We start from the raw sequence: 576,716 nt of genomic DNA, 5'->3' as shown, positions 1-576,716 counted from the left end.
TGAAATATTCCTTTGCTATCTCTGATTTTCTTGAAGAGATCTCTAGTCTTTCCCATTCTGTTGTTTTCCTCTATTTCTTTGCATTGATTGCTGAGGAAGGCTTTCTTTTCTCTTGCTATTCTTTGGAACTCTGCATTCAGATGTTTATATCTTTCCTTTTCTCCTTTGCTTTTCGCTTCTCTTCTTTTCACAGCTATTTGTAAGGCCTCCCCAGACAGCCATTTTGCTTTTTTGCATTTTTTTTCTATGGGGATGGTCTTGATCCCTGTCTCCTGTACAATGTCACGAACCTCATTCCATAGTTCATCAGGCACTCTATCTATCAGATCTAGTCCCTTAAATCTATTTCTTACTTCCACTGTATAATCATAAGGGATTTGATTTAGGTCATACCTGAATGGTCTAGTGGTTTTCCCTACTTTCTTCAATTTGAGTCTGAATTTGGCAATAAGGAGTTCATGGTCTGAGCCACAGTCAGCTCCTGGTCTTGTTTTTGCTGACTGTATGGAGCTTCTCCATCTTTGGCTACAAAGAATATAATCAATCTGATTTCAGTGTTGACCATCTGGTGATGTCCATGTATATATATATACACACATATATATGTGTGTTATGAATATATATACACATATATATGTGTGTGTATGTATATATATATATATATATATACATCTATATATCACAATTCCTTTCTTCATTTGTTCATCAATGGACACTTCAGTTTTTCCATATCTTGGCTATTGTAAATAATGTTGCAATAAATATGGTGGTACAGATATCTTTTTGAGTTAGTGTTTTTATTACCTTCAGATAAATACCCAGAAGTAGAATTTTTGGATTGTGTGAAATTCTATTTTTAAACTTTTGAGGAACCTCCTTACTGCTGTTCACAGTGACTGCACTAATTTACAATCCCACTGTCAGTGTATGAGGGTTGCATTTTCTCTATATCCTCGCTATGGTTGTTATTTTTTTTCTTTTTGATAAAAGTCCTTTGACAGATGTGAGGTGATGATTCACTGTGGTTTTTACTTGCATTTCTCTGATGATTAGTGATGTAGAACATCTTTTCATGCACTGTTGACCATCTGTATGTGTTCTTTGGAAAAATGTCCATTCAGATATTCTGCCCATTTTTAAAACAGTTCTTTCAGTTGAGTTATTTGTGTATTTTGGAAATTAGCCCCTTATCAGATACATAATTTGCAAAATTTTTTCTCTCATTCATTGGGTTGCCGTTTTCACTTTTAATGCTTTCTTTTGCTGTGCAGAAGCTTTTTAGTTTGATGTTTATTTTTGCTTGTTTTGCTTTCAGTATTGGTGTCAAATTAAAAAAAAAAAAAAGTTACCAAGACCTGTGTCAAAGAGCTTACCCCCTATATTTTCTTCTAAGTGTATCATGGTTTCAGGTCTTACTTTCAACTTTATAACCCATTTTGAGTTAATATCTGTGTATTGCATAAGACAGTCGTCCAGTTTTATTCTTTTGCATGTGGCTATTCAGCTTTCTCAACACCATTTATTGAACAGACTTTCTCTGTTGCACAGTCTTGACTCTTTTTTCTTAAATTAGTTGACCATGTGTGTGAAGGTTTATTTCTGGGCTCTCTAATTTATTCCATTGCTCTATGTATCTGTTTTTATGCCATACCATACTGTTCTAATCACTATAGCTTTGTGAAATATTTTGAAATCAGAAAGCATGATACTTTCAGCTTTGATCTTTCTCAAGATTAATTTGGCTGTTTGAGATATTTTATAGTTCCATACAAATTTTAGCATTGTTTGTTTTATTAATGTCTCTGTGAAAAATTCTATTGGAATTTTGTTAGAGATTGCATCAAATCTGCACATTGCTTTTGGTAGTATTGACATTTTAGCAATATTATTTCTTCAAATCCATGAGCATGAAAATATATATTTTTATTTATTTGTGTCTTTTTCATTTTTTCTTGAATATATTTTAGTTTTCGACGTACATGTTTTTCATCCCCTTGGTTAAATTTATTCTTAGATATTTTATTATTTTTAATGCAACTCTAAGAGGAGTTGTTTTCTTCACTTCTCTTTCTAAAAGTTTATTATTAGCAGCATCTCTTTTATTCAAAGCAATATAAAAATCTCTTCCAATCAAATTATTTAGAGAGATATTTCCAATAATATCACTTTATATTTTTAATAAAAATCAAAATAGTATGTACTAGTAAGCATAATTCAATCACAAAAGTTTTACATAGTCTTATTTTTTAAACTATTTAACATTTTCAAAATATATACATTATTTTTTGTTGCAGAGAACTGGGACAAAGTGAGTAACAAAATACTTTTAGCCATAAAATATATATTACATTAAAACAGAAGTCCATTAAGGAAGTGGAATGTAAAAATCACTTAAAATAAAAGCAAAGGACCAAGTAAATTTTCCAGCTGTTAAGGAAGAGCTTACAATGTACTTTTAAAATAGGTGTTCGTGAGTATGAAATCATTATGATTCTTAGATCATAGTATACATTTATAAAAGAGTTTTAACAGATTTATATTAAAATCTCAATTTTTATAGTACAGTGGAAAGCATATCTTTGTATTTTAAAAATCTAATCATATATTTTAGAGGTCAGCATAAAGGGTGCAAAAGGAAACACATCAACATATTCTCAAAATTCTATGAGGCCATGCTCAAACAAAAACAAAGTTTGAATACCACTACTAGAGGTAGTGTCTGACTTAGTACAGCTATATAAATGATGCAAATAATATGAATCCTGAAAGTAGATTTGCTGCTACTGCTGCTAAGTCACTTCAGTCATGTCCAACTCTGTGCGACCCCATAGACACCAGCCCACCAGGCTCCCCCGTCCCTGGGATTCTCCAGGCAACACTGGAGTGGGTTGCCATTTCCTTCTCCAATGCATGAAAGTAAAAAGTGAAAGTGAAGATGCTCAGTCATATCCGACTTTTAGCGACCTCATGGACTGCAGCTTACCAGGCTCCTCCGTCCATGAGATTTTCCAGGCAAAAGTACTGGAGTGGGGTGCCATTGCCTTCTCTGAAAGTAGATCTAGGACTGCATATTGAATTTTTTCTATTATCAATGAATATAATGAGATAATTTCCAGTCTTTCCAGCTGTTCTGTGTTTTGCAGACAAAGGCTGAGAAAATCCAGGAAACGTGTATAAAAGCCTAAGCTCCCAATTCACAGAGATAATCTTGAAGTTTTCTTCTTCAGTTCTTACATGGGAAATTTACCAAACATTGTAATTAATGTGCTTCACAGCTGAATAAATTCTCTCCCAAGACATTCAATTTACACATTGAAGATCAATTTCCTCAGCAATCCAATATTTTAACCTTTAGTCATGAACATGAGAAATGTATACAAGGTATTAGTTTTGATGATACAAAGAAATGCTGGTACAACAAGTATTTATCTTCCTCAAAAGATTTCTCTTAAATTAAATTAGATAATTTAAAATAATGTGTAAAATTTATAAACAGTGAATTACTAACTTTGAGTTATATGTATAAATTATTTGAAAATGTGGTATTTTAAGCATAATTCAATTCTTAACATAATTTTTATTTATAAATATTATAAAAAGTTCCTCTTAAACATTTTATAAGTTAGCACCTTAATAGCCTACTCATCTATCTTCCCACAGCTAATCTTTTCATCCACCCACCCATTCTATATAAAGGGAATCACAAGCTGGATAATATCACTTCTCTACTGAAAACATGTTAATAGTTTCTAATAAACCTCAGATCCCTGACTGAGACCTGAAGAACCTGCATGGTCTGGTTTGTCTTAGCTCTTCAACTTCCCCTGTTCCAGGCAGCTGCTGCTGCTGCTGCGTCGCTTCAGTTGTGTCCGACTCTGTGCGACCCCATAGACGGCAGCCAACCAGGCTTCCCGTCCCTGGGATTCTCCAGGCAGCAGGCTTGCTTTTTTTTCAGCACAGATAACAAACATGCCAGAATCCTGAACACCTTCTGCTACACTAAATCAGTCTCCCTCATCACTGCCTACACTTGCTCCTTACCTTGCTACTTCCAGCTTTATAGCTTTATCTCTAATTTAATCTCAAGAACACTTTTCTAGGAAGGTCTCTTTGAGAATCTCTTTTGTGATGCTATTGTTTCCTCTGTCATTTTAAGCCAAGACACACATTAGGTTGTTCATTTGTTTTTATCTGTGTCTCTTGATGGACCAGATCAACCTGCTTCTTATCTCTTGTATATGCAGAGTCTCAGCATACTATTTGACGGTATGTGGTTAAGTGAGCACTGGTGAGTGAATAGAAGCACCTTGTGAATTACTGAGCCCCACAGGCATGGATTTCCCTGGTCGCTCAGATGGAAAAGCGTCTGCCTACAATGTGGGATACCTGGGTTCGATCCCTGGGTCGGGAAGATCCCTTGGAGAAGGAAATGGCAACCCACTCAAGTACTCTTGCCTGGAGAATCCCATGGATGGAGAAGCCTGGTGGGCTACAGTCCATTGGGTAGCAAAGAGTCGGACACGACTGAGCAACTTCACTTTCACTTTCACAGGCATGGAAAGTGTACACCACCTAGACTAGATTACACACATAACACCCTCATGCACACAGAATTATTAATGTCAGACAACTAACTGAAAGACCCAATATGAAACATGATGACCAAAATATGTAAAAATTAACCTTTGATGGGAGACTTTTTCTATATTTACACTTATATAAACATTTATGTTGATGTATGGCAAAACCAATACAATATAAACTAATTAGCCTCCAATTAAAATAAATACATTTAAATTAAAAAAAAAATTAGGCATCAAAGCTTCGTTGACTATATGTACTTCCCACAGGAATTCTCAGCAGTCTTTAATACCTTCACTATTACCCATATAAACTAAGTTATGCTTGAGGCACATGTATGCTTTTCTCTGTGCGTGTGTGTGTGTGTGTGTGTATACTTCCCAGGCAGCACTAGTGGTAAAGAATCTGCCTGCCAATGTTAGGAGACATAAGAGACTCAGGTTTGATCCCTGAGTTGGGAAGATCCCCTGGAGGAGAGCATGGAAATCTAGCCTGGAGAATCCATGGACAGAGGAGCCTGGTGGGCTATGGTTCATAGGGTCGCAAAGAGTCAGACACAACTGAAGCAACTTAGCACAGCACTTATGTATGTGTGTGTGTGTGTGTATACATATATATATATATACACACACACATTTCACCAATTATCACCCATCATCCTGGTCAGGTTAGTTTTCTTCCAGCACTCCATAAAAGAGTTCTTTTTTCCTTAGAGATTTTTTTTTTTTAAGTTTTATTTCCTACAGAACCAAAATCCAAAGTTTTGGCAAGACTGGTATTAATGGCATTAACACTTTTTGGTACCCCATTTTCCACATTATGTTTAAATATAGAAAACTTTAAATGCAAAAATCTAAAGAAATATAAACCATTTTAATCTTTCTCCACAATTAAACCATTCTCCACAATTAACTCCCTTAAAATTTGCAAATGAGCAAAAGTGAACTAATTTAGAAAGTATTTTTCTGCAAATTTTTAAAAGGAGAAAATGATAGTTGACAAACCATGGTGTTTATTACAAGAATAATTCTTTTTTCTCAAAGATTTCCAAATTAGAGGGATACCAATAGATCTTGAAACTAATAGCTACTGTGCACACAAATTCTTTCATGAGTGATTAAATAAAAGATCAAGAAAATCAGTAGTTCTTTCATTAGAACAAAGTATATTAAAAAATATAGCAAGGGAAGATGATTATCCACAAAATACTTCTTAAAAGTTACCAAAAAATATAAAACTAGTTGAAGCATAAAAGGTCAAACTATTTGGACTTGACTCACAACTATATTCTCTTTATTCTTCTCTCCACTTTAAGATCAAAAAACACTATTTTAAGTACTTTTCTAAGCTAGAGAAATTTATAAAAACCCAACCACGACACTCTTGTATCCTTTGTTCTTTAAAGATATATTTTAATAAAAGAATTATCTATATTTTATATAATGTTAACATTTAATTTTTGAGTGAGACTAGTTAATATAATTTGCTAATTTATATTTAAATGATAATATAAAACTAAAGGTCTTATAAATGCATCTTTTTAGTGTTTGGATAAATTTGATGTCATTAATTCTGTTTTTTTTATTATTATATTAATTCTAGTATTTTTCAGTCATACGAAATTAGTACAAAATTCCACTGGGTTTGTTTTTTCTCTTCCACACTTTCCCAGGCTCCTCTAGATCTGCCTGACTTGCCTGTCCTTAGGAGTTGGGAGTCCAGTGTAAGCCCATTATGATCACAATGTGGAAGGAGGGTGGGGGGGCTTCCTGAGGGCAGAGGGTTTTGTCATTACTGGCTCCCAGCATCCTGAGCACTTTCTGGCACCAAAATGCAGTCAGTAAACTTATGAACAAATAAATGGAATTGACAGTAAATTATCTTGCATATCTCCAAAGGATTTCAAGCCTCTTTTGTTAACTTTCCCAAATATATCACAAATTCCTCTTCAGACATGCCAACACTTAACACGTTTGGATCTGCATGCCTGGGCCTTTTTCCTCCAAGCTCTGGTCCTGCCAATTGAGCACTAATTCCAGATGAATGAAATTCTCTGGGTCAACGTGCCCTGTTGACCCGCTAGGCTTCACAAGTATGAATAGTTGAAAGAGTAGCACTTTGTTTACACTTAATATTCTTTAAAGCAGTGGAATAAACATCAGTGATACTCACATTTTAATACAAATAAAGGTATAAACGAGAAAATAAATCTTAAGGGATGCATTTTGCCCTTTTGCCATTAATCACAGAATTTTGTGATTAATGTCAAAAGTTTTTACACAATATTGAAGTGGTTTGATTTTAATAAAGTAGTTCCACTTTTGCACCTGTAATTTATAGAACACTCTTTACGTGAACCCTTCCTCAGGACCACTGACCCTGCCTCTCAGCTCCAAGGTAAGCCCTCCTTTTCCGGCTGCAGGGAGTGTCCGCAGAGGTCAGGGCCGATGACCACCCCGCCCTTCTGGCCCCTTTCCCCTCAGAAGCCTGTAATTATTAGCTTACTCTCCTTACCCCACTTCATCACACTCTTCCTGCTAATTCCTTGTACCTACATCTGTACATCTTCTGTGCGTGGATGATTTTTTCTTCTCAGTTTATGATTTTACATTTTTAAAAAACAGAATTAATGGGTTTTTGAAAATTTGATCTCCTTGTATTAAAAAGGAGGAAAAGATGAAAATGAATAACAGACTACAAAATGATTTTCATGCATGTAGATAACTATAAAGTAATTTTCCTTCAAATTATTGGGCTGGACAAACTACTTGTTAAGGATTTACTGGAACATCCTACAGAAACCTGAATGAATATTTTGGCCAACCCAACCTCTTTTTTATTTTTTTAAAGTTGTTTTAATAGATAAACTTCATTGTTCTACCTCCAACACTATGTTTTGGCACATTCTTTCTGGTCTCTGAACCTTGGTGCTACAAAAAATTTACTTTGAGGAAAATTAAATAAGAAAGATTCCTAATGAACCAGCCCAATCACCTCAGCAGCTTTTATTTTTTAACTTTTTTTTCCCCCTAGCTTTGTTACAGAAGCCAAAAAAAGTGTTTGAAGCAAGGAATTTCATGACCTTATATTGTATAACAACCTTATCGTTACATTGTGCTTTTAGTTTGCACTCTTGGACAATATGATATCAAAAAGGACTGATTTACTGATTTAACTTCTAAGGTGCATAATGATAAAGCACCTTAGAAATTCGTAGAGCAAGAACGCATAATATTCTTTTTCCACTTGGGGAGAAAATTGCATGTATGATTTCTTTTCAATATTTGAAATATTTTCATTCCATATCTACAAAATATGAGCACTAGTTTTGCAAATGCTTGCTTCAAAATCCTCAATCATTATTTACTTAAAGATAGCTCTAAATATATAAAAATTTTAGGGACCATGATTATTCAGGGCAAGAGTTCACACAAGTATTTACTTGATTCTACTCTCTCTCTTTCTCTCTCTCTATCTTTTTCTTTCTCTCTCTCTCATCAAAGCCAGGGCATGTCAGGTTTGACATGGCAGTTGTCCAGAGGGATTTGCTCCCAATTATTTTGATCTAATGCTCTTTGTCTCTGTGATGACAAAGAAATAGCATGTTTTTCATCAAAGGCAGGAAATGCATTATTCTTTCTTTGATCTCTAAAGGGGAATTCTTGAGTAGAAAGGTGAGAGGATAGCCCTTAAGACTTTTAAATGCTCTAATCTGAAAATAAATAAACTAATCTTATGTGAAAAGTTAGACACTTCTAAAAGCCCAACTCCAAAATAATAGGCCCTGATTTTATATTAACCTTTAAATCACAATGACCCCTCCTCTTTTGAACAACTCTGTATCTCTGAGTCCCAAATTGAGGATACTTTAATCATTTGGAAGCCTGATGCCATATTTTTAGCTTGAAAATAAATAAATAAGACCCTGAAACACAATTTTGTATCTTAAAGAGTTATCTATATGGTCAAGTCTTTTCTCCTCATCTTTGCTCATGGTATGTTTGAACAACCCTGACTGAACCAACATCATCTATATCTTCTCTCCTCTTTTTCAAGTCCCCTTCAGTTCTGAACATCATACTCACTTCTCCAGTTGGCTCACTGGAGGCCTGGTATCCAGTTATCTTATTGTCCTTTCTCAATATGTGTGTATATGTGTGTGTCTGAAAGGATATCTGTGTGTCTCTCCCTCTTTTGAGACATGTGAATATTAACAAGAATTCATTTATTTAGTGCACTCTCCTCCTCTCAACTCAATTTCATCACCACATAAAAATTAGGTATGATCTGGGGATTTCCCTGGCAGTCTAGTGGTTAGGACTCCAAGCTCCCAATGCAGGGAGCATGGGCTGAGTCCCTGTTTGGGGAACTACAATTCCACATGATGCACAGTGTGGCCAAAAAGCAAAAATTAGGTACAACTTTCACTCTATACTTCAAAGAGACGTTCAGAAAACCACACAAAAAAATAATTTTATCAAAAGATGTTTGATTCTTTATTTCATACACAAAATATTAATTTGAGGTAGATAACTATGCCTCAACATATTAGCTAAAGCTATAAAGCTTCTAGAAGAAAATCTAGGAGAATATTTTCATGACTTTGATTTGACACAGGTTTCTTAGAACACACCAAAATAAAATATAAAAGACAAATTCAAGAGACTGAACTTCATCTAGGTTTAGACTTCTACATATTTTAAAAAATCATTAGAAAATTAATAGGCAAGATCAACTCATGAACTGTTAATAAAAAACATATATTTAACAAAGGACTTGTGCCCAAAAGACATAAATAACTTTTTCAATTTAAAAATAAAAATTGAACAATATAATGAAAATGGACAAAATATGTGAACAGAAGATAAGTAAATGGAAAATGGACATAAAAAAGGTGCTGAACATTACTGGCCCATAGGAAAATGAGATATGCCTTCATACCATCTATTTAAAAGACTGATTAAACAGTGGTACAGATATGAAGCAACTGGAATTCTCATACGTTGCTTGTTTGAGAGCAGTAAAACCCAAAAGTTCCATTCAAAAATGTAAACCTGCCCAAAGAACTGAAAACATAAGTCCACAAAACATTGTAATATGTTCATGGCATTTTTATTTATAATAGTCCAAAGAAAAAATGACCCAAATGTTCAACATCAGGAGATTAATATGATATTGAACAAAATGATAAAGGCCAAAAATAGATTCTGTGTTAAAGCAGAAGTTTTGCCAGGGGTGACACAGGAGAAGGACAAGAGGGCTCTGGGTGGAGCAAAGGGAGACCTCAGAGCACAGTGCATATCCGGCAACCTTTCTGCTTGCCCCTGGGAGCTCTGGAGTCAAGACTGACCACTGGTGCCTCTGCTTAGAGAAGAAACAGCTGGACCCTCATGCCACCAACTTGGGCAGTAATTGCCTGGGCGCTACTTCCCAGGTGGTGCTAGTAGTAAAGAACCCTCCTGGCAATGTAGGAGACATAAATGATGCAGGTTCAATCGCTGGGTCAGGAAGATCCCCTGGAGGAGGGCATGGTAACCACTCCAGTATTCTTGCCTGGAGAATTCTATGGACAGTGGAACCTGGCAGGCTACAGTATATGGGGTCGCAAAGAGTTGGACACAACTGAAGCGACTGAGCACACACATTCTCCAAGAAGGGCTTGTCCTGAAGCTACTGCCACCTGATGTAGCACATAAGCTATTGCCAAAAATGATGTGCCTTGGCTCAAAAGTTGAGGCAGACCCTGCAAAAGGGCCACAGCTAGAAGTCTCCTTGAGCACACTCCTGGCACCAACAAGGAGTATTTCCTGGAGAAGCATTTGCATAGGCCAGCTCCATACGACCACCCTGTGAGGTTTGAATTGTGCACATTTCAAAACTAACCTATAGTACAAGACGCGATGATGGCGGTTGTCTTTAGGGAACAGAAAGACATGAGTTAGTGGTTATGCAGAGTTATAAGAGTGCTTTCTGTGGGGCTAGCCATGTCCTATTTCTTAACCAAAGTGCAGGTTACCTAGGTACTTTTATTTTATGACATTTCATCACTTACAGTGTGTAGACTTTTGGTATATATTTTGTTTGCACTGGGATAACCCAGAGGGATGGTATGGGAAGGGAGGTGGGAGGGGGGTTCAGGATGGGGAACATGTGAACACCCATGGCGGATGCATGCTGATGTATGGCAAAACCAATAAAATATTGTAAAGTAAAAAAAAATAAATAATAAAAAAATAAACAAAGAAAAGTAATTTCAATAATTTTAGTAATGAGTGCATAAGATGGATGACATTTTGGGGAATGAGTGAAAGGTGGAAAAATTTAGAATATACACACACATGCATATATATATATATATTAAAAACATAACACCCAGCAAACAGCTTCTATAGTGCTGTATTGAAAGAAAAGGGCTTCTCTGGTGGCACAGTGGATAAGAATCTGCCTGCCAATGAAGGGGACATGGGTTAGATCCCTGGACCAGAAAGATTCCACATGCTACGGTGCTACAACTACTGAAGCCTGTGTGTCTAGAGTCTGTGCTTCACTACAGAGAAGCCCCCGCAATGAGAAGCTGTGCACCATAACTAGAGAGGACCCCCTACTCTCTACAACTAGAGAAAATCCTGCATGCAGTAATGAAGACCGGCACAGCCAAAAATTAACAAATGAATAAATAAAAATAAAAAACAACTTAAAAAAGATAAGACACATATGAAAGTACAAGTGATTATAATATCAAGATACTTATTATTGAAGGATCAGCTTAGAAGTCTAATGAACTGTTTCAGACAAAATCTGATAAAATGTGTAATTTAATGGACTTTGAAAACTAAAAATAACCCATAAATCTAACGTAAATTCTTGCAATGTATTCACTTTTCCTAGAGCAATTTCGTTCTTCTTCTTCAAATTTCTACTTTCAAAACTGATATATGACAAGTTATTAATTGTTCAGTTCAGTTCAGTTCAGTTGCTCAGTCGTGTCCGATTCTTTGCAACCCCATGAATCGCAGCACGCCAGGCCTCCCTGTCCATTACCAACTCCCAGAGTTCACCCAGACTCACGTCCATCAAGTCAGTGATGCCATCCAGCCATCTCATCCTCTGTCGTCCCCTTCTCCTCCTGCCCCCAATCCCTCCCAGCATCAGAGTCTTTTCCAATGAGTCAACTCTTCGCATAAGGTAGCCAAAATACTGGAGTTTCAGCTTTAGCATCATTCCTTCCAAAGAAATCCCAGGGCTGATCTCCTTCAGAATGGACTGGTTGGATCTCCTTAAAGTCCAAGGGACTCTCAAGAGTCTTCTCCAACACCACAGTTCAAAAGCAGCAATTCTTAGTCACTCAGCCTTCTTCACAGTCCAACTCTCACATCCATACATGACCACAGGAAAAACCATAACCTTGACTAGACAGACCTTTGTTGGCAAAGTAATGTCTCTGCTTTTGAATATGCTATCTAGGTTGGTCATAACTTTCCTTCCAAGGAGTAAGCATCTTTTAATTTCATGGCTGCAGTCACCATCTGTAGTGATTTTGGAGCCCCAAAAAATAAAATCTGACACTGTTTCCACTGTTTCCCCATCTATTTCCCATGAAGTGATGGGACCAGATGCGATGATCTTCATTTTCTGAATGTTGAGCTTTAAGCCAACTTTTTCACTCTCCACTTTCACTTTCATCAAGAGGTTTTTGAGTTCCTCTTCACTTTCTGCCATAAGGGTGGTGTCATCTGCATATCTGAGGTTATCGATATTTCTCCCAACAATCTTGATTCCAGCTTGTATATAGTTAATATTTATTGAATTAAATCCATCAAGGTAGGCAGACACTAGAAATTTCATTTGTTATTATTTCTTCTATCACTGGGAACCATAATAGGCAAAAATTCTTGCTTGTCTTATTTTCAACACATATACAATACTTAGGCAAATATATGTGTTGAAAAAGCTACCATATATTAGGCTCTATTCCAGTTCCAAGGAATAAAAAGATGAACACAGCTCTTACATAAGGAAATAAAATAGCAGCTAGGAAAATACCCTCTTGTAATCAACCATATAATAATATACAAGTAATAAAAAAAGAGGTGGAAGCATGAAGAACAAAGGTATTACATTTCTGCCTTTAATGTTAAGGGACAGTCTCTGCTACTAAAACCTCAAGAAGTTTTCCATAATGTATAAATAAGAGTTTGTACAGAAAACAAGGAAAGGATGGATGTGTTCAGTAGGAGGAAAACATAACTAAAGACAGAGAAGGGTGAAGGAGAAGTCTTGTGATACTCTCATAATGGTTGGAGAGTGTAAATGGGTGTAATTTAGCCCAGGATCTAGAGGAGGAAGAGCAAAGCAGACTGGTGGACAGAAGCTGGAAAATGAAGTTGGGGAATGTACAATGGTGCATTAGGATGAATGGAGGAGACCAGGACAGTAACATAAAGCCAGGCTTTGAAGACAGAAAATGGGGCTTCAGAGAAGGGAAGCTTATAAAGGCAGAGAAGTCAGTCAAGAGACAGGGAGAGGATTATTCAGACATTAAAAAAAAATGGTAACATTTGCAGCAACATGGATGGATGTAGAGATGATCACACCAAGTGAAGTAAGCCAGGCAGAGAAAGACAAATGCCATATTGATATCATATATGTGTAGAATCTTTATAAATGATACAAATAAGCTTATTTACAGAACAGAAGTAGACTCACAGACATAGAAAGAAAACTTATGATTACCAAAGGGGAAAAAGAGTAGGAGGGATAAATTAGAAATTTTGGATTAACAGATATGCACCACTATACATAAGATAGGTAAACAACAAGGGCCTACGGTATAGCACAGGGAACTATATTCAGTGTCTTGTAATAACCTATAATGGAGACGTTTCTGAAAAAGAATAAATATAAATATATATAAACTAAATCTATATATATGTCTATATATAACTAAATCCTTATATATATAACTAAGTATATGTGTGTGTGTGTGTGTGTATATATATATATATATATATATATATATATATATATATCGGAGAAGGCAATGGCACCCCACTCCAGTACTCTTGCCTGGAAAATCCCATGGACGGAGGAGCCTGGTGGGCTGCAGTCCACGGGGTCGCTAAGAGTCGGACACGACTGAGCGACTTCCCTTTCACTTTTCACTTTCCTGCATTGGAGAAGGAAATGGCAACCCACTCCAGTGTTCTTGCCTGGAGAATCCCAGGGACGGTGGAGCCTGGTGGGCTGCCGTCTATGGGGTCGCACAGAGTCGGACACGACTGAAGCGACTCAGCAGCAGCAGCAGCAGCATATGTATATATAACCCAAATCACACTTGCTGTACACCTGAAACATTGTAAACCAGCTACATCTCAACTTTTAAAGAGAGAGAGAGACAAGGATAGAAAAGCAGATAGAGAAGTAGAGGGGATTACTGGTGTGTTAATTCAGAAATCCAGGGAAGAGGAGGCTTCAGGAAGATGATGGCCACCTGGGTGAGAAGTTTTGCAGAGTCAGGCAGGATGAACTCCAAGGAGGAAATCTTGGCTCCCACAGATCTCAGGGATGCTCACAGAGAGGGAAGGCAAACCAGAATGCATGGGACCAGGAAAAAGGAGAGAGGAGGGGCAGCTGGACGCTTGTGCTGTTGATTGATTCTAAAATTAATGTATTTTGCATTTGAGAGTGGGAAGAAACGGATGAAGCATCATTTGAAAAGACAAAAAGAAGGAAATCATTTGTTTTTAAAAACTAGAAAGGCAAAAGCACAGTTGTAAGCTGAGTGGAATAAGCCTATAGGGAAGGAATAATTGAAGACTGAAGAATCGAGGGCAGGGGACTATTAGAGAGAAACATTCTTTTTATTCCCTGACTCTGAGCTTGGATGCACAGAAGGAAGAATGAGCGTGTAGGTGATTGAACTTAGAAGAAGAGGGACTGATTTAACAAGTGAACTTGGTCAAGGACTGTGAGGGTCCCTGCAGCAGAGAAGGCTACACTCAAATTCTGTAGAAACAGCTCAGTTCTAGAGTCACAGGAATAAGATATCCTGTGAGGTTTCCCTGGTAGCTCAGTCATAAAGAATCCGCCTGCAATACAGGAGACGTGGGTTCGATCCCTGGGTCAGGAATTTGCCCTGGAGGAGGAAATGCAACCCACTGCAGTATTCTTGCCTGGGAAAGCCCATGGACAGAGGAGCCTGGTGGGCTATAGTCCATGGGGTTGCAAAAGGGTTGGACATGACTTAGCAACTAAACAACCACAACAAACAAAACCATTTGGTGCTGGAATTTGACTGGTGGTCCAAGTTGGAATCTTGCCTCAAAAGCCCCTACACTGACTGCTGCTGCTGCTGCTAAGTCGCTTCAGTCGTGTCCGACTCTTAGCGACCCCATGAACTGCCGCCCACCAGGCTCCTCCGTCCATGGGATTTTCCACCTACACTGACTGGACAAGTACATATCCCACTTCTAACCATTTCCTCTCCCTGTCTGTCCCTCCCCCCACCCACAGGACAGATAAGAGACACTCTGTGTCTAATGCTGCCTGAGAGCAGTGCACCCAGGACCCTGGCTCTTTCAGGAGAGAAGTCCTGACACCTTAACCCCAACACCCTGTACCATCCTTTCCTTTTCCCTGGACCATCTAGGTTTAACAATGTTGATGGTGAGTCAGGCTTCATATATTAACACTTATGATAAAAACAAGACGAATATGATCATCACAACAACCACCTGCAAAGTTGGGACCTTAAGGCACAGAGAGAGAAGCACCTTGACTTGAACCACATTTCACAGGCAGTTCATGCTGCTGAGTGGTTCAAACCCAGGCAGTGAGAGCTCTGAAAACACCAGCCCCTCCCTTAATCCCAGCAAGAATGGGTTGAGAGACTGGCCTGAGAATACAGCATTCATGTTTTCAGATATTATTCTCTGTGCAAAGTTGAGCTAAAGGATTTGGAGACTTAGGCCTGAGTTTTCAAAGACCTCCAGTGGGTTTGAGTTTTGAGCATTTGCAACTAAATAGTTCATGATTAATTCCAAAACAATCCAAACTGTTCTCCAAAGGAAATTAAGTGAACTGGAGCTGTGCTGGACACTTTCAAATACTACTGAGCTCTTTTCACCTCCGTCAGAAATCCCTCCATTGTACACAGGATTTTTTGCCTTAAACTATCTAAATATGAAGAAGTAACACATACGAGTGCAAACAAATTTATCATTTAAGTTAGTCTCTGTAAATTTCAAGCATCCAGAGAAAGTCAAAAGTTTACTTAATTTTTAATGTATTTTCAAATGCTGTGAAAAACATGAAATAATGCTATTGCAGCAACATGGATGGGCCTAGAGATTATCAGACTAAGTGAAGTAAGTCAGACAGAAAAAGACAAATATCATCTGATATCGCTTATATATGGAATCTAAAAAATAATAATACAAAGGAACTTATCTACAAAACAGAAACAGGCACACAGAAATAGAAAACAAAATTGCAGTTACCAAAAAAGGAGAAGGAGGGGGAGGAATAAATTAGGAGTTTGGATGAATATATATATTCTACTATATATAAAATCGATTTAAAAAAAGGACATACTGTTCAGCACAGAGAACTGCATTTAGTATCTTGTAATAAGCTATAATGGAGAAGAATTTGGAAAAGAATGCATATATAAGAAAGATACATGTGTGTATATAACTGAATGATTTTGCTGTATATCTGAAATGAGCACAACATTGTAAATCAATTGTAGTTTAAAAAAAACACATCAACAAAATGTGTATATTTTATCACTGTAAAAGTTTAGCAATCTCAAATCAAAGGAGGGTAGATAAAAATGAAATCTCTTTTATCAAGAAGAAACTCTCCATAAATATATATATATAAATAATCACAAGTTTTCATTGTAATGTACAGAGAAATGGCTGCACTATACATGCTCTATGAAAGGGTTGTCAGTATTTCATTGATGACACATCTAGGAGTGGTCAGTAAAGGAATCATACTTCATGCAAAATTATATACAATGACTTGCATCATCGAATAATTTGTAATAATAGCTAAATCCTAAAAGTTTGCTTCTTTTTTGTAAGTTAATTGGTTATTGGTAGACTAAATAAGATACATCCTGGGTTCTCTAGAATTTGAGGTAGGAGGACTTGGAGATAAGAGAAGCTTCAGACAAAATAATGAGTGGATAACATGATAGAGTAGCTCCTGTTCCAGAAGGCGCATAATAGATCGGCTGCCTTCCAAGTCTCTGGGGGTCCACATTGCATCTGCAGCAGAAGTTTAATGCCAAGTTCTGTTTAGATCAATGACTTTCAAACTGAAAGCATCAGGCTCACCTGGGAAATTTGTTTAAAATTCAACTGCTTGTCCAATATCCTAAAAGTTTCTATATCAACAAAACTAAAGTAGGACACAGAAATCTGTGTTTACATCACTTCTGGTGATTTTGTTACTAATGGTTCAGGCACCACCCTTTGAAAAGTGTGTAAAGTTTTGATCATCTACTCAGGATAAGAAAATATCAGAGTTTAAAACTCTAAGTTTAGCTTTTTCTTATCTGCATTATTGCAGTAAAGTGCTAATCCAATCAAATTTGACAAGGGATCAGATAGAATTTGAATGATCTCTTAGTAATGAGCTTTTAGCCTAAATACACACTGGATCTTGAGATATTGACAATCAAGTACAGTTATATAATTTACAAAGAAACTAAGTATATTTCAGTGAATTGAAGGTAAGAACTCAAAATTTCATCCTGATAGGGTGAATAAGCAAAATTATTTTGGTCATTCAACAGTTTGGCCTATGGGTAGTAAAACGCTTATGTTAATAGATCACTGTTACCTCGTGGCTTCCTGCTGCCTGTACCCTGATTTCCAAAGCTTTCCACTGCAGCATCTCATATCTTGGGTTACTCTGCAGACATTGCTTCAGTCTCCCCTTCCACCCTAACTCTTTCCCTTCCTCCTTCCCCTGGTTTCCTGGCTACTTTCCACTCAGCAGTCTCTCTTCAGATTATACCTTAAAAACTCCTTTACTAGACTTTTCTAATACATTTGGAACTAAGTTAGCTTCCTCTCTTTGTGTGTCATCCTTAAGTACTTAGCAATTTCACTATTAAAACAATCAGCTTTTTTTTTTTTATATTAAACCACAGAAGCTGTTTGTATATTTTGAAGATTAATCCTTTGAGGCAACATCTGCAATTTTTTTTTTCATTCTGTTGATTCTCTTTTTGTTTATTATTTCCTTTGCTGTGCAAAAGCTTTTGAGTTTCATTAGATCTCATTTGTTTATTTTTATTTTCATTATCCTAGGAGGTGGATCAAATAAAGGACTGCTGTGATCTATGTCAAATTGTTCTGCCTATGTTTTCCTCTAAGAGTTTTATAGTGACTGGCCTTACATTTAGGCCTTTAATAAATAGATAATCTTCAAGGACCTACTATATAGCTCAGGGAACTCTATTCAACATTCTGTAATAATCTATACAGGAAAACAATCTGAAAATGAATTGCGATTACTTCTTTATTTTCTCCAATAGTCAGTATAAACTGAGGTCAGGAGTCAAGATTCTCTTTCTCACTGCCTACCACTGCCATTATGAAGCCTGTTTATTTAATTCTTTCTAAAAATGAAGGTTTAGAGTACCTTTTGGGTAAATACAGGCAAAAGCAAATTCATATGTCTTCAATTATCTCCCTAAAAACTTAGGTTACCAGGAAGTATAACAGAAGTGCCTGGGGTTTAAATGAGGCCTGTAATCTGGGTTACTCAGTTGAGTAACTCCTAAGAGTAAATCAGCAATTTCACTTAGCTGGTGGAAAAGATATAAAGGTCCAATGTTCTCAGGAAGCTTTGAGCATTTGAAATTTTGTATAATTTTTTTTTCTTTAAATGGTTCTTATAAAACAAACTAAAAAAACAAACACAATCACACTAAATTCCTTATAGAAAATGAAAGTGCTGCAGAAAAGGTAATAGGTGATTGTCGTTTTGCCAATAAATATATTGACATTCTGACTTTCATTCAACCTTTCAAACATTCTCTACAAAGAGCTGCAGATTTGGAGATGAGCCAATCTGTTTTAAAAGAAGAAAATTTATGCCAACAATAAAGTTCCCGTGACTGAACACTTGAAATAAGAATTATAAAGTGACATCAATAGGGCAAGGACGTTCTTTTAGGCAATGAACTTAGAGAAATTTCTGTTTCTATAACAAGCCATAATGCTTACATAACTCAACTAGAATGCTTTTATAATGGTTTAACTCTGCTCAATGTTATGTGGCAGCCTGGATGGGAGGGGAGTTTGGTGAAAAATGGATATATGTATATTTATGCCTAGGGCTTCCCTGGTGGCTCAGATGGTAAAGCGTCTGCCTGCTGTGCGGGAGACGGACGGGTTCAATCCCTGGGTTGGGAAGATCCCCTGGAGAAGGAAATGGCAACCCACTCCAGTACTCTTGCCTGGAAAATTCCATGGACTGAGGAGCCTAGTAGGCTATAGTCCATGGGGTCGCAAAGAGTCGGACACGACTGAGCGACTTCCCTTTATATGTATGGCTGTTCTCCTAAAACTATCACAACATTGTTAATCAGCTATACCACAATACAAAATAAAAATCTTTTTTAAAAATCTACAAAATAATCAACTTTAACAAATGTAAAAATATCTAGAATATGTTGAACATTAAGTTTCCTATTTAGTGAAATAGGATAGGCTTTCCAACAGAAAGAGGGGTAGGAAAGGGTAAAAGGTGTGATGAGGAAACTTTAAAAAAAATTAGTCCATCTGGTTCATAAATTTTCCTTCAGTTATACTTATTAATCACTGTCTGATACAAATGATTTTTGTCTTTAATTAAACATAGTATATTCACTTTCTAGGTTTTTCTTATTAATAGTGTTAGCATTTGACATTCATTTTTGTGTGATTTAGAACCTAGGTTTATGATGTAGTGGAATTACATTTATATAGATTTTTTAATGTACTAGTTATAATAGCAGACATATTAAAAAGAGTGACTCATATAGCAATCATGTAAATGCTCCATCATGAATATAATGCAAGAGCCATGCAATTTTTCTTGTGATTTCATTTTATAATATGCCTTTATTATTTTGATATGTTTAAGGCATAGCTTCTGAGTGGTTCCTGTAATAGATTGGTTTGTGCTAATGATTTGGTCTTTTTTTTTTTTCTAATGAAATTGCTCCTTGAAATGGGAAAATGTGGTTTATTTTGAGAATGATCCTGTTTAATGTTTTAGCCTAAGAAAGACTTGAGTGAAATTAACTGTTCTATGGTTCATGAATTATTTCTGGCATCTGTTACCATCTCTCATAAAGAAAGGGTGAAGGGAAAACAAACTGTATAACCCCACTGGTGATCACTATCAAAACAATGCTAAAATGGCATTGCTAAAATAAAAATATTTATCTATTTCTCATCCTGTTGTTACATCCCAATTTGTCATCATAAACACTGAAAAGTTGAGTGACAGACTTACACTGATGAAGTCTGGACACCAAATGACAATATAATACCTTACATTTCTAAGACATTTGGTCTCAGAATATCTAAGCACTTTGAATATTTTAAAGGATTTTGGTTGACACTGCTAGGACAATAAGAGATGGAAAATGACTACAATTATGTGTTATATTTAAGAAGTGGCTTTCATAATAGCAAAAAACTGCTTGTATAGTAGTGAAGGGCAGAACAGAATTTGGTGTCATAGTTTTCACTTTGAATAGTAGAAGCTGCACTGGAGGGTGTTCTCTTACTGCTAATGGTCAGGTCTTTCCACAACCATGATTTATTTTACTAGAAGCTGGAACAGGTGTGGTCTCTTTTTGCCAAAGTCTTCCTGAAGTTCATACCTTACTTGGGCTTCAGGTTTCAGATCTGTTTAACAAGACTGCTGAATGCCGTGCAACCCAAGAACTTCTATCTTATTACACGAACAGAAGACTGACTTACTATGAAAGCCTTCATCTGAAAATCCAGTTTCTCATTTTGAATTTGGCAAAATTAATGTACATGATCTCCAGGATGTTAGTATGAAGTCTCATCTTAGGAAAATTGTCTTCATGGCAAGTTTTAACAAAATGAATATTAAAGTGGATGCATATGCTGGACAATTTTATTTCCATAAATAAATGTCAGCTTTGGCTGAGGACCAAATACAGTACTTTTCAAGAGCTGGAATAATTATTATCAAAGTGAACAGCAAGAAAAGAAGGAGGTCAAAAGCAAGTGTGTTTTTGTTGCTTAGGATACAAAAATTTTGCCATGAACTCTCTAAAAAAATAAATATAAGTAGGGCAAAGGGAAAAAAAAATGAAGAGTTTCCAGACTCCAATTAAACATAGGGATTTCACCTTAGGTCAAATACCATTTACTGACTTTATGAAAGAAGCCTTATAATTGCCTTATTTCCTTTGAAAAATATACGGCATTGTGCCAGCAGGTACTTGGTGGTGCTATTCGCGTGGCCAGTTCATCCAAGGTGCTGTTGCTTGTCCCTGCAGCTGAAGGTCTAGTGCATTTTTTAAGTTCCCAGGAAAGCAATTGTCACAGGTCAGTCTGCGGCTCCTGATGGCTATAAATGGCTCTGTGTAATGAGAATAGGTAGATCAACATAGCTCAGGCTCTGAAGTGAAACTTCATCTTATTTCTGGCACCGCAAGTACAAACCTGATCCTTATCTGTCTAAGAAAAAACATTCCTCCTTAAAGGCCGGCATCACTCTTGACAATTTCCACATACCTCTAGAAAATTATGAAAGACCCATTGTATCAAAACCCGGGGTAAACAGGATATTTCAGGCCTGTTAGTGTGATCGAGTTAATCCGTACATTTCACTTTGTTTTAGCAGTATCTGAGGAAAAAAAAGAACTCTTCAACACTCTTTATACTTTTCAGATTCCACCCTGACTTGAGCAGACAAAACTATGAAATAGGAATAAAAAGAAAAATAAGAAGACAATATCATTAAAAGACAGAGTCTATTTTTGTGTATCCAAAAGTCTTAGACTAAGAGTCTAGGGATTTTGTTTTTCATGGGCTCGGTGCCGCTACTGATGGTGCGCCCTTGGCTGTGGTCCTGGGTAAAGATACACAGCCACTCTTGGGCTTCCATTGACCAGAAAGTGTTTGAGCCCCACTTCCATTCTAAACTGCCCAGTAAAATGTTTTTTTGTAAAAAAACAAAACATTGTTTGTTTTCCACTTTCTCCATTTTCTCAGTATAGAAAATTTTCAATATTAGCATCTCCAGATGATACTAGAAATCTAGAGGACTGATACGCATGCATAGTGGAATACAATGAACTCTGAAGTTAAAAAGCCTTATTTAATACTGCACCTCAACAAGGTATCTACCTTCCCCAAGTACATTCCCCAGATGGAAAATAAAAATGTATGCACCTTTGAAATAACATTCTCAGGACTACAGGAGGTGAATTAACAACCTGCTTTCTATTTCACATACTCTGTCATGAATGATGAAGCAAACATCCCTCGACCTGCCATCAACTGAAGAAATAGGACATTTCTAGCGCCTCTGAAGTGACCCTGTGCCCCTCATGAACACCCTTCCATTACAAGGGTGGCTGCTACTGTGAATTGTTTTGTTTAAGACCTCACTTTTGGTTATTTTCTTACTATATGAATCTCTAACAAATTTTTAAGTTCTGTATATATGGTGAATTGATATAAGTGATATTAAAGTGTATTCCCTGCAACTTACATTATCCATTCTATTCAGTTGTTAAGATTTCCTTTGGCTAACCCTGTGATATAATGATAATAATGATTCTAATTCCTTGTTGATAGTCCAGTTTAGGCAGCTACGAACAGTGTCATTTTTTAATGTCTTTTATTTATTTTTTGGTCCCATGGCATGTGGAATCTTAGTTCTCTAACCAAGGATTGAACCTGCATCCTCTGCATTGGAAGGATGGAGTCTTAACTGTTCGACCACCAGGGAAGTCCCTGAACAATGTTGTTTTGAAAACACACTCAAGCGTTTCCTTGTCCCATACCTACCAGGGTTTGTCTATCGATGGTCTTATGAATGGATCTGCTGGATCGTTGAGCAGGTGCATTTCAGTTCTGTAAGACTTCACCCTGCTTCCCAAAGCAGGAGTGGAAATATAAACTCCCACTGGCTTCTGTAGAAAGTTAATCATTTGTTCATCCAAAAGGAAAAGAAACTTCCTTCTGGCATTCTTGGAGGTAATTTTTAAATAACTTTTCAATTCTTTCCAGGACATCAGATAATTATTTTTTTTTTCTTTTTTTTAGTTTAGCTTCTCTTGGAGAAAATGCTGGGTATACAGAATGACAGAGAATAGCATTGATTTTATGTAATTTTAACTTTTTTAGAATAGAGTTGAAAATCATATTCCTTGGTAACAGTCCAATAGTCTGGTCATTTATAATATGGATGTGCTTCCAGCACAGTAAAGCGTTGAAGTGGCAAGTGGGGAGGTGGTTGGTGCAGAAGAGAGAGCAGGTGCTCACGGTAACCTATTCAAATAAAGTTTCCTAGATTGTGCATTCTAATATCCAAATGACATTGAAGGTTGCACCTTTAAAATACAGATTTAATAAGCACAAAATACAGAATTCATTTCTAAATGTTGATGGTCATAGCTTATACTAGGGGAGATTAAGCCCAGAGTAAAAAAGAGAGAGGGGCATCCTTCACAGATACACATATATGAATAGAACAGCATTTGGAAAGAATAAACTGTCAGCCATGTCTTCCATGGGGCTTCCCAGGTGGCGCCAGTGGTAAAGAACTCGCCTGCCTGTGCAGGAGATGTGGGTTCAATTCCTGGGTCGGGAAAATCCCCTGGAGGAAGGCATGTCAATCCAGTCCACTATCCTTACCTGGAGAGTCCCACGGACAGAGGAGCCTGGCTGGCTACAATCCACAGAGTTGCAAAGAGTCAGACACAACTGAAACGACTTAGCATATACACATGCATGCCTTCTGTTTCGAAACTGTACTCAGTGGGTCGAGGAAGACTTCCAGGTTCTTTGTGGTACAGTCTTAAAGCACATTTGCAATGGAATGAAATGGAAGATGGCATTTCATTATCATCCAGTTCTCATGGGAGAAGAGAATTCTCTGACATGTTTCAAGGATATAAAGATCCTGCCCTTTATCCGAGTCCTCCCCTGCCCCAGCTGGATGGAAGGAATGTACACATGAGAGAGAAGTAAAATTTCAGTCTGTGCATGATCACTCACCTTGGCAAACTCAGAAGGTGTCTGAGATTTCATTATCCTAGTCTAGAGTGTAAAAGTGTCCCAAAGCAAAAGAATATTTACAGATGATAACAAGAAGCCTTAGTATGAAAAACATGACCCTTAATCTAAAATAAGTGTTAGTTAGATATGTTCTTGTGTAATCTAACATCTAGACCCTTTACTGGAGAGGCAGTACAGGGGAGGGGTCAAGAGATATAAACTGGTACAGCCACTATGGAGCACAGTATGGAGGTTCCTTAAAAAACTAAAAACAGAGCTACCTTATGGTCCTGCAATCCCACTGCTGGGCACATATTTGGAGAAAACTCTTAAGTTGAAAAAGTGCTTGCATTACAATGTTCATTGCAACACATTTTACAGTAGCCAGGACATGAAAGCAACCTGTGTTAATTGACAAAGGAATGGATAAAGAAGATATGGTACATTTATACAATGAAATATTACTCAGCCATAAAAAAGAATGAAATAATGCCATTTGCATCAACACAGATGTATTTAGAGACTGTCACACTAAGTGAAATATGTCATAAAGAGACCAATAAGCATCATATGATATCATTTATATATAGAATATTGAAAATGATATAACTGAACCTACATACAAAACAGAAATAGATTCACAGACACAGAAAACAAAAAGAAAGGGGAGTGAAGAGGGATAAGTTAGGAGTATGGAATTAACATATACACACTACTATATATAAAATAGATAACCAATAAGGGCTTACTGTATAGCACAGGGAATTATAGTCAATATCTTATAATAACTCATAATAGAAAAGAATCTGAAAAAGAATATATACATAACTGAATCACTTTGCTGTATACCTGAAACTATATTTTAATAAAAAATAAATAAAAAGAAACCATCAGAAAAAAATAAATGAGCATTGATCCCTCTGGGGACTACTATCCCCCTTTTCAACACATAGAAGTGTTTATTAGAGGTAAATGCTTAGGCCACAGACCACAGACTTCTGGGTCTGCTAGTCACCAAATGGATCTTTAAAGGCAAATACAAGAGCTTCCGGTGCCTCAGTTTTCTCATTTGTAAGATGAGAACAAGAATATTAGCCACATCCTAGGAGTCACGTGGGGATTAAGTTATACCTAAAGCAGTTGGAAAAGTGCCTGACATACATGGCAAGTTTTCAGAAATGGGTTATCCTTACTGTCCTCACCAGCATCATCACTCGCTACAGAGCCACTTTCACAAACGTCAGGTTTGTGGACAGCAGTGGTGCAGAACTTCCGATTATACCTCATTGTTGACACTCAGCACAAGCTTATTTATCACATCACCCTCAAAGCATGGAAGGAACCAGAAGCATGATAATTGTGCACTTCAATCAGACTTTACTTTGACAATCAGTTCAAACAATCAATGTTTTCATTCCTAAAACATATAAATAGCTGAAGAGAAAAAGGACTGAAATCAGAAAACTGTTTACACCAATTTCAAAAACTTACAGCTTTCTGCTTACACTGTGACTCTGCACGACAGATGCACAAAGAAAATATGTCAGCCAAGAACATTTAAAATTGTATATTATATTTATTCTTAGAAAATGGATTTAAGCTATAAATCAAAAGTTTATTTCTTACACCACACATTTATGTTTATATTTATGCAATTATGTCATTATGCAACTTGCAAATGACAGGAGGTAGATGGTTACATTTCAAAAGCCATTTTTAATTCTAACTGAATTGAGTTTATAAATTGTCCAAATGGAAGCTGATCTTTGTCTTTACTTGTTTTATGTTTGCTTCCTCATTTTGTTCCTTTTTTATTATTTCTCTAATAAATATCTGCAACACTTCCACCTTGTTTTCTAGTGAGGAGGGAAATGTTATTAAGTCACCCAGGGCAAAACAGAATAACTCAGCATATGAAGAAACTCCTCACCCCAGGACAGACAGGAAATGTAGCTTGCAAAAGCCACACACACACACAAAATTCAGTCTTTCCCAATTACTCCAATTATTTTGAATGCAATTTGAACTTAATTTAAATAATATATTTTCTGTTTTTTAATGTCTACTGGGGGAGCCAGAGTCTACGTAATAGACTCAGTCCACCATCTCAAAGTAACCCAAAGAGAGTTACTTCCACCTTCTGAAGCCATGTGGCCATTCATCCACTCCCGTGTGGCATGTGTTCTCTATACTTTGTGCTTCAGCTGTTTGAGCTGCTGTTTACTCTTCCCTATAAAGCCCCACGGCAGCAAGTACAGGGACGTGGGAATGGTAGACAGTATCCTTGTACTTGTCAAAAACTTAGGATGTCCAAGAAGCATTACATGTGTTTCGTAACTTTGTATGAATATTATTTATATTATATAGATGTGAAAACTGAGGCCCAGAAAAACGAAGGTAGTTTACATTCTTCTCTGATTTCAGAGTCCAAACTCTTTTGATGAAGGTAGAGACTGAAATCACTTTTTAGTATCTTTCTTGTTATCTTGTTTTATTTATTTACTTATTTTTTCTTTTCTTTTTTTTTTGGCTGTGTTGCTCAGTGTTCCCTGATTTTGGTTCCCCGACAAAAGATCAAACCTATGCCCTCTGCAGTTGAAGCATGGTGTCTTAACCACTGAGCCTTCAGGGAAGTTCTTTGATTCATTTTCTAATCTCTCCCACAGAGCAGAACATGTATCTTCACTCATAGAAATTCTCAATAAATGACAGAAAATAAATATTTCTTGCAAATGCTCTATATTACAGACGATATTTTTCATCTATCTTTTCTGAAAAGTTGTTTTTATAACTGGCTATACTATGCTGAAATATACACACAAACACACTATTGCACACACAATAAAAAGAAAAGCTGTCCAGACTCCAAAATGAGAAAGTTTAAAGCACATTAGCAATGCTTGTATATTTGAGAATGTCAAAGTGAAATTTAAACATGTCTTTTCACATGTTTCATACGTAAACAAATAAATATGCCATATTCCTTTAGAGTATGATTTTTTATTCTCTCAAATACACTGGGCTCAGTTGGGTTGTATGTATCAGTGAATTTAATTAGTTAATATGGGTTAATTTCACAGCCACTGTGTGGTCTAGTCTACTCAAAAGTAATAAAAGACTTTCTAAATATATTTGTTGTCATTGGACACCAGACTCTAACATATTTATTTTACCAAGTAGTTAATTGTGTGGGTTTAAAAATATATAGTAATATTAGTCAGTCATAAAAAGGAATGAATTTGAGTCAGTTCTACTGAGGTGGATGAACCTAGAACCTATTATACCGATTGAAGCAAATCAGAAAGAGAAAAACAAATATCGTATGTTAACACATATGTATGGAACCTATAAAAATGATACTGATGAACCTATTTGCAGGGCAGGAATGGAGCCACAGATGTAGAGCCGCAGAATAGACTCATGGACACAGCAGGAGGAGGAGGTAAGATGAAACGAGAAAGTAGCATTGACATATGTATACTACAATGTGTAAAACTGATAGATAGTGGGAAGCTGCTGTATAGCACGGGGAGCCCAGCTTGGCACTCTGTGACAACACAGAGGGGTGCAATTGACATGGGAGGGAGGTTGAGGAGGGCGGGGTGATATATATACATATATACATGTGTATAATTATGGCCAATTCCCATTGTTATACAGCAGAAACCAACACGACATTGTAAAGCAATTTTTCTTCACTTAAAAAAATTTTTTTATTCACAGGGGAAAAAAAAAACACAGTAAAAACTCATTTTAATAAAACAAGTCTACAGCTAGAGCAAATATCTCAAATGTGTTGTAATATGTCACATGCTAGCTGACACTGTGAACTGCTTGTGGAGAGGCCTGCATGGTAAGTGTGGACAATGACAATGGCCAGGAAGGAACGAGGCCCTTGATGCAACAGTCTTCAAGAAGCTGGAGGCTGGCCGCAGCCAGGAGAGGAGGCGGGAGAACTCTGGTTGTGCCTTCAGATGAGGTTGCGGCCCCTGCCAATGTTGTAACTAGATGTCACAGGAGACCCTGAAGCAGAGAATCCAGCCAAGATGTATACAGACACCTGACTTGTAGAGATTGTGAGGTCGCTTTATGCCAGGAAGTCTTGGTATATATATTTTTTAAGTAACAAAAGATAACTAATGCATTTAATAACATCAAATAGCTGAATGAAAAGGAACAAAAGTAAATTTCTTCTTTCAAACAATGACTTGTAAAGCTATTGAGTTAGTCAAAATTTTGTTCAGGTTTTTCCATAAAATATGACAAAAAACCCAAACAAACTTTTGACCAACCCATTATTTGCAAAACGTACACACACACACAACACAGGGTAGTGGTTAAAAGCATAAATTCTGGAGCCAAAATTCAGGGTTTAGCCCATTAACTAAACAATATATCTTTAAGAAAGATGTTGAATTAAAAGATTTTTATTTAAAAGTCTGTTTAAACAAGGTCTTTTTGATCAGGGAACTATATTCAATATCCTGTGATAAAGCATAATGTAAAAAAATACAAAAAAGAACGTGTGTGTGTATATATATATAACTAATTCACTTTACTGTATGCAGAACTTAATAAAACACTGCAAATTAACTATTCTTCAATTTAAAAAAAATAAATTAAAAACATTTTCTGCTCAACTTGATTCAGAGCTTGACTGTACCATCCAGAGCATCTGAGCATGGGGCTGGTTGTTTGAAGCACCCACTAACAGATATTAGAGAGACCTTTCTACAGAATCAGTGAAGCCCACGAAGGAAGAGAGAAATCTCATGAGGAAAACGAATTTAGAATGTACATGCAGCAAATGCAGCAAGTCTCTTTCAAAAAGTGATTTTTTGTGGTCTCTCCACACAGGAACAGGTAGAATCCTGTCCATGGAAGGTCTATCTGTTGTATGCTGACATTTTCACCTGATTTTGTTTCAATGTTTGAAAAAAAAAGCGTGCCTTTCAATCGCTTTTCCCCTTTCACTCTCATTGTTTCTTGCTTCTCATGGAGCAGGCAAGATTTGTCCAGCCCAGAAATCAGCACAGGTGATAAAGGAGACCTACCAAACGATGGAAATCTGCAAGAACGGGGCTCTTGCAGATGCTTGTCGGAGCCTGTGGGTGTGTGCATTTCAAGTCCCAAGCCTAATGAGAATGTTCCTCCCCAGTGGGATCAGAAATACCCAGGAAGAAAATTTCTCATGCATGTTGCCAGAATATTAACTCAACTCCCACAATGCTTTCCTCTGAAATGAATTCTAATTTGCTTCAGAAAATAAACCTAGTGCTTCCATGGAAGCAGACTTCTCACTGCCTGATGACACTGTCAGGCAAAACCCAAGTGATGTTCAAAAATTAGGAGCCCAGAGATAAACTATGAACATTTGGCTCTTGGAAGAAACAGCTTCCAAACAAATAGAGGGAACTTTTGTTAGACTGTCCCATTGGTTGCCTTCTGCAGGAATCATTTTTTTTTTTTTTTAATTTACGTCTAGTTGATTTACAATGTTGTGTTAATTTCAGGTGTACAGTAAAGTGACTCAGTTATACATATACATATATTCACTCTAGGGTATTTTTAGATGCTTTTTGTCATTGATTTTTGAAGCAACAACTACTTATTGCAACAACTCCTTATTTCTAGGTCCAGAGAAATTCTGCATCTTCTACACATACACAGAGAAAACCAGGCTTCCAGGCCATCTACTGACAGATGTGTGTGTAGTGAGCACAAAAACAGCAAATGACTCCCATCATTAGGACTAAAGTCAGAGCCAACCTCAAGGAAATCGGAGTCAACAAAAAGGACCTGAGGACACTGATTATTTCAGCCTGCCTTTTCAGTGTGTTCTGGGGCTGGGGGGAAGAAATGTATTAGATGAAAATACTAAAAGAACTTTTGTAGGAAAATGCTTATATTCTTTAGTGTGTTGATATGAGGATTGAGAAGAAGAGAGAAAAGGGGACTATTAGCAATTGCCCATGAGGTTAATGCAAAATGGAAAGTAACAAATTATAGTCAATTTTACATCGTTTGTAATTTGAGGGGCAAGTAAGCCAAAATAACAGTAGTGTTAGAGAACAGGATCGACTTGATTAGGGAAGCTGAGATACATTAAAGAGCCATCTCCCCATTCAAATATCTTCCACCCATTGGCAGGGTACCAGAACTGCCCCAGATCTAGTCATGTCTTTGGTTAAATCACTCTGGTTCCCATTTAAAGAAGAATTTTATTTTAGGCAGCTTAGTACTTCTCATCCAATTATTCCATGAAAGTCCTGGAGAAATGGAATCAAGGATAGGCCAGGTACGGTTTACATCAGTGTAATCACCTGGTCCAGGTAAAGTGGACCCTGAGGGAGAGTTCTGCTGGAATCCTTCAGTACTGGATTCCTGTTAACTACAAAAGAACTTACTTTAATTAATTAAAAATCTCTTTCTTTATAATTCTTTTTAAAAAGCTAATTAAAAAAAACCTCAAAACTAACTTGTTTTTATATCACTTCTCCTATGTGTAATGAGTAGTGGATTAACCAAGATATTTTTAGCAGAAATAAAACAAGCTGAAAAGGGGAAAAAAAGTATAAAAATATATGAAGTGAAACATTTATTGCTGCAAAGATAAGTGACAGCAATTACACTTTCCAAAAACTACTACTGCTGCATAACTCTTTCCAAAGCTGATTTTCAACCATTTTGGAAATGATGCCTTTCTTTAAGACTCCTATGAAAGGTAACTGACACTTTAGGTTCTCCAGAAGGACCAGTTGGGAGCAGAACACACCCAAATAGGATAGTTAACTTGCCAAAAAGTTGAAAGACCTCTGCCTGCAAAATGGGACATGGCATGCATTGTTCAGTCTGTTTGCAGGGTAATGGAGTTTTAATCCCAAAAATGTCCTTTGAGTGGAACAAGGTCACTGAAGAGTAAAATCAGTGAGGTTTGTCTCAGCATGTGAGTATGGGGTATCTGATTGAAAATGATGTTTCCTTCACACTATTGCATCCACTGTTTGTACTGTAGTTATCTAAAGCCCAACTTTACAATAAACTCGGAAGATTCCTGGGCTACTTTCACATTTCCTGTGTTAGTAAATGGTCTCTTCACCTCCCTGTTTCACAGACATACCTGTAAGTAACTGCTCTTAAAATGGGTAAAGCAAAAAGAAAACAACCCTTTTTAGCAATGACCCAGGTCAGGAGGCTTCCTGGTTTTTATTGCCACTTCAAAGCCAAACCAGATAAAGCAGCTTAAGGTACTACTTTGACATTGAATGGAATTTGAGACAGCTGTCTGAGTAGCACGAGTTTTGAGATCATAGGAATTTTGCTTGAAAATCTTGCTTCTCACCCATATATGGCAGAGCCTGTGGAGCTCTCTGCTCACTTGAGCCAAGAATCCCTCTTCTATCCCCTGACCCACCAGACTTATGACCGCCAGTGCCTCTGATGGGTTCATCTCTCATTTTAGAAAGTCACGAGAGAGCTGTGAGCTGTGACTCTCAGTTTACGTTGTTGATGCTTCCTTTCCAGTATGCTCCAAACAGCAGCAGGGATCATGAACGGAGCCCTGGATCAGAATGTTGCAAAGCCCTGGGTCAGAATGTTGCAAATACATTTCTTGTCCCCTGTAGACACACTTGACTCGGGCATCCTGAGTTGGTTTTCCGATTGCAGCGTGTCTAGAGTCTCAGGAAGTGCCTATGCCACCCTCAGAGGATTGATGCTTGTTTGAAGGAGCACATTTGCATCCCTGACCTCTCCGCCCATCTCTAATGCCACACAGGAGTCCACTTGGAGACATATTTAGCAGGAAATATACTCTTTGCTTCATGCCACTCTGTCATATTCAGTGTTTCAAGGCTGATTTGACTCAGAAATGTCTAATCCTAGATATGAGCTGAGCAGATGATTTTCAGATCCGATGAGTGATAGCAGAGGTTTAAAGGGAAAATGTTGATTTCTAAAGAAAATAGGAAACTTGTCAGAGTTATTCATATTCTACTTAGAAAATGACCCAGGCTGAAAATGAAAGTGACGTGTGAAATCTAATATCTGCTGGAGTTCCTGGTTGCATCTGCAATGCAGTATAAGATTTTCTGTTCCTCTGTTCAGCTTCAATAATAAATCTGAGGTCCAAGAATCATCCTCTGAGGAAGAAGCAAGAGATCAGCTGAATCAAGAACATCAGACAGAAACAGGAAGTGGAAAGAAATGTATTGATCTTCTTTTGTTGAATGTTTACAACACAATAATACCAAGTTTAAAAAATAACTAAGGGCTTAATAAGAAAGTATCAGTTCAGTTCAGTTCAGTCACTCAGTCGTGTCCAACTCTTTGCAACCCTGTGAATCGCAGCACGCCAGGCCTCCCTGTCCATCACCAACTCCCAGAGTTCACTCAGACTCACATCCATCGAGTCAGTGATGCCATCCAGCCATCTCATCCTCTGCCGTCCCCTTCTCCTCCTACTCCCAATACCTCCCAGCATAGAGTCTTTCCAATGAGTCAACTCTTTGCATGAGGTGGCCAAAGTACTGGAGTTTAGCTTCAGCATCATTCCTTCCAAAGAAATCCCAGGGCTGATCTCCTTCAGATGGACTGGTTGGATCTCCTTGCAGTCCAAGGGACTCTCAAGAGTCTTCTCCAACACCACAGTTCAAAAGCATCAATTCTTCGGCGCTCAGCCTTCTTCACAGTCCAACTCTCACATCCATACATGACCACAGGAAAAACCATAGCCTTGACTAGACGGACCTTTGTTGGCAAGGTAATGTTTCTGCTTCTGAATTTGCTATCTAGGTTGGTCATAACTTTCCTTCCAAGGAGTAAGCATCTTTTAATTTCATGGCTGCAGTCACCATCTGCAGTGATTTTGGAGCCCAAAAAAATAAAGTCTGACACTCTTTCCACTGTTTCCCCATCTATTTCCCATGAAGTGATGGGACCAGATGCCATGATCTTTGTTTTCTGAATGTTGAGCTTTAAGCCAACTTTTTCACTCTCCACTTTCACTTTCATCAAGAGGCTTTTTAGTTCCTCTTCACTTTCTGCCATAAGGGTGGTGTCATCTGCATATCTGAGGTTAGTGATATTTTTCCCGGCAATCTTGATTCCAGCTTGTGCTTCTTCCAGTCCAGCGTTTCTCATGATGTACTCTGCATAGAAGTTAAACAAACAGGGTGACAGTATACACCCTTGACATACTCCTTTTCCTATTTGTAACCAGTCTGTTGTTCCATGTCCAGTTCTAACTGTTGCTTCCTGACCCGCAAACAGATTTCTCAAGAGGCAGGTCAGGTGGTCTGGTATTCCCATCTCTTTCTGAATTTTCCACAGTCTATTGTGATCCACACAGTCAAAGGCTTTGGCATAGTCAATAAAGCAGAAATAGATGTTTTTCTGGAACTCTCTTGCTTTTTCTATGATCCAGCGGATGTGGGCAATTTGATCTCTGGTTCCTCTGCCTTTTCTAAAACCAGCTTGAACATCAGGAAGTTCACAGTTCAAGTATTGCTGAAGCCTGGCTTGGAGAATTTTGAGCATTACTTTACCTACATGTGAGATGAGTGCAATTGTGTGGTAGTCTGAGCATTCTTTGGCATTGCCTTTCTTTGGGATTGGAATGAAAACTGACCTTTTCCAGTTCTGTGGCCACTGCTGAGTTTTCCAATTTGCTGGCATATCGAGTGCAGCACTTTCACAGCATCATCTTTCAGGATTTGAAATAGCTCCACTGGAATTCCATCACCTCCACTAGCTTTGTTTGTAGTGATGCTTTATAAGGCCCACTTGACGTCACGTTCCAGGATGTCTGGCTCTAAGTGGATGATCACACCATCGTGATTCTCTTGGTCATGAAGATCTTTTTGTACAGGTCCGCTGTGTATTCTTGCCACCTCTTCTTAATCTCTTCTGCTTCTGTTAGGTCCATACCATTTCTGTCTTTATAGAGCCCATCTTTGCATGAAATGTCCCCTTGGTATCTCTGATTTTCTTGAAGAGATCTCTAGTCTTTCCCATTCTGTTGTTTTCCTCTATTTCTTTGCATTGATTGCTGAGGAAGGCTTTCTTATCTCTTCTTGCTATTCTTTGGAACTCTGCATTCAGATGTTTATATCTTTCCTTTTCTCCTTTGCTTTTTGCTTCTCTTCTTTTCACAGCTATTTGTAAGGCCTCCCCAGAGAACCATTTTGCTTTTTTGCATTTCTTTTCCATGGGGATGGTCTTGAACCCTGTCTCCTGAACAATGTCACAAACCTCATTCCATAGTTCATCAGGCACTCTATCTATGAGATCTAGGCCCTTAAATCTATTTCTCACTTCCACTGTATAATCATAAGGGATTTGATTTAGGTCATACCTGAATGGTCTAGTGGTTTTCCCTACTTTCTTCAATTTAAGTCTGAATTTGGTAATAAGGAGTTCAAGATCTGAGCCACAGTCAGCTCCTGGTCTTGTTTTTGTTAACTGTATAGAGCTTCTCCATCTTTGGCTGCAAAGAATATAATCAATCTGATTTCGGTGTTGACTATCTGGTGACTTCCATGTGTAGAGTCTTCTCTTGTGTTGTTGGAAGAGGGTGTTTGTTATGACCCAGTGCATTTTCTTAGCAAAACTCTATTAGTCTTTGCCCTGCTTCATTCCGTATTCCAAGGCCAAATTTGCCTGTTACTCCAGGTGTTTCTTGACTTCCTACTTTTGCATTCCAGTCCCCTATAATGAAAAGGACATCTTTTTTGGGTGTTAGTTCTAAAAGGTCTTGTAGGTCTTCATAGACCTGTTCAACTTCAGCTTCTTCAGCGTTACTGGTTGGGGCATAGACTTGGATTACTGTGATATTGAATGGTTTGCCTTGGAAATGAACAGAGATCATTCTGTCATTTTTGAGACTGCATCCAAGTACTGCATTTCAGACTCTTTTGTTAACCATGATGGCTACTCCATTTCTTCTGAGGGATTCCTGCCTGCAGTAGTAGGTATAATGGTCATCTGAGTTAAATTCACCCATTCCAGTCCATTTTAGTTCGCTGATTCCTAGAATGTCGACATTCACTCTTGCCATCTCTTGTTTGACCACTTCCAATTTGCCTTGATTCATGGATTTGATATTCGAGGTTCCTATGTAATATTGCTCTTTACAGCATCGGACCTTGCTTCTATCACCAGTCACATCCACAGCTGGGTATTGTTTTTGCTTTGGCTCCATCCCTTCATTCTTTCTAGAGTTATTTCTCCACTGATCTGCAGTAGAATATTGGGCACCTACTGACCTGGGGAGTTCCTCTTTCAGTATCCTATAGAGAAACCCAAGTAAGATGGTAGGTGTTGCAAGAGGGCATCAGAGGGCAGACACACTGAAACCATACTCACAGAAAACTAGTCAGTCTAATCACACTAGGACCACAGCCTTGTCTAACTTAGTGAAACTAAGCCATGCCCGTGGGGCAACCCAAGATGGGCGGGTCATGGTGGAGAGATCTGACAGAATGTGGTCCACTGGATAAGGGAATGGCAAACCACTTCAGTATTCTTGCCTTGAGAACCCCATGAACAGTATGATAAGAAAGCATATAATATCCAAATGCCCAAACACTAGGGTGTCACTATCATAATAATGTTTGTCGTTACTTATTTTTTTGTGTATTTTTATGGACATAGACCATTTTTAGGGCTTTGCTCATAGCTCAGCTGGTAAAGAATCTGCCTGCAATGCAGGAGACCCCAGTTTGATTACTGATCAGGAAGATTCCCTGGAGAAAGGATAGGCTACTCATCTAGTATTCTTGGGCTTTCCAGGTGGCTCAGACGGTAAAGAATCTGCCTGTAATACGGTAGACCTGGGTTCGATCCCTGGGTTGGGAACAGCCCCTGGAGAAGGGCACGGCAACCCACTCAAGTATTCTTGCCTGGAGAATCCCCATTGACAGAGGAGCCTGGCGGGCTACAGTCCATGGGGTAGCAAAGAGTTGGACACAACTGAGCGACTCAGCACAGCATAGACCATTTTTATAGTCTTTAACTGAATTTGTTACAATACTGCTTCTGTTTCAAGTTATGGTTATCTCTCAGACCAGGGATTGAACCTGCACCCCCTGCATTGGTAGGTGAAGTCTTACCACTGGACCACCAGTGAAGTCCCTTGCCATTATTTTTTAAACTGTTGTTTCTACAACTGTTCTTGGTCACATTTAAATATGATCCTGCATTTTCCGTCAATTTTCTCATATGGGAAATCATCCATAATGATGTTTTCAATTGATCTGATGTCAACAAAGTTATAAGTTAACACCTGTGGCACCCTTCCAATTGAAGATTTGTTTTCCTGTGTTCAGGGGAATATTTTTTAAGAAAGTTTGGTGCATATTAATAGTCTTCCCAATAACCACATCTTGACATAAACTAAATATTTGCAAATGTCCCAGAAATTCAGAGGCATCACTTTGTTTTTGTTTTTTTCTCCATCATGTTTTCATGGGCTCCAGCACTTCCTGTCTCAACTTGTGCCAGGAAAAGTAACTACCAAAATAAGACAAAAAGCTATTTCTGTCCTATGGTTTAAGAATTCAGCAGAAAATCAAGAGGTATTAGCAAATTCGTAGGCTCTCCAAACTGGAAAACATAAATATAGCCAAATGTTACACATGTAATAACCACTTTCTATGAAGTTTGGCCATAAGCACCATTCAATCAAAAGGAAAAATCAGTATTGAAAAAGTAGGGATGATGAGCCCTACAATGACAAATTTATTAGGCAAGTTGGCTTGGTCACTTGCCAAAGTTACCATAGAACCAAAAGGGTAATAACGGTGTTCCTCTACCCCCAATACACTGAAGATGGTCCACATAAGACATTAACCATGAATTAACTACTATTAATCATATATTTTATTATTATTTAATGATCAATTGATATTGGAAAATAAATCTATCCTTTAGCTAATACATAAAGCCTAATTTAACCATTTAATTATTTTCATTTAAACTATGACAGACATTTCACCAACATATATTTTCCTTTAGAACTTGATATATTTAAGCAATAATTTTATATTCTTATTTTTTCATAACTTGAAAGTATTTAAAATATACTCCTTTCAGAAAGATAAGCATGTTTCCCAGTATTCACTTACGTCTTCCACACTTAGATTTCCCTACCCAGCATCAAGGATGAAAATGGTGATAGAAGTGAAGCATTGTGGGCAAATCCCATTTTTAAAGTGTTGTCCTGTTATCAAAGCATGAACATCAGTCCTACTGAAACAAAAACACATCATCCTTCACAGTTCATGTGCCTCAAAAAAAAAAAAAAAAAAAAAGAATACAAAATTCAATGGGTTTTTGATAGAAAGGGATATTTAAATTCACACTTGTACTGTTCATAAAAGTAGACCAATGCAGTTTTGCAACTCCAAAAGCTGCCTTTTCCTGCTGAGAAATATCTACTTTAACTAGAACTGGGGAAAAAAAATATGTAACAGAAAATACAGGATCCTGTTACCATATACACCATCAGACTCTCAGTAGGTCAGTTGGTTGTCCTGTTAATAATCATCAGTCGACTGGAACCAACTCCTACTTACAACTCTCATCAACATGAGTCAGATGACTGAGAATCTTAGAATCAAGCATTTCTTCTGGTTTCTGACTATACAGCTCCTGATCACATTCTTCTTTGACCTGTCCTTTGAAATGCAGCTCTCTGTACTGGTTCAGAGGACAAACAATGGCCATGAAGTATGACAGGGGGTACTGGGGAAAGGGAGCCATTGCACCCAGATAAGCCCCCAGTCTGCTGCAGTGGCTGACATACCACCACTTAGAACCCTGTCCTTCCATGTCTTGCACTCATGCTTTTTGGGCAGTTCCAGCAAATTAAACAGAGTCGCACAAAGCCAAATCACACCCATTTTCCTTCCAAGAGAGACCTAGAACTCTCTCAGGAATTAGAACTCTCTCAGGAACTAGACATGTTGAGAACTCAGGGAAATTGCTCCTGGATGGAGCTGAAGGTACAGAGAGGCGAGGCTTCTGCAGATAGAGCAGTGAACCTTTGAGGGCAGAGTCTCCCTGTGATGGTCAGCCATTCCTCCTCCTTAAATTCCCCTTACAGTTTATGCTTTCCTCCTCCAGGCTCCACCCTGACCTGCCTGCCCTCACCTGCAATTGCTCCTCCCGCTGCTTTATGAGTCACAGTAGATGCAGCTGAGTCCACTTTGGAACATTCCCCAGGAAAACAACATCTGACAACGTGATATCAGTGAATTACTATTTCTCTTCCTGGCATTACTACCCATATTTGGACTCTCTAGGCATGGCAGAGTCATTTTTCTTATATTAAGAACATAGCAAAATATTTCATGTAGTACAATTATTCTGTGGTTAGATCGTTCCTTTGTTAGAAAAATCTATGTGCAGAAAATGATATATATGATAGACCACTTTGAAAATTTAGGGACTGTGAGAGACGATTAGCAGGTTTTTCCCCAAGCTCATCATGCAAAGTGAAGGAGAAGAAAAATGAAAATTAAAAAAAGCTCTTGGATGAAGAATTTAACATCCTAGTTGGAAATTCTATAAAGCTCAAGACACACTGAATGATGTTTAACAGGCCCCTACCTACCTCCTCAAAGAAAAGGAAAAAAGAACAGAGGGATAAAGAAAACATGCACTTGAAGTGTGATGCAATCCTTAACACCCCTCGGAAAGGCCCTCCATTCTTTCTCCTGACATAGCTAAGCTTGAGAGACAGCTACTCCCTATCTCCTCCTCCAGGCTAAGCCTGTCCACTGCTGCAGGGATGGGCAACTGGTTTCTCAGTCTAGAACCTGAAAGGAACCTATAGCTTCTGAAACCGACTGCTCTTTTATCACAGCTGGGGAAACGATGTTCCAGAACATGTCACACAGTTTCTGCCGTAATTTATGTGAGTTCAGGAGCACTTAGGCTCATCTAGAATATTATTTCTGTATTGTGGTTGACCAGAGGGTGAAGAACACTCACTCCTTCCAAGCATGTTGCATTCTTCTTTAATCTGGTTTTAACAGAAGTGCTTCCCAACCAAAAACTCATCAGATTTCAAATCAAAATATACCAGACCAAGAGGGCTTGGATTTGGCATCAGGGAAGGACCTGGTGATCAGGTCCTTGAGATTGTGGAAATCAAGACGATCACATTTATGCATGGACAGGGGTTACCACAGTTATAGGCAGCCATGAAGCAATCTTAGCCCTTTCCACTTCATGTGGCAAGCTTTACATCCATCACTTGAAGCTGCTCAACATCTGTGAAATAAAATGTCCTTGATTCATTGGCTATTTTCCACATTGAGTCCCACCTTCCCAAGGGAAGACCAGAAAACTCATATCTTTGGGTTCCCTGGCAGCACAGTACTTAGGTCCTGCTGATCAGACTTGCCCAGGTGACACTTGGATTCATGCAGGAGATACTGAGGGAAGTGTTGGTTGTCTAACCAGTGATTTTGGGGAGATTCTGCTCCTCAGGATCTGCAAGTGCACAGCTGCTGGCATTCATAGGTTCTCACAGACACAACAGCAGTGTTTCCATTTGGGAAGTCTCTGTATTGTGGCTGGAAACAGCCTTGTCTGTAGTTTTGAAATCTGGCTCTCTGGTCAACCTGGCAGTAACCTCTAATAGAACATTTTTCTGCTTAGATTATTCCAAACAAGCTCTGTTGTTTAGACTAACAGGCACTGACCAACACATAATCCTATAAAATTTTAATTCCTCATTAGCTAAAGTTCCTTTTCTTTTGGTTCAGCATGTAAGCCCTTTCACATCTGTCCCTCTGGATTCTGGTTTTAGCTTTTGTGTTTATGATGACAAGATATCCTATTCCTGCCTTCATATAATTAACAAAGCTGTGATAAGACCTGTATAGCATGAGCCAATGGACATCCTGGTTTCCCACTTGGATGTTATAGCCTGAGACATGATGACAGTCAAAGCCCTATCATGTATGTGGGTGCTCTAAACTAACTCACAAATAGACATGTGTAGCCAAAATATCTAGGGTTATATTTGGGGGGGAGGGTTGTTTTAAAATGCACCTCCAAGTGATCCCAATGGTCACAACCTTCTCTCACAATCCCTTTATTTTCCTGGGGGCTGGACCTTTATTCTCAACAGCACACAACCAAGTGAGAAGCAATCACTTCTGCCATGAGATTATAAAAGTCTGCAATTTCTTTTTTTATTATTATAAAAGCAAACTTATTGTATTTGAACAACTTAACTGGAGAGAAGGGCTTCCCTGTTAACTCAGTGGTAAAGAGCAATCTGTAGATTCAATGCAATCCCTATCAAGCTACCAATGGTATTTTTCACAGAGCTAGAACAAATAATTTCACAATTTGTATGAAAATACAAAAAACCTCGAATAGCCAAAGCAATCTTGAGAAAGAAGAATGGAACTAGAGGAATCAACCTGCCTGACTTTGGACTCTACGGCAAAGCCACAGTCATCAAGACAGTATGGTACTGGCACAAAGACAGAAATATAGATCAATGGAACAAAATAGAAAGCCCAGAGATAAATCCACGCACATATGGACACCTTATCTTTGACAAAGGAGGCAAGAATATACAATGGAGAAAAGACAATCTCTTTAACAAGTGGCACTGGGAAAACTGGTCAACCACTTGTAAAAGAATGAAACTAGAACACTTTCTAACACCATACACAAAAATAAACTCAAAATGGATTAAAGATCTAAATGTAAGACCAGAAAATATAAAACTCTTAGAGGAGAACATCGGCAAAACACTCTTCAACATAAATCACAGCAGGATCCTCTATGACCCACCTCCCAGAGTATTGGAAATAAAAGCAAAAATAAACAAATGGGACCTAATTAAAATTAAAAGCTTCTGCACAACAAATGAAACTATAAGCAAGGTGAAAAGACAGCCTTCAGAATGGGAGAAAATAATAGCAAATGAAGCAAATGACAAACAACTAATCTCAAAAATATACAAGCAACTCCTGCAGCTCAATTCCAGAAAAATAAACGACCCAATCAAAAAATGGGCCAAAGAACTAAATAAACATTTCTCCAAAGAAGACATACAGATGGCTAACAACACATGAAAAGATGTTCAACATCACTCATTATCAGAGAAATGCAGATCAAAACCACAATGAGGTACGATTTCACACCAGTCAGAATGGCTGCGATCCAAAAGTCTACAAGCAATAAATGCTGGAGAAGGTGTGGAGAAAAGGGAACCCTCTTACACTGTTGGTGGGAATGCAAACTAGTACAGCCACTATGGAGAACAGTGTGGAGATTCCTTAAAAAACTGGAAATAGAACTGCCTTGATGAAAGTGAAAGTGGAGAGTGAAAAAGTTGGCTTAAAGCTCAACATTCAGAAAATGAAGATCATGGCATCTGGTCCCATCACTTCATGGGAAATAGATGGGGAATCAGTGGAAACAGTGTCAGACTTTATTTTTCTGGGCTCCAAAATCACTACAGATGGTGACTGCAGCCATGAAATTAAAAGACGCTTACTCCTTGGAAGGAAAGTTATGACCAACCTAGATAGCATATTCAAAAGCAGAGACATTACTTTGCCAACAAAGGTCCATCTAGTCAAGGCTATGGTTTTTCCTGTGGTCATGTATGGATGTGAGAGTTGGACTGTGAAGAAGGCTGAGCGCCGAAGAATTGATGCTTTTGAACTGTGGTGTTGGAGAAGACTCTTGAGAGTCCCTTGGACTGCAAGGAGATCCAACCAGTCCATTCTGAAGGAGATCAGCCCTGGGATTTCTTTGGAAGGAATGATGCTAAATCTGAAACTCCAGTACTTTGGCCACCTCATGCGAAGAGTTGACTCATTGGAAAAGACTCTGATGCTGGGAGGGATTGGGGGCAAGAGGAGAAGGGGATGACAGAGGATGAGATGGCTGGATGGCATCACTGACTCAGTGGATGTGAATCTGAGTGAACTCCGGGAGTTGGTGATGGACAGGGAGGCCTGGCGTGCTGCGATTCATGGGGTTGCAAAGAGTCGGACATGACTGAGTGACTGATCTGATCTGATCTACGCCCCAGCAGTCTCACTGCTGGACATACACACCGAGGAAACCAGAACTGAAAGAGACACATGTACCCCGGTGTTCATCGCAGCACTGTTTATAATAGCCAGGACGTGGAAGCAACCTAGATGTCCATCAGCAGATGAATGGATAAGAAAGCTGTGGTACATATACACAGTGGAGTATTACTCAGCCATTAAAAAGAATACATTTGAATCAGTTCTAATGAGGTGGGTGAAACTGGAGCCTATTATACAGAGTGAAGTAAGCCAGAAAGAAAAATACCAATACAGTGTACTAACGCATATATATGGAATTTAGAAAGATGGTATTGATAACCCTGTATGTGAGACAGCAAAAGAGACACAGGTGTATAGAACAGTCTTAACAGTCTTTTGGACTCTGTGGGAGAGGGAGAGGGAGAGGGTGGGACGATTTAGGGGAATGGCACTGAAACATGTATATTATCATATATGAAACGAATCACCAGTCTGGGTTTGACACAGGAAGCTTGGAGCTGGTGCACTGGGATGACTCGGAGGGATGGTATGGGGAGGGAGGTGGGAGGGGGGCTCAGGATGGGGAACACACGTATGCCCGTGGCGGATTCATGTTGATGTGTGGCAGAACCAATACAATATTGTAAAGTAAAAAAAAAAATAAATAAAAAATAAAAATTAAAAAAAATAAAAAAGAATCCACTTGCCAATGCATGAGAGGCAGGTTCAATCCCTGGATCACGAAGATCCCCTGGAGAAGGAAATGGCAGCCCACTTCAGTATTCTTTCTTGGGAAACCCCATGAACAGAAGAACCTGGCAGGCTACAGTCCATGGGGTCGCAGAGAGTTGGGCACAAATTAGTGACTAAACGGGCTTCCCTGATAGCTCAGTTGGTAAAGAATCTGCCTGCAATGCAAGAAACCCTGGTTCGATTCCTGGGTTGGGAAGATCCCCTGGAGAAGGAAGAGGCTACACTCAAGTATTCTTGGGCTTCCCTGGTGGCTCAGCTGGTAAAGAATCTGCCTGCAATGTGTGAGACCTGGGTTCGATCCTTGGGTTGGGAGGATCCCCTGGAGAAGGAAAAGGCTCCCAGTCCAGTATTCTGGCCTGGAGAATTCCATAAATTGTATAGTCTATGGGTTCCCAAAGAGCTGGACATGACTGAGCAACTCTCACTTTCACTTAGTGACTAAAAAACAACAGTAAACTGGAGAAAAGGGGTAGGTGAATAAGTATTAAACCCAAAGGGAAAAAAATTATACATCAAAAAATTTTTAATGGCAAAATATACTAAAAGAAGTTTATTTCTTTTCTTTTTTTTTTTCATTCCAAATGGATTTATTGAGTGTCTCCTAGGTGCCAGGCACTGTTTCAGACATGAGAAATACAGCAGCAAACCAAAGTCTGTGCCCACAGTGAAAAGAAGTTTATTTCTAAAGAAGCTGTCTGAAAGGAAAACAATATTTATTATGACATGACATATTGACTTTACTCTTTATAATTATAGATCAGTAATTTGAATGTTTGTCTAATCCAGTCTTTTAAATATTATTTTTATTACTTTTGGCCGTGTGGCTTGGCTTGGGAAACCTTAGTTCCCTGAACAGGGATCGATTAAATTTAGTAGGTTTCATGGATGTGCTAATCACAAGTTTAAAAAAAAATCAGGAGAAAGGATGTCAGATGGTTTAAACAACATGTAATTGAAATACTGGATGCACTCTGGCTTGCATACCAATGGGTAACAAACGCTCTCCTGAAGTTTACAGCACATAGCAAAGTGAGAAAGTGTAACTTCTGAGTTAAGACTACTATAAAAGTCTGCCACTTCTGTCTTGCTTGTCCTCTCCCAGTCTCTTTACACTTGCTTGTACTGCTGAAAGAAACTACTGTGTTGCAAGCTGCAAGTGAAAAGGCCACTTAACAAGGAACGTAGCATGTCTCCCAGGTGGTACTGGTGGTAAAGAACTGGACTGCCAATTCTCTTGTATCTCAGGATACACAAGAGACACTGGTTTGATCCTTGGGTCAGGAAGATTCCCCCAGAGGAGGGCATGCAAACCAAATTTGGTGTTCTTGCCTGGAGAATCCCATGGACAGAGGACCCTGGCAGGCTAGGGTCACAAAGAGTTGGACACGACTGAAGTGACTGAGCATGCACACACACGTGCACATAGTCGCTTTATAATATTGTGTGTGTTTCAAGTGTACAGCAAAGTGATTCAGTTATACATATACTCAGTGTGAAATGCAAATCTCTTTTCCTTTCCATGAAACATTTAGCAAACTCTACATTATCCTTTAACACATTTGGAGTTACATTTGAGTTTTGAGGAGAAATATAATAAACACCTGGTTAGAGTCACTTAGAACTAGCAAACTTGGATTAAAATAAACCACAAGCCTCCCTTTCATTGGGGAGTGAGTATTCCAGAAACTAGGTGTCTAAGAGGTAAAAATGGGAAAGAACAATCCATAAAAGTTAATCCTTTTTACCCATATTTTAAACTTTTTAATCTTGTATCAGAGTATAGCAGATTAACAATGTTGTGATAGTTTCAGGTGAAGAGTGAAGGGACTCAGCCATTTAAATACATCTATCCATTCCCCCCCAAACTCCCCTACCATCCAGGATGCCACATAACACTGAGCAGAGTTCCTTGTGCTACACATTAGGCCTTGTTGGTTATCCATTTTAAATATAGCAAATGTCATCCATTGCAAAATAAAGTCTACATGTTGGTCATGACAGTATGATCAGAGCATTTTAGTGGCCGGAGGAGCAACATGCATGGTTTTGTGCTTTCAGGAGGAATTAGGAGGAAATCAGGCATCCATTAGCAGACAGCCTGCTTCCACTTGAAAAGGATCAATCATCCTGTAACTTACCCAGTTATATTTTAATAAACAACAATTACTTCACCCGGCAGGGAGACCCTCACAGTTTCATACCAGGAGATCAATGCTCTACAGAGGTAGTAAATCTGGGATGATCTCAGAAAAACAACAGGGGGATAGCAAATACTTTGAAAACTAGTCACATGAATTATAAATTCTGTTCTCACAGACTTCCCAATAAAATGCTCATGAGTTCAAGAGCACACCTAGCTTATTTCTCAGTGTCTTGAAGGAGAATAGCCAGTTAATCCTAATAGGCATCCAGGAATACCTCACTTGTCTCGTGAATGGCGATTCTGCCATACTTTTTACCAGCCCATTTCAGACTCAAGTATATCTGATGAAATTCTCAAATACATTTTATTATATTGGGTTAGTCAAAAAGTTCAACTGGGATTTTTTTTCCATTGCATGTTAAGATACGATTATGACTGACTGGTGGTTTTATGCAGCAGAAACCAACACAACGCTGTAAAGCAACTTTCCTCCAATTAAAAAAAAGTAAAAGTGTATGATGTAAAAAAAAATTTAACATTCCAGAATGAACTTTTTGGCCAAAACAATATGCCCCCTTAGTAACTGGATACCTTACCATGCAAGAAGACGCAGCATTGATCCCAGGACTGTTCACTTTGCCAGAAAAACCAGTCTGGGCCTCTTTCCAACTCCATCATTCTGCAAATCTCTCCTAAAACGCAAATATCCCCTTTTGTTCTAACCTGTTTCTACCTGGTTTTTTGTTAATTCTATGTTCTTAGCTTCCAAGTTGTCTTGATCCTTCTGTCTGTTGCCTGCTGATTGCTGGCGTGGCTGCAGATACCCTAATGGCTCAGAGGGATGAAGTGAATATAAGGTTTATGTGAATAGCACCAAATTCCATAGAACCAGATGGAGACTTCAGTGTCTGAGGAAAGTCACAGCTTTAGGAAGCAAAAGGCTCAGTGATGACATGGTCAAAAACATGCTGGGCCTGAGTACACATCCAGATGCGTAAGTCACCCCAGACTAAACTCCAGGGAAAGTGTGGAGCCTTGGAGGAGCAGGAGGCTGTGCCCCAGAGGATCGCTGAGGGTCTACATGCAGTCACAGAAGGGAAAGATCATCGCTCTGAGCACCAAAATCAGAATATCCGCCACACTCCCTCCAACAAAAAAAGTCCATCTTTTTCTTTTTGGCTGTGCTGACTGGCTTGCAGGATCTTAGTTTTCTGACCAGGGATCTAAGTCATGCTCCCTGCAGTGGAAGCACAAAATCCTAACCACTGGGCCTCCAGGGGAGTCCCCAGGCTGCCTTTCTTTGATGCCCTGGCCATTTGGCAGTGTTCTCCAATTTTTTATTCTTCCTACTCAGATTCTAAGTTCCCCTTCTACCAGGACTTCCTCAACTGACTCACAGGATAAACTTTATCCCAATCAAAAGCCGGAGGCATCCGTGGTGAAAGTGCATCCCTGGCTAAGCCCAGCATTCTCATGACCCCAGTGACCTCTGCTCCTCTCCCAGAGCCACTGTAAGAGTTGGGGTCTCACAGTGTTAGCCTCTGTCTCCTCACAGCCCACTGGGCAGCCAGCCCCAGTCCATCTCTCCCAGCGGTCCTTCCTGACCCTCAACCTGCACCAAGCCCTCACCCCCCACCTAACCCCTAGGACATTCCATCATGGATCACACTGTGGTGACACTGAGTCCAGAATGCTGAGGAAGCTCAAGAAATGCTGGTTCAACTAAATCCATCTTCCTGGTCTAACTAACACTCCAGCATTTCTGTGGCAAGTGCCCCAAACCCTAGAATGGTTCACTAAACCAGAGCTCCCATCCTGGCCCTGCCCTCGTGTTCTGAGGCTGGTCACCCCTCTCTTGCTCCTATCAGTGGTGGATGTTGTCACAGACTCCATCTCTACTGTGGTCTCCATGAGATCCCTCCTAGTTATTTATAATACACTCCTCTTCCAATTCACCTTGACTTTCCTACATGCTTCTGTCCAAACTGAGCTCTGTTACCTTCAGGGTGTTCGTAAACTTTTCCAGTATGTTGCAACACAAAGAACATAGAAACTCTTTCAATTTCCTATATTTCAAGTCCCTCCACCCTTGCCACACACACCTGTAAGCATCTTTACTTTCAAGCCCATCCTTTACAAACGTTTAGTTGTTCATCTTTTTTTTTTTTTTTTCATTTAGGAACTCACATTTAATCTTGTGTAGTTGTCAAATTACATGTAAACACAGTATTCTTTATAATCATCACCATATGACCTATCATGGTCATGGACTTCAGATGACTTCTTGGCTTTTTCTAGCTTTCACTCCAAGCCTTTTAATCTTTCAAATGTTTTTTTCTCTCTTCTCAATTCAATAGAGATAGTTAATTCGCAATTGACAATCTCTAGGTTCAGCCATGTTGCTGCAAATGACACTATTCCATTCTTTTTATATGGCTGAGTGCATATATGTACCACAACTTCTGTATCCATTCATCTGTTGATAGACATCTAGGTTGCTTCCATGCCCTGGCTACTGTAAACAGTGCTTCAGTGAACACTGGGTGGATGTATCCTTTCAGACCATGCTTTTCTCTGGATATATGCCCAGAAGTAGGATTAAAAGGTCATACGGTAGCTCTATTTTTAGTTTTTAAATCGTCCATCTTTTACTGAGGACATAAGCCCTTAAAAATGGTGAGTGAGGTTGAGGGCAGGGACCATGGCTTGTTCATATGTTCACCTAATGATAAAATAAGGCTTAGAGCATAGTACTGATACATATTTCTTAATCTTTCTTTCCCATTAAGATAGAGGGGAAAATAAAGAGGACAAAGAGCCAAGAGAATAAATAGTTTAAAGTTATTTATTTAGTATTAGTATAGGCCAATCACTAAGCTGAATGGTTTTCCTATATAATACGTAGATACTATGAAATTCCTATTTTAACAAATGAAACACTACAGGTTGGGGCTGTTATTAAACCAGTGCTCAGGCAGAAGGGTTGGGATTGAACCCAGGCACCTCATCACCAGTTATATTAACCACTTTTTATTAAATGCTTCCGAAAGTGCTGCACTCAATATGGCAGCAAATTTGGAAAACTCAGCAGTGGCCACAGGACTGGAAAAGGTCAGTTTTCATTCCAATCCCAAAGAAAGGCAATGCCAAAGAATACTCAAACTACCGCACAATTGCACTCATCTCACATGCTAATAAAGTAATGCTCAAAATTCTCCAAGCCAGGCTTTAGTAATACATGAATCGTGAACTTCCAGATGTTCAAGCTGGTTTTAGAAAAGGCAGAGGAACCAGAGACCAAATTGCCAACATCCGCTGGATCATAGAAAAAGCAAGAGAGTTCCAGAAAAACATCTATTTCTGCTTTATTGACTATGCCAAAGCCTTTGACTCTGTGGATCACAATAAACTGTGGAAAATTCTGAAAGAGATGGGAATATCAGACCACCTGACCTGCCTCTTGAGAAATTTGTATGCAGGTCAGGAAGCAACAGTTAGAACTGGACATCAAACAACAGACTGATTACAAATAGGAAAAGGAGTATGTCAAGGCTGTATATTGTCACCCTGCTTATTTAACTTATATGCAGAGTACATCATGAGAAACGCTGGACTGGAAGAAACACAAGCTGGAATCAAGATTGCCGGGAGAAATATCAATAACCTCAGATATACAGATGACACCATCCTTATGGCAGAAAGTGAAGAGGAACTAAAAAGCCTAGATGAAAGTGAAAGAGGAGAGTGAAAAAGTTGGCTTAAAGCTCAACATTCAGAGAACGAAGATCATGGCATCTGGTCCCATCACTTCATGGGAAATAGATGGGGAAACGATGGAAACAGTGTCAGACTTCATTTTTTTGGGCTCCAAAATCACTGCAGATGGTGACTTCAGCCATGAAATTAAAAGACGCTTACTCCTTGGAAGGAAAGTTATGACCAACCTAGATAGCATATTCAAAAGCAGAGACATTACTTTGCCAACAAAGGTCCATCTAGTCAAGGCTATGGTTTTTCCTGTGGTCATGTATGGATGTGAGAGTTGGACTGTGAAGAAGGCTGAGCGCCGAAGAATTGATGCTTTTGAACTGTGGTGTTGGAGAAGACTCTTGAGAGTCCCTTGGACTCCAAGAAGATCCAACTAGTCCATTCTGAAGGAGATCAGCCCTGGGATTTCTTTGGAAGGAATGATGCTAAAGCTGAAACTCCAGTACTTTGGCCACCTTATGTGAAGAGTTGACTCATTGGAAAAGACTCTGATGCTGGGAGGGATTGGGGGCAGGAGGAGAAGAGGACGACAGAGGATGAGATGGCTGGATGGCATCACTGACTCGATGAACGTGAGTCTGAGTGAACTCCAGGAGTTGGTGATGGACAGGGAGGCCTGGCGTGCTGCAATTCATGGGTCGCAAAGAGTCGGACACTACTGAGCGACTGAACTGAACTGAACTGAAGAGAATGTAGGATGGAAGCACGTTATGTGCATGACATGCAACGCTTCAAGCAGGAGTAAGAGGGAAGAAACCAGAAGAAAATGAGACTGGCAGGCCCTGTTAATTGTGGAAAGCCCTCGTTGTCAAAAGAGTAGAATAAAGTAAAGCTGAAGACATGATTTGGCTCCAAATGGCCTTGAAGATATGAAATCAACTCTTTTTAGTCATAAAAAAAGAATGAAATAATACCATTTGCAACAACATGGATGGACCTTGAGATTATCATACTAAGTGAAATAAGTCAGAAAAAGAAAACAAATTCCATATGATATCACTTATATACGAAACCTAAAATATGACACAGATGAACTTATATATGAAACAGAAACAGATTCACAGACATAAAAAACAAACTTATGGTTACCAAAGGGGGTGGAAGAGGGATAAATTAGGAGCTTTGGATTAACATATATACACAACTATATTAACCAACAAGGAGACCTACTGTACAGCACAAAGAATTATACTCAATATTTTTAATAAACTATAAGGGAAATAATCTGAAAAAATATATGTTGTGTATAACTGAATTATTGTGCTATACACCTGAAACTAACATGACATTGTAAACTGACTATACTTCAATTGAAATAAAATAGAAATGAAGTCTATTTTATTGGCAGTGAAGGTATTATGAAATATTAATCCAAAAATTTCATTAAATGTACTTCATATCTGTCATATTCAAAGTTGAGTTGTGATAAGTATCATAAAGAGAGAGCAGATTAAAAGATCCCAAATCCTAAGAACTAGGAGCTTATAGGGAAGATATACCTTAATCACAAATATCTATAATAGAAGATAGAAAATTATTATTGTAAAAATAAATGTTACAGGACTTCAGAAAAAGTAGAGATTTTTGAAGATAAGAGGGCAATTTTATGAACAGTGGCAGTTCATAGACAGTAAAAAGGAAAATAGACCTGGTGTTGGGAGGAAGCTCATTCTGAGTGGAGGAAACAGCCCAGCAGAAGTGCTGAGGTGGGAAGCAGGGGCAAAACTTGAGAGTTGAGTTTGCCCGGAATGCTTAGTCTACAAGGGTGAATGGCACCCTCAGCGAGGCAAGCCCAGGCCTCCACCACCTCTGCAGACGCCCTGGAAGCCTCAGACAATGCGATGCACTCTATGTGTATCCACTGAAAATCATACTCTCATAGCTGATTGAAAAGACTAATCTGACAGGCTGTGTGGTGTGAAAGGACAATGTGACCATTTGGCAGAAGGTGTTCATGAATAATACCACAAATAACCAAAAAGAACTTACTATATAGCACAGGGAAACCTATTCAATATTCTCTAATGGCCTATATGGGGAAAAAAATAATCTGAAAAAGAGTGGATATATGTATAATTGAACTTCGTTGTACACCTAGAAGTAACACAACATTGCAAGTCAACTACACTCTAATATAAAATAAAAATTGAGTTAAAAAGTACAATTGATGGAGCGTAACAACTAAAGGGGTCTATCAAGCAAAAAAAGAGGGGAACACAAGGGTGGAACATTAACATCATTCCAGTGGAGTGATGTCATCAAAGAACACTTTAGGAAGATCAAACTGGAGGAAGGTACAAAGTGACCAATGAAAACAGCAAGAGAATGATGAAGCTATGCTAATCGGTGCAGGACTCAACAGAGTTCTGAATGGATGGTGACAAGAGGAAAAGAATTGGGGATCTAAAACATATTTCAAAACAGGAATGAACAAGAATTGATGTTAGGATAAGTATCATGAACGGATATCACAGAATCAAAATCAAATCTGAGGTTTAAAGCTGGAGGAATTTGTGATCCACTAACAACAGTAAGGAATTTACTATAAGAAAAATGTTGTTTTAAAGTGGGGGGGAGGGGAAATAAACTCAAATTTGGACAGGTTGAGCTGCATAAGGCAGCTTTATGCAACAATTAACCCCAATCAAACCTTCCTAAAGTTACTGCTACACCCATACACTTTGTTTTTCAAGATTGTACTTCGTAAGACACACAGAGCCTTCCATTTCAGATTTGCAGTTTCTCAGAAACTCTCCAGACATTTGATACTTCTAAATACTTCAAGTAACCATTAGCTTATGTTTTTCATCTTGTTGCATACTACTGTAGCAGAAGTAGAGAGATCAAAGAATAATATCGGTCTAACTTTTCTATGCTTTAACTTTTTGGTTCTATAGGAACCAGAAATTATAGTCACAGCTGAAATGGATCCTCCGACATTCCACAATGTCCTATTTGGCCATTGGTATGAAGAGCCAGCAATAAAGAATCTAAAAACATCTTTGGCCATATGAAAGTTACATACTTCAAGAAAAGCTGTCAGATGACTTTGATCTTACTGCTTTAGTAATATGAACCAGCACAGACAGTCATATAAAGGGCAGGCCAATTAAGGTTGTTTAATGAATAAACCAAATAAAACTATCAAATACCAGATTAAAAGAAAAATAATCAGAGAGAAGGATACAGAGTCAAATGTAAGTGGGGAAAAATTTTCTTGCAGTTTAAAAAAAAAAAAAAAAAAACAGTTAATCCAATTCTTAAGCCATAATTAAATGGCCTGAAAAGTTTAAAGATAGTCTATGCCCTGAACTACAAAAGAAACCATACTTAAACACATGAAGATTGATGCTGTCCAAAAAAATACCCTGCTTGTAGAAATTATAAAGAACCAAACATCTTAGCTATGTTATGACTTTAATTGTAGGAAAAGTAAAAAACAGTAAAAGAGAAGCTAGATACATCTGTGTTCAGATGATCAAGGAATAAATATATTAGGGGTTGGGGTTAGTGTCAGGGTTATTTTTTCTCACAGTATAACCTGTCTTCTGGCTCTTACCAATCACATCTTATATCTGAAGACGCATTAATCTAGGCATGATATTTTCTCATAAATAAGGTTAGCAATGCTTTTCTCATTAATAAAGACTTGAAAATTGTATGCTTCAGAGTTTAGAAAAGATATTTGTCCAATGCACTATAATCTTTAAGTTAAAAACAATCAAGATAGTATATACTAAATTGGTGAGTTCTATACATTTATTAACAATTAAAACGATACAGTTAAATAACAGAACAGACATAAACAATCAGTGAATTTGGGTAAAAATAGTTTATTATTAGAAATAATATTTTTTCAACCAATAAAACTACTTTGCCTGAGTAAAATAAATGAATCCCCATATTAAGGTCATTCAGGGTGTGTGTGAAAACGATTCCTGAACTAAATATTTGAAATCTTATTAGGCAAGAGGATTAGCTTAAGTTGGGTATAACAATTTAGACTCTGCAGAAGAAACTAGGAAACTTAACCACGGTCTCATTCGTTTGAGAAATTGCTTCAGAATCTGCCTAAGGGTTGAAACAGACTCCACTGAAATGCACTGGAGAACTGGGTCCCCAGACAGACCCTTCTCAGATTACACAGAGCAATTGCTGTAGGCTTGACCACAAAAAAGACCATGTGCTCTGAAACGCTCCATGCAGGACAACCTGCTGGCATTCCTGCTAGATTAAACAATATGTCCTTGCAACTCACCAGATGGATTTTTTGATAACATCAAACCCCCAATCCAAAAACTTTCAGCAGCCAGACATTCAGTTCAAAATCTCCCCTGATTGTTGCCAACACAGCAGCTGCCAGGAGCCCAAACCTGACCAACAGAGTGTTTTCCATCTTCCCATTAAAAGGAGGGTGAGGAAAGGACATCTTCTCTGTCCACAACTGTCTGATTTGATTTGGATTTGGAGGAAAGATGGGGGAAGGGAAAGGGGAAAGGAACAAAATATTTTGGCTACGCTAGGAAAATGGGAAAGTCCCTTTAACGGCCTTCTGATTTCTGAATGGTTTCCTGTCTTTGTTTGGGGTAAGAGAGAAGCCAGGATATATGAAATCTTATTTTTAGTTTAATTCTTTGGAAAGGATTGTATCTCACCAACTTCAATGAGTTCAGAGAAAGGAAAAAGAGTAAATAAACAGCTTACAAGCAGGCTGTCCTTCTTAGAAGAAATAAACTGGACTTTTCTAAAACAAGAAGTAAAATAGAAAACATTAAAATAAATCTAGGCAAAAATAAGATTCAGCTTAAGCCACAACTACCCAAATCATCTGGATGGGTGTATGACAATGGGATTGGCTTTTATAGTCTCTCTTGATTTATTAAGGAGGGACTGGAATCATTGGGGTGATTAGAATATGCTTCAGAAGTATTCTAGGGTCAAAACCTCTAGCTCAATGATTTGGCTATAGCTGAAAAGCTGGATGATGAATGGATACAAAAGTTTCAGTATATATATATATATATATATATATATATATATATATATATATGGAATATTACTCAGCCATAAAAAGGAAATGATTTGAGTCAGTTGAAGTGAGATGGGTAAAGTTAGAACCTGCTATACAGAGTGAAGTAAGTCAGAAAGAGAGAAACAAATACATTAATGCATATATATATGGAATCTAGAAAAATGGATGAACCTGTTTGCAGGCAGGAATAGAGACACAGAGATAGAAAACAGACTGTAGATACAATGGGGGAAGGAAAGGTAGGGCAAGTTCAAAGAGTAGCACTGAAATGTATACATTACCACATGTAAAATAGATAGCTAGAGGGAAATTGCTGTATAACACAGGGAGCTCAATCCAGTGCTCTGTGCCACCCTAGAGGGGTGGGATGGGGTGGAGGATGGGAGGGAGGGAACATATGTATACTTATGGCTGATTTACATTGTTGTATGGCAGAAGCCAACCCATTGCATAGCATTTATCCTCTAATTAAGAAAACAAAAAAGAAGCTGGATGAACACTGTGAGGAGCACAAAAAAGTTTATGCCTCCCATAGCTACCATGCTAGCATGGCCTTAGCATAGGAATTCCTCCCAGAAACCTTCAAGCACTGCAGTTCTGCAGACAGATTTGCCAGGACACAAGTCATGGCTCAAGAGCTCTAAAGAGAACTCAGCAGTGTGGGATTAAGCTGGTTCAGCAGAAGTTTAGCAGATGAGTAGCTTACCATTGTGCTGGATGTGAGGAGATCTCCTTTTCTGGTAATTGCTGTCCTTTAATGACTAGGGAAGAAATGATTGTTCCCTTATAGTTCAGTTGGTAAAGAATCTGCCTGCAATGCAGGAGACCCTGGTTCGACTCCTGGGTCAGGAAGATCCACTGGAGAAGGGACAGGCTACTCATTCCAGTATTCTGGCCTGAAGAATTCCATGGACTGTACAGTCCATGGGGTCACAGAGTTAGACACAACTGAGTGACTTTCACTAATGACTAGGACTTTTAATGATGGAGTGGAATGGAATCAGTACTCTAAGTAATAGATCCACAACATTTTGTGGGAACTGAGATAAAAATCAATGCATTCATTATGTCATGAAGAGATGGAATCTTGAACTGTAGGAATAAGACTAAATTGGCAAATATCCAGGAGGATTAAGGAGAAATAGCAATCTAGATGAGAAAACATGTTCAGAGGTATAGACAGTTCTAAGAAGGTCCGTTCAAAATTCTGACAGTTAAATATACAGAGAACACTTCATGGTACGTGGATGGACCTAGAGATGATCAGACTAAGTGAAGTCGGCCAGTACACATTATTATACTGTGTATTGTAGATACACGGTACTATATATAAAATAAACAACAAGGATCTACTGTATAGCACAGGGAACTATACTCAATATCTTAAAATAATCTATAAGGGAAAATAATCTAAAAAAGTACATATTTTGAATCACTGTGCTGTACACCTGAAGCATTGTAAATTAACTATACTTCAATTTAAAAACAAAAAAACAAACAGAAAGAAAGAAAACATTCTATGTTGGTAAGTGAGATTGCAAACCATGTAGCAAATTCTTCCATCTCCATTTGCACAGCATCTGTGCTGTGACTTTAGAAGGGGTGGATTCTATTTCTTTACCCATTAGATATGGGCTTTACTATGTGACTTGCTTTGGCCACTGGGAGGTTATCGAATATGGCACAATCAGCCCCTTTTTGAAAGGCCAAATGACTGCATATAGACAAGCCCAGGTGAAGCTAAGAGAAAAATTCAGACTCAGAACAGTGAGCTAAGAAATGATTGTTCTTTTAAGACCCCAAGTTTTGGGCCTGGTTGCCTACACTGCAAATGTTGATAGCTGAGATGCCACAGAAGAGCCAATATTCTTAAATGTGGGGAAAACAAAAAAAAAGTGTCACTCTGCAAATGATAACTACCACACACCGCAAAGGGAGAGAGTACAAAATCTCATCAAATAGGGTCAAGTCTAGGATCTTGGAATCATGCTTTTTCTCTGTAGTTCCACCATGATCCTCTCTTATTGCTTGATATTCTATAAACTCAAGTCAAGATGTAATGTTTCTCACCATCAACCCCTGCCCATACATATAAAATAGGTCAAGAGGAAGATGTTAGAATATTTAAGTGCGTACATGACACATAAATGAAGGAAATAGTAGATGCTGCAAGTGGTCAAAAGGCTCAGACTCTCATACCTGTCTCTTTCTTTCTCTGAGCCACTTTGTCCTCAGCTGGCTACTCAGTAAATTCAGGTTCTTTCCCCAGTGAGATAACCCAGACCTTCATTCTCATGGGTCAGAGTGAAGAGGTCCTGCCTTCATGCTATAATGCTCTACTAATTTTTATCGTTGGACCTTCTCATGGTACACCCTCTGTTCTGGACTCAGTCCCTCCTGCTCCATTTACATACCAACCACACATGTTGGTAACAGGAAGCAAGACCTGTTGGGGTACAAATCAGAGCAGGAAGTGAGTTGTGGAGAACTCAGCCAGTCCATCTTCTCCATTGCCATAAATTTGGGACTCCTCCTTTGGATCCTAGATAAGGGATCAGGAAACTTTTCCTTAAAAGACAAGATAGTAAACATTTTAGACTACAAGACAAAATTAAGGATAAAACATGGATATTTATATAATCATTTAAACTGATGCCACTGTATAGTACAGGGAAATATACTCAGTAATTTATAATAACCTATAAGAGTGTGTATATATATATATATATATATATATATATCTGAATCACTTTGCAGTACAGCAGAAACTAGCACAACATTGTAAGTCAACTATACTTCAATAAAATAAATTAATAAAATTAAAACATACAAACCAATCTGAGCTCACGAGCTGTAAAGTACATATATAAGTAAAACTCAAAGACAAGCCAGTGATCAAATTGGGCTGCCAGGGGCATAAATTGCTGACCCTCAGTCTGGGTGATGCCAGGTATTTTTGGCACATGGAATTATTTTGGCATTGGTGACCAAGTCAAGACTTCAATCAATGAATGGAACAATTAGAACCACTCCCAGTGCTGGTATGTGAGCCTCTATCAGTAAACTTAACCTGGTTTAACATTAAGCTTCTCTCTTGACCTAATAGGCACAGAACCTGTCCCATACATCACCCCTAGGCTCTTGTTATATAAATTGACAATGCTGCACAACCCTTAGGCGTGCAAGCCTTGTCGTTCTCGATTTATTCTCTAAAGACTTCCACAGCTACCCCAGGGCACTGATTCTAGCTCTAGAGCTAAAGATTTCAAGGTGGTTTTAGGGAAATAATGTCGTTGGGAGAATCTCCCTTCCCCTTTCATGTTGACTGCTTTAGGCGATGTTATTCTAGGCTTGAGGGGCAAGACAGGAAGCATCTAAACAGGGAGGAAGGGCAACTTCCTGCGGCAAAACCACTTTCGCTATTTGAGCAGAAAAGGGATCCACTAAGAGCTATTAGCTTCTCACTCTTCCTGGTAGGCTTGGCATCAGCATTGCAAACCACAAGCTCAAGGGCCCCAGATTCACTGGAGTAAAAGTTCCACTTGAGACAAAGCTACTGCTCCCAGGGCAGACCTGTCCACAAACACCCAAACTCTCGGAAGAGCCAGACCTCTGTGCTGCGGTCTGAACTCCTGCACGAGCATCCGGAAAGGATATCCTTACCCACTCCTTACCCCACACACCACTGCCAGAGGATCCTGTTACTCTGAGTCACGGGCTTGGAGAAATAGATTGGCAAAGTCTAGGCACCCCACCCCACTCTAGTACTCTTGCCTGGAAATTCCTATGGACAGAGGAGCCTGGTAGGCTGCAGTCCATGGGGTCGCTAAGAGTCGGACACGACTGAGCGACTTCCTTTTCACTTTTCATTTTCATACATTGGAGAAGGAAATGGCAACCCACTCCAGTGTTCTTGCCTGGAGAATCTGAGGGACGGGGAGCCTGGTGGGCTTCCGTCTATGGGGTCGCACAGAGTCGGACACGACTGAAGCGACTTAGCAGCAGCAGCCGCCGCAGGGTGTCTCTTGGGCATGTGCACATGCTCAGTCACGCAGTCGTGACCTACTCTCTGCAGCCCCATGGACTGTAGTCTGCCAGGCTCCTCTCTATATGGGATTTCTCAGGCAAGAATACTGGAGTGGGTAGCCATTTCCTACACCACGGGATCTTCCTGACCCAGAGATCGAGCCTGCATATCCTTTGTCTCCTGCATTGCAGATGGATTCTTTACCTGCTAACCCATCAGAGAAGCCCTCCTGCATTAGCAGGCAGATTCTTTTCCACTGCACCACCCGTGTCCTGTACCCTCCGTTATTAAAGAAACATTAGAAAAGCTGTTGTCTGGGTTCTGGAGACTAAAGCTGCCCAATGGTGCTAAAAAGATAAATAAAATAACCCATTTCAAATATGACCTGCTCAGAGAAATGGCAGGCAATGGCAACCCACTCCAGTACTCTTGCCTGGAAAATCCCATGGGCAGAGGAGGCTGGTAGGCTGCAGTCCATGGGGTTGTACAGAGTCGGACACGACTGAAGCGACTTAGCAGCAGCAGCAGCAGCAGCAGAGCGTTCAGCAAAGATGTGGGAGCACCAGTATTCTTGTAGAGAATACTTTCTGGGGAGAAAACCTTACCAGAAGAGCAAGCCTTATTAGACACACTGCAGAGCCACAGGTGCAAGTGATCAAACACCAGACACAGGGGAGGAAAGTGCAGGATTCTGTAAAAGTAAGACCACAGGACAGCTGAAAATGAGCAATACAAGTCCCATGTTTTAAAAGTAGAAGATAAGACATGCTGGAGCAGGTAGAGAGAAAGGACGTCTCCTACACTGTTAGTGGGAATATAAGTTGGGGCAGAGAACAGTGTGTAAGTTTCTCAGAAAACTAAAAATAGAACTACCGTATCATCCAGTAATCCCATGTCTGGGCATATATCAGGCTAAAATCATAATTCAAAAAAATACATGCAACCCAAAGTTCAATGCTGCATTATTTACAGTAGCCAAGACATGGTATCAACATAAGTGTCCATCAGCAGAAAATATGCATACACACACACACACACACACACATATACCTGCATTAGAATATTACTCAGTCACAAAAAGGATGAAATAATGCCATTTTCAGCAACATGGATGGACCTGGAAATTGTCATATTAACTGAAGTAAGTCAGACAGAGAGAGACAAATATGATATTACATATGTGGAATTTTAAAATATTATACAAATGAATTTATTTACAAAACAAAAATAGACTCATGTATACACGTGTTCCCCATCCTGAACCCTCCTCCCTCCTCCCTCCCCGTACCATCCCTCTGTGTCGTCCCAGTGCACCAGCCCCAAGCAATATTATAAAGTTAAAAAATAAAATAAAATAAATTTTAAAAAAAAGAAAGGAAAAAAAAATAACTTTCTATATGGGAAAAAAAGAATAGACTCATGGACTTTGGGGAAAAAAAAAAACTTATGGTTATCAAAGGTAAAAGGTGGGGAGATAAACTGGGAGTTTGGGATAGATATGTACACACTGCTATATTTAAAATAGATAACTAACAAGGACCTACCGTGTAGCACAGGGAGCTCTCTTCAGTGTTATGTAACAGAGTATAAGGGAAAAGGATATGAATAAATATATACACACACATATATGTATCAATATGTATAACTGAATCACTTTGCTATATCCCTGAAACTACATAGCATTGCAAATCAACTATTAGTACAATAAAATAAGTAAATAAATATACAAATTCTTGGCTTCAGTTAAAAAAGAAAAAAAAGGTAGAAGAGACAGACTTAGAAGACAGAGCAGCTGAGAGTTTAAAAGAAAATTAGTAGAAAATTGATGTCAAAGATCTCAGGTGAAGGGAGAGATTTAAAAAAAAGAACATTGGAGTAGGTGTTAAAATAGTTCAGAGGTCAATATCTATATCTATATTGCAGAAGTCAGCAATTAGGGGACTACAAGTGACCTCCACTGGAAAATAAAATTGCAGGAGAAGTCAGATTGTAGCTGGTTGGGAAGAGAAAATGAAACGGACAATGCATTCAAATATAGGCACTTCCCTGACAGAGAGCAGAGCAAGAAAACAAAACATTCAGTTCAGTTCAGTCACTCAGTCATGTCTGACTCTTTGCGACCCCATGAATCGCAGCACACCAGGCCTCCCTGTCCATCACCAACTCCCGGAGTTCACTCAGACTCATGTCCATCGAGTCAGTGATGCTATCGAGCCATCTCATCCTCTGTCATCCCCTTCTCCTCCTGCCCCCAATCTCTCTCAGCATCAGACTCTTTTCCAAAAAGTCAACTCTTCACATGAGGTGGCCAAAGTACTGGAGTTTCAGATTTAGCATCATTCCTTCCAAAGAACACCCAGGACTGGTCTCCTTTGGAATGGACTGGTTGGATCTCCTTGCAGTCCAAGGGACTCTCAAGAGTCTTCTCCAACATCACGGTTCAAAAGCATCAATTCTTTGGCGCTCAGCTTTCTTCACAGTTCAACTCTCACATCCATACATGACCACTGGAAAAACCATAGCTTTGACTAGATGGACCTTTGTTGACAAAGTAATGTCTCTGCTTTTCAATATGCTATCTAGATTGGTCATAACTTTCATTCCAAGGAATAATCATCTTTTAAACATTAGAGATGGACAAAGACCCCAGGCAGAGCTCTTTGTGTTTAATGTGGAAAAATCTAATCAAGTGTAGATGTTTTTCCTTTGTGAAGAAGAAGAGTGACCTTCTCATTTTCTCAGGGCAGAATGGAGGGCAAGCTTTGCAGGCAAAGGGTGTCAGTGTGGCCACACGCAGGTATTTCCCAGCCACGCTGAGATCCAGCCTCGGGCTGAGATGCTTCCAAATGTCCTTCTGGATCCTCACAAGTAATGATCATAGTAATACAGATGCTAAGGTTACATCAGGAAGGTGGCATGAAGATGAGGAAGCAGGTGATTTGAACTCGTGGTGGGGGTTCTTTTAAATCATGGACCAAATATGTAAACTGGGCTTGTAAGAAAGTGATCCAAGAAGGTCACTAGGTAATAAGGCAGTTTCGAGAGCCTGAAAACTTTTATGAAAAAAATGTGAATCAATGAAAGTTTTCCATCAAAATACCTATGAATGGGGGCAGAGAGAAAACTATTTGTTAGGAAGAAGAGAGTGAAGGGAGAGAGGAGGATACAGGCAGATCAGATTAACACTGAAGCTTGAGCGTTGAGTATTTGAAACATGAACATTTGAATGAAAGGGCCCTGATTCTTTCCTGAAGCAAGGACACTTGTTCCACACCCTGAAATAACGAAACACTTTCTGCAAGGTCAGGGTCTTAATAAAGAAGGAAAGGATTATCTAATGTCCAAATATATGTGGCTCCAGGTGCTGAGCCTGCAGCAAGCAGAGCAGAGTGAATTGTGATACACTGCAAGGCCTGCTGGGAGAGGGGACAGCCTGTAATTATCGTGGGCCACTAAAAAACCTTTGTGATTTCTAAATATATGTAAAATGTTAACCTGTAAAAGTAAACTTCTTCAAAATCATGCATTTATTCCCACAGTTAGCGCTTACTGATGTTTTTCTAAATACCAGGAACTGTGATAAGCATTTGGCATAGAATTATGAACAAAAAGGTATACATTACCATTCCTAGTGGAGTTGCCAGATGAGTTGGGAGAGCAGGATAACCACACAGTGACGTCAGTGTGACATCACACAACAGCAAGTGCCCAAAGGGGAACAGCCCTGCTTACCCAGGAGGACCCTCTCAAGGCAGAGGCTGGGGGGGCAGCCAAGTCTCGCCCTGAAAGTCTTGTTTGTACCATGTCAGCAAGATGAGTTCAGGAGATGAAGGATCTGAAGGACTAAGTGTGTGGTGCTGGTCAAAAAACCCAAAAAATTCCCTGGTGAGTTTCAGTAACAGAAAGAGGGCCAGAGGGTGGAGGGAAAGATGAAGATCAATCCATAAAAAAGCTCCTGAGGGACAGGAAGGTCAGACTGCATCGTAAACTGGTCTTAGAGCCATAAAATTGAAAAAGCTTTCACCTCCCCGGAAAGTTAACAATCCGTGAGTGGTTTTAACAGGAAAAGGACATAATCAGATTTTGTTTAACAAATCAATCTGGCTGTCAAATGCACTGAAGGGGAAAAGGAAACAGTTATCTCAACAGAGGGGACTGTCACTCAGATCAAGAAAACAACATGAAGATGGAGAAGTGTAGATGATTTAAGAGTTGTGTCAGCCCAGAGACTGGAAATTTAAGGTGGGAAGAGGGAGTTGGGAATGCTAGTTTCTTCCCCAGCTTCTACCTCTCAGGACTGGATAATAATAGGTAATAATATAATATTATTATTATATATTAACATGGTTAATACTAGTAAAATCAAATTATTATAAAGTTAATAATATAGGATAAACATTAATATGTGATAATTAATATAATGATATTGAGCACAGAAAGAGATGTGAAACCCTGAGGTAAAACCAGATTTTAGGGGAAAATATCATAATTTTTTAAGGCATGTTGAGCTTGAATTTCCTAAAAATGAGACATTTAGAAAACAATTGACTCCAGTAGCCCACAGATATATCTCTGGGAGTCATTAGTGGCATAGAGGTATGTGGAACCGTGAGCATGGACACAATTTATGTGTGGGAAGAGAATAGAGGGTGAAAAAAGAAAAGACCAGGAAGGAAGCCTTAAAGTATAATGTACAAAGATCAGAGGAAGGAGGAAGTCGCCTTCCTAAAGGGATTCTTCCAGAGAGAGAAAGCTGGACCTGTGTCCAGGAAGCCCAGGAAAGGGTGTTTCTAGAAGCAAGGGCTGCCTGGTATGTGCAGGTGCCCTCCGAGGTCAGAGAAGATCCACACTGAAAATATCCACCGTGTCTAGGGAACTGCCTGCCTGGGGATTTTTACAGAGATGCTTTTAACAGGGGGATGGAGCCAAACTCAGAGTGCAAGGTGTGTGAAGATTGAAAAACAGAGACACAGACTGGAGACAGGCTGTTTTAAGAAGTTGAGGAAGGAAGGCCAAGGAAGAAATATGGACACTGTTGGTGGGAATGCAAACTAGTACAGCCACTATGGAGAACAGTGTGGAGATTCCTTAAAAAACTGGAAATAGAACTGCCTTATGATCCAGCAATCCCACTGCTGGGCATACACACTGAGGAAACCAGAAGGGAAAGAGACACGTGTACCCCAATGTTCATCGCAGCACTGTTTATAATAGCCAGGACATGGAAGCAACCTAGATGTCCATCAGCAGATGAATGGATAAGAAAGCTATGGTACATATACACAATGGAGTATTACTCAGCCATTAAAAAGAATACATTTGAATCAGTTCTAATGAGGTGGATGAAACTGGAGCCTATTATACAGAGTGAAGTAAGCCAGAAGGACAAACACCAATACAGTATACTAATGCATATATATGGAATTTAGAAAGATGGTAACGATAACCCTGTATACGAAACAGCAAAAGAGACACTGATGTATAGAACAGGCTTATGGACTCTGTGGGAGAGGGAGAGGGTGGGAAGATTTGGGAGAATGGCATTGAAACGTGTGAAATGCCATGTATGAAACGAGATGCCAGTCCAGGTTCAATGCACGATGCTGGATGCTTGGGGCTGGTGCACTGGGACGACCCAGAGGGATGGTATGGGGAGGGAGGAGGGAGGAGGGTTCAGGATGGGGAACACATGTATAATTTTTTTTAAATTAAAATTGAATAGAAAAAAAAATAAAAGAAATATGGAATGGTTCTTGGCCTGCCCTAGAGGACTCTCATCTGATGCCTTTTTTAGTTCTGTAGAGTTCAAAAGTTAAATTTAATAGAGCACTTAAAACTAGATGATCTCACACAAAACTCCCACTGTCCTTGACATGTCCACTCATTGCACCACCAGGTTTATGGCACTCCCCCATCTACCGAAAGAAACCCTGAGGGTGGAGGACTTACATGACTTGCCCAACTTGACATCTGGATGGGAGTGAGCCAAGACTGAAACCCAGGGCTGCTGACGCCCCGTCCTGTGTCCTTTGCAGAACCCTAACCATAACTGTAACAAAGTGAATGTGTTAGTCACTTAGTCGTGTCTGACTCTTTGGGACCCGTGGACCGGAGCCACCAGGCTCCTCTGTCCATGGGGATACTCCAGGCAAGAATACCGGAGTAGGTTTCCATTCCCTCCTCCAGGGAATCGTGCTGACCCAGGGATCGAACACACGTCTCCTACATTGTAGGCAGATTCTTTACTTCTGAGCCACCAGGAAAGCCCTAACCAAACCATAACCTTAACCCCAATTCCATGCTGCTTCCCAGGAAGCCCTCAAGATCATCAGGGCTTGTGATGCAATTCTGGAGTGACCAGCGGCCCCACCTCAAACTCTCTCTGTGTGACTCCGGCCCTTGACTGGGCAGGTAGAAACAGAACCCCTGCTTCTGCAGCTTCTGGGGCTGACGTGTCCCTACCCCCACCCCCATCCCCGCCCCGCATTGATGTGTTCAAAAGAAAGCAGCATGGGTCCCCGGAGAGATTTCCCTCAGAAGCAGTGTCTGCAGATGGGCAAATACACAGTCAGTCATGACTCATGACCTGATGAGCGTCAGAAACCATCAGGAATTCAATAAGGAGTAAAGCTATCGGCCAGGTTCACATTTTACGCTCACCGTGGCTGCCCTCCAAATGTCTGGTCTCCAGGATGGAAACATCTTTCCTTAATTCTGTTATGGTTCTCAGTTCAGGGGCTGCTAGTGTTTCAGAGATCAATATAGCTCAACACAAAAACTATTTTCTGCCTTTGTCAGGGAAACTGGGTTACTGTACTGTCTTTGCTGTTGTAGAAACAACAGAATAGTATTTGTAACTGATATATCCTTGGAAAATTATTTGGACAGTTTTTCTATTAACTTTCTGTTATTTGTGGCTTCGGGTAAATCAGTTTTTTTTTTTTTTTTTTTTTTCTTGCAAGCTTTCTTTCTTCAGACAGAGTTGAGGACAACAAGATGCTGGCTAAAAGAAACAAAATAATGTATATACCCAGGAAGACATCATGTATGATTATGTATTTTTAAGGCAATAAAAAGAAAAATGTTTTTATTTCATATGACATTGGTATTAATTTTCCTCTGAAATACTTTCTCATAAAATAATGTATGACCTTGTCATAATATGTTCTTCTTCCATGATCTTTAAGGAAGCATTTAGGAAAATAAATACAATCCTTAAAAACTAGACAAATTGTTATTTAACACATCTAAGAGTCAACATGCCTCCTGCTTCTTTGTGAGTTTCTTGAGCTTGAGGCAAACATCAGGATGACCACGGTCATGGTTCATGTTCCTGGGCAGCAGATTCTGAGTGAAAGGTAGAAGTCAGGATGTAGGAGGGACATGAGGACAGGCCATTGTGATTGACACCTGTTAGACTCCAGGGAAGTAAAAAGGAGGGGCCGAAGGAGGTGGTGGGACCCTACAGTTCCAGCAAAGTCTTCCATCAGCCCCTGAGGAGCGCTAAGGCTCAGATGGCCCCTCTTGGATCTCCCCACAGGGCAGGAGGATTCAGAAGTTTATAGCCCATGTCTGCTGGTCATTGCACTGAACTGCCTGGGACAGGACATGACCTTGAGCCCTTCAGCTATAACAGTTAGCTCTACCTACCTCCCTACCCCATGTGTACACTTACATTTCACTTGTCTTTTCTTACAGTGGACAATGCTGCCAAAATTATAGAAAGAGATAACAAGTATATGTTGATTGGTGACAATAAGGGGGGAAAAAAAAGCATATTAAGTTCAGACAGCTCCTTTGCCACCAACAGCACTGCTCCTCCACTTTCAGGAACATAACCTGGCTGACACATGGGCAGGTCGCCCTCAGCAAATGTGAATGTCCTCTGGTCGCTCCTAGTTGCTGTTGCACTTTGATTCCATTTCACTAATTCATAGAGTAAGATTCATACCATTAAAAAAAAAAAACACTCAGAGTTTAATTTAGGGTTAAAATTCTCACCTTCCCAGAATATTATTCCCTTCATATGAGCCACCTGCAGGAGAGAAGAAAAATGAGTGAACTTCATTTTTCTTTATTCTAGGCTGGCTTCTCCCCATCTCCAGCCCCAGGATGTCTGTTGCTTCCGACTTCTGCTGTTTTCGGGGGAAGGGGCAGGAACACAGGAGAATTCAGGAGCAACTTAGTTAGCAAGGAGAAGAGTTAAAGTAATGGGAAGTTGTACTTGCCTGAGCACTGAGCTGTTATTGATTTCTTCTCAGCATCACAAGTGGTTAACCCTTCAGAAGACCTAGGTGGTGGCAAGCCAGCTCTCTCTCCACACGGGCTACATCTGGTCTACAGAGCTTTTCTGGTGTAGATGGAAGTGCAGCTTCTGAGCACTCAGCAAGCCCCACTTCCCCTCATCCCCCCACTCCCACCATCCTCTGCAGCCTCAGGTATGTCCTGACTAATCCTGTGAAGCCTTCCCACTAGGCTTGAGATGAGGGAGACATGTTTCCTTCCCATGGGAATTTATAGGACCCAGTGTTCTCCAAAGAAAGACTTGGTTTCCAACATCCCCAGGCTTTCAGCTCCAACTTCACATCCTCTAAATCAACGAAGGGTCAGAGGTCCCAAGCCAGGTGTCTTCACCTCTTTCTCAAGTCTTGTATGGGTGGACCAGCATATCACTTTGGAAAGTAGTGGTACCTTCCTTGCCATGATGGTCTTGTTGGTGAGCTTTATGCCTCATTCAACAATGTGGCCATAATAATCCCACTTTAACAAGCTGTTCTACACATTATACATTTGAAAGGTAGGAACAGAAGCCATACATATTAATCAGTCATGCTCTTATGACACAAAAGAAACATGTTCCATTACTCACACAAGACTCTGAGACCTGAGCTGAACTCCCTTGTACACCATGGTTGCTGGCATCTGTAATGATACAGTCAAACTTTTCTTTACCGATTTAGGTCTTTGAACTAACTCACAGAACTGCTTGTCAAACCCAACTCACAGGAATCAAAGATGTTATTTGGTATCAAGCTTTACTAAGTAATTCCAAGGATGCAGGCAAGCACATAGTTCAGACAAAACAGCAAGGCACCTGAGCCATCGATGGCAGATCCCTAGACTCTGGATCAGAATAGATACATTCTACAACTGGGCTTGCTCATACAGCTAGAACATTTAAAATATGCACAGACTCCAGGGAGTGAATCACCTACATTTCTCAGAAGGCAGATCTTGGATTTTACTTTTCTAGGACATCCTTACCTAAGGGCATCCTATGAATAGCACCTCAGAGTTAAGGGTTTTTCTTCCTATCAAATAACATTAGCCTATGACCCAGAGGTCAAGTTGACTAAGAGATCAGAGAGTATCACCCACCTCTTTTTCTTTCTCCCAGCTGCACTCCCACCACAAATAAAAGGAGTGAGAGGACTTCAGATTACTCTTTACTCCAAGGTAAAGTGAAAGAAAGAAAGTGAAGTCGCTCAGTCGTGCCCAACTCTTTCCGACCTCATGGACAGTAGCCTGCACCAAGCTCCTCCATCCATGGGATTTTCAAGGCAAGGGTACTGGAGCGGGTACCATTTGTCCAAGGTACTTAATGTTAAATGTACAAATGGGACAAAAAGAGTAGGTTTACCTCAAGGGCATAATTTATAACCAAGTGTAATGCAGATATTCAAGGGGATTACATAAATATAAGCGACTCATAGCATGTGGTGGTGACGAGGGGAGAATGGAGTCATTCATCATAGGCAAGATGAGGTACCATTGCCACAAACATGGGATGGGAGGTTGGGATCTTGAAATGGCAAATGCTCACCACATCCTCAGAAAAGAATTGGAGGAAATGCCAAAATAGATCAAGGTTAAGACTAATGGGTTTTTAAATTATACTGTGGGTCAACTGTGCACCACTGGAGCTCACCACTTACTGGGTTTCTGAGAAGTTTGGAAAAAAAATGTTGCTGAGTCAAATAAACTTAAAAAGATCTCTTTGGCAGAAAAGGTAAAGAGTAACTTCACCTTAAAAGGTAAAGAATAAAAAGAGTCAACCAGGAAACCTACATTTTCCTGAGGCTCTACCCTGAGCTTTCTCTGACATCTGTGCTTTAGAATTTCTACTGCCTTTTACTATCTCCCTAGTCTTCCCTCTATAGTTCAATATATTTTGAAGGCATGGTCTACTCCTGGAGACACTGTAGGCTTTTCGAGAGGATTTTTGAAATGGTTTTATGAATATACATGAAATCATTATTCTGATGTTAGAGCTGTGCACTGCCTCTCACCTCTGAATATTTTTGAAAAGAATAAGAATCAGGGTCTTATTCTGCCATGCTTTCTCTTTCTCATTTACCTCAAAGCAATCACAGATGCATTTCTTGGAAATGGTAGTGATGCTCTTTTAAGAAAATTTTATAACTCAAAGTCAAAGATGCATATTTGAAAGATAAAAATCTGATTAAGAATAAAATCTTACTCAAAGTAAATTCTATGAAAATACCTAATGGAAAAGTCAGGTAACTCATGTTCTAAAAGATTTGCTTCCTGCTGTATAATCTGTAAAGAAGTTACAAAGAAAGACATGAAAAAATCCGACCCAGTGAAAAATACCAGAGAGGAAAGGTGGTGAGTGAGTTTCAGTAAAAGTAAACTTAACTTGGAATTCTAATTCTATGTCAGATGAATGGATAAAGAGGATGTGGTACATATACACAATGGCATATTACTCAGCCATAAAAAAAAAAAAAAGAAATCCTGGCATTTACAGCAACATGGATAGACCTAGAGATTATCATACTAAGTGAAATAAGTCAGAAAGAGAAAGACAAATATCATATGACATCACTTATAGGTAAAATCTTAAAAGATAATATGAGTGAATCAGAACTTGGCCTAGAGAGAAAACAAACTTATGGTCCCAAAGAGGAAAGGGGAAGGGGGATAACTTAGGAGTTTGGGGTTAACATATACACTGTACTGTATATAAAACAGATAACCAACCAGGACCTACTGTACAGCAAAGGGAAATATACTCAGTGTCTTGTAATAATCTATAAAGGAAAATAATCTGAAAAAGAATATTTATATAGTTATTCAGTATTGTTCAAGGCCATTCCAGTGTGAACATCAAGCAGCAAATTGTTCTTCAAATCCCAGACACATCTTGCTGTAGATTTCAGTAAAGATGTTAAACTATATCTATATCTGTATATATATATATGCATTTTTTTTTAGTTTGCTACAGGTATGTAAAAAAAATGTTCGAGCAAGAAAGATGCTGGGAGATGAAACCTTTTGTATCCTTTCGCCAGTCTGCTTTCCTCCACTTTGCAGATGCAGATGAAAAATCCATTGTAAACTCAGGATTCTTCATAAATGCAGAATCAGAAAAGTGAAGATTGTTTGTATATGGTGAATATTCATTAGAAATAGACATAAACTTCCTAACAGTCTTCTAAGGTGTTCTGTTTTTTTCTTTTTCAATGCATTGTGTCACTCAATCTTCACAAAAAACAAACTAGTTAGGGGGAGTCATCTCCATGGCATTATGAGAACACAGATGCACAGAGGTTAGTGCATTTGACCAGGGTGACGCAAGGTTGGATGATGGAGTCAGAATTTGAAACCAAGGGAGCACTATAAGGTTATTCCCTGCTTTGCTATCTCTTCAGTAATACATGGGAAAGGCAATGGCACCCTACTCCAGTACTCTTGCCTGGAAAATTCCATGGACAGAGGAGCCTGGTAGGCTGCAGTCCGTGGGGTCGCTAAGAGTTGGACAAGACTGACGGACTTCACTTTCACTTTTCGCTTTCATACATTGGAGAAGGAAATGGCAACCCACTCCAGTGTTCTTGCCTGGAGAATCCCAGTGACGGTGGATCCTGATGGGCTGTCGTCTATGGGGTCGCACAGAGTCGGACACGACTGAAGCAACTTAGCAGCAGCAGCAATACATGCCAGGATCCAGGTAACGCCCTGGAGGTACCATAATATTCAGCCTTGTTTGTTATGAATCCTCCTCTAATTTCATCCTCCCTGCCACATGCTGAGTTTTTCCAGGTACCCTTTGGACCCTCCCCCAGAGTGTGACTCATAACATTCCACAGACTGTATGGAGGGCTCTGTGGATGAGGAGTCAACAACGTCCATCTATCTCTACAACCATGCTACAAAATCATCAGTAGGGTCTGACTTCAGTTGCTCAGACTTGTGTGCAGTGTGTCCCCTTGAGGTGCACTCTAACAGCACTGCTGTCTCACTCCCCTGCTTCCCAAGTCCCACGTGTGACCTGCGGGTCTCAAACCTCTGCTGTTGGCTTCAGTGTAGTTAACCTTATGGGTCTTGATTTGATGGCACAGTTTTGCTTCCCCTATTTTCCATGCATCTTACATACCCAATGCCTCCACAATTGTCAGGGAATTTTCCCAATGGGTAACTAGTATGGGAAGCCTCATCTAAGGTCTTTTTTGGGGAACCCCAGCCAAGACACCGGACTTCCCATACAGAACACATTCTGAAATGAACTTTCCTTGACTGGCTTGAAGCAAGCTCATTTGACCAGGATTGCTTTGTTTCCAGCTAGAAACAGTTTGTCTATGTTGCTTTTGCAGACATCAGTTGTGTATTGGCTTTATCGTTCAACTTGCAATTTTGGTATTTCTCCATCCTGTGAACTCCAGTAATCTCCAGTAAACTCCAGAACATCCGGTAATCTCCATATTACTGTCTGCTGTGAACTTGTACTCATATAAAAATGTACAGATCCTTCTTAGCACCTACCAAATATTTTATGACGCTTTTTAATATTCACCATAACCTGTAGTTAAGCAAGATAATGATTATTGTCCCCATTTTGACATGAAGCAGCAGCAACTGGGAAGGGAAGCTATCCAGGCAGTCATTAAGAGGTTATGTGGATGAACCCTGGATCCAGGTCCTCAGTCTCCTTCACTTCTGAGACTATGTCTTCACTCCCTAGAAGTCATCAGGATCATTTTTACATGTTCTTAAAACCTCTTAACTCTGCTACTTTCTACACTCAGAAAAACTGATCTTACATGGATCATCAGAGCAATCTGGGACCTTTAATTTCATGCACATGTGGTGAATAATTGCATTCAAATGGTAAATCTCTTCCTGTCAGTCAGTTGTACTCTGGATGCACCAATAGGTAACTTACCATGGTTACATCATCTGCAGCAAAATCCAAAACACCCCACAGCATGCATAGGAAGGTGTCTGAAAAGGAAAGTATCTATCTGATCCAAAAAACAGAATTCGGAGTGTCAAAAAATGTTTCTATTATTCACCTTCTGCACTAAATCAGGTTATTTTGACCTCACACTTCAGAGTTATTTTATTCCTGGATTTATCTCAGAAATTATCAAGCAGAGACATGAGGGACAAAATCCATATATTTTGATGATAAAATATAAAACTTTTAAAATATACTTATCTTGGCCCTTATAATACTATAGTATGTTTATTCCTCTTTCTCATTCTTTGCCTGAAAGTGTTTATTTATGATCCAGATTTAAAATAGTGTATTTGATAAAAAATCATTAATTATCTTACATTGATAGGAAAGAAAGACAAAACATACAGGAATATATTGACTCTTCCCAGTATTTTAAAGCATTTAATCTCAGTTTTCCGTTGGAGATTTTAATTCAATTGGGCATATTCTAAAATTTGTGTTTCTGTGATACATTTCTTTTAAATTGAAGTGTAGTTGATTTAAATACATTTCTTTTTTGGTTTATGAGGGATAGGGGAAGGAATTTTTAGAGGTCAAGTTGCCTCTTCTTTCTGCACAGAAAACTTTCCTTTGCCAGCAAGAAGAGTGTTGATTGAATTAAGACCACTATTGTCTTTACTGGGGAAAAAAGTCCACATCTGTTCTGTTGTAAATGAGAACTTGACAAAACTACTTATTTCTTCTTCTTATAGCAATCTTTTGAATACACTTAGCATTCAGTAAGGGCTTCCTTGGTGGCTCAGACAGTAAAGAATCTGCCTTCAATGCAGGAGATCCGGGTTCAATCCCTGGGTCAGGATAATCTCCTGGAGAATGGAATGGCTACCCTCTCCAGTATTCTTACTCAGAGCATTCCATTAAAACAGTAAACTTAATTTAAATCAACAAATACTTATTGAATGTCTACATACCCTTCTAGACTCTGAAGTTATATTGGAGAACAAAACAAATCCAGACTCATGGAATTTTTATTTTGGTGAAGAAATACAGACTATGGCAACAGATGGTTAAAAAGATGTTGCAGAGAGTTTAATGTCAAGTAATAGCACAAAGTAAGGTGGTGGGGGTGGAGCTGAATTGGATGCAGGAGTCAGAGAAAATCTTACACGTGTAAACACAAAGGAAGGAGTAAACCCATCTATTCAATAATAGAAGAAAGAATATTTCAGACAGAAGGAGAGGCAGTGAAAAAGTTCTGAGGCAGAAACACACCCAGCATATTTAAGGAAAAACAGGGAATAAAGAAGGGTTTCATGCAGCATCCAGGTGCCCATGATCTGTGGTGTAAACTCCGGCTACTACTTACAGGATAAAAGAGGAAGCTACAAGGTGATAAGCTGAGGCATGACTCAGTCTGACTCAAGTTTTTGAATGAAAGCTTTTCTAAAATTTTGACTGCTGTGAAAGGGAAAATGTCTCTTTAGAAAGCCATTGCAATGTTTCTTAGGAGAGATGGAGGAGCAGGATGCCAGGGCTGAGAAGTGATTTGCTGCTGGGTATATTTTCATGGAAGAGATAATGTGGCTTCCTGGTGGATTGGATGGATTTAAAAATGAATAAAGAATAATCTAAATTGTTTGGCCCAAGAAATCTGTACAACAGGCTTTTTCCCTTTGAGAAACAGGAAATCCATAGAAATTGTGGGCTAGGTGAAGGATAGTTTGATGAGCTACGTCTAGATCCTAGTGGAAAATGTCTCCTAAATAGTGAGACGAAGGTGTTAGTTTATAAGAAAGTCAGGGCTGGAAATAAACATCCAAATTATTAGCACACAGAGGATTGGACAAGACCACAAAAAAGATTGTGAGCTAGAGAAAACAAACGGGAACTCAGAACTGCATGGACTTTGTTCATGAACATGTTCTGAAGCAACAGTTTCAAAGATAGGAATTTCCTACGAATTGGAAGGACTGATGCTGAAGCTTAAGCTCCAGTGCTTTGGCCACCTAATGTGAAGAGCTGACTCACTGGAAAAGACCCTGATGCTGGGAAAGATTGTGGGCAGGAGGAGAAGGGGGTGAAAGAGGATGAGCTGGTTGGATAGCATCACCAACTCAATGGACCTGAGTTTGAGAAAATTCCAAGGGATAGTGAAGGACAGGGAAGCCTGGTATGCTGCAGTCCACGGGGTCACAAGGAGTCAGACACAACTTAGCAACTGAACAATAACATGGATTCAAATATGCTATTCTTATAGAATTGGTACCAGACAAATTAAACCTGGCATCATCCTTTCATAAAGGATCTCTTTTTCCCACATGTGGCTAAAAGGCAAGGGGTTAAAAATTCTAAGTTCTGGGGATATCTGTTTATGGAAGATTTTCTCACAAATTAATGTTTGATTGTGATAATGTCAGTCAAAGAATGGTAAACGGTGAAAAGAATTATATGTACAAAAGCACATAATTACTTCCAATAATCCTTCCTTAATTAATAATTACCCCAAAATATCTCCTGTCTTTGTAATTCATCCACCTAACCCATGGTTTCACTTAAAGGCTTTCTTTAGTTATAAGTAAATTGAATAAATCTACTTATAAGCCCTATAGATCGGTGTGGTTGTGTCTTTAATGCATTCCCATTTTAATGTGAACTCCTGAAACACTCTTAACTTTGTTCAAAACCATTGATTTTGTAGAAACAAAGCTGTGACAAAACACACACAGGACTTGGGATACCCAATAGCTTAGGATGGTTCTCTCTGGTCTAAGAGAGAGACAGGGAGAGAGAGACAGAGTGGGGAGAGAGGGACTTTTTAAATAACATTAAAGCAGTGTTAGGCCCATTATATAACACTAGAATTTTACCACTGTACTAACTTCAATATATTATTTTGTATGTGTGTACATTCAGTTACTGCTCAGTTGTGTCCGACTCTTTGCAACCCCATGGACTGTTACCCACCAGGCTCCTTTTCTTTGTGGGATTATCCTGGCAAGAATACTGGAGTGGGTTGCCATTTCCTTTTCCAATTATTTTCTATACTTTTACATATTTTACTACATATATGTTGCTATATATTATATTATAATACCATATATCATTATATTATATATAATATACACAATATATTATATAATATATTATATTTATTTTGTATTTTATATAATTTATATAGTATATATTTATATATAATTTATATTTTAATGTATATTTATGTGTGTGTATATATATATACAATCTGTATTTATAAAATAATAAATAATATTTATTATTTAATATAATATATTATAATAATATATAATAATAATAATAAATAATATTTATGAAATACAGATTGTGATATATTTAAAGTAGGCACCATACACAAAAACTGTTTTATAGCAAAACAGTTCTCTGGCACTAACCTGTCACACCAGCAACATTGCAGCATTCTTGAATGTTTGAGTAATTAGATAACAAACCTTTTTTTGGAAGCAAATACTAGCATCACAGAAGTACTAGGAATAAAACATAGAATATATTGATAATAAGCCAGTGTCACAAGACATAATTCCAGATTCATACACATTGTGCAACGATCATTTATATTCCATTCAGCACCAGGATACTTGAAATGATCTGCCAATAACAGCTGCTATGATGGGTGCCTGTGGACCACATAACAACAATATGGCAGATGTGTGTACTCACCACAGCCATCAACACAACAGAAGGAGAGGGAACCTGCTAAAGCTCTCTCTACAAAAAAAAAAAAAAAAAAATATATATATATGTATACATATATATATATATATTGCACTGTTTGCAGGTTAGAGAAGAAAACTCCAAATTCAAGGGACAAAAATGAAATTAGCTGTTTATCTTGCAATTTATAGGCTAAACTAGTAACCAGTCCATTATGCTCCAATAAACTGTTTTGGCATCCTAAAACATAGACATGTATCTCCTTCTGTCTTCTCATTGGCTTTGCATGAATCCATTAGGCTTACAGGCAAGAGAGATCAGTTGTTTCTATAAATGCCATCACCACAGACCCACCTTAAGCTATTCTGAACTTTCCACACAAACACAGACCTGAAAACACACAGGGAGGAGCATTTTATGATAAAAAACAGGGACACATTTATGTTTAACTGTGATTTAGGTAAATTACTCCAAAAAAATAATTCTCTCAAGCATGTTTTGTCCAGCAAATGTGATGGTCAATAAGATAACCTCTTGACAATGACAATGTTTGTTCTTGTTGTCTATTTAGGTTTTCTTAGGTTTATCATTTTGATTTCTTTGGTCCTTCTATAGGTACTTGTGTTCCAAAGAAAAAAAAACAGAACACAGGCTTGGTTGTTCTAGACTTCCATGGGGATGGTTTCCATCAAGACTAACCCTCCCCGTGGCCTGTAGGTCAAACTCACCTTTCTTCTCCTACTGTGGTCAAGTAACTGGCTCAAAATCAAGGGAAGCAGTTGGTGAGGACATCTGAGGATCCTGTTTCCCCGGTGGAAAGCAGACCACAGTTGGGAAGCAGATTGCACCCCGGGCAGGAAGAAGGAACGAAGTGTGAAAACACAAGTGAAAAGGCAGCTGCGAATACTTTCTCCTATAAAACATGCTAACTTTACACTGTAATTGCTAGAAGCTTTCGAAGCCTAAAATACTATGATTTTGATATATACTATACCTAGATTTTTTTTTTTTAATTTAGTTGTCCCTGAAGAAAATACAGAGATGAACACTTTACATTATAATTGGGAGCTGTTTCATGAAATTCTAGTTTTTCCAGCCTATTTTAGTCTGCAAAAACATAAAGAAGTGAAAAACTTTAGAAGTGTCTCCCTTCATTCCAGACATTTTTCACTGATAAAAAATCAGAGAGGACAACTTCCAAGTTAAAATTGGCCAAGACTCTGTGACTGGCAATTGTCGGCTGGTTTTCACTCCCTCCCCTGAGTGGTGTGTCTGGATTTTGAGCAGTAAACCCTTTGAAGTCCACAGGAGCTCGACTCAGAAGGAATTGTGTCTGGTGAGGTTGGTCTTCGCTTTTTCACTTTCCCTCAACCCCCCACGTTCTGTAAAGGTTTAATGTTGAACTAATATATATCCCTGTTTTATCTTCTGCTTTTCTTCATACTGCTATAAGAAGTTGCATCTAAATGGTATAATTCAGAGGAAATGTTAACCTGCATACTTTCCAGAAACAAAAATATTCAACTAAAATGAAAAGCACAATGTCTTAAGAAAATTATGCCCGTGTAAGCATGATAAGCGTCTCAGAGGACTGGAAAGGAAATGTTAAAATATACATACATATGTAAACTTTAGACAAATGATTCAGAAAAGCATTCCAATTAATTCATAAATTACTTGACTTCTCTTTGTCTGTCTGCCTCCCCCTAACTCCACCATCTCACTCTGTTTCTCTGTGTCTCTCTCTGTCTGTCTCTCTCTTGGTCTCTCTTTCTCTATCTCCTCTCTTTCTCTGTCTTTCTCTCTGAGTTATAAGACCTGAAGTAGTGGAATCATTTGGCTTCAGATTTTCCATATTAGTGTCTAGTCTAAAATGGAATTTCTTTTGAAAGCTTAAGCAAAATCTGTCTGGCTGTTTGTGAGTTATGGAAGCATAGAAGAAATATGCTTCTCCAGTTATAAAAAATACTGTTAAGATTTTCTTTCCACTCATGTAAATTAAATGGCACCAAAACCATAAACTTCAGACTTGGAAAGATTTAAATCACAACGAGAAAAGAAAATGTAGCTGAAGTCAGTAAAAATCTAAGTATTTTTATTGTTTAATTTACAGAACAACAAGAAAAGTGTTTTGAGACACCTAGCAAAATATGTCTGTCTACCTGTCTAAAAGGTCACAGAATTATTTTCATAGGGTAGTTACCATGCCCATCTGTATGCATGAGTCCTTTCTCTCTCTCCCCTAAATTCTAGGGAAATTAAGTTTAAAAATTGCAATATTAAAGGTAAGGTTATTAAGAACTTAGAAATCAAGAAATTATTAAATTGATAACCCATGAGTAAAATTAAATATGGAGCTTCCCTGCAAATTAGACAGTAAGGAATCTGCCTGCAATGCAGGAGACCCAGGTTCAATCCCTGGGTCAGGAAGATCCCCTGGAGAAGGTAATGGCAACCTACTCCAGAATTCTTGCCTGGAGAATCCCATGGACAGAAAAGCCTGGCGGGCTGTAGTCCATGGGTCGCAGAGAGTCAGACACGAGTGAGTAACTGACACTTTCACTTTCAAAATTAACTATGAGTGAAACTTTTGTGTATATGTATAAAACATCATTGTCAAAGCACCAGGATGATGTCTTAAGTACAGGTCAAGTTTTCTGTGTCTTAATTTGAGCATATCACATGTTGTCCTGTGTTCCACTCTCACTTCAGATTAATTCAGCCCTGACATACCCTCTCTCATCCCTGGTCCCTCATCCAACCACTTAACCAGTTCTCCTTCCATCCAAAGCTAAGATTTTAAGAAATGCTATGCACCACAGTTTAAAATCGTCTACTTTATTACTCTAGATGAGTCAAGAAACAGCAATGTTCCCATAACTTTCAAAGGGAAGCATCGTCACCTGCAGTTGTCTCCTGTCTGAGATATGAGTGAGAAGGTTGGTACAGTCTTCAATCCCTAGTCCCTGTTTTCAGCAACATGACACTGGCTTTGAATTTGTCATTGCTCTCCTGCATCCTCTTGCGTACTTCACTATAAGTATCTTCCTTATGTCTCATAACATATTTGATATGAGACTCAGAGTCTGTTTTTCTTTCCTTTAGTCTGCCTAACACCTTGAACCACATCATTATTTGTGTAGATCATCATGTTAATACACTGGTCTTTTAGTTTCAACACCTCAGTCAGACTGTATTCCTCTGACTTCACGCTGAACCATGCCCACCTTTGATCCATATTACACTGTCACAGATTAAGATCTCCTCCTTTTCACCAGACTTCCTGTCTTGATTCAGGTTTCTTCCTCCTGTCCTCACTCCATTCTCCACTTTGATTTCTAAACACAACTTTATCTACAGCTCTTTAATGTATAGTTTTCCAGGTTATGACTTCATATAGCCATATAATTGGATTTCACCTCTAAACCTCAGTCTATACATTCCAAATTATCTACTGGTCTGCTGCTGTGAATTAATAATCAGACACTTTTGTCTCCCAGCCCATTCCCTTTTGTTACTATGATGATGACGATGACAGTGGTGATGATGATGATTTGATTTTTCTCTTATTTTTTTAAGTTTATGCACAATGCTTGAATCTCCATCTACTAAGCAGAATTAAAGTATTTCTTAAATCTTTATTATGTAAGAAGAGGAATATGAAATTATTACTTCTGGAGAAAAGAACCAGTTCCAAAACGTCTGCTCTTCATTCTATACCTCTCTGGGTTGTCCAAACAACCTGCCTTTGAGTTGCTTATGAAGTAAATAAAGTAAAATGGAGATCTGATTATGATGTCCACTCTCAGTGATGGTGTTTTTTTCTCAAAAAACAGTATCTTTTCTGTCCTCCCTTTATGTTATAATTCAGGTATATATCTCTTCCCACCCCATCCTTCACCCTCCTGCCAAATCTCAGGACTTAATTTGTTTCCTCCTTTACAATGTCTTTCCCTACTAATCTTAGAGCTCTATGCAGGTTCTGGCCAACTTTCCCAGAATGATCCCCTCACACTGTGGATGGGCTTTACTCACCAGGTATGTGAGTTTCACAGTTGCAAACTCTATGCTATGCTAAGTCACTTCAGTCGTGTCCGACTCTGTGTGACCCCATAGACGGCAGCCCACCAGGCTCCCCTGTCCCTGGGATTCTCCAGGCAAGAACATTGGAGTGGGTTGCCATTTCCTTCTCCAAAGCATGAAAGTGAAAAGTGAAAGTGAAGTCGCTCAGTCATGTCTGACTCTTAGCGACCCCATGGATTGCAGCCTAACAGGCTCCTCCGTCCATGGGATTTTCCAAGCAAGAGTACTGGAGTGGGGTGCCATTACCTTCTCTGGTTGCAAACTCTAACTATCTACAAATAACTTATCTGGTATAACATGATGCTGGATCCCATATGCAATTCTTGATTTTTTATCACAGCGATTTATCAGAAAGAAAGTCAGGTCTGCCACATCCTTGGGTTAAGACACATTGACCAAGTTCAACCCCTTCCTTATAGCCAGATTTCTGTTCACTTTACCCTGGTTTTGCCCATGCTCACCAGCATTAGCAGCGGCAGCCTTGCAGGTGAGATCCCAGCAGACTTATGGACAAACTGACAAAACTAGGACTTAAAGCTCAATTTCTCTGATCCCTCTAGCTTCTCTTGGCTAGATTGCAATTATTTCCAAATCAAAGAGCATTTAGTTTTTGCTCCATGAAGAAATTACTTAAGCTCAAGTAAAGTAGCCAGTAAGCATTTCTGAAATAATATGATGGAACTCAAAAGTTCTCAGTATACTTTATTTTAGCAACACTCCCTAGCTTCATGAGCAAATGTATACATTTATTTTCCCCTTAATTCAGTAATTTCAGTAGAGTTCTCATTTGGGAGAATATATTTTCTCTTATGTTTTACCTGCATGCCTAAATAAATATAACTTTTTCTTTCACCATGTGTTTTTCAAAGTGAACTTCCATTTCAAGTGGTGACCAGCCCAAGTGCCATGATTCCCCAGCAAGGCTCTGAATTCTGGTCCCCAAACCAGACAGGATGCATTCATCACCTGGCCAAGGGGGCCATTCCCTCAAAGGAAACTCCTTGGGCTACTTGAAAGAAAGAGACAAAGAAAGACTCTCACAGACAAGAAAAGAGAATATGTATTTTAAACCGTTCCAAAAATGCTTTCAGACATTGAGTACAAAACACAATGAAAGGACAGTCTCTAAAATTGGACAGAAGAAAAATGTGGATTAAGAAAGCCACATTTTCCATTTTGGCAATCTAAAAGGTTCATCCCCAGTAGAGTATTCGCCATCAAATAAGAACATCAATTTATTCCAGGAAAGTTTACTGAATCTACAACATCAGCAAAATATGGCAGCATTTCTTTACAATGAAAATATTCAGCTGTATAGTTATATTTTCATCACTGTTTAAGCCTGTGTCCTCTTCTACCTCCCATCACAAAATCTAAAACATGATAAGAGAATTTCATTTTTCATCACTGTAGCAGAATCATAGAGATGAGAAGGTCACCTAGCTTTGTTTCCTTTGCTTTTGGTGCTTCATCCACGTTGAGCTGTTTTATTCCTTCCAGTTCCTTATATCTTTACCATCTCTGAATCAATGGATGTGCTGGTCTCTCTATCTCAGGTGTCCAGAGCCAACCTACCAAGCACACCCCATGCCTCTATCCTTTCACTCAGCAAACACTTCAGGAGAGCCTTCTGTATCCCAGCACTGTGGGGATGGAGGTGTGGCACCAGGGAGCTCATAGGATTCACATTCCAGGAAAGGGACAGAGGCCTATAGAGATAAACAAGAGTCATAAGTACCATGATGATTCAGATTTGGGGGCGGAGAGATGATGTACTGGGACAGTGGTGATGATTTGGGAAAACATTGACAGAGAGGTGATGGGGGCAGTCACTTGTGCATTCTAGCAATCACAGTCTCTGAGGCTAGAGCTGGCTGTTAGGTTTGAGGATTTGGGAGGCTGGCAGGATGGGTGGAGAAAGGCACAAGGGAGGAGCATGCAGCAGGGGGTGGGGAGGAACACCCAGAGAAGAAACAAGACCAAGTGGCCTGCAAAGGACCCTGATGGGCGCTCTGAACATTGGGTTGAATGCTTGAGTAAAGCATGTGGCATCAGAGGGCTTTGTGTCAACAAGTGTCATAAACTGACTCCAGGTTTCACCAGGACTCCTGAGGGGCCGGGCGCCATATTGGGGATACACTGCAAGGAGGGGCCAGAGAGGGCTTAGGAGGCTGCATCCATAAAGATGGTGGTCTGGGGTACCAGAGTGGTGGTGCTGGGGGTGATGAGACAGTGCAGGAGTCTGCATATTTTGAAAGTAGAGCAGATGGGACTGATTGAGGGATTGGATATGAGTGCCCAACTTAGGTGTAACATCCTCAAGGAAATCTGACCTCAGACCAGGTTAGGACCTCCTGGTACACCTCCCAGGGGCCCTGACTCTGTCCTTGTAAAGAAAGCCCCTTTTCAGAGTTTGGATCAGTGTATTATATCTTCTGCTGAAACCCCAGCTGTTAAAAAGTGCCTTCCCCATGCTGGATGCCAAAGGAATATTCAATGAAACTATTAAGAGAAGGAAAAATTTACAGCATTTGTATAGTACTTTAGCTCTACTCGTAATGTTCTATTGTGACTTTCTGGCTTGATAAACTCCTATTCACCCATCAAAACCTAATGCAAATATCACTTGAATCCTTCATCTCCCATTTCCCAAAGCAGTTAATTACCACTCCCTTTGTTTTTGTATCTTGTACTATTGGGTGTTTTACAATGGACTTTTGTGGGGTAGTTAAAAAATCCAACAGATGTGCCCTTAGCAAACAAAGATATCTATTAATAACAGCTCAGGGTTTCTGTTTCTACAAAGTAATAAACTCTCCTAACGCGCCCTGCCCCAAGAGTATGTGCTATGTACACAAATGCCAGTATAAGTGACTTGTAAAGATGAGAGCAAAAAAATATCTTGAGTATTTATAATATGTCATGTTCTACTTTAAGTATTTGAACAATCACATTTACTTTTCACAAAACGCTAGTAACTGAAACAACCGTTATCCCATTTTACAAATTGGAGAATTAAGAAATAGGTCCTTGGCCAGTTCACACATGTTGTCAGTGCTGTGGCTGAGACCTGAGTCTTGAGTAGAGACTGTAATGAAACAAGTTCTGTGTGCTGCCTTTCAGCAGACAGAATAGACGCAGGAGATTAAATTTAGGCTAAATCAAGTGTTCAGAAGGAATAGGAACTCAGACCCCAAACCTGAGACCAAAACTGACGATATTGACATGTATCTTCCAGAAATGGGAGAGGTGGGAACTTTCCCATGGGATGTGATAGGAGCAACCAGAATTTTTCACTTTCATTTCCAAGAGCTCTGACATTCTTCAAGAAACACATTTACTGTCGTGTTTATCTCTTGTCATAAAGTTATTTCCTGCAGAATGCGTGTTTCCTGCTCATTTTATGACCTGCTACTCAGAAATTTCTTATCTGATTTAATGAAAGAGATTTATTCAAGTCTTCCTCCTCTCAAGAGGAAGTCCACTCAAACTTGAAAGACAAAGTGACTAGACCATGATGATACAGGTAATTTCAGGGAAGCTGCCTATCTCTGACTCCTGGTCTAGTGCTGCATATCAGACACCACATTTACATTCATAAAACAGAGTCACATACAAGAAAACTCAGGCACAGGGAGAAAGAAAAGAAACGAGGATTTATTATCTTCTCTTAAAATTACAAAAAGCTCGAGATACAGGATGTTACAAATTTCATGCAATGGAAATGCTTCTTCTTATCGATACTGCAAATTCTGTGTTAGCTCCTGGGTGGGCAGTATTCCCACCTAATCATGCTTTTTAATGTGCCTCTGTCCTGCCCATAAATTATTTCATTCAAGTCTGGCATTGCATTGAGAACTTTGAATCATTTGTCTTCCATTGACTATCCCTTTCCTAAGGTGAGGGCTTCTCTGGTAGCTCAGCTGGTAAAGAATCTGCCTGCAATGCAGGAGGCCCTGGTTCAATTCCTGGGGTGGGAAGATCTGCTGGAGAAGGGATAGGCTACCCACTTCAGTATTCTTGGGCTTCCATGGTGGCTCAGACCGTAAAGAATTTGCCTACAATATGGGAGACCTGGGTTCAATCCCTGGGTTGGGAGGATCTCCTGGAGAAGGGAATGGCTACCCACTCCTGTATTCTGGTCTGGAGAATTTCATGGACAGAGGAGCCTGGCAGGCTACAGTCCATGGGGTCGCAAGCTGCAGTCCACAGGGTTGCAAAGAGTCAGACAGGATTGAGTGACTTTCACTTTTTTAAGGTGTGACAGTAATAGCTTTCCATGTAAATGACCTTATAACCCATTATCAAATATTTGGCAAGGACCCTTCCTGAAGTAGACACATAAGAAAACCAGAACTTTTTTTTTTTTTTTTGTAGCCAAGAATGTCCAGAAAGTAGATGCATACTGTAAAAAAATAGTAATGATAATGATAAAGTCAAGCAATAACCAGATTAACTGCCATGGATGCTTAAGTATGAACGTTTTTCAAAAGCAAAGTTGCAAGTTCTGGCAAATTCTTAGAACAAACATATATCACAAGTTATGGACCCTCATTTCCAACCTTTACTTCCTGCACAAGCACTAACCCCCCAATGCCTCTCTCCTGTCATCCTCCTAACTCTCATGTCCACACATATTCTGTGAAATTTCTTCTAATTTTTTTTTCTTTTTTCAATTAATTGACTTGAATTTACATTGCCCTCAACATTAAATCTTTGCCTGAAACAAGCTGAAACCATTTTCTACAAATAGTTATAGGGTGAAGTAACTTTGGCATTAGTTCAGTGTGCTACCATTTCTATGAGAATGTCTTGTCTTATGTCCCTGGTCTGATGATGATACATTGAATGATTAATTTGTTTGTATCCTCAATTAAACTCTGAGATTTTGGCTGCATCTTAGGGTTGTTCATCTCAGTCATAAACTCTTCAGTTGGATGTACCTATTTGTGTCTTCTGGAAGGACTATTTGGGGAATAATTCTGAACATCTATTTTTCTGGACTCTTCAATTCAGTTCAGTTCAGTCATTTAGTCGTGTCCAACTCTTTGCAACCTCATGAATCACAGCACGCCAAGCCTCCCTGTCCATCACCAACTCCCAGAGTTCACTCAGACTCACATCCATCGAGTCAGTGATGCCATCCAGCCATCTCATCCTCTGTCGTTCCCTGCTCCTCCTGTCCCCAATCCCTCCCAGCATCAGAGTCCTTTCCAATGAGTCAGCTCTTCACATGAGCTGGCCAAAGTACTGGAGTTTCAGCTTTAGCATCATTCCTTCCAAAGAAATCCCAGGGCTGATCTCCTTCAGAATGGACTGGTTGGATCTCCTTGTAGTCCAAGGGACTCTCAAGAGTCTTCTCCAACACCACAGTTCAAAAGTAACAATTCTTCGGCGCTCAGCCTTCTTCACAGTCCAACTCTCACATCCATACATGACCACAGGAAAAACCATAGCCTTGACTAAACAGACCTTTGTTGGCAAAGTAATGTCTCTGCTTTTGATTATGCTATCTAGGTTGGTCATAACTTTCCTTCCAAGGAGTAACCATCTTTTAATTTCATGGCTGCAATCACCATCTGCAATGATTTTGGAGCCCAGAAAAATAAAGTCTGACACTGTTTCCACTGTTTCCCCATCTATTTTCCATGAAGTGATGGGACTGGATGCCATGATCTTCATTTTCTGAATGTTGAGCTTTAAGCCAACTTTTTCACTTTCCTCTTTCACTTTCATCAAGAGGGTTTTGACTTCCTCTTCACTTTCTGCCCATAAGGGTGGTGTCATCTGCATATCTGAGGTTATTGATATTTCTCCTGGCAATCTTGATTCCAGCTTATGCTTCTTCCAGCCCAGCGTTTCTCATGATGTACTCTGCATAGAAGTAAAATAAGCAGGGTGACAATATACAGCCTTGACGTACTCCTTTTCCTATTTGGAACCGGTCTGTTGTTCCATGTCCAGTTCTAACTGTTGCTTCCTGACCTGCATATAGGTTTCTCAAGAGGCAGGTCAGGTGGTCTGGTATTCCCATCTCCTGGACTCTTAGCTTCTCTGTAGTCAGGGTTTCCAGACTAGTAGATCAGATTGTTCTCTCTTGCTGCCAACTTATCCCTGGAAGAAAGTGGACTGAGAAGCACTTCTGAGAGGTTACTATGGGCATAATCACTGATGTCCTTTTTAGGCCTAATGCTTCATGGGTTCACCTTGCTACTGCAAAGAAATCCAGAACTGACTCTTAAGGACATGTGCAAATAGCCACTGAACCATGACTCTCTGAGGCTAGCTGCTCTCTTATTCACTGCTCCTTCAAAGGCATACCAGTTCAAAGACATGGCAAATCCAACCAACCTTGATAACAATACTGCCAACGCACATTGCTGCTGCTGCTGCTGCTAAGTCGCTTCAGTGGTGTCCAACTCTGTGCAACCCCATAGATGGCAGCCCACCAGGCTCCTCTGTCCCTGGGATTCTCCAAGCAAGAATATTGGGGTGGGTTGCCATTTTCCTTCTCCAATGCATGAAACTGAAAAGTAAAAGTGAAGTCACTCAGTCGTGCCCGACTCTTAGTGACCCCATGGACTGCAGCCTACCAGGCTCCTCCGCCCATGGGATTTTCCAGACAAGAGTCCTGGAGTGGGGTGCCATTGCCTTCTCCTCCAATACACATTAGTAGCTTTTAAACTTTGAGGAAAATCAGGATCACATGGGGAAGCCTGTTAAATGCACATTCCTGGTACCAAGCACTTGATAACATCAAATCACAGGGTTTGGAGTGATAAGAAGTCTAAAATTTTTTTAAAGTACCACAGATTTTTTGAGATAGGTGGTCTTTGAATTACAACACTGTGAAAATTACTGACCTCTCACCTGTACTGCATGTCATCATGTTTTCCTTAGTTTCACATAATTATTCCTGTGCATTTAGGCAATCAGTAGAGGCTCTATCAGGAGAAAGCATAGTGGTGCTTTCTTTCTCAAGTGATGAGAATATTGGGAAGAATCTACTTTCAGGATACATTCCTCTACTGATGGTCCCATCAGCATATAAACTGGCAGTAACTTGTTTACTGGTATTTACTTCTTCATTTATTAGTTACTGCATAATTGTGCCCCTAATTACCATATCAGAGCAGGTAAAAATTTGAAATGGCATTAATTTGCACATTAGAACCCACAGAATTATCATAATGTAGAACAAGCCACAGATAAAAGTACATAATATACTTGTCAGAAAGAAAAGTAAGTGTAAAATTATGACATTGAAAAATAATAACACATCAATCTGACATTTCCCTCAGATGATAACCTGACCTCAATTGTATTCTCTTTGATTAAAGCTAGATATTTTCTTGAAAGTTTGCTCTCTGCTCTCTCATTTTATCCAAGTTGATAGGTCAAGAGAAAAACAGTAAAGCTAAGAGAAATGGCTCCATCACTGAGATGAATGTCAAATCTTTCAAGAACCTCCAGAATTTACTGAGCCTGCAGGATAGCTTTGTGATCTTTTTGCGTGAAATCCAGTACTATGTCAGCCTCTTAGGGTCTCAATTGCACCTTTCTTGAAAGACCTCAAGATTTATTCCCCCAGCTCTGAATGAGTAAAAATGTGTTTTGTTGAAACTTCCCAAGAAGTAACTGGATTTGCTATGGAATCTTGTATTGTTTATGGGCCTGAGAAACATGTTTGGCACTTAATGATTCCCAGACTATTTCAACTTAAAAAAAAAAAAATAAAAACAAGATGGAGAAAGAAAAAAATGGCAAAGAAGAAATGGTTTAGAAAAAAGCTAAATATTTTAAATGCTAAAAATAAAACTTGTGATTTTTAAACACAAATAAGTGAATGCAAAGGTTTGCCTACATGCCAAGAAAAGTTTTGACTGATAACCTTCTCAAATGAGAAAGTGAAACGTTAGAGAGAGTGATAGAGAATAAGATATCTGGGTGGCCCGCTGAAATTCGATTCTGTTGCTATTAGCTCTGGTTTAATTATCTTCCGCTCCCTTAAATTTTCCTCCAAATGCTAATCCTCCCCATGAAATCTCAGCCTTTGCTTCTGGCTGCCCGTTTGTCAACACTCTGAGAAGGAATGCATTCTGCTTAACATCTAGACAATTAGAAGCAATACATAACACATAGTAATAAAAGGTAGATTTTGAATGGCTACATGTATTGTTTGAAACATATTTTTGTTAGAGAAAAAAAATAACTTTTATGCTTTTCACAATATTATTGGGTGGAGGACCTAAAAGCAGTTTTTTTTTTTTTTTTTTCTTACAAGATGTTACCAATTTAAAATTAGCTTTAGAATACTTATTTATATGATAAAGGTGACAATTTCTGTGAATATAACAATTAAACTTTTTTATTACTGAAATTAGGTTATTGAATACATTTCATGTACATTCTGTTGAATAATTTTATCATCTTAATATGTCCTCAGATGTAAAAAAAAAAAAAGTCATATTTAATTGAAATACTAAAGGTTCCATCTTATTAAATAAGGAAGCTGATGGAATTTTCCCAATTAAATTGTCAAAATTTCTTAAATTAAAAAAATGTTGAAACAACAAAAATTCTGGAATACAGTGTTACAATCCATATGATTTTTATTCCTTATTTGCTCATTGCCAAAATTCAGAGAATTAGACAACTCTAAAAGCACAAGTTACAAGAGCACAGTATTTACTATTTGATAAGTATCTGAAATGCAGAGAAAGAAAAATATATAGGATTTCTCTGAGGCTTTTTATAGCAGCATGTTGTTTATACCAAAATTTGATTTTCATGGCTCCTCCAATTCCTTTTTGTACTCCTCTTTCTTCTGGTGCCCAAAACCCAAGGAGTATCTCCATGGTCTACCTCAGATTCTTCAAGGCTCCCAATCCAATGAATTCTCCAGAATACCCTTACTGGACAATGTGCATGCTTGCGATAACCTCTCCCTCCAGCTCTTCTGGTAATAAATGCCCTGATCAACTAGTTTAAGCCAAAATAAAAATTACTGGCTCTTTTATGGAAAATCCAAGTGGTTGTATAACTTTTTTGCACAGAAGGGTCTAGTACTTTGAGTGATGTCATTAGGAATCTTCGTCTCACATATATCATTTATTTATTTTTTATTGTCAAGCAGGTTCTGCCTATGAAGAGCAAAAAAGTATCCAGAAAGCAGTAAGCTTTGTATGGTGCTTACTATCTACAGTCCTAGAAGGAGAAAAACCCTTTCTCTTTCAGCATACATATAATCATCCCTAAAAGGGCCCTGATTAGTTCTGCTTGGATCATGTGACCAAGCTAGACAGTCCCCAGGTTTACTGGGACAGGACTGTTATTAGTCAGTAAATATCAATTTCCCACTCCTCTGGCAGGGAAGATATCATAACTGATAACACACTGAGTTGCTGGAGTTTATACAAGGAAAGAAAGACCATGCTTTTGTGTCCACCAAGGATTAAATCTACCATATTAAACTTTTTTTTTTTTTAAGGATTCTTAATAGTAAAACTACATTCTGGTAGTGGAATTGATAGGAGTATGATTGGGATGCTGAAAAAATTGTTTACTAAAGGATCCTTCCTTGTGGCTCAGCTGATAAAGAATCCCCCTGCAATGCGGGAGGCCTGGGTTCGATCCCTGGGAACAACCCAGGGGGATTGGTTGTTCCCAATCCCCTAGAGAAGGGAAAGGCTACCCACTCCAGTATTCTGACCTAGAGAATTCCATGGACTATATAGTCCATAGGGTTACAAAGAGCTGGACATGACTGAGCAACTTTCACTTTAAAGGATCCTTCCAGGGTCCACTTGAGAATGGCTTATCTTAACTTGGTTTTTATTTTGTGTTCAAGATGACCTAATCTCCAAGATTTTGCTGTTGCCTAAAAATATATGTGCAGTTAAACCCTTCCAACAGATATATGGAGGTTAATCAATAGGCAAAGGATAAAAAATATGCATATATTACACTTCTAAAACAAATTGTAGCCCATACAGGAAAATGTACTGAGAAGTTTGTCTCCAATTACTTTTTGAAACACTGTGATAAACAAAATCATTCTCAGTTAATGTAGAATCACATTATTGTTTAAATAACCAGGTAAAAAGAAAAAGAAATAGGAAGAACAGATTTTTTCTCAAAATATAATTCTTCAAACCTCAACTTTGACATCCCTGATGAAAGATTATCTTAATTTGTTAAAATTGGATGGAATCTTGGACATAACTCACACAAAATTACCCTCAAGACCTCTTTGAACCTGACATAATTTATACCATGTTTATTTATTAGGATAGCCATCTCTTCACTAAAAATAATATATTCTTGAGAGACATCGTATCTTGCAGACATATGGCATCAGGTATTACCCAATCCTTTTCTTAAAAGACCATGAACTCTGACATTTAACTCTTTAGAATAAAAAAATACTATGTTGTCAACAAATTTGCTCATTGAGCATGCATGTTGACCTTGGGTTGAAAGGTGCTAATATAGCTGAAAACTCTACAGTTGCTCCTGCCATGCCCCACCCTATGGGTGGCCTCAGTTAGCGCTGGCACTCTTCCAAAGCTGCTTCCACTTGCGGAGGGGGACAGTCTCATTCATCTGCAGACCTATAATAACCATGATCAAGCTTTGCAACCAGTAATGCTGGGTACCAACCCCACATATCAACCTACCCACAGTGGTTATTTCCAGGCCTGGAGGAGTCAGCTAGGGGCTAGCCCTGCCCACCAGCATGCCCACAGCAATCAAAGAGGAAACAGAAGTGTACACACATTTCCCACATAAGGGACATCCCTTTTTCTGGTGTCCGGGGTGGGATTACACCACTGGGCCTCATGGGACATCTTCTACTTAAAGTCCCTCTTTAAAGACAGGGGGATATGGCTAAAACACTGAATACATAGAAACAAAGTGTTGTTGGAAAAAGAGATTTAGGAAAATGAGGAGACAAAGGAATATCTTTCAAATGAGAAAATAATACAAAATCTCAAAAGAAGAACTAAACAATAGAGAGATAAGCAATTTACCAAGTAAAGAGTTGAAGTATAAAAATGCCCACTGAATTCCAAAGAAAAATGAATGAACTTGGTGAGAACTTCAACAGAGTTAGAACATATAAAAAAATACAAACCAATTAGGTTGAAGAATGCAAAAACTGAAATGAAAATACCCTGAAGGGATTCAACAGCTAAAATTGAAGACAGTTTAAGGAACCTCTGGGATAAGCTCAAGCTTACAAACATTCACATTATAGGGGTCCCAGAAGGAGAAGAGAGAGAATATGGGGCTAAGAACATATTTAAAGAAATAATGGTCAAAAATTTTCCTAACCCAGCAAAGGAAATAGACAACTAGGTCCAGGAAGCACAGAGATTCCCAAATAAGACAAATCCAAAGAGACTCACACCAAGACACATTATAATTAAAATGTCAAAATTTAAAGGTAGGGAAAATCTTAACAGCAGCAAAAGAAAAACAATTAGTCACAATTAGCAAAAGAAAAACAATTAGTATTAACCCACATTAAGCTGATTTTTCAGCAGAAACTTTACAAGCCAGAGGCACTGGCATAATAAATCCAAAGTACTAAAAGGAGGAAAAAAAATTACAACCAAGAATACTCTACCCTTCAAGATTTTATTCAGAATTTCAGAAGATATACAGTTTCCCACACAAGCAAAAGTTAAAGTTCATCACCACTAAACCGTCCTTACAAGAAATGTTGAAGGGACTACTTTTAATAGAAAAGAAAGGTCACAACTAGAAACAAAAAGTTATGAAAGAAAAAAATCTAACTGGTAAATGAAAATACATATTAAAGGTAGTGGATTAACCATCTATAAAGTCAGAATGAAGATTAAAAATTAAATATAGCAAAATCATCTATAACTAAAACAATTAGCTAAGCAATATATAAAATGAAAAGATGTAAAATATGACATCAAAATTATAAAAATTAGTGGGGAAAAAAGACAGCAGTTAGAGTAAAAATGTGCTTTTAGAATGCACCAGTATGTGATCATCAACATAAAAACATAAAATAGACTGTGATATACATAGATCATTATATATGAATCTAATGGTAAATGCAAATCAGAAACCTATAACAGATACACAAAAAAATAAAGAGAAATGAATACAAACAGAGCATTAAAGTCATCAAATCACAAGGAAAGAGAATAAAAGAAGAACGGAATTGAAAATAACTACAAAAACAAACAGAAATCAATGAACAAATGGCATTAAGTACACACCTATCAATAATTACTTCAAATGTAAATGAAATGAATGTTTCAAGTAAAAGACATAGGATGTATTAATAGATAAAAATGACAGTACCCACATATATGCTACCTACAAAAGACTCAAGATCCAAAGACACACAGATTGATGGTAAAGGGATGGAAAATAATACTCCACACAAATGGAAACAAAAATAAAGCTTGGGTAGAAATATTTCTATCAGACAAAATAGACTTTAAATCAAAGACAATTGCAAGAGATAAAGAAGGGTATTACATAAGGATAAAGAGATCAATCCAAAAAGAGGATACAACACATACATATCTATGAACAAAACATAAAAGCACCTAAATACATAAAGCAAATATTAACAGATATAAAGGCAAATGTTGATAGTACAGTAATGTAAGGAACTTTAACAGCTCATTTATATCAATGGATAGATCATCCAAACAGAAAGTAAACAGAAACACTGTCCTTAAATGATGCCTTAGCCAAATTTATATATATATATATATATATATATATATATATATATATATATATAACATTCTAAGCTAAAACAGCAGAATACACATTCTTTTTAAATGCATATGATGCACATGCAACATTCTCCAGGATAGATCACATGTTAAAGCATGAAAGGTCTCAATAAATTTAATAGCATATTTTCCAAACACAAAGTAATGAGCTAGAAATTAATTAAAAGAATAAAACTGGGGGAATAAACACAAAAATGTGGAGGCTAAGCAGCATGATACTAAACAACCAATAGATCAACAAATAAATTAAAAAGGAAATCAAAACATATATTGCAACAAATTAAAATATAATTACAATGATCCTAAATCTAATGGACACAGCAAAAGTAGTTCTAAGAAGGAAGTTTATAGTGATACAGCTCTAACACACACACACACACACATGAAACGTGAAAAGATGTGGATAAATAATCTAAACTTACATCTAAAGAAACTAGAAAAAGCAATGAAATAAAAAATTAGTAGAAAGAAGAACATAATAAAGATTAGAATGGAAGTAAATGAAGTAAAGAATAAAAAATAGAAAAGATCAATGAAACTAAGAGTTGATTCTTTGAAAAATAAGCCTTTATCCAGACTCATCAATAAAAAAAAAAAAAAAAAAAAAAGACAAGGTTCAAGTAAATAAAATCAGAAAGTAAAGAGGAGATGTTACAACACCACCACAAAATCGAAATCCAAAAGATAAGAAGAGTTTATTTTTGTGTATGGTGTTAGAAAGTGTTCTAGTTTCATTCTTTAAAAAATGATTGACCGGTTTTTCCAGCACCACTTGTTAAAGAGATTGTCTTTAATCCATTGTATATTCTTGCCTCCTTTGTCAAAGATAAGGTATCCATAGGTGCGTGGATTTATCTCTGGGCTTTCTATTTTGTTCCATTGATCTATATTTCTGCCTTTGTGCCAGTACCATACTGTCTTGATGACTGTGGCTTTGTAGTAGAGCCTGAAGTCAGGCAGGTTGATTCCTCCAGTTCCATCCTTCTTTCTCAAGATTGCTTTGGCTATTTGAGGTTTTTTGTATTTCCATACAAATTGTGAAATTATTTGTTCTAGCTCTGTGAAGAATACCATGGTAGCTTGATAGGGATTGCATTGAATCTATAGATTGCTTTGGGTAGTATTCTCATTTTCACTATATTGATTCTTCTGATCCATGAACATGGTATATTTCTCCATCTATTAGTGTCCTCTTTGATTTCTTTCACCAGTGTTTTCTAGTTTTCTATATATAGGTCTTTAGTTTCTTTAGGTAGATTTATTCCTAAGTATTTTATTCTTTTCGTTGCAATGGTGAATGGAATTGTTTCCTTAATTTCTCTTTCTATTTTCTTATTATTACTGTATAGGAATGCAAGGGATCTCTGTGTGTTGATTTTATATCCTGCAACTTTACTATATTCATTGATTGGCTCTAGTAATTTTCTGGTGGAGTCTTTAGGGTGTTCTATGTAGAGGATCATGTCATCTGCAAACAGTCAGAGTTTTACTTCTTCTTTTCCAATTTGGATTCCTTTTATTTCTTTTGCTGCTCTGATTGCTGTGGCCAAAACTTCCAAAACTATGTTGAATAGTAATGGTGAGAGTGGGCACCCTTGTCTTGTTCCTGACTTTAGGGGAAATGCTTTCAATTTTTCACCATTGAGGATACTGTTTGCTGTGGGTTTGTCATATATAGCTTTTATTATGTTGAGGTATGTTCCTTCTATTCCTGCTTTCTGGAGAGTTTTTATCATAAATGGATATTGAATTTTGCCAAAGGCTTTCTCTGCATCTATTGAGATAATCAAAAGGCTTTTATTTTTCAATTTGTTAATGTGGTGTATTACATTCATAGATTTGCGTATATTGAAGAATCCTTGCATCCCTGGGATAAAGCCCACTTGGTCATGGTGTATGATCTTTTTAATGTGTTGTTGGATTCTGATTGCTAGAATTTTGCTAAGGATTTTTGCATCTATGTTCATCAGTGATATTGGCCTGTAGTTCTCTTTTTTTGTGGCATCTTTGTCAGGTTTTGGTATTAGGGTGATAGTGGCCTCATAGAATGAGTTTGGAAGTTTACCTTCCTCTGCAATTTTCTGGAAGAGTTTGAGTAGGATAGGTGTTAGCTCTTCTCTAAATTTTTGGTAGAATTCAGCTGTGAAGCTGTCTGGACCTGGGCTTTTGTTTGCTGGAAGATTTCTGATTACAGTTTCAATTTCCGTGCTTGTGATGGGTCTGTTAAGAGTTTCTATTTCTTCTGGTCGAGTTTTGGAAAGTTGTACTTTTCTATGAATTTTTCCATTTCTTCCCCATTGTCCATTTTATTGGCATATAATTGCTGTTAGTAATCTCTTACAATCCTTTGTAAAAATAGACTCAAAATGGACTAAAGATATAAACGTAAGACCAGAAACTATAAAACTCCTAGAAGAGAACATAGGCAAAACACTCTCCGACATGAGTCACAGCAGGATCCTCTATGACCCAGCTCCCAGAATACTGGGAATAAAAGCAAAAATAAACAAATGGGATCTAATTAAAATTAAAAGCTTCTGCACAACAAAGGAAACTATAAGCCAGGTGAAAAGACAGCCTTCAGAATGGGAGAAAATAATAGCAAATGAAGCAACTGACAAAAAACTAATCTCAAAAATATACAAGCAACTCCTGCAGCTCAATTCCAGAAAAATAAACGACCCAATCAAAAAAAAATGGGCCAAAGAACTAAATAGACATTTCTCCAAAGAAGACATACAGATGGCTAACAAACTCATGAAAATATGCTCAACATCACTCATTATCAGAGAAATGTATATCAAAACCACAATGAGGTACCATTTCACGCCAGTCAGAATGGCTGTGATCCAAAAGTCTACAAGCAATAAATGCTGGAGAGGGTGTGGAGAAAAGGGAACCTTCTTACACTGTTTGTGGGAATGCAAACTAGTACAGACGCTATGGAGAACAGTGTGGAGATTCCTTAAAAAACTGGAAATAGAACTGCCTTATGACCCAGCAATCCCACTGCTGGGCATACACACTGAGGAAACCAGAATTGAAAGAGACACGTGTACCCCAGTGTTCATCGCAGCACTATTTATAATAGCCAGGGCATGGAAGCAACCTAGCTGTCCAGCTGATGAATGGATAAGAAAGCTATGGTACATATACACTATGGAGTATTACTCAGCCATTAAAAAGAAGACATTTGAATCAGTTCTAATGAGGTGGATGAAACTGGAGCCTATTATACAGAGTGAAGTAAGCCAGAAAGAAAAACACCAATACAGTATACAAACGCATATTTATGGAATTTAGAAAGATGGTAACGATGACCCTACATGTGAGACAGCAAAAGAGACACAGATGTATAGAAGTCTTTTGGACTCTGTGGGAGAGGGAGAGGGTGGGATGATTTGGGAGAATGGCATTGAAACATGTATAATATCATATAAGAAACTAATTGGCAGTCCAAGTTCGATGCAGGATACAGGATGCTTGGGGCTGGTGCACTGGGATGACCCAGAGGGATAGTATGGTGAGGAAGGTGGGAGGGTGGTTCAGGATGGCGAACACGTATAAACCCATGGCAGATTCATGTTGATGTATGGCAAAAACTATACAATATTGTAAAATAATTAGCCTTGAATTAAAATAAATAAATTTAAATTTAAAAAAACAAAATATTTGAATACATTATCATGTAGTTATATGTCAACATGTTGGATAACCTAGAAGAAACAGACAAAAACCTAGAAACATACAAACTTTCAATACTGAGTCAATAAAATAGAAAACCTAAACAAACAAATTACTAGTAATTAAACTGAATCAGTAACAATAAAAACAACAACAATAAGCAAAGTCTTCACAGGTGAATTCTACCAAACATTTAAAGAAGGGTTAACATATATATTCTTCAAGTAATTTCAAAATTTGAAGATAAAGAAATGTTTCCATCTTCATTCTACAAGGCCTGTATCACCCTGATATCAAAACCATATAAAAACACTACAAAAAATTTACAGAGCAAAAGTTCATGATAAATTAGCTGGAATAGGATAAAGCTGAAATCAGGATTGCCAGGATAAATATCAGTAACCTCAGATATGCAGATGAGACAACCCTTATGGCAGAAAGTGAAGAGGAACTGAAGAGCCTCTTAATGAAAGTGAAAGAGGAGAGTGAAAAAGTTGGCTTAAAACTCAACATTCAAAAAACTAAGATCATGGCATCCAGTCCCATCACTTCATGACAAATAGATGGGGAAACAATGGAAACAGTGACAGAGGAGGCACCGAAATCACTGTGGATGGTGACTGCGTCCATGAAATTAAAACACACTTGCTCCCTGGAAGAAAAGCTATAACCAATCTAGACATCATACTAAAAAGCAGAGACATTACTTTGCCAACAAAGGTCCATCTAGTCAAAGCTATGGTTTTTCCCATAGTCATGTATGGATGTGAGAGTTGGACCATAAAGAAAGCTGAGCACTGAGGAATTGGTCTTTTTGAGTTGCAGTGTTGGAGAAGAGTCTTGAGAGTCCCTTGGACTGCAAGATCAAACAGTCAATCCTAAAGGAAATCAGTCCTGAATATTCATTGGAAGGACTGATACTGAAGCTGAAACTCCAATACTTTGGCCACCTGATGCAAACAACTGACTCATTGGAAAAGACCCTGATGCTGGGAAAGATTGAAGGTGGGAGGAGAAGGGGAAGACAGAGGATGAGATGGTTGGATGGCATCACTGACTTGATGGACATGAGGTTGAGCAGGCTTCTGGAATTGGTGATGGACTGGGAAGCCTGGCATGCTGCAGTCCATGGAGTCACAAAGAGTCGAACACAACTGAGCTGAACTGAACTGATTCATGATAAGCAAAAATCCTCACAAAATACTAGTAAATGGATTTTTAAAATGCATTATACATTATATTAACACACATATATGGAATTTAGAAAGATGGTAATAATGACCCTTACACGAGACAGCAAAAGAGACACAGATATAAAGAACAGATTTTTGGACTCTGTGGGAGAAGGTGAGGGTGGGATGACTTGAGAGAATAGCACTGAAACATGTATATTACCATATGTGAAACAGATCCTGTCCAAGTTTGATGCAGGAAATAAGGCACTCAAAGCCAGTTCACTGGGACAACCCTGAGGGATGGGATGGGGAAGGAGGAGGGAGGGAGGTTCAAGACAGGGGACAAATGTACACACATGGCTGATTCATGTCAATGTATTGCAAAAACCACTACAATATTGTAAAGTAATTAGCCTCCAATTAAAATAAATAAATTAATTTAAATTAAAAAAACATTAAAAGGATCATACACTGTAATCAAGAGGGAATTTTTTTCCGGGGAGGAGTGTATGTTTTAATATTTGATAATCAGTGAATTCCCTGATGGTCCAGAGGTTAGGATTTGGTTTTTTCACTTCCATAGTCCCAGGTTAAGTCCCTGATCGGGGAAATAAAATCTTGCAAGCTGTGTGGGATGGGCAAAATAAAAGGAAAGATCTGAAAACCAATCAAGGTGACATACCACATTAAGAAAACCAAAGGTAAAAATCATATAACCATCTCAATAGATGCAGAAAGAGCCTTTGAAAAAATTCAAATGACTCATTTGAATCATTAAAAATTGAGTCATTAATATCATTCTCATTAATATTAACATTCATTAATATCATTAAAAATTCTCAACAAAGTGGATAAGGAAAGAACATGTTGCAACATAATAAGGGTCATAAATGATAAACTCACAGCCCACTTCATTCTCAAGAGGGTAAAGCTGAAAACTTTTATTCTAAAATGAGAACAAGATTAGAATATTAGAATACTCACTCATACCACTTTTATTCAACATAGTTTTTAAAGTTATAGCCTCAGAAATCAGACAGGAAAAAGGAAATAAAGCATCCAAATTGGAAAGGAAGAGTAAAAGTGTCACTATTTATAGACTACATGATCTAAATATAGAAAATCCTAAAGACACAACCAAAACAAATCTAATCAATTCAGTCAGTTGCTTAGTCATGTCCAACTCTTTGTGACCCCATAAACTGCAGCACGCCAGGCTTCCCTGTCCATCACCAACTCCCAGAGCTTGCTCAAACTCATGACCATTGAGTTGGTGATGCCATCCAACCATCTCACCCTCTGTTGTCCTCTTCTCCTCCCGCCTTCAATCTTTCCCAGCACCAGGGTTTTTACCAATGATGGTTCCTCCCATCACCTAGCCAAAGTACTGGAACTTCAGCTTCAACATCAGTCCTTCCAATGAATATTCAGGATGAATTTCCATTAAGATTGACTGGTTTGATCTCCTTGTAGTCCAAGGGATTCTCAAGAGTCTTCTCCAACACCGCATTTCAAAAGTATCAATTCTTCAGCACTCAGCTTTCTTTATAGTCCAACTTTCACATCCATACATGACTACTGGAAATACCATAGCTTTGACTAGATGGACATTTGTTGGAAAAGTAATGTCTCTGATTTTTAACATGCTGTCTAGATTGGTCATAGCTTTTCTTCCAAGGCACGAGTCTTTTAATTTCATGGCTGCAGTCACCATCTGCAGTGATTTTGGAGACCAAGAAAATAAAGCCTCTCATTGTTTCCATTGTTTCCCCATATACTTGCATGAAATGATGGGACTGGATGCCATAATCTTAGTTTTTTGAATGTTGAGTTTTAAGTCAGCTTTTTCACTCTCCTCTGTCTCTTTCATCAAGATGCTCTTCAGTTCCTCTTCACTTTCTGCCATAAGGGTGGCATCATGTGCATATCTGAAGTTGTTTATATTTCTCCTGGCAATCTTAATTCCAGCTTGTGCTTCATCCAGACTGGCATTTCACATGATGTACCCTGCATATAAATTAAATAATCAGGGTGATAATATACAGCCTTGACGTACTCCTTTCCCAATTTGGAACGAGTCCATTGTTCCATGTCTGCTTCTAACTGTTGCTTATTGACCTGTGTACAGATTTCTCAGGAGGCAGGCAGGTTGTCTGGTATTCGCATCTCTTTAATATTTTCCACAGTTTGTGATCCACACAAAGGGTATGGTGTAGTCAACAAAGCAAAAGTAGATGTTTTTTTCTGGAACTCTTTTGCTTTTTCCATGATCCAGCAGATGTTGGCAATTTGGTCTCTTGTTCCTCTGCCTTTTCTAAATCCAGCTTGAACATCTGGAAGTTCACGGTTCATGTATTACTGGAGCCTGGCTTGGAGAATTTTGAGTATTACTTTTCTAGTGTGTGAGATAAATGCAATTGTGCCGTAGTTCAAGCATTCTTTGGCATTGCCTTTCTTTGGGATTGGAATGAAAACAGTTCTGTGGCCACTGCTGAGTTTTCCAAATTTGCTACCATGTTGAGTGCAGCACTTTACCAGCAGGATTTTAAATAGCTCAACTGGAGCTCCATCACCTCCACTAACTTGTTCATAGTGATGCTTGCTATGGCCCACTTGGCTTCACATTCCAGGATATCTGGCTGTAGGTGAATGACAACCTCATCGTGGTTATCTGGGTAGTTAAGTACTTTTTTGTATATTTCTTCTGTGTATTCTTGCCACTTTACTTAGTATCTTCTGCTTCTGTTAGGAGTAATAATAGAACTTCTAGCTTTATTAGAAGTAATAAAGAGTTCAATATAGTTGTAAGATATAAAACCAATATACAGACCTTTTTTGCATTTTTATACACTGGTAAAAAAAACCACTGAAAGAGAAATTAAGAAAACAATCTGATTTACAATAGTCCAAAAGAATAAAATACCTAGGAATCAATTTAACCAAGAAGGTGAAAGAAAGCTCAGTACTCTGATATCTATCAGAAACTGGAGGTGAAATAAATTAAATACGACAGAAATAAATTGAAATTTGCACCATGCTCTTAGGTTGGAAGATCCATGAATATAGTTAAAATGTTCATATTACCCAAAGAAATTACAGATGTAATGCCATCTCTATCAAAATATTGACATTTTTCACAGAATTGAAACTAATAATCCTAAAGTTAAGTGGAACCACAAAAAATCCAAAGCAATCTTAAGAAAGACAAACAAATTTGGAGGTATCATGCTCCTGATTTCAAACTACACAACATAGATATAGAGATCAAAACCGTGTGGTCGGTTCAGTTCAGTCACTCACTCGTGTCCGCTCTTTGCAACCCCATGAATTGCAGCATGCCAGACCTCCCTGTCCACAACAAACTCCCAGAGTTTACTCAGACTCAACTCCATCCAGTCAGTGATGCCATCCAGCCATCTCATCCTCTGTCGTCCCCTTCTCCTCCTGCCCCCAATCCCTCCCAGCATCAGAGTCTTTTCCACTGACTCAACTCTTCACCTGAGAGGGCCAAAGTACTAGAGTTTGAGCTTTAGCATCAGTCATTGCAAAGAACACCCAGGACTGATATCCTTTAGAATGGACTGGGTGGATCTCCTTAGAGTCCAAGGGACTCTCAAGAATCTTCTCCAACACCACAGTTGAAAAGCATCAATTCTTCAGTGCTCAGCTTTTGTCACAGTCCAACTCTCACATCCATATATGACCACTGGAAAAACCATAGCCTTGACTAGACACACATTTGTTGGCAAAGTAATGTCTCTGCTTTTGAATATGCTATCTAGGTTGGTCATAACTTTCCTTCCAAGGAGTAAGTGTCTTTTACTTTCATGGCTGGAATCACCATCTGCAGTGATTTTGGAGCCCCCTAAAATAAAGTCTGACACTGTTTCCACTGTTTCCTCATCTATTTCCCATGAAGTGATAGGATCAGATGCCATTATCTAAGTTTTCTGAATGTTGAGCTTTAAGCCAACTTTTTCACTCTCCTCTTTCACTTTCATCAAGAAGCTTTTTAGTTCCTCTTCACTTTCTGCCATAAGGCTGGTGTCATCTGCATATCTGAGGTTATTGATATTTCTCCCAGCAATCTTTATTCCAGCTTGTGTTTCTTCCTGTCCAGTGTTTCTCATGACGTACTCTGCATAGAAGTTAAATAAGCAGGGTGACAATATACAGCCTTGATGGACTCCTTTTCCTATTTGGAACCAGTCTGTTGTTCCATGTCCAGTTCTAACTATTGCTTCCTGACCTGTATATAGGTTTCTCAAGAGGCAGGTCAGGTGGTCTGGTATTCCCATCTCTTTCAGAATTTCCCACAATTTCTTGTGATCCACAGAGTCAAAGGCTTTGGCATAGTCAATAAAGCAGAAATAGATGTTTTTCTGGAACTCTCTTGTTTTTTTCCGTGATCCAGCAGATGTTGGCAATTTGATCTCTGGTTCCTCTGCCTTTTCTAAAACCAGCTTGAAGATCTGGAAGTTCATGGTTCATGTATTGCTGAAGCCTGGCTTGGAGAATTTTGAGCATTACTTTACTAGCATGTGAGATGAGTGAAATTGTGTGGTAGTTTGAGCATTCTTTAGCATTGTCCTTCTTAGGGCTTGGAATGAAAACTGACCTTTTCGAGTCCTGTGGCCACTGCTGAGTTTTCCAAATTTCCTGGCATATTGAGTGCAGCACTTTCACACCATCATCTTTCAGGATTTGGAACAGCTCAACTGGAATTCCATCACCTCCACTAGCTTTGTTCACAGTGATGCTTTCTAAGGCCCACTTGACTTCACATTCCAGGATATCTGGCTCTAGGTCAGTGATCACACCATCATGATTATCTGGGTTGTGAAGATCTTTTTTGTACAGTTCTGTGTATTCTTGCCATCTCTTCTTAATATCTTCTGCTTCTGTTAGGTCCATACCATTTCTGTCCTTTATCAAGCCCATCTTTGCATGAAATTTTCCTTTGGTATCTCTGATTTTCTTGAAGAGATCTCTAGTCTTTCCCATTCTGTTGTTTTCCTCTATTTCTTTGCATTGATCTCTGAAGAAGGCTTTCTTATTTCTGCTTGCTGTTCTTTGGAACTCTCCATTCAGATGTTTATATCTTTCCTTTTCTCATTTGCTTTTCGCTTCTCTTCTTTTCACAGACTTTATTTTTCTGGGCTCCAAAATCACTGCAGATGGTGACTGCAGCCATGAAATTAAAAGACGCTTACTCCTTGGAAGGAAAGTTATGACCAACCTAGATAGCATATTCAAAAGCAGAGACGTTATTTTGCCAACAAAGGTCCGTCTAGTCAAGGCTATGGTTTTTCCTGTGGTCATGTATGGATGTGAGAGTTGGACTGTGAAGAAGGCTGAGTGCCGAAGAATTGATACTTTTGAACTGTGGTGTTGGAGAAGACTCTTGAGAGTCCCTTGGACTGCAAGGAGATCCAACCACTCCATTCTGAAGGAGATCAGCTCTAGGATTTCTTTGGAAGGAATGATGCTAAAGCTGAAACTCCAGTACTTTGGCCACCTCATGGGAAGAGTTGACTCATTGGAAAAGACCCTGATGCTGGGAGGGATTGGGGGCAGGAGGAGAACGGGGCAACAGAGGATGAGATGGCTGGATGGCATCACTGACTCAATGGATGTGAGTCTGAGTGAACTCCGGGAGGTGGTGATGGACAGGGAGGCCTGGCATGCTGCGATTCTGGGGTTGCAAAGAGTCAGACACAACTGAGTGACTGATCTGATCTGATCTGATCTATTCTTTGGAACTCTGCATTCTGATGCTTTTATCTTTCCATTCTCCTTTGCTTTTTGCTTCTCTTCTTTTCACAGCTATTTGTAAGGCCTCCCCAGACAGCCATTTTGCTTTTTTACTTTTCTTTTCCATGGGGATGGTCTTGATCCCTGTTTCCTGTACAATGCCACGCACCTCCATCCATAGTTCATCAGGCACTCTATCTATCAGAGCTAGTCCCTTAAATCTATTTCTCACTTCCACTGTATAACCATAAGGGGTTTGATTTAGGTCATACCTGAATGGTCTAGTGGTTTTCCCTACTTTCTTCAATTTAAGTCTGAATTTGGCAATAAGGAGCTCATGGTCTGAGCCATAGTCAGCTCCTGGTCTTGTTTTTGCTGACTGTATAGAGCTTCTCCATCTTAGGCTGCAAAGAATATAATCAATCTGATTTTGTTGTGACCATCTGGTGATGTTCATGTGTGGAGTCTTCTCTTGTGTTGTTGGAAGAGGGTGTTGGCTATGACCAGTGTGTTCTCTTGGCAAAACTCTATTAGCCTTTGCCATGCTTCATTCCACATTCCAAGGCCAAATTTGCCTGTTACTCCAGGTGTTTCTTGACTTCCTACTTCTGCATTCCAGTCCCCTATAATGAAAAGGACCTCTTTTTTGGGTGTTAGTTCTAAAAGGTCTTGTAGGTCTTCATAAAACCGTTCAACTTCAGTTCCTTCAGCATTACTGGTTGGGACATAGACTTGGATTACTGTGATATTGAATGGTTTGCTTGGAAACGAACAGAGATCATTCTGTCGTTTTTGAGATTGCATCCAAGTACTGCATTTCGGACTCTTTTGTTGAACATGATGGCTACTCCATTTCTTCTAAGGGATTCCTGCCCACAGTAGTAGACATAATGGTGCAAAAAAGACACATAGATCATTGGAACAGAATGGAGTTTAAATATAAATCCATATTTTCATGGTCAATTAATTTACCGTAGAGGAGTCAAAACTATATAATGGGCAAAAAAACAGTCTCTTCAACAAATAATTTTGGGAAAACTGGACATCTACATATGAAAGAATGAAAGGAGACCACTTTCTTTTAACATATTCAAATCTCAAAATGGATTCAAGATTTAAATATAAAACATAAAACCATTAAAAGTCCTCGAAGAAATCACAAGCAGTACAGTTTGACATCACTCCTAAAAACATTTTTTTTTTCGTATCTGTCTCCTCAGCTTATGGCAACAAAAGCAAAAATTTAACAATGGAAGACAATAAGAAAGAATTTGCATAGTGAAGGAAGCCATCAACAAAATCAAAACGTAACCTACTAAATGGGAAAAGATATCTGCAAATGATATGACCAATAACGTGTTAATATCCAGAATATATTCTTAAAAATATATAACTCGATATCCAAAAAATAAATAGTACTGAACAATCTAATTTAAATTGGGCGAAAAACAGAATAGACATTCTTCTATGGAAGACATAGAGATGGCTAACAGACACATGAAAAGATGCTCATGGATAAAGAAGATGTGGTGTATGTATATATGTACACATTTGTAAGAATTCTACTCAGTCATTAAAAAAATGAAATAATGCCATTTGGGACAATATGGATGGAACTACAGGGTATTATGTTAAGTGAAATGTCAGACAGATAAAGTAAATACCATATGAATTGGAATATAATTGAGGAATCTAAAACAAAAACAAAAACAGATAAAGCAGAATCAGACTTACAGATACAGGGAACAAGCTGGTCATTAACAGAAGAGAGAAGAGTAATGGGTTGGGAGAAATAAGTGAAGGGGGTTAGGAGATATAAGCTTGCAGCTATAAAATAAATAAGCCAAGGGATGTAACATACAACATAGGGAATATAATCAATATCATAACATTGTATAATGACAGTTACTAGATTTATCATGATTATCAATTTGCAATTTATATAAATGTCAAACCACTATGTTGCACCTCAGAAACTAATATAATGCTACATGTCAACTACACGTCAATTAAAAAAAAATTAGTTTGCAGCCAGAGTATCATAGAAAGATGCTGGGAATGATGTAGTACCATAACATAGTAAGTAGTATTAGGAATTAGTTATATAATATAGTCAAAACATTTTAAAAGATTATTATATTCATAATTTTCATTAATATAGAATACTAAAGCTTTTCACCAACCTAGATAGCATATTCAAAAGCAGAGTCATTACTTTGCCAACAAAGGTCCATCTAGTCAAGGGTATGGTTTTTCCTGTGGCCATGTACGGATGTGAGAGTTGGACTATGAAGAAGGCTGAGCACCAAAGAATTAATGCTTTTGAACTGCAGTGTTGAAGAAGACTCTTGAGAGTCCCTTGGACTGCAAGGAGATCCACCCCGTCCATTCTGAAGGAGATCAGCCCTGGGATCTCTTTGGAAGAAATGATGTTAAAGTTGAAACCAGTACTGATGCAAAGAGTTGACTCACTGGAAAAGACTCTGATGCTGGGAGGGATTGGGGGCAAGAGGAGAAGAGGACGACAGAGGATGAGATGACTGGATGGCATCATTGACTCGATGGACGTGAGTCTCAGTGAACTCCGGGAGTTGGTGATGGACAGGGAGGCCTGGCGTGCTGCGATTCATGGGGTTGCAAAGAGTCGGATACGACTGAGCAACTGAACTGAACTGAAAGATTTTCAGTACTCAGCAAATCTATGTACTGGTAAACTCTATGTTTATATTTTATTTTTTTAATTTAAATTTATTTATTTTAATTAGAGGCTAATTACTTTACAATATTGAATTGGTTTTGCCATACATCAACATGAATCCACCATGGGTGTACACGTGTTCCCAATCCTGAACCCCCCTCCCACCTCTCTCCCCATACCATCCCTCTGGGTCATCCCAGTGCACCAGCCCCAAGCTTCCTGTATCCTGCATCAAACCTGGACTGGCGATTCATTTCTTATATGATATTATACATGTTTCAATGCCATTCTCCCAAATCATACCCCCCACTCCCTCTCCCAAAGAGTTCAAAAGACTGTTCTATACATCTGTATCTCTTTTGCTGTCTCGCATACAGTTTATATTTTAAAAACTACTTTCTGAAATGTCAGAGCAGCATTAAAATATCCCTAGTTCTTAGACAGACATGCTCTCTGCCAACTTTGCTGTATTTCCATCACGCCTCACCTCTCTTTTTCTCCTTCTCTGTTTTCAATTGTCTGTACACACACACATACACACATATACACATACGGATCTTGTATATGCAAAAATGGATTTCCATTATACTTAGTAAGAAACCTCCTCATACTATGTAGGACTTCAGGCACAATCCATTGAATGGCTTTGCCTTAGACCTGGATCGTGGTGTCACACAGGTTCAACACTCTGTGTGAAGCTTCTCCAGGATGTGTTGTTCTTTAGTATTCCATTTTCTGCATATTTGTCAAAGAGCCCAGGGACAGAATACCATGGCAGCATTCAGTCCTGGATTGTCCATAAAAATATTTGACCATAATATGTAGTGCAGATGAAAGCAAGAAGCCCTGGCAGCTACAGTAAAGCCTGTTGAAATGAGGCAGATCATAATTTTTAAAGAATCTCTGGGACACAGCTTCAAACAATGAGGTTTAGAAGTGGGTAGTTGGAAATTATAGCAACTGTGAAACCTCTTCATTAACCTTCAAGGAAGCTTCATCATTTTGAGCAAAGGCTTCAGGTTGTGGCACTCCTAAAAAGAAAAGTATGAGTATGCTAAGTAAAGAGAATATTATATTATCTCCCATTTTATTATGAGGTTACAGTGTCATGCATTTAACTACATTTATAGATCTTTATTGGAGAAGGCAATGGCACCCCACTCCAGTACTCTTGCCTGGCAAATTCCATGGACAGAGGAGCCTGGTGGGCTGCAGTCCATGGGGTCGCTAGGAGTCGGACACCACTGAACGACCTCACTTTCACTTTTCACTTTTATGCTTTGGAGAAGGAAATGGCAACCCACTCCAGTGTTCTTGCCTGGAGAATCCCAGGGACAGGGGAGCCTGGTGGGCTGCCGTCTATGGAGTTGCACAGAGTTGGACACGACTGAAGTGACTTAGCAGCAGCACAGATCTTTATTACCCATCACATTTCCCTCAAAAGTAAAGTGTAACAACAAATAGTCTAAGGCAAATGTACATTTGGATATGTAGATAATATCTGTATGCATGATAATATCTAATTCAGCAGAAAATAGTGAGGATCGGGTTAGTCTATTTAAGTGAATATTTTAGATAATAAACTTGAGGCTCTTTTAGGTACGAGGAATTTGTGATATTTCTCCTTTTCATAAGCAAATTATTATGTATGTCACCACATTCAAATGAATTTTTATTATAACTTAGATTTTTCTTAATCTGTCGATTGGTGTTAAAATCTATTTAGATATCTAGCAATATTTTTGAATGAATTTTATGTTGTCTACTGCACTCATGTGGAGTAGGAAATGGCAACCCACTCTAGTAATCTTGCCTGGAAAATTCTGTGGACAGAGGAGCCTGGTGGGCTACAGTTGGTGGCGTCGCAAACAGTCAGATACACAAAGGACTGAGCATGCATGCCCTGCACTCATAATGAATTATCCTTCTGTAGCATCAACATTTTCACTATTGTCCTTGTGCCTACTTCTGGCCACCCTCCCCACCTCTTTACTTTCAGCCCTCCTAGTCATTTCGTGGAATGATAAACAATGTCATCCAGCTATTTCAAAGTGTCACTTAAGGAGGCTTTCAAAAAAAAAAAAAAAAAAACAGGCTAGTAATCCCTATAGCAACTGCTCTCAACTTCCCTACACACTGCCTATGAAAACTCCAAAAACATATAAAACTCAGAAAGAGATTCCACGTACCTCAAGGCAGACTGGATGGAGCTGAACACACAACTAAAGGAAGGTGAGAAGGCCCTTCAGCTACCTTTTCAGCTCTGCCCACTGGACCAGCTAAGCAAGATACATGCCAACAGGGAAACAGAGCAGTTACTCTTCAGTTGAATAGATGTCACAGCTTACTCATTTCAGAATCCTCTTCTTGCTCAACTTAATCCTACCCTCTGCCTCAATACCTCAACACATACACATGCACACACACTCATAAATACTATCTTCATTCTTTTAAAGATTAAAGCTTCAAGGAAACACCCAGACAAGGAGAGAGTAAAATGATTTGGAGGAAGAGGGATTGGGTGCTTGGCATCTCTTTGGAGAATGTAACTCCTCAGTTAAAGATTGTAGATGGCAGAAGACTGAATAAACCTCAAAGCATGGGAATTATCATTTTTATATATTCCATTGCTTTGCAACCTAATGACTTTATGACATTTGATTTTAGTGCTCTGAGAACTGGGCTAAAACCTGTGCACAGTGACAGGACAGCACTGGAATAAATCCATGTAACATCAGAGAAACAAGGACAGGCCAGTCAACACAGTTTGTCCCTGGAAAACACGAGGTCTAGAGAGCTCCCCATTCAATTATGACTGAGAAAAAGGAGACCATGTGGTCTTAAAAACACTGCCAAGCAAGGAAAAGCAGCTGAGAAGGCTAAGCAGCTGAGAAGCCAGAAATATTTCTAGGAAAAGAGCAACATTCTCAGGGAAAAAAAAAAAAAGAAACAATAAAAGACAAATGCAAGCCACATATGAAACAGTTTCAAAAATCTTCAAAAATGCTATAGTTTAAAAAAGATCCTCAACCTATTAAAAGCGAAATAGGTTAGATGAGAAAAGATCACAGTAGCAGTAACAAAATGCACATTGAAGCTAATAAACAATGACATTGACAAAGAATAAAAATCAAATCCTAATATGAAAAGCAAAGCTAGACACATTTCTGAATTCCACAGAGGAAAGCAAAACAGTGAGTAAAAATTTATAACTGAAAGACATACAATGACCACCAGAAATTAATAGAAATAACCGGGGAAGAAAGTACAACATGTAAAGCAGGGGCAATGATGAAAGATTTAATGAAATAAAATGTCTATGTGTTAATAAATGGCCAGTATATAGATTAGCAAAGCTTAATAACTGAGTGTAAGAATCATAGAGACTTAAAATATGCTTAGAAAAAATGGTGTTAGGATGAATAAAAAAAAATACTAAATACACCCGTACCTTTTGTTTTAATATAATAAGAATTAGGTTAGCCCTTACTTCTTTAAAACATTAAATGCAGAAAAATAAAAGTAAATTTCTAGTATTTGAGACAAAAAATTACTCATTAAAAACTGCATTTCCTGTCAAACCATCCTCTGTGGGTGCAGGCCACAAGAAAACGGTATTTGCAAGTATGCAAAAGCTCAGAAGATATAACACTAACATGTATGGATGAAAAAATAATAGAAATAATTTAAAACTGTACCTTAACAGCTAGGGATAATCTAACAATTCTTAAATAGATTATCACATTAAAAGGCTGACTCTAAATATTAAATATGTTTCAATGGTATATGTTTAAATTTGAAATATTTGAACTTTTTTCTAAAAACAAGATGTATGACATAAATAATATTTTGATGATAATCTAGGTAGACATCTTTAGAGTGATGATCACAATTTCATGTTACCATGGAACCTGGGACATAAGACAAGTTAGGAATGAGAACCCACCTTTGGACAGAGAGTGTGGGAGGATGCTGAGCTGGGGGTGTGTCTGCTACTCAAAGACACAGAAGCCACCAAGACCCCTCAGAGCATTACCCCATAAAAGGGCCTGAGTACATTTCAAGAGAATCCAGATCTTTATATGTAACACTGCAGTTTTTTAATATACAAAGACAATTCCAATATTGAAAAAAAAGCACTGGAGGTGCCAAGCAAAACATGTGTCTGAGATTTGAGCCACAGCTAACCAGGTCTTAACCTAAACATTCAAAAAAATTAGAATGTTTTAGAATTCCAAAGATAAATAAAGACTAGGGATGGTAGGTGGGAGGTTTGGAGTGTAGAAATGTCTTGCCTTTCTGGGATAAAGGGTGATCCAAAACGAGTATTTGATTAGAATAGTAGGAATATAGCCCAAATATTTGAGGATAAAAATATACTGACAAAATTTGTAACTTTTCAGTAATAGAATAGGATAAAGAAAACAAACCATGGCTAGGTAGCAGTGTCCAGCTGGGCTGACTGAGAATTCAAAAAGACAGTAAAGTTTAAAATAGTGGTTACTGCTTTTTAATACAAATAGTGCTGAAAAGAAGACTAGAGAGGATAATGATATTCAGAAACTAAGTAGAAGATTTCCGTATTGATCCAGGTGTTGAGAGTCTGCCTACCAGTGTAAGGGACATGGGTTTGATCCTTGGGTCTGAGAGGACTCCATACGCCGCAGAGCAACTAAGCCCCTTGCCACAACTACTGAGCAGCCCTCAAGCCACAACTACTGAAGCCGGCTGACTCTACAGCCTGCGTTCTACAGCAAGAGAAGCCCATGCACTGCAACTAGAGAAGAGACTCTGCTCTCTCTAGTGAAAGCCTGCATGCAGCAACAAAGATCCAATGCAGCCAAAAATAATAAAATAAACAAATGAAAATTTTTTTAAAAAGAAAGAAGCTAAGTAGAGTGGCAAGATAAAATGCAATATATAAATCCAAGTAGTTTATTCATTTATTTATTTTGAAATATGATTTAGTGAGCAGAATAAAATAATGTTGAAAAATATAACTATGAATAAAACCATTTTATTAAAGATTCAATTTTTGTAAGTAACTGTAACTTTGAAAAATGTCTTTATAAATATAAGCATTTGAGTAAGTATTAGTCCATAAAGAATATATGAAGACATTTTCTAAAGCACAAATTTTACAGCCCACGTTTCTTACTATTTACATAGGGAAACTGAGTCAAAAAAGCTACCAAAACTTCAAATGGAGGTTATTTAGAAAGTAACAGTGAGAATGTGCTTATTAAAAATATGGGATGTGACAAAAGTTGTAGACAGTGGCAAATGTATACCTGTAGAGGCTTTCATAATTTTAACAAAAGGATAAAAATAAATTACAGATGAAAATAAACATTCAAAGTAAGAAAGAAAACAAAAGTAGACTACATAAAGTTCTGAAGATAAGGAAAAAATGAAATTGAGGATATTAGAATAGATTTTAAAACACAATTTTTAAAAAACCATGAAAAGTAAGGGCCAAACAAATCAAATGATAAGTACAAAGGAAATTCTCACTAAAATAATTAACAAATCAGTTCAGTTCAGTTCAGTCACTCAGTGGTGTCTGACTCTTTGCAACCCCATAAATTGCAGCACGCCAGGCCTCCCTGTCCATCACCAACTCCTGGAGTTCACTCAAACTCACGTCCATTCAGTCCATGATGCCATCCAGCCATCTCATCCTCTGTCATCCCCTTCTCCTCCTGCCCCCAATCCCTCCCAGCATCACAGTCTTTTCCAATGAGTCAACTCTTCGCATGAGGTGGCCAAAGTACAGGAGTTTCAGCTTTAGCATCAGTCCTTCCAAAGAAATCCCAGGCCTGATCTCCTTTAGAATGGACTGGGTGGATCTCCTTGCAGTCCAAGGGACTCTCAAGAGTCTTCTCCAACACCATAGTTCAAAAGCATCAATTCTTCGGTGCTCAGCTTTCTTCACAGTCCAACTCTCACATCCATACATGACCACTGGAAAAACCACAGCCTTGACTAGGTGGACCTTTGCTGGCAAAGTAATGTCTCTGCTTTTGAATATGCTATCTAGGTTGGTCATAACTTTCCTTCCAAGGAGTAAGCATCTTTTAATTTCATGGCTGCAATCACCATCTGCAGTGATTTTGGAGCCTAAAAAAAAAAGTCTGACACTGTTTCCACTGTTTCCCTATCTATTTGCCATGAAGTGATGGGACCAGATGCCATGATCTTCGTTTTCTGAACATTGAGCTTTAAACCAATTTTTTCACTCTCCTCTTTCACCTTCATCAAGAGGCTTTTGAGTTCCTCTTCACTTTCTGCCATAAGGGTGGTGTCATCTGCATATCTGAGGTTATTGATATTTCTCCAGGCAACCTTGATTCCAGCTTGTGATTCTTCCAGTCCAGCGTTTCTCATGATGTACTCTGCATAGAAGTTAAATAAGCAGGGTGACAATATACAGCCTTGACTTACTCCTTTTCTTATTTGGAACCAGTCTGTTGTTCCATGTCCAGTTCTAACTGTTGCTTCCTGACCTGCATATAGGTGTCTCAAGAGGCAGGTCAGGTGGTCTGGTATTCCCATCTCTTTCAGAATTTTCCACAGTCTATTGTGATCCATAGAGTCAAAGGCTTTGGCATAGTCAATAAAGCAGAAATAGATGTTTTTCTGGAACTCTCTTGCTTTTTCCATGATCCAGCAGATGTTGGCAGTTTGATCTCTAGTTCCTCTGCCTTTTCTAAAACCAGCTTGAAGATCTGGAAGTTCACGGTTCACATACTGCTGAAGCCTGGATTGAAGAATTTTGAGCATTACTTTACTAGCGTGTGAGATGAGTGCAATTGTGTGGTAGTTTGAGCATTCTTTGGCATTGCCTTTCTTTGGGTTGGAATGGAAACTGACCTTTTTGAGTCCTGTGGCCACTGCTGAGTTTTCCAAATTTGCTGGCAAATTGAGTGCAGCACTTTCACAGCATCATCTTTCAGGATTTGAAAGAGCTCAACTGGAATTCCATCACCACCACTAGCTTTATTTGTAGTGATGCCTTCTAAGGCCCACTTGACTTCACGTTCCAGGATGTCTGGCTTTAGGTGAGTGATCATACCATCATGATTATCTGGGTCATGAAGATCTTTTTTGTACAGTTCTTCTGTGTATTCTTGCCATCTCTTCTTAATATCTTCTGCTTCTGTTAGGTCCATACCTTTTCTGTCCTTTATCTAGCCCATCATTGCATGAAATCTTCCCTTGGTATCTCTAATTTTCTTGAAGAGATCTCTAGTTTTTCCCATTCTGTTGTTTTCCTCTATTTCTTTGCACTGATCACTGAGGAAGGCTTTCTTGTCTCTTCTTGCTATTCTTTGGAATTCTGCATTCAGATGCTTGTATCTTTCCATTTCTCCTTTGTTTTTCACTTCTCTTCTTTTCACAGCTATTTGTAAGGCCTCCCCAGACAGCCATTTTGCTTTTTGCATTTCTTTACCGTGGGGTGGTCTTGATCCCTGTCTCCGGTACAATGTCACAAACCTCATTCCATAGTTCATCAGGCACTCTATCTATCAGATCTAGTCCCTTAAATCTAGTTCTCACTTCCACTATATAATCATAAGAGATTTGATTTAGGTCATACGTGAATGGTCTAGTGGTTTTCCCTACTTTCTTCAATTTCAGTCTGAATTTGGCAATAAGGAGTTCATGATCTGAGCCACAGTCAGCTCCCAGTTTTGTTTTTGCTGACTGTATAGAGCTTCTCCATCTTTCGCTGCAAAGAATATAATCAATTTGATTTCGGTGTTGACCATCTGGTGATGTCCATGTGTGGAGTCTTCTCTTGTGTTGTTGGAAAGAGGGTGTTTGCTACAACCAGTGTGTTCTCTTGGCAAAACTCTATTAGCCTTTGACATGCTTCATTTTGTATTCCAAGGCCAAATTTGCCTGCTAGTCCAGGTGTTTCTTGACCTCCTACTTTTGCATTCCGGTCCCCTATAATGAAAAGGACATCTTTTTTGGGTGTTAGTTCTAAAAGGTCTTGTAGGTCTTCATAGAACCATTCAACTTCAGCTCCTCAGCATTACTGGTTGGGGCATAGACTTGGATTACTATGATATTGGATGGTTTGCCTTGGAAATGAACAGAGATATCATGTCGTTTTTGAGATTGCATCCAAGTACTGCATTTCAGACTCTTTTGTTGACCATGATGGATACTCTATTTCTTCTGAGGGATTCCTGCACACAGTAGTAGATATAATGGTCATCTGTGTTAAATTCACCCATTCCAGTCCATTTTAGTTCGCTGATTCCTAGAATGTCAATGTTCACTCTTGCCATCTCCTGCTTGACTACTTCCAATTTGCCTTGATTCATGGACCTAACATTCCAGGTTCCTATGCAATACTGCTCTTTACGGCATCAGCCCTTGCTTCTATCACCAGTCACATCCACAACTGGGTTTTGTTTTTGCTTTGGCTCCATCCCTTCCTTCTTTCTGTAGTTATTTCTCCACTGATTTCCAGTAGCATATTGGGCACCTACCGACCTGGGGAGTTCCTCTTTCAGTATTCTATTATTTTGCCTTTTCATACTGATCATGGGGTTCTCAAGGCAAGAATACTGAAGTGGTTTGCCATTCCCTTCTCCAGTGGACCACATTCTGTCAGACCTCTCCACCATGACCCATCCATCTTGGGTGGCCCCACACGGTATGGCTTAGTTTCCTTGAGTTAGACAAGGCTGCGGTCCGTGTGATCAGATTGACTAGTGTTCTGTGACTATGGTTTCAGTGTGTCTGCCCTCTGATGCCCTCTCGCAACACCTACTGTCTTACTTGGGTTTCTCTTACCTTGGACATGGGGTATCCCTTCACGGCTGCTCCAGCAAAGCACAGCCGCTTCTCCTTACCTTGGACGAGGAGTATCTCCTCACCACCGCCCCTCCTGACTTTGACGTGGAGTAGTTCTTCTCGGCCCTCCTGCGCCCGCACAGCCACCGCTCCTTGGACGTGGGGTTGCTCCTCCCGGCCGCCACCCCTGGCCTCAGGCGTGGGGTAGCTCTGTAGTTAAACCCTGAAAAGATAATATTATGCGTAAGTCTGTGCTAATTCACCTGAAACTCTTCAAGAAATGTATGTTTTTCTAAGAAAAAATAAATTACCAAATGGTTACATTTTCCAGCAGCTGAACCTCAGGACAAATAAGAAGTAAACTTGTTTTACAGACAGAACACAAGGGTACATAGCAAAAAAGCTGCCATCCTGCTACACCACTTTCTGCGTGGTGACCTTGGCAAAGTCAGTTCAGTCATTGTCCACTCTTTCTCCACTGATTGAAAACTTGGATAGTGGTCATCACTGGGGTCTCTTTCAGCATCAGAATTCTCTGATTTCTCCTACATGCTAATCCACACAGAAGCAGGAGTGTATGGAAGGATAACAAAACAAAAAAGCAAGCAAAATCTCAAAGCATCATAATTACACTGTGGATCGAACCTCTGGCTCATCATCATTTCACCAGGTATTGGTTTCTATTATTTGGAACAGTGGAGCTTAGGGGAAACATACAAGCCAAAGCATTTAGTTCAATATTTCATTCATTCCCTGGCTTGCCCTTGAATTCTTTCTTCTCTTCCCGTTTCTTAAAATCTTTTCCCAAGTAACAAGATGTCATCCATGGTCTTTTCTTCTGGAACTGTTTGGGTTGGTTTCCTACAGCAAGGTCTCCCTCACATTCATACTTTTGTTTTGTGGTTTCTTTTTATATTATTTTATGAAATATAGCTAAAATGAGCATCTGTGTGCTTTTCTTCCAAAACCTCTACCTCTCACTCTTCCTCTGAAATTTATCTGTAGGTTTTCGTATCATTTGGCAGCTCAATAAGCCCTATAAGTAAATCTGGCCATAATAATTTTTTTCAAAATTATTTTTCCAACTAATTGCCAGCTGCGATAATAGCCATGAAGTGAACCAAACAATTAGAATTCCTTATCAATGTGCCTGTGGAGGATGGGGGAGGGAAATGGGGGGAGAAAGCAGAGGAGGGTTCATCCAAATATATCAAGAACTGACATCTAACTAGTTTATATTTTTCACTCATCCTATGATTTCCACCACTGTTAACAATTAACCATATTGTATGAATGGTTGTGGTTCTCCTTTGTAAATACTGAAGTTAATTTTTCCTTTATCCTTTAAACATTTGTGTTCTGAGAGAAGCTACCTATAACAACATTGGGCTCTCAGATGTGATAGAACTATCCATCTGAAGGCACAATGCCCATACCATGGGTGACATTTACTGGACACTTTGATATACTGTTTCCTCTAATACATATGTTAATATCCTAAGCTTAAAGTTCCACAAGAGCAGGTCAATACCACATCTGTCACAGAATGCTAGGAGAACATCAAAGGACACAGGGTGGGCTCTCAATAAATATTATTGAATGAAGACAGGAGCAAATCATTGCCATTTTGTCTTTACAACACAGAAGAGTAAGTGCTGAAATCCTTATTTAATCCCATACACAAGGACTTGGAGAGGGTGGGTCACTTGCAATCACATGGCTAATAAGTGGTGAGTTAGAGTGTAAACCCAAGTGTGACTGGGTCCCACGCCCTCACCTTTTACTGCCTCAAATCCACCACCAATGCACTGAACTTCTGCCCTTGCTTCAGCGAGGGTGGGACAGGTCACACAGGACAGGTAGCACTTTACAGACATCTATTGTGTATTATTGGAGAAGGCAATGGCATCCCACTCCAGTACTCTTGCCTGGAAAATCCCATGGGTGGAGGAGCCTGATAGGCTGCAGTCCGTGGGGTCGCTAAGAGTCGGACACGACTGAGCGACTTCACTTTGACTTTTCACTGTCATGCATTGGAGGAGGAAATGGCAACCCACTCCAGTGTTCTTGCCTGGAGAATCCCATGGACAGGGGAGCCTGGTGGGCTTCCGTCTATGGGGTCGCACAGAGTCGGACACGACTGAAGCGACTTAGCAGCAGCAGCAGCAGCATTGTGTATTATAAACATGTCTCTCTTTTTTTAATTTTTATTTTATTTTATTTTTTAACTTTGTAAGCATGTCTCAAAATTTCTGGAGCAATCTTGGATGTGTTTGAGCTAGAGAGCTCTGCAGGTCTGAGAAACAGAAAACAGTCACAGGAAGGGTCATTGCACGCAGTTTGTATGGTTCAGACCAAGGCTTCTGACCATATTTTACTATTTATAAGTAGTAGCAAATTCCCTGGACATTCTAAGAATTTTAAGTCATTTCCTGGGCCCTTGCTAAAACCATTTATCTTTTCTACTCAAAAAAGCAATCTAAACACAAACGAGATTGATATTATTAGAGAAATCCTTTGGTATTTTAACTATCCATCATTATAAATCAAACATTAAAAAATTATTTTACATAATTTAAAAATCAATTAGCAATTTGTCTGTTTTCAGAGTAAATACACATGCACAGAAAGAAAACTCCAGTCATGAAAGGTAAAATATGACTGGCGTGGTGGTACTCCGCCCTAATAGACAAGACCACAGCAAATAAAGTCCACATGACTCTTCCTTCATTGTTAGAATTTCTTCAAATGCTATGAAATGAGATAATCAAGATGTGATATAAGGCTAATTATTGCCTTTCTTAAAAAAACAAAAACAAAAACAGGTTATGCAGCCTTTCCACAGACAGAAGCCAATTCTGTCTTTATTACTACTAAGGATTACTAAGGATTTAAAAAGATCCCTCTTCATTTGATGAGAGTTTTTAAGTCATTTATCAAAATTCCAGGGTATATCCAAAAAGATTTCTGTGAAGAATCATTGTTATATTGCTATTGATACTATAAATGTATAAGTATCTTTTCTTCAAAAAAGATCAGAGTATTTATATATATATATATATATATATATATACACATTATATACACACACATATATATACACACATATGACATGGGTTTGGGTGGACTCCAGGAGTTGGTAATGGACAGGAAAGCCTGGCGTGCTACAGTTCATGGGGTCGCAAAGAGTGGGACATGACTGAGTGACTGAACTGAATTGATATAGACATGTATTTTATAGTATAAGGTACCAAACTCTGCCTTAGTAGCACATATAGTTTGTCACTCTGCATTGGTCATTTTTTAATATGTGGTGTAATATACATATGATCCTCCATTAAATGAATTGGATTGATAAAACAAACATTTGAGGGAATTCCCTGGCAGTCTATTGGTTAGGATTCCACAGTTTCATTGCCAAAGGCCTCGGTTCAATCCCTGGTTGGAGAACAAATATCCTCCAAGATTCATGGCACAGTCAAAAAAAATTGAAAATAAATTTAAAAAATAAAAATAAATAAATGTAAATCCCAAAACCAAAATAAAATAAAATTTGACTGTACATCAGAATTACAATTCAATTTCTTTGTTACTCACAATCAAGATCTAAAACCAGGTAATGTATGATCCTGTTTGGATTTTCTCTTATACAATTAATTTTGGTGTTTCATTTACCTGGTTATCTGCCTCTCACTTTCCATATACAACAATGTATGAATATATACTACATATTCATATGAAAATATATATTTCTTGCACATCAATATGAATATTGACAAAATCTAGAGACAACTTTCTTCAATGGGTAATCAAAATTAAAATTAATAATTCTTTTCACTCATCTTTACTTACCCTAAGAGCTATGCTGCCCATAACATCAAATAAGTAAGCACTGGCCCTCAGATCTTTCCTCAGATGCCAAGCAAGTTTGGCTCTTTACTAACTAGCCACACAAACATGAAGCCATAAAAATACCACTCAACCTGTAACTGGAGAGAATATCCTGCCATCCACGCCAGCAGACTCAGACTGGTCCATGCGGACAGGACTGTGATGTGGCTTCACACAAACACCGTCACCAGTTCTCTCTTTTCTTGACCTCAGTCTCTGTTCGGGTCAGTCCTGGCCAAGCCTGTACAGCCAATGACAACCTTCTGGTTCTCTTTATGTCACCAAGCACAGTGTCCAACGCTGCATGTTCTGAAAAAGAGCAAACAAGAGCCAGGATTATTCTATTCCTATGGAACGCTAATTTCCATATACAAATTTGGTAATGACGGATAGAATTGTTCATTATGATCTGGAGGTCCTTTAAGACCAATTAGAATTCACATTTATCTACTTAAATTCAAGCACAGGAAAGAATGAACTATTACCTAAAGAAGGACACCTCATGTGACAAACAGAAGCTTTGATTCTGCTTCTCATTGGCCATCACTGGCCATTTGACCCTCAGGTGACTGCCCTGAGCCTTGTTTTCTTCATCTCTAAAAAGGGGCAGTGCTAGTTTCAAACTCAACACCTACTTCATAAGATTATTTGTGGGGATTAAATGAGAAAATGAGACTAAAGAAAGAACTTAGCAGTACCTGGCACATAGGAATGACTCAAGAAATGTTTTCTAGTATTTTTATGTCTTCCAAGTCAAATGTAAAATAACCTTGATTTCAACAAGTAATTATTGCTGGATATCATTCCAAGCCTGCGACCCTGACTTTCTAGTAGGGAGAAACTGAAAATATACAATGAGCATAATAAAGTAACAAAACTATGGAGATTCAGAAGGTGACTAGAACAAAAGAGACAAAGAAGTAAAAGTAATAGAGTAAGGATGACCAAGAGTCGGTGGCAGGGCTGATTGTAAAGTGATCGAGGAAACCTAAAATAAGATTTGATTTGTTGAGTTTCTGAGTTTAAGCATTATTAAAATTCTACTATTTTTCTCTTTGTAAATAGCATGCATTAAAACAAAAAAGTCATTTTTTTTTCAAAATCAGAAGTCTCTAGATATGTCATCAGGCCTCCCTAAAAATGACTGAGTTGACAATTGCATAATCAATTGTTGACAACAGGTTATATAACCATCTCTAGTGTTATGTATAAATCAATGCTGTCACAGAAAACCTGGCTCTGATTTTATCATGACTTTTCACACATATTTCTCCTTTCCAAAACTAAAGCTGTTTTCTATCAGGACTCTGAGAGCTCTGAGATAGTCACCTGGCAAACAAAGCCCTCCTGCTTTCAAAAATGGAAAAAAAAAAAAAAAATGACCCTCTGCGTGTTCCAAAACATGTTCTATGGAAATCTACATGTTAAACCAAAAAAAAAAAAAAAAAAAAAAAACCGCAGTAGTGTCTGGAACATTTTTCCAATTATTTTATTTCTAAAAAATTATTTTCTCTTGGTGTTCTTTAAACTTTTAATTTGTTCACAATCCTCTCCTGAAATAAACTTAAAAACTTGAGAAAGCTGTACTGACACTTTTTAAAAATACCTTTCTGTGGGGAGGAGAGGGAGGAATCCTTAAGTAACATAAGATAGTTCTTTGAATTCTGAAATCAAACAAGTCACAGAGTCTAACAGAGTTTTATTTTGAAAATGGACATTTGTTTCAGTTGAACCTAGAGAAATGCTAAGAACTATATAATTACATTTCCAGAAGAAAAAATTTCATGGGTCTACTGTACATTTCTTGTTTTTGTTTAATCACTTACCCCCTACTTTGCCTCCTCCTGAAAGCACGAATGATTAAGAGGAATAAAATTTAAACAACTCTCTGCTGGAAACATTAGGCTCTCTTATCAAAGCAAATATTCTAGAATCCTGATCCTTCCATTTACCTTCAGAGAATACCCTCTAGCAATTCCTTTATTTTAAAATAGTTTTTAAGTAAATGCCTGCCTTAATTTTTATTTCATTTTTATTAGTAATATAACTACAATTCAGTTCTGTGGAGTCATATGATAGTAAAAGAAAACGTGACTATCTCAACACACACTAAATTTCCACTGAAACACTTTCCTCTGAATCGCATGTTTGATCCAGAAATAGTGAAGGTTTTATTTATTTGTTTAAGCTCTGACATTTTGAATTTTACTAATATATATTTACTAAGCGTGACTATTATACTACATACTCCAGCAACTTTTCCAATTACTCTTTAATCTTTTCCTGACTTGTTTCTCCTCACCCCAATATAAAGGAGAACTTAGAAGAAATATAAGCATGCATATGTACACACACACACACACACACACACGTCCTACCTTGATTTCCTGACTGACAATTTTGGAGAAAGTAGTGATATATAAGACAAAAAATGAGAGATTGACGTGTTTTGGTCTTAGCAAGAATGGCTCGATACATGCTAGCCAAAGGAAAAAATAGCAAATACAATGTTATGAGGCTTAGTTAATGGATCTGAGTGGCACCAAAGAGTTATTGAATCTGGTAAACAATCTGCCTGCAGTACAGGAAACCCAGGTATGATCCCGGGTCAGGAAGATGCCCTGAAGAAGGAAATGACAACCCATTCCAGTATTCTTGTCTGAAGAATTCCATGGACAAAGAGGCCTGGCAGGCTACAGTCCATGGGATCACAAATTTGGACACAACTGAACGACTGACACTTCTGCTTTCAAAGAGTTATTGAGGTTTCTATAGCTCTGATTTTTGCAACCTTTTGGGGATTTGCTTTGATTCTCTAGAGACCTACATATATCAATTTAAGAATCATTGTTCCTAAACATTCCACACGGCCAATAAAGTCAGAAATATCAGGATAAGTTTCTAGAAGCAAGGTTTCCAAGCAAAATTTTTCTAATCTCCACAGAGATCATTGGTTAAATTTTAACTCTGGCATTTATGAGTAGATTTTATTTCTTTTTGTACACCACTGCAGTAATCTGTAGTTGGCCATTGTGAATGAGTCTTTTCAAACAATGCATTATTGAAAAAAGTCAGATGGTAGCTGGAAGCTTTGTCAGAACAACTGGTCACATGTGAAAATCTTGTTAATTTGATACATATGTAAGAGCAAGTTCATCAGGTAATAAGGGGCCAGATCATTAAGGCAGAGTTCTCTTTCCTAGTCTCACTACAGGCAGACACACTGTACCCATCCCTCAAAAGCAGTATTATTCCCTAATATAATGATTCTCAAGGAACTTTATTAGAGAATTCCACAAATGAGGAGCCAGCCTATCTCTATTTTAATCACAAATCCCTAGCCTGTAGACAAATTCTCATGAAGTTATATGGGATAAAATAATAACATTTTTTATAAGTATGTTCTCACATTCACACGTAAAGCTCTCCAAAAGCTGAATATGGTTCAGTTTCCACAGCGCAGAATCTGTTAATTGGATCTGCTTATGTTTTCCAACTCACAGCATCCTGCAGTGCTAAGTATCTAATATAAACACTCCCCACTGAGACTCCTCATAAACTCTGGAGTTTTTTTTCTTCCTTGAAACCAACTTGTGAATTTAGATGGCCTAACTTCTAAAAATAAACTTGGCTTTTAATTTTTTACTGGTGTACTCCAATCGCATACTTAGAGCTTAATAATGATTATCCTTCTTACAATCTTCCCCAAGAGACTAATGCAATGTTCATGTAAAAAGTCCAAAGAGAGGAGGGCAGAATAATTTAAGATTTGGCAATCTCAGCTATTAACTTCAAATGAGTCCATTTTCTCTCTGTAGTTTTTGTAGTTGTTTTAACTTTAATGTGACTGAAATAAGCATGTATTCAAAGAATGCAAATCTAACATATATATTTTGATGTGTTTCTGCAAGTCCTCAGAGCAGAGATCCTGACTCTCCTTGCTCTCAGCTGTATTTTGAAGAATGTCTGTGCAGAAATCAACATTGGAAGATAGAGACAGCATCTCCCTTTAGGACATAAGACAGGTTTTCTCCCATGCTGGGAAGACTGTCTCTGTCTGGAACAGTAGGCACGCAAGCTTACTATCCAGTGTAAAAAGTTCAAGTTTCTAAACCCCTTCAGCTTCTCCTTTACCACAGCTCACTGAATGTGCAGACATTATCTGACCTTCACATCATCCTGTATGAATTGCAACTTAGGGACCTGGCACAAAATATGCTGATGTGTGTGCAGCTTGCTGTAATGTGAGTAACAAAACCCAGTGTCTCTGATTCAGGAATTTCACAGCAGTAACATTTAAGGTTAAAGATGGATAAAACTGGGATAAAGTCAGCAAGATGGTAGAAGGGCAAGTCCTAGACCTTCCTTCCCCAGAGAGACACTGACTCAAAGACAAAACACAGACCAATTCCTTTCATGAGAGATTCAGGAACTAGTTAAGAGCTCTGTACCCACATCAAAGCTGGTTAAAAGACTCATAGCACTAACCTGCTGCAGTCCCATCCCCGCCTCAACCCGCAGCTCAATGTGGCATGATTGGGAGAATCCCCAGCCCCCAGGTTCTTCTGGGGAGAAACAGAAGCTTGAAACATATGTCCAACATTCAGGAGGGCTGTCTAAGGGACTGGCTTCTGCCTTTCCTGTTCTGGCATTCTTGTGGGACCAGGCATGTTCTGGATGCAGGGATGGGTCTGAGAAGTAAGAGAGGTGGGTGTCATGCTCCTTCTCCAGGGAACCCACAGTATAGCAGACAGAAGCCAGCACAGCTCAGGAAACAAAATAACAATATGTCCTTCACTATCAAAGAATTATTTTAAATTTAAATGGTTGAACTCCTTAATTAAAAGACATAGAATGGTTGAGTGGAGTAGAAACAGTAATAAGATAGAATTGTATGTTGTATTTAGACTGAAAGGCAAACATGGGCTGAAAGTGAAAATATGGGGAAAGTCTATGAAAAGGCTATGTGGTAACCAAACGAGAGTATCGATGGCTATAATCATATCAAACAAAATATTTTTTAAAGCCAAAAACTGCCACAAGAAATAAAGATGTTCATTATATAATTATAAAATGGTAAATTCTTTCTGGCTTACTTCACTCTGTATAATAGGCTCCAGTTTCAAGCCAGAAAGAAAAACACCAATACAGTATACTAACGCATATATATGGAATTTAGAAAGACAGTAACAATAACCCTGTGTATGAGACAGCAAAAGAGACACTGATGTATAGATCAGTCTTATGGACTCTGTGGGAGAGGGAGAGGGTGGGGAGATTTGGGAGAATGGCATTGAAACATGTATAATATCATGTATGAAACGAGTCGCCAGTCCAGGTTTGATGCACGACACTGGATGCTTGGGGCTTGTGCACTGGGACGACCCAGAGGGAGGGTATGGGGAGGGAGGAGGGAGGAGGGTTCAGGATGGGGAACACAGGTATACCTGTGGTGGATTCATTTCGATATTTGGCAAAACTAATACAATATTGTAAAGTTTAAAAATAAAATAAAATTTTTTAAAAAATGTAAAAAAAAATAAAAATAAAAGTTTGGGAGAAAAAAAAAAAAAAAGAATTTTCCCTGACTTGGGAAAAAAAAAAAGGTAAATTCACCAAGAGGATGTATCATTTATAAACATATATTCAGTCAACATCAGGGTACCAATACATGAGGCAAACATCTATGCAACTGAAAAGAGAGATGATAAAACCAAAAGAGAAGGAAATTCCAATGCTTCATTTTCAATAGTGGATAGAAAATCCAGACAGATGATCAATAAGGGAACAGGAACTTGAATGACACTATAGATTACACCATTTAATAGATATATACAGAACATTCCCAACACCAGCAGGATACACTTTCTTCTCAAGCACACACAGAAATATCTCTAGGATAGAAAACATATCAGTCACAGAGCAAGTCTTAAATATATTTAAGAATGTTTTAATTTTTTAAATATTTGTTTTATTTGCCTGTGTCAGGTCTCAGTTGAGGCTTGCAGGCTTGGTTGCTCTGTAGCATGGGAATGTTAGTCCTCAATCAGGGATTGAACCTACATCCCGCACACTGCAAGGTGACTCTTAACCACTCACTGGATCACCAGGAAAGTCACAAATTTAGGAATAGTTAAATCATACCAAGTAACTTTTCTGATCCCAATAGAATAAAAGTAGAAATCAATAGAAGAACAAAAGTGGAAAATTAACAAATGGAAATTGAATAACACAATGATTGAACAACAAATGGATCAAAGAATAAATCATCCAGTATATGAAGAAAAAGTTTGAGACAATCAAAAAAGAAAAAAGAAAATACCTAAGTTTATGGGATATGACAAAAAAATACTAAGAGGAAAGTTTATAGAAGGGAGCATGTACATTAAAAAAAATCTTAAAATAGAAGAACTTAATTTTAAAGAAGAGCAAATAAGGAAAAAGTTAGCAGAATAAGGAGAATAGTAAATATTAGAGTAGAAATGAATAATATCAAGAATGAAAAAAATCAACAAAATTGAGTTAGTGTTTTTAAAAGATCACCATCTAGCTAGACTATAAGGGGGGAAAAAAAGGAAAGAAGACTCAAACAAGATGAGAAATGAAAGAACAGACAATAACATATACCACATAAATAAAAAGGATTATGTATCACAAACTGGGTCACCTAGGAGAAATATAAATGCCTAAAAATTTGCAGCCTACCAAAACTAAATCATGATGACATAGAAAGCATTAATAGAATATTACCTAATCATAAAAACAGAATGAAATAATGCCATTTACAGCAACATGAATGGATCTAGAGATTATCATATTATGTGAAGTAAGTCAGATAGAGAAAGACAAATACCATATGATAGCACAAATGTGGAATTTAAAAAATTATGAAACTGAACCCAATACAAAACAGAAATAGATCCCATAGTCATGGAGTACTTAGATTACTTAATCACACAATAGCATGGTATGATTTATGATTGAGAATTTACTTTTAATTTTGAAAATTATTTTTCCTGATAATAGAAATAATAGAATAAGTGAGGGTCTGAAAGAGCCTTAAAAACTTTTGTTTACATTATTATGTTGGAGGGTCTATTGCAATTATTTTTCAGAGTTTTTGAAAAATAGATGTGTTGCCTATACCTAATTTTTTTTGTTTTTTAAGTGAACTCTTTATGGCAACTCTCTAATGAAAATCTCCAGAGAGCTATGGAGATGTATGACAGCATTGCCAGGATGAAGCATGATATTTCACTTATGAAAATGTGTCTACTGTTAGAGTCTCTGGGCACACAGGCAGCACAGAATCACTGATGAGTCAAAGAAAAGGCAAAGCCAGATTCCTTTCCCTCCACATCCCCACAGCAAAGCAGGAAGGCCAGCAAATCTGCCTTCTGCCTATTCTGTTTCCATAAACTCCTTTCTTCACTGGAAATTTATGTCAATAACTAAGGGAGAGGGCTTCCAAGCACTAGGAAAACAACTCCTGTTTTCATTTAAATGCCAAAATGCATCAGTAACCATTTAAATCAGGACTCCATACTACCAGGATACATCACTGAAAACACCTGCCACTATAAACACATTCTTCAGAGGGTTATGCAAATGGAAGACAACCAAAAAGAAGAAATTCAGGGTGGGGAGATTCCCTGGTGGCCCAGTGCTTAGGATTCTGCGCCTTCACTGCAAAAGGTGAAGATTCAGTCTCTGGATGGAGAGCTAAGATCCTGAAAGGCAAGCAGCAGGGACAACGAAAAGAAGAAGGAGATTCACAGTTACCTAGGGAAATTCAATCTAAAAAGTTAAAACTGTTAGAAACTCTTTGAATCAGAAGTCTTATTTGCAAATTTAAGAAGTCAGTGATTTTAATGTACATCAAAGTCACCTTTGATTTTAAGAATTCTAATTTCCTTTTTAATTTCTAACACACTCTCACATAGGCAAGCTCTGTTCACTCCAAACAATGCTTTTTGTTACCTCACTTTTATATTTTCTTTCTCTTAAGTAGTTCCTCTTACTGGCCACTTGATGATTCAGTGAATCTATTAAATCACTTTTCTAGAATAATTTACACTAAAGAAGTGGCTTCTAAATTAAACACTTGAAATTGTTTTATTTTTTCAATAAGTTTTGTGTCTGCAGAAAGGGATCACGGTGCAGACAAATCTGTATTAGGACAATTAGAAGCAATGGTAACCTTAAGATCTCTTTAACTAGGGTCACTGGAGGTTAGTTCCATTGCTTTCGGTCACTCATCAAGTTCAAGCCTCAAACAAAAGTTTCCAACACGTGCTGGTGCTCAAGGGAAAGGGTGGTGGAGGGTAGACTGGGAGTTTGGGATTGTCAGGTAAACACTGCTGCTGCTAAGTCGCTTCAGTCATGTCCGACTCTGTGTAACCCTATAGACGGCAGCCCACCAGGCTTCCCCGTCCCTAGGATTCTCCAGGCAAGAACACTGGAGTGGGTTGCCATTTCCTTCTCCAATGCATGAAAGTGAAAAGTGAAAGTGAAGTCGCTCAGTCATGTCCGACTCTCAGCAACCCCATGGACTGCAGCCTACCAGGCTCCTCCATCCTACTATCTATAAAACGATAACCAACACGGACCATTTGTATAGCACAGGGAACTCTGCTCAATGTTGTGTAACAACCTAAATGGGAAAAGAATTTGAAAAGGATAAATACACATATATATAAAACTGAGTCACTTTGCTGTACACCTGAAACTAACACAGTGTGGCAGGGAAGCACCTAATCTACTACACTCCACATAAAATAAAAATTTTAAATAAATAAAATTTTAAAAAAGCCCAGAGGAGCATTGTTCTCAGAGCTGGGCCCAGCCTCCACTGGAGGGATGTCTGTCAGCTGGGTCAGGTCATGGGCCCTGGAATACAGGAAAACACTCAGGACAGAGCTCACCCCTCCTCCTCCAGAGCCTCTTCAGCGCCATCTACTGGCAGAACCTAAGAGGGATTTTTGAGGCTTCTGAGGTGGCACAATGGTAAAGACTTGACACGCGAATGCAGAAGCAAGAGAGGTGGGTTCCATCTCTGGCTGCGAAGATCCCCTGAAGTAGGAAATGGCAACCCATTCCAGTATTCTTGCTTGGAAAATTCCATGGACAGAGGAGCTTGGTGGACTCCAGTCCACGGGGTCACAAAGGGTCAGGCAGAGTATGAGTACAAAGGGATTCAGGTGGTGATGTCAGCTATGTCTTCTAGAAGCCCAGCTTTATGGCCTCAAAACGAAGTTTATGGGAGTAGGTTTGGAGCTGCAAGACAGTCCTTACAACCAGCACACTTAAGGAGGCTTTCAACATCACAGAGGATGCAGCAGCTGGAGTCCCAAATAACGGCTCCATTACACAAGTCAAGGGGAGCCTGGCTCTGGCCACTCAAGCTAGAGGGTCCTGATTCACACCATGAATCTGCAGACACAGCCCTGGAGCTGGGACACATGCAGATCACGGCCCAGGAACCAAAAGTGACTACAGAAGAATTTCGCTCTAACCTCTTGGATTGCATTGACATGTGTGTGCTCAGTCATGTCCGATTCTCTGCAACCCCATGGACTGCAGTCTGTCAGGCTCCTCTGTCCATGGGATTTTCCAGACAAGAATACTGGAGTGGGTTGCCATTTCCTTCTCCAGGGGATCCTCCCTACTCAGGGACTGAACCCATGTCTCCTGCATTGGCAGATGGATTCTTTACCACTTGCACCATCTGGATCACATTAAAGTGACTGACATAAGAATTCTTCAGAAATGTCCATCCAAGTGTTCTTTGTCTCCATCCAATCTCATCAGACATTTCTTTCTCTCCTCTGCTTCTTCAACATCCAAAAGGAAAATAGCTCCCCCTAATCCCAGTCCACCAGGCTTTCTTTCCTCCTCTTTCCCACTGTTGTACAATTTTCACGTTAATTACAATGAATTAACTATTAATTCAAATGGGAAATTAAACTGGAGATCAAACTATTCAGTTAAAAGAAATCAATCCTGAATAGTTATTGTAAGGACTGATGCTGAGGCTCCAAAGCTTTAGCCACCTGATGCTAAGAGCCAACTGATTGGTAAAGACCCTGATTCTGGGAAAGATTGAGTGCAGGAGGAGAAGGGGGCGACAGAGGATGAGATGGTTAGATAGCATCACTCACTCAATGGACATGAGTTTGAGCAAACTCTGGGAGATGGGGAAGAACAGGGAAGCCTGGCGTGCTGCAGTCCATGGGTGTGCAAAGAGTCAGACACGACAAGAACTATTAATTCACACTTTTCCCTAGAGTGCATTGTAATTCTTCTTTATGACGGACTGTCAGCACTACTGGCCCCAGCTTGTCACGCCTCTGCTTTCAGGCTCTTTGACTGGAAACCGTATCTCCTGGCTACATTAACACAAGTCTCAGCCTTGTGACTTGCTCTGGTCACAGAAATTTGGGGCCATAAGACACAAGAAGAAACTCGAGAAAGCATTTTCTGACCTGGATTTGCTCTCATCCTGCCCTGACACCATGAAAGCGTGGCCAGGCTGGCTTGCTGCAGGAGGAGAGAGGCTTGGTCCCAATAGCACTGTCATCCCAGCAGGACTTGTGTATTGGTCCACCTGAGAGCAGATAAATAGACCCACCAAGCCCAGCTGAACTCTCTGAGAATAGATTGATGGGTAAATAAATCCTTATTATTATATTAAGTTCCTGAGATTTGAGGTGACTTGGTAATCATGATCATGGCAATAGGTAACTGATATGCTTCTTAACAGAAGAAAGACAGGGCTGGAAATTATAATATTCTCTTTGGTGTGTCGAAGAAACAACAGTCTGTGCACCTTTATTCATTAATATTATCCTCTGTCATACTTCAGTTAAATTAAAGCACACAGATAAAAACAAGCTCAAATGTCAAGTAAGACACAGATGATTAGTGGCCTGTTTACAAGAAAAGATTATCAACTAAGAATTGATTCAGAAGAATTTGATTTTGAAAATTTTCAAATCTTATAGTTAATCCAGGAGTTGGTGATGGACAGGGAGGCCTGGCATGCTGTGGTTCATGGGGTTGCAAAGAGTTGGACACAACTGAGCAGCTGAACTGAACTGAAATCTTTTCATTACAATTTCATGAAAAGTCTCTAAACTTAGCAGAAAATCATTAAGAAGCAATAATGTACCCAGAGTTTCATTTTTAGAAGTTAGGTCAAATTTTGAACATATCTTTTAACTTGTATATGCTCTTATTCAGAATTACTCATTACTCTAAAAGATTTTCTCAGACATATATCAAAGAGAATAATGATGAAGGATTTAAATCAGAAAACTCTTAGACTATATTTTTATTCTGTTCAGTCAGTCTCCAAGAACTTTGGATAACTAAAAATATAATTACTGCAATCTCTCTGAAATCTTTCTTGATCACGTACGTTTTTGGGGAAAATATGGCTCATGCTAGGAAAAAAAAAAAAAAAGGCAACCAGCAACTTGCCATTCCTAACATGAGAGTTTGAGTTTTCAGCAGATTATTCAAGATGAGTATCAGGAAAGGAAACATGTAAGAAAATGGCAACAATCACCAATGTGCTACCTATCCAGGGCTCTATATATCTGGCTTCCCTAGTCCAGGGTATAAAAAAGAAGAAATGAGTAACACAGGCCATATTCATGTGAGGTACAGTGACTCTAAGAGCTCCCCCTTCCTGGTACCACTGTCTCCTTCCTTTCCAGACCTGTCCCCATCCTCTCCATCTGCCATCCATGGCTAGACCTCCACAGTGTATTAAACATCAGCTACACTGAGGACATTTGGACCAGAAGAATTTCCCTGAAGTCATAAGTACAGAAGCCATCCTGGCATTGAACTGAAGGATAAATGATACTGGCTCATAAACAGGGAGACAGATCAATGGAATAAATAGTGCGTCTAGAAATTGATCCAAGAACATCTGGAAAACTACAGATGATAAAGGTTGCATTTCAAATCAGTGAGCAAAGTGTTTAATAAAACTGAGACAACCAGGTAGCTATCTGGAAGAGATTAAAGTTGGACCTATACCTCAAAACTGACCTCAGGTATATCAATGATTTGAATGTATGAAAAGAAATAATAAAAGAGAAGAAAACAGGTGAGAATTTTTAAAAAATTCTAAGAGATCTTTCCAATCTTGATGCATAAAATGAACTAAAGCAAGATTATTTTTTATTTCATTCTGAGAGCATTTATCAAAAGATGACAACAAAGTAAGAAAAAGCATTTGCAGTACGTATCACAGACAAAAGTTAAATTTCTTAATATATAAAAGGTTCCCATGTGGAAGATGCAGAATATAGTATACTTCCATTTCTGTACAAAAGGGGAATTTAACAAACAATTTGTTTGAATATAATTGAAATATATGAGAAATTATTTCAATATATTTCTCTGTAAATATATGAGAAATTATTCATTATGTGTTGTCCAAGGTAAGGAGTGTGAGGGTGAAGAATGGTCAGGATTAGAAAATGGAAGAGAGATTTTTTTTCACTCTGTATGCCCTGAACCGTCAAATTATGAATTCTGGGAATGTATTATTTATTCAAAAATAAATAAATAAAAGTTGAATTAAACTTTTTAATTTATAAAAAAATGATATCCTCATATTTTAATCAGGGTTGTTGATGCTTTCCACACACAGAATATTCCTCAAAATCTCAAAGTTTAACACATGAAAGATTTGTTTCTCGCTCAGTAGAGCCCGGTATGTGTTGGATGGCCCTGATAGATCTGGTATCCATGACATCTGGAGTGAGTGGCCTTCAAGATTGGTTGCAGTGGAAGAGAGGCATAGAAAGCCCAGGACTGAACACATTTCCACAAACAATACATAGGCCAGAGCCGGTCAAGGGGCCCAGAGTGATTGCAGGACAGAAGTGAAAGAAAGTACGTGCATGGAGTTCCCGATGCTCACCACTGTGCTAGCCACTCCTTAGTTAGCTTCTAAATAAAGGTCTTATTAATTATGAAGCCTCATATTTTATGTAACCTCAGTTTTATGTGCTTTTGGTACTCCATGTTAAAAAAATCATATTAACGAAAAATGAGGATCTCAATAAACATTTTTTCCAAGGAAGACATGCAGATGGCCAACAGACACCTGGAAAGATGCTCCAAATAACTACTCATCAGGGAAAGGCAAATCAAAACCACCAGGAGAGATCACCTCATACCTGTCAGAATGGGTATCATCAAAAAGTCTGCAAATACAAATATGGAGAAAAAGGAACCCTGTTACACTGTTGGTGGGGATGTAAATTGGTGTAGCCACTATGGAAAACAGTATAGCGTTTTCTTAAAAAATGGTTACACCTACCATATAACCCAGGTATTTATCCAAAGAATATGAAAACACTAACATGAAAAGATATACGCATGCCTATGTTCCTTGCAGCAGTATTCACAATAGCCACGACAAGAAAACAACCTTAAGTGCTCATGTCCACAATAGAACGTTACTCAGACTGAAGCGACTTAGCAGCAGCAGCAGCAGCCACGGGAAAAAAAAAAAAAAAAGAATGAAATTCTGCCGTTTGCAGCAACATGAGTGGACCTAGAGATTATCATATTAAGTGAGGTAAGTCAGAGAATAACAAATCTAAAAATTGAACAAATGAAACAAAACAAAACTCACAGATACAGAGAACAGGTTGGTGGTTATTAGAGAAGAGGGTTGGAGTGGGCAAAAACAGTAAAAAGGGTCAGTTGCATGGTGACAGGTGGTATTTATAGACTCATGATGGTGACCATTTTGCAGACTATACAAACATTGAATTATGATGTGTACACTGGGAAACAGATGACTCACTGGAAAAGTCCTTGATGCTGGGAAAGATCAAGGGCAGAGAAGAAGAGGGCGTCAGAGGATGAGATGGCTGGATGGCATCACCGATGCAATGGACATGAATTTGGGCAAATTCTGGGAGATGGTGAGGGACAGGGAGGCCTGGCATGCTTCAGTCCATGGGGTTGAGAGTTGAACACAACTGGGTGACTGAACAACAACAACACCTGAAAGTAATAAATGTTATACACAAATTTTATCTCAAGCTTAGTTTAAAAGCACATCCAGAAGCATAAATTTGGAGTTTGGGATTAGCAGATACACACTACTATAAATAAAATAGATAAACAACAAGGAATTACTGTATAGCACAGAGAACTCTACTTGATATTCTCTAATAACCTATATGCGAAAAGAATCTGCAAAAGAATGAATACATGTAATATGCATAACTGGGTCACTTTGCTGAACACTGGAAACTAACAAAACATTTTAAATCAACTATGCTCTAACATAAAATAAAAATTAAATTAATTTTTTAAATCATAAAAATTTAAAAAAGCATATTCATACTTCAAATAAAGATACTCAGATGAGAGCTCTAGGGTTTCTTAGAACACCTGGTATATCCTATTTTAAATACAGAAGAATAAACTTGGACCTAGCATAGCAATGTTAATAAATAGGCAATTGGTCAATCTAAATTTGCACGTGCTTTCAAATGCCTGGGCCCAGTCCTCTTAGGCTGCGCCAGGTCAGATTAAACAAGAGTGGTCCACTCAGACATCAACCAATAGTTTGAAGGCAGATGAGCTCACACTATCCATTTTGTCAGGATGCTTCAGCCAAGTTTTCATATGCACAGCCAAGGAAGGCTACTAAGTGTATTCCTCCTCCACAAAATATAAAGTAAGCCTCAAAGAGAGCCAATGCAACGTTCTGCAGGCTATTTTTAACCTGGAAAGAACTGTTTGTATTGAATCTTGATTTTCATCTCTCAATTCTCCTTTGAATCCATGTTGCCAAGCTGTGCTTTATCACTTTGCAGCAACAGAAATGAAGTTTTCTCCTAAAAAGTGGAAAGCAGTGGAGTAGATGATTTGATTGTTTCTAGGTACCACGAGGTGACAGATAGCCATGATTTAGCAACATACTCAAGCTTATCTCATTTTGCAAAAGTGTTTATGTACCAAAGAGATCCCTGGATTGATGGTGATGAATGCCAGCTGTCCCAAAGAGACTCTCAGGGCTCCAGACAGAAAGCCTTAAAAACTGGGACCTGGACTGAGGGATTATTCCCTAGAAGAAGGGAAGAAAAGAATTTGGGAAGAGATTGATCCACATTTTAGCAGAGAAACCAAAGCTAGTGAGGGTTCTCTTAGCACATCATTTTAATAAGGCATGGCAGTAACTGCAAAAGCAATGTGTGAGCAGGGCATGTTTACCTCTCAAATGTATGTTGTTTTTATTTACCTGGGGTGCAAACGCTGCAAGGCCAGAGTGGTCAGACACCAGCAGAACGTTGAGTCGTGAGCACACCCTACTGGTTTGGTGTGAGACCACAATAAAAGGTAAAGCATTGATCTGAAACTCTTCATTCACCGCTGCAGTGCCCCTCGCGGCCCTTTTTAGATTAAGTCTCTCAGGAAGAGAGCAGTTGGAAAGGATCACGTGACACATCCATTTGTTTTCTAGTCACAGGAGAACAAGCCTCATTATAATGGCGACGTATTCATATTTAAGTAAATTTGTGTTCATCTTGCACGGCTGTAAACACTGCTATTTCCTAATTCAAATATGGCCAACATGATGAGTGTATTCATGCAGGAGAAAAAAAATTCCCCAAATGCGACAGAGCAATTAGGTTTGGATTTCCCCTGTGGAACAAAAATGTCCTCCTCGGGGGGCCTCCATGTGTTGGCACCACCCAGCTGTTGGAAGAATTTGCTGGATGAAAGCAAAATCCGGGGGAGAATGAGGAGAAACAGGTGGAGACATCTGCAGGTGTCTCTGCGGATCCAGGTCAGATTGACTCACTTCACCAGAGTCCTCCACGGACCGCATGTGAAGTCCTCTAACACTCCGTGCAAGTTGATGGCATGAAAAATGTCTTAAAAATAAAAATAGAGGGAAAGGAAATGTATCAGGGAATCCAAAAACTTCAGAAAGGATTAGATCCTGTTGAATATATATATTGTATACATTAATCTGTATTAATATGTGCTTAATATACATATCACTATTATTTTAATGTCATATTAAAATTATGAAATGGGGCATGTTGTATCATGTCCATAATTTAAAACACACATGTCCATGCACACACGCAAATCTTTGACACTTTCTTTCATTTTTCACCCAGCAGTGGTGACCAAGACCACAGGGCTATTTTTGCATAATGATTTTACTAAATCTCAATAGCTGTGCATTGGAATTTCATTATGACTGTATTCTCAGTGTCCAGACAATAAAGGATGAAAAATCTTTCACTAAATTCCTATTAGTAAATGGGGGCAAAGAAAAGAGAGTTTATCTTCTACTTTTATGAAGTTCAACCATTTTGTTTTAGAGATCAGATAACTATTAGATACTATGGCACAAGAGGACTTTCTTCCCAACTTTTATCTGTCAGGCACAAGAAATAATTTTGTGACCAAATATGAAACCTCTTCCAATATAATACAATGAAACTCAGCAAAACTTGTGCAGCTGCAAAACATAATTAATATTTGGCATTATTTGCATCCATTTGTTTTTGGCTCTAAACTAACTCTGAAATTCCAAAAGCATTATTCATTTTACAATGGCAGCATTCCTGAATTTGAGGTTTGCGCTTTTAAAACTTTGACTCATACTATGTTTTTAAAATTGAAATCTGATAGATGATTGTGTAAAAATGGCAGGGGAAAGTCAATGAGCCCAAGCATCGTGACTCTCTAGGGACCTCTGTGAAATCCAATATGCAGCCTGCTACCTGATGAATCTAACAAAGCTGGTTGGAACCATATCTCTGAAAAGCATGGCATGGCCCCCCTGTTACCTACAAAATTAAATTCTAAAATCTTGTCCACACATGCAGAGTCCTCTTCCTCCAGCATCTTCATCTTTACTTGTATTATTTTCTTTTGGACATTCCTAAATTCCAACCTCACTGAATTATTTCTGATTCATACTTTTTAATACATACATGTATATTTATTGAAATAAAGTTGATTTATAATGTTATGTTACTTTCAGGTGTACAGTAAAGGTTCTTTTCCCTTATAGGTTTTACAGGATATTTAATATAGTTCCCTGTACTATACAGAAGGTCCTTGTTGTTTATTTTATATGTAGCAGTATACATATTTTAATCCCAAATTCCTAATTTATCACTTGCACATACCTTTCCCATTTGGTTATCATAAGTTTGATTTCTATGTCTGTAGGTCTATTTCTGTTTTGCATATAGGTTCATTTGTATTATTTTATTTTAGATTCCACATATAAGAGATATCATATGATATCTGTCTTTGACTTACTTCACTTAATATGATAATCTCTATGTACAACCAAGTGGCTGAAAATGGAATTATTTTATTCTTTTTATGGCTGAGTAATATTTCTTTGTATGCACCACATGTTCTCTATCCATTTATCTGTCAATGGACATTTAAATTGCTTTCATTTCCTGGTTATCATAAATACTGCTGCAATGAACATTGGACTGCAAATATTTTTTTGAATTATAGTTTCAAAAAAAACTATAATGGAAACTCTATCTTTAATTTTTTTAAGGAACCTCCATACTGGCTGCACCAATTTACATTCCCACAACAGTGTAGGAGGGTTCCTTTTTCAAATGGACAGCCTTAGAAAAAACGGACAAAGTCTTAGAAAGGAGAATTATTTTCTACTTCTTCAAATTTTTCTCCTGCTTTTCTCTATGTGACTCTGCTGCTGCTGCTGCTAAGTCACTTCAGTCATGTCCGACTCTGTGTGACCTCATAGATGGCAGTCTACCAGTCTCCCCATCCCTGGGATTCTCCAGGCAAGAACACTGGAGTGGGTTGCCATTTCCTTCTCCAATGCATGAAAGTGAAAAGTGAAAGTGAAGTCGCTCAGTCGTGTCCAACTCTTCGTGACCCCATGGACTGCAGCCCACCAGGCCCCTCCATCCATGGGATTTTCCAGGCAAGAGTACTTGAGTAGAGTGCCATTGCCATCCCCGATGTGACTCTAATGCCATTCAAATTCCATTCCAACCGCATCTAATAGTAGAGATGAGGGTGACAGTGATGAGTAGCAGCCAACATTGGTAGGGGCTCATCATGGGCTAAGCATTGAGCTGAGCCCTTCATACCTTGCAGTAGGTTCTTTCTTCCTCTGGACATCCTTGTTGTGGTAGGTTCTGCTGTTCATGAGAAACAGATACAGTAATAATCCATCCAAAGTCTCATACCTTAAATGCAGAAAAGCTCACATGGCAAATGACTTTTGTCTTTGGGAAAGTTTTCTGATTTCTCAGATGTTATAACCCAACTTTATCCAGATATGTCAGGTAGAACTTTTAGGCGGTTTTTGGTGGAAGTTGTGGTCACCAACAATTTTTAGCTGATGAGTCAGAAGCCATTCATTCCCCTGCTTTGGAAGCTCAGAAAGGCCCAGCACTCTGTCTCCTTAGAGGTCTGTCTACCACCAGGCAGGAAAACTCCACTTTCTCCAGAGCCAGATTCCAGGAGCAAGAGTATGTTTACCTTCATGCTGGCGAAGGGCCACCCAAATCTGCTGGGTTCCTGGTTGGATACAATGAAATTTTTTCTTTTCAGTTTAACTAGAATAGCAGTTCTTAGAATGATAACTAAGGCTCTTTCAGGGAATCTGCAAGGTCAAAACAACTCTGTGATAATACTTAGATATTATTTCCCTTTCATCAGTGTTTCAGCATCTACAATGATGGTGCAAAAGCACTGACTAGTAAAACTGTTGGAGCCTTTGCACAAACCCAAGGCGGTGGCGCTAAACTTTCCTGGAGAGTTTTGTGTTCTTGACTGCCAGTGCATTCCCAGGGATAAACAAAAAAAGCTCTACTTAAAAATGACCCTAAGAAAGCCACCAAATTTATTGATTTTGTTACACCTAGACTCTTGAGAACATGTCTTTTTAATGTTCTGTGTGCAAAATGGAATGTTTATATGATGTCCATACCAAAGTACGATGGTTGACTCAAGGTGAGCACTTGTGTGGTTGAGCTACAGCTGAACTAGAAGTTTTTATCATGAATCTTACTTTTACTTGAATTAGGAACTTAAAGACAAATTATGGTCACTCAAATGGGTATTTGGCAGGCACCTTCTTATAAAGGAATGAAATGAACCTGCTACAAAAAAGAAAGCAATCAACAAACAATACGTGGCACAGTTATAAAATTGGAGGTTTCATGCCAGATTTGGAATTTTAGAACTTTGTCTTCTTTATCATATTGGCAGTTTCCCAATATTTATAAATTTTTCTTATAAGATTGGTGGTTATATTTATGACTCTGTGTGTGTTTATTAAAACAAAGTGTATTAAATATTTGGAAGATCTGGATAAGTTGATGTATTCATATGTCATAATAACTACCACTTGATGTTTCAAACTCATGCAGAGAGAGATGATCCTTTCAAAGTGCAAGATAGACCAATGGACCTTATTGGAACAGGATACAAAATGTTCACGGAAATAGTTTCCAATTTCCTCATAATCTTCAATAAACTACCATTTGTTATGTTGTCATATAATATTTTAAAATCCAAAATTATCTGCAAAGGATACTTAGTTACTTTTTTTCCAGTTACATGAGTCAGATGAGGTTTGAGGTCAAATTTTTTTCATGTACTTCAACCCAAACTATGTATCTCAACAAATTGGAACATTATGAGAATCAGATATCTTCTAATAATCCAGACAGTAAAGAAATTTTCAAAAATGTAAAACAAGACCATTTTTGTTTTTAAGAGTAAGGTTATTCTTCATAAATGTTTATGTTTAACCCATTTATTACTACCTTTAAATTAATAAATATTTTAGTTCCCTTTTTAAATTTCTTAACATATGTTCTTATGGAATTTTCAATCAATTTTAAGAGTATAGAAGGCTTTTGAGACCAAAAAGATTATGTAAAATTGAGCTAGGTCTTCGTCTTTAAGAATAAGACAATGAGCCTTCCTAGATTTTCATGCACTGTTCTCAAAAGGATGAAAATATCTGGGAAACATCTAAGTTGATCCATGTATCTTGAATATCTTTATTTCACCAAAAGACACCATTTTGACATTTAATATGGTAACCAATGCTTGCTCCTTGGAAGAAAACCTATGACAAACCTAGACTGCATATTAAAAAGCAGAGACATTATTTTGCTGACAAAGTCCATACAGTCAAAGCTATGGTTTTTTTTGTTGTCATGTGTGGATATGAGAGTTGGACCATAAAGAAGGCTGGGTGCTGAAGAATTGATACTTTCAAACTGTGGTGCTGGAAAAGACTCTTGAGAGCCCCTAGTACTGCAAGAAGATCAAACCAGTCAATTCTAAAGGAAATCAATCCTCAATATTCATTGGAAAGACTGATGCTGAAGCTGAAGCTCCAATACTTCGGCCAACTGATGCAAAGAACAGGCTCATTAGAAAAGACCCTGATGCTGGAAAAGATTTAAGGCAGGAGGAGAAGAGGATGACGGAAGATGACATGGTTGGATGGCATCATTGACTCAATGGACATGGGTTTGAGCAAGCTCCAGGAGATGGTGAAGAACAGGGAAGCCTGGCATGCTGCAGTCCATAGAGTCACAAGGAGTTGGACACAACTGAGTGATTGAACAACAACTCACAAACTAATGCCATTTCTGATGTTCACAGATGGTAAAAGCATCATGTGCTGACCATGACAAAGCATGAATAGTCACCAGAACTTGGGCTTTCTCCTTACAATATTAGCTGATGACACTTGTCACTTACATTCTCCATTAGAATTCAAAATTCAGCAACTGAGTTTTAACTTAATCTAAATAAGAAACATGTAGTACTACACACCAATGCTGAAGTTTTTAAAATAAAGTCAGATATTGAAATAACCAACCAGATGTCATCTCTCTTTGAATCTCATCAGTTCTCTTTATGTGCCTCTTTCAAGATACCTATTTATATATTCTACCATTTTAGTATTGAAAACTTTGTGCATTTATTTTACTCCCTAGTCTTTTAAAGAATTCTGCCACATTACACATCCAACTACAGCAGATCGACTTAAGATATGATGATTGGACAAAGCAAGTCCTCAGAAGCAGGAGAAATCTAACAATGCCAACAGGAAGCTGGACAGGTAGACCTGTATTTCCAGAAATACACAAGGAACGAATGGAAATAAACAGTAAGAAAGAGTTGGATGTCCTGATGGTAAATGAAATATAGCAATGAGCACACAGGAGTAGACATTATCTGGACACATGAAAGTTTTATTTTTAATAACAAACATCTAAAAACTGTTAGGAAAGACTTTTGAATCCATCAAAACTCAGATTGGGACTTAGGTCTTGAAGGAGAAATAAAACGGATGTTCATAATCTTAGAGAGATTTGACTATTCATTAATTATGAATTTAAAAACTCAGGAATAAGAAAACAAGACAATATTCCAGTTACCTGTCTATCAGAATATATGATTAATGAATATTTTCTTTTAGTTTTAGTGAAGAGATGACTTTAGACGTAGGACATTTCATTCTTCCTAAATAAATTCAGGACATGGAAGAGCAACTTCAAAGGTATTATTCTTAAAAGAATTAGAGACAAAATATTTCAAAAGAAGCACACCGTTGGAGGAAAAAAAAGAAGTTTGGATTTTAATCCTAGCTTGCCCACTTTCTAGAAATACAATCTTGAGCAAAACACATAACTTCTCAAAATCTGTTTCCTCATTCCTAAAATAATGGAGAAGGCAATGGAAACCCACTCCAGTACTCTTGACTGCAAAATCCCATGAATGGAAGGGCCTGGTAGGCTGCAATCCATGGGGTCGCAAAGAGTTGGACATGACTGAGCAACTACACTTTCACTTTTCACTTTCATGCATTGGAGAAGGAAATGGCAACCCACTCCAGTGTTCTTGCCTGGAGAATCCCAGGGACGGGGAAGCCCAGTGGGCTGCCGTCTATGAGGTCGCACAGACTGTGACACGACTGAAGCGACTTAGCAGCAGCAGCAGCAGCATTCCTAAAATGAAGGATAATATTTTCCTAATAGGGCAGTTATGATTATGAGATGTTATGTGTAGGAAAGTATAGGACATGTAAGTGTGTTAGTTTATTAATTTTAAGAGTAAGAGGTCATTGATTTTGATCACAGCACAATTTTTAAAAAGCAGCTATTATCACAATTTCTAAGAAAAAAAATCTGCAAGAAATCCCCGAATAAAGAAGACACAAAAGAAAGCAAAACATAAGCATCACTGAAAGTATATTTTATTTATTTTTTTTTTTTTAGGAAAGGGGATGGCCTCTGACATCTCTGAGGTTCTGTGTCTGCATGGATGATTGTATCTAGGTGCAGGTTATTGTTACAGGGAAGGGAATAAGGTACAAGATCTGGAGTCAGACTGAATGAATTTGAATACTAGCTCTGCTTCTTAAAAGCTGTATGAGGTTTTGCAAGGGGTAACTTTTTTTTTTTTTTTTTTTTAATTTTTCAGCACTTTATTTATTTTTTTTATTTGATAAATTTAATGCCTTTTATTGCCATACCTCATTTTACTGTGCTTTGCTTTAGTGAGCTTTATAGATACATGTTTTTTTTTTTTTTTTTTTTTCCTTGTTAATTTTCTGTTTAGTTGATCTATCCATAAGTGTGAGTGGGGTATTAAAGTCTCCCACTATTATTGTGTTATTGTTAATTTCTCCTTTCATACTTGTTAGGATTTGTCTTACATACTGCGGTGCTCCCATGTTGGGTGGATATATATTTATAATTATTATATCTTCTTCTTGGATTGATCCTTTGATCATTATGTAGTGACCTTCTTTGTCTCTTTTCACAGCCTTTGTTTTAAAGTCTAATTTATCTGATACGAGTATTGTGACTCCTGCTTTCTTTTGGTCCCAATTTGCATGGAAAATCTTTTTCCAGCCCTTCACTTTCAGTCTGTATGTGTCCCCTGTTTTGAGGTGGGTCTCTTGTAGACAACATATGTAGGGGTCTTGTTTTTGTATCCATTCAGCCAGTCTTTGTCTTTTGGTTGGGGCATTCAACCCATTTACGTTTAAGGTAATTACTAATAAGTATGATCCCGTTGCCATTTACTTTATTGTTTTAGGTTCGAGTTTATACACCATTTTTGTGTTTCCTGTCTAGAGAATATCCTTTAGTATTTGTTGGAGAGCTGGTTTGGTGGTGCAGAATTCTCTCAGCTTTTGCTTGTCTGAAAAGCTTTTGATTTCTCCTTCATACTTGAATGAGATCCTTGCTGGGTACAATAATCTGGGCTGTAGGTTATTTTCTTTCATCATTTTAAGTATGTCTTGCCATTCCCTCCTGGCTTGAAGAGTTTCTATTGAAAGATCAGCTGTTATCCTTATGGGAATTCCCTTGTGTGTTATTTGTTGTTTTTCCCTTGCTGCTTTTAATATTTGTTCTTTGTGTTTGATCTTTGTTAATTTGATTAATATGTGTCTTGGGGTGTTTCTCCTTGGGTTTATCCTGTTTGGGACTCTCTGGGTTTCTTGGACTTGGGTGATTATTTCCTTCCCCATTTTAGGGAAGTTTTCAACTATTATCTCCTCAAGTATTTTCTCATGGTCTTTCTTTTTGTCTTCTTCTTCTGGAACCCCTATGATTCGAATGTTGTAGCGTTTAATATTGTCCTGGAGGTCTCTGAGATTGTCCTCATTTCTTTTAATTCGTTTTTCTTTTATCCTCTCTGATTCATTTATTTCTACCATTCTATCTTCTAATTCACTAATCCTATCTTCTGCCTCTGTTATTCTACTATTTGTTGGCTCCAGAGTGTTTTTAATTTCATTTATTGCATTATTCATTATATATTGACTCTTTTTTATTTCTTCTAGGTCCTTGTTAAACCTGTCTTGCATCTTCTCAATCCTTGTCTCCAGGCTATTTATCTGTGATTCCATTTTAATTTCAAGATTTTGGATCAATTTCACTATCATTATTTGGAATTCTTTATCAGGTAGATTCCCTATCTCTTCCTCTTTTGTTTGGTTTTGAAAGTATATTTTAAATAGAAATGGAAACAGCTACCATAATGCAAAAATAGCATGGATCTCATTACAAAAAGTTTCAGGGGTTCTACTTACCTTGCAATAAAGATTTCAAAGAGAAGGGAGATGTGAGCAATCAAAATTCAGAGACATGGGTAGGTTTCTGAATGGGAATGGGGCAAAGAAAAAAGTTATTAGTTTACAAGGTGAAGACCAAAGGAGACATAATAATAAAAATAAAGAGAACAGTAAAAACAAATAGTTTTTTTTTTCCCTTGGGTTTTCTGCATAAAGAATTTATGCAAATTTATTGGCAAATTAAAAGTTAAATGTTTTCCGTTATCTCTTGTATTTTTACTTGAAATACTACACAAATTTTGTGTAAATCTTATTTATTTCTCTATAAGTTAAATTCATTTGAAAAGATTTCTTATGTAATGCTGTTCTGAAAGTCAAAGAATTTAGACATACGTTGTGAGGCTATTTATAAAATTTTTATTGCACCACAAAGGCCTGACTAGCGTGGGTGATGTTGTTGAGTTCCTCTTAGCTCATGGAGAGCAGAAAAAAAAAACACCGCAACTCTCATTATGACCGCATAATTAACCTAATCTGAATTGAAGAAGAGAAATTCTTTGTGGTAAGTTAAAATGCTATAATTATCTGTTTTCAAACTTTGTTTTACAAACACCTAGGCATAGGTAAAATCTGTTAAAGGAGTGAACTTTCTGATTCTCAACTTCTATGATTTTATTTTTTTAAATTTTTTATTAAAGAATAGTTGATTTACAATGTTGTTTTTCTTTCAGATGTACAGCAAATTGACTGTTATACATATACATATATATATATTCTTTTAAAAATTATTTTCCAGTATAGTTTATTCTGAGATACTGAATATCTCTGTTTTATACAGTAGGTCCTTGTTGGTATATTTATTTTATATATACTATATATATTATCTATAAAATATATCCATTTTATACATAATAGTGTATATTTGTTAATTCCAAACTCCTAACTTATCCCTTCCCCTTTTTTATGTTTGGTAACAGTGAGTTTGTTTTCTATGTCTGTGAGTCTGTTTCTGCTTTGTAAATAAGTTCATTTATATCATTTTTAGATTTCACATATAAATGATATCATATGGTATTTGTCTTTATTTCACATAGTATGACAATCTCTAGGTCCATCCATGTTGTTGCAAATAATATTATTTCATTCTTCTTATGGCTAATATATATATTTTTATGGCATATATATATATATATATACACCACATCTTCTTTATTCATTCATCTGTTATTCACCAACTGATGGACATTTAGAACACTTTCATGTCCTGGCTATTGTGACTAGTGTGGCAGTGAATATTGGGGTGAGTGTATCTTTTTGAATTACAGTTTTCATCTTTTTTAGATATGTGCCCAGGAGTGGGATTAGGTCCCATTTGTTTATTTTTGCTTTTATTTCTATGGCCTTGGGAAATAAGATTAATGTCAGAGAATGTTTTGCCCTTCTTTTCTTTTAAGAGTTTTATGGTATCTTGTCTTTAAGTTATTTTGATTTATTTTTGTACGTGGTATGAGGGTGTGTTCTAGCTTCATTGATTTACATTCAGCTGTCCAACTTTTCCAGCACGACTTGCTGAGGAGACTGTCTTCTTCCCACTTTGTATCCTTGCCTCCTTTGTTAAAGATTAATTGACCATAGGTACAACTTCCATGTTTTTAAACTCCCAAGTATACATTCTCTTAAACTGATCCCTCTGTGAACACACTTTAGATTGAAGTTCAAGATCTCCTTTCCAATCTCTCTCTGAAGACATCCTATGCCCATCTCAGTTATTACAGACCATAACTCCAGGGTATAAAACTTTCAGGGAAGCCACAAAGAGGTATAAACATACTCTATGTTGGTGTTGAGAAAGGAAATGATGGATGATTGATAAATATTCCTGTAAGTCAGGTAGTTTACAATCCTTTTTTTTTTTTAAACAAAATGGAAGAAAGACCTAACTGGTAGTGATCTATTATCTAATTTGTTTTTAACAATCTGTGTTATTTGGAATGATAACAAGGGAAGACTTCAAATAATTATGTCAAATTCTAATGACAAAGCATCTATTCCTACTTGTTTATCTATGTAATAAGTTTATGAACATGTACATGTAAGCAGACAAGAAAGAATGTGATTAGAATCATGTTTGAACACTATCTAAATCTAACAACAACTAGATATCAATACATAAATTAATTTTTAATTACCTCCTTTCAGAGATCTATTAAGAGAGATATACCAACAAAATTCTTACTATTATATTTAATAATTATTTCTCAGAATTTTAGTATATATGCTGTTTTTATTATATTATTATAATTATAATGAAAACTCAATTCAGAAAAATTCTTTCATCTGAGATTTGCAACTACAGGACTCTTTAATTTTAGATTTCAATTATACATGAGTATGTGTTTGTTTTCTTTTTGGGTAGAAGTGTGAAAGGAAGATCAGTAGAAGGCATTCAAATGTAAATGTACTTCATGTATTTTTAAAAACAGATGATGGTTTACATCAAATTGCTGCAGGGTTTAAACTCAGTAAGATACATTTCAAAAGATGAAGCACTACTTCTAACTTAGTTTTGATCATTTACAATATGTTGGGAGACTTTCAATTGCAATATTTATATTTATGATGAAACCTTCTAAATGGTCAGCTAAACATCTGAAGTTGTCTGCAGTTTACAAAATTCCTTTAGAAATACAATAATAGAAGTCTGAAGCCCAGGGCTCTAGTTTAAATCATAGACTTACAAGAGGCTTGATTGAGACTGATGTTTCTAAAACCTCACAGTGGTCTCTACAGACAAGAAGAAAAAGTAGCGGGGTTTTTTTGAGTTTTTGTTATTTCTTTTTCAGTTCAGTGACCAGGTCTGGTCACTGTCAACTCACAACACAAGATTTATGATTTTGAATGATTCATTGACAGTGACCATAATTTGTTTTTAAAGACTTTCCCTTTGAAATGTACCTTGATCTTGATATATCACTCCAGGTTGATCTCTACAGGAAAATCTGGCACCAAAAGCTGTGATGCTTTTGAGGGGAGCTTTATGTGATGATTAGATTTCAAAGCCACTAAAGCCCGTGATAATCTCCTACATAAGAGTCCTAAACATGACTGTTTGTGAAAACTCCCTTAGTCCTCTAAGGTTTCCCCTTCCCATTTTCTCCAATATCATCAAAAATACGCCCTGATTTTCTTTGAATCAGAAGTTTTAGCACCTTGAAAGCCAGCCCTTCATTTGAAATAATTCCTCCAACCACACTGGGAAATTTGGGGGTAGTAACAACTGCTAAGCACTCAGGCATAATAAAAACTCATCTCTTCTAAACATTTAAAAATCAGTGTCTATAAAAGTCACATCAAGTCTTCAGTAAATTTTTCCATACCATATGAGTATTTCTAGAGCACAGTGAGAAGCACAATATTTTCCCTTTTTAAAACATGACCGTTATTACTTTGTACAAATTGAGTGTTTTGAGACCCAGAAGACCACTGCAGATACAGGCGAGAAAAAAGTCAATGGCTCTTCTGATGGCTTTAGTAAAAGCTGTCAGAATTCTTTACATTTAACATCTGTACGACTAGTAAGAAATGTGTGTGTGTGTGTGTGTGTGTGTGTGTTTATAGATGAGAGCTCCAGCTGCTCATAGATTGAAGGACTCTCCATGGCATCAGCAGATAGGAATGATATTTCATTCACCCTTTGGCCATGGATAAGAGTCAACAAGCTCCACATGATTGTTCTGGGTGTTAAAGTGTGTCTGCTTTGTAATCGTTGTCTGAGACCCAAACCCTTACTTTACAGTGCTTAAATAATTGATTTCACCCAGCCTTCAGTCAGAGCTAGAAAATCCCAAATATTTTCCCATTAAGCCTCAGAGTAGGGCACTGCTTACAATGCTCAAGAGTTTCAAAATTCATGGATTCATGGGAAATCATAGACTTTACAAAGAAATCCATTTTGGCTGGAAAGGAAAGTGAAGGACTCATGCTGATGATTTCATAACATCAAGAACCAGAGCTGCAGGTTGAGTAGGTAAAACAAGAATATTATTAAACTCATGAAAGATGTAAGCTTATGCTGGTCTTCCACAAAGCAGATTATTCCCTATAAATGTCATTGCTATCTTTTAAATAAGTGAACTTACCAAAAAACAGGGGTTCAGTGAAAGCCTACAGTCATCCACATGCTATAAAACATTAGGACAACTAAATCTTAAGATCAAAAACTCCCTAATGAAGAGCTCAAAGATGAAAAATCATTCTGAATCCTTAGTCACCAAAGGAAGTAAGTTTAATGAAAATATATTCAGGATGTCCTGTCTACTGTTCTAACCAATGAAATCCAAATTTTATTCACAGTTGGAATGAAAGGTAGATATATGTTTATTCAAAACAGAAGTACAAACTTACTTTCATTGTTGACATTTGGTTGTTTGACATCCTGAAATAATTTGAAGCATATTGCAAACTGAAGCACAATATGATACAGACCACTGAAGGATAAACATAACAAAGTTAACTGAAGGAAATTTGAATAACTGCTTTGACATACCTGAATTGAGTGGATTACCATACTCAGGCAATAAATTTGGCTGGAAGGATTTTGACTGCAAAACCAAAAGATATGAAACATTTTGGGTTGCACTGATTTCACATTTTAACATCAGATAGTGGAAATATTGACCTAAAGTCACTATTTCCCCGTAGAATAAATGTGTGTATACTGTAGCTGGCCACATGGATGCTAACCTAAGTGCATATGGAGATACATGTAGCAAGTGTGAAGTTGGTGACCGAGATATCAGATGCAAAAATCTCTTGAGCGTACAAAGTGAAAGAAAGTGAAGTCGCTCAGTCGTGTCTGACTCTTTGCGACCCCATAGACTGTAGCCTACCAGGCTCCTCTGTCCATGGGATTTTCCAGGCAATAGTACTAGAGTGGGTTGCCATTTCCTTCTCCAGGGGATCTTCCCAACCCCGGGCTTGAACCCGGATCTCCCGCATTGTAGACAGATGCTTTACTGTCTGAGCCACCACTGGGAAACTGGGTATTAGTGCCTACAAAACGTAAGAAGCACACAAATGTAACAAGGAATTTGATGCATTTTTAACAGATTCCTAGGCTGGTGAATTTAATGGAAAGTGGGCGGGGAAAATGGTTTGCTCTTTCTAACTATACCACAGAAATCTTGACAAGCATGTTTTCATTTTAGTGTTTCTCCTTAAGATCTTTCCACAATCATCAGGAAAATTGTCATGACAGATTTTGAGAAATATGTGTGTATATATATATATATATATATATATATATATATATATATATATCCTGTAATCTGTGGTTATATCTCTGATATGCTCAGTTTTATGCCTGAAAGTGTGTGAGGTGATAAGCTTTAATATGTGTATTGCCAAGTTTACATATTTGTAAGCAAATAGAAAGGCCTTCACAATTTATGAAAGTGCTTCCTCATCAACTGCAGGGTAGCCCTCTGCAAAACGGATGGAGGTGATCCCATGATCCCATGACCCTTTATAGGCGTGGCTGAGAGAGCACCTGGTGGAAGCCTTATTGTGCTATGGATTCCAAATGATAAATCCCTGTGTCATTTTATTGTGTGAATTATATGATGATTACTGTCTTGCTTTTTGACAATTCTTTAATTTAGTGAGAAAAAGATTATGATCTGTGTTTAAGTTAATAGAATTTTTGCATAGGAAGACATGCGTAATGGAAGATAAGAAATATGTGTTTATTTTTAGCAACACTTGGTGAGAAAAGGCAGAAGCCAAATATTCCATTTCAACAAACATTTCAACTCCCTCTGCAAAGAAACCTACTCTGAAGCAGATAGAACATCCATTTCATTTCTTTTCCTAAGGCGATGATTGAGTCTAAGAAGCAGGTCCTGTCTGAGGTGCAGCCTCTTTGGCAGGATTCAAGGGCACAGGTAGCTTGTCTGAATGCCCTTCACATTTATATTTTTCTCAGTCTCTTGGCAGCCATCAGGATCTGTAATAATGCCTTCTCCTACATAATCCTTTAAATTAAGAGCAGCACCCTAAGTTCCCAAAGAGCAAAATGCAAAAATAAAACCCATCAGGCAATACCATACTTTAAGTTGAAAACACAGCATGACAGAACAATAATGAAAAAAACTCTGTCATGGTCTATTAAATCGGGATTTTCACTCTTTAAAAAAAAAAAAATTACATAGATGCTCATCACACCTCAAATGATTGATAGAACCACAGAGCAATGTTGAATCTTTCATTCAAACAAGATTTTTTGATTCCTTCCTTTCAGGGTTTTGGGCATCCCTGGAGACATGTGGACCATCAGGCTATTTTCTAAGCAGGGAGACAGAAGATGAACATGATGTTAGACTGTGATGACTGCTAATAGGAAGGATAAATCAGAAAGGGCCGGTGAGACGGGCTGGGTAGTGTGACAGTTGCAATTTTCCAGGAGGGGTGGGGTCAGGGAGGGACTCTGGGGAAAGTAACTATGGAGTCAGCAGGGAACCTGCTTTGCTCATTTCAAGACCATTATGAAGGCCACTGTTGACACGGATGGTGATTGACAGATTTGGGTTGTTTTATTTAATCTTTAGAAAATCACATTTTTATTTAAAGGGTAGAAGAAACTTTGTTTTCTATTTTAACAATCGTGGCTAAGATGGCAACACTTTTAATTGAAGGAGCTAATAGGAGAAGCTACCGCTTCACCAGAAAATGGCCACAGAGGTGACCATTCTCATATTTTCCCCTTAGACCTCAATAGTCTCCTCAGAAGAACTCAAGGGAAACTGGTGTATTTCACTTTAGAGTGATGTTCACTTTCTAAAAAGAACCATGTCTGCAAACTCTGAAACCCAGTTTAATGAAAGAAAATAATATTCAACTGATTAAAGCTACAAACACGAAGACAGACTTGATGCCAATAAAGTCCTGCAGGCCAGTCTTGGCAATGGTGACCCTTTAATAAGCAAAATGTCAAGGAGCTTTCCATAAGAGAGTAAACAATCCACAGATCTTTTCCTCATAAATGGACAAGTTGTTCTGTCTCCACGTTGTTTGTCATCAGTACATTTTAACAAAGAGGCATTGACTTCTCTTCCTTACTCATCATTCCTCCCCACCCACAAAAAAAAAAAAAAAAAAAAAAGAGGCCACCTCCCAAACCTATTCCTGATAAATACATAAGCTATTCTTGGAAGCAAGAGAAAATTAGCCTTAAAAGGAAAATAAGTGAATTTAACAATGTTGTGCATTAAACTACATGATAAAAGAGAAAGGAATAAATAGAAAATGCCATCTGGAAAGCGAAGCCAGTGACTCACCATTGTTGGATGAAATGACCCCAAATAAGTACTTTTTCATGATGAAATCAGAGTTCTAAGCCTCTAAAACTTCAAAGAGGAAGAGTTTCTAAATGTTACATTGAGGGACCCAAAGATTCTTCTCATTCTTGAACTTTATTTTGTTGTTTACTTTCGGCTGTGTTGAGTCTTCCTTGCTTCGTGTGGGTTTTTCTCTAGTTGCCGCAAGTGGAGACCGCTCTCTAGTCCTGGTGCACACGGGCTTCTCACCGTGGTGGCTTCTCTTGTTGCAGAGGGGTAGGCCTGTAGGGCTTGCAGGCTTCAGAGGTTCCTGCATTCAGACCCAGTAGTTGTGTGAACGCTTAGTTGTCAAACAGCATGTGGAATCTTTCTGGACGAGGCATGCAACCTGTGCCCCCTTCATTGGCAGGTGGATTCTTAACCATTGGATCACAAGAGAAATCTCTGTTCTCATTTTTTTAAATAGAAGTATTATTTAACATATAGGAACTCTACTTAAAAAAAAAAAAAACTAATCTTCTCTCCCTTTCCATTCAGTAGCATGCATTTGTGGTGACATAATCTTGAGATCTACAATGTACAGTGATCTCTGTTCTAAACAAAAAGACTATTTTACCAGATGGTAAGCAGCTCTGACAACTTTTTAAAATTCAAATATGAACATCTAATTTTGCACCTCAGTAAAGAATCAGAATCTCCTATCTCCAAGTATAAACACATTTTAATTGCAGTTCTTAGAGATACCCCAGGCCCCATACTGAGTACCTGCAGCCCAATGCTTTCAAGCTAAGGTTGCCATCTCCAAAATTGTTCCAAAAGTGTTCAGAAAAGAAAAATTGTATGGTTAAAATTACATTACAGGTGCTTCATTATTCCTCACCATATTCAATAACAAGATGGCCTGAACTCCAAATAAATTCTGCTCCGAATCACCAAATCATAAATATTATTTTCAACCTTTGCTGTTAGGCAACTCAAAATATGCTACCATTCCCTTCATTTTGAAGACTTTTCAAGCATATTCTTTTCCCTAAACTGCTGTTTAAGTAGATTGAAAATATTTTCTCTGAACTGAGACTAACATTTCAGAAATCACCTCAGCCCCAAAAGATTTGTTTTTGTTCCATCTAATTATATTGAATATGTGCTTTGTAACTAATTTTGTGTGCGTTGGAGGTTTCTATGTCTAAAATTGGTGGCTTGAAAAGAAATAGGTATCTCTTGGCTGTGCTGTAGATAATTGGGAATGGTACTCTTGACACACAATCATATTCTATATTCACTGGTGGTCTTTTGCTACCTACAGTTTCCCATGTGAATTCTGAGAGGCCTAGAGGTTTGCCATACTTGTAAACTATTAAATTAGCCTAGTTTCGAGGATGTTAGTAGAGGATACACATTCCCTGGCTTGGAGACAAGAGAGAAGCAGAACCAGCAGAGTCAGCAGCCTGGGTGTTAAGTTCAGGCAATTCCCCTCGACCCCCGCATCCCAGTGATTCACTGAGCCCACAGAGGGCTTGCACCGTAGCGGACAAACACAGCCTGGGGAATCCAACACCTGGTCTTTGTCCCTAAGGGATTACACCCAGGGAATGGCTCTGGTGAGCGTGGTCGGAGCCTTGCATGCAGCCCACCTAGTGGGTGTGCCCAAAGCACTCAGGGGCTGATCCTCTCGCCCCACTGGGTGAATTGTTACTGCAAAGACATCCTGATTGATGTGGACTTGTATCCATCCCAAGAAAATCTATTCATTGTCTCTTTCTCTCCCTTCCTCTTTTTCACTCTTGCTCTTGCTCTCTCTTTCACACACACACACACACACAACCACACACACACACATCTTTTACAAGTTAAATTGAAACCCAAACCTTAAATAATGATGCACCCTACCACCTGCTCCCAAGCCAACCAAATTACATCTATGATATTGTAGAGATGGCTTTCTCTTTTTGTTTAGCTCTTTTTTCTTTTGTTTAGCTCTTTGCTTATTAAAAAAAACAAACAAAACAAACAAAAAAAGCAGTTACCTGGATTAGGTACTTTTTCAATGGGGTCAGCTGTACTTTAAGACTGGATTGAGATCATATCATTCTCCATAGGATACCAAAAATGCAAATAGCTACAAACATCTATCACTGTGGAAAATAACCATATTTTAAATGGTTAAAGCTGTGAGAGCTTGAAACAATTGTTTTGTGCTTATACCATTTTGAAAATATTTTTACAAATTAAAAATAAAGGCTTGCATTACTTTAGTATAAAATATATGTATAATTTTCACATTATCAGATCATAAATGTATACGTTTTTCTGTGAAATTTGGGCTGTGGTATCTTTTGACTCTTCTTTTTATATTCCACCTGGGAGTGTCTAATTCCTCATTTGTGCTTTAAAGAGCAACATGTGAAAGAGAACAGCAGTGAATTTAGAAAAACCTAAGTCAGAAACAGCATCCTGTTTTAAAAGATACCTTTTTTCAGTCTCTTCCCCAATTTTTGGTTTATGAATATGTCTTTTCTGGACAGCTTGCCTTTAAAATGAATTAGAAACATGGGACTTACAAAGTGTATTAGTAATAATAAAATTATATGTTAAATGCTAATTTTTAACTTTAATACATGCATAAATGTCTACTACAGGCTTTAGAGACCGAATAATGAATTTAGCCAGGCATAACTCCAGCCAAGCATTTCCCAAAAATGTAAATGTAAAAAAGAAAAAGTTCTGAAAAAATAACCCAGACAAATGTACCCCTTTAACATAAACTATCCAAAAATGTCCTTTTAATCTTAAGAAAGTAAAGGTAGTATCATTAAAGTGAGAAATAAAACCAGAGTGAAAGAAAATACTTTCCAGAACTTTACCCTACCCAGATCATTTTAATTACATTATACCAAGGAACTGCAGTCATAGCATCATCTTTAAGTAGTATTGCCTCCTTCTTTTGTTCACTGAGAATTATTGTCTAGGTGCCCCAAAAGCTTTAGTTACACTATTGGGTCTTGAGGTCGGAGAGAAAAGGAAGACTGAACAGGGTCTCCATATTCCAGAAGCTCAAATTCTAGAGTTAGAAAAAAGCCATTAAACAACTACGACATTGGAGGTGATGTGCTCAGTTGCTCAGTTGTGTCCGACTCACCTGTCAAGTGGTCTCTGCAGTGCACATATGCCTTGGGCTCTAGGGACTTGGACTCCACAAGACTGTTAAATCTGTGCCTTTTGACTCTCCTATATTGTTGGTGGGAAAGTAAATTGATGCAGCCATTTACAGAGAACAGTATCCCTTCAGTTCAGTTCAGTCGCTCAGTGGTGTCCGACTGTTTGCGACCCCATGAATCGCAGCACGCCAGGCCTCCCTGTTCATCACGAACTCCCAGAGTTCACTCAGACTCACGTCCATCAAGTCAGTGATGCCATCCAGCCATCTCATCCTCTGTTGTCCGGTGCTCCTCCTGCCCCCAATCCCTCCCAGCATCAGAGTCTTTTCCAATGAGTCAACCCTTCGCATGAGGTGGCCAAAGTACTGGAGTTTCAGCTTCAGCATCATTCCTTCCAAAGAACACCCACGACCGATCTCCTTTAGAATGGACTGGGTGGATGTCCTTGCAGTCCAAGGGACTTTCAGGAGTCTTCTCCAACACCACAGTTCAAAAGCATCAATTCTTTGGCACTCAGCTTTCTTCACAGTTCAACTCTCACATCCATGCATGACCACTGGAAAAACCATAGCCTTGACTAGACGGACCTTTGTTGGCAAAGTAATGTCTCTGCTTTTGAATGTGCTATCTAGGTTGGTCATAACTTTCCTTCCAAGGAGTAAGTGTCTTTTAATTTCATTGCGGCAATCACCATCTGCAGTGATTTTGGAGCCCCCCAAAATAAAGTCTGACACTGTTTCCACTCTTTCCGCATCTATTTCCCATGAAGTGATGGGACCAGATGCCATGATCTTCATTTTCTGAATGGTGAGCTTTAAGCCAACTTTTTCACTCTCCTCTTTCACTTTCATCAAGAGGCTTTTTAGTTCCTCTTCACTTTCTGCCATAAGGGTGGTGTCATCTGCATATCTGAGGTTATTGATATTTCTCCCAGCAATCTGGATTCCAGCTTGTGCTTCTTCCAGCCCACCATTTCTCATGATGTACTCTGTGTATAAGTTAAATAAGCAGGGTGACAATATACAGCCTTGATGGACTCCTTTTCCTATTTGGAACCGGTCTGTTGTTCTATGTCCTGTTCTAACTATTGCTTCCTGACCTGCATATAGGTTTCTCAAGAGGCAGGTCAGGTGGTATAGTATTCACATCTCTTTCAGAATTTTCCACAGTTTATTTTGATCCACACAGTCAAAGGCTTTGGCATAGTCAATAAAGCAGAAATAGATGTTTTTTCTGGAACTCTCTTGCTTTTTCCATGATCCAGCAGATGTTGACAATTTGATCTCTGGTTCCTCTGCCTTTTCTAAAACCAGCTTGAACAGCAGGAAGTTCACGGTTCACATATTGCTGAAGCCTGGCTTGGAGAATTTTGAGCATTACTTTACCAGCATGTGAGATGAGTGCAATTGTGCAGTAGTTTGAGCATTCTTTGGTATTGCCTTTCTTTGGGATTGGAATGAAAACTTACCTTTTCCAGTCCTGTGGCCACTGCTGAGTTTTCCAAATTTGCTGGCATATTGAGTGCAGCACTTTCACAGCATCATCTTCCAGGATTTGAAATAGCTCAACTGGAATTCCATCACCACCACTAGCTTTTTTCATAGTGATGCTTTCTAAGGATCACTGGACTTCACATTCCAGGATGTCTGGCTCTAGGTGAGTGATCACACCATCGTGATTATCTTGGTCATGAAGATCTTTTTTGTACAGTTCTTTTCTGTATTCTTGCCACCTGTTCTTAATATCTTCTGCTTCTGTTAGGTCCATACCATTTCTGTCCTTTATCGAGCCCATCTTTGCATGAAATGTTCCCTTGGTATCTCTAATTTTCTTGAAGAGATCTCTAGTCTTTCCGATTCTGTTGTTTTCCTCTATTTCGTTGCACTGATCGCTGAGAAAGGCTTTCTTATCTCTTCTTGCTATTCTCTGGAACTCTGCATTCAAGTGGGTATATATTTCCTTTTCTCCTTTGCTTTTCACTTCTCTTCTTTTCACAGCTATTTGTAAGGCCTCCCCAGACAGCCATTTTGCTTTTTTGCATTTCTTTTCCATGGGGATGGTCTTGATCCCTGTCTCCTGTACAATGTCACAAACCTCCGTCCATAGTTCATCAGGCACTCTATCTTTCAGATCTAGTCCCTTAAATCTATTTCTCGAAGTATGGAGGTTCCTTAAAAGCTAAAAATAGAGTTACTATGTGATCCAGCAATTCCACTCCAGAGCATACACCCAGAAAAGACAAAAATTTTAATTTTAAAAGATGTACATGGACATAAGTTCATAGCAGCACTATTTGCAATAGCCCAGACATGGAAAGGGGCTTCCTAGGTGGCTCAGCAGTAAAGAATCCACCTGCAATTCAGGAGACATGGTTTGATCCCTGGGTCAGGAAGATCCCCTGGAGTAGGTGTCAGCAGCCCACTCTAGTATTCTTGTGGGGAAAAATCCCATGGACAGAGGAGCCTGGTGGGCTACAGTCCATGGGGTCAGAAAGACTCAGACATGACTAAGTGAGCATGTACACAAACATGGAAACAACCTGTAATTTTTTATGTCTGAGTAGTATTTCATTGGTTATGTGTAACACATCTTTATCCATTCATCTGCTGATGGATTTTAAGCTGCTTTCACATCTTGGTTATTGTAAATAATGAACATAAGGCACCTGTATCCTTTTTAATCGCAGTTTTCCTCAGATATATTTGCATCCTTCTTTTGTACTCTGGTTTTTGGCCTATGCTTGTATCCTTCATTTCCAACCACTGACTGGTTGCAATTTCAGACTCAGTCACCCTGAGACTTCCCCTCCCAACCCCGTTAGCATTTCTTGTCCCTATTATGGGGAGGCATCATTACTCTCCATCTCAGCTGGCTGGAAAACAATGGAGAGGCTTTGACTCCCCTTCTGTAAAATTTCTAGATCCAACAATTGGATCAATTTGCACTGAGGCTCTTTAAAAGTGCTGGGAAGTGTAATAATGCTCCCCTAGGCAATCCTTTATGTTCCTTTGAGGGAGTGTAAATTCATCCTAATCTCTACAGCAGCCAGCCACCTGGAGGGGAAACTAAAATGCCAACCAATCTTCACCAAGTGTTTTTGCAATATACATCTGCTACTGTCCTTAGCAGCCAGGAAAACTCTGGAGGCCAGTAACCCATTCTCTAGTGTTCCAGAAATTGCTTGAAATGTTTAATCTCAACTTTAAACCCTTTACAATGCTTCTGAGAAGTTGGCTTGAAAATAGCACACATGTGAACAAAAATACCAGCCAATTGATAAACAAACAAAACTGAAGGGCACTCAGAGAAACAGGAAATATTTGGGAGGGAAGTGATAACATGAGTTCTGGCTTCTCCAATAGAAATGAGTTGCTCTGAGTTTCTGTCATGCTGACAGTTTCTTTGAATGGAAAATTGGTTTCTTCCCAATCCCACTAAATATTGAATAAATAGTCAGAAAACATTATTTGAATCTGAATCAAAGGATCCCCATTTCAGAGCATGGATCACTACCCCTTCAATCATTCATCACCATTCCCCTGCCCTGCTGTCATCACTTTGATCATAACCTCTTAGACTGAACAATCATGCTACCCTTTAACTTGTCAATGGCAGAATTTGGGGTGCTTTTGAGATTAGCCTTTTCATAGAGCAATGGTAGGCAGAATTGATATTTGTGCTCTTAATTACTATTTAATTTATGAAAATTACAAAGTCAGGAGTGAAATTTCTCTAGAAGTTTAAAATTCAGCTTGCAAACATTATATTTTACAGGACTGTTAACCTTTAATCAATTAAAAGCTCTAAGTTATTTCAACATGTATTTATAAAATTACCATATTCCATTTCCCCATAAATATGTCTGCCATAGCAAACAAACTTTTGCACACACTTAAAAAGATCTTCAAAATCTAGTAAGTGATTTTATTATTGTTATTCTTGTTGTTCAGTTGCTCAGTTGTGTCCAACTCTGCAGCCCCAAGGACTGTAGCACACCAGGCTTCCCTGTCCTTCACTATCTCCCTGAGTTTGCTCAAACTCATGTCCATTGAGTCAATGATGCCATCCAACAATCTCATTCTCTGTAGCCCACTTAACCTCCTGCCCTCAGTCTTTCCCAGCATCAGGGTCTTTTCCAATAAGTCGACTTTTTGTATCAAAAGACCAAAGTATTGGAGCTTCAGTATCAGTCTTTCCAGTGAATATTCAGGATTGATTTCCTTTAGGATTGACTGGTTTGATTTCCTTGCTGTCCAAGGAACTTTAAATAGTCTTCTCCAGCACCACAGTGCAAAAGCATCAATTCTTCTGCACTCAGTTTTCGCCATGGTCCAACTGTCACATCTATAGATGACTACTGGAAAAACTATAGTTTTGACTATATGGAGTTTTGTCAGCAAAGTGATGTCTCTGCTTTTTAGCATGCTGTCTAGGTTTCTTGTAGCTTTTTTTTCCAAGGAGCAAACATCTTTTAAATTCATGACTGCAGTCACCATCCACAGCAGATTCTTTATAGTCTGAACCACCAGAGTAGCCCAAATGAATTTATAAATATAGTAATTCTTAAGTTCTAATTTTTAATATTAGTTGTAATTTATTTTTAAATGAAATCACAAATACAAATTCATTTTTCAACTACATATTTTAACACTAGATAAAAGATACCTAAGCAAGCATCATAGTACTTATAATACACAACATATACAAATTATCCTCACCAACATAAAATGTAAATATCACAGTTTTGCTTTATTATGTCTCTATACCTAGTTCTAAATCTTTTGGGTTAAAATATTTAATTACTGTCTTCACACACTGGGGCTGCCTCCCCTAATGTTGGGGTCACCTGCTCATCACCCAAAAATGGCACAGTCTAAAAACCTGCCTTTCAGACAACCAAGAAATTCTGTGACTCCCTAGGGCAAGCCTGTATTTCTTGCAAAACAAAACAGTTAACAGTTCTTGTAGCTCTTTTTTTTTTTTTAATACAAATAAGAAAAGACAAGTTACTTTCTAATGGCCTGTTTGGTCAAGATTATGTTGAAAATAGGGAGTGAAGAGCTTTGGGGTTTCCTCCAGAGTATTAGGAGGGGGTCGAACATAAAACAGGATGAAGGGTCCACCTGGCAGCTGCCACCCAGGAAATAGATGGAGATGGGCAGGTAGATTTATGAAGAGGAAAGACCCTGACCATCCCAAGAAATGGTCACATCTAGTCTGTGGACAGTTAGGAAATATTAATGGTAAAATATTAACATTTGTAAAAAATAGCCATTATCTTATCAGAATTTTTAAAAGTGCTTTCAGGTCAACATTTATTGAAAAGTATCACAGTTCATTCAATTTACATTTCAAAAGTCCTGAGATATATTTAGGTCTTAAAGATTAAAATGTCATTTCTTCATAGTCACAATTCTGTAAAATTCTGAGTGTATTCGATTAAATAAGGTAGAAATATTAAGTGCCTTTCCTTCAAGATTTTTATGAAAGTAAAGAAGTTTGCTTCGAAAGCATACAAAATTTAAAAAATATTTCAAAATCAATTTTGTTAAGATAAATTTCAAAGAAGCTGTGGGTGGCCAGACAAGATTTTCCACAGCTTTAGATTTTATGGGTTTTTTTAAAGATAATTTCTTAATTTTAGAGATCCTATGTTTATCATATTTTCCACTTTAATAAAGGCTACAAATAATGATGATAGTTGGTAAATGCAGATTATTTTAAAACTTTTATCAGATAGATCTCTTTTTTTAAAAAATAAGATACAATTAGCGAAAATTAAACATACCACCTTCTCAATTCTCAGAGGTTTTCAAAATTATCAGTGAAAACCTCACATTTTAGTTGTTTTTAAATTAACTTAATAATACAATGGAAAATATAGAGAAGGAACTAATTGATTTGACCAGCTAAAGAGTCATGTACTCTATCAGCTCTAGAGAATGGTTTTAACTTTGTCCCACTAGATGAGTTCAGTCATAATTTTAATTACTTATTATAGAAACAAGTAAATATAATTATTGCTTCTTTTGCCATTGAAATATGTCAAAATTCTTCGATCACAATGTAAAATTCCAGCAAATTTATTATACTTAAGTCATTTATACAATTTTAAATCATCTTAGCTGCTCTCAGGAAACATACGTTTGAAACATAATCAGGATATAAAAGGAAAGTGTCAATTTTACTTAAAGGAAAGGATGAGCATTTCATGGAGATAACACAAAAGAGACAAAAGACCTACCCTCTCGAGATGACCTGGGGACAATTCACACAAAATGAGATAACGTGTTATAAGGCTACTGTGAATAGAACCAAAAAGAATTTCTCCAAAAAATATATATAAATATATATATATATATGTATATTTATATATATGGTGTGTGCCTGCTCAGTTGTGTCAGCCTCTGTGACCCTGTGGACTGTAGCCCTCCAGGCTCCTCTGTCCATGGGATTCTCCAGGGAAGAATACTGGAGTGGGTTGCCATTCCCTTCTCCAATGTTCAGATCAGATCAGATCAGTCACTCAGTTGTGTCCGACTCTTTGCGACCCCATGAATCGCAGCACGCCAGGCCTCCCTGTCCATCACCAACTACCCAAGTTCACCGAGACTCACATCCATCGAGTTAGTGATGCTATCCAGCCATCTCATCCTCTGTCATCCCCTTCTCTTCCTGCCCCCAATCCCTCCCAGCATCAGAGTCTTTTCCAATGAGTCAAGTCTTCGCATGAGGTGGCCAAAGTACTGGAGTTTCAGCTTTAGCATCATTCCTTCCAAAGAAATCCCAGGGCTGATCTCCTTCAGAATGGACTGGTTGGATCTCCTCGCAGTCCAAGGGACTCTCAAGAGTCTTCTCCAACATCACAGTTCAAAAGCATCAATTCTTTGGCGCTCAGCCTTCTTCACAGTCCAACTCTCACATCCATACATGACCACAGTAAAAACCATAGCCTTGACTAGATGGACCTTTGTTGGCAAGTAATGTCTCTGCTTTTGAATGTGCTATCTAGATTGGTCATAACTTTCCTTCCAAGGAGTAAGCGTCTTTTAATTTCATGGCTGCAGTCACCATCTGCAGTGATTTTGGAGCCCAGAAAAATAAAGTCTGACACTGTTTCCACTGTTTCCCCATCTATTTCCCATATATATATATGGATCTACAATATTTAAAACCAGACATCACACTTATATATGGTAAGAAGTATCACATAATAGTCCAGGGATCAGTCTCAAACCTGAGAGCATGTCAGGATGTAAGACCCTACAGAAGTGCTGCAGCTCATCCATTCCCTCACCCCACCACACAAACTACTAATTGGGGTTGAGGAAAGTCCCTGAGACCAGGCCCTCCTGTATTTCATTTTTTTAAAAGTCTTCATTATGTCTTCAGAAACAGCCTCCCAGTAAAACATATAGCACATTCATTCCAAACATTTCCTTCTAAATCTATTTTTTTAATAAAAAGTAGAAGAATTCTATCTGCAATACCAATGAGAACAAAAACTCCCACTGGTCATTGTTTCAAACCTCTGAAAATAAGTCCAGTCAATGAAACACATCAAGCAAGGCTATAGTATGTAGTTTGTATTAAAACCCAGCACAGAGATTCCAAGTAAATGACATTTAATTATGGCAGTCCTGGAAACACTAGCAATAACAGCCATAGAGTTATAATGTATTTACCTGCCACTTAGAACTTTCATGTATTATTTACATTCATGATAAAATTTTAAAATAATAAATTAGCATGCAAAGTCAAATGTTAAATCAATCATGGGCAATTTTGCCTATTCTTGCCAGAGAAAATTCTGAACAAAGTTACCATGTAACTGATATCCAACTTTCTTCCACAATATTTTCAGTGCCCTAATGGAACTCTTTTGGAACCAGATGACCACAGGGAAAATAATGGAAATTGTTTGCATTACAGGCTACTGGTCATTTTCTTGGTTCACAGTTTCAGAATTGAGGATGGAGCCAGAAGTTATGTGGCCTGACCATTTCTCAGGGCCTCAGTATTATTTATCTCATTGAAAATAATTATGAGTTGTTCAATATTAAAGGAGACTGAGAATTAATAGAGCTGTTAAGTGTTTGGAAAGCAGGAAAGTACAATACAAGTGGGTTCTGTCTATCACCCTGGTATGTGGAGCATTCATGTCTTCACTCCCATTAAAATCTCAGACTAAAATGCTTGGGAGAATGCAAAATTTCAAAAATGCACCTCTTCTAGCTTTTCAGACAGCCATTTTCAAGACATATGTATATACTTATATACATATTTACATATTTATTATGCCATATTTAAAACAAATGTAAGTTAGGGACAAGAAGATACAATTTAAAAATTTAAAAGCCTTTATGTATGTATATAACTGATTCACTTTGCTGGACACCTGAAACCAGCACAACATTGTAAATCAACTACACTCCAATAAAATTTAAAAAAAAATCAGATTAGAATTAAAAGCCTATATAGAGAAAATTTCCACTAGAAATGGAACATTAATACCAAAATGGACACAGTAAATTAAAAGTATCGAATATGCACAGACACACACACTTGGCCAGAGCTGAAATATTACTCCCAAAGGGGTGCCCCCATGGTTATTATTGATCCACTGGGGCATAATTTCAGAAGAAAGAGGTAAGAAGAGCAGCCCAACTCCAGACCGACAGCAGCTTGAACCCTGCATCGTGTTTATGAACACCTGCGCCTGCTATCACATGCCCTTCCATTGGAAACTTTCTGCTAAATCTGTAAAATTATTTCACTGTGGCCCCATGCTTGGTCCAGCCGAGCCGACACCTTTGATCTGGGTCCCCAGGGAGCATTTATTCATGTGGGCGGCAGCAACAGCTGTAAACACAGCGCTAATGCTATCAGGGTGTTAAATTTCCCTTTCTTCTCCAACTGAAATCTGTGTTTCTCTGTACTCCACTCCCCATTGATAATACTTGTAACTTTCTGAAGTTTCAGGATAATCTGTCAAAGGTAGTTGCTTTAAAAACTGTGACCATCAAGTTCCATTAGAACAACAACAGAAACCATTTTCTCCCTTCTCTTTGGTAAAGGGAGCTGACTGCAGCTAATAAATCCCAACCCTCAAATTTCTGGTCTTCTGTCCCTGCCCAGTAGCTGTATCTCGTAGTTGTTCATTATCTATGATTGGTGAAGCATGAAGTGAGGCAAAAGGTGAGCCTGACCCCATGCATGCCATGTCCATCCCTCCTAGACAGAACAAAGATAAAGGACCCTAAAGTAGAAAGTGGATGACTGTTTCCATGTAAAGCAGGAGGAAGATTTCCATAAGACCAGTGTCCATGGTCTGACGCTGTACTTTCTAATAAATTTCCCTTTACATCCTAATTGTTTTTCCCCTCTACCATCTTCCATCTTCAAAGTCAAATTTCATCAACTTCTTGCAGTACCTTGCTCCTGGCAACCCTCTTCTCAGCTCTTAGAGCTTCAAAACTAGATTACACAAGAGGCCTCTTACCAGGTTGTTGGGCTTCCTAGGTGGCACTAGTGGTAAAGAACCCACCTGCCAATGCAGGAGACAGAAGAGATGCAAGTTCAGTCCCTGGGTGGGCAAGATTCCCTGGAGGAGGGCATGGCAATCCACTCCAGTGTTCTTGCCTGGAGAATCCCATGGACAGAGGAGACTGTTGGGCTATGGTCCATAGGGTAGAAAAAGAGGTGGACATGACTGAAGTGACTTAGCATGCACGCACACTCTTACCAAGTCATATGCCGTCCTTCCTTCCTTCCTCTACTGTCTACCTATCTTGCAGTGGAAGAAGGGTTTTTGTAATATTTCACTGTTCAAAACTTCTAATTGAATGAGTACCCCTGACCTCGAAACACAGATCTTACCTGTGGGAAAGCAAAGAGGGATTTTAAGGTCCTGATTTGAATTTCTGTCCAGGATTCCTAGACTGGAGGAGACTAGACTTCTTGCCCTTGTCCATCTCCTCCATCTTTGGACAGCCATGCTCTCAAAGTGCCTCCACAAACCACCTGGGAGCTTCTTAGATGAGAAGACTGTTGGCGCTGAATCAGGATCTCCATCTTTAACATCATCCCCTAAGCACAGGAGAGATTGAGAAGCACTGTGTTAGGGAAAAGAGCCCTCATTTCCTTGCTAATCCTGGGCCACTGCTCTGCTGGCTTCTGGATGGCTTCGTCCCCCTCCGGCCTGACACTCTTATTTTGTGAATCAGTTGTCTGGAATCACCCACTTGGTGACTTTCACCAAATTCACTTTTCATCTCAATCCTTGGCCGGAAACCACCAATTTCACATCTCACATGCAGTGGATGAATGTGAAAACTGTTTATATGAGGCACTTAATTACATAAAAATAGGAAAGATTGTTTTCAACAAAAAGTAATGAAATTTATTTAAGACAGAGGGTCTTAGAAGAGTACTGTGGAGAGTGTCTGGGCAAAGGAAGGATCTTCTCAGCAACAGAGAGAAAGACAGATGGGTATTACTAATATCGCTAAGTTACTGCTCTCCACAGGACTCTAGTTACCACTGTTTCTGCTCTTACTTTTTTTCCTTGACAGACATGCCTGGAGGAAGGAGCTCATTTTCATCCTCCTGTACCCAATGGTGTTCTGAGTCCTCCTGACATGTTACCTAAAGTAACCCACCAACTCAGACCCCCAACCCCAGAGCAGATACAGGCCCAACCTGCTGTGACTATCAGAGGTAATACAATTAGACTCCATCTTCTGTTCCTGGGCATAAATACCACCATCATTCCAATTCTAGACTTTTCGTTGTGACTGAAATTCCCTTTCTGAACTTTTCTTAAAATCTACATAGTTTAAAGCCCACAGTCAGGAGATCTCTGTAAGCAACTGTCAGAGGGAAAATCTTTTCATTTTAGTCCTGGAATTGCTGTTGTTCAGTCACCAAGTCATGTCTGACTCTTTGTGACTCCATGGACTGCAGCATGCCAGGCCTCCCTGCCCTTCACCATCTCCTTGAGTTTGGCCAAGTTCATATCCATTGAATTAGTGATGCCATCCAACCAACTTATCCTCTATCATCATACTTCTGCCTTCAATCTTTCCCAGCATCAGGGTCTTTTCCAGCGAGTCAGCTGTTGGACTACTTCTAAATACGATTTGGGACATTTATCACATTTTCCTTGAAAAGTAGACACATCCATTCTAGACGCTAGAATGTGTGTGTTTATTAGGTTCTGTTTGTTCGTTTGCTTGCTTTTTGCTTAGAGACCATGCATACATGTGTGTGCTCAATCACCAAGTTGTGTCTGACTCTGTGACCCTATGGACTGTAGCCCACCAGGCTCCTCTGTCCATGGGATTTTCCAGGCAAGAATACTAGAGTGGGGTGCCATTTCCTCCTCCAGGGGATCTGCCCAACCCAGGGATTGAACCAGCGTCTCCTGAATCTCCTGTGTTGGCAGGTGAATTATTTACTGCTAAACAACACGGGAGGTCTTAGAGACCACGTCTTATACCAATTTTTAATCCCTCAGAGCTGATGGTAATGAAACTTGATCTTCAGTTATTATTCAAAAGCTTTTATATGAGAAAGCAATCTGAACCTTGATATTTCCTAAATCACTAACATTTTCTTGTCTTTTCCAATTGAACCAAAGCATTGTGTTGGAAAGTCACTGCCCTCTATTCCAGAAACATTGTTCATTAAACTTCTGAAAATCTCTACGTACCACATATTCCCTTTAGAGAAAATATACACATGCAGTTCCTTTTCATAGTAATTCTGACTTTAAATTTCAAGATCTTAATCCTAGCATTACATTTGGGAGATGAGCAATATCCTATTAATTTGGAGTTTCACATTTGGGAGTTTACCAAGTTCTACAAGGCAATTTTACATCCTGCCCCAACTATCTTTAATGACCGAGTAAATTCTCAGCCTTGGTGGACAACCAGGAAGTTGGTAAAGGGCTCAGTGATGATGTTCACCCAGCAAAAAAGTGTATTCTTCCTCGTCTCCCACTAAACACACTGGCTTCTTCTGCCACTTCAGAAATCATCAAATTGTGCAGAGGTCAGTTATGGCAAATGTGCATTTGAAAGTTAGTGAAAACATTTCCGGTGCTAATTTTCATATAACAGATTTAGACATTGTAATCTACCAATAAGAATTATATTAATAAACTTTATATACTATTCTTAAGTTTTATATTAACAAGAAATCTTTAAAAAAAAACAGAAATCAACTGCATCAATAATATCTTAAAAGAGGGCATTCAATGTATTATTTGCTTCTACTAAAAAAAAAAAAAAAATGTGTGTGAATTTCAAAGCCGTATGCGCTTCAATGATGGCTCAGATAGTAAAGAAACTGCCTGCAATGTAGGAGACCTCGGTCTGATCCCTGGGTTGGGAAGATACCCTGGAAAAGGGAATGGCTACCTACTCCAGTATTCTTGCCTGGAGAATTCCATGGAAAGAGGAGCCTGGCAGCTACAGTCCACGGGGTCCCAAGGTGCTGGACACAACTAAGCGACTAACACTTTCACTTTAAAAACCATGCACGTCAAGGCAGACAGAAAGATCTCAAGTCTTATTATGACAGAAATTAAATAGAATGAAGATAAATATACACTCATTTCAGGAAAATTTTATAAGGTAGAAAATGCAAAACATGAATCATGAGGCAAGCTTCCCGTTATGTTATGGCTACAAATAATTAATGTTGAACCACAAAGAAAGAGAAGGGTGACTTCCCCCTATTCCCTCCCTCAATCCTAAATCTCTTGAGTATTTGCCTGTTCGCTGATGTAATTTTCCTTTAATATTATGAAATTAATTTTTTTCTATTTAAAACAATTTAACCTACAGTAAGTTTTCTGAATGATACTATTTTGAGAAAGAACATGTCCTTATTGACTTGTTGAAATTATCAAACTTTCATTTGCCAACAATGTAAAAATTAGCATTTAACTTCTAAGGAAAAAGAAGAGTCTAATTATAGACAACCCACAGAAAATGTCCTAAAAGCAGTGCTTAAATACAGTACTAGAAATCATCCAGGTAATCTTACATATTCTAAAATGACAGTCTTTCTGAATAAGAGACTTCGTTATATGTGTTAGACTTTTATAGGAGCAAAAATGAAGATAAATTTTATCCAATTCATTCTCTTCTTAGGTAGGATGCTCCCTCATACTTACTAAGCAAAGAACATCAAGGCAAAGATAGAAATATCTTTTTAACCTCAAAAAATGGTCCTTCTTCTGCAATAAATGAGGAAGAAAGGACAAATTTCAATCTTATTTTTTTTATAAAACTTTCAATTAAATTTTCAGTTTTTGCAAACAACCCATTATGTAAAATTTAGAAAGCAGGAAACCAAAGCATGTAGCAACTCAGTTTTCTCTGCTCCAGGAGGTGATGAATTTCCAAACACGAGGCAGTAGATGATAAAAACCCTGAAAAGTGGAGTTTCTATTTCCCCACATTCTACCTCCCCCAGCAAGCTTAGATATTTATTTTTGTAATTTTCTTGTTGTTGATGGGGAAGGTATGTCCTTTTTCTTTTCCAAACTAAATAACTCCGACATGTGATTCAATAAGGGGCCCTCAGAACCATCCTTTATTCATCAAATCAAGAAACTGTGAAATAGGAAGCGTAAGTGATTTTGTTTAGATTTCAAACAAACTCTTGACTCTTCCCTGGTCAAGAGTGGCAACTAAATTTTTAAATTTTTTTCTAGAAAAATCCCTAAAAGGAAGAAATTCTTGAAATGAGAATTCAGTATGAATATGAGGATGCATTTCTTGAGTAACAGATTTAACATTGACTTGCATAAGAGAAGCCATGTATGAATGTGCTGGGTCACAAAATTAGGCATTGGTGATATTTTCACCAATGTGAAAAACTATTATACAGACTGGGAAACACCAAATATTAGACAAAATTATCCATTGAGCATTTCATTCTGCCAAAAGTGAGGACTATTCTAATATGAGATCATCTCAGAGCAGTGGTTTTATCACCAAAGTAATTTTTTTTTAGTATAGAAAGATAAAAAACAATATTTACATTATCAGAAAAGGACATTAACTTCCTCATATACAATTTGTATATAAATATTAACAACTAATTTATGTCATCTAACATTATTTCCCACTGGACATAAAGTTGGTGTTAACTTAGAATCACCTAGAGTTTGGTGGGGCAAGTCCATATATCCAAGCCTTACCTCGACCCAACTAAGTCATACTCTCCAGAACATGAGCAATTTTCTAAGCTCTCCAAGTGATTCTGAAGCTCTCCAAAGTTGGGGAACCACGACAGTTGAACAAACTATTGAGTAAGATGGTGTACTTTGGGTGTATTCATGGGTAGGGGGTGAAAAAGAAATATGTGTTTTAGTTTTAATTGTTTTTAGAAAATAAGCAGAACTTCCTTTTTTCAGTAATGCTTTAATATATAGTGTCTTAGAAACTGGATGTCAAACATCTTGGTGTTTTAAAACACAGAAAATGCCAGTCAATATAAAAGAATGCCTTTTATTTCAGTTTGAGTTGGGCATGCTTAGAATTTAAAACTAAAACTTCCCGTTCACCATTAAATTAAAAAAAAAAAAGAACAGTAAGACATTAAGTCAATTTAGTCAGACAAAACAGGAACTGTAGCTGTTATGTGAGTAGCTAAGAGGATATGGGCCTCACATACCAGCTCAGGATCCCCATGCAAAGCAAGTTTATAGCACATAATTATCATTACAGCACTGTATTACTTGGTGACACATATGGTATTACCAGAAAGAATTTACTAAAATTCTGAGTCTGAAATTTAAGCCACAGATATGTACTTGATAATAACATTTTGTTTTCATATGGGGAACTGTTTTTAAAAAAATGCATGGATTATGCTATGAATTTTGGAGAAATCAAATTAACATGAATTCGTGTGAAAAACAACGTTTTAAAGTTTGGATTAACCAAGGAAAAAATATGTCTGGTGGAGGAAGAAAATTCATGCTTTAATTTTATGAAAACTGAGTTGATGAGAGAAAATGATTTTACATCTTAAATAACGTGGTCTGTCCACCTCTAAGAGCACAGGAATTTAGACAGTGGGGAAAGTAGTCTTTGAAACTGCTAATAAAGAATCTATTTTTAAATCACATTAATTTATTTTAGAGTAATACTTAGATTATACCCTGTTCAAACTATCAAACTCCCTTGCCACTCTTCAAAATCTGTGGGTCTTGATTTAATACTGAAAACATTCCCCAAGTTACTCTGGTTTATAAATGCCCTGAATGTTATCTCCATCTGTCTTAGATTGGAATCTGTGGAAATGCTCTGTGAGATCCAGAGGGGCATACAGAAATTTTACTAGGAAAGTTTTCAAAGAAACACCTATAATGAAGGGAGGAGGGCAGGCATGGAAGAAGGTAACACAGTACAGACACCTCTGACTGAGACCTCTGACAGATGCATCAGGAGCTGTGCAGCTTCAGCGGTTGAGGCAAGGGGGTCCAGCTCGGTCTGCCCACCAGCCAGCGGGCCAGGCACTGGAGGGCCTCCACCGCCAACCCTTCTCCCCAAGGAGAGTGTAACTGGAGGTGAGGCAGCTCCATAGGGCTGAGCAGAAAGACCTGATTGTGAGAAACCAGCAGCTGATACAGCAGTGAGTGCATTAGACCTGAGCATGGGTCTGAAACAAAGGTGCCTCCATAATGCTGAAGAACGAAAGACAGAAAAAAAAAAAGGACAGAGAGAAAGAATGAGGGAGGGGTGCAGGGTGGGAGGAAGGAAGGAAGCAAGGAAAAGCGGGGAAGAAAGAGAAGAAAAAAGAAAAGAAAGATGGGAATGAGAGGAAGAAAAGGGAAAGAAAGAGGTGAAGGAAAGGCAGGGAAGAAGGGAGGGAAAGGGGAAGAACAAATCTGGGCAGAGCATGATGGTATGACTGCTCCCTACAATCCACCCTGCACCACTCAGACCACTTCTTGGAGGGAGTTAGAGTAAGTCTGCCCCCTGGGGAGGAGCTTTGGCTCCTCTTTGGTCAGAAGAAGCAATGATAGCCCAGGTGCAACAGCTGCTTCTCAGGTCCCATCTGTTACCTCTCAGCCCTCTCTACTCCACCACGCACTCTGAATGTCCCTCCTGCTGGGCTGGTAATTCAGTTGTCCTGCTTGGAGAGTTGACCTAGATCCTCACTCCCAGCGGACCTGAGCCCCTTCCCAGGTCATGGCAGCTCTGTTGTCCATTTATCCCCAAAGTGGACCCCAAACCCAAAGGAGGACTGCTTGGCAGCAAGTATCCTCCACGAACCATGTGTCACAGTGGCGCATTTAGTCTGATCTGAGCACAGCTGTCAGGACAAGAACTTGCAGCCTGTGCACCTTTATAGGTACATCCCCTTGTCTTTTCCCGAAACCGCCTCAACCAGATCTTCCAAATTTCCCTGTTTGATCAGCTCCAACCCCCACGTGTCTATGGATATTCTTACTTTGTCCCACTTTTCTGTTCACACACAGTCGATAAGTAAGGGCACCTCCCAGAACCCTGCCCAGTGGGAGCACTTGCCCTCACCACGCTTTTCAGGGCCATCCTGAATGGGACTGTTGGGAGCTGCATCTTTAGCCATCACTAAAAAACTGAGCAAACTGATGAGTGAACCAAGGCAGCCTCTTCCTCTTCTCTCAGGTGGTTGTAAGGAACCTCAATTCCCACAGGAAGTCAGAGGGGAGGGGTGACAGATGGGATGGTAAGCGGCTTTCCACCACCTGCTGGCATAGCTAACCTGTACCATCTGGTCCTTCCTGTGTCCAGGGCTTGCAGCATCACTTCCATCTGGCAGCAGATCCCTGCCAGACTTACCCGATCTTGGCTTGGTGGTTCAGCAGACACTAGCTCAGGCCACATAAGGCTGGCCACTTGGTGTTCTGTGGTCTATTCTCTACAAGGGACCAATGGTGTTCCAGTTGGTGTTTTCTGAATGATGTATCATTCATTAATGCTTTTTCCATTTCAGAGCTCTTTCCTACCTGGGCCCTGAAGGAGCTGGCAGCCTTCCACCCAACCGGTGTATCAGTTAGAAGAGACTTTCCAAAGGTGGACCATACTGCCTCCAGAATCTGAAAAACATCTACCAAGAGTTATATTTCTTACTGGTGGGAGGTGAACTATGCCAGAGTTTGTCCTTCACTTCAGAAGGGTTGTCCTGAGTTCCTTAGGCCACTAACCCCGCTAAATACCTGGTTGATGTGGTGGCCCCTTAACCCTCATGAGCATCGTCTTCCACCCTACAGGATGCACGTGTCTTAGCACAGCGTACATACTTTGTGCTCCTGTGGCCCTATTACCTTGTGGTCTTCAATACATCAGAGCAATGTGACAATATGACACGCCACAAAGTGTCCTGTCCAGGCCCCCTTTGGACTGTACTAGTAGGACATTCAGCTGGAGATATAACAGACATAGAGCCACACAGTAAACATTTGACCCTAGTAAGTGCAAACAGTTTCTAATCCTCTTTTCTGATACAGATAGAAAGGAAGACATCCATCAGATCAATGACAGTATATTGGAGGGCAGAATTTCTGTTCATCTCTACCAATAAAGGTCCCTCACTCAGCATAACAACTACAGTGAAGGCTCCTGTTGGATTCAGTTTGTAGAATTCTGCTGACATCCACCATATTTCTGTAAAGACCAGACCAGTTAACTTAATGGGAATATGATAGGGACCACCTCGGATTCTGTCTCATACCAAGACACAGGACTGATTTCCAGTCTCAGGCAGAAAGGGCAGTTTCACTGGCTTCTACTGCCCAAGGATCAAGAACCAACTGAGGCTTTTGTCAGTTACCAAGATTGCCCACTGTGATCCCATTTACTTCCTGGCCGCTGTCTGCCACCACACTCCTAGGAGGATTGCAATGACGCTGGGAGGTCTCTGGCTGGTGATATCAATCTAGACCCTTGGGGAAGGATCTCTGAAGGTCCGAGCATCTCTGTCTTCCCATCATACACTTGCATTAGTTAATTTTCACAATTCACTTCAGAGAAGGACTAGGAATTACCACTGAGTACCCTTGCTGCTGAGATGCAGGGTCTATTCTCCTGAGAATCTTGTTTCTCCCTCAGTGACCAGTTCCAGGTCTGAGGACTGGCGCAGGTCCAGGAACTGGGTAAGGAACCATGACTTTTTACTGAGGCACCACCTTCGGTTTCCTGCTGATCCATCGTTGATTATTTTTCATTGTATAAATTCAGAAGTACCCTTGTTGGCTGCCTTTCACTCTTGTCTCTAGGAGGACTGACCATATACCTGTCTGAAATTTGATCCCCCTTGACTGTCCCCTCAACTTTGCAATGGATTGTGATCATCACACATACCTTGCACCACTGCCTGAACTTTATGATCATTTGGAAGCTTATTATTAGTTTTGATGGAAAGGTTGTATGCCAGCACATTCTACTACTGGCCAGCTGAACTTCTAATGATGCTGATGTCATTCTGCAGCAGATTTATTTGTTAAAAAGTGTACCCAAGGAGTCTTGATGCCAATGATACTTCTAGTTTGAAGCAGAATAATATAACCTTTGGAGAAAAAACTCATTGCTCAATATCTGAGAGTTCACAGCCACATTATCTTCCAACCCTAATTAAGTGAAATGCAGGTATATTTCCATTGCTGAAACTGCCATGGAACTTCACAGATAACCATTTCCTCCCACTGAATTTCTTAAAATTCTCAGATGCACTGGAAATTTAGTAAGCTGCCGGAATCTGCATTAAGGCAAGAAACAAGATTTTATGGTGAGAGCTAAGATAGTCCTGAAATAAATACACATATGCAAAGAACAATAATGCCACCAAGCATCACAGCGTGTGAATGAAATGAAATGTGGCATTTTTCTTGGGCCATGCAACTGGGGCATCACAGAAAGTAGAAACCAACGAGGTTATTTAGGTCATTCTTTTTACCATGGAAACTGCTATTAGATTGTTCCAGGTGGGCTATAATCCCTAGTGTTTTCCCAAATTTCAAGTGCACACATGAGCACTAGAGTGGATTGTCTGGTGAAGGCTGCTGAACTCTGAAGTTTCATCTTGGAATGCGGGGGCCTGAAATTAATCAGCTAGGAAGAAGCCAAGCAACTTGTATTACAGAGTTACTTTATATTAATTCCAAATTACTCTGGTAAAAATATAGGCAGAAAAAATATTAGAAGCAGCTTTGATAAGTATTTTCTTTTAGAATCCTGTCTGCTTATTTTTCACTCAGAATTTTTAGGGAAATGAAGAATATGAGAGTTAGGCAGATAATCTAATAAACTTCATTTTACACATAAAATATCTGGGGCCCTAAGGTCTGCCTTAAATCAGATGTGTCTCATGCAGATATTTCATTATTCCCAGTGAGATACACAATTAGAAGCTTTCTTTCTCAAAAAGATGTGAAATTGACATTCTGACAAGATAGAAAATGACATTATTACACTGTATCATGTTGTAATGATTTCTCAGACATCCCAAAGTTATTCACAGTTATAAGGGAATAGAAGACTGAAATGTAATTGAGGTTATATAGTTAGTGGTAAGATTCTAACATTTTGTCCTTTAATATTTGATCTTAAATTTTTATCAGGAAACATTATTTTTAAAAAACATAGTTTTTAAAATGTAGGACCCCATTTTCCTTACTCTTGACTTAGGAGTAAGTATTCCTTAATTAGGCTGACACTGAATTATTAATATATTCTGAAATTTAAAAAAAAATTGTGACCTGGTTTCTTGGGATGTCTGAGATGATGAAAGTGAAAGTGGAGAGTGAAAAAGTTGGCTTAAAGCTCAACATTCAGAAAACAAAGATCATGGCATCCAGTCCCATCACTTCATGGGAAATAGATGGGGAAAGAGTAGAAACAGTGTCAGACTTTATTTTGGAAGGCTCCAAAATCGCTGCAGATGGTGACTGCAGCCATGAAATTAAAAGACGCTTACTCCTTGGAAGGAAAGTTATGACCAACCTAGATAGCATTTTCAAAAGCAGAGATATTACTTTGCCAACAAAAGTCCATCTAGTCAAGGCTATGGTTTTTCCAGTGGTCATGTATGGATGTGAGAGTTGGACTGTGAGGAAGGCTGAGCGCCGAAGAATTGATGCTTTTGAACTGTGGTGTTGGACAAGACTCTTGAGAGTCCCTCCATTCTGAAGGAGATCATCCCTGGGATTTCCTTGGAAGGAATGATGCTAAAGCTGAAACTCCAGTTCTTTGGCCACCTCATGCGAAGAGTTGACTCATTGGAAAAGACTCTGATGCTGGGAGGGATTGGGTGCAGGAGGAGAAGGGGACGACAGAGGATGAGATGGCTGGATGGCATCACTGACTTGATGGACGTGAGTCTGAGTGAACTCCAGGAGTTGGTGATGGACAGGGAGGCCTGGTGTGCTGCGATTCATGGGGTCGCAAAGAGTCAGACACGACTGAGCGACTGAACTGAACTGAAGTCTGGTTTGCAAGAATCCTAAATTTAGTTTCTGTAATCTAACTTAATACTGCATAAAATGTTTTTTAATCATCCCTCAGTTAACTTGGTGAGATTAAAAATCACTCCATAGCCCCAGGTGAACAGTCAGTTAACTCTGAATTGAAATCTCAAGCACAACACATATTGTGTTGTCTGTGTGGAGCCATCATCCTTCCGTCTGGTCTGTAGACACCGTTTTCAATACCTGTGGGTCTGCTGAAAGCATGGCTTCCTTGTAGTTGGGGGATGCTTTCCATCCTCTTGACACCTTTCATTATGGGAAACTGTTGAGTTTCTCATCTGTGACCCCAGGAACCTCAGAGCCCCAGGGAGTTCTCGCAGGCCCCAGTCTTAGACCATGCAGGCTGCCACACTCTGCTCTCTCACAGCTGGAACAGGGCTGGCAGAGGCATCTGTGGGAGACCAGATCCCAACCCCCAGTCTGTAGCCTAGGCATGAGTTCTCAGGTCCACCCACACTATCTGCGGGTCATGTCTCCTTTGCCAACCTGGCAGAGCTGAGCAGCATAGCGTCATGTTTTCTGAGACCACACCAACATCAAAGCCTGCAGTGGTTCCCTTCTCTCTTCTTCCTTCCTCCTCTCCCAGACAGTAAAATTTTATCTCCTGAGGGAATAAAATTTGCCTCTCGTGTTATGATTTGAATTATTTTTCAAATTCGTAGTTTGCGGATAAACTTGTGTTCTGATTCCGTCATACTCTTATTTACAACACAAAAATTTTTCTCTCAAAAGATGGTCTCTTCTGGAAGACCACAACTACTTTGACAAATTTAATTCTGAACTTAGACTGTCCCTCTATCGCCCCAAGGTCAGTTATTTAACTTCTCTGTAACTCAGTTTCCTAACTTGTAGAGATGTGAGGTGGATTCGATGACTGAGACATGAAAGCATTTGAAACAGAGTAGATACATAAATGTACTAACAATAACATTATCTTTATTACTAATATTTTTATCATTGTTGTTACTTTTAATAGACAAAGACTAAGGGAAGAATCTTAGATGTAAAAAAAAAAAAATTGCAGAGAAGAACTGTCTCAATACCTAATAGGTTTATACTGGCACAAAGTTATTCCATTTACTCAGAGTAGCTTTGTGAAGAAGAAAGCTTCTTTAGTCTTAAAGAAAAAAAAGGACAAATTTTAAGAGATTTACTGATGCTGTCCATGTCACTAATATGGAGAAAGAAAAATACGAATTTAATTCCTTGACTTCAAAGCCACTCCTATTATTGAATAATTTATGAGTGGACAATGGAAAAAACCTTCTAAACTGGAAAAGTGAAACTAGATTTTAAATTGAACTTGGTGAAATATTAGATTTTTTGAAAAAATACATCCTGAGACTCTTGCTGTGTAGAGCTTTATGCTAGATGATACGGGTCATACTAAAACTGAGATGCATAACACTTTTTCTTTATCGTCTAGGAGTTTACAACATAAAGAGATAAACAGATAGATGCACAACTAATTACTTTGTAGCATATAAAACACTTTGAATAAACACAATTTGCTGTGGGACCAGATGCTGAATTTCATACTGATTTAGACAAGACCCAAAAGACTTCATGAAAGATATAACATTTGATGAGGACTTTTTAAAAATATATGCAAAAGAGTGCTGGTAAATTTTTAACAATTAGTTCCCCAAAAAATATTCAGTTCAGTTCAGTTCAGTCACTCAGTCGTGTCTGACTCTTTGCGACCCCCTGAATCGCAGCACGCTAGGCCTCCCTGTCCATCACCAACTCCCGGAGTTCACCCAGACTCATGTCCATTGAGTCAGTGATACCATTCAGCCATCTCATCCTCTGTTGTCCCCTTCTCCTCCTGCCCCCAATCCCTCCCATCATCAGAGTCTTTTCCAATGAGTCAACTCTTTGCGTGAGGTGGCCAAAGTACTGGAGTTTCAGCTTTAGCATCATTCCTTCCAGAGAAATCCCAGGGCTGATCTCCTTCAGAATGGACTGGTTGGATCTCTTTGCAGTCCAAGGGACTCTCAAGAGTCTTCTCCAACACCACAGTTCCAAAGCATCAATTCTTCAGCGCTCAGCCTTCTTCACAGTCCAACTCTCACATCCATACATGACCACTGGAAAAACCATAGCCTTGACTAGATGGACCTTTACTGGCAAAGTAATGTCTCTGCTTTTGAATATGCTATCTAGGTTGGTCATAACTTTCCTTCCAAGGAGTAAGTGTCTTTTAATTTCATGGCTGCAGTCACCATCTGCAGTGATTTTGGAGCCCCCCAAAATAAAGTCTGATACTGTTTCCATTGTTTCCCCATCTATTTCCCATGAAGTGATGGAACCGGATGCCATGATCTTCGTTTTCTGAATGTTGAGCTTTAAGCCAACTTTTTCACTCTCCACTTTCACTTTCATCAAGAGGCTTTTTAATTCCTCTTCACTTTCTGCCATAAGGGAGGTGTCATCTGCATATCTGAGGTTATTGATATTTCTCCTGGCAATCTTGATTCCAGCTTGTGCTTCTTCCAGTCCAGCATTTCTCATGATGTACTCTGCAAAGAAGTTAAAGAAGCAGGGTGACAATATACAGCCTTGATGGACTCCTTTTCCTATTTGGAAGCACTCCGTTGTTCCATGTCCAGTTCTAACTGTTGCTTCCTGACCTGCATACAGTTTTCTCAAGAGGCAGATCAGGTGGTCTGGTATTCCCATCTCTTTCAGAATTTCCCACAGTTTCTTGTGATCCACACAGTCAAAGGCTTAATTCATTATATTTATATATATAATATGTATAATTAACTTTATTATTAAAATTAATGATACAGATCTATTAACCCACCATTTGCAAATAATGAAATGGGCAATATTCTTTTGTAATTTCTATTTTGACATACACTCACAAAATACTTTCACTGATTTTTGCCAAACTCTGTGCCTATAGATGACCAATATTGGCATTTAATAAATGAGTGTGATTGCAAATACCCTACACTGTAACTTCAATAGCTTGTCAGTGGTGTTAGCAACTTAACAGTATCAGTAGTAGTTTTTCTATTTCTTCAGTCTTTCATGCTCTTCACTAGGTAAGAACCACTAAAATGACACATTTTTAAGCTTAATCCACATTATTGACATTCTTTCCAGTATTTTTTTAAATCTGGAGATAACCAATAAGATGATCAAAGTCTGATTTGTTGTGCTTGCTGATTTCCATGGTCTGAATATTCTAATATGTCTGATTTCAAGCTATCAGCTACATGAAGATGTTGAAAACAGAGTTGAAAAAAAGATTTATCTTTGTACAACAGTATGTTATTTAAGTAGAATAAAAACACACAAAATGAGAAATGTTAGTAAAATAGTTAGGTAAGTGATGTTTTTACTATGTCTCATAAAATACTTGCAAATTTGCCACTGGACTCCACCACCCTGGCTCCAAGGGGACTCTGGAACCCACTGGATATAATGTTTATAGAATATCTACATGCCTGGATCTTTAACCTAATTTATAGATGAAAAAGAGAGGATCAGAAAAGTAACTTGTCCAAGATTATTCGAAAATGAGGCAGTGGAGATATGCTTTTCCTACATGATGCCATGAGCCAAATTGCTCTCATGTCTGTAACTTACAGAGAGTGGTCTAAATACAAGGCCTTTGGCTCCTCTAAGTAGAAACCCCACATCCGGCACTGTTCAGCCAGCTCTGTGTCAGAAAGTGCACCAGAGCCAGCTTATACAGTGCTTGTTGTTGTGCTGCTGTTGTTTAGTCACTAAGTTGTGTCCAGCTCTTTTGCAAACTCATGGACTCCCTCCAGGTTCCTCTGTCCATGGTATTTCTCAGACAAGAATACTGGAGATGGTAGCCATTTCCTTCTCCAGGGGATCTTCCTGACCTAGGGATTGAACCCGTGTCTCCTACTTGGAAGGCGAATTCTTTACCACTGAGCCACCTGGGAAGCCCACAGTGCTCCATTACTCCCATTTTAAACACACGTGGCTAAGTAAGGCAGTTAATGTCAGGAAAGGGTTTGCATCTGGGAGAACGGTAGTGTATCAGCGCGTGGACCAAAGGTGTGATGTCATAGCTGGGGGTGTGTAGACTGGTTGCCTGCAAGGTATTCCTCACTTTGGGGTGATCCACGTATTGGGCCACTCTGGTGTCCAGGCAGCAGCTCTGTGGTCCTTCGGTGTGGTGGATTTCTGGAGGCTCCCTGCCACTCTACACAGAGCTGAGACTGTGCCAGGGCATGGTTCCCTTGCTTCCAGGGAACTTATCCTGCACGATGGTGGTTGGAGCACTAACCTAGAGATGGGACATCCACACACTGCTTCATAGCTGCTTGATAAGCCTGTGTGTCTGTGTGTGTGTGCCTGTTTTTGTGCCTGAGTGTTTGACTGTGTGTCTGTGTATGCTTGTGTATGCCTCTGTGTGTTCCTGTGTGTGTCTGTGTATGTGTCTGTATGCCTGAGTATGTCCACATGTGCCTGTGTGTCTATGGGTAGTATCTTGTGTGTGCCTGCGTGTATGCACATGTTTGTATACGTGTGTGTGGGTGTTAAGTGTACGTGATAGACGGCATCTGGTCTGAGACTTATGTTCTTTAAAGTCTGGGCCTGGTGGGCAGTAACATCTGACCCTCTTTCTCCTCAATTTTTCCTACAGCTGATACTGTCTCTGAAAAAGAACACAGAACTTGGTCTAAATTGCTTCTTAATAGCAGGCTTTTGAATTTTGATCGGTAGGGAAAGAAGAATTTCACAAAGAGGAAACCGATTCTTCCAGAGTTCAGAGGTGCCTGTGGGCAGCAAAGAAGAAGCCAGCATGCGTTGGGGAAGCTGCATATCCTTGTACGAGAGCCTGTCACCGGTCCTGGGAGTCAAGATCACAGAATGTCCAAGGGGGATTCTCCCAGGCCAGTTCAGTTCAGTTCAGTCACTCAGTCATCTCTGACTCTTTGCAACCCCATGAATTGCAGGACTCCAGGCCTCCCTGTCCATCACCAACTCCCAGAGTTCACTCAGACTCAAGTCCATCGAGTCAGTGATGCCATCCAGCCATCTCATCCTCTGTTGTCCCCTTCTCCTCCTGCCCCCAATCATTCCCAGCATCAGAGTCTTTTCCAATGAGTCAACTCTTCACATGAGGTGGCCAAAGTACTGGAGTTTCAGCTTTAGCATCATTCCTTCCAAAGAACAGCCAGGACTGATCTCCTTTAGAATGGAGTGGTTAGATCTCCTTGCAGTTCGAGGGACTCTCAAGAGTCTTCTCCAACATCACAGTTCAAAAGCATCAATTCTTCAGCACTCGGATTTCTTCACAGTCCAACTCTCACATCCATACATGACCACTGGAAAAACCATAGCCTTGACTAGATGGACCTTTGTTGGCAAAGTAATGTCTCTGCTTTTGAATATGCTATCTAGGTTGGTCATAACTTTCCTTCCAAGGAGTAAGGCCAGGACTAAATGCTCATTTGTAGCAAACCACTTAATTTAGTTCTTTTCAATGTGTGAAAGTATCTGCTTGCTTTCTTTCTTTTTTTTTTTTAAGAGGGAATTCCAGGTGTGTCTCCAAAAGTATTATTTTTCTCTAACACCCTGGCCACTGGAAGGTCACCCCATTGTTTCACTTCTAACTCACCTGTCACTTTGCCTTTCAAAGAACATCCAGGCCAGGGCTCTGCTGTCAACCACTTGGAGCAGCTGCTGTTTTGTCTTCTCCACTGAGCTTCTCAGATGTCAAACATGGTGACTCCTCCCTATAGCCTCAAGTGGGTGAATCTTAAGGGGTCCTTTGTCCTGCACCCATTTGGATCTAATAACCAACCCCTTCCTTCTGCCCAAAGATCAAAAATCATCAGGACAGCTTTCACCTTTTCCTCTCTATTCAGACATTTTTACTTTCATCAGCAAATTTACTCCTCAGTGAAGTAAAGTTCCTTCTCTGAGAGCTTGCTGAGGAAAGAAGGTAGGAAGATTGTGATCAATTTTGAATGCTAAAGAGTTTGGCCTGGACCCTGTGACAGCACAGAGGGCTCTCCAGGGAAGTGAGGTAACCAACCTGGATTTTAGAAACAATTAGGACATTAGCATGATGCCTGCTTTAGATAAATTAGAGGCAGAGTCAGGGTCAAGGGGCTGGTTCAACAGGTCAGAGTGAAAGTGATAGGACCTGAGCCAGTGTCCTAACACTGCATATGGAAGGTAGGGAAATATTTGAGATTCTGGAGTAGACAGTCAAGGGCTCCAGGGTTGATTGGAAGGGGGAAATGATTGCAGTGGCCAAAACAATTCAGGGGTAAAAACAGGGGACAGAGGAGGGAGGTGGGGTCCATCACAGGATGTGGATACCACATGTGTGTGGAAGTGGCCAGTGATATACTGAAAAGGCAGATCTGATAAAAATAGGAACTGAACTGAATGGGAAGAAATTTAAATTATTTAGTGAAGTAGTGTAATCCTCTTCAGTAGAGAGTATATTATCGGTGTCTTAGAAAGACTCTTAAAGGTCACCTTGTCCATCTTCAATATGTATGCAGCTAAAAGAAATGATTATAGGGACACGAGGGTGTGTCCACGATGAAGGAGAAATGCATTTCTTACCATCAGAGTCACTTTTAGACTGAGAAGTCCACCAACAATAATATTAAGGATTGGAAAGTCTTTGCATCTTATTAATATTTTTGATACAGAAGCTTTGAACAAAATGAGCCTGTTAGGATTATAGCTTTAATTATCCTTGTTGTAAATGGAATCATACCATTTCTCTGCTCAGAATTTATGAACTGTGCTCCGTCACCCGTAGCATAATCCCACCATCAGCCAGTCTGATTCCTCCTCCCACAAAGCCCTTTGAAGGGCTGCAGGAGATGCAGGCACAAACCCTGTCTTCAAAGGATTAGCCCATCAAGCAGGTTCTAAGGTCCTCACTTTTCCATCTGGTGGGTTGGTTATACTCAGACTCAAAAACATGCTGAGTGAAAAATAACTAGAAGGAGTAAAGGAGATAAGAAAGCTGCATTTTGGAAAATGAGGGCAAAGAGGTAGATGGTATTGCTGAGCCACAGAAAACAAGAGGGACTTAATTATCACAACTTAAAGAAAAGGAAAGACAGGCTCTGATGTCTCAGGCAGAACCACCACAGTCAGCATCACCACTGGAGGGGCTCTGTTTTCCTAAGCAGCTGAAAGCAACTAAACAGAGAAAGTTGGGAGGTTGAGGGTAGAGGAAAAGTAGTATATAAAGAATGGATAAACAGCAAGGTCCTACTGTAGAGCACAGGGAGCTATGCTCAATATCCTGCAATAAACCATAACAGAAAAGAAAATGGTGTGTGTGTGTATATAAATATATATACACACACAAAAATTGAGTCACTTTGGCATACAGCAGAAATTAACATAGTATTATAAATCAACTATACTTCAACAAGGGCTTCCCTGGTGGCTCAGACAGTAAAGAATCTGCCTGCAATTTGGGAGACCTGGGTTTGATCCCTGGGTTGGGAAGATCCCCTGGAGGAGGGCATAGCAACCCCCTCCAGAATTCTTGCTTGGAGAATCCCCATGGACAGAGAAGCCTGGTGGGTGTAGTCCATGGGGTTGCAAAGAGTCAGATATGACTGAGCAACTAAGCACATACTTCAACAAAGCAAATTAAAAAGATAAAGGACTCAAAAAATAGAAATTCAGCAATCTTTAATCTGAGAAAATTTTAGTTTGGCAAATAATTTTGAAATAAATATATTTTAGTTTTATGATGTCTTTGAGAAGCCACACATTTTTAATCAGGAGAGGTAAAAAGTCAATGACCATAAACAAATGAATGACAATAAATAAACAATAATTATTATCAATAAAGATTGATACTAATTAGTCAGGGATAGTTTTGTTGGTTTCAAATGCTATTTTCTAACAAATCTTTAATTCTGAAAAGTCTAACTCTAAATTCCATGTAATTTATCTCCATGTAACTTTGATTCTGAAACTACCTTGAAAAAAAGAGACCAGAGGAAGATGGATAAAGAATGCCCCTAAAATAATAAATTTGAATGATAGAATTTCTGATCACCTCAACAAGTAGTGTCATATAAGTAATTTCCAGGAATGTATATATTTCTTCCACAAACTTTACCAAATTCATGTTTCTAAGATTATTATGGAGTCTGGGATCCATGCAGCTCCACAATTTTTAAAGACACCAACTCTTTGTAGGGGGCAACATCCCCAACCCTATTTGTGAAGCCAGGTTCCATCCCACAGCCTTTCCAGAATTTTCCCTCTGCTGACACAGGCAGGATGACTTCCTGGGAGTGGCAGGGAAGTGTGGTTCCACACAAGAGGAGATGAGCCTGCCTGGCACCTACAGGGTCTTCATGTGTCTGCTCTGAAGACTCATCTCCATTTCAAGGCTTCCCCCAGGGTGGGTGGGGATCTCCCTCTGCTCAGTCCTGCTTCCTGCTCTTACCCTTAGAATGGGAACCCAAGAACTCTCCTCTGTAAATGTCCTGCATGTCCATCTTTATTGCCAAGGACCAGACCTCTAATATCATTCAATCTAAAACATCTAGCAAATGAATATATTTGCTGGTAGTAGTACCCTGGCAGCAACATTTAATGTAGTTTCCAAAAATGTTCACCAAAAAAAGAGTAGTTTAGTGAGAAAATATCAGGCTTATTTATTTGAAATCATGAAATGGATAGACAGAGTTATAGTTTTGACAAGATTAAGAAACCATCAGAGAGATGGTTAAGACAAGGGTCAAAATTTAGAGTGCATATAAAATATCTTCATTTTTATAGTGAACATTCTTTTTAGAAAAGAGCAAATTAGTTGTTTATTAAAAACAAAACTTTAATATTAAAATATTCTTCAAAAATAACATTGTATAAAAAAGAAGTGTTAGTCACTTAGTCGTGTCTGATTCTTTGAGACTCCATGGACTGTGTAGCCCACCAAGCTCTTCTGTCCATGGAATTCTCCAGGCAAGAGTACTGGACTGGGTAGCCATTACCTTCTCCAGAGGATCTTCCCAACCCAGGGATTGAACCCAGGTCTCCCACATTGCAGACAGATTCTTTACTGTCTGAGCCACCAGAGAAGCCCATATAGAAAAAGAGGACAATGCCAATCCAATTAAAAAAAAAAAAAAAAAGCTATACTTGGCCTTTTGCTTGTGGAAGCAGGATATGAAGTATTGCTGTGCAAAACACCAATCTTGTGTCTGCCATAACTAAACTGTTATCACTGAGAGATGAAACGTGTCCATGTTTCAGCTGAAACCTGCTGCGTTTGCAGATTCAGAATAGCCATCATGACATCATGACGGGGGAGTTCACCTCCAGACGTGAGCTCACCCATCCAGGGCATCATCACTACATGGATCATGGCAATGATTCTGCCAAAGCCTTTCTGCTCTCATGTTTCTCAATTGCAGAACACTGCCCTAAGATGCAGAGAAGTCAATTGATCTGTATTCTTGCAACATATTATTTCACAGAATTTCCTATTTCCTACACTTAACCCCAAAAATATACCATTCAATTTCTCAATTCTGATTCAATATCCAGCAAAATTTTTGCGATGTTCATTGAGATTTTTAAATAACTGTCTTCAGCAAACATGCTGTAAGTAGTGACACATACAGAATCATGTTGTTTGAAACCTAAGAGAGCTCAGCTTTCACTTAATTTCTTTTTATTTTTTAAAACAAGTCCAAAATCTTTATTTTTACACACCTGAAAAACCTTCTGAAGTCTCAAAGTATAAAATGGATGTCTGCTGCTGTTAACTGCGATCTCAGCACAAATACATATATGATTAAAATGTAAATATGCATTTATGGGAATTAAGCAACACTGGAAAAAGAACTTGGGCTCAAAACATAGTTAGCAGTTTGGGCCAATGTTTCCTTCTCACAAATAGTCTTTGGTGTGGATTTTTTTGTTGTTTTTCAGTCACTTACTCATGTCTGACTCTTTGCAACCCCATGGATTGCAGTACACCAGGCCTCCCTGTCCTTCACTATCTCCCCAAGTTTGCTTAAATTCATGTCCACTGAGTTGGTGATGCCATCCAACCATCTCCTCCTCTGTTGCCTTCTTCTTCTACTTTCAATCTTTCCTAGCATCAGGGTCTTTTCCAATGAGTCAGCTCTTCACATCAGATGGTCAAACTATTGAAGCTTTAGCTTCAGCATCAGTCCTTCCAATGAATATTCAGTGTTGATTTCCTTTAGGATTGACTGGTTTGATCTCCTTGTTGTCCAAGAGACTCTCAAGATTTTTCTCCAGCACCACAATTCAAAAGCATCAGTTCTTCAATGCTCAGCCTTCTTTATGGTCCAACTCTCACATCTGTACATGACTACTGGAAAAACCATTGCTTTGACTATACTGCTAATTTAAAACCAAGAATGTACCAACCAAATTTATAAATCATTTTCTGACTTAATCCTCCATAGAATTTATCACCATGTCCCAGATGCATTGATAGGTCCAGGCTTCTAAGAAACAGAAATCAGGGGTTACAAGGAAGGTTACAGGGGTCTGCTCAGTGGCCTGACCTCACAGGAGTTAATCCTCATATTGTAATGACTTTAAGGGAATTTAGAAATTATTTCAAGCTAAACATATTATTTTGACTAGTTTAGACTAACTACAAGGTTTTTTGAGATGCTACTACAAGCATGGTACCGAACATGTTCGATTTACACAAAGGCAAGCCTAAGTCCATTTGCTGCATGCTATTTGAGGAGGCAAAATCTCCTTTTCTCTACCATCCTCTCTCTTGAGGTTTGAAGGTCCTTATTAAAATGCGAATATTTTCTGGGTGGATTTACTTCTCAGAAAAGCCTTGAGGCTAAAGAAAAATAGGTTGCCTGAAATAGCTAAACTGTCTCCCTACTATTTCAAGCAGTGAATTTCATGAGCCTTTCTTCACCCCAAAAAGAAATACGTGGAAGAAAAATACCACAGCAATCATATCATTTATTGGATTGCAATGTGCCAGATATCATGCTAATGCTTTGTGCAACTTATTTATTCCTTATAGTATCCTTCCCACATAAGTATCATTAGAAACTACAGATCTAGGGAACTCTGACAGGTAGAAAGGTAAGTCGTTTTTTAGTCACTTAGTTGTGTCCAACTCTTTGCAACCCCAGAGACTGCAGCATGCCAGGCTTCCCTGTCCTTCACCAACGCCTGAAGCTTGCTCAAATCCATGTCCATGGAGTCAGTGATGCTATCCAACCCTCTCATCCTCTGTCATCCCCTTCTCTTCCTGCCTTCAATCTTTCCCAGCATCAGAGTCAGTTCCTCGCATCAGGTGGCCAAAGTACTGGAGTTTCAGCTTGAGCATCAGTCCTTCCAATGAATGTTCCTTTGATTTCTTTTAGGACTGGTTTGATCTCCTTTCAGTCCAAGGGACTCTCAAGAGTCTTCCCCAACACCAATGTTCCAAAGCATCAGTTCTTCGGTGTTCAGCCTTCTTTATAGCCCAACTCTTACATCCCTACAGGACTACTGGAAAAACCATAGCTTTGACTAGATGGACCTTTGTTGGCAAAGTAATGTCTCTGCTTTCTAAATGTTGTCTAAGTTTGTCATAACTTTTCTTCCAAGGAGGAAGAGTCTTTTCATTTCACAGTTGCAGTCACTATCTGCAGTGATTTTGGAGACAAATAAATAAAATCTCTCACTGTTGCCATTGTTTCCCCATCTATTTGCCATGAAGTGTTGGGACTGGATGCCATGATCTTCATTTTCTGAATGTTGAGCTTTAAGCCGACTTCTTCACTCTCCTCTTTCACCTTCATCAAGAGGCTTTTTAGTTCCTCTTCGCTTTCTGCCATAAGGGTGGTGTCATCTGCATATCTGAGGTTATTGATATTTCTCCCGGTAATCTTGATTCCAGTTTGTGCTTCATCCAACCTAGCATCTCACATGATGTACTCTGCATATAAGTTAAAGAAGCAGGGTGACAATTTACAGCCTTGATGTACTCCTTTCCCAATTTTGAACCAGTTCGTTGTTCCATGTTCTGTTCTAACTGTTGCTTCTTGACCTTCATACAGATTTCTCAGGAGGCAGGTCAGGTTGTCTAGTACTCCTATTTCTTTAAGAATTTTCCACAGTTGGTTGTGATCCACACAGTTAAAGACTTTAGCATAGTCAATAGAGCAGAAGTAGATAGGTAAGTGTTTTGCCTAAAGTCACAGAAGTAGCAGGAAAGACAGTGAATACAGCTCCACTTCTGTGACACTGACCTTGACACAAGCTGCCTCTCAAGATGTGTCTCCATCTTCTCATCATTTTCGCCTGACTCGGAGGGAAAGACATTAAAGTGTTTATCTCCATTGGCCATCTCCACTGTCCATCCTATCCATTTGACCTATACTAGGAAAGCAATACTGCATTTCTTGAATTTTTCTTCCTCACCCCATCATGCTATTCAGCATTCCAACTGATCCTGTGAACAATTTCCTCCTTTCTGCTTTGTTGACCAACATACTCACCTCCACCATCTCTATCTCTCTATCTTTTTAAAGATTTTATTGAAGTATAGCTGATTTACAATGTTGTGTGAATTTCTACTGAATAGCAAAGTGATTCAGTTATATGTATATGTATACATTCTTTTTATTATTCTTTTCCATAATGATTTATCACAGGATATTGAATATAGTTCCCTATGCTGCACAGCAGAAACTTGTTGTTTATCCATCCTACATAAAATAATATGCATCTGCTAATTCCAAACTCCCAATCTGTCCCTCCCCTTGGCAATCACAAGTCTGTTCTCTATGTCTGTGAGTCTATTACTGTTTCATAGATAAATTCATTTGTGTCATATTTAGATTCACATGTAATATCATACAATATTTGTATTTCTCTATAGAATTTGCTTCACTTAATGTGGTAATCTCCAAGTCCATGCATGTTGCTGAAAACGGGATTGTTTCAACATTTTTCAATGGCTGAGTAATATACCATTGTATATATGGACCCATCTTCTTTATCCATTCATCTGTTGTTGGACATTTAGGCTGATTCCATATCTTCTCTATTGTCCCTTATAACCACCTTATTATTTCTGCACTTTTTTTTTAGAATTTCTTGGATCAGTTCAGTTCAGTGGCTCAGTCATGTCCGACTCTTTGTGACCCCATGAATTGCAGCATGCCAGACCTCCCTGTCCATCGCCAACTCCCAGAGTTCACCCAAACTCATGTCCATCGAGTCGGTGATGCCATCCAGCCATCTTATCTTCTGTCGTCCCCTTCTCCTCCTGCCCCCAATCCCTCCCAGCATCAGTGTTTTCCAATGAGTCAACTCTTTGCGTGAGGTGGCGAAAGTATTGAAGTTTCAGCTTTAGCATCAGTCCTTCCAATGAACACCCAGGACTGATCTCCTTCAGAATGGACTGGTTGGATCGCCTTGCAGTCCAAGGGACTCTCAAGAGTCTTCTCCAACACCACAGTTCAAAAGCATCAATAATTTAGCACTCAGCTTTCTTCATAGTCCAACTCTCACATCCATACATGACTACTGGAAAAACCATAGCCTTGACTAGATGGACTTTTGTTGGCAAAGTAATGTCTCTGCTTTTGAATGTGCTATCTAGGTTGGTCATAACTTTCCTTCCAAGGAGTAAGGGTCTTTTAATTTCATGGCTGCAGTACCATCTGCAGTGATTTTGGAGCTCAAAAAAATAAAGTCTGACACTGTTTCTACTCTTTCCCCATCTATTTCCCTTGAAGTGATGGGACCAGGTGCCATGATCTTCATTTTCTGAATGTTGAGCTTTAAGCCAACTTTTTCACTCTCCTCTTCCACTTTCATCAAGAGGCTTTTTAGTTCCTCTTCACTTTCTGCCATAAGGGTGGTGTCATCTGCATATCTGAGGCTATTGATATTTCTCCTGGAAATCTTGATCCCAGCTTGTGCTTCTTCCAGACCAGCATTTCTCATGATGTACACTGCATATAAGTTAAAGAAGCAGAGTGACAATATACAGCCTTGACGTACTCCTTTTCCTATTTGGAACCAGCCTGTTGTTCAATGTCCAGTTCTAACTGTTTCTTCCTGACTTGCATATAGGTTTCTCAAGAGGCAGGTCAGGCGGTCTGGTATTGCCATCTCTTTCAGAATTTCCCACAGTTTCTTGTCATCCACACAGTCAAAGGCTTTGGCATAGTCAATAAAGCAGAAATAGATGTTTTTTTCTGGAATGCTCTGACTTTTTCCATGATCCAGTGGATGTTGGCAATTTGATCTCTGGTTCCTCTGCCTTTTCTAAAACCAGCTTGAACATCAGGAAGTTCACAGTTCATGTATTGCTGAAGCCTGGCTTGGAGAATTTTGAGCATTACTTTACTAGCGTGTGAGATGAGTACAATTATGTGGTAGTTTGAGCATTCTTTGGCATTGCCTTTCTTTGGGATTGGAATGAAAACTGACCTTTTCCAGTCCTGTGGCCACTGCTGAGTTTTCCAAATTTGCTGGCATATTGAGTGCAGCACTTTCACAGCATCATCTTCCAGAATTAGAAATAGCTCAACTAGAATTCCTTCACCTCCACCAGCTTTGTCTAGTGATTTCTTGGATAAATGTTCTAAAAATATAATTTCCATTTTTCATCAAACAATTTAAGTGATTTACAGAGTGGTTTCCAAAAATGGCTACAACAAGGCTCAGAGTTTTTGCTGCTGATTCCTGACTCCTAGTGACTGTGCTGCACTCGGTCAGAAACCAAGTTGTTACCATTTCCTTCATAATAATTGTTTCCTCTTTATTTCCATTGTGATCACCAGATTTGATGGGTTGGAAATTGATTTTTCATCTTAACCTTGCTTTGGCACTCTGCCTCTTGTCTTTCTGCTTTCCAACATATAGAATAACACCACTGCAGAATGTGACCTCCTAGAATAGCACTTTGATCACATATCTGCCTTGTATCTGAACTTGCCAGGCATCCTTGTGGTCTCAGGACAACAGAGAAATTTTTCCACCAATTTCCCAAAACTGTCAAAGTGTGAACTCCCACTCCAAGTCACTATTCACTTCCTTCTTCCTTGTGCAAAGCTCCTCTTCTCAAAGTGCTCCTTCCTGGTTTCCTCCACCCAGCAGGACTGTCCATCCTTCCTGGCTTTGTGTTTGGACCATTATGTGCTCTATGTGGCATCACCTCCTTAGCATCACTCAGGTCCCTCCACCATGACCTCACATGCTATAGAGCTCAGTTTCCTCTGGGCAATCTTGCCTCACTGTTTCACCCAGCAGGCTTCCAACACTGGGCTTTTACAATTTGACATTTTTTTAAATGTCCTGTTACTATTATGGTCATGACTGTGTGTCTTGCCTCTTGTTTTCTTGAGGGCCATGTAGGATCTGGACCATTTCTCTATGTCTGTGCTCCTACCCCACAGTGTAGAATACAACACTTTGCTCATATCTGGGCATGGCTATTTGGTGAAAAGGTAATATATAGCTAGGATTTTATATTAATTCATTAAAGAATTGGCAACCACCCATTAATGGAATCCTGTAACAAGAAAACACAATTTTTAAAAATACTTTTCAGGATACAAATGGTTGGACTTGTTCCCACCTTCCTCACCCCCCACCACATATAATGTGCAATTTATCAGGAGACCTTAGTCTCTGTTAAAGAGCTTACTGGACCATTAATAGAAGGAAACAGGTTCAGATTGCTAGACAATTAAAAGTTTCAATTACCTCGAAGACGACTCCACTCTGGTAGTAAAAATAAAATAAAATGCAAACCTATAAACGTGTTCCATGAAGGCTTCTATGAATACGAGAAACAATGGTTGAAAAATGAAGCATTAGGCCAATTTCTCCAAAGACAGGTTAATGCTCTTACAAATTTTTCCATTTGTTCCTTAAATAATTCTCCATTTCACGATCTGAGCTGTCCAAGTGCTAACATCATGCCTTCCTAACAGTGCCAACTTACTCTTGGCACAGTTACAGCTTAATTTTTGAAAGACTGCATTTTATATGCTCTATTTGTAAGGCAAAGTTAGACAAAATTAGGACATGAAAATTAGCACAATGAGGAAGAATAAGAAGAACAAGAGGTCTGTGCATGCAAAGAGTTGCAACAGATCATAAGTATTGCTTCTCAAAATGAGCTACACTGTACAAAAGAGAATTCTGGATAGGACTCTGCATGAAAAATGAGGACTATTTTCTAGATTGTCAGCTCACTGTGAGCTCATGAGGAGATTTGCTCGTTTTAAATAACTTAGGAGAGTGTTGGAGAACTTGAAATAGAGTCAAACATTACCACAAATAGGACTGTGTCCTATGAGACCATTGGTTGTTTTCAGGCAAATAATTAAATTAATATTATAAAGCAGCGAGACCATTGATGTCTTTGAATGATTTATATTGATTCTGCAAATGACAACTATATCAGATAACTATGAAACTTTAGTAGTAATTGTCATAAGCTAAAAATAAATGTGAAAATAATCATGATTCAATAGTTCACTTTTATTGAAAAAAATCTGGACTTCTGAAAAGATAGAGTACATGTAACTTCTCTATTCCTCTCAGTAAGAAGACATAACAACCCTGAATATTATGTATAAACAACATGTAAGTACTCCTCAAGATGTAGAGAAAAAGGTGAAGTAGACCAGGACCTCAGTGTCCTAGGGGTGACACAGTTGTGAGTGCCCTGGGTCCCCTTTTAGTCTAGAATCCCTCAGACAGGGTCCATAAGATACTGGAGAAGCAGACAACATAAAGTAAGGCCAACAGGGACAGAACAGAGAAGCTTGCTCTCTCACCAAAGGAGTAGGAAAGGGACATCCCAGAGAGACGGAGAACTTCTAGAGCATAATCACTCTGCTCCAGGCAAAACCAGAGGAAAACTAGTCCACCACCATCCCTGTCATCACAGTCCACATGGAGAGCATAGACTCCACCCTCAGCAAACTCTAAAAAGACACCCCCCCTCCTTGTGTTTGAGAAGCAGGGAGTCTGGGCTCCCACCCACCAGCAATAATGGACCTCAACAACAACCCAGTGGTGATGGGACCTCCCTCCACAGGGTAAGTGGATCAGGTAAAGGTAGTCATTAGGTGCCTCCTCCCTCCCAGCAAGGACATTACAAATGGAGCCTCCTGGGAAACTTGATTGCCCACCTCCTCCCAGCAAGAAGGAGCTCCCAGTGGAAGGAGCCCCCAGTGTGAGTGGAAGCAAGTAGAAGACCTCCCATATGCAGTCAACAAGCAGCACTCTCTTCCTTGCTAAAGGGGTGTTATGAGAGGTTTGCTAAAACACATGATTTAAATAAGACCCAGACTCCCAAAACATTATACTAAAATTGTCCAGATTGCAATCAAAAGTCACTCATCTTACCAAGAACCAAGAAGATTTCCACTTGAATGAAGTAAGATAATCGATAGACATTAACACTCAGATGACACGGGTGTTAGAATAATCTGGCAAGGATTCCCAACAGCCATCATAAAAACACTTCCAGAACCAATTATGAACATGCTTGAAACAAATTAAAACAAAACAAACAAACAAACAAAACAACAGCAAGTTTTAACAAAGAAGTAGAAGGTATAAGGAAAAACCAAATTGAAATTTTAAATTGAAATTTACAAAAATCTGAAATAAAATCCCTCATTCGAACAACAGAAATTACCCAGTCTGAGAAACAGAGATCAAATCAACTAAAAAGAAAGAAAATGGCATGGGAGACTATAGCAAAAATTCTAACTTTTATGTCAACTGAGTAACTGGAGCAAAGAAGAAAGAAGACAGGGTTGAAAAAGTAGTTAAGTAAAAAGTGGCTGAAAATTTCCCAAGTCTAACAAAAGACATAAGCTTACAGATTCAAGAAGCTGAACAAACACTAAACATGGTAAGCCCAAAGAAATTCATGCCAAATTGTATCATGTATCATAGGCAAACTTCTGAAAACTAAAGACAAAAAAATATATTAAAACTAGAAAGAAGTCACTCTTTAACCCATAGGGAAAAAAAAAACAATCTGAAGGATAGCAGATTTCTGAATGTGAAAGAATGAAACCAGCAGGAAACAAGCACTGAGAGAGAAGAATTGCCCATAAGAATTCTATATCCAGTGAGAATGTCCTTCAAAGAGAAAGGATAAATCAAGAGATTCTCAGATGAAGGAAAACAAAGAACTAAAACTAAAGTCATCAACAACAGTAGGGTAGTCATCAGACCTATCCTAAAAGAATGCCAAAAGGAAATTCTCTAACCAGCAAAAATGATGAAAGAAGGAATCTTGGAATACCAGGAAATAGGAAAGAGCAACAGAAGGAGTGAAACTATGTCACTCTCTTGAGTTTTCTAAATTGTATTATGTTTAATGGCTGAAGCCAAACATATAACACTGCTTAATGTGGTCTCAGTGTACATAGAAGGAATACTTAAGGCAATTATAAAGTAAAGGGCTATGAAGACAAGTAGCTTTCTACCTTTCACTTGAACTGGACAATATTGATACTAAAAGACTGTGACAAGTTACATATATCTATATATCTATATATATATAAAATAACCTAGTAACCTAGAGGGGAAAAAGTTTTGTGCAACCACTAACAAAAACAAAAACAAAAACAAAAGGACAAAGAAGATACAATCTGTTTGTAGGTCATATATTAAGTTAGCCATAAAATGCATTCCAATATACATTAGGTACAAACAAATACTGTTTGATTCCACTTACATAAGGTACCTGAATAGCTGAATTCACAGAGTCATTGATAGTACATTGGTAGATGTACATTGGTTGATGCCAGGGGTGTGGTGTGGGGAGGGGTAGGATGAGGAGATGGCTGAAATGAAAGTGAAAGTCTCTCAGTCATGTCTGACTCTTTGCAACACCACGGACTATGCAGTCCGTGGAAATCTCTAGGCCAGAATAATGGAGTAGATAGCTGTTCCCTTCTCCAGGGGATCTCCCCAACCCTGGGATCGAACCTAAGTCTCCCGCATTGCAGATGAGTTCTTTACCAGCTGAGCCACAAGGGAGAGATGGGTAGTTAGTGTTTAATGGGGACAGAGTTTCAGTTTAGGAAGGTAAAAAATTCAGGAGATGGATGACGATGAGAGTTGCACGACAATGTGAATATACTTAGTGCCACTGAGCTATACAGTTGAATGTGGTTAAAATAGTACAGTTTATATTATGTGACTTTTACCACAATAAAGCAAAAGCTATACAGAGAATGCACTCGAAAATACTATACTCCACATGTCAGAATCATACTGATGGAGAACAGATTAGTTGTTGCCAGGAGCAGGGCAATGATGGAGGGGAGATGGTGGGGCGATCATGAAAGGGCCACAGGAGAGAGGGCTGGAGGTGATGGAGCAGTAGTCAGGTGGATCTCCACATGTAATATAGTGACATCCAACTAAACACACTTGGTGTCAATGCCAGTTTTTTGAGTTTATAACAAACTCTAATTATATATGATGTAACCATTGGGAGACCCTGGGAGAAATGTGTATGGCATCTGTCTCTCCTATTTTTTGCTACTTCCCGTGCATGTGTAATTATTTCAAAATGAAAAGGATTTTTTAAAGTGCTAAGTTAGACAAGCTAAATCAGAACTAAGTGGCTACAAAAAGAAAGAGAGAAAGAAAGGAAGAAAACATTCTATGTCAATACGCCAGTGTAAAATGTGAGGTTTTGAATGTTAACATCACTGGCAAACATACCTAGAAAACTATGTTTTTCTATTCTTTAAAGCAGCCATTAATTAGAAAATGCCTTCTTGAATAAGCTTTTGATTCCTGTTCCTCTGTAATCTCATCAAGCTCTACTTCCTACCTGTATCCACCAGGATAGTCTAGGTTAAGATGCAGTTATAAGCAACCCCCAAATCTCACTGGCCTGAAGCTACAAACATTTCTCTGTCTTTCATGTACACTGGATTGTTTCATATACACTGGGTTGTCTGGCATCATCCTTCAGATGCATCTTGCTGATGGAGTGTGCAAATGGAGATGCGGGATCTCTAGTGCCACTGGTCACTGTGACAGAGGGAACCCAAGGGGTAAGCCACTTATGGCTGTGGCTGCAGGCAAAGCTTTGGCTTCATTCTGTGTGTAAGCAGTATCACCAGGGTCCATCACTAAGTCCTATGTTAATTGCATCCCCAGTTTGGTTCCATGCTGATTACTGTTGCTGGGCAAACATTGATAGGATAAGTGGGGTCCATCCTTGAATGTGTCTGATATCACTCCCAACCAAACCCTAAAAAGTAGATGAGGAAGGAATGTCTCCAAAGATAAATTCAAGGCACTCTTACCATAAAGAAAGAGGGATTGTTTCTGGGCAGGTAAATAACACACATTCACTATAAAAAATAACTATGGTGAGTATTACATTACAAAGGGATAACTCTTCCAATAGAATAGAAGGCCCTTTATATCTGTAACAAGGAGGTATTTGATTATGCATTTCCTGGCATAGATTTTAGCCTGGTACATAGTAGGTAACCAAGAAATCTTTGCTGAAAGGCTGACTGAGTAAAGTAAGGAAAGGAAAAAGGAAGGAAGGAGATGAAGGGAGGGAAGAAGGGAGGAGGAGGGAGAAAGGAAATATAAAATGAAGAAAAGAAATATAAAAGGAAGGGGAAAATTGACCATTCATGATTGAATTAGACAGAATTGTATTTTTTTTTTCATTTCAATGCCTAATTTTATAAAGCAAAAAATTAAAACAATGTTAGTTGAAAACAGAAAATATAACAATACAATATGTTTAAGATATTTCATTTGAAATTAATCCACTAAACTCACAACAATTGGTGCATTACATCATTGGTTTAAGGCAGCAATTATCAAAGTGCTTTTCATTGAAAAACTGCCTTGAATAAACAAACATCATATTGGCAAGAGGAGCTACTGTAAATACTTTACTGCCTTGCAGTTTACATGCAACAATTGCTCTAACAGCACAAATACAAATACAATTAAAATAACTATGATCATTAATAATTCAAATATACTTTTATAAAATTGGTAACATTCACCAGAGGCTACCTACAAAGGAAATGATGACAGTGAGACAAGTAAAGAAGATAAGCGTATGAATTTAGGCCCTTGAAAAGGGTCTGTGAACAACCTAATATCCTTTGATTCTTTTCTGCTTTACACTAGTCAAAAAGGATTTCATGGTTTGCAAGTAAGAACCCTGCAGGATGCAGCAGAGTTGGTGGGGGGAGGCAGCGGGGCGCAGCTCCCAGGGGACCTGAAACACCTATGTCAGGCACGCGCTCCTTGTTTCACATCCTTGCCTCTCTTTTTTCTTCCTGAGGAAGGAGAGCAAAGGAGGCAAAGACAGGGAAAGTATACCTTCCCGGGCATCATCAGGGGAATCCTTTTGTGTTTACATTCACTTAAACCTCAGCTACCACATTGAAGACAGTTTCCGAACGCTGGCCGCATGATGGAGTGTTGTTTTTATAGCAGCGACATGTCAATGCTGGTGCCACAGAGCAAAATATTTATGCAGCGAGGCTTGTTCGCGGCATTTGTGTGGAAGGAACACCGCCCTTACTGCTTTAAGGGCCATCTCACCAAGGCGGTGAAGGGAATTATACTGTACTTTAAACCAAACTTTACATTTTCAGAGGGGCAAACATATGCATTTGTTTGTTTTAAGGGCAAGCACAAAAGGACTATTTTAAATTAAAGATCCATTTTATCTCAGATCAGTAAAGCACGCTTTAACTTAATGTGGATTTAACTCAAGTTTGCAATTATAGGGTAGTTAGTGTAGAAGCTGTGCCTGACTAGTCCTTCTGCCCCTCTAAACGTGGAGAACAGCAGTCATACCTTACTGGTGGTTTACACTTAATGACACCTAAAGTATCTTAGGAAAATTATTTGTCGTTCTTAAACTGTTTTCTGCATTTCCACCAGTCACTCATGAATTTTATTGGCTGTAATTTCTTTCCCTCCACACTCAGAGAGATCTCACTGACACTGAACTACTTGGAGGCCCCTCCAGTCTCCATCATTGGTGATCATGATGCATAACTTATTGAGAGATGATGGGCAGATGCCAGGGGTCCCCCCAACTCCGGCCAGGCCATTGGAGGGGCATCTCATTTGGATCTGCTTTGAAGGTGCTGTGAGGATACAGCAGATCCATCCCCTCAGGACTAAAGCTCAGCTGGGTTCCTGCCCTGTGGTTGTTGGGAGCTGGACAGCCCTGCCCAAGAGTGCCCCTCCTTGTCCTGCATACCCGAGATTCAGGGTAGTAAATCCTCGGACCCCAGGTCCTAAGTCAGGACAGCTGAGAAAGGCATCTCATGTCTAGGGCTCCTGGAAGTGTGGCTGAGGCTTTGACTGTGACTGCATGCTCCCCTCTGCCCAACACTGCTGTCTCCTGTCCCTCAGAACTGTCGATTCATGTATCAAAAAGGTACTCTGTGTGAATCTCTGTCTCTCTGTTCGCTTCCTGGAATGGGATCGAATGAATCCACTGCCATGGGCAGTCTGATTACATATAGGATCTAACTTTATCAGACTTTTCGTGTCTTGAAAATTTAAAACAAGAAACAAAGCAGGCAGGGGGACTTGGTGATGGAGCAGAGAGAGAGGCATGCAGACACCTGGATTTAGCCATGTTTTAGAAAAATAAGCCAAAGTAATTTGCAAATAAAGAAAAAGAATAACTGGATCCACCAAGAGAGGCAGTGATTGGAGAAGTCATGTAGCCCAGACATAGAAAGTATCTGCCACTTTATGTCCCTGGAATTCCAGGCTAATATTACATGTTTTAACAACAAATACCTATGAGATCCTATAACTACACAACTGCTTCTCTTCACTTGAGTTAGCTTAAATCCATTTTTAATAGATATTTTGCAACCAAAATAGCTTTGAATAAAATGATATCCATAACATAAATTACGAATTTAAATTTTTTGGAAAGCTCAAGGCAAAGAAAATATTCCATACTGTCTTTTGGGGTGAAAAGTTCACTGAACCAAGGATTCAGTGGCAGGTCATTTAAGAAGGACCATCACTCAGGAGAACCAGTCCAGGATGGAAAAGGATGCAGAAGAGGAAAAAAACAAGCAAAGGCACAGTTTTAGCTGAAGCCCCAGATGTAGACAGATCTCAAAAAGAGTTCTGGGCAGGAAGGAAAGTACACTTTAGAGCTCATTCCACCACTGGCTGCAGATGGTGTGTGTGTGTGTGTGTGTGTGTGTGTGTGTGTGTGTGTGCATGTGTGTGTTCTTGCCATGTGGAGGGACTTCCGCTAACACCCTGGCTTTCCATATGTGAAAGTGCAATGACCAAGAGCAAACCTCTAAACATGGCAAGTGTGAAAATGGGAGCTTGAGGATGACAGACGAAACCAGGAAAAGGAATCTGAGGGATTCTAGGTGGGGCATCAAGAGTGAAACTGTTTTTCCAGTGGAACAAAATGCCAGATGCAATTCTCAGAATTTGGAGAGACCACTCTGTTGGCTTTCTAAAAGCATGTCCACAACTGTTGCTATTCTTTGTGTTGCCATGTATATGGAGAGACATTCTGTTCCACAAGCCTCTCGAAAAGCACATCAAAATTATATTCCACAAAGCCACCTAATCCTGTCTGACTCAACCAGTCACCAATTAGGATAAAGTCACCAAGAGGTCAAATACAGTATGTTTCACCTCATAAACCAACTGCAATTAATTGGTATTGGTATTTAAGCTATCCTGAGAAGTAGTACTGAGAAGAATCTTAAGGCCAGATTTAGTGGGGTGGGGGAGTTTTGATCTATTAGCAGTATCTTCCATAGGTTCAAGGTAGTGGAATAATACAGATATTCCCAGTTACTTGTACTACCTGTTGATTTGGGGTGGGTAGTGGGGGGCGGTGTGGAGGAGGAAGTGTTATCCCAGGGCAAGAAAAGCAAGGACAGATATAGAGGCTGGAAAAGTGTTTAGATGTTCAGATGATTTGTCTTCAAACTGCCTGTGTGTTCTTTGGTGGCTCCTGATCTGAATCTAAGTCTTATTCTTTCTGCTCTTAGGTTCTCTAAAAAGCTCTCTTTCTCTTTCAAACTCTCTCCAAACCAAGGCATTTGTCCACATGCAAATCAACTTATTATCATCACTGTTAAACTTCACCGTCTTAACATTCGAAAAAAAAAAAAAAGAAGGAAAATAGAAGGGAAACTTAGTTCTCTCTTTTGAGTCTGAGTATGGCTGAAAGTGGCATACTCGTGAATATGGCTGGAATTGGTAGTGATAGATTTTATTTTCTTGGGCTCCAAAATCATTGCAGGTGGTGACTGCAGTCGTGAAATTAAAAGGCGCTTGCTCCTTGGAAGGAAAGCTATGACAAACCTAGACAGCATATTAGAAAGAAGAGATAACACTTTGCTGACAAAGGTCTGTACAGTCAAAGCTGTGCTTTTTGTAGTAGTCATGTACGAATGTGAGAGTTGGACCATAAAAAAGGCTGAGCACTGAAGAATTGATGCTTTTATACACTGGTCTTAGAGAAGACTCTTGAGATTTCCTTAGACTGCAAGGATATCAAACCAGTCAACCATAAAGGAAAACAGCCCTGAAATATTCATTGCAAGGACTGATGCTGAAGCTGAAGCTCCAATACTTTGGCCACCTGATGCAAAGAGCCAATTCACTGGAAAAGACCCTGATGCTGGAAAAGATTGAAGGCAAAGGAGAACGGAGTGGCAAAGGATGAGATGGTTAGATAGCACCATCAACTCAATGGACATGAATTTGAGCAAACTTCAGGAGATTGTAAAGGACAGAGGAGCCTTGTCCAAGGAGCTGCAGTCCAAGGAGACACACAGAGTTCGACATGACTTAGCTACTGAACAACAACAAAACTCCACAGTGTGACTTCAGGGTTTTTGGTTTTGTTTTGTTTTTCCCAACCAGCTCTCTATTATGTGTCAGGCCCCTGGGGACCACACCCTGGAATAACATGTAGAAATCATTTCTAAAAGCTTTTAATCGAATAAGGGATACATCATGAAAACCAATGCTTGCCTTCAGTTCAGTTCAGTCGCTGAGTCGTGTCCGACTCTTTGCAACCCCATGAATCACAGCACGCCAGGCCTCCCTGTCCATCACCAACTCCCGGAGTTTACTCAGACTCACATCTATCGAGTCAGTGATGCCATCCAGCCATCTCATCCTCTGTTGTCCCCTTCTCCTCCTGCCCCCAATCCCACATCAGCGTCTTTTCCAATGAGTCAACTCTTCACATGAGGTGGCCAAAGTACTGGAGTTTCAGCTTCAGCATCATTCCTTCCAAAGAAATCCCAGGACCGATCTCCTTCAGAATGGACTGGTTGGATCTCCTTGCAGTCCAAAAGACTCTCAAGAGCCTTCTCCAACACCACAGTTCAAAAGCGTCAATTCTTCGGTGCTCAGCTTTCTTGACAGTCCAACTCTCACATCCATACATGACTACTGGAAAAACCATAGCCTTGACTAGACGGACCTTTGTTGGCAAAGTGATGTCTCTGCTTTTCAACATGCTATCTAGGTTGGTCATAACTTTCCTTCCAAGGAGTAAGTGTCTTTTAATTTCATGGCTGCAGTCACCATCTGCAGTGATTTTGGAGCCCAGAAAAATAAAAGTCTGACACTGTTTCCACTGTTTCCCCGTCTATTTGCCATGAAGGGATGGGACCAGATGCCATGATCTTCATTTTCTGAATGTTGAGCTTTAAGCCAACGTTTTCACTCTCCTCTTTCACTTTTATCAAGAGGCTTTTTAGTTCCTCCTCATTTTCTGCCATAAGGGTGGTGTCATCTGCATATGTGAGGTTAGTGATATTTCTCCCAGCAATCTTGATTCCAGCTTGTGCTTCTTCCAGCCCAACGTTTCTCATGATGTACTCTGCTTATAATTTAAATAAGCAGCGTGACAATATACAGCCTTGACGTACTCCTTTTCCTATTTGGAACCAGTCTGTTGGTTCCATGTCCAGTTCTAACTGTTGCTTCCTGGCCTGCATATAGGTTTCTCAAGAGGCAGGTCAGGTGGTCTGGTATTCCCATCTCTTTCAGAACTTTCCAGAGTTTATTGTGATCCACATAGTCAAAGGTTTTGGCCTAGTCAATAAAGCAGAAGTAGATGTTTTTCTGGAACTCTCTTGCTTTTTCGATGATCCAGCAGATGTTGGCAATTTGATCTCTGGTTCTTCTGCCTTTTCTAAAACCAGCTTGAACATCTGGAAGTTCACAGTTCACGTATTGCTGAAGCCTGGCTTGGAGAATTTTGAGCATTACTTTACTAGCGTGTGAGATGAGTGCAATTGTGCGATAATTTGAGCACTCTTTGGCATTGCCTTTCTTTGGGACTGGAATGAAAACTGACCTTTTCCAGTCCTGTGGCCACTGCTGAGTTTTCCAAATTTGCTGGCATATTGAGTGCAGTGCTTTCACAGCTTGCCTTAGGATATACTAAAGGAAAACATGGGATCAGGGAAGTCATGAGCTGTTGCATCCTGGAAAAGTGAAGGACCAGGTAAATCAAAACACATGATTCTTACCCAGAAAAACTTAGTCTGCTTTATTTCACTATAAATCCTTAGTTTTGGAAATGAGTCTTTTTGACATTTTAAAACATTCTAGTTGAAATTTTCTTTTACATATTCTAGTTAAAGCATTCCTTGTTCCAGAAACCAGGAATATATCCATTTTTAAAAAGTAGTAACATGCAATGGCAAAAGTAGTGATTTTTTAAGTGAGCTCTGAGAATATCAAGGTTCTCAGGGAAGCCCACCACTGCGAGCCTGGTGATATGACTGAGCCCTGTGTTTTGCTCCTTTCACATATCCATCTCCCTTTCTCTGAGCATCAGCCAGACTCCTCCCCACCCAGTGGTCTTAATCTCTAGGGCTTTCAGTGACACATCTGCCTTTGACCTTTCTCTTTCCTCCCAACAGATGTGCTCGTACCTGTATCTCCTAAGCATCGGGCCTTGTTCCTCCGTTCAAATTACCCCACTTGTCTACTCCAACATGACTTGAGCCCTACAGCCACTTGGAACAGAGTTATATAAATCAAAATCACATGAAGGCATCTGAAAACCCTAGAATGATGACTCCGTTGTGTTGAATTTTCACCTTCCTATCGACCATAGAGAGCTGAGATGTGGGTAGACCACTCATCATCCAAGGTCAGAAGATGCCCTTTGTAGGGATGCAGGAATGGGAGGCACACCAGTGATTGTACACACCAGCACCCCAGAGCTCCAGGAGAAGATCTGCGGCTCACAGGGAGGAGAGCAAGCCACAGGAACCTAGAATCTTAAGGATGACACTCAGAAAAGACAGCGTTAGGTGTCAGAATAAAGATAGTGATTTGAATCCAGTTAATAACAAGATGATAATACTCTATCATTATGAAAGCACGCTAAGTCGCTTCGGTCATGTCTGACTCTGTGTGACACTATGGGCTCTATCCCACTAGGCTCCTCTGTCCATGGGATTCTCCAGGCAAGAATACTGGAGTGGGTTGCCATGAGCTCCTCCAGGGGATCTTCCTGAGCCAGGGATCAAACCTTCATCTCTTACACCTGCCTTGGCAGGCGGGTTCTTTACCACTACTGCTACCCGGGAAGCCCAACTATCATTACATAACCATATAATTATTGTAATAAATTTAACACATAGATAGTATATAATTATATACTAATCATGATAAGAATAATTGCTCATGTTTACTGTCTGCACAACAGCATTCCAGGCACTAAGCTAAGTGTTTCTCCTGAGTTTTCTTTTTTAATCCTTAAATGAATTGGAAAGCTAAGCATTGTTCTCCTCTTCTTAGTGGAGGACCCTGAGATGAAAGAGGTGAAGTGACCATTCCAAGGTAGCCTGGCTGGTAACGGCTGTTGCTGGCACTAAACATTTCTCTGTGGTCCTAGAGCCCTGATGGGAAATGTCTGTGCCTTTCACAGTAAGTCACTGGAAATATCTTCTTGGAGTGCAGAAGTTACAGCAGGAAGCACGTTTTCAGAACACAACAAAGAGATAGTAATGCTCAGAAGATACCGGAAGTCACTTTTATGGAAATCGGATGGGAGTGAGCAAGACAGGGAACACAATTCCTCCCTGAAAAGTGCATTAAGAAGGTAGCTTTGAATGTGAAATACAGATTTCTGAGCTTAAAAACAACTAACAGAGGCTCTTTCTTGCTTCCAGCCTTTCCTTAAGGGAAATAAAGCAATCCCATTTCTCATTTAGGTACAAAGGAGCAGAGGAAATATTCTTAGAAATACAGTTTTAGCAAATTGACTCCCTATGGTAACATGTAATAATGAACTGCTAGGGAAAAAAGTGAATGTTTTTCCTAATTAGAAAGACTCCTTCCCCATACTAGAACACTGAGAATCAGGGATAAAAAAAGTTAAGCGGCTCTGAAACTTGAAAAATATCCTTTTTAGGTCTTAGAATCTTTTAGGTCTTCCCAAGTGGCACTGGTGGTAAAGAACTTGCCTCCCGATATAGGAGACATAAGAGACACAGGTTCAATCCCTGCGTTGGGAAGATCCTCTGGAGGAGGAAATGGCAACCCACTCCAGTATTCTTGTTTGCAGAATCCCATGGACAGAAGGGCCTGGCAGGCTACAGTCCATAGGGTCGCACAGAGTTGGACACAACAGAAGCATAAACATATTATAGGGAAGAATGTGAGATCTCGTGAGAGACGATGGGAAAAATGTCAAATAGATAAACCTTGGATGCAAAATGTATTTCAAACACATGATCCAATCTGTGCATTTGATGCAGGACAAAATTGAGTTACTTGAGATAAAACACAGAATTGAGAGTGTTTTGTCAAGGAAAGATGAAAAGTGAATATTTTATAGCATTCAATTTAATTACTGTGTGTACTGACATTTTTATTTTGTTTGCAGCTTTTTATGAAGTGCAAATAATACCAAGAAAGAAAACTGCAAAGATTTAATGTATGAAATTTGATGGGATTGAAGGTATGTATGCCCCCATGAAATGATCCCTACAATTAAAGTAATAAACATATTCATCAGCTCCATAAGTTTCCTCCTTTTTTAAAAGATGCATATTTTGGAGCTTTACATTTATTTACGTTGGGCATTTAAACATTTAAAGTCTTATTTATAATATTCTTGATTTATGCTCATATTTTAATTTACTTATTTGATTATTTATTCAATGATACATATTAATTGAGTATTCATTATGGGTCAGACACAGTTCCAAGAAACATTCAGCACCTTTCAGTTCAGTTCAGTCGCTCAGTCGTGTCCAACTCTTTGCGACCCCATGAATCGCAGCACGCCAGGCCTCCCTGTCCGTCACCAACTCCCGGAGTTCACCCAAACTCATGACCATCGAGTCAGTGATGCCATCTAGCCATCTCATCCTCTGTCGTCCCCTTTTCCTCCTGCCCCCAATCTCTCCCAGCATCAGAGTCTTTTTCCAAAGAGTCCTTTAGAAAACAATATTCTACACTGATCTCTTCTTTCTAAACTTCACAATATGTATATTTTGCTATCATGTTCATGTATGTACAAGCAGGGTACATACATATGTGAGCATGCACACATGTGTGCACATGTGTGTGTCTGGTCAGGTTCTCTAAGTGGAATGTTAACAAATCCACAAAATAATGATGCAGTTTTTATTTCTTACTGCTGCTTCTGCAAAATACTGAGATTTCCTTGGCATGAGCAACACAACAATGTGTGAGTGTAACGTTGCCAAGATTTTTGAAGGGAGTTTTTCACAGCCAGTGCCTGTTTTTCATTGTGGTTGAAACCCTCTTTTTCCTCCTTCTCTTTGAGGTTTACAATTCTTCTCTGTTAATCTATGATAGAACTTTTGAATTTTAAATGGTGGGTCTTTAGTATTATTAGCTAGATTAGGTCTATCTGTTGCTACAAAAGCTACACAGATAAAAAATTAATTTCTTATATGACACAGAAGAAGGAAATATCTTCAATAACCTTTAGGCTTTACTTTTGTATTACTGGCAGGTATCTAACTATGCGTGACTGTTATTTCAGTTCAGTCACAGTCATGTCCAACTCTTTGCGACCCCATGGACTTAGTGCAATGGGCTTCTCTGTCCATGGGGATTCTCAAGGCAGGAATACTGGAGTGGGTTGCCACACCCTTCTCCAGGGGATCTTCCTGATTCAGGGATCAAACCCATGTTTCCTTCTGTTCCTGAATTGAAGGCGAATTCTTTACCACTAAGCCACCAAGAAGCCTATCTAACTATAAAGCCATGAAAAGGTTGTATCACCAGATAGTTTAATCAACCTGATTTTTATTAAAATAAGAATAAAATGATATATGTTTGTACGAACTTATGTACAAAGCAGAAATAAAGCCACAAACATACAAAACAAACTTATGTTTACTGAAGGGGAGAAAGAGAGAGGGATAAACTGGGAGATTGGGATTAACAGATATATAAGAAATAGGTAACCAACAAGGACCTACTATACATCACAAGGAAATCTGCTCAGTATTTTGTAATGGCCTATAGAGGAAAAGAATCTCAAAGAGAATGCACATATGTGTATGCGTGCATGCTAAGTCACTTCAGTCATGTCTGACCCTTTGCAACCCCATGGTCTTGTAGCCCCACCAGGTTCCTCTGTCCATGGGATTCTCCAGGCAGGAATACTGGAGTGGCTTACCATTTCCTTTCCATATATATGTATATGGCCCACTTGCTGTACACCTGAAAGTAATGCAACATTAGACATCAACTATACTTCACTTTAGAAAAAATGAAGATGCGAACCCTAAAAGATTATATTAACCCTAAGAAGTATGATAATAAAAATCATCAACTAAACAGGAGACAGCAAAATAAACCTGAAGCGTCATGGGTTCCATACTTGAAGTAAAACATTTTCTAAGAGACCAAAACAGGAAATCCTATGTCAGGGTTAACACTCTGCACACAAGAAACATGTGGATTATGCATTTATTAAAAATTTATTTAAAAATTCACTTCCAATATAGATGGAATATTTGTGCAAAAAAGATCCCTGAAAGAGATTAAACAACTTTAATTTTTGCTTCCTTGATATTGTGCACAATTAAAGCCATAGAAAAAAGGGTTTGGCCTGTGAATAGCTTGAGCTGATAAAATAGTAAAACATACTCTCCCCCAGAAAAAACATTAATTTCATCATTATTATTACCAGTAAATCACACACATGGTTTTGCTATAATTTATTTATAATTGATTTAAAATCTAATTGCTGCTGCTGCTGCTAAGTCACTTCAGTCGTGTCTGACTCTGTGCGACTGCATAGATGGCAGCCTACCAGGCTCCTCCATCCATGGGATTTTCCAGGCAAGAGTACTGGAGTGGGTTGCCATTTCCTTCTCCAATGCATGAAAGTGAAAAGTCAAAGTGAAGTCACTCAGTTGTGTCCGACTCTTAGCTTCCCCATGGACTGCAGCCTACCAGGCTCCTCCAACCATGGGATTTTCCAGGCAAGCATACGGAGTGGGGTGCCATTGCCTTCTCTAATTACCTTCATATTTATCTTAGGAATAAGTTCATCAGAAGACTTAAAGTGTTCACCTAACAACAAAATGTTATAATTAAAATTTTAACAGAAGGAGAAGATATAACTAAATTTTGGTATATCTCTGCACTGGAATATAGTGAAATCATTCCATTAAACTATGAGACTTTAATGGTATGGAGAAAACATTCATCATACAGTATTATTAATACAAGCAAAATTAGGCAGAAATGTATCAACATTATGAGACCGAATTTACGAGGTAACGGAAAAGAATTACACTCAAAGTTAACATTAGGAAAACATTTTGTTAAGAAAATCTAGTCAACACTTCTGAAATTTGCAAAAGTGATAGGTTTTATCAAGGGAGACTGTTCTTGCTGTTGTCACATTCACTTCATATATTGAAAAACGGAACATCGCACGCAATTTTTTTTTGTCAATTTTATGATTAGAGGTTTTGAAGGATCTGTGTGTAATTTTCAAAACAAATATGAAACCAAATCTAACTTGGAAAACATCACATCAAAGACACAACTTACTTAGAAGTGACTGCATAACATAGGGAACTCAGCTCAGTGTTCTGTGATGAACTAGAGGGGTGGGTGGGGGTTGGGAGGTCCAAAAATGAGGGGTATATGTATACCTATGTCTGATTCATGCTACTGTATGGCAGAAACCAATACAGCATTGTAAAGCAGTTATATTCCAATAAAAAAATTTGTTTTAAGTGAGAACCCTATTGAGTTTGACCTCCATATAGGAATTCTTTTTCTATGCTATCTTATTGTAAATCAGAGCTATGTTGCTTGGGCCATATGGTTATTCTCTGAGCACATGGTGAAGGTTACTTTCTTATGTTTTTGGAGGCTGGGAGGGGAAGACCTCCATGTGAGCATTAGGTGATTGCTCTGCTAGAGGTGAGTCCAAAATCCACCTAGAGATTAATGTGCTTAAGCTTTCAATGTCTTTTCTGTCATCTCTCCCATAATTTCACCCAAGAAGGTTCTGTTTTCTTTCTTAGTAATTATCAGTGACATACATATGGTGACTTAATCCGTGAGAATCTCCCTGTAGTTGTGTAAGTCAAATTCACCTTGCACTGAAGCATCCTTGAATTTTAAATGTTAAGTGTAGTCAGGCTGGGAGCCTGTTTCCCATGGGCTCTGATGTGTAGGACAGTTTTCACTGGCACTAAATGCAAGTTAACATCTGTAGTGCTGATAAAAGAGATGATCTCTAAGTTAAACATCCCACCTCCCCCTGTGTGGCCTTTTCCAACAGATCAAGTTTACCACATGCTTTACCCACAGATTCAGGCTTAGTCCCATCACTCTTCTGCAGAAACTTAGAAATTAAAGATCATGATCACGTCGTCTTCCAGTTCCCTGTGTCATGTCACTGATTTCTAATCTTTTTTGGATCAAGTCCTCTGACAGTGCATGTGTGTTTACAGACTGTCTAGGTCAACTTCATGAAGTTCACAGGGAATTTTAAGTGCATTTGCTCTAAGCGCTAAAATGTATAAACAGATGTCTGTAGTACTGGCTTGGAATAGGGACTCTTTCCAATTGAGAACTATGCTGATTTTCTGAGAAAATTCTGTTACTGAATCTTGTTTTCCCACTGATTTACATTGCTATTTCAGAGATGCATATCTAAGTCACTTGTTTTTACAGAAAGATATAATAAAGTGATTCTCAGACTCAAGCATACCTGGGAAACAGGGACTTTCCAATATCACACTATCAAGAAACAATAACTTCTGAAATTAATCTGTTGAGATACAAGATGAAGAAATGTATCATAATGGACAAATTCTCCATGGATTCTTCATAACAAAAACTGAATCTTTCATTTTTTACCTTTATACTTATGAGGAGATCTATCTCAAAGCACATCTGGATATACATCTTTCACAAGGGCTGGAAGGGCAGGTGATTTGGCAATGCTGTTAAACAGCTTGCAATTTGAGACAGCAGAAGACTGAATAGAATCCTTTGAAAAGTACAGGTAAAAGTACAAGTGTGATTAGAAAGAGTGTCAGTGGAGAAAGTACAGGGGAATGCAAGACAGAGTGACTTTTTGACTAGAATCAGTTCAGTTTAGTCACTCAGTCGTGTCCGACTCTTTGCGACCCCATGAATCGCAGCATGCCAGGCCTCCCTGTCCATCACCAACTCCCAGAGCTCACTCAGACTAACGTCCGTTGAGTCAGTGATGCCATCCAGCCATCTCATCCTCTGTCGTCCCCTTTTTCTCCTGCCCCCAATCCCTCCCAGCATCAGAGTCTTTTCCAGTGAGTCAACTCTTCACATGAGGTGGCCAAAGTACTGGAGTTTCAGATTTGGCATCATTCCTTCCAAAGAAATCCCAGGGCTGATCTCCTTCAGAATGGACTGGTTGGATCTCCTCACAGTCCAAGGGACTCTCAAGAGTCTTCTCCAACACCACAGTTCAAACATCAATTCTTCGGCGCTCAGGCTTCTTCACAGTCCAACTCTCACATCCATACATGACCACTGGTAAAACCATAGCCTTGACTAGACGGACCTTTGTTGGCAAAGTAATATTTCTTTTCAATATGCTATCTAGGTTGGTCATAACTTTACTTCCAAGAAGTAAGCATCTTTTAATTTCATGGCTGCAGTCACCATCTGCAGTGATTTTGGAGCCCCCCAAAATAAAGTCTGACACTGTTTCCACTGTTTCCCCATCTATTTCCCTGTATATTAATACACAGAATCTGTCCAATTAACAAAATAAGGATTGAAATAGTAAAGGATTAGGAATAAAACTACCATATGACCCAGCAATCCCACTACTGGGCATATAACCTGAGAAAACAACAATTCAAAAAGACACAGGTACCCCAATATTCATTGTAACATTGTTTACAATAGCCAGGGCAAAGAAATAATCTAGACGTCCATGGACAGATGAATGGATAAAAAATATGTGGTAACAATTATACAATGGAATATTGTTCGACCATAAAAAGGAACGGATTTGAGTTAGCTAGTGAGGTAGATGAACCTAGAACCTATTATACAGAGTGATGCAAGTCAAAAAGAGAAAAACAAATGTTTTAAATCAATTCATTTACATGAAATCTAGAAAATGGTGCCGATGAAACTATTTGCAGGGCAGAAATAGAAACATAGACTTAGAGAACAGATGTGTGGACACAACAAGGGAAGGAAAGGGTGAGGTGAGTGGAGAAAGTAGCATTAACATATATACACTATCACGTGTAAAATAGATAGCTGATGGAAGCTGCTTTACAACACAGGGAGTTCAGCCTGTTGCTCTGTGGAGACCGAGAGGGGTGGGCTATGGTGGGGCAAGGGAGGGTCAAAAGGGAAGTGATATATGTAAACATAAGAAACTAATACAACATTGTAAAGCAATTATACTCCAATGTAAAAAAGAGAAATAGTAAAGGATTGGGAAACACAATTTTATGACTATGACAAAAATGATCACAGTGACACAGATGAAAGGCACATGGAAAGTCTTTGTTTAAAGAAGCAAAAAGGAGAGTATTGGGGTAAAAAAGGTCAAAAGGAGCATGTGCCTAGACTGTGTTCAGGATAGCTGTGTTGTCTATGGCCTTGAGAATGGTTTCCTCATGTAGCTTATTAGTGAGCACTGGGGTAAAATGTAATATTATGGGATCTCAACATAACATTTACTGAGGACCTCTTATATGAGATCAGTATTGGCCACAAATAATACATATTGAGTGAGACCTGTGAATCCTTGAGCTTGGCCCCGATCTGCTAGGGGAAGAAGAAGGCACCCATGATGGGTCACAGGTATCCAGAGGACAAACCGTTACTCCACACCCATCCTGCAGCAGCCACGTCATACCACACCTCACTTGTGCAATCTAGTTCCCAGCAGTGGTCCTCTGATCTCTGCATCACACGGGAGCCAAGGGGGAAATCAAGATTATTAATAAATTGCCTAAGGTCATGTTAGTGGTGATGGATTGACCCCAGAGCCCCAGCAGAACCACCCAACCTCTTGGTGGATAAAGCAAGGTGTGAAGCACGCACTTTTGGAAGCATTAAAAATCTGTGAAGTCATGGCAGGGGAAGTGACACTTGTACTAATTCTGGAAGGATGAACAGGATTTTGCTATAAATGAAAAGAATAAAGGAGTTGAATTTGGAACAAATAGCACCTGTCGAGGTACAGGGCTGAGCAATTCATGGTGACAGAAGCCATGAAAGAGCCGGCAGAGTGGACCATCTGCACCAGTGTCACCATAGAGCTGTGGGAACTTTATTGCACCAGGTGACAGAGGAGATTTTTGAGGCAGGGATGTATTTGTGTTTTATTTAGATGCATTTTTAGAAATAAAAAGTCCATTGTGTTTAGTGAGAAGGGGGCTAGAAAAGGGGCAGCAGTGGTGTGGAGACAGAAATCATGTGCAAGAGGAGATAAATTAAGAAATTGACAGTAAAGCTTGAATGACGATGGAATCTAGGCTGGAGCAGTGGGAATGGGCCCAAAATGAGCTAGTTCACCAGTGAAATTGGTCAGGCTAGGTGGCCAATAGAGGCTTAATGGAGTTAGCGAGGGAAGTGTTCAGGATGCCTCCCAAGGTTACAACGTGGTAGATACCAGTCACTAACTAATGGGAACAGAAAAAGAGGAGGAGTCGTGAGAAAGGAGGTTGGGTAAAATGAATTCCCTCCAAGTGGTACCTACAGAATGTTCAGGTAAACTGTTCATTTGACCTAAGCTTGAACTCAGAAGAGCAGGATGGGAGGTGGGGATTGTGAAATGACCAACCCATGGGCAGTTGAAGTCAGGAAGTGCAGGGGTTGATTCAGGAAAAGTGCATGAAGAACCAAGTTGAGTAAACAGAAATCAGCATGCTGCTGCTAAGTCACTTCAGTTGTGTCTGACTCTGCACGACCCCATAGACGGCAGCCCACCAGGCTCCGCCGTCCCTGGGATTCTCCAGGCAAGAACACTGGAGTGGGTTGCCATTTCCTTCTCCAATGTGTGAAAGTGAAGTCGCTCAGTCATGTCTGACCCTCAGCGACCCAATGGACTGCAGCCTTCCAGGCTCCTCCGTCCATGGGATTTTCCAGGCAAGAGTACTGGAGTGGGGTACCATTGCCTTCTCTGAGAAATCAGCATAGGGGACTGAAATGCAGTGCTCAGAACCTGGAAGAGAACCAAGAACAAAGGCATCCTGGGAAACAAGAAAAGAAGGTGTGTCAAGAAATGGAGTGGTTGGTTGTGTCACAGACATAATCATTTTAATGATACAATATACTTTTAAATGCTATATAATAACTTAACCTACATTTCTTTTTTTTCTAAGGTGGTTGCATCAGCAGAGGGTTTCAGAGTTCTGACTTGTAAAATAGCTAGTGGTTGTAGTTGACCACAGCTCAGTGTACACCCGCACCTGCAGATCTCCAACAAGTACTTCTTCATATGTCAGTGCTTATCAGACTTTAATGAGGATGCAAATCACTGAAGGGCTTATTAAAATACAGGGCCCAAGTCAGTAGATCTACTCTGGGGCCCCAGATCAAATTCTGCATTTCTAACAAAGTCCAGGTGATGCCGATCTTACTCCTGCATGAATCCTTCTTGTGTCATTGTTCTTGTTCTTCAGTCCTGTCCGACTGTGACCCCATGCTGCTGCTGCTGCTGCTAAGTCGCTTCAGTTGTGTCCAACTCTGTGCAACCCCATAGACAGCAGCCTACCAGGCTCCCCTATCCCCTGGGATTCTCCAGGCAAGAACACTGGAGTGGGTTGCCATTTCCTTCTCCAATGCATGAAAATGAAAAGTAAAAGTGAAGTCACTCAGTCGTGTCTGACTCGTAGCTACCCCATGAACTGCAGCCTGGCTCCGTCCATGGGATTTTCCAGGTGAGAGTACTGGAGTGGGTTGCCATTGCCTTCTCTGCTGTGACCCCATAGTAAATCAGATTTTCCTGTCCTTCACTATGAGTTTGTTCAAACTCATGTTCATGAGTCAGGGGTGCAACCATCTCATCCTCTGTCATCCCTTTCTCTTCCTGCCTTCTGTATTTCCCAGCATCAAGGTCTTTTCCAGTGAGTCAGCATTTTGCATCAAGTGGCCAAATTATTGGAGCTTCAACTTCAGCATCAGTCCTTCCAATGAATATTCAGGGTTGATTCCCTTTAAGATTGACTGATTTGATCTTGATGTCCAAGGGACTCTCAAGAGTTTTCTCCAGCACCGCAGTTCAAAAGTATCAACTCTTTAGCACTGTCGTTTTATGGTCCAACTCTCACATCCATACTTGACTACTGGAAAGACCATAGCTTTGACTATACAGACATTTGTCAGCAAAGTGATGTCTCTGCTTTTCAATATGCTGTTTTGTATTAACTAGTATTGAAAACCTAGGCTTCTTTAACAGGAACACCACACCCAGGGCAAAGAATGTTCAGATCTCAGCACTTTTGGTGAATTGCAGCAGTGGGGGGATCAACTTTTGGACAAGTGGTCCACGCACAGAATATAATATGAAGCTGTGACATTTGAAGTTTGGTATGAGCACTATAAACTTCATTTGGGCATTCTTTGGCACTGCCCATTGCTCAAACTACCACACAATTGCACTCATCTCACACTCTAGCAAATTAATATCCAAAATTCTACAAGCCAGGCTTCAACAGTACGTGAACCATGAACTTTCAGATGTTCAAGCTGGTTACAGAAAAGACAGAGGAACCAGAGATCAAATTGCTAACATCAACTGGATAATCAAAAAAGCAAGAGAGTTCCAGAAAAACATCTATTTCTGCTTTATTGACTATGCCAAAGCCTTTGACTGTGTGGACTGCAGTAAACTGTGGTAAATTCTGAAAAGCAATGGGAATACCAGACCATCTGACCTGACTCTTGAGAAATCTATATGCAAGTTAGGAAACAACAGGTAGGGCTGGACATGGAACAACAGACTCGTTCCAAATACGAAAAGGAGTGTGTCAAGGCTGTATATTGTCATCCTGCTTATTTAATTTATATGCAGAGGACATCAAGAGAAACACTGGACTGGATGAAGCACAAGATGGAATCAAGATTGCCGGGAGAAATATCAATAACCTCAGATATGTAGATGACACCTCCATTATGGTCTGAAATGCAGTTCTTGGATGCAATCTCAAAAACGACAGAATGATCTCTGTTTGTTTCCAAGGCAAACCATTCAATATCACAGTAATCCAAGTCTATGCCCCAACCAGTAATGCTGAAGAAGCTGAAGTTGAACGGTTCTATGAAGGCCTACAAGCCTTTTTAGAACTAACACCCAAAAAAGATGTCCTTTTCATTATAGGGGACTGGAATGCAAAAGTAGGAAGTCAAGAAACACCTGGAGTAACAGGCAAATTTGGCCTTGGAATACGGAATGAAGCAAGGCAAAGACAAATAGAGTTTTGCGAAGAAAATGCACTGGTCATAACAAACACCCTCTTCCAACAACACAAGAGAAGACTCTATACATGGACATCACCAGATGGTCAACACCGAAATCAGATTGATTATACTTTTTGCAGCCAAAGATGGAGAAGCTCTATACAGTCAGCAAAAACAAGACCAGGAGCTGATTGTGGCTCAGACCATGAACTCCTTATTGCCAAATTCAGACTGAAATTGAAGAAAGTAGGGAAAACTACTAGACCAGTCAGGTATGACCTAAATCAAATCCCTTATGATTATACAGTGGAAGTGAGAAATAGATTTAAGGGCCTAGATCTGATAGATAGAGTGCCTGGTGAGCTATGGAATGAGGTTTGTGACATTGTACAGGAGACAGGGATCAAGACCATCCCCATGGAAAAGAAATGCAAAAAAGCAAAATGGCTGTCTGGGGAGGCCTTACAAATAGCTGTGAAAAAAGAGAAGCAAAAAGCAAAGGAGAAAAGGAAAGATATAAACATCTGAAAGCAGAGTTCCAAAGAATAGCAAGAAGAGACAAGAAAGCCTTCTTTAGCAATCAATGCAAAGAAATAGAGGAAAACAACAAAATAGGAAAGACTAGAGATCTCTTCAAGAAAATCAGAGATACCAAAGGAAAATTTCATGCAAAGATGGGCTCGATAAAGGACAGAAATGGTATGGACCTAACAGAAGCACAAGATATTAAGAAAAGATGGCAAGAATACACAGAAGAACTGTACAAAAAAGATCTTCATGACCCAGATAATCACGATGGTGTGGTCACTGACCTAGAGCCAGACATCCTGGAATGTGAAGTCAAGTGGGCCTTAGAAAGCATCACTACGAACAAAGCTATTGGAGGTGACAGAATTCCAGTTGAGCTGTTCCAAATCCTGAAAGATGATGCTGTGAAAGTGCTGCATTCAATATGCCAGCAAACTTGGAAAACTCAGCAGTGGCCACAGGACTGGAAAAGGTCAGTTTTCATTCCAATCCCAAAGAAAGGCAATGCCAAAGAATGCTCAAACTACTGCACAATTGCATTCATCTCACACGTTAGTAAAGTAATGCTCAAAATTCTCCAAGCCAGGCTTCAGCAATATGTGAACCATGAACTTCCTGATGTTCAAGCTGGTTTTAGAAAAGGCAGAAGAACCAGAGATCAAATTGGCAACATCTGCTGGATCATGGAAAAAGCAAGAGAGTTCCAGAAAAACATCTATTTCTGCTTTATTGACTATGCCAAAGCCTTTGACTGTGTGGATCACAATAAACTGTGGACAATTCTGAAAGAGACAGGAATACCAGACCACCTGATCTGCCTCTTGAGAAACCTGTATGCAGGTCAGGAAGCAACAGTTAGAACTGGACATGGAACAACAGACTGGTTACAAATAGGAAAAGGAGTACTTCAAGGCTGTATATTGTCACCCTGCTTATTTAACTTTTATGCAGAGTACATCATGAGAAACGCTGGACTGGAAGAAACACAAGCTGGAATCAAGATTTCCGGGAGAAATATCAGTCTCAGGTATGCAGATGACACCACCCTTATGGCAGAAAGTGAAGAGGAACTAAAAAGCCTGTTGATGAAAGTGAAAGAGGAGAGTGAAAAAGTTGGCTTAAAGCTCAACATTCAGAAAACGAAGATCATGGCATCCGGTCCCATCACTTCATGGGAAATAGATAGGGAAACAGTGGAAACAGTGTTAGACTTTATTTTGGGGGGCTCCAAAATCACTGCAGATGGTGACTGCAGCCATGAAATTAAAGGACGCTTACTCCTTGGAAGGAAAGTTATGACCAACCTAGATAGCATATTGAAAAGCAGAGACATTACTTTGCCAACAAAGATTTGTCTAGTCAAGGCTATGGTTTTTCTGTGGTCATGTATGGATGTGAGAGTTGGACTGTGAAGAAGGCTGAGCACCGAAGAATTGATGCTTTTGAACTGTGGTGTTGGAGAAGACTCTTGAGAGTCTCTTGAACTGCAAGGAGATCCAACCAGTCCATTCTGAAGGAGATCACCCTGGGATTTCCGAAACTCCAGTACTTTGGCCACCTCATGCAAAGAGTTGACTCACTGGAAAAGACTCTGATGCTGGGAGGGATTGGGGGCAAGAGGAGAAGGGGACAGCAGAGGATGAGATGGCTGGATGGCATCACTGACTCGATGGACGTGAGTCTGAGTGAACTCCGGGAGTTGGTGATGGAAAGGGAGACCTGGTGTGCTGCGATTCATGCGGTCGAAAAGAGTTGGACACAACTGAGCAACTGATCTGATCTGATTGTATTGAAGACTTGACTTCAAATGTCATCTTTAACTGAATGATCATTTACATCATAAACTGAAGTAATTACATATAGCTCTTCATTCTAGGAACCAGTTTTATAGTTAATTTGTTATGCAAACAAAAAGGAAATCTAGTGGATTTGGGGGAGGGTTGGTTTCTGAGAAATATCAGGAATTTACATCTATACTAATATCAGGGCTCTATCCAGGTACTTAACCACGGTTGCTGCTGCTGCTGCTAAGTCACTTCAGTCGTTCCAACTCTGTGTGACCGCATAGATGCCAGCCCACCAGGCTCCCCCATCCCTGGGATTCTCCAGGCAGGAACACTGGAGTGGATTGCCATTTCCTTCTCCAATGCATGAAATTGAAAAGTGAATGTGAAGTCGCTCAGTTACACCTAATAAAATACCTATGAATTGTCTCAGAAACCAACTGGAAGTATGAAAGCTTTTAAAGTAATTTGAATGTTGGCTTTTAAATTTATTTATTCAAAATTCATTGAACAAGTATTTGATGTGAGAACTTTAGGTGGTTATTGAGGCTACTGATGAATTTAATTCTATGGGGTAACTGACAGCTGCTTATGAACCTTGAGGAGGAAAAGGGACTGGAAGATTCAAGTCAGTCCTCATCAAAGCATCTCAGGATCTCTGAATCCAGAGGGTATCAGCTGTAACTTCCAGGTAAGTGGGCACATTGAAGACTTTACACATCCTTCACCATGTCTGATAGAAACAGCAATTGTCTTCAATGAGGTGTCACCTCACACTGGTCAGAACAGCTATCATGAAAATGTCTACAAACTATAAATGCTGGAGAGGATGTGGAGAAAAGGGAGCCCTCCTCCACTGTTCGTGGGAATTGATACATTAGCTATAGAGAACAGTATGGAAATTACTTAAAGGAGCTACTGTATGATCCTACAATCCCACTCCTGGGCATACATCTGGAGAAAACTCTTAATTCAAAAGGATACATGCACCCCAATGTCAATGGCAACACTATTTACAATAGCCAAGACATGGAAGCACCCAAAGTATCCATTGACAGGCGAATGGATAAAGAAGATGTGGTACATATATACAGTGGAATACTACTAAGCCATAAAATGGAATGGAATACTACCATTTGTGGCAACATGGATTGACCTGAAGATGATCATACTAAGTGAAGTAAGTCAGAGAAAGACAAACATCATATGACATCATTTATAAATGGAATCTTGGAGAAGGAAATGGCAACCTACTCCAGTGTTCTTGCCTGGAGAATCCCAGGGACGGGGGAGCCTGGTAGGCTGCCATCTCTGGGGTCGCACAGAGTCAGACACGACTGAAGCGACTTAGCAGCAGCAGCATATATGGAATCCAAAAAAAAAAAAAAAACCTGATACAAAGAAACTTATTTACAAAGCAGAAATAGACTCACAAAGAAAACAAACAAGGTTATTGAAGGAGATGGGAGGAGGAGAGATAAATTAGGAATTTTGGATTAGCAGATATACACTATTATATATAAAATGGATAAAAAACAGGGGCCTACTATGTAGCAAAGGGGACTGTATTCAATATCCTATAATAACCTATGATGGTAAAGAATCTGAAAAAGAATAGATATGTATACACATACACACACAAACATACATGAATCACTTTGCTGTCACCTGAAACTAATACAACATTGTTATCAACTATACTTCGATACTAAAATGGTTATATAAAAAAAGAAATAGCAATAGTTGGATGGACATACAGGGCTTCATGACCTGTTTTGATTCCAGGATTTGGCTGAGCACCCCTGGTCTAGATTTTCTGAAACAGACATTGGGCTGCAAAGACTCAGACAATGGCAAGTCTTTGATAGAATTCAAGAGTGAAAATGAAGCTTACTTTATAGAGAGAAGAACATAGATTTTGTTTATTTACATGCTAATTTTAAAAGGAAATACAAATGCATGCACAATAGTTGCCTTCTCCCAGGAAGAGAAACCAAATATGAACCTCCTAATTTTCTCCAAAAGTTTTTATACATCTGTGTGTGATATTGAGTAATTAGTCAGTCATGACACGTTCTCACTTCCCTACTCAATCTCCAGCTGCAAAAATTAAGATGAAAAACTCTCCACAAATGTAATCATTACAAAGTGTTGAAGCAGATTTGGATGAAAGACAGTTTAGAAACAAGTCATTCAGATTTATTGCCATGCCAGTCGACTGCAGCAAGACACATGTCTTGTTACAGCAGTTTGTTTGCCTTTATTCCATGATGATGACACAATGCATTGTCAAAGTAGATACACGTTATGCAATACAGGAAGAATTTGATTTAGCAAGTCTCATACATTAAACCACCCAGATATATGATGTCAGTCAAAACTCATTGGTTGAATGATCAAGTGTTTCAGAAGAGTTCTCAAGATATTCACCATAGAATTGGTCAATATACATCTCTTCATCTTATGCTTTTTGTTTCTGGTAAGTTTCTTCTCGAGGTGGTCAAGTCCAGTAGCCTCTCAATCTCCAGGGATTCCAGGAGCTAAGCTGGAAGCAATACCAGCTCCCTCCCTCCTGCTTCTGCTGAAATCCTGGCAAATCATGTTTTCAGATCACAGCTTTAGGACAGACAGCAAGGCATATCAAATACGGCCAATGAATTATTCATGTACTTCCTGCTTTCCTTGTAATAGATTTTTTTTTCCAGATATGTATGACATGTACTTGTTGATCTCTGAATATTCTGAAATTAAGACTACCAGTCTAGAAATTTGGAAGGTAAACCCTACCATACATACTATCATTAAAAAAAAATAGCATCTCCATTAGGATATATTAATTTTATTCCTGCTGCTGCTGCTGCTAAGTCGCTTCAGTTGTGTCCAACTCTGTGTGACCCCATAGACGGCAGCCCACCAGGCTCTGCCATCCCTGGGATTCTCCAAGCAAGAACTCTGGAGTGGATTGCCATTTCCTTCTCTAGTGCATGAAAGTGAAAAGTGAAAGTGAAGTCGCTCAGTCGTGTCCAACTCTAGTGCAGGTTAAATATAGAAAACCAGGAATACATCTTATTCTCTAAATTGTAGAGGGGATTGTGCCTCAAAATTTGTCTACTGTTTACTATTATTATTAAATAGACATTTTAGTTATATCAGAAACTAGGTTATTTCATATAAATGATATTTTATTTACATCTCTCTGTGGTGTCATTGGAAGGGAAAGGTAAGTCGTTCAGTCATGTCTGACTCTTCATGACCCCATGGACTACAGCCTACCAGGCTCCTCCATCCATGGGATTTTCCAGGCAAGAGTACTGGAGTGGGGTGCCATTGCCTTCTCCAAATGTCATTGGAACCAGTTATCTACTAGTTAAGTCTAGCAGGTACTTCTGCACTAAAATTGATCACTTTTTCCCCCTAGAATTTCTTTTGGTTATAGGAAACTTCTATTCTCAAATTATAATTCTATTTGGCAAACAAGTTTTAGAAAACTAAAAATGGAATCAAGGATTTATCCATACCACATTGAGTAAACAGTATTCTGGATGTAATCTATGCATTATGTAAATAAGCACAAAAGAATTAAAGGCATGGAGATTATACAATTAACATAATATTTTATAAAGAAAGAATGAAGAAATGAGAGAGACTGATAGAAAGTTTGGAAAGAAGATAACATAAAGAGCAGATGAAAATTTCCCTAAGTGTCTTAAGTTATAGAAGAGTTCATTAAAAGCTAAATGTTAAACATTTTAAGTAAATGTTTCAATGTTTTGTATTAGTTAAATATTTATTAAACCATAAAATTAATAATAAACAACAATGAGACTACTACTGAAAAGGTAGACGACATTATCTGAGAGCTTACTTTCCCTTCTTAATAGAAAAATGATAGATGCTCACTGAAATAGAAGCAAGTGCTTTGCAAAGGATTCTATGCTTTTAATATGTTTTTAATAACATTTTTTTCACAGCTTTAGAGAGATCATTTAGAAAGATTGTATCTTATATTGATGAAACATTTTCCAAAGAACATATTTCTTGTTCAATTTTAATTTTTTGTCTGTAAGTTGCAAAGTGAAGGTATGTATAAAAGTTTCCTGGAGATATAGCACATATGATACGATCTCCTTGCGAAGAAAATAATACCTACTGGTCTCATTTGCCAAATAGCACTGCATAACAAATACCCTCAAGATTTCAGCAGCTTACAACAAGAATTATTTATTTCTCAGTCAAGTGTGTGTGGGCTGTCTGGAATCTGCAGAACTTGACCCCATGGCAGGAACTGGGTTCAGAACAGCAGCAGGAGTCCACTGTGCTCGCTGGGGCACACTCTTCTCATGGTGATGGCAGCAAAGACAGCAAACTGTCTGTACCAGCATATGGCACCTGTCACAGGTATTATACTTCCATCTTGTAGGTTATAGCAAGCCACAGCAAAGACCACATGCTGATAGACACATACACCTCCAAGGGAGTAGACATCAGCTACTACTACCGGGGACAAAACTGAGACCAGAAATGCCATTTAATTACCTGTATGTTTATCTACGCATTGACATGCATAGATAAACATGGTGGGGAACATGGTGACAAAATTTTGGATTTTTTTTTTTTACTTTATTCTTTGTTCTTTTTGAGGGGGAGGGATTTTATTTCTTAAATACTGCAGTACATAATTTAAAAATTTACTGCAGTCTTAATTATTTAGATTGACTTTATTGAGATATAATTCAAATATTTCACCATTTTGAAGTGTAGAGTTCAGTGGTCACCAGTATCTCATTCAGAGTATTTTCATCACTCCAAAGGGAAAAGCTGTCCTCCTTAGTAGTCACTGCCCTTTTACCCACTTCTACCAGCCACTGGCAAAACACTTGTCAAATTTCTTTCTGTGTAGATTAGTCAATCCCGAACATAGCATATAAATGTAGTCTTACATTTTATGGTCTTTTGTGAATGGCTTTTTCTACCTAGCACCATGTTTTCAGGGTTCATCCATGCTGCAGCATGTATCAATACTTCTTTACTTTTTATTTTTATTGCCTAACATTGTATTGTATAGATACACTGTGCTTTGTTTACTTATTAGTTGATGGACATTTGGGTGGTTTCTTTCTTTTTTTTACTATAATGAAAAATGTTGCTATGAACCATCGTGTGTGGGGATTTTCCATTTTCTTGAGTATATACCTGGGGGTAGAATTACTAATTCATATATTTACTCTGGGTTTAAGGTTTTGAAGAACTGCATCACTATTTTCAAAGTTGCTACAGTAGTTTACAATCTGACCAGCCATGTATAGGGTTCCAGTCTCTCCACATCCTCATCAACACCTACTACTATCTGTCTCTTTGATTCTGGCTGTTTCACTGGGTGTAAAGTAGTTGGCTCATGATATTAGTTTGTATTTCCATAATAACTAATAATGTCGGCTATCTTTTCATGTGTGTATTTGCCCCTTGTGTATCTTCTTTTTTTGAGAAATGGGTGTTCAAGCACTCTGTTCATTTTTCTACTATCTTTTTATTGTTGAGTTATGAGAGTTCTTTATATATTTTAAATATCAATATAAGATCTTAATCAGATATTATAGGCCTCCCTGGTAGCTCAGAGGGTAAAGCATCTGCCTGCAATGTGAGAGACCTGGATTCGATCCCTGAGTTTGCAAAACACCCTGGAAAAGGGAAAGGTAACCCACTCCAGTATTCTGGCCTGGAGAAGTCCATGGACAGAGGAGCTTGGCAGGCTACAGTGCATGGTGTAACAAAGAGTCGGACACAACTGAGCAACTGAACATGCACACAATCAGATACGTGAATGGAAAATATTTTTTCATGTTATATGGTTTGTCTTCTCATTTTCTTAACAGTGTCCTTTGAAGTACAGAAGGTTTTAATTTAATAATGTCATTTTTCTTTTGTCACATGTGTTTTTGGTGTGTATCTGAGACATGACCAATCACCTAATCTAAGGTCATCAGAAATTTCTCCTGTATGTGTTTCTAAGTGTTTCATACTTTTACCTCTTACATTTAGGTCTTTGATTCATTTTTGACTTATTATCTATACATGGTAGGAGTTAAGGGTTCACATTTATTTTTTTGCATATGGATATCCAGGGGTCCTGGCACTATTTGTTGAAAAGAATACCTTGTCCCCATCGAGCTGTCTTGGTAGCATTGTCAAGATCAATTGACCATAAATATTAGAGTTTATTTCTGGACTCTCAGTTATCTGCACGTCTAAAGTATTAGCCTTACCACACTATTTTTATTGTTTCACAGTAAGTTTTGAAATTGGGAACTGTGAGTACTCCAAGTTTGTAGCTCTTTTTCAAGATTTCTTAGCTATTTTGGGTCCTTTGCATTTCCATGAATATTAAGATCAGCTTTCCTGTTTCTTTAAAATGGTAGCTGGGAGTACATATGTATTTCTAAAACAATAAAGTTATTAATCTTAATAGCTATCCTTCCTATGAAACTACTAAGTCTTTTTCTTAAATTGTGTATGCTGCTGCTGCTAAGTCGCTTCAGTCGTATCTGACTCTGTGTGACCCCATAGACTACAGTCCACCAGGCTCCTGTGTCCCTGGGATTCTCCAGGCAAGAATACTGGAGAGGGTTGCCACTTCCTTCTAAATTTTGTATAGATTTATACTAAATAAAATTACTGTAATGGCTTAGAAGTTACAAAGACATTGCATTTAGTGTAAGCAGCTAGGCAAATGCTTTCTGAAGCAGATTACAAAATATAATTAACATTTTAATACACACGGGGGGACATTACTGCAATAGATGAGCACAGGAACAGTGCTCCACAGACAGTGCTAGCATACAAAACAGAAACAGACTCTCAGACACAGAGAACAGACTTGTGGTTGCCAAGGGGGAGGAGGAGTAGGGGAGGGGCAAGGGGGAGGGCTGGATTAGGGGTAGCAAACTATTATATACAGGATGGATAAACAACAAGGTCCAACTGTACAGCACAGGAATTTATATTCAATACCCTGTGATAAACTATAAATGAAAAAGAATATGAAGAAGAATGTATACATATGTATAACTGAGGCACTTTGCTGTATACCTGAAAATAACATAACATTGCAAATCAATTATACTTCAATTTAAAGAAAAAGCTGGAAATGTTGGATTAAATGCAGTTCCACAGGTCACAGCTATCACATTTCACAGTGTGTTGTTAAGTCTAATAACAGTGGTCAAATGGCCAGATAGAGACGTGGTAGACTTTCCAGGACGGCAGCCAAGCTGTATCTCGTCAGCCTCCAGGCAGCTGGGACAAAATTATGATAATAAGTCAATAATACCGAGTAGGTATTTTCACTTTGTCTTTCACGTGGGTGGGCGCAGGGTAGGACTGTCAGGCGGGAAAGTGCTTGAAAGGCTATTGCCTGGAAGAGCCTGGGACCTAAATGGCCTGCCTTGCGATCTACTTCTAAAACACAGGCCCACATCTTGATGTGTGCCATGTTAGGTATGTGGATCCACATGCTAGAGGGGTCTGGGCTCACCCCTTCTAGTATCAGCCACTGAAAATGCAAAGACAGGAGTAGGAAGTTATACTCCCCCATTTCATACCGCCATCTAATCTGTCATCAAGCATTTCATTAATCACACACAACTCCAAGTCACTTGCAACTTAATTTACCACTAATCAGTATCAAGATAACTGAAAAAAAGAAAACTACTGCTCAAAAGCACAGGCGTCCAGAGGCAGGAAAGCCTCACCAGAAATGCTCACTTTTTTGCCTGTCTTTTGAACTGATTTCTCCTTTTGCAAAATAAAAGTAATGGTGACACAAATCTTGCAAACACACACTCAGTTTCTCCCCAAAATAGCTGCATTCTTTTATTTGGTGATTCAATACATTTTTAATTCCAATAGTCACCACATAACCTAGGCACAAGATTCAGCATTGTACAAGCGAAGGATTTGACTGATTTTCTTTTCAAATTGCCAAAGAGTACAATAAGTGAATTGATTAAAGGATATACTTCTGTACATAAAAATATTCATGTATTTATACAAGTGTATGGAACAGAGTTTAAAGATAATCTAACCAGAACATCACAATAAATAGGATGTGTTCCTATAGGACAGCCGAGCATGCTTTGTCAGGAGGTTGTCAAGTCTCTTATTCTCAAGGTGCTTTATGATCTTCTGAGCTGGGCTCACATTTCCCTAAAAAAGGGTTAGAGGTTAGTAACGCCTGGACCTGGATGCCTCTGGGGGTATTCTGCTTTTTTACTTGCATCCCAGTAAGAGGAGTTGAAGACATGATTATTTATTTTCCAAGAGTCTTTGCAACTTACCAAATTCTATCCATTTCCCAATTAATATTTGAAAAAGCAGATTGATCTAAGCTCTAGCACCATACAAGAAGGAAATGCATGTATTTTTGTCAGAGCAACAATATTTTATATCATCTTTGTCCCTCTGGCTATAACAATTCTGTTTAGAAAATTTTACCAAGCTAAAAATAGTTGATCTAGGATGTCATAAAAAAGAATATTAAATACCTTTGGTAAAAATAGATATATTTAACAAGATTAGAAAAGCAAACAGTTATAATGTCAAAAGGAGACTATAAAAAATGTACACAATAAAACAAATAAACCAACTTATAAAGTGAAGATAAGGCCACTCTTCTTCTCAGGTTTGTCTGTTCCAAACCATGCATGGAGGTCTCTTCTTCTAAATGGTAGAAATCTGATTAAGAAATATAGAATATCCAGTCTCTCCTATCAGCATGACAAGTTTAATTCATGGCAACACAGTTCCTTTTTAAAACCCATGTTGGTAGAACTTAGAACACTCTTATACATGTGACTAGAAGAAACAATCCGAGATTTCTGTGATTTTAGCCCCAGAGCACAGGGCTTAGAGTTAAGCAAGGCGACAGAACCAGGGGCTCACAGGCAGTGTTTCCTGTGCTGACATGAACCTAGGCCACATCCAGACAAGAGACACAATGCAGCCGAGGGCACTCATATGGACTTTGCAACTAACTAGAAATCTACAAGGTTCATTCCTTTTCCCGGCGAGGACGTTCCTCTTGTCGTGGGGCCTCATCTCCAAACAGCCGTTGCACAACCCCTAATTCTGCCCGGTGTCTCCTCTCTCAGAACACGCTGTAAATCCTGAAGATGAAAGGGCCCTGGAGCCAACAGCCGGGACTGTGGATGGAGATAAGGCACAAGTTCCGTCGCAGAGGCAGCCCTGAGCCACCGCGAGGCATTATCCCCCAGGGTTCCCCCTGCACACGCAGTCACACTCCTCATGGTGCTCGAGGGCCACGTCTGTGAGTGACTTATGCAGCCCCCGGACGCCTGTCTTGGGTCTCAACTGAAGGACCTGAAAAGGAACAATGGAAACCACCTTTAAAATCAGACCATGTCTGCAACTTGTGATTTCATGGACAGGAATGATTTCAGAACAGAATCTCGGGGCCCAACAATGACTTAACACATTTTAATTTCTACTCCTGAAGGCATTATGAACATATTCCCCCACCCTTCAGAGAAATCACAAGTGATTATCATCTTTTCATGAAAGGAAAGACCTTTTAATACCAACAATTAGGAAGGAGGCTGCTCAGAATAAATAGACTTGTGGTTGCCAAGGGAGAGAGGGACAGGTGAGGGAATAGATTGAGACTTTGGGATTAGCAGATGCAAATTAGAGTATATAGCGTGGATAAACAACAATGTCCTACTATACTGCATAGGGAACTATAATCAATATCTTGTTATAAACCATAATGGAAAAGAATATGAAAAATAATATATATGTAAAACTGAGTCACTTTGCCATACAGCAGAAATTAACACAACATTGGAAATCAACTATACTTCAGTAAAATAAATTAAAAAAAAAAGTCCTTAAATTGAAAGATTCATTATGCCCTCTTTCCCTTACGAATTTAACTGTAATCAGAGGGAATTTCACCTTCTTTAGGTGTTTTGGAAACCACTACTGAACAATTTGTTTTTCTGTTTGTTGTTTTCTTTCATTCATTTATTCACATGCCTAGCAAATATTTATCCTTGGAGCATGGCAGGCAAGTACTGCGATGCTGTGAAAAGAAACCCGACCTGTCTGCAGCTGAGTCTGCTCAATTATGCTGCTCATTAACGTACTTGGCTACACGTCAAGTCCTCTGTAAACTTGATGAGATGGATTAGATGTACTTCGTCGACAACAGCTCCATCACAGTTAACTTTCTGCAGCTGGGTCCTACTGTGTCATGTACAGTTGGCAAGAATAACAAGAATGCCTCTATTAAATGAAGTTATTTGCAATTTGGATGGTTGAGATTTTTAACCAGAAATACAGCAAAACAGACACTGATACTAAACACACCCTTTTCAGACTGTGATGAAAGGATACAGCTATGTATTCTGTACGTGATTCTCTGACATATTTGATAAGAACTAACTACTCAACGTATATTACATTTTAGGTCTTATAACAGAAATCATACAAAGTTTTAGAAATTATGTGGCTTTGGCTTATGAAAAGAGCACAAAATAATGTGAAGTTGTGCAGTTTGCTCTCTGACTCTGACACAGATAACTTTGCAGAGCAACTTCTGAAAGACACCATTCTGGAAATATTCATTAATCCAAAATGGCACAAATCGGGTTTTACAGAGGCTTCCCAGGTTGCTCAGTGGTAAAGAACCTACCTGTTAATGCAGGAGACTCGGGTCTGGGAAGACCCCCTGGAGAAGGAAATGGCAACCCTCTCCAGTATTCTTGCCTGGATAATCCCATGGACAGAGGAGCTTGGCAGGTTATAGTTCATGGGGTTGCAAAGAGTTGGACATGACGTAGTAACTAAACAACAACACAACTGGTTTTATGACTGTTTTGCTTAAATATTTAAAAATGAAAAACAAAGAATCATCCTCCCTTTGGAGTATCTGGTCATATCAAAGGTTAATTAGCTGACAATTTTTGAATGCTTACTGGGTATCAGGTGATCTAATAGTTTTCACATACTTTAACTCACTAGAATTCTATGAAGTAATTTATAATTATTAGCCCTAGTTTACACATGAGTGAACAGAAGCTTAGAGAGAATGAGTGACACAGTCACCATCTGTACTTTTGCCAAATGGGAATGATTACAATGATAGATAATAATTTCACCAAGACCCAGAATATTACTAGTCATATACTCTACTTATTTAGTAACTTTCTTCCCAGAGAGATAAACTGCAAAGGCTTATGATAGCCATGAAAAAGAGTAAACTTTTAAAGTAGATTTTCTATGACATTTACAATTCTAGAGTGAAAATTATTCAGACTATTATTTTCATGTGAAACTTAATCCAGTGAGATTAATACAGTATATGTGTTGGTATTGATCTCCCGCTTTTGATCAATATAAGGTGGCATCAAAACCAACTACTTGTAAGATGCTGGCACTATGCCTTATCATCACTCTCAACAAATGGCTTCTGGATCAGGTCAGGTGGATTGATACATTGCAACATTGGCAGTGTCTTTAATTCCTGTGTCCACTTATATATATTCTCCCAGTTGGCAGGGGGAAGAATGACCATGACTGGTAAGGGTTAGTAAGACCCCCATATACAGTTCTGCCAGTCTATGTTACACCAGGCTACAACCCAACAACCCTTCCTCCCTCTGCAGAGCTTACCCAAGATGCAGTCACCACATAATTGTCCCCTCTCCACCCCATCTTCATCCACCCATGCCTGTGGATATTTACGAAAGCAAAAGAATCTCATAATGTTCCAAGGGTGTTCAGGTCTTGAATGTGGTGCAGGTTTAATTAGTGTTTTCCCTCTTAATTCCCTTTGAAAGCTTGGACTTTGGAAGACACAGAGAGACCTGGAAAATGACTAGCTGGTCTCAGATAATGTTAAAAAGGGTTACTGGTCTTTAGCACAGGGCTTATGATATAGGAAAGAAAAGAAGTAGAAGCATATCTCACAAAGGTGTTGAGGAAGAGACTCAAACTACAATTTTGACTGTGTGAAGAAATAATGCAAGGGAATGCTAAAACTAGAGACTCTGGAGAGAACAGATCAGGCCAGAAAGACCCATCAAGGAACATTGTAGAGTACTACTGTCCCAAATTCTGGGTGGCACAGAGCCTTGGGTGATGGGACACGTTACTAGAGTAAGGCAATTGAGTGATATGATTATCCCCCCCCCAAAAAAAACCACAGATCTACACAAGAAAAGACTATGTATTATGAAAAATGAAACTAGAAGTATAAAGATATAAACAAGATGAACGCCGATTAGGGTGACTAAGAACAGGGGAAAGGAGCGATATGTTTGTCAGAATATCTTACGAATGTTTTTGCCAGAAAGAAAATATCGTATCTATGGGCAAAATTCATTAAATCTTTATTGATTATTTGCCATAATCAAAGAATAAGGCTGGACAAGGTGGAGGGTAGAGAAATAAAGCTGAGTAAAAGTGTTAGTCACTCAGTCGCGTCCAACTCTTCGCAAACCCACAGACTGTAGCCCACCAAGCTCCACTGTCCATGGGTTTTCCAGGCAAGAATACTGGAGTAAGTAGCCATTCCCTTCTCCAGGAGATCTTCCTGACCCAGGGATTAAACCTGGCTCGCCTGCATTGCAGGCGGATTCTCTACACTCTGAGTCACCAGAAAAAGCTGAGTGAGACAATCACCAGTATATATGGAGGGCTTGAAATGTGCCAGACCTCATTCTAGGTATTTGTAAGCATCAGCTCCTTGAGTCCTCATAATGAAGCGTGAAGGCTTACAGCTCACATCACAGATGAGGAAATTGAGGGGCCAGGGATTAAGCAATTAGCTCCAAGTCACACAGCCTTGGATTCCCTGCACTTGAGCCCTGCATTGTAATGGGATCTTTATTCTTAATTCTCAATTTGGGAGAAACAAACACAAAGTAATAACAGTTCTCTAACAGAAATATCTTTAAAGTTGCACACATGCAGGAGGATGAACTACAGTTGTGCTGGGATTGACAGGAAACTAAAAAGCGATTCAAGAAAGTTGTAACATCTAGGTTTGCTGCTGCTGCTAAGTCGCTTCAGTCGTGTCCAACTCTGTGCGACCCTAGAGACGGCAGCCCACCAGGCTCACCTGTCCTTGGGATTCTCCAGGCAAGAACACTGGAGTGGGTTGCCATTTCCTTCTCCAATGCATGAAAGTGAAAAGTGAAAGTGAAGTCACTCAGTTGTGTCCAACTCTTAGCGACCCCATGGACTGCATCCTACCAGGCTCCTCCATCCATAGGATTTTCCAGGCAAGAGTACTGGAGTGGGGTACCATTGCCTTCTCCGAACATCTAGGTTTACACATACATGAAACCCCTGTCTTGCTTTTCTGAAAATTTGTATTTTGGAGACAGGGAAATTAAGAAAACATTTTTTGTTTTTGGCTAAAATGGCTTCAAATAAAGAATATCTGATTTTAGATACAAAAGCAATAAAAATCTAATTTGATAATATTTTATCAAAATATAACATTGTTATATTTTATGATTTTTTAATATAAATTTATTTGTTTTAATTGGAGGCTAATTACTTTACAATATTGTATTGGTCTTGCCATACATCAACATGAATCTGCCATCCGTGTACACGTGTTCCCCATCCTGAACCCCCCTCCCACCTCCCTCCCCACAAAGAACTAAACAGACATTTCTCCAAAGAAGACATACAGATGGCTGGCAAACACATTTTATGATATTTTCAAGTTTGTGAAAACCCAATGAAAATGTTAAAGGAAGTCAAAAGAGGGACTTATTCAGTTATATTTGTAGTGACACAAATAGATACACTTCAGCTTAATATGTAGGCAAGCTGCATAAAAGAGCCGGATGAAAGAGAGAAAAAATAAAACTTCTAAGCTCTGTCTTTGCTTCTGCTTTGTCCACGAAGTAGAATAATCTTTAAACTGAAAACTGGACCAAGGATCATCAAAAAGAATGAAAGCCTTCACTTTAAATAAGTCTGTTGATGTATGGCAAAATCAATACAATATTGTAAAGTAATTTGCCTCTAATTAAAATTAAATTAAAAAAATAAATAAATAAGTCTAGATCTTGATTAATGGTATTAAATAACAATGATTTTAGAAATGTTATATTATGTTTTGAAAAAGTTCATTTATTTAGAAGTAATACTAAATTTACTAGTCTCAGAACACACAAAGTATAAGGCTGAGAAAAAATTAGGGCTCAAGAACTATGAATTACACCAAACAAATAATCTTTTTTTATAGGCTAATTTGATTGCTAAAAAAAAATAGTATCAAAGAAAATTTTATAATTCCAACAAAACATTGAAAAAATTAAGACAGGATTAGGTTGGCTATATCTGTGAGAAATGTGGAATTGGTAATCATATAATTATATCTGTGCACATACACATTAGAGATATTTGTGGGAAATGTACTCCATGATCTTACAACTAGATAAACACGCACAGTTGTGTAAGTGTGGACATACAGGTAGTGCACACAATCAACCCCACTTGCAGGCTGGAGAGAATGAATCAATGCCCTTCTGAAGAGTACTAGTGCAGAAGCTCTGCCCATGGCCTTTCCCCACAGAAGAATTTTACCTGAGACTTTAAAACAGATATTGCACACTCTGTGGCAACTTTCTAGATAACTCTGAAACTAATGGTATTTGAAAAGAAATTTACAAGTATAGGATGGAGGAGGATCCTCTTGATCTGAGGACTGATTCAGCAGCCCCAAAGCCTGACATGGACTCAGCATCTGATAAGCTTGTTTAGAAAAGCTCACAAGACTCCTCTGGCTTTTATAGCTCTTCACAAGTTGGGTCATAAACCCAAGACTTGTTGGCTAAATCATGTCCCCAAATACACTTTCCTTAGTAAGTACCTGCTTTAGAGAGTTCAAAATTGAATAATTTTAGGTGGGGAAAGAGTCACTCCAGTTTATCTCCTACTTTAATCACATCCTTTTACATTATACCAATCAATTCTAATATCAGCCTACCATTGAGGCATTTTGACTTTAACATGTTTTAGAACGAGACCCTGTGGGCCACTCCCCCACTCCATGTCCTCATTTTGTCTTTTGTCTGTAGAAAAACTATTCAAAGAATAAATTTAATAGGAGAAGTGAGAAAATGCAGAAAGTAAACAGTCAAGTAAAACAAAATAATAATAGTTTAGTCATTAATCAAAGTCAAGGACCTTTAGAGTTCTTCCTCAAGGGCTATAGATAGTATCCTGAGCCATATCCTTTGAGCTGTTTTCCAGACACCAGGTAAAAGAACTTAACTATATGCTCCCCATAAGCACAAGCATATAGACTCTAGACCAGTTGGAACCAGAAGGTTAATGATGCTGACTTCTGATGACCTTACCACCAACCAATCTGAAGAAAGTTCATGAGCTGAAACCATTTCCCTTACCCCGTCTTTAAAAACCTTTTCCTGAAGGCCTTCGGGTGTTCAATCCTTTTAAACGATAACTACCTGGACTCCTTGTTTGGCACCTATAATAAACATTGTATTTCCTGCACTACAAGCTGGGTCAAAAGACTGACTTTACTGCTCGGGAGGGCAAGCAACCCAAGTTTGGTTCAGTAATAGAACTGCCATGTGAAGGGTTTTTTCTCAACTAAATTCCCAGTTCTCAGAGTAGCAACAAAGCCATCCCCTGGGCAGAGTGGGACTGGGGTTCCTCCTGAAACAGAAATGGAGGGTGTTTCTGGCACAAGGGTCTCTAGATGCATGTGGAATATGAGAGCAAGCAGTCCTACTTATTTTCCAGACTGCCAGTTTGGGATGTTATCTTCTAAAAACTATCATCTAATAATTGTCAGAGAATAAAACCATTAGGAAAAATCGATCCTAGTTTGCATTTTTGTAGGCTAAGTGTTCTGATGATAGTTACAGCAAGTTAATAATACACCTAGGGTAGAAACAGGGAACTTCTATTCTGGAATTCAGTGCTTTTTTCCTATTTAGTCAACTGCCAACACAATACCAGGGAAGAGCTGGGCAGCCCTGTCACATGAGTGCAGTTTATGATATGACATATTCAGATTACCCAGCAAATGTGGGTTCTGCTGGTGTCTTCATATATAAGAAAAATCATTTCATTTATTAAGTAGATATTTATTTTGTGCCATTCTCTTATTTAGCAGAAAAAATAAAAACAAATGAAGCCATACTGAAATGAAGTTAGGAGGCAGACCTTGGTTTGGTTTTGTAAAAATTAAAGTTTGTAAAACATGTTTTGTAAAGACTAAAGTTGAGCCATCAAAAAGGGATTGCTTCCTAATGTGTGAAAGCTATGTGCTGCTAGAGAGGGTGGCGGGGGGTATAACTGGGGATAATTAATAAGAATTTTAAATGTTTAAGCTCTAACATTACCAAGGCTCTGAAAACCAAAAATTACCAATATTTCCTATTGTATTTTCCTTAATTACATAGGATAAAGATACAGAAAGATGAAGAATCCATGCAGGTTTAACATACTATTTGGGGCCACATGAAAATAGGAAGACACAATATAAAAGATGAATAATAGGAAGACACAATATAAAAGATGAATAATAGGCAGTATAATATGAATATACTCTTGGGATTTTTGTGTTAGCACTGTCCCAAATGGAAAAATAAACATCAAAGATCTATTTCCTCCAAAACAGACCATAATTTACCTCCAACTTGTCTTTAAAATATTTTCCCTTGATATTTTGAAAAGGTGAAAATTTCATCCATTTTTCCCCATCCAGAAGAACATATTGTGCTTTTTCTATGAGGAAAAAGTCCCCTGATCACCCGTGATTATCCATTTGGAGGGCAAGCTGTCCAAATCCTTCATGTCTGGCTTTCTGAGTTCAAGTTTCTAATTTTTTTAAGTAATAAATAAAAACAGTAAGTCTTCTGTAAACCTTGGTTTGGTTTTGTTTGGTTTCCCTGAAGATGACCTCTCCTTTAAAACAACAGGCCTTCTCTGGTGCACTGCTTTATGATATTCTGGGACACGACCCCCAACTTGAAAGACCAGGAAAGGCAAGGACGTCCGTACCTCGTGATACTTCTTGGTGACCTTGCTGGGGACACACTGACACTCGCTGCAGGTGTGCAGGCAGCACGCGCAGTTCCCGCCACAGCGCTTCACCAGGAGGCAGCCAGGCCAGAAGATGGTGTCGGTCCTCTTCAGCTCCTCGCGGACGGACACGGAGAAGTTGCGGGGCGTGCAGCTGTAGAGCCGCACCTCCTCCTTGAGCAGGTTCAGGTCCACCACTGCGGGGCACACAGGGAGCCAAGAGAAGGTGAGCTCTGAGCCTGATGCACTTCACTTAGCTCTTTTTTTCTCACACAGAAATCTATTTCATGAACCATCACCTTAACAATAACCCTAATTATTTAACCAGGTCTTAGGGTGATGCAGCTTGTGGGCTGGACTATTTTATGGCAAACAGAGCTTACTTGTGACCCAGGGATGGTTGAGAGGTAGCATTGTGCAGAATTGATGGAGCCAACAGAAACAGTTAAGAGCTAAACATAGGAAACTTTACAGGAAAAATGGGGCTACATCTTCTAACCTTTGGAAGAAAAGCAAATATGGGACACATTGGAGGGAAGAAAAGAATGTAAAATGAATGCTTTGACGAAAAAATAAATCCATGTTTTAAAAGGATGACAAGCTCATGCAATGAATGAAGAATGAAGTTTAGAAACTTGCTGGCAGAACTTTGCACGAATCATAGAATGTGAAAAGGAATGAAGAAAATGAGTTTTTGAAGACAACTGAGTGGACCAGGAATGAAAAAGGTGACACATTTTAAAAGAGCAGGAGTTGTTGGAAAGCATTGCTTCTGGCATGTTGATTAGCTTATGGACTTGGAAATTTAGTTTAACTAGACACCTTCAGATTTGTAGTCTCCTTTTAATGGATGGAAGTAATGTCTAATTTATAACCATTGCCTCTATTCTTTTAGTAACTTGGTTAACAATGTTGTGCTTTATTCTTTAGAATACCTACTTATGAAGAGGAAAAAAATATCCTTTTATTAATTGTTGCAGTAAATTCTCAAAGAACCATTGCCTTTAACTACAAGATGACATTGCCTCAGTTAAATTGTATCAGAATAACATGTCACATTTAGTATGAACTTATATATAAAATATGAAGTAGTTGATAATTACTAGGATAAGCATTTCTAAAATGATCTTAATTTCTGGTTTAAGGATTTGCTTTTTCACCTAGAAATATTCAAATAAAAGTAATTCCAATAAAACTGAAGTTTTGAATAATATATAATCCATCAGAGTTTTTTCCGTCAGTTCAGTTCAGTTCAGTCACTTAGTCGTGTCCAACTCTTTGCGACCCCATGAACCGCAGCATGCCAGGCCTCCCTGTCCATCACCAGCTCCTGGAGTTTACCCAAACTCATGTCTACTGAGTTGGTGACACCATCTAACCACTTCATCTTTTGTTGTCCCCTTTTCCTCCTGCCTTCAATCTTTCCCAACATCAGGGTCATTTCAAATGAGTCAGCTCTTCGCATCAGGTGGCCAAAATATTGGAGCTTCACCTTCAACTTCAGTCCTTCCAAAGAATACCCAGGACTGATTTCCTTTAGGATGGACTGGTTTGATCTCTTTGCAGTCCAAGGGACTCCCAAGAGTCTTTTACAACACCACAGTTCAAAAGTATCAATTCTTCCATGCTCAGTTTTCTTTATAGTCCAACTCTCATATCCATACATGACTACTGGAAAAACCATAACCTTGACTAGACAGATCTTTGTTGAAAAGTAATGTCTCTGCTTTTGAATATGCTGTCTAGGTTGGTCATGACTTTCCTTCCAAGGAGTAAGCGTCTTTTAACTTCATGGCTGCAGTCACCATCTGCAGTGATTTTGGAGCCCCCCAAAATAAAGTCAGCCACTGTTTTCACTGTTTACCCATCTATTTGCCATGAAGCGACAGGACTGGATGCCATGATCTTCGTTTTCTGAATGTTGAGCTTTAAGCCAACTTTTTCACTCTCCCGTTTCAATTTCATCAAGAGGCTTTTTAGTTCCTCTTCACTTTCTGCCATAAGGGTGGTATCATCTGCACATCTGAGGTTATTGATATTTCTACCAGCAATCTTGATTCCAGCTTGTGCTTCCTCCAGTCCAGCATTTCTCATGATGTACTCTGCATAGAAGTTAAATAAGCAGGGTGACAATATACAACCTTGACGAACTCCTTTTCCTATTTGGAACCAGTATGTTGTTCCATGTCCAGTTCTAACTGTTGCTTTCTGACCTTCATACAGATTTCTCAAGAGGCAGGTCAGGTGGTCTGGTATTCCCATCTCTTTCAGAATTTTCCACAGTTTATTGTGATCCACACAGTCAAAGGCTTTGGCATAGTCAATAAAGCAGAAACAGATGTGTTTCTGGAACTCTCTTGCTTTTTCCATGATCCAGCAGATGTTGGCAATTTGATCTCTGGTTCCTCTGCCTTTTCTAAAACCAGCTTGAACATCTGGAAGTTCACGGTTCACGTATCGCTGAAGCCTGGCTTGGAGATTTGAGCATTACTTTACTAGCATGTGAGATGAGTGCAATTGTGTGGTAGTTTGAGCATTCCTTGGCATTGCCTTTCTTTGGGATTGGAATGAAAACTGACCTTTTCCAGTCCTGTGGCCACTGCTGAGTTTCCAAATTTGCTGACATATTGAGTGCAGCACTTTCACAGCATCTTTCAGGATTTGAAATAGCTCAACTGGAATTCCATCATCTCTACTAGCTTTATTCGTAGTGATACTTCCTCAGGCCCGCTTGACTTCACATTCCAGGATGTCTGGCTCTAGATGAGTGAACACACCATTGTGATTATCTTGGTCATGAAGATCTTTTTTGTATAGTTCTTCTGTGTATTCTTGCCACCTCTTCTTAATAGCTTCTGCTTCTGTTAAGATCCATACCATTTCTGTCCTTTATTGGGCCCATCTTTGCATGAAATGTTCCCTTGGTATCCCTAATTTTCTTGAAGAGATCTCTAGTCTTTCCTATTCTATTGTTTTCCTCTATTTCTTTGCATTGATCGCTGAGGAAGGCTTTCCTATCTCTCCTTGCTATTCTTTGGAACTCTGCATTCAAATGGGTATATCTTTCCTTTTCTCCTTTGCTTTTCGCTTCTCTTCTATTCACAGCTATTTGTAAGGCCTCCTCAGACAGCCATTTTGCTTTTTGCATTTGTTTTATTAAAATTCAGGAACATTATCTAAAATATAAGAGCTATGTTAAATATATATTCATTTTACTGACAACATCATAAATAATATTTTCTGGCCAAAGTTAAGTTCAGATAATAATCCAGTTGTAAAAATTAACTGACTAATATTTGAAAATATTTTTAAAATGACAAGGTAAGTAAGAATCAAATGCTTGCTTTCTTTAGCTATGTTTTACTTGTGTATGTGGTCAAGTTTTTCTAAAATGTCAAAATAAGTCAAGGTAAGTATTTTTAAGAAACACATACAAGATTCTGTATATGCAGTTGTAAATTATAAACACATGTAAACTATACAGTTGACTAAAATTTGTCAAGAACAGGGAAATACCAAGGAAATGGTAATTTAATAGATTCATTTCAGCCTCATTCAACTAAAATTTTTTTTTTTCCAATTCAACAGAAAAATTACTCTTTTATTTGAATATCTAAAGTTTTCCCTTTCATCTGAAAAATGATCCTGTGTAAGTAAAACTTTTAAATATTTAAGAGGAAATGAATTCATTCTTTTAAGTGCCATTAAAGACCAACTTAGTTCTAATAAAATTAATGAGATAATTAGTTTAAGTGATGTCACCTGTTTTATCTGATTTCATTTTGCTGGACTAACAATCTATGTACATACTGCTCTTTAACTGTCAATGCTGTATAGGAGTGTCTTTGAATCTTTTCTCTAGAAGTTAATATCTAGGCAAGAAGCGAGAAAACCTAAAACAGACACACACATACAAAAGCCAGTTGCCAAAGTTTTTAATGCTTATTTAAGATTTATACTTCTTTAGAATGTGAATGAAGCTCTTAGCTTTCAAAGGATATTCATCTACCTCAAAGAGTTTTAAACATACTATTTCATGCAACTAGAAAATGAGACTGTATATGTTCCCTTTAAAATGTTTACTTAACCACAATAAAAGGTTAGATGGATTTCCCAAGTGAACCAAGTTATGATACCTGCTACAATGTGAAAATTTAAACAGACTTTCAACTTAGCTTCCACTCATCTATCATGTTTGACACAAAAGTCAAAAGCCCTTTTTAAGTACTAGTTAAGCCTGACTTAAAAAAAAATGAGTTTTTCTTTTCTGTAGTAGGAAGATATGAATGAATACACTGAATTGGAGGAAGAAAGGGAAAATAAAGAAACGGAAAGACATGAATGCAGTCTACTCTGGGCTAAAGAAGGACTTTAAATTTAGCATATGTTATTTGAAATTTATGATTCCTACTGCTAGGACTTCAAACTCATCTAAGCTTCATTAAAATAAGTCATGTGACTATAATTGGTGTCACGAATTCATCAAATATTGTGTAGAACACCTAAGCAAAAAAAAAAAAAGGGGGGGGGAGAAAAACAGAGAAAGATCATGAATCAACACACACTTTTGTATAACTTTACTATTATGAAGTTTCCCTCTACAAAATATTTGTAAAGTAAACTTAGCCTTCAGATGCTTTATTTTCTTTTTGTGACTACTAAGACGATGCATGCATTAGCTTGTCTTTCTAAAGAATGAAGATGTGAAGCTTGTCATCAATGAACACTGTTTTTCTAATACCTATTTTCTTGTTCAGATTCATAAATATTGCAAGTTTTACTAAAAAGGAGAACACTGGTTAAGGAAAAAAAAAAAACAAAAAAAAACCACGATCACATTTTACTTTGTCAGTGTTCATTCTTTTAAGACATTCAGCCCAGGGAAATTCTATGACTGTATTGCAATCTGAGGGTGGTCTTTCTAAGATGAATGTGGTAACACTGTGATATGTTTATTCTATGGAAAATCTCTTTCGATGTCTAATTAGAAGCTTTTAAACGTTTTACTCCTCGTTCCTTTGTAGAGAGACTCTGGGGAGGGGAGTTGGTTTTGTCTACATAGATGTTATCCCACACCTGCATTTTAGTTTATGTAAAGTTCCAAAAATATACACTGCTTTTCTCACACTTACCGTATGCTTAAAAAGTTAATAGATTTGGCAAACTGCAAAGGGCTTCAATTTGGAAAGTGTTAAATGAATATTTGAAAGATGTGGTTCAATGCTGGGTCTTTTAAATACACCCTAGCCTCTGGCCAAATCTTCACTGAGCACCACATGGAGAGATACAGGCACATGGGCATAGCTGGAGGGGAGATTTGCAGGTTCCCATCCCAAGAACAGCTATCAAAAAACTCGATCTGAGCTCAGAACCCAGCTGACTCCCTCTGCTTCTTACAGATCCACTCGATAATCTACTCCAAATTTGCTAACAAAGGCTGTATTCAGGGGTGTTGCAGCCAGCCTCACAAATCTCCATCTTCCCGTTCCTGAGCAGGAGGGAAGGGAAGTGCGGTTGGTGAGTTATTCATCAAGATCACATCTTATAAATATGTAACAGCTTTCAGGATCTGGACGAGATTTGGCTGCCTCTGGACAAGATTTCCAATATTGCTGAGAGGAAACCAGGGCTGCTGGCCCAGCAGAATATCATGCTGGGCAAGTCTCAACAGGATCTGCTGAGATGGAAGGTCCTGATCAGAAGGGCTGCAGCTCTAAGGAGGAAAGGGTGGGAATAGGGTTTCTTTCTGAAGAACACATCTGATGCAATCTGCCCCTGTGAGTTGCTCAAATTAACTAAATATTCTGCTTTCTATAGACATTCTACAGACTGTTCTTCCATTTTTAAAGACCCTAGGTAGATTTTAAAGTATCTGACAGACTGAAACAGATTTTCTGAGGGTATTTTAATTAGCCAGTTGCATTTTCATTTGTGTCTGACAGGGATGCTTTCCAATGTTAATGTTACTAGGAAAGTTAACGGACCTTAGAGCAAATTCTGTTACCATTATTTCCAATTTCTTGACCATGTGGAATTAAGTTTAATTATCAACACTTTCACTCTTGGAAGGAGATACTCTCATATAGTCAAAAGTGATCATTTCAAACATATTTATACAAAGAAAGAATCATCATGGTGTGAGTTCCTTTAGAGCATTATTTTCTTAAAGTGATTCCTATCTTGGAATCTACTAGGTCTGTTTTCTGGGGAGTCATGGTTATTTTTCATAGTATTTAGAAAAGTTTCTAGGCTTAGGAAATGGAAATGGATATAATTCTGATTCAGGAGACATGCTAGACAAAGATTTTAATAGAGCTTTCCCCTTTTCTAGCCTCAAACATGGCTCAGCAGCTATGATAATTTCTGCTGAATCTCTAATTTAATATACACCAAATATTGTTTGAATAAGCAACAATTCCTGTGAAATGTAACAGAGGACTTCATCAACATGATATTTTTGAATTAAAGAAATAACAGGCATTTTCAGCAAAAGCATCTCTTTAAGTCTCCCATACCCAGTCAGAAGAGCCTCCTTTTATGTGCATTTTCATTTAATATGTAAATATGCTCAAATATTAAGAACATGGAGCATTTAACTTTATCAAGGAAGAATTTTCAACTCTACTCGTTAGACCGTATGGCAGAAGAATCCGAAACATGAGCTGCTAAGAAAATTAGATGAGGTTCTAACCTGAAGAGAGAGCTTACCTCTGGATTTTCTTCCAAACACAAAATTCTTGCCCAGCAGTTGCAAAGAAGTGGGCCTGTAGAGATCTTCTAAGTCTAACTGCCATCTGTCTGGTTCAAGATACCGAATGAGGTCTTCCAAGGTGCTAAAGGCAGTGACGGCGTTATTCAGGAGGTCCAGTGGCAAGGCTGAGGCGGGCAGCGAGGACGGACTCACAGTTTCTGTGAGCTGCTGAAAGCAAAAGGAAGCCAGTGTCAGGTGGACTCTGCTGCAGAAATGACAACACGTGCCTTCTGGACTCAGGCACGGGGTTAGGTAGTGAGACTATGGCTGAAAACACGGGGAAGCGAAACTTTATTTAACCTCAATGACCAGTAATAATTGATACTTTGCAAAGACTTCATGTAGATGAACTTGGACGGAGTTTCTGTGGAAGATTTTCAATGGGGAAGACATCCATTTTTGTTAACACAAACCATGGTGGGTGTGGGTACCTGCTGTTACACAAAACAGATGATGCCTCTGTGGTCCAGTCATGGACTTAACAATGGAAGCCTTAAAAGAGTTTATCATTTTTTCCTTTGTTTTCCACTTTTCATCTGCCTCATTCTGGGAAATCACCTGGTGGGTTTATTAATGATTGTCAGAGGAACTAAAACTTTAATATAAAGTGATTGATCCATGAAGAATATGAATAAATTGTAAGTGAAACACCTTTGACATTGGAGAAGAACTTGTAAATCAAGATAGGAAACATCCAAACCATAAAAGAGAACTTTGATAAATTTGCCTAAAATTTTTAAGTAAGCAGAGTTAAAATACAGACACTGGGAGAATACCTTGGCAAACCACATACCTGCCACAGGATAGAGAAATAAAACAAACTCAATAGAAAATGGGCAAATTCCAGACAAGAAGTTTGAATGGCCACTAGACATCATATACACAAAAGAGATACTATTTCACTTACAGGAGATTGGTGAGCATTTAAAAGAAAGGATTGCCAAGGATGTGAGTGAATTGAAATTTCTCTAGTCTGCCTGCAGAAGTGAGTATTAATTGGTACCACTGCAGTTGATGTAACTGATGTGCACAGGATACTAGAGTTGAAGATGGATACATCCCATGTCCCTATAATTCAGTTTTAAGGTTATAGCCTTTTATTTGTGCACATGAAGTATGTGTGCAGGAATATCAATTCATCAGTGCTGAAAAGGAGCAAATCAAAACAACCTAAAATGCTCAGGTATAGAACCATGGATTAAAATACACCATTTTAAATGACAAGCATCAAAATAAGGCAATAATTTCAGGAAAAGTTCAAAAGTAATATCCCCTTCCCCAGTTTTTAAAGTGGGCTAAGGGTGAGGTGTGGTAGACCAGAACTGAAATCAAAATAGACAAAATAAATACAGGAACAAATGCTCCACCTCACCTTTAAAGTTTATTTATTTACTTACAGGGGAAGGAAGACAAATAGTATGAAATAAAGCATTTACATTGACTGATGTATTACAGTAAAATCCATAATAACAAAAAGTTGGTAACAATCTAGACTTACGATAGTGGAATAGCTAATAACGTTGCACTCATAATCTGAAATAGTGGGACAGACACTAAAAATGAGGTTCTCTAGTAAGATGCAGAAGCAATCTAAGTGTCCATTGACAGATGAATGGATAAAGAAGATGTGGTACACGTATACAGTGGAATATTACTCAGCCATGAAAAGAACAAAATCCAGCAACGTGGATGGACCTAGAGGTTGTCATACTAAGTGAAATAAGTCAGACAGAGAAAGACAAATGCCATATGATATAATTCATACATGAAATCTAAAAATTGATACAAATGAACTTATTTACAAAACAGAAATAGACTTATAGACATAGAAAACAAACTTATAGTTACCAAAGAGGATGAAGGATAAATTAGGAGTTTAGGATTAATAGATACATGTTATTATATATGAACTAGATAAATAATAAGGACCTACTACTATATAGCACAGGAAACTATACTCAATATCCTGCAATAAACCATAACAGAAAAGACTATCTATTGATATATACATTTATGTGTGGTATACATATACATATATATATAATTCACTTTACACTAGAAACTGACATAACAGTGTAAATCAAGCATACTGCAATAAAAATGCAGTCCTCTAGGATTTTTTACTAAGAAATAAATGTCTAAAATGTAGTAAATGATAAGTAATCCAAGCTCTTTAAACTTAGCATTATTTTACCATGATTTCAACCCACATACTTTGAAGCAAAAGAAAACAAAAAATTAAAAATGCCTAAAATGTCAAGAGTATTCATATACAGTTTTAATGAGAACAGGTGATTTTCGTTTCCTTCCTTATAACTGTGTATTTTAAGCATTTTCTATAATAAGTATGGATTCTTTCTGGAGATCAGGTAAAATGATTAACATTTGCTGTAATTAAAAAAAAAAACACTATCATATCAGCTCTTCCTTTTCATCTTCATTACTCAGGTCTCATGCAGAAGCTGAAAACCACGGACTATATTTAGGAGCCTGTAAATCTGTCTCCTTGTCTTCAATCTTCCCTTATCCCTTTTATCCTATGCTGCATAACCCTGGGTTAATCTACCTAAAATAAGCTATCGCCGATCACGGGATGAATCTGGACAAATGCCTAGAGTGATTTCTCATCTGGAGGATAACATCCAAATTCCTTACCCTGTACTCAGGAGCTTCACCACCTGACCCTCACTCACCTTTCCCATCTAATCCTCCACTCATCAAAGACAAGCACATTTTGTCCCAATCAATCTAGTCTTCTTACTGACTGCTGCACATGTCATATTCCTGACCTTGACCTGTACCCTTGCTAATGCTGCTGCCCTGCCCCCATGAGCACAACTCTGTCTTGTGATCTGCACAATAAATCTTGACCATTTATAACCGCCTTCCTTGAAACCCAACTCATCCATGAAAACTCCTCCAGTAACAGAGCCATGGCTGCCCTAAATACAGCAATTGTGTTAATCTGGAAAAGACCCCCTCTCTGGACTATGCTATGGGCACTGGGGTTGAAAAGCAGAAGCTCCACTGTCACTCAGAAAAAAGGACATTCGTTCTCTGGGGCAGACAAGCCTCTGTTGGGACTCGTAGCTTCGTGGGTCCAGAGCTCCTCTTGCCTGTGGTGGTGGTGGTAGTGGGTTTATAAAGGCTGATCAGTAGAAATGAATGTGGCAGTTTTGGTCAACACTGATTTCATTCTTATTTTAAAGATCTACTTTCAAGAATGTCAAAATTCTGGCTAAACTATTAGCACTATGATGTTTTCCATTATTATAACCAACTTTTAAGAGTAAAAACCAAATTTAATATATTTCTCTTTACTACCAGAATTTTTTAATTGTCTAAGAAATGAAAAATTACTTTGGCAGAGTACTATTGTGATTTATGGGGTCGCAAAGAGTCGGACACGACTGAGTGACTGAACTGAACTGATTGTGATTTATATATAAATAAATAATTATCTAATAAAAGTGTTCATTACTAGGTTAACCAATTTGGTTAATATTGATGTAGTTTATAATGTGAAAAAGTTGATGCCATGTTTTTGAAATATTTCAAACTATCAGCCAAAATGTGTATTACTCAAAGAATAACTGAGTTATGACTCATGACTATGATGATACAAATCAATTGCGTCAATCTACATACAGAGAATAAATGTATAGAAAGCTGACACAAAATGTATCAATATATTATTCATTAAAGTGTCAGGTTATGGATGTATATTTTAGGCAGGATATAGAATTATTTATGCTCTGGAGTTGATTTATTTTGCTTCCAAGTCTGTTGGAAATGTAGTGAATTCCTTCAAGAACAATGAAAAGTCCCAACTAAAATCAGTCCTGCTGAGATAAAGTTTAAAGTAGCTATACAGTTAAAGAAAAACAAAATAGTTCTGTAATGTTGAACAAACAGAATATGCACATCCTGAGTTCAATGAGGTATCTGAATATCAATCCCCTCGAGTGACCAAGGGAACCAAACCACCTGACAAATGTTACTGCATGTAGATACTTGTGCTGTGTCCACACTTTTAAAGATATAAATTAAAATAAGATAATGCTTAAAAAAGATAACCACACACACACATATACATGTAGGCACACGGGGAAGTCCCCATCTAAAGAAAAAAAAAAAAGGCGGGGGGAGAATTAACTTACTTCCCCTTGGATTCAAACATTCAATCCCCCGGACAGAAGAGAGGAAGTGGTGCTTTTCTTTTTTAAGGGCTTTCTCATGACTGTCACCCACCCACTGGTTCAAGGAACATTCAGATTGTTCACTTTTGAGGTTCTGCTTTTCTAAGTAGTCCAAAGGGATTTTCAGAGAAAAGGGGGAGCAGCAGAAAAAAAGAAGTTAGAGGGAAAGATATCTTCTACTGTTTTTAGTCTTTCATTTCTCCTTGAACCAAAAACTCCACTTTCCAGTACAAGCTCAGAGCCTTTCTCCCATTTTAAGTGCCTAGCAAATTCTAACAATACCTCTGCTGTATAAAAACACCTAGAGGAGTGGGGTGGGGAGGTAGGTGTAAGGGAGGCTTAAGAGAGAGGGGACGTATGTATACCTATGGCTGAATCATGCTGATGTATAGCAAAAGTCATCACAATATTGTAAAGTAATTATCTTCTAATTAAAAACAAAATTAAAAAAAGACATGATTGAGCAGAGTGGCTTGAATAGTTCCTTTAGCCACTATGGAAACAGACACCTACTTCTAGGCTATGGATCGTGCTGAGACTACCCAGTGGATGACAATGGCCAGAAATGGCAAGCAGAGTTTCCTGGTTTCTGTAATGTACTAGCTAAATCAATATCACTACTTCAATAAGCCAGAAAAGGGCTTTTCTGCTATTAACTGCAGCGTTGCAGCAGTAATGTGGTGGAAAACCTAATCCTATTATTGTTGTTCAGTCGCTAAGTCGTGTCCCACTCTTTGGGACTTCATAGACTATAGCATGCCAGGCTCCCCTGTCCTCCACTATCTCCTGGAGTTCGCTCAAATTCACGTTCATTGAGTCGGTGATGCTGTCTAACCATCTCATCCACTGCTGCCTCCTTCTCCATTTGCCTTCAGTCTTTCCCAATGCAGAACTTAATCCTAGCCTAAACCTTTTCGGGCACAGAACTTTGCAAAGGCAGATCGTGAAAGAGGAGAAAAGAGATCTGAAATCTCTGTGCAATGAATTGTCCTGTCCAACCATTTCTAGAATGTCAGGATCATGTGTCATGATCCTACACAAGGTGAAGTCTTCTCAGGTCCTCAAAGAAGGTCAGTCTGAGTGGTGACATGATGTGAGCAAAGAGCCTGATGAGGAGTTAGGGAGCCTCTGGTGTACCCCTGGAGCTACTATGTCAGGAGAGGGAATTTCCACAAACACTGTAACCCATGAGAGCCTCAGTTTTCCCCTCTGTAAAGCAGGGCTGCTACACCCAGTGCCTTTAAGTTTCTTTTCTGCCTTTAAATTAAGAATCTTATGTCATTGCAGGATACAGGAGAGTCCGTAGTCCCCCCACTCTCGCCAACACCTCCGTCTCTTGTCTTCTTGACGATGACCGTCCTAACAGGTGTGAGGTAATAGTTCACTGTGGCTTTGGTATGCACTTCCCAAATGGTGAGTGATGCTCAGCATCTTTTCATGTACTGTTGGCCATTTGTCTGTCTTCTTTGGAAAAATTCCTATTAAACTTCTCTGCCCATCTTAAAGTTGGATTTTTGTATTGTTTCATTGGTTATTGAGTTTCATGAGTTCTCTACACATTTTGTATATCAACACCTTATCCAGTGTCTGGTATGCACATGTTTTATCCCATTTCACAAGTTGCCTTTTGATTGTGAGTACCTTAATGGCAACCCACTCCAGTATTCTTGTCTGGAAAATCCTATGGATGGAGGAACCTGGTAGGCTACATTCCATGGGGTCGCAAAGAGTTGGACATGACTGAGCGACTTCACTTCACTTTTGATGTGCAGAAGCTTTTTTTTTTTAGTTAAAGTCCTACTTGTTTGATTTTTGCTTTTGTTGTTGTGCTTTTTGTGTCATTTCCAAAATATTCTTGTGAACTGTTAGTGAGTATGTAAATTTGTTTAGCCACTACAGAAAACAGTAGGGAAGGTTAGCAAAAAATGAAAAATTGAACTGCCATTTGATCTAGCAATTCTGGGTTCTGGGTTTGAAAGAAGAAGAAATTTGTAGGAAGAAGTCCTTCACAGAACGGGACATTTGGACACAGACATGCACAAAGGAAAGCCCATTTGAAGGCACTGAGAGAAGGTGCCTGTCTACTAGCCAAGGAAAGAGGCCTCGTAAGAAACCAATCTTGCTGACACCTTGATCTCCAACTTCCAGCTTCCAGAACCGTGAGAAAATGAATTTGAAGTTTAAGCCACCCAGCCTGTGGTACTTTGTAACAGCAGCCCTGGCAGACTAAAACACACTGTCATGGAATTCCCGACTTAATATTGATTACAGCAGCAAACAGAGGTTAATGTTATACCATGTCCATTAAGTCATTTAACAAACATTTATTAAAAAGCCCATCACGTGGGCACTGTGAGCAAAACAGACCAAAATTCTCGCTCTTGGGAAGCTTAACGTTTACATGCCAAGTATTCTGTTTCATAGCAGAGACTTTTTCCCTTTGCCAAAACAAAGCCAAACTGAGAATTTGCTATCAAGAATCACATAAGCAACTCAACAATGTTCAAACAAATCCTGGTGAGTGTGGACCATAAAAAGGGAACCTAGTAGGAAAGAACAAATGAAAAACAAATTTATTTCTACTTTCATTATTGAAACATAACAGATAGCCCATGTGTTTGGATGAGGTAAGGCCCACGTGGATGGGTGTTATAAGCTCAAGACAGCAAGTTAGTTCCTCTGTTGACTTCTACAGGTTCATTTAAAAATCAGCATATTGGTGGTTTTGTATTTTGATGGCTACCTTAGATATCTTTTGCATTAATTATCATCTCTTTTTTTCAGAAAAAGAAAAGCTGACTTCCTATTTGGAATAGTACTATCTGAACTGCTTGTAATTCTACGATAAACACTTATCTCAAAAAAAAACAGAGCTTGTCTTTTTATTAGGATTTCTCTGGCGAGCGCCATCTTAAAAATATAACATTGACAATGAACCTTCCTTGGACAAACACACACACACCAATGTTTACCTTGAGTAGCATAGCAACTGCTGCAAACATTTAAGACCTGCAAAGATTTATGCTGCAGTTTTTCTAGCCAGGCATACAGGACATTTCAAACTGATAAGGAGCCTTCACTTCAATCATACCTGACAGGAGTATTAGGAACGCAGTTTAGGTTTTATTGTTGTAGTAATTAAAACACAAAAGAACAACAAAATAATCATCCAGGTAAGGGAAGAGGAAAAAGCACTCAGCCTTTTGCAGCCTTGTGTTACATCATCCAATCTCAGTTACATCATGTCAAGCTGATATATTGAGCACAGGGCTGCCTTTCAAAGAGCTTAAGAAACAGACAGTGCCTGCAGACAAAAATTTATGCCAGGAATGACTGACGGGAGGTGCTGTAAAGACACAAGAATGCTATGGAACAATTCACTTAAACACACTTCTTCCTCCTGCTCATATCTGAATCCATCCCCAAAGTTATCTGCGTTAGGTTTTTAAATTAGTTTTAAGCTAGCAAAGAAAATCAGATGTTTGCATTCATACTCAAGAACAGATGTTTTAATACTGGGTGAGTGATGCAGATTATATATTTAAGTGATAAATCCTCGGGAAAGTGGCCAGTTGCATTCACGTTGAGTTGTAACACTGAGCGGCTCTTACTCAGAGAGCTTGGCCATGGAATAAACCTTCGTTTGTCTACACAGCCAATCCCAGCGACCATCCAGGCTGAAAAGAGAATCATGTTTATCCTCCAGCACTTAAAAGCTGTCATTTCAAGGCTCAAATCTTGCCTTCCTGGTTTCATGCAAACCCTGAGTTGCAGCCCTGTTCTGCCTGGGCCCAAATATGGAAAAAGAGATGGCTGGCTTTGTTGAAAAGGTAAAAAAAAAAAAGACGAATGTTTATGTTAGAAGCAGTTTCTTACTAAATTAGTGGATGAGACTGTTACTGGCCCCATGTTCCAATCAGTGCAAAAAAACCACCACCTGACTAGACTTGCAATCACAACACCATTATCCCCACTCCTCCTGACCTAAAGTTCCTGGTTTATAGCCACCCCACTTAAAGAGTTTCCACCTCCTGCCAGCACCTCAGGATGGAAGGTCCCCCAGAAACCAGGCCTTCCAAGACAGCTGACTGCAGGCTGGGGAATCAGAACGGGTTTCCACTCCTGAGTTAAAACTGTGGATTAACAGTAACAATCTGGACTGAAAGCTAGGATCCATAGGAAGTTAAATAGCATTTCCACAATGGCATCTGTGGGAAGCCAAAATGAAGGTTTTTTTTTTTTTTTTTCCTACTGCGATCTTAAAAATGATTCCTCTGAATCAAAAAATGTGACAGGCCCTAAAAAGCTGAGACAACATCTAGCAGCTACTAGTGTCTGACAATAAAGTACCATGGGAGTTTCCCCCTAATCTTATTATAGTGAATACTTGTGGATTTGCTTGTTTCCATTCTCAAGAAAGGACTAACAGAACGGAACTTTGGATGAAAAAGGAGGCAAGCTAAGAACTGTTAAAAGAAAAACACTCCTTCCATGCAACCCTTGTGCAACTCAAACGAGAATCCTTAAGGCTCTTTCTTACAGAAATTTCCCTTACAAGTCAATATTTATTCAATGTAATATTTAACAGTCATTAAGGGTAACTTGCAGAATGTTTTGTGGGGACCTAGCTGAGAAATGGCATCTCTATTAGTGGATATTTTCAATCATCTGTTCAATAAACTGAATAGTCAGATAAGACCCTCAACCTCATTCAAATATTGGTGGGAGATCATACTTGGGGCAAAAAAAATTAGTCCAGAGTAATTTATTTTAAAATAGCTTAACAACCATGTGAAAACAGACAGCTAGTGGGAAGCTGCTATATATAGCACAGGGAACTCAACTCAGTGCTCTGTGATGACCTAGAAGGGTGGGAAATGGGGAAGGGAGGTTCAGGAGGGAGGGGTTGTATGTATACATACAGTTGATTACTGTACAATATAGATTAACATAACACTGTAAAGCAAATATATTCCAATAAAATTTTTTTTAAATGACTTGAAAATATAAAAAGTGTGAGCAAGTAGCTTAGACTGGGGACAGTAAGAAGAAGTCCCACTTTGAGGGGAAAATGAGATCATCTAATGGAGGTAATTAGCATGGATGTAAAGTATGAGAAATGTGGTGTTGGAGAAGACTCTTGCGAGTCCCTTGGACTGCAAGGAGATCAAATCAGTCAGTTCTAAAGGAAATCACTCCTGAATATTCATTGGAAGCACTGATGCTGAAACTGAAACTACAATACTTTGGTTACCTGACACTAAAAACTGACTCTTGGAAAAGACCCTGAAGCTGTGAAAGATTGAAGGCAGGAGGCTAAGGGGACGACAGAGGATGAGATAGTTGGATGTCATCACTGACTCGATGGACATGAGTTTGAGCACGCTTCGGGAGTTAGTGATGGACAGGGAAGTCTGGCATGCAGCAGTCCACGTGGTGGCAAAGAGTTGGACACAACTGAGTGACTGAACTGAACTGAAAGTATGAGGGCCAAGAATGTCACCCCCACCCCTGCAGCACATTTTCTGAGTCCATCTTGACACCTGGCTCCATCCATCCTTCTCACCTGGAGAGATGAGCTCCTGGGTTGTGCTTCTGGCTGGGTGCTCCTAGTCACCCACCTCCAGGCTTGGACCTTGCCAAACTTCTACCTGTATTCCTTCCTTGTGTGACCTCATGGGGCTTTGCACATTTCCTGTGACTTACATGCTAACAGCACCTTCCTCTTGGTAGCCTGCACCTGTGGCTACCGTGGAAAAAGGGACAATCGTGTGGAGTTGTCCTCTGCTCCTCTCCTTTGCCTGCATCCTGCTTCCCACCTTATCTTGGCTCTACTATCAGACAAGGGTTAGTATCTCTGATAACATGATTTACAGTAAGAAATACAGGTTTGGTGTTCGTTCTGTTTCTGCAGAGTTCCTAAAACCCTTGCAATTTCTGAGAGCAATAAGTGTGTCTTTTGCTATGTTAATGCGGTGACTCTTGGCAGCACCTAAGAGGGGCTGATTGCCAGGAGAACCAACCAGGTGACTAGGGGTTTGAGTCTCTTGTCACCTCCCTTCCCCTTTGTCCTCCCCTCCTCCCCACCTCCCCCCACCTTCAGGGAAGGGAGAGAAGCAGGAGGGTGAATGTACTGTCAATGGCCAATGGTTTGATCAATCATGACTATGTAATGAAGCCTCCATGAAAACCCCAAAGGGTGGGGTTCAGATAGCTCTGGGTTGGTGAACATGTGGACATTTTGGGAGAGAGGTGAGCTCAGGGCATGGAAGCCCAGAGGCATTTCCTCATACCTCACCCTGAGCTTCTTTCTATCTGGCTTTTCCTGAGTTTTATCCTTTTATAATAAACTGATCATCTAGTAAGCAAAATGTTTCTCTGAGTTCTGTGAGCCATTATAACAAATTAACGGAATCTGAGGAGAGGATCATGGGGACCTCTGATCTCTGGGCAGTCAAGTCAGAGGACTGGTGACATCTGAACTCACTACTGCTTTCCAAAATGGAGGAAGCTGTTGGAACCTCCCAACTGTAGCTGGTCGGTCAGAAGCCCAGGTGACAGTTTCTGAGGTGGGGAGGGAGGCAGTCTTGTGGGACTGAACTCTTACCCGAGGAATCTGAGTCAAGTGGTAGGTAGTACACCCAGCTTGTGTTGGAGCATTGCTTCCAACACAAAGTTGGTCTCAGGACCAACCACCCCAAAGAGGATCTGACCACTTTTCACCACTTCCATGGCTACCACCCTAATATCCAAGTCACCACCTGTAACAGTCTTCTAGCTGGCCTGCCTGTTTTTGCCTTTCCCTTTGTTGACTGAATTTATACAATTTTACCACAAAGGGTCAAGAGAGTATAGTTAAAATACTATTTAAATTTTACTTTTTCTGAAACATGTATCTTCTTTTAAACATTACATTTTTAAAAAAATGGCCTGTTTTGAAAGATGCTACAGATAACCAGTGGAACTCAATGGGAGAGGTCTGTACTGAAATCATAACTTTTGTATAGTTCTTATGCTTCTTGAAATCTGCCACTCACACTCCTGACATCCTTCCTTGTATCAGGGGAAAGGCACCCCTTCCTAGCCCTCCCTCAGAGGGTGGATGGTGTAAACCATGGTCTCTGCTTAAAAGCAGGAGAGCCATTCCCACTAGCCCAAGAAGATGGAGCATTTCCATAGATTACACAGTGACTATGTCATTTATGTGAGTGTCTGTAGGGATCACTGTTTAAGGCCTGGATGATATTACTTTTATTAGAAAATTGTAAAAGAATTGAGTTCAGTTCAGTCAGTTAGTCGTGTCCAACTCTTTGCGACCCCATGAATCGCAGCATGCCAGGCCTCCCTGTCCCTCACCAACTCGTGGAGTTCACTCAGACTCACATCCATTGAGTCAGTGGTGCCATCCAGCCATCTTATCCTCTGTTGTCCCCTTCTCCTCCTGCCCCCAATCCCTCCCAGCAACAGAGTCTTTCCAATCAGTCAACTCTTCGCATGAGCTGGCCAAAGTACTGGAGTTTCAGCTTCAGCATCATTTCTCCCAAAGAAATCCCAGGGCTCATCTTCTTCAGAATGGACTGGTTGGATCTTCTTGCAGTCCAAGGGACTCTCAAGAGTGTTCTCCAACACCACAGTTCAAAAGCATCAATTCTTTGGCGCTCAGCCTTCTTCACAGTCCAACTCTCACATCCATACATGACCACTGGAAGAACCATAGCCTTGACTAGACGGACCTTTGTTGGCAAAGTAATGTCTCTGCTTTTGAATATGCTATCTAGGTTGGTCATAACTTTCCTTCCAAGGAGTAACCGTCTTTTAATTTCATGGCTGCAGTCACCATCTGTAGTGATTTTGGAGCCCAGAAAAATAAAGTCTGACACTGTTTCCCCTGTTTCCCCATCTATTTCCCATGAAGTGATGGGACCAGATGCCATGATCTTCGTTTCTGAATGTTGAGTTTTAAACCAACTTTTTCACTCTCCTCTTTCACTTTCATCAAGAGGCTTTTTAGTTCCTCTTCACTTTCTGCCGTAAGGGTGGTGTCATCTGTGTATCTGAGGTTATTGATATTTCTCCTGGCAATCTTGATTCCAGCTTGTGCTTCTTCCAGCCCAGTGTTTCTCATGATGTACTCTGCATATAAGTTATTTAAGCAGGGTGAAAATATACAGCCTTGACATACCCTTTTCCTATTTGGAACCAGTCTGTTGTTCCATGTCCAGTTCTAACCGTTGCTTCCTGACCTGCATACAGATTTCTCAAGAGGCAGGTCAGGTGGTCTGGTATTCCCATCTCTTTCAGAATTTTCCATAGTTTATTGTGATCCACAGTCAAAGGCTTTGGCATAGTCAATATAACAGAAATAGATGTTTTTATGGAACTGTCTTGCTGTTTCCATGATCCAGTGGATGATGGCAATTTGATCTCTGGTTCCTCTGCCTTTTCTAAAACCAGCTTGAACATCTGGAAGTTCACATTTCATGTATTGCTGAAGCCTGGCTTGGAGAATTTTGGGCATTACTCTACTAGCGTGTGAGATGAGTGCAATTGTGTGGTAGTTTGAGCATTCCTTGGCATTGTCTTTCTTTGGGATTGGAATGAAAACTGACCTTTTCCAGTCCTGTGGCCACTGCTGAGTTTCCCAAATTTGCTGGCATTGAAAGAATTGAGAATTGAGTAAAATAGTATAATTGAAAATTTTAATAAACAATTGAGCTATTGTACAGACTTAAGGAATTATCACATACATTTTTAATTGTACATTTTGTTGGCCCTGTTTTGTCAGTTTTACTCAACATCAATTACTTTTAAAAGTCTAGTTCCTGATTTATGCTGTTTTGTGTTGCATGGAGTGAGTGATTTAGCTATTTAGTCCATGTTCATTGACACCAGGCTCAATATCCTTACAACACTGACAGGACACATCAGAGCCTGCCCTACCCACAGGGAACATCCTTGTTCAAACTTTTTTATATTAAGTCGCTGTTTTAGTGGCATTTAGAGCAACAAGTTCAGTAAATGCAAGTCTGGGTATGTTCATGGCTATGAATAACTCTATGCTGAAAAACTTGAAAAAAGTATAATAATGTTCATAACTAACATCTCTAGTTTCAGTTTTCTGAATTCAAATTGCTTGTCTAAAAAGTCTTGCTATGAAATGAAACAAACAGGAAACCCATGAAAAATGCAAAATTTCACTCATCAGGCCTACTGTGTAACTGAATTTTAACAACAGTATATGACAGTGTATTAAAACAAATTTCTATAAAATAACAAGCCAGCTATGGAGGAAAATACAAAGGACAATTATTTTATGGAGTGTGAGGCCATTTTTCTTGTACATTATCACTCTGTGATACACCTGAGAGTGAGTGTTAGTCACTCAGTCATGTCTGATTCTTTGCACTCCCTTGGACTGTAGCCTGACAGTCTCCTCTGTCCACGGAATTCTCCAGGCAAGAATACTGGAGTGGGTAGCCATTCTCTTCTCCAAGGAATCTTCCCAATCCAGGGATCAAACCTGTGTTTCCCGCACTGTGGGCAGATTCTTTACTACTGAACTACCAGGAAAGCCAATGATACAAAGTCTTCCATGACTGTCCACACCTCCCAACACTTTCAAAAAATAAAGGTAAAAGCAGTTACACATTCTTTCTTTCACACCAGTCACTGCACTAAGATGAAACTGTGTTACATGGAACTCTGTCAAAAAAAATCATGCAAGGTGGGGGAAAAAAGAGAACATTTTTGTGAAAAGTTGCTACTGTTATTCCTAAACACAGCTGAAATATCTTTTCCTTCTGTTGATGTCAGTGAGACATGGCTTTGAAAACGGGCAGATGAAACTAACACTGCCCTGCAAACTGTACTATATGATACAGGTGCTTGGCAGGGGTGATGGAGAAGAATAGCCACTGAGCTCCTGATGGACAAACCATTGTTCCCTGTGTAAGGATTGCAACACTGTTCAAAAACTAAGTGCCTTGAGAGCATGTGTGTATTTCCAATCAGAAAACAAGAGGCCTAATGAACAAAAAGAATTTGAAGACAGAGAAGAATTCATATCCACTGTAGGTAGAGAGTGACAGAGAATACCCTTCCCATAAATTGTATGGAAATAAAGTATAAGAGCATCTCTGGATGACAGTTGGATGATATTTTCAACAAGCCTTAAAAATGCCTGTTTTCTAAGATCTTATAAATTTATGTTCAGAAGTTTATCCTAAGGAAATAATCAGAGGTACAATTCAAGAATATTGATTGCAGCAATATGATTAGAGGAAGTAAAATTAAAATAAAAAATGTTGATAAAAAAGTTTAAAAAATGTTCATAAAGGGAAGATTGTTAAAAATGTGATTATACCATTTGTGTATACAGTGGTCTATTGTACTGTTAATTTTTCAGTGCGGGTAGCACAATGTAGAAATGAGCCCTGACAGCATGGGGCTATGACAGGCCTTGTGAGCTAAGCCGTAAAACAAAAAAGAATTGACATCACAAACAGTCTGAGACTGGAAAACAGCCAGCCTGAGACTTCCTCTGTGTTCCCTAATTTAAGGTTAATAAACCTCTAGAAGTAGCCCCTTCGGTCATCACTCTGACAAGCAGGGCATCTTCTGGATGCATTTCCCTTCTTGAACGGGAGCATCTGGCCTTAAGTAACTGGGTTACTGGACAGCTGTGTCTGCCAAGTGAGAAGGGCTGAGAGTTATTTGGGAAAGGGCAACAGGGACTTCTCCCGGGTGGCTCAGTGGTTAATACATCACTCTTCCAGTATTGGGGGTGGATATTCGATCCCTGATCAGAGAACTAGGATTCTGTATGCAGCCTGACAAGGCCAAAAATATAGAAAAAAAAAATTAAAAAAAGTTATTTTAGAAAATGCAACAATCACATGTATACAAAAGGCAAAACTCTTCCAACCAGAGTCAACTCGCTGGATCATAAAAAAAAACAAAACAAAAACAGTATTTTCTGCATGGAGAAATACCAGACTTTCTAGGATACTCAGAAGAAGCCAAGTGACAATTGAGTTTATTAAAGATCAGGGTACATGATTAGGCATCTTCCCACATGTTTTCTGTCTTGTCCTTATCTTGTCCCCCTACTCTGCCACCCTTTGCCCTAAGTACCCTGTGCTCTGGAATCATCTTTACTCCCTTCATCTCTACCTCCTTCTCTAAAAATTCTCATTCTTTCAGCTAATTTCAACAAGGCTACTGAGGGGGTAATGCTGAAACTAAAACTGTTATGGTATAGAAAAGTAGATACATCCACAACTAATAGGATCTTAATTATTCAAATAAGATAATACATATAGTCATTCAATTATTTTTATTTGCTAATTCTGGCTAATAAAAGCTATGACCAACCTAGACAGCATATTAAAAAGCAGAGACATTACTTTGCCAACAAAGGTCCATCTAGTCAAAGCCATGGTTTTTACAGTAGTCATGTATGGATGTGAGAGTTGGACTATAAAGAAAGCTGAGTGCCAAAGAATTGATGCTTTTGAACTGTAATGTTGGAGAAGACTCTTGAGAGTCCCTTGGACTGCAAGGAGATCAAACCAGTCAATTCTAAAGGAAATCAGTCCTGAATATTCATTGGATGGACTGATGTTGAAGCTGAAGCTCGAATACTTTGGCCACCTGATGCAAAGAAAAGACCCTGATGCTGGGAAAAATTGAAGGCAGGAGGAGAAGGTGACGACAGAGGATGAGATGGTTGGATGGCATCACCGACTCGATGGACATGAGTTTGAGCAAGCTCTGAAAGTTGGTGATGGACAAGGAAGCCTGGTGTGCTGTAATCCATGATTTTGCAAAGAGTCGGACATGACTGAGCGACTGAACTAACTGAACTGAATTTTAGCATCCCAGGTGGGGAGCCATCACAGAGTTTCAAGCAGAGCCATGTTATCATTTGAATATATTTAGAAAGGGTTAGCTCACTGCTGTGCTGAAATCAGACTTCAGGAGAGTACTTAGGAGGTAACTCCAATAATTCAAATGGAAAGCCTGAGGAGGCAGTTGGATATTCAAGAAAGGATCTCAGGTTAGATACAGGGGCTGGATAAATTTCTGAGCCAAAGAAGCCATGCAACCGGCTAAGCTTGCAAGATGAATGAATGTTGATGAGGGAGATATGAGCACCATTACTTCCAAGCCTGGATAAAGAGGTCTTGATTAAAAATGGGAATGACCCTAGTGATACTCCCATAATTCCATGTCCAAGAGAGAAGGAGGAAGCAGTAAAGGGGACTGAGGTGGGAGGAAACTGGAAACAGTGTAATGATCTATGAAGAGGTGGAAACAGTATAGCAGGAGGAGATACAGGGTGAGCTCTGTCCAACACTGATGATGGGTGTGATCAGAGAATCATACACTTGGCTTAGCCATACGTGTACTACATCATTTTATATACAAACTCAAATTGAGCATCCTCAGATTTTGGTACCCAAGGCAGTCCTGGACCAGTCCCATAGGATTCCGAGGGACCTCTGTGTGCATTCATTGGAGACATTGCAGGCATGATTTTGGTAGAGAGGGGTGGGGACACAAAGCTTCACAAGCGTGAGTTTAGGAGAGAATAAAATCAGAGAGACTGGAGAGAGCAAACACAAAGGACAGCTGTGTGGAGTCTCTGAGTGGAGAGCAGAGGGCAGGCGCAGCGGTTGGATGAGAATGTGGGATCAGGAGAAGGAGAAGTAATAGTCTATTTGTATGCTAAGGGACATGTGCCAATAAAAGGTAAAAAAAAAAAAAAAATTAAGACGGTGCAGGAGAGGGAGACAGGGAGCTGGAGCTCTGCTAAGTATATGCAGACAACGGAAATAGGAAGGAGGCAGGCAGGCAGGTCAGGTGTTCCGGGCGAGGTGGGTAAAGAGCAGGATGAGAGCTTGTGATTGCTGGTATTGTCCTTATGAAACAGTAAGCAAAAGCATTATTTGTGAGTTAGGATGGGAAAAAAGATGCTCAAGGTTTGATGAGAGAGAAGGTATCATCCAGTAGAGTTGTGGAGAGTGGGAGGAAGGGCAGGCAAAGAGGTTGTAGAAGGACTGTGCAAGCCCAATATGTGTGAAACTCACATAAGTGCACAGATGATCCTACTAAGACAAGTAAGTTAGGAAGAGAAAGACAAACACCATGTGATAACACTTACCTGTGGAATCTAAAATATGACACAAATGAAACAGAGGGTGTGTGCTCAGTTGTGTCCCACTCTTTGCGACCTCATGGACTGTAGCTTGCCTGGCTCCTCTGTCCGTGGGATTTATCCTGGCAAGAATACTGGAGTGGGTTGCCACTTCCTACTCCAGGGGATCATCCTGACCCAGGAATCGAACCCGCATCTTCCGCATCTCCTGCACTGCAGGCAGAACTTTACCACTGAGTCACCCAAACAGAAACAGACTCATAGACATAGAAAACAGGTTTGTGGTTGCCAAGGGGGAGGAAAGGCAGGGGAGGGATGGAGTGGAAGTTTGGGATTAGCAGATGCAAACTATTACATATAGAATGGATAAACAGAATATTCAATATTCTGTGATGAATCATAATGGAAAAGAATACAAAAAAGAATGTGTATATATATATACACACACACACATATATATACATAACTGAATCATTTTGCTGTATAGCAGAAATTAACACAATTATAAATCAACCATACTTCAATCAAATCTAAAAACAAAATAAAATAAAAAGCATGATCAGTCAGAATGACAGCAGAGTTTCCTCCTGGACTCCACTTAGAGTGGGGGGGTGTCATTTTGTGGTTGGGTATTTCTAGAACATTCTTAAGTCAGGTGCATTTGCCAAATGTCTCAGAGAAGGAGACCCACACATAAGGAGTCAAAGCAGGCAAATGCTGGGGTGACAGGGGCAGAGACCAGCCCAGAGCAAAAACTGAGGACAGAAGGAGACAAAGAAACCGTGAGCTCAGGGAAGAAACTTGCAGGTCCAGAGAAAATCACTGGGTCCTTCAAGGAGCTCTGAACTTCCAGAATGTTTCTGCTGAGAACCTTTAAGAACTTGACTATGATTCAGCAAGAGTCAATGCTAATCTATTGCAGAGATTTCTGAAGACAATCTGATAAAAATTTTTTTTATAAAAAGACATACATTAATTATCAGAAACTCAGCCAGCCAAGTCCTTAACTAAACTGGGCATTTGGCTAACATTAAGTCATCACTGTAAACCCAATGTTATCTCTTATTCAACGTGAAAAAATACTAAAATTAAACTTCTAATTGTAATTATTTTCTAACCAATTAGCTTCAAAAAAGGGTATTTGGCTAAAAGTATGGGTGAGCTTCATAAGGAACCTGAAACTCTGAATATAAGCACTGTAATTTCAGATAAATCAGCTTTAAAGGCATACAGTTAAGTCTAATCACATGAATATTCATGCAATGAATACGATGCCATTATTTTTCCCCACTGTTTCACGAATGGTTACTTTAAAATGATTTATCTTTCTAAATGTCTTTCCTATTCACTGATGTGGAAATACTTTCCGAATTCTGATGATTTTATGCAGAATATATGGAAATAATTACAGAGCAGTGCCAGCAGAACTGTGGTTTTAGATGCTCCGATCAGCTGTGGTTTCAGCTTGTGCTACTGAGACTCACAGTCTAGGAAGTGGTTAGATTTGTTTTGGGGTTGAAAGTACAGAATTATATATTTGTTGACACTGGGCTAACCCCTTTCTCTGATATTCAGAACATGGCATAATCCTGTATCCACTGACTAAGGCAGTTTCTCGGTGAATTTTGGCAATACTTGGGTTTGACTGAGTGGACTGCTGCCTCACGAGAGCATGGATTTCCTGTGCTAGTCAAGCTGGATGATGCTGGTCAGATGTGAGGATTTCCCTTTAACTCAACACAGAGTGTGAACAGAAAAATAGAACCTGAAACAGCTATCCATAAAAGAAAATTTAAAAATGACCATGTTGCATCTGACATGCCTATAAAAAATCCAAGCTACAAGGGCTCAAAAATGAATTTTCTGTTTTTAAATAAAGTATAGTAACAACTGCTGGTGCTGAAGCTGAAGCTCCAATACTTTTGCCACCTGATGTGAAGAACCAACTCACTGGAAAACATCCTGAGGTTGGGAAAGATAGAAAGCAAAAGGAAAAGAGGTGGCAGAAGATGAGCTGGTTAGATAGCATCACCGACTCAGTGGACATGAATTTGAGCAAACTCCAGAAAATGGTGAAGAACAGGGGAGCCTGTCATGTTTCAGTCCATAGGATCACAAAGAGCTGGACACAAATTAGCAACTGAACAATAACAATAACAACAAGAACTTTAGGAAAGGAAAAGCAAAACAGAAGAAACAATGTGAAAAAATGAACCAAAATGAATGAATGAATAAGTGTTATTTAAAATAAGGTTTGGGTTCTAAAGAACTGATTCACACATTAATCGGGGGGACATTTGAAACTCTGGTAAACACAAAGCAATGCCAACACAAATTTTATAGAAGTGAAATACATAAATCCAGTAGCACAAGAGACAACGTGATACATGGACATCACCAGATGGTCAATACTGAAATGAGACTCATTATGTTCTTTGCAGCCAAAGATGGAAAAGCTCTATACAGTCAGCAGAAACAAGACCTGGAATTGGCAGTGGCTTAGATCATCAGCTCCATATTGCAAAATTCAAACTTAAATTCCAGAAAGTTGGGGAAACCACCAGGCCATTGATGTATGACATAAATCAAATCTCATGATTATTCAGTGGAGTTGAGGAATAGACTCAAAGGATTAGATCTAGTAATCAGCGTGCCTTAAGATCTATGGATGGAGGTTTATACTGTTGTACAGGAGACAGCAACAAAAACCACCCCAGAGAAAAAGAAAGGCAAGAAGGCACAAGAATTACAAACAGGTGAGGAAAGAAGAGAAGTGAAAGGCAAGGGAGAGAGAGAAAGATATACCGACCTGAATGCAGAGTTCCAGAAAAGAGCAAAGAGAGATAAGATGGCCTTCTTCAATGAACAATGTAAAGAAATAGAAGAAAACTATAGAATGGAAAGAGTAGAGATCTCTTCAAGAAAACTGGAGCTATCAAGGGAACATTTCAAGCAAGGATGGGCATGATAAATGAAAGAAACTGTAAGGACTTAGCAGAAGTAAAGAGATTAAGAAGAGGAGACAAAAATACACAGACGGACTATTAAAAAAAAAGGTCTTATGACCCAGATAACCATAATGGTGTGGTCACTCACCTAGAGCTAGACATCCTGGAGTGTGAAGTCAAGTGGATCTTAGGAAGCATTACTATGAACAAAGCTAGTGGAGGTGATGGAATTCCAACTGAGCTATTTCAAATCCTGAAAGATGATGCTGCAAAAGTGCTGCAGTCACATGTCAGCAAATTTGGAAAACTCAGCAGTGGTCACAGGACTGAAGAAGGTCAGTTTTCATTCCAGTCACAAAGAAAGGCACAGCGAAAGAATGTTCAAACTACTGTACAATTGTGCTCATTTCACATGCTAGCAAAGTTATGCTCAAAATCCTTCAAGTCAGACTTCAGCAGTACATGAGCCATGAACTTCTAGATGGACAAGCTGGGTTTCAAAGAGGCAGAAGAACCAGGGATCAAATTGCCAACACCTGTTGGATGATAGAGAAAGCAAGGGAATTCCAGAAAAATATCTACTTCTGCTTCATTGATTACAGTAAAGTCTTTGTGTGGATTACAACAAATTGTGGAAAACTCTTTAAAGAGATGGGAGTACCAAACCACCTTACCTGTCTCCTGAGAAACCTGTATATGGGTCAAGAAGCAACAGTTAGACCTGGATATGGAACAGCTGACTGGTTCAAAATTGGGAAAGGAGCATGACAGGGTTGTATACTGTCACTCTGCTTATTTAAATTAGAGGCAGAGCATATCATGCAGAATGCTAGGCTGGATGAATCACAAGCTGGAATCAAGATTACCAGCAGAGATATAAACAACCTCAGACATGCAGATGATACCACTCTACTGGCAGGAAAATGAACAGGAACTAAAGAGCCTCTTGATGAGAGTTAAAGAGTCAATGTATGGCAAAAATCACTACAATGTTGTAAAGTAATTAGCCTCCAATTAAAATAAATAAATAACAACTAAAAGAAAAAAAAAGCTGGCTTGAATCTCCACATTAAAGAACTAAGACCAAGGCATCTGGTTCTATCACTTCATGGTAAATAGATGGTGAAAACAAGGATGCAGTGACAGATTGTATTCTCTTAGGCTCCAAAATCACTGCAGATGTTTATTGCAGCCATGAAATTAAAAGATCCTTGCTCCTTGGAAGAAAAGCTGTGACAAACCTAGACAGCATATTAAAAAGCAGAGATATTACTTTGCCAACAAAGGTCTATCTAGTCAAAGCTATGGTTTTTCCAGTAGTCAGGTATGGATGTGAAGGCTGGACTATAAAGAAAGCTGATCCCTGAAGAATTGATGCTTTTGAACTGTGATGTTGAAGGCTCTTGAGAGTCCTTTGGATTACATGAGATAAAACCAGTCAATCCTAAAGGACATCAACCCTGAATATTCACTGGAGGGACTGATGCTGAGTCTGAAGTTGCAATACTTTGGCCAGCTGATAAAAAGAGCTGACTCATTAGAAAATATTCTGATTCTGGGAAATACTGAAGGCAAAAAGAGAAGAGAGGGCAGAGTGGTTAGATGCTATCACTGACTCAATAGACATGAATTTGAGCACACTCTGGGAGATGGTAAAGGACAAGGAAGCCTGGCGTACTGTAGTTCATGGGGTCACAAAGAGTTGGACACGACTTAGCGACTGAAGATATAGAGCAACATTTAGTCTTATGTAATTCCCAACAGAATTGTTCACAAAGTAATAAAAATGTTAGCATTGGTAACTTTACGTAGATGCACTACAAAGGCAACTCTTAAAACATTAAAACCACATAGAAAAGAATGAAATTTAGTCATTTGAAGTCATATGGATGAATCTAGACTCTGTCACACAGAATCAACTAAGTCAGAAATAGAAGAACAAATATATTTACACACGTATGGGATACAGAAAAATGATATTGATGAACCTCTTTGCAGAGCAGAAATGGAGACACAGTCATAGAGAACAGACATGTGGGCCCAGTGAATGAAGGAAAGGGTGGGATGATTTGAGAGAGCAGCATTGAAATATATACATTGCCATGTGTAAAACATAGCTAGTGGTAAGGTACAGTACAGCATGTGGAGCTCAGCTCCACGCTCTGCAATGACCTAGAGAGGTGGGATGGGGTAGGGGGTGGTAGGAAGGCTCAAGAGGGTGGGGATATATGGATATATATGGCTGATTCACGTTGTGCAGCAGGAACTAACACAACATTGTAAAGTAACTATTTTCTAATAAAAAACAATTATATTCCAATAAAAAATGGTAAAAAACAAAAACAAACAAGCCAGAAAAACTTCCACATACTCATTAGGTGATACATGTAGGTATGGTAGCAACAAGGGCTTGAGAACATCATCTCCATTTGGCCATCAACTGTTAAATCTATTCTTGGACGGCCTGCAAATTTTGATATGCCTAATGAAACCCAACTATTTATTATTCATAGAGATCAAAAGGGATATATGAAAAGTACTTTCACCATGCCTAACATCTATAAATATTTTCTGTCAATCCCAAAGGTTGAGGAAAAAATTCTAGTGTCTTTGCTCATACTCAAAAAAATGTGACACTAAACTGAAATTCTTAATGTTCTCAAAAGTAGAGCACTGGGGATGCATAGGTAGGTAGGAAACTGATGAAATAAGTATTAATTTCTGTATGATTTATACACGGATGAAAGGTTGAAGAAATACAGATTTCACTGGCGCCATAATCCAAATACAGAAAGAAAAATACAATTATATTAAAACAAATTAGAGTAAGAATAAATGGCAATGTCTGTGGGATACCTGAGGAAATTTGAAATTAAATTAATACCTAAAAGTCACACTCCATGCAAAATATTTTGGTTTACTTATTTAACATATATCCCAAAGACATTGTTTTAAAAGTAATAAAACATGTTAATAATGGTCACCTTACACAGATGCAATACAAAGTTGAACATCGCAGAAAGGAAGATTTAAAAACAAAACCCAACATGTCAGAATCAGAAAACCTAAGATGAGCAGGAAAACAAGAGCATGCATGAGCAGAGACATAATTTGAAACCGAAGCATCTTCCAAGCAAAACGTCTCAATTGAGTGACAGTTATTTTATGAAAAATGCTTTATCTTCAGGCAGAAGTGTCATTAATACACAAAGAGTAAACACCACAAAAGGCCCCATTTTGTGTTGTGTGCACAGCTCAGGAAGCCCAGAGACTTGTCTAAACCATGAAACACAGGTTTCCAAAAGCTTTCATCTCTGTTTCCAGTTAGTCACAGAGAACCGATTCACACCCTGCCTTTATGAGTTGGCCCTGGACGGCTTCCCATCTGAGCTCCAGCCTCTTCTTTGGTGTCACTGAAAATGCACAGAGAGCTGGAAGGTGAGCCGGAAGTGATATCCTACCCCTGTGCTGATGGCTGCCGGCACCACACAGTCATGGGGAACAGGCAGGTTCAGGGCTGCTGACTCAGAAACCATTACATGAACTCTTAATTCCTGCACTAGAAGCTGGATGAGTTCTTCAAAAGCCAAGTGCAAAATCAAACAGTGTATCACCACAAACAAGCTGTCTATTTTAATATCACAGACTATAGGGAGGCATTCACTTTATAGTTTCTATTCAAGGCATTTCTGAAAAGTCACCAACAAGCACAAGTTTGTAAAGGAGTAAGTTTTCCATAGGTCAACATTGATGAAAGACCTCAAATCTGGATTTCCAGAAATCCATTTTATGTTTTGCAAGATATCATGGAAAGAGTTCTTCAATATCAACTTTGGAGACTTTGAGAATGAATTATTATATATTTTAGCACCATATGGTATTTTCCCAGAAAGATGAGAAAAATGGTCCAAAGCCATACTCTTCCATCTACAAATAATGCATCTTTTACAATCATGTCAGATTTCTCAAACTCAAGTTGTGGCATGTTCAGTGAGTTGTGGGATTGATTTAGTATATTTAACCAGCATTCTTAAAAAATAAAGAAACAGAAAAGGTATTATAACAATAATTTCATATATTGAGGTTAAGTATTATTTCATCATACAAAAATGTACATACACATATACTTTAAAATGTGATTTTGTGTGTGTACCCAGTGCATGCATACAAGACTAAAAAGTTTAACATATACTGATCTAAGGAGAGAATAGCTTGGCATCAGATCATGCCAGAAAATGTGACCTAAAATAACACATTTGTTGATGACTGCATGCTAGACACTGAGCTAACTGTTTGACATTTAATCTTCAACAAGGCTGTAAGGGAGAAACCTCTCTCATTCTCCTTCGGCAGGTGGGAAAGCTTGCCCAGGGTGATAAAGGCAATTAGTACAGGATCAAGATTTCAAGCCAGATCTGCAACACTCAGATCTGTCATCACAGAAGCCCCTTGCAATAAGTCCCCGGGAAAAAAAATCTCAGCCAAGGTGGTAATCTGGAGTCTAAGGACACGTGAGGAGCACCAGGAAGACAGAGGAATAAACACTCCCGCTAAGACAGATGATTCAAAACTTTGTGTACCATAAAACTTTGTTCTAGCCCAGCATTCATGACTTGTATTCTGTGGGGGTTATGACAATTCACAAGGAAAATAAACCAGAGCTCGTTTTAAGCTGCATATCTTCAGCTTGATTTGTTTACAGCCACAAGGAGACTGACACACTCGTGGGGGGAGAGTAGGAGGGGATAGTTGCTTGTAGTTTACAGACTCAGTCACCCTTTCCCTTAGCACAAGGAGATGGGCAACTCAGAGCACATCTTATGGTAGAAGGTCATATGATACCTTAGAACGTAGAACACTTAGTTTTGAAGTAAGGAGTTAGGTTGGGAGAAGGCAATGGCACCCCACTCCAGTACTGTTGTCCAGAAAATCCCATGGATGGAGGAACTTTGTAGGCTGCAATCCATGGGGTCCCTAAGAGTCAGACACGACTGAGTGACTTCACTTTCACTTTCCACTTTCATGCATTGGAGAAGGAAATGGAAACCCACTCCAGTGTTCTTGCCTGGAGAATCCCATGGATGGAGAAGCCTGGTAGGCTGCAGTCCGTGGGGTCGCACAGAGTCGGACACGACTGAAGCGACTTGGCAGCAAGGAGTTAGGTTAAGTTAAAGAAGGGTTAAAAAACAAAAACAAAAATAAAAGAATGGTACAGGGTGGGAAAGTATAGAAATTCAGAAAGACTAAGTTTTGAAAATAACAGAAGTCAAGCAGTTGTTTAGGATAAAGAGCATCTAGCAAGAAAGAAAGAAAAGAAAGAGGGAGGAAGGAAGAAAGGTAAAAGGAAGGAAGGAAGGGAAAGAGAGAGGGAAGGAGGAAAGCAGGAAGGCGGGAGGGAGAAAGGAAGGAAAGGGTAGCTTGCTCGTCCATTACTTTGGTGAATGTCTAACAATTTTTCATAAGTCATTTAACTTTTTCAATAATATGAAAGCATCTCTTCCTAAATTTTCATGTGAATTTCTCTATAATAAAGGACAGCTCACTGTAGGAAACTCACTCTTTCAAGCTAAGTAACTTGCAGATGCCGTGTTATTCTCTGCAGTGTGAAAAACAGTGAAGCAAAATCACAGGAAATATTACAGATGAGAAAAAAAAATTTTTTCTACAGTGTGCCTGGCATATCATTCCCACTTGACAGACAAACAAAGGCACAGTTACCAGCTATCTTTCTACTGGCCACACACACTTAATTTAAAATTTCCCAGTGACAACTATAAGGCAGTATCAGTATCAAAAGTGAACCAAGGACAGGAGTCCTCATCTCAGCTCACCTTCACTGAACTGACCTCCTGGTGTAGGTGACCTTCCTATCGCACAAAGCACACTGGCCGATGACTCCAAGAGCTCCGAGGGCTCACTGAATGCTAATGGCATCCTCTCTGCTCACCAGAGGTGGTGGTGGTGGGGGGGGAGTTTATGCCTACCAAGAGATGGATGTATCATTACCCAAACTACTGCTATCAGCAGTATTTGTTTCTGCAACACTCCTAATTTAAATATTATATAACCCATTCAAACAGGGCTGTTGCCTCTTTGAAAACATAGATGCTTCCCAAGGATTCCAACCAAAATGAGTTACTATACAAAGGTGCTGTTCAAGCAGATGTGAGAGAGAAAACTGTAACATTTAGGATGGAAAACCTTCCAACATCTTATTAGAATTCTGCCTTGAGATTGCTTTGAAAGCTATCTTTGACTTCTCATTTTTACTTAATGACACCCAAACTGGAAGTGAATATTCAGGCATTATACCTATGATTTCTGAAAGAAATATAACAAGATTTCAAGTAGCACCGTGTGTATGGGCTAAGTTCCTCAGTTGTGTTCAACTCTTGTGAACCCATGGACTGTAGCCTGCCAGGCTCCTCTGTCCATGGGATTCTCCAGGCTAGAATATTGGAGTGGGTTGCTACGACCTCCTCCAATCTTCCCAACTCAGGGATCAAACTCATGTCTCTTGCATCTCTTGCACTGGCAGGTGGATTATTTACCACTAGCTCACCCTGGGAAGCCCTACTTAAAGAAAATTGAGTGAAGTGAAAGTCACTCAGTCATCTCCAACCCTTTGCGACCCCATGGGCAATACAGTCCATGGAATTTTCCAGGCCAGAATACTGGAGTGGGTAGCCTTTCCATTCTCCAAGGGATCTTCCCAACCCAGGGATCAAATCCCAGGTCTCCCTCATTGCAGGTGAATTTTTTACCAGCTGAGCCACAAGGAATGCCTATTTAAAGAAAAGGTCTGGATTTAAATAAAAAGCAGTGAAATTAAAATTAAATGCTTGCAAGATAAACAATAAGGTCCTATTGTATAACAAAGGGAACTATATTCATATCCTGTAAAAAACACAATGTAAAACAATATGAAAAAGTATATCTATAAATATACATATGTATGTATATGTGTACATAAATGAATCATTTTGCTATACACCAGAAACTAATACTGTTGTTCATTCGCTAAGTCATGTCCAGCTCTTTGCAACCCCATAAACCATAGCACTGCAGACTCCTCTGTCCTCTACTATCTCCTGGAGACTAATATGATGTCACAAATCAATTATACTTCAATAAAATACATTAAAAAAAATTCAAATATTAAAGTTTATGTATATCATTGTTAGGACTGTCCTCTTGACTCCTGTATCAACTAATAGATGCACTATCAGGCCCCAGTGAGTCCATGAGCTGGATTCCAGGGAATTCTAAACTTAAAACATAGCTGGAAAAATACCATGCGCTACTATATTTTGCTTCCATAGTAGTTTAACTTTTGCATATTGTACAGTTATATTTACAGTGTAAATCCTCCCACATACCATACCTGTTGGAACCAAATCACACAGATTTTGCATGAGAAGAGACCTAGTAGCACTGAAGTCATCAATCTCTTCTGCAGCGATGAAGGGCTTTTAAAGCAATCAGTTCTGAATCTTGACATCAGTTTAAAGCTGCAGATAATATCTTGAGCGCTCAGCATCCTAAAACTTCATTAATCTCTGTCTCAGGGGCAGCAGAGCCTTATTCACGAATTAATTTATAGTGACTATTTACATTTCACACATTCACTCTGAATCCCACATCAAGGAGGGGTGATTTGTGGTATTATTTTTGGTTTTATAAGATTTATTCTATGATAGACATTCTAGTCTACACTACAGAATTCTGCACCACACTACAGAATTTCAGATCACCTAGCTCAGAATAGGGGAGAAGGCAATGGCACCCCACTCCAGTACTGTTGCCCGGAAAATCCCATGGATGGAGAAGCCTGGTAGGCTGCAGTCCATGGGGTTGATAAGTCGGACACGACTGAGCGACTTCATTTTCACTTTCCACTTTCATGCATCGGAGAAGGAAATGGAAACCCACTCCAGTGTTCTTGCCTGGAGAATCCCATGGACGGAGAAGCCTGGTAGGCTGCAGTCCGTGGGGTCGCACAGAGTCAGACCCGACTGCAGCGACTTAGCAGCAGCAGCAGCAGTAGCAGCTCAGAATAGAAATCCTTCTCATGATCGCAGCTGATAGTCTGAAGCCATTTCATGATGCAAAAGTGTGTGCTCTTTCTTTATTGAGTCATTTAAAAAAACTATGTATTAATCAAACATCCTTTTAACTTTCATTTCCAAAAGTCTTTTTGCATAACACTGTTATTAATACCTTCTACAGTACCGTGTATTTTTATCCCAAAATTTCTTTTCGTGGTTGGTGGGCTGTGTCTGTGTCACTTTCTAGGTTGTGATATGCTTCTGTGTACAGTCATGGGAAATACTACCTTTAGGGAAAACCAGGTGAAGAGATCTTTCTCACAGATGAATGTCAGCTTACAATTATTTCAAAATAGAATGTTCAAATTCTTATTGAACAAAAGTTGATTAGGAGATAACACTATGGTTGAAATTCATGATCTATCATTTTTTTTTTTTTTTTTCTGTTTCTTTCCTCTGAATCTTAGGCAAGCTTCATTCTTTCTGGGTATACTCCCTCACAGGGAAAATGGGAATCTCTTCTCATAGTTATTATAAAGAATAAATGAGAGGACAAATATCAAGAACCCAATATAGTAGCAAATATTAAAGAAATGGTTCATACTACTATTATTTATGTCAGAAGGCTGGAGTGTTTTTAATCAGCTTAATACAAAGTTACAGTTAAAATACAAAATTCCATATATCTTCAGGTCAAATGACTAAACCCCTTACTTAAGCCAAATTGCCATGGCCTCACAGTACAAATAAAGAAGTGAAAACTAGATGCACAAGGGCACTACAACACAGAATCCAAAACGGTGCTTTCAAAGAGTTAATTTACTTAAATTGCTCAAATATGGAATAATGCTACAGCATTCTTGCCAAATAAACTGTGGCAAAGCCAGGGGCAATAGTGAAGGCTTTTTATGGAACAAGGAGTTCTATTGGAAGAGACAACATCACCTGCATGATGCCAGGATCTGGGAAGACCAATTGAAATACACAGCACAAATGCACAACTGTCAATCCGCACTTGTACTGCTACCATTACAGACTTCAGCGGAGTTCCACAAGGTGAGTAAGCAGCATATAAACATTAAATTCACGGCAATCAGTTCCCTGCAGAAGACCAAGGCTAAAAGGGAACCTCCAATGTTAACAAAACACTGCAGCCTGGGTGGATTCGGGAGTTCCTTTTATTACTTTTACCAGTAATGGGCTTAGAATACCACAAAGCATCACTCATCATATTCGAAACAAAAAAAAAGGAGAATATTTCTGTCAGAATGCTTGAGATGACTTCTAAAGACTCTCATCCAAAGGATGTGTCATCTCTTTCCACATCGCCTCACTCAAGCATTGGAAGTCAAGTCTGAGCACGCAGTGTCTTTCTGTCTCTGGAACAATTTGGTGTCTTTCATGTGACTCTTCCTAAAACAACTCATTATCCTTAATGCTATTTCATTAACTTATACCCAGCAGGAAAATGCCTTTTTTTTTCCCCAAGCTCTATCAGAATGTTATTCTTCTGGAAAAAGGCATTTCCTCTCTAGCGGTGCTATGAAATTTATAAGCACAATTTTAGACGCAGTATTAGAACATTTGCACAAGCTGACTTGGAGCTACCCATGTTTATTTCCTCTTCCTATCTTAGGTTTTATTTTAGAGCCTTGGATAATTGCCACTTCAATGCCTTTCTTATTATTCTCTCAAAGGGAAAAAAAAATGTTTTTAAATGGAAACCTTAGCTTTCTTAAGCAAACCTGCTTTAGAAGTACTTAAGATAATTCATATGGTATTTTAAGGCAACAGATGACAGCCTTAATCCAGCTTCTGAATAACTACTTGCAGTGGAGAAACACAGGGCAAGGTACGAGACAGGTATTTCCATAATGGCTTTTACTCACAGTGAAACAAAAGCTGACTTACTTTTTAAAAAATTTATATTATTGGAGTATAGTTGATTTACAGTGTTGTGTTAGTTTCAGGTGTACAACAAAGTGAGTCAGCTTTGCACATAGGCACATTCTTTTCCATATTCTTTTCCAATATGGTTTAATGGTCGACTTATTTGTCTAGAGTGGAAATGACCTAGGCAGACATAGGACCTCTGTCCTGGGGCCAAGACACTGAGCCTTTGGTGAACTCCAGGTAGTCATCCTGCAAACAACTGTGAAATAGCATTCTCTGCATATATTAATACTTAGAAGAATGTTTTCTCTTCCATTCACTTGAAATCTTATCAAGTGTCTACTAGTTTTCAGACATTGTGCACAAAATGCATAATTTCAGACTAAAAATGCTCTGGGTCTTCTTTGGTATTCCAGTCGGCTACATCATTTTGATGCTTCATAGGAGACTGTCGATGAAGTTTAATTTGCCTCCTTATGCTTGTTTTCCAACTTTATTTTTCTGTTTCTTTGTACCAGTGCTAGCCTTCAGTTTCCTTAATGACAAAATCCTGAAAAAGTCTTTGGAGCTGAAAAGATTCTAGGTTACTTACAGGCAACTGTGTAATTTTTCAACTGCAATGGAACTTGATGGATAAATGAAATATGATTAGTGAGATAATGACTCCATGGACTTCTTATTTTTTGGTAATACAGTGTTTACTTTGAAAGTGATTATTAAAGGAACTTACATCTTGTTTGCACTTTAAAGGTAACTATGTGGAAAAAGTATAATAACCCTCAATACTTATTACCACTATAATTTTATAACATTGGTAAATTCTAATTTAGCTCACCAACTTCTCAAAGTTCCCAAGTAGCCATAACATCATTATCAGCAGAAATAACAGTTAGGTGTTTGAATAGCAAAATATTTGTTTCTCAATGACCTTCCTGATATATTTTCCCAAATCAGCCCAGAGGCAGCGTGGCTTTCAGTTCAGTTTAGTTCAGTCACTCAGTCGTGTCCGACTATTTGCGACCCCATGAATTGTAGCACGCCAGGCCTCCCCGTCCATCACCAACTCCCGGAGTTCACTCAGACTCACGTCCATTGAGTCCATGATGCCATCCAGCCATCTCATCCTCTGTCGTCCCCTTCTCCTCCTGCCCCCAATCCCTCTCAGCATCAGGGTCTTTTCCAATGAGTCAACTCTTTGCATGAAGTGGCCAAAGTACTGGAGTTTCAGCTTTAGCATCATTCCTTCCAAAGAACACCCAGGACTGATCTCCTTTAGAATGGACTGGCTGGACCTCCTTGCAGTCCGAGGGACTCTCAAGAGTGTTCTCCAACACCACAGTTCAAAAGCATCAATTCTTCGGCGCTCAGCTTTCTTCACAGTCCAACTCTCACATCCATACATGACCACAGGAAAAACCATAGCCTTGACTAGACGGACCTTTGTTGGCAAAGTAATGTCTCTGCTTTCCTTCCAAGGAGTAAGCGTCTTTTAATTTCATGGCTGCAGTCACCATCTGGCAGTGATTTTGGGGCCCAAAAAAATAAAGTCTGACACTGTTTCCACTGTTTCCCCATCTCTTTCCCATGAAGTAATGGGACCAGATGCCATGATCTTCATTTTCTGAATGTTGAGTTTTAAGCCAACTTTTTCACTCTCCACTTTCACTTTCATCAAGAGGCTTTTTAGTTCCTCTTCACTTTCTGCCATAAAGGTGGTGTCATCTGTATATCTGAGGTTATTGACATTTCTCCCGGCAATCTTGATTCCAGCTTGTGCTTCTTCCAGCCCAGCGTTTCTCATGATGAACTCTACATAGAAGTGAAATAAGCAGGGTGACAGTATACAGCCTTGACGTACTCCTTTTCCTATTTGGAACTAGTCTGTTGTTCCATGTCCAGTTCTAACTGTTGCTTCCTGACCTGCATATAGGTTTTTCTTTTTTTTTGATGATTTAGTGTTTTTTTTTTTATTTTATTTTTAAACTTTACATAATTGTATTAGTTTTGCCAAATATCAAAATGAATCCATCACAGGTATACATGTGCTCCCCATCCTGAACCCTCCTCCCTCCTCCCTCCCCATACCATCCCTCTGGGTCATCCCAGTGCACCAGCCCCAAGCATCCAGTGTCGTGCATCGAACCTGGACTGGCATCTCATTTCATACATGATATTTTACATGTTTCAATGCCATTCTCCCAAATCTTCCCACCCTCTCCCTCTCCCACAGAGTCTATAAGACTGTTCCATGCATATAGGCTTTTCAAGAGGCAGGTCAGGTGGTCTGGTATTCCCATCTCTTGAAGAATTTTCCACAGTTTATTGTGATCCACACAGTCAAAGGCTTTGGCATAGTCAATAAAGCAGAAATAGATGTTTTTCTGGAACTCTCTTGCTTTTTCCATGATCCAGCGGATGTTGGAAATTTGATCTATGGTTCCTCTGCCTTTTCTAAAACCAGCTTGAACATCAGGAAGTTCATGGTTCACATATTGCTGAAGCCTGGCTTGGAGAATTTTGAGCATTATTTTACTAGCGTGTGAGATGAGTGCAATTGTGCGGTGGTTTGAGCATTCCTTGGCATTGCCTTTCTTTGGGATTGGAATGAAAACTGACCTTTTCCAGTCCTGTGGCCACTGCTGAGTTTTCCAAATTTTCTGGCATATTGAGTGCAGCACTTTCAGAGCATCATCTTTCAGGCTTTGAAATAGCTCAACTGGAATTCCATCATCTCCACTAGCTTTGTTCGTAGTGATGCTTTCTAAGGCCCACTTGACTTCACCTTCCAGGATGTCTATTTAAATATCCTCACTTCACTGAGTCATAATCTAAAAATAATCGTTTAAATGAATTATGGGGGTTAAATGATATAAAAATGTCCATCAAGGGCTTCTCTGCTGGCTTAATGGGAAAGAATCCACCTGCCAGTGCAGGAGATACGGGTTCAATCTCTGATCTGGGACGATCCCACATGCCGTGGAACAACTGCACCACAAGTGTTGAGCCTGGGCTCTAGAGTCGGTGAGCAGAAATTACCAAGCCAACATGCAGCAGCTACTGAAGCCCATGCCCTCTATAGCCTGTGCTTCACAACAGGACAATCCACTGCAATGAGAAGCCTGTGCACCATACCCGCTGTTTGCCACAGTAAGTGAAAAGCCCATGCAGCAACAAAGACCCAGCACAGGCAAAAAAAGGTATGTCAAAACCAAAAATGTGCCCATCAAGCATTCAATTAATATTCATTCTCTTCTGCCTGATTCAACTGTTTCCAAGCTGACATTGTTAAGCAATCTCTTTCCAAAATATGTTTAAAATATACTTGACTTTCAAAAATTAACTTCTCCCTCCACAAGGAACTATACTAGATATTTTGTAAGAGCCTATAAGGGAAAAGAAAAAGAATTTTAAAAAGAACACACACATACATACACACATGTATAACTGAATCACTTTGCTGTTTACCTGAAACTAACATGACATTGTAAATCAACTATATGTCAATTAAAAAAAAAATCATAAGACTAATCATACCGACCTTTTAGTTTTGTTCTAAGACTGTCAGAGGAAGAAAAAATATATAAGACACAAAATCAGGTTCATGTGGTTTTAGAGTAATCTTAAATAAATAACAAATATGTTATCTTAGTTAAGGGAATAGGTAAAAATGTAAAAGCTCTAGTCTTAATGTTCGAAGCATTCAAATGCATGAATAGCACTACTCAAATAAATGAATATTTGAGGAATGTTTTTAAGGATAGCATTTTCTCAGATGTGTCGATCATATATAAGTTGTTTGGTATGACTGACAGGTATAGAGAATGAATCATGGTTGGTATCCTAGTGCTTACTACTATGCGTATGTGTATCAGTCGCTCAGTCATGTCAGACTCTGAGACCCCACAGACTATAGCCCACCAGCCTCGTCTATCCAAGGGATTCACCAGGCAAGAGTACTGGAGTGGGTTGCCATTACTTCTAGGCAGGATATTAATCCTGAAACATAGTTCAGGAAATATTAACTAGCTCATCAAGTCCTCTCTGCCTCTGCAACTTTAAAAAACTAAACATAATATTAGCATAATCATGCAAAGCAACCTCTACAGTGGCTTATTTCTGGGCTGGGAGGGTAGCAGTCATTCTACATTTCTTTTACCTTAATATTTATATTCTATTGCTCTTGCTACAAGTTAAGAATGTTGCCTACAGCCGGAAATAGACAGGGTAGCCCATTCTCAAGACTCTGACTTTTAAAGGTATAATGCTTTTCATCCATTTAGAGATAAAAAGTTGCAGATCAGAGAATAACATTTATCTTGTTGGAGGTTTATAAGAACACTGTGACCTGACCTAAGATGGACAGCTGCAAGCACAAAGGATTTTAAGACCAAGAAGTGTGCAACAACCAACCACGCCCCTAACTCACTTGGCCTTTAAAATGCTTTCCTAAAACCGTTTGGGGAGTTTGGGGTTTGTGGGACAACTAATCACCCATCTCCTTTCTTGGCCCTGCAATAGACCTTTCTCTGCTCCAAACTCTGAAGTTTTGGTTTGGTTGGCATCACTGTGCAATGGGGCCACACACTTGAGGATCCTGGTATGGGCAGCAATTCCTTTCTCCAAGGGTTCTTCCTGACCCAGAGATCAAACCCGGGTCTCCTGCATTGTAGGCAGTTTCTTTACCATCTGAGCCACCAGGGAAAGCCTTGAATTAGTAACAGTTCCTAAAAACCAATTACAGAGCACCACACCCTGCATGTACTGTGTCTTCAATATTGTGCAGACTTTGTGAATGTTTTTTTAACTGGATAACTCAGTCTTTAGTAAGAAATTACTATAGGAATAAAAGAAAAGAAATGAAACTATAGTGACTGTAGCTCTGCAGTTCTAAAGGTATTTTTAAATGCATAAGCCTTTAAGGCAAAAAAAAAAAAAAAAAAAGGAAAGGCGCCTACTGAGACAACACTTGAAAGCTACAGGCAGGTGGATGTGTAGTTGTTGCATTGGTGGACCTGCAGGAGGAAAGGCCCAGAAGCCACCTCACCGACACGAAAGAATCACCCAAAGCTGTGGGGTCGGGTGGTGTCAGGTACTTATGGCTGTGGTAATGACGGGAGGCTGCAAAGAGGGGGACAGGTTGGAGATCGTGAAACATCAGACACCCCAAAACTACTTCGGCGCTGGAAGAGGGATTTAACCCAGCTTGAATTTGTTCCCTGAGCATGATTAACACAAGGATTTATGGCCTGAGGAACCCAAGCAGAAAAGGGAGCAGCACTGTTTTTCTGAATGTGCGGTGAGGAGGAGGTTGAATATAAACCTTTATACCTAATGCTGTGACTCAGCTCTGAGTCCAGAGAACTGGCAGCCAGGACTCCTTAGAGAAGAGACAAGGGGAATCTGGGGGTTTTCAAGGAACTGACCCTGCCAGCTCACAGAACAGTAAACACCTTTGTCAGCAAGCCCATCACATGCACAGAATGTCCAGTCAGCTTCAAAGTGGTCAACTCAGATTCTAGTCTGAGCCAAGAATTCAAGTTGGAGGGTTAAATCAAGGCATTTTCAGTTACGCAAGATCACAAAAACTTTCTCTATGATACTCCTTTTTTCTCAGTAAATTCATGGGGCTTTTGCTCCCTTCCCAAATAAGGAAGTAAAGTAAAAGAGAGGAAGACAAAAGATCCGGCAAACAAGGGATCTAATTCAAGACAACAGCAAAGGGAATGCTCAGGACAGTGGTGGAGGCAAAGCCTCAAGGATGATGGCTGGGCAGCAGGTAAAGGGCAGCCAGCCCACAGAGAAGCAGACCGACTGTTCCTGCAGGGATTTCTTCTGGAAGATGAATTTATTAGGAAACTTAATGCATCTGACTACACAGAGAGCAGATTCACAAAATTTGAGGAGTGATTTGGGGATTAATCAGTGATAAATATATAGAAAGATAAGCAAGTCCCCAACCGATATAGCTCTAAGGAAAATAAAACAAAACAGAGGGCAAGAAAGGAGACGCTGTCACAGCATACTTCATGGCTTAGCTGTGAGAAATGATTGCGTGGCTGCCATGATGTACACAATGCATCTGGATCTGGACATAGTTAGGATCCAACAGAGGGTAGGGGGGTGCGGGGGAGGGGACGGGAGGTGTCCACAGGTGTGGAAGCAGGAGGGTGAAAGACTGTGCAGGCCTCACCTTTAGAACATGAAGTCAAGGATGCTCACAAACAGTTCTTAAAACCAAAGAAGCAAGAAGTAGCAACAAACGCCGGTGACCTGAAGGTCAATTCTAAGAGCATCACTTAACACCAGGATCTAAGGCCTGATGATCTGAAGTGGAGCTGATCTAATAATAACAGAAATAAAGTGTGCAGGAAATGTAACACGCTTTGGACTTCCCTGCTGGCACGGTGGATAAGAATTGCCTGCCAATGCAGGGGACACAGGTTCAATTCCTGGTCTGGGAAGATCCCACATGCCACGGAGGGACTAAGCCTGAGTGCCTCAACTACGGAAGTACACATGCCTAGAGCCCGTGCTCTGCAACAAGAGAAAGCACTGCAATGAGGAACCTGCACACTGCAACTAGAGAAGAGCGACCACTCTCTGCAACTTGAGAAAGCCTGCACGTAGCAAGGAAGACTCAGCACAGCCGAAAATAAATAAATAAATACAATATGATGTGCTTGAATCATCCTGAAAACCATCCCCCACTCCACAGTCTGTGCAAAAAGTTGTCTTCCATGAAATTGGTCCCTGGGAGCTGCTGACTTAAAGGAACCAGAAGTGCCTGCCTCCAAAGGACAACAGTTGGGTAGAGAAAAGGGGCATGGGAACGGCCAAGTGTGTAACTAGCCCAAGAAGAGCTGCTTTTTAAAGACAAGCAACTGTAACTCTGACAAAATTAAGATTGCATGTCAAAGCATACAGGAAGAATGAAAGAATGTTTCTTGATGGTCGGGACAGTCTTGTTTAACTGGCAGTGTCTCATCACCCTCATCACACCCGAGAAAAAAACATGTATCCTGGAACGGTGCCTTGGTGCTGGGCCTTCGCCATCTGCAAATTATCAGACAAGCTAGTGTTAACCCAGAAAAGATGGCAGGTGGTCATGCATCGTAGCTCCAGGCATAACAGACACTGACAGTTGACAAACTTGATGGGTTTTAATCGGAAGCTCAGAAAAAGTTGGTACAATAAAAGCAAGTACTACAAACTGAAATCATGAAAAAAAAAATCTCACTGGAATAATTGGAAAAAAATTGAAATATATCCATCTAATTCTAAGGGAAAATCTCACTCTTTTTTGAAATCTGGAAAAATAGAGAACACATGGGCATGTTAGCTATAAAATATGCAAGCAGAGTCTCCAGTCTACCCATAAAATATTCATGCTTGTTTGAATATAAAAAAGTATTTCCCCAACATCTTGTAGTAAAACTGTCTGTATCCTGCTCAGTTTGTGGTTTAGAGCATACTCCTCCCTCTAATTCAGTGTGAGATCGTCTCGGATCAGAATCTCTAAGCACATTTGATGAAAATGCAGATAATTTTATTTTTCTCCAGAAAAAGAGAATCATAAACTCTGACATCTGATAATATACATTTTTAATAAATTCTTGAGAGATATTTATTATATAGTTGCTATCAAATTTATGCTAGATAATTCCCAGGTGTTTATTTGTTTGCTAGTTTGTTTGGTTTTCTTTAAGAGTTGTGATATCCTCTGCTCTCAACAGTGGCCTCTCTTCCTTCTCAAAATCTTTCCCGCTACTTGTAGGACATACTGACACACACAAATACTTGTACAGATATATTTTGTACACGTATTGTACAAATATTGTACAGTATATATTTCTTCTCCAAAGCAAGAGAGGCTCTTAAGAGACAGAGGGCAATACCATATACATCTATGAATTTTCTCATAACAAAATATCTCATCACATATTCTTCAATAAATGCTAAAAGAAAAGAATTATCAGGAACATGGATGGGGATATTGAAGAAAACATATCTATTTTGTCATTTTAAATGGTGACAAACTTACTTCTAGAGAGCAGTTCTCTTCATTGGATTTAGATTGCTGTGTTGACCCTAAGCTTTTAAATCTTTGTGGCTTTTGATGTGAAAATATGAATCAAACTCCAAACTTTCAATTAGTCTAAATTCTAATTTATAACCCACTTGGGTATATTAACTTAAAATGATCTGTCTGCCTTTTACCGTTTCTGCAGTTTTAGCAACTGCCTTTTTCTTTCCAACTACAAATCATTCTATCTGTGAGATTGTTTCTTAGATAGCTCGGAATTAACTGGAACAAAAAACATCAGCAGAAATGGAAGACAGCCCATACTCTTCACGTGAAAGGGAGCTCTGTGTCCAAGGGTTGGAGGGTGGGTGTAAAAATATATTTAACAGCTCTTAGCCAAGTAAGAGTTTAGTCTCTGCAGCAATTGTATAATTTCTTTGATGCAAAAAAACACTGTCACCTCAAGACTCCCTGCATAAATATACAAGTAAGTTGTATATTTTAATAAAAATCAAATCATTCCAATGTGTTTCAGACTCTAGTGTAGACATATTATACTTAAAATACTTCTTGCATTCTTTGCTACAAAAAAAATTCTAAGAACACATTTTTCTCTTAATTCTCTCTTAAGGTAAATAAAATTTAATTTTAAAAGGTTTAAACCTAAATTTTTATTTGTTCACATCAGTTTAATATAATAACATAGGAATGCAATGCAGTTTGTTATGAAGATTTATGATTCTTAAAAATCTTGAATACATTTTGACATTTTCTCTCCTATGGGACTTGGGTTACGATACTGTTATTTATTTATTTATTTATTTTTCCTTCCCCTGAGAAAGTGAACCAATGAATCTGATGCCTTGTTTGAGAGTTAGCTGGAATTTTTCTTAAACTGAACAACATAAAAGCAAATCTGGCCTTCAGGTAAGCCTCTTCTTGACAAGATCATAATAGTGATAAACCTACCGGCATATCCAGAAGGGGTGGAAAACATCTCCTCCCTCCTTTCTTGCCCCCAAGGCCAATATTCACTGAGTGGCTCTGTACCCCTCATCCTGCATAATTAATAACTCCTTTGGTGATCAGTCATGCATTCCTCAATGGCCCCTCAGGCCTCAAGTGTCCTCTGAGCCTGCCTGGTGGAAACCACACACCCTCTGCTCCCAACCCGTCGCCCCTTCACTTCCCACATGTACTTCGCAGGAAAGCTCATTGGGTCAGGAGAGCACATGCTGGGCTGCAAGTGGTTGTCATACTTACACTTTCTCTCACATACATTCATCTCTGGGTATAATTTTACTAGTAAGAATAAAACATGTGTGATATCCAACAGGTGCCAGTTATACATATTAAAAAAGAAAAAGTAACACAGGGAACTAGGTTCAATATACTGTGATAAACCATAATGGAAAAGATTACATAAGAAAAGAATATATCTATATCTATACAGATATGTATAACTGAATCACTCTGCTGTACAGAAGAAATTAACACAACACTATAAATCTACTGTATTTCAATAAAAACGTAAAAAGATTAAACAATAACCTTTGGTAATTTAAGAAAATTAAAATTAAAATCATACTAATAATGGAACAAATTTGGAAGCAACTTAAAGGAAGATGAGTTGCATGGGATTGTATTAAAGAAGGCTTCGATTCATTCATATTCCACCCTCCTCCTCCTTTCCTTTATTTTCAGACAATAAAGGAAAGAAGATCAAAATATATGGAGTCAAGGGGACTTCCCAGGTGGTCCAGTGGTTAAGAATCCGTCTTGCAATGCAGGAGATGTGGGTTTGATAACTGGTCAAGGAACTAAGATCCCATGTGCCATGGGGCAACTAAACCCAGGTGCCACAACTACTAAGCCTAAGCCTGTGAGCCACAACGAGAGTGTGTGTGCCACAACAAAAGATCCTGCAGGATGCAGTGAGGAACACGTGTGCCACAACTAAGACCCAATGGCCAAATAAATAAATAAATAAATTGAAAAATTATATGGAGTCAAGTGGTATGGTAGCAGCTCTAATATCTATTTTTTTGATCTAAACTGATCCAGTCATTAAATTGAAAAGGAGAGCAAATAAACTGTTGAAAATACTGTTACCACTTCTGATCAGAATGCTTAGGTTAAAACTCTTTAAAACATAATATTCAATAAAACCATTTTGAAAGAAAACAGCAGTAGTTTAATCACCCTTCAAAATACTAACCAGATTGGAGAAAAAGAGTCCTCAAAACTCAGAACCATTAAAAAAGTATGGATTACAAGTAATATTATCCTCAAGAAGAATAGCTCTCTTATATAAATAAAACCATTAAAAATACTCAGATCTGGATTTATACATTTTGTTTCAAAAACAGGTATGGTTTTGTGATGTAACTGCCCAACAAATACATATTTTAAAAATAAATACTGTTTCTTGGTTAACAAAAAATATGATACATATTTTACATGAAGGCCAAGATTTTTTAAAAAATAAAACTTTTCACAAAGTTTTTGATATGAAAAAAGATGTTATTTTTCAGCCTTTGTAGGTTTAACATTTTAAAATAATGGTGCTTATACTACAGTACACAAAGTAAAACATACATACTCTATTATAAATTACTCCGAAATTAAACAAGAAATTTTCTTTTCTTTCTAAGAGATCTGAAATGTGCACTGGCTCTCAATGTGTGTGGCCTCCAAACAGAAACAAGCTTGCACTGTTTTATTTCAGTTTTGCTTCATTTCTTCCCAAACAATCTCTCACTGCTAATCTACCGGGCCTTTTTTCCCCTCTCTTCTAGCATAAAGGAAACAAAAATCAAAGACATTATTAACTCCTTATGCACCACTGGGAAGCTGAATATATATCCTTTGCCCTGGTTTTCTTTTCCATTACTTATTAATGGAGCATGACTGGAGAATATACATTTCCACAAATAATTCTTGAAAACTGCATGAAAATTCTAAAATTTTTAATGTGTGTAGTCAATCTGTTAGTACTTTTTAAGCTCTTAACAACTAGCCATATAGTTTCAGGTACATATCTTATGCTAAGTTTTTCCCTAAACTAACACTTAGTCTATAATATCTACTTGAAAGAGCAAAATGTGAAGATGAATTTTATTTATGTCTTAGTCTAAGGTACCTGGGAATCAAGAAAAAGTATTAGAAGTTTAATATTTCAAAGGAAAGAATATCTATATACAATATATGTAAAATATACTAACGACTCCCCTCGTGGCTCAGATGGTAAAAAATCTGCCTACAAGGTGGGAGACCCAGACCAGCATCACTTTGTTCACAATAGTAAGGGATCCCTTGTTTCACTGTATGCTCTCATTCACTAGTGGAGTGAAAGATAGTGGGTGAATCATCTTACAAAGGTAAGCACAATTGTTAATGGAAACACGTGTGACAAAAACTGCTTCTGAGAATTTTAACTAATGCATTAAAACTCTCCTGCTAAGATGTATGGTGATCAGAGCCATGGAATTTTAAAGGCTGACTAGAATCAAATATTCATTCAAGCTCCCAAAAAAGGACTGCAGAGTTCAGTCTTATTTGTTAAATACAAAAGATATTAAAATAAACTTTCTTTATAATTATCCCAGAAAAGTGCTATTATACTCCACAGTTTTCTATGTATGAAAAGATGCAAAATATTCATTCAGATAATTATTAAAAAGCAGGAAAGATGACTATGTACATCAATGCACATGACATCATAAGTAGGCACTAATTTAACTACTTGGGTGTCTAGTCTCCAACCAAAAAAGATGCCAATTCCATTCTTTAAAGAGGGTAAGCATCATGGTCCTTGGCAATAGAACATAACACACCAGGCCAAGGAGAATATTTGGTGTCATTACTCTATTGTTCAGTTTTCTGGTTTATGAGTCATTACTACTGTGCAACATACAGTAAATGAGGCAGCTCCATGGGGTTCAGAGACCCTCCAGGAGCAATGGAGGATGAGGTACCACTGAGCAGCTGCACAGCGACAAACCTCAAGGCACGAAGTTCAGAGCCCACTCGGGACCTGTGCTGAATATCGTCTTTAGTACAAAACCGAGAAGCCATCAGGCCAGTGGCCCCTTGGCTCTACCTTGCACTGATGAGTTTACAGTCAGTGGGACTATGGCCTCTGGGGAGCTGGGGGAGCTAATTATGAAGTTCATCTCTGGCCAAAAAAGGAAGAAAAAAAAAAGTATGAGTGATGATCCAGGGGTTCAGAGGAGCACTTACCCCTGAGCAAATGCCACAGAACTTTAAAGCCTATGCTCCAAAAGGCAATCTTTCCCCCTGAGGCTTTCCTTCACTGATACACAGATAAGACTGATGGATGCTGTCCTGTTGGCAAGGATGCAACGGGGCAGAGGGACAGGCAGGGAGGGGTGCCATTAGCGATGCATGGTGATAATTCAAAACACTCCGTGAAGTTGCAAAGCAAAATTACTTGTCAAAGTTTCACCTAGCAACTTCAGGCAGTTATTGAGAGCAGAATGGGTGTGGCTGCATGGGAAGAGAGATGGGTGCATGCAATTAGGACAAAGGACAAAGGAAGGAATGGCAGATAAACTGTCAGAGAAAACTTAAACCTGAAAGAAAGCTTGTGACACGGTACAATTCATGTACCAATGATCACTCCAGAGAGCAATCTGGCAAGACTGAAATCACCACATCACATAAGGCAATGCAGGAACCACTGTCCTGTTCTCTCATTTCTCTGTCCCTAGCTTGCTGGCTTTCTAAGCAGAAAGCAAACTAGAATAAGGGCTCCTGTGCTGTTTTTCCCAGGCAGCCATCACTGGGCAACTTAGATACAAAGAAAGACACAGCTCAACAGAGCCCAGGAGTTTGTCAACCCCCAGCCCCCAAAGTCCATATTTACAATTCATCCAGCTATTTCAATAATGATCTAAAAATGCACTGAGTTTAATTTTGATGATGCAATCAGTGATTGACACCCTTTCCACCCAGAATCTCGAAATGAAGTTCCTGGTATTAGTCACAGTGAATCTCTGGTAACGAGTCAAATTCAGGGGGCAAGACCCTTTCTGGTCCAGAGGATGGGTGGTACTTACAGCAGATCTTCTATATGTCTTTATCTCATCTCCAGGCTCAGGAATCTGACATACACTTACATATAGAAACACAAGTGTCAGTGAACCTGCTGTTACAAGTTAAGCTGAGGTGACTGTGTTGCATGGTCAACTCAATGCTCAACCACTTACTGAAAAACTGTAACGGGGCTGGGACTAAACGAGGCCTTGTACATTTCCTGTTTTTGTCTTTATATATTTAATTTCCTCCACACAACTGCATGGGCTACACAATCAGAAAACTCATGAGACCATAAAATTAGAAAAAGACAACCATTGGTGTGGGCATACATATGTTTTCACTTTCATGTCTTATTCTGCGGGATGATAATAGGTTGCTATCAACATAATATGAAGATGCTAGCTGATTTAAAATACAAATAACTTATCAGTTTCAAGTTTATTTTTGTTACAGGTTTGGGGTAAATCAAATCTTCTATATGATTCAAGATCTATCATTATGTTTTACAGCAAAATTTGATTGTTTCATATTTAAATATATAAGAATATTAGCTGTGCTAAAACCCAAACTGAAAATATGGACTGCATAACTTTGTGAAAGTGTAGCCATGGCCTCCAAGGCTATTTTAGACTTAAAACAAATATTAAACTCACAAATTCTGTGAAGCAGAGTACTGTGAAAGGATGATAAATTCCCAGTGGCTTCATTCAAGCTAAAAATCACAGTATCAATGCATTTTTAAATAAGTTCATCTTTGTCTACCATTAACACTTTTCTAGATGAAATTATTAAATTTTATTAAAGCTACTGTATATTTAAGATAAAGATACCTTAAATAATCTATATAAGGAGACTGATCGAAAGTTACCATATAAAATTCATAACATATATTTTAGAAATATCTCCCTTATCTTAAATTGCACACAATAAACAATTCTGTTACTAAATAAATAAAATTTTCATTTTCCAGCTTTAATTTAAATTTTTTTCTTTCATTTCAGATGTATCTCAAATAACACTTAATTTCACAATTTAATCAGTGGCTTAAATAGTATTTCCAGAACTGAGTGTGGGTAATCAAAAAGGGAAACTTCTGTTTAATGTTATAATACAAATATATTAAGCAAAATATTGATTCCATATTTTCTAAATTACCTCATGAATTGCTAGTGTGCTAGGTATATTCTTTTATAAACAGTTAGGATATACGTATTAACTAAATCATGTAATTCACACCATACTGTGCTCCCAGTGTGCAATGATTTGCTAAATCTGTCAAAACCATTAATGGTATCAATTTTATACTGTTTTAAGTGGTGATGGTGATCATATTTGAGTAGTATACTAGGGGACATCACATTTGTACTTCTGAATTGCTATTATAAGTAGAATGGGATAAAAATACCCAAAATGATTTCAATACTTTTGTTATAGTGCAATAAATAGATACAAATGTTTACAATAATACATAAAGGGTACAAGAAATTGTGACACAAATGAAAATAGAGTAACAATTATAATCAGAGAAAATAGATTTCTTAAATTCCTGTAAGAATTTTGGAACTTCTCTACTGGGGCACAAAGGACATAAATATTATTTAACCAGGATAAACATTAAGATAAGTAGGAAAATTGAGATTACTGCTTTTAAAATATATATTTTACTAAAACATTGATTTGAAAAGAATATTTAACACGTTTTGTTGTTGTTCAGTTGCTAAATTGTGTGTGACTCTTTTGTGTGCCCATAGGCTGTAGCCCACCAGGCTCCTCTGTGTATGGGGATTTCCCAGGCAAGAACACTGGAGTGGGTTCCTATTTCCCTCTTCAGGAGATCTTTCGAACCCAGGGATTGAACCTGCATCTCCTGGATTGGCAGGTGGCTTCTTTACTATTGAGCCACTAGGGAGTTTGCTGCTGCTGCTGCTGCTGCTGCGTCACTTCAGTCATGTCTGATTCTATGCGACCCCATAGACAGTAGCCCACCAGGCTCTGCTGTCCCTGGGATTCTCCAGGCAAGAACACTGGAGTGGGTTGCCATTTCCTTCTCCAATAGGGAGTTTCAGTTCAGTTCAGTCGCTCAGTCGTGTCCGACTCTTTGCGACCCCATGAATCACAGCACGCCAGGCCATTTTCCAAAAAAAAAAAAAAAAAGATGAAAAATGTCATGGATGTATTTTTAAGGGACCCACCTAAAAAAATCAACGTTTGGTGGGTATGGAAAGAAATAGAAAGAACAATGTCACCTTAATGGGGGAGAAAAAAATAAAACATCATATAAAAGCACTAAGTCTTAAGGCAATACAGACACTAAAGATTTAAAGTGACAACACGGAAGTTATTTGTGATAACTATAGTGACACTTATGAAAAAACATCAAGCCAGAGTAAGTTTTTGGTTCTTGGTTTTCCTTAATCTCGTGTTTAAGAGGGGAAAAATAAATAACCAAGTCTGAAATGCATACGTAGGGGCATCTCTAAGTGGTACTTACTGGCATGACAATGTTGTAGTGGATGCAGAACCCGGGCTCCGAGGGAAAATACTCATCAGATACAAATCTGATCCTGATTTGATTTCCTTTAGAAATCTGCTTTCCTGGCACACTGCCAGACCCACACCAGCGCCCTAAAATGGTTCCATCACTTGGTTCTTCAACCTCTACAAAATCATACCTGCAAGAGACCAGGAGAAAAGAGACATAAAACCATGATCTGTTATTTTAAGAATTCAAGGGAGTGAGTTCATCTCAAATTTAACTGTGTAAATAGAATAAAATATGCCAAAGATGAGACACAACTGAAAAAGCATTTTCAATTAAAGAAAGATGAGTCTTCTATTCTAAGCCCTCCATTCTTATTGGTAAGGAAACTCCAAATTCACTAAACAGCCACGTCAAACTTAGACATTTTGTATGTAGCAATCATATCTGACAATTTATGAATTATTCAGTTTAATTTCCATTTGGATATGGCAGTTTTGCTCTACTCTTAATTTCCATGATTATTGTCCAACACTTCCCGGCAGTAACTCCTTCACCTGGTCAGATTCCTTGCTCCCTATCCTCATCTGTGTCCAAACTTTTCTAGAGCCTCTTCATTATATACATATTCTCCAAATCCCACTCCGTACTACATTGCCTCTGTGAGACCTTTGTGTGTCCTCAGCTCACAGACGTCTTTCTCTTTCTGTCAAACACATATTTTCAACATTTAACTACATATATGCACGTGATACATCTAGTTGGCTAGGCTGTAAAACTCTTGAAGAAACGATTCAATTCTCTTGTGCTTCTAGTTTACACTGCATTACACATGGCATCTTAAACCTAAGCAGTGAATGACTAATACTTCTCTAACCACTGTTACCTTGGGTTTGAAGGTTTCGATCAGTGGTACTCATGGAGAGCAGAGTTGCCTTATAGAATGTTCCAGAAATGTGTAGAGGCATTTTAGGTTGTCTCAGTGATGGTAGATGAGGAGGGCAAGGTCCCTGGACACCCAACACAGGAGAGTCCAGAAAACGGGTATTCACTCCACACCCTCCAGGCCTTTCAAACAGTTCACTGGACATTCACATAAGCAACATTCTTGCTATTGTCCATCTGAGTCTGCAACATAATACTGTCTCACATATAAAAGCAAATATGTTTCAAAGGTTTAGTTTAAACCCAATTTTCTAGACATTCAACTATCAAATAAGTTGAACGAAGTGTCTATGCTTTGGAAAAAGAATTACTATTCTAGAGAATCAAACCACTAACAGGAGCATGACTTATACTCTGCATCATGATGAAAACAATTAGACATACACATTTAGTCTATTACCATAGCTATCGTATACACAATGAGTCTGTTACTTAAAAGATACAAACATCTGACTACTTCATTTTTGTGCAATTAGGCATGTGTATCTATGTACTTAAATGCATTATTTTAATATAAATTACTGCTGTTATGTCAACTTTACATAGCATGTAGGCCTTTATATCTATTTTTAAACAACTGCATATATAAATAGAGGATCACTGTTATGAACTGCATTTCAGAATTCTTAGGACATTGCCAAATTTTTCTTAAGGGAGGTCTGGCGTGGATGAAAACTATTGGTAGATTTTTTTTAGAAAGTCTAAAACCAGTATATACCAGACAACGAAAATTAATATATTTTGCATAGTATAGAATTTACAGAAGAAAAAAATGTTGAAAAAGGACAAAGTGCATAACAAACCAATTATACTTATAAATCCTATTCTAAATAATTAGCCAGAACTCTCTAATGGAAACTATACCTGTTCCAACCTAATTTTTCTTGTCCTTAAATTAGGATAGTGCAACCTGACTCACAGGGATATTTTGAGAAAAGGGAAATGGAACAGTTCCTGAGCAGTGCTGAAAGTGTTGTGCTATACAGCTGCCAGTTAACAGTTTGCCCCACATCCCTACCCAGCACATATTGCCCCTACTCCATACCTATAACCCTGAGAGTTTGAAAGCATAAATGAGAAGAACTCAAATACCAAAGGGAGAGAGCACTTCTGCTCTATCACATGACAAGTCCAGGATATAAACTACAAATGCATAAGCCTCCTTAGGACAACCATCCCAGGAGCCTGCTCTAAGTGTGTGGTGGGAACAATAAGTGGAGCACAGGGGAGGAAGACGGGGGTAAAACAGACTGGGTGGTTATTTCAGACATATCTGGTACAAAAGTTGATAACCAGCATTTTAAATCAAAGAGTAATGTTTATATCAAGATCGTTTCCATGTGGAACAAAGCTGCTATTCACAGAGTATGTTTGCTCTGTGCTTGGGAGGGAAACTAGCTGATAGACGTCACCACCAGGACTAGTTTGCAGAGAGCTGGTTTCAGGCTGGTCAATCATTCTGTGAGTATTTGTGAAGCATGGACTTGGTACAAAGTGTTTGGCTAGACTCTCAGGGTGCAAATATGAAACCACAGCTCCTGTGGGCTCAGGGTCCATTAAACCCTGGCGGGTGCTCTAATGAGAGTGCGTAGGAAACACTGTGGAATGCTGGCAGGGTGAGGGAAACCCTACACGGTGAGATTAGGGTCGGCTTACAAGGGAGCATCTGGGCTGCTGGGGGGAAGAGGTGGGGGAAGGCATTCTAGCAAGAAGCACAATCCTGAGGATGTAACAGAAGAACCCCAGGGCCTGGCTGGTTGTCTGTGAGCACAGGATGGAGCTCAAGCTGAGAGGACAGGTGCAGGTGAGGCCACCTTGGGATTCCAGGGTCGAATGTGAGAATGTTATTTTTTAGACCAGTGTTGAAAGCAGGGAAGCACAGTTTAAAGAGGTTCTATGTTACTTTAAAATATTTAGGTCAACATTTAATTAATTAATCTTTTAGGCACTACCTGTATTTTTTTCATTTTTAATTCAAGTATAGTTAATTTATAACCTAATAATTTCAAGTGTACTTGAAAAGTGATTCAGTTCTACATAAATATATATATATATATATATATATATTCAGATTCTTTTCCATTATAGATTATTACAATATAGTGAGTAGAGTTCCTTGTGCTCTACCGTCAGGTAGTCCTTGAGGTTTATGGGTTTTATGCACAGTCGTGTATATGTTCACCCCAACCTACTGACTTATCTCCCATCACCCCTTCCTGCCCCTTCCCACCCCTGCTCTTTTCCCTTTGGTAACCATAATTCTGTTCTCTATGTCTGTGAGTCTATTTCCATTTTGGAAATAAGCTCATTTATATCTTTTTTTTTTTAAGATTCCACATATACATGAAATCATAAAATAGTTGGGTTTTCCTGCCTGTAAATCACCATTTGGAAAAAGTTGAATTTCACAGAAAAATCTGAATTTCAGGCTTTCTTAAAACAAACTTGAACATCTGGTCTTTGCCAGATGTTCAAGTATTCTTTGCCCTGGTGTGGCTCCTTGTGGGCTCAGGTCTGTAGAACTGGCATCCACTCCAGGAGAGGAGGGGCCTTTCTCTCACTCACAGCCTCGCCCCAGCACCTGTGTGTCAGGCACATAGATTGTTCACTACCTGAGGTCAGGATGGCCTTTACTCCTTCATGGAAATGGAGGCTAGGCCAGGGAACATGCTCTTTCCAGTTTTTAAAAACCCCTGTCTAGTTTCTTTAAAAAACCCTGTCTAGTTTCTATGGTGCTTTTTTTTTTAGTACCCAGATCTTCACTGATCTCCATCACTTGCCCACACGGGCATCTGAGTTTGCAGCCTACAGGGCAGCTATTGGAAGTTTCAGTGAGGGAGCAATATAGACACAGGATCCCAGTACACCTGAGGATGCCAGGAAACCACATCATCTCAAGTGTGGGTGGGCAGGAAGGAAGAACTTTTAACAAAAAGAGCCTGAAAAGGAGCCATCAGGGAAGCAGCAGGAAAACCACTGTGACAAATGACACAGAACCAAGAGAAAAGGGAGGGACAGGGTCCATCCAAGCAGAAGTGGGCAGATCATCTACACCAAAGAGGACCAAAGAGGGTGAAAACCAAGAAGCTCTCCTGGGACCTGGCAATTATGAAGTCGTTTTCAATCAGCTGGCTGGGTGAACGCATAAGACCAAAACACTATTTCAGATCTTTCTTTAAGAAAATTATTTAGTTTTTATCAGCATATAGTTGGCTTACAATGCTGTGTAAATTGCAGGTGTACAGGACAGTGATTCAGTTATACATATAGATTTATTGTTTTTCAGATTCTTTTCCATGGTAGGTTATTATAAGATGGTGAGTATAGTTTTCTATGTTATACAGTAGGTCCTTGTTGATTATCTATATATCAGATCAGATCACTCGCTCAGTCGTGTCTGACTCTTTGCGACCCCATGAATCGCAACACGCCAGGCCTCCCTGTCCATCACCAACTCCCGGAGTTCACTCAGACTCACGTCTATTGAGTCAGTGATGCCATCCAGCCATCTCATCCTCTGTCGTCCCCTTCTCCTCTTGCCCCCAATCCCTCCCAGCATCAGAGTCTTTTCCAATGAGTCAACTCTTCACATGAGGCGGCCAAAGTACTGGAATTTCAGCTTTAGCATCATTCCTTCCAAAGAAATCCCAGGGCTGATCTCCTTCAGAATGGACTGGTTGGATCTCCTTGCAGTCCAAGGGACTCTCAAGAGTCTTCTCCAACATTACAGTTCAAAAGCATCAATTCTTCGGCGCTCAGCCTTCTTCACAGTCCAACTCTCACATCCATACATGATCACAGGAAAAACCATAGCCTTGACTAGACGAACCTTTGTTGGCAAAGTAATGTCTCTGCTTTTGAATATGCTATCTAGGTTGGTCATAACTTTCCTTCCAAGGAGTAAGCGTCTTTTAATTTCATGGTTGCAGTCACCATCTGCAGTGATTTTGGAGCCCAGAAAAATAAAGTCTGACACTGTTTCCACTGTTTCCCCATCTATTTCCCATGAAATGGTGGGACCGGATGCCATGATCTTCGTTTTCTGAATGTTGAGCTTTAAGCCAACTTTTTCACTCTCCACTTTCTTATAGTAGTATGTTAATCAAACCTTCTGAATTATCCTTATTCCAGCCATTTTTAAAATAACTGTCTTTCTAAGGCAACTTCCCTGATGGCTCAGATGGTAAAGAATCTGCCTGCAACATTTGGAAGATCCCCTGCAGAAGGAGATGGCTACCCACTCCAGTATTCTTATCTGGAGAATTCCAAGGACAGAGGAGTCTGGCAGGTTACAGTCCATGGGGCTGCAGAGAACTCAGATGCCACTGAGCAACTAACACTTTCTAACAGAAACATCTCAAGAGATAAGAATATCATTTATAAGGAACTTAAAATTAACAACTCACATAACTATTTTGCTGTACATAATTTCCTTTTGATTTCTGTTAAAAAAGAAACACCACTGGACTTCCCCAATGGCTGAGTGGTTAGAACTCTGTGTTTCCACTGCAGGGATAGGGGTCGGATTCCTGCTCAGGGAATGCCATGTGGCACAGCCAAAAAAAAAAAAAATCACGACATTATATGTGTTAATCTCTTAAGTAAGCCTTTTAAAAGTATGTAAAAAGAGTTTTTAACCACACTAGGAAATATTTAGATTATAAATGTTAAGCATGTATTAAGGAACAAATAAGTCTTAAACTTTGTCTTAGCTAACTTGTACAAAAACCACTGTCAAGTACATTATTACTTGTTTCATGAAGACTTTTTACTGAATTTGATGTCATTCAAAAAAACACATAGCCCTAATCTTTATAACAATTTCTGGATTTGCAGTGAGATAGCTGGCAATTCATTCTCACAAGCTCATACAAGTCTGAGGCATACATTTATCACTGTGTTTTAAAGCTCTACATAGTTTTGCATTCCATGAAGTTAAATGAGATGAACGTCTAAAAAATGCTATGTCCTTTGCCTTAAAAATAGTAGAACTTAAAAGTTTTGCTACAAATTGTTTCGTGGTAGATTAGGCATTTTAGGATTTTTTTTTCAAAAGTGGAATCTATGACAATATAACTATAAATTTCATCCATATATTCTACCATTAATTGTACGAGACAAAACAGTAAATTCTCTTGCTAAAAACAGCATTTTAAAAATTTAAATTATAGTCAAATCATCTAAAACAGAGCCAGTGAAAATCTACCTGGGATGCATCCCCATGTCTCATGGTTTTTTCAAAACAGAAAAACAAAACAAACAAAAAAAATTATTGCCACTTGATTCCGTATTTTTCTCCAAATTGTTTATGAGTATGGTTGTACTTTGGCCACCTCATGTGAAGACTTGACTCATTGGAAAAGACTCTGATGCTGGGAGGGATTGGGGGCAAGAGGAGAAGGGGATGACAGAGGATGAGATAGCTGGATGGCATCACTGACTCGATGGACATGAGTCTCAGTGAACTCCGGGAGTTGGTGATGAACAGGGAGGCCTGGCGTGCTGCAATTTATGGGGTCGCAAAGAGTTGGACACGACTCAGCGACTGATCTGATCTGATCTGATGATTAGAAAAGGACTAATGCAGTCAATCCAACTGTCTTCCACAATAATTTGAAATAATTCTTTTTTCTTATAGAATGCCATGTTTGGAATATGGGCTTCATTGCATAAGCTGGTTGGCTGATACAATACAGCACAGTTCAAAATATTAAGAAGAAAAGGAAAAGAGAAAACAATGATAAAGATTATCTGTGAACCTCAGCCAAATGAACAGAAGGAAAGAAAAACAAACAACGTTTGACCCATAAATGTAAAATTACAAAACAATCATCTCAGGTTCAGAAATCTACACATGCCCAGGTGACTTTTCTGGAGACACGGTAATCCCTATAATACACTCTCAGGTATTAATTTCCAATGTGCACAATTGCTCACATCAGTATTTAAGGGATTTACTAAACCTACATTAAGGGCCAATCAAACATCACTTTCTCAAGGAAACATGATACAGGCACATAGCGCTAAGTGGTTTATAATGATCACTCCCTTTCTCTATCATACCCCTGGGGACCCAGGGAGGATTTATGTCCTTTTATGTTTAACAAACAAGTCTGGTATTGTAGACAAAATTTTCTTTCTCATGTGGGAATTTAAAAACTGTGAAGATAGGAGGGTTGCTGAGGAGTAAACCAAAGAAACAAATTCACTTGTAAACACAATTGTTTGACACCCACCTTCCTTCCACAAAAATAAACCAACCTTGCAAGACAGGCTATTTCTAGTTCATACTAACTAAAACCCTGTCAATTAAATCTGCCCTGAAAATGATCAGACCTGAAGGTGGCATGAAACTCTGCCAACAAGTAAACATGCATCTTAACAAGGCCTTGCTCTGCATGTGTCAACAGGAGCCTGGGCTTGTTGAGAAAGGCAATAAAATTAATAAGACGACAATTACCCAACAGTGCTCACTGGCTTACACTTCAGCTTAACAGAAGACAACCCAGACCCAGAGTAAAAGCTTTAAATCCCCATTTGGACACATCCATGCTTTACCTTATAATGAAAATATGTTTTAATAATTATACATCATACACATATACATTGGTCTCTATATATTAACTCATTTAATCTTCACAAAAATCATAAAAGGTTGATATTTTCATTGTGGCCATTTTATAGATTATAAAATATGGAAAAGCTAAGTACCTGGGCAAAGCCACAGAGCAACTAAGTGTAGAACAAAGGCTTCAGTTTTGACAGTTGAGTTTCAGATCCCATGCTCTCAAGAGCCAAGTCATACAGCCTACTATACTTAAAACACGTCTACTTAACTATACTTGCTCTATTTTGAGAGCTAATGGTGTAGAATTCACATGCCTTTGTTCAGACTGGCCACATGATTTTGTTCAGTGGCTGGAGAAACATCAGTTCAGTTCAGTTGCTCAGTCGTGTCCGACTCTTTGAAACCCCATGAATCACAGCATGCCAGGCCTCCCTGTCCATCACCAACTCCCAGAGTTGGTGATGGAGAAACATCAAGGATCATTCAAATTGAACTGATCAGTCAACTTGAGAATTTGGGCATACCTAGCTATAGATATTTATGTTAACTGACTCAGGGATGTTTATTTCTAAGCACTCAAAATTCTTTATGGAGAATTTTAAACCTACACAGTGAGTCAAACAAAGGAGAACATTTCAGAGAGAGAACAACATAAGATGGAGTAATTCTCAGGAAAATACAAGAGTTCTATATGTAAAACTGGGGATGTTGTACATGTACATGGTGGACTGCACACAGTAGGAAGTGAATAATTTTAAATTATTACTATGTAAAAATACTGGAAATATATAAGCCATAAGTTCAGTCCACAAAGATAGAAAAATTAAAAAAAAACCAAGAGAGTATAAGATGAAAACAGGTAAAGACAAAACTATAAAAGATATATTCAAATATAAAATTAGGATTCAGAAACAAAATCAGAATAAAAGAGATGGTTCTCAGAAAGGGGCGGGGAGGGAGAGAGAGAGATGAGGAGAAAATGGAAAGATACAGAAGGGTCAACAATTTACATACACAGGAATGATAAAATCACAGATAAAAATGGATTTCACATCTGCAAATATGCTTTAGGTAACACTATACCAGTTAAATCTGAAAGGCTAAATGACATGGATGCCTTACTAGGAAAACATAAATTATAAAGCTTGACTAAAAAAACTAGAAAAAGTGAACAGACTAATAACACCAGAAGAAAGTGAAAAGACTGTCAAATCTTTATCAATAAAAAAGATGCAATTGCATGAAGTTTATAGAAGAGTTCTATTTGATTTTAAAGGAATGATAATTTCAATTTTATACAAGAAATCATAAAAAAAATTTTAAGATAGATATTCACTCAATTAATTTAAAAAAGGCTAGCCTAAATTTTATGAATAGAGTTAACAATACTGTATCATATAGTTGGAAGTTGCTAAGAGTGGATCTTAAATGTTCTCACCACAAAAAAGAAGTAGAGTGATCTGACAGTAAGGGGCTGTGAACCAACCCATAGTGGTAACCATATTGCAACATACAAGTATATCAAATGAACATGCTGTAGGTCTTAAACAAACACAATATTACATATTAATTACATCTCAATGAGACTAGAAAAAATAAACATTTATAATAAATGGGAAAAAGTATTATGTCCTAGTTTTTTGAAATGCCAATATCAAACATGAAAAATGAAGATCAATTTCATTCATAAATGGAGGGAAATGCAAAAATTCTAAATAAAATTTAATCAAATATCATCGAACAGTGGATTAAAAGATATAATGCTTCTTAACAGAGTATGAATTTAGTTCATAAACTTGAGGATTAATATAAGAATAACTTTTAGAATATTCAAAGGAGAAAAACTATATGCTCATATTAATAAATATTGAAAAACATAATAAATCAAATAGATAAAAACTGAGTCAACTGTGAAGTGCAGGAAATATTTAAATCATGGTAAAACTGGATAACATAAATTAACTGCAAATAGTACATTAAATAAAACCAAATTCATTCTCATTAAAGTTAAAACAAAGGCAGGACTGGCCAGTCTATTGTTTTTCAGCATTTTGGAAGAAAGATTTAGCTACTTTAATGAGAGGAAAGCAAATAAACATAATAGAAACAGAGGAAAAAATTATCGTTGGTGCTCAGTCGCTCAATTGTGTCTTACTCCTTGCGACCTTTTGGACTGTAATCCATTAGGCTTCTCTGTCTGTGGGTTTCTCCAGGCAAGAATACTGGAGTGGATTGCCATATTCTCTTCCAGGGAATCTTCCCGACCCAGGGATTGAAACCACATCTCCTGCACTGCAGGTGGATTATTGACCACTGAGCCATTGGAGAAGCCCCCAAGATGATGCTTCAATTCAGTTCAGTCGCTCAGTCATGTCCAACTCTTTGTGACCCCATGAGTCACAGCATGCCAGGCCTCCTTATCCATCACCAACTCCCGGAGTTCACTCAAACTGATGTCCATCAAGTCGGTGATGCCATCCAGCCATCTCATCCTCTCTCGTCCCCTTCTCTTCCTGCCTTCCATCCCTCCTAGCATCAGGGTCTTTTCCAATGAGTCAACTCTTCGCATGAGGTGGCTAAAGTATTAGAGTTTCAGCCTCAGCATCAGTTCTTCCAATGAACACCCAGGACTGATCTCCTTCAGAATGGACTAGTTAGATCTCCTTGCAGTCCAAGGGACTCTCAAGAGTCTTCTCCAACACCACAGTTCAAAAGCACCAATTCTTTGGCGCTCAGCTTTCTTCACAGTCCAACTCTCACATCCATACATGACCACTGGAAAAACCATAGCCTTGAATAGACGGACCTTTGTTGGCAAAGTAATATCTCTGCTTTTGAATAAGCTGTCTAGGTTGGTCATAACTTTCCTTCCAAGGAGTAAGTGTCTTTTAATTTCATGGCTGCAATCACCATCTGCAGTGATTTTGGAGCCCCAAAAAACAAAGTCTGACACTGTTTCCCCATCTATTTCCCATGAAGTAATGGGACCAGATGCCATGATCTTCATTTACTGAATGTTGAGCTTTAAGCCAACTTTTTCACTCTCCTCTTTGACTTTCATCAAGAGGCTTTTTAGTTCCTCTTCACTTTCTGCCATAAGGATGGTGTCATCTGCTTAGTTCACAACAAATCCCTTAATGCATGTTGATGTATGGCAAAACCAATACAATATTGTAAAGTAAAAAAAATAAATTAAAAAATTTAAAAAAAAAGAACAGATTTTACTCTATAAACATAGAAACTGGAAATGCTTGGGCATCATCCTGCTATGGGGAGCAGTGGCTTGAGCATGGGGGGAGAGGATGTAAAGAATGACTCCAGGCTGTGAATATCCTGAAGACCTGACAGAGATGGTATGGGTGTGAGAGAAAAACAGGTGTCAAAGATGACTTCAAGGTTTTTGGCTTTTAAAAATCAACCAGAACTAAAATAGAATTTAGTTATCTCAACAAACTTGAGATCAATATACAAGGATCAATAGTATTTCTTACTGATATTATTTAAAAAAAAAAAGAGTAACTGATTAGAGAAAAATGTCAAAAATGTGTAGTAATGTATTTAACCAATAAAATATACTTTATGAATAAAGGCAAATGATATTACTAAGTGACAAAAAGGCATGCATTTACAGTTGTTCAATTGCCCAGTTGTGTCTGACTCTTTGCCACTCCATGGACTACAGCATGCCAGGCTTCCCTGTCCTTCACAATCGACCGAAGTTTACCCAAGTTCATGCCCTTTGCATTGGTGATGCCATCCAGCCATCTCATCCTCTGATGTCCTCTTCTCCTTCTGCCCTCAGTTTTTCCCAGCATTAGGAAAGACTTGCCTTAGGAAGACTTTCATTAGGAAACAGCATTTCCAATGAGCTGGCTGTTCACACCAGGTAACCAAAATACTGAAGCTTCAGCTTCAGCATCAGCTCTTCCATTGAGTAGTCAGGGTTGATTTCCCTTAAGATTGACTGGTTTGATCTCCTTGTTGTCCAGGGGACTTTTAGGAGTCTTCTCTAGCACCACAGTTTGAAGGCATCAATTCTCTGGCATTCTGCCTTCTTTACTGTCCAGCTTTCTCAACCGTACATGACCACTGGGAAGACCTCAACCTCTGTCGGCAGAATAATGTCTCGGGTTTTCAACACACTGCTTAGGTTTGTCATAGCTTTAATGCCAAGAAGCAACCGTCTTCTGATTTCATGGCTGCAGTCACCATCTGCAGTGATTTTAGAGCCCATGAAAAGGAAATCTGTTACTACTTCCAATTTTTTCCCTTCTATTTGCCATGCAGTAATGGGGGAGGATGTCATGATCTTAGTTTTGTTTTGTTTTAGTCTTAAGCCAGCTCTTTCACTGTCCTCCTTCAGCCTCATCAAGAGGCTCTTTAGTTCCTCTTCACTTTCTGTCATTAGAGTGGTATCATCCGCATATCTGTGGTTGTTGACATTTCTCCCACCTATCTTGATTCCAGCTTGTAACTCATTCAGGCATTTGTCATGATGTGCTCAGCATATAGGTAAAACCAACAGGGTGACAGCAGACAGCCCTGTTGCATGACTTTTTCAATATGGAACCAATTAGTTGTTCCATACAGGGTTCTAACTGCTGCTTTTTGACCTGCATATAGGTTTCTTAGGAGACTGGTAAGATGGTCTGTTATTCCTATCTCTTTAAGAACTTTCCACAGTTTGTTATGATCCACACAGTCAAAGGCTTTATTGTAGTCCATGAAACTGAGATAGATGTTTTTTTCTGGAATTCCCTTGCTTTCTCTATGATCCAGTGAATGTTGGCAATTTGATCTCTGGTTCCTCTGTTTTTCTAAACCTAGCTTGGACATCTAGAAGTTCTTGGCTCACATAATGCTGAAGCCTAGCATTAAAAATTTTAAGCATGAACTCACTAGCATGGGAGATGAGTGCATTGTCTTATGGTTAGAACATTGTTTAGTACTACCCTTCTTGGGAATTGGGGTGAGATTGACCTTTTCCAGTACTGTGGCCACTGTTGGGTCTTCCAGATTTGCTGACATACTGAATGTAACACCTTAATGACATCATTCTTTAGTGTTTCCTATAGCTCTACTGGAATTCCATCACATCCACTAGCTTTATTAAGAGCAATGCTTCCTAAGTTCCACTTGACTTCACACTCCAGAATGTCTGGCTCTGGGTAACTGACCACACCATCATAGTAATCCAGTTCATTAAGATCTTTTTTTGTACAGTTCTTCCATGTATTCTTTTCATCTTTTCTTTACCTCTTCAGCATCTACTAGGTCTCTACTGTTTCTGTCCTTTAATGTGCCCATCTTTGAAAGAAATAGTCCCTTGAAATTTCCAATTTTCCTGAAGACATCTCTAGTCTTTCCCCTTCTGTTGTTTTACTCAAGTTTTATGCACTGTTCATTGAAGAAGGCCTTCTTGTCTCTTCTTGCTATTCTTTGGAACTCTATGTTTAGTTGGAGGTACCTTTCCCTTTCTCCCTTGCTTTTTACTTCTCTTCTTTCTTCGGGACTTCCCTGGTGGCTCAAAAAGGTAAAGCGTCTGCCTACATTGCAGGAGACTCGGGTTCAATCCCTGGGTCAGGAAGATCCCCTGGAGAAGGAAATGGCAACCCACTCCAGTACTCTTGCCTGGAGAATCCCATGGACAGAGGAGTCTGGTGGGCTACAGTCCATGGGGTCGCAAAGAGTCAGACACGATTGAGCAAAAGCCTCCCCTCCTTCAGAAACCACTTTGCCTTCTTGCTTTGCTGTTTCTTTGGGATGGTTTTGTTCACTGCCTCCTGTACAATGTTACGGACCTCTGTCCATAGTCCTTCAGGCAGACTGTTACCTAGATCTAACCCCTTGAATCCATTCATTACCTCCTCTGCATATTCATAGGGGATTTGATTTAAGTCATACCTGGCTGGCCTAGTGGTTTCCCCCCTTTCTTTAGTTTAAGCCTGAATTTTGCTAAAAGAAGCTGAGGACCTGAGCCATAGTCAGCTCCAGGTCTTGTTTTTGCTGACTGTATGCAGCTTCTCCATCTTGGCCTACAAAGAATGTAAACAATTTGATTTTGGTATTGACCCTTTGGTGATGGCCATGTGTAAAGTCATCTCTTGTGTTGTTGAAAAAGGGTGTTTGCAATGACCAGTGCATTCTCTTGGCAGAATTCATTTAGCAGTTTCCCTACTTCATTTTGTTCTCCAAGGCGGTACTTGCCTGGCATTTATGTTAACTTTTACCAAAATCCCAAGTCTTTTAAAAAATTTGTGCAAAATAATAATCACAACAACAATGCAAGAAACATGGAATACACACTATTTGCAGGTACTTTATGAATATTAACTGACTCAGTCTCCAACACAATGTTATCTTAGCTCTGATTATTAAAACCAGATTAGAGATGGGGAAACTGAGGGGTACAGAAGTAACAAAACAAGTCACACAGCGAAGAATAATGGGGGGAAGGGACCACGTTCCAGGCTTCAGAGCGCATATTATTAGCCATTGAACATACTGTCTCTAGATAAACAGAAAAGAACGGGCCCATAGAGCGCCAAGAATTCTGATGACAATTCCCCAGATTTTGTTCTTCTAAATGAGGATAATACTGATTAACATTCAAGCTTGTCATGAAAAGTCAATGAGAGAATGTACCTGAAGTAATAAGAATGATGACTAAGGAGTAAACTTCTCAATAAGTGGTATTGTTTTTAATAACTGATCAGCCCTGGGATTTCTTTGGAAGGAATGATGCTAAAGCTGAGAAACTCCAGTACTTTGGCCACCTCATGCGAAGAGTTGACTCATTGGAAAAGACTCTGATGCTGGGAGGGATTTTTTGGGGGCAGGAGGAGAAGGGGATGACAGAGGATGAGATGGCTGGATGGCACCACTGACTCAATGGACGTGAGCCTGAGTGAACTCTGGGAATTGGTGATGGACAGGGAGGCCTGGCATGCTGCGATTCATGGGGTCACAAAGAGTCAGACACGACTGAGGGACTGAACTGAACTGAACTGAACTGATCAGCACAACCACAAATGCAATGACTCCACTCTGTGAAATTGCAGATCCAGAGCTCCTCATCCAGCCCTAAGTTGCAAGGTCACAACCTCTGGCTCCAGGCAGACCTCAGAACCAGCCCCTCTGGGCTTTCTTCTCTCTGTTACAGAAACATCACCTTGTTTCATTGCCCAATTCCTGAAATTATGCCAAGATTCAGGAGCTCACTTTGCTGTGTCAACTGCTGAGAACTCCCTCTGAAGACAAAGCTCCTTTCTATTCTGAGGCCCACTTTTAGTCATCATTACTATCAAATAATTATTCTTACAATAAATCCACAAGAACACATGCACTTGCCTAGTGTGATACTTTGTGGTGTGTGGCTATTTATTAAACAGGTTGTTGTTCATTTGCGAAGTCATATCTGACTCCTTGCAACCCCCTGAACTGCAGTATGCCAGGCTCCTTTGTCCTCCACTATCTCCTACAGTTTGCTCAAATTCACATCCATTGAGTCCATGCTGCTATCATACTTTGCCACCCTCTTCTTTTGCCTTCAATCTTCCCAGCATCAGGGTCTTTTTCAATGAGATGGATATTCGTATCAGGTAGCCAAAGTATTAGAACTTCAGCTTCAGCATCAGGCATTCCAAAGAATATTCAGGGTTGATTTCCTTTAAGACTAACTGGTCTGATCTCCTTGCAGCCTAAGGGACTCTCACGATTATTCTCCAGCATCCCAACTAGAAAGCATCAATTCTTCGATGTTTACCTTCTGTATGGTCCAACTTTCGCATTAGTACTAATTACTGGAAAAAATATAGCTTTGACGATATGGATCTTTGTGGGCAAAGTGATGTATCTGTTTTTTAATACACTATCTAAGTTTATCATAAGCTTTTCTTTCAGAGAGAAGCCATCTCTAAATTTCAAGGCTGCAGTCAGCATTGCAGTGATTTTGGAGCCTTCAAAAATAAAATTTGTTACTGCTTCCACATTTCCCCTTCTGTTTGTCATGAAGTGATGGAGCCAAATGCCATGATTTTAGTTTTTTGAATGTTGAGTTTCAAGCCAGCTTTTTGACTCTCCTCTTTCATTCTCATCAAGAGGTTCTTCAGTTCCTCTTCATTTTCTGCCATTAAAGTTGTATCATCTGTATATCTGAGGCTTTGATATTTTTCCCAGCAATCTTGATTCCAGCTTGTGATTCATCCAACTCCACATTTCACATGATGTATTCTGCATATAAGTTAAATAAGCAGGGTCACAATATACAGCCTTGTCCTTTCCCAATTTGGATCCAGTCAGTTGTTCCAAGCCTGGTTCTAACTGTTGCTTCTTGAGGTTTCTCAGGAGACAGGCAGAGTGGTCTGGTATTCCCATCTCTTTAAGAATTTTTCACAGTTTGTTGTGATCTACATAGTCAAAGGCTTTAGGAAGTCGATGAAGCAGAAGTAGATGTTTTTCTGGAAGTCCCTGGCTTTCTCCATGATCCAAGTGAGTATTGGCAATCTGATCTCTAGTTCCTCTACCCCTATTAAATTCAGCTTGAACATCTGGAAGTTCTCAGTTCACATACTGCTGAAGCCTAGCTTGAAGGACTTTGAGCATAACTTTGCTAACATGTGAAATGAGCACGATTGTATGGTAGTTTGAAGACTCTTTGGTATTGCCCTTCTGTGGGGTTGGTATGAATGAAAACTGATCTTTTCCAGTCCTGGCAACTGCTCAGTTTTCCAAATTTGCCAACATATTGAATGCAGCACTTTAACAGCATCATCTTTTAGGATTTGTAATAGCTTAGCTGCAATTCCATCACCTTCACTAGCTTTGTTCATAGTAATGCTTCCTAAGGCCCACTTGTCTTCACACTCCAGGATGTCTGGCTCCAGGTGAGTAACCACACCATTGTGGTTATCTGGGTCATAAAGACCTTTTTTGTACAGTTCTTTTGTATATTCTGGGCTTCCCTTGTGGCTCAGCTGGTAAAGAATCCACCTGCAATGAGGGAGACCTGGGTTCAATCCTTGGGTTGGCAAGATGCCCTGGAGAAGGGAAAGTCTACCCACTCCAGTATTCTGGCCTGGAGAATTCCATGGACTATACAGTCCATGAGGTTGCAAAGAGTCAGACACGACTGAGCCACTTTCACTTCATGTATTCTTACCATCTATTCTTGATCTCTTCTGTTTCTGTTAGGTCCCTACCATTTCTGTCTTTTATCATGCCCTACCTTGCATGAAATGTTCCTTTAATCTCTCCAATTTTCTTGAAGAGATCTCCAGTCTTTCCCATTCTATTGTCTTCCTCTATTTCTTAACATTGTCCATTTAAGAAGGCCTTCTTATTTCTCTTTGCTATTCTCTGGAACTCTGCATTCAGTTGGGTATATCTTTATCTTTCTCCCTTGCCTTTCCCTTCTCTTGTCATCTCCTGCTTGACCATATCCTATTTACCTTGATTCATGGACCTAACATTTCAAGTTCCTATGCAATATTGTTCTTTATAGCAACTGAACTTTACTTTCACCACCAGACACATCCACAGTGGAGCACTGGTCCCACTTTAGTCCAGCTGCTTCATTCTTACTGGAGTTATTTGTAATTGCCCTCCACTCTTCCCCAGCAGCACACTGGACACCTTCTGACCTGGGGAGCTCATCTTCTGGCGCCATATCTTTTTGTTTTTTCACACTGTCCATAGGGTTCTCCAGGCCAGAATACTGGAGTGGGTTGTCATTTCCTTTTCCAGTGGATTATGTTTGTCAGAAGTCTTCACTATGTACCTGTCCATCTTAGGTAGCCCTGCACAGCATAGCTCATAGCTCTTCATTGAGGCAAGCCCCCTTGCCACGACAAGGCTGTGATCCATGAAGGGGGATAATTAAGTAACAGGTCATATAAATGATTGAGAATATACCTTTATCACATATGCCAACAACTACACCACTGTAGTACTGACAGACAGTAGAATTGAAATTAATGTTCTCCTTAGACTTAAGCAAAAGTTTCTCTCATGGATTATCATCTTGTTTGTTTTTCCTTCTAGTTTTAATACTTAGAGTAAGGACAAAGGAGAATTTGCCTATAGATGTAGGAAGATACATGGAAAAAGTAGGGCTTCCTGTAATGCATTTTAACTCTTGAGTTTCAGGAAACTAGGAATATTGAAATGGCAATGCATGTATCAAGGTTTACTTAAAGGGCATCAAAATTTAAGACAAGAAAGAAAGACTATGAATATACTTTCATCCACCCAACACCAAGGCCATCTCATGCATAGAAACCACAATTAACTATCACCCAAAGGCACCTTAGAGAATGCTCCTTCTGTATTCTGTTTACCTACCAACTAAAAATATTCCTTGAGTAGCTGAGTTCCATCGCCTAACACATTAGCAAAAGGCTATCACACCATTAATCAAGACATTTTTAAGGGACTATAATTGGTTAGGTTGTTTCATTTTTTAATCTTTGCTGTATTGTCATTATAATTGCTTGGACCAAGGAGCAGTAGATATGGGTTTTTCTAAAGCTGAGAGAAATATTTAAGTAGTGTGATAATAAAATTTGGATAGGATTCATGCAATGCTTATCAAAGCATTATCATGACTTCAGGCCTGATTTTAAAATAAAATATTTAAATAGCTGATCAGCAGCATAAGTGATTTTAAAAGACTTATCTGTTTAGACATACAAATTTACCTTTTGATGATAAAGTCTGTAAAAATGACAAAATAAGTTTACTACACCAAAGTGAAATAAAAATATTCTTCCTCTTAAGATACTAGAGAATTTCAAGCATAATCCTGAATATGAGTGCTATTTTTAGAACTCAAGTACTTATTTTGATCATTTATACTCATTAAAAATTATTTCATAATACAATGATTTATGAGAAAAAATCTTAAAAAAATACTTTCAGGGTTTTAAAAAAAATCTGGCCATCAAGTATTGTTTATAATTCAAAGTTTTAAAACCAGTAAGAAGATATCATAGCCTAGTACTTCAAGAAACACAAATAGATGTGCAGACCACTTCAGTCTTGACTCATGAACTGCTTTTTTTAAGGAAATAGCTGTTCAATAATAAATGGCTTCAGACATCAGGTTCCTCTTCGCAAAATGAAGCAGTGAACTAGTTAGTCCAGAAGGCATTGCTTTTTTAAATCTTAGCTTTTTCTTTTTTCTGGCTTAAGATTCAAATTACATTTCCTTCGATGTGTATAGTCATGTCAAAAAAAAAAAAAACAACTTAAACACAGAATATATTAGTAGAGCACACCCACTACCACATTTTTCCAGAACGTCTGATTGTTTTCCAAAATATGTCTATGTGGCACCGTTATCACCAGATACCATCATTTTCTACAGCCAATCTCCATGGAAACCAACTTATAAATATCAGTATATTATGAAGTCAAAAATATATGTATATAGTCCTGGATGGAGGTGCTGAGAGACTGAGCAAATGTGCCAATGATTTGTCTGGTTCTGTGCACAGCCAGCCCTCTCACCAAGCAGCCTAGGAATAGGGGCTTTCAGCCCCCCAGGGAGTGAAGCCCCCTCCCTTCCTCCTAACCAAGGCACTTCCACAAAACCTTTCCAAGTGCTTACTGGTATGAAAACCTAGGGCTCCCCAACTGCAATGCTGTCTAGCAGCACAAAATCCTTTTTCTTTTAAGTTGAGCAGCACAAACCACACCTTAAAAGGTTAGCTTTATGGGAAAAGAATCTAAAAAGGAACATATATATATCGAGTTGCTTTGCCATATACCTGAAACTAACACAACACTGTAAATCAACTATACTCCAATTTTTTTTTTTTTCTTTAAAAAGATCTTCTTTTGGAACACAAAAGCACGTTTTGGAATTCATGTGACATAGGCTCCATCCTACTCTTCTGATAAGAAATAGGCCCCTTATCCCTCCTTCAAGATACCAAGAGTGGCTCCAAGGAGTACCAACAGGATGGGGTCTGGCATAAAGAAGATGCTGAATTAATGGATGCTTTTATTATCAAATGAAAATTTTATTAGATTCCTAGACTTTCTCATTTTTCATTTACCTGTGTTGTCTAAGTCACAAAAGTGGAATTTTACTGCTATTTTGTGCACTTTTCTAACTTTTCTTCAGTGATCACTCTATAGAATACAGGCATATATTTGTGTATGTATATACGCCCATCCATATGTAAATATACACATATACACACATATGCATGTGTGTACTTAGGGTATACATATATAAAGTAGAATAGGTAAAATTCTACTCACAACACTTTCATTTTTATATCACTCCTAAGTACACATGTATCCACTTTAAGGATATTCATTATTAATCTATACTATTAATCTCTTGGAATACTATACAAATATTTATATGTATATATGTGCATCCATACACACACACACACTCCAGAAGCTGAATTAGGTAAAGATGGTACAAGTTTTTTAAGGTTTATTTAGCAATTTAAAAAATTGATTTTCACTTTGAGTTTCTCTAAGATCATCACTTTTACTTCCAATGAAAAAAGATGTATGGGATATATGGGATTATATTTTCCTCAGAACCTGACTATGGAATGAGGCAAAAGAAAAAAAAGGCTGCCATATCTCAAGAAACTAAACAAAACAACAATCTTCATATTTGGGGAAGCATTTCAGATTGCTTGGTGGTTTAATCACTGGTAAGTCCTGCGAAGGCAATTACTTCATATTTTGAGCCTGAAAAGGGAAATGAGAAACAGGAGGCTTTGTGCCCACTTGGCTCCACCCGCCTTCCTGGGCAACATCCCTCGGCTGGGTTTTCTTGGCCCAGGGATTGTTTTATTTTCCTCTTCTCACTTTAAACATGTTCCTCTTGCTCTGTGTTTCTTTCCTTATCCTGGTAAAATTACCCCTTTGAGGGGCTTTAATATCCAAGATTCCTACCACAGGCTTTCACAGGTTCCTGGGCTACCAGAAAATTCAGCTGTTTTCAACAACTGACAGAAGGGGTAGAACAGCTTTTTATTTTATTTTTTAAATTATCTCCTGACTTCTACTCATATATTCAGAAAATCTTATCTACCTACTTATTTCTACTAAGCCTCAATGTTTTCTCTGAAAATGACAGGAATCTATCATTCACTTCTGAACTTTATTAATCTTGTAAGTAAACAAGAAAATAATATTTAAAAAAAGCAGCAGAGTACCAAATCATGTGCCATTTAGGCCAAACCGATATTCAACAGGAGCCACGTATAGCAATTTATGTGTTCTGGTTTCAGTTACAAAGCTGTTGATATTTTCATTTAAACCAGAGTTTAAAATATGAAAAAAAAAAAACACATGTAAAATGTAAATGTCTACTACTGTTTTAGCACAAGATATAAGCTTAGAATATAAGCTCTTAGAAGGCAGGGGCTGCATTTCTTTCCTTCCTTCTTCTTTTTTTTTTTTTTCGAAATCTCCACATCCTCAGCTTCTAACTACTATGTGACACCAAGGCACAAATACTGATGCATTCATTCCATTTCACTGACGCGAGAATCGAAGTGCTTCAAACCACACAGGAAAGTGAAAGATAAGGCAGCACGCAACCTCCCCACACCCCCGCGCTCTGCAGACTTCACTTCAGCGATCTGATGAAACACAGACAACTTTCCCGACTGCTTGTGGGCTTTTGGGCAACTGAGTAATTGTGGGCTGCGCAGGGCGTTAGTCATCCTGAACCTCAACCTGGGTGAGACAGCACAGTTCACCAGATGGCGAGTATGATCCCATTTTTCAGGACAGCAACTCCAGCAATAATATTCCTGTCATAGGTCAAGTACGCACTTTGTATCACCAATTATGACTCATGGGTTCCAGGCACACACGGCGGGACATCTCATGGATCTACTTAGAACCTGCCTAATGGCAACTTTTAAAGTACTGAGCATGGACTCCTTTAAATCAATGAATCCCACACACTCAACACTTTATAAGGCAACTGATTAAGTGCTGCAGGACCAACAGTATTAGCTCTATCATTTCCCTTGGCAAAACTATGTGTAATCTTCACATCTCAGCTGAATGTCATCTTCTCAGAGACTCTGTACAGGCAAAAAGGCTGCAACCTTCCCCAGCAAGGTCCATACTACACACATTACTGCTTTCAATTATATTTTTTGTATACCTGTCTCCTTACTATTCAATGCTTTCTGGAGTTCAGGGGCCCATCTAATAATCTTCTATTCCCAGTATTTACTTTGGTTTTTGATTTATACATAGCAAGGACTAAATGATTGATAAGTAATGGATGGATGGATAGATGGTTGGATGTTTGGACAAATGGATGGATGAGTTTATACATACATATATGGGTATGTGTGTGCTAAGTTGTTTCAATTGTGTCCAACTCTGCGACCCTATGGACCATGGCCTGCTAGGCTTCTCCATCCAGGGAGGTCTCCAGGCAAGAATACTGGGCTGGGCTGTCATGCCCTCCTCCAGGGCGACTTCCCAACCCTTGTCTCTGGCATCTATCTGCATTGACAGGGGGTTTCTTTACCAGTAGCACCAACTGGGAAGCCCCCATATATGCTAACACACATATGTATATGCAAACATAAGTAGTTATGCTTACACAAATGGTCTTAAAATACTCCTATATAACTAATATTCATACTCGTAAACATTTTTTTCTTCTTTCTCTATTTCTGCCTATTCACATGAAATGCAAGTGTAACTCACTTTCTCAACAATAATTGCAAGTGGCTTTTAAAAAATGAGACACTAGACTTTATTCAGAATAATAAATTAGACCCTATTTTTTAGAACTTTATTATAATGTTACTTCTTTCATTTCCTTACATGCTGCTCATTACCATGGTGAGTCCTCTGACTTGCTGTATACACTTTGCACACCAGCTGAATACTAGTTATGAAACTTGCTGTGTTTGAACTCTGCAATCTAGGTATCTCACTGTTTCTTTTTCAAATCTGTCTCCAAGTGGGGAGTCATACATCTCAATCCCAGGAATAGTTACTATACTGAATAAAGGCTTGTAAAGATAGTATTAATTACATATTCTCACATAAGCCTCAAGGCTTATTGTTATTATCAATCATTCTCTTTTAAAACAATATAGAAATATTGCTGATTTACCATGTTGTTTCAGTTTCAGGCAGACATCAAAGTGATTCAATTATACATATGTGTATACATCTATATATTCTTTTTTACATTCTCTTTCATTATAGCTTATTATAAAATATTGAGTATACTTCTCTGTTTATACAGTAGGTCCTTGTCAATTACATATTTTATATAGATAGTATGTATTTCAATCATTCTCTATGACTGAACGTTTTATATCTTTCAGGGCAATAACAGTCAGAACTGTAGCTAAATTTTCTAATCCCCCCCACCTGCTTTGTTAACGGAGATTAATGAATTATAAAGTGGTTCATGACTAATCCTCCCTTATCACAAACAGCCCAGCCCATGAATTGATAGTGCAAATATTTTTGTTCATTTCAAAATATTTTGTCTATTTCCTCTCTCAATATTGAAGTCCCATGATTTCAGGCCCTCATTAACATAATTCCAATTATTCTATTAGTCAGCCCTAATCCATACTTGCTCCTCCTTTGTCTACACAGTGTGAGGCCTGCCCACCTTAAAGGCTGGCCCACAAGCCACACACACTACATACAAATCACCATTGGTGATTTATCTGCTTTTTTGTCAGATAAGAATGTTGGACATTGCATTTTTCATTTACACTTAATGCATTTAATTCTGATTTACAGGTTGGTATCTGGAGAGCTTGCTTTTCTGAAGGCTGGCCTTGAGAAGCTCGTCCTGGCCCAGTGTGTTAGTCAAGCCAGATTTTGGATCATCTTAGCTGAAAGCCACCTTCTGGTGGTGGACTTATGAAGGAGATAAAGCTTTCAGGCCCTTCACAAACAAGGTGTTCAACTGTTGCTACCACACCTATATGTATCACATAATGAGTACATGGGGTTTTTTGATTTGTTTGCTTTTTGTGTTTTTAAACATTATCTTCATTTTACTGGACTATAATTGCTTTAGAATGTTGTGTTAGTTTCTGCTGTACAAAAACGAGAATCAGCTATATGTATATACATATGCCCTCCCTCTTGGACCTCCCTACCACCCACCCTCCACCCTCTACCCCTCTAGGTCATTACTGAGTACCAAGTTGAGCTCTCTGTGCTATACAGCAGCTTCTCACTAGCTATCTATTTTACACATGGTAATCGGACAATTTTTAAGGCCTCTTTTAGTCTGTATCCTCTTTTGTAAAATAAAGATAATCCCTGCCATGATGGATTGCTGAAAGACCAGAACTCATGTGAGTAACCAACCTAGTTCAGGGCTTGCAAACAGTAGGCGCTCCATAAGTGGTGCTATTTGTCATGTGGCTCTGATCTGCTAGGGATCTCTGCCTAGGCCCTCAGCCACCTAAGACCATCAGTAAAGGGGTGTAGTTTGTAAACAGCCAGCAGTAAACAAATCATCTTCCTCTCATCCTTTTCCCCATTTTCCTTCCTCTGTCCTTCTTTTTTTCTTTCCTTCCCTTTTCTTTCTTTCTTTTCTTTACAGACTTCATGGAAAACTTCGAATAGATTTTTAAACCTTCCATCTTATCTCTAAGAAATTCCTCATATTCAACTTCTTAAACTATATAAACAAGAGTCTGCATTTTGCCAAGCGTAAAAGAAGACTGTCACCATTTGGAGAATGAGGTAGAACTATTATAGTTAACGCATTTGGAAGTTCTTAACCTAGATAAATAGTAGGGAAACTATGATTAGAGAGTTTTTGTGGGCAAAATTCTCTAGGATAACATACAGTGCATGCCTCACTTCCACAGAGATTAACCCCGATACCTCAGCGAAAACAGTGCCTACCACAATCCCATGAAATAATTTTAGAAGCAATAAATTATGACTGGTTCCATTTACGCAAATATTTTGATATCATGAACTGACTTGCTTATTCAAATGGACAGAGAGAGATGGAGAGCCACAGATAGAAAGGTCAAGAAGTGGGTGAAGTTTTTGAAGTCAGTGCACGGGGTTTCAGCTGAGAAAGAAGTCGGGGGTTAAGTCAGCTGCCATATGGGGGAACGATCTGTGTTTTTTGGCAGACAGGGAGCACCGTCTACTTGATACTCGAAAATGTATTCAGACAGTGTTCCAAGTGCTGGAAACAGCTATGAGGAGTCACCTTACGGGGAAAATCTTTGAGCAACGAAGTCTCAATATGTACTTCATGCAATGCATAAATCCTTTTCTGATTACCTGACTGTCGCAGCACGTTCATCAGAATTGCCGGTTCTACTACACTTGGGGATTTGTCATGGGCTTGAACCATACAGTTAAGAGTTTAAAACTGACCACAGAACACCTAAGTACCTTAGAGATTTCTGGGTAGTAAAATTTCTGTCCTATTCAATTAAATTTAAAGGAATATGAACTATGTTACAAATGAGCTTATCTACAAAATAGAAACAGACTCACAGACCTAAAGAACAAACTTATGGTGACAAAATGGGAGATGGGGACAGGGAAAATTAGGACAGATGCATACTATTATGCAGAAAATGGATCAACAATAAGGTCCTACTGTATAGTATAGTAAAGTCTATTTAATATCTTTAATATCATTGCAATAAACCATAAAGGAAAAGAATATTAAAAATAATACACACACATGACACATATAACTGAATCACTTTGCAGTACAGCAGAAATTAACAAAGCATTGTAAATAAAATATATTTCAAAAAAATCAATATTTTACTTCAAATAATCATATATCAAACTACAGTTTAACAACTATGAAGTGATTTCCACCCCCCATTAGAACAAAAAAGTTATAGTATTATCTTATACTTTAATATTTTCAAATACCTTTTATAAAACATTGCTTATTTGGATAAAGGTAAAACAAATGTTTGTGTGACCACACTATACATGTGGGTATTCTGAGCAAACACGGATCTTTCAATGTTGGAAGAGACTTGTATCTTCAACTGGGATCCAGTCCTATTTTATTTTATTTTAAGAGTATTCTGATAAAATTGTCTCAGTAATGTAAACAAAGGCATGTGGTTAATAGTAAAGGACAGAGCTAGATCTGAAACATGTCAGGCATTCCAAGCTGGTGTTCTTCCTAGGACCTTAAGCTCTCTCCTGTTCGTAAGTGGCCAACTCATCCTACTGAAAAAATCAGTCATTAGTATGTTACCTGGAGCAAAGTGCAAATTTCTCCATTTGCCAAACTAGCAGTCTCAATACTATGACCACAGAAAAATGCATTTGGAATTTCACCTTGACGCATAAGAAAGAATATACTCTCCTTACCATCTCCTCCATGATTTTACAAATAGTAAGAGAATAGAAACATACAGCTCTGTGTACCAGTAATTTTTTTCTATGGATAGAAATGAAAGAAGGTGTACATTACTGTGGGTAAGAACATCTCTCTGTGTCTACATAAAAAGAAGCAGCTCCCTAGATTAGTAACCATCCAATTGCTCTGAACTGGAGTTCACAGAGTCCATTCCATGGGGCAGGACTCCTGCCTTCTTTCCACTCTGCCCTCCTCTGAATGGATATCTAAGAACACAGAGGTCTCCACAATTGTTCTCAAGTCAGGTGGTGGCTTATACCAGCGATTCCCAAACGTTGTGGCACCAAGGACTGGTTTCAGGGAATTTTTCCATGGATTGATGGTGGTAGTAGGGGTAGGGGAGGAGGAGGAGGAGAATGGTTTCTGGATGATTCTCAAAAGGGGTGCACAGCCTAGATCCCTGGCATGTGCAGTTCACAGAAGGGTTCTCACTCCTACGAGAATCTAATGCCACCGCTGATCTGACAGGAAGCAGAGCTTAGGCAGTAATGCATGTGATGGGGAGCAGCTGGAAATACAGGTGAAGCTTCACTTGCTCGCCCACCACTCACCTCTTGCTGTGCAGTCCAGTTCCTAACAGGGGGTTGGGAACCTCTGGTTTACACAACACACATCTGTCACCAATATTTCATTTCTTCTCATTTGTAGGAAAGTTACAAGTACCATAAACCCTTGCTTTTAAAGCATTGCGCCAAGTTAAGGTGAGGTTCCTTTGATTTCATTTAATGAAATGTGAAAGTAAGGTCCTTTCCATAGCATTTTTCTTTAATTATTCTAATTCAATAAAAGAACATTCTCTCTGATTTCTATGAGAGACTCTACATACCAACAGAAAATCCCTTTCCCTTATTCTTTCTCTGTTTCAGTGAGTGATCAGAGTTGCTTCTGTCTGCACAGAATCAGTCTGCTGGGGCTCACAGCAAGTCTGCCTCATCTGCATGGTGATAAGTATTCATATCTGAATAGTAGTACCACCATAATATTAATATACACACAATATGCATATCATTATATATTAATATATGCACAGTATGCATATTATCATATTCATATACACATGCTATTAACATCCTTATATATTCATACCCATGAACAATCACATCATTATAATATTCATATATATGTACTATTTATATCATTATAATATTCATATACATACACCATTTATATTACTACAATATTCATGTATACATACTATTCACATTGTCATAATATCCATACCTGTGTACTAGTCATATCATTATGATATTCAAACACATTATGCATATCATAATATTTATATACACACTATGCATATCATCATAATATTCATATACATATACTACACATATCACTATAATATTCATGCACACTCTATGCATATCATTATCATATTCATACACACATACAATTCACATCATTATAATATTCATATTCATATACTGTATATCACTGTAATATTCATATACAGACACTATTCATATAACTAGAAATTCATATAAATGTACCATTCATATCATAATATTCAAATACAGACACTATTCATATCATACTTATATACATATACTATTAGTACCACTATAATATTCACTGCAGATGGTGATTACAGCCATGAAATTAAAAGACACTCCTTGGAAGGAAAGTTATGACCAACCTAGACAGCATATTAAAAAGCAGAGATATTACTTTGCCAACAAAGGTCCATCTAGTCAAGGCTATGCTTTTTCCAGTGATCATGTATGGATGTGAGAGTTGGACTGTGAAGAAAGCTGAGTGCCAAAGAAATGATGCTTTTGAACTGTGGTGTTGGAGAAGACTCTTGAGAGTCCCTTGGACTGCAAGGAGATCCAACCAGTCCGTTCTAAAGGAGATCAGTCCTGGGTGTTCATTGGAAGGACTGATGCTGAAGCTGAAACTCCAATACTTTGGCCACCTCATGCGAAGAGTTGACTCTTTGGAAAAGACTCTGATGCTGGGAGGGATTGGGAGCAGGAGGAGAAGGGGATGACAGAGGATGAGATGGCTGGATGGCATCACTGACTCGATGGACATGAATTTGAGTGAACTCCGGGAGTTGGTGATAGACAGGGAGGCCTGGTGTGCTGTGATTCATGGGGTCGCAAAGAGTCGGACACGACTGAGAGACTGAACTGAACTGAACTGAATATTCACATACACGTATCACTCATGTCATATTCACGGACCAGGAGATAAATGGTCACATCATTCCTTCTGCTGAAAACAGAGGTGTCAGCCTAACCAACACAGTGAAGGAGGCTGAGAAGCAGTCCTTAACTTCCCTTTTCTACCTTCATAGGTGAATTGCATGCATGTATGCTAATTCACTTCAGTCACGTCTAACTCTTTGTGACCCTATGGACTCTAGCCTGACAGGCTCCTCTGTCCATGGGATTATTTGGCAAGAATACTGGAGTGGGTTGCCATGCCCTCCTCCAGGGGATCTTCCCCACCCAGGGACTGAATCCAGATCCCTTGTATCTCCTGCATTGTCAGGTGGGTTCTTTACCACTAGTGCTACCTGGGAAGTCCCATATGTGAATTAGGTGCAATGAAATCTTTTAAGCTTAACTTGAGAGGGTTTTGTGATATCTTAATTTAACCTTTATCTGTTAATTGCATAGCAAAACAACAATCATTATGTGAAAGTTATGTGTCTTGATTCATTCTGGCAGAAACCTTAGAGGAGAAATCAAATAATACTTAGAAATAATTCCATCCATCAACTAGAAATAAATCCTCAGTCAGCATCTCTGTCCTACAAAAGCAGAGGACGTGGCCTATTTAAAGACTGACTTCGTTTTTTAAATTAAAAAAAAAAAAAAAACTTAATTGGAGGCTAATTACTTTACAATATTGTTGTAGTTTTTGCCATACATTCACATGAATCAGCCATGGATGTACATGTGTTCCCCATTCTGACCCTCCCACCTACCTCCCTTCCCATCCCATCCCTCAGGGTAATCCCAGTGTACCAGCTCTGAGCACCCTGCCTCATGCATCGAACCTGGACTGGCGATCTATTTCCATATGATAATATACATGTTTCAGTGCTGTTCTCTCAAATCATCCCACTCTTGCCTTCTCCCACAGAGTCCAACAGTAAAGACTGATTTCTTTAAGATGTGGTACATATATACACTGGAATATTACTTAGACATAAAAAGAAATGAAATTGTGCCATTTGTAGAGATGTGGATGGACCTGGAGACTGTTACACAGAGTAAAGTAAGTCAGAAAATATTGTATGTTAATGCATATGTGTGGAATCTAGAAAAATGGTGTCTGCCTGCTAAGTCACTTCAGTCGTGTCCAACTCTTTGTTAACCTATGGACTGTAGTCCGTCAGGGTTCTCTATCCAAAGAATTCTCCAGACAAGAACACTGGAGTGGGTTGCCTTGCCCTTCTCATGGGGATCTTCCCAACTCGAGGATCAAATTCATGTCTCTTACATCTCCTGCATTGGCAGGCGGGTTCTTTGCCATTGGTGCCACCTGGGAAGTTCCAGAAAAATGGTACAGATGAACTTATTTGCAGAGCAGAAATAGAGACAGAGACACAGAGAACAAATGTATGGACACCAAGAGGGAAAGGGAAGGATGGGAGGAATTGAGAGATTGGTACTGATATACATACACTATTGATGTGGTGGTGGTGGTTTAGCTGCTAAGTCATGTCTGACTCTTGATACCCCATAGACTGTAAACTGCCATGCTCCTCTGTCCATTGGATCTTCCAGGCAAGAATACTGGAATGGGTTGCTGTTTCCTTTTCCAGGTTTCCTCCCAACCCAGGGATTGAACCTGGGTCTCCTACACTGCAGATAGATTCTTTACCACTGAGGCTTCAGGAAAGCCCTACACTATTGATACTGTGTATAAAGTAGATAACTAATGAGAGCATACTGTATAGCACTGGGGGTAAAAAAAGAAAGTGCAATCTATTTGTAGGACATATATTAAGTCAACCTTAAAAATGCATTCCAATTCACATCAGGTGCAGACAAATAAAATTTGATTCCACTTATACGAGGTACATAGAACCGTCAAATGCACAGAATCTGAAACTACTTTTGTAGAGGTTAGGGATTGGGGGTGGGGGTGGAGAGGGCAACTGGTGACAGTGTTTAATGGGGACAGAGTTCAGGTTAGGAACGAGAAAAGCTCCGGAGATGGATGATGGTGAGATTTGCGCAACATGGAATTAGTGCCACTGAGCTGTACAGTTAAATATGGTCAATATAGCACGTAATAGCATTTTTTACATATTATGTGACTTTTACCACAGTAAAAACATTTTAAAAAAATTAAAGGTTGACTTCTTTATAACTCAGGCTGTCCACTAAATGGAACTGAGCACAGTCTAGCTCCCTAAGAGTCACAGCTACAGGAACTGAGGAAAGGATGCCATTTGAAAGCTCATAAAGCAATATAATAAGAAGAATTTAATACTGAAGATACAACTACCGAAAAAGCCCAATAAAACATTGAATATGTTAAGAAAAGAAAGACCAGCGCAGAGTATCTAAGACTTGTCCACATAGAAATCTTTTATTATTAATGATTGGTGCTGTATTGCTCTTGCTTGGTTTTTCTTTCGGGGTGAAATGATACAGATGGATTACTAGATAGCTAGCTAGTCACATGGGTATTTCTTTGGTCACAGAAGTTATCCACGTGTAAGTCATTGTGCCACTTGGACAAGCAGGAGGCTTCAGCATTGCCCTGAGGGAAGACACAACAGGAGCTAAAAATAAAGACTAGGCCCAGAGCAGGGTGCTCAGATATCCCCCAAATTCTCATGGAGTGCAGACTCTCAGAATCTTCCAGAATAAATGCAGGAAAGTCAGAGTGGGGCAATCAACAGGGAAGGTGGGAGAAGGAACGCAGGCAAGAGAGGGAGATGCTGGGAGTAGGGAGTGATGAGGTAAGACAGGGAACAGATATAGTGGGCTGGAGACAGTGGCACCGGGTGAGCTGACATGGTTCTGGGAGTTACGGGATCCATTCTTCCTCTGCTGGAATGTTGATTTTGAATATTTCAAAACATAAAATCAAAACATCTCATTAGCCAAGAGCAGAGTCCCTTGATCTCAGACTTGGTCACATCCCCACCCTTCATTTTAAGCCCTCTTGGAAATGATGACTTTTTTCTAAGTTACAAAAGTAATTGCTACAGAGGTCAAAGGATGATGAAACTATAAATTATGCCACTGAGCTCACTATACTCAGAAGAGTGGCTTGAAAGGGCACAGGCAAAGTCTCCACTCTAAAGAAAGCTTCATTCTGTGGCCAGAAGTGCAGGTGAGGAAAACTGTAAGTGTACATTTGAAAGCTGCACTTAACTCATTTTGGGTTTAACACCAAGAGAGGAGATGGTTATTTTTGCACCATCAGCACTTTCTGGTGAAAAAACAAAGTTTTGCTTTCAGGAATCATTTCTCCAGCAATACAAACCACCACTTAATTTCAGGATGGGCAAGTAACCAAAATCTTGCCAAGCATAGTAACACTTTCTCCTGAAGTGAAGTGAAAGTGTTAGTCACTCAGTCGTGTCCAACTCTTGACCCCATGGACTGTAGCCCACCAAGCTTCTTTGTCTGTGGAATTTGCCAGGCAAGAATACTGGAGTGGGTAGGCATTCCCTTCTCCAGGGAATCTTCCCTGCCCAGGGATCAAACCTGGCTCTCCTACATTCCAGGTGGATTTTTTACCGTTTGAGCCAACTGGGAAGCACAGAACCTGTTCTTAGTTCCCCCTAGAGCAACTGGTCCAGGGACAGATACTTGGTTCAAACCAGCCCAATCAAAACTTTTCCAAAGAGGGGTGTGATTCCCAAGGCGGAGGAGTGTGGGGGAGAGATGGAATGGAGTTTGGGGATTAGTAGATGCAAACTATTATATATAGAATGGATAAACAACAAGATCCTACTGTATAGGACAGAGAACTATTGATATATTCAGTATCCTGTGATAAAGTCTAACAGAAAGGAACATGAGAAAGAATGTATACCTACATATAACTAAATCACTTTGCTGTACACCAGAAATTAACACAACATTGTAAATCAACTATACTTCAATAAAATTGAAAGAAAATTATTTCAAAAACTTTTGCAGGAAAAGTTCCAGTCTCATTCAAAGATTGGAAGTGCTAATATCTTGGTGCTTTCCTGATTTGCTCTGAGATTTTATGAAAACAGATTGAGACTGAAGCAAGTCCATGGAGTCAGAGAAAGAGACAGAGTTGGTGGCATCATTCGAAACCTGGATGAAGTTCATCCCTGAAATATTCAAGAACAGATCCAAACATTTCTTTTTCAGTTGGTTACCAGCTAATTACTTGTGGTTACTTGAAAGTAAATAATCTTAAAAGTTACTCTTCTGGTATGAATCCCACTATCTTTCAACTGATGTCATTACCTATTAGGGGAATTTATTCTGTCCTGGCACTCCTGTAGCAGAATTATAGTATTATTCCCAGACTTTACGAAACTCTGGTGTGTATCCTTGCCCCTGACTTATCCCAATGAAAAGTGAGGAAGTCCATCTCTTTTCTAAAACAGAGAGGCCATTCAACATCCTAGATGATTCCACGGTTTGTCTTTAATATAAATTTTTTTATTTTCAGGCTTCTCTGGTGGCTCGGACAGTAAAGAGTCTGCCTGCAATGCAGGAGACTTGTGTTTGAGTCTCTGGGTTGGGAAGATCCCCTGGAGAAGGGAATGGCTACCCACTCCAGTATTCTTGCCTGGAGAATTCCATGGATAGAGGAGCCTGGAAGGCTACAGTCCATGGGGTTGCACAGAATCAGACACCACTGAGTGACTAACACTTTCACTGTCTATTGTCAGCAATTTTGAAATTGGTTGTTTGGTTCCTCCCCAGACTTGTGTCCCTGGGGCAAAAGGGAATGTAGCTTCGAAATACAAAGCATTGATCCCAGTGTAGAGTTCCTTTCTAAAAACTTTTTATTGGAGTATAGTTGATTTACAGTGTTAGTTTCAGGTGTCCCGCAAAGTGAATCAATTATGCGTACACATATATCCACTCTTTTTCTGATTCTTTTCCCATGTAGGTCATTACAGAGTATTGAGTAGAGTTTCCTGTGCTATACAGAAGGTTCTTATTGGTTGTTTTATATATCGCAGTGTGTATATGTCAATCCCAGTCTCCCAGTTCATCCCTCCCCCACTTTCCCCTTTAGTAACCATAGGTTTGTTTTCTATATCTGTGGCTCTATTTCCATTTTATAAATAAGTTCACTTGTAGCACTTTTTTTTAAAATTTCATATAAGCAATATCATATGATATTTGTCTTTCTTTGCACTCACATGCGTGGGCACGCTCCCTATCTCCCCACCCCTCCACTCACATGGAGCTTTCACAAGAAAGGAGGGGTGGGAAGAGAGAAATGTGCTTTCTGTGATAAGACCACACAGAAGATAACGAGGCAAGAGTAGGTCTGAGGAAATCTCAACAAGAGAATTTTGTATTTGAAAATAACACAATTTCTTCAACTGTTTTAAGCGCCTTTATTAAAGTCTCTTCCAACCTATTTTGCATGGCTTTGGCCATATTCACTTCCGGTCCACACTCTGTTCTGCAACAAAACCCTCAACTTCTGAGAGCAAGAGAAGGGAGTCCAAATCCATTGACTGGGGGTTCACAGGTGGACCCTGCCACTAGGACAGTCAAATCCCTGCCTCATCTCCAGGGCATCCCATGGTCCAGGCCAACTCATCATAGGCACATTTTCCCCCATTTTTAACAGTCTAAATCTGTTTGGAGGACTATTCCTCTTTAAAATTCTTCTAATTTTAACCAGCTCTTACTGAGTACCCACTAAGTTCTGGTCAGCTGGTGATGTTTTTAGTCCAGTCTATGGGGTCACATAGAGTCGGACATGACTGAAGTGACTTAGCAGCAGCAGCAGCAGTGATGTTTTAGCTATTCTTTAGGCTGGACACATGCTGTATTCCAATCCTTCTGGATGGTAACTGATTACTTTCTAATCATGACAGGTGGTGGAGGAGACCCTACATTTGCCCTCGTGGTCTCCTCCAGTGAACCCGCCCCGTTTGCCCCAAAAAGCAGTGACCAGTGTAGGCAACCAGGCTGCACATGACTGGCACAGATAAACGTTCAGGAAAGTCTTGGGGACAGATAATAAATGCTCCAAGCAAACCTGGGTCCCTTACCCCTTGCCAGAGGTTGAGGTAGGCACTCCCCATACCATCACCTATGTGTGTGCTACATGCTAAGTTGCTTCAGCTGTGTCTGACTCTTTGCAACCCCATGGACTGTAGCCCATGAGGCTCCTCTGTCCCTGGGTATTCTCCAGGCAAGAATACTGTAGTGGGTTGCCATGCCCTTCTCCAGGGGATCTTCCTGATCCTGGGATTGAGCCCGCATCTCTTATGTCTCCTGCATCGGCAGGTGGGTTCTTTACCACTAGTACCACCTGGGAAGCCTACCATCACCTATAATATTAGACAAAAGTCCTGGGTGTTCATTGGAAGGACTGATGTTGAAGCTGAAACTCCAATACTTTGGCCACCTGATATGAAGAGCTGATTCATCTGAAAAGACCCTGATGCTGGGAAAGACTGAGGGCAGGAGCAGAAGGGGACGAGAGAGGATGAGACGGTTGGATGGCATCACTGACTCAATGGACATGAGTTTGGGGAGGCCTGGTGTGCTGCGGTTCATGGGGTCGCAGGGAGTCAGACACAACTGAGCAACTGAACTGAACTGAACTGAACTTGATCTCACAGCAAGACGCCCACAGGGCCCCTTAAAAAGGCACAGACATTTTTCTCTCACCTAAGTGCTTCTTGCAATCCTGAATAGGACTGGAATGCCGAATTAGAGGTCCATTCTCAGCTAGTCATTCTGAGCCCCAGTTCTGCAGACTCCAACTGGGAATTAGGTATGTATGCAACTGGCTTCATGGGGTGCCTTTGGATGTCTCAGGGCTAAAATCACAGGTCGTTTATACCAAATAGTGACTACTACTTTTTCCTTTCTTTCACAATTTTAAGGGGCTCATGAAAACATTCTGCTTGAAAACTAAATTCTTAGGACACACATTGATGTGTTTCCAAGGTCATGAATGGCTAAATGTATTTTTTTCTTTTATTTCAGTTAAACTAAGAGATAACTTTATTCCTTTTCACAAAATACCACTTTTTCCTTAAAATTTTATCACCTAGAGCTTGCACTGTCATTGTAAAATTAACTTAAGAAATATATCATATGCTTGAAAGTTACATCTATTATGGGGATATATTAAAAAATTAGTTCTGAAAAAAATGAGTTTTTGAAGTCTGCATGGAAAGTTTAATTTGTGCACCCAATTTCTCCATAATAAATTAATAATAATTATTTATAGACTGTGGCTAGTAAAATACACAGCTACAGTCTGAATTAGAAGGGGGTCAACAAAGCAATCTAAATACAATCAGTTATAGTCATAACTGTGCTCTCTATTTACCATCTTCTGAGACTGGCGGCATTTCATTTTAATTGTCTATTTACTTGTCTGTGTCTAAACAGATTATGAGCTCCTTGAGGACACAAGTTACCTCCTCTTCACCTCTGCCCCACACCACTCCCACACACCTTCCACAGGGCTCAGCCAGTGCCTACTGGATTGACAGCAAATAAATGAGCAAACCACAGTGCCACATTGATGCTATTATGAACAGCAGGAAGTGAGGGAAAATGTCCAAAATATTTCTTTTTCATTTTAAAGGAAACTAACCATTTTGATCATCTTAAATTCTAAATATTAAAAAATGTGTTCGTTTAGTAGATTTAGCATTTTTATCATTCACAGTTTTCCACACTGGATGATAGCATTTCTTCCAAAAGAAATTCAGCTGTTTTGGTGGAAAAGAGCCACTATTTTTTAAAACTGAATTGTAGTTGACTGACAATGTTGTGTTAATTTCTGCTATACAGCAAAATGATTCAGTTATACAGAGGCACTGCTGGGCACCCCATTCTCTTCCACACTCTGTCCTTTATGGTCTTTCTCTTTGTAAAATATAATGTACCACCAATCTGTATAAATTGTTTACATCAGATTAACAAACAAAAAAATGTTAAGACTATTCCACCACAAGAGTCCCTTCTTAAGGACACCATGTGTCACTCATATAAGAACCACATATGCATACACAGTACTGAAAGACAAGACCTATTTTGGCAATTTTTACACCAAGTGTGTACACGTGCATGCCCACACACACACACACCAACACCCTCCACCATGTTGCCTGAACATCTTCTCAGGCTAGAAAATCAACAAAACCTAACTTTCTTTTGACTTGCTTTGTTCTCAGTAGTAATGTCAACCCTCAGTAGCATAAAAACACAACTCCCCCCCTCTCTCTCTTTTTAAATAAAAGATGATTTGAGAAGCCAGAAAGGCCATGGGGGTCAAAGTCACACACCTCATCCTGCTACCCTGTTTTAAAGATGCCTCTGAAACAGTGAGTCATATTTTCTGGATTCTCCTATGATCCAGCCTTGAGAGAATATTGACACTGAGGCAGTTTAAATTCTGGAGGTGAATTTTATCCAGGACACATCTATAATTTAGTTCTCCAGTCCTGTCTTGGAGAAGAGTCCATCTGGTCATTTTAAAAAATTCAACTTTGTAGTTGAACCTGAGAATACTATGCCTTGTTAGGAGGGACTTGGTTTTGCTGGAAACAGTGCAACTTCCAGCTCCCTGGTGGACAAAGTCAGGCAGAGAAACTCCCCTTGGTGTGTTACAATAAAAATTGTTGAAGAAATGATGAAAAGAAAATCATTGTTTTTGACGCAGTCCTGAACCATCAAGAAAATAAAATTCTCTGAAGTACAAACAAGAAAAGGAACCAAGATTTCGGGGAGGTGAATACACTCTGGGCCCTGTAGGCATCTGCTGAGCCTCTCTGTGGGCAATGGCAATGGATGACTGGGGTGGGAGGTTAATGGGTCACAAGTAGTCCAGGACCCAAGGCTGGACCCTTGCTCCATCTTTCCCTATCACTCTGAAAAATCTACCCCTTGAGGGGAGACTACAGCTAGATGTCAACAATTAAACTGATGGACAATTTCTCAACAGCCATAGATAGCAGGTGGCATCTTCACACTGTTGAGAAAACATAAGCACACAACCAAAAATCCTATATCCTGTCTGACTGACTTCCAAGAATGAAGGTGAAATAGAGGAATTTCTCAAATACACAAGACTTGAGTATTTACTACCAACTTCATTTAAGAGACTTTTAAAAAGGCAATTCTTAAATAAGTAAACTAATCCTACCACCGAAATTCTGAAATTCAAGAAGCAATTATTGGCACCAAACTTAGGCACATATAATAGCTAAGGAATTATTAATGATACAAAATAACAATAACAAATGTTTTACTGGTGACATTAAAAAATACAAAACTAATATTCTCAGGAACAAACACATACTAATCAGGAGTGGACAATAAGGATGAAACCACCCAGCTAAGTGGTTACAGTAACAGGGCATCACTATTTTATTGTCTTCATTATTTCCAAGGTAAATAACTTTACTGTTCATTACAAGCTGCTGCTGCTGTTTAAATCACTTCAGTAGTGTCCGGCTCTGTGCGACCCCATACATGGCAGCCCACCAGGCTCCCCCGTCCTTGGGATTCTCCAGGCAAGAACACTGGAATGGGTTGCCATCTCCTTCTCCAATGCATGAAAGTGAAAAGTGAAAGTGAAGTCGCTCAGTCGTGTCTGACTCTTAGCGACCCCATGGACTGCAGCCTACCAGGCTCCTACACCCATGGGATTTTCCAGGCAAGAGTACTGGGTTGGGTTGCCATTGCCTTCTCCGGTTCATCACAAGAACTTCCCCCAAAGAACCACTAACTCCTTCAACTGAAAGCACCAGCAGTTACTATCTAGCACTACGGAACTCAAGCCTAAAAATCCCTGCTTTGTTTGCATCAATTTTGAACTATTATGTCCTGATTCTTACCCGACTCTTAATCCAATCTAAGGCTGATAAATCCATTCTGAACCAAACTTCAAATCCTCAACAAAGTCTGGTTTTGTGTTTCCTTCCCAGACCCTGCTGGAGCTTATCAAGAAGATCATCCCTGTGACTATGCTGAGCAATAAGTGCAGTTCTGTGTTACTAGCTTAGCGAACTGAGAGCAGGGAGGCAGGCAGCCAGGGTTCCTGGGAAGTTCAAGTGTTCTCAGGTAATCTTCTATTTGAGAAAGTCAGGTAAACATGAACTAGCCTTCCATATGGAGTTCCATATGCATTTCTAAGGTAACCATTTAACCGCGGAACTTGGTGCACACTTTTAGTATAAATTATTGACAGTAGAAAAGAAAACTGGAATAAGAAGACAAACTAAATGAATGCAAGAAAGGAAAGGGAGAAACAGCAACATAAGGGTAAATGGAATGCACAGAAGAACCAGCAGCACTGAATCTAAAGTCTGCATAATCAGAACCAATGTGCTAAATTAAGTACCTAAGTGATAATAATAAAAAGGTTTTCTTAAATATGCTCATAATTCAATTTTTATATCAGACAAGTCATTCTGTATTAACATCCTTTTTGTAAAATTGGAGTAAAGTAGCTTCACAATACTGTAGTTTAGTTTCTGCTGTATAGTAAAGTGAATCAGCTATACATATATATGCAGCCCCTCTTTTTGGATTTCCTTCCCATTTAGGTCACCACAGAACACTGAGTAGAGCTCCCTGTGCTCTGAGTAGTGCTCCTTAGGTTCTCATTAGTTATCTATCTTATACATAGTAGTGTATATATGTTAATCCCCAATACAAAGCCTTTATAACTGAATTTTTCTTTTTAAAGTTGCTTATGTTCTTCTCACAAGAGACAAACAAAAGACACACACACACACATGCACGCGTGCACAAGGGCACGGGGAAATTCCAAGTAGAAGAATGGAAAGAGTGTCATGCAAATAACCACCACAATTACCTGACACAGTTATATCAATATTAGGCACAGCAGACTTCGAAGTCAAAACAAAACACTAAAAGAAATTAAACAAGGTCAGGTGCCTGAGCCTGCTTGTGCCAACTGGCCCAATTTAATAACATATAAAAACAAGAGTGGACTGTTCTACAGGATGAAACTGATAAATACTTTTATTCTCTATTAGGGGAATTTGACACATATCTTTGGGGAATTGGTATATCAGAAAAAAAACCTCAATCAGGAAAGATACAGATGTTGTGATCAGCACAACTGCCAAAATTGATGTAACGTACATAACATGCACTGTTGTACCCACAATGGAAGACTAGTACATTTGGAAACTTAAAAAAACCTCATGTCAGGGAAGTCAAGTCTTAAATTTCAAATAATCATGGACAGGCCATATTCTTTATCCAAAACACAATTAATTTAGAAATCTACAATAAAAAATACATTTAAAAAGCCTCATGCATTTAACATGAAAAATGAACGATATACTTCTATATGAGCTATAGTTTAAAATAAGAAAATTATGGATGTTATAAAACATCCTCAAATGGACAAAAATAAAAATACCACATTATCAAACTTGGCAGGATGTATGAAACCCAGGATTGAGAAAGCAAAATCATGTTGTGGATATGCAATAAGCAAGCAGTGTGAACAGTCAGAAGCACTCTACAGAATGTCGCCTACAGAACATTCTGGCCAGGATCTTTCAGCAGGACTTAATTATGAAGGCACACACAGACATGAAATTGAGAGACATTCCACAAAACAATTGGGCTGGATTGTTCACAAATATCAATGTCATGAAAACCAAGAAAAGGCATGAAAAGATTTCTGATAACCAACGAGAATCACTGATTGATTGCTGAGTCATAACATGATAAGAGAAAAAGAATATAAAGAAGTGATAACATTTTGGGATCATAGGAAACAAGAGAAAATCAACTATGCATTGGGTAATAGTTTTATATTAATGCTACATTTTTGCATGTGACACTGGTTTTGAAAACACATAGGAAATACCCTAGTTTTTAGGTGACACATGGTGAAGTATAAAATGTCATTATGTCTGGAACTTATTTTTGAAAGTTGAATTAAAAGAATAAAAAACGTTTCTCAAGGGGGAAATGCCTCTTAGAAAAGTAAGAAACAACAACAACAATAAACAAAATACTTCAAATAATATAAGAAAATTTCATCAATATGATACTCAATTTTGTTGTGTAACGACAAAAGTTCTACTTTCAGCAGCCAAAGATGAAACAATGTCAACAATAAAGTAAATAAAAATAGCACTGAATTATAACACATGGCATAAAATAAATCTGTGAGTCTATACTGATACAAATGATTGAAGAAATAAAGAGAAAAAGGAAGGAAAGAAGGCAGGGAAGGAAAAGGCACAATTTTCCTTTACTGAAGAATTCCAAATAATTTATGTATATATTCCCCTCTCCAGGATGTGTAACAGTCACTGTCTGCTGGAACATGGGCTGGTCTTAGTCACATACCAACAAAAACTAGCATATAAAAGGGAAATGTATTTTTTCACCAGGGGAGACGCCTGCCCAACCTAAGTGATCACTACTAACAGCATCAGTGATGAGTGAAATCGGTAGGCTGCGCCCGTCGCTACAACAGGAGAAGAGCATCACCTTTTCTTGGAACCTTTCCTCCAAACCCATAACCTCAGCATATTCATAGGAAATACCTGGAAAGCCTAAATCAAGGACTCTTTTACAAAATACCTGACCACTACTCTTCAAAACTGTCAAGGTCATGAAAGACAAAAAAGGAAAAACTCACAGGTTGGAGGAGACTAAGTAAGGTCTGAAGAATGAATACAACGATCACCCTGGAAAGGATCCTGAGCCAGAAAAAGGTCCCAGAGTGAAAACGCCTGCTGCCATCAGTGTGCAGTTCAGTTAATGGTATTGTACGAATGCTGGCTTCTTAGGTATGCAACTATGCTGTGATGACATAAGATGTAACTGAACGGAAACCTGGGGATATGGAAACTCTCTGGATCATCTTTGTAGAACTGTTTAGTCTAAAGTTACTCCAAATTTTAAATTTTATTTTTAAAGAAGCAAACTATAAAATCAAGAAGCCAGGGCTCTTCTTGTGGTACAGTGGTTAATGAGTCCATTTGCCACAGCAGAGGACACAGGTTCGATTCCCTGGTCTGGGAGATCCTACATGCCACAGAGCAACTAAGCCTGTGCACTGAAACTACTGAAGCCCACGCGCCATACAGCCCAGGCTTCAAAACAAGAGAAGCCACTGCAATGAGAGGCCCGTGCAACACCACCACTGGAGGAGGCCCACACCCAGGAATGAAGAACCAGCACAGTCGAAAATAAAGAAATATAAAAATAAATAAATAAATCTTAAATAAATCCAAGAAGTCAGAGACATCTCCGCGTGTGTTCAATAACATAATAAGAAATAGAAAACAGAGTCTGAAAGAACTGAATGGAAGAAAGAAATCTTTTTCAAAAACCATATCATTTTTTGGATAAATCTAAATTAATTTCCAGAATAATTATTAAACAAAGATCTTAGGAAGTTTGCAAGATGTAAGATTGATACTAAAATGGATTCATTTTGATATTTGGCAAAACTAATACAATTATGTAAAGTTTAAAAATAAAATAAAATTTAAAAAAAATGGATTGCATTACTTTACACCAGCAATACACAATTAGAAACGTAATTTTTAAAAAGGGATTTTAGCAGCCACCTCTAAAGACCATAAGAACCATATTGCATAGAAACCTGGAATATTATGTCCAGTGAAGTGAAAGTCACTCAGTCATGTCCAACTCTTTGCGACTCCGTAGACTATACAGTCCGTGGAATTCTCTAGGCCAGAATACTGGAGTGGGAGCCTTTCCCTTATCCAGGAGATCTTCCCAACCCAGGGATTGAACCCAGGTCTCCTACATTACAAGTGGATTCTTTACCAGCTGAGACACAAGGGAACTGAATGTGGTCAAGTAGGAGATAGCAAGATTGAACATCAGAATCTTGGGAATCAGTGAACTAAGATGGACAGGAATCGGCAAATTTAATTCAAATGACCATTTATTTGACCTTTATAATGACCTTTATTTGAATAAAGGCAAGAATCCTTTAGAAGAAATGGAGTAGCCCTCATAGTCAACAAAAGAGTCCAAAATGCAGTACTTGGGAGTGAATTAAAAAATGACAGAATAATCTTGTTTTATTTCTAAAGCAAACCATTCAACATCACACTAATCCAAGTCTATGCCTCAAGCACTGATGCCGAAGAAGCTAAAGTTGACTGATTCTAAAAGACCTAACAACACCTAGAATCAACACCAAAAAAAAAATGTCCTTTAAATCACAGGGGACTGGATGTCCTTTGAATCATAGTAGGAAGTCAAGAGATACTTGGAGTAACAGGCAAGTTTGGCCTTGAAGTACAAAATGAAGCAGGGCAAAGGCTAACAGAGTTTTGTCAAGAGGACATGCTGATAATAGCAAACACCTTTTTCCAACAGTGCAAGAGACAACTCTACACATGTACACACCAGATGGTCAACACAGAAATCAGACTTATCATGTTCTTTGCAGCCAAAGATGGAGAAGCTCTACACAGTCAGCAAAAACAAGACCTGGAGCTGACTGTGGCTCAGATCATGAGCTTCTTACTGTAAGATTCAGACTTAAATTGAAGAAAGTAGGGAAAACCACTAGACTATTCAGGTATGACCTAAATCAAATCCCATATGATTACACAGAGGAGGTGACAAATAGATTCAGGGGATTAATTATGGTAGACAAAGTGTTTGAAGAACCATGGGCAGAGGTTTACAACATTGTACAGAAGGCAGTATTTAAAACCATCTCAAAGGAAAAAAAAATGCAAGATGGCAAAGACGTTGTCTGAGGAGGCTTTAAAAATAGCAGCGAAGAGAAGAGAAAGGGTAAGATATACCCTACTGAATGCAGAGTTCAAGAGAGGAGCAAAGAGAGATGAGAAGGCCTTCTTCAACAAACAACGCAAAGAAACAGAGGAAGACAATAAAATGGGAAAGACTGGAGATTACTTCAAGAAAATTGGTGATATCAAGGGAATATTTCATGGAAGGATGGGCAAAATAAAGGACAGAAACAGGAAGGACCTAAAAGAAGCAGAAGAGATTAGGAAGAGGTGGCAAGAATACACAGAACTATACAAAAACTGTCTTTATGACCCAGATAATTGCAATGGTGGGGTCACACACCTGAAGCCAGATATCCTAGAGTGTGAAGTCAAGTGGGCCATTGCTGTGAACAGAACTACCGAAGGTGATGAAATTCCAGCTGAGCTATTGTAAATCCTGTAAGATGATGTCGTGCAAGTGCTGCATTCAATATATCAACAAATTTGGAAAACTCAGCAGTGGCCACAGGACTGGAAAATTCAGTTTTCATTCCAATCCCAAAGAAGGGCAAAGCCAAATAATGTTCAAACTACTGTACAAATGTCCTCATTTCATATGCTAGCAAAGTTATGCTCAAAGTCATTCAAGCTAGGCTTCAGCAGTAAGTGAACCAAGTACTTCTAGATGTACAAGTTAGATTTAAAAAAGGCAGAGGAACCAGAGATCAAATTGCCAATATTCAGTTGGATCATGGAAAAAACAAGGGAATTCCAGAAAAACATCTACTTCTGCTTCCTTAACCATTCTGAAGCCTTTGACTGTCTGGATCACAACAAACTGGAAATTCTTAATGAGATGGGAATACCAGACCACATTACCTGTCTCCTGAGAAACCTGCATGCAGGAAGCAACAGTTAGAACTGGACATGAAACAGCTGACTGGTTCTAAATTTGGAAGGAGTATGACAAGGCTGTATACTGTCACCCTGCTCATTTAACTTCTATGCAGAGTATACGATGCTAAATGCCAAGCTGGATGAAGCATAGCCACAATCAAGATTGCTAGCAGAAATATCAACAACCTCAGATATGCAGATAATACCATTCTCAGTTCAGTTCAGTTCAGTTGCTCAGTCGTGTCCGACTCTCTGCGACCCCATGAACCGCAGCACGCCAGGCCTCCCTGTCCATCACCAACTCCCGGAGTTCACTCAGACTCATGTCCATCGAGTCAGATGCCATCCAGCCATCTCATCCTCTGTCGTCCCCTTCTCCTTCTGCCCCCAATCCCTCCCAGCATCAGAGTCTTTTCCAATGAGTCAACTCTTCGCATGAGGTGTCCAAAGTACTGGAGTTTCAGCTTTAGCATCATTCCTTCCAAAGAAATCCCAGGGCTGATCTCCTTCAGAATGGACTGGTTGGATCTCCTCACAGTCCAAGGGACTCTCAAGAGTCTTCTCCAACACCACAGTTCAAAAGCATCAATTCTTCGGCGCTCAGCCTTCTTCACAGTCCAACTCTCACATCCATACATGACCACAGGAAAATCCATAGCCTTGACTAGACGAACCTTTGTTGGCAAAGTAATGTCTCTGCTTTTCAATATGCTATCTAGGTTGGACACAACTCTCCTTCCAAGGAGCAAACGTCTTTTAATTTCATGGCTGCAGTCACCATCTGCAGTGATTTTGGAGCCCCCAAAAATAAAGTGTGACACTGTTTCCACTGTTTCCCCATCTATTTCCCATGAAGTGATGGGACCGGATGCCATGATCTTCGTTTCTAATAGTAGGTTAAAAGTCAAGAGGAATAAAGAGCCTCTTGTTGAGGATGGAAGAGCAGAGTGGAAAATCTGGCTTAAAACTCAACATTCAAAAAATGAAGATTGTGGCATCCTATCCCATCATTTTGTGGCAAATAGAAGGGGAACAAGTGGAAGCAGTGACAGATTCTATATTTTTCAGCTCCAAAATCACTGGGAACAATGACTACAGCCATGAAATTAAAAGATGCTTGCTCTTTGGAAGGAAAGCTATGACAAATCTAGACAGTGTATTAAAAATCAGAGACATCACTTTTCCAACAAAGGTCCATCTAGTCAAATCTATGGCTTTTCCAGTAGTCATGTATGGATGTGAGGGCTGGACCATACAGAAGGTTGCTGCTGCTGCTAAGTCGCTTCAGTCGTGTCCGACTCTGTGCGACCCCATAGACAGCAGCCCACCAGGCTCCTCTGTCCCTGGGGTTCTCCAGGCCAGAACACTGGAGTGGGTTGCCATTTCCTTCTCCAATGCATGAAAGTGAAAAGCGAAAGTGAAGTCGCTCAGTCGTGCCCGACTCTTAGCGACCCCATGGACTGCAGCCCACCAGGCTCCTCCGTCCATGGGATTTTTCCAGGCAAGAGTACTGGAGTGGGGTGCCATTGCCTTCTCCGACAGAAGGTTGAGTGCCAATGAATTGATGCTTCTGAATTGTGTTGCTGGAGAAGACTCTCGAGAGTCCCTTGGACTGCAAGGAGATCAAACCAGTCAATCTTAAAGGAAATCAATCCTGAATATTCTTTGGAAGGACTGCTGCAGAAGCTGAAGCTCTAATATTCTGGCTATCTGATACAAAGATACAACTCATTAGAAAAGTGCCTGATGTTGGGAAAGATTGAAGGAAAAAGGAGAAGGGGTAGCAGAGGATGAGATGGTTAGATAGCACCACCAATTCAATGGACATGAATTTGAGCAATATCCAGGAGACAGTGGAGGAGAAAGGAAGCTGGCATGCTACAGTGCATGGGGTCACAAGAGTTGGACATGACTTAGCAAATGTACAACCACATAGAGATCATAGAAATTAAATAATGGTGCTTCATATTTCTATAAAGAATAGTTTAAAACTGTACAGACAACAAACAATACCTAGATAGCTGCAGAGGCACAGAGTTCTCAATGACAAAGATTCTTTACTATAAGGATGTCAATTCTTTTCAAAATGATCTATAGATACCACACAATTTCAATGAAATTGCAACAGGAGGTTTCAAGGAACTTGTTTGTAAAAAAAAAAAAAATACAGTGAAAAGTAAAACACTGAGGATGCTCCAAAAGGAGGAAAACAAAGTGACTTCCCTATCACCCAGCTTCTATAAGGCTACTGTAATTAAGGGAGTATTAACTTGGTACACAGAAGGACAAAATAAAGCCAGAGAACAGAAGAGAGAACCCAGAAACAGACCACATCAGATACAAAATCTGACCTGCAAGTTAGCTGGCCTTTTTCATTGCAGGAAAGTTTGACTATTAAATATATAGTGTCAGGACACTATCAGATGCCCTAGTGAAAAACCTCTCATAGACAAAATAAATTACAGATGGATCAAGGACTTAAATATGAAAACCAAAATTTAAACAGCCAGAGAGTTCAGTAAAATCTGGGCAAAAGTCACGAGCAGGCATTTCACAGTAAAGGATTTCTGAGCAGCCAATAACAATACGAACATTTTCAATCTCATTGGTAGGAAGGAGAAACAAAATTTTACAATGAGGTATAATTTTATACATATCCTTCTACCCAGAATTAAATGATTGCCAGTTCAAAAGCTTGCAAAGAATGCAGAAAAATAAATTTCACATATTGTTGGTAGAACTGTAAACTGGTCACTTTTAGAAATAATTTAACTCTACCTCATAAAGCTAAAAATATTAATGTCTTAAGAACGTAATACCATTGTTAGCTATAAATGCCAAGAAAGACTTCTTGCACTTTTGGACAAGAAAAGCTGGAAGTAAGCCAAGGCTTCATCAGCGCAGAAGAGAAAAGGTTGCCTAATTATATAATGGATACTGTACACCATGGAAGGCAAACTATCTGATCTCTCTGAGTCCACATGAACTTGGAAAACCTCATGTTGCCGAGTTCTGCTGTTTTCACATGCACATCATCATAAAAGTAAACACACAGTATTATCACATTGATAGATACTTCAAAACAGACAAAAGTATATTTAAAATTATAGGATAATACATAGGGAGATAAGTACACATGATAAAATTATTTAGAAAATTGAGAGACCAGGTTTAAAAAATTAGGAAAATGATTTATGTTTGCAGGAATAGTAAGAAATCCAGGAGATGCAAAAGGAAAGGATTTCAGAACTATTGGAAGAGTAACTTTTCTTAAGTCTCATACTGAGTGAAATTGAGTCACAGGGGCATTCTGAACAAGTTTATTTTTATGATCTAACTACCAACATGCATCACTCACACACACACACACACGCACACACCCCGCCACCTCTCCTGGCACACACTGTCAGGCGCCCAGGTATAACATGGCCCTCCTGGCACTGCCCTGTGGGAATGGAACTCCTGCCACTGTCACCCACCCTGGGCCTGGGAACCTCGAGCCTGCCGTCTGTGGTCACAGGCCACGAGACTGCTGTAGGTTAACTTGCTACTTTGCAAAGAGGGCCAGATCTTAAACTCTGCAATTTCTACAACATTATGGAATACTCCACATGAAAAGAAGGCAAGAGGTGCAGAAGAGAATGGTGAAAACCACTTCTGTGATTGTTAGGAAAATGGACTTTAGCATGTGTTGAGTTACAAACTATGAATGAGATGCAGGGTCGCTATTTGATTTCTCTGGCCCATTTGCTTATCTATAAAATGAAGGGATGAATAGCACCATCTTCAAAAATAGCTAGAATAACTTTTTGTTGTCCAGGCTTAAGTTTAGAGATGTTAGAGGAAAAATTAACCTTAAATGTGGCTATCCACAGAAAGAAGAAATTGGAAAAAAGTAACTACATATACAAAGGTTAAAGATACAAATTGTGATGACAGTGAAGTATAAAGTTTATTTTATCTGTATTGAAATATTTATCTGTAATATACCATAAAGCGAAAATTCTCTTTTAACTTGTATATCAAAGGGAAAATAAAGACCCTCACGAAGAAGCTCAAGTAAAATATTTTCATGATATACAAATGCCAATGAAGTGAAAAATCTTCCATAAGACCACCCAACCTTGACAAGTGTATTCACATAGGATTTAAAGAGTAATATTTGTATGACATACGGTAGGTGGTCTTTTGCATGGGTGAAATATTCCAGCTGACTTTAGTTCATGAAAGCTTCTAGGAGAATTATGATAAATGTCTACCTAGTCAACTATAATACAAATCTAAATTTCTAATTCTGCTTTCAGAATTGTATTTCTTTCTTATGATATTCAAACTTATGAGTCCCGTGTGTGTGTGTGTATGTGTGTGTGTATCTGTGTGTGTCCCTGTAGATATAGGATGCTATGGGTAATACGTATCCATGGATACTATTCTTTCTTTTAATAGCTTACTGTTTATCGTATTGATTTGGTTATGAGGAAGTTTAAAAGTAAAATTTTTGGCACTAATGGTAACTCTGGCACAACTTACATTCCTTTATTTGGTTTTTTACTCTATTCTATATTTTAAATTGCTTTACTCTATATGCATTTTTTTGCCATACATTACCTCAAACTATTTTCAGAAGTAGATGGAAACATAGCTTAAACAAGGATGTAAATTTCTTGGATGATCAGAAAAATATAAGAGGACAAAAGATGGCATTTAAAAATCACACACTCAGAATGAAGCATCCTGAAAGACTGTAACAGTTGTTACTTTGTTGGAATTTCAAGTATGATAACTTACTTGCATATGTCATCTTCTGGGTCTTCAAGCCCAAATCTCTCATCAAATGTGAGCTGTATCCACACATTTTCTTCTACTGCTACTAATCTCCATACCAAGTCCATATTTCTTGGATAAGTATGAGGAAACCTTGGGCTGTGAACACTTCCATTAGTAGACACGGTAATAATTCTCTCATGCTGGGGATCTTGAACACCTAAAAGTAGAACCAGAAGCAAAGCACACACTTAGAATAGATGTCAAAAATTATGGGTTTCAAAATAACTTCAGGAAAAAAAAGGTATCTGATACAAGTCCAAAGTTTCCCATGAACTGTAATTACTAAATGATCTCAACCCTTAAATGACCTTGAAAGAAGAAATGAGGTCAAAGCAGTCGTGTCAATATCTTATATGGGAATTATCAGCAGTCTACAAAGATAAGAAATTATAAGAAATGTTGCAAGGCTTCTCAGTGACTTTAAAAGGCTAACCTAAATTTTAAATATCTAAGAGGCAAATACAGTATAAAATAGTTTCCAAGTTTATTAGGCATGGCAACATTTTACATAATGAAATGCCAAAATACATTGTTAATAATATCTCTTACTTCTGATTAGATTGTTGGGGAGAAATGAGGGGTAAGGAAAATCAGTATTGTTAAGAAAAAAGTGTTCTTTTTTTTTAAATTGAAATAGTTGATTTACAAAGTTTCAGTATAACAAAGTGATTCTGCTATATATGTATGTATATACACATTTTCAGATACTTTTTTATTTTAAAATATTGAATACAGTTACCTCTGCTATATAATAGGTCCTTGTTGGTTATCTATTTTATACACAAGTGCATAGAGACAAAATTGTTCTTATGTCCACCCATTTAAGAGTTGATATTGAGGGGAAACACATGACGATATTTGGGAAATGAGCAGCTGTTAATCTACAAAAACAAAATCTAAGAAGTAAGATATTTGTGCCCTTTCAGGTTATGAAGATTCAATACATTAAGTTTGCTAAATCCTAGTAAAAACAAAACAAAGCAAAACAAAGCAAAAAAAAAATCACAAAAACCTTTAAAACAATCTTTAATTCAATTTCTAAAACAATTTAAAAGGCTTGAACTGGACCATGAACACAAAGTAATGTAAACGGCATAATACCTGACACTTTTTTGTTCAACTTTGATACACTCATAATGCCAGAACAGTCATTTTAAACTATACCAATACCTTAACTGCTGTCATGACTAAGAGATATGCTTCATAAGACTGAATTTTGTATTTGTGGTATTATACAGAGAGAAGAATATCATTACTTTATAAGCACCATTTTCCCTTTATTTGTCCTTCTCCCAATTTCCAGGCTCAACATATATATAGTTGCTTGTGGAAATATGCAAAGTTCCTCATTTTATTGACTCCTTTTAGATATGTTTCATCAAACTTTGCAATACAGATTTGTCTAAGGCCTTTTAGGTCATATGACATTTTATACTAAATTACATTTTTCTTCTCTCTTCTTTTTTTCTTTCTATTAGAGTTTTCTGCCTTTTCCTCTTTGATTCTTTCACTTCCAAACCCTAATTCTCTCTTTTTTTAAATTGCAATATAATTGATTTACAGTATTGTGTTAGTTTCTAGTTTCGGGTATACAGCAAAGTGATTCAGTTATATATTCTTTTCCAGATTCTTTTTCACTATGGGTAATTACCAGATATAGAATACAGCTCCCTGTGCTATAGTGTAGGTGCTTGCTGTTTATCTCTTTAAACACAGTTTTGTGTATCTACTAATCTTAATTCCCTTTTAACCAATGGAATGGACTTCTAGTGCTCAACTGCCTCTTCAGTATTTAAACTTCATTCACTCTGCCCATGATTTCACACCAATAACCTCGCTTCTTGCTCTGGAAGGCAGACACTAAGGTGATCTCCCGCCACCCTGTGTCTTTCATGTGTGCATGAACCCCTGCCTTGATTTCAACCAGAAACTGTGAAAAGGATGGAGCATTACTCCCATGATCAGATCAGTTAACTCTGAATTGATCATAAATTAGATTATAGGGGGAGCTGAACCTAAACAGGAAAAGCCCTGAACAGAAGCTGGGCGCTTCCTGATCTTAAGAAGTTCAAAGTATGAAAGAGACTGTAGAGGGAGTTCTGTGCTGCCAGCCTTGGAAAGGGAGGAGGTTGCATGCTCAGGATGTGGACAGCTGAGGGGTACTGAATAAGAGGGGGCTCCATCCTAAAGCCTCAGTAGACCTGGATGAATCCAAGGCAGTGTCTCTACCAGTCTCCAGAAAGGAAATCGGGTCTGTCTGATGCCTTGGTTTTTGTCTTGTAAAAACTCAGAGAAAAAGCCCAGTCTCCCAGACCTGAATTTCTGAGCTTCACACCTGAAAGCAAACCAGGGAAGTTCTGCAAAAATTGCAGGTTTCTGGGGATTTCTTACATAACAGTAGATGACTAACACATCTTCTACTGTGCACAAAGCTATTTCAGTTGGAAGTATGTCTCTTTGTCCCTGTTTCTCAATGGCAATTACAGTAATTCTGGCAACTTGTCATTTAGTAGTTATATAACTCAAAATACGTATTTCAACTGATAAAATGCAACTAAATAATACACTCTAAGAAACTTCCAGAATTCAAAAGACAATGTTAAGGATTATTTATTAGTGAGAATATGGTTAGGATTAAAGAATACCTGTTTTCTTGTTAAAATACCTCACATAATAGTAACAAGTTGTAGTTATGGTTCGTAAAGCAGCTTTTTCATTCTTTTAAACCCAGCTGTTTCAACAATGCTTCTGCTAAAGCTGATTTTATATTGTCTAAGACAAGATAAAGACAAATATGATTTCCTTCAAATATATACAGTGCATGTGATGGGGAATATCGTCATATTATGTAAATAGGCCTTTAAGTTCCATGAAATTTTTAAATTGGAAAAGTTAATTATTACTTATAATTACACTTATAATTTGTGCAGATTCTGTCTTATTGGGGGGATAATGCTTGGATTGGCCATTGGTTATATTAATATATATGAAATAATCAATACCTCTCCTACGCACATAACTTAGCACCAGTAATTATTATAAGGGAGAAAGCAATGGCACCCCACTCCAGTACTCTTGCCTGGAAAATCCCATGGATGGAGGAACCTGGTAGGCAGCAGTCCATGGGGTCGCTAGGAGTCACAGAAGGATCTATCAAGTTGGCTGAATTCTCTATACTGACAAATTTTTTAATAAATCAATGACAGTTTGCTATTAAAATTCAGTTAATATATCCTCTTTTTCAAAGATTTCTCTTAGAAGAGGTATTTCTCCACTCTCTGAAATTTTAATACAATAACATACATACTATGGAGGTGGATTAGAGTAGTTTATATTAAGAGGCCTTCTCATTTTGGCAACTAATATTTTTTTAATGAATTAATTTTTTTCCAATCAGATTTATTAAAATGTATTATTTACCCCATTCTGTCTCAAAAAAAGTGCTTTATGTCATCTGAGATACTCTTTACAAATATAGCTGTGTTTATGCTTTCATATGCAATCTAGAAAACTGTGGATTTAAAAGATCTGAATTCTATTTTTATATCTGCAGTCAAAAAAGCCCATAACTAAAATGTATATACTTAAATTATGTTTACATCTTTTTTTCCTTTACAGTTCACAATTTCATTAAACTATAATTAAGCATAATTTAAAGGCTGAAAATCTAGACCTTATTTGTGGTAAAAGAATTGTAAATTTCCTTTTAAGTTAAATTGCTGCTCCCTCCAAGTCATCTTGGAATGCAGTGAGGTTTGCCACCAAATACATATGATTTGCACATGACTGTCAACAGTTTATGTAAATCTCAAACAAGTAAGCCTATAATCAACAAGAAAAAAAAAAAGAAACAACATTTAGGATCTACCAAAATAAGACTGCATTCGTAGTTCTGTTGTTTAAAAATGATCTTTCCAAACATAGAACTTTACTAGGATATCAGGGTTGAGACAAGTACATATTTTGTGACTACTTTACTGAACATTTGCTTTTCCTAAACAATAAGCAGGATATTCAAAGAAAGTACCAAAGAAATGAAACAAATGTTTGGTGGCAAATCATAAAAGTATTTGCAACACTATACTTCAATGCATCCTAAATAAGAATAAGGCTTGTTTATCCAGATAGGATTAGCATGAAAATACTTACAGACAGTAAATTTTAAAATTTAAAATTAACACTTTTTCCTATCCTGCCCAATCTACCTTGAGGTAGGAGTACTGAAAACTAACATGAAATAAAAATTAAAAAAGGACAAGAAAGGAGATTAATCATGTAACTACTGTAAAACTGTTGACTATATATGTTCACATATAATACAGTTACAAAGAGACCTTCCTGGCAGTTCAGTGGTTAGGACTTGGCACCTTCACTATCATGAGCCTGGGTTCAGTCCCTGGTTGGGGAACTGATATCCTGCAAACCATACAGCTTGGTCATCAATTCAGTTATAAAGAATCATTACAGGGATTTCCCTTGTGGTTCAGTGGTTAAGAATCCATCTGCCAAGGTGCGGGACATGGGTTAGATCCCTGGTGCAGGAAGATCCCACATGCCACAGGGAGACCAAGCCTGTGCGCCACAACTACTGACCTGCCGCCTAGAGCCCACGCTCTGCAACAAAAGAAGTCACAACAGTGAGAAGCCTGCACAGCTCAGCTAGAGAGTAGCCCCTGCTCACTGCAACTAGAGAAAGCCAGCACAGCAACCAAGACCCCGCACAGCCAAAAATCACATAAATTAATTTAAAAAATAATCACACATTTGTATATTAACATTAAACATTATTAAATTAAATATGTTAACATTAAAATCAAAGTAGTTTTATACTACTTGGCATATTGGCACATAATTCTTTTAAAGGTATATTCATTATGAAGGAAAGCAGATAGGAATAAGAAAATCATGGAAAGCAATAAAAATTTAATACTTGAAAAAGTCATATTATTTTAAAAAAATAACATCAAAAAAGAAGTTTGTGGACAAGATATGATCCATAAAGAAAGAGAAACCATCCATGTCCTTCTCCATGCTGATGTTTTAAGTTGACTGTAGTAGAAAAGTCCTGGAGGATTCAGAAGGAGGTAAACAGAAGGGTCTTCAATCTTGGTTTAAAGTTCGGCAGAATTCGGGATCCTGTTAACATAGGCAAGACTGTATAGGAAGATGTCCCTGTAAAGTGGTAGATTTCACAGGTGTCTTATATGATTTTTGATGTGTTTATTTCTAAATATGTTATTTTCAAACTGGGTCAGAAAAGGCATTTCTGTAATACTTTCATCTATTTCCAAATCTTTCCTTGATACATAAACACAGTTAATGTCTTATTTGTGCTTTGCTCTGTTTACTAGTTTTTTTTTTAATTGTAATAAACCTTTATTTTAATCTTGCTAGTTTTCATAAGCCTGTTTCCATTTTCAATCTATTTAAGCCTTAATTAACAAATTTTACTTTTAACAAAAGTTAGTTAAAATCATATGACACATATATACATATGCATATGTATATACATACGTGTATATGGTTTGTTTCACTGGCTCCATAAATGGCACCTTTTTGCCTGGAAAATCCAGAGTTATCTCAATTAATCTTTCCTGATTCTGTAGAGAGACAGTATACCTGAACTCCACAGTGCAAATAAATCTCTCTATATAAATTACAAACAATATAGGAGTTTTTCATGCTTAATATTCTAAATTCTGATTATTAGCATAAAAGTACAATAATATGCTAGACAGAAAAATAGGACTCATGTTTTTATTTTGTCATGACTCAATCTACCATTTACATACTGTAAAACAATAGCAAATAAAAGAAACACAATCAGAAGTTAGTGCAGTCTACCTCAAACTATTCATGAATTACGTACAAGAACAAATGCTTACTAGGAAAAAATTTCAACATAGCAGATTGGAATGCAAAAATAAATCAAGAGATACCAGGGGTAACAAGAAAGTTTGATGTTGTAGTGCAAAATGAAACCGGGCAAAAGCTAACAGAGTTTGGCCAAAAGAACACATTGTTCATAGCCAACACCATCTTTCAACAGCACTAGAGATGACTCTGCATGTAGACATCACCAGGTGGTAAACACCAAAATCAGACTGACTATATTCTTTTCAGCTGAAGATGGAGAAGTTCTATACAGTCATCAAAAACAAGATCTGGAGCTGATTTTAGTTCAGATCATCAGCTCCTTTTTGCAGAACTCAGGCTTAAATCAAAGAAAGTAGGGAAAACCACTAGACTATTCAGGTATGACCTAAATCAAATCCGTCATGATTATACAGTGGAGGTGACAGATTCAAGGGATTAGATCCAGTAGATAAGAGTGCATGAAGAATGATGGATGGAAGTTCATAACTTGTATAGGAGGTGGTGACTAAAACCATCACAAAGAAAAAGAAATGCAAGAAGTCAAAGTGGTCATCTTCAGAGGCTTTACAAAGAAAAGAAGGCTTTTCTTCTTTGAGAAAAGAAGAGAAATGAAAGGCACAGGAGATAGGGAAAGACACACACAACTGGATGCAGAGTTCCAGAGAAGAGCAAGGAGAGATAAGAAAGCCTTCTTAAGTGGACAATGCAAAGAAATCGAGGAAAAATTCACAGAATGGGAGAGAATAGAGATCTATTCAAGAAAACTGGAGATACTAAGGGACTATTTCAGACAAAGACGAGCACAACAAAGGCCAGAAACGGCAAGGACCTAACAGAAGCAGAAGAGGTTAAGAAGAGGTGACAAGAATACACACAAGAATAATACAAAAAAAGATCGTAATGATCCAGATAACCACAATGGTGTGATCATTCACATAGAGCCAGACATCCTGAAATGCAAAGTCAAGTGGGTCTTAAAAAGCATTATGGGCTTCCCTTGTAGCTCATCTGCCTGTAATTAGGAGACCCTGGTTCGATCCCAGAGTTGGGAATAACCCCTGGAGAAGAGAGAGGCTATCCACTCTAGTATTCTTGGGCTTCCCTCATGGCTCAGATGGTAAAGAAACTGCCTGCAATGCGGGAAACCTGGGTTGGAGCTCTGGGTTGGGAAGATGCCCTGGAGGAAGGCATGGCATTATGACAAACAAAGCTAAAGGATGTGATGGAATTCCAGCTGAGCTATTTCAAATCCTAAAAGATGATGCTGTCAGAATTCTGTACTCAATATGTCAGCAAATTTGGAAAATTCAACAGTGGCTACAGGACTGGGAAAGGTCAGTTTTCATTCCAATCCCAAAGAAAGGCAACGCAAGAGAATGCTCAAACCTGCATACAAACACTCTTAGTTCACAAGTTAGCAAGTCAATGCTCAAATCCTTCAAGTTAGGCTTCACTGGTAGGTGAACTGAGAAATTCCAGATGTACAAGCTGGATATAGAAAAATTAGAGGAACCAGAAATCAAATTGCCAACATCTGCTGGATCATAGAAAAAGCAAGGGAATTCCAGAAAAGCATCTGCTTCATTGACTACACTAAAGCCTTTGACCGTTTGGATCACAACAAACTGTGGGCAATTCTTAAAGAGATGGGAATATTAGACCACCTTACCTGCCTCATGAGAAATCTGTATGCAGGTCAACAAACAACAGTTAGAACCAGACATGGAAAAATGGACTGGTTCAAAACTGGGAAAGGAGTACATCAAGGCAATATACATACTGTTAAGCTGCTTGTTTAACTTCTATGAGGAGTACATCATGCGGAATGCTGAGATGGATGAAGCACAAGCTAGAATCAAGATTGCCAGGAGAAATATCAATAACCTCGGGTATGCAGATGACACCACCCTGATGGCAGAAAGTGAAGAAGAACTAAAGAGCCTCTTGATGAAAGTAAAAGAGGAGAGTGAAAAGTTGGCTTAAAGTTCAACATTCAGAAAACTAAGATCATGGTATGTGGTCCCATCACTTCATGGCAAATAAATGGGGAAACAATGGAAACAGTGTCAGACTTTATTTTCTTGGGCTCCAAAATCACTGCAGATGGTGACTAAAGCCATGAAACTAAAAAACACTTACTCTTTGGCAGTAAAGTTATGACCAACCTAGACAGCATATTAAAAAGCAGAGACATTACTTTCTCAACAAAGGTACGTCTAGTCAAGGCTATGGTTTTTCCACTTCATGTATGGATGTGAGAGATGGATTATAAAGAAAGCTGAGAGCTGGAAAGTTGATGCTTCAGAATTGTGTCACTGGAGGACTCTTGAGAGTCTCTTGGATGGAAAGGAGATCAAATCAGTCACTCATAAAGGAAATCAACCCTGAATATTCATTAGAAGGACTGATATTGAAGCTGAAGCTCCAATATTTTGGCCACCTGATGCGAAAAACCAACTCATTGTAAAAGATCCTAAAGCTGGGTAAGACTGAGGGCAGGAGAAGAGGGCAACAGAGGATGAGATAGTTGGGTGGCATGACTGACTCAATGGACATAAGTTTGAGCTGACTCCAGGAGATCCTGAAGGACAGGGGAGCCTGGCATACACAGTCCATGGGGTCACAAAGAGTCAGACAAGATTTAGTGACTGAACAACAATACCTCAAATTATTCATGAATTATGTATGAGAATAAATGTGCACTAGGGAAAAATAAGAGATTGCTATATTAAGTAAGCCATAAAAACAAATGCAATTATTTAAAATACATACAATTGTGGTTCTTGAATCTATTCCAGAAGATAATCATTTATTCCTCAAGGGAATGAATAGTCAAAAATCATATACTGAGAACCTATTTTGTTTCATGCACTGCACCAAGGGCTTGAGATGTAAGAACACGGTGAAGCTTTGTACTCTTAATGTGACAATTTAGAAAACTGTAATTTAATATCTCTCCTCAACTAGAAATTCTAGTAAGCATATATTCAATTATCAAATCCCACTTCAGATAGAATGTAATCTTGAATTCCCTTTGTACATTCCTTTAGGGCTGCATCTTATAAAAGTTAGTTTTTCCAAGTGTAGTTGCTTTATATTGTTGTGTCAATTTCAGTTGTACAGCAAAGTGATTCAGTTATACACCCATGCACACGCACCATTTTTTTTTATATATTATTTTCCATTGCAGTTTGCCTCAGGACACTGAATATAGTGCCCTGTGCTATGCAGTAGGACCTTGATGTTTATCCATTCTCTATATATAATAGTTAACATCTGCTAATCCCAAACTCCCAATCCATCCCTCCCCACCTCCTCCCCTTGGGCAATACCATAAGTCTGTTCTCTATGTAGGGCAGCATATTTTAATCATCCTCTGTGGGCTGACCTTTCTTTCTTTCCTGCTCTACTCTGAGCTTCCAGTGAGATGGAAAAACCTAGACAGAACTGATTCTGGAGTCTGTAACCAGTATCTAGCTTTTTTCCCAGCACATGGCACCACATGGTACATATTGCTAACATAAAGAAAAATTATTTCCTAGCTCATGGCAAAAAAATTCAATATTTCAATATTTCATCCTTCACTCCTAAGTTTCCAGAGGCTATACATGTAAACATAATAAACTTTTACAATGTATATTCCTCAAGTCCCTTAATTCATATTTTACTCAAAGGTCATCTATTATTACATACACATATACTTCAGCTCCTGGTGACACGTTTTATATTACTCGTTAGTGAGATTTTCCATTGTCTTAATATACTCATTTTTAAATAAAGCATCTTCTATAATTTTACCACACTGAGAATACTACATGTATTATTATTTTATCTTAACTCGGAACTATGAATCACTTGATGGTAAAAATCTGTTATTTTAGGCAAGATACTTCATATCAGGTTTTAATTTTTATAAACTAGCAATAATCAGAGGCTGTTTTAAAGTTCAAATGAAATGATACTTGTATAAACTAACCACCTTGATAATTATAAATTAGTATGTATGTAAAACAGACGTCTTGTCCATCATATTCTATCTAATTCAAACAGGGAGAAAGAAATTTTTTTATCAACTGTCCAGTTTTTCTGATATTAGTGAACAGGAGATTGCTATGAAAGATAATGCAAAATTGCTCAGTATATACGAGGAATCCAAATTCACAAAGACCAAACTAATGAAGCAAGCAGTAATTTCTCAAGAGTGAATGCGAATTCCCAATTGCCTGAATCGGCAATTCAGGTTGACTGCAGAAGATGGAAAAAATGATAACTCTGTAGAAATTATGCAGTTTCTTTGACCTGACACTATCTTTTTAAAATTAATTTTTATTGGAATATAGTCGCTTTACAATGTTGTGTTAGTTTCTGCTGTACAACAAAGTGAACTAGCTCCCTGTATACATAAATCCCCTCTTTTTTGTATTTCTTTCCCATTCAGGTCACCACAGAGCACTGGGTAGAGTTACCTGTACTATACAGCAGGTTCTCATTATCTATTTTATACATAGCAGTGCATATAAGGGTTTGCATTATTTTGTATCTGATAAGAAGTAAATGAATTCAGCCATTACCATCCTACCTAACTACGAGCAATGGTAAGAAACGGGGACCCAGTTCAGAAGTTCAGAGCAAATCTTCCATGTGCAATGATGAACAGTTTACAAGTGAGCATCTTCCCAGAACCCCCCAACACCACCATGGTGAAGCAGTCCTGACAGACTCTACCCAGAAGTACGCCTGGAAAATCAACATACGCCAATTTCCCTTGTTCCATGGATTAGCTCTAATGGGACAATCAGAGTAAATCCAGTGGCTTTTTTCTTTATTCCCTCAACAGTAGAGGACTAGACCAAGTTGGGCACAGAAGTAAGGTCTAGAACTGCTGTAGTCAATAAGGTGTCATTTTAGAAGTCAGTCTGATGGAAAAGTTGATGCACAGAAGTAGACAGACACACAGTATGACAGCAAAACGGGGCCAGATCCCAGCTCAAACCACACAATAAATTCAGCCCATTTCTAGGCTTTTCAAAACATGATTAATCAAATTACTTACACCATTTAAGACATATAGAGTTAAGGTTTTTATACAAGCAACCAAAATTGTTACATAGCAAACATGTTTGGGTCTGCCTGGAGTGGCAGTTTCAGGCCATTTATCCTGGTGTGGCTATTGCTGGTGTTCCTTTTTCATTGCTGAAATATCTGAATTGATGTTACATCACAAGTAAGATCTATAAAATTCTTCTGGTATTGAAGCATGGGAAACAAATGGCAGTGATTTGACAACATGGTATTTTAACCTCAAGGTAATGGTAAAAATAATCTATTTTGGTTTGGGGGTATAACATTTTCAATGAAGGCTCAATTATGGAAGACAAACTTTCAATGATCTTCTTAGGAGATGGCAAGAGTGAACACCAACATTTTAGGAATCAATAAACTAAAATGGATGAGAATGGGTGAATTTAATTCAGATGCCCATTATATCTACTACATGGGCCAGAATCCCTGAGAAGAAATAGAGTAGCCCTCATAGTCAACGAAAGAGTCCAAAATGCAGTACTTGGGTGCAATCTCAAGAACAACAGAATGATCTCGGTTCATTTCCAAGGCAAACCATTCAAAACCACAGTAATCCAAACCTATGCCCCATCCAGTGATGCCGAACAAGCTGAAAGGTTCTGTGAAGACTTACAAGGCCTGATATGTGCTTGCATAGCCTCTCAGTCATGTCCAGCTCTTTGCGACCTCATGGAACGTAGCCTGCCAGGCTCCTCTGTCCATGGGGTTTCTCCAGACAAGAATACTGAAGTGGGTTGCCATGCTCTCCTCCTGAGGATCTTCCCACCCCAGGGATCGAACCCAGGTCTCCCACATTGCAAGTGAATTCTTTACCACTGGAGCCACCAGGGAAAGATCTTCTATAACAATACCAAAAACCAACCAACCAACCAACCAAACAAACAAACAAACAAAAAAAACATGGCCTTTCATCACAGGGGATTGGAATACAAATGTAGAAAGTCAAGAGATACCTGGAATAACAGGCAAGTTTGGCCTTGGAGTACAAAATGAAGCAGGGCAAAATCTAACAGAGTTTTGTGAAGAGAACACACTGGTCATAGCAAATACCCTTTTTCCCAACAATACAAGAGATGACTCTACGTATGGACATTACCAGATGGTCAACACTGAAATCAAATTGATTACCTTCTCTGAAGTCAAATATGGAGAATTTGGATACAGTCAGCAAAGAGAAGACCTGGACCCAACTGTGGCTACTATCATAAGCTCCTTATTGCAAAATTCAGGATTAAATTGAAGAAAGAAGGGGAAATCATAAGCTCATTCAGGTATGACCTAAATCAAATTTTTTATGATTATACAGTGGAGGTGACAAAGAGATCAAGGGATTAGATATGATAGACAAAGTACCTGAAGAACTATGGATGGAGGTTCATAACACTGTACAGGAGGTGGTAACCAAAAGTATCATCAAGAAATAGAAATTCAAGAAGGCAAAGTGGTTGCCTGAGGAGGTCTTACAAATACCTGAGAAAGAAGAGAAGTGAAAGGCAAAGGAGAAAGGGAAAGATATGCCAAACTGAATGCAGAGTCCCAGAGAATAGCAAGGGGAGAGAAGAAACCTTCCTAAGTGAACAATGCAAAGAAATAAAAGAAAACAGTAGAAAAGTAAAGACTAGAGATTTCTTCAAGAAAATTGGTGGTAACAAGCGAAAATTTCATGCAAAGATAGGCACAATAAAGGACAGAAACAGTAAGGACCTAATACAAGCACAAGAGATTAAAAAGGGGTGGCAAGAATACACAGAAGAACTACATAAAAAAGTTCTAAATGACCTGGATAAGCACAATGGTGTTGTCATTCATCTAGAGCCAAACATCCTGGCGTGTGAAGTCAAGTGGGCTTTAGGAAGCAATACTACGAATAAAGCTAGAGGAGGTGATGGAATTCCAGCTGAGCTATTTCAAACCCTAGAAAACAGTGCTGTAAAAGTGTTGCACTCAATATGTCAACAAATTTGAAAAACTCAGCAGTGGCCACAGGACTGGAAAGGGCAAGTTTTCATTCCAATCTGAAAGAAAGGCAATGCCAAAGAATGTTCAGACTACCATACAACTGCACTCATTTCACATGTTAGCAAGTTAATGGTGAAAATCCTTCAAGATAGGCTTCAGCAGTAGGTGAACTGAGAACTTGCAGATGTACAAGTTGGATTTAGAAAGGCAGAAGAACCAGAGATCAAATTGCAACATCTGCTGGATCATAGAAAAAACAAGGGAATTCCAGAAAAACCTCTACTTCTGCTTTACTGACTACACCAAAGCCTTTAAATGTGTGGATCACAACTTGGAAAATTCTTAAAGAGATGGGACCACCAGACCACCTTACCTTTCTCCTGAGAAAGCTGTACACATGTCAAGAAGTAACAGAAACATACATGGAACAATGGTCTAGGTAGAAATTGGGAAAGTTGTAGGGCAAGGCTGTATATTGTCACCCTATTTATTTAACCTATATGCCAAGTACATTGTGCGAAACATCAGGCTGGATGAATCATAAGCTGTAATTAAGATTGCCAGGAGAAATATCAAAAATCCCAGATATGCAGATGATACCACTCTAATGGCAGAAAGCAAAGAAACACTAAACAGCTTCTTCATGACAGTGAGAGAGGAGAGTGAAAAAGATGGCTTAAAACTCAACTTTCAAGAAACCAGGATCATGGTACCTGGCCCCATCAGTTCATGGCAAACAGTTGGGGAAAATATGGAAATAGTGACAAATTTTATTTTCTTGGCTTCCAAAAGCACTTCGGACAGTGACTGCAGCCATGAAATTAGAAGGTGCTTGCTCCTTAGAAGAAAAGCTATGACAAATCTAGACAGGGAATTAAAAAGCAGAGACATCACTTTGCCAACAAAGTACTGTATAGTCAAAGCTATAGTCTTTCCAGTAGTTATGTATGGATGTGAGAGCTGAACCATAAAGAAGGCTGAGCGCTGAAGAACTAAAGTTTTTGAATTGTGGTGCTGGAGAAGACTCTTGAGATTCCCTTGGATAGCAAGGAAATCAAACCATGCAATCCTAAACAAAATTATCCCTAAATATTTTTCAAAAGGACTGATGCTGAAGCTGAAGTTCCAATACTTTGACTACCTGATGTGAAGAGCCAAATCATTGGAAAAGACCCTGATCCTGGAAAAGATTGAGGGCAGGAGGAGAAGGGGGGGACAGAGGATGAGATGGTTGGATGGCATCACTGACTCATTGGAAATGAGTTTGTGCGAACTCCAGGAGATTGTGAAGGACAGGGTAGCCTGGCATGCTGTAGTTCATGGGGTTGCAAAGAGTTGGACAGTACTTAGAGACTGGAGAAAAATAGAAACACAGAATTCTCCTTAAATGCTTTACTGAACGCCAATTAGTAATGATTATAATTTTATATACACACATTACTTCAGCAAAACATGTTTAGGCGATGATATTATATTTTATGAGTTAAAGTGTACAGAATTATACATACCACAAGAAGGCTAAAACCAGAATATAGAACAGAGATAAATAAGGAATAATTCACGTTAGAAAAGAAACATTCATTTTAAAGATTCACTACTGATTTCCTTTTTCAATATTTAATCAACTCTTGTTGAATTAAAATATTTTAAACATTGAAAGGCATTTATTTGAAATATTATCCCCCAAACCAGCTAACATTATTAAATACAAATTCATATTATTTAACCTCAGAACAATCAACTATGCTTAGTTAAGAAAAAAATATATTAAAGAACTTCATCTGTTTGGAGACTCAGCATCTGTCAGTATATTGTATGTGCACTGGACACATAATTTACAATCTTCAGATGGAATTTATGAGCAATTTCAAATGTTGAAAGCAGTGACCTATTTCTTTGGGAGCACACAACGTCTAGATACAGTAGTGACATTTTGATGGGTAGATGTTTAAAATGTATCAAGGACAATAATAATGAAAATATAATCAATACAAACTCATTCAAAAATGCAAATAAGGCCATTTGTTTATGAATTTAGTGAATATCTAAAATATGCTTAAGTCTAAAATATGTTTAAAATTCTCTCTTACATGAAACTCTGCATTAGGGGAAATAAATGATTTCTAAGAAACAATAGAAGAGGAATTTATTTCTGTCTTAACATATCTAGCAATCATCAACACTGAAAAATGAGACTTTACTGTTTCCTACTTATATTTAGCATTTCATATTCAAAGATGAATGTATATAATTTATATGTAATGAGCCTATGAGGTTCCTATAAATAACATTCAAAGATAGTAGGAAAAATAGTAAATTTGGTTGCTTCTATGCAAATCATGTCCTCCCACTTAATGTTTTTAATATTATTAATTAAACACTGTCAATAAGTGACAAAGATTTGCATTTCCATAGCAATATTTGAGATTTAGAAGTTACATCTGTAGGAGGATATTTGGCTTCAGTAGGAATTCCACATCAAACTAGCAGCAATAAATGAAGAGTAATCACATTGGACATGACTGCACTTCAGAGGCTATATTTAAACAAACTTACACTTAAGGATATTCTAATCTTTCTGCTTGGCTGGAAAACATTACCTCCCACCCCACCCCCTACCCTCAACAACTTCCCTCAATCTTAACGTGATGTTAAAATGTGCATAAAATACAACTGTGGGGCTTTTAAAATCAGTGGAAGTCATAAAATAAAAATAAAACACATAACATCTATGGGTATATAGATTACTTAAATTCTATTCCTCAATGGCATTTTTAATAATGATCATGAGGTACCTTGGAGAAGGAATGGTAACCCATTCCAGTACTCTTGCCTGGAAAATCCCATGGATGGAGGAGCCTGGTAGGCTGCAGTCCATGGGGTCGCGAAGAGTCAGGAGCAACTGAGCAACTTCACTTTCACTTTTCACTTTCATGCATTGGAGAAGGAAATGACAACCCACTCCAATATTTTTGCCTGGAGAATCCCAGGGACGGGGGAGCCTGGTGGGCTGCCATCTATGGGGTCACACAGAGTCGGACACGACTGAAGCGACTTAGCAGCAGCAGCATGAGGTATTTAACCATGCTTAGCTATTTCATTTTCAGGTTATATTATTTTATCATCTAGTTAGTCTACTCTAAGAGAGTAAATAAAGAGATGTTGAATAATTGGCTTAACTATAACCACAGAACCATTAGCTGAATTCTCCAGCAACAGCCAGTTTTATGATAATAGTTTTAAAATCAAACCAAAGATCCAGAGAAAAGTGGTCTAAAAAGAGGAGCTGAAACACAGGGATGGGACAGAGTCAAGAAAATACATATTTTGAATTTTGGACACAAATTCAAAGCAGAGACTGAACTGAAACCTTACAGAATCCACCAGAAGTTTCATTTCATTCATTTCATGGATGATTATCTAACACTCCTTATTACTGCTTCCTTTGACGTTATCCAAAAATACCTACTACCCTACATTCTGATCTCAGGGAAGACTCTGAGGATACATCTCTCAGATTGGACGCTGTCAGATGCCAGAAGGAGATTGAAGAATCCTGTACAGCGTTTGCACTGTTTACCTGACTGTAATCCCCAGTCAGCAAATGGACGAGCTGCATTCGTGATCTCCCAGAGAGTGAACAGACCTGTCTGAACAGAGCATTTCCTTGAAAATTCTTGCCCATAAAATCTGATTTTGATGTTGAAAACTTTCCACCCATGTCCCCTATAAATCCACCGGTCCCTCTTCTGAAAGAATTGGAACACCATCCAAAGAAATGGAAAAAAGATAGGGAAACACTTGCCTGGGGGTGGGGAGAGGCAGGAGAAACCTAACAGGAGAAAAAAGTACAAAATGTACTTAATTTAATTACAGAAAGTGTAGTAATACTAATTATCTTCATATGTGGCTATTATTCTTATTTTCTAGTTGAGATCAGGCTTTTTAAAGAAAGATATGTATAATAAAAACTTTAATAACACCTAATCATTTAAAGCATGTGATTTAAATTCCTGCACGAGCACAGAGACCATCAAAACATTTAAAGAAGTTATCATAATTCAAAATGTGATTGCAGTGTTGGAATCCTGTTAAAAACCAACCAAAGCCGAAGATTCATGATAGGAAGGAAAAAAAAAAAAACTGATATAAATATGTATGAAGACTTTAACTGATTAACAGGAACCTTTTATACAGCACTTTCTGCCAAATAAAATTAGTATCAAAGAAGAATGGGGAAAAAAGTCTAAGAATAATCAATTACAGCTTGAGAAAAATTCTGCCACTCTCTCTACACCATAACGTCAAAATAATGTGCCAGGGGAAGTTACTTTTAACACATCAAAGAATGCAAAAATGAGAACAGTTCGGTAACCCCGCTGCAGTTTGCACATTATTAGGAATATGGAAACAGTACTGAGCATTGGCACAATTGGATAGAAATGTAGAACTACAAGAACAGAAAAACTCCCACTGTGAAAAGAAGACAGTGAAGTCTGTAGTTGCTCATGTCATAAAATCAGATAAGAATATGATCCCACCTAAAAGGAGTCTCTTCTCTAATATGGTTCATTGTATAAACCTTAATCATGTGAGATTATGTCAAGAATGTATAAGTAAAGTTTAAAAATGTAAAGTAAATAAAAATATACATTTTGCTTACCTTTTAAATGTTCTTTCTCCTCTTTTCTATGCCAGTCCAGATGCTTGGGTATAGTTCCTCCCTGCCAGTAGATGGAGATAGTAAAATTGAGTCTTGTGGTGACCTCAAATCCTACTGTAGGGGGTTCAGAATCTTCAATTTCAGATTTTGGAGGTAAAAATGATTTTAATGATTTAAAAGACACATAAAGCTTGTGATCATTGTTATCTGAGTCAGTCAAATGAACTCATTCATGGCCATCTGTACCAATGTATAAGGGAGAGGGTCTTGGCTGGCATAGAAAAAAATAAAAGAAAGAGCATTATTTTTAGGATATATTCCCTTGATGTTTCATTCTTCCTAAATCTTGCTCATTTACTCAACTAATATTTATTGACTAGTGACTCAAAATTGCAGATTACTATCTCAATGTTTCCATATATATTATCTCTTTAGTTTTTTTTTTTTAACAACCTTGTGAATTAGTAATAATTATCCCCTAATATCTTGTCCCAGGAACTATTTTTAAAAGTTGCAAATGGTGAGTTGGCTCTTGCTTGTCAAGGTTCTGTGGTCCACACAATGTTTAGTTAATGGCTTCACAGATTTAGACTGATTTAGTTTCTTCTTCCTACTGATGAAGGGACCTTGATGTTGTGGGAAACTCATTTTCTGTTAATAAAAACTGATTTGGTTTTATTTCATTTCAAATGAACACAAGTCTTGTGCCAGCTTCTCAGGAAGAAATCTAAACAGCTATGGTGCAGGGCTTCCCTGGTGGCACAATGGATAAGAATCCACCTGCCAATGAAGGGGACACGGGTTCAATTCCCGGTCCGGGGAGATCCCACATGCCTCAGAGCAACTAAGCCCGCAAGCCACAAGTAATGAGCTTGAGTACTCCTGAAGCCCTCCCACCCCAGAGCACATGCTCAGCAACAATAGAAGCCCACACACCACAGCTAGAGAGAAGCCTCCACTCACAGCAACTAGAGAAAAACCTGTGCAAAGCAACAGAGACTGAGCACAGCAACCCCCTGCAAAAAAAAAAAAGAAAGAAAACCACACTATGGTTCCGCCAGTTTATAGAGATCACATGGATCATCCTGAATAAAACAGAAGTTGAGACGAGAGTCCCGTGACTGTTTTTTCTCTTTTAGAAACTGCTCACTTAAGATCAAATTCATTAATATCTGTAATGACTGGGACTAGCTTCTGAAAAAGAATAAAATCATTATCATTTTCCAAAGCTAATAGGACATGCAAGTGTCTCTTGAAGATGATAAAGAGGCAAACTGGAAGAAAACTGAATTGAATATTGATGAAATTATGCAATAATTGACTCCACTTTTCTCAGTTTAGTAAACCCGTTAGAATTTTAATTAAGTGAAATCTATCCCTTAAAGTCTAGGTTTATTATTCCTTGTTGTCCTGGTCCTTGATACCAACACAACACATTTTGGAAAACTAGGGCATTATACAACTTCTTTTTAAGTCTTTATCGAATTTGTTACAACATTGCGTTTGCTTTATGGTTTTCGTTTGTTTTTTTTTTTGGCCCCAAGGCTTCTGAGATCTTAGCTTACCCCACCAGAGATCAAACCTGCACCCCTGCATTGGAAGGAGAAGTCTTAACCACGGGGCCTCCCGGGGAAGTCTCTACCCAGCTTCTTAAACAAGAGTAATTTGTTTAATCTAAGTAATCTGTTCAATCTGTTCTGTTCCAGAGCGATTGACTAAAATAAATCTACTCTCCTTACACAAGCACTGTGGTGATTCTGTCCAAATGAATACACTAATATTTATACACCTCTTTCTAGGTCTTATAAATTATTTTCAGATTACAAATCATTTTCTGACACACAAGTTTCTTTTGCTCTCACAATCACTTAGAAGAGCCAAGGTATCATGCAAAATTTATTAATGCAAAAAGAGTTGGTTGTCACCTTAAATTGACCATATAGTTTCTTGTCCAAACCAGCACATTTTTATGACTGAAATAAGGTGGTATTATTAATTGTGTCAAGACCACAGATATTAAACCATGATGGTCCCCAGACAACCTGAGCTCATGGTTACCGTAATGACAAACAGCTTTACCCTTCAATCCAGTGCTTTTGAGTCTAAATCCTATTCTCTTTCCACTACATCACATGACTCCAGGAAATTTTTCACCTCAAACATCTGTATGAAGAATTCTGAAGTGTCTGTTTTCCTGTTACCATCCATAGTTATTTCAGTTCACCAAGTAGAACGAATGCTTTGTTTTCATAAACTTAGTAATATCTAGTACTTTCACAGTATTTTATTCAATGTAGGTTAAAATAAAAACAGCAACAAAATAACAATCCTAACTTTAAACATTTCCTGTTTAACCTCTCTTTAATGGATTATTTCTGAGGTCTTTCTAATACTACCAAGGAAGCAGGAGACATTTTTTACCAATAATTGCTGATTTTCTGGATTCTAACTCCATTCCATTGCTTGGAATAATAGGCCTGATGTTAACTCTACTTCTAAGTGTAAACATTATTCCAGAATTCGGTACTCCTTAACAAATGATAAATTCCATATACATTTAGAGAAGATAAGAGGTCATTTGAAAGGTACCTTATCATTAGGGTTAAAAAGTATGGAAAAATGAAGCAATACTGAAAGTAAAAACTATATACCTTTCACAATGAATATTGTCTCATGTATATATATATATATATATATTCCCTTACTTGATTATTCAGTTTTTAACTTATCTGCATGTAATTTCATTAACAGACTCCAAGAGATTATGGATTTTGCTTAGGTGTTCATTTTGCTTTGTTTTCATTGTTTTTCACTAATGTATCCTCACCTATAATAGAGACTTAATAAATAAGTGTTGACTGGCTGGGTTGCCCAGAAGTAAAAGCACAAGTTTCAGCTGCAAACACACTTACAAAGGAAATGTATTCAGTAAAAAGTATGATATGTGGGTAGACTCCTGGCCTATTGCTGCTTTCTGAAGATTTCTGCCTTAAGAAGAAACAAAATCCCTCATGTTATGAGGGGAGATGTCAGCAATCGATTGCCACTCCAGCAAACCTTTTTCTATGGAGCTGAGTTATACTAAATTCGCATTTGGAGTTATGTCACCACATCTGAGGTCTCTAAAATAAAACTTCAGGCAACTGTAAAATTTCACCCATAGAGCATCATATTCAGGGAAGAAACTCTTTTTACCTTTCTGAAATCCAAAGTTAAATACTTGTTTTAAAAAATAGAATCCCCATTCTCTTGGTCAGACTTTAGAACCACACATATCTTTGAAACACAGATAAATTGGAGAGATTCTCTTCACAATTTGCATATTTACTACAATTTGCTAGAGGAGAGTTATAATAGGGGATGTTCAGAACTGACTGTGAGCATTATGGGATGGTAGGATAATATAGTAGCACCATCATGGTGAAGAGCATGCTATGGGCTGGTCTGGACAGAATATAACAATATAGGAAGTTGTTGAGACAAAAACAGACTTTGACATAATTTGCTAAAAATGCCTATAATCCTCTGTTCCCTTATTATTGCTCCAAATATAAAACTAGGCTTCAGGATTCTCAACGATGTTAAAGTTATGAACTAAGAATAACCAGAGCTATCTTTTTAAATCCTTTTAAACCATAGGCTTGAGAAAGTTTTGAGAATCTGATGAAAAGTATGAATACTCAAGCCAGGAAATTATATATATAAATACAGACTCTCATAATTTCATACAGTAGCATACAATTTCAGAATGTTCAACAAGCCCCTGAAAACTATTCATGAACCTTTTACCTATGAAATCAACACTCTCCTCAAAAATAACTTAATCCATCATAAAGCAACCATTTGGGTAAAACATCATTAGTGTAAACGAGTAACCAATTTAGCAAACGGGGATCAATATAAGAAATCATTCTGAAAGTCTAACTTGAGTTTTGGATTAAATAAAATATGTATTTATCTTAGAGTAAATTATACACACACACACATATACACACACACACACACACACACACACATATATATATATATATATATTGCATACACACACACATATACATATATATATCTCCAATATTCTTGCCAGGAGAATTGCAGGGAATATAGTCCCTGCAATTCTCCTGGCAAGAATACTGGAGTAGGTATCCATGCCCTCTTCCAGGGGTTCTTCCCAAGCCAGGGATCAAACCCACGTCTCCTGCACTGCAGGTGGATTCTTTACCACTGAGCCACCGAGGAAGCCTATATGCCACATTACCATTTGTAAGATAGATAGCTTGAGGGAAGCTGTTATTTAACACAGGGAGCTCACCTCGGTGCTCTGTGATGACCTAGAGGGGAGATAGGATGGAGGTGCTAGAGGAAGGGGATATATGTATATTCACAGCTGATTCACTCTGTTGTACAGCAAAAACTAACACCACAGTGTAAAGCAATTATCTTCCAATTTAAATAAAAACTAAAATAAATAATACATACACATATATAGGTAGGTGTAACATGTTTTTTACATAAAAAAATAATGACACTATTTCAGACTTCTGGTGCAGAAACTCTATAAAACAGTTTAAAATGTTTTCTGAAAACATGTATCCAAAATATATAATTTAGAACAATCTAAGAATTATTTTCATGCCGTCCACGGGGTCCTCCAGGCAAGAAGGCTGGAGTGGGTTGCCATTTCCTTTTCCAGTGGGTCACATTTTGTCAAAACTCTTCACTGTGACCTGTCTTGGGTGGCCCTACATGGTGTGGCTCATAACTTCATTGAGTTACACAAGTCCCTTTGCTATGACAAAGGGCAATCCATGAAGGGGAAAGGAAATCAACCCCGAATATTCACTTGAAGGACTATGCTGAAGCTGAAGCTCCAACACTTTGGCCATCTGGTGCAAGGAGCCGACTCAACATTAGCTGGAAAAGCCCCTAACGCTGGAAAAGACTGAAGGCAAAAGGAAAAGGGGGCAGCGGAGGATGAGATGGTTAGGTAACATCCCAAACTCAATGGACATGAATTTGAGAAAACTCTGGGAGACAGTGGAGGACAGAGGAGCCCGGTGTGCTGCAGTCCATAGGGTCACAAAGAATTGGAGATAACTTAGTGACTAAATAACAAAATGCAAAACCAGAAATAGATTCACAGAGAGAAAACAAACTTATGGTTACCAGGGGAGAGTGTGGGAGGGGAGAAGATAATTAGGAGACTGGGATAAACAGGTATACCCGACTATTTATAAAACAGTTAAACAAGCACAGGGAACTATATTCAATATCTTCTAATAACCTACAATGGAAAGGAACATGTATACAATATGTATGTATGAGATGTATACAGAAAAGAATGTAACATATACTTTAACTGCACTCCTATATTTCAACAAGAAGGATTATTTACTGTAATAGCTTATAAATGCAAAGACAGAAAATTTACCATTTTTGAGCATTAACAGTGGACTAGTGACTGTCAGGGAGAAGGCAATGGCACCCCACTCCAGTACTCTTGCCTGGAAAATCCCATGGACGGAGGAGCCTGGTGGGCTGCAGTCCATGGGGTCACGAAGAGTCGGACACGACTGAGCGACTTCACTTTCACTTTTCACATTCATGCATTGGAGAAGGAAATGGCAACCCACTCCAGTGTTCTTGCCTGGAGAATCCCAGGGACAGGGGAGCCTGGTGGGCTGCCGTCTCTAGGGTCGCACAGAGTTGGACACAACTGAAGCGACTTAGCAGCAGCAGCAGCAGCAGTGACTATCAGGCATTAGTATGAACTATCCAACAACAATGCTGTCAGAGAGACCCTGGCACCAATGCTCCACCAAGCAGAACTCTTCTAACTGGATCAACACATCATGAGCACAGAGAATAAAAAGTGGTGACAAATGTGGGCACCCCCCCGCCCCCAGCAACAATGCTCCCGCCTGCAGGCACAGATTGATAACAAAGCTGCTTCCTTCTGAGGCTGGCTGTAACTGCACTGTAGGGTGGGTAGTAACAAGAGTTTACACATTCGGAAATGGGCGGTGGTTCTCCTGAGCCATGGAGGGGATCAGATAGCAAGAGATAGATCTAATTTGATCCTAGTTCTCTCCTGACCAAATTGACACTGATTCATGTGCAGAAAATATTTAAGACAACATTAGAAGTTGTCATCTACCTTTCATTTTTTTAAAATTACATTCTTTTTTTTTTATTGTATTGTATTTTTTAACTTTACAATATTGTATTGGTTTTGCCATATATCAACAACCTAAAATCTTGTTCAGTCACATTGAAAGCAGTAACACAAGGATTGCATATGTTATACATATATTTTTTTAATATTTATATATTTATTTGGCTTCACTGACTCTTTGCCCCAGCACTCAGGATCTTTAGTCATGGAATGTGAACTCCAGTTGTGAAAAGTAGGATCTAGCTCCCTGACCAAGGTCCCCTGTATTACGAGTGTGAAGACTTAGCCACTGGACCACTGGGGAAGTCCCTGTTGTTATTTTTTGCTTCTTAAGGAATTGTTATGATACAATTTAAATCTTTCACTAGATTTTCTATTTCATAAAGCAAATTTAAGAAAGTTTCAAAATATAACAGTACTATATATAAATTCTACCTAGATAGTTGAATATTTTTCTTGATAGTATTAACTAAAGCAGGTTGTTTCTTGACAAATGTACAGTAAGTTAGGTTCTTTTTCTCAGTGAACACAGTACAGAAACTTACAGGAAAACAGTGCACAGTGAGTACATTTTAAATCAGCACTGGATTCAGGCTCATGTAATGCTCTGGAACCAGCATTATTTTCTACTTGTCACTAGAGTACAAGTGAAGTGGAGAAGACAATTCACTAACTTAATCACCTTATTTCTCATTAACTCCTTCTCCATAAAAAATATAGTATAACAGTAGAGTATAAGAAGTCCAGTAGAATAAAAATCCTGAAAGGTGGTTAAATTATAATTTTTAAAATATGCCTTCACCCCCAAATTTCATGGTTTAGTCAGGAATGAAATATCTTAGCATGCATGTGAAACTGAATTTTTTAGTAAATCATAGAACATATTCCACATAGAATTAGACTTCATAGCTGTGTCTAAATGTTTCAGTCCACAAATATTCAACGACTGCCCACTGAGTTCAGGCTATAAGAGGGGTGCCAGGCTACTGCAGCCCGGTGGAGTCGAGGTTCACTGCCACACACGCAGGTGCTCCTTATTCGAACCAAAAAGTGCTGAGCAACAGTGAGAGGTGACTCTTCTACCTCTTGGACTAAGTGACTTTTAAAAGCATATCATAAGTCTCCATAGTCACTTCAGCTCCAGGAGTTGGTGATGGACAGGGAAGCCTGGCGTGCTGCAGTCCATGGGGTCGAAAAGAGTCAGACACGACTGAACAATGGAACTGATAGTCACTTAAGGTTTCTTTTGGCATCAAGAGATTGGTGGTTGGTGATGGTCCAGGTGGAAGAAGCTACTATACAGCCAAGGCCAAGTGTCTTTACTTCTCAATTCAAGTGAACTTAGCTATCAATCTATCGATATCTGCTTTGACCTTAAAATAAGCAGCAAGTCATCTAGAGAAGGCATAGAGAATTGAAAAATGTTCACTATAACCTCAGAAGGTATGTATTTTGAGTGTTATGCCTCTCTTGCTGTTCATGAGCACGTGATTATAGCTAGTTTGGGTATTTTTTTCTATATTAAACAGAGTTCTTAAATTAAAACCATAAACCTCCAATACAAAAGAATTGATGGGGAGTGCTAAGAAGCCATTTAAGTATCAAAGAAAAAAAAAATGTGAAAGTGAAATTTTAAGCAAAAAAGACCAAATCATTTGACTCACTGACAAAGTGATATCATGTGAGGGAATTACATGAATGAACATTTTGTGGCCATACCTGTCACTAAAATGAAACAGAAGCATTTTGAAAGTTCAAATAAAATATTTTTATCTAATATAAACCAAATTGTTGAGCTGGAAACCACCTATTTCATAGCTCATTTTGAAGTCAAATAAAATTTTATTACTGCAAAAACAAACTGTTCTCAAAATGATTTCTGTGAAAACACTGTTATTTAAGGATTATCTGTCACTAGCTTTGAAAATATAACTGAAGAGTCAGTGCACCTGTTAGAGGATTGATTTATAATGTTTTACACTGAATAAAACATGCAAGGAAAAGTGGATATATGAAAATGACCCTCCTAAATTAGAAGCACATAGTTTTTTATACATTTTCAGGGAATGATTCTATGATTATTTTCTATCAATGAGCTGCCAATCAACGATGGAAAGATATGACAGTAACAAATTCCTCTTTTATCTGTTTCATGTTATTGTTCTATTTGGTACCACTTTCTACTTTCTGACCCACTTAAGATATCTTAGATTCTATAGAATCTAGTCTGATACCTGGAGTTCATTCTTTGCCAAGATTTTTTTTTTTTCCTTTTTTTTTTTATATATTTTTTTTTCTAATTTTATTTTTAAACTTTACATAATTGTATTAGTTTTGCCAAATATCAAAATGAATCCGCCACAGGTATACATGTGTTCCCCATCCTGAACCCTCCTCCCTCCTCCCTCCCCATACCATCCCTCTGGGTCGTCCCAGTGTGCTAGCCCCAAAGTCCTCAGTATTCTTCTACAATCTCAAATCCTTGGCAAGCTTACTTCTTGAACTATCTTCCATAAGCATATGCTCTTTGAATCTACATCAACAGCTCAGAACTGTCTTTCAAACCACAAAACTCACATTCCCAAGTGCTTCACTACCTTCAAATCAATATATCCTACTGCAAACTTACTCATCAGGTCTAGATGGCCTTCTACTTTACTTTTATAATATCTATGAATGAAATCACCATCTCACCAGCCAGTCAGCCTCAAAACCTCATGATTTTTAACTTTTGCTTATGACACTACATGGTCAATTTAATATGACTGAGATGATTTTTAACATAAAACATGGCTTCAGTTTACTCAGTCCTGTCCAGCTTTTTGCAGCACTGTGGACTGCAGCATGCCAGGCCTCCCTGTCCATCACCAACTCCTGGAGCTTGCTGGAACTCATGTGCTTTGAGTCGGTGATGCTATGCAACCATTTCATTCTCTGTCATCCCCTTCTCCTCCTGCCTTCAATCTTTCCCAGCATCAGGGTCTTTTCTAATGAGTCACTTCTTGGCATCAGGCAGCCAAAGTATTGGAGTTTCAGCTTCAGCATTAGTCCGCCCAATGAATATTCAGGACTGATCTCCTTTAGGATGCACTGGTTGGATCTCCTTGCAGTCCAAAGGACTCTCAAGTCTTCTCCAAAACCACAGTTCAAAAGCATTAATTCTTTGGTGCTCTGGTTTCTTTATGGTCCAACTCTTACATCCATACATGACTATTGGAAAAACCATAGTTTGACTAGACAGATCTTTGTTGGCAAAGTAATATCTCTGTTTTTGAATATTCTGTCTAGGTTTGTCATAGATTTTCTTCCAAGGAGCAAGCATCTTTTAATTTCATGACTGCAATCAGTATCTGCAGTGATTTTGGAGCCCAGAAAAATAAAGTCTGTCACTGTTTCCATTGTTTATCCATCTATTTGCCATGAAGTGATGGGACCAGATGCCACGATCTTAGTTTTCTGAATGTTGAGTTTTAAGCCAGCTTTTTCACTCTCCTCTTTCTGTTTCATCAAGAGGCTCTTCACTTCCTCTTCGCTTTCTGCCATAAGGATGGTGTCATCTGCATATCTGAAGTTATTGATATTTCTCCCAGCAAACTTGATTCCAGCTTGTGCTTCATCAAGCCCAGCATTTCACATGATGTACTCTGCATATAAGTTAAATAAGCAGGGCGACAATATACAGCCTTGATGTACTCCTTTTCCTATTTGGAACCAGTCTGTTGTTCCTTGTCTGGCTCTAACTGTTGCTTCTTGACCTGCATACAGATTTCTCAGGAGGCAGGTCAGGTGGTCTGGTATTCCCATCTCTGGAAGAAATTTCCACAGTTTGTTGTGATCTACACAGGCTGGATGGCATCACCGACTCTATGCACATGAGTTTGGGTGAACTCCGGGAGTTGGTGATGGACAGGGAGGCCTGGTGTTCTGCAATTCATGGGGTCGCAGAGTCGGACACAACTGAGCAACTGAACTGAACTGAACTGAACACAGTCAAAGGTTTTGATTTAGTCAATAAAGCAGAAGTAGATGTTTTTCTGGAACTCTCTTGCTTTTTCTATGATCAAATGGATGTTGGCAATTTCATCTTTGTTTCCTCTGCCTTTTCTAAATCCAGCTTGAACATCTGAAAGTTCTTGGTTCACGTACTGTTGAAGCCTTGTTTGGAGAATTTTGAGCACTACTTTAATAGCCTGTGAGATAGGTGCAATTGTGCAGTAGTTTGAACATTCTTTGGCATTGCTTTTCTTTGGGATTGGAATGAAAACTGACCTTTGTCAGTCCTGTGGCCACTGCGGAATTTTCCAAATTTTCTGACATATTGAGTGCAGCACTTTAACAGCATCATCTTTTAGGACATGCAATAGCTCAGCTGGAATTTCATCACCTCACTAGCTTTGTTCGTAGTAATACTTTGTAAGGTTGACCTGACTTCCTACTCCAGGATGTCTGCCTCCAGGTGAGTGATTACACCATGGTGGTTATCTGGGTCATGAAGATCATTTTTGCATATTTCTTCTGTGTATTCTTGTCACATCTTCTTAATATTTTCTGCTTCTGTTAGATCCATACCATTTCTACCCTTTACTGTGTCCATCTTTGTATGAAATGTTTCCTTTGGAATCTCTAATTTTCTTGTAGAGATCTCTAGTCATTCCCATTCTATTGTTTTCCTCTATTTCTTTGCACTGATCCCTGAGGAAGGCTTTCTTATCTCTCCATGCTATTCTTGGAACTCTGCATTCATATGGGCATATCATTCCTTTTCTCCTTTGCCTTTAGCTAAACGCAAAGATATGGCTTAGGACCCAGTTGGTGTCCAATAGGTATAGTAAGTCCCCTAATTAGGAGCCTTCAATTTTCAAACTTTCAAAGATGTGAACATGGAGCTCACTAATAAGACCTGATGGAACTGGAGGCCCAGAGAGAGAATGAAGAGAGACAAGATGAAGAAGAAGTAACTGAAGAATAAAAACAGGTAATGGGGTCTTTATCTGAGGAGGCATTGTGCGTTTTTGAGAACAAGACCCAAATGCAGAACATTACATGAAGGCTGCAGCAGCTGTTCAGGATGAATCCAGCGCTAGGGCATCACCTATGACGAGAAATGAAGAGCTACCACCCAGACATCACTGGATTGCTTTTTCAAGAGGGCAGATAGAACTGAATCTTTCAAGGAACCAGAACTTGTGCCTCAACATCAGGCATGAGGCAGCTTGCACTCCGTGTCCTGTTGCCGATGACCCTTCTGCTCTACCATCGCCCACATTCTCTCCCTCCTCCAGGCGGCAGCTCTTCTTCTCTGTTCACCTGATGCCAGCCCCTGTATGCCAGTTGTTGTACTTCACTACTTTACTTCTCAAGGTACGGTACTGTAAGATTTAAAAGTTTTATTTCTTGTTTGCTTTTTATGTATTATTTGTGTGGAAAGTACATATAAACCTATTACTCTGTGTGTGTGTGTGTGTCTATGTGTGCGTGCACACACGCTTGTGCTTAGTTGCTCAGTTGTGTCTGACTCTTTGTGACTCCATGAACTATAGCCCACCAGGCTTCTCTGTCCACGGAATTCCCCAGGCCAAAATAATTGGAGTGGGTTGCCATTCCCTTCTCCATGGGGTCTTCCCGACCCATGGATCAAACCCGGGTCTCCTGGTCTCCTGCACTGCAGGTGGATTACTATAGAGTCGATCTTGTCAGTTGGGTACCTAGGCCAACTTTGTTGGACTTATGAACAAATTGGATTTAAGAAACAAGCTCTTGGAACAGAACTCCTTTTTATACAGGGAACTTACTGTATTGGTTACTATTGTTTCTACAACTGTCTTCAATATGGAACACTCAATTTAATCAAATGACAATCTTCCTCTTCATTAATAAAGGTTGAGTTTCCCAGCTCTGTGACCCTACAGAGTTTGCCATCTTCAAGTAACAATATATTTGTGTACTACATGGACATATCTATAAGTGAAACAAATCTGTATTAAAATGAATACTGATAATCCTTTAACTCCTTAAGGAATAGACTTAGGAAAAAACATATTTCACCAATATGCCTATTTATTTCTGTTTTTATCACAGTGAATTTTTAAGTGAACACAATTAAGAGGAAAGTTGTTTCTGACATTTTAAAAAAGGTTGGTAAGGCTTTTTGTCACACATGTACACACACAAAAGCTTAATTTTAGTAGGCAAATTGTGATTCTTTTAGGTCTTAAGTAACTATATCTTAACATGTCAAAAATATATTTTTTTAATATTTCACCCGAGTGTTATTTTGTTATTTAAATGTTTTTGTGTATGTATAAATCATGTTTAATTTCATTTATTTTCCCATGAAATGAAGTGAAGTCGCTCAGTCGTGTCCGACTCTTTGCTACCCTGTGGACTGTAGCCCACCAGGCTCCTCTGTCCATGGGATTTTCCAGGCAAGAATACTGGAGTGGGTTGCCATTTCCTTCTCCAGGGGATCTTCCTGACCCAGGGATCAAACCCAGGTCTCCCACATTGCAGTCAGACCCTTTAACCTCTGAGCCACCAGGGAAGCCTATACAGATGGCCAGTATTCTAAACACCTGTCCATCCTGTCTCACAAATTAGATTGCTATATGTGTATAAATCAAAGGGCTTCCCTGGTGGCTCAGACAGTAAAGAATCTGCCTGTAATGCAGGGGACCTGGGTTCTATCACTGGGTCAGGAAGAACCCCTGAAGAAGGGAATGGCAACCAACTCCAGCTAGCCTGGAGAATCCCATGGATAGAGAAGACTGTTGGGCTATGGTCCATGGGGTCACAGAGAGTCAGACATGACTTGAGCGTTGTTTTTTGTTTTTTTTTTAACGTTTTTTTGTGTATGGTACAAGTCATATTTAATCTCATTTATTTTCCCATACAGATGGCCAGTATTCTACACACTTGTCCATTCTGTCTCACAAATTAAACTACTACATGTATATAAATCAATTTATGTCTTTTTAAAATCTTTTTCAATGTACTATGTGGCTGCTCTTGAACAAAAAACACCATATAGTTATACCTTTATAATAAATTTTAATGCCTTGGTTACTCATAGCCCACTATTTTCCACATTAGTTTTCAAGTTAGCTAACTGAGTTCCATGAAATTCTATAAGAATCTCATTGAAATAATGCTTAATTTATAAAATTATTGGAGGACACTTTACATAACTGTAATATTAAATTCTCCCAGCAGTAAACACGGTATTCCTCTCATTTATTTACATTTTATGTTTTTTTCTTTTTAAGACTATTTGAACAACTCCAAAGATAGCTACTGAAAATATAAGGAACATATATAAAACTGCTATGGAGTACACTCCTGTCAGCTAAAAAATGCCAGCATCAGATTTGTGATCTGATTATCAACATCCCAAAGCTGAATCCAGGGGTATGAAATAAAAACAGATGCACGGTGGAAAAAGTAACCACTGCTAGAGTTCTCAAAAATGTCAGCTGTTAAAATGTTCTAGCTCTTGGCTCCTGCCCCATCACCAAAAGAGACACTTGCCTCACTTAAGACACATGCACAGCTTTACTGCTCTCCAGCTACTATTTCAGTAAAGTTCTAATTATCTTTACAAAGATCTCACACATCTGTTTTTAGTTGAACTGAAAGGTAGCAATTGTGTAGTTGTCATGAGTAGGGTAATTTTTCACACCTTTCACCATGGGTTCTTTGTCACACGACTTTCAGTTTTTCCTCAGTACTTACAACTCTGAAATCATCCTGTGTAACATGCATTAGCTTCATTGCCCCTCTCTCCTTTCCAGAAGAGGGATTCCTGGAAAGCTAACAAGTGTCTGTTCTGTTTATTGCCGCATCCCCAGCATCAAGAATAATACGTGGTCCATAGGAGGTGCATAATGTGTCTGTTGAACTAATAAATTGATATGTATCTAATGATATGCCTTATATGTAACTATACAAGTGTCAGACTGTCTTAATGGTCTCATTATTTTTTGAAAATTCACTAGCGATCCAGCAGTTAGGACTCTGAGCTTCCACTGCCCAGGTTCAATCCTAAGATCTTGCAAACCACATAGCACAGCCAGGAAAAAAAAAAAAAAGGTTTATAATTTTGTAATACTGCTGTCCATTTAGCAAGGACCCCAAAAGGACTGGCATCCTAGCCAAACCACCAGCATCTACGCAATAAAAATGACTGACTTGACTTACTTAACTGTCTCATGGCTCCTCCCACTTCTTCCTTTCAATTATTTTTACCCATTTATTACACTTTAACAAGTCTCTTTTTTATCCCCTCTCATTTAAAAGGACTTTCTTTTTCCTCTCTCCATTTATTTCACACAAAGGAATTTCATTAGGAAGAAAGCTTAGAATGTTTCAGACAAATTTCATAGGGATATATAGTCACAAGGCTGAAGTGAACTTAAATGTTTTTGTTTTAACTCTTGAACGAAAAGACGAGCACAGCACGTAATTATCTTCTGCTTCTAAGAAATTTCCTCTTTTGTATACTGTCTCTGTGAAGCTCTATTCTCCATAATCTTCTTGAAGATGCTGCTGCTGCTGCTGCTGCTAAGACGCTTCAGTCGTGTCTGACTCTGTGCAACCCCATAGACAGCAACCCACCAGGCTCCCCCGTTCCTGAGATTCTCCAGGCAAGAACACTGGAGTGGGTTGCCATTTCTCTCTCCAATGCATGAAAGTGAAAAGTGAAAGTGAAGTCAATCAGTCGTGTCCGACTCTTAGCGGCCCCATGGACTGCAGCCTACCAGACTCCTCCATCCATGGGACCTTCCAGGCAAGAGTACTGGAGTGGGTTGCCATTGCCCTCTCCGTGAAGATGCTATCCCTACCATGCTGCTGCTGCTGTTGCTGCTAAGTCACTTCAGTCGTGTCTGACTCTGTGCGACCCCATAGACAGCAGCCCACCAGGCTCCCCCGTCCCTGGGATTCTCCAGGCAAGAACACTGGAGTGTGTTGCCATTTCCTTCTCCAATGCATGAAAGTGAAAAGTGAAAGTGAAGTCGATCAGTCATGTCCAATCCCTACCATATTTACCAATAAATGGCTTTTATCTTGTTTACCTATATAACCTCAGATATGCAGATGATACCACCCTTATGGCAGAAAGTGAAGAGGAACTAAAAAGCCTCTTGATGAAAGTGAAAGTGGAGAGTGAAAAAGTTGGCTTAAAGCTCAACATTCAGAAAACAAAGGTCATGGCATCTGGTCCCATCACTTCATGGGAAATAGATGGGGAAACAGTGGAAACAGTGTCAGACTTAATTTTTCTGGGCTACAAAATCACTGCAGATGGTGACTGCAGCCATGAAATTAAAAGATGCTTACTCCTTGGAAGGAAAGTTATGATCAACCTAGATAGCATATTCAAAAGCAGAGACATTACTTTGCCAACAAAGGTTCGTCTAGTCAAGGCTATGGTTTTTCCTGTGGTCATGTATGGATGTGAGAGTTGGACTGTGACGAAGGCTAAGCGCCGAAGAATTGATGCTTTTGAATTGTGGTGTTGGAGAAGACTCTTGAGAGTCCCTTGGACTGCAAGAAGATCCAACCAGTCCATTCTGAAGGAGATCAGCCCTCGGTGTTCTTTGGAAGGAATGATGCTAAAGCTGAAACTCCAGTACTTTGGCCACCTCATGCAAAGAGTTGACGCACTGGAAAAGACTCTGATGCTGGGAGGGATTGGGGGCAGGAGGAGAAGGGGACGACAGAGGATGAGATGGCTGGATGGCATAACTGACTCAATGAACGTGAGTCTGAGTGAACTCCGGGAGTTGGTGATGGACAGGGAGGCCTGGCGTGCTGCGATTCATGGGGTTGCAAAGAGTCAGACACGACTGAGCGACTGATCTGATCTGATAAATAAATTGATATTGCACAATTGTTTCCACCAGGTTTATAACAAACACTTGTTTTGAAAAAGAAGAAATATGGAATGAATGCTTCAAAAGAATGCTCAGTTACTATACCACGGATACATAAACACCATGAAGTTTAAGAAATCCTTTAAATACAAAGCTATTGAGGAAATAAATGGTTTTCTCACCCATTCATGTTCACCACGGTAGCCCAAAGTTTAACCCAATTTTAATGCCATTTATTTATATATTACATCTTGTTATAGTTACATGAAAACAAAAGCTATGCTTTATAACATTGCTGCAACGTTTCTTTAAAGAAACTGTTCAAAGGAAATGGTAAAGAGGGAAAGATCATAGAAAACACTGAACACTGAGCGATTCAAAACACTAAGTCAACATGGAGGGAAAATCCTATAGGTCAACAGAATAAAGGTTCACAAGCAGGAGCTTTTTTGTGTTGAGTGTATGGTACAAAGAAAATCAACATGGGACATAAAGGCCATAATCCTTGGTATTCCTTCCTGTGAACAGCTCAGTCTGCAGTAGCAGCTGCAACTTCTCTTAAGGAGATGCCAACACGGGGGTTTAATCAGCTTAGGGTGGGAAGTGGGTAAGAAATTCTTTGCAAATATGAGCACTAAAAAAGAGACAAATGGAAAGAAGTGGAACAAATCTAGGCAATTTATAGAGGAACAGGCCTAAAAAGGATTAGGTTTAAAAATATTATCTTGGCAAAGACCGGAAATCAAGAAACAAATAAGCAAGGCAAGGACCCAGGGAGTCTAACCAAAAAGTGACTGGGTTGTCCACAGTTTTCAGTTACAGTTTTGATGGAATATATGAAGTGGTGCAGGGATAATAATGAAAACTGAATGAATAAACTGACTCTTGTAATGGGCCTTGCATAAGAGAATTCATCTTTCATGACTGTCATCTATTTCAAAGCATCCAATCATTTTTGCTCAATACCTATATCTTTAGGTTTTGTTTATAGATTAATATAAAGTGTGCTTAGATAATTAATTCAAGTGAAAATGAGTTAAGAAAGACTCCAGGAAAGTTTGTTAAAGAGAATATACTTCTTAGACTATACTGCTTAAATACTGTAGCCATGGGCTTTAAAAGATGTATTTTTTTTATGTTATTGGCTAGTCTGTAATACTTTGCTATTACTGTAAATGGATACTGGGATCCTGACCATGTGTTGTCCATAGAAAGATAAAGGTGTCACCAAGGATGTGTCAATTTCAGGCTTTTAACTTTATACTACTGCCTGTTATAGACCTCTAGAGACTAGTTCTCAAATGCTTTTTTTTTTTTTTTGGATAAATCTGTTACTTTTTTGGTCCTCAATAATTAAATGCCATATTTTAAAGGAATAAAACTAATAAAATAATAAATAACAAAAAATCCTTAAGATTATAAAAATAAACCTCTTTAAAAAACATACATAAGATCACTAAACCTCTATTTACCACTTAGATTAAAAGTAATACTTTTGCCCACTCTTGTTACACTTGGACTCCTTTAACCAATAGTCACAGCCCTGTCCTTTGCCACACTTGCCGTAAATTTAATAATATACTGAAATTTATTTGTACATATACAATATGTATACACACATCACTAAACACAAATATAAACAGTGAGTCACAGGTGTGGATTTCTGGGAAATAAGAAAATGAGTCTATGGTTTGAAACAAACACAAACAAGGCTAGGACTTCAAATCCCAAAACGTGATTATGGATTTGTTTATTCTAACACACATTAGCAGACATTTCTGGTGGCATCGCTTTGATTAGCTTCAACTGGGTACGCTGTTGACTCAGAGCTTCAAAGGGTAGGAGGCCAGAGAGGGACCAGCACACAGCCATGGACCAAACGCATACACTAACCTCATCCCATGTGAGGATCCAGGCACATCGGCCAGGCTCTCGCAGCTTAGAGGCCTTTGCTGTTCTTTAATTAAAGAATGTGTTTAAATTTTATCTCCTTAACCAGGCTGGACATTACTTGAGGCTACAAAATATATTTTGGTATGTTTTCCTTTTCAACATTCCAAGTCAATGCAACTGAATATAGAATTGCAAATGATTCCATCTTTGACAAGAACCATTCTGCACCCAATAAGCATTTAAGTACATAGAATCTTAGGATTTCTGTAAATGATAACATTCAGACTGTTAGTCATTTATTAAAAAAAAAATAACTCTTACACTGAAATAAACTATCTATATAACATGAAATCTAGAAAACTCAGCAGTGGCCACAGGACTGGAAAAGGTCAGTTTTCATTCCAATCCCAAAGGAAGGCAATGCCAAAGAATGTTCAAACTGCCACACAATTGCACTCATCTCACACACTAGCAAAGTAATGCTCAAAATTCTACAAGCCAGGCTTCAACAATATGTGAACCGTAAGCTTCCAGATGTTCAAAGCTGGATTTATAAAAGGCAGAGGAGCCAGAGACCAAATTGCCAACATCTGCTGGATCATGGAAAAAGCAAGAGAGTTCCAGAAAAACATCTATTTCTGCTTTATTGACTATGCCAAAGCCTTTGACTGTGTGGATCACAACAAACTGTGGAAAATTCTTCAAGAGATGGGAATACCAGACCACCTGACCTGCCTCCTGAGAAATCTGTATGCAGGTCAAGAAGCAACAGTTATAACTGGATATGGAACAATAGATTGGTTCCAAATTGGGAAAGGAGTACGTCGAGGCTGTATACTGTCACCCTGATTGTTTAACTTATATGCAGAGGACATCATGTGAAATGCCAGGCTGGAGCACAAGTTAGAATCAAGATTGTTGGGAGAAATATCGATAACCTCAGATATGCAGATGACACCATCCTTAAGCAGAAAGCGAAGAACTAAAGAGCCTTTTGATGAAAGTGAAAGAGGAGAGTGAAAAAGTTGGCTTAAAACTCAACATTCAGAAAACTAAGATCATGGCATTCCATCCCATCACTTCATGGAAAATAGATGGGGAAACAATGGAAACAGTGACAGACTTTATTTTGGGGGGCTCCAGAATCACTGCAGATGGTGATTGCAGCCATGAAATTAAAAGACACTTGCTCCTTGGAAGAAAAGCTATGACCAATCTAGACAGCATATTAAAAAAGCAGAAATATTACTTTACCAACAAGGTCCATCTAGTCAAAGCTATGATTTCTCCAGTAGTCATGTATGGATGTGAGAGTTAAAGAAAGCTGGGCGCCAAAGAATTGATGCTTTTGAAATGTGGTGTTAGAGGAGACTCTTGAGAGTCCCTTGAACTGCAAGGAGATCCTACCAGTCCATCCTAAAGGAAATTAGTCCTGAATATTCTTTAGAAGGACTGATGCTGAAGCTGAAAGATGCACCTGATGCAAAGTGTTGACTCATTAGAAAAGACCCTGACACTAGGAAAGATTGAACGCGGGAGAAGAAGGGGATGACAGAGGATGAGATGGTTGGATGGCATCACTGATACTATAGACATGAGTTTGAGTAATCTCCAGGATTCGGTGATGGACAGGGAAGTGTGGCATCCTGCAGTCCATGAGGTCACAAAGAGTCAGACATGACTGAGCGACTCAACGGATATAACACTAAATGCATTGTGAGATTTACAAAATAAACACAACATCTACTACTTATTATAACTGACCCCTGCCAAGATTAGGATTATCCAACTACTTTTCACCCATCTGATGAGTGGATAAGAAAGCTGTGGTACATATACACAATGGAGTATTACTCAGCCATTAAAAAGAATACATTTGAATCAGTTCTAATGAGGTGGATGAAACTGGAGCCTATTATACAGAGTGAAGTAAGCCAGAAAGAAAAACACCAATACAGTATACTAACACATATATATGGAATTTACAACGATGGTAACAATAACCCTATATACGAGATAGCAAAAGAGACACTGATGTATAGAACAGTCTTTTGGACTCTGTGGGAGAGGAAGAGGGTGGGATGATTTGGGAGAATGGCATTGAAACATGTATAATATCATATATGAAACGAGTCGCCAGTCCAGGTTCTATGCATGATACTGGATGCTTGGGACTGGTGCACTGGGATGACCCAGAGGGATGGTACGGAGAGGGAGGAGGGAGGAGGGTTCAGGATAGGAAACACGTGTATACCTGTGGCAGATTCATGTTGATATATGGCAAAACCAATACAATATTGTAAAGTTAAATAATAAAATAAAATTAAAAAAATAAAACAGAAAAAAATGAAAAAAAAAAAGAATAGGTTAAGAAAAATAGTTTGACCACAGCTCTCATCTCCTCACCCCTGAATCCAAAGTAAGCATGACTGCCAGCCTTCTTCCTGGTGATCCAGTTCAGAAACTTGCTCTGGTTCTCTGTTTCTGAAAGTGTAGTAAATGAACCACTAGCAGTTCTTAATGTGATTTTGGTTAGTACATTGAAAAGGCATGTTCTTTAACAGTTGATAATTCACTTTAATAGATATTATATATACTTATATTTTTGTTTCCATGGATATTTCCTATTGCTTTCTTTTAAAAAAAAAAAACCTATTCATTTAAGAGAAGAGTTGTTCAATGTAAGGGAAATTTTTTAGGGAATATTTGAGTGAAAAATTTAGTGACTAATAGGTGAGTATAATTTTGATAATAACTGTGAACATGTATAAAGCAGTGTCATATCTTGAATAACAGCAAGAAGTTCATGAGGATGGAATCAAGGCTGACATGCTCACTGTTTTATACCAAGGGTCCATCCAGCATGTTCTTTGGATTTATTATGCTCTTAAAAAAACATTTGGGAAGTATATAATTTGCCTTGTCACTTGATTAAAAAAAAAAAATTAGGCACCCAAAGTGAGTAGAAGAAGTCATAAAATCAGAGCAGAAACAGATTAAATAGAAACAAATAAAACAATATTAAACAAAAATGAAACTAAAAGCTGGTTCTTCGAAAAGAAACAAAATTGATAAACCTTTAGCCAGACTCATCAAGAAAAAAAGGGAGAGGACTCAAATCAATATAAGTACAAATGAAAAGGAAGAAGTTACAACAGACATTAAGGAAATAAAAAAATATCATAAGAGATTACTACAAGCAACTACATGCCAATTAAATGAACAATCTGGAAGAAATGGACAAATTCCTAGAAAGATACAACAGCCGAACTGAACCAGGAAGAAATAGAAAATATGACCAGACTAATCACAAGTAATGAAATTGAAATTGTGATTAAAAATCTTCCAACAAGCAAAAGTCCAGAACCAGGCTGCTTCACAGGTGATTTGTGTCAAACATTTAGAGAAGAGCTAACATCTCAAACTCTTCCATAAAAACTGAAGAGGGAGGAACACTCCCAAGCTCATTCTATGAGGCTACCATTACACTGATACCAAAACCAGACAAAGATATCATTAAAAAAAAAAAAAAGATCATAGGCCAATAACACTGGTGAACATAGATGCAATAACCCTCAACACAATACTAGCAAACAGAACCCACAAAACATTAAAAGGATCACACACCATGATGAAGTGGGATTTATCCCAGGGTTGCAAGGATTCTTTAATATGTACAAATCAATCAATGTGATACACTATATTAACAAACAGAATAATAAAAACCACATGATCATTTCAATAGATGCAGAAAAAGCTTTTGACAAAATTCAGCACACGTTTTTAATAAAAACTCTCCAGAAAGTGGACATAGAGGGAACCTACCTCAACATAATAAACACCACATACATGACAAAACCCACAGCAAACATCATTCTCAGTGGTGAAAAACTGAAAGCATTTCTTCTAAGATCACGAACAAGATAAGGGTGCCCACTACCTCCACTATTATTCAACTTACTTTGGAAGTCCTAGACACAGCAATCAGAGAATAACAAGAAATAAAAGTAATCTAGATAGGAAAAAAAGAAGTTAAAAAAAATAAGAAGCATCAGCTTTGAGCAAAAAAACAGCAAAACTACATATGTAAAGTGATTCAATGAATACTAAAGTCCAGTATTGCAAAGATCTTTTGTTGCTTTTACTGAAACTACCACAAGTCATTCCTGGTCAAAACCCCGAAAGCTGGCCCCTGGATTATAACAATATAACAAATTTGGTGTTTACTGTTACATATGCACATATCAACACTTGCAGAAGTAATGATGAGATTTGTAGGACTGAAGACAGTGTGACATGGCCAAATACCAGATATGAAGTCCCTTCTATACTAAAATCAAAACCAAAACCTTAACAACCCTTTGGACATTAGCTCTGAGATATTAAATTACAACATGCTCAAAAAATGTGATAACAATTGTATAATAATTGCCCAATTGTATAATTGTAAACATGTACAGCTGTGTATTACATGGTTAATAAGTTGACTTAACCACAACAAATATGGAAAGAAAAAATGTATACCATCAAATAACCATTTTCAAGGAATTAAAAAAGTAAAACTATAGACCATAAGCTGTATATCAATATTTATTTAAATATTTAAAATATTTATTAAATATCCAGTTTGAAGACTCAAACACAAGAACAACTTTAGTTTAAGGTGGTTTCTAGACAGACCTTGGAGAACAATGACGACTCAGATACAACAAAACCTATGACTACCAAAATAGATCTTACCCAATCTGGGGAGAATTTACATATGATAAAGTCAAGGCAGCTGAAATAAACAACAATAAAAAAATCAGTAGTTTCCCAATGATTCAGCTTAAGAAATTAAACAAGCCAATCCACCTGAATAAAAAGACAATACTGCATTTCCCTGCAGCTGCCTCTTGGTCAAAAACATTGGGTAGATGTCAGACATACAATTTATCTATTTGATAACTTATTTTTGAAATAGCTAGGGTGATTTTAGGTATATGAACCACCCTGATCATGTAGATATTGAAATTATCATAAAACAAAGCAAAATTAATTGATGAGTGCACAAAGAATTATTTTCTTCTCCTCCCAATCTCACCACATTCACTAATGTACTATCTATGGATTTTCCTGTTTGGGGTATTTCATATAAACAAGATCATATAATAAGTGGCCTTTTTATGAATAGCTTCTTTTACTTTGTTTCCTTATTGATTACCTGTCTGGATGATGAATTCACTGTTAGAAGTGTAGTATCAACAACCCTACTCTTATTGAATTGTCTGTTTCTCCTTCCTTATCTGTTAGTATTTGCTTAGTGTATCAGGGTACTCCCATGAAGTAGGATGTAAGCAGGAAGTTTTTAGTAGATGTCCTTTATCAAGTTGAGGAAATTTCCTCTACTCCTAGTTTGCTGAGGTTCTATTAGTAAAGCATTTTAGATTATTTGTTCCATACTATCTGCATATCGAATGATCACATATTTTTCCTGCTTTATTTTGCTGGTATGGTCAATTTCATTGATTTTTGTTTTATTTTCAATTTTGTCATTGTTTTTGCTGTTGTTTCTTTTTATTTATTTTAACCATTTAATTTTATCCTAAAATTTATCATTATTCATTTGTTTATGTTTAAATTGGAGGATAACTGCTCTAAATATTGTATTAGCTTCTGCTTTTCAACAATATGAATCAGCTACATTAAACTTTTAATTTTGTATTGGAGTATAGTTGATTAACAACGTTAGTTTCAGGAGCCCAGCAAAGTGATTCATTTATACATATACACTTATTTATTCTTTTTCAAATTCTTTTCCCATTTAGATTGTTATGTAACTTTGGACAGACTTCCCTGTGCTACACAGTAGGCATTTGTTCATTACCTATTTTATTTTTTTTTTGTATTTCCTTTTTTTTAAATTTTTTATTATTTTTTTTAACTTTACAATATGGTATTGGTTTCCATCTCCCCAAACTCCCTAACTTCCTGCCCCTTCTTCCCATCCTTCCCCCTGCCCCTATAACCATAGACTCATTCTCTCAAGTCTATGAGTCTGTTTATACTCTGTAAATAAGCATTATAGACTTCAGTTCCTTGCTCCCTCTTTTAAGTTGCTTACTTTCTTAAAACCCTACTCTTGGAAAACAGCCCAACTGTGACACAGATAACAGGAAAATGAATTCTCCAAAGGCACAAGAAAGCCAAACAAGTGAGTGTCACTAGCAAATATAGTACATTAATAATAAAGAATAAAGCTGCTGATCAGTCGTTAAGCCTTTACATAAACAATGGGGCATTTACTCCAAATTCCAGTATTCTAAAACATGATTTATGGACATTTTCGAGCTACTGTATAGAACATGCAGATTTTCACTGTTTTGATTTTAGACAATAACACATTATTTTACTCTCCTGAAATATAGTTCTTTAAGACCGTATATTACCAGGCAGACTTTCTAAGCTACACTTTATATCTCACAAAGTAATAAGTCTTCCAAGTCTTATATATCTTATATCTGACTGTTTCATTATAGTACAACTGAAAAACCTTTTTTTAATTATTTTAAAATTTAAGTCTTCAACCCTTGGCATTTACTATCTATCTTTTAATTCCTTTGCAAATTGTATCAAAGAATTTTCTGACAAAAATATTTTAGGGAAAACAAACTGCCTCAAGATTCAAAAACCTTAAAAGAATTCTCTCCCCTGTTTCCAAGATATAATAATACAAAAATACAGCATGGTATAATTCATTTAATGTGAAGAAGTATTAAGGAAGTTATCCTTAAATGTGCATGAAATGCCCCAGATATAAGACAATCTAAAAAATCCTCCAAAAAGATAAGATAGTTAAATTATCACTTTAAATAAATAAAGGCACGGGGTTCAGAAAGCTAAAACATGCCACACATAAAGCTTATAATTACAGAAAGTTGTGTTGATAAAGATTTTTCTTCTTCTTGAAAAAGTAAAATTTGGCTCAATGGAGATATTTTCACTAAAATCAATCAGCAGTAGATTCTGAAATGGGGTTTCCCCGGTGGCGCAGTTGTAAAGAACTGCCTGCCAATGCAGGTGACATGGGTTCAATCCCCGGGTCGGGAAGATCCCCTGGAGAAGGAAATGACAACCCTCTCAGTATTCCTGCCTGGAGAATTCCATGGACAGAGGAGTCTGATGGGCTACATACAGTCCATGGGAATCGCAAAAGAGTGGGACACAACTCAGCGACTTAACAGCAACAGATTCTGAAATAGACTTCCCTAAAGCCATTTTAAGCACAAATGTAAATGAAATACATACTGCCTTGTTAAGATACCTGCAGCCTTCAAGTCCACAATATTACAGAAAATGTCACTTGGTCACTCTGGCTTGATGTCATCACTGGTCTAGCCTTAATATCATTCTTATGCACTTCTCCTCGTGTGTCTCTATCAAACAAGACTGCATTCTTCTATGTACTGCATTCTTGTACGGTATTTTCCTATTATTTCAGAATAGAGTACAGTTGGAAAAGACCTAAGAGGTCTTCAGGTCCAACTCTTAACTTACAAATGAGGAGTATATAACTAAGCACCATGATATAGTAAGACCAAAGTCACTGGATGAAAGCCATTTGGGTTTTCCAGACTCTGAAACTGAAAACACACCCAGGAGATCTTCAGACCCTTGGTTTTCTTCTCATTCTAGCCCACAATACTACTCTCTCTTTCACATGCTTACAATTAGCCTACCTCGAGAATGATCAATTTCAGGGGAAGGGTCTATATTAATTTCTTTTTTGAAATGCCTTAAAAATGCAAACATTCCAATATTCTTGTCTTGATCAATAACCCTGCAATTTACCTTAGGCAGAAGAAAACAAATTAGCCAGAATAATTTCAGAGACCATTTGCTGTTGCACGTCACTGAATTATATGCGTTTTCTGAACTATCTTCTTGATAAGGGTAAGGATATCTTAAGGATCTGAGACTTGCTTTTTCCCTCTCAGTACCTTAAAGAAAACTCAAGTAGTTGTTTATCCAAACTGCTATTTTCTAAATTGTGATTTTTATCCACTGAAAACTTAACAATATCATCATAGCTTATGGGGACCCATTAGGGTTTTACTTTTACCACTGTGATGTTAAAGTCACTCAATCATGTCCAACTCTTTGTGATCCCATGGACTATACAGTCCATGGAATTCTCCAAGCCAGAATACTAAAGTGGGTAGCCTTTCCCTTCTTCAGGGGATCTTTCCAACCCAGGGATCAAACTGAGGTCTCCCACATTGCAGGCAGATTCCGAGCATCTACCTAAACCCAAGCACACCCACAAGAAGCTTTGGATCTCTTGACAAACACCACTCACACATCATTTTTGAAAGGACGTTAAGGATGCCCACCTCTTACAGGCCATTTAGAATTTATTCACTTTGACTCTTAGCAGATGAATTAAGCATGTGTATTCTTTTGTGGGTCTGTAAGGACCTCTTTCCCTCTATTTAAGTCAAGTACTGTTTGGACCCTGCCTCTAAGAAAAAAACTAAGCAAGATAGGAGGAAACCCATGCGAAGGCAAACCCAGCAATTAGTTTTGACCTTCAAATATATTTAGATTCCACAATAAGGTCTCATTTGTGTTGTTGTTGTTCAGTCGTAAGTCCTACTTTTTGTGACCCCTGGACTGTAGCATGCCAGACTCCTCTGTCCTCTACCATCTCCCAGAATTTGGTCAAATTCATACCAATTGAGTCAGTGATTCTATCTAAACATCTCTTCTTCTGCTGATGCCTTCTCCTTTGATTTTCAATCTTTCTCAGCATCAGGGTCTTTTCCAGTGAGTTGCCTCTTCACATCAGGTGCCCAAAGTATTAGAGCTTCAACATCAGTCCTTTCAATGAATATTCAGGGTTAATTTCCTTTAGGATTGACTGTTTTGATCTCCTTACAGTCTAAGGGACTCTCAAGAGTCTTCTCCAACACCACAATTTGAAAGCATCAATTCTTCAGTGCTCAGCCTTTTTTATGGATCAACTCTCACATCTGTACACGACTACCAAAAAAACCATAGCTTTGACTGTATGGACTTTTGTCACATTTACTTGCTGTATATTAATTAAGTGAAATCACCTAAAATCATGTATATGTAACATTTGTGAAATTTGATGAATTCTTCATTTTTATTTTTCTCCCTTTTCCTTGTAATATAAATAGGTCATGAAACCAAAGACTGTCATAATTATTAAAAATGTATACACTTTAGGAAAATATAAATACTATGCTATATTTTTATTGAGCTTCAGTATTGCTTTCTGTAGCTGATTGAAACATATATATATATATACTTTTTTTTTTGGATGCAATTGTTAATCTAAGAGGTCTGTCATCTACAGAAAGAAAGTTTATATTTGTATTGAGAAACTATTTCGAATGGCTTTGTTCTGTCTTGTACAAACTCTGTCAACTACACAATGTCTACCTTGGATCAGTTTAAAAGTTCCAGTTTTCTCAGAAAATGGGAGAAACCACCCACTAAGTTGACTCTAAATGATTACGCTGAGGTTGACTAATATGGTCGTGGACCTGTTAGAAGGTAAAGAGACACTTGTGTGTGTGTTTCTGCTCAGTCACACAGTTGTGTCTGACACTTTACAACCCCATGACTATAGTCCAGCAGGCTCCTCTGTCCATGGGATTTTCCAGGCATGAATACTGGAGCGGGTTGCCATTTCCTCCTCTAAAAGGCACATTCCCAACCCATGAATCGAACCTGTGAAAGAGACACTTATCTGACCCAAACATCAAATGTGCAAAAGCCGAGGCTTAGCAGACAGGGATCCCAGATTCTCCGCAGCAAATGCTTCATGTGAAGGTGATTTTACACTTGTTCAAAATGATTGCCTCACTACCATGAGGCAAACTCAATCACCTAATGAATTCTATTAAAGTGGAAGTTTATCAGTGTTTTCTTAGAAAAGAATGATGAAATCCATAGGCTTCATGTTGCTGAGAGTTCAGGCTTGGCTTAGGCAAGCCTTTCCTAAAAAGAACCTTTCCAGTGCCTATGTGTGTATCATAAACCTTTAGATAAAAGATATTTTCAGAGTATGCCTGGCACTGTTGCTTCAGGTGCTGCATATTTGGAGAGACCATAATAATACTAACAGTATTCCCTATGTTAGCCATTTGAGAACAAACATCCTAACCTAAGCAGAAACAGCATATGAGGAAAAAAAGGACTCAAGCCTACACATATGTATATGTATGTGTCTGTGTATGTGTGTTCACACACACATCCATCCATCCTTATACAAACATTTAATATCTAAATATTTTACCAGCAGTTCTATTCCACAAACAGAAGGTTTATGTCAGTTGATTTTATAATCTCTTCCATGTAAATAGCATCCAACAAAACCTTGCATTACATATATGTCCTAGTACAAATGATGAACATCACCTTTAACAGACAGGTCAATGAAAATGTAAGTTTCATAAATGTGGGGGCTGTAAAAATTAATAAAAATGCATTTAATAAAGGTTAGAATATTTATGAACCCTTTCACACTGCATGTATGATTTAACACTCAACATTTCTAAAGTTTAAATATGAATGGCATAGAAAAATAAAAATATCAACTGGTAATTCGAAGGAAGCACTCATTAACTGTCAAATTGCTGCTGTTTCATTTCCTAAGATGTAGCCATCTATATTCCTTATTTTCAGTTTCTAGTATAACAAAATAATTTTGGCAATTCTTTTAGCATCCTAGCACATTTAGAGAAAGATTTAATAGTACACTACATTTTATCTCCTAGGTTGATCATTATCAGCTAGAATTCCCATTCAATTATTAAAATGTTGCACTGCAAAACCCAACCTACACCCAATTGAGCAGGAAGCAATACTTCGGGGGGCGGGGGTAGGTAGAAATGAAATAAGAACTCAGATGCAGATAAGAATTGGGGAAGGTTATTTTAGAGCAAGAGAAACTTGTAGCAAGGTCTCTTACATAAATTCATAACTACTAATGTAAGTATATTGGGGGGTACATTTTGTAGAGACTTCACTTATCTGTCAGTAAAATGCCAAAGTACCAGGAACTATTTGTAGATGACCAAAAGATTAAATGCTACTTCATCCTTGATGATTATTCCTACAAGACTTGTTGTTTCAGTTGAGACTTTATTTAAAAAAAAAAAAAATCTCTGTACAAAAATAGCGGTTTCTATCATTCAGCAGGTTATATGAAATATAGCGAATTAGTATTTGGCAGACACAATTTTGTTAATACGCCAACTGTCATCCCACTCTAACTATATGCTGTTAACAGAATCTTGGGTTTTTTCCTTCAGAAAAATAGACTCAGAAATGATCTAATAAAATGAATGGCAGTGTCTTTGCCCATGTGGCCAGTGACTGTTCCAGACAGAAGCCTGAGATCCATTTCTGGCCAATGACGGAAAAACTGCAATTTGAAAAGCTATGTTGAAGCTTCTTTTTCCTATGTCTGGACACAGCTCCGTCAGGAGGTGATACTGGGATGAGCCCAAGGTCTGAAGTCTATGGGCCAAGGATGATGGAGGTAAACGTTTAAAGAGCCTGGTGACCATGGCACGGAGCCCTGAAACTAAGTCATCCTGAACCTGCCTGAACTCCGGATGTCTTGTTATAAGAGACAATAAATGTAATAGGTAAGGCCAGGACTTGAGTGTTTTGTAACCTGCAGCTATTAGTATCTTATATAATGACCCTGTATTAGAAACTGTGTGTATATATATATGGGTTTCCCTGGTGGCTCAGATGGTAAACATAATGGTCTTCCCTAATAGCTCAGTTATTGCAGAAAGTGAAGAAGAACTAAAGAGCCTCTTGATGAAAGTGAAAGAGGAGAGTGAAAAAGTTGGCTTAAAGCTCAACATTCAAAAAACTAAGATCATAGCATCTGGTCCCTTCACTTCATGGCAAATAGATGGGGAAACAGTGGAAACAGTGAGAGAATTTATTGTTTTGGGCTCCAAAATCACTGCAGATGGTGATTGCAGCCATGAAATTAAAAGACACTTACTCCCTGGAAGGAAAGTTATGACCAACCTAGACAGCATATTAAAAAGCAGAGACATTACTTTGCCAACAAATGTCCATCTAGTCAAGGCTACAGTTTTTCCAGTAGTCATGTATGGATGAGAGAGCTGGACTATAAAGAAAGCTGAGCACCAAAGAATTGATGCTTTTGAACTGTGGTGTTGGAGAAGACTCTTGAGAGTCCCTTGGACTGCAAGGAGATCCAACCAGTCCATTCTAAAGGAGACCAGTCCTGGGTGTTCATTGGAAGGACTGATGTTGAGGCTGAAACTCCAATACTTTGGCCACCTGATGTGAAGAGCTAACTCATTTGAAAAGACTCTGATGCTGGGAGAGATTGAAGGCAGGAGGAGAAGGGGACAAAGGATGAGATGGTTGGATGGCATCACCAACTCAATGGAAATGAGTTTGAGTAAACTCTGGGAATTGGTGATGGACAGCGAGGCCTGGCATGCTGTGGTCCATGGGGTCACAAAGAATCAGACACTACTGAGCGACTGAACTGAACTGAATAGCTCAGTAGGTAAAGAATCCGCCTGCAGTGGAGGAGACAGGGGTTCAATCCCTGGGTCGGGACGATCCCCTGGAGAAGGAAGTGGCAAACAAGCCGGTATTCTTGCCTGGAGAATCCCATGGACAGAGGAACCTGGTGGACTACCCATGGGGTCGCAAGAGTCAGATATGACTTAGTAACTAAACCACAACCACATACACATAATATATATTCAGAAACAAAGCCACATGACCTAATATTAAGAAGCTTATTTCTGCATTCAAACGTTCTTTAGATCATGCACTTATTAGAATGTGAGGAAGATCACCATGAAGTTTCACAGCATCACAGTTTAGCGTATGTGTGAAAAACCAATTTAAGAATGCATTTATGCCAATTGTTTCCAATTGTTTATTTAAAAGTCTAACGTCAATTTGTTGGAAAGACTTTCTCTAGCTCTGCTGTCTAGTAACAAGTCAGGGAGGGAATGCAAGGAACCCATTTCGGCTCACTGTCCATTCTCCACTGATGGTCCTCACACTTCTCTTTTGGGAATAAGGACAGATTACGTGTGTTATCATCAAATAGGAGCATTACTATTCTGCCAGAGGTCACATAGGTTACATAGGTTATATTTAAATGCTTCATTGATAATAGGCTGACAATCACAGAAGGCATAAATCTTTTTTAAAAAAGGAATCAATTTTTAAAAGAAATGTAAGAGTCCATGTTGGTCTCAGGACAAGAAGCAAGTCGAAATTCAAGACTTGGAGGGAACAGAAGATAAGCAGAAACTGACACCCTAATTTCCATAACAGTTCAAAAAGCTTTCTATTAGGAATCTCTTTAAAATAATACTCTTAATCTCTGCTTGATAAATACCAACAGGAAATTAAACCATGGCTACCATGTGTGAGTCCCCAGGTCAAACAGACCTAAGATGCTACTCATCCTGGTATTTAAATAACATAAAGAAGAAAGCACCTTTCCACTGTGACACAGCATTTAAAGTTGCAATTAGTTACCTGGTCACCTCAGGAACATTGTTTTAGAATTCAACTTTATGCATATTTATACCACCTACATGTTCATAACTTAATTCAGTTCAACAGATCCTTTAAAGACACAAGATCTTTACTGATTATAAACTCAGATATAAACTTAGGTTTTAGATCAAAACATTCTCCACAGAGCACCCTCACCCTCATCACATGCTGCTGCTTCTTCCTTGTCCACCACCCAGAAATCCATCCTCAGGAGGCTCTTTCCTATATATTCTGCCTCGCTTTCTGTATTGATTTATTTTACTTGCTGCTCTGATTTCTTCTCACATCACTCAGTCTTGTTCTGTTTTGTTTACTTGCAATTCACATCATTCTTTTTTAGGATCTCATCCCTCTTTCCTCCAAAGCTGCCCCCCCCCAACAGTGTATATTTATCGTTTGTCAATTTTGCACATTTGTGTTTGAGGGTTCAGCAGGTACCTGCATGAAGTATTCACAACAGGCTGGAAGAAAAGGGTACATACAACTTTCATATAATTAGAGACAGGAACTGTTCATCCAAGAACTACAGGGTTGAGAAAAAAAAAAAAAAAAAAACAAGTTTTTTTCAAACTCAGTCTGCTAAATGCCTTGAGTCACTCTTTACGGCTAAAGTACTGTTGAACTGCGTGGCATGTAATGATTCCTTTGTGAACCACCCAGAACTCCGAGAGAATGAACATACTGTGTGTGTACCGCTGGGATGAAGAATACAAATGATCATTATTCTGCATGATTACAAGCCTCCCATTTTTCACTCAAAGCTATTATCTTCAGAAATCTACTTTTCATGAGCAGACACAAACCAATCTTGCCCTCAGTCATGATTTCTTAACTCTGTTCACGGTTATCACTCTTTTCCTCCTCTTTTCATTTACTCAAATACCCAGATGTGTCTGCAGAATCTCGCATACAGATCTGGAAGTTTCTCTAAACATCACACCTATTATACATTAGGCCTAGTGAGCATCACATTTTATACTTTCCCTAACACATCTGCACAGTCTGCCCTTGGTATCCACAAGGCATTGGTTCCAGGACCGCCTCCCCCCTCCCCACCCCTGCAAACCTGCAGAAGCTCAAGACCCCTACATAAAATGATATTACCTACACAAAATGCTCAAGTATACTTTAAATCATCTTTGGACACTTTACAATCCCTAACAATGTAAATGCCCTATAAATCGTTGGGGTGTGCAACAAATTCAAGTTTTACTTTCTGGAATCTTCAGGGAATATTTTTTTCTCAGAATAGTTTTGATCTAGATTGGCTGAGTCCATGGGTGTGGAGGAGGCCTGACTGTATTTAAGACAGCATCTGATCCACACAGTGTCCCAGATTTATGGAGAAGGAACATACACTATTGCTACAGTCCATGAAAGTGTCCTCGGGCTGAACAGATTCAAGTCACCTGCCCAAGTATTAGAACTGGGATTTCAACATGTACAACTTTCAAGGCCCATGTTATTAATTGTCATACTCCCTGTATCATTCCTCATCCCTGTCCACGTGTCTACGAGACCAATCCTGTAACCTGGAGTTCAACGTGTAAAACCGGAGGCTTTATTCACTGACTAGAGCTTGTGGGTCAAGCTCTATATCTCCCTCCAACCAACCCATGTGGACCAGCTAAACACAGCCAACTTCAAAACCAAAAGAAGACCTGTAGCACACAGAAATTGTCTTGCTTTTGTTTAAATAGTCTTGACTTTTGCCCAATTCTCAACAGCAGTTAATTGCCATTCTCTGTGAAACAAAGAATCCAATTCATCTATATATATAAACAGTAGCCATGCAAGCTTCTGGAAAAGGAAATGACAACCCTCTCCAGTATTCTCGCCTGGAGAATTCCAGGGATGGAGGAGCCTGGCGGGCTGCCGTCTATGGGGTCGCACAGAGTTGGACATGACTGAAGCGACTTAGTAGCAGCAGCAGCATGCAAGCTTTACCTGAAAGGTTTAGTAAGCTGCATAAAAACAGCATTTTTTTTTTAAGTGTTGAAGGGTCCGATTGGCTTATCAGGGGAAAATGTGTATGATACCTAGAAGTAGGTGTAGGGATTTTCTTAGCTATTTGTTCAGTTCATTCCTTAGTTTCATGTATGTGTTTAATTTCACCTCAGCAGGTAGTCTGAGTTAATGCACACTGGTGGTCTGCATTTTGTGAGCTCCAGGGTTTACAAAGAGGTTGGGATCTGGCTGGAAGTAACATGAGTAGAGTGAGGGGAAAACACACAGGAAGCGGAGTCAATTGGAAGCACTGACTCTTGGACCAGAGCAGGGGCAACCATCCAGAGAGTGGGGAGGACCAGGAAAGTGGGGGATGACCACTGCAAAAAACAGATGTTCCTGCTGGAGGCTGTGGTTCTGCTAGCCTGAGAGCGATGTACCTCCCGCCCCCCATTCCCTCTGGTCCCTGAATCCCAGGCTTCCCTGCTTCAGCATCCTGCATGGCTGCTGCCTCACCTAGGACACCCTCTGCCCATACCCTCCCTCCTCACCTTCCAGACCCTGGAAATAAAGTCTTGGCTTCTTGGAAGAGCCTCCCCTGCACCGCCCCCATTACAGTATTGCATGCATTCTTTTTTGTGTCTTTAATGCAAGTACAATTGAATTACAATATTATGTTAGATTCAGGTGTACAACATAGCGATTCAGTATCTTTACCGATTATACTCCATCAAAAGTTATTACAAGATAAAGGCTGTAATCCCTGTGTTGTACAATATATCCTTGTCATTTATTTATTTTGTATTTTGATCAAGAGAAGTATGTCTTTCTTAGTCCCCTACCCCTCTCTTGCCTATCTCCATTCTCTCTCCCCTCAGGGAACCACTGGTTTGTTTACAAAAGCAAGACAATTTCTGTGCTTTTTATTCATTAGTTTTCGTTATTAGATTCCATATATGAGATATCCTATGACATTCATCTTTCTCCATCTGACTTATTATTTCATTAGTATGGCAATCTCTAGATCCATCCATGTTGCTGCCTATATACGTGTCTATATAGGTACCACATCTTCATCCATTCATCTCATGCACATGTAGATTTGTTTCTTTGTCTTGGCTATTGTAAACAGTGCTGCTGTGAACACTGGGGTGCATGTATCTTTACAAATTAGTGTTTTCACTTTTTCCATATATATGCCCAGGAGTAGGTCTGCTGGATCATACAGTAGTTCTTTTAATTTTTTGAGAAACTCCCATACTGTTTTCCATACTGGCTGCACCAATTTACATTGCCACCAACAGTATACGAGGATTCCCTTTTCACCACATGCTCACCAACACTCGTTATTGTGATCTTACTGATGATACCCTTCTGATGGATGTAAGGTGACATCTCATTTTGGTATTGACTTGCACATCCCTGATGATTAGCAATGTTGAGCACTGTTTCATTTACTTGTTCGCCATCTGTCTGTCTTTTTTGGGAAAATATTTATTCAGGTCCTCTCTTCCTTTTTCATTGGGTTTTTTTGGGTATTTTCTGATGTTGAGTTGCTGTAAGTTAAGGCTTCCCCTTCTCCAGTGCAGCCAAAGCACGTGCAGCCCTCTTGTTTAACTGCCCTCATCACTAAACTGAGATCTTGAAGTAGGAGCAAAGATCTCTGTAATTTCTTTAATTGATTTATAACATAGAGTAAATAGACGCTCAATTCATGTGTTGAATGAAAGACTAAAGTAAAAAAACAAACAAACAAAAAAAAACCCTTAATGAACTATACAATGTTTCACGTAAATCTTGCTATGGCAATACAGTAACAAACATAAATGTAAAGAATAGCTTTTTAAACCAAATACTCCCTATATCATTTCAATGTTTAAATTTTTCTGTTCCCCATCATATACACTTATTTGGTAACACATATGCACGTATATTACATTTTCACTGTGGATATTACACTCAAAGTCTTATGACCTCCGCCCTCAGAAAGGAATAGTGATTTCCACCTGGCCAGTGGCCAGAGACAAATTGAACTGACCTCAGATTAACCTTACAGCAAACTTGTCAAGTGATCAGTTAAATAAGTTAAGTGCAGACTCAGGCAAACAATATGAACCTTTCCCTCCCTTAGCATGTGTGCTAAGACACAGCACTGAGTAGAGGTAGCTGGCCTTATGGCTGAATAATTCACTGATCATTTCCACCAAAGCGAGAGCTTTCATTAAAAGTCTGATCATTTCCTGGAAAAATAAATTTTCTATCAGCATCAAAGCACAGTAAAGATTTGTATAACTGAAAAACCTGGACACAAGCACAAACTAGCCCTGTAATTCCAAATGCCACTATTGTGATGAGAAGGGTGTTCTATTTTGCCTAGACATGGGACCTGCTGGCTATCATCCAGTTGGCATATTCTGAACCCTGAGGTCCTGATTTAGTCTGCATAAACTCTGAACACAGCCAAGGCTAGGCTCAATGCTAGCCCTACCAATTATATAACCTGAAACAGCTAGGATCCCTGACCCTGTAAGTCCTTATCATTAAAACGGGGGAGAATGATGTCTACATTTTAAGACAGATTACAAAAACAAAATAAAGCAACAGTAAAGCCAGAAACCACTGAGGCATCAGTAGGCTCAGATACTCTCCAGTAATGACAGTCGCTCTGCCTATGTAGATTACACTCTGCTGCTGCTGCTGCTAAGTCGCTTCAGTCGTGTCCAACTCTGTGACCCCATAGACGGCAGCCCACCAGGCTCCCCCATCCCTGGGATTCTCCAGGCAAGAACACTGGAGTGGGTTGCCATTTCCTTCTCCAATGCATGAAAGTGAAAAGTGAAAGTGAAGTCACTCAGTCGTGTCTGACCCTTAGCGACCCCATGGACTGCAGCCTACCAGGCTCCTCCATCCATGGGATTCTCCAGGCAAGAGTACCGGAGTCGGGTGCCACTGCAGGCATAATTAACAAAAGTGACATTTCTCAATCCATCTTTGAGGTCCTAGGACCTATAAAAATGTAACACATTTAAAACAGAATGAATGGTCTTGCTCCAGAATCAATTCTTGATATAATGTATTGTTTTACTTTTGTTGTCGAGATTATTTTAATTACTTTTTCATTTTCTCCAATGTTGGCATCATTTTTCTTATCACAAATCAGAAATGAAAATGACACATAATCATAACAGAATACTGCCCTAATCTTTGATGAACAGTCAACAGGGAGTCTAAGAGAGGATATAAACTCCCGAGGGATTATTATGAAGAGAGTCAGAGAACAGTATAACTATATAATACATTAAAATATGGATGGAAACTCAAATATGCTTTTGTTACAGGAATTCTATAAATGAACTATGCAGCCAAAGGATTTCAGTTGAACTTATAATTTCTCAGCAAATGACACTGATGATGTAAACAGACCTGAGCAAGCACACTGGACCACGATATTGTTTGCTCAGGCAGGCACATGCAATTGGTTATCACTGTTTTGGTCCCCTAAGGCAAGGCTCTGGACTCGCAAGGCTGAGTACTGCCCATGTTTGGGGGACTTGACCTTCCTATTAAGTGCTCTGGAGTCAACTATACAGATACCTGGCACATGGCTGGCTAAGTCCTCATCACCCTGTACACCAGATATTTATACATTTTATTTTACATTGGAGCATAGTTGTATAACAATGTCATGTTAGTTGCAGATGTACAGCAAAGTAACAACAGGTGAGTCTTAAAAGCACCTGATGTTTGATATGTATGTATATATATATATACATACATACATACATACATATATACACACACACATATAATATATATATATATATATATATATATATTTTGAACAACTGACTGGTTCAAAATTGGGCAACGAGTGCAACAAGGCTGTATATTGTCAACCTGCTTATTAAACATATATACAGAGTACATCATGCAAAATGTTGGGCTGGATGAAACACAAGTTAGAATCAAGATTGCTAGAAGAAATATCAACAACCTCAGATACGCAGATGCTATCACTCTAACGGCAGAGGGAAGGAGAAGAGGAACTAAAGAGCCTCTCGATGAGGGTGAAAGTTAAGTGTCAGTCGCTCACTCGTGTCTGACTCTCATTGAACCCATGGACTGTACAGATGTAGCCCACCAGGCTCCTCTGTCCATGGAATTCTCCAGGCAAGAACACCGGAGTGGGTTGCCATTTCCTTTTCCAGGGATTATAAAGAAGTTAGCTATCAAATCATGAAGGCATGGAGGAATCTTAAATGCATGTTACTAAGTGAAAGATCTGAAGATTGGCATCATGTATGATTTAATCTATGACATTCAAGAAAAAACAAAACTATGGAGACAGTAAAATTTTCAGTGGCTGTCAGATGTCAGGGGTCAGAGGAGGTAAGGAGGGTCAGATAGGCAGTTGCACAGAGTATTGGGGGGCAGTGAAAATACTATTTACACCATAAAGATGGATACACATCATTATACTTTTGTCAAAACCCATAGAAAGTGTGACACCAAGAGTGAACCATAATGTGAACTTGGACTTTGAGCGGTAATCATGTGCCAAACCACGCTCATCAGTTATAATCAGTGTACCAGTCTGGTGGGGACGCTGACAGTGGTGGAGGCCGAGGGGCGTGTGGAGGGAAAGGGCATTTGGGAATTTGTAACTTCCCCTCAATTTTGCCATGAACCTGAAACTGCACTAAAATGTCTTTAAGCCAGAAAGAAAAACACCAATACAGTATACTAACACATACATATGGAATTTAGAAAGATGGTAACAATAACCCTGTATACGAGACAGCAAAAGAGACTCTGATGTATAGAACAGTCTTTTGGACTCTATGGGAGAGGGAGAGGGTGGGATGATTTGGGAGAATGGCATTGAAACATGTATAATATCATGTATGAAACGAGTCGCCAGTCCAGGTTCGAAACACGATACTGGATGCTTGGGGCTGGTGCACTGGGACGACCCAGAGGGATGGTATGGGGAGGGAGGAGGGAGGAGGGTTCAGGATGGGGAACACATGTATACCTGTGGCAGATTCATGTTGATATATGGCAAAACCAATACAATATTGTAAGGTTAAAAAATAAAATTAAATTAAAAAAAAATAAAAGAAAACCTTCAAAAAATAAAATAAAATTTATATATCTAGTTTTTCATTTTCATTTTATATTTCTCTTAAGGCATTATCTGTCATGTTTATGCACTCATTTGGTTCTCCTACTTTAGTCTTCATTTCTGAAATAATTTTTTCTTTATGAAAGAGGAGAGTGAATAAGCTGGCTTCAAACTCAGCATTAGAAAAACTAAGATCTTAGCATCTAGCCAGATCACCTCACAGCAACTCAAAGGGGAAGAAGTGGAAGCCATGACAGATTTTATTTTCTTGGGCTCCAAAATCACTGTAGCCAGTGACTGCAGCCATGAAACTAAGACACTTGCTCCTTGGAAGCAAAGCTATGGCAAACCTATATAATGCATATGTTGATGTATGGCAAAACCAATACAATATTGTAAAGTAATTAGCCTCTAATTAAAATAAATAAATTTAAATTAAAAAAAAATAAAAAGCAGAGACATCATTTTGCCTTCAAACGTCCATATATCAAAGCTATGGTTTTCCAGTAGTCATGAGTAGATTCACATGGTGGACTCTCACCAATACTGAAGCCCAATAAAATTATCGCATAGTATTTTTATTTTTCTGAAGTATATGCATTGTAATAATTATGACAATGTTTGGTTTCATGACCTATTTCTATTACAAGGAAGATAGGGGAAATATTATGAGAAAGAAGAATCCTTCAAATTTTACAAATGTTAAATTTATATGATTTCAGCTGATTTCATCTCATTAATATACAGCAAGTAAATGTGACAAAGTTCTGTATAGTCAAAGCTATGGTTTTTCCAGTAGTCATGTATGGATGTGAGAGTTGATCCATAAAGAAGGCTGAGCACCGAAGAATTGATGTTTTCGAATTGTGGTTCTGGAGAAGACTCCTGAGAGTCCCTTGGACTGCAAGGAGATCAAACCAGTCAATCCTAAAGGAAATCAACCCTGTATATTCATTGGAAGGACTGATGCTGAAGCTGAAGCTGAAGTTCCAAGACTTTGTCCACCTAATGCAAAGACTCAACTCATTGGAAAAGACCCTAATTCTGGGAAAGATTGAGGGCAAAAGGAGTAGGGGACAGCAGAGGATGAGATGGTTAGATAGCATCACCGACTCAATAACATGTATTTGAGCCCTCTGGCAGATAGTGGAAGACAGAGGCACCTGGACTGCTACAGTCCATGGAGTCACAGGGTCGAACGTGACTTAGCAACTGAACATTTTTTTTTCAGATTCTTTTTCATTATAGGTTATCACCAGATATTGAGTTAGAGCTCCCTGTGCTAAACAGTAGGTCCTTTTTGGTTATCCTTTTTATATATAGTAATTTGTATATGTTAATCTCAAACTCCTAATTTATCTCTCCCCGCTTTCCCTTTGGCAACCTGAAGTTTGTTTTCTATGTCTGTGAGTCTATTTTTTTATTAATGAGTTTATTTGTACACACACATATATGTGTGTGTGTGTGTGTGTGTGTGTGTGTGTGATACCATATTTGCCTGAGAATCTAGTTTTCTTAATGTGAAAAGAACTGTTCTGTTCATTATATACAACAGTAGCAATACATGTTTTCAACTTCAGTCTTATCATTTAGGGAGAGAAAGTGCCCAGGGACGTGAGACGTAAAAAGAGTTCTGCTGGATTTATTTATGAACTCGTTCATCACCCATTAAAAAATCTTCATGATGAAGCAACAGTGAACACAATTACTGCTCACACTGGTCTGCTAGTTTCCACGCTTGGTTAACCAGCAGTGAGGTACACTAACTAGCTCAAAGGGCAAGCAAAACAAATATAATTTTGAAACTCAGAATGTTTGGACATCTTAAGATGGAAATATATGTAAATATTATATTTCCTAGTCTTCCATTAAAATCATAGCAGAGGTTAGATTTTTTTTCCCTTTAGTTATGTTTTTCTCTCAGACTAGACCTTGAGGTCTCCCTTTAGATTATGTATTTCCTGAAGGTGATACACAATTAACTAAAATTCACCTTTTATTCCTCACATCTTTCAAGGTACCAGATATACATCAGGTACGCAAAAACAACTGCTCAACTAATTATGCATTCACATCTTTTAATTCATGAGTAAAAGAATGTCCATGACACAATGTATTACTCTATCATCACAAATATAGTAGCAAAAATTCTGGTGTATTAACTCCCCCTTCAAATTTTGACTATTTTATTAGAGGCTGTTTTAAAATCTTTTGAGAAATAAGAAGCCTAATTATAGTCTAAACATATAATGTAGAATTTCAAAACTTAGATTATCAGTCTAACTTTCTAACTGGGCTACTTATTTATCCAGGTCTCCCCCCAAATTCATGCTAAAGCCAAGGATTTAAGTCCCTCCATAAAGGACTGACAGATCTTTTTAACAGTATGTGACATTTCTGCCTTTGATGAAAAATCTGTCCCAGCAGGGTTGGTCTCATCGCTACTGTAATGTACACAATAGGTATCTAAACATACATTAAAAACATTCATCAACTAATTAATTAATTTGAGTAAATGCATGGCAGTAATTCAATTTATATTCAAAACAATTTCATTCTCTTGTTCAGAGGCAGGTCATAAACAGGAAATCTATCACAGGGAGCATAAAATTACAGCATAACAAGAACTTGCAGCATAGTACAGGGAACTTTACTCAATACTCTGTAATAACCTGTAAGGGAAAAGAATCTGAAAAAGAATAAGATACATGTAAACGGAGAACTGAATCACCTTGCTGTACACCCAAAACCAACATAACACTGTTAATTAACTATACCCCAATATAAAATTTAAAAAATTTTTAAGTTAATGATACCTTCAAGAAATGGGAGCCTGATGTTGCAGAATAATTGGGATTCCACCAAATAGAAAATTAAAGGACTGATTGGTTAATAAGCGAGAAGACAAAGATCCTGTCTGAGAAGTTAAAAGAAAAAATGAACAAACACCAGTGCATAAGTTCTTCACTCATTTTAGTCCTCTTTATGGATTTTGACCCATCCTTGAATTCTTCAGTTCCCTGTCTCTTATTACCGATACGCCTGATGATCTGGACAGACTGGACATGCAAATCAGCAAAGCTGCATGCAACTCAGTGTACAATTACATCCAATTATGAACTGTCCACCTTCCATGTGTTCCTCTTGCCTCTGCAAGTAAAGCGGAGTCCTGTGAGTTCAGATGACATGTTATATCTGTCTGTTCCCTCACAGAACGCACCACTAAGAGAGCTCTATGTAAGGGCCACTCCACAGGAGGACCATAGAAGTGACTGTCCAAACACAGACCTTCTGTTAGTGAACAGGGTCCCTACTGTTGACAAGGTGAGACTAGAGACCAACCAGCATGAGGTTCCACTTAGTACTCTAAATCTTCTATTTCTATAAAAATAAGGTTTTCACAAAAGTGCTATTGTTGCTGTTGTTCAGTGGCTAAGTCATGTCCAATTTTTTGCGACCCCATGGACTGCAGCATGCCAGGCTTCCCTGTCCATCACCAACTCCCAGAGCTCACTGAAACTCATGTCCATCGAGTCAGTGATGCCATCCAACCTTCTCATCCTCTGTTGCCCCCTTCTCCTCTTGCCCTCAATTTTAATTCAAATGCATTTATACCTAACTGGGGATAACAATCGACAGAAAAAACACGTGTCATAAAAGTGCTAAATCCTACCTTAATTCCTCAGAGATATAAACTCTATGTATATATCTGTCTGTGTATTCATAGTATAATATATGCACAAAACATTTGTGTTTTTTATTTTTAATTGGAGGATAATTGCTTTACAATGTTCTATTGGTTTCTGCTGTACAACAATGTGAAGCAGCTACAAGTATATATATATATATATATATATATATATACACACACACACACACACACACACACACACATATATCCCTTCCCTCTTGAGCCTCCCTCCCACCCACCTTCATATCCCACCCCTCTAGGTCTTCAGAGAGAGTCAGGCTGGGCTCCCTGTATTACACAGCAGCTTACCACTAGGTATCTATTTTACACAAGCCAAAACAGAATAATGAGACCAAAATAAGTTGCACAGAAAGGGAAAAGAGAATAAGTAAACAGGGAAGGATGGAATTCAAACAGATAGGTTAGTAAAATCACAGAATAACTGAAAATGCTGATTTACTTGAAAAACAAATGTGACTCATACATTAAGCATTAACATCAATACAATAATAATTAATCCGCTTTCACTGAGTGAATCAAAAGAAGGTGATTTAGTCAAATCTAGATAAAAATGAAGTTAAGGTTAGAAATAATTATACCATTTCAACCACAGATTACAAAGAAAATGAATAATAATGGACATCTGATACCAGGATTAAGGAATTTTGATTAATAAAATATTAAGGCAATTAATGAATCAAATATGACAAAACTTCTTATCAAATAAATAATTCCCAAATATATACAGGGCAAAATCTGCAGCAACATGAATGGATTTAGGGATGATCATACTAAGTGAAGGCAATGGCATCCCACTCTAGTACTCTTGCCTGGAAAATCCCATGGATGGAGGAGCCTGGTAGGCTGCAGTACATGGGGTCGCTAAGAGTCAGACACGACTGAGCGACTTCCCTTTCACTTTTCACTTTCATGCATTGGAGAAGGAAATGGCAACCCACTCCAGTGTTCTTGCCTGGAGAATCCCAGGGACGGGGGAACCTGGTGGGCTGCCATCTATGGGGTCTCACAGAGTCAGACACGACTGAAGCGACTTAGCAGCAGCAGCATACTAGGTGAAGTCAGCCAGACAAAGGCAAATATCATATGATATCTCTTATATACAGAATCTAAAAAAATAATACAAAAATGGACTTATTTACAAAACTGAAACAGACACACAGACACAGAAAACACATCTAAGGGTATCTAAGTGGAAAGGGTAGGAGGTATAAAATAGAAGCTTGGGATTAATAGATACACACTATTCTATATAAAACAGGTAAATGACAAGGACCTACTGTATAGTACAGGGAATTATCCTCACTATCTTGTGATAACCTATAAGGAAAAAGAATATGACAGAGAATATATATGTATGTATACATATTGATTCTTATAACTGAATCACTATGCTGTACACCTGAAACTAACACAACACTGTAAACCAACTATACTTCAATAAAAAAGTAAAGAAAACAGGAACACTAATTTTAAATAAAGTAAATATATAGAGAATAATTCAATCTTTCTTATCATAATTCAAAAATACTTCATAACCTTACAGTATCTAGAGACAAAGTATAAATATCATTATTGCTTTAAAGAAGTTTCTGAGGTTGAACAACACTCCACCAGTGACTCAGGTTATGTGATGTATGACTGGGAAAATGCTGGATGCTCTAATACTCTCATTCACTCCCCAAAATGACCCTGACAGGTAAGTGGTATCCTCATTCAACAGCTTAGAAACCTTAAGATCAAGAAGTTTACATGCCCCTAGACACACAGGGCTCCAGGTTGGACAGTCAACAGAAATGCCCTCAGATGTGAATTCCTCCTGCCCTTCATCATAGCTACCACTTTCAAACTTTTATTACAATTTTAAACTCATATGTTTTAATTAATAGACTGATACAACACAATACTAACAAATCAAAATTTCAGTTATGCATTTGGAAAAGTCATATGTTTAACACATTAAATGTACATTAAGAGTTGAAAATACAGAGAAACCTACGCATATCCCACTGTGCAATCTGAACAGCAAGGTACTAATAGCAACCCAGGCAGTCAGAGGGTAGAAAGTTAGTCATCCAGGCACAGGAAGCTCAGAAACAAGGGCAGCCACTGACAAAGACGATTTATGAGGAAACTGTAAGCTTTAAGGACCACCAAGTACCATGCCCGGAAATAGATTTTTTTCAGAAGAAAAAGAAGAAGGGTATTCTATTAAGATTTGAAATGAAGTCAAGAAGAGACTACGTGTCTATGGACCATCTGCTAAAATGATGGCATCACTTTTGGCAGAAACTATCTCCATCACTTTTTAAAGATAACTTCATACGTAAAATAAAGAAGCCCAGTCAATGCCTCTCTGCAGTAACAAAGAAAGCTTTAGGTTATCCAGGCCTCTACATGTAATATGAAGGATGACAGAAACTTATTTGGGGATTTAAACCCGTGAGATAAATTCATTTGGTTTTATTGAGGAAAACAGACATTTGACTAAAAGATAAAGACAGAAGGTCTCATATTCTTTGATAATTCAACAAAGGAAATTGTTCAAATTAACAGTATTATTAGCCAAAATCATTATTTCAAACTCAACACATTTTATGTCAGCCTTCTTTCACTTTTCTTTTGGCTCTCTCTGCTCCCATCTCTGCACATTCACACATTTTCTGGTCCCCAAATTATGAGACTTCCCTGCCAGTCAGAAATTGACTGAATGAGCTTTACCTGGCCTGTCAGGAGAGAGAGGACTAGCTAAGACAAAGAATGATTTCTTGTTCTACATTAAATGTATGTTGAAAATATCAGAAAAAATATGAGCCAACTTCAGCTTCATGGTCTACACTGATTTCCAGAAATCTCACTATTAACATTCACACTCATAAATTATCTATTTGGGTAGATATGCATTGCTTTCCTGGTGGCTCAGTGGTAAAGTTTCTACCTGCCAATGAAGGAGACTCAGGTTTGATCTCTGGGTCAGGAAGATCCCCTGGAGAAGGAAATGGCAACCCACTCCAGTATTCTTGCCTGGAGAATCCCATGGACCAAGGAGTCTGGCTGGCTGTAGTCCATGGGCAAAGAGTCGGACACCACTTAGCCAATGAGCACGCATGCAGTCATCAAGCATCGTCAAGGACCTTTAGTCCCTCTTCAAGGGCTACAGATAATATTCTGAGCCATGTCCTGTAAACTGTCTTGTGGATACTAAACCCACACCAGGTGAAAAAAGTTAACTACATGATGACCGATTGTAGCTATGATATACGCTGCCACAATTTCGAGAACTGGTCTCAAGGAATGGGAACAAACAACCCTGGAACTGAAGATTAACTGTACTTAAAACAATGAAGATGACACTGGTCAGACCACTGATGACCAATTTCAAGACGACTATCAGAGCTGACTGCACTGTTTCTGCATGGAGCCCCCTCTCTCATCTGTAAAACCTCTGGCCCCCCGATTTTTGGATGCAGGGAGGTGGGGGAATCAGGCTTTGGACAGGTGTTGGCCCTTCCCCCACCCTCAGCTCCCTGCATCCAAAGTAAAGCCAACTTTCCACTAACCTCACCTCTTTATTGGTTTCTGAGCAGCAAGCAGCTGGATCCCACTTTCGGTCACTGTTCTACCCAAGCTAGAGTTCCTCTGCTTCTGCTCAGGATAATTCACCCTCTTCATAGCAATGGTTTCCAATCTTTCTTGGGCCCTAAGGCACTTTTCTTTTTCTAGGAATTCGATCTCTTGGGCAATTACACATACTCAAGTTACACTCATCACAACTAAAGCCAACAAAACAATACCACTCAAATGCATGATTGCCTCGCTGTCTAATGCTTCTTGAACACAAGGTTGATTCTCATTGTCAATAGATCTTCACCAACCATTCATTCACTAATCCAACAGCTCCCACTCCCACCACCTCATTCAAAGCCCCATTAAAATGGCTTTTCTTATGGTTCCTATCGATATCCCAATTGCAAATTCCAAAAGATAACTCTCAATCTGCAATTCACTGGATCTTTTTGCATCATTTGTCACAGCTGACCACTCCTGCTCTTCACAAAGTTCCACTCTTCTGCTAAAACTACCGTATGGTCATTCCTTCTCTGAAGCCTTTATCCTCAGTTTCTCTTTAGTACTGGTTTTCTCTATAATTTATATCCTATACTTTCTATTCCTTCCTGTAAGTGATAATTTAAGCACATCACTTCAACTACCCCTACTTGGCTGAAACCTTCCAAATAGCTCATTTCTAGACTTATGTTCATGACTCTGTATCTCTAAATAAATGCTGGTCACGTTTATTAAATAACTGAGTAGAAAACATAATATGTGTAAAATGTAAACCCTCATCCTCTCCTTTCATCTGGCTATAGCCCAGAGATGTCAATCATCTCTATGTTTATCTAATGAAAATCTCCAATCTTGATCTCTTACACATCCAACTGCTAGAATTCAACATGGCCAGCTCTGATTTTCTCCTTTTCACAGATTTCTTGAATGATCTACCTGAAATACAGGCTCAAAACTCATGATCAGCTCCCTGTCAACTCAAAAGCAGTGCCATTAGTTGAAGAATCTTTTTAGAAGGTCACCCTTACACCAGATCCCTTGCTGTGTGTTACAGAAACAAGACTGTCCCAGCCTCAGGATCATTACCACTTAAAGGAAGGGAACTTTTGAGAAACTATATGGAGTTGGAGACAGAAACTTGTGGAGTTGGGGGCAGAGGGAACAGGTAAGACATTGAGATGAGATGCTAGTGTTTTTAGTCTAAAGGATGAGCGAGAGTGAAAAAAATAACTGGGCAGGAAAGAGTGTGGAAGGCAGAGATGAAGTATCAATAGATAAGGCTGACTCGTGAAGAATGTGCTTCCCACACCCAGCTCCAGAGCTGGTGTTTTATCCAGATTGATGATTCTCAACATTATGATGCATATACATAATCTGGGCTGTTCTTATAAATCCTCGTCTGGGACCCAACCCTAGAGATTATGCCATCAGGTCTGAGTCTGGGCCAGAGAACTTGCCTTTTTTATTTATGTATTTATTTATTTTTGGCTGTGCTGGGTCTTCACTGCTGTGTGCACTCTCTAGTTGAGAGTGAGTGGGCTTCTCACTTTGTGGTTTCTCTTGTTATGGAGCATGGGTTCAGTAGTTGTGGCACACAGGCTTGCTTACCCTGCAGCATGTGGAATTTTCCCAGACCAGGAATGGAATCCATGACTCCTGCATTGGCAGGCAGATTCTTAACCACTGGACCACGTGGGAAATCCAGAAACTTGCATTTCTAACAAGGACCACAGGTGGCTTTGGAACTGGGCCTTCCATGGAACATACAAATATCCTTATAGAGAGTGTAGAGTCCTGAAAGAGTTCTCAGCAAGCAAGGGTAATGGTCAGACTTGCTTTGACTGTGTCTCTCTAGAAAGCAGGTGAAAGATTAATATGCAGAGTACATCCAAGGGACCACTAGAAGGCAATGGCACCCCACTCCAGTATTCTTGCCTGGAAATCCCATGGATGGAGGAGCCTGGTAGGCTGCAGTCCATGGGGTCACGGAGAGTTGGACACGACTGAGCGACTTCGCTTTCACTTTTCACTTTCACACAATGGAGAAGGAAATGGCAACCCACTCCAGTGTTCTTGCCTGGAGAATCCCAGGGACGGGGGAGCCTGGTGGGCTGCCGTCTGTGGGTTCGCACAGAGTCGGACACAACTGAAGCGACTTAGCAGCAGCAGCAGCAAGGACACTTCAGTAGGCCAGGATGGAGGGACAGGGGGTCCGACTCAGACAATGTTGGAATAATCGAAAGAGAATTTAAGACAAATTCATGGCAGATGAAACAGGTGACAGCAGGTGGACAATTATATCTTGGTGGTGAGAGAGAGATGAGAATAATGGCCAGGTCACATCCGTACGTGACTACTGGAAAAACCACAGCTTTGACTATTCAGATCTTTGTCAGCAAAGTGATGGCCCTGCTTTTTAAAACCTAGGCAGCATAGTAAAAAGCAGAGACATTACTTTTCTGACAAAGGTCCATGTAGTCAAAACTATGGTTTTCCCAGTAGTCATGTATGGATGTGATAGATGGATTATAAAGAAAGCTGAGTGCTGAAAAATTGATGCTTTTGAACTGCAGTGTTGGAGACCACTCTTGAGAGTCCCTTGGACTGCAAGGAGATCAAACCAGTCAATCCTAAAAGAAATCAGTCCTGAATATTCATTGGAAGGACTGATGCTGAAGCTGAAACTCCATACATTGACCACCTGATGAGAATAACTGACTCATTGGAAAAGACCCTGATGCTGGGAAAGATTGAAAGCAGGAGAAGGGGATGACAGAAGATAAGATGGTTGAATGGGATTGGCAACTTAATGGATGTGAGTTTGAGCAAACTCCAGGAAATAGTAAAGGACAGGGAAGCCTGGCATGCTACAATTTATGGGGTCGCAGAGTCAGACATGACTTAGTGACTGAATAACGACAGTCTAGAATAAAACAGAAGTCTAGTTTGGGGCATGCAACATCCACAGTGCTACCAGGACCAGGGTATCTGACATGCAGAGGAGGAGGCTGGGTTGGGCTGAGCTCAAGGATTTTACAGTCATCAACCAAAAGATGAGTTACAAAGACCATAAGAGTGGATACCTTCATAGAGCAAATTCAAAATTCAGCATGACACATCATACATTTTACAACCTCACCCCTGACTCCTTCAATCTTCTGTTTAACTACTGTCTACTGCCTTATCATTGGAAAAGACTCTGATGCTGGGAAAGACTGAAAGTAGGAGCAGAAGGGGAGAACAGAAGATAAGATGGTTGGATGGCATCACTGACTCAATGGACATGAGTCTGGGTGGGCTCCAGGAGTTGGTGTTGGACAAGGAGGCCTGGCGTGTGGCAGTTCATGGGGTCGCAAAGAATCGGACACGACTGAGCGACTGAACTGAACTGAACTACCTTATCTTGTTATAAAGTATGTTTGTGATTTTGTCATAAAGTATTTCAAGCAAAAAGAAAAGTCCAGAAAATACTAGGATAAACACTTAGTACCTATGCCCCAATTTTCACAGGTCTTAATATTCTGTCAAATTTGCTTCAGAATTTTCAAAAGAAATTAATTATTGATGATACAGTTGAAGACCCCATGTTCCCTCTCATAATCCCATAGTCCTCCTCATTGCCACGGAGAAAACTTTTATGCTTATTTTGGTCTTAATTATTTCTTCAATGTTTTTATATGATCCCTAATATTCTATTGCCTTTCATGTTTCCGCACTTTATATATGCTCTATCAAACTATAAGGATTGTCTATAATTTACTTTTCCTAATTCAATGCTATAGTTCTGACTACATCCATATAAAGTAGGTTTTAGATTATTTATTTAAAGGCTGTATAGTGCATTGTATAAATTTACCATAGTTTAACCACAAGATTACAACTTGATGGACTTGCAGGGAGTTATTTAACAACCCATCTGCATTCTATGCCACAGCCAAACAACTATCTGTGGTCCTGAACATCTCACCTGTGTTCACCTCATCTCCACCTGAAGTATCCCTCCCAGCATCAGCACTTTTTAGCAAAGAATATGTTTTTTTCTTTTTGGCTTCCTTCAGACTTCTCAGTCTTCAACTATACAGAACCAAAAAATGGGCATGCAGTAATTATTTACTGGATTAAAAAAGTATTTAGTTCCTGAAGATTTCTTTAGAGAGCTTCTACTATGTTTCAATTGTTAAGAGTAACATACAGTGGTTTCAAAGACTTCCTACCCTACTGGCTCTGATGGTGAAGAAAGAGAGAAGCCACAAAGCAACAGTGACAAGTGTGTGTGTGTGTGTGTGTGTGTGTGTGTGTGTGTGTAACAGGGCACTTAAAGAAATTTTAATTTTTTAAAGAGATGAAATATTCAACCTTAAAACAAATGGGGGAAATAATATTATGAAATAAAATGATTTATAGAACAAATTAAATATCAACTTTCAATGATGAATTGATGACCTACATCATTCATGTGTCTGTGCCAATTTAAGTCTTTGCAGGAGAACACATACTCAGTAAAAACAACAATCAGGAGACCACGCCAAAGGTGAGAGAAGAGCTTATCACAAGAATTTATCATGTTCCCAGACAGTAAAATTATGTACCACTTCTACATCTATAGTTATTTATACACACTAGCAATAGACATGGCCATTTTCACCTACAAACAGTGAAAATTGCACCCAAAATGTAGACTAAAAAATTTACACAGCAAATTCAGAAACAGGTATTAAGAATGACAGTGACCCCAAAATGAAGAATGAACACTGACTGATAAGACTGAATGCTGATATATATGTAATTTAGAAAGATGGTAATGATAATCCTATGTCAAGGCAGCAAAAGAGACACAGATGTAAAGAACAGACTTTGGACTCTGTGGGAGAAAGCGAGGGTGGGATGATTTGAGAGAATAGCATTGAAACATGTATATTACCATATGTAATACAGATGACCAGTAAAAGTTCGATGCGTGGAGCAGGGCACTCAAAGCTGATGCTCTGGGACAACCCAGAGGGATGGGATGGGGAGGGAGGTGGGAGGAGGGTTCAGGATGCGGAGACACATGTGCACCCATGGGTGATTCATGTTGAATTATGGCAACAACCACCACAGTATGTAAATAAATTATCCTCCAATTAAAATTAATTAATTAATTAAAATAATAATAATAAAGATACCACTTAGAAATCCTGGCATCCAATCTCTGATTCATTCCCAAAGAGACTATTTGCCCAGATACCAAAGAAAATCTAGTTAAAGAGCTCAACTTTCTTTTAATTCCATTAGAAATATTTTTCTCTATTACCCATGGGGCCTTCTTTCTCTGAAATGGAATAAAGGAACATTATAGTCCTATATCATCCCACATTTAATTTATAGTAGATACACCACTTTAAACATACATGTGAGCTTGCATGTCCATTAATGCAAATGTGTCAGGAAACAAAAGCAAAACATGAAACCCAGTATTGCTGGGAGAAAGTTGCTCCTGGTTTTGTATGCTTGTGTCATGGTGTGTGTAAATGTGTCTATAATTATACAGAGAGACATGTATTTATCATCTACACATATGCATTTAATGTTTATGTGTACACATATAATATATACATGCATTTCACCTGTAAAACTTTTGAAAGCAAATAATAGAGGATTTCATATAATCCTTGTGCCCAAATACAAATCACTTAAATATACTTCTGACTTAGATTTCTTAAAGTCCTAAATTTTAAAAGTGGAAAATGTGAGCTTCTTCTGTTCTTCCATTTCATTAAAATTATATCCATTGTTAAAGATAGTAATTGAAATCCAATCTAATTTTTGTTTGTTGGGTTCTACCTTTTTGCTTGCAGTATAGTTGATTTGCAATGCTGTATCAGGTTCAGGTAGACAGCACAGTGATTCAGCTCTATATATACAGATTTTTTCATATTCTTTTCCATGATGGTTTATCACAGGATATTGTATATAGTTCCCTGTGCTCTATAGTAGGACCTCATTGTTTATCTATTTGATTTCTACTTCCTTGCTTAAACTCTAGAATGTTTATGGCACATCTTGAGGGGTGATTTGGACTCCTCTTTTGTAGGAATAATCACTTTCTCTCTTTGACTCAACTATATTTTTATCATCACTTCTAAAACATGTGATACAATGCAGTGTAAAACTATAATTTTAAGAGTAGACAGATGAGTAATGGGAGCTGACGTCTTGGTTCTTCCCTGTGTTATAATTAGGAATTCCTGGAAGGTAGCTTAGGGGGACAGTTTCCAAAAAAAAAAGATTTATGATGTACTTTGAAGAAATTCTGAGCATGGACAAAGGTTTCTCTTTGAAGTCTGGGGATATAATTAAAGTGGAAATAGACTTTGGGTTCATAAAGCTCTTATAATTTCCTCTCTGCACACTTGGATTCTGGCTACCCCTCAGTATTGTCTGAGGGCATCTCAAGGTGAGAAAGGGGATTAAACATGGGCTTTATTTGTAGCTCAATGGCATTTGCAACGGGGATTTTTTTCCCTCAATTACATGTAACACAGGTAGTTTTTTTATTAAGTTTTTTTGTTTTTTAAGAAAAGTTTGGGATTTACAGAAAAATTGTGAAAATAGTAGTGTACCCATCAACCTTAACCTTGCTTCCCATCATTAACATCTTAAAATCCCTAGGGTACATTTGTCATAATTAATGAACTGATACTGCTCCATTATCATTAACAAAGGTCAAAGATTAATTATGTTTCTTTAGTTTTCACCTACAGTCCCATTTCTGTTCCAGGACACCATACTGACATGGAGTTATTGTGTTAATACTACCTTAGGCTTCCCTTTAGGCTAAACAGTAAAGGTGGGGCTAGTGGTAAAGAATCTGCTTGCCAAAGCAGGAGACACAGGAGACATGGGTTCAATCCCTCTGTTGGGAAGATCCCCTAAGAAGGAAATGGCAACCATTCCAGTATTCTTGCCTGGAAAATTCCATGGACAAAGGAGCCTGGCAGGGTTCAATGGGCAGCAAAGAGTTGGACATGACTGAGTCACTAAGCAGCATGGTTCCCTTTACTTCGATAGTTTCTCAGATGTCTCTTTTTTTTTTTTTCAGCTGACCTTAACAGCTTTCAGGAGCACCAGTCAGGCATTTTGTTGAACAGCCCTTAACTGAGATTTGCCTGATGGGCTTACCCTGGTAGCTCAGACGGTAAAGCATCTGCCTGCCAATGCGGGAGACCTGGGTTCAATCCCCGGGTCGGGAAGATCCTCTGCTAGAAGGAAATGGCAACCCACTCCACTACTCTTGCCTGGAAAATTCCATGGATGGAGGAGCCTGGTAGGCTACAGTTAGACACAGTGTGGTATATCTGTCCTACTACTGAGCAGCACTCCACAGCACAGATGCACCAGATTTTTTTAAGCATCCACTGGTGGAAAGACACTTAGGTTGCTTCTAATTTGTGGCTTTCACAAATAAAACTGCTATGAAAATTCATATATAGATTCTTTTGGTGAGAGTATAGGTTTCATTTATCTGGAATAAATGGCAAAGAGTGCGATTCTGGATCATATAGTAAGTCCATGTTTAGTATAAGAAACCACCAAGCTATTTCCCCAAGTGCCTGGAGCATTTCACTTTCCCAACAGTATCACATCACCTCCAAAAACTATCACACTGGGGGCTAGGACTTCAACATATGAATTTGAGGGACACAAACATTCAGTCCATTAATATCCAGAAACTGGTAGAGATAAGAAATGAATCCAGTTCTGTCTGATGCCAGAATTAATCTCTTAAACACAACATGTGTATAATTATTCCAAAGAACAGCTGAATATTGGGAGTAGTAAGACAGAGGGGACATTTGAAAATAAATCCACACAATTAGTGGTAAGGAAAAGCTATATTTTCTATGGGTAGACCTGTTAATGATTTATTTATAATAGTATGATAACTGGGGAATCAATTATAGATAGGAAACAAATATCGATAATCTTCAGCAGAAATTCAATTGTTTTGGATCAAGGTTTCTATATGAAAAAAAGGTGGGGGGTAGAGACTGGATTTGAGGGAATGAGGAGAGTTTTGTTAGGATTCAGCCAAAAAAAAGAAAGAAGGGGGCAGAGAGTGAATTTAAACTGAGAAACTGATTTTTTTCTGGAGATCATGAAAAGGGATTACAGGGAAAAATATCTAATTCTTAGCAAGCTGGAGTGAAGCTGGACATTGAGCAAGGGAAGCCTTAAGGATTCATCAATAGTATAGTAGCTGGACTCTGCATATATTTCATTGAGCTGTGGTCTCCATCTGAAGAATGAGCTGGGAAACTCCTGGAGGACAGGCAGCCTGTGTTTGTAGACACTAAATGTGCTACACTTAAGATGTAGACACTAAATGTGCTACACTAAGTCCCGAGGTATGCAGAAAAGGGTGCCCTCCCACATTGTTAGTGAGAATGTAAATTGGTGCAGCTCCTATGGAGAACAGCATAGAAAACTAAAAGTACAGCTACCATGTGAAGTGAAGTGAAGTCGCTCAGTCATGTCCGACTCTTTGCGACCCCATGGACTGTAGCCTACTAGGCTCTGAGGAGCCTCTCAGTCCATGGAATTTTCCAGGCAAGAGTACTGGAGTGGGTTGCCATGTCCTTCTCCAGGGGATCTTCCCAACCCAGGGATCGAACCCGGATGTCCCACACTGAAGGCAGACGCTTTACCGTCTGAACCACCAGGGAAGCCTATCATCCTGCAAATCCACTCCTGGGCATTATCTGGACAAAACGATAATCTGAAAAGGCGTGCACCACTATGGTCACAGCAGCACTGTCAAGACGTGGAAACAACCTGACTGTCCATCAACAGAGGAGAGGGTAAAGGAGATGCGGCACATGTAAACAAGGGACTATTACTTGGGGAAAAAAGAATGAAACAATGCCATTTGTGGCAATATGAATGGACCGGAAGATGATCATACTAAGTGAAGTCAGATAAAGAAAGACAAATACCATATGATAACACTTATATGGAGAATCTAAAATATGATATAGTGAACTTCTCTACAAGATAGAAACAGAATTTCAGGCATATAGAACAGACCTGTGGTTGCCAAGTGACAGACTGAAGTTTGGGATGCAAATGCAAACTATTATATATAGGATGGATAAACAATAAGGCACTACTCTGTAGCACAGAAAACTATATTTAGTATCATGTAACAAATCATAATGGAAAAGATTTTATATATATATATATATATGTAACTGAATCACTTTACCATACAGCAGAAATTAACACAACATTGTAAATCAACTATACTTCAATAAAACAAATTAAAAAAATATGAACTCAGTCCCTTGTACACAGTAGATACTCAAATGATCATGCATTCCTAACCTCTAATGATTAGGAAGTAGTTACTGCACTCAGGGCAAATGCCCTTAGAACATTCTCTGTCTCCCTCCCTCTGTTCCTTGGTCCCTTCATCCTTCCCTCCTTCCTTCTTCCTTTCTGGCAGGTGAGGAAATAATAGGGAGGCAAAGCCAAAAACTATCCCTATATCCTGATTATCAACAGTATTAGCCTCATCTGTCTAAGTTCATGAGATTTCACAATTTTAATAAAAGGAGTCAAAGTCTTCAGGAGAAAAAAGAGGCAAACTCAAGATGTATGTAAGTATACAGTCACTACCGTATAAATATTTATATTTTTTGTTGACATTGGATGTATTCAGTAGGATATCACATAATAGTCCATACATACATTTACTTAAAATTATAGACAATAAAAAGAATGCTGCTAAAAAAAAGCTGGAGGCATTTTAAATAAAACTTCAAGAGCTATTTTCCCCTCCATGTTTACAGTTATAATCCTTTGATATGCAAATCACACCCATCCTCATGTTTTGGACAGAGGCTTCCAGTTGGGAAGTTGATGCCCACAGTACACTAACAGAAAGACCCAGATGCAAAGCTTAGGTTTAAAAAGCCTGTCTTTTAACAACAAGTCCTCTTGTGACCCTCTTCTCTTCAAAGAGTAGAGATCCTGGAAGATTTCTTACACACCCTGGGCACCATTGGCACATAATTTATACACACAAACCTTTCACATCCTTCAGCTAAGAACCAGCCTACCTAGATCTCATGGGTCAACAGCTTACTTTCTGTAACAGCTTTTATTGAGATCTAATTCATATCCACACAACTCGCCCGTACGAAGTACATAATTCAATGTTTTATGTAAATTCACAGTTGTATAATTCAGTACATTTTAACTAATTAATTGGTTATTAGTATGGGATTACCTTTTTAAAATTACCATTTACACTTATCATTTCACAAAATATTGGATCAACAAGCTCTCAGAATACAGTTCTTCCTAAAGAAAGATACTTAATCAGTTAAGTTATGGAGTATATATAGACACAGAAAGTATGAAAGTGAAGTCGCTCAGTTGTTTTCAACTCTTTGCGACCCCATGGACTATACAGTCCATGGAATTCTCTAGGCCAGAATACTGGAGTGGGTAGGCTTTCCCTTCTCCAGGGGATCTTTCCAACCCAGGGATCAAACCCAGGTCTCCCACATTGCAGGCAGATTCTTTACCAGCTGAGCCACAAGGAAAGCCCATATAGACATAGAAGAAGGTGTCAAATCCTCTCTCCATGCCCCAGGTAAAACATAAGCACTGCAGTAAAGGTTCCATAAAAATAATCTGAAGAGCATCTTTATATCATTTTAGTGCTGCCACACTAGTACACCAACTATTCTGAATTGTAAACATAAGGGGGGAAGTTGTATTTAAGCCTTAAGTCTGTTTTCCACTTACATATTAAAAAAATACATATTTTAAAAACAAATCCCCTGGCTAGAATCATAATAGAAGCTCTAAAATGCTTATTTTGCAAAATCTTTAACAAATTAAGTTAATCCAACTTTAATTTATCTAATCTACACGAGTTATATTCAGTGGAATATTTTGATTATATGTGAAGCTGTTAGCTTTCAAACTATCAGAGTGTTAAAAAAATAATTCTGCATGAACAGTAAATAATGCTTTTTAATTTTTTTGATTTTCATTTGTTTCTCAAGCAGATTCATACTTAAAATCACGTGTCTAACATTCGAAAAAGTTTTGCTTCAAATCTAATTAAATTCCATTAGTAAGAAAACGGAGAAGGCAATGGCAACCCACTCCAGTACTCTTGCCTGGAAAATCCCATGGACAGGAGCCTGGTAGGCTGCAGTCCATGGGGTCGCTAAGAGTCAGACACAACTGAACGACTTCACTTTCACTTTTCACTTTCATGCATTGGAGAAGGAAATGGCAACTCACTCCAGTGTTCTTGCCTGGAGAATCCCAGGGATGGCGGAGCCTGGTGGGCCGCCGTCTATGGGGTCGCACAGAGTCGGACACGACTGAAGTGACTTAGCAGCAGTAAGAAAAAGGAGAAGGCAATGACACCCCACTCCAGTACTCTTGCCTGGAAAATCCCATGGACGGAGGAGCCTGGAAGGCTGCAGTCCATGGGGTCGCTGAGGGTCAGACACGACTGAGCGACTTCACTTTCACGCATTGGAGAAGAAAATGGTAACCCACTCCAGTGTTCTTGCCTGGAGAATCCCAGGGACGGGGAAGCCTGGTAGGTTGCCATCTATGGGGTCGCACTGAGTCGGACACAACTGAAGCAACTTAGCAGAAGCAGCAGTAAAAAAAAAAACAAAAACCACTTTTTAAATTTTAAATGCACTTAGTTTTCTAAAGTGATATTCTTACCAACTTGACATTGCTCAGTGAATCACTTCCACCACATCAACTTTAACTCGTAACTGAAGACATTTCATTGTTTTTTGTCTTATGGGTAATCTTTTTAACAGGCACTTTTAAAATGTGGTTATTCTTAAACTATTGTTTCTCCTTAGATATAACTATTGTTGGGGAATTTACTCTAAGAAATCATAATCATTTTAATCCTGAAATATGCTACGTATATACAGTTAAAAAGAGTATATATTCCACTTAGGAAAAATGAGGAAAAGAGGAATTTGAAAGGTTGTATCTGTAAGACTAGGTCCCTTAGATAGGTATGGAGTATTTTTATTAATTGTCATACTGAATATCCTTGAAATGTAAAATCCATGACATTATCAAAAAAGATATTACCAAATTTCCTAAAAGAACACTCTTTTAATATATAGTTTGTAATGGTTCTTAGTATTGTATTAGGCTGTAGGCTATTAAAGATGCTGCCTAAAAGTAAAGAGATTCTACAACAGGACTCAATAAACAAGAACACATTTTCAGTACTATGCATAAAGTCCCCTCTTTTCAGGCCTAGAAAGATATTGACTTGTTTCTAAATATGCTTTCCATCTGAGTATATATATAACATATATATATGATATATATATATATATATACAAGTTTGTAAATCGAGAATATGAAGTATACCATTGAAAAATTATTTATATCAGGATATCTGAAAAAAGGAAAGCAAAGCATCACCTTTTTTTTAAAAATTGAGGTATAGTTGCTTTACAATCTTATGTTAGTTTCTACTGTACAACAAAGTGAATCAGCTACATGTATACATATACACCCTTCCTCCTGGGCCTTCCTCCCACTCCCCCATCACAGAGCACCTTCTAAGTCGTCACCGAGCACCCAGCTGAGCTTCTGCGCTACAGAGCAGCTTCACACCACCTACCTACTTTACACATGGTACTGTATATATGCCACTACTATCTCCCAATGCATCCCAGCCGGGCCCCACCTTCCCAATGTCCATATTTCTGTTCTTTATATTTGGGTCTCTATTCCTGCCCTGCAAATAGGTTCCTCTCTACCACTTTTCTACATTCCACATACATGTCTCATGGAAGTAACCTAAATGTCCATGGACAGATGAATAGATGAAACAGATGTGGTGCTTATATACAATGGAATATTGGTGGTGGTGGTGTTCAGTCACTAAGTTCTGCCCGACTTTTTTCAATCCCATGGACTGCAGCACATCAGGCTCCTCTGTCTACCACTATCTCCCAGAGATTCTTCAAAATCATGTCTACTGAGTCACTATCTAACCAATCTCAATTTCTACTGCCCTCTTCTTTTGCCTTCAGTCTTTCCCAGCATCAGGGTCTTTTCCAAAGAGTTTCTTCGCATCAGAGGGCCAAAGTATTAGAGCTTCAGCTTCAACATCAGTCCTTCCAGTGAATACTCAGAATTGATTTCCTTTAGGATTTGATCTCCTTGCTGTCCAAGGGGCTTTCAAGAGTCTTCTCCAGCATCACAATTCAAAAGCATTACATCTTCAGCACTTAGCCTTCTGTAAAGTCCAACACTCACATCCACGTGTGACTAATGGAAAAACCATAGTTTTGACTATACGGACCTTTGTTGGCAAAGTGATGTCTCTTCATTTGAATATGCTGTCTAGGTTTGTCACAGCTTTTCTTCCAAGGAGCAAACGTCTTTTAATTTCATGGCTGCAATCCCCATCTGCAGGGATTTTGGAGTCCAAGAAAATAAAATTTTTCACTGTTTCCATTTATTCCCCTTCTATTTGCAATGAAGTGATGGGACTGGACTCCATGATCTAAGTTTTTTGAATATTGACCTTTATGCCAGCTTTTACACTCTCCTCTTTCACCCTCATGAAGAGGCTCCTAAGTGCTTCTTCACTTTCTGCCATTAGAGTGGTATCATTTTTGTATCTGAGGTTGTTGCTATTTCTCCAGCAATACTGATTATAGTATGTGATTCACTCAGCCCGCCATTTCATATGATGCATTCTGCATATAAATTAAATAAACAGGGTGACAATAACAGGCTTGTCGTATTCCTTTCCTATTTTTGAACCTGTCAGTTGTTCCATGTAAGGTTCTGTTGCTTCTTGACCAGAATACAGGTTTCTCAGGAGACAGGTAAAGTGGTCTAGTATTCTCATCTCTCAGAATTTTCCGCAGTTGTGATCCATACAGTCAAAGGCTTTAGGGCACACAATGAAGCAGAAGTAGATATTTTTCCAGAATTCCGTTGCTTTCTCTGTGATTCAGCAAATGCTGGAAATTTCATCTCTGGTTCCTCTGCCTTTTCTAAATCCAGCTTGAACATCTGGAAGTTCACGGTTCATGTACTGCTGAAGCCTCGCTTGAAGGATTTTGACCTTAACCTTACTGGCATGTGAAATAACTGCAACTGTTTGGCAGTTTGAACATTCTTTGTCACTGCCCTTTAGAATTGGAATGAAAACAGACCTTTATCAGTCCTGTGGCCACTGCTGAGTTTTCCAAATTTGCTGACATATTGAGTGCAGCACTTTACCAGCATTATCCTTTAGGATTTTAAATAACTCAGCTGGATTAGCATCACCTCCACTAGCTTTGTTCATAGAAATGCTTCTAAGGCCCACCTGACCTCCAGGCTCTAGGTGAGTGACCACACCATCATGGTTATCTTGGTCATTAAGACCTTTTTTCTTTTTTTCTTCCATATATTCTTGCCTCCTCTTCTTCATCTCTTTTGCCTCTCTTAGGTCCTTCTTATCTCTGTACTGTACAGTGTCCATCCTTGCATGAAAGGTTCCCTTGATATCTCAATTTTCTTCAAGAGATCTCTAGCCTTTCCCATTCTAGTTTTCCTCTACTTCTATGCAATATTCATTTAAGGTCTTCTTATCTCTCCTTGATATTCTCTGGACCTCTGCATTCAGTTGGGTGTATCTTTCCCTTTCTCCCTTAACTTTTGCTTCTCTTCTTTCCTCAGCTATTTGTAAAGCTTTCTCAGACAACAACTTTGCCTTCCTGCATTTCTTTTTCTTTGAGATGGTTTTGGTCACTGCCTCCTGTACAATAAGGAAACTCTATTCATAGTTCTTCAGGCACTCTGTCTACCAGATCTAATCCCTTGAATCTATTCATCACCTCCACTGTATAATCATAAGGGATTTGATTTAGGTCATAACTGAATGACCTAATGGTTTTCCCTACTTTATTCAATTTAAGCCTGAATTTTGCAATAAGGAGATCATGATATGAGCCACAGTCAGCTTTGGGTCTTGTTTTTGCTGACTGTATAGAACTTCTCCATCTTACGCTGCAAAGGATATAATCAATCTCATTTCAGTATTGAACATTTGGTGATATCTATGTGTAGAGTTCGGAGAAGGCAATGGCACCCCACTCCAGCACTCCTGCCTGGAAAATCCCATGGACAGAGGAGCCTGGTGGGCTGCAGTCCATGGGGTTGCGAAGAGTCAGACATGACTGAGCGACTTCACTTTCACTTTTCATTTTCATGCACTGGAGAAGGAAATGGCAACCCACTCCAGTGTTCTTGCCTGGAGAATCCCAGGGACGAGGGAGCCTGGTGGGCTGCCATCTATGGGGTTGCACAGAGTCGGACATGACTGAAGCGACTTAGCAGCAGCAGCAGCATGTGTAGAGTTGGCTCTTGTGTTGGAAAAGGGTGTTTGCCATGAACAGAGTGTTCTATTGACAAAACTCTGTTAGCCTTTGCCCGGCTTCATTTTGCACTCCAAGGCCAAACCTGCCTATTACTCCAGGTATCTCTTGACTTCCTACTTTTGCATTCCAACCCCCAAGATGATGGTGGAATATAACTCAATCATAAAAAGGAATAAAACTGAGTCATTTGTAGACATGTAGATGGACCTAGAGATTGCCATACAGAGTAAAGCAAGGCAAACTATTATCTTATTTTAAGGAAAGCTGGCTTCACAAATCTTATTTTCTCACTTATCTCCTTACAAAGTAAAAAAGGGAAACTAGAAATTCAGTACAAAAAAGTACACGTACCTTTTTCTACATCCAAGAAATCCCTAACCTTCCTATATGACCCCCACATTTCATAATCTTAATTTGACTAAAGAATTTATTGGGATAGATAAAGGAGGCTATCAAAGAATTTAAGTAAAAGTCATCTGAACCTCCCCCACTGAAGAGGAAGTGATTCTTGAGGAGGAAACCAGACAACCCAGAGGACAGCCTGGTCCCAGGTCCTCAGGAGCATCCTGGCCCGTCCTGCATCGCCCTCTCTCCCTGGCTCCACACATAACAACCCTCAGGCAGTTGCCTACCTGGGCTCTGTCCTCCAGGGGAATTAAGAAGGATGGAAGCAAAGCTGAGGACCAGGGAGAAGGCCCCCAAGGATGTGTCCCAGTCCCTGGATAACAGGCACTGAAATGCTATCAGGACCCAAAGGAGGTTCAGTCAGCTGTAACTGCTGTAGTCACCAGAATACAACAGGATAGCATCAATGTGGATAGAGTCACGGCAACCCACTCCAGGATTCTTGCCTGGAGAATCCCCATGGACAGAGGAGCCTGGTGGATTTCAGTCCACGGTGTCACAAAGAGTCGGACATGACTGAGTGACTAAGCACAACACCTATGTGAAACTTAACTGGAGTTTCAAAATACCTTAGTTCTCTAAAAACAGAACTAGTCTTATTAATGTATCAGCCTATGGTAAACTCGCCTGTTTGAAGGTGCATCACACAGGCAACCAGGCCACCTTGTCATCTCACCTAAACCTTGTCTCCTTTGTCCCCTGTAACAATTCTGTGAAATGGATACTGTCATCATCTCTGCAGATGGAAACCACTGAGGCTATGGATAGAATACTAAAATGGTAGATGAGGTTTTGAGCACGGAAGAGTCTGGCTTCAAATTCTATACTCTCTCCAAACTTCTGCCGTACCTCAAGAAAAATGTCAAGAAAAATGTGTCAAGATAATTTAGAAGTTAGCTTAAATCACCAGACTTCAATATAAAAGAAAAACCAAACCATCTGAGAAAGTATATTTTGAGAGTACATAAATCCTACTTCAGAAAATCTTAACGGGACAGGAAACTAACATTCTCACACCACACACACACTCACACACTCACATGTACCCAACCCTGTAGTCTGTCCTATGGATGGAGACAAATCCTATGTATTTTGTGCTATGGATGGGCTTAGATCTGCCTAAGAACTTTTTTCTGGCCCAACTAAAATGAAAACTGTAATTTAAAAACTTTTTCTACTGCATTTCTGGTCCTAGAAGCATATGGCGTGGTAGATGGTTCTTCACTTTGGGAAAAAGTACAAAGAATCCTGTCCTTTGTGCCAAGGGTGTCAGAGCCCAGAGGGTGGAGATTAAAAGTTAAATTTCTCTGCATAATGAAATCCACACATTTGTAACTTTAGAGAGACAGAAGTGGAGATGGAAGATGAGACGTAATAGACAATGGGCCCCTCAAATCAGAACACGACTAGAAGCTGGGTAAAGAATGAGACAGCCAATACCACAGTCCCCTTGAGAGAAGTGGCCAAGATAAGGTCAGATTCCTAAGCAATTGTAAGCTGTTTCTCCCAATGTCAGGTTGAGCCCACCTTCCTGATTTATCTCTGAGACTGCAGTAAGATTTGTAAGATCTATCAATGTTGTCCTGGTAATGAAGCAGGAAACTGACCCATGTGAGCGGAACTACAGGAGGGAAGGAGTGAGGACCAGGGATCCAGTCAGCCACGACCAGGAATTCAGAGCAGCAGACAGTCCAAGAATAAGGACTCAACCCTGATCTCCAAAATACCAAGAATCATGGTGAACTTCCGGTAACCAACAGGATGGGGCGTGTTTGGGTGTTAAGAGACTGTGATGCCAGGCTTCTGGAGAATTAGGTAGGAACTTCCAAAAAGAAGAGGGGGTGGGGAAGGAAGGAAGGAAGAAAATAAAAATTCACAATGAACCATGACTTCCAAGGTGGCTTAGTGGTAAAGAGTCTGCCTGCCAGTGCAGAAGACACAAAAGACACAGGTTCAAGCCCTGAATCAGGAAGATCCCCTAGAGGAGGAAATGTACCCCCCCACATCCCCCTAGAGGAGGAAATGCTTCAGTATTCTTGCTGGGAAATCCCAGGGACAGAGGAGCCTGGCGGGCTACAATCCATGGGGTCACAAGAGAGTCAGACATGGTTTAATGACAAAACAACAACATACTGAACCAGAGGTTTGTTCCCCTGGGTGATTGAGTTGAGGGACAGAAAGACATTTCCAGTGTGATGCCTGAAGTTTTGAACTTGAAATGACTATCTGAACTGAGTGACCTTACATCTTCGATCAAAGAACAACCAGTATTATAACCCACATAGTTCAACCCTCCAATCTTATAAAAGGGGAGTGATTTCCAAGGAAGTCAACACCCACCAACATTTTACAAATTTTCACTGACAATCATCCTGCATCCCAGTCCAAGGTGCTTGCTTCTCTCTTCACAACTCATTTTTGGAAGCTTTTCATAAAAATTTTAACTTAGGAAAAAGATTCGCAGTCTACTTATAAATATATACACACACATATATATGTATGTGTGTGTGTACATGTATATAAAACTTAAAACTCTGTTATTAAAAGGGGTACAGATAACTATTTATACTGATTTGAGTATCCATAGTTAATATTTCTAATTTTTCGCTCTTATATGTATGCTGTTATCTCAAAATCTTCCCTCCTGAGCAACTCACTTCACACACACACACCCTCACATACACATGTGCTTGAAAACCTCAGTACAGTGATAACAACAACGGCCATTGATGTAACAACCTGCTGTGTGTGTGTATAGTCAATCTTTGCAACCCCATGGACTGTACCCCACCACGGTCCTATGTCCATGGGATTTTTCTAGATAAGAATACTGTAGTAGATTGCCATTTCCTACTCCAGGGGATCTTCCCAATCCAGGGACTGTACTCCTGTTTCTGCTAACTGTGCTAATAATAGGTATACAGACAATCGTAATGGATGTGGCCTAGACCTAGCCCTCAACGAGCTTCAGCCTAGTGGGAAACAAAAAATGAAAATCAGTGTACTGTGCTATTTAGAAATATACAGTAGAGTGTCCATAGGCTTGTACCCACATCACAAGGATTCATCTTTTCAACGGCGGAGAGAGTGCCTGTGTGTGTTTCTGATTCCTGGTTCAATTCTTATATAAAGTATGTACTCAGTTAAACTGTTCACTGGTGCTGGACATTGAAAAAGGACTGTTCTGTTTCCCCTCTAATCTGGAAAATTCATTTTATCCATTCTGTGTGTAATATTAGGGGCCTAGGCTACCACACTAAAGAAAATGTACCCAGGGCTGTTCTTCTGGAAATGTCAATAGACTAGAAATAATAATAAGTATCTAGCATCTGACACCATGTGGTGTGAGGAGTGTCACTGTGACAATAAGAGGAACAGCGGAGGCTGGAGTGAGGAAGTGGTCTGAATTTCGGAAGGCTGTCCATAAAGCAGGGCATGGAGGACCAAGGCTCATGTTTATAGGCAGAGGTGTGGGTGGAGCCAGCTCACTCGAGAAGGTGGAAGGAATGTTCACATGGGAAGATGAGGGGGAAAGACTTGAGCATCCTCATGGACTGGTGTTGGGAAAAGATGCTGGTGGAGGGGAGGGATGGGAAGAAGGGTCAAGAGAAAAGATGAGCGGAGGAATGGGTAAGAGAAAGCATTGAGGCCACTGTGGCAGCGAGGACACACCAGGCCACTGCATCCTCCCCAACCACGTTCAGGTCCATGCCTTCTCCTGCTGAAAGCAGTCCTAAGTGCCCTACCCACCCACTGTCTCATCTCCGAACAGAAGCCAGGTGATTCTTTTAAATATAAATCAGATCATTTTATTCCCCTGGAAACTTTCCAGTGGTTTCTCATCAGGCTTAAGAGATCATCCAAGCTCCTTATCCTGACCAGTGAGGCTGAACAGCATGATGGAACCTCTGTGCCAACTTTCCAGCTGGATCTCCCAGCTCCTCACTAGATATATTAATATAAATGTAACATATACATTAATTATAATTTATATATTAATAATCTAATATATACATTAATATAAATATACATACTCCTTGGAAGGAAAGTTATGACCAACCTAGATAGTATATTCAAAAGCAGAGTCATTACTTTGTCGACAAGGTCCGTCTAGTCAAGGCTATGGTTTTTCCTGTGGTCATGTATGGATGTGAGAGTTGGACTATGAAGAAAGCTGAACGCCGAAGAATTGATGCTTTTGAACTGTGGTGTTGGAGAAGACTCTTGAGAGTCCCTTGGACTCAAGGAGATCCAACCAGTCCATTCTAAAGGAGATTGGTTCTGGGTGTTCTTTGGAAGGAATGATGCTAAAGCTGAAACTCCAGTACTTTGGCCACCTCATGCGAAGTTGACTCATTGGAAAAGACTCCGATGCTGGGAGGGATTGGGGGCAGGAGGAGAAGGGGATGACAGAGGATGAGATGGCTGGATGTCATCACCGACTCAATGGACGTGAGTTTGAGCGAACTCCGGGAGTTGGTGACGGACAGGGAGGCCTGGCGTGCTGCGATTCATGAGGTCACAAAGAGTCGGATACGACTGAGTGACTGAACTGAACTGAATACAAATAAAGAATGCAGGATATATTTACTAATATATATAGTCAAATTAATAGAATCAGAAAGTAGTACACCAATAAATGCCAGGGGCTGGGGAAGGGAAGTAGGATCGGGAGGGGGAATGGGAAAGTATGTTTAACAGGGACATAGTTTCAGTTTAGAAAAGTGAAAAACTCAGGAAATGGATGATGGTGAATGTCACAAAACAATATGAATGTACTTGGTGCCACTGGGCTTCCATGGTGGCTCAGTGGTAAAGAATCCACATGCCAAGCAGGAGACACAGGTTCGAACCCTGGGTCAGGAAGATCCCCTTGTGAAGGAAATGGCAACCTACTCCAGTATTCTTGCCTGGGAAATCCAATGAACAGAGGAGTCTGGCAGACTACAGTCCGTGGGGTCACAAAAGAGTCTGATACAACTTAGCAACTAAACAACAACAACTTTGTGTCACTAAACTGTACAGATAAATATGGTTAAAATAGTGTGCTTTATGTTTTCTGACTTTTACCACAATAAAAAACAGTTTTTAATTAAAAATAAATAAATAAACTCAAAATGGATTAAAGACCCAAATGTAAGGCCAGATACTATAAACTCCTAGAGGAAAACATAGGCAGAACACTCTATGATATAAATCAGAGATATCTTTTTCAATCCACCTCTAAGAGTAACGAAAATAAAAACAAAATGGAAAACAAAATAAGACAGTGAAACAGTCTCATTACAGAAACAACTTCCCACCAGTGAAGAACTCATTCTGATGATCCTCTGGGTGTCAAAATATTTTACTACCAAAGCTGGAATTAATAAATAAGTCTCCCAGGGTGTAGATAGAGATTTATTCACATTACCCCTTAATATTTAGGTGCAAACATAATCGTGGCTTTGGACCATGAACTTTAAATCATTGTAACTGGCCTCAAACACATTTTTGTTAATCAAAATAGGAAATTACAATCAACACCTTTTGCCAACAAGAAATAAGTTGATTCCTGTAGCATAAAAATCCACGTTTCAGGATACCACAAACTCTTGGACAGCATTTTCTGCCTCCTTCTAGTTGTGGGAGTGTGTTCCCTGCTGTTGTCTAGAAGCTTGAAGAAGCGGTAATCAGTTGGTGATGGGGTCAGGTGAATATGGTGATGAGGCAAAACTTCAGAGTCTTTAACTTTTGAAGCACTGATTGTGCAATGTCCTGTCCAGTGTTGTCGTGAAGAAAAGCTGGGCCCTTTCTGTTGACCAATACCATCGAATCGATTTGCTGAGCATACTTCTCAGATGTAATGGTTTCACCGGGATTCAGAAAGCTGTGGTGGATTAGACCAGCAGCAGACCACCCAACAGCGACCATGACCTTTTTCTGGTGCAAGTTTAACTTTGGGAAATGCTTTGGAGCTTCTTCTCAGTCCAATCACTCTGCTGGTTGTTACTGGTCGTATTATAAAACCTACTTTTCATGGCATGTTACAATCTGATAAAGAAATGGTTCTTCGGTGTTGCGTAGAATAAGAGAAGACGACACCTCAAAATGACGATTTTTTTTTTTTAATTTGCAATCAGCTCAAAGAGGACGTTAAATGTGTTCTAAGTCTAAGGTCTATTACAACTTTCATCATGGAAATTTGCAAAAAGTGTGCATCTCCGGATCAAGGAATTACAAATATTCAATAGAGGCATAATAAATTATTATAATACATCATCAGTGGTAATTTCTTAATTTCATCAAATAGTACTCTTAGAAAAGAAACACAGAAATACCATCTGAACCCCATGCTTATAATAACATGCTTATAATATACTAACAAATAACATACACAATAAATATATAAAATAAGTAACTGGTACCATCTCCCATAGCAAGGTTTACCCATTTTATTTTCCTTAATCATGGCTTAAGTTAAAGCCAGTCCTGGGACTTCCTTGGTGGTGCAGCAGTTACGAATCTGCCTTGCAATGCAGGGTGTGTGGATTCAATCCCTTATCAGGGAACTAAGATCCCACATCCAGCAGAGCAACTAAGCCTACAGGCCTCAGCTACTGAGCCTGCTTGTCACAACCACAATGAAGATCCCGTGTGCTGCAATGAAGGCTTGATGCAGACAAATAAATCAACAAATAAAATAAATATTTTTTAAAAAGTTAGTCCAGAAGAGTGGCACCTATTAGCAATGAAGTGTCAAACTGAGGCTTCAATTTCCTAGCTTTTTACATACAAAAGCCCCAAAGAATGGCTTAAGGATTGTAGTAATATTGTATATTAGACATGAGTTCCAGACCACTGTTACCTGTTTGGACATTGTAAAACTTCTGTTTAAAGTATCCAAAAATACATTTATCCTGTTGGTTTTTGAAGTAATTATGTGGCCAAAAGAGCTACAGAGTAATTAATTTCTTCTTTATGTAAGACACAAATCTATGAGAAAATTAACATATATTCACAATCAGATATAATTAACTCATTATGTCTGCATCTCACATCCACCCATAATTATGGTAAACTATTGAAAAATCTTTTAATGGTTTAGTATAATTACAGACCAGCTAGTTATATACCAGCTAGACCTAATGAATATTATTTCAAATCTATGGATCAAACCCTGCAAGCCTTTAAAAAAAAAAGCTAAGTAAACTAGCTCAAAAATGATACAGAGAAAGTAAAAGCAAACTATTCAATTTTATTCAGTGAATAGATTTGGAAAATCAGGCCTGGATGTGGTTACTAATTATTTTTAAATACTTTTAATTACTAGCACTAAAGGGAAATACTGCGGAAGACAATTAACTTGTAAATAAACAAAGAAGTTTCAATGAAAACTCAAAAGCCATTTTCTTCAAGCCATCTTTTTAAATGAAATATAAAAGCAAAGATTCCTTTTCCAAATTCCACTCAACAACATTAGAAGGACCAACAACTGCTAGCAGTTTCATTTCAAATGACCTATAAAACTCTCGAAAATGGGCCATGCACCTTCCAGCAGGCACAGCATCTAATAAGTCAGCAAGTATTTAGTCATCATTTACTAACACATGCAAGGAATAGGGGACAAAAAGATTAAAAAAAATTCTGCAGCTCATGGTCTGGAGAACATACAGGGCAGAAAACAAGCAAACACAGATGCTGGGGGTGGTTACAGAGGCCAATGGGAAGACAGGAGGCTGTTTTCGGTGGGGGAGCGAGTAAGAAAGAAAAGATGCACAGTGTGGAATGGCTGATGCCTACTCCTAAAAAGAAATATGGCCCCTCGCTCCCCTAAGGACTGCTACATCAGTTGAAATATTATTCTTTCCAGGGTCTCCTTAATATGCATCCCCACAGTCAAGCATACTGGCCTAAATGCACAGAAGAGGCACTCAGTAAACCTGGGCAAAATGAATAGCCAATTTCTGGTCTCCACAAAGCTGGGTCATACAAAAGTTTAAAACTTCATTCCGTGCAGTCAAGTGTCTATTCAGGAACAGCTGAAAGGTTTTAACCTACAACCACATTCTTGAAATCAGGCCCTTTTTCTATGTGTAAACTCATTACCTCCTCCATCAATCATTTACAGACTGCCTGCAATACACAGAGCATCCTTTTGCTGCTGGTGTGCTGACAGAAAAATACCCTGCTCTTAATCTCAGCAGGAAGAAAAACAATCTTTAATACATTTTATCTAAAATAACAAGAAAAATATCAGAGAGTCATGTGTGCTACACAGAGAATTAAAATGACGTGATGTCATAGAAATGGGGTGAGTTCACTGGTGGCCTCAGGTGTCTGGGTATATCAGATTCAGATACTAGTATCCCCAGAAGTGGACACTGGGACAAGGATTTAGGTGCAAAATGTTTATTTGGGACGTGGAAGAAACATCAGTGGGAGAGTGCGGACTGAGACCAGGAAATCAAGGAGCCAACAGAAGTTCCTTATCAGGCCAGTCACCATTATGAGCAGCATCAATTAATTTCTAGTGATAATTTCCTGGGCAAACCGTGAGACCATGTGAACATGTACACACTTTGTAGTTTCCCAGTACTGAGGGATAGGGAGCTGGGGTATTTATATACTAAGTCCTATGAATCAGTGGTTGCGAGCCAATGGGGAGAGAGGTCAACTTCTTGGCACCTTCCATCCTTCTGGGCAGTAAGGGAGGCTCAAGTGAGTTGCAGGTGCCATTGGTGTACAGGAAGGTTGAGCTGGCAGGCAGTCCCGTGGACCAGATGTGTGTGCTAGTGTCTAGATGGAAAGAAGGATTCAGGGTGAAAGATTCCCAGACAGAAGGAACTTCCAGAACAGGCTCTAGCTTAGAATACTCATTCAAGGTCACCCAATAGAATGTCTGGAGCAAAGTGGGTGAGTTAATATATAAAATCAGACCACAGAGAGCTCTGGATGCCAGAGCAAAGTGTCTGGGAGACACTGGTGGGAATATGGGCTCAACAGGATTTTATGTGCATTTTATACACACACACACACACACACACACACACTTATAGGCTTCCCTGATGGCTCAAATGGTAACGAATCTGTCTGCAATGTGAGAAACCCAAGTGCAATCCCTGGGTTGGGAATATCCCCTGCAAAAGGGAATGGCAACTCGCTCCAGTATTCTTGCCTTGAGAATTCCATGGACAGAGGAACCTGGTGGACTACAATCCCTGGGGCCCCAAAGAGTCAGACACGATTGAGTGAGTAACACACACACACACATATTTGTTCTTTTTCAAATTGAAAGAAGACATATATTTGTTCTTTTTCAGATTAAAAGAACACATATATTTGTTCTTTTTCAGATTATTTTTCATTATGTGTTCAGTTGTTGAAGTTGTGTCTGACTCTTTGCGACCCCATGGACTATAGCCCACCGCTGTGGGCTCCTCTGTCCATGGGCTTTTCCAGGCAAGAATACTGTAGTGGGCTGCCATCTTCTTCTCCAATTTTTCATTATAGATTATTACAAGATATTGAGTATAGTTCCCTGTGCTATACAGTAGGTCCTTGTTATCTATCTATTCTATACATAGTACTGTGTACATTGTCTGTTCATCTTAACCTCCTAATTTATCCCTCCCCTCCCCTTTCCTCTTTGGCAACCATAAATTCGCTTCTGTCTCTGAGTCTGTTTGGTTTTGTAAATAAGTTCATTTATTTTTCAGATTCCCCATATGAGTGATATCATAGATTTGTCTTTGTCTGGATTACTTTGCTTGGTATGATAATCTCTAGATCCATCCATGTTCCTGCAAATGGCATTATTTTGTTCTTTTTTTTTTTTTGGCTAAGTAGTATTCCGTTGTATAAACGTACCATATCCTCTCTATACATTCATCTGTAATGTGTATTTTCAAAAGATGACTCTGGTGCAAATTGATAGTGGAGCCCTGAGCAAAAGCAGGAAAGTCAGGATGCTGGGGAGGATAAGTCATGGTTGGGCAGATGTGTGCACACAAGGGTGAGAGAGAGGCAAGATCAAAAACTCTGCAAGCTTTCTTCTTTAGCAACTTTGTATATGGTAGTGTCAGTGCCACCATTTACTAAGAAGGAAGAAGACTAGAGGAGAAGTACATTTGAGAAAAACAACGAAGAGATCATTTCATTCAAGTTCAAGTTAAGATGCCTATGAGATATTTGCAGATGGATAAAAAAAAGACAAGTTTGAAGTCAGAGAAAAATCAGAACTAGAGATAAATATGAGAGTAATCTACATACATGCAGCATACGAAGTCAAGAGATTAGGTAAAGAAGAAATGGGTTCCAAAATAGACTGTTAGCTTTCAAATATTAATTTCACGTCGATCATCTTCTATTTTACCTGTTAAATGTACCTCAGTAGTCACAGCCGACTCATTCTATCATTCATTCATTCAGTATTATTGAATAGATAATTCCCCTGAAATCATCACAACATTGTAAAACAACTATATCTCAATTAAAACAGATTTACTGAATATAAAAGAGACATATGGCATCATGCTAGTAACTGTAAGAAATTTAAATATATCATATATTAATCCTCATTCTTAAGAGCTAAAGGTCTACAAACCCTTCAAGATTAAAGATTGAGCACAGAAATGGTCCTAAGAGAGACACACGGAAAGGACCATGGAAATTCAAGAGAAAGAATTGCTTCCACCTGGCAAAATCGTAATAAAAGGTTTTGACTGAAAAGGTAGCATTTAAGCTGGTGTTTAAAGCCTTTCCAAATTTGTAGAATTTGCTCTGTAAACATATACAAAGTGGATGTATTTCAAAAGCTAGAGATTTAAAGAACCACAGAGATGGAACATTGGAGACAGCATAATTCTGGAGTTCATTAAATAACTCAATTTGCTAAATGATAAAATATATGAATGAGATACAGGTGGTGAATATTTCTAGAATACAGGTTTGTCATATTCATGTCTAAAATATTCCAGGTAAGTCACTTTCTATGGTGTCAAATATATATATTTGGTCAGGTTTAAGGGGAAAAAATTAAGTCATAATTTCTTCTCACTTTCATTTTATAGACTATTATTTTCCATTATTCGCACATACGATGAACAATCATTAGCCACTTAGAAATTCACTTCTCACTTACATTGTTCATTTCACTTATACAGTTCCTATATTGTACATAACAACAGCACCTTTTCCATCGATCTATCTGACTTTATCATTAAAGACTGAAAATATATGTATTAAAATTGGATCTGTAAGGTGGGATTACTAATTACTGGTCAGTATAAAGGGAAAGGAAAAGGCCTGAGTTGGGTAAGAAGAAGATGAAGCAGGCCGAGAACAGTGACATACAGGGGACTTGCTGGTAGGAAGAGGTCCTGAGGCCCCAGTGATGCATGGAGTGGAGAGGGTGCGTGGACCACAGAAAGGATATCGCCCCTTCCATGCTCAGCACTCAGCTCTAGACAGCCTTCATTTTAGACCCACCAGTTCAGCTTGTTTTTGCCTCTATTTAAGAGACCATGAGAAATATCCTTTTATGGTGGCATTTGAAGACTTCTTAGCTCACAGCTTCCCCGAAACAAAAAAGTAGCCATAAAGGACTTTCTGAAAAACACTGCATACAAGAGATGTCACATTTCCTTATACTGCTTGTTGTAAGAATAAAGTTTATAATCACTGAAGAAGCAAGTGTTTATCCCTATGGTGGGTCTCAAGAGGACGATCAAGCTAACAATACAAGATTGCATGTATAGGAAAGTGAAACCAAATAACAAACAGAAAACACAACAGGCAAAGAAGAGATAAACTCAAAGAACAGCATGGCATCTTTGCGAAAGAAAGATCAGTAGAAACAACTGCAATAAATGAATTCATGAGGGGCAGCTCAGGATGGGTGTGGGGGGCTAGAAGCGAGTGACAAAGGAGAAATGACACCCCTGCCTGGATCAGGCCCTAAGACCCTCAACAACTTGGAAACCTTTTGTTAAAAAACTGTGCCAGTGACAATTTGCAAGAAGATACAACATACAAATTAGTCAACCTTTACAGAAAACTACTGAATGGTAATAATAATGCTATGGACATGATGTGTTAATTCAATATTAAATTCTGTGTACTTTCAAAGAAAAGTTATGAATATAATCTGCTTGACATTTAGAAATTATGAAAAATAATATATTCTATGTCCTGAGCTATCTAGGTAAGATATTGGTTGGGGAGGAAAGAAGAGAAAGGAAAGAAAGAGGAGAAAAAGTAAATCTATCCCATAAAAATTATTTTTATAGTTCATAAAACCAATTTTTCATAGTAAAAAAGGGCAATAAAATATAGAACTACTCTCTAGCTAAAAAACAAAATTGAATTTGCCCCCAGGTATGTGGACATGTCATTTTTTTACATGTAATTGTAAATTCTTCCAGCCTTCCGGAAAGCATCAAAATACAACCAAATGACCCAAAGAGACATTATCTTTCCTCCTCCTCCTCCTCCTGCAATGAATGATTTACTGTTCAACAAGGGTTAACTCAGGTCAGCTTAAGAAAAAAAAAGTGGGGGGAGCTGGTGCTCAAACTTTACAGAGAGCAGAATGAAAAATATTCCCTAGTTATTTACCCTTCAGTGACTTACAGATACAAGCCACAGTTGATAACATTTTTAAATACTTGGGTTCACATCAAGTTACCTCTCCTACTTTCAAATGGCCCTTTCAAGATATCAGTGCTGACAGGCCAGAGCTTGCAGGGTCCTGCCCAGAAGGCCCACCCAAGTAGAATGTTGAAAAAAATCGTCTGCTCACAGATGGTAATACACCAGATGCTGGAAAACACCAAGTGGGTTGCCATTTGAGTTTTGATCTAAACTAAATGAGCTGGGTTGCTAACTAGATTAATCTGTCATTAGACTCACCTTTCTAACCTCCAGAAAAGCACATTTTCATTTATAACTCGCCTGAATGCCTTTGTGGGAAGACCAAGTAACGTATATACAACATATGCAAATATGTCTTAAAATTGCATGTTCAAAAACAGATTTAAAGAAAAAAAAATTCTGTTTAGTTCACACTTATTGCCATATGACTTTTCCAGGCAGACACGTGGAGAAAGAATTTCAGGCAAGGGGAAGAGCATGTGCAAAACTATGCAAAAATCTTCATATTTGGGGAATTGAAAGGCTTTCAGAAAAGCTGGGACTTTAGGTAGCAGAGGTGAATGAATGGCTAAAAGCAATAAGGTGCTTGAGCTTGATCCATGAAGGATTTGTAAAATAAGAAACCCTATTATTAGATTTTTCAGGGGAGAGGTGATAATGTACAGAATGAATTGTTTACATTATCTTAAAAGATACTTTCTCTAAGTAGGGCATTACCACCAAAGTCATATAATTGTAAACAAAAATGCAATCTCATTATAAAGCTGAGACTCCTGGTAAGAAAGGCCACAATGAAGAATCTAGGTTCATGTGTTTATTACACACGAAATTCAGCCTGGCTTCTCTTCCCTTCCCACATTATTACTGATGCTAATTTCCCTGCCCAGTAATTCCATAAATGATGTTAACTTTCTTTATTTGCTACCTATGAATGAGCAAAATCGTTCTGAATAGACCAAACTGACAAGAATCCTGAGAGCAAAGGATGTGACAGCCTCCGAATTCTGACCTGTAGAACATGAAACCCAGAGGTCCAACTCAGCTCCCCAGCAGGCATGCACGCTTCTGTATTAGGAATAACACAGCACAGATTTCCTCTAATGAAAGCATTTTTGTGTTACCTTCCCTAAAGTAACAGAGACCTTCTGAACAGATAGCTGCACAGTGACAATGAGAAGATTGTTAAGAGGGTCTATCAGCTAGGGGACAGGAGTATTCTGTTTCCACTGGAAAGAACACTTATAGGCCAAGATCCAACAAAGGCTTAAGTGGCCTGGGATCACGTCATCTCCCTGGTCAGTGCATCACAGGACAGCCACTGGGCAGGCGTGCTGGGAGGAGGAGTGGCAGAGAGCTCATCTTTCCTTACTGTCCAGGAAACACAACCCAGGGGACTTCTGAAGACCTCACACATCCACCGTGGCTCACAGCTGGGACCAGGGCAGGGACAGAGGCTCCCATCCCAGGAAGCCCTGGACCACCCAGACATTAGCTATGTTAACCATCCTCTTAAACTGAAGTGGAGATATTTATTCAGAATTATGGTTTATACTTACAGTGGAACGTATCTTTGTGTGGATTTTAAACATCACATTTATGGAAGGATTTTTTTTTTTTTAATCTACATCTGCTGAACAGAAAACTCTCAGGTATTTACTTTTATTTTAGGAGTGTCTTTCCTTTGAAAATTGTTCATACATTCTTCCTAAAAAGTATACTGTGGCAACATTTAAAAAACACACAATACCTGGTCATGACATTTATAAGATGAGTTGGCTTTCAAATAGCTCCACATTTCAGAAAATGTCAAAATAGGAGTGAGGAGAGCTCTCTATATACCAACGTAATGCCAATCTAATCCATTATTAGGAACTTCTAATACACTAAAGACTCTACTCTGATCAACAGTCTGTCTGTATTCATCTCCTTCTCACATTTACTACAGTTTATACTTCTAAGGGCAACACTGAAAAATTTTTATGAATGAATGCACTCAGGTTTAGCTTTCTGATATCCAGGCAGGTATATTTACTCTATCTAGTTAAAGGAAGTCAACCTACAAATGCTACTCTGTATTTGTGCTCAAAGTGGGAACAAAAAAAGAGTGGGGAGGGAGTTAATATTTAATACCAATCACCGGTGGAGCCAGACACACTTTTGAGAATCCAACTGTTAAGTCCTCCATAACGTCTCAGAGTCTGAGTTGTCTCACCTCAACCAAAATGTCAGCAAACACACAGGTTTGTCTAGAGATCCTGATGAAAAAAGTCAGGGAACTCCTGGCTACAGCAGACACTGGGAGATTTTGGCCGTACATTCCACTCATATAACGAAATACTGCTCAGCTTTTCACACTCATTGGCAAGCACTACGGTAGAGTCTCACTGTTTTTGGAATCTATGTTTTCTAATGTTCAACTGGCTAAAAGTTATCTGTTAGCATGAAATTGACATGTGGAACAAATGTCATCATCTGGGGTCCAGCAGACATATAGTCCCCAAGGCCCAGGTTCAGCTGGTGTCCAACAAGGGGGCACTTGTCGGTTGGTTTCAGTCCCATCCTGCGAACAAGTTTCCTTTCCTCTTCATGTTCTTCATTTTTGTGATTCTGGGGAGATTTCAATGTTTTCAAGAGCCCCACACTGGTGCTGAAGTGCTGACTTTGTGATGACTCTTATGGGTGTGAGGTAAGCTTTGTTCAGACATGAATTATATGCCATTGGCTATGGGTTCAATTGTCATGAATCAAAAATAGAGAAAAATGAGTTGTCTTTAAACAGACACACATAAAACCAAGTTGTGACCAAGGGCTCATGGGAACCTCATCCTACATTTCCCCTAGGAGTAATGGTTGGGTATTCACTATTTTACGTCTGCAATGATTTTACAAAACATAGCTACCACAGAAAATAATAACTGGTGTCATGTATACACAAGATCTTATGTTAAGCAACAGGAATACACCATTTAAAAACATAGCCCTGGGAATTCCCTGGCAGTCAGTGGTTAGGACTCCATGCTTCCACTGCAGGGGGCATGGGTTCAATCCCCAGTCAGGGAACTAAGCTGCTGCATGCCACGTGGACCAGTCAAAAATAAAACAAATCACACACACAAAAAAAGAAAGAAAAGAAAGAAAAAACACAGACCCTTGCAATCAAGGAAAGTAAAAAGTAAGAAGTACATACTTCTTTTTTTTTAATACTTCTTAAAACATTAAAATATAAACAAAATTTATGTCATTCTTTTCTGAACTATGTAAAATTAACAAATGGGGCTTCCCTGGTGTCTCAAGGAAAAATCTACCTGCCAATGAAGGAGATATGGGTTTAATCCCTAGATCAGGAAGATACCCTGAGAAGAAAATGGCAACCCACTCCAGTATTCTTGCCTGGAAAATCCCATGGACAGAGGAGCCTAGCAGGCTACGGTCCATAGGGTCGCACAGTCAGACGTGACTGAAGCAACTGATCACATGCACACAGAGGCTAAAACCTTCACCAGGTGGGAGAAGTTAACTATATGTTGCCCACAGGCCCATAGGCCAGTTGAAACCAGAAGGTTGATGATGTTGACTCCCGATTACCTCACCACCAACCAATCAGAAGAAAGTCCATGAGCAGATCACACCCTCTTTGAACCATTCCTGTAAAACTTCTCACTACCCCCTCCAGGTCAGGACACACAGTATTGGTGTGGCCCTCTTTGCATAGCAAAGCAATAAAGCTGTTCTTTTCTACCTCACCCAAAACTCCAAGATTTAATGCAGTGGCCGGATTTGGCATCAGTCTTTCTCTTCCCCACAACCTGCACCCGCTCAACTCACTCCTCTTCAAGGGTGGGGAAAGAATAACACTATGAATTTGCCTCCTAAATCTCATACTGTGTCTTTCAAACAAAAACATCAGACAGCTTCAGGCCTCTCTCTGAGACCTACAAAGGCCAGCACTGAGCCCTTTTGTCCTTTTCCCCTTAGTTCACCCACTGGCGCAGTGAGCACTGTCCCTCCTCCCCCACCCTGCACCTTTCCTGTCCTGCACTGTGCCCGCGGGTGCTGACCTTCACAGGCCACCAGCATCCAGCCGGGTTACTGGTCCAAGTCCAGAGGACAGAAAGAGGAGAAAACTGAGTCCTCCACGTCTGCTCCTGGCCTTGTTCAAGTCCTGGCTGTGCATTTATTCCCTTCTCCCTCAAACCCCTGTCATCAAATTATGGTTGTTTTACCACTGCGCCACCTGGGAGGCCCTCTGTCCTAATTAGGGACTCGCTAAGTGGCCCAGGCACCCCTGGGTGTTCCCAAACGCCTTTCAAGGAGTCCATGAGCTCAAAATGATTTTCATAACAATATTAGCATCCATTCTGCATTCTTCACACCCACTCTGTGATGTGTGTGCAATGAACTTTGCCAACAGCAGCGTGATCTAACACCACAACTTACTGAGTGCAGACAGGGATACAAACACCAAGCTGTCTTCCAATAGACCAGATGTGAAAGAAATTGGCAAAACCATAAAAGAATTCCAGCACTATCAATAAAATTCTTTTTTGGAAAATGCAATTTTATGTTTCATAAAATTACGTTATTTAAGTTAACATAGAATGGCTTTGTTGTTATATTTAAGGTTTCTTCTACATTAAGTTTCCACCTGTTTTCTGCCAGGACCCTGCCAGCCACAGGAGGCATCTCCTCCCAAATGCCCACCTCTGTGACTTCGTAGGAAAATGCCCACCTCTGTGACTTCGTAGGAAAAACAGGTCAGGAGGGTTAACGAGGCAGGGATGGAAGCAAAAACTCTGATTTTGTCTCAAGTGCAAATCTCTTCTCCAACATAAATTTCTGAATCCCTGCATTTGGCAAACTTATTGGATGGCTGCCCAACCTGCAGCAAAGCTGTTGCTTTGGTCACCATCAGGCTCTCCACTTTTTGGGCACATGCTCAGTCAGGGATGAGGAGAGGAGTAAAAGAATGTCTCAACTCCAAAGGCACTAACAGAAAAAGGTTTAGGGAGTTGCTGTTTCAAAGTATGCACTGAAGCCAGTGGCCCCCCTAAACTTCATTCATCCCTTCAACAAAGCAGTCTGGCTCAATTATAGGAGATTTATAGACAGTCATAACCATTTTAATGACCAAATGTCTGCTACTTAAAATAAAACCTTTCAAATGCAGAGAGCTTCTGTTCTTGTCCTCAGGAAACTTTTATAAAGCAAGAAGAACTAGAGGGTTAAATTCCAACATGTCAATCGATACAGCCAGTCCTGAGAGGCAAAAAACCCCAAATACCAAGGGCCTGGTGAACTCCACAAGGAAAGAGAAAGGTAGGGTCTTCAGCCAAAAAGTAACATAGATAAGGAGCCCAATACGGGTTTAGTACAATCCGTCCCAGTAGCTTTGGTTCCTACATAAGAGGAGCCAGATCATACTCATACTTCATTCAAAAACTATTTGCTGTTTCATAGAGAAAAAGATAAAACTATTGTTAAAAACGTCTCTTTGATTACCTCTCTTTTCTCTTCTGTGCGCAAACTGAAAAGCAAATCTTAAACTAGAGAAAATACTCCCTAGACTTGTGTCAATGTAACGAACTTTTTATTGTAAATATAATCTAACACATAATGAGAAAAAAAAAAAAAAAACAAATTTACCAACACAAAAATTAGACCCAGGTTATGAAGATGTACCTGCCAAGAGAGAAATGCAGATGCCCACAAATTAAATGAAAGAAGAAAAATGTTAAACTTTACCAGTACTGTACTGAAATCATGCTACACAAAATGAGTAATTGCTTGTATTTTAAAACAAAATATATCTATAAAGGATAATTATCACATCACTGCTCACAGAAATCCAAAAATCCTGAATCAAAATATTTCAATAGAAAACTGATTAAGGAATTACAGAACATGAATTGAAAGGAGCAGCATATCGTGAACAAAATAATGCTGTCAACTAATATTTTATATCCATGGCATTTTATTATCCTGTGAAAAATCATATTATAAAGCAGATGAATCATAATATTTCATTTTTGTGAAAACTGTAAATACAATTGATTAAAAAACAATGGAAAGTGACACATACATCAAAATTTAACTTTAGTAAACAGGTGGTCAATATTCACGAAAGCAAGGAGAAGCATGTAACACGGCTAAAAGATCCCTGGAAGAGAAGGCTTCCAGGACCAAGCAACACAGAACTGACAGCCTACATGAAACCGTCATGGGAAAGAGGTAGAGCTGGGAGGAGACAGAACTTCTCTATCTGTGCGGTGTGAGTCACAGGTAGGACCAAGAGGGAAATGCCAGGTGGAGAGCAGAAGAGGAAAGACCAGATTGGAAGCTCTGGAAGCCGTGCTCAAGAATGTAGATTTTATCCAAGACGCAAAAGGGAGATGTATCAGAAGATGAATGATCTGGATACACCCAAGGAAAGAGAATGGCAAGTCAGAGATCACTGCCTTCACCAGGAAAGAAGCTGTGTCTTGTCTGCAGCTCAGCCTCAGAAGACATCAGCTTCTCTTAGGCCGTGAGTGAATAAAGTCTAGGCCTGCTTTATGAATTAATTAGAGATCCTCTGATATTTAATTTACAAATCATTACTCTCCAGGCTCAAAGGTATGCCTGGCCATATACCACAGTCCAACTTACATCACCACTTGAAAGTTATGCTTTTTTCTGGTCCAAATATTATCTTAAATTATATTATACAACATGTATGTAAACCTGTAATGCTGACATCATGAACAAAGTGAATTCACTTGAAAAATAACTCCGTGAGTCAGATGTAGAAACAAGAAATAACAAGCAAGTTCAACTCTGCATGAAAGAAAATCCTTTCATCAGCAAGGCCTATTCTCACTCCTGGATTTTCTCTCATGAACCTGAAAAACATAATTAGGCTCATAAATAAGATGACTTGAAAACAGGAGTCTATACAGATCTCATATATAAGAAAACACATTTTTCATTTACATGGGATTGAGGAATTTACCTCAGAATTGTATCACAAGCCATTGAAAATACACAAAGAAAATGTTGTCTCATGGCATAGTTCAATTGTGGTTTGTTTAAATCACATATCTTACCAAAACATAAGAAGCTCAGTACCACTAATTACTAGAGAAACGCAAAGCAATGAGGTATCACCTCACAGCGGTCAGCACGGCCATCATCAAAAAGTCTGCAGACAATAAATGGAGAGGTGTGGTGAGAAGGGAACCCTTCCCTACATTGTTGGGGGAATGTAAATTGGTACAGCCACTATGGAGACCAGTATGGAGGTTCCTTAAAAAACTAAAACTAGAGTTACTGTATGATCCAGCAAGCCCACTTCTGGGCATCTTTGTGGAGAAAACCATAATTCAGAAAGATACATGCACCCTAGTGTTCACAGAAGCACTGTTTACAACGGCTAAGATATAGAAGCAACCTGAACGCCTGCTGACAGAGGAATGGCTAAAGAAGATGTGGTTCATATAAACAGTGGAATAACACTCAGACATAGAAAAGAATGAAATAATGCCATCTGCAGCAGCATGGATTGACCTAGAGATTATCTTACTAAGTAAAATGAGTCAGACAGAGAAAGACAAATACTGTACAATATCTCTTGAAGTGGGATCTAAAAAAATCATAGAAGTGAACTTATTTACAAAACAGACTCAGACATAGAAAACAAACTTAAGATTACCAAAGGAGAAAGATGAGGAGGGACACATGAGGAGTTTGGGTTTAACATATATGCACTACTATACATAAACGGTATTGCACAGGGAACTCTAACCAATATTCTGTAAGAATCTATATGGGAAAAGGATCTGAAAAGAATGAATATATGTATATTTATAGCTGAATGTATATTCTTAATATTTGCTGTACACCTAAAGCTGACACAAATTGTAAATTAAGCATACCCCAATATACAATAAAAATTAAATTTAAAAATATATTATGATATTGACATACCATCAGGAAAAGTCAAATTAACATATTCTTATAAGATATTAATTCTCAGCATGTCTTATATAATAATTTTGATTCCTAACTTTGATCCTTGCTGTACAAACTACTAGGAGAAGGCGATGGCACCCCACTCCAGTACTCTTGCCTGGAAAATCCCATGGACGGAGAAGCCCGGTAGGCTGCAGTCCATGGGGTCGCTCAGAGTAGGACAGGACTGAACGACTTCACTTTCACTTTTCACCTTCATGCATTGGAGAAGGAAATGGCAACCCACTCCAGTATTCTTGCCTGGAGAATCCCAGGGACAGGGGAGCTTGGTGGGCTGCCGTCAATGGGGTCACACAGAGTTGGACACGACTGAAGCGACTTAGCAGCAGTAGCAGTACAAACTACTTCTTAGATATTGCCTCCATGATACAAGACCATCAACCCTGATACCAGTTTCACATTGACAGGACAAAGAATAAAGACAAAACATGAAACTATTTTTCTAGTAGTGATGTATGGATGTGAGAGTTGGACCATAAAGAAGGCTGAGCACCGAAAACTTGATGCTTTCAGATTGTGGTGCTGGAGAAGGCTTTTGAGAGTTCCTTGGACTGCAAGGAGATCAAACTATTTAAACTAATCTTAAAGGAAACCAGCTCTGAATATTCATTGGAAGGACTGATGCTGAAGCCGAAGTTCCAGTACTTTGGCCACCTGATGCAAAGAATTAATTCACTGGAAAAGACCCTGATGCTGGGAAAGACTGAAGGCAGGAGAAGAAGGGGGTGGCAGAGGATAAGATGGTTAGATAGCATCACCAACTCAATAAACATGAATTTGAGTAAATTCCAGGAGACAGTGGAGGACAAAGGAGCCTGGCGTGCTGCAGTCCATGGGATTACAGAGCTGGACACCACTTAGTGACTAAACAACAGGCAATATGAAACTGTCAATGACTTATTAGAAAGAAAGTCTTAGAAATGGGTAAACAATTGCAGATGCTTTACAAGACTGTACAGCTTTTTACTTATAATCATTACAAAAGAGAGCCAATTTTCTCATTTCCTCATGATATCTGAATAGATTGATACTAATTCAGGTAGATTCTTCACAGATAAAAGGTTTTTTATAATGTTGAACAATGTGAACTACTAGAAATAGATATTTAAAGAATCAAACTACTGGTCGTAGTCAAGGAACTCTAAAGGAAACCATCTTCTTATTACATAAAGTCAATTATTTTCAAATTTAAAAATAGCATTTCCTACCTAAGTACTTCACTACAGTTGAGTCTTGAACAAAGTGGGGGTTAAGGACACCAACCCTTTGGGAAGTCAAAAATCCACATATAACATATACTCAGCCCTCCAAACCCACAGCGCTTCCATATTCTCAGAGCCAAACAATCTTGGATTGTATAGTACTGTATATTTACTATGGAAAAAATCTGCATATAAGTGGACCCAGGCAATTCAAACCTGTGTTGTTCAAGGCTCAACTGTATCTATTTCCAAGGATCCTGAAAAAGTTCAAAAAGTACAGCACTTCATCCAGGCATACTGAAGCCAGCCTTCTCTTAAGATTTTGAGTCATGTCTATGCTGCTGCTGCTGCTAAGTTGCTTCAGTCATGTCTCTTTGGGACCCTTTCAACTGTAGCCTGCTAGGTTCCTCTGTCCATGGGATTTCCTCAGCAAGAACACTGGAACAGGTTGCCATTTCCTTCTCCAGGGGATCTTCTTGACCCAGAGATCGAACTCACGTCTCCAGCATCTCCTGCTTTGGCAGGCAAATTCTTTACCACTGCTCCAGCTGGGAAGCCCATGAGCCATCGGGAAGGCCCAAATATGGGATAAGAAAGTGTATATTCAACACCATAAACAGTTGACTTTATCCATTCCCTCCATAAATGTTTAATAATAATGTAAACCAGAAAAATAAACCAGTAAGTGAGAATCAAAAACAAGGAGTCTTTTTTGGAGACTTCACTGTAAGGGGGAAGAGTTAAAAAGTTATAATAAAAAGAAGGGTAGGAGAGGAGGAAAAAATAATAATAATAATAATTAAAAAGAAAAATTGTACATACTATGAGAATAAACAGTACTCAGGTCCGTGAAAGCCAAGACGAGTGTCTCTTTGTGTACCAATCTAAACCCATGGTTGGCACAGGGGTTCTCAAACTGTGCTCTGGGAACCTTAGGGGGTCTGTGAGGTCAAAGTTCTTTTCCCACCAACATTCCATAATATTTTACTGAGGTTGCCTGATGCACACATCACAGCAGACTGAGTAGAGAAGCCAGACACTAAAACGATTTTCAAAAACTATAAAGCAACGCCACTCTACTTACTCGTTTTTTCTTTAGAAAATAAAGATTTTTTTCCATAAAACAGGTTCACATTAATATTTATTGCTGCCAATTCTAAATGAATAAGTATGTTGAAGCTTCCTCAGTTTAACTTCAAATATGATCAATATCAATAGATATAATCCATTCAAACAAAAGCTCTCTGGCATCTTCAATAGTTTTGACATGAATACAAGAATCTTGGGGCCTTTCCCGGGGTCCAGTGGTTAGGACTCCACACTCCCAATGTAGGGGGATCAGGTTCAATCCCTGGTCAGGGAACCAAGATCCTAAATGCTGCACGGTGAGGCCAAAAGAGAAAAGAAGGAAGACCTTAAGACCAAGAAGTTTGAGGACCAATGGTTCAGTACATAGTTGGTGCTCAGTAAGTACTGAATTGTGAACTACAAAGGAAGCCAAGCAAACACAGGGATTGCTAAGCTGGGGTCTGAAGGGCGGGCACAGATCTATGAGATGAGTAGAAAATAAGAGGGGGAGAATTTTGCTTTAATAATGTACATAGTTTATTAGGTGATGCTATTTAAAATGTTCTCCAAGCTGTTGAGCACCATCTAGAAAATGATTTGAAATGAAGAGGTCCCTTACAAATGAGAAACTGAACAAGATAACGGGAACACTGCCTCTGCAGAGTCTATGCTGCAGTTCTACAGAAAATCTTGGATTTCAAGTTGGACACACAGCCATCTTTCCTAGGGCAATTATGCTGACGGAAACAGTACATTTTCTTGTCAGTTCTATCATTTTCTAGAATGTGTAAGTTTTTAAATAATGTTGTTATGATTGATGTTAATATCATTTGCTATTAAAAATAACATCAAATGCAAAGAACATATCAAATATGTGTTTGTGCAATGGTGCTTCCTAAAATGACTCAGCCATTATCTTTTTGGACTGGTTAGTAATTTTCTTGGGTATAGAATAGACGACACTCTTCCTCAAAGACAAATGCGGAAGTTACTCAAGGGACAAAATAAGACATCATATATTCCTGGAAGGAACCCTAGCAATTCTGAACATAATAAGACATCATCAAAGTAATAAGGTGATGTTGTCTATTCTATAAGTAGAATATATTAACAAAACTAAACACTGCATAGGAACAGAGGTGAACTTGAAAAAAATAAACACCAAAAATGTAGTCTGTCTGCATACGTTCCTAGATGACCCATCAGAGAATAAAGACAAGCATTACAAAACCATTTCTAAGATTTTATAAAAGGGAACCACCTTGTGAAACCTTTTTTATGGATGGTATAAAAATACACTCTTGAGCTCCTAGCCCCACTGTCTGCCTAAAGGCCAGAGGAAAACCCCCTGGCTGACCATAAAAGGACTGCCTGCATGTTCCCAGGCAGAGTATACAGGATCTTATTTACAGGAGTATAAATACATGCCATTCCCCTGTGCTCACTGGCGCTCCTGAAGCCTGGCCAGAGAGGGGGGTCCCCTGCTGCTGCTGCTGCTGCTAAGTCGCTTCAGTCGTGTCCGACTCTGCGCGACCCCATAGACAGCAGCCCACCAGGCTCCCCTGTCTCTGGTGCAACGCAAATAGGATTCAAAAAGTCTTTGACATTTTTCCAACATCTAATGTACTTTATTTTTCTAGCTTATCTTCTCTCCTGCGAAAAATATCTACAAAGCATAAGATCACTATCATTTAACAGGTGACTGTTCCAGAAATACTTGGAAATAAGCCTTTAAGTTTCAGCAGGAGGAGAGAAAACACACTTCCCATAAATAGACACTTTTTTTCTAGTAACAGGACAGCTGTGTGAACACTGAGGAATAAAGAGAGTGTTTCTGTTCCATCACAATGGCCTATCCATTTACATTTCTAGAAGGCTAAAGTTTGGAAGCTTCTGAGAAACAATAAGTGCACACATTAACATGGCTTAAAACTGACAAAAAAAATACTAGTAGCAATAACTTAGAAGGCACAGTAGGCACAATATACTTGGCACGCACGCACGTGTGTGTCTGTGTGTGTATATAGTGTATATAACTACAACATTGTGAACATAGATCACTTGGCCATGACAATGAATAGTTTCCATTTAAAACTCTTAGGAAACTGTGATTTCAGTTTAGTAACTGTGTTAAAGAGACACTGTGCAGATCTCAGAGTATCACTTTTAGTGTCTGATTTAAAGACCCATCACCAAGCTAAACGGAATATTAACAGTATCTCATCTGATCATCTTCTCACTGAGTAAATTCCCCTGAAAACGTCTGTTCTCAGTGGTGTCATCATCCAGAGATACTCAGACTCTCTCCCCCAGATGTTGATGCTGTTCAGTTGCTCAGTTGTGTCCAACTCTTTTGCAAGCTCATGGACTGTGGTATACCAGACTTTCTTGTCCTTCCCTATCTCCTGGAGTTTTCTCAAACTCATGTCCATTGAGTTGGTGATGCCATCTCATTCTCCATTGCCCCGTTCTCCTGCCTTCAATCTTTCCCAGCATCAGGGTCTTTTCCAATGAGTCAGCTCTCCCCAACAAACCCATCTAAACAAGACGCTTGAAGGCTCCACCCACTTCCAGGTAAGGTTACCGGGTACCAGTGGGTCAGACAAGATGTGAGTGTGGCTCAACCTTCAGAACATCAACAGCAACTGGGGAACAGTCCTCAATGAAGCAGCTCACCTCACCTCTGAGATGCTCTAGAAGAATGTCTTCCTGATGTTGACTATCACTTCCCATGTACTTCATAAATGTATTTTTTCTTCTTTTTAAATGTATTTTTAATTGGAAGAAAAACTGCTTTACAATATTGTCTGGGTTTCTACTGTACAACAAGATGTGGTACATATATAAAGTGGAATATTATTCAGCCATAAAAAGGAAAGAATTGAGTCAGTGGTAGTGAGGTGGATAAAACTAGAGCTTGTTATACACAGTGAAGTAAGCCAGAAATAGAAAAACTAATGTCGTGTATTAATGCATACGTATGGAATCTAGAAAAATTGTACTGATGAATCACTGGGAAGGAATGAAGATGCAGATGTAAAGAACAGACTAGTGGCCATAAATGTATCTTGATAATTCCCTGCTAGTCCCCAAACTGAGTGGGAATCTGGCCCTCCTGGGTGCAAAGTCCTTCCATTTCACCCATTTCTTGTTTGTAGAGAAAAGGCTTTAGTCTCCTAGACTTTCCCTGAGTTCCAAACAGCAGACTCAAGCAGTTACTAATTAGGAAAGGGAGGGCATGCAGAAACAAAAGAAAAGCAATTAAACAAGAAAAGTAATGATGGCTTAAACAATAGTTGAATGATAAAACGGAGTCCAAGTTCCTCCCCAAGGGGTACACAGAACAATCTGACACATTATCTTTGAATTCTGTAGAATCTAAGACCCCCACCCATGTGGAGGATGGTGACTACATGCTGACTACAACACTTAGACCCTAGGGTGGTTGGAACCAGATTGTTGATGATTAAGATTCCTGAACCACCACCCTGTTACCTCATCACCAGCCAATCAGAGGAAAGGCATGCACACTGCAGCCCTCATCTCAAATGATGCCTTTAAAAACCCTTACTTAAAAGTCATCAAGGATTTCAGGTCTTTTTGAGCATGAACTAGCCATTCTCCTTCCTTGGTGCTTGCAATAAAAGCTGTACTTGTCTTGGCCACAACCTTGTGTCAGTGGGTTGGCTCTGCAGCAAGGCAGGCAAGCAGATCCAAGTTTTGTTTGGTAACAGAGTGTGTTCCCCAGACTAGCAGCACCAGCAGCCCATCAGCTTGACAGAAAAACAGAATTTCAGGCCCCACCCAAGATTGCTGAAGCAAAATTTATATTTTAACAAAATCCCAGAGGGTTCCAATGAACACTCCAGTCTGACGACCATTGATCTGAATGAACTCATGCAGATTCTTTCTTGAGTGGTCTTCCCTGGGGCTGCACTGCCCTGTCCTGTTACCCTCTTGCATCAAATCTTTTTTCAATTATATCCAATTTGCCCTAGAAATTCCTACATTCATTTTCAGCCTCCATAGCCAGGAAGATGGGCAGAGAAAGTCAAATATATAAAGCTAATCGGGCAATTTCCTAGTTTTCATTATTGTTATTCTGTGAGATCATTCTTAATACTAAAATTCTCTAAATCCAATACCTAGGAACTCAGAAAATTAACAAAGATAAGCTCTTAGAATTAACAAATGGGTCAACCAGGATTCAAACTCAGTTCTGGACTCCACTAAGTCATACTTTCACCCTTTTCTTCCTTTATGGATTCTTCTCATCCCAAATGTCCAGTCTTTCTCCAAAAAAAAAAAACAAGAATATGATGCTGGAGAGAAAAACCTCCAGGGTATTCAGGGTCCCCAGTGATTTCTTGAGATTGAAGAAATAGAACCATATGATGCCACTCTTTTTCAGGGTTTAGTAATATTTCACTGTGTATATATGTACCACATCTTCTTCATCCATTCATCTGCTGATGGATATTTAGGCTGCTTCCATGTCCTGGCTATTTGTAAACAGTGTTGCAATAAACACTGACATATACACACTACTACATAGAAAATAGTTAACTCCTAAAGACCTACTGTATAGCATAGGTAATTATTCTCAACACTTTGTAATGATCGATACAAATCTGAAAAAAGAATAAGTATACATACACGTATGGGCTTCCAGGTGGCAACAGTGGTAAAGAACCCACTTGCCAATGCAGGAGCCAAAAAAGATGCAGATTCAATCCCTGGGTCAGGAAGATCCCCTGGAGGAGGGCAACCCACTCCAGTATTCTTGCCTGGAGAATCCCAAAGACAGAGGTGCCTGGTGAGCTACATTCCACAGGGTTACAAGAGTCAGACATGGCTGAAGCAACTTAGCACATATGCATGCATACATACGTGTATAACTGATTCACTCTTCTGTACACTGGAAACTAAAACAACATTGTAAATCAACTATGCACAAATAAGAGTTATGAAAACTAGAAGTGGAACCACACGTCACTAAGTTTGTTCAGGTCTTAACCAATGGACCTGCCATTCCAACACAAGAGGGTGGCACTTAGAGGAAAGATGTCACAGTGATTAAGGGCAGGCATCCTGGGACCAGACTGCTTTGCTTGAAGCCCCTGACCCTGGGCAAGTGGCTCATGGCTCACATCCTCCTCAAGTTGGGAATAATCCAAGCCATCTTTCCCATAGGTTTTGTGAGGATTAAAGGAATCAATGTCCATAAATATGCATTAATGCATGTCCTTTGTATGGTAAGCAGTAAGCATTTAGTATCAAGTATGGTGGTGTGGTGTGTGCATGTTAGTTGTGTCGGACTCTGTACAACCTGATGGACTCTAGCCTGCCAGGTTCCTTGTCCTTGGAATTTTCCCGGCAAAAATACTGGATTGGTTGCCATTTCCTACTCCAAGGGACCTTTCCAACCGAGGGATCGAATCTGTATCTCTGGCATCTCCTGCACTGGCAGGCAGATTCTTTACCACTGGGCCACCTGGGAAGCCCAGTGTGAAGTGTATCTAATATTAAATGGAATTTATTCCAGTACAACCTGCCTCTGGATAAAATAAAAAGGGCCAGTCTTCCACTAAGTAAGCAGCTATCCTTCCAAATCAATACAACATTCTTTTTCTTCTTGTTCATTGTTGCTCTTAAACTCACACATATTGATCGTTTTATCATTATTTTTTAACAATCAATAAATTCTGGTTTTATTTTTCTTTCTTGCAATTTTTGTAGAATATTTTTGTATTTCTTTAAACTTTTTATTTTGTATTAGGGTATAGCCAATTAACAATGCTGTGACAGTTTCAGTGGGCAGCAAAGGGACTCAGCTACACATATACATGTATCCATTCTCCCCCAAACTCCCCAGCTATCTAGGCCACCACATAATATTGAGCAGATTTCCCTGTGCAATACAGCAGGTTCTTGTTTGTTATCCATTTTAAATACAGTAGTGTGTACACGTCCATCCCAAACTTCCTAACTATCCCTTCCCCCTGGCAACTATAAGTTCATTCTCAAAGTCTGTGAGTCTCTTTCAGTTTTGTATAATTGCTTATCATTATTAATATAGACAATAAAATCCATCACCAATTTGTATCTTATACATCCTTTCATGATTACAAACAAGTCATGTGATCCTGGTAGCTAAGAGAGCAATTAACAAGTTGCCTGAAGCCTCTTAAGACATATACACGGGCCAAAGACCTTAATGCCTGTCCAGACCTGCAGGCCAGAGCCTCAAGCTTCCTCCTCACAACTGACTCAGAACTCTCGACAATCCTAACAGCTCTCATTTCAGAAGGGATCCAGATCTGACCACCCACCTCCTTCACTGTGATCTAAGCCGCCATCCTCTTCATTTATCCCCTACAGAAGTAGCAATCCCATCACCTCAGCCTGCGCCAGCCACCCCCTGCTGTCCCCACATGTCCCCAGCACACGGCAGGGTCCCTGTTAGGGGCCTGAGTTTCCCACCACACCACTGTGAGGTTTCTCCCCATCCGCTCAGATCCATGCTCAAGCCACCTTGGTGAGACCCCCATGACCTCTCCTAAACTGCAGTCACACTAATTACCCTCCAGTCACAGCATGATCCAGCCTCACCATCTCAATAGCTCCCTTCGGTGTGTGCCTATCACCTTCTGTCCTCACTAGAATGCAGAGTACACGAGGTCAGAGTGTGAGTGACATGGGTCCTCAGGCTCTTTAGTGAAAAACAGCTGAAAGTGAAAATCACTCAGTTGCACTGTAGCTCGCCAGGTTTCTCTGTTCACAGGATTCTCCAGGTAAGAATACTGGAGTGGGATGCCATTTATTTCTCCAAGGATCTGCCCAACCCAGGGATCAACCCGGGTTCTCCGGCACTGCAGGCAGATTCTTTACCATCTGAACCACCAAAGCTTTTTAAGATCTTTAATCAACAGAAATTGATCAGAGGCCAGACGAGGAATGCAGGAGAGGCTTTAATGGGGCCCCTGCTGTAGCAGGAGGGGAATGAAAACAAGTAACAGGTTCCCATGCTTACTCCCTGAAAGGGAAGGGCAGTCTGGTCCCTTAAACAGGGTAAGGAAGGGGGCAGATGGGTGGGTCAGGGCCAGAGGGGTGCCTTGGGTGGTCTGCCCACCCTCTGAGTAGTGCTGTGTGCAGGGATCAGGCACAGGACCTGTCTTTGCTTGGGCTTTTTGGTCTTTTTGTATCTTGTTTTCCATAATTTGACCCAATTATGCATGCACACACTTATTTTTCATCCCTTATCGTTTCTTTGTATCTGTTGCTGGAGAAGATGTTTCTCTAGGTGCAAGCACTGGAGCAGAGGTCTCAGGTTCCAGCCTGTCTCAAGAGGTTGCAGATAATCTGTTCATCGCTTTACCACCTGGGTCTAGCATCTTGCTGTCTATGTACTAAATCCTCAGGAAACATTTGTTGAAAGAATAAATGAATGGGCGGGGGTGTCATCCTATTCCCATCCCATTAACCCCCAAGACTCATAAAGAGTCTAGAGATCTCCTAATATTTCAAGATAGGAATATATGGGTAAAGGGACTTACCTGGTGGTCCAGTGGTTAAGAATCCACCATGCAACGGACGTGGGTTCCATACCTGGTCAGGGAAATAAGGTCCCACATGCTGTAAAGCAACTAAGCCCAAGCACCTCAACTGCTGAGCCTACACACTCTGGAGCCCATGCACCGTAACTAGATAGAAGCCCACCTGTTGCAACTAAGACCTGATGCAAACAAAAATAAATACATCAATATTTTTGATTTAAAAATAAGATATATATGATCTTAGTAGCAAAAACTTAAGACAGCAATATGCTTTTTCCTGTGCAAAAACTTAAATCAAAACCCAAAGATTTAAAAGGAGAAAGGGGAAAAAAAACTAAACTCCAATTTATAGAAGCTAAACAGCTACTATTTCATTTCCCAAAGCAAAGCCTGATGAATGTATGAGTCTGTGAATTAAGGAACTCAGTTATAAAGGCCACTCTCTCTGAATGCGATGGTAGATAGAGTGACCTTGCAGTAATGAAACCACAGGACTAACTGATCGAGCAATTACTCATGTGGCCAAGATGCAACAAACAACTCATAATCTTGCAAAAAGCACCTTGGGGATTTTAATGAGCATCAAGACTCAGCAGTTTAGTTTCCACCCTAATCTGTAAAGTACTGACTTCTGTACCCCGCTCTCTACCCTGATATCTACTCATGGGTTCAATATGACTCATGCATCACCTGGACCACATCAGGACTCCACCCCTTGCTCCAACACACTAACTCACCTTCTCCAAACCAGCTGCTAAGAATGAAGGAACCAGAACTCATATTCAGTCCTCTTCTTGTGTTTGGTTTGGTCATATTTATCACCCCCAAAATGGGAAGCTTTAGCCTTGATAGTTTCTCTTGTAAACTGCAGAGTATGTATTATTTATTAAAAAAAATGAGTAAAAGTAGATTATGTCCTACCTATTAAACAACCTACAGAATATGAACAAAGGAGAACCCTGAGCCTGCAGAAAGTACTATTTACTGATATCATTCATACAGATGGAAGAGATATAGAAAAAATAATTTTAAAAGTCAAGAAATGTAAGGTGAAATTCTGAAACATCTTATCTACGATCTAGAATATGAATATAAACCCAGACTGAGACAGAAATAGCAGCTCTGATTTAACAGGATACAGTAACAAACTAACCAGACACAAAATGTATAAATCAGAAAAGGAGACCAACCCACCTAAAAGCACATTAGAAAATATTCCACCCCAGATGACTTCACTTATTTATTAATGAAAATTGTAAAGGAATACGTCAGAGCAAGGTTTTGACCTGTTTTGAAAAATGGCCTTGGTATTGTTTCTCCATTTAATGAGCATGCTATTTTTAAAACCCCTTTTTTGAGGCAACAATGAGTTTAGATTTGCCAAGATTGCTGGAAGGCAGAACCCTGTCTTCTCTCAGGAGGTCACCCATTTGTCATGAGGACAATGTGAACCGAAGGGCAGGTCAGGATGCTGCCCACGGGCCGGGGTGAGGGCCAGCCTTGCTTTCTGGTCCTGCTGCCAAGGCCTCCATGACTCAGGCCATGACCTCACCTCCCAGACCAGAGGAGGGGCCTCTGAAGGCATCTTCCCCACTCCCGGGGCCTGCTCCTGGAGGTTTAGACTCTGACCATCCTGAAAAGGTCCACAACCAAAGCATTAAAAAGACATCATCAGGTCTAGTTCAGAATCCTGAAATAATCTTGAGAGTACTTGGGTGGAGAAGGCAGACACCCAGAGCTCTCTTGGTTTCAAGTCTGGGATCAGGGCTGTCACCATGGCTCAGACAGCCCAGCCCCAGGGCAGGGTGAGTCACCCTACAAGTCTGCAACCACAGGAGGAAAGGAGGGCCCCAGGGTGAACAGAGGCATCGCCCTCTGATCTCCTAGGACTCTCACCACGAGGAAGTAAACAGGATGAAGACCAAAGGCAGGGAAAACAAGGGTAGCACCCAGGACCCTGCCTGGCAACCCCCAACTCAGGCTCTGTGGACACACAGCTGCAGCCCTCACCCTCCACCAGGGAGCCGCAACCCTCCACTGTGTGCAGACAGTCTCTGCTTCCCCATGCAAAACCCCAAGTCTGTTTCCCTACTCAAAACTCCCTTTTCATTTAGGATTCTCCCCTGAGCTGGCAAGTCTCAGAGCTCAGTGCGTTTGGAGGCGCTCCAGCCTGGGTAGACAAAATTTTCCATCTGCCTTCTGGAACCATAAGAATCCAACATCAGAATGAAGGCAAGACCATAAAGTATGGAAAAGTGAGTGTCAAGAAACCGGTCACTTGGTAGTTTCCTTGTTATTTTGGGTTTTTGTTGCTTTGGGTTCTGTTACCAACGTCATTGCTCATGTGACAGATGAACTGCTGAGCCGGGATCTCCCAAAATAAGCACCTTAGTCAAGGTGCAATTTCACCCACAGGCACTGAAAAACCAAGTCATCACTATGAGTCTGTTTTTTCTCATTCCCTTAACTCAACCTTCAGTGTTGTAAATACAAACTGTAGCATTTCTTCCAAAATAATATTCCTTGGAGCAGAGATTTCATTGTGCTTTAGACCTGGAGTTGGAAATAATTTTTAGCATGGAATTTCTAACAAAGTAATCACAGAATGAGTATCCTATGTTATCACTTATATTTGGCATCTGCTGCTACTGCTAAGTTGCTTCAGTCATGTCTGACTCTTTGCGACCCCATAGACGGCAGCCCACCAGGCTCCCCCGTCCCTGGGATTCTCCAGGCAAGAACACTGGAGTGGGTTGCCATTTCCTTCTCCAATGCATGAAAGGGAAAAGTGAAAGTGAAGTCACTCAGTCGTGGCTGACTCTTCGTGACCCCATGGACTGCAGCCCACCAGGCTCCTCCTCCCTCCACGGGATTTTCCAGGCAAGAGTACTGGAGTGGGTCACCATTGTGGCATCTAAAATATGACACAAACGAACTTATCTATGAAATAGAAACAGATTCACAGACACGGAAGACAGACTTGTGGTTGCTGGTGGGTGGAGGAAGGGCGTGGATTAGGAGTTTGGGATTAGCAGGTACAATCTATTACATGTAGCATGGATAAACAAGGTCCTCCTAGTATAGCACAGGGAACTATTCAACACCCCGTGACAAAACATAATGGAAAAGATATGAAAAAGAATATGTGTGCATGCTAAGTCACTTCAGTCATGTCCGACTCTTTGTGACCCTACGGACTGTAGCACGCCACGCTCCTTTGTCCATGGGATTCTCCAGGCAAGAATACTGGAATGGGTTGCCATGCCCTTCTCCAGGGATCAAACCCACATCTATTAAGTCTCCTGCATTGGCAGGCGGTTCTTTACCACTAGTGCCACCTGGGAAGTCCTTGAGAAAGAATACATATATGTCAGTGAATCACTTTGCTGGACAGTAGAAATTAACAAGACATTGTAAGTCAACTATACTACAACAAAATATTCTTTTTCTCTAAATGGAAAAAAAGGAAACTGAAGTGTGAGAATGTGTGGCCTTGGGGAAGGGCAGTCCTGGTGAAGCTGCCTGACTCTAGCAGCACTCAGTCCAGGATCTGGTCCACCTGAAGGACCTGCTGTACTCATAAGACTGGTAGTGGTGATTTAGTCACTAGGGCATGTCCTACTCTTGGGACCCCAAGGGCTTTAGCCTACCAGGCTCCTCTGTCCATGGAATTGTCCATGGCAATAATACTAGAGAGGGCTGCCATTTCCTTCTCCAAGGGATCTTCCTGACCCAGGAATCAAACCCAGGTCTCCTGCACTGCCGGCAGATTCTTTACCGATTGAGCCACCAGGGAAGCTCATGTTGAAGGGCGAGTCCCATGTGTTTCTCTATCTACTAGCTTGGGTGAATAGGACGACCAGACTCTGTGGTCCATGAAAACCTGGGAATCTCACATGCCATGAAATGCAGCTGAAGAAGGGCAGCTCTTCTTTTTTCACAGTGGTTTATATCACACACTTGTCTGTAAACAAAGCTCATGTGTGCAACCTAGCGCCACTTTCCAGGTGCCTCCAAGTGTGCAAAATCCCTCACTAAAATGTCTTGATCTTTAAAGGTCAAGCAGGTTATACAGACTACACACTAAGCTCGAGAGAGAAAAAAAAAAGGAGAAATCCCCAAATGAAGCCAAATGCTGGCAGCTCTCTTCTCTCTTCCCAGACAAAACTCTTAGGTCTTGTGAAAACAACATTTCTTGTCAAGTGCCAAAAACAACACAGATCATTGTGGTGATGGCACGCCCTTGCCGAGGGCTGTGGCCACGTCCAGCCTACGGGATAAATCTAAGTGCCAATTTCAGTTCTTAACCCTGAAAGACCACCTTTAGAGATGTCATCTCCTCCTAGCTTCTAAAACAAGGCTTACATTTTAGATGCTTTCCTTGGCACTAAGAGAAAGTGCCATTGTTTGAATTTGCCTCCATGAATTTGTTTGAAAATTAGGTTTTCAAAATTAATACAGCTTGGTTTCTACTGTAATTGTAATATAAGTGTACTATAGGAAATTTTCAAAACTTTCAGTGTATTGTAGGAAGGAAAATATCAGCCCCCCCCCCAACACACTGCTTTGCTGGAGCCCTTGTAGGTAAAATACTGAGAACATGTGAGTATGTTCCACTCTTCTACATCTGTGGAAAAATGTACGTGGGCATATGTAAAATTTTTAGAATCTGACTTTCACCCTGCCTTTTCTGTTAACATGGTTGTGTGAGCATTTTCCCAGGAGTGATGGCATTTTGATCACACCCCGTTTCCTCTGAGTAGTGACAATTCTAGATAATTCAGAGCTCTTCTTCTGGGAGGCTTTCTGCTCTGCTGGCTACCCTGCACCAGGGTTAAGTTCTCCAACGGTGTGTGCAGCTGAAACAGGAGAAAGGTGAGAGGGGATACAGAGTGCAGGATGGAAGCCCAGATGCCCACCTCTGAACACACCCAGCTCCTGGGAGATCTCGTCAAGAAGCTAGAAAGATGCCATAAATCAGACAGATACCCAACAGGACCTGCTGTATGTACAACACAGGAGCTCTACTCAATATTCTGTGATAACATATATAAGAAACGAATCTGAAAGAAAATGGATATATGTGTATGTATAACAGAATCACTTTGCTGTACACTTGAAACTAACACTGTAAATTAACTATACTCCAATAAAATTTAACAAAATAAGTAAATAAATAAAAACCTTTCCAACACTCTCTTCCCAAAAAAAGAAACTAAAAATAACTTTCTGTTAAGAACCAAAAGTTCTCTGGTTTCCTAATATTATGAAGCCTTCGAAAAAATTCACAATTATTCCTTTAAATACTCCAGACATTGGGATGTGTGTGCAATATTAAAATGAGGCATTTAATTTGAATGGTGGAGAGAAGTTGAAAAGCACTCATTACCTTCTGCTTAAGGCTATGATCTCCTTAATTAACATGTAAACTAAAAGGATATGTTTCTAAATCTCACTCGTTTTTTCCTGCTGAATGTTAGTACCATTCGAGTTGGTATTTAAGGAGTCATCACACACACACTCACACAGACACTCATACACTCATGCTTACACAAATACACATGCTTACACACATACAAGTACACACTCACTCTTACACACACAAATACACACACAGAGAGACACACACACACACATTATCTGCACTGCAATGTTTCTTTATAACAAACCAGCCTCAGGAAATTATTAATGAGGGGTTAGGAGGTTACACAGCAGCTAAGCCCAGAAGAATGTCTGAGCAAAGAGAAAACTACCTACTTAGAAGAGAACAGGTCATGCTCCGGCGGATGGCCAGTTGGAAAGGAATTCCTTCCCAGTCAGAAAGTTTCTACACTGCGCAAAGCCAACACGCAATGAGTCAGAACGCTTGACATTTCCTTGCTGCATGTTACTAGAATGACCTCTGATTTTCTGTGGAAATCAAAGCTATCACGGATGAGGCTGTAGCATCTCTTCTCCTTCATTCAGCCTCCTGTCTCCCTGTCCGAGGAAATATTTGAGATTGTGTGGATCCAGTCCTGGCAGAACTAGATGCTATATCATTTGTAACTTTCAGCTTTTACAAGAAAAAAAAGTGTACCAGAAAAGAACAGTAGCTTCACACAGAGGTACCCAGGCACCAGCATCACTAGCTGTCAGCAGCCCCACTTATGACCCATTTTCGAGGCTACATATTAGCAAAAGTCAAATGGTGTAGCCAATGGTTAGGAATCCAGAATATGGAGGCCCCAAATACACCACTTTGACACAAGGACTATTACTATTTTGAGCAGAAGGCAATTAAGAATCAACAGATACAGGGAAAATTCTCTGCTCTTCCCTCATCTGTCAATGCCACTTCCCCCTTGGGAAGGTGGCATAAATTTTGCCTCCCCAATCCCAATATACAGACAAAAAAAACTACTCTTATTCCTGGAGACACAGGGCTGCACAGAGATGAGTATGCATAAACAGACCTCACTAAAGTGAAAATAATCCTCATCTTCCATTAATCTCCCCAATATATTTCCTAGTCACTTTGTCACAATTTGTGAAAGTGAAAGTGAAGTCGCTCTGTCATGTCCGACTCTTTGCGAGCCCATGGACTGTAGCCCACCAGGCTCCTCCATCCATGGGATTCTCCAGGCAAGAACACTGGAGTGGGTTGCCATTTCCTTCTCCAGGGGATCTTCTCGACCCAGGTCTCCCGCGTTGTAGGCAGACGCTTTACCGGCTGAGCCACCAGGGAAGTCACTTTCTCACAATTTATAGTCCTTTGTTAAAATGGTATATAAGTCCCTCAATCTAACTGCTTGTTTTTTTTTTTTTTTTTTTTCTGTAAAGATTCTATGAAATTAAATTAAAAATATTAACTAAATTTGTATGCTTTTATCTTCTTCATGTGTCTTCTGTCAGTTAAATTTACATACAGCAAGAACAAAACCTAAAAGTGTAGAGAAAAAAATCCCCCTACTTCTACAGTATTGAGTTAGAAAAATTTACTAACACTCACAAATGCACAGATCTCCAAAATGTTTATCATCATTGAGGTGCTAAATGAGCATAAACTTGTGAAATGCAAAAATTCATAAACTGGTAAAAAAAAAATCATCCCAACATCAAAATTGCCAATTAATATATCTTTGTAACAAAAACAACAGTTCACATTTTTGTAGTTTTTAAAATTCACTTTTTTGTTCTCTCAGTTCCTAAGCACCCACCACAATCAATGTAGGCAACCATTTCAAAGAGAATGCACAATACACATATTTCTGGTTTTCTATATGTTTGCTTGAAAATATGCCAACATCATACTACTTTTAAAATTCTGAAACCATCATTAACTGTGCAAGCTTTGCTTAGTGGGCTGTGATTAGATTCTCAACGTTTTGGTTTCTTGCTGAATGATGTGTTGAAAGGGCAGAAGTTAACCTTGACTCCTGAGTGTTTTCAAGTTCAAGGTCATTACATTAATCTATTAAATACAATTCAAATGGCAAATGACAATGAAAAGAAGACAACCGCTACCTCAGTTTCAGAGTCAGCCTTAGCTTTGAGATATTCATCTAGCCAGAGAAAGATCTTAGCCAAAATCTGAGCCTGGAGATCCACACTCCACCTGGCTGGAAAGACAAAAAGTCCTTGTTTTCTACCACAGACTCATTGCACAAAGGGCTGATGTTAGTCATTCCTAAACCCACAGTGTACTCAGGCTCCCAAAATGTTCCACATTTAAAACTTCTGGGCCATTTCAAGAATAAATGTTAGTGGCAAAGAAACTGACAGTGAAATATCTAAATTGGTAGAAAAGAAACCAAATCCTTCCTCTAGGAATATTCTTCTGCTTCAGACTTCCTTCCCTCCAAATACTAAAAATGGCAACTGTTGGTCACATTATCTTATTTGTGGCATAACCTCTTTCATATGTACCATAAACTGAAACATGTCCTGTTTATAACCTAAGCAATATATTTAGGCAAAAGGATGACTCTGTAGGACTTTTAAATATTGGATGTTTCCAGTAAGTACAACTTTCTTCTAGAGCTTTTACTAAATATCTTATTTTACCAACATCCTCTTTCCACTTAAATAAATAAAGCATTTTCTACAAAATTTAAAAGAAGCCATGAAATAGTCACAAGCAAAGAATTTTAAGTCATAAAATAATGATGCTGTTAGTCTAAATTATAGGTTAGTTACTACACAGAGACATACGATGATATAGCCAAGTTTTTTAGGAAATGCAGTATTTATTTATAGTCAGTTATAATACTTATTATCATGTAGAAAATTAAAAAGAAATCTTCAATTCTTTAATTTTTCAAATTTCTAAATCTCCATTTTAAATACACACACACAAAAATGTCCTTTTATTAGCCACTAAAATCACAGATAGCACTGGAACTTAATCCATTAACGTTTTAAGATATGAACCATTCTTTAACCTGGTATCTCTTCTAGTACAAAGACCTAACTTGCATACAAAATGGGAAATCAATGTTGGCAGCTAGACAAGAATGTAAATAGCACAGGCCAAGTCTCCCCAAAGCCCAGGACACTGCCTGATAAATGAGACACCTAACATAAAACATTCAATAAATTGATCCGCTGAAGGACTGCAAAAGCCAGTGATCTTCCCCACCCTTCCAAGACACAATCAAGGGAATTTCCTTGGTATTTTCTATTAATCTGCACAAGATTTAAACACCCAGAATAATCTGTGTAGGTTTACTTCAGTACTAAAGTAACATTTTAAAAGATCAGTGAAAAATCTGTGGTCATATTTAAATTCTTGGGCATAAAAACCAATAATTCACCTAAAAAATGGTAGAGGAAAGTTTATTTTCTGTTTGGTCTATTTTTAAGACAATTATTCACAATGGAAACACATGAATTTTCTCTTTTTAAGGAAACATCAAGGAAATCTTAAAGATCAATGTTTGGACTGCAAAAAAAAAAAAAAAGAACATAAGCACAATGTTTAAATTACTGAACTCAAAAAAACAAAATAACTTCCAAAATATCTTGGATTCTATTCCATTGCAAAAGAAGGATTTACACAGTCAAGCTTCATTTGTTCAGAGGGGAGTTACTCTGCAAAAGCTTCTTTTATCCTACAAATGAGAAAGCCTCCCCTTTGCAGAAAAGATGGCCACTGTAGTCACCATCTGTTGTGAAAACCTTCTCTTGACACTGACTCATAGGACCCCAAGAGTCAGAGAGCCAACCTATAAAGACCTCTCATAATCTGGTTCCTGTCCATATTTCTTTTCCAGTATCAGCTAACCCTATCATCAGGAGAAATCTGGGAGGAACCTAGGACTTTCAAAAGGATCATTAAGGATGCATTCACACTCACATGTCATATCCACTGGGCAAGGTGATATTCTGTTTTCTACAAAACCTCTTTCCACTGCAGTTTTGTACTATCTCTTTCACTTGCAAAGCTGTACAAGTGCCTAACAGTGGGATTATAACTTGAATTCCTAGATATCTTGGTTTTGTAAAAGTATAAAGGTAAGATGGACTCCCAACAACTTCCTGACATTTTACTTTTCTTAAAAATGTATCCTTACAAAGGGTAATACTTTCAAACTTGCCATAAAAAGACAAAAAATATGTCTTCTTACCAAAAATATGCTTAAAAGTTGTTTTTTTCCCTCCAAACCAGTGTAATCCAGGTCCTCTCCTAGCAGAAATAAGACTCTAGATGGGAAAGATGGGTACTTACCCACCTAATTTAAAAAGCCATTCACAGGTACCAACAAGGTCTACTGTATAGCACAGGGAACTCTGCTCAATATTCTGTAATAAACTAAACAGAAAATGAGGCTTCCCTGGTGGCTCAGTGGTAAAGAATCTCTGCAATGCAGGAGACACATGAGATGCGAGTCCAAATCCCTGGGTCAGGAAGATCCTCTGGAGGAGGGCATGACAACCCACTCCAGTATTCTTGCCTTGAAAATCCCATGGACAGAGGAGCCTGGTGGGCTACGGTCCATGGGGTCATAGAGTCCGACATGACTGAAGCGAATGAACACACACAAATAGGAAAAGAATCTGAAAAAGAATAGAAGCTTGTATATGTTTAACGCAATCACTGTGCAGCACACCTGAAACTCATCCAACATTGTTAACCTCCTGTGTTTTGTTCAGACACTCAGCTGTGTAGGACTCTTCGAGACCACATGGACTACAGCCCACCAGGCTCTTCTCTCCATGGGGATTTCCAGGCAAGAATCTTGGAGTGGGTTGCCATTTTCTTCTCCAGGGGATCTTTCCAACCCAGGGATCAAACCCACATCTCCTGCATTGCAGGCAAATTCTTTACTACTGGCCACTGGGTAAGCCCCCATTATCGCCTATGCTGCTGCTGCTGCTACGTCACTTCAGTTGTGTCCGACTATACTCCAACATAAAATAACAATTAGAAACAAAAGAAAAAAATTAAATTTGAAAAAAAGAAAAAAAAAATATTCTATGCAACACCAGGGGATGTCTCTCTGCTTAGACAAGTTTTCTTTTACATCCGTCAAAGCTTTAAAGATTTTTCTACATACCTCTTGTTAAATTTATTTCTAATTGTTATATATCTCTTGCAATTATAAATGAGATCTTCATTCTATTTTATCTTTTTCCTCACTATAGAGACAGCTTTACAAACATCATATAAAACCACATGCCCATTTCAGAAAAAAAAAATTAACAATAAAGTAAAAATCACTTGAATTCTTTTTAAAAAATGAAAAGCTATCTATGTTCATGATGAGTAAGCAATACACCTGGCTGCCCCCAGCCTGGGAGAGAGAAGACCAAGTTGTAACTGCTGCTGCTGCTGCTGCTGCTAAGTCGCTTCAGTCGTGTCCGACTCTGTGCAACCCCAGAGACAAGAGCCCACCAGGCTCCCCCATCCCTGGGATTCTCCAGGCAAGAACACTGGAGTGGGTTGCCATTTCCTTCTCCAATGCATGAAAGTGAAAAGTGAAAGTGAAGTCGCTCAGTCGTGTCCGACTCTTCGCAACCCCATGGACTGCAGCCTACCAGGCTCCTCCGTCCATGGGATTTTCCAGGCAAGAGTACTGGAGTGGGTTGCCATTGCCTTCTCCGAAGGCATAACTATTAATACCTTAATACATCATGTGTGAGACACAAAGCCAGTTTTCACCTCTGCTCAATTCAAGCCCTTCAGAAGCAACAGAAGCGAAGATAGTTCACTCTCCCTCACAGAGCAAAACCGAATGGATGTAAAGAGAGAGAGTTTGATCCTTAAGAGTCCTGAGCATCTGCACTGCCTTAGACTTATGCAGAAAGCTGGGCACAAACGTCCAGTCTGGGGGCTGCCATTCTGTACACAGCAGAGGGTATGGTTTTAATTTGGCTGTGACACCATAAACGCTGGCACACTGACATGTGCTCCCTGCCATGAATTCTGAACTCTCCCCTCCAGGGCTTGCTTCTGTTCTGTCCACACGCCAGAATGAAAGACGACTTGCCCATAGTCTCATATGATCAAGGCTGAGAAATTCCACTGTATTTCCAAAAAAAAAAAAAAATACATTCTTTGAATGACTTTCTAAAATAAAGACTTTTTCAAGAGTTCTGCCTTCGAGGGGATCAATCACACTTGTCAATCTCAAAGGTTAAAAAAAAAGAAAAACCGACTAAAAATAAGAAAGTACGCATTTAATGTTAACTAGAAAAAAAATAAACAGATGGGTGGAAATAATTGAAAATGAAAATAAGTGAAACTCTTGAAAATGGATTTTTGAGAGTCATGCTCTTAGAATAAACCACTGCAAGAAACATTATCACAAAGTTCTCTGTCTAAAAATAAGTTTCCTGGAAATGATACATTTCTTTTTTCTTGTGGAGGAAATCACATTCTAAGCAGTCATCATTATAATTTTGCCAATGAGGTTCTTTGCACATTCGTTTTGCTCAGTCTAAGCAGAAAGATTAAGAGGCCCTACAATGCACCCCCTCTTAGTTCCTCAAAATGAAGCCGGACGTTAGCTGCCTCCTTGGTTGTGAAATAAGGCAGCTGACTTCTTAGAGCTCTTCAGCCATGAGCCAAGAGGCCAGAGGTCTACACGGACAGAACAAGCTGCCTTGGGTCAAGGGGGCTGTTTGCCCTTCATTTCAAAGATCTGCCATCCAATGGGGCTCTAAATTCAAGACTTCTTCATCTTAACTCTTTGACAATTGACAATCATGGGAGATGAGGCATATGTACAGTCCGAATCTGAAGTAGAAAAAAGTGGACTCTGCAATATTCTGGGAGTTTGAAGAAGGTGGACGTGCCAGCCTTGACTATCTGGTGACTCAGACAGTAAAGAATCCGCCTGCAATGCGGGAGACCTGTGTTCAGTCCCTGGGTTGGGAAGATTCCCTGGACAAGGAAATAGCCACCCACTCTAGTATTCTTGCCTGAAGAATTCCATAGACTGAGGAGCCTAGTGGGCTACAGTTCATGGGGTGGCAGAGTTGGACACAACTGAGCAAATAACACACACACACACACACACACACACACGCACAGACCTGCCAACCTTGAATCCGTGTGAGCTGTGAGCAGACAGAGTAAGAGAGAGGTGGTGTGTACCTGCCTCTTTCCCGGGGAGACTAACTGGCCAATTTACTCCTCATCTGGCACCCAAACTGTCACCAATGCCTTCAAATTGGTGTCTGCCTTCTGCATCCAGCTTCTCTTTATGATCATCCTGACATATATTTTTTGAAAGCAAAAAACAAAACAAACAACAAATCTGACCATCCGACAGATAGTGACTGATCTGTTATAGGTGTAAAATATATGAAAATGGAAGGACTTTTCTGGCAGTCCAGTGGTTAGACTCTGAGCTTCCCATGTAGCGGGCAGGGGTTCAATCTCTAGTTCAGGAACTAAGATCCCCCATGGCATGGCCAAAACAAAAAGAATATGAAAAATGGAGGGGAAGACAGACCTTTACAATTAGGGACTACTGCAGAAGGCCTACGGGCTTCCCCCACACCATCCCATAGACCCAAACATATTCCTTATGTCAAACAGAGCTTTTCATATTCAATGAATAACTTTGTCAATCTTTTATTTCCCATCAAACAAAGCTGACTTTTTAAGAGACTGTGGTCTCTCCGAAGTCTATGCCTTCTGCTTGGAACCCTCCTCCTTTTCTAGTGAATTCTCTTCATCCTTCAAGACCCAAGTGGGAAGCCTCAGGAGAAGTCTTTCATGACTGGGAAATGGAATAGCTCTTCTTTCTCAGGTTTCTGCATACCCCTCTGGTATGCATTTACTCCTGGGGTGTCACAAGTCACGTGACTGTCAACACCTCAGACCTCAAGCACCTCTATGGGTTTATCCTCTTCAGGATGGGCCATGTTACCCAGAACCAAAGCACTCCATGTTCATCAGATGGACCTGACTGCTTGGTTAACAGAGTTGCAAGAACAGAGGCATGGAGTCACCTCAGTGGGGAGCAGAGATAGGCTTGGTGGAACCTTTTTATTAGAAAGATATTAAAGTTGGTGAGGTCACAGCAGACCTTGGGACAAGGGGAGACCCTTGTGACTCAAAGTCTGGTCCTCAGCCCAACAGCACCAGCATCACCCAGTTCAGCTCAGTGGCTCAGTCGTGTCCAACTCTTTGCAACCCCATGGACTGCAGCATGCCAGGCTTCCCTGTCCATCACCAACATCACCAACAACACCCAGGAGCTGCTAAAATGCCCTCTCTGCCCCCCACAACTCACAAAATCAGAACACATTTTACTGAGATCCCCAAGTGATTTATAAGAACATCAAAGTGAGAGAAGCAGGGATCCAAGCCAGAGAGGAGTAACAATCAGAACTCCACTGCAGGAAGACTGTCTGATATCTACCTCTTAGGTGTGACGGGTTGGGAGTGGGAGTGTGGGAAAAGCCTGGATGCAGAAGGAAGAGAAAGGATGTTTTTGTCACTGATTAGGTAGCCAGCACCTGACCTAGGGTGACTACAGTGAGAATGCAGAAATGAGAGATATAATTACTTTATCTAAAAATAGAAATGTTAATATTCATGCATTAGCTGAACAATAATTCTGAGCTTGTTTAATCTACTGCATTGTAAACAATAATTCTGTGCTTGATTAATCAACCATATTACACACTTTGCATGTTTGTAAAGGAATGATATTAAACAGACAAATGCTATTAGTGTTAGACTGCATTCTCAGACTTGGAGTTCTAAGAGCAAGTGCAACCAGGAGGAATCAGTTACACTTGAAACCACAAGTGTAACTGGGTGTGCTAAGGGGACTCTGGCACCAGTGGGCCAGGATATCAAGCGACAGTAAGAGACTTGCCACCACCTGCAGAGTTTCAAGGGGATGGGCCAGAAGCCTTCCCTGAATGTAGAGTCCCTTGGCACCCCCACCCTCTTCCTTCTCCACACAGGAAGCAGGCCTGGGTAGAGGGCCAAGAGATCCAAATCTGTCCCACTGAGAGTTTTCATTATTCCAAAGGACTGGGACTCTCATCGGTAAATTGTATGGGTGTTGACATTTGAAGTTACTCTAGAATGGTATACTTCTTAGGACTGAGCTGAAAAACACACAACCTTACAGAAATATCCATCCTGGGACAGAAGGAGAATTCCCCTGCTCAATAAAAGTCGTAAGTAACAACAATAACATATTTCGATCAAGACCCAAGGGTCACGATCATTCAACAAACCCATTCCAAAAGCTTCTTTCCAATGATCATGGGGACATAAAGAAGGATGCCCCAGGATGGCAGCACAGACAATCCCTGCCCTGCAGATGTACAGAGAAAACAGCTCTCTCTGGAGGGCATGGGACTCACGAGGTATATTCTCTCAAGCAAAGAACTACCATAACTTGAACCCACCCCCAACAAACTTTTATGTGGCTTCAATAGTTGTTAAAAAACAAAACAGAACAAAACTGTGTAGTGCTTACGACAGATGCTAAAGCTGCCACAGCAGAGATGCCCAGAAGGCTGGCCCTGGTGTTCCCCTACCTTTTATGACTTGATGGCACATTGTTTAAGGGCATTAGCACCAGGAAAATCAAGTAAAGGTCATCAAAGAGGTCAATGACCTAGAGATCATCATACTAAATAACGTAAGTCAGACAGAGATGACAAATATCATAGGAAATGGCTTAGATGTAGAATCTTTTAAAAGTGATACAAATGAACTTATTTATAAAATAGAAACAGACTCACAGACTTAAGAGAAGGAACGTATGGTTACCAACGGGTAAGCTGATCTGCCTCTTGAGAAATTTGTATGCAGGTCAGGAAGCAACAGTTAGAACTGGACATGGAACAACAGACTGCTTCCAAATAGCAAAAGGAGTACGTCAAGGCTGTATATTGTCACCCTGTTTATTTAACTTCTATGCAGAGTACATCATGAGAAATGCTGGACTGGAAGAAACACAAGCTGGAATCAAGATTGCCGGGAGAAATATCAATAACCTCAGATATGCAGATGACACCACCCTTATGGCAGAAAGTGAAGAGGAACTAAAAAGCCACTTGATGAAAGTGAAAGAGGAGAGTGAAAAAGTTGGCTTAACGCTCAACATTCAGAAAACGAAGATCATGGCATCTGGTCCCATCACTTCATGGGAAATAGATGGGGAAACAGTGGAAACAGTGTCAGACTCTTATTTTTTTGGGCTCCAAAATCACTGCAGATGGTGACTGCAGCCATGAAATTAAAAGACGCTTACTCCTTGGAAGGAAAGTTATGACCAAGCTAGATAGCATATTCAAAAGCAGAGACATTACTTTGCCAACAAAGGTTCGTCTAGTCAAGGCTATGGTTTTTCCTGTTGTCATGTATGGATGTGAGAGTTGGACTGTGAAGAAGGCTGAACACCGAAGAATCGATGCTTTTGAACTGTGGTGTTGGAGAAGACTCTTGAGAGTCCCTTGGACTGCAAGGAGATCCAACCAGTCCATTCTGAAGGAGATCAGCCCTGGGATTTCTTTGGAAGGAATGATGCTAAAGCTGAAACTCCAGTACTTCGGCCACCTCATGCGAAGAGTTGACTCATTGGAAAAGACTCTGATGCTGGGAGGGATTGGGGGCAGGAGGAGAAGGGGACGACAGAGGATGAGATGGCTGGATGGCATCACTGATTCGATGGACGTGAGTCTGGGTGAACTCCAGGAGTTGGTGATGGACAGGGAGGCCTGGCGTGCTGCGATTCATGGGATTGCAAAGAGTCGGACACGACTGAGCCACTGAACTGAACTGAAAGGTAGTGGGGGATAAATTAGGAGACTGGGACTGACATATACACACTACTATAGGTAGCCAACAAGGACCTTCTGCATAGCACAGGGAATTCCACTCAATATTATGTAATAAACTACAGGAGTAAAGAATCTGGGAAAGAATGGACACGTACATATGAATAACAGAACAGCTGTGCTGTACAGCTGGAACACAACAGTGCGCATCAACCACACTCCAGTATAAAATAAATAAATAAATTTAAAGGGTGCTCATTGAATTTGAATTTCCATGCTTATTTTCTTAAATCCCTGTAGCTTTGAATAAGTTAAAGTCCTTGCTAACACTGGTTTCCGTTGTGTCTTTTTCACATACATTTTCCATGTCACTCTCTTCCACGTAAGTATTTTCACTGATGCTGCCTTAGTCACTGCCTTCACGCATCTTTCCTCCAGCTCCGTCTTCAAGTCCTGTCATCTCCATATCCCTCTAGATAGACAGGCCAGGCAGAAACACCAACTTTCCTTATCTTTTCTCTCCTATTACCTAGGGCACATTTAGCTGGACCAAAACCCCACTGCAGGTCTCTCTCCAACCCACCAAACAAGCAACAAAAACTTTTTTTCCCTTTCCCCTCAGAAACCACTTCAGTATTGCTTTCCCTTGATCCCTAAAGCTCTCCCCAAACCCTCACAGACTATATCTGTCTCCACTGGACTCCATAAACATTCTGCCTTGTACTTCTGCACTGCTCATCACATTGAAGGGTTTTTGCTTTTGTTTTGTCTTTGTTTTTCCGTCTACATTGAAACCTCATGTCTATTCATCAGTCCTCATTTTCTTGAAACTCTACTGTATGTTTTACCATTGGCCAAGCTCCTTGATTCTTCTCTCCCTTTCCAGGGCACCCACCTCTTCCTGCCTTAAAGTGCCTCCTTCCTGCCTCCCTCCCACTCTTCCTTCCTTCTTGCTCTCCTTCCCTTCCTACTCCCCCTTATGTTTCTCTATTTCTTTCCTCCCTCTCCTCTCCTCTTTGTTTTCTTCCCTCTCTCCCCGCATGACTCTTCCTGCTGGTTCCGGACCACAAACATGGGGCTTCCCTGTCCTTCCACTTTACCCTTCCCTTCCTGCAGCCCGAATCCTGTCTCTTTATGGCACATTCCACAAGGAACCAAAGGTAGGTCTTCGCCTGGCTTCCTGAGCAGCTCCGCTAGGGCTCATAGCAAGCTCACGATGGTGCTGCAGGCACCCTTTCCTCGCTGTGCCAGCCTTCTCTGGGCCTGCCTTCCCACCACCCGCCCCCGGGACTCACCCAGAGGTCTCCATCACAACACACTGCAAGATAGACTGAGGTTCCTGGCTTCCCTGCTCTGCACATTTCCTCAGCAGCTCCCCCTCCCAACCTCCACTCCAGCAGCCCCGATTCTGCAGGAACACAGGTTACTACCTATCCAGGTGACTCTGCTCAGAATGCACTTCTGCCCTAACAACCTCCCTAACCCTCTAAGGTCTTGGCTATAAATCCTCCTGCCTTTCCTTGCATTCCCACCACACACTTGGGTTACTCTGCATCACGGCCAGTACCTGCCTCGTCTCCCCTCTGCAAGATAAGTTGCTGAAGGGAGTGACCCCTCCTGGTTTCAGGCAGGTCCCAGGTCACTCTGTGCTGAGATCACATATGACCATCAGAACTCTGCGCTACATAAAAGAGGTTAACAGGCTCTGAACTGCTGTCAAGATCACCAAGAATCTGATTTAAAGGCAGATCCTAGATCTTTCACAGACTTAAGGCCATGTAACCCATATTCATTAAAAAGAGGGGGAAAAAAGGAAACGGCAAGTCACACATTACACAGAAGCTATAATATCCACCATTGTCCCTTGTTTTTCAGGCCTGTGGAGCTGGAGCAGCTATTTCCGCTGCCAAACTTCCCACAGGAACACTTGAAAGCTGCCAGTATGGTGCGATGCCACCAGTTTTCAGAACTTAGAAAGGCTCATTGATTTTTACCGAGGTTTCTTACACAATCCACTTCCTCTAAGGCTAGGCAAGCCAACCTTGATGGAGAGAAGTTACAGAATGAATAAATGTTATGGTATCAACATAGAAATTATTTAGTTTCCTTTCCTCACTTCAATTTCCAAATTTATTTCTGGCTTCCGCTGCAGCTAGTCACCACGACCGGTGTGCAGAACCACGTGTTCTGACTCTTACCCCACCCGCCTCCCCTTCACTGGAAGGCACAGCCCTCATACCAGTCTTAGAGGAGGTCAATGAATATTCTAATGCAACAGCAACTCTCAAAAGCAAGACCACTCAGGAGAGGACTTTTACCTAGGCCTCAACTAAGAGGAATGAATGTGACTGGAGGTTGGTTATAAGAGAGGTTTTATTACAACATTGGCAGAGTTATCGTAACTGTAAATCATAACTGTTGTTGGATTTCTACTTTACATAGTTGTAGTTACGGGCCTGCTCTTGTTAGCCAGAACAATTATTTTACAATTAGTTCGGACATGCCTGAGCCCAGAAGGAAAACTTCAATTTCAATCATCCTATTTTTCTTGAATAGAACCCAGGGCTACCAAAAATCAGGTCAGTTCAACTTTTCACATGTGAGTTTCTCACCATTTTCCAAAGTTGAACCAGCATACAAGTTGATGTTCAAAACTGTATTTTTTCAAGCTGTCACATAAAACAGCAATAACAGATTTCCATGCACCAAAGAAAAGCAAACATATAAACAAACCAAAAAACAAGCTTGTAACTTCATTTTTAAGGTAGACCATGGTCAGAGCCTGTAAACTATAATATACAACCCTGAATTTGGACTGCAAATCTATCACTGAAACATCTAGTAAATGACTCAATTTGTTTACACGGCTCTGTACCTTTTTACGGCCCTTCCATAAAGAAGTCATTACATCCACTCCCTTTATTTTGTTTAAGAGTGTTTGAATGAACCCCAGAACCACAAGCCAGTTAAACAAGCTCTCCTTAGCTGGACGTGGTCTCATATAATTCACCACTACCGGGGAAATTTTCAAAACAATGTTTGTACTTGGAAACACCACACGCTCCCACACTCCCAAACTATTTCCTGTGCTTTGTGCAGTCTTAAATGCCCAGCAGATATATTAAGAAGCCCTCCTTTCCCATTTTTCCAAGTAAAAGTATAGCATTTACACTTCTTCCAGAAGATTTGCACCGCTGAGTATTTTGCTACAGGAGGTTGGCCATTTGGAAGTGACCGCAAAGGAAGATTGCAAGGAAATTGGGATCCAGACACCATCATTGATTTCTGAGGATGTAAATGTTAATTCTCAAAGGGAACCTTTCTAGAGCACTTAGTTTAAGAGGTGTCCACCGGTCCCCATTAAAAGTGATCAGTATCCATGAAAGATGCATCTTCTACCATGATGAAAAAAGTGCTAAGAACAAAAATACAGATTATTTAATTCTTAATATTTCATTTTTAATCATGCCTGTAAACAGCAAGCCTATGCAAAGTCTCAACTATGAACCACTTTTTCAAGGGTTAACCTTTATCAATGAGGTATCTAGATTCTCTCAACATCTCTCAATATTTGGGCAGATTTTGACCAGGAAATGCCTGCTATTTTTGACCGTCGATTCTTCTACAAAAGGTTTTGTGACTAACACAAAATAAAGATACAGCTGAGGCCATCATATACATCTATGCTATACAAGAAACTGCATCTGAAACTCTAGAAACGGTAGTCTGCTATGAGAGCTAGTCTCCTGTATCACAAAGGCAACTCATTTCCATGGGGATCTCCAGATAGAGTGCACTTTAGTTTACAGATAAAAGTAAAACCAGTCACAAAACATACGCGTTCAAACACTGCTGCTTATTTAACAGGAAGCCGCCCCAATACCTTTTATGACCCACAACATAAATCTATTACCAGCAGGGGAGACCTGCCTCCAGGACACCCCATCTCTGGCCCTCCATGAGCACTAGCCAGCTTGGCTTCTTGTTTTTATGGAGCTCAATCTCCATCCTTTGAGAGGCTAATCAGATGGCAAGTCACACTCTAAGAAGTCTAATCTATCTCCAAGGAAAAATATGAAAGTGCTGGAAGTTACTGTGTTTTCCTGTGTTCTTAAATGACGTGTACCCTCCCATCACCATGTCTCAAGTTTAAAGTAAGATACATCAAAAATGAACTCTGATGTTCCCCTTTTCTCCAAACCTAGTAAGAATTTTCCAGGAAAGAACTGGATTTTTTTTGCTTCTCACCTGTTCCCATCTCTTAATCACATTCTAAGCAAATGATCCTTCTTCATACAGTGATTTTAAACATCGCCTGCTGCCACAGAAAAAGACATTATAACACTTTAATGACTTACAATTTGCATTTATAATCACCTCAGACCATGAATGTGTGTGGCAGTAAGGAAACAAGCTGTGATTTATTCGTCAGTGAAGAAAAAAAAAAAGATAACATGACTCTTTCAAAGACAGATGTCCTTATAAATACCCAGCAAAAATAACTGCCAGAAACAACACGAGATAAGCACCACGGAAGGCCAGCTTCTGTTGTTAATGGTTTCTGATCTGTGCACTGATTCCCAAGGCAGGTGCAAGGGCCAGCTGTGCATAATCAGAGCAAAGAAGCCCAAGACCATCTTGCAAAGGCTGAAAAGCTTAAAATAGTGTCCACTCAGGAACAAGGCTTTCCTGGAATGCAAACAGCCTGACTTCAAAAAAATGACATGAGATCCACACAGCCCATCCACCAAGTGAGTGCATTCATTTCAAATCCTTAAATACCTCAAAATATTTCTAGCGTTGTGTCCAAGGAACCAGGACCAACCTCCTGCATTTGCATTACCTCACAAGAATTACTTTTCCAGGAAACTCAAAATCTTTTCCCTTGAAAATGCAAAGGCTGTCTTCCTTGCTCCTGTCAGGGGAAGAGCTTCATCACACTAATTGCACGCACACTGCCCCCTACCCCATCCTGGTCCTGCACCCAGCCTCCTACTGCCTGCCACCCATTGTGTGAGTGGAGTGTGAAGTTAACTCTTTGTTTACTCATGTAAGTAGCAGGCAGCAGACAGTAGTGTGGACGCTGGCTTCCCTTATTTGAGTGTCCCTGAGGCTGTGCAGCCTGCCCCCAGACCAGCTCAGAACTTCCCAAGAAAACCCCAATAAGCCCTTCTCTGCTCACACCAGTGCAGAATTCTGCTGCCTGCCTGCCTATAAAGTAACTGGAAGCTTCTGACCAATCTTAAACATGAAGACAATCCTTTGTTTTTTTTATTGAAGTCCAGTTGATTTACCATGCTGTGTTAGTTTCAGGTGTACAACACAGTCATTCAGTATATGTATGTGTATATATATAAATACTGAATATATACATATGTATACTATATATATATATATCTTCCCTGGTGGCTCAGAGGTTAAAGTGTCTGCCTCCAATGAGGGAGACCCAGGTTCGATCCCTGAGTCAGGAAGATCACCTGGAGAAGGAAATGGCAACCCACTCCAGTATTCTTGCCTGGAGAATCCCATGGACGGAGGACCCTGGTGGGCCACAGTCCACAGGGTCGCAAAGAGTCGGACACAACTGAGCGACTTCACTTCACTCACTCACTATATATATATATATATATATATATATATATATGCTTGTGCCACGTGCTCAGTCGTGTCCAACTCTTATATATATATATATCCCCTGGAGGAGGGCATGGCAACCCACTCCAGTATTCTTGCCTGGAGAACCCCATGGACATAGTGTCGCAGAGAGTCAGCCACGACTGAAAAGACTGAGCACGTACACATGTGTGTATATATGCATATGTATATATGTATGTATTTGGTGCGTACATGTGTATATATACATATGTATATATGTATATATTTGGTATGGACATGTGTATATATACATATTCTTTTTCAGATTCTTTTCTTTTATAGGTTATTACAAAATATTGAGTATGGTTCCCTATGCCATATAGTTGGTCTTTGTTGCTTATTTATTTTATATATAAATATATATATTTATTTTATATTTTATATATAGTAGGGTGTATATCGGAGAAGGCAATGGCACCCCACTCCAGTACTCTTGCCTGGAAAATCCCATGGATGGAGGAGCCTGGTAGGCTGCAGTCCATGAGGTCGCTAAGAGTCGGACACGACTGATCGACTTCACTTTCACTTTTCACTTTCATGCATTGGAGAAGGAAATGGCAACCCACTCCAGTGTTCTTGCCTGGAGAATCCCAGGGGCGGGAGAGCCTGGTGGGCTGCCATCTATGGGGTTACACAGACTCGGACACGACTGAAGTGACTTAGCAGCAGCAGGGTGTATATGTCAGTCCCAAACTCCTACTTTATCTTTCTCTCACCTTTCCCCTTTGGTAACACTGAATTTGTTCTCTATGTCTATTTTGTAAATAAGTACATTTGTATCTTTTTTTCTTTAGATTCCACATATAAGGGATATATATCATATGACATTTGCCCCTCTTTCTGACTTAATCTGATAATCTCTAGGTTATCCATGTTTTTACAAATGACATTGTTTCATTCTTTCGTGTGGCTGAGCAGTATTCCACTATATATATGTACATACCACATCTTTAACTGTTCATCTATGAATGGACACTTAAGTTGCTTCCATGTCCTGGCTGTTGTAAACAGTACTTCTATGAACACTGCGGTGCATGAACCCTTCTGAATTGCTTTTCTCTGGATATATGCCCAGTAGTGGGATTACTGGATCATATGGCAGCTCTATATTTCTAGTTTTTTGAGGACCTGCCATACTGTTCTCCACAGTGACCATATCAATGTCCATTTCCATCAACAGTGTAGGAGGGTTCCCTTGTCTCTACATCCTCTCCAGTTTCTACTGTTTGCAGAGTGAAGACAAGCTTTTCTGAAATTCTGTTTGTGAGCTGCCAACCCTGCAGGAGGCACTCCCTGCAAACAGCATCCGGCCCTTGAATCTCCCCCCACCTCTGCTTACCCTGGGCCCCAGACTTGTCTCTACTCTTTGATGCAGAGTGCCCTCGGGCTAGAACCCTTTCCTCTTTTTCCCTCTTCAAGCCTGTTTCAAAACATGTCAGCTCCCTTGTGGGGGCTTTTCTCCATGTGCTTCTTTCCCAGGTCGAATCCACCACCTGGTCAATCAGAAGAGTTTTTGAGAGTGCAAGAGTGCAGTAAAGCCCTCTGCACTCCCACAGCACCGGGAGCCCAGAACCAACAGACCAGGAGACGAACTCTGAGCCACAGTTCTCCCTGGGCAGAGGTTTGCAAGGACGAGAACCGAGTCTTCTTCTCTGTGTATCCAGCACCGAGGGCAGAGCTTAGCACAGAGTAGACGGTTATAAATATTTGCTGTTTAAAAACAATGTTCTAATAAAACACTAGACCATTAAGTCATGAAGGGGGAGGCACGTGGCTCTGAGTCCTGGCCTGGAGTCAGATCCAGGTCCAAACGTTTACCAGCTGTGCGACCTTGGCTACTTAGCCGGTAAAGCCTCCGTGTTTTTCCTAATACCACAAGGGGAGGTTACAGAGATATAAACTCCATACTGTCTGCAACTGCTGAGCACAAGAGTAGCTCCTAACAGGCTCTCCTGCGGAGTCATCGTTAAGCATCAGAAAACCAGAGGCTTACTAAGAACCCTTTTGTCCCACTGAATTGCCTCCAAAGGATGCTTCCAGATGCTGCCCTTTCCAGGAGCGCTTCCTGGTTTCTCATCAGAACACAGTGGACGTAGGAGCAAGGCAGAGCTGCATCCTTATATTATTATCATCAATGGACCTCACGCTGCTGGGGATGCTGGTTTCCTCAAAGAGCCAGACATCCGCTTTGCCTCGGCTCCTCCAAACCTGGCAACAATCCAATACACCCCGCCTCAATTGAGAAATGGCTCAACTACTATGCAATAGAGGAAATGCCAAATACAAAAAAAAAAATCACAGATTGAAAATTAAAAAGGAATTAAGCTTAACACTAAGAAAGTAAAATTACTAAAGCCAGTCTGGCAAAGACGGTTTGGCTTTGCAACAAGGCAGATGTCCAGGAAGGAGGCTGCTCTGTCACCAATTCGAAGGCGCATAAGAGGTCTGATGTGGAGGCAGAGAGCAGGTAAGAGGAGCTGAACTCCGTTTACAATGTATCCTCATAATGTAAAAGACAAAATGAGCTGATGCTACCAAAAACATGGCCCGTAGTCATGTGGCTTATAGAAATATAAGAAAGTAACTCCTCTTTATAACTGCAGCTCAACTATTCTCAGATGTTGAACTCTGCAAACACAATTTTTTATAAAGGTAAGTGAATCCTGTTTTAGGAAAGTGTTCAAGTCCACAGGTATAAATTAATTTCCTTGATGCTCTTGGCTTTAAGAGCAATCTGAACCTCTGACTAGGAAATCCCATAATATAGTGTAAATAAAGGCTGAAATCATTCACTAAATCCACTGCATAAGAATAACAGGCTGTGCACCCTAGAGCTCACTAAACCACGCTCATCCACTCATTTTGATGGTACTTTTACCAATGAGACATCCTGCTAAATAAAATGTTCAAAACTGCCAAAATAAAAAACAGAAAGCATAAGAAAAGCTCCCCGTGAAGCCAGGTTTTCCAATGTCAGTCTTTCTCTTCACCATCCTCAACAAATACGGCAAAATATGCAACTAAACACTGTTCATCCACAGACCCACTGAAAATAAGATCTCAAGACATCACAATTCTAAAGGAAGTATTTCAAGTCATTTGCCAAACTGTCATAGTCCCACCACAACAGCACTATTACAATAGACATTAGCCAAATATATTTAATTAGCATGATTATTCTAAGATTGTCGTCTCTCGTGTTCCCATAGACAATGTTTCAGGATCAAAGGAGTCCCACCTCCCCTTACTGCCCCCAAAACATGAAACCTCATAAAACAGTAAAAAAATGCTTTTATACGGAGTGTTGGAATTTTGACACTAGAATTCCATTTGCCTAATTGGTTCTCCTGGAAGAAAAACAGATCAGCACATGAGCCGTTGAACTTGGCTGCCCTCCAGGGCGACCTTGACCAAGTCACCTTGGTGGTCCAGACCTCACTTTAAACATCGGTGGGGACAGATTCCTGGGAACCCTCCAGCTCTAAGGCTCCACACACCAGACTCACTGCTGATTTCTCACCTGTGCGCCACAAGCAGAAGGCAGGAAGCACGCTGGTTCTGGAGTTGTGTCAGCCATTCAGAGTTCCCCATCTGGGCAGTGCAGGAGCCTGACCACACGTGGTCCACCTGCAGAGTGCCTGGCAGAGTGGCACTTCTAAGACAGTCACTAGCACCACTTCTAGGAAGCCTACCCACCGAACTGGTACACTCCTGGTAACGTGGGACATTTACCAAAATGACAAAGTAAAACTCTCATTGGCATCTCCCATTGCAGCCAATAAGCAAGTTTCTCTTCCTATGAAAACAGTCAAGCAATGTGAAAGCTCCAGTGTCAAAATGCCACCTTCCAAGATGGCCTGCACGTTCCAGGCAATGCCAGAGTTCTCCTGAAACAAGACATTAACATCCAGAACCATCCAACAAATACTCAACATACGACACCCTCAGTTCCCTACCCTGGAGCATCCACAGAGAACAAGTCAGACAGGGCTGTGCTCTCAGGGACCTGCCATTCTACAAGGTGGGGATCAGGGCACGGAGACAACAAATAAACCAATAAACAACAAGCAGAATACCAAAGAGTGGATTCACCTTGATGTGATGAACAGGGGTGGTTAATGTAAGTAGTTAGAAAAAGGGCCTCAGAGAGCAGTCTCTTTAAACCAGATAACAGGAAGGTGGTACCCAGGCGGGAGCAGCTGCTCGGTGTCATCTGGGGAAGCAGGATCAGGCACCCGAGTGCTCCAATCCCATGCCATCCGTGCCACGTCCCCTGCCCCATCTCACCCACACACACACCCTTGGCTCAAACCAAAGAAGCTTCAAGAAGAAGGCTCGAAGGAGGTTGTACCCTTTCTTCTCTCTGGGTCCTTCAAGCCGCAGGTGCCTTGGGCCTGAATGCCCAGCAGTGGGGAGAAGAGACAGCAGTTTTAACTCCATTATGAACTAAATTGTCCATAGCGGAAAGTGTCAAAAGGCTTAACCATCAGAGTGGCAGGCAGGGGGATTCATCAGGAAGGAGGCCAGGAGGGCTGGGGCACTGCCTCCGATGTCCAGAGCTGGGCCAGGCACAAAGATGTTCCATCTGTCCTGGAGAAGCAGCTGGGCTCCTTCCCAACCCTCTGAGGATATTTCAAAATTTCCACAATTGGTGTGGTCGTACCTGGGGTTACTAGCAAAAAATCAACCATTAGACATGTCCTCAGGAGACAGGAAAGGGAGATATGAGAAAAAAAAAAAATCACAGGTGGAGACAGTGGTAGAGAAAAATAATTCACAGAGACCCCCTTAACCAATGAGTTATACAGAAATGATATAGCATTATATACAGCAGGGATCTCCAACCTCTGGGATCAAATGCCTGATGGTCTGAGGTGGAGTTGATGTATTAATAATAGAAATAAAGTGCAAATAAATGTAATACACCTGAATCATCCTGAAACTATCTCCCCACCCCTGGTCTCTGGAAAAATTGTCTTCCATGAAACCCGTCTCTGGTGCTGAAAAAGTTGGGGACTGTTGATACAAAGATATTCTGACTACAGATAACGTTTTCAACTAAAATCATCAGAAAAATTAAAATCAGACAAAGTAAATGAAGGGACTTTTATTACGACTTCTACCATGTTGATTGCTACAAACAGAAACTTCCACTTTGCTCAATATTCTAGAATAACCTAAATGGGAAAAGAATTTGAAAAAGAAGGGATAAAAGTGTATGTGTAGTTGAACCACTTTGCAATCCATCTACAACTAACACAACTTTGTTAATTAACTATACTCCAACATAAAATAAACTTACAATTTTAAAAATAAATAAAAACAAAACAGAAACCTTTGGGGAAATGTTTAGCAGTCTTGGGGGCTTTTGGGAGGGTGGATATTACAAATGCATTGATTCAGTTATGACGTATTTAACACACATTGCATGATCACTAGATTTCTATTTCTACAAAAAGTGTGCAACTTACACATACAGCAAAATTTTAGCACCAAAAATTTTGAAAAAACATGAAGTGGAAGAGAATGCCCAGAATACATGTAAGAAATAAATTTTAGGAAGGATGAAATAAGAATAGACCAAGCTAGGATCCCAGTGGCCAAGACAGGGATCTGCAAAATGCAACAAAAAGGAAAGTTTAGGGTCGGCCGCTAGCATCTACTTACAACTATTCACAAGTGAAATATAGTCCCTGAAGCTTCACACAGATCTTTGTACTTTCTAATTACCTTTTAGAAGTAATCACCAAGTATATCAGGTTAAGCATAAAAGATAAGAGTTGGTAGGAGAAGAAAAGTTACCATAAAATAGAAGGGGGTTTTTCCGGTCACCTCTTGTGAAAAGCAACATTCATCATTACATAACGGTACTTCACTTCTTCAACTTCCTCAACCATCCCAAAAAGAGCAGAGAACCAGGAGGAAGTTAAAAAAAAAAAAAACCCAAAACAACAAAAATAATTGTCACAAAGGTCTTTTATGACAACTTACAGACTAACAGGAAAGTCCCTTGAGTCCTTGGGCAGAGTTCTTTTCTCCTGGACAGTATTCTGAGGATTGTGATGACCGGATCTGCTTCAAATACAGCTTTGAAGCGGCTACCTGAGAATGGTGGGGGGGCGGGGTGGATAGGGACATACTGGCCAGAGGAGGAGAAAGTTGGCACTGAAAATGACAGAAAAGCCACAAATACAAGATACACATACTCAGGGACACATTACAAGGGGACCATTTGTCCCCAAAGTAAATGGCTTCACAGGCCACAAAAGTCCTTGAAATGGACTTTTGTCCATTTTATCATATGTGAAAAGCGCACATATGATAAATGCTGTGATTGGGAGAGGGAAGCAGGAGGAGCTTATAAGGATAGGGAATTAAAAGGTCCACTATTATGTATAAAATAAGCTACAAGGCATATTACACCAGACAGGAATGTAGCCAATACTTTACAATAAATATAAATGGAGTATAAACTGTAATAATTGTGACTCATTATACTGTACATTACATAAGATTAAAGATCAACTCTACTCAATTTTTTTAAGTGACGTTTATAAGGAAAACCCCAATAGAGGCATATTCTAAATCTACACTCACAATAGTTAAAGAAGATGAAGTCAGAAGCGTGTTTCAGGGCTGTGGGTAATTAAAGACACTTGTGCAGTGACACGAGGCAGGTGAGGCCTTAGTCCAGATGCTTGTGATTGGCGTCTATTGAGGCTACATGTGTGTGTGCTCAGTCACTCAGTCCTGTCTGACCTTTGAACCCTACGGACATAACCTGCCAGGCTCCTTTCCTCTGTCCATAGGACTGTCCAGGCAAGAATACTGGAGTGGGTTACCATTTCCTCCTCCAGGGGATCTTCTTGACCCAGGGATCAAACCCCAGTCTCCTTCAGCTCCTGCCCTGGCAGGTGGATTCTTTACCACTGAGCCACCTGGGAAGCCCAATTAGGGCTACACACAGGTGACAAACAAATAAGCTGAGTTTTGTTTGTGATATATATGGTTCCTTCTGCTACAGTATCTTGGAACTTATTCATTTCTTGGGAGGTATCCTCTTCTAAAATGAGTGCACACAGATCACAGTAATTTTTCCATGGCCATGAATGTACAGGTAAGAAACCCTGCCTACCTCAGTGTTCTGATTTTTTATCTCCCTCTTTAAGTGAAATCCTTGGTGGATATGTGAGACTTCATTGCTAGGAGTTGTGTGAAGGATGAAGACACAAAGGCGGGACTTCCCTGGTAGTCTACTGGTTAGTACTGGGCAATTTCACTCTGGGGGGTTCAATCCATATTCGGTGGGGAACTAAGATCCCACAAGCCACATGGCACGGGCAGAAACAAAAGACACAGAGGTAACAGGTGATACTGGAGGATACAATTATCTTTACAGTAAAGTGGCAAGAATTGCAAAGTAGTTTTAAGTAAACATCCAAGTACCTAATTAACTGGGTAAATGACACTGATCTCCCAAGGATAACTTTAAAACACCTCCCTTGCCCCAGTGTAAATCCAAGTACCCACACTGGCTACAGCAGTCAATCTCCATTTATAACACATCTCAGGACACCCAGCTGATCTGAAACTGAGCAGGCTTGAGGATGTGATGGAGTCGACACCACAGGAGACTTTGGAATACTCCAGATAAAACAGTCCCATGATGGAGGAGGAGTCCATGAAAGTCAAAATGAACTCCTATGGTCATGATAGGTCAATTTGGACATTTCACATTTCACACTTATAAGCTCTTTCAGAAAAAGATCCATTACAAACTGGGCCAATGGCATTTTTTAGGTGGCATCCTCAGGTGGGTCTGTACTTTCAGAATTAGACGCTTAGCTAAATTGAGAAGAGCAACAAGACGATCAAAAATCAATCAAAATTCAACAGGAGGGCAAAAAATGCCCACTTGACGGGGTGGGAAATTTGAAAGTCACACAAACTGCTCACATTCCCCGGGGGAATCTTAATCAGCAACTACCTGTTACCCTCTCATCCTGGAACCTTGCCTGTGCGGGGAATATAGCTCTATATCGCCCCCTAGCGTTGATCGCCTCGCTTCTCAGACTGAACACCGCAAGGTGAGTGGTGCCTCCACCTCCACTTACTTCCGGAGGCCAACCCTCATAGGGCTAAACATAGCCCGGTCCTCTTCCCACAGATTAGGAAACAACCCGGCTATTTTTAGCATCATGCATCTTAGGAAGAGAAATGGTCCAGTCTCTGACGGCAACAGAATGTGTGTGGCCTGACTTCACGAACCCATCCCTCAGGAGGGTGTGCACCTACTCCAGGAAGTGGCCTAAGATCCTGTGAAAGTTCTGGAGTCTGGTTAAAAGGGATGGTGGCACATGGACCACACGACAAAATGACAAGGAAAGGACAATGACGGGTACAAGTCCTAAAGGGACTCGGGAACATAAGAGATGTCAGGCCAGGCCTGATATGTGAGAGCAGCAGAAGGGACCTGGGGCAGGAAAAGTAAAAAACAGAAGCCTGAAGCCAGGAATAGCATGCATACTCATTTTAAGAAAGTCTGTCCAGTAAGAGGCAATATTTTGAGCTTGACATTTATTTTACATGAGAAAGAACAAAGGTTGGTCTGATCCGTTTCCTGCCAGGGTACAGCTGGTGCTGTGACTTCTTTGATCACCCTCTCTCCCCAGTCCTCTGCAGTCCCCGTGATTAGAGATGGATCCCTAGGCTGCCTTTTGATCAGCAGCTCAAGCAGCCTGCAGGTGCCATGTGCCATCACATCAACAAGTTGTAAGAAGCAGCCACATTAAGTCTAGCTGATGAATGTGATAGCTTGTCTTGCTGCCAGTACAATAAATACACATAATGGCTACAAAGGTCCCAGGAATCCTTATTTTCTCTCCTTCTGTACTTTAGAACTTTCTGTGCTTTCTTAAAGGTGAACACTTTGGAGAGTTTCAGTACAAAACTAAAGCTTGGAAACGCCCCCAAAACATCGAGAAAATGGTGCTCAGACTTAAAAACACAGCGTACACCATTCCAATCTCCTAAGTATGCTGCTTATGTTCATGTCGCCTGGTTAATGAAGAGACAGCATTCTTGCATTCTAAATAGATGGCACACAAAGCAGTAAAAACATGTACATTTCTTTTCAAATAAAACTAAGCCACTACTTGTAAACAGGGTGTTTAATATTCTAATTTTAGACAGCCTGCATTAACATTGTGGTTTCATGTGCAGTATAAAATTTCTATTTACAAAGTAGTCTCAAAAATGACTTCATAATGGTAGATCAAGAGCAAAGGAGTTTAGAAACTGAATGATGTAAATCATATGGAGTTCAGAGGCTAAGCAAATTACACACCCTGAAGCAGCCCTGGCTTCATGAAAGGAGCCTTTCTCCAGCGCTGTGCAATCCCAGCCCAAGGGAACTTGCATCTGAGAGTTTTCTAAACATTTCAGGTACACTTGAAAGCTGAAAGTAATTCTCATTTCCTATGCAGGATTAAGTCGTTTCCAGCACACACAAAATAGCAGCCACTCACCATCGCATATAAAAACACACCACCAGAAAGGTAAGGGCTTCAGAGTACAAAGGCATATTAAAAAAAAAAAAAAAAGCGCAAGAGAAATACATTTTTAAATACCTCCTAAAGACATCCACACGGCCTCTTCTTGACCGCTTTACTTCCTATCTACTTATTGATTAATTGATGTCTTTCCACTTAGAGCGCTTCAATTAATGAGGTTGATACACGTCCTGGGACAACCCCTCCCCAATCCAAAAAACTCTGAGTAAAGTCAAACACGCCAAGACTCATTCGTGTTGCCTTCGGATTTAGAGGCAGTTCTTGAACTTAGAACTCTGGCAACAAGAGTTCTTCTTGCAAGGCACGCTGGCACCGACGTTCCCCGGGGCTCCCCGAACGTCCCCTCTCCGGGTGCGCCCGCAGAGACAATCACGCCGCCAGGCTGGAGCCCCGGCGGCCGCTCCCGAAGTTGCAAACTCCGCAGAACCTCCGAAAGCCGGTGCCTGCGAACACGCGCGGAGGCATCCGTCCCAGCGCGGGCCGGGGTGCATCCCGCCCGGGTGCACAATGCGGCGCGGGAAGCGAGCGGGAGAAGGAGCTGGGGGGGACTCACCGTTCTGCTCCTTGTTGCTGGCGAGCTGGAGTTTGCTGCTCAGGTTGGACTCAGCCCGGGTCCCGGGTCTCTGGCCGGCCAGGGCGGATGTCAGCAGGAGGAGCCCGAAGAGGAGCATTGGGCTGAGCGGGCGGGCGCGCGGTCGGCGGGCACTTGGGGAGCGGGGCTCCGGGCCGGGATCAGCGCCGCCGGGGGAGGGCCGCGCCGGGCGGGACGCGCCGCGCCTGCTCTGGCCGCCGAGCCTCGCGGGGCACTTTCCACATACTCCCATCCAAGACTTTCTCCGAGGGCCCTCTTCTGCGTCTCCAGCTTGTGCCGAGGATCAAAGCAAAACCTGGACCTGAACCAGTTTCCCAAGGTTTAAACAAATCCTGCGCTGTGCCGAGGCGGTGGGGGTGGGGTGGGGGCGAAGGCGAGGGAGGAAAGGGGGGTGGGGACGCGGGGAGCCGGGCGCGCCGAGGAGTCCCTGGCGAGGGGCTGGGAGCACCTGTCAGCCGAGGGACGGCACCGGCAACGGGTTGGGGGTCGCGCGGGGCCGGCCGGCAGCCGGGTCGGCGGCGGGCACTTTCTGATCAATAACAAAGCTGCCGATCGATGCGCTCTCCGGGCGCCGCAGCCGCCCCGCCCCCACCCCGAGGGGGAGGGGAGACCCAGGCGCGGGCGCGGCGCCGGGACCGGGGGTCCTGAGCCGGGCCGGGGTCCAGGCCGAGGCCGCCCGGGGCCGGGTGCAGGGAGGCCGAGGGACGCGCTCCTCGCCCGGCGCGCGGCGCGGATCCGGCACCTGGATGCTGGTCCCGCGACCAGAGTTCTCGGGCCCGGGCGCCCTCGCCCGGCGCAGCTCGGGAGGTCGGACTGGGGTCGCGCCGGGGGCGCTCGCCGTCCCCTCCCCCGCGCTCCGGAGGCGCCGCGAGTGGGCCCCGGGCGCGCAGCAGACCGGCGCGAGCTCGCCTGTCCCCTCCCCTTCCCCACCTTCGCGGCGGCGGGGGGGCCCCGGTCCCGCTTGCCGGGGCCGCCGCCGGGCGGTCCGGCAGGTGCCAGCGCTGACGGGGTGCCGCGGGAGGGCTGGGTGCCCAGGGCCCCGGACGGGGATGCGCCCGAGCGGCCCGAGCTCCCCTTCCCGGACGCCCCGAGCCCCAAATAACGGGCGGGCCGGGCGCTGCGGATGCAACGGGAGCCAGAAGAAGTGGGAAGAACTTCCTGCCTCTTCCCTCTTCCCCGCCCCTGAGCCAGGACTCCTTGTTCCTTCCCGAGGGATCCCCATTCCCAAAGGGCTGGGCCGGGACCCTTGGCCAGGGACTGTGGGCTGAAGGAAAGAAGGGACTTCTTTCCTGCCTGTTAGCAACTCTCTGAAGCAGGGGGTGGAAAAAGCAAAAGTAAAGACAAACGAAGACAAATGGCCAGAATAATCACATTTATTCATTTAACGAACGCTCTGTTGACTGAATGCCTACGAAGGCAGGCACTGTTCTCAGCCTGCAGAAATGAAAACAGACATAAGTCTCCGGCCTCCTGAAACTTGCCTTAAATCAGGATCAAGAAAGGGCCAGGGCAGGCAAAGAAGAAATACCCTCCAACTGCTTGTCGACAAGTGGATCAAACTGACAGGTTGTACTCGGTATATTCTCCATCTGGAGTCAGACTGAAGGATGGATCCTTAAGATGTGAGCAGAGATGGTGGTGACTTAGTCGCTAAGTCATGTTTGACTCTTGCGACCCCATGAATTGTGCCCACCAAGTTCGTCTGTCCATGGAATTTCCTGTTCAAGAATACTGGAGTGGGTTGCCATTTCCTTCTCCAGGGGATCTTCCCAACTCGGGGATTGAACCTGTGTCTCCTGCATTTACCGCTGAGCCACCAAGGAAGCCATAAGCTGAAATACCATGGAGTTTCAATGTTTCTTTTTAAGTAGCTTTGCTTTCTTGCCCTGCTAGGCCCTCCGTGAGGACTGGGGAGAGCTGCCCTGACAAAGATCCAGAGGTGCTCAGATGTCCCGTGGACCAAATGGGGCAGACCCGTCCTCAGTCAGTCTGAAAATGTCAGGTCCTCTTCCTAAGCTTGGAAGTCCACTGAGACCAACCCACTTGACTCACTTAACATCCTAATCCTCTTCTTTCTTTCCTTCTTAAAATTCTCCTAAGTTCATCTCCTCTTTGAACCTTTACTCACCTCGACCGTTGTTTCATTCTTACTCCTTCACCAGGTCTGTACCCAGAGTGCAGGATGTCAAGGCCAGTAAGGAAAGCTAGTCTTTGAAGAAGTTACAGTTTAGCAGGACACAGGCCTTGTCATTGTATTCACTCCAGCAGCTCCTCAAGGCCAGTGTGTATCCATATTTGCACAATAAATAATAGGTTCCAAGAGTTTTCTGTAGATTTGTGGGAGGGTGAGGGAGTGTTCCCAGTTTTAATGGCTTAATGAGACTCGTTATATAAAAGACATGTTTTATGAACACACTTTAATCTATTTGTAATAAAATTAATTACTCCCCAATTTTTCTAATTTGGTACATTTAATTTTCTAATCAGGATTTTTCTATTAATAACTGAGGCTGTTATGTCTATATAGTTGAGTTTGATGACCACCCACATATAGTGTGTGTGTGTGTGTGTGTGTGTGTGTGTATACAAGTTCAATCCTTTTGCTTTCATGAGATCATAAGGGTGCGGATGCCCTTTATTTTGTATCATTTCATATTGGCCAGAAGAGTGCCTGGCCCAAGGGGGTCATAAATAAATACTCTTGACTGACTGGCAGGTTTCTTTATTGGAGTCATTTAAATTTGCCCTAGAATTTCAGTATGGAGGATGTATTTGAAAAGTTACAGATGATCAGGAATAATACTCCAGCTCTAGGTTTCACCTCATCCATATTCTATAGATTGCTTTAAGACTGGCCTTATAAGTAAAGCCAGCCAGGTGCTCCTACAGGACCCCAAACCTGACCACGTCCATATCTGCATTGCCTGAGTTCCCTCCAGTGTCCTTGAACTGCTGTCTCCTGAACTGCTCTTACCTTGGCAAGTTTAACAATATCCTCTGCCTGTCTTCCTACTCTATTCTGCTTACAAACCCTTCCTAGGAAAGTGGGATCTTTGCATTGAAAGTAGATTTTATATAATCCAAAGTCTGCACAATTACTAAACAATAGATTCTGAATGAATGTGGCTTTGTTTGGGCCTAAAGCATTTTCCTTGAGGAAAGGCATCTGTTCCACCAACCAGGAGAAAATAATTGGGAACGTTCTTTGTGGTTTTCATGTTTTCTTAAACATTCAGCAGGCGTGCCCACTCCGGCTGAATGCAGAGAGTGCTACCTACAAATCCCTGGTGAGGAACATGCCAGAAGGTACTGGGTTATGAGCAGTGATAATTTGAGGAGGGAGGGTGGACGTCACTACTAAATTCTTTTTGAAGTGAAATAACATTTAAAGTCAACTATCCATTCAACTAGGCATTTAACATTCAGGAGAGCAGAAACCATGGGGACGAGTTTTTGCTCAGAAAATAAAATATTGCAAATATTCTTCCTCTCTCTTCTTCGGAATTAATCCTAACACACACAGGTGCAAAATGATATTAAGACTTTTCCTAGAACTTTTCAGTATTTTAGTGGCTGGTGATTTGAACATGAGTTTCTGAAGTTCAGAGCCCTACGATCTACCTAAGTATCCACTACTTTCCAAAATGACTAACTGGCAACACTTCTATATAGATTTAAATGAGGCTGGGAGCTGAGGGTATCATTAGTAAGCAAAGTAAATGCCCACAGATCACAGCAGGAATAAAGACTGTTCTAGCGGCGAAACAAAAGAAATGAAGTAATCTTAGAATCATCCTTTCCTCTGTCCAGTTTCTCCAACTACCCCACCCGGAGAAACATATGACCATGCTTTCTCTGGCTATTTCAGGATATATTTAGACTCTACTTTTCCAACCTGGAAAAATAAAAACACACTTTTCCTTATATTTTGTTGGTCCAGATCAGTCACCCTTTACCAGTGTAGCAATGCTATCAGAAAGGCTGGCTTGCTGAAGCAGATGGCAGGGGGTTGTGTTAGGATCCTGCTCCCAAGGATCCTAAATCCAACTTTTTGAGGGTGGAGAGTCCGGGGATGGGAAGTTGGAGGTGTGTGATCTAGAGAATCCGGTGACAAGCACAGGCCTTGGGGTGGCGCTCTGTGGCCTTTCCCACTGAAGTGAAGCTGCTCTTTCCTTTTGGTAGTCATGGTGAAGCATGCAAAGACTCTACAAGATCTCAGAAGTGCTGGTCTGACTCAGAACTCAAGGAAGAATGAAGCCAGACACAGCCCCAAAGAGACAGGAGCCCTGATCACCTTAGGACCACCACAGCCAAAGGTCATTTCCCTGGGAGATGAGAGACCGGGGACCTAGTGTGGCCTTACTGCTAGCAACAGCACAACTTTAGTCTAGAATTCTTCCTGCCCCTTTGCTTTATGGGAGAAAATTGCACTGAATTCTTGTATTATAGTATAATTGCTTTACAATGTTGTGTTAGTTTCTGCTGTACAGCAAAGTGAATACACCATAGGTACACGCACAACCCCTCCTTCTAAGGTCCCCTTCCCAGCCCCCTGATCCCACCCGCCTAGGTCATCACAGAGCACCGAGCTGAGCTCCTTGTGCTACACGGCAGGTTCCCACTTACTGTCTAGTTTACACATGGTAGTGTATATATGTCAGTGCTATTGTCTCAATTCATCCCCTCCTCGCCTCCCCCGAGGAGACACAGAGGTCCATTGGATTCTTAACTCCATCCTCTAATTGCTTTAGAATTCTTTAGAATGCAACAGATAATGATGGCAGTTCTTTTAAAACTTAACAGTGTTTCTGGGATGATATGGAACTAGGACAAGTTTCCTGGCCTCAACTCAGAGGTGCCTTGGAGGCTGGCAAGAGATGATGAGCAGAGGCTTCTCCCTGAATTTGTCCAGTGAAGCACAAAAGTTCCGTTTTATCTGCTGTGATCTTGGTTGGGAAAGAAAAAAGTGTACTGATAACCAAAAAGAGAGAAGAAAAAAGGAGTTTGGAAATCACTGACTAATCCAAGTATCAGGAATTGTATTGCATTCAGGGAAACAATTAAATATGTGTGGGAGCCATATTCTAATATTTGTTTGATATCACGGGAACAACATCAAAAGAGGCCAAGGATTGGTCTCAAGGTAAAGAAAAATACCTATAGTACACAAACAAGTTGTAAATGATATAGAAATCCTATTGTCATTAGCCAAGAATGAATGTCCAACCTCCTACTATCCTGTAGAGCTCCATCGGTGTCATTTTTCTCTTGCCTGAAGTCATGTGTAGGATAGGAAGGCTTCTGTCCACATGGTGACAAATCATAGTAAAGGGGTCAAGACATGGCTACAGACCTTCCTTGCTCAGACAGTGACCCCCTTCTTTCCAAGGTCATGAGAGAAGGACCCTCTCACTTTGCGATCATTGTTTCAAATGCAGTCTTTCCTTGGTTGCTAGCCTTTGTAAAAGAGGCCAGAGCATCAGTACCCGACTTCATGAACACTTAAAAAAGTATTGTTGATTAGAAGGAAGGAAAATAGAGCTTAACTCATCTAACATTAAAGTAACCTCAATTGCTTTTGAAGTTCAAGATAGTTCAAGGAATTTCCATAACCCTTTTCTATGATGATTATGACTGTCAGCCGTCTGTCGTCTTTATAGTCATAGAAAAGTGCCTGCTCTCTTCTGTTCTAAAGCAGTGTGTGACATTTTAAGGCATTGTTTTGTTTTCCAAATTTTATTTTTATCAGCCCAGTTGGCTTTGATGCTTTTTGCATCTCCCTGGACCACCTTCACTGCTTGTTCATTGTCCGGATGCTCTTTTACTGGTCTCCCATAAAATTAGGAGGGTACAAAGCATGTTTTCCTCCCACAGACAACTCAAAAGGACTGATAGTTAAATAAAAGTCAACCCAGGGTAAATAAACACAAGAGGAGAATCATTCAGGTTGAAATTTACCCTGTTAAGCATTGATCATGTTCCAGGAACTATTAGATACCTTAAAATATATTTTCTCATTTCATCTTCCCACCAGTCCTTCAAGAAAAGCCAGAACTTCCCCATGTTACTGCAGAGAAATGGAGAATTAATGGAGAATTTGCCCAGGATGACCCTATGGGTGACCAGTACAGATCACCTTTGTCCCCAGGGCTCCCCTTAGACTCCTATGCTTTTCATGTGACACTAGAGTCCCTGGGTTTTGGACAAGAGCATTCCTATGGGAAGCTTTTGTATGTTTCCCTAAGTTTTCCATAATGACTGCCCTCCCCATGTTTGCCCTGGGAGAGACCCTGGAGTACTTAGACTTCCCCACATGTTTAAAAGCACAGCACTAAGACAGCTATCCTTCTGGAACAGCCTACATAAAAGGTTTGAGCAACACTGAATCTGGGTTACTGGAGGCAGAGATGGTGACTAAGACATCAGAAAGCTGGCCTGGGGTGGAAGCCCACCCAAAGCGTGGGCTAGCCTGAGTATCCTGTTTACCCTGGCCAAATTAGTCATCCAGCTAATGCCTCAGCCTCCGCCATCTGTGGGCAGTTATGTCAGAGAATCTATCTCCTTGTCTTTGAAGACAAAGGGAATGAATTATCATTCCTCTCCTCCTGCTCACGATTGCTACTGAACGAACGCATCAGGGCTGGGAAGAAATACAGTGTTTTACCAGTTATTCCCTTTGAAGAATCAATTCATAATGAACTCTAGGTGTCAGAGCCTAGCCTTCGCTTATGCACACTGTTCCTATGTGTATCCCTTCGTGTGTTTCTAATTCAAAGTTCCTGGCTGAGGGTTTTTGTTAAGTCCTATGACAAGGCAGATTCACATTTTCATTGATACTTTTATGAAGGTGTTTTTAGATTGGCTGAAGTTATTCGAACCCCAAAGGCAAGAAGGAGCCAGTGATCTGTTAAGCCCTCAGACAGGAAAACATCTTCAACTGAAATTCTAATTCCCGAGATCCATATCGGAAGGGGTATACCATACAAAAAGATACTCATAGTATCCATTTTTGTTCCAATGGACAGTAAGAGAAAAAATTCTTTACATTCTTTTCTTTCTTGAACAACATTTTGGACACAAATAAAACTGAACAGAAAAATGTGAGAATCAGCCAATTATTCTAGCCACTATTATTCATACTAATTGAAGCAAATGATTAAACTATGCATCTGTTAAAAACATTATTTTAAGAATTCAAAACATGTCCTAATATCACTATCTTCCTGCCTACCGAGATTTCTGTTCCAAGATGATCATCTCTGTGTAAACCCACGTTCAGTGTTCTCAGCTCTGCTAAGGGGAAAGAAATGTCTCATCCTTCAGACTCTGTGTGGTCTGGTGTATGAACTGACTGTCACCTAGTCAGTGAAGCAGAGTAACCTGCACACTTTCATTTACATCTTGGGGAATGGTTGTTACATCACTACTTTTTTTTTTTTTAATTGAAGTGTCCACAATGAAGAACTCTACATTGGAGTCTTCTACTGATTATTAAGTGCAACTCTATGCACAAATATTAATAGAATCCTCTTTTTAAAGATGAGAAACTGAGGCCCAGGAAGGTTCTGTAACTTGAGCAGAGACACATATTTATAAGTAGTGAAACTGAGCAGAACCCTGTGGGGTTCCTGGGCAAAGAAGCCTCTCTGTCCCCTGTGTTTGTAAGGAACAGACTCCATGACCCATGACCTGAGTCCCAAAAGGCACATTCTCACAGTTGCTAATCAGATAATTGAGAAGATGCACAGGTGTGGGAAGAGCAACCAAGAATCAATAGTGCAGATTTGGGTCAGGGTCCTGGTTCCTCCTCAAGGATACACATAACAATATCTTTGAGTTCTTGTGCGGAACTATAACCCTCACAACTGGAGGATGTTCCAGAGAGAAAGTCACAATTTGATAACCTTGAAACTCATCAAGAACCCTCCTGAGGCCAGAGGAAAGGAGTGTAGGCCCTGCACACACCCTGATCTTATCATCTTAGCAGCAGCTCCATCCTTAAACCATTACTATAAAATTCCTCACCAGATCCTCCAGGGTTGAGACAAACAGTTTTCAAAGGCAGCAGTCTGCTGTGTTTCCCTTTGCCTGGAAAAGTAATAAAGCCAATTCTTTTCTACTTCACCCAAACTCTGTCTCTGAGATTCCCTTCGGCACTGGTGCACAGAGGCCAGTTTCCTGCATGAGTTTTGAAGTCAGAATTGGGAGGCGGGTACCTGCTTCCAGACCTGGCGCTTTAAACCTCTCATTCCCATTCCTCCACACCACCCAGCACAGTGCTAGGTGTGGAGTGACTTCAAACAGACATTTCAAACTTACGAAATATCCGTTTCTGTTAAGCATTGGGGGTTTATTTTATAACTCCACACCATTCTAATCAAAAATATGTAACTTAAAATTCTACTGCCAACAACAAACAGTACATCATTTTGATTTTGGTCTCACATCAAAAGGACGGTGCCCCAAGCCTACAGGAATGAGGCACTTAGTCAAAGAAACCATCACAGTGTCTTAGATGGAATACGCTCTTTAGTGGCTATAGATATGAGAAATGAACCTTTTGAAACCATCTGAAGGAAAAAAGGGTCTGTTGCCTTGATTCTTAGTGATAAAACCCTGCCATAAAATCGTCATTACACTGTCGCTGGTTCTGACAACTTGTGATGAAGGAAACCTATAACATGCATTCAAATAAGTTTCTGAAGGACAAAAGTCAGAAAAGCAAAGGTAGTGAGATGACTTACTAGTTTCTCGGGTAAGGTGAACGTTCTGAGGGGAAGACAGTTTTGGTTTGAGATCATCATGGGCTTGACCAAGACAGCAATCTGTCAAGACCACTGATGATGTTTTTGGTCCCAAGAAATCACAAGCTGAGTGAAAGGTGGGATCACTGCCCTCAGGGAGTTCACCCTGATTTGGTGCCTCTGGTCATCCTCACGTGTGTTTGTGTCCACCTCTGATGCAACCTGTCTTCCAGCATTATCTGTGCCTAAAGACTGCCCTCTGCCTGGGCCACTTATGTTCCTGCAAGCTCTCCTCAGACGAGCTTGGTCTGTTTAAACACAAAGCTGATCGCAGCCTGATCCCTACTCTAAAAATCTGAGCCTCCGCTTTGCCTGCGGGAGAAAAACTGTTCTCTGTGGGCATCACCTGCTCTTCTTTCCACTCCAGGTCTCACACTTCTGAGGCACCACAATTCCCGTGCTTGCTGGTCTTTGCTTCTATTCTTATGCTCACTCCATAGTTACAGATAACTCAACCTAGAACTTCTTCTGTTTCATTTTTTTCTTAGCTTCTTTTTTCCCAGTAATTAACATACTGCACTTATCAAATAATGATAGTGAACTCTCCTATGTGCCAGACACTATTTTAAAAACAACTTCATGTTTATTCACTTCTTAATCCTCACCAGAAGCATATGAGATGGCTGTAATTTTTTAATTTATTTTATTGAGCTATAGTTGATTTACAATGTGTTAATTTCTGTTACACAGCAAAGTGATTCATATATATGTATATATATATTCATTTTCATATTCTTTTACATTATGGTTTATTGCAGGAAGTTGAATACAGTAGGACATTGTTTTGTATCCATCTTATATAGATGGATAAACATCTTATAATAGTTTGCATATGCTAATCTCACACTTCCAGTGCATCCCTCCCCCACCCCCCATCCCCCTTGGCAACCACAAGTCTGCTCTCTGTGTCTGTGAGTCTGTTTCTGTTTCATAATAGCTCCATTTGTGTCATACTTTACATTCCACGTATAAGTGATATCCTGTGGCATTTGTCTTTCTCTGTCTGAGATGGGTGTATTAACCAGTATTTGCTGGGCTTCCCTGGTGGCTCAGACAGTAAAGAATCTGCCTGCAGTGTGGGAGACCTGGGTTTGATCCCTGGATCTGGAAGATCTCCTGGAGAAAGGAATGACTACCCACTGCAGTATTCTTGCCTAGAGAATTCCACGGACAGTGGAACCTGGCAGGCTATGTGGGGCTGCAAAGAGACGGACACGCCTGAGTGACTAGCACTTTCACAGGGAAACAGTAAGAACAGAGAAGCTAGGCAATTGGCCTAAGACTCCTCACGTGGTTGTTAGCAGAGCTGGGTCTTGAACTTGGCAAGTCTATCTCAAATCCCTGCATTCAGCCATCACTCTGTTTCTAACACAAAGTGTTCAACTAGTACCGAAGGCCATGAAGATGCCCAGTCACAATCCAAACACTGAAGTCAGAAGTACAAGCTAACATCTTTTTTTTTCTCTCCAAAAGGCTGTTATTAATTCAATTGAGAGCTTTATCATTAATGGTGTCTTAAAATGAAGATCAGTTCAGTTCAGTCGCTCAGTTGTGTCCGACTCTTTGCGACCCCATGAATCGCAGCATGCCAGGCCTCCCTGTCCATCACAAACTCCCAGAGTTCACTCAGACTCTCGGCCATCGAGTCGGTGATGCCATCCAGCCATCTCATCCTCTGTCATCCCCTTCTCCTCCTGCCCCCAATCCATCCCAGCATCAGAGTCTTTTCCAATGAGTCAACTCTTCGCATGAGGTGGCCAAAGTATTGGAGTTTCAGCTTTAGCATCATTGCCTCCAAAGAAATCCCTGGGCTGATCTCCTTCAGAATGGACTGGTTGGATGTCCTTGCAGTCCAAGGGACTCTCAAGAGTCTTCTCCAACACTACAGTTCAAAATGAGATAATACTAAGTAATTTTTTTGGCTAAATAAAGAAGTCTTTCCCTCTCTCCTCTGCTTTACTTGCCACCACAGGTTACATCACCAGAGGAAGTCTCATCCTCCCCAAAACTTTCCAGGACAAATCCTTAACCTCACTGCCCCCAAATTGATGATTACATCCTCTAATTTTGTTGAGGCACCCTCCATATAAACTCTTCAATGGAAGAAATTGTGCTTTCCACCCCTTTCCCATCTCACCGTGGCAGCACTTAACACTGAGTGGGTACAGTTCCATGGTTAACACATCTTTTAATAGCTGGTAAGTGAAATTAACAAAAGTATGAAGTAGCCAAATGTAGTTACACCCATGATAAATCTTCATGGAAGGAAAACATGAATGAAGCTCAGCTCTTGATACAATGAGAGACTGGAACCATGTGGAGTTCATTTTCTGGCTTGGCTGTCAGTCAAAGTTGGGCAGCTTATAAACGAAAGAGCTAAATTATGGAAAGCAGGAGTCAAGCTGTACTAATGTCTAAGCTCACACCTATGTGAAATTATTCATATAATTTTATGTATTTGATGAGCTAAAAAAAAAAAAAAACAAGTAAACACTTTCCAAACTGGAATCAATGCAAAATCTGCCTTTTAATAAATCCTATGGTAATACTCATGCCAATATTACAAGGTTATTTCTAAAGCCTGGCAAACAGCCCATATTCATTGCTTGACTGGTTTAAACAGAGTTAACTCCTTATGATAGAAAAATCTCATGTAACAGTTGGTTCACAAGACTCTATTTAATAGCCAATCTGTTATATCCAAGATGTCATCATTTTGGAAAATAACTTTTATGAAAGTATCTTCTTCATGACATCAAAGTATGATGTCAAATGAAATTCTTTGCTTTTTTTACTTTTAGATTTTAAAGTTTGTGTGTTACAATTTAAAATGTGTATGTGTGTGAAAGGATGTGGTTTTAATTGCTGAGTGTTGCTGCCTGTGTGGAAGAACTTTTAAGAGCCAGTGATCTAAATAAAATGGGATATGAAGGATCTCTGTTTTATGAAGATTCATATGTAAAGTAATTTTATGAAATGAAAATTCCCTTTGCATTTCATGTGCTTTGGGAAATTAATTTTAATGTGAAAACTTAGACTTCAACTAAGTTAGTATCTTAAAAAATAAAGAAATGGCCATGGAATGAACCAGACATACCACTTCATGATTTTTTGTCTTATCTAACACCAATTCGTTACTTTAAAACCAGCAAGTAGGGAACTATAATCAATATTTTTAATAACCTATAAGGGGAAAGAATGTGAAAAAGAATATATATATAGATATAAATATAGATATTTATGAATGTATAACTGAATAACTTTATTATACACCTGGAATTAACACAACATTGCAAATCAATTATACTTAACTAAAAAAAATTAAAGCATACAGGCTGAGATTCTATTCTTATAATAAATTAATTCATACCACTATAATGAGAAAACTTCCTTGATGAGGTTAGATAAAATATAATTATTCTAAGTTCATAAAAATGAATTCTGTTTGTTATGACCTAAAAATCTTGTTTATCACTGAAGAAGAGAATGGCAGCGCACTCCAGCGCTCTTGCCTGGAGAATTCCATGGACAGAGGAGGCTGGTGGCTACAGTCCATGGGGTCTCAAAGAGTCATGGGGGCACGACTGAGTGATTAACACATAATCTATAAAAAAGCTGAATCACTGTGTTGTACACCTGAAACTAATGTAACATTGTAAATCAACTATACTTGAATAAAAATAAATAAAACTGCTGTTTATGGTATTTTCTTTATTCCTTTCACCGCACAGATGCTGAAATGATGTGTTTGCAACTGATGTGGTATGGCGCTTCCAACCACTGCTCCATGTAAATGTAACTCATGAAGTTGATCAGACACAAAACTTCACAATTGAAAGGTATCTTATATTTCTGAAACTGGGAGGGAGCTTTCATTAGTAACGTAATTTTGAAAGATTTTAAAATGTTTTACAGTGTACCAAACGCTGGGGCAGGATCCTAATTTATTACAGAGCATCATGTTACTATGGTCAGTTCAGTTCAGTTCAGTCGCTCCGTCGTGTCCGACTCTTTGCGACCCCATGAACCGCAGCACGCCAGGCCTCCCTGTCCATCACCAACTCCCAGAGTTCACTGAGACTCACGTCCATCAAGTCAATGATGCCATCCAGCCATCTCATCCTCTGTCGTCCCCTTCTCCTCCTGCCCCCAATCCCTCCCAGCATCACAGTCTTTTCCAATGAGTCAGCTCTTCGCATGAGGTGGCCAAAGTACTGGAGTAGTACCCACAATTGATAGAAGTTAACTTCCTCAGTTTCTATAGCTGCAAAGCTGAAAGTTTACCTGGTTGACTTCAAGATTCTGTTTCCAACATTTGCTTATTCCCAATGTCCAATTTGCCTCTTTTTTACTAGGAAAAAAAATATCTATTCTCATAGTCTTTCTTTTGGGGAGACAATTGCATCTTCAAAAATCTTTTTTTTTTCTTTAAAAGGAAACAACCTGTGTCCAGAAAGATTCTACTTAGCTGAACATCACATCAGAGTAGTCATGATTTGTTAGAGACTTGCAGACCTGGGCCTTAAAGACTTTTCTGACCAGAGGCAGAGTATACATCACTCTAAAATTTTCAGATGTTTACAACAAAAACTTATTGGGGGGCAGGGGGAAAGAATATGGAATCTAAAAAGAGAAGGAAGGAAAAAAGATTACCAAGGGAAAAGATAAAGATCTTATAATCAAAATTTCAATGTCTTTAAGAAAATCTATTATACAAATTATTCTTAAAGTGTTTAACAATTTAGGACTTTTACACAGCCTTTGGTCATTATCTTTTAATATACATATGAGTTACAAAGTAACAGAGCCACTTTCTGTTTTGGCTTCTGCTGGTGGTTCTGCAGTAGCAAGCCTGTCTGTGATGTTTGAACTCCGTGGAGCAGTATAAAAGGATATTGATTGATGGTTCAGTCTGTTCTTCTATACATATGCAAATTATGTTTGTATTAATATTATCTAGATTAAAAAGGGAAAACTTCCTTTATCATTATTTCATAATAATGAATATTAATATTGCTAGATTTAAATATAAATTAAAAGTACTACAATTATTAAAACTTATCTCCTGACATTCTGCTATGGATTTGTTCTTTGCCTTTTTCTGAATCTAATATTGTGTGATTATTCACTTTGATAGCACCAGGAGGCACATACAGGAGACTCTGTATCAGTTACTATGGTGACTTTTGGTCATATTTTGAAAGAAAAAGCAACCATTGTTATGTATAAATTTAAATATTACTACCCAACTTTTAAAAACCATAGAAAATTAGACATCACATTTTAAATATTTTTTAAAGTCATATGCTTCCTATTTTTCTTCTCAAGGAAAATGTAGTTAGTTGGAACAATATACATAGCTGAGTTTTTAAGAATAAACTACAACTTTTCTTTTCCTTTAAAAATGCTTACACATAATTAGGCTGTAAAGACAGTCTGATCTGGCTCTAATCATAGCTCTGTCACTTACTGGATGTTTGTAATAAACCCTTTATAACATAAAAAATCATAAAGAGGATTTGGACTACATCATGGATAAATTTGATTTGAATATGCTGACCAAAATCATTTTTAGGATGAGAGGACAGAGAAATAAATTCACTTTCAAGTGCCATGCTTAACATCCTAGAAAAATACCCTTTTTCCAGGTCATGAATCACAATACTGTATCGATACAGAGATATTTCTGGGCTTGTATTTTCAGTATTTTATTTCCTCCTTCTTTCAACATACATTGACTATGTGTATCAGGCACTGTGCTAGATTCTGGAAGACCTAGCTAAGATGAAGCCCCAAGAACTTCTAATATGTAGACTTTGGGTTGAGAAGAACAATTGAGGAAAGGGGTCTAAGAAGACCCAGACTTGTGAGATATAATAAATACAGATGTTGTCAAGAGAGCTGGGGAAAGTACGTAATATCAGTTGTTAGAGGTAAGGAAGTAGGTAAGGTAGCATCTATAGGAACTGGATAAAGAACACACTGGATTTGGGATCGTGGAGGTAATTGCTGATCTTGATAAAAGCAATTCTAGTAGCAAAGCAATAACTGTAACTAGAATGGGATGAGCAGAAGAGTTCATTGGAGATTGTTTTTAATTTAAATAATTCAATGTATTACATCGATACACAGTTAATTTGTTTATTTTAAGCTTATGATTTGGTTAGTTTTGCCACATGTAGATACCAATAGGGAAGTGATGGGAAAGACAGCACGAAGACACAGCAAGGAGGCAAGGCTGACACACGTAAGCCAAGAAGAGAGTCCTCAAAAGAAGCCCAAAATACCCACGCTTTGACCTCAGACTTCTAATCTCCAAAACTGGGAGAAAATAAACCTTTGCTGTCTAAGCTACCCTGGCTGTGGTATTTTTGGCTGTTTACTGGGGTTATGGCAACCCTGGCAAACTAATACAAGTGTCCGTTCCCCCACAAACTTGGGCTGCGTGTGAGAGTTCTCTATATAGAAAGATGACTTTTGTCAGAAATATTGTTTGAGAACATTAGGCTAACCATTCCATGGTTAACCTTCTGGGTTGCTTAATGGTATTTTTAGTAAAGAAAGTGTTTTTATTTGAAGTCTGAGTTATCGTGTGTTTATTTCAGGGTTTTTGAAGTTTTTGTGCTTTTGTTTTGTGCTTAGTCACTCAGTCATGCCCAACTCTTTGCAGAACTGTAGATTGCCAGACTCCTCTGTCCATGGTGATTCTCCAGGGAAGAATACTGGAGTGGGTTGCCATGCCCTCCTCCAGGGATCTTTCCAACCCAGGGATAGAACTCAGGTATCCCACATTGCAGGCAGATTCTTTACCATCTGAGTCACCAGGGAAGTCCCTTCAAAGTTTTTACACCTTATCAAAAAAATCTTTGCCTACTCAAATTTATACAACTTTCTCTTGTGTTTTCTTCTGGAATTTTTATCGTTTAAGCTTTTGTCTAGGATCCATTTCAAGTTAACATTTGGGTTTGTAGGAAAGTAGAAAAATATTACATTTTTGTCCCACTTTGAATACCTAATTGTTCCAAAACTGTTGAAAAGACTTTACTTTCCCCATTGAATTAACTTGGCACCTTTATCGATAATCGATTGAGCATGTGTGTATTAGTGCACATCTGAACTCTTTCATTCAGTTCCCTGGATCTGTATTTCTATTTTTCTGTCTCTACAGTGCCATCCAAACTATTGTAGCTTCATAGTGAGCCTTGAAATTAATAAACCTAAATCCTCCAGGTTTGTTCTTTTTTTTTTTTTTTAGATTGCTTTGACTATAGATAAATCAATCAGCCATTCAATTTCTACCCAAAAAGCATGCTGGAATTTTTATTAGGATTACTTTAAATCTACAGATAAATTTGGGAGGATCTGACCTCCTAATAATATCAAGTCTCTATCAGTATCAATATGTGAGCATATTCTGTCCCATGTCCCTCCATTTATTTAGATATTTGGTTACTCTCACCAATGTTTGGTAGTTTTCAGGATACAGATTTGTACCTATTTTGAGAAATTCATAAGCTAATTTTTTTTTTTGCTTTTAAATGATACTGTAGATGAGATTGTGTTTTTTTACTTCTTTTTCTAATTTTGTGTTCCTAGCAAGTAGAAATAGTATCAATTTTTGTGTACTGATCTTGTTGATTTACCTAAATTGACTTCCTAATTCTAATAGATCTTTCACAGATTCCTTATAGTTTTCTATGTACATAATCATGTCATCTTATTATGGGCTGAACATCTCCCCTCGAATCATATGTTGAAGTCCTAACGCCTAGTACCTGTGAATATGACCTTGTTTAAAAGTAGGGTCTTTGAAGATTTTATTAATTTAAGATGAGGTCACTGGGATGGACCTTAACTCAATAGGATTGATATCTTTATAGGAAGATGGCCATGCACAGATATAGACACACAAGAAGAACAGGACAGATTATGGTGTTAAATAGCTGCAAGGCAAGGAATACTGGGGATTGGTAGACACCACCAGAAGACAGGAAGAGACAAACAAAGATCCTCCTTCTAGAAGTTTCAGGAAGATCCTCCTTCTAGAAGTTTCAGGAGGATCATTCATGGCCAATAGATTGATTTTAGACTTCAGCTCCCAGAAATTACCTTGTGGTATTTGTTATGGCAACCCAAAGAAACTGAAAGTAAGACGGTTTTCTTTCTTTCTTTCCAACCTCTATGTCATTTATCTCTTCTTCCTACCGCATTGCAGTAGCTAGTCTTTTCAATAAGACTCGGATTAGAGGTGAGGAGCACAAGCACCCATGGCTCCATCCCGATCCCGGAGAATTATGGATCTAGATTTTCACCCCACATCTGATGTTGGCTGTGGGTGTTTATCAGGTTGACAAAGTTTTCTTCTAATTCAGGTGACTTAGTTATACTTAGTCATATTGAGTTTGCTGGTACTGAATTTATAAAAGATTTTTGTGTCTATAGTCTGTAGTTTTCTTTATTCGGAATGTATTTTTCTGAATGGGGTATCAGTGTAACACTGACCTCATAAAATGGTTTAACTGGATTAATGTTTACATTAAATGGTTACATTTGAGATGAATGTATGTTTTGCAGTGATTAAAATGTTTGACAGTGTTATCAGTCCCTCTATATTCTTGCTTACTTTTTTGTCTAGTTCTTCTAGTAAAAGCTCACTGTATCTGGGGACTATACTTGGTTCCACAAACCTTTCTACTAGAATCTTTCCATCAGAAGTTGTGGTCAGGCATCAACTTGAAGAAGTGGCAATGGGATAGATGAGCTGATCCTATGCCATAAGTGGTCTAGATGTAACCCCATCCTCAGTCCAGCCTTCCCAGGGCTGACCTCTAACTCCCAGCACCTATACCTTTTGACTGAGGGCTTTCTTGGTGGTCAGAACTGCATGGAGGCCAGAAGTACTGAGGAATATATCTCCACAGTTGTTCCTTAACCAATTGCTTATGGAAGCTGTTGTATAAACATCCTAGGTCCTTGGCCCCTCAAGTGGATCAATGCTGAGGTCAGGCCTCCTTGGCTGCTAGAATTCCCAAAGGATTAAGTTCCGCTTACACAATATAATCTGCTTGTAAAATGTTCTAATTTGGCTTAGCTTTCCTATTCCCCTATTGATGTTGGTTGGAATCACTTTTTAAACTTACTGCACTCTATGCTTTGTCTCAGGGTTTGCTACTAGGGGATGGTAAACTACGAGAATAAATTCATGGCTATAGAAAGAGCATCATAGCCTGACTTGGACCCCTGGACCCCTAAAGCTTCACCAGTGCACTAGGCCCCCGGATCTTTTCTAAGCTTTACCTGATAGCACACAAGTGTCTTATTGGGGCATCTAGAGAACTTGCCAATTTCTGCTCACCAAATCAGATGAATCAGTGCCATGATCTCATATAACAAAGCACTCTGTATTACTGGTGTCTAATACAAAATGAACCTGTGTCATGAGTCCTATATCAAGTGGCTATTCAAAGGATTTAAAAGATTTAACCATTTGTACAGCACCTAGATATTGGCCATGATGCTGGAGCTGATTGATGGAAGTTTCATGCTGGACCAGGGGTAAATCTTCTTGCTGGATTTTGGAGAGGCTCAGGGGTCCCAGAGAAGCAGAGGGTCAACCAGGACATTTGAGGGTTGGGCTCCAAATGGGGGGAGAGGAGGAACAGAGGGACAAAGCTTCATATGTTCCACGTAAGCTTCATGCCTAAAGCAAGACTTTTTCAGTCTCATTTTTTCTTTAAATTAATTGTTACTGGAGTATAATTGATTTACAATGATGTGTTAGCTTCAGGTATACAGCAAAGTGAATCAGTTACACATATATATATATCCACTCTTTTTCAGATCATTTTACCATATACATCATTACAGAGTATCGAGTAGATTTCCCTGTGCTATACAGTAGGTCCTTATTAGTTACCTATTTTATAGACTAGTAGTGTGTATACGTCAATATACATATTGACATATATGTATATTGTGTATAAGTGTGCATATATGGCACAATATATAATATGTGTATATGTCAATAGTATATATACTATTATATATACTATATATAATAGTGTGTATATGTCAATTCCAATCTCCTAATTTAGTCTCGTGTCTTTTTAAGCCACTTTGATATGAGACTTTTGTCATTTGTAAAATAAATCCTCATAGCTGGTTTATCACCCAAGCTAGAGTCTAAGAAATCATCCTGGATTCTCTTCTTCCCTCATAGCAGAGGATGATCTTTGAAATAGTCTTCAATTCAGGCCCCTCTCCCAGTCCTACTATTATTGTTCTATTTAAGGCCTTCATGACTTTCACTCGAGCTATTTTAGCTGCCTTGTAATTGGCCTTACTCTTTCTGGTCTCCTCTTTCTTAGATTCAGACTTCTTCTTTCCAAATATGACAGTGTCATGCCATCCCCATTCTCAATGGTCATCAGCTGTTTTTCATCATGGCAGATGACATGTCCTGATCTCCAGGACCTTTCTGTCCATTTCTTGTCCTTCATCTCTCCACTCTGTTGCTTTCCCCCCTGCACATCAGGTTCTTTCTTGCCCTTATACTTTTGCTTACCATGTTCTCCTCTCCTTTTCCTTCCTAATGTCCATGTACCTGTGAGATCACAGCTCTGACATAACTGGCCCCTGGAAACCTTCTGGAAATCTCCATGCCGAGTTGCATGCCTCTCCCCTGGGATCCTGGATTGGGTGGGCATCTCCATCACTCTGCTGACTGCATTAGGTTATGAGTATTAACTCAGGTGGGTTCACCACCCATCCCACTCCCCAGATTTTTGAGACAGGAGTGAGTCACAAAATCAGGTGCACAGCAGATGTTCATTAAATGTTTGCTAAATAAATAAATGCCTACACACCTGACATAATACCCAAATATAATATGCTTTGAAAGTAAATTTTGAGCAATGTCAGCCCTACTGGTTTCTATGATGAATATTCCAAAGATCCATTTAAGTACAATGAAATACTTTGGGATAGATTATTATTAAAACAAAATGAGCCACATAAATGACAGATATATTTATCTTAGAAGCATAAATGAAAAAAAAATAGATTATTGTGATGTGAAACTGCTAGAAAAGCATTTCTTGACATTGGAGTCTCATGTGCTTTACTGCTTTCTTCACCCCATGCAGCCAATGTGAAAATTTCCAAGAATGATTTTTATCAAATTGCAATAATTTTTCAATACTTGGTAGGCTCCACTCACACGAAAATTTTAAAAATATGTTTTATTGGTGGCTTATGGCAGCGAGCCAAGTGTTATTAATAGGCTGAGCCCTGTGAATGTATCCAAAGTCTAATAGATTCCCAGTTGGAAATGTATCTAATTTACAGCATGAGCCTGTTACCAGATACATGATAATGTACAAAAAACAACATTATTTAATTTTTTGATAGTAAAAACCTTTTATTAAAAATATATACTAATAAACCCACAAAACAACATTTTCTTCTTAAGTGTTAATTAAAAATGATTATTATTCATTAGATATGTATTAAGAGACAAGAATGCAGTGAATTCATATTTTTAAAGTGTGATCCATAAATTCTCTTCCCTACCTGTTCCTTTTCCTCAATAAAAAGATGTGTAAAATACAAGGTATTGCAAATATCATATAATAAAATGGATAGACAAAATGTAATTCTCTTGTTAAGTATTTTGCTGAGCTGGTTCCTAATCAAGAGTTTTATCAAAGTGAAAATATGTATTAATGTATGTCAGCCACTAGAGGGATCATATTCCTGAGAGGATAATTTTGTGTTGGAGGGTCCATTAGACTTTAGCAAGCACCTCTGAATGCCTACAATGTGGGTAACCCTACACCAAATGGAGAAAATGTCTTTTCTCCTGTACTGAGTCTGGTTGGCAAACACACTCATCCTAACATTTTTATAATAAAGCATAGAAGTTCTATAAGAGAGAAACTATGCACAATTTCAGGAACACAGATGATGGAGCTGATCAAATAAATTCTGGAATCAAATTCTAGAGACATTGGAGAGTCAACATGATTCTGTCTCAAAACAAGGACCTCAATTCTTGATTTTAGTTGCAACAGTAAACGTTGTATCTTCCAGTAAACTTTAGTTTTCACCATCCTCCAGAGTGTCTCATTGCTGCCAAATGTGTGCAAGGTTCTGAGGACCCACCAGTGACCAAAACTCTGCTCTCCCTGAGCATGAGACCAGTGAGGACTGCACACCAGGGCACAAGACAGTTAGCACAAGGTGCCAGAGAGTAGCCATCTGCAGAGCACACAGAAACTCAGCCTGGACTGGGGGGCAGAGATGCTCATCCAGTGGGAGGTGCCTCATAGCAGAGGTATTACAGGAGATACTCAGGTGAATGTGGAGTGGGATAAAGTTCTCATTAGGAAAAAAAGGGATCTAGAAGCTAGAGGGAGCCTGGTTTATAGGGAATTGGAACAAAAGCATGCAGTTATATAGGCCCTTGAAGACTAAGGGGAGGGGTTAAATCTGAGGAGTACAAAATGAAGCAGGACAAAGAGTTTTGCCAAAAGAATGCACTGGTCATAGCAAATACCCACTTCCAACAACACAAGAGAAGACTCTACACATGGACATCACCAGATGGTCAATACTGAAATCAGATTGATTATATTCTTTGCAGCCAGAGATGGAGAAGCTCTATATAGTCAGCAAAAACAAAACCAGGAGCTGACTGTGGCTCAGATTATGAATTCCTTGCTGCCAAATTCAGACTTAAAATTGAAGAAAGTAGGGAAAACCAGTAGACCATTCAGGTATGACCTAAATCAAATCCCTTACAATTATACAGTGGAGGTGATAAACAGATTCAAGGGATTTGATCTGATAGAGTGCCCAAAGAACTATGGATGGAGGTTCATGACCTTGTTCAGGAGACAGTGATCAAGACCATCCCCAAGAAAAAGAAATGCAAAAAGGCAAACACTTGTCTGAGGAGGCCTTAGAAATAGTTGAGTTAAAACGAGAAGTGAAAGGCAAAGGAGAAAAAGAAAGATACACCCATTTGAATGCAGAGTTCTAAAGAATAGCAAAGAGAGATAAGAAAACCTTCCTCAGTGATCATTGCAAAGAAATAGAGGAAAACAATAGAATGGGAAAGACTAAAGATCTCTTCAAGAAAATTAGAGATACCAAGGGAATATTTCATGCAAAGATGGGCTCAGTAAAGGACAGAAATTGTATGGACCTAACAGAAGCATAAGATATTAAGAAGAGGTGGCAAGAATACACAGAAGAACTATACAAAAAAGATCTTCATCACCCAGATAACCACGGTGGTGTGATCACTCACCTAGAGCCAGACATCCTGGAATGCAAACTCAAGTAAGCCTTAGGAAGCATCACTATGAACAAAGCTAGTGGAGGTGATGGAATTCCAGTTGAGCTATTTCAAATCCTGAAAGATGATGCTGTGAAAGTGCTGCACTCAATATGCCAGCAAATTTGGAAAACTCAGCAGTGGCCACAGGACTGGAAAAGGTCAGTTTTCATTTTAATCCCAAAGAAAGGCCCTGCTAAAGAATATTCAAAGTACTGCGCAATTGCACTCATCTCACACACTAGCAAAGTAATGTTCAAAATTTTCCAAGCCAGGCTAAAATAATATGTGAAATGTGAACTTCCAGATGTTCAAGCTGGATTTAGAAAAGACAGAGGAACCAAAGATCAAATTGCCAACATCCGTTGGATCATTGAAAAAGCAAGAGAGTTCCAGAAAAACATCTACTGCTTTATTGACTACACCAAAGCCTTTGACTGTGTGGATCACAACAAACTGTGGAAAATTCTTCAAGAGATGGGAATACCAGAACATCTTGACTGCCTCCTGAGGAATGTGTGTGCAGATCAAGAAGCAACAGTTAGAACCAGACATGGAACAATGGACTGGTTCCAAAAAGGGGTATGACAAGGCTGTATATTGTCACCATGCTTATTTAACTTATATGCAGAGTACATCATGCGAAATGCCAGGTTGGAGGAAGAACAAGCTTCTCGGAAACAAGATTGCTGAGGAAATATAAATTACCTCAGATACGAAGATGACACCACTCTTACGGAAGAAAGCGAAGAACAACTAAAGATCCTCTTGGTGAAAGTGAAAGAGGAGAGTGAAAAATTTGGCTTAAAACTCAATATGCAGAAAACTAAGATCATGGCATCCGGTCCCATCACTTCATGGCAAATAGAATTTATTTTGGGGGGCTCTAAAATCACTGCAGATGGTGACTGCAGCCATGAAATTAAAAGATACTTGCTCCTTGGAAGAAAAGCTATGACAACCTAGACAACATATTCAAAAGCAGAGACATTACTTTGCCAACAGAGGTCCATCTAGTCAAAGCTATGGTTTTTTCAGTAGTCATGTATGGATATGAGAGTTGGACTATAAAGAAAGCTGAACGCCGAATAACTGATGTTTTTAAACTGTGATGTTGGAGAAGACTCTTGAGAGTCCTTTGGACTGCAAGGGGAACCACCCAGTCAATCCTAAAGGAAATCAGTCCTGAATATTCATTGGAAGGACTGATGCTGAAACTGAAACTCCAATACTTTGGCCACCTGATGCAAAGGACTGACTCATTGGGAAAAAATGACCCAATCAAAAAATGGGCCAAAGAACTAAATAGACATTTCTCCAAAGAAGACATACAGATGGCTAACAAACACATGAAAAGATGCTCAACATCACTTATTATCAGAGAAATGCAAATCAAAACCACTATGAGGTACCATTTCACACCAGTCAGAATGGCTGTGATCCAAAAGTCTACAAGCAATAAATGCTGGAGAGGGTGTGGAGAAAAGGGAACCTTCTTACAGTGTTGGTGGGAATGCAAACTAGTACAGCCACTATGGAGAACAGTATGGAGATTCCTTAAAAAACTGGAAATAGAACTACCTTATGATCCAGCAATCCCACTGCTGGGCATACACACTGAGGAAACCAGAAGGGAAAGAGACACGTGTACCCCAATGTTCATCGCAGCACTGTTTATAATAGCCAGGACATGGAAGCAACCTAGATGTCCATCAGCAGATGAATGGATAAGAAAGCAGTGGTACATATACACAATGGAGTATTACGCAGACATTAAAAAGAATACATTTGAATCAGTTCTAATGAGGTGGATGAAACTGGAGCCTATTATACAGAGAGAAGTAAGCCAGAAAGAAAAACACCAATACAGTATACTAACACATATATATGGAATTTAGAAAGATGGTAACAATAACCCTGTATACGAGACAGCAAAAGAGACATTGATATATAGAACAGTCTTATGGACTCTGTGGGAGAGGGAGAGGGTGGGAAGATTTGGGAGAATGGCATTGAAACATGTATAATATCATGTATGAAACGAGTCACCAGTCCAGGTTCGATGCACGATACTGGATGCTTGGGGCTGGTGCACTGGGACGACCCAGAGGGATGGTATGGGGAGGGAGGAGGGAGGAGGGTTCAGGATGGGGAACACATGTATACCTGCAGCGGATTCATTTCAATATTTGGCAAAACTAACACAATATTGTAAAGTTTAAAAAAAAAAAAAGATCTTGATGCTGGGAAAGATTGAAAGCAGGAGGAGAAGGGGATGACAGAGGATGAAATGGTTGGATGGCATTACTGACTCAAAGGACGTGGGTTTGAGTAAGCTCCGGGAGTTGGTGATGGACAGGGAAGGCTGGTGTGCTACAGTCCATGGAGTCTCAAAGAGTCAGACACAACTGAGCTACTGAACTGAAACCTGAGGATGGGGAAGTGAACTCCAAAGTTAGACTTTGTTCTGGGGTGGGAAGGAGGAAGAGATACATTGATTCCAATGACGTCTGGCAAGATACTGCAGCTACAACAAAGATGGCTGGTAGATATTTGGGGTCATACAATGTTCAAGGATAGCTGGAGGTTTTGAGAGCTTCAGTTTCTCCCATGTTATTCCCAGCTCCGTTTCCAGACACAGGGCCTCTAGTCTAGTTTGCTAGTTGGTCAGTCTTGTCTGACTCTTTGCAACCCCATGGACTGTAGCCAGCCAGGCTCCTCTGTCCATGAAATTGTCCAGGCAAAAATACTGGAGTGGGTATCCATTCCCTTCTCCAGGGTATCTTCCCTACCCAAGGACTGAATCTGGCTCTCCTGCCCTCCTGGAGGATTCTTTACTGCTGAGCCACCAGGGAAGCCCTGGTCTAGAGGTGTCAGAGCAAGTCCTGCCATGATGCCCCCCATTAGTCCCTTCTCATCCCTCAAGTCCTCTAATTCACAGCTCAAGCATCCATCCTTCCTTCTTCCCTACGCCATCCTCTTAGTGTGGATGAGGAGGACCAGAAAGAAGAAGGCCGACCAGGAGGAGGAGAAGGAGTCTGAGAATTTCAAAATCATCTAGTCTCCAGATGGACTATTTAAAAGAAAATCAGATCCTGAGTGTTCAGCTTAACTGCTGTCTAGAACATCTTCTACAGTATACTGGTTCCAGTACATGCTAAACCAGTGTCCATCTCTCTCCCTTCAACTTCAGCCTGTTTTTTTAAATACCCTTTTAAGAAAGGACAAATGGAATATTTCCTGCTGTATCAGTAAACAAGGATGTCACAGTCACCAGTGATTGCTCACCACAATGGTGAGCTGGTGAGCCCTGAGGAAATTCAGGATGTGAAAAACACCGGATACAGGACTCAGATAGCCGAGGTGCACACCAAAGCAATGATTTCAGTGAGCCCAGTCTCTTGCATCTTCCCATACACAGAAAAGCACTAAATTACTTAAGTTGGAATATCTGGTTTTAGTTTAATTAAAAATAACCTTTTGATGTTCACACTACCTGCTCTTTATTGAAAAACTCCTATATAACCTGGTTCCCCACCCTACCTCCCCACCCCCTTGCCTCCTTGGAGCAGTTCTCTAAGGGTTACTTGAGATGCTACCTCCTGGGCTTGAGTCCTAAAAATTCCCACCAAATAAAATACAACTCTCAACTTTTAGGTTGTGCATATTTCTTTAAGTTGACAAATACTACTATTTCCCTTCACTCCCTTGTTTTTGTCCCAGGCTGCCAGTGGATAGAGAGTGAAGTGTCATTGATGAAGGACATGGTGGAGGAGGAGAAAGACTCCTCCAGTCATGCAGTGACATGGGAGTTAAACTGATGTTCTCAAATAACTAATGTCTAAAACATATGGTTGTTGTAGAAGACTCTTGAGAGTCCCTTGGACTGCAAGGAGATCCAACCAGTCCATTCTGAAGGAGATCAGCCCTGGGATTTCTTTGGAAGGAATGATGCTAAAGCTGAAACTCCAGTACTTTGGCCATCTCATGTGAAGAGTTGACTCATTGGAAAAGACTCTGATGCTGGGAGGGATTGGGGGCAAGGGGATAAGGGGACAACAGAGGATGAGATGGCTGGATGGCATCACTGACTCGATGGATGTTGGGAGTTGGTAATGGACAGGGAGGCCTGGCGTGCTGTGATTCATGGGGTCGCAAAGAGTCGGACACAACTGAGCGACTGATCTGATCTGATCTGATCTGAAAACATATGGCATCTTTGAATTCCAAAATGGTAGCAGAGGCAAGCTAGTATATATAGAATGGGCAAACAACACGGTACTACTGTGTAGCACAGGGAACCACATACAATTTCCTAGGGTAAACGATAATGGGAAAGAATATGAAAAAGAATGTATATATCTATACTATATATAGTATGGGCTGTCCTGGAGGCTCAGGCAGTAAAATATCTGCCTGCAATGTGGGAGACCTGGGTTCGATCCCTGGGTCAGGAAGTACCCTGGAAAAAGAAACAGCAACCCACTCTAGTACTCTTGCCTGGAAAACTCCATGGATGGTGGAGCCTGGTGGGCTACAGTCCATGGGCTCACAAAGAGTCAGACACAGCTAAGAGACTTCACTTTTTTTCTTTCTTTTCTTTTTTATTATATATAGTATATATATATAACTGACTTATTTTGCTGTACAGAAGAAATTAATGCAACATTGTAAATCAACTATATTTCAATAAAATTTTAAAAAGTTAAACAAAGACAAGAAAGAAGGAAAACTTGAGTGTTGTACTAGTCATGAAAAGAAGAATTTCTGCAAAAATGTAAATCTGGGAGGTCTGTGTTTAACTGAATAACACACAATTCAAATCATAATATGGGCCCTTGCATCACCATATTTGTACTAAATTCTGAAAAATGATGCCTAGATATCTTTTGACCAGCCTAGACAGCATATTGAAAAGTAGAGACATTATATTGCCAACAAAGATCTGTTTAGTCAAAGCTATAGTTTTTCCAGTAGTCATGTATGGATGTGAGAGTTGGACTATAAAGAAAGCTGAGCGCCGAATAACTGATGCTTTTGAACTGTGATGTTGGAGAAGACTCTTGAGCGTCCCTTGGACTGCAAGGAGAACCACCCAGTCAATCCTAAAGGAAATCAGTCCTGAATACTCATTGGAAGGACTGATGCTGAAACTGAAACTCAATACTTTGGCCACCTGATGCAAAGAACTGATTTATTGGAAAAGACCGTGATGCTGGGAAAGATTGAAGGTGGGAGAAGGGGACGACAGAGGGTGAGATGGTTGGATGGCATCACTGACTCAAAGGACATGAGTTTGAGTAAGCTCCAGGAGTTGGTGATGGACAGGGAAGCCTGGTGTGCTGCAGTCCATGGGGTCAGAGTCAGACATAACTGAGCAACTGAACTGAACTGTGAAGAGTGACCAAGAATGTTCACCATGACAACTGAAACAGGTTTATAAAATTGTCCATACTTGGTGAGTTGTGAATGGAAATGACTTCCTTTCTCCCACCTATGCATTACAAATCTGCCTTTGGGCCCCTCTCTCCTGCTTCTATAACAGCATTCTGGGCAGATGTCTTGGCCTTCCAGTACCTTTCGGATATCAATACAACATCATTTTTAGTTATTCAAGTGTTGCTCCAACCTCCAAAGGACATTTCCACATCTCAAAGTTGACCACACCATTTCTATACAGTTCTAACTGTGACATGTTTGGATTTACAATGAGTCACAACTTCAGTCTTAAAGCTTCTCCCAGTTTATGAGCTCTCTTCCTTGGGTCCTGGGAGGCGGCAGGTCACCTCACTCTTGTCTCTTTCCCAGGTGCCTCCTCCAAGACCCCTTGTCACTCCACACTGCTGATGCTCCAGGATCAGGAAAGGGTGGAGGAAAGAGATGAAAGGCTACGTTCTCCGGGGAATGGTGCTCCTGCCATAGGCAAGTGGGCCTCCTGTCCTGACAAGCACTTCAGTCCTACGGGAATTGGGAATCCCCTTCCCCACTCCACCTCCTTCTCCAGCACTGCACAGTTTCCTAACTCAACAGTGGATTCTCTGGCTAACATTTTCCTTACATTCACCACCCAACTCCAGCCCCAGGAGTAGTCACCAAGGAGCAGCTGCTGATGTCACATTCTTTCCTGATGAGTCACCCTGGCTGCCTTCCAGGCTGCTGCCTCTGGCTTTGGGAAATGTTATACTTCTTTTGCCCACCGAATTCTTTAGGACCAGCCCCTCCCCTGGCAGCTGCAAGCTTTGCTCAGATTCTCAAGCAACTCCAGTCCTAGACTTTGACTCTCCCAGGGAAGAATCATAGCAGCCAGCCGACCACCCCCAAATCCCAGGAATCACAAACTCCCAAGGATGCTGTCACTGTGTTTGGAAGCCTGAGTTCCTGCAGCTTCCTGAGCACCCAACTGGGTACAGAAACATATTTTCTTGTTTCTAAAAAGCTGGCATGCTCTCCGTTCACAAAAGACTATTTCGGATCACCCATATTACACCCTCTATCATACTTTGTTCTCAGCTTTGGGACCTGAGCCAAAGCCTCCTCCAAGAGGAAAGCCTCACCTTAATATCCTGTTACACCAGTATGCTTTGCAGCAACCCTACAAGAGGGCACTTAATGTGGCACAAGAGATTCAATACACATACACAACCAGGATCTAATTCAATTCTGAAATTGATGTTGAAAACTCGGCCTTCATGCACTGATGCTGAATCAAATCTTAAAGAGAGTTTGGGGTAAAGTAGAAAAGAATAGGTTTATTACTTTGACAGGCAAAGGGGGACATAGTGGGCTGGCACCCTCCAAAAACTGTCTGTCCCAACCTGGCAGATTTGGTGAAGAGGATTATAGCAATGGTTTAAGGATGGAGTTGCTGATAAGATTAGAGTGTGTGCAGGGCCTACACTCTTTTAATCTGGGCTTAGGGGTCTCCTGACAGGCTTTGAGGTTATCAAATCCTTTTGTTGGGGGTTTTCAGTGGCCACAGGACTGGAAAAGTTCAGTTTTCATTCTAATCCCAAAGAAAGGCAATGCCAAAGAATGCTCAAACTACCGCACAATTGCACTCATCTTACATGCTAGTAATGCTCAAAATTGTCCAAGCCAGGCTTCAGCAATATGTGAACCATGAATTTCCAGATGTTCAAGCTGATTTTAAATAAGGCAGAGGAACCAGAGATCAAATTGCCAACATCCGCTGGAACATTGAAAAAGCAAGAGAATTCCAGAAAAACATCTATTTCTGCTTTCTTGACTATGCCAAAGCCTTTGACTGTGTGGATCACAATAAACTGTGGAAAATTCTGAAAGAGATGGGAATACCAGACCACCTGATCTGCCTCTTGAGAAATCTGTATGCAGGTCAGGAAGCAACAGTTAGAACTGGACATGGAACAACAGACTGGTTCCAAATAGGAAAAGGAGTACGTCAAGGCTGTATACTGTCACCCTGCTTATTTAACTTACATGCAGAGTACATCATGAGAAACACTGGACTGGATGAAGCACAAGCTGGAATCAAGATTGCTGGGAGAAATATCAATAATCTCAGATATGCAGATGACCCACCCTATGGCAGAAAGTGAAGAACTAAAAAGCCTCTTGATGAAAGTGAAAGAGGGGAGTGAAAAAGTTGGCTTAAAGCTCAACATTCAGAAAACTAAAATCATTGCATCTGGTCCCATCACTTCATGGCAGATAGATGGGGAAACAGTATCAGACTTTAGTTTTTTTGGGCTCCAAAATCACTGCAGATGGAGATTGCAGCCAGGAAATTAAAAGACGCTTACTCCTTGGAAGGCAAGTTATGACCAACCTAGATAGCATGTTAAAAAGCAGAGATATTACTTTACCAACAAAGGTCCGTCTAGTCAAGGCTATGGTTTTTCCAGTGGTCATGTATGGATGTGAGAGTTGGACTGTGCAGATAGCTGAGCGCCGAAGAATTGATGCTTTTGAACTGTGGTGTTGGAGAAGGCTCTTGAGAGTTCCTTGGACTGCAAGGAAATCCAACCAGTCTTATCTAAAGGAGATCAGTCCTGGATGTTCATTGGAAGGACTGATGCTGAGCCTGAAACTCCAATACTTTGGCCACCTCATGCAAAGAGTTGACTCACTGGAAAAGACCCTGATGCTATGAGGGATTGGGGGCAGGAGGAGGAGGAGATGACAGAGGCTGAGATGGCTGGATGGCATCACCGACTCGATGCACATGAGTTTTGGGTGAACTCCGAGAGTTGGTGATGGACAGGGAGACCTGTCACAAAGATTGAGACACGACTACCGACTGAACTGAACTGAACTGAACTGAACTTAGTTCTTCAGAAGAGCTCGAAGATATCCCTTGAGGAGGAACCAGGAACCTGTCCCAAGTCTGCACTATTGTTTCTTGGCTGCTCCTCCCTTGTCTCTGCATCTCCTCCCCTCCCTGATTAGCAACTGTGAGAACCTGCCCTTTGGGACTCAGGGAAGTTCATGGAGGCTGGAATCTGTTCCCTACAAAGAAAATGGGAGACACAGAAATGCTTCCATGCCCAGGAGCCCCACAGGGTCCTGCTAGATTTCAAAATTTGTAACTCTGAGTTGAAATCTTCCAGAAGGCATCTAGTTCAATTCTACAATCAATAGTTTAATCAATAGTAAAAGAATCCTCATAAGACTGTGTCCAAACTTGGCTTGAATTCCACTGGAAACAAGGACATTTCCACATCTCAAAGCTGACCACACCATTTCTGTACAGTTCCAATTGTGGATATGTTTGTGTTTACAATGAGTCAAAATTGCCATGTAAATTTTCTTGCATTTTTCCTGTTCATTCTCTAAAAACTCATAAAACCTGACCAGCTACTTTTCTGAACAGTAGCCCTTTAGGTTTTTTGGAAACAGTGATCATTTCCTTTAGCCTAAACTTCCCCAATTTTTTCCAAGTGTTCTTTATGTCAGGTATCAACATTTCCATACTATTTTGGCCACCCTCCTTTTATTGTTTTCTAGTTTATCCAACATTCTACTTATAACTTGGTAGCCAGGATTTATACCAACACCAGGAAGAATGAAAGAGGGACTCATTTCTGTTAAAAGTTAATCTCACGAAAGGGTAAAATCATAACACTTATGTAGATATAAAATGAATATGTGTTAAAGATTCATTAAACTAATACCACCAATAAAAAATCCAGGCAGAGATTATAATTGGTTGAAAAGAATCCAAAGAATGAACATTAATAGCTCTGGAATATTGAAATGATTGTGCCAGGGAGGCACAACTGTTTACTCTAAGATGGTGAGAGTTTGATCTGATTTACAGTTTTGTATTGGTTTCCAGTGTACAGCACGTTCAGCTATATGTATGTGTGTGTGTGTGTGTATCTGTACAGACTTTTATAGATTCTTTTCCATGATAGGTTATTACAGAATATTGAGGAGAATTCTCTCTGCTATACAGTAGGTCCTTGTTGTTATCTATTTTACATATAGTAATGTGTGTGTATTCATCCCAAGCTGCTGATTTACCCCTCACCCATGTTTCCCCTTTGGTAACCAAAAGTTTTATTTTGATATTTGTAAATATGTTCCTGTTTTGTAAATAAGTTCATTTATATCATATTTTTAGATTCCACATATAACAGGTATCCTATGATACTGAAGCCATTTTTAAAGAAAGAATCACTCTAAATTTGTGAGGCAAAGAGGCAGAAACCAGAGAAGAAATAGTTACCCAGCTCCCTAGACCTTAGTGCCGAGTCATGTTGGTAACACACAGCTGAGTGCTTGCTTCCTGGGAGAGGAGGACACCACTTCCATGGAGCTCTGTAGTTCCTCCAAGTCAGAGCGGGCAGGTCAGAGGCAATTGACAGTGGGAAGTTGATTTAAGAGGACGAGAGTTTTCGACACAGGGACTTGATTAGGGTTGGGTCAGGATCACACACAACAGTCCAGGACTGTTGGAAGCAATTCTTGCAGGACAGGAATTCCAAGAATCTGAGGGCTGGAGCTACTGATGCTGTCCTCTGAAAAATGGATGGGACTTCCATAAAAGTCTTGTCACGAACCAGCACATCTGCAAGTATAAAGGCAGTGTGGTGGGAGTGGGGTGGGCACCCAAGCAGATGCTGACGTCACTGACAGGGAGCGGGGTTCCTGTTCTGTGTCCTTCCTGACTGTGAGGGCATCTGGCCTCATAGCCAGCAGAGAGACCACGTCACAGCTAGTAGGTTTAGGGCGCCAGCCCAGAAGAGGAATCCAGATGAATTTCTTGAGGTACAGACCACAGGGGCCACACTCAGAGTAACATTTTCATTGTGGTTTTGGTTTTTTAAAAAATATGCTTGCAATCTTGGCCAAGAGTTCAAATGGGTTCTGAGTGTATCCTAATTTTGGAACAGAAATAATAATTCCAGGAAGAAAATGATAACAAAATTAATAAATATAAGGCACTAGGAAAGTATGGTTATATTTAATAGTAAAGAGGATGGTTTCAATAAATCGGTATGCTAAACACTACTAAAACTTCCCAGCAGTCAAGTCTCTGTCTTCTGAATCATTCAGGACCAACAGCTCTACTTACCAGCCCTTTTGCAAACAGCAAAGCCACGTGCTTAGTTATGAAGAATACAGTAACATAGAGGAGAAGTAAGTTCTGTGTGTCACTTCTGGGCTGAGGTGATGAAAATCTATAGTATGATGTTCCAGTTGGTCCTTTTCCACTCACAGAGCTCATGAGACTATGTACAGTAAGTCCCCTAGATACAAACCTTCAAGTTGTGAATTTTCAAAGATGTGAACATGCATTCCATCAACATCAGGCATAAGTGTAATTGCAGCTTGCCCCACCTTCTCCTATTGCTGATGATTCTTCAACTCTACCATCTCCTACCTCCTCTCCTTCTTCCAGTCAGGAACATTTCTTTCCTATTCACTCGATACCAGTCTCTGTATGCCAGGTAGTACTGAACTACCGTACTTTTCAAGGTACTGTACTGAGAGATTAAAAGCACTTAATTTTTTTTTTGTTTGTCTTTTATGTACTATCTGTGTGAAAAGTATTATTAACCTATTACAGTATAGTATGAAATAGCAGATTGTGTTAGTTGGATACCTAGGCTAACTCTGTTGGACTTGCAGACAACCTGGACTTACAAGCACGCTCTTGGAACAGAGCTTGTTCTTATGTAGAGGACTTACTGCAGTGAGATTCTGGAACCATGAGATGGAACATTCTAGATCCCTGAAACTTCAGAAGGAAAATGTTCTGCAGAGTCACTGGACTTGTGGCAGACTTACTGCAGGCAAGACAAGAAACACATGTATGTGTATGTGTGTGTTTGCAATGCATTTATTCCTGCAGTAAATCTTATTGTACATTATATACCAAGTCCTAAGAGTGACAAAACTGAGCAAGTGGTGACAGAGTGGGTGAAAAATATAGAGATTATTGTTTAAAAAAATCTGATAATGAGGAAAAGGAGGAAACAAGGGGAGTTTTCAAGGTCTTAAAAGCAAACACACATTTTTGATATTTGATTTTATTAATAGACAATTGAGATGCTATAACAGCATTATGAGAGTCTAAGTTAACTTGTTTGGTTTTTAGATCATACAATTAACCCATTTTGAGTGGATAATGCCACTTTTTACCTTCAGATCCCCATGTTTGAATGGAAACTCGTATCTGAATTTACACATTTGGTGATTTGCCAAGAATTTGACCTCATTGCCAGGAATCTGATCTCATTGAAACTAAAGGCCTATATTAAATCACTCTATTGTTTTCTAAAATATTTTCTATGACTTGTCTGCTTTAGATTATTGAAATATATTTAAGCATCACTTGATGTAAGAAATACTTTAAATTGCTTTCGATTTATCATAAACTATTTTCTGGAGAAATTATTTTTAAACTTCTTTCCACCAATTGACAGTTCAGTACAGTGTGTTCTCATAATTCCAGGAAGTAGTGTTATGGTTGTCAGGATGATGGGTTGCATAATCAGTAACAGTAAATAGACTGATTCTTTGAAGCTATTCCTGCTGGAAGGTGTGTAAGAATATCCACAGGAAGGTGCCAAAGTCTACCTGCCAACAACTGAAACCCAGGAGTTGAAAGAGTCAGGGAGATAAATAAGGAAATGTGCTATAACTGTCTTGAAATATTGAAATATTAGCCTGGGAGGCATTGTGAAAGTACACAGTGATCCCTTGTTTCACGTGGCAATGTGTTCTGGGTAAGAAAAAGAGTGATCAATCCTTAATCCACTTTTGCTGCTGGTTTCAGAGCTTGTGTTTTATAAAAAATAAGTCAATATAGAGGAAAATGGATTCTCTGCTAATTCAGTGTCTGGTGTGGGATGGGTACTCAATAGATGTTTGGTAATAAGGCAATGGATGAATCAATCAATATAGTCATGGAGCAATTGGTCTAAAAGATGAAAACCTATCTGTTAGTAAAATTTAGATATAGCTTGAAAAACCAGGGTCATAGTTTGCACAGAAAAACCTTAGACTGTTAGTGGATGATCTCTTTTCCTTGAAAAGAAAGGAGCTGAAGTGCTAGGTTCAGGCTTGAGAATGGACTTACAGAGCTGGACTTGAAGGTGGGGAATGCATCTCTTGACTGTAGGCTCCAGTGGCTGAGCCAAGAAGAGGCTGTGCTTTGAAAGGCAGTCCCAGGAAGAAGCCAGATTAGAAGAAAGGCCGGTGGCCAGCTTGAAACCAAAAAAATCAGAGCAAGGTAATGGAACAGAAATCAGGAAAAAACTGGAAGGCTAGAAGCTAAACAAATTCTTGGAAATAAAGCGTCATACTTACAATAACTTCTTAGAGGATGAGGTAAGCATATTGTTGCAGAGATGGCTAGTGGAATCCCAGTACCTTGTCTTCCTTCCTTACTTTGTAATAACAATGCTGGTGGCCAGTGAACACATTGCAGACCAGGAAGAAGTGAGGGCATCTGTTTTTGCAGCTGATTATAGCCAAGAGATGACAGTTTGGCCCACCTCCTGTAGCAAAAGTGGTGTGCTACTTTAAAGGAGCTGTCTATTCCTTTCCTGTATTTTCCCTCCATCCTGTTATGTGAGATACAAATGTGAAGGCTGGTGCCTTAGGAGCCATTTTGGACCATGATGATTGCTTTGCAGAAGGCAGAGTAGAAACTAAGAAGGAGCTTTGGTTTGTAAAGGCTTCATGAACTTGGATTGCTTATTCCTGGATTTGTTTTACATAGAAAAATAAAAAGTCCATCTTATTCAAGTCACTGGTTTTTGACCTCTGTGCTACAGTTGATACAAAGCACAGTTGGATTTGGTAGTTGCAAATATTTCTCCATTTACTCTCTCTCTCTCAAAAAAAAAAAAAAGAGTTGTCTTAAATGTAATACAAAAATTTTCTGGAATATCCCTAGAAATGAAAAGCTTGATAAACATTGGTACTGATTGATAATACTAATCACTGACAGAGCTGTTACAATACCTGAAATTTTATTTGGTTTTATATCATGTTACAAAACAGAATGTATGTGAAAAGATGGCTTTTATATTTTCTAGTGAATTAATGGTAATAATCACATAATTTTAGTTTAGCTATAAACTTTGGCCATTCCTCTAATTTTTCAGATGAAAAGGCTGAGTTAATGACTGGACCAAAGGAAAAAATTGATTTATGATAGAGATGAGATTAGCAGCTAGTTAGACTGGTTTCCAGGCCTATGTCTTTCTATTCTACAATGATGCTAATATTTCAAAAGGGATAACATGTCCTTATTTCTATCAAAATGTAATTGCTTAAGTGCTCTTGAAGCCAATAGATATATTCAGTGTGTACACTGAAAGCCTAAAAGTCTATCTTTCAAAAAATTTAAATCATAAACTTAAAATTTTTATTTCCATTGCTTTAAGTTTACAACAACTTACATTCCCACCAGTAATATAATTTTACATTTATGTTATAAGACTCAGATAACACTCTGCTGCTGCTGCTACTGCTGCTAAGTCGCTTCAGTCATATGAAGTCATATGAAGCATATGACCCTGTGCAACCCCATAGACAGCAGCCCACCAGGCTCCTCCGTCCCTGGGATTCTCCAGGCAAGAATACTGGAGTGGGTTGCCATTTCCTACTCCAGATAACACTCTATATTAGTCTTTTTAAATGTTTCACTCTGGTAGATATAGCCTTTATAGAAAACAAACTGTCTGATACATCCCTTCCTTAAATTTTTATCTTATTTTGATGTATAGTTGAATTCACCTTTTCATATGACTGTAATTTATTAATGTCACGTGTTGTAGAGAGAATAGAGAAATAGAATCTACTTTCCTATAGTCTGGTGAATCAAGATTTATTTCTTCTTGTTAATGGTTTAGAAATGATTGTTTCAGAGTTTCAACTTAAGTGAATTATATTGTTAATTTATAAGATTGTAGTTATATTTAAGAAAATCTCTGTCCAGTTTATTTCAAATGGAAACTATATGATTTCACAGCATTTTAAGTGTTCTTATACTGTAACTAATCTTAACCAGAATGACAATGTCATTCATTATAGGGTCAGTGACCTCACTGCAGTGGCATAATACGAATTGCATATTATTTTAATTGATATTAATGTTTCATGTTAAGTCAGCAAGAAATTAATAAGATTGTGAGTAGGTAAGATATTGTTGTTCAGTTGCTCAGTCATGTCCAACTCTTTGTGACCCCATGAACTGCAGTACACCAGGCTTCTCTGTCCTTCGCTATCTCCTGGGGCTTGCTCAAACTCACATCCATTAGGTCAGTGATGCCATCCAACCATATTGTCCTCTCTCATCCGCTTTTCCTCCTGCCTTCAATCTTTCCCAGCATCAGGATCTTTTCTAATGAGTCTGCTCTTTGCATCAGGCAGCCAAAGTATTGGAGCTTCAGCTTCAACATCAGTCCTTCTAATGAATATTCAGGATTGATTTCCTTTAATATCTACTGGTTTGATTTCCTTGTAGCCCAAGGGACTCTCAAGAGTCTTCTCCAATACCACAGCTTCTTCATCATTCAGCCTTCTTTATGGTCCAACTCTCATATCCACATATAACTACTGGAAAAACCATAGCTTTAACTAGACAGACCTTTGTTGGCAAAGTAATTATGTCTCTGCTTTTGAATATGCTGTCTAGGTTGGTCATAGCTTGTCTTTCAAGGAGCAAGTGTCTTCTAATTTCATGGCTGCAGTTACCATCTGCAGTGATTTTTAAGTCCAATAAAATAAAGTCTCTCACTGTTTCCATTGTTTCCCCATCTATTTGCCATGAAGTGATGGGACTGGATGCCATGATCTTAGTTTTTTGAATGTTGAGTTTTAAGCCAGATTTTTAACTCTCCTTTTTTACCTTCATCAAGAGGTTTTTCAGTTCCTTTTCACTTTCTGCCATAAGGGTGGTATCATCTACGTATCTGAGGTTATTGATATATCTCCCAGAAATTTTGATTCCAGTTTGTGCTTCATTCAGACTGGTATATTGCTTGATGTACTCTGCATATAAGTTAAATAAACAAGGTGACAATATACAACCTTGCTGTTGTCCTTTCCCAATTTGGAGCCAGTCCATTGTTCCATGTCCGGTTCTAGCTGTTGCTTCTTGACCTGCATACAGGTTTCTCAGAAGTTAGGTAAGGTGGAGTCAGGTAAGAGATTTTTCATCTCTTAAAAAATTTTCCACAGTTTGTTGTGATCCACACAGTTAAAGGCTTTGGCATAGTCACTGAAGCAGAAGTAGATGTTTTTCTGGAATTCTCTTGCTTTTTCTATGATCCAAGGGATGCCCACAATTTGATCTCTGGTAAGATATAGGCAAGTTGATTTCTGGTGATGGGAAGTGAGTGCAGGAAGAAATGGGTGGGAAACCACAAGGCTAGAACAGAATGTCATATAAGATTGAGAATTACCAAGTGATGTGTCAGAAAAGTGTGCCAGAGTCAGGTAGGAAGGTGGGATAGGATATCAGATGCAAATGCCTAACAAAGACCAAGAATCCAATGCTGGCAAGTCATCATGGATGGAGCATACTGCCTGAAAGCTAACTAACTAAAGACCTGATAATAAATCACAAAAATGACAAAAAAATAATAAAATGCTCTGTTAAGATGATGAGAAAGTAAGAAATAGCTCTGTGGACAACAGGTCCATAATGTTCCCACCCCATGTATAAGTCGAAGATTCCCCTCTGCAACCATAAAGGGGCTAAACATGCCCCATCCTGACTCCACAATGACATTTCAGACTTCACACTGCAAGAACAGGTGACCTGCGGCCTCCAGTGGCCTCTGACTTCACAGGAAGATGCATCTCCCAGGGCAGCTCCCAGCTTTTGACAACGTGGTGGGGGCGTGAGAGCTGTGGCCTTTCTGTCTGATGTGGACTCTTCACATGCAGTCTCGGTGCCCACTGACTCCACCAAGATTTTCTCAACACAGCTCTGCAGTCAGGTTTCCCTATGCAACTTCCTTTCATAAGTGTATGATCAACCTGGCAGTCTGTAGGCTCCCCCTGCTTCCTCCCACTACCCTCTTTTTTTTCTTCAGAGATTTTCCCTTGATAAGGCTCTTGTATTTGTAATTTCTACTGGGCACCTGTTTCCCAGAGGATAAGCTGACACAGTCGGTTCTGTTGAGAAGACAGGAGGAATGCCACAACACTCTCTGGCACACAGTGGTGGCCCAGCTGTTGAGAAGTCACCAGCAGTGACCTGGAGAAGTGTCCTGTTGAAGGGGAACACCCTTGCCAGTGTGTGATTCTGATACGCGAAAAGTGTAGGAGAACAGTGCATATACAAACTGCAATGCAGGAAACTCTTCCCAATGGCTGAAGCTTCATTGTCATGGAGGAAGAAGTGGCCCAGGAGGAGAAGATATACAAACTTTTAGACAGTGGTCAATGCCCTGGCCAGTTGGTCAGGGGCCTAGAAAAAATCAGAGACAAAGACATGGGAAGTAGAGGGATGCATGTAGGTAGATACATAGAAGGAGCATAAAGTGTGAAGGTATTTTTAAAGTCACATGTTCATGTCCATCCACCAGAAAGTATTCATCATGGGAAAGGCACTGAAGAGCTATGTGGACAGAATGATGTGGCCTGTCTTGGTCATTGGTCATCCAAGAACTGGCACGATGAGTCCAGAAGTAGGGTGACCAAGATGACCTAGAGGAGAATACACATACACTCAGCCATATGGATTCCCACTTGCTAAGGCTGACACAGCTGCTTCTACCTCTGTGTCACTTGCCAGTAATGGAGACCAATGCTGAGCCTCCCATTTGCCAGTTTCTCAAAGAGACATACCGCCTGCATGGTGGCAACTGGGCTACACTGGGCCCCCCTGTCCTGAAAGAGCTAGACTTTATGTCTCCAGGTACCTGGAAGAATAGGTACCTATCTGGGGTATGAGCTTGCCTCTCTTGCTCTCAGAGCCTCAGTCAGCATCACTCTTTGGGCTTACAGAGTGCCTTACCCTCAGACAGGAAAGTCACATGACGTATCATCTGAACACTGAAGCGGAAATGGTATGAGACCTATTTTCCTGGAATGTTCTGGTTGTATTATGTACCATGCCAACCAAATGTGGCTGGTCTGCTACAGCCTAGGGATCTCTTTTTGAAGACATACCTGATGTATCATCTTGGAGGTAATAGTCTGCAGAAAAGTGGTGTTACTCCCTGGATACAGCCTAGGCATCAAATTAAGAGGCCTCCAAGAAAACCACATTCTGAAAAGACATGTGCACCGCGGTGTTCACAGAAACATTCTTTATGATAGCCAAGGCATGGAAGCAACCTAAGGGTCTATCAACAGATGAAAGGATAAAAAAGAGGTACATATATACAATGAAATATTACTCAGCCATAAACAATAATGAAATAATGCCATTTGCAGCAATATGGATAGACCTGGAGATATTGTACTAAGTGAAGTTATTCAGACAAAGACAAATACCATATGATATCACTTATGTGTGGAATCTAAAAAAAAATGACACAAATGTATTTATTTATAAAACAGAAACAGATTCACAGTCAGAATTTTATACATGCCAAGTGGGAAAAGGAGAGGTGGGGAGGGGAAGACTGGGAGTTTGGGATTGACACACACACACACTACTACATATAAAGTAAAACAAAATAAGGACTTACAGTGTAGCACAGGGAACTCTGCCCAAAACTCTGTAACAACTGGAATGGGAAGGTAATTTGAAAAAGAATAGATACACGTATATGTGTAACTGAATCATTTTGTTGTACACCTGGAACTAACATGACATTGTAAATTCACTCTGATATAAAATATAAAACAGGTCTGCAAACCAGGAGGGGTGTTCTGTACCTGCTGGTGCCTCGATCTTCCAACTTCTTAGCCTCCAAAAATGGATAAGAAGTGAAGATATAAAAAAAATAAAAAAAATAAAAAAAATAAAAAAAAAATAAAATATAAAACAAAACTTGAAGTTGTGAAATCTCAAGAAAGAGTACAAAGGGGAGAGAACCAAGGATATCTCGGCACAGGGGGCTGAGGAGAAGTTCTGGAGGTCGAGATGGCTTGTGGCCTGGGATTTCAAAGTTGTGGGCTAGACTCTGTGGACTGTGCTCACATTATGCGTGTGTGTGTTGGGGGGTGGGCTGAGTTGTTGTTTTTCAGTTGCTAAGTTGTGTCCAACTCTTTGCAACCCCATGAACTACAGCACACCAGGCTTCCCTGTCCTTCAGTATCTCCCCGAGTTTGCTGTCCTGTCCATTGAGTCAGTGATGTCACCCAACCATCTCATCCTCTGTCACCCTCTTCTCTTTCTGCCCTCAATCTTTCCCAGCATCAGGGTCTTTTCCAAAGAATTGGCTCTTCGTATCAGGTAGCCAAAATATTGGAGCTTCAGCTTCAGGACAAGTTCTTCCAGTGAATAGTCAGGGTTGACTTCCTTTAGGATTGACTGGTTTGATCTCCTTGCTGTCTAAGGGACTCTCAAGAGTCTTCTCCAGCACCACAATTTGAAAGTGTCAATTCTTCAGTGCTAAGCCTCCTTTACGGTTTGTCTCTCATATCCTTACATGACTAGTGGAAAAATCATATTTTGATTATATGGACCTTTTGTGGTAAAGTGATGTCTCTTCTTTTTAATATGTTGTCTAGGTTTGTCAGAGCTTTTCTTCTAAGGAGCAACCATCTTTTAATTTCATGGCTTCAATCACTGTCCATAGTGATTTTGCAGTCCAAGAAAATGAAATCTGACACTGTTTCCACTTTTCCTCATCTATTTGTCATGAAGTGATGGGACTGGATGCTATGATCTTAGTTTGTTGAATGTTGAATCTGTTGTGGGGTGGGTAGGTAGGAATAATTAGGAGTTTGGGACTAGCAAATACACATTATTATATATAGGATGGATAACCAACAAGGACCTGCTGCATAGCATGAGGAACTGTGCTCATTGTTTTGTGGTGACTTTTGGGGAAGAAGAATCTGATAAAAAATATATATGTGTATATACATATTTTTACATATATATCTATGTATGTATAGCTGAGTTACTTTGCTATGCAACTGAAAGAATACAGCATTGTAAATCAACTATACTTCAGTAAAAATGAACAAACAAAAACAAACCAAGAGCCCTCTGCATATGACTCTGTATCTCCAATTGGAAGAATACACGGTTCTCTGAACCAAATTGATCCCACCTACTGTCATTGCCTATGCCTGACCAGGGACTCTATGCTTTCTATGGGTGGAATGAAAACCCAGGCTTCAGTGGGGTTAGAGGTCCTAGTCCTTGAAAAGGAGTCCTTCTCAGAGTAGGAAACACAAAAGGTACCTGTCAGACTACAAGCTGTAGGCTATCTAATGCAGCTTGGGAGCAGAGTATAATCTCAAACTCATGACGGTTCTTGGTGGCTACTGCGGATTATTTACAGACCTAGAGTCTGTATGTCATAAAGTGTGCAATGTCTACATACACCACAAAAAACCAGGAACAGATAACGGGGGTAAACTGTTATGTGGGAAGCAACTGCCCTGGAATTATAAGAATTCAACTTTCTGTTGTTTTGGGGCAGGCCAATACCCTGGGGACACTGAAAATGTTTTCAGCAGTGACTCTCAGGGGGTGAAGACATGGACCTGATTTGAAAACTTCCCATAACATGGTCCAGCGTGAAGACAGAAGCTGGACCAAGGGGAGTCTTCTCTGGAGATTCTGATGGGGGACTGAATAGGACAGCAGCAGGCAATGCAGCTAAACAATGCAAAAAGAGATGTGGATGGATGTCGACAGAGCCATGGGATCTCAAGAGAGTCAAACTCCTGCAGAAGAAAAGTGTGAGGGGAAGGCAGTTCCTCAGGAAGCCGACAAGGAGAGAAGTGTGAATGCATAGAGAACGGGAGAGACCAGGGAAGACCCGTGGCTTGAGAGACAGCACAGGGCTCCTCCCCAGAGCTGCTTGGGTTCTTGGCTATTTCCGGCTTCACTTTATGCCCCTGATTACGTGAATTCCCAGAGAGCTCACTTTCCACAAAACACCAACCACAAATATCTAAAGAGAATGTATATCAACCACATTAAAATGCCTCCTTTGTTTCCAGCTTAATTCTGAACTGTTAACAGGAAAAAGAAACAAAAACAAAACAAACACACAAAAACTGAGAAGTTCATGGAAGATCACTCGTGCATTCGAAACTCAAGTACATGACTCAGAGCTGGTAACATTCCAGTATGAGTCAATTATGTATCTGTGCAGTTTTCCCCAGGTAGTCATCTTAAACTCATTTAAGATTAGTAATTAAAAAGAATCTCCTATATACCTAAAGCTTTCACAAACATTTTTTCCATATATATAAAAAAGTTTCCAGAAGTCTCCATCTTGCTCTGATGACAGCAATCAAAAATGACATATATGTCTATGATTGAAAGATGTATTTATTTATTTATTCATTCATTCACTTTAACACATTTTTCCTAAGTGCCTTTCATTTATGTATTTATTTTATAGATGGCGTGCTTTTATTTTACTTATATTCCAAGCAGTCACCAAGTTTTATTGATGTTGCTACCTAAATCATTCTTGCCTGTATTTACATTCTTTTTTAAATCTATTTCTTAAATTGAAGTAGTGTTGATGTACAATGCTGTGTTGGTTTCAAGTGTGCATCATCTAAGGAACATTTTATACACCTGGGCATGTGGGAAAAATAAAAGAAGTAAATACAGTAAGATGCAGGTTTTGCTTTCTGAAAGTACACAGTCTATTGGGGTGAAGAGAGAGCAGAGCATCACAGTATAATCAGGTTGTGAAAAATTTACCACAGGGATGCTGAGGTGATCAGTTTCAGGAGGTACCACTCACTCAGAACCCAAGATGTTCTGTGGATTCTTTATCTTCAGTACCTCCTATGAGAATGGTACGCTCAGGAACTGAGCTAGATTGTGGTCCTAATAATTAGAAATCATCTTATAGAAGCAAATACTAGTGTTAGATGGACTTCCCAGGAAGACACCCCACAGGAGGGCACAGCAACCCACTCCAGTATTCTTGCCTGGAGAATTCAGGGTCAGAGGAGCCTGGTGGGCTGCGGTCCATAGGGTCACAAAGAGTCGACAATGACTGAAATGACTTAACATGCCCCCACTAGCATTAGACGCATGTGGATGGTAGCAAGCAAAAAATAAGAGAGGAATTCAGCTGAAGCATCAGATACATTTATGTTCTGGATGTGACTCAGAATCCTTTCTTACTTCTTGCTATTTGCATTCCTTAATGATAGTAGACGGAGAGCCCAAAACTATGTCTCTTAGAATTCCTGATAGCCCAGGCCGGGATGCAAATTAGGTTATGCTAATTGAATGCTTTCATGTGAAATTTGGAATGTGGATATGTGGTGGGAGCTGTTTTCTTTCTGCTATTTTAAGTAGCAAATATTTCCAGAGAGATGTTGGAGTTTAAAGGTGGTAGCAGCTAGACTGAAGTAGTCCAGGAATTGATGAGTCGATAGGCAGTCTGCGTAGGAGCTGGAATCCACATACCTGGGTCTAGCTGTCAGCATCCAGTGTGTCTTTGAACTAATCAGTCCAGGAGCAGCCCCATGCCTCCCCCTCCTCCTGCAGCCCTTCAGTCATTTCGTAAGCATTTAATTTCCTGTGTCAAATCCCATCTGCTGGAAATATCTGTTTACCACACTCCATTCTGGCTGATTCGGCATGTTCAAAGGCAAGAGATGTGAAAAAAGAATCTTGTGGTAAGGGAATGAGTTGCTGCTAGGTGTGTTGGTGCCAACGATGGATGTGGCAGAAACTACAGATGGGAAAGTAAGTTTTTTAGACTATGAAGTCTCTAAGTTTTGTTTCTCCCAAAGACTTGGCATCTAGGAGATTTTCATTAGACGTTTGTTGTGTGGAATTGTACTTAAAAGTTTTAGGGTTTGGCCTTTGTCTTAGAGTGGAGCCAGTGGACTGAAGAACCATTTGAAGGCTCTGACTTAAGGGAATCACACAGTGAGATTCGTGCTTCTCATTGGCAATTCTCTGTGGATGATATGAAGGAGGAATTGAAATTCTAAGGATAGAAAAGCTATTCCAGATTACTCTGTAGCTTATGATGCAATTGAAAAAAAAGGTTTATAAATTTGGTCGATTTTTATGCCAAGTTTATTATATGATTTTAAACCACTAAAATATTGATTATTATACTTTTGAGATATTGAGAATCTGAAAACATTTAAACATATTCGTCAAGATGACATCCTTTTTTTTCTTTTTTTTTAAACTGAAATACCACATGGAGAAGGGAACCTGGTGGCCTACAGTGCACAGGGTCGTGAAAAGTCAGATGTGACTAAAGCGACTTAGCACAGACACACACATAGTTGGTTTACAATATTGTGTTAGTTTTAGTTGTTAAGATCACATACTTTTAAAGCTTTCAGGCAGAGGAAACTGTAAACTATAAACCGTATTGCCTGTATAAACTGTATGGTGGTACCAATCTGGCCAGTAAACAGCTCTGCCTTTCCTCTATATTTAGCCATCATTCTGTGAATTTGTTTATGGACCTCAGACTCTCTCTACAAGGAGTAGTATTTTATCATATGATATTATCACAGAGAATATTTTTGTATCCTTTGTACAAAATATCCACTGTACAATATTTTGGAGGTCGTTTGTACTGGTGGTATAACTGCATTTGATGACAATTACATCCTCAAGCTTTGAGATGCACATGAGATGTGAGGAAATGCCAAGGCCACACACTACAAGACCAGCCTTGCTCATTCATCTAAAATGGAAAACTTTAAAATACCGGACATGGGTGGAGAAAATGAAAGGGGTCAGACAAGCCAATAGTTGAAGAGTTATTATAATGTCCAAAAATACATCTCCTCTAACTGACATTTATTTTTATTTTATGGGGACATTATTTTAATTATGTGAGTGTTAATTTAATGTCTTTGGAAAGTTCCCCTTTGAATAAAGTGGGACTGCCTACACAGGGCTCTGTTGTGCCACTTACCATATTGTATTAGATATACTTTCTTGTATGTCTATGTGACAGAGAAAGCATTACCTTCTGTATAAATCCAGTTTATTTCTTCCCAGCCAAGTAGAAATGTACTGTGTTCTACTCTCCCGTATAATGAAGTTGAAACTCTGACTTGTATGTTAATAGAGAGGCTTGGCTATATGACCCCTTTCCAGTCTTCATTCTATCTTTCTTTTTTCCCCTTCATAGCAGTATTTAAGGCCATATACTGTAGTTGATGAAGCCGGTAGGTAAAAAGAGACTGAGTTTCTGAGTCATTGGCTGGAGCCCCCTACCCTCACAAATGCACACCCCCCCTCCACTTATAGCAATCTACCCTAAACTGTGATATAAACTGGTAATTAACCTTTCCTGTATTAGGCTGCTGAGATTTCAACATGTTTGTTACAGAACTAAACACATCTTGTCTCACTAGGTTGTACACACTCCTTGAGCTCAGAGGTCTTTCTTCATTATATCTCTTGTTCTACCAAAACATCTGGGGCAATGCCCAGCACATAGTAAATATAAATGTTGGACAAATTAGTGAAAGAGTTTTCTAAGCAAGAGGTATCTTTAAGGCAATGGCAAGAGGCAGTATGAATAACTGTTTAAAGATACATTTAATTTTGAAATTCTTTTTCAAATGAATACTGTTTAAACAATATTGTTCTTTAAAAATAAACTATATTTTAAAAATATACAGCTTTTAAACACTCAGAAAATATTGTGCCAGTTTTCACTCTTAACTTTCTGTTGGATGTATCTGGAATTTTTATGAAATATGAAATAAAAGTGGTGTGTAATGAAATTTATTGCTATGTATAAGATGGGATCAGTTGGACTGATTTCAACTCATGACACTATATGTTGTAATTTAATTCATTCTCTCCACAGCTCTGTCTTCTTAAATTATTTTTCTTACATTAGTAGAGTTTAATTTTTGAGCCGTTTTAAGTTTACAGGAGGATTTAGCATAAAGTACAGAGGGTTTTCATATGCCTCTCCCTTCCCCATGGTTTCCCCTGCTATTAACATCCTGGATTATAGTAAAGATGTTAGAGTAGGAGAATGTGTATAATTATTCACTATAATTGATGAACCAATACTGATGCATATGAATGACTAAACTCCATAGTCTAGATTAGAGTTCCTTCCTTGTGCTGTGTTGTAAATATGTAATGACATGTGCCCACTATTACAGTGTCATACAGAATAATTTCCATGCCTCCAGAATTGTACATGCTCTGTCTATTCAGCTTTCCCTCAGTCCTTCCTTCTGAAGCTCTGGCAACCACTGATCTTTTCACTGTCTCCATAGTTTTCTGTTTTCCTGAATATCATATACTTGGGGTCATACAGGATGTATCCTTTCAGATTGGCTTCTTTCACTTAATAATATGTATTCAAGTTCCCTCCATGTCTTTTCATGACTTGATAGCTCATTTCTCTTCATTAATGAGTAATATTCCATTGTATGGATTTACATAGTTTATTTATCCATTTACCTATTAAAGGGCTTCTTGGCTGCCTCCATGTTTTGCCAGTGTATAACTAAAGCTGCTTTAAAAATTCATGTGCAGATTTTTGTGTGAAGAGAAGTTATCAAATCATTTGGGTAACTCCCAAGGAGCAAGATTGCTGAATCATCTTTGAGAGTATGTTTAATTTTGTAAGAAACTGCCAGATAGTCTTCCAAAGTGTCTATACCATCTTGCACTCCCACCAGCAATGGGTGTGCATCCCTGCCGCTTCTTTCCTTGTCGGCACCTGGCAGAATCAGTATTTTGTTTGGGTTTTAGTCATTTTAAGTAAGCATGTAGTGGTTCTTCTTAAATTTTTATTCTACAATACTTAATTCTGTCATATGTTTTCAGACAAAGTCCTCCTTATTACGTATGAAAAGAGGAACAAATAGTAGAAAATTGAGCTTTACATCTGAGAATCCAGGCTTAACTTATTGAACTCTTCGATTATGTTGGGTGTTAGACTCAACTTCCATGTATGACAAGTGGGAACTGCAGCTGACAAACATGCTTCTGAGACTTAAAATTTGGTCCAGTTTACTCTCTTTTTACTCACACCAGGTTTTTTCTGGCTTATGTCCAAGAGTAGGTCAGATCACTGTGATGATGAATGAATCAACACAGTACCCCTGAAGAATGGTGGAGACAGTCCCAGCTCTGGAACTAATGGCCCCACCTTTCCCTCGAATGTGGTTATACCCACTCCTCCTTGTAAAGTGGAGCCTGTTATAAAATAAACAGGTGGGAAACGGACACCAGCAGGTGGTACAAATTTTCTTTGAAAGCACTGACTCTTTTATTTTTATCCCTGCACTTATGAGATGCAACAAATGGACACCCAAAGGTCACAGGATGGATGTGGATTAGGGCACAGGTATAAAGCTGGGAAATAGCACGCAGGGCATTGATACAGTTGCTTCTTTCAGAGATCTGTTAACGTTCTGAAGTGACTGGCAGGTGCTGAGTGACGTTTATAAAGGAGCTGAGAGTGAAGAAGAAAAATTCCTGGTCAGAGACGCATATTCTCCATGGTTCACACTTCCCTTTTAACAGTAAGCTTTGGGAAGACAGTTCTAATTCTGATCCTTGTATGTAAATAGTATTTGAAGGATCAGTTCAGTTCAGTAGCTCAGTCGTGTCCGACTCTTTGCGACCCCATGAATCGCAGCACACCAGGCCTCCCTGTCCATCACCAACTCGGAGTTTACCCAAACTCATGTCCATCGAGTTGGTGATGCCATCCAACCATCTCATCCTCTGTTGTCCCCTTCTCCCCCTGCCCCCAATCCCTCCCAGAATCAGGGGCTTTTCCAATGAGTCAACTCTTCGCATGAGGTGGCCTAAGTATTGGAGTTTCAGCTTTAGCATCAGTCCTTCCAATGAACACCCAGGCCTGATCTGCTTTAGAATGGACTGTTGGACCTCCTTGCAGTCCAAGGGACTCTCAAGAGTCTTCTCCAACACCACAGTTCAAAAGCATCAATTCTTCGGCACTCAGCTTTCTTCACAGTCCAACTCTCACATCCATACATGACCACTGGAAAACCCATAGCCTTGACTAGATGGACTTTTGTTGGCAAAGTAATGTCTCTGCTTTTGAATATGCTATCTAGATTGGTCAAAACTTTCCTTCCAAGAAGTAAGCATCTTTTAATTTAATGGCTGTAATCACCATCTGCAGTGATTTTGGAGCCCAGAAAAATAAAGTCTGACACTGTTTCCACTGTTTCTCCATCTATTTCCCATGAAGTGATAGGACAAGATGCCATGATCTTCATTTTCTGAATGTTGAGCTTTAAGCCAACTTTTTCACTCTCCTCTTTCACTTTCATCAAGAGGCTTTTTAGTTCCTCTTCACTTTCTGCCATAAGGGTGGTGTCATCTGCATATCTGAGATGACTGATATTTCTTCAGGCAATCTTGATTCCAGCTTGTGCTTCTTCCAGCCCAGCATTTCCCATGATGTACTCTGCATAGAAGTTAAATAAGCAGGGTGACAATATACAGCCTTGACATACTCCTTTTCCTATTTGGAACCAGTCTGTTGTTTCATGTCCAGTTCTAACTGTTGCTTCCTGACCTGCATATAGGTTTCTCAAGAGTCAGGTCAGGTGATCTTATATTCCCATCTCTTTCAGAATTTTCCACAGTTTATTGTGATCCACAAAGTCAAAGGCTTTGGCATAGTCAAGAAAGCAGAAATAGATGTTTTTCTGGAACCCTCTTGCTTTTTTGATGATCCAGCAGATGTTGGCAATTTGATCTCTGGTTCCTCTGCCTTTTCTAAAACCAGCTTGAACATCTGGATGTTCACAGTCCACTTACTGCTGAAGCCTGACTTGGAGAATTTTGAGCATTATTTTACTAGCGTGTGAGATGAGTGCAATTGTGTGGTAGTTTGAACATTCTTTGGCATTGCCTTTCTTTGCGCTTGGAATGAAAACTGACCTTTTCCAGTCCTGTGGCCACTGCTGAGTTTTCCAAATTTTCTGGCATATTGAGTGCAGCACTTTCACAGCATCATCTTTCAGGATTTGAAATAGCTCAACTGGAATTCCATCACCTCCACTTGCTTTGTTCGTAGTGATGCTTTTAGAGCCTAAAAATTCAAATAATTCGAAAGAATTCCAAAGTCCACACAACTGATATTTGGAAATGGCGAAGGAGGGTGGGTAATGGAAGAAATTTTACTTTATGTTTGGCCATGTTACAGAAAAACTTATTTGTCTTCTCTTTCAAATGGAAACCAGGGTAAACATGGGTGACAGGCAGATTGGCCATATTATGACGGTGCTAAAAGCCAATGTATTTGCTGAATGTCCTTTAGAGGACATGCTGGTGATTGAATTGTACTGAAATTTGTGCAAAGGGGTAATAAATTCACTTTCATGTTTTGACACTACAGATAAAGACATTAGTATCATTTCTCATTGCTATTTTAATGATGAGTTACTGATGGTTGTGTAGTACCAGATCTAAATGTCATCACTGGGAGCTCACTGACTTCAGGACGCACAGTGGGAAAGTTAGCACACAGCTTTAGTAAAGCCACTTACAGAGAGCAAGGAGTAAGTATGTTTCAGTTTGATTTCAAACTAATTATTAGTATATGAAAGTTATTCTGCAAATGCCAAAAGCACAGATATGTTTTAGCGTCCAGTCTCTAGTTACAAAGTATGGACGCTTGTGTGCCATCTTTTTTTTTTTTTTTAATGAATTCATATCATAGTGAAGCCAATAAAGGTTTAGTAACTGTGGTAAATTGTATTATTCGTCAACCAATATTTAATCTTCTTCTCTCTTAACTGCTAAGAGAACTGCACTTCCCCACCTCATCCATTTTGGGCTTGGTCATATAACTTACTTTGCTAATGGAATATGGCAAAAGTGACATTTTGATAGCTCTCAGCTTTAAAACAAATTACAAGTTTTCATCAGTTTGTGGAACACACTTAATCCAGTTCACAGCCTGAAGCATGGCTGCAACCCTCACAATACACAGCCAGCAGCAAGCCATGTGAATAAGATGTAAGTGTTTGTAGTGGGAGCCCTCATGATTTTGAGTTTTTGTTGTTGTTGTTATGGAGCATAACATACTTAAAGCTTACAAGTGGAGATATTTATATCTAGGATTGAATCTTTTTTTACAGTAACAACAAAGAAATAGAAAGTTCTGGCATTGGCTTGCGGCTGGTTGATGTAATGTAAGAAAACTTTTAGGAGTCTGGAAAAATGGAAAGCCATGTTATGTAATAAGGAAATATTTGGCTGAACTTTTGAACTCAAATACCTGAGGGGCTGAGAATGTAATGTATTTGGTGTTTGAAATTGGTTGTGATTTGATATATTTGTAAAGCTAATATAAGAAAGAAAAAGCTCAGAAAAGATTTGTACTGTTTTCAAGGGAATGCAGTGAGTCTGAGGAAAGCTGGAGGATTCAGAGATGGAATGGTTTCTCCTTTATCAGAGTCAAAGACAAAAGTGATATTTGGCAAAACTAATACTAATACAATTATGTAAAGTTTAAAAATAAAATAAAATTAAAAAAAAAAAGTGAGTAACCCCCTTGAGCCACAAAGTTTAATTAATACTCAGGGCAACAGCATCAGGATGTGACCATCCCATATTTCTTTCAGACTTCTGATTGGATTCATGTGACCTCCAATTCTGTTGGGTAAGATGGCTGGCCCCACAAGAGACTGATCTAGACTTGCCCAGAAGTGTCCAGGAGTCTCCAATGGAGGCGTGTGTCAGTGGTGGCCTTCTGCAGGGTTGGGGACAATGAGTGTAGCAGTACACACATGGGATCTTTAGAAAGAGATCGCCATTATCTTCATTACCTCCACCATAGTTTGTCCCCAGGTAAAAAGCATGGAGGGAACAAAGCTCCACCCATCAACAGAAGATTGTATTAAAGATTTACTGAGCATGGCTACGCCCATCAGAATAAGACCTAGTTTCCCCCTTAGTCAGTCTCTCCCATCAGGAAGCTTCCATAAGCCTCTTATCCTTCTCCATCAGAGGGCAGACAGACTGAAAACCACAGTCTCAGAAAACTAACCAATCTGATCACATGGACCACAGCCTTGTCTAACTCAATGAAACTATGAACCATGTCAAATATGGCCACCCAAGACGAATGGGTCATGGTGGAGGGTTCTGACAATTTGTGGTCCACTGGAGAAAGGAATGGCAAATCACTTCAGTATTCTTATTTGGAGAACCCATGAACACTATGGAAAGGCAAAAAGATAGGACACTGAAAGATGAACTTCCCAGGTCGGTAGGTGCCCAATATGGTACTGGAGATCAGTGGAGAAATAACTCCAGAAAGAATGAAGAGACAAAGCTAAAGCAAAAACAACACTCAGTAGTGGATGTCACTGGTGATGGAAGTAAAGTCCAGTGCTGTAAAGAGCAATATTGCATAGGAACCCGGAATGTTAGGTCCATGAATCAAGGTCAAACAGGAGATGGCAAGAGTGAATGTTGACATTTTAGGAATCAGTGAAATAAAATGTACTAGAATGGGTGAATTTAGCTCAGATGACCATTATATCTACTACCGTGGGCAAGAATCCCTTAGAAGAAATGGAGTAACCATCATAGTCAATGAAAGAATCCAAAATGCAATACTTGGATGGAATCTTAAAAATGACAGATGATTTCTGTTCATTTCCAAGGCAAACTATTCAATATCACAGTAATCCAAGTCTATGCCCCAGCCAGTAATGCTGAAGAAGCTGAAGTTGAACGGTTCTATGAAGACCTATAAGACCTTCTAATACTAACACTCAAAACAGGTGTCCTTTTCATTATAGGGGACTGGGATACAAATGTAGGAAGTCAAGAAACACCTAGAGTAACAGGCAAATTTGGCCTTGGAATACGGAATGAAGCAGGGCAAAGACTAATAGAGTTTTGCCAAGAGAATGCACTGGTCATAGCAAACAACCTCTTTCAACAACACAAGAGAAGACTATACACATGGACATCACCAGATGGTCAATACTGAAATCAGATTGATTATATTCTTTGCAGCCAAAGATGGAGAAGCTCTATACAGTCAGCAAAAACAAGACCGGGAGCTGACTGTGGGTCAGATCATGAACTCCTTATTGACAAATTCAGACTTAAATGGAAGAAAGTGGGGATAACCAGCAGACCATTCAGGTATGATCTAAATCAAATCCCTTATATTATACAGTAGAAGTGAGAAATAGATTCAAGGGATTAAATCTGATAGACAGAGTACCTGATAAACTATGGATGGAGGTTCATGACACGGTACAGGAGACAGGGATCAAGATCATCCCAAAGAAAAAGAAACGCAAAAAAGCAAGATGGCTGTCTGAGGAGGCCTTACAAATAGCTGGGAAAAAAAGAGAAGCGAAAACCAAAGGAGAAAAGGAAAGATATAAGCATCTGAATGCAGAGTTCCAAACAATAGCAAGAAGAGATAAGAAAGCCTTCCTCAGTGATGAATGCAAAGAAATAGAGGAAAACAACAGAATGGGAAAGACTAGAAATCTCTTCAAGAAAATTGGAGATACCAAGGGGATATTTCATTCAAAGATGGGCTCAATAAAGGACAGAAATGGTAGGGACCTAACAGAAGCAGAAGATATTAAGAAGGGGTGGCAAGAATACACAGAGGAACTATACAAAAAGATCTTCTTGACCCAGATAATCATGGTGGTATGATCGCCCACCTAGAGCCAGACAACCTGGAATGCAAAGTCAACTGGGCCTTAGGAAACATCACTATGAACATAGCTAGTGGAGGTGATGGAATTCCAGTTGAGCTATTTCAAATCCTAATAGATGATGTGAAAGTGCTACCTCCAGTTCAGTTCAGTTCACTCACTCAGTCATGTCTCACTCTTTGCGACCTCATGAACTGCAGCACACCAGGGCTCCCTGTCCATCATCAACTGTTGGAGTCTACTGAAACCCATGTCTATTCAGTTGGTGACGCCATCCAACCATCTCATCATCTGTTGTCCCCTTCTCTTCCTGCACTCAATCTTTCCCAGCATCAGGGTCTTTTCAAATGAATCATCCCTTTGCATCAGGTGGCCAAAGTATTGGAGTGTCAGCTTTAACATCACTCCTTCAATGAACACCCAGGACTGATCTCCTTTAGGATGGACTGGTTGGATCTCCTTGCAGTCCAAGGGACTCTCAAGAGTCTTCTCCAACACCACAGTTCAAAAGCATCAATTCTTCGGTGCTCAGCTTTTTTCACAGTCCAACTCTCACATCCACATGTGACTACTGGAAAAACCATACCCTTGACTAGACAGACCTTTGTTGACAAAGTAATGTCTCTGCTTTTTACTATGCTGTCTAGGTTGGTCATAATTTTCTTTCCAAGGAGTAAGCATCTTTTAATTTCATGGCTGCAATCACCATCTGCAGTGATTTTGGAGCCCAAAAAATAAAGTCAGCCACTGTTTCCCCATCTATTTCCCATGAAGTGATGGGACCGGATGCCATGATTGCTGCATTCAATATGCCAGCAAACTTTTAAAACTCAGCAGTGGCCATAGGACTGGAAAAGGTCAGTTTTCATTCCAATCCCAAAGAAAGGCAGTGCCAAAGAATCCTCAAACTCACAATTGCACTCATCTCACATGCTAGCAAAGTAATGCTGAAAATTCTACAAGGGCTTTAACAGTACATCATGAACCATGATATTTCAGATGCTCAAGCTGATTTTAGGAAAGGCAGAGGAACCAGAGATCAAGTTACCAATATCCATTGCATTATCAAAAAGGCAAGAGAGTACCAGAAAAACATGTATTTCCTCTGTATTGATTATGCTAAAGCCTTGGACTGTGTGGATCACCACAAACTGTGGAAAATTCTGAAAGAGATGGGAATACCAGACGATCTGACCTGCCTCTTGAGAAATCTGTAGGCAGGTCAGAAAGCAAAAGTTAGAACCGGACATGGAACAACAGACTGGTTCCAAATAGGGAAAGGAGTACGCCAAGGCTGTATATTGCCACCCTGTTTATTTAACTTGTATGCGGAGTACATCATGAGAAATGCCATGCTGGATGAAGCATAAGCTGGAATCAAGATTGCCTGGAGAAATATCAATAACCTCAAATATGCAGATGACACCACCTTATGGCAGAAAGTGAAGAACTAAAGAACCTCTTGATGAAAGTGAAATAAGAGAGTGAACATTTTGGCTTAAAGCTTAACATTCAGAAAACGAAGATCATGGCATCTGGTCCCATCACTTCCTGGCAAATAGATGGTGAACCAGTGGAAACAGTTACCAAGAAAACAGCTGTTTTTTTGGTTTCCAAAATCACTGCAGATGGTGACTGTGGCCATGAAATTAAAAGATGCTTACTCCTTGGAAGAAAAATTATGACCAACCTAGACAGCATATTAAAAAGCAGAGGCATTACTTTGTTAACAAAGATCCATCTAGTCAAGGCTATGGTTTTTCCAGCAGTTGTGTATGGATGTGAGAGTTTGACCATAAGGAAAGCTGAGCACAGAAGAATTGATACTTTTGAACTGTGGTGTTGGAGAAGACTCTTGAGAGTCCCTTGGACTGCAAAGAGATCCAACCAGTCCATCCTAAAGGAAATCAGTCCTGAATATTCATTTGAAGGACTGATCTGAAGCTGAAGCTCCAATACTTTGGCCACCTGATGCGAAGAACTGACTCATTTGAAAAGACCCTGATGCTGGGAAAGATTGAAGGCAGGAGGAGAAGGGGTTGACAGTGGATGCAATGGTTGGATGGCATCATTGACTCAATGGAGTAAAGTTTGAGTAAACTCTGGGATTTGGTGATTGACAGAGAGGCCTGGTGTGTTGCAGTCCATGGAGTCACAAAGAGTGGGACACGACTGAGTGACTGAAGTGAACTGAAGATGGCTGAGGAGAAGTGACAAATGGCTTGATCCCAGGGAGAGTTGATAAACATAATGCATCATAACTAAGTCTAGTTGGAGGGACATTGCTCAAAAGGAAATTTGTAAGCTATTTTATTTGTCACGCCACACGGTATGTAGGGTCTTAGTTTCCCAACTGCAGATTGAGTCCCAGCCTCCTGCACTGGAAGGGTGGAGTTTTAACCAGTGGACCACAAGAGAAGTCCTTAGAAGTCAAAAGAAATTTTGACATGGCTATAGTTCTCGAGTGGGTTGTCCAGGTGGTATTAATGGTAAAGAATCACCTGCCAATGGAAGAGATGCAAGACACACGGATTCAATCCCTAGGTCAGGAAGATCCCCTGGAGTAGGAAGTGGCAACCTATTCCAGTGTTCTTGCCTGGAGAACCCCATGGTCAGAGGAGCCTGACAGGATATATATAGTCCATGAGGTTGCAAAGAGTTGAGGTTGCATAACCCTTGAGTTGGAGAAGGCAATGGCAACCCACTCCAATACTCTTGCCTGGAAAATCCCATGGACGGAGGAGCCTGGTAGGGTTCCGTCCATGGGGTCACGAAGAGTCAGACACGACTGAGTGACTTCACTTTTACTTTTCACTTTCATGCACTGGAGAAGGAAATGGCAACCCACTCCAGTGTTCTTGCCTGGAGAATCCCAGGGATGGGGGAGCCTGTTGGGCTGCCATCTATGGGGTCACACAGAGTCGGACATGACTAACGTGACTTAGCACCAGTAGCAGCAGCAACCCTTGAGTAAAATCATAAGTGAGCATAGTTTCTGAGAGAGTTGTATCACAGGTACTACCAGGCTGGCTGAAAAAGGTATGTGAGTGTATTAAATATAAGCTGACTCAGAGCTGGAACAGGCTGAGACTGCAGCTGAGCCCGTAGACCCCAGTAACTTCTTAAGATATCAGCAAAAAAAAAAAAAAAAAGAGGAATAAGAACTTCCCAGATGGTGGGTCCAAGAGCCATGGAGAAAACGGGCTGGGAACTATTCCCAGAGACCTCAGTTGGGTTTTATTTCAAAAACACTCCCATCCCCAGGAAACTGGGATCTTGTAACATCTGCTCAGCAGGATTTCAGAACTGCTATGGACCAGTGGCTGCTCTGTGCCCACCCCTCATTTCTCCTGCTTTTCAGAACGTAGTGTTTATTTTGATTAAATTGTTTTGTCCTACAATTGTATTTTGTGTGTATATATATGGACAGGTAAATTGTCTTCTTATTTCCTAGATCTCCAAATCAAGAGAAGCCACATTAGACCTATGTAGAGACTATCAGAAGAAACTGCAGTTAGACCCTGGAGCCATAAATGGATGAGACATTCAGATGCCTTCCTTGCAAACTTTTTGTCTGACCTGGATGGGGAATTATGGTGTATTTGAATACAGACTACATCTGGAAGGTATAATTCTAAATGAGGAGGTGAAATCAGTCTACCCTCATAATGTCAAAAAGCAGTGGATCCACATAACTAACTATTCCAAGTTGCAGTTTCTTTTTGCCAAGTATTTTTCAGGTTCTTTGTCAGCCTCCTCCAGAGAAATGTCACTCTGGTCCAGAGCTCTCTTTCTGAGGGTATTCAGCAGCTATACTATCAATTATGAATTAATAAAGAGATGCTTTGTTATAATTACATTACCCTCCCAGCATTCCTAAATAAAAGGAATGGATTTCTTGGAAGGTATGACATCCATAAAAATTCTCATTTTAATTAATAGTGTCATCCTTTTTTAAAAATTTATTTTATGAAGTATGGTTGATTTAAATATGTTAATTTCTGCTCTACAGAAAACAATTAAGTTATATGTGTGTGTGTGTGTGTGTGTTTATATACATTCTTTTCCATTATGGTTTATCACAGGATATTGAATATAGTTCCCTGTGAGAAATCAGTATGCCAAAACCTTTGACTGTGTGGATCACTACAAACTGTGGAAAATTTGCATAGATGGGAATACCAGATGATCTGACCTGCCTCTTGAGAAATCTGTATGCGAGTCAAGAAGCAGCAGTTAGAACCAGACATGGAACAAAGGTCTAGTTCCAAATTGGGAAAGGAGTATGTCAAGGCTGTATGTTGTCACCCTGCTTATTTAAATTATATTCAGAGTACATCAGTGAAATGCCAGGCTAGATGAAGCACAAGCTGGAATCAAGATTCCTGGGAGAAATGTCAATAACCTCAGATATGCAGATGGCACCACCCTTATGGCAGAAAGTGAAGAGGAACTAAAGAGCTCCTTGATGAAGGTGAAAGAGATGGCTTAAAACTCAACATTCAAAAAAATGAAGATAATGATATCCAGACCTATCACTTCACGGCAAATAGATGGGGGAACAATGTAAACAGTGAGAGACTTTATTTTCTTGGGCTCCAAAATCACTGCAGATGGTGAGTGCAGCCATGAAATTAAAAGACTCTTGCTCCTTGGAAGAAAGGCTATGACCAACCTAGACAGCATATTAAAAAGCAGAGACATTACTTTGCCAGCAAAGGTCTGTATAGTCAAATCTATTGTTTTTTTCCAGTAGTCATGTATGGATGTGAGAGTTGGACCATAAAGAAAGCTGAGCACCGAAGAATTGAAGCTTTTGAACGGTGGTGTTGGAGAAGACTCTTGAGAGTCCCTTGGACTTCAAGGAGATCCAACCAGTCCATCCTAAAGGAAATCAGTCCTGAATATTCATTGGAAGGACTGATACTGAAGTTGAAGCTCCAATAGTTTGGCCACCTGATGCAAAGAGTTGACTCTTTGGAAAAGACCCTGATGCTGGGAAAGATTGAAGGCAGGAGGAGAAGGGGATGACAGAGGATGGGATGGTTGGATGGCATCACCAACTCAGTGGACAAGAGTTTGAGTAAGCTCCAAGAATTGGTGATGGACAGGGAAGCCTGGTGTGGTGCAGTCCATGGGGTCGCAAAGAGTTGGACACAACTGAGCAACTGAACTGAACTGTGCTATGCAGTAGAACCTCACTGTTTATCCATCCAGCATATAATAGTTTGCATCTCGTAATTCCAAATTCCCAATCCATCCCTCTTCCCACCCCCTGCCACTTGCCTTGTGTCATTTTGATCACACATCAGTCTCTAGTCATCCCTGAAAGGCCAGAGCTGCTGGGATGATATTTCTCAGCTTGGAAGCTACTGCTGCTGCTGCTAAGTCACTTCAGTTGTGTCCAACTCTGTGCGACCCCATAGACAGCAGCCCACCAGGCTCCCCCATCCCTGAGATTCTCCAGGCAAGAACCTGAAGTGGGTTGCCATTTCCTTCTCCAATGCATGAAAGTGAAAAGTGAAAGGGAAGTCGCTCAGTCGTGTCCGACTCTTAGTGACCCCATGGACTGCAGCCTACCAGGATCAAATTCTGGTTCATAGCATTTCAATATGTGGTAATGGTACAATTCTGTGAGCCATCTTGGGAAAATACAGTCTGCTTTGTTCCAGGTACTGTCTTCTGGATTTTTTTCCATTTTATCAAAATCTGGAGCTAGCCCACATAGGTTTCAAATTTTGTCGCTACCACCAACTTGTTGTGTGACCTTGGACTCCTTATTCAAGTAATCAGGACTTGAGTTTCTAGACTTCATTTTGTCATCTATAAAATTGTTACAAGGAAGAGCCAATTTTGACTCCGTGTAGGATCTTTTTTTTTTTTTTTTAATTTAACATTTGTTTTTCATTGCTTTTAGTATTAGCTCTCTCTTTTTAGTCCCTAAGTCATATCCGTTTCTTGCAACCCCTTGGACTGTAGCCCGCCAGGCTCCTCTGTCTATGGGATTCTCCAGGCAAGAATACTAGAGTGGGTTGCCATTTCCTTCTCCAGGGGATCTTCCTGACCCAGGAGTTGAACCTGTGTCTCCTGGCAGAATTTGCAGGCAGATTCTTTACTGACTGAGCTGTATGGGAATCCCTCACAGTATTTAGTATTTACTATAATATTTAGTGTTATAATCATACATAATGGCCTGCCTCAGGGAACCCTGCCCTCTGTCTGAATGTTGAACAAAAATTCTTTTGTTTAGGATCCTGTCAACCTGTGGATGGCTACAGAAAGGAATAAATCAACACGTCCCCTCCTTGAGGAAAGTCATTCCAGGAGATATTTGTAAGATTAATGGCTTTTAAAATTTTACTTCTTCACCTACCCCTTCTCTGTTCTATTAAAGAATCTTGCATCCAGACCTTGATAAGATAGTTATTTTGAGACATTAGTTTGCCATCATCTCCGTCTGCCAGCTTTGTAAATAAAGTTGTAGCCCTTGCCTCAACATCTCATCCCTTGGATTTATTAACCTGTTGGACAGTCAGCAGAGTAAGCTTGGACTTTGTAACAATTTCTGGATAATAATAATAATTAGTTTAGAAGGTAATTGCAATAATTAAGAGAAATAATGCATTTTAAGTTCTTAGAACATGTCTGGCACATTCTAACACTTAAATACCATTTCTTATTTTTGTTGTTCTTTTTAATATTGCTATTCTTGGTCATGTTTACCTTATTTCTTTCATTTTTAAATCCTCTACATTTTCATCAACTGTATCCATATCCAAACTGACATTAAATTGAATGTTTCACGAAAGTCATGACTGCAAGTCAGAGAGTGTAGGGAAGTTTACAGTACAACTCATATTCCATCTGCTGGCTACATTTGCATGGTCCCTGGAAGTTAGGGAGAGCCACGTGACTGGTTCTAATTGACTAAATGTGATTGAAAATGATGTGTGTCACATCTTGGTGAGACTGTGAAAATTGCATATAAATGTGATCCTCCAGTCTTTTCTTCTTCCAAACAGGGAGAATTTGGGTCCCAGAGGATGTAGCTTTGGGGTAGTATTGCCAATACAAACGTGGACCCTGTTGCAACTTGGTGGAATTTGTGTTGGATATGTACTATGATCAAGAAATAAATACATGATGCATAATTACTATTTCCCAGTTTAGCTTGTTCATATCCTCATCTAAACTAATACAGTGGGTGTAAAAGATCACCAGGGTCCTACCTCCTAATGATAAGTTAATATCCAGGGAACACAATTCTATTTTTCTAATACTTATTAAAAAAACTGAAAGTACAGTAGAGCCTGCTTCTGACCTGGGGTCACTAGTGCAGTTGCAGGCAATGTCAGCTGGGGTTCTGCTCACCTATAAGTTCCACTGGTCTGGATGTTTGCAAGAGGGATCATTCACACAGCAGGTAACTGATGCTGACTTTCACTGGGGAATTGATTTGGGTCTTTTGACTAGAGCTTTGGACCAACATGTGGGCTTTCCATATGGCTTCAGTGTGTCAGCAGGGTTCTCAGAGGGAATAATTTTCCAAAGGCGAGTATTTTAAGAGATGAAGACAAAGTCTTTTCTCGGTCCAGACTTGGAATGTCTCATAACATTACGGCCAATGCATTCTGTCAGTTAAATACATCACAAAGGATAGCCCAGATTACATTAGAGTTCACTTCTTAAAGGGAAAAGTGAAACAAATCCATTCTCAGCCATCTTTAATCAATCCTACCTCCACCTTTCCAATACACATTTACATTCACCCACGTTAAATAACACATTAAAATTCACTCTCACATTAACATTCTTGCAAGAAGCAGCCATGCCTCATCATAATCAGATACCTCTATTACCAAGGTTTAGCCCATTGCAAATACTCAGTAATAACTGCTGAAAAAATTCATGAATGAGACATACGTATCTTTGAACTTTTTGCAAGGTCTTAGGTTTGAGATGCTAATAAATCTGTCTTGATGAGGCACATATCCTATATAAAAAGTCAAACTTAAAAACTTACCAAATTAACACATACAATGTAAACACATAAAAAATTTTATGTGTGGGTAAGAATAAACTTTTAATTAAGACATAGTGAAGGAAATAGTTGGAAACTCCAGGGATTATCTTTCATTAATATTCATATTACTATATTAATAAAAGTAAAAAGTATACTCTTTTGACCAAGATATAAATTGACTGCATTCAATATTGTTTCTGACAAAGGGTAGGAAATTGCAAGCATTTCAACACTAAGGAAAAAGATCCTAAAGTAAAGATGGCCTACTAATAATTTTTTTTCTAGTGCAGCCAGAAGTAAAGAAAAAAAGGTCTCTTAAGAATTCTTGTTTTATAATTAATGTTACTGAGGCTTCAGGGTAATTTTCCACCGAGTTTAATTGTTTGCGAGTGTATTGGCTTATTCTTCTGAATTTGCATCAGTTTGAAACTCAGGGGAGGTGAAATAGATTTGCCAATATTTATTTCTTGCTATTTGTGCAAACCAAATGAAATAAGTCATGAAATTCATAACAGGACTAAGGGTAAACTGAACTTGGCTTTTTCCTGCTGCCTTGTCACCATGACAGAAGCAGCTGTAAAATGAAGGGAAAGATCTTAAACTTTCTAAATTCTTGAGTCATTTTAGAAATTCCTTCCCTTTGTATTAATTACATATTTTAATTTGATATTGCATTCTTGGTTTCAGGCAAGAGTCTGAAGACATTAAGATACAAAGTAGTTTTTAAGAAGTCTATCCAGAAGAGAAAAACCTTAAGAAATGAGCATATAGAACAAACATTAGAAACAATTTGTTTTAAATTTAAAATAATGCAAAAAATTTAAACTACTGTTTATAAGACTAGAAGCTTAAAGTGTTTCTTTTCAACACAGACTTCAGCATCCCTTTCATTGTTATTCATGAATTTTATTACAAAATTCCTTGGCTTCACTACACTAGTTTTACCAGCTGGTTTTTTTCATGGACCTGTGTGAAAAATTAAGTATTTCTCTATTATCTTGCTGATTCTTAATTACCATTATACAAGTTTTTCCCCTCCAGTATATTTATTTTATAGTTGAATTAAATTTATAATATATACATCAAAATCTTCCCAATTTACAAGAGACTTCACTTTTTATGGAGAAGGCAATTGCACCTCACTCCAGTATTCTTGCCTGGAAAATCCCATGGACAGAGGAGCCTGCTGGGCTACATAGAGTCCATGGGGTCTCGAAGAGTCGGACACGACTGAGCGACTTCACTTTCACTTTTCACTGTTTATAAAAGAATTCAAGAGACCTCAACATTTGTTTTGAGCTATTCAGTGAAACAGACTATTAAAAGAATAATCTTCATTGAAATTCCTATCATAACACAGAAAGATGATTTCTAGTATGACAATCCCTGATTTAAAAATGGTTCTGTTCCAGGAAGGCAGACTCCTTCCAGGGCCCAAAACTGGGCTCTTGTCTAACACTCAGAAATGAATTGTCCGAGGAGACACATGTGCTGACAAAGCAAGAGATTTTATTGGGAAAGGGCACCCAGGAGGAGAGCAGTAGGGTAAGGGAACCCAGGAGAACAGCTCTGCCATTCTCCGGTTTTATGGTGATGGGGTTAGTTTCCAGGTGGTCTTTGGCCAATCAATTTAATTCAGAGTCTTTCCTGGTGGTGCACGCATCACTCAGCCAAGATGGATGCTAGCAAGAGGGATTCTGAGAAGTGGACGGACATGCGATGTCTCCTTTCAACCTTTCCCAAACTCTTCCGGTTGGTGGTGGCTTATTAGTTCCGTATTCCTTCTCAGGATCTCCTGTCATTAAACAATTCATGCAAATGGTTACTATGGTGCCTGGCCAGGGTGGGCGGTTTCAATCATTGTGCTTCCCCTAACAATTCGACTTACGATTTTTTGACTTTCAGTTCAGTTCAGTTCAGTTCAGTTACTCACTCGTGTCCAACTCTTTGGGACCCCATGAATTGCAGCACGCCAGGCCTCCCTGTCTATCACCATCTTCCAGAGTTCACTCAAACTCATGTCCATCAAGTCAGTGATGCCATCCAGCCATCTCATCCTCTGTCGTCCCCTTCTCCTCCTGCCCCCAATCCCTCCCAGCATCAGAGTCTTTTCCAATGAGTCAACTCTTCGCATGAGGTGGCCAAAGTATTGGAGTTTCAACTTCAGTATCAGTCCTTCCAAAGAATACCCAGGACTGATCTCCTTCAGAATGGACTGGTTGAATCTCCTTGCAGTCCAAGGGACTCTCAAAGAGTCTTCTCCAACATCACAGTTCAAAAGCATCAATTGTTCGGCACTCAGCTTTCTTCACAGTCCAACTCTCACATCCATACATGACCACTGGAAAAACCACAGCCTTGACTAGATGGACCTTCGTTGGCAAAGTAATGTCTCTGCTTTTCAATATGCTATCTAGGTTGGTCATAACCTTTCTTCCAAGGAGTATCTTTTAATTTGATGTCTGCAGTCACCATCTGCAGTGATTTTGGAGCTCAAAAAGATAAAGTCTGACACTGTTTCCACTGTTTCCCCATCTATTTCCCAGGAAGTGATGGGACCACATGCCATGATCTTCGTTTTCTGAATGTTGAGCTTTAAGCCAACTTTATCACTCTCCTCTTTCACTTTCATCAAGAGGCTTTTTAGTTCTTCTTCACTTTCTGCCATAAGGGTGGTGTCATCTGCATATCTGAGGTGATTGATATTTCTCCCAGCAATCTTGATTCCAGCTTGTGCTTCTTCCAGCCTAGCGTTTCTCATGATGTACTCTGCATATAAGTTAAATAAGCAGGGTGAAAATATACAGTCTTGACGTACTCCTTTTCCTATTTGGAACCAGTCTGTTGTTCCAATTGCCTGAATTAGTTGATGTTAAATGTATGCTCCTTTGCCTTTAGAATGCTAGAAACCAAGGGACATTATAGTAGACTCTTCTAAATCATTGAGTTTACTATTGTACCAAGATTATATCAGATAGATACAAGAATGCTATCTGCATTGAGCACTTAGAAATGCAAATGCATGGACACAAAAAGACCCTGCCTAGAGTCCTTGTGAAAATACCAAACAACTATTCCTGTGTGTTTCTCAACTGCCACTATTCCTCCTCCCCTCGCATGTGCACACAAACCCAAGGGCACAGACAGTACCTCCTGCAATCTCATGTAACCCTTTTCCTCCTGCCTGCCATTGCCCTTTCTAGTCATGGCAATAAAAATCAGTTTTATTATTTTTATAATAATGTTAAATATGTTTATGATAAATGGGATTTACTTTTTTCAAATTAAAATATTTGAGGTTTGTAAAATTATCAGCTCTACTAGCAAATCTTTTAAGACACGTTTAAATATGACATATTCATTGTTTTAAGCATTGACATTTTATAAAGTTAGAGGTGCTTTGATAAGTTGATAGCTTCCAGAAGAAAATATTTTAATTCATTATTTAAGTTACTGGTTGAAAACTCTTCTTTTCCTTGACTTATGATTCAGTTGCTGCTGCTGCTAAGTTGCTTCAGTCATGTCCGACCCTGTGCGACCCCATAGACGGCAGCCCACCAGGCTCCCCTGTCCCTGGGATTCTCCAGGCAAGAACACTGGAGTGGGTTGCCATTTCTTCTCCAACGCAGGAAAGTGAAAAGTTAAGTCCTGTTAAATCCATTGTAAGTTGAGAATATCGTGTCAAAATGTGTTGAATACGCCTGACCTACCAAACATCATAGCTAAGTCTTGCCCACCTTAAACAGACTCAGAACACTTACATTAGCCTATAGTTGGGCAAAATTATCTAACACAAAGCTTATTTTATAATAAAGTGCTGAATATATCTTGTAATTGACTGGATATTGTACTGAAAGTCAAAAACAGAATCGTCTAGGTATAGAATTGTAAGTGTATCAGTTGTTTACCCTGGTAAATGCGTGACCGCCCAGGATTGCAAGATAGGATTGTACCACGTGTCACTAGCCTGGGAAAAGAGCAACATTCTAAGTTCCAAGTATGGTTTACACTGACTCCCTAGTGCTTTTGCACTATCTTAAAGTCAAAAATCACTGCAGATGGTGACTGCAGCCATGAAATTAAAAGATGCTTACTCCTTGGAAGAAAGGTTATGACCAACCTAGATAGCATATTGAAAAGCAGAGACATTACTTTGCCAACAAAGGTCCGTCTAGTCAAGGCTATGGTTTTTCCAGTGGTCATGTATGGATGCGAGAGTTGGACTGTGAAGAAAACTGAGCGCCCAAGAATTGATGCTTTCGAACTGTGGTGTTGGAGAAGACTCGTGAGAGTCCCTTGGACTGCAAGGAGATCCAACCAGTCCATTCTGAAGGAGATCAGCCCTGGGATTTCTTTGGAAGGAATGATGCTAAAGCTGAAACTCCAGTACTTTGGCCACCTCATGCAAAGAGTTGACTCATTGGAAAAGACTCTGATGCTGGGAGGGATTGGGGGCAGGAGGAAAAGGGGACAACAGAGGATGAGATGGCTGGATGTCATCACTGACTCGATGGATGTGAGTTTGAGTGAACTCCGGGAGTTGGTGATGGACAGGGAGGCCTGGCGTGCTGCGATTCATGGGGTCGCAAAGAGTTGGACAGGACTGAGGGACTGAACTGAACTGAACTGAATTCAGGCAATTGTAGCATATCCAAAATATTAGAGAAAGTGTTGTGCATTCTTTAGGTATGTATCTTCTCAGTTTTATAAAATTCATATTCACTTTTAAAGAAGATAGGGAGGAACTGAGTACCGATAAGGATATTGTCTAATTGTCAAAATCTGGAGTCTCTTTACAGTCAGCTAACAGTGAATGATAAGTAGCAAGGAAGGGTACCACCCAGCCAGAAGGTTAACAACATACAAAAGCCAAGAATATTTCATAATTACAGGCTCTTCTTCCTCTACATGATCTTGCTCACACGTCCACAGCACCATCGTCAGGAACAGTGTCTTGCAGTTCTATGTTATATTCTCAGTGTATTATGTCTTCATAGGAGAACTTCTAGTGGTGGACTGACTGCTGGTACTGACCTGTAGAGATTTGTTGTGTGGTAACCACAATGTGACCCCCAGGGTTTGCTGTTGGTTTCCTCTTTTTTTTTGTAAGCAGTTCTTTGCTTACAGGAGACAGTCCTCAGCAGGAAGCCTCTTTCCGTATCACTTTAACAAAGCAACACGTAACTAACTTTTAAACCAGATGCCTTTGTGCTCTACTCCTCTCCACCCCAAGCACACCTTTTGAATCTTTTAATCACCCAATGCTTCACTTAACTTGTTGGTTCCTTCAGTAGATCAAAGAAGTAATTAACAGATGACCAAGTCTCTTCCCCAGCTTCTTTTTCAATAATCTCTTGAACAAACTGTGTGAACACGATGCATTTAAAGAAAGATCATGAAGAGTTGACAAGCCTGCATTCCGTGGGGGATGGTGATGACTCTGATCCCCTTTCTTAATGAATAACTCAGGTTACTTCCCTTTTTCCCTTTGAGAATCTTCATGGCAGAGCAGAATTTTCAGAGGTAGTTTTTGCGGACACTGAGTCCACCTTCTCCCCAGATTGATGACATTCTATTTAAAAGCAACTTTCCTCTGTATAATCAGCTCCAGTTTCATATACAGTTTCCTGTGGCGGATTCATGTTGATGTATGGCAAAACCAATACAATATTGTAAAGGAATTAGCCTCTAATTAAATAAATTTAAATTAAAAAATAATAATAAAAGCAACTTTCCTTTCTAGCAGCACTTGCCCCCTGGGTACTGATTTTGGAGCAGGGAGCAGCTGGACCTGAGTTTGATAACATTTTGGGACATAGTCCCAGGGTAGAGTGTGGGAACTGTCGCAGCCACATTGCCTTCAGACATGATTCTCTGTGTACTCACCTGCTGCAACCAAAAATGCTTTCTTTTTCTCCTCTCTTTCTCTTTCTCTCAAACAGACATACACAGACACATCTGACAATGAGAGGGAAGCACCTTTTTACCAGATGCTGATTTATTAAGACGCCTTATCTTTATAAATTTTTTTCTAGCACTTTCCAAAAGACGTAAGGGAAAATACATTAAGTAGGAAAATATCATAAATGAAAAATGTTTCACTATTCATCAAACTTAACTCAATTTCCCCCTGTACTGGACCTCAGAACTTGGTAATGGGGATAAAAGAATTATTCCAATGGGAGGCCAGAATGCAATTGTTTTTCTCCTAAGGCCTCATACCCTTTTCAATATTAAACCATATTCATTAAAAAGCCAGTGTGATTCACATGTACACTCATTACAGAGTAAGTCCTAACTTAAGGGAGAGCAGCAGCTTCACTGAAAATGAGTGACACATTCTGCTATTCGGCAGGTCAAGTGCAGCATTTACACCTGAACCACCAGAGTGCCTGTCTCACACCTGCTGGGACAGAAGGAAGTGGGGCCTAGGGACATGCCCATTTTTATTTTCACTCTGAGAGATTTTAAGGCACACTAGTGAAATTCTAGGGTAATGTGTCAATTTCTTTTCAAGGAAAACTTAATCCTTAAAAGGGAAAAGGAGCCATTAATAATACAGGCAAATGCTTTGCATACTATTTTGCTATTTCAAAGTTTTAGGTTGTAATTTTTACATTTTTTTATCATTTCATTTGCTAAGTTGAGGGTGACCACATTTTACTCACATTACAAAGAATAAAACTATGGCAAATACAAAATGTTTCAAATGCTTCCAATTAGGAGGAGCCATAAGGTTTGGATTAAAGCCCAATGCTACTAAAATTCTAGTTGTTTTAGTTCAGTTCAGTTCAGTCGCTCAGTTGTGCCTGACTCTTTGTGACCCCATGAACTGCAGCACGCCAGGCTTTCCTGTCCATCATCAACTCCCGGAGCTTGCTCAAACTCATGTCCATCGAGTCGGGGATGCCATCCAACCATCTCAGCCTCTGTCATCCCTTTCTCTTCTTTCCTTCAAACTTTCCCGGCATCAGGGGCTTTTCCAATGAGTCAGTTTTTCACATCAGGTGGCCAAAGTATTGGAGTTTCAGCTTCAGTATCAGTCCTTCCAATGAATATTCAAGACTGATTTCCTTCAGGATTGATTGGTTTTATCTCTTTGCAGTCCAAGGGATTCTCAAGTCTTCTCCAACACCACAGTTCGAAAGTGTCAATTCTTTGGTGCTCAGCTTTCTGTATAGTCCGACTCTCACAACCATACAAGACTACTGGGAAAACCATAGCTTTGACTAGACAGACCTTTGTTGGCAAAGTAATGTCTCTGCTTTTTGATATGCTGTCTAGGTTGGTCATAGCTTTTTTTCCAAGGAGCAAGTGTCTAAATTTCATGGCTACCGTGACTATCTGGAGTGATTTTGGAGCTCAAAAAAATAAAGTCTGTCACTGTTTCCATTGTTTCCACATCTATTTTCCATGAAGTGATGGGACTCGATGCCATGATGTTTGTTTTTTGAATGTTGATAAGCCATCTCTTTCACTCTCCTCTTTTACTTTCATCAATAGGTTCTTTAGTTCCTCTTCACTTTCTGCCATAAGGGTGGTGTCATCTGCATATCTGAGGTTATTGATATTTCTCCCAGCAATCTTGATTCCAGCTTGTGCTGCATTCAGCCTGGCATTTCACATGCTATCCTCTGCATATAAGTTAAATAAACAGGTGACAAAATATAGCCTTGATGTACTCCTTTCTCTATTTGGAACCAGTCCGTTGTTCCATGTCTGGTTCTGACTGTTGCTTCTTGACCTGCCTACAGATTTCTCAGGAGGCAGTTTAAGGTGGTCTGATATCCCCATCTCTTGAAGAATTTTCCACAGTTTGTTGTGAACCACACAGTCAAAGGCTTTAGCATAGTCAGTAAAGCAGAAGTAGATGTTTTTCTGTAACTCTCTTGCTTTTTGTATGATCCAATGCATGTTGACAATTTGGTCTCTGGTTCCCCTGCCTTTTCTAAATACAGCTTAAACATCTGGAGTTCTCGGTTCATGCTCTGTTGACACCTAGCTTGGAGAATTTTGAGCATTATTTTGTTAGTGTGTGAAATGAGTGCAATTGTGCAGTAGTTTGAACATTGGCATTGCCTTTCTTTGGGCTTGGAATGAAAACTGACTTTTTCCAGTCCTGTGGCCACTGCTGAGTTTTCCAAATTTGCTGGCTTATTGAATGCAGCACTTTCACAGCATCATCTATTAGGACTTTTGTTTGTTTTTAATATAAATTTATTTATTTTAATTGGCAGTTAATTACTTTACAATATTGTATTAGTTTTGCCACACATCAACAAGCTGGTGCATCTATTAGGATTTGAAATAGCTCAACTGGAATTCCATCATCTCCACTAGCTTTGTTTATAGTGATGCGTCCTAAGGGTCACTTGACTTTGCACTCCAGGATGTCTGGCTCTAGGTGAGTAATCACACCACCATGGTTATCTGGGTCATTAAGATCTTTTTCCTTGGTATAAAGTTCTACAATTAACTAATCATGAGAAATGATGCATCTTACATGAGACTTAGATTCTAAGTCAGTGTGCAAAATAGAAATAGTGCTCAATCAAATTATGTTTGAAAATTCCTTAATAATTCATTAGTATGGCACATGTATTTTTGTGTTAAGTACTGTATTTAAAATAATACATAAAGTATAAAAAAGGTACAATATGTTCTTAGTAGAATCCATGTAAAATATAATTGATTTTTTTGAAAATTTGTGGTTAAAGTTTTATCATTTAAATTTAAATATATACAAATAAGTCAAACATTTGTAGAACTGTGAAAGGATATAGAAATTAAGGTTTAATTATTTTCCTTAAGATATAGTTTTGGAATCTAAAAGCAGGCCACAGTTAACCAAGTTTTATTTGTCTATAAATATAAGACACTTTAAAACATTTATACATGTAAGTATTTATTCTAATTAGAAATGACTTAATGTACTTCCTAGAGCACATCTATTTTATAAGAAGTCCTAGGAGGATTTAATAACTAGAGTGAGTAAAATAAATGTTTATAATTTAAAATACTTATTTCTTCTAATTAATTAAAATAGTATGCAACTGAACCTCTCAGGGTTTGGTTCAGTTCAGTCACTTAATTGTGTCTGACTTTTTGCAACCCCATGAACTGTAGGACGCCAGGCTTCCCTGTCCATCACCACCTCCTGGAGCTTGCTCAAACTCAGGTCCACTGAGTTGGTGATGCCATCCAACCATCTCATCCTCTGTCATCCCCTTCTCCTCCTACTTTCAATCTTTCCCAGCATCAGGGGCTTTTCCAATGAGTCAGTTCTTTGCATCATGTGGCCAAAGTATTGGAATTTCAGCTTCAGCATCAGTCCTTCCAATGCATATTCAGAACTGATTTTCTTTAGGATTGCCTGGTTTGATCTCTTTGCAGTCCAAGGGACTCTCAAGAGTCTTCTCCAGCACCAATATACCCTGGAAAAGCATAAAAATTTCTTTCTATTTTCAATGATGCTATTAACTTTTTGCAAAAGATAGTCCTCATCATATTAATTCATTGTATCATAAAGTTGCAGGAAAAGAGTTGCTTTCTTAATTATTCTACATATTCTTAAGTATGATGCTTAGTCTTTATTTTATATAGCTAATTTTATCTAGGTAAATTCTTATGAGTCATTAAAATATAATTTTATTAATAATTTTGCTTTCTAGATAATTTTATTTCTCTTGGAATTTGTATCACTGTCAGTTCTGCTTTCTATATGTTTATCTGCTTATGTTATCTCTATGGATTTATTTATGCATGCTATTTTCTAAGATTTTAAAATTCTAAACTAACAATAGAAACAATTATGAAAATGGTTAACCTGTTCAGTTACACAAAGAACTTGGAAAATTACAAATATATCATAACAATATTAATTTATAAATCTAATTATGAAAATGTATTCTTCTCCTTGCTTTATTTTCTTATGAAAGGGGCTTACTGTGATAATTTCATGAGTGAGGTGCAGTGACTATTCTGTTAAATTCCAGAGTACGTATATTATAATTCAACTACTGTCCTGGGCCATAGGCTGTTGTGACAATGAAGTGCATATTTGAAAGAATTATCAACATTTAATTCTGCTGATTTCAAATTATTATTTTTCAAATATCCAAAATAGAAAAAGAAAATGAAGTGATTTTTTAAAAATTATTTTTACTGGTACATGAAAAATCTTTATTGCTTTCTGTTCCTTGCCTGGCACAACTTTTGAATTGAAACTCCGTCTGCTTAATTAATAAACCTGATTCTTAAAATCCACTAAGCTTCAGATTTTATGTATAGGGTTTTTGATTGAATTAATAAACTATAGTCCATGGGGTCGCTGAGGGTCGGACATGACTGAGCGACTTCACTTTCACTTTTCACTTTCATGCATTGGAGAAGGAAATGGCAATCCACTCCAGTGTTCTTGCCTGGAGAATCCTAGGGACGGGGGAGCCTGGTGGGCTGCCGTCTATGGGGTCACACAGAGTCAGACATGACTGCTGTGACTTAGCAGCAGCAGCAACTCCAGTAAATAGAAACAGACTACAGACATAGAAAATGCACTTACGGTTGTCAAAGAGGGGAAGGAGGGATAAATTAGGAGTTTGGGGTTAATATATATGTATCACTGTTTATAAAATAGAGAAACAACAAGGACCTACTGTATAGCACAGGAAATGTTACTCAGTATCTTGTAATAAACCATAATGGAAAGTAAGAGTTGAAATTCAAGGCCAGCCGATTTGATAAACATTCAAATTATCTTCAAAACCTGAACTAAGTCCTATACAACTTTACAAGAACTAATTATCTTATAATCTTGGTGTTTAGTAAAGAAATGAATATTCATCTTTAAGAACAAATATTTGAAACATAATTATATCCAAAGGATCTACCTAAGAAGACTCACAGGGGTAATTCTGATATTTGACCCATTAATAATATTCAGTGTCATTAAACAATTTACCAGTAATGTAAAAAGTGATGAGATATACAAGTGAAGCAGGATTTTCTCAGTTTCAAAGGAGTCCATGGTGAGTGTTGAGCAACTCTGAGAGCTGAATTGGTTTTTTATGATTTCAAATAAACATTAAACATCTTCAGGGTGCTATATGTAATGGTGGACACAAATTATTATCCTTGTCTTTAAAATTGGGTTAATCCCATTACATTCTGCAGTTACATGTGTGGACAGTTCATTCAATACCCAGAGAGCTTCCTGTATCAAGTGCTGGCTCCTTCATGTTGACTAAAGTATTTTCATGATTCCAAAAAATGTAGCACCATGATGAACTGCACTTTGTCTGTGAATTTCTTTTTTCTGAGGGTCCCAATAAAAGAAGCATATTTGCATAAAGATGTGTGTGTTTGAACAATTATAGAAAATGATTAGCTTGTTAAATTGAAGAAGACATCTTGGAAGGCTTTTAACACATCCTAACTGCCCTTATCGGAGAAGGTAATGGCACCCCACTCCAGTACTCTTGCCTGGAAAATCCCATGGATGGAGGAGCCTGGTAGGCTGGAGTCCATGGGGTCGCTAAGAGTCAGAAACGACTGAGCGACTTCACTTTCACTTTTCACTTTCATGCATTGGAGAAGGAAATGGCAACCCACTCCATTATTCTTGGCTGGAGAATCCCAGGGATGGGGGAGCCTGGTGGGCTGTCGTCTATGGGGTCGCACAGAGTCGGACATGACTGAAGTGACTCAGCAGCAGCAGCAACTGCCCTTATTATCAAAATAAATGTGGAGTGGAGTCGCTCAGTCGTGTCTGACTCTTTGTGACTCCATGGACTGTAGCCTACCAGGCTCCTCTGTCCATGGGATTTTCCAGGCAATAGTACTGGAGTGGGCTGCCATTTCCTTCTCCAGGGATCTTCCCAACTCAGGGATCGAACCAGGGTCTCCCACATTGTAGACAGATGATTTACCATCTGAGCCACCAGGGGTACTTCAAGATAAGAAAAGCTCTGATGGAGTTTTGACCCCTACATCTCAAAATCAGACATGTTTTAATATGTTGTCTCTGCAAGGGAGTTCATATTTAAAAGCAGACTCAAAAATGACCTCTTGATGGAACTGATGTGTTCTCACATGGAAACCCAGGTGTCTCATGAAAAGTGCAAATTATGATTCAGTTGGCCTGGGGTGGAGCCCAGGAAACTGCTTTTCTAATAAACTGCCTCCCATGGGAGGTTGACTCTGCTGGTCCATGAAGGCACCTTGAATAGAAGGTTCTAGAACAGTGTTCCTGATAGAACTTTCTGCAAAGATGAAAAAGGTCTCTTTCTGTGCTTTCCAATATGAGAGACACTAGGCATAATTGGCAAGTAAGCTGTTGAAATGTGGCAATTGAGAGTGAAATTTTAATTTTAATAAACAACTCAGATATAATTTATCAGATACGTCTATGACTCTTATTGGAGGCTGCTGCTCTAGACCGCCTAAGAGTTAATGCAATATCCTTAGACACTGAACTCTGTCTGAAACTGAAAGAAGTTAACTCACAAATACTTGTGATGTCTCAGTATAATCAGCTTTTTCTAACAAGAGGTATATCTTCTAAACTAGAGAACAAATTGACCTTTTGAGGTGTGCTTTCATAATGAAGTAAATTTGCTGGGAGTCATGGTGGTGATCCAAAGGAAAAGATCTACAAAGGTTTACCTTGATTTACAGAGTAAATAAATCACTACAGAGGAATGAAGGAAAATAAATAGTATAAAAAGGCAAGAGAAAGGTTGAAAAGATTCAGAGTATTCAAGGGGCAGCCTCACTCCTGTGGGTCTCTGGAGAGATGGAAAAATAAAGATTCGAATAAACTTGGGACATTTCCCTAAATCTCAGATATTTTTCAGTAAAACTCCCTATTTCTCTGCATTTTTTTTTTTTACAATTAAAAATTTTCTTTGCATATGTTACTTCCCACTCACCCTTTGATGAAAACTCCAAGAAAGGCACATAACTCCAGTATGAGCACGTTACTTCTATTCTCCCTGAAAGTGTTAGTCTCTCAGTTGTGACTGACTCTTTGCGACTGCATGGACTGTAGCTCCCCCAGTTTCCTATGTCCATGGAATTCTCCAGCCAAGAATACTGGACTTTGTTATCATTCCCTTCTCCAGGGAATCTTCCTGACCCAGGGATCAAACCCTGGTCTCCTGCACTGAGGCAGATTCTTCACTGTCTGAGTAACAACTCTCTCCCCAAGAGAGTTGGGGAGACTATCCTCCCTAAGCCTCTCCAACTGATACCCCTTGAACTCTGGAATTGACTCTTTGGATATTTGCAATTTGTGAAAATTTTGGTTTAAACAATTATCATTTTTTGTACCCCAATGTTCATCGCAGCACTGTTTATAATAGCCAGGACATGGAAGCAACCTAGATGTCCATCAGCAGATGAATGGACAAGAAAGCTATGGTACATATACACAATGGAGTATTACTCAGCCATCAAAAAGAATACATTTGAATCAGTTCTAATGAGGTGGATGAAACTGGAGCCTATTATACAGAGTGAAGTAAGCCAGAAGGAAAAACACCAATACAGTATACTAACGCATATATATGGAATTTAGAAAGATGGTAACAATAACCCTGTGTACGAGACAGCAAAAGAGACAGTGATGTATAAAACAGTCTTATGGACTCTGAGGGAGAGGGAGAGGGTGGGCAGATTTGGGAGAATAGCATTGAAACATGTAAAATATCATGTATGAAACAAGATGCCAGTCCAGGTTCGATGCATGATACTGGATGCTTGGGGCTAGTGCACTGGGACGACCCAGAGGGATGGTATGGGGAGGGAGGAGGGAGGAGGGTTCAGGATGGGGAACACATGTATACCTGTGGTGGATTCATTTTGATATTTGGCAAAACTAATACAATTATGTAAAGTTTAAAAATTAAATAAAATTAAAAAAAAATAAACAATTATCATTTTAAAGGATAAGAATGTAGAAAACAAAGTCATGGTTACTAGTGGGGAAAGGAGGGTGGGATAAACTGGGAAATTGAGACTGACCCCCACACACACTACTACGTACAAAGTTGATAACTAATAAGGACCTATTGTGTAGCACAGGGGCCTCTACTCAATACTCTGTAATGGCTTATATGGGAAAATAATCTTAAAAGAGTGACTATATGTATATGTATAACTGATTCACTATGCTGTGCGGGAGAAACTAGCACAACATTGTAAATCAATTATACTTCAATATTCTTCATTTAAATAAAGAAAATTAAAGGATAAGAGCTTTATTACACTGAGTTATAAAATAAGCTACCTTGAGATAGTTCTGTTCTTGTGAAACCTGCTTTCTTAACACTTCTTAAATCTTCAGATTGCCCAGTGTCCTGGTTTGCAGCCTTAAATTCCTCGTGTGGCACTAGATTCAGAATCAGCTGGGAAGAGCATGGCCGTGCTGCTGACTGCACATACTTTACCACACTCTTCAGCAGTTTCACTCTGTCTTTTGACCTAGACATCTCTTTATGACTTTTCTGTCCTGATCATGTATTCCAAATTTCCTGCCTACCTGTGAGAGATTTCTGCAACACATTTTTCAGACTTTTCCATTCATTTGTTGATCCCACAAAATCCCTGCTTAAAATATGACATTGGTGAAAGCTATGAAGAAAACAGCTATTGTTCAGACTGGAAATGTCTGCGGCCAAGAATAGCAATGATTTCTCTGGTGCCACTTCTGTCATCAGGATTTTTATTCCTGGCAATTTAACATTAGCATGTGGGGAATTTATTGAACAAAGAAACATTGAATTAATGAGCCAACAAAAATGATCAACATCAAAGACTCCATGTAGATGGGGAAAAGTGAGCAAAAGAAAGAACGCGTTCAAAGATGTTAGCGAGTTCATGACTATCCTAAAGGATGTCACCTATCAACCTTTTGAATAAACAAAGCATTAGTTAACAATTGGCACTGAAATTGCCTCTTCCGGAGATTTGGATGAGATCCCGGTGAATATATCACCCAGGCAGAATGGAGGATTTCCCCTAATCTCTAACACTTTAAACCCAAAGCCATTCTGTTGAATCTTCAGAGCCTTCTAATACCCATTTAACTAATCCATTTACACCAGTTGTTGTGATTCTGCATGTAACAGACACAATAGGTCCTACCAGCCCTAGCAGAAAGGAAAAGGTTAAAAATGTATAAGTGTACATTAGTCTATCTGCATGGACTGTAACTCTGATATTGATTGTGCTTTACAGTGAAGTAAGGACCCAAAGACATGGTACTTCTCAAGATTCTAGCAGGGACTTCCCTGGTGGTTCAGTGGCTAAGACTCTGTGCTCCCAAGGCAGGGGACTCGGATTCGGTTCCTGGTCAGGGAACTAGATTCCACACGCTACAGCTAAAGATCCCACATACCACAATGATGATTGAAGATCTGTATGCCACAAATAAGACCCAGAGCAATCAAATAAATAATTAAATATTAAAAAAAATTCTAACAATAAGATAAAAATAGGACTCCAGGAAATGGGATCTTGGGCCACAATAGTACAGCAAAAGACAGACTTGTTAGAAAGTTTTGAGTTTATATTAATATATAATACAATATAATATGATATGATATGATATAATACTATATATGCATGTTTTCAAGCCAGGTATTATATAGTGCACATTTGAGTGTTTAGTTCAGCCTACAGTTGACCTGAGACACTAAACTGTCATTCTGGGAAATAATTCATATCTTCTTAAAATTTTACAGCGGGCTAGTTGTCACAGTCAAATTAAGTAGAGCATTGAAAGATTTTGTGGTAATAGCCTGAGATGGTCCAATATATACTTGCTCCAATTCTGTTCTTCACTGTGGAGTAATGGTGACATATGGGGTGGTAGATAAAAGAAGCAGAAGGAATCTAAACAGCAGGGAATTAAACAAGGTAAACAACTAGAGCCTCTTGATGAAAGTGAAAGAGGAGAGTGAAAAAAACTGGCCTAAAACTCAACATTCGGAAAATTAAGATCATGGATTCTGATCCCATCACTTCATGGCAAATAGATGGGGAAACAATGGAAACAGTGATAGACTTTATTTTCTTGGGCTTCCAAATCACTGCAGATGGTGATTGCAGCCATGAAATTAAAAGACACTTGCTCCTTGGAAGAAAAGCTATGACCAACCTAGCCAGCATGTTAAGAAACAGAGACATTACTTTGCCGAGAAAGGTCCATCTAGTCAAAGCTGTGGCTTTTCAAGTATTCACGTATGGATGTGAGAGTTGGAACCATAAAGAAAGCAGGAGGAGAAGGGGACGACAGAGGATGAGATGGTTGGCTGGCATAACCGACTCAGTGGACATGAGTTTGAGCAAGCTCCAGGAGTTGGTGATGGACAGGGAAGCCTGGTGTGTTGCAGTCCATGGGGTCAAAAGAGTCGGACATGACTGAGTGACTGAACTGGACTTAACGTAGTCAAAGGCTTTAGCATAGCCAATGAAACAGAGGTAGATGTTTTCCTGGAATTCCCTTGCTTTGTCTATGATACAGTGAATTTTGGCAATTAGATCTCCAGTTCCTGTCTTTTCTAAACCCAGTTTGAACATCTGGAAGTCCTCTATTCATGTGTTACTGAAGCCTAGCTTGAAGGATTTTGAGCATAACCTAACTAGCATTGGAGGTGAGTGCAATTGTCTGGTGGTTTGAACATTCTTTAGTACTGCCCTTCTTGGGAATTGTGATGAGGATTGACTTTTTCCAGTCCTGTGGCCACTGCTGGATTTTCCAAATTGCTGACATATTTAGTGCATCAGTTTAATAGCATCATCTTTAGGATTTTAAATATCTCTGCTGGAATTCAATTACCTCTACTACTCCACTAGTTTTTTCATACTTTTTGTCAAAGCTATGGTTTTTCCAGTAGTCAGGTATGGATGTGAGAGTTGGACCATAAAGAAGGCTGAGTGGTGAAGAATTGATGCTTTCAAACTGAATTGCTGGGAGAAGACTCTTGAGAGTCTCTTGGACTGCAAGATCAAACTAGTCAATCCTAAAGGAAATCAGTCCTGAATATTCATTGTAAGGACTGATGCTGAAGCTGAAGCTCAAATACTTTGACTACTTGAAGTGAAGAGCTGACTCATAAGAAAAGACCCTGATACTGGGAGTGATTGAAGGCAGGAGGAGAAGGGGACGACAGAGGATGAGATGGTTGGACAGCATCACAGACTCAATGGACATGAGTTTGAGTAAGCTCAGGGAGTTGGTGAAGAACAGGGAAGCCTGGCATGCTGCAGTCCATGGAGTTGCAGAGTTGGACAAGACTGAGCGACTGAACTGAACTGTGGTATGCAGTAGAGTCTGGCTGTTTATCCATCCAGCATATAATACTTTGCATCTCCTAATTCCAAATTGCCAATCCATGCCTCTTTCCCCCCTCCGCCACTTGCCCTGTGCCATTTTGATCATACATCCGTCTCTAGTCACCCCTGTAAGAGGATGAGATGATTGGATGACATCACCAACGCAATGGACATGAGTTTGAGTAAGCTCCGGGAGATGGTGAAGGACAGGGAAACCTGGTGTGCTGCTGTCCATGGGGTAGAAAAGAGTAAGACAAATTGAGTGACTGGACAACAACTACTGCTAGCTTTATTGGCAGCAATGCTTCCTAAGGTCCACTTGACTACACACTCCAGAATGTCTGACTCTGGGTGAGTGACCACACCATCATGGTTATCCTGATCATTAAGATCTTTTTTGTACAGTTCTGATGTGTATTCTTGCCATCTCTTCTGTTTCTGTTAGGTCTTTACAGATTTTGTCCTTTATTGTGCCCATCTTTGGATGAAATGTTCCTTTGATATTCCCAGTTTTCTTGAAGAGATCTCTAGTCTTTCCCCTTCTTCTGTTTTCCTCTATTTCTTTGCATTGTTTATTGAAGAAGACCTTTGAAAACACCTATCAAAGTTCATTTAGCTCTAATTATAAATAATATTTACAACAAATTAATTGATACTAAGAAAATGATTTTTCTGCTATATAGCCACAATTCTTTGGTACTTAAGCTCATAGACTGAAAATTTCTATATATTACTCATTAAACTCTACATTTAGTTAAAAGTTAGTGAAATGGCAAATTCAGAGGATGATATTATGTAGAGGAAAGAACATTAGATTTTGCATCAGGTTTCTAATACAATTTTGGTCACTACCTGATTTTTGACAAATCTCTTAAGTTGCCTGAATGTCATAGTTTTAATTGTGGAGCTTTATGTGCTGATTTCTAATGTCATTTCAAGATTCATAGATGGGGGTGGGTGGGTGGGTGTTTGATTCAGTGAATTATAAGAGAACAACACAATGAATTTTATTGTTTGCTGAACAGTGTAATGATAAGCTATAGAATTTATACATATGATTTACTTAAAATAATAGTGCTGTAAAGAATATGAAGAAATTATCCTATCTACCTGTATGCTTCCAGATACATTAGCATACTAAAATAAAATATCTTCTTTAGTATTAGCACTTTATTGAAAGAAGAATGGTAGAACTGGGTCTTTGGTACAGAATTGTTGCATCATTGCTAAAATTGGACAAAATGCACTTACATTTTCCAGAATCAGGACATTTTTAGTTATTATCTAAATTGTGCTTTTAAAAAAATAAATGTTAAAATATTGGGGGAGGGTGAGTACAAATTAATCACATTTAAGGCAAATAAATTTAAACCACTGAAGAATCAATCTCATATATATATAAGGGTTGGGATGTGAAATAACTTAGCATTTGGAAGTCTTGTCATTTTTTTCTGAAATGTGAAAATAAGAATCAAAGTGACATTAGCAAAAATATTGGTTTCTAAAGCAGGATAAAACTTTGTAGGAAAAAATGGAAAGGATCAACTAGACAAAAATATAGGAGAAAAACCTGGTGGCTGGATGCTGAACCCAAGCTGTGAGGGTACTGGAATTTATTAAAAGGAATAATTCATGGGGCATTTGGAAGCAATTTTCCTGCTATATTATGCATTCATGAGTGCTACACTAGGGTCCTGTGGCTACTTTGGGTCACTATACTTTCTAAAAGATGTGGACAAACTGGAAAAGATGGGAAAGTAATGAGGAAAATGAAGGGACAGAAAATAATAACCCGAGGAAAGTTTTAAAGAATTGTGTTATGAGAAGAAAAGCCTGTGGGACAGCCTGATTGTTATTATTAGATACATGAGGTATTTTATCAGATTTCAACTAATTATTGTTTTTTCTCAACACCAGTGTTTGCTAGAACAAAAGAAAGGTTTTTAATTACAGAGCATTTAATTGTATATATATACCCCCCAGTTAAATGTGTGTTTGCTTTTCCACTTCTTTGATCTAGCAAGCGGAGTGTTAGAAAGTTACCTCAGTAATCCTTAGAAGGAGAAATCTCCCTTGAGATCTGAAAATAGAACCCTCTGTTTGTTTGAACAGAGTAGATTCCTTGGTCTAGAAAAGGGCTCTCTATGTTTCTCTTGTGTATTGCCTGGTTTTCTAGACCCGGGATATTTAGTCTAATGATCCTTACAAAGGTAGGTGTTCAACTGGAGAGAAGGGGCTTATGGAGCCCTTTGGGTTTTGAGAATTATAAAGGGGCAGGTTCAGAAATGCAAAGACAGTTTCTGAAAAACGTGGATGCAGTGCTCCCTGAGTCTGGGGGATGGTGAGGATGGCTTGGAGAGACAAGCACAAGCAGCGGATGATGAACATTCAAGCAGTGGGGATCCTTGCGCCAAGTTATTCTGAGTCCTTTGGAGATGCAGGGACTCATCTCCTAGGTGACTGTGGAGTCACAACTGTGGAGGACCAATTGTCACCAGAGACACCTTGTGGCGGGGAGAAGCAATGACAGCAGGAGGAGGATGAGAAACAGCTTTGGGTAGCGGAGGACCACAAAGGCTGGCTGGACTCTCCTCCCAGGGTGGATGTTCCTAATTATAAGAGAGATGCGACCACATTTACAGCCTGTCTTGGAGAGGTAGCAATGTGGAGGAGCAGCTTGTTAACAGATGCAAAGATGAGAGGAGTAATGAAAAGATATAAATAGAGATACATTGAAAACATTTAATTATGCACATATTATTTCTTTTAAAAGTTGTTTCTAATATCCCTATGGATCAAATCTTGTTATTAACTCTCATGGCTCTTTGAACCTCTATTTAAACTTGTAAAAATTGAAATCTTATGTTTACTGCTATATAACAAAACCCTATCTACCCTCTATAGTGTATTCCACAAAAGAAGGCCCATGCATCTCACTTCTGAATTTTCAGCACAAATTCCACTTACACTCAGGATTGTCATTGATTTCTACCACAATGGTACAGTATCTACATTCAATAAGTAGCTTGGTAGGTAACATACACTCAGTAAATGGGCCTTGAATATCATTCCTTAAGAGTCTAGAAGTTAGAGTTGAATACATCATTTAAAAAAGCTCCTCATAGTAAAAATACTAGACCCAGAAAGTTTCACTGATGTGTCTTTCCAAACTTTAAAAAAAGAAAGGTAAATAAATAGTGATATCAGTCAGACATAAATTATTTGAGGATATGGAAAAAGGGGATAATTCCTCAGTTTTTAAATTTTTAAAAAAATAGTAGCATCTAATCATTGATTCCAAATCCATTGATTCCAAATTCCCCTGGCAAGGAAACGACAAAAGAACTAACATTACAGACCAATAGTGAACATAGTTACAAACCTCCTTAATAAAATGTTAGCAATTTCAATTCAGTAATGGCACCCCACTCCAGTACTCTTGCCTGGAAAATCCCATGGATGGAGGAGCCTGGTAGGCTGCAGTCCATGGGGTCGCTAAGAATCAGACACGACTGAGCGACTTCACTTTCACTTTTCACTTCATGCATTAGAGAAGGAAATGGCAACCCACTCCAGTGTTCTTGCCTGGAGAATCCCAGGGACGAGGGAGCCTGGTGGGCTACTGTCTATGGGGTCACACAGAGTCGGACACGACTGAAGTGACTTAGCATAGCATAGCATAGCATATGTGTATGTATGAATGTGCATATATATACTGATATCAGGTGGGGTTTTCCATATGCAAAGTTAGTTGAGCACTGAAAAGCCATCAGTGTAATTTAACACACTGAGAATAAATGAGAGGGGGGAAATCACATAGTTATTTTGACAGAGAAAAATCATTTGACAAATTTCAGCCCACTCATGATTAAAAGCTCTGAGAACACTAGAAGCAGAAGGGAAATAAACTATAAGTAATCTATAAAAATATCTATTTAAAAAAACCTAGAACAAACATCTTACACAATGGTGAAATACTGAAAAGATTGTCCTTGAAATTAGGAATGAGATAAAGTTGTTCACTATCAACATTGTACTAAAAATTCAGCCAGTAAAATAAGACAAGGAAAAAAGACATAAGAAGCAGAACAGAAGAAATAAAGCAATCATTATTCAGACATAGTTTTTGTGTGCCTAGAAAAGATAAAGAGTTCATAAACATTCAGAATTGATAAGTGAATTTAGCAAAGCTATTGCATGTGTGTTCAATCAACGAAAATAATTTGCATTCCACCTACAAAACAACAAAAACTGGAAAAAATTATGCCATTATAGTCACATCAACAACCACCAAATATCTATGAATAAATCTATCAAAAGATGTTTAAAGACTCCACACTAGAAAATAAAATCCTCCTTAAGATGAAAGACTAAGTACATGGAGGGATAATTTATGACCCTTGGAAGTACAGTGCTAGACATTTCCAAATAGCTGCAGTATAATTAAAACAATGTGATATTTGTGCAAAGATAGAGAAGTTGAGAGCCCAGAAGTGGCCTGTGGCCTGTCACCCGACAGTGGTGGGTGGTCCGATGAGCAGCCCATATTTCCCTTAACAAAAGAAGGACTGCCTCTGAGAATGAGGAAGCTGCTGAGGAACCTGCTGGAAGATGCTTCCTGACTGTTGGCTATTTATGGGGATATCCTCGGCTGGAGCAACCTGGCCAGCTCAAGGTCACAGTTGCTTCTGGGGTTCACCTGCACTCAGTGACCCATCGGCCCAGCCCCTTCTCCCCAACTCCAAAAGGCCGTGGAATGCAGGGAGGCTTTTACTGGGACGTCGTCACAGTTCAGCCTCTCCCTCTGTCCAGTCCTGTTTCCTTTCCATCTCTTCCACACTGGTGGGGTCCCAAGGGCACTCTTTAACAAACGTCTGGCAAACTCATCTTCATCTCAGAGCCTGCTTCGTAGGGAGGCCAAATCACGGTAGCTAGTGCCAGGAGTGTTCTAAAGAGCAGATGCTAATACTGGATTTCAGGGCTGGCTGGCTGCTGCCTGGAGGAAAGATGAAGCCGACTACTGGAAAGTCCACCACGTCGTCATCCAAGTTGCAGCTGCTCGTCCAGATGTGATCGCCTTTGCTAGAGTAGAATAACAGGTGCTCTGTGTATGGCTTCTGATCTGAGGAATTTGTTGTTTTCCATTCTTGCTAGCAAAGAGGATCATAAACAGTTCATGTGCAAAATCAAAATTAAGATGAGGTATCAGCTCACACCAGTCAGAATGGCCATCGTCAAAAAATTCATAAACAGTAAATAATGGAGAGGGTGTAAAGGAAAAGGAACCTTTTTACACTATGGAAAATAGCACGGAGGTTCCTCAAAAACTAAAAATAGAGCTACCATATGACCCAGCAATCCTACTCCTGGGCATAAAACCAGAGAAAACCATAATTCGAAAAAATACATGCACCTTAATGTTTATAGCAGCACTGTTTACAATAGCCAAGAAATGGAAGCCACCTAAATGTCCATTGACAGAGGACGGATAAAGGAGATGTGGTACATACACACTGTGGAATATCACTCAGTCATAAGAAAGAACAAACTAATGCCATCTCAGGCAACACGGATGGACCTAGAGGGTCTCATACCGAATGAAATGTCAGACAAAGAAGGACAAATACCATATAATATTGCATATATGTGGCATCTAAAAAAACGATGTAAGTTAACTTATTTACAAAACAGAAATAGACTCACAGACATAGAAAGCAAGCTTATGGTTACCAAAGTGGGGAGGGTGTAGGACTAAATAAGGAGTTTGGGATTAACAGATGCATACTACTATATGTAAAATAGATAACCAACAAGTACTTGCTGCTGCTAAGTCGCTTCAGTAGCGTCCGACTCTGTGAGACCCCATATACAGTAGCCCATCAGGCTCCCCTGTCCCTGGGTTTCTCTAGTCAAGACCACTGGAGTAGTTTGCCATTTCCTTCTCCAATGCATGAAAGTGAAAAGTGAAAGTGAAGTCGCTCAGTCGTGTCCGACTCTTTGCGACCCCATGGTCTGCAGCCTACCAGGCTCCTCTGTCCATGGGATTTTCCAGGCAAGAGTACTGGAGTGGGGTGCCATCGCCTTCTCTGAACAAGTACCTACTGTATAGCATAGGGAAACATAAGAAAACAGAATCTGAAAAAATATATATATTCTTTTTTCCCAATTCACTTAACATTTTTATTTCCAATACTTCAAACTCTTTATCTGATAAATCATTCACTTCATTATTTATTTTTTATGGTTTTTCTCCTGCTCATTTGTTGAGAGCAGATCCTTTGCCGTTTCTTTTTTTTTTTTTTAACTGGAAGACAACTGCTTTACAATGTTGTGTTGATTTCTGCCATACAGCAACATGAATTATTCATAAGTATACAAATGTCCCCTCCCTTGTAAACCTCCCTCCCATCCTCCACCCATCCCACCCCTCTAGATTGTCAGAGAGGCCCTGGGTTGAACTCCCTGTGTTATACTACAAATGTGATATTTGTTGTTATCTTTCTGACTTACTTTACTCTATATAATAGGCTCTAGGTTCGTCCAGCTCACCAGAACTGACTCAAATGTGTTCCCTTTTGTGGCCAAGTAATATTCCATTGTATATACGTACCACCACTTCTTTATCCATTCATCTGTCGATGCCATTTCATTTTGCTTAACTTCCTCTGCGTCTGTGAATTTAGGAAAACAGTTATCCATTGTGGTCTTGAAGCAGTGTTCTTATGTGGGAACATCCCTATGTACACTGTGTGTCCAAAGCCTTTGTGGGGAGAGCTGGGTTTGATGTGGATGAGTCCTATCTTTCCCCAGGTAGGCAGGCAGCTGTCACCTTGGTGGGGTAGGGCTGAGTTGGAAGGGATGGAGCTGCAAGCTGGTTTGAGGCAAGCCTTCCTCTCTGCTCAGTGGCCATGACTGCCCTACTGGGGGTGGTATCTGATCCCGAGTTTCTGGAGCAGAAACCCTGTGGATCCTTGCCTAAGTGGGATCTGTACCCTTGAGGTATGTTTTCCCCTCCCCACAAGGAGATCCTTTCCATGTGGAGTGGTTGGGTGGCGGGGAGTACAGAAGTCAGTGTGGTCTGCAGGCCCAGTGTGGATGGGGATGGCTGTGCTGGATCAGCCTTGTCACAGATGTGAGCTGCTTCCAATGTGCTATTAGGGTAAGTGCCAGCAGTGGTACCCCTGTCCACCCAGGCTCTGCCCAGAACCAGGGGTCTTCTGTGTGAAGGTCCAGTCTTCTCCCCACCTGTGGCTGCACAGACCCAGTGCTGCCCTGTGATGTGGAGTGAGTGGGACTATAGTGTCTGCTCCACTAGGGCTGGAACAATTGCAGCAAGCCTGGCAGCGACTAGAACAGACCTTTCTGTGTCCTGCCTGTGGACAAGCCAGTACATGCAACCCTAAAGGGCACAGTCCAGGCTTCTGCAGCTCTCCTGTGACTCCCAGAGGTCCTCCAAGCAGCAAGGGGGCTTGTCTTCCCCTCATAGGGTTCCGAGACTGGAGCTCCCAATCTGTGGTTCTCATGGCTCACTCCCTGGGACAAGTGTCTACCTGGGCTGTCTCCCTTTTCCTCTGAGTTCCCTCCCAGGGGTCCAGGTCCCACGTGATGATTTTTTTCCCCTCCCTACCTGATTACCTGTGTATTTTTCTTACAGCCTTGGTTGTACAGGAGTCCTTCTGCCTGTTTCCAGGTATCTTCCCTGAGAACTATCCCACCTGTAGATTTTTTTGATGTGTTTGTGGGAAAAAGTGAGCTCCATGTTCTCCTGCTCTGCCATCTTGATACATCTCCAGAGTTGTGTACTTGTAATAGAGACAATGGGCTTCCCAGGTGACACCAGTGGTAAAGAACCCACCTGCCAAAGCAGAAGACATAAGAGACTTGGGTTCAATGCCTGGGTCCAGAAGATACCTTGGAGGAGGGCACAGCAACCCACTCCAGTATTCTTGCCTGGAGAATCCCATGCACAGAGGAGCCTGGCAGGCTATAGTCCATGGGGTTGCACAGAGTAGGACATGACTGAAGAGAGAGCATTCAGGCATACATGATAGAGACAATATTGCTGGCAAAGTTTCAGATATTCTTTATCTGACTTTTTACAGAAAAACCAGGTTTTTCATCTCCCGTAATCGACAGTATTCTCTTCAGTATTGTCTGTGGGTATTGGTCTTTTTGTGTTTTCTATGTGTTTTTGAGTCAATTTTGGTCATCTATATATATCCTTGGATGAGATGATCAACAAGGACCTACTATATAACACAGAGAACTCTGCTTAATGTTATGTGGCAGCCTGGATGGGAAAGGAATTTGCAGGAGAATGGATGCATATATATGTATGGCTGAATCCCTTCACTGCTCACCTGAAACTATCACAACATTGTTAATTGACTATACTCCAGTATAAATTGAAAAGTTAAAAAAAATCTATTGTATCTTTATTTATCGTTTCTGTATGTTTTTTTTCATTACTAATAATATGTTTATAATAACTTCTATTTTGAAAAAGTAAGACTTGGCTAGGTACTATTTTACTTAATTGGCATAATTTATTTGCTATTTATTTTAAAGAATTTTTACTTCTGATTGTATTGTCTATTTTAAAAAAACAATGGAGTATTCAGTTCAGTTCAGTTCAGTCGCTCAGTCATGTCCGACTCTTTGCGACCCCATGAATTGCAGCACGCCAGGCCTCCCTGTCCATCACCAACACCCGGAGTTCACTCAGACTCATGTCCATCGAGTCAGTGATGCCATCCAGCCATCTCATCCTCTGTCGTCCCCTTCTCCTCTTGCCTCCAATCCCTCTCAGCATCAGAGTCTTTTCCAATGAGTCAACTCTTCACATGAGGTGGCCAAAGTACTGGAGTTTCAGCTTTAGCAGCATTCCCTCCAAAGAAATCCCAGGGCTGATCTTCTTCAGAATGGACTGGTTGGGATCTCCTTGCAGTCCAAGGGACTCTCAAGAGTCTTCTCCAACACCTCAAAAGCATCAATTCTTGGGCGCTCAGCCTTCTTCACAGTCCAACTCTCACATCCATACATGACCACTGGAAAAACCATAGCCTTAACTAGATGGACCTTTGTTGGCAAAGTAATATCTCTGCTTTTGAATATGCTATCTAGGTTGGTCATAACTTTCCTTCCAAGGAGTGAGTATCTTTTAATTTCATGGCTGCAGTCACCATCTGCAGTGATTTTGGAGCCCCCAAAAATAAAGTCTGACACTGTTTCCATTGTTTCTCCATCTATTTCCCATGAAGTGATGGGACCAGATGCCATGATCTTTGTTTTCTGAATGTTGAGCTTTAAGCCAACTTTTTCACTCTCCACTTGCACTTTCATCAAGAGGCTTTTTAGTTCCTCTTCACTTTCTGCCATAAGGGTGGTGTCATCTGCATATCTGAGGTGATTGATATTTCTCCCGGCAATCTTGATTCCAGCTTGTGCTTCTTCCAGTCCAGCATTTCTCATGATGTACTCTGCATATAAGTTAAATAAGCAGGGTGACAATATACAGCCTTGACGAACTCCTTTTCCTATTTGGAACCAGTCTGTTGTTCCATGTCCAGTTCTAACTGTTGCTTTGTGACCTGCATACAGATTACTCAGTCATTAAAAAGAATACATTTGAATCAGTTCTAATGAGGTGGATGAAACTGTAGCCTATTATACAGAGTGAAGTAAGCCAAAAAGAAAAACACCAATACAGAGTACTAATGCATATTTATGGAATTTAGAAAGATGGTAATGATAACCCTATATGTTAGACAGCAAAAGAAACACAGATGTATAAAACAGTCTTTTGGACTAAGATGGTGGGATGATTTGAGAGAATGGCATTTAAACATGTATAATAACATATAAGAAACTAGTCACCAGTCCAGGTTCGATGCAGGATACAGGATGCCTGGGGCTGGTGCACTGGGATGACCCAGAGGGATGGTATGGGGAGGGAGGTGGGAGGGAGGTTCAGGATGGGGAACACGTGTATACCCATGGTGGATTCCTGTTGATGTATGGCAAAACCAATGCAGTATTGTAAAGTAATTAGCCTCCAATTAAAATAAATAAATTCAAATTAAAAAAATAAATAAAATTACTTTTTTGAAGGCTTCATTTAAAAAAAATAGCTTTGTTTTTTTTGGAATTTCTTGGATTGAATGTTTAATTTATTTTTTAAAAATATTTTTGAATTATAATGAATGCATTTATAGTTATAAATTTTCCTCTCAGTACTGCTTTGGTCTAAATCCATTACTTTTGATATATGGAGATTCACGGCTGGTATATAAAGCTCATAATCTTTGCTTTTGATTCCTCTTTTAACTTATATTTTCTTTAGAAATGACCTTCAAATTTTAGGATGTAGTACTTTACAGGTATATGTGCATTTTTTCATTTGTAGCTAATATATGTGTACATTTTGAGTCATTTGTAGCATATATATATACACACACATATATGAAAGTGAAAGTCGCTCAGTCGTGTCTGACTCTTTGCAACCCCGTGGACTATACAGTCCAAGGAATTCTTAGGCCAGAATACTGAATGGGTAGTCTTTCCCTTCTCCAGGGGATCTTTCCAGCCCAGGGATCAAACCCAGGTCTCCCGCATTGCAGATGGATTCTTTACCAGCTGAGCCACCAGGGAAGCCTATATGTATATATATATATTTGGCTGGACCATGCAACATGATGGATTTTAGTTCCCCAACCAGGGATCAAACCCATGCCTCCTTCAGTGGAAGTGTGGAGTCTTAATCACTGGACCACCAAAGAAGTCCCAGCTAATATCTAGTATATTGCATTGTGGCTTGAAAATAAGGCCTGTATAAATTCTTTTCCTTGGAATTAATTGAGTTATTCATTGTGGCCTTATACATGGACATGATCTACTGTTGCAGGGTCAAAGAATTAGGGTGTGGGGTAAGAATATGTGTGGATTGTTAAAATTTCTTTGTGATTCTTTTTCCATAAATTTTTTTTTGCTATAAAATTCTGTCTATATTAGATCAATCATGTTAATTGCATCATTCGAATTCTCTCCTCAGAATCACATTGTCCTTAATCAGGACTGATGGGAAAGGGTGGGGAGGAGAGACAGTATGGATATGAAATTGAGGGTGATTCTACTAAATGTTTCATATTTTATGCAGTACAGACTTACTCAGGGGCAAAGAGAATTATATATCTTGTTAATAAAACACACAGAAGAAGCAAAAAGCAAAGAAATTCTATACATTTCTATTCACTTCATCTGACAGTTTCTAAAAGATGCACGTGAAAATCTCTCACTGTGAGTTGCATACTTCTTTTTTTTTTAATTAATATAAATTTTTGCTGTACATGCCTTACCTGTAGCATATGAGGCAAGAAATTTCATGATTATCATATATTCTTTAGGTAAGCTATTTCTTCCCTTGTTGAGTTTAGTCTCCTAACGAAGTCATCAAAGGCATTCCTCATTTCTGTTAGGCCTTTTAGATTTCTAGCACTTCCTTTGATTCTTTCTTAGGTCATCCATCTGTCTGTTTATATCACTCACTTGTGTTTGTCTGTTGCTACTTTCCCCATAGGAGCCTTTATCATGTTAATCATGGTTATTTTTTTCGTTTTTATTTATTTATTTACTTTTTTGGCTGTGCCATGTAGCTTGCACAATCTTAGCTCCCTGATGAGGCATTGACTGAACCTGGGCCACAGCAATGAAATCGCCGAGTCCTAATCACTGGACTGCCAGGGGATTCCCTAATCACTGTTATTTTAAATTTCCTGCTTGAGAATTCAAATACCTGAATATCTGAATCTAGACTGATGCTTGTTTTGTTTCTTCAGATGGTTTTTTCTTACTTTTTAGATTGCCTTGTCATTTTTTCATGAAATCAGAACATGTTTTACTGGCTAATGGGGAGTGAGGGGAGAGGCCTTTAGTTCTGAGCTAATCTGGTTAGGATTGGGGCTTTTCTTACTGTTTGCTGTGGTTTGAGTGACAAGGCTTCAGATTCTTCTTGTGTCATATTTTTTGTTTTTTCCTTCTTGGACTGTAAGTACTTCTCAGAGAGAGTCTGTTTGCTTATAGTTGTAATCCACTATTATTATTATTAATCATTTTTATTAAGAGATATGCGTAAAAGCATGGAGGAGGGCACGGCAACCCACTCCAGTATTCTTGCCTGGAGATTTCCATGCACAGAGGAGGCTGGCAGGCTACAGTCCACGGGGTGGCAAAGAGTCAGACATGACTGAGTGACTAAGCATAGCACAGCACATGGGTGAGAGAGGGCATTCTGTAAACTTCCCATTAAATCTCTTTCATAGGGACTATACCTCTGACTGTGACCTTCATGAGTGATTTCTCCTGTATAGCTTCTCCTCTTAGGACAGGAAGGCTGGGAGTGGTGGAGATGGGGAGAGGAACATCCTTCACACACAACCCTGGGACCAGGCCCTGATGAATTTCTTTTCCCTGTGGAGTAGGTTTTGTTATAGAGAAGTCTTGGGCATCTGTCACAAAGCTCACTCTTCCTGCCCACTGCGAGAGCAACTAAGGGACCTTTCTTCAAACTCCACTGTGACAGTCAGGTAGGTCCTTGGAGGTGAAGTCCACGAAGCGTGGTGCTTACTAGGTCCTCAGCACCCAGGAGGGTCTCACTCTTACATTAATCCACATTCTGCCTCCAATAGTTTGACAAAAGCACCTGTAAGAGTCCCTATCCATTTATAGCTTTGGGGCTTCCACTCCAGGTGAAAGAAAGCGAAATTTCTACTTGTTCTGTTATGTCCAACTGTTTGCAACCTCATAGACTGTAGTCCACTAAAGCTGTTCTGTCCATGGAAATCTCCAGGCAAGAATCCTAGAGTGGGTTGCTATTTTCTTTTCCGGGGGATCTTCCCAAACCAGGGATCAAACCTTTGTCTCCTGCATTGGCAGCCAGGTTCTTAACCATCTGAGCTGCCAGGAAAGCCCAGTCCAGATCTCAGTTAGGAAGCTCTAGATTTGCCAGTCTTTCCAGAATTTCAGATGGAGGTTTTCACTATAGACTTAGTACTCTGAAAGGTTTAAGGAAAATCACTGATTTTCAGTTTGTTCAGCTTTTTCTTGCCTAAATACAGAAGTTACAACTTCTGGGCTCTTCCCAGCTCTCTGCATCCAGAACTACAGTTCCTTAATCTAGGCTCTCATTGGAAGTACACTTGTTTTCAGTTCAGTTCAGTCGCTCAGTCATGTCTGACTCTGCGACTTGTTTTGGGTCTCATTTAATGCTTTTCATGTTACAGCTCAACTTATTTGATTTTTAATTTATCATTTGTTTAATACATCCTTCAATGTTTTGTCACTGACAGCCTTTTAATGTAACTTTGTTTTTGTCTTATTCCTTCTGAAAGGCACATAGCTGGATTTGTTTTTTTAATCCAACCTAGTGTTTGTCTTTTAATAGAACAACTCAACATATAACTGCTGTACCATCACTGTTGCTTTGTGATGTGAGGATTCTGACCTTGATTTCCCAAATTCACAATTTGTTTTTAGCAGTCTATTTTTAATTACCTTTATTAATGTTTTCTTAATCTACAGAAATTGTTTTGTGTCTGTTTTAATTTTTTTGTTTTTTGGGTTCTCTGCTCAATTCTTTGAAGTGTCTTCTTGTATCAGTTTAAAAATTCTTTTTTAAAAATATGTTTTAATGGGGTATAGTTGATTTACAATGCTATGTTAGTTTTAGGTTTATAGCAAAGTGAATCAGTTATACATACATATATCTGTGTATATTTTAAATTTCCTTTTTAACCTTTTCTTTATATACAAATATTATTTTGCTGTTTTACATTAAAAATATTTTATATATATATATATACACACACACACACTATTATATATATATAAAACAGGCAACTGATAAGAACCTACTGTATAGCATAGGGGGTTCCACTCATTACTATATATCCACTCTGATTTTAGATTCTTCTCCCGCATAGGTTATTACATAGTACTGAGTTGCGTTCCTGTGTTATATAGTAGGCTTTTATTAGTTGTCCATCTTTTATGTATATAGTAGTGTGTATATGTCGTCCCCAGTCTCCCAATTTCTCCCTCCCTCCTTTCTCCCTTGATTTGTTTTCTACATCTGTGACTCTATTACTCTTTTCTAATTAACTTCATTTGTAGCATTCTTCTTTGGATTCCACATATAAGTGATAATATTTGCTTTTTTCTATATGCTTTCCTTTGCTTAGTATGACAATCCATGTTGCTACAAATGGCATTATTTTGTTCCTGCAAATTCCAGTTGAGCTATTTAAAACCCTGAAAGATGATGCTGTGAAAGTGCTGCACTCAATATGCCAGCAAATTTGGAAAACTCAGCAGTGGCCACAGGACTGGAAAAGGTCAGTTTTCATTCCAATCCCAAAGAAAGGCAATGCCAAAGAATGCTCAAACTACCACACAATTGCACTCATCTCACATGCTAGTAAAGTAATGCTCAAAATTCTCCAAGCCAGGCTTCAGCAATACATGAACCATGAATTTCCAGATGTTCAAGCTGGTTTTAGAAAAGGCAGAGGAACCAGAGATCAAATTGCCAACATCCGCTGGATCATGGAAAAAGCAAGAGAGTTCCAGAAAAACATCTATTTCTGCTTTATTGACTATGCCAAAGCCTAAACTGTGGAAAATTCTGAAAGAGATGGGAATACCAGACCACCTGACCTGACTCTTGAGAAACCTATATGCACGTAGGAAGCAACAGTTAGAACTGGACATGGAACAACAGACTGGTTCCAAATAGGAAAAGGAGTTCGTCAAGGCTGTATATTGTCACCCTGCTTATTTAACTTATATGCAGAGTACATCATGGGAAATGCTGGGCTGGAAGAAGCACAAGCTGGAATCAAGATTGCCGGGAGAAATATCAATCACCTCAGATATGCAGATGACACCACCCTTATGGCAGAAAGTGAAGAGGAACTAAAAAGTCTCTTGATGAAAGTGCAAGTGGAGAGTGAAAAAGTTGGCTTAAAGCTCAACATTCAGAAAACAAAGATCATGGCATCTGGTCCCATCACTTCATGGGAAATAGATGGGGAAACAGTGGAAACAGTGTCAGACTTTATATTTTGGGCTCCAAAATCACTGCAGATGGTGATTGCAGCCATGAAATTAAAAGACACTTACTCCTTGGAAGGAAAGTTATGACCAACCTAGATAGCATATTCAAAAGCAGAGACATTACTTTGCCAACAAAAGTTCATCTAGTCAAGGCTATGGTGTTTCCAGTGGTCATGTATGGATGTGAGAGTTGGACTGTGAAGAAAGCTGAGCACTGAAGAATTGATGCTTTTGAACTGCGGTGTTGGAGAAGACTCTTGAGAGTCCCTTGGACTGCAAGAAGGTCCAACCAGTCCATTCTAAAGGAGATCAGTCCTGGGTGTTCTTTGGGAGGACTGATGCGAAAGCTGAAACTCCAATACTTTGGCTACCTCATGAGAAGAGTTGACTCATTGGAAAAGACCCTGATGTTGGGAGGGATTGGGGACAGGAGAAGAAGGGGATGACAGAGGATGAGATGGCTGGATGGCATCACGGACTCAAAGGACATGAGTTTGAGTGAACTCCAGGAGTTGGTGATGGACAGAGAGGCCTGGCGTGCTGCAATTCATGGGGTCGCAAAGAGTCGGACACGACTGAGTGACTGAACTGAACTGAATATTTCATTGTATATATGTATCTCACAGCTTCTTTATCCACTCTTCTGCTGATGAAGTGTCAGTGTAGTCTATTTTTAGTTTCCTTTATTAATTTACAAACATCATTGTTGCTGTTTTACAGTTTAAAAATTTTTGCTCTTTGCTCATTTTTTGAAGTGTTTTCTTGCATTATTTGAAGGATCCATTTTTATTTCCTTACTTAGACGACCTGAGGAATGTGTCACCCAGGTTGTGAGAGGTTAAAAATGAATGCTATTACCAGTTGGCAAGGAGCATGGGCTGGAAAACTAACCACAGATTGAGTGACTTTATTTGGATGTTTCCAGGCTTGTCAGCTCTTACAGAGGGAACAGTGAGAGACATTCTTCTCCTGGTTTCCTGGTCCCCTGGCCAGTTCTCCTTAGGGCAATAGGATGGGTAACAACTTTATCCTTGTCCTAGAACCATGATCATAAAGCAGACAGGGATGTTTCTCCATGAAAGCCACAGCTTGGGATGTCATCACCTGAGTTTCCCCAGGGGGCTGTCCTTTCAGACTGCAAAGCCTTGTGATGGATGCTGCTCCTCGCAGGGCCCCTTGGAAAGAGCAGCTTGTACAAGAGACTGTGTGACCTCCTGCTTCTCCCTGAGCTGTAGCCCTTGGCCCCAACTTCTTAGAACACATACACACTCAGATGACTAGAGGAAATTTTTCTTGTTTTAAATAAGGATTCATTAGTAGTATAGGAAGCCATCTTTATAGAATCTTTTGCTGGTTGTTAACTTTTTCCATCTTCTTGAATAAAAAAGTTAGACAAGCAACACTTTCATATATTGAAGTCCGCAAAATTGCAGCATTGTGTGCCTGATGAAAACTAAAGAATGTTCAATATTTCATCTTCTGTAGGTAAAAGAGTTCCTCACATTTGAATTAACTAAAGTAAAAAACTGTATCTGTATGTATTAGACAAACTTTTTGACTCTTACTTTTCATCTGGCCAAGTGAAATCTCTCAAATCAAGGCTGCCCTATTTATTCACAAAAAATGTTATCCTGATAAATTGTGAAAATGAAGAGGCCTATTTCTTGAAATACATTTTGTCCTACTTGTCAATGTGGAGAATGTAAAATATATTGCTTCAGAAACAACAGAAATAGCGTTAAATTTGCTGAGCTTCATTCACATGTTAACATTTGAGCTTTTTCGACCTCCTTAAATCTTGGCACACTTCCTGCTTCCTGGCTTTTCTCATCTTCCAGATCAATCCCCATTTGGAGACACAAATTTGTTAAAAGCAGCATTTAAGTGTTCATAACGAAATCATTGGAACTGTGCTAAATGCCCTCTATTATAAAATCTGAAATATATTCTTCCACTGGTCAAATAAAGCCTCTTTTGCTTTTAGCTGCTCCATCAGTAACACTGTACCTGGTTTGGCATTTGGAGAAGCCATTGTTTGCCTTGGTTTTCAAATGGAAACGATTAATCAACTGCACATATTTTTTTCCTGCAATTATACCAACCAAATGGAATAAAGGAAGAACTATTTCCGGAGTTCTTTTATTTCTTTGAGAAAACAAACTCAGACAAAAACACAAACAAATACACAAACAAAACCCCATAATCTTCCAACGGGTGTAGACTTATGTCTCAAGTATATTCATCTATTTTTGTATGTTTGTCTTTCAAAATACGTATCATTATGTTCTAGGTTAGAAAAAAGGCAAATATTTTATCCTTATGAAATTCAAGCGTATGATTCATCTGGAAGTTTTCCAAACTCCATTGACAGAGATTTATATTAAATAGCTAGGAATTCTGACCATGTTGTGTCATATATATTTCTCCAGTACTTAGGAAGATAAAATCTTTAGCTCATAAATCTAGTGGAAGAGATTCCCCAGGAGTGCTCCGCATTCAACCTGTTCTTCCTCTTTCTGTTCTTCTTCTTTGAATACTCCCAGCGCGATCCTGTCTACTGCATGCACATACTCTTATTCTGTGCATCAGGCTTCCAGAGGCTCAGCAAGCAGCTGTGCTCATGGCAGCACAGGTGGAATTTCCTTGAGTAACACTGATTTGTGTTAGAACAACTATTTTTTACCCAGTATTTTAAAAAATTGAAGTATAGTTGATTTATAGTGTTGTATTACTATCAAGTATACAACAAAGTGATTCAATTCTATACATATATGTATATTTTTTCAGATTATTTTCCTTTATGCCAGTGCGATTTTTATTTATAAAGAAATTTTAGGTGCAAAATTACCTAACAAATACCACTGAGATAGAGCCAGTCAATTGTGGATAGAAGTTGGTTGGCGATCATGTTCTGGACAGAATTTGTTAATGAAAATATTTACATGAACAAATAACATAAATAATTTCTTAGGTCTGTCTTACTGCTATGTTAATAAAGTTACCTAAAAGAATATAGCATAAAACTGAAATAACGATGGTGTGTTATTTTGGAATCACAATGTTACTTTGAACGAGATGTATTCTCAGTGCAAATTCATTACAGTGTTTGCTTAATCTGTTTTAAAAACATTCAATATTTTATAGCAATTCAAAATCAATATGTTCTTTTGCTAATCATACTTCTTAAATGCAAGTCTGGACTTTTAATCTCCCACTTAAAATTCTTCAGTAGGTCTCATAGTCTTCAGAATAAAGTGAAAATAAGCCCTTAGGCATGCTGTTAAATGTTCTTCATTACCTGGTTTTACTCTCCTCTTGGCTTCATCCTCATTTTACATTCCCCCATCATGCTCCAGCCATGGTGTAGTTCTGAATACCTTTGGGACTCACATTCAATTCATATGCTCATGTACATCCTCTTTAGGAAAAAAATACCTGTACTCGAGGAACTTCTATCCTGTTAGCTTCTAATTATTCCACAATGCTCATCTCCTTTGGGAAACACTCATAACTCTTCCAGTCTGTGTTGTGCCCTCTCAGAGTTCTGTTTTCCTTACTTTGGATGGCTTCAGTGTTAGTAAAATTTCTTACTAGTTTTTATATTTCAGTTGTCTCCACAGTGTTTGGCCCAGAGTAGATACTTAAAATATATTTTTATTAAAACAAAAATAGAATAAAAATTAGATACATGTCAATTCATCAGCCTTAATGAGTCATTTTCTTACTAAAAATAAATAACATCTGATGTTATTGTTCTAACCCTCTATCATTTCCACCTTCACCAGCTTTCAATAACTGGATCCTAGGTTTCAATAATTCACAAATGAAGTATAAGAAACAGTTGAATTTATCACAGTCTATAAATAAAAAAAGTTGTCAAAATAATAACACAAAAATCTTTATCAAAAGTACAGCTAATTATTTAACCTTGGGATTAACAGTATTTACTTGGTATTATCAATTTCACCTAATGAGATCTCCTGTTATTGGCACTTGGTGACTTATATGTGAGGTTGAAAAATGTCCAGGAAGTCTCAAGAGAAGGCTCTTTAATAGGAATTAGCTTTCTATTAATGTTTTTGGAATCTATCTATATCTGCTTCCTGAGAAATCTGTATGCAGGTCAAGAAACAACAGTTAGAACTGGACATGGAACAACAGATTAGTTTCAAATTGGGAAAGGAGTACATCAAGGCTGTATATTGTCACCCTGCTTATTTAATGCCTCTTGATGAAAGTGAAAGAGGAGAGTGATACTGTTGGCTTAAAACTCAACATTCAGAAAACTAAGATCATGGCATCTGGTCCCATCATTTCATGGCAAATAGATGGGGAAACAATGGAAACAGTGAGAGACTATATTTTTTTAGGGGGGAGGCTTGAAAATCACTGCAGATGGTGACTGAAGCCATGAAATTAAGACACTTGCTCCTTGGAAGAAAAGCTATGACCAATCCAGGCAGCATATTTAAAAGCAGAGACATTACTTTGCCAACAACGGTCCATCTAGTCAAAGCCATGGTTTTTCCAGTAGTCAGGTATGGATGTGAGAGTTGGACTATAAAGAAAGCTGAGCATTGAAGAGTTGATGCTTCTGAACTGTGGTGTTGGAGAAGACTCTTGAGAGTCCCCTGGACTGCAAGGAGATCCAACCAGGGAATCCTAAAGGAAATCAGTCCTGAATATTCATTGGAAGGACTGATGCTGAAGCTGAAACTCCAATACTTTGACCACCTGATGCGAAGAACTGACTCATTGGAAAAGATCCTGATGCTGGAAAGATTGAAGGCAGGAGGAGAAGGAGATGACAGAGGATGAGACGGTTGGATGGTATCACTGACTCAAAGGACATGAGTTTGAGTAAGCTCCGGGAGTTGGTGATAGACAGGGAAGCCTGGAGTGCAGCAGTCCATGGGGTCGCAAAAAGTTGGACATGACTGAGCAACTGAACTGATGTCTGCTGCTGCTGCTAAGTCACATCAGTCATGTCCGACTCTGTGCGACCCCACAGATGGCAGCCCACCAGGCTCCTCTGTCCCTGGGATTCTCTAGGCAAGAAGACTGGAGTGGGTTGCCATTTCCTACGTATCAATCTATTTATTACCCAATCTATCATTTATTCTTACCAATTCTATTTTCCATTCAATTCTGTGTTTTGTGTTCCCTTATTTTTAATGTTCCATATACATAATGTAATGTATTCTACTATAAATGTAGTAGATTTATAGTAATGTAGTAATGTATTCTACTATATAGTAGATTATAATGTAATCTACTATAAATCCTTTACATGAAGCAGAGTATGAAAATGAAAACATTTCGATTTCAAATGGCTCCAACATATAGGAAAAAGTGAAATTCAATACCTGCCTCCAGTGTTAAAGATACAGTTCATAAAGTTTCTGGTGTAAAGAAACTGATTTGTGTGTTTTTTCCTGCTCCTTTTTCTTGTGAGCTGCATCTTACACATTGAAGATGACATATTGCAGCCTTACTTTCTGAAGATTTTTTTTTTCCTTCAAACTCTTTCTTCACTTCCATGAATTTTATTTTCTTATAAGTTTTAACAGTTTTCCTTTCTTTCCTTCTCTAAGTGTAAGCATCCCCACAGACACACACTTTCTGTAGTCTTCCTCAGTGCGTTGGTTGGTATTGTGCCCGCTCTTAACTCTGCATCTCTGACTTTCTCCTAAGTGTTGGTTTGGTGTCACAATCTCAATGCCCGTGAAATAAAATACTCTGTATTTCTTCCCACAATTGTACTTCTTGTGTTCCATAATTGTATAAATGCCCCTTTGGCCACTTACTCATCCAAGTTCAAAACCTGTGAGTTGTCTTTGAGAGCTTTTCACTATCCTACACATTTCAGTCAGTTTTTGAGTAGTGTGGATCCTTCTTTTGAAATCTCTCCTCTATACATTCTGTTCCCCCTATACACTCATATCCCCCTCCTCACTGGCTCCACATAGCTATTCTCTCATCTGTGTCTCTATTCCTGCCCTGGAAATCACTTCATCTGTATCATTTTTCTAGATTCCATGCATATGCATTAACATATGATATTTGTTTTTCTCTTTCTGACTGACTTCACTCTGTATGACAGACTCTAGGTCCATCCATGTCTCTACAAATATGACTCTATCTTTCTTTAATATTAAAGTTTATTGTCAATTACTTAGTTTTCAGAAGAAGGTTTTTATTTTTAAATGATGGAAGCATTGTTTTATGATGGAGGGTAAAGATGAAAGTGAAGGGAAGGGAGAGAAGAAGGCAAGTGTTACTGGTCCCTGAACATATGAGAGAGCTGGGACTCAGAGCTGATGATGGACAGCAGGAGAAAAGGAGAAGAAATGTTTTCTTTTAGCTGATATGGAAGGAGAAAAGCAAAGTACTTCTCTTCAGTACATTGTTGAATGAATGTAGAGTGAATGATGACTTCTGCTTTCTCATCTGTTGAAAGTGAATAAGGACAGGGGTGCTTGGGGTTTGAGTATCATGGAGAGGGTATGAAATAACCATGGAAACCAGAGCAAACACAATAAGGCCCATCTACTACAAATGCAATGAAAGCTATCCTGATAAGTAATTGACAGTAATTTTCCACTCAGTTTTGGAGAAAGCAGGTGATGTGCTTCACACAGGATTGGAATTTTGTCCAGGAAAGGTAGCATTGCAGTGCAGGATATTGATAAGAAAGATATTGATAAGAAAGATATTCTTGGAAACTGCCCAACCACCGTTTGCATCACCCTGTCAGCCACTGAAAACCAACCAAATATTCAAGCCAAGAACAACTAGCCTGCCGGGCCTGTTTTGGCCCTCTGCACACTTGGTTCTGTTACCCTCATCCTCTCACAGTCTGTTGTGCATCCTCAAGGTCTGGACATCACCGACCCTGGGAATTTTGTCTCATTGGTGTCTCTCTTGTTCTACTTACTGCCAACTTCCTCAATGCCCTTCTTGTTCCCTGTTTGTCTCTCCCATCATTCTCTCCAGATGATTCAAGTGCTCATTCTACAAAGCAAATCCAGTTACATGATTCCCTTCTCTTAAGACACTTCCCTCTTTATTTCAACCTATAAAATAAACATCATTGTCAATGAAGCCCTTCATTGTCTGGTCCATGAACCCAACCAGCTTCATTTTCTGTCACTGTCTTTCTTGAATTGTGAATCCTTTAGTTTCCAGAAAAATAAAACTCTACGGAAACATCTGCACACTATGTACTGTACATCTATGTCTTCACACACATCTTTCCACTTGTTAATAATTCCCTTTGGTCATTCTGGCACAGTGATCTATAAAACCCAACTCAGACAACATTTCAAAGAGAAATGGCAATCTTTTCCATGCCCTAAAGTAGTTCATCACTCCCTCCACAGGGAGCTATGAGTACCTCATGTATGTCTTTTGTTCTAATGAAAAAAGTCTAGTGCTACCCTGATAACGCCACTATTCCCTGGTTTTAGCTAATATTCTATTCTTACATGAGACATAAAAACCATTGAGATTGTCATACTAATTGAAGAAAGCCAGACAGAGAAAGACAAATATCGTGTGATATCACTTATGCAGAATCTAAAAAAATGATATCAACTTATTTACAAAATAGAAATAGATCCACAGACATAGAAAGCAAACTTGTGGTTACCAAAGAGGAAAGTGGGGAGCACGGATAAGTCAGGAGATTGGGATTAACAGACATAACTGCTATATATTAAATAGATGAACAACAAGGACCTACTGTATAGCACAGGGAACTATACTCAGTATGTTGTAATAACCTATAAGGGAAAAGAATATGAAAAAATAGATATATATGCATATATAACTGAATCATTTTTCTGTACACCTGAAACTAAGACAACATTGTAAATCAATAATACTTTGATTAACTATATATATAAAGAAAAAAATAAATGCTTTCACCATTTGTTTAACCTAACAGGAGCCTATTATATTGTTTTTGCACAGAACAGTTTTCTGAATTATATTTATTGGACCTCTAGACTCATGTATGGAATATTTATAGATATAGCATAAAAACATTTTCTGGTCAAACATGTTTTGGGGAAACTAGCTTCACAACATTGGTTAAGCAATGTTGAAATGTTTATTTAAGACAACAAAACGTTTAATCTGCTAGGGTACTTTATAAGTTTTAGAAGACATGATAGATTAAAATATCCAAGCTTTTAGGCATCGACATTTTCTTTTTTTTCCCATTAGGCACACTGAGGGCTAATGCTGTAGACAACCTGCTTTAGGAAGTGCGAGAGAATTGCATCCTAACATTTTATTCTGGTCCCACTTTTTCTAACCCAACTTAAAGCTTTGCTCACTTTTCTGTTGCCTTCTTTCTGCCCGCATACCAGCTTCGAACTAGATCTTCATCTTTGTGCCCTCATTCCCTCTGCTAATGCTGCTAACCTAGAACAAATGTCCTTCTCCTCTGCACCAGGACTATACAGAAACTCTATTGATGTCTGAACCACCAGGGAAACTCAAAGTAAGCTTTAAACATTAAATTAGAGAAGGGGATTCCCTGGTGGTCCAGTGGTTAAGAATCTGCCTGCCAATGCAGAGGACACAGCTTTGATCCTGGGTCTAAGAAGATCCCACATGTGTGGGGCAACTAAGCCCATGCACCAAAGCTACTGAAGCCTGTCCACCCTAGAGCCTGTGCTCTGCAATGAGAGAAGCCACTACAAGGCCATGCACAGTAGAGAAGAGTAGCCCCCAACTCTGTACAACTAGAGAAAGCCTGTGCACAGCAAGGGAGACCCAGGGCAGCAAATAAATAAATAAACAAAATTTTAAAAATTAGGTTAGAGAGATATTATGTTTAAAATGCACAGCAAGCTTATGTCTAGAATGGTGTATAATAAATGCTAATGGGAGTTATCTTTGGAAAAAAACAGTTTATGTAAATTAGTACATCGGCCATTATTGTTAGGTGATTGAATCTAATCAAACAAATATTCATCTTGATTTATAAGGGTGGTGTCACAAAAATGAACAGATTCTGAT

At 39.3% G+C, this 576,716-nt stretch overlaps 2 protein-coding genes and 1 long non-coding RNA gene across 8 annotated transcripts; all 3 read right to left on the bottom strand.

Annotated features, from left to right (window-relative positions):
* Positions 1-79,647: 79,647 nt before the first annotated feature.
* On the bottom strand, positions 79,648-117,881 carry LOC147355237 (uncharacterized). Of its 2 annotated transcripts, none has more exons than XM_086345960.1 (3): positions 117,505-117,881; positions 113,581-113,744; positions 79,648-80,317 (listed from the first exon to the last, which is right to left on the bottom strand). In XM_086345960.1, exons 1-3 carry the CDS (start codon positions 117,557-117,559, stop codon positions 80,210-80,212), a joined length of 327 nt encoding a protein of 108 aa, XP_086202086.1. In that variant the 5' UTR covers positions 117,560-117,881; the 3' UTR covers positions 79,648-80,209. The 2 variants fall into 2 exon arrangements, with proteins under 2 accessions (XP_086202086.1, XP_086202087.1); XM_086345961.1 differs by lacking the exon at positions 79,648-80,317 and adding an exon at positions 105,579-105,741 and having other exon boundaries at positions 117,505-117,880.
* Positions 117,882-215,999: 98,118 nt separating this feature from the next.
* LOC147355236 (uncharacterized) lies at positions 216,000-217,161 on the bottom strand. Its single transcript, XR_015143960.1, has 2 exons — positions 217,013-217,161; positions 216,000-216,438 (listed from the first exon to the last, which is right to left on the bottom strand). It is a non-coding gene; the product is annotated as an uncharacterized LOC147355236 (long non-coding RNA).
* A 4,504-nt stretch (positions 217,162-221,665) lies between these two features.
* On the bottom strand, positions 221,666-474,127 carry PDGFC (platelet derived growth factor C). Of its 5 annotated transcripts, none has more exons than XM_086345957.1 (7): positions 473,792-474,127; positions 349,593-349,653; positions 331,973-332,168; positions 283,490-283,670; positions 237,625-237,835; positions 230,896-231,113; positions 221,666-223,197 (listed from the first exon to the last, which is right to left on the bottom strand). In XM_086345957.1, the coding sequence occupies exons 3-7, from the start codon at positions 332,074-332,076 to the stop codon at positions 223,081-223,083; spliced, it is 831 nt and encodes a 276-aa protein (XP_086202083.1). In that variant the 5' UTR covers positions 332,077-332,168; positions 349,593-349,653; positions 473,792-474,127; the 3' UTR covers positions 221,666-223,080. The 5 variants fall into 5 exon arrangements, with proteins under 5 accessions (XP_086202083.1, XP_086202085.1, XP_086202084.1 ...); XM_086345959.1 differs by having other exon boundaries at positions 237,625-237,832; XM_086345958.1 differs by lacking the exon at positions 473,792-474,127 and adding an exon at positions 473,296-473,375.
* Between the last annotated feature and the right edge of the window lie 102,589 nt (positions 474,128-576,716).

The sequence above is a fragment of the Bos grunniens genome, chromosome 17, assembly GCF_055505025.1.
Source record: "Bos grunniens cultivar Pamir isolate PY7600 chromosome 17, Bosgru_T2T1.0, whole genome shotgun sequence".
Lineage (NCBI taxonomy): Eukaryota > Metazoa > Chordata > Mammalia > Artiodactyla > Bovidae > Bos > Bos grunniens.
This window is presented reverse-complemented; position numbering and strand designations above follow the sequence as displayed.

Bases quoted from the DNA above. Each gene is read 5' to 3' on its own strand.
- LOC147355237 (XM_086345960.1), bottom strand. From the start codon at position 117,559: ATGGACCAGTCTGAGTCTGCTGGCGTGGATGGCAGGATATTCTCTCCA. The intron at 113,745-117,504 runs GTTGAGTGGTAT...TTATCTTTTCAG, and splicing joins GATATTCTCTCCAGTTACAG to GGTTTAACTACAGAGCTACC. The intron at 80,318-113,580 runs GTAAGGAGAAGC...TTATCTCTATAG, and splicing joins GGAGATACTCCTCGTCCAAG to GCCTCTGTCCCTTTCCTGGA.
- PDGFC (XM_086345954.1), bottom strand. From the start codon at position 474,062: ATGGGAGTATGTGGAAAGTGCCCCGCGAGGCTCGGCGGCCAGAGCAGG. The intron at 231,114-237,624 runs GTAAGCTCTCTC...TGTGCCCCGCAG, and splicing joins GTTTGGAAGAAAATCCAGAG to TGGTGGACCTGAACCTGCTC. The intron at 223,198-230,895 runs GTACGGACGTCC...GTTCCTTTTCAG, and splicing joins TCACCAAGAAGTATCACGAG to GTCCTTCAGTTGAGACCCAA.